The sequence below is a fragment of the Oryctolagus cuniculus genome, chromosome 1 (assembly GCF_051225735.1).
Source record: "Oryctolagus cuniculus isolate XC-2025 breed Fujian yellow rabbit chromosome 1, ASM5122573v1, whole genome shotgun sequence".
Taxonomy (NCBI): Eukaryota; Metazoa; Chordata; class Mammalia; order Lagomorpha; family Leporidae; genus Oryctolagus; species Oryctolagus cuniculus.
In genome coordinates, this window is record NC_142867.1 from 122692859 (window position 1) to 123264134 (window position 571276).

At 42.4% G+C, this 571276-nt stretch overlaps 3 protein-coding genes, 3 long non-coding RNA genes and 1 other non-coding gene across 19 annotated transcripts; 3 read left to right on the top strand and 4 right to left on the bottom strand.

The window, feature by feature from the left end:
* Positions 1-7228: 7228 nt before the first annotated feature.
* Positions 7229-326134, bottom strand: ARHGAP32 (Rho GTPase activating protein 32). Of its 7 annotated transcripts, XM_070048333.2 has the most exons (24): positions 325762-326129; positions 244188-244285; positions 191964-192072; positions 162299-162390; positions 161746-161787; positions 161263-161347; positions 137160-137246; positions 104933-105070; positions 101995-102087; positions 100644-100766; positions 99141-99218; positions 84397-84478; positions 47376-47525; positions 35510-35612; positions 34059-34203; positions 33543-33625; positions 26701-26808; positions 26288-26433; positions 25518-25713; positions 22419-22564; positions 19581-19652; positions 16225-17106; positions 14549-15540; positions 7229-13217 (listed from the first exon to the last, which is right to left on the bottom strand). In XM_070048333.2, exons 3-24 carry the CDS (start codon positions 192066-192068, stop codon positions 10965-10967), a joined length of 6201 nt encoding a protein of 2066 aa, XP_069904434.1. In that variant the 5' UTR covers positions 192069-192072; positions 244188-244285; positions 325762-326129; the 3' UTR covers positions 7229-10964. The 7 variants fall into 7 exon arrangements, with proteins under 7 accessions (XP_069904434.1, XP_069904435.1, XP_089170334.1 ...); XM_070048334.2 differs by lacking the exon at positions 244188-244285 and having other exon boundaries at positions 325762-326134; XM_089314208.1 differs by lacking the exon at positions 161746-161787 and having other exon boundaries at positions 325762-326067.
* A 108373-nt stretch (positions 326135-434507) lies between these two features.
* LOC149128604 (uncharacterized) lies at positions 434508-440060 on the bottom strand. Of its 7 annotated transcripts, none has more exons than XR_016221894.1 (5): positions 439781-440060; positions 435604-435880; positions 435389-435492; positions 434766-434983; positions 434508-434657 (listed from the first exon to the last, which is right to left on the bottom strand). It is a non-coding gene; the product is annotated as an uncharacterized LOC149128604 (long non-coding RNA). The 7 variants fall into 7 exon arrangements; XR_016221901.1 differs by having other exon boundaries at positions 434766-434912; positions 439781-440059; XR_016221900.1 differs by having other exon boundaries at positions 434766-435558; positions 435761-435880.
* Positions 440061-440445: 385 nt separating this feature from the next.
* On the bottom strand, positions 440446-441207 carry LOC149128605 (uncharacterized). The gene is made up of 2 exons (XM_089306349.1): positions 441095-441207; positions 440446-440668 (listed from the first exon to the last, which is right to left on the bottom strand). Exons 1-2 carry the CDS (start codon positions 441205-441207, stop codon positions 440446-440448), a joined length of 336 nt encoding a protein of 111 aa, XP_089162475.1.
* A 675-nt stretch (positions 441208-441882) lies between these two features.
* Positions 441883-446237, top strand: LOC149128606 (uncharacterized). The gene is made up of 2 exons (XR_016221908.1): positions 441883-443364; positions 445642-446237. It is a non-coding gene; the product is annotated as an uncharacterized LOC149128606 (long non-coding RNA).
* A 23594-nt stretch (positions 446238-469831) lies between these two features.
* Positions 469832-469964, top strand: LOC127485208 (small nucleolar RNA SNORA42/SNORA80 family). Its single transcript, XR_007912360.2, has one exon. It is a non-coding gene; the product is annotated as a small nucleolar RNA SNORA42/SNORA80 family (small nucleolar RNA).
* Positions 469965-481052: 11088 nt separating this feature from the next.
* Positions 481053-488065, bottom strand: LOC149128607 (uncharacterized). Its single transcript, XR_016221924.1, has 5 exons — positions 487964-488065; positions 486479-486577; positions 485532-485707; positions 483914-485164; positions 481053-483760 (listed from the first exon to the last, which is right to left on the bottom strand). It is a non-coding gene; the product is annotated as an uncharacterized LOC149128607 (long non-coding RNA).
* Positions 488066-503875: 15810 nt separating this feature from the next.
* LOC103348895 (uncharacterized) lies at positions 503876-566549 on the top strand. The gene is made up of 21 exons (XM_089306363.1): positions 503876-504002; positions 507163-507333; positions 509924-510076; positions 512808-512849; positions 513468-513552; positions 519201-519278; positions 527593-527659; positions 530292-530474; positions 540415-540569; positions 542359-542520; positions 544834-544940; positions 546340-546535; positions 547072-547225; positions 548348-548476; positions 549613-549720; positions 551883-552067; positions 559127-559507; positions 560264-560373; positions 562168-562357; positions 563441-563552; positions 566293-566549. The coding sequence occupies exons 1-21, from the start codon at positions 503923-503925 to the stop codon at positions 566547-566549; spliced, it is 3105 nt and encodes a 1034-aa protein (XP_089162489.1). The 5' UTR covers positions 503876-503922.
* Positions 566550-571276: the final 4727 nt, after the last annotated feature.

The window sequence follows — 571276 nt, forward strand, 5'->3', positions numbered from 1 at the left end:
CACATCACACAGGAACTCAGTCATTTCATTCATAAATTCTCCCGTCTCTCGGTACACAGGCTCTGTATCTTTGCTGAAAAATACTTAAGCCTTCATGTTGCCTTCTCTTTCGAAGTTGCTAAAGGCCTAGAAGAAAAGCATTCCTGGGGCTGTGCTGTGGCATGGCGGGTAAAGCCACCGCCTGCAGTGCTGGCATCCCATATGGGTGCCGGTTCGAGTCCTGGCTGCTCCTCTTCCGATCCAGCTCTCTGCTGTGGCCTGGGAAAGCAGTGGAAGATGGCCCAAGTCCTCGGGTCCCTGTACCTGCATGGAAGACCCCGAAGAAGATCCTGGCTCCTGACTTTGGATTGGTGCAGCTCTGGCTGTTGTGGCCAACTGGGGAGTGAACCAGCAGATGGAAGACCTCTCTGTCTCTCTCTGCCTCTCTGTAACTCTGCCTTTCAAATAAATAAATAAATCCTTTTTTTAAAAAAAGAAAGCATTCCTGTTACATCTTCTCAGTTCCATGCCCTCAGACACTTTGCAAGGTGGATGGAAGTGTGGGAAGAGAAAGTCCCTCCAGAGATTCATAACATCACCCTTCCTCTACTCCAAACAAACCCCTGCCCCTACTGGCCAGACACATCTCAAAGCTGATCCCCCTTCGAAAGATGTCCCAACACATCCCCTCAGCAGTTTAGTCACTTCGGCAGTTGAATTTTAGATCATTTAAGCCTGCTTGTCTTTCCCTCCAGGATCACCAACCAACACCAGCAGTCCACATGTGGCTGTCACATATAAAGCTGAACCAAATGATGGGATAGATTCATCCTCTGTACAGAAGCAAGACAAGCTGTTGGATCCCAGCACCCAGTACAAAGGGTCCCTGAGCACACAGCTCCACTGCATTACCATGCCAATTGGTTTCCTCCACATATAGCCATGCACACGCTATGCTGTAGCACTGTTTAAGGCACTAGGATATAATGGCAAAGACGACAAATCTCTTGTCCTTTTTGATTTCAAATCCTGGAGGAAATATAAATGAAAAATCCATAACGTAAGAAATAGAGTGAGGTAAGGGCTCTGGGAGTGATGAGGTGCTATTTTAGACAGGGTGGTCCTGGGGTGTCATCTCTAAGGGGTGACAGTTGGAACAGACTTGGGGAGGGAGCCACATCTGGAGCCTGAGCATTCCAGGGGCAGGCATGTCGTGCAGTGCAAAGGCAAGGACAGAAGTGAACCTGACAGGTTTACGTGAGAACAGGCAGCCGGTGAGGCCGTGGAGGCCAGGCAGAGGGAGGGTGGTTGGCCCAGACTCTCAGACAGCACTCAGGGAGCGCCCCGCCCCTTTGCAAGCCATCCTCCCTCTCTCCAGGGATAGAGGAAGACGTTCCCTCTCCTTACTCCAAGAAGCTTCTCTAGTTCCCTAATCTTCGATCAGTAACCTGTGGGTGAAGGGCCACCCTCTTGCCACTGCTATGGGGTCCCTAAGAACCCCTCCCTGGGCAACCTGCCAATCTCCTCTGCCCCTCCAGGTGGTCCTGAGCTTATCCACAGGAGGCCATAAGCGTGGCTTTCAGTGGCAGGAAGCTAAAGCACAAAGCTGGTGCTGCTGTGGTCAGTGACTGATGTCGGGGGAGGGTCTGAGTGACAGTGGAGCCTCATAGCGGAGGGCAGTGGCTCTCAGCTCGCCTCCCCTCCCAGCATGGCCCACCACACTGCAGGCATCCTTCCTGGGGTCAGGCAGGGTCTGAGGCTAGGGCTTGCCGAGTTGGGTGCAGCAATGATTTGTCTTTTTCACTTAACCACACCAGCCCCTAGTATGCTCCTCCCTGATGGCAGTAGGGATGCAAGTGGCCCTATGAAACACCCACAGCAGGTTAGGCTTGAACTTCTGGGATTTTGGTGATTACTACAGCATACTCCTAGCCTCTTCTAACCAATGCGGAGGGATTTCACCCCCCTGAACATCAGCAGCGCAGGGTCTCTGTCTTGTGTGCACTGTGTTTGGGGCACCCGAACTCTGGAGACCCACCGTGGGTAGAAACGTGGCAGAGACGCAAACTGCAGGCTCTGGAGTGAGGAGATGGGGCTCGGGTTCCGCTTAACCTCTGCAGTATGGACCCAAGCCCATTACGCAAACCATCTGGGCCTGTTTATTGCAGGTGGCAATAAACATAAGGATTCTACTTCACGTAACTGTTCGGAAGACTAATGAGTTAACAAATGCAAAACACTTAGGATCAATTACCTGCCAACTCATCAAAAAATTATTAAAATCACTTCTCTGGAAAAGTGTTTTGCTTTAAAGACCTTAAGTCTTAAGAAAAAGTCAGGAGAAATGTGTTTAACAGAAAAGGGGCTGGCACTGCGGCACAGTGAGTGAACCTCCCTGCCACTGTGTATTCTGGGAGGCAGCAGGTGATGGCTCACGTTGTTACGTCCCTGCCACCATATGGAAGATGTGGATTGAGTTCCTGGCTCCTGGCTTCCTCCTGGCCCCGTCCCAGCTGTTGTGAATATTTGGGGGAGTGACCAGTGGATAATCTCTTGCTTTCAACTAAAAATACCTAATTCTATAAAAGTTCACGGAAAAAGTTAAAGATAAGCATATTTTCTTACGTAAACCATGTGAACACTGTTTTTCAAAGGTTGCTCCTTAATAAATTCTTTTTTTTTTTTTTTTTTTGGACAGGCAGAGTGGACAGTGAGAGAGAGACAGAGAGAAAGGTCTTCCTTTGCCGTTGGTTCACCCTCCAATGGCCGCCACGGCCGGCGCACCGCGCTGATCCGATGGCAGGAGCCAGGAGCCAGGTGCTTTTCCTGGTCTCCCATGGGGTGCAGGGCCCAAGCACCTGGGCCATCCTCCACTGCACTCCCTGGCCACAGCAGAGGGCTGGCCTGGAAGAGGGGCAACCGGGACAGAATCCGGCGCCCCGACCGGGACTAGAACCCGGTGTGCCGGCGCCGCTAGGCGGAGGATTAGCCTAGTGAGCCGCGGCGCCGGCCTCCTTAATAAATTCTTAATGATACAAGAAAATTGATTCAGCTCTTTTTAAAAATATTTATGTATATATTTGAAAGGCAGAGTGACAGAGAGGGAGATCCACATACATAGAGACAAGAGATCCACCATGCATTGGTTCACTCTCCAAATGGCTCCAACAGCCAAGCTTGGGCCAGGCTGAAGCCAGGAGCCAGGAGCCAGGAGCCAGGAACCCCATCCTGGTCTCACAGTGTGGCAAGGGTCCAAGCACTTGGGCCATCTGTTGTTGCCTTCCCAGGTGCATTAGCTGACAACTCAGGCAGCTGCTTAACCCACTGTGCCACCATACAAGGCCCAATTAAATTCTCAATGATACAGTTATCTAAGAATAATATAATCCTCTTCCATGCATGGCTGCCTGGTCTCATACTATTTCACAGTAAGAAATCGAGGTAACTTTAACTCAGTGCTTGCTCCCCTGCTAAGCCTTTTGGAACAGCCTATTATCTAATTTAGTCCTCACAGCAAGTCCAAGGTACTATTATTACTCCTATTTTAGAGATGGGAAAGCCCTGGCTTAGAATTTTAGAAACCACTATAGAGGGTCCCGGTAGTTCAGTGGGGAGCTTAGAATCAGTTAAGAAGCAGCCAGATTCAACTACCCAACCCTGATGTCTGCTTTTATCAGCGTGTAAGCCTGCCAGGTGCCTGGGCCTAAATCTCAGCTCCACACAACTCTAGCCTCTGGCTGCAGGTCAAGTGCCTCACTTTCATGTGCTTTATTTCAGCTGAAAGCTGATGGGCTACAGGCAACCTATAAGGCAACAGAGACAAAATGCCTTCAACAGCGACTGGCACTACAGTACCACTATAGTAAGCATGTTAGTTACTGTTAGCTGTTGAAAACCTTGCTGTATTGTTTTCCACAAATGATAGAAGTACTTAAAACTAAGAGTCAAAAAAGCTGATTATGTGAAAGTAGTTCTTGTGGGAGTTTTGGTGAGGGTAGCTACATTATGATTCGAAGAGCTGTATCTGTTTTCCATGAATACAGTATTGAAACAATTGGCCAAACAGCAGACACCTACCAGCGACACTTCCTAACCAGCCTAAATGTCACAACCCCTTCACTGTACTATGTAGGCATGTAACGGGAGACAATTCCATACACCGTAATGCTTTCTCTTGACCACCTGTAGAGAATGAATTATTTTCCACATTATTCAGCTCAGTTCTAGTTTTTACATATCATTGTTGTGCATGAAACTAGTTAGTATTTAAACACAAGGAGGTGGGGCAGGCATTTGCTGCCTGGGATGTCTGTGTCCTATATTAGGGGTGCCTTGGTTCCAGTCCCTGCTGCACTGCTGCCTCCAGCTCCTGCTCATGGGTACCCTGGGAGGCAGCAGGTGACGGTTCAAGTGTTTCGGTTCCTGCCACCCACCTGGAACACCTGGATTGATTTCTGGGCTCCTGACCGGCCAGGCCCAGCTCTGGATCTCGCAGTCACTTAGGAAACAGACCAACAGATGGAAGATCTGTGTCCTTTGCCTTTCAGCTGACTTATTTTAAAAGGACAGAGAAATCAAATTTCTGTTCCAGTGTCACCAACATGATGTTAAACCAATGTGCAAATTGGAAAAAAGTGGTAAAGCTAAACAAACTATAGACAGGTTCCCTTTGAGAGAAGGAACTTCAAAACACACTATCAACAGTTTGGCCAGCTACACTCTAATCTCACAACACGGTTGCAAAAATGCAGAATCCTCAGGCCGATCCCAGGCCGACCTGATCAGACTGCCCGGTGGGTGCTCACGCCATCTTGTTTGCCAGCTCTCCAGGTGTTCTATGGATTCTGAGGTCTGAGTACTACTTGCTGAGTTTAAAACATGAACTAGCAGCCAAGAAATCCTAGGATGCTTTTCAAAAAAAAAAAAAAGTTTAAGGCATTAAAAAAAAAAAAACACCAATTGAAAGGTTTTGATGCTTCTACGTGTCTGCATGACATTGTTTCTTTGCTGTGTTAAACATCTTCCATGGGAGATTCCCTGCAGTTATTAACAGGGAAGCACTATTGCGTCTCACCAAGCAGCTTTATCAAATTCAGGGTAAACTTGCTTTCTCACCACCTTATACAGTAACATCTTTCTTAAGTCTAGCTACTCAAGTGCTCAAGATCAAACCTAGATACTCAAGATCACGAAGCCCTGGGTAGTAAGAAATAGATGAGAGGCTGAAGTTGAGGCAAAGTGAGGCTGCTGTTTGTGATGCTGGTGTCCCATTGCAGCGGGCTGGTTTGAATCCTGACTGCTCCACTTCCGATCCAGCTCCCTGCTAATGTGCCTATGAAGGCAGCAGAAGATGGCCTAAGTACTTGAGCCCCTGCCATCCATATGGGAGACCAGGAGGGAGTTCTTGGCTTCTGGCTTCGGCCTGGCCCAGCCCTGGCTGTTGTGGCCATTTGGGGAGTGAACCAGTGGATGGAAGATCTCTTTCACTCTGCCTTTCAAATAACTGAAGGGAGGGAGGGAAAAGAGGACACAAATTCCATACAATCCAGGGTGATCTTTCAGGCCCCAGTTCCAAACTCCTTTTACTCACCATTTTGACAATCTTCTGTCCTTTCCAAGAGTCCCAAAGCGAGGATGAAGAGGAAGGAACATTTACAGGTACTTTGTTACCAGTACCAAGAAGTAACAGCAGAAAGCAAAGGATATAGAAAACTTTTAAAAGGCACAAAAACACAAAGGGCACTGGTGTTGGACTATCTGGCAAGCAAGCACTTTCATCTCCGTGTGTCTGCGGGTAGCACCATTGCGCAGTAATCCATACATATGATGTCTTTCAGTAACCCTGCAGCAGTATGAGTATACCCCGTAAACACTTACATCTCACACTTTTCAGAGGAACACTCTTAACTATGCGGAAAACGTGGCCACCTGCATGTTTTGTTTCTGCTGGCTTCAGGAGCCGATTTTCCTGTAGGGGAGAGCATTACTTTAAAACACGCCTTTCCCTAAAATCTTCAACATTACTAATGTATTTATCAGTGATTCATCAATTATATGTACACCTGTGAAGAGGTACGTGCTGTATTTTCTTCAGTATGAAGGAAACTTGGTGACGAAACAGCTGGCATGGAAAGCAGAGCCCAGGAAATTGAGAGAGAAGACTCAGCAGAGACATGTCTTTCTCCTCATCTGAGCACAGGCACACAGGCACACACTCAGGCCCGGGAGTGTTCACTGAAGCCACTGTTCTGCCTGTGAGTCTGGGGGGTGGTATACAGGCATATGAAAGGTAGCCAGCTCACCAGGGTCACCTGAAACAAGGACACCCTCCCTACTGCTGGCCAAAATGGACAGGCCTCTCCTACATTTAAGTGAAGAATGATCTGCAGTTTCTAACTTGCAGTAGGAAGAGTCAATACTCAACAGTCAAATACTTGGGGTCCCCTCCTGAAGTCCTGATATATGTTGAAACGGAGTTCGACGCGCTACCGTTGCGCAGAGAGGTCGGCCAGATAGATGTTGAAATGGTTGAGAATTCTGCAAAAGGCAGCTGGGCCACTTGCAGCACACGGCTCCACCTACAGCACCTTGTCTTACTGCACGGGGGACTCCCCAGGAGCTCATGGAAAACTGAAATTCAGACACGTTTCCGTGCAAAACCAAACTGAAATCCATGCAGAGTTTTTTAATACCACACATTTTCCATGAACTTTTGGAAGTTTGTCACAAGCCAGCTTACTACAGGTGGTGGCCTCGTTTAGGAGGTGATTCTGTTCTGGTCATTTCATTCTGAGAAGAAAATGGGACATTCAAGATGCTGTGTGAGAATCTTTTTAAAATGTGTTTTTTATTCACAATCCCGTTCTGGAGGATGCTGAGAGGAGAGGCCGATTCGGCTTCCTGGAAACTGCTACCGCGGGAGCCAGGCGGCAGCAGCGCGTATCCCTGAGGACAGCCCTCCGGCTGTAGGTCACCTGCACTTCCCAGTGCAGAGCGAGAGGCCTGTGCAGCCTGAAGGAGGTTAGAGTTGACCTGGGGCACATCTGGCCAGGCAGTGCACTGAGAAAAATAGATAAAAACCAAACCAAACAAAAACACAGGGGGCGGTTCTACCCCTTTCCTCAGATAATATCCCTGTGGGTGTAACAGGCCGTGTCACACACAACCCACTTCTTTTGGTCCAAATTACTCCCCATCTGTTTACTACAGTTCATATTAGGTAAAAAAGGAAACACAATACACACAGAAGTCTGTTTTAACCTGAAATAATTCTGTTGATATTTGAATTGCTTTCAGTGGGACATTTGCTTTAAACCACAAGGTATCTCCAAGTACAAAACCCCTTCTCCCCCACCCCCCAACCAACCAACCAACCAACCAAAACCCAAAACCCACAACTCAGCTTCAAATAAGTTTGGAAGAAATGAGGCTCTAAATATTTACATACAGGGCAAGAAATAAATCACAAAACTATTTACAAAAATACATAAGCTTATATGCATTAACAATTTACACCAGTTCACAAAAAATATTAAAACGTAAAAAAAAAAACCCACTATATAAATTAACGTTAAGAACTCAAAAGTATGACCTAAGACTTCCTAGGATGCTTCTCTCATGCAGGTCATGGTTGAAAAATCAGGTTTTGCTATCTCAGAATCTAAACTGTAAAACAACCATTTTTATTCTTTGAACATTAACAGTACTTATCAGGTAAGGAATAAAGACCCTCTGCGCACACTGACACCGTCTTGCACACGTTACGACACACCATGCCTGACACCTCCGGGACACACAGCACTGAGATTCACATGCCTCTCACCATTTGGAAGTCACCTTCTGACACACCTTCTCTCTCTCAACTGATCTCCCTGCACACTCTGCCCAGGCGAGACTCTGCTAACGTTACCACATGGGTGACGGACAGGGCTGGACAGAAACTGGACTTGGCAGACTCCTGCTTTAACTAAAGGGGCAAATTTCAAGTTTACAATAGATATGTTATTACTGCTTAAAGCATGACAACCCACTGTACCCCTCTCATGTTAAAGGCCCCTCTTTACATAGTTAGCCCTAAAAATGTTCAACCTGACCCTAAATTTTAAAAAATGCTTTGCTAGTATAAGAAACGTGCAGGCCCTACCCTTGGGACCAACCCAGGAACTTTCATGTTTAAAAGGAAAGTGAATATATTAAGAAATAAGGCTCAGATAAAATCTGTTAAGAAGAAAATGGCATCTCTGGGGCTGGTAGGAAAGTTTCCAGCCAGAGCGCCAGGGCCTACATAGTAAATACTTCAAACTACACTAAGGAATCAGACCTGAATCTGAAGACATGGCTCCGAGAACATCGAAAGGATGATGGGTATCATGCATAAGGCAGCTCCAGTCCCTTGATGGCAATGCTCCATGGCAGCACTTGAAGGCAGTAGCATTCACCGGCCCTACCTGTGAAGTCACACCGCAGGGGAACGACGCTGAGGTAAGCGGCTCAGTGATTTGCCATCCGATGTCTACCCCACAGGATCAGACAGGGAAAACGTGGGCAGGGTCTTTTAGACCACCGAATCCAAAGTTAAGGCTCTTGCTACATACACTGTGCGAAACACCTCTAGACTGCATCTAAAGTGTGTGTTTCAACACTTCTGTAATTGGAGTCACCATTCTCGATTCAAAATATTTACCTGATACTTCAAAACCCACAGTACTATTAATAAAGGAGTGTTTCTGAGGAATTAACCTTCACATTTATAAAAGAGACTTTAGCTTCAGGAGTGAACAATGTGTGTGACAACAAACCCACAGATATGAAAGCTGCACTGGCCTTCCTGTGCCACTTCATTTTGGACCCTCAGTTACTACAGCCATGTGCACACCAGCTCCTCTTCCCAACCGCCACTGTTGGTGAGAAGCTGCAGGGCTGGTGTGCTCTCCAAGGGACAGAGTTGCCTACTTGACAAAAAGATGATCATGGTTAAAAGATAAAATTGCTACATAATCACCGAAGAGCCAAGTCCAGTATGTAGCAGTGGACGTGCCCGTGTGCCAAGGGGAACTTTCCTACCAGACCTTCCAACATTCTGACTCTACGCGAGCTGGGCTTCCACCTCCCATGTGAAGGCCTAACCTCCCACAGACCTTGTCCCTTATCACCGTCTCAAGAGTGCTACCATGGTCTTTATTTCAGCCCTCCAATTAACTCTGGGAAACAAAAGAAGACCTTATAGAGTACTTCCAGATACAAATTGTGTTGTTCTTAAAACTTTTTCTTTTACTAAATATAAATTCTTATAATGTAATGACTTTTTCGCAACAATAGCAGCATGATTTTAGCCTCTTAAAAATTTTCTTCCTTTGCCCTAAATAAAAGTTAATTCCAAGTTCTAAAAAGCCAGAGCAGCAACCATCCATTAAATGGAATGAAATCTCCTAGTGTCTTCTATAAAGTGAGTATTTAAAATGTATGAATGTATAAAACTCAAGTATTATTAAGAGTTATGGAATGAAATGATAACCTAACCTTAGATTGTAAATTCAGGACTGCCTTGCTGGTCTAGCCTGGTGTATCTGTGGCAAGGTGGACTCAGGAAACAGAATGGAGTTGAGCTAGAGAGGTGTCCTTTTCTTACTATAATAAGGAATGAAGCTTTCAAAACAGAGTCACATGTCCACGAAGTTATAAAGAGCTGTACCTGAAATGCTGGTGTAATGACAGTTATGTTAAGACTGATCTCAGAAGCCCAGAGGAAGTGAAGTCTATGTACCTGCTCGGGACATAAATGGCAGTTGCCTGGGAAAGCCAACCACTGAAGAGGGGCTGTGTAGAAGTGGTTATTGCGGGAACTAGCAGTTTCCTAACAGACAACACAGCTACATTCCCAGGGATCCTGTATCCTGGCTCAGAAACAAAATTTAACATGTAAATTTACGGCCAAGATAAATAATGCAGGTTTATCCAAACCATGTTGATTTTTTTTAATTAAAGAAAAAAAAAAAACAAGCTGCTAATTTAGGAGAACAAATGGGGTTTGAAATATTTGCATTGAGATTCTCATTTACCAAACATTGTTGAGCATGAAACCCCTGAAGACAGGCAAGGCATTCAAAGCACTGACAACAGCTTTCTGGTGCTAACACAGTGCAATGACAATGCGAGCTTCACTTTCTCCCACCTAAGAAGTTTCCTTAAATTCTAACTTAAACAAACAAACAAACAAAATAACCTTTCTGCAGTGGCACGAGCCTGTTCTTGAACTGTGAGGAACAAGCATGAAAAGAAAGACTGGGAAGAACATACAGTTCAGCCTGAGTCGAACGGTCCCACGTTTTATGATGACTCTTGAGTATGTTTAATTTAAAGATGGCCTTCCTTTTTACCGTAATGCTTCTAATAGTCTGACTGATTGATCTGAAGGACCAAAGAGCTTCCTCCCACTCTCATCTAACACACAAGCCCCTTCTCAGCCAGGGCTAATGAAGGAGAAGAGTGGAGCATCCCACTGGGCAAGCTGTGTAGCTGCAGAAGGGGGAACACAACAGTAAGTGCCCGAGCCCACCAGGAAACAGATGCAAACTGCTCTGGACTTGCTAGCAAAGACTAAGAAGCCAAGAGAGAGTTAGGTTCAAATTCAGCTATAGGCAGCCCTCAGGCTCTTACAAATTAGCCCTATGTGGCAAGTGTGGTCTCTGACAAAGTTTTCACTCAGTTTCCAACACAATGCTTTACAATCATTCAGCTCGCTTTTAAAAGACAAAAATGATACAGTCTATAGATGGAAGAGGTGGTAATGAGGCAGGGAAGTGGGGGGGGGGGAGATGCTGATTTGTTTACTTTTATTATGTTTTTTAAATGTGACCAGGGGGTTGTAGCATTTTTTTTTGTTTTTTGTTTTTTTTTGTTTTGTTTTTTAATCTTTTTGGTTATTGAAAAAAATAGACCAGTCCACTGTCCAGCAGAGACTGCTTCAACTCTATTGCTCCCAGGGCTCATTCTGCGTGGACCTGTGTTTCAGGATGCTGCAAGGCCAGCTCTGTGGGCAGGAAGGCCCCCTGGCCCAAAGCTGTCGCATATGTCCTGCTCTGTGGATGGGGAAAGCCAGGGGGCACGTACGTCCCCAGACCTCCCCCTCCAAAGCCCCCCCTCTGGTGCTGAGGCAGGGAGTGGTAATCCTCCAGGTTGTCATACTGGGACATGACAGTCATATTGCTCTGGCGCTTGCCATGTGTTTGGTATGGGTACAGCACACTGGGGTCCCTCTCCACGTTCTGGGTGTGATGGAGTTTGAGGCTGTGACTCCTCTCGGGTTTAGGAGGTGGGACCGTGGACTGCGTGAAGTGCTCTTCCTCCTTGTAGCAGTCTCTGGGGTGTTTCTCTGAGGCCGGAGGCTGCCTGGCTCGAGGCCGCTCCAGCTCTTTGGGAAGCCTCACCTCCTTGTGGTTCAGTCTCAGAGACTCCGGACCGGGTGGGCCATGTTTCCCTGCAGAGTTATGGTAGCTCCCTGGCTCCGACGTGTCTGGAATTCCTTTGGGCCCGTAATCTAACTGTCCAGCTCCCTGCAGGAAAGGAGCCCCATTTTTCGACTCACATAACTGCCTGTGGCTTGCTTCCTGATGTGCCCTGTGCTCAGGGAGGCTGCAACCCATGTCGTGAAGCTTCCTGCTCCTCAGGCTGCTCTGCTTCTGTGGGAGAGAGGGTTTCTCTCCCTGCGCGCTGCCATAGCCTGCGTGGCTGTGGGTTCTGTCTAACTCTGGCTCTGTGTGCTTCCTGTAGAAGCGGTCATCTCCCTCGGGACTGATGACCTTGGCTGGGCGCCGCCCCTCCTTGCCCTCTGCCACCGAAAGAAGTCCAGTTTTCCCAGGATCTGACTTGCTGCGCAGATGGATGACGTAGATCCCACCCAGGTCATCTTGCACAGCTGGAGTCATGTTATCATACTGCGACATGACAGGCCCTTTCACCTTCTGCCGAGCACGGCTCTCTCTCCGGATGGACTGCATGCGGTACTTTTCCATGTCTTCAAGATCCCAAGAGGCATAGGTGTGCTTTACATCAGCAGCTGGCGGCATGTTGACTACATGATGGTCATTGCTGGAGAAATAGCCGGTCATGTTGGCCCGTGGACGAGGAGGCAACCCAGCATAACCGTACAGGCTCTTCCCTTGCAGCCTAGGATTGTAGAAAGCAAAATCGCGAGTGGGTAGGCGGTGGAGGGGTCTCAGCTGCACTGTGCTGTAGGCATCCACATCACACAGGGCCCCGTCTGGACTGTAGTAGGAGCCAGCAGCAGAACTGGAATAGGGGCTATACCGGTAGTGGACCCGTCCGTTCTCAAAGTAAGGCTGAAGCTGAGTTACGTGATAATCTGAGCGGGCCTGGGAAGACTGGTATGGCTTATACTGGTACAGGGGTCTGGGGCAGTAGGCTGGCTCATCATCTGGGGGAACCTCTGTCCGTGAAATGGGAACAGAGCGAATCATGGAAGATGGGGGTGCGTGGAGAGACTGGACCCTCCGGATGGTAGGGTATGGTGGAATATCTTCAGGGTAACAAGTACTCCTAACAGAAGAGCTCGACACATACTCGACCCGGCTGCATGGCTTGGAGTGGTGTACAGATGCGTTTCTTCCTGGGGCCACATAGGTGTTGTAACGAGGCCCCACAGAGGCTGGTGGCTCTGATCTGGCACCATACACTTGGTGTTGCTCCACTTTATTGTGATGTGGAGGTACACTCTGGGGACGGTACTGGCAGTTTGGAGTCATACTGAAATGCAAACAGTTTTCCGGACCAAAGGGTTCGGTGGTGACATCAGGCCTAGCGAAGGAGGAGGAGTACACTATTTTCTGAGCAGCATGCTTAGGCTGTAGCACAGGAGGTGGCAAAGGCATCCCGTCATCTACAGAGGCCGATGAAGAAGTGACAAAGGAGTGGTAATTTGGACTGCTGGTGGCATCAGCACTGTTGGAGTGCATGACAGCAGCGAGCTTACTCTCTGCCGTCCTGGCAGGGGGTACGGGTGCAGCAAAGCCACAGGAGTGCACGGGGACAGACTCGGCTCGCAGGTGCAGCAGTGGGGCCCTGGCGCTGTCCCGCACTTTCTCAGGCAGGCCTGGCTGGAGAGCAGCGGTAGCCATGGGACACTGGGCAGCAGTACTACCATCACTGACAAAGACAGGTGTAGGCTCATCCAGAGCTCGGGGTTCAGGTGGCCTCTCTGGAGCTGGAACTATACCTTGAACCTAATGAAAGATGACAATATTATGAGTGTTATGCCTCCCATGGAGCCAAATACTACTATATCTGTAACTCACAAGTAGAGGCTATTTTAGCCATTTGGAACTTTTCTCAAGCTACACGGTTGCATTGGACCTGTCCCCACTAGCAGGAAAAGAAGGCCTATACTACCATTTGGCACAAAAGCCATCGCCACTTTTGGAGGACAGTCCAAAGTTTTCTCGTTTATGATAGATTTTAAATGTGACTTAACATTGACTATGACATCATCTTCACTTAAGACAAAAACAGATTTAAAATAGTACTGCTGAACTTAAAAATATTTGTATATACCCAGGCTATTGGCCTAGCTTAGTCTCAATACCAGGAATATCTTGTCAAGAGTTGATTCTGTCAAATGGAGAGATTTCTGAAGTGACTCACAGCAGCACGGTCAGCAGCTTTAAGAGCCCAAATACAGGGAAGAGTGATACAGTGACCCTTCGAAGGAGGCATTCAAGGCAAAGGTTACTATTCCTCCTCCACCTCCTACTCTACCTCATCTACAGACTCCTGGGCCTAGTTTGATCCTCACAGCAATGCTTCAAATCTGCTATTCCTGACAAGTAGCTGCTAAAAGTAGCATCCTTCACTAGGACTAGAAACTAAGTCCTTCCTGTTTAAGGTGACCACCAGGCACCAAGGGCACTTTTTTTAAGAATTAGAAAATGGGGAAGAAACTTCAGCATTCTGCATAACACATTCTCTCATCCAAGACTGCTTGACTGTGGAGCAATCATCTGGTTACTGTTGAGAAAATAACAAAGAATCCCAAGGCACTATCATCTCCAATACTTCCAAAGAAGTCTGCAAGGCAGAGAAACTTAGAAGCATCTTGAGAATTAAGTATCTGCATTGTGCAGATGTGAGTAATTGGCAGACAGTGTTAAATAACTTGCCCAAAGTCACAGTAAGTCAGTGATGGAGCTGGGAAATAAAACAAACAAAACAGCAACAGCAACAAAAACAGGTGCTATCCTGACATCTAGAGCCCTTGGGTCTCCTTTACTCAGGATCTCTCAGTGTCCTGTGAACAGTCTTGATGCTTTAGGAAGGAAAGGAAGCAGGCACAGTTAAGCAAGAGTTCCACCTGGTAACTGCTTCTTTCTCCAAGAGAAAATCAGCAACAAAGTTAAGGCAGATTCCAAGAACACAGGGAAACTATTTCATGGAAACCCGCCAGAGGACTTAAAAGTCAGTGTCGGATCTGACTCAAAGATAACAACGCTCCCTGCTGGAAGATGACATACCTTTGGGAAAAGAGTATTTCATCTCCCTGACTTCCTCCCCTTCTTACCTTGTGAGAGTTACTTAATCCTATACCGGCTGCTGCTTGTACTTGCCCCGCGACAGGTAGCTGCTCTGTTGACCTCTGGGAGGGAGGTGGGGGAAGGGGCCGGTTAGTTCTCTGTGTGCGCTGGAGGGTTGCAGCAGTAAAGCCAGTGGCAGCAAAGCCAGCAGCAGTGGACTGTTCAACCACATCCCAGTTGGCTTCTCTGGGGCTTATTTCAGCTGCTGCTGGAGTGGTTGTCATGTAAGCCACGGGGGCTATGCTGGTATTATCTTCGGGGGTCCTGGAAGGAGGGTAGGTTATGTCCCTAGGCAAATCAGAAGGTGTGGGAGCTTTGTCTGCAGGTTCTAAAGGGTGATGGGTCTTATCCACGCTTGCACCGAGAAAAGGAGGAGGCTGATCCCCGCTGTAGAAACAGGCTGGAGGCTGTTGCTGATCTGCGAAGGAGACAGTCGGCACACTGGTCTTCCCTGACTGTTCTTCAGGGAAACTCGTGTGATCGTCACACCGCTCTGAGTCTGGTACAACCAAAGTGACTCTGGCCTTTTCTGGGGCCCCAGACACATGGGATCGCTGTGGCTGCTCCCCTGCTATGTGTACCTGGTGGAGCTGCTCCCCAGGCTCAGCTGTGCTGGAAGGAGGCTCCTCACCAGCTGCAGACTCCTGGGGAGGCACGTCGCAGTCCCCTGGCACATGGCCCTGCAGCTGGGACTGATCTGCTGATCGATCCGCTTGGAAATAGGCTTTATCTAGAGCAACGCTGGAGTAGGAACTGGGAAAGGCGTCTTCAGCTGCAGCCACTGCAATGTCTCCGTAATTTGTGTAGCCAGTCTGGGAAATCCCGGGTCTCTTCAGTGACTGCGTTGAAGCTTGCTGTGCAGACTCAGCTAATGCTAGCGCCAACATTCGGGCGACATTTTTCGGAGGTGGTGGTGGTGGGATAAGAGAGACTGAACTGACAGGAACGGAATCCTGAGGGGGGTCATGGGTAACTGCTCCTAGTGGGAAATTGGGAAAAAAAATGAGAGTGAAAAGGTAACTTATGTTAGCCTATATGGAAAGCCAAACACTCCCCATTTGATCATTAAAAAACAGATGCCTTCCATATTTCACAATGGCAATCCATGATCTTCCATCCCACATGCAAATGCTGTAGAAAACACATCTGCTTCCGAAGAAAACCTAAAGCAGTGTTTAGAAAGACTGCAATCTCCTCTTGAGTTGCTATAGAGATGGGGGTGGAAAAAAGCAAACCCTCACCTGGCTCAGAGAGGACTGCTTAGAAAACAGGCTTCAAGTGCTTGCAGATTAAGAACAGTTTCTAACATCCGAGGCTGTAGGCTGGCTTGCTAACTTGTAAGGCTACCATAAAGGTATTTTATTACAAGGGAAAATATACTCAAGAGCTATGAATGTGTGCAAAAATCATCCTTGAATTCTGACTGTCCAAAGAGATAAGGGGACTTTTGTGAAGGTCTGAGGCAGGACTACTGTCTCTGTGGGGAGTTTTGTTCCACTGGCTTTTAATGTAGGGCTTTGAGCCATTAGCACCTCCCAGAAAAGCATCCTCTTTGATTACAGACTAGCTGTGGAGCAAATTTCTCCCTTACAAGGCACAGGTGGTACACAGGATCAAAGATCCCTCTTAACTTAAAGAAAGAACGGAGGAAAACAAACGATACCTGTCTGAGTCTGTCCAGCAGCCACAGCCTTGCTCTGACTGCTGGAGACAGACTGCTCCTCCTTCCCTGGCAACTCTATTTCTTCAGCAGCCGCCTGGCCCAGGGGCTGGACGTCAGATTCGCATCCTTCTTGGGCCTCCCTCTCACTTGTTTTCATCTTTACTATCTGGGTGGGGGATCTATTTGTGACATCACTTTCTTCAACACTTCTGTCCCAGGTCGGAGACGATGTGTTCTGAGCTGCAGGATTTGAGACTGCACCAATGACTTCTGACACCAGAGGTGGAAGGGTCACTGCAACTGGCTCAGATATGTTCATAGAAGGTGATTTGCTTAATTTCCTTCCCAGCTTTGGAGAGAAAGCGTAGACAACCTTTTCTGTAAACGAGGATGGCTTGGAGGGCTTCTCTTCAGTTGGGCTCAAGTCCAGAGTAAAGAACGGACTCAGCTTCTCCTGAAGAGGAGAGACAGGTTCAGAGCTTGCAGTGCTTCCGGGCGTCTGAGACTGGCTACCACCTGCTTCTCCATCCTTTTTACTGGCACAGGACTTATCCTTGGAGTATCCTAGTGAATCTAAAAAGGAAATACTGCTCTCCAGACATTCTGATTCAGGCTTGGGAGGACTACACTGGAAGGACATTGGGTCAAAATCCAAGCTGGCTACTCCGATGTCCGGGGGGCTCAAGTCAACATCCTCGGCTGAATGAGGAGACACCAGGGCTGGAATGTGGAGCAGCCCGACCTCCTCCTCCTCACTCTCATTGTCGTGCGGCAGATTGTCATAGGAATTGCAGCGGTTCCCCAGCATCTCTCCGTTAAAAGAGGCAGACAGAGCGTCACTGCTGGATCTGGGTCTTCTGGGTCGGAAGAGCTTGGAGTCACCTGGTGAAAACAGACAACAGCGTCAAAGCACGAACGTCACGGCACACACAATGCCAGGAGACGCCACCTACACAGAACAGCAGTAACTTACTCCATGGGGCAAGAAATGCCACGTATAATTTTCTGCCTAGAAATCGTCTCTCAGTGTGCACAGGTCATTTCAACTTAGAACCACCCAACTCCCAAGCCCAGTGCTAACTAATAAACACATCTGATATAATCAGAGGAAGAATGCAGCATTGTGTGCGCTGGATGAAACAGAGACTCGGAACTCTTAAGACTCTATTACTAGTCCAACACTGACTCTCGGTGTGACTTTGGGCAAGTTTTTCATTTCTTTGTCTAATTTTATTCCCAAACTTACACATGACTTGTGAGGTAGAATTATAACTTGAAGTAGCACTTTAGATATGTAACAGTAAGAAGGTTGTTTTTTTTGGTGGGGAAATGTCTTTATAATATCCACATTTTTCAAAAAAATTCTCTTCTAAGAAAATCTTCACAAACACATAGAATATTTACATGTGTTTTAGGACTCCTTTCAGATATTTAAAAATAATCTCATTTTTCTCTCTAAAAGAACAGGCTTTATGTTCCTCAAGTGTAGAAGAACATATGTGATCCTGATAAAGTACAACTGGTGAAAAGGGAACCTCCATTCCATTAGAAAAATGACAGCTGGCATAATGAACATGTACTGTATCAAGGCAGAAACTAACACAAATACATTCACTAATATACTGAGCATTATAAAACTAATCCCCACCCCAAAATTATTTTCTGCTGAACATTAGCATCTACCCAAACCGCCACACAGATTTTGTAGATTCTGGACTGGAGTTTCACTGAGAATCTTGGAAAACTGGCCAGCAAGATGTAAGCCCCTGAAAGTGATGTGGGAGAACCCCTTGAATCACAAGCAAAGCTGGTAGTCTATGAAGAGCTAGCAGTTAATGCTTTTAAATGAAGACAAGAAATCTGAACAGGATGATGAGAGCCCAGGATACTTCCAAAGAGCATGATTTGAAGATCATGACTTGAGACATCAAAGTATCTATCACCAGTTTTGCAAAAATGACCTGCTTTCTAGTCCCAACGCACAGGCCAAACATCAAGTAAAGGGTGTTCTGTTGCACTTTGCATGTTTTTTTTTTTTTATAAATAAATAACTTATTCCAAATTAACACTGTGAAGTAATTTCTTATTCTACAAATTAATAGAACTGCAGCTATAATCAAACTTATCCTAAACAGAAAATTCAGCATAAAGTTCGTTTTATAATTCTTTTTCAAGTTCTGTTGCAATCAACCCTTTTTCACTATTTACCATGAAATTTGGGTCCCCATATAAATGGATTCAGTTCAAGTTGCCTTCTTCAGGTGGTAATTATCCTCAGAAAAATTAATGACATTTCTGTTTTCAACCTGATCTATGAAATTTAACACCATGTTAAGCCATTTGCATGACAAAATACTGGTCCAAATAACAAAATGGCTTAATGTTGTACTTTTTTTTTTTTTATTTGACAGATAGAGTTAGACAGTGAGAGAGAGAGACAGAGAGAAAGGTCTTCCTTCCATTGGTTCATCCCCCAAATGGCCGCCATGGCCAGAGCTATGCTGATCCGAAGCCAGGAGCCAGGTGCTTCTTCCTGGTCTCCCACCTGGGTGCAGACACACAAGCACTTGGGCCATCCTCCACTGCCTTCCCGGGCCACAGCAGAGAGCTGGACTGGAAGAGGAGCAACCGGAACTAGAACCCGGCGCCCATATGGGATGCCGGCACTGCAGGTGGAGGATTAACCAAGTGAGCCACCGCGGTGGCCCCTAATGTTGTACTTTTTTTTTTTTTTGACAGGCAGAGTGGACAGTGAGAGAGACAGAGAGAAAGGTCTTCCTTTTGCCGTTGGTTCACCCTCCAATGGCCACCACGGCCAGTGCGCTGCGGCCGGCACACAGCGCTGATCCGATGGCAGGAGCCAGGTACTTATCCTGGTCTCCCATGGGGTGCAGGGCCCAAGCACTTGGGCCATCCTCCACTGCACTCCCTGGCCACAGCAGAGAGCTGACCTGGAAGAGGGGCAACTGGGACAGAATCCGGTGCCCCGACCGGGACTAGAACACTGTGTGCCGGCACCGCTTGGTGGAGGATTAGCCTAGTGAGCCGCGGCGCCGGCCAATGTTGTACTTTTAACATGGTGCTCCCGTAGTGAAACGTAAAGAAGAAAAGCGCAATAACACCAATTTTCAATAGGTTATAATAAATATGAATGGTTAACTTAAACATCTCAGCTATTTTTATATAAACTCAACAGCAATTATGCCAGAAGTGAAAACAGTAAGACTACATCCATATTAAAACATCAATAAATTTCAGTCTGAACAATACTAAATTGATATTAAAATATACTCAAATGGCTGTGTTCTTTTATGCAACATAGCACACAATAAAACGATGGATTCCTTCCATCTTACCATCAACTGCATGGAGAGAAGTAAGAGATTCCTCACTTTTAGCTGAACGGAGGGCTCCCTCTGCCCTGCCACCTGAAGAATCAAAACCAGACAGTGTGAAGTTGTGACATCTGTTGCACGTGTAGCAAATAAAGGATCAGCATTTTTCCCTGACTCATGCTGACACTTCCAAGAATTAGTAGCTGTGCCTTTGGTGGTCATATTCAATTTGCTGTTGTACTGTTTTCACTACGGAAAGTTTTTTTAGAGTTTTTATTTAATGAATACAAGTTTCATAGGTACAGCTTTTAGGAATATAGTGGTTCTTCCCCCCATTCCCACACTCCCACCCTTTCTCCCATTCCACCTCCTACTTCCGCTCCCATTCTATTCTTCATTAAGATTCATTTTTAATTGACTTTATATACAGAAGATAAACTCTATACTAAGTAGAGATTTCAACAGCTTACAGCACACAAAGTATAAAGTACAGTTTGAAGAGGACAAGTTTTACCATTAATTCTCATAGTATACCTCATTAAGTACAGAGGTCCAACATGGGGAGTAAATGAACAGTGACTCCTGTTGTTGATTTAACAGCTGCCAAGGCTATGGAAGCCTTTTGAGTCCACAAACTCTGATGGTATTTAGACAGGACCATATGCAAATTTTGGAAAGGATTCTGAACTTGATTCTAAAGGATTATGAACCTGAGCACAGAGATGAACTAAAAGACTTTTCTTTCTTGTTTATTTCCTGAAGACAAATATCATATCTTAAGAAGGCATTGTACTGAATTAGAAAGACCTTAAACTCAATGACTGGTGTTCCTCTTTTGTTACATGTATTTGCAAGGTGGAGTTACAGTGAGAGAGAGGGGAGACTAAGAGAAAGAGATCTTTCATCCACTGGTTTTCTCCTCAAATGGTTGCTGGGCCAGTCTGAAGCCAGGAGCCAGGAGCTTCATCTGGGTCTCCCATGTGGGTGCAGGGGCCCAAAAACTTGGGCCATCTTCCACTGCTTTCCCAGGCCATAGCAGAGAGCAGGATTGAAGTGGAGGAGCCAGGACTTGAACCAGCACCCATATGGGATGCTGGCACAGCAGGCAGCAGCTTTATCCCTACACCATAGTGCCAGGCCCGATCAGTGTCCGTTTAAGAGTAGGTAAGGGGCTGGTGCTGTGGTGTGGCGGGTAAGGCCGCCTCCTGAAGTGCCACTATCCTAGATGGGCATCGGTTCAGGTCCTGGCTGCTCCATTTCCAACCAGCTCTCTGCTGATGGCTTGGGAAAGCAGTAGAAGATGGCCCAAGTCCTTGGGCCCCTGCACCCGTGTGGGAGACCTGGGGGAAGCTCCAGGCTCCTGGCTTTGGAAGAGCCCAGCTCTGGAAACTGGGATCAGGATCCTGGAGTTTAAAAAAGAAAGACCAGCTGAGGACACAGAGACACACAGGAAAAGGCTGCACGGAGGAGGCAGAGTCTGGCGTGATCCTGCCACAAGCCAAGGAATGTCAGGAGCCACTGGGGAGAGGTAAGAAAGGACTCTTCCTGGAGCAGACAGAGAACTGCTGGAAGCCACTCAATTAGTGGTAATTTTCACGACAGCCCTTGGATATTAACGCAGGCACTTTAATTATGTATGCTGAATTTCGTTTGCTAAATGTCTCCATCCTCTCTCATCCTTTGGTGGCCTTTGACACCGCCGACACTTCTGTTAAGACCTTCCTCCCCTGAAGGATTAGTGCAGTCTCTGTCCTTTGTCTACCCTTGTAATCACTTCCTTTCGCTCTCCTCCCAGGACAGCTCTTCTCTTCCAGTTCTTCATACACTGCTTTTCTCCAGAATTCAGCCCCCAATCTACTTCTCTTCTCACTCTCCTCCATCTCAGAAATACCTCTTAGTCCCATGTGATTAGGCCAATCCCTAAAGCCCACGTCAAGGCTATCTTATCTGACCACTATTCCCTCCCCAACAAGAATGGACACTTCCTAATACAAACACCTTATACAAACCTCTATTCCAGTAACTATGTTCAGTACTGAAATCTATTTTCTTACACATAGGGTTACATGCTGAGGGCAAAGGCACCACCTTACTTTGCTTTCTACCTGCAGAGCTTGCTATCCAAGTATCTAGCACAGACTTAGTGAGTGCATGATTACAAGCTGAATGAGTAATGTAGGAAATGAACTGTGATACTTCTAACATTACCTGGAAAGGAAGTATTACTAGCCCTCCTAGATTCAGAAGATGTTACTATCAGTAGAATATGAGTTTTAAACTAATTTTAAAAAAGCTTTATTCAACAATAAAAGATTTATTTTTCCAACAACATACTCTCATTACTGAGTCACCTACTAAAAATAAAGTGTCTTTAGTCATAAGCATTACAAACTCAAAAGGCCTATTTAATCAGTTTGTCATTTTAAAAATCTATGAAAATATATACCGATAAATTTAAATACCAGAGCAGTACTTACTACAAACTATAGACAAGCTATGATACAAAAGTGTTGTGAATTTTTAATCCATATGTAATTTATAGAGCTTCCTTAACAAATTGGTTATTTTTACATATTCACATATGCAGGTACTTCAAAAAGTTCATGGGGAACAATTAAAAGGTAAGCCTACAGTGGTGCAAAAAAAATTGAAATCCATGCCTAGGAGTATAATTTATGTCATCTTTCAAGTTAGGAATAAAGAATTGGTAAAAGAAGACCATCTATGTGGCCATATGATACTGAAGCCTATTACAACAATACTACGTGGCATCCGTGCCTACCGGGGCAGCAGGAGCGGCCCCTTCAGGGCAAAGTGCTCTGTGAGCAGCAGGATGCGGGACAGCTGTGAAGCCCTTACCTTTCAGGGCCATAGCTTTCATCTCTGAAGGCTCGCTCTCATTGCGCTGCAACTTCCGCTTAGAAACGGAAGACGACTTCCCCAGGTTGAAAAAGGAGCGCCAACTGCCAACGGGAGACTTCTTCATCTTGGTTTGAGGCCTCTTTCTGTGAGAGAGAAGACAATTAATCCTCAGCATTCAGAGAGCCAACGATCCATCTCCTGCTCTAGAAAAAGAAAGAGCAAACGATACCAAGAACCAGCCACAGAAACACAGCTGAACAGGGGGCAGACACCCTCCTTCCACACAGCACACTCAGCACAGTGCAGTGAAAGCGTGGAAGACACTGCATGTGCAGACTTTAATGCCAGTAACTGGTCCACAATGCTCATTCTTATACATAACTTCAGATTCAGCCTCCTAATCTGCAAAACAAGTGGGGACAAGAGATATCTGCAGGTAGAAAATATTAAGCCTCCACAAATAAAACAGAGTTGACAATATTTTAGGGGTGAGCAGAGAGAATAAGAGCAGAAAAGAAAAGAATAGCAAGTATCACACACTAATGCCAGACACGGTGCTAACTGCCTTACACATGTAAACCCTTGAATCAGAAAGAACCACATGAGGCAGGTACAATTATCCTCATTTTACAGCTTACTGCTGCAAATACTTTTGTAAAACTTTGTTTTCTACCTTCGTGAAACCAATGGTTAAGAATGTTATACTACTACAGTTTTAATCATCTGTGATTGCTTTCAGATTTACTGTATATGGTCAAATGGTCATTTTTTCCATTCAATTATTGTTTATAGCCATTTTCTATATCCCCACTAAACTAGGTCTTTTGGTTTTTTACTTGTTAAACTTCTTATTTGGTGAAGTATTAAGCCTTTTTACTGTAATGTAAATTTAAAAGATGTTATCTCAAAAACTAAAAAAAAAAGAAAGGGAGAAGGAGGGAGGCTGGAAGGGAGAGAGGCCGAGAATATCATTATGTTCTCAGAATTGTATCTAACAAAGTACACTAAACCTGCCAAAAACTTAAAATCAAAAAATTAATAAAACAGTAAGAAATTGAAATAACTACTCTAACATTATGAACTACTAAATGCCAGGTCTGTTTACATTCCAACACCAACTCTCTTTAACTACTACTTTATGAAGAGAATTGACGGCAGCAAGTGTTTGGCCTGGCTGTTATGACTTCAGTAAGGATATCTACATTACCTGTATCACATACTGGAGTGCCTGGGTTCAAGTCCCAGCTCCACTTCTAATTCTAGCTTCTTACTAGTGTACATCCTGGGAGGCAGCAAGTAACAGCCCAAGTAGTTGGGTCTTCCCCACCCAGATGGGAGATCTGGATTGAGTTCCCAGTTCCCAGCTATGGCCTAGCCTAGGAGCAGCCATTGTGGGCATCTGGGGAGTGAACCAGCACGTGGGAATTCTGTGCATCTCTTTCTGCTTTTTAAAGTAAAGAAATAAAGTTGAAAGAGAGAGAGAGAGAGAGAGAGGTATCTAAGCACAAAATAAAACTTAAAAACAGTCTATGAGTAAATTATGGAGATAAAATATAAAACCAAAATGTGAAGACAAAGCTGGAATGACAAATAAGTAGAAGACTATGCTCCACGTTTTTGCTGTCAGAACATTTTTAGTCATGGGAAGTTGACTGGAAGTTAGAGGAGTATACTAAAATATGCAAAGAAGAAATTCAAAGGTTTTATTAGTATGACCCAGTCCAGGAAAGTAGAATACTTCATTGATTTCTAATAGCCAAGGGAGTAGCAGAGACATCAAACTAATTCTTACATCCGAGTCTTCCCACAATAACCTTGTAAAGAAGACAGAGAAACTATGGTATCATCATTTCTTCAGAGAAATGGAGAATTTCAGAGCCGGAAGGGACACTGAGAGAGTGCCTACCCCTGCAGTGGTTTTCAAAGGTTAGCACACACCAGAATGGCCTGGAGAAGCTGGAGGAAAGACTGACTGGCTGGGCCCCACTCCCAGAGTTTTTGATTCAGTGGGTCTGGGGTAGACGAGGATTTGCCTTCACAGAATCACCAGGTGCTGCTTCTGCTGCTGCTGGGAGTCTTAATGTGGAATCAATGGCCCACGAGTCACTGTCCGTTCATTACCTTCTGAATAATCTGTTCCAATACAACTAATTTCGGAATAAACCTCAAAGCATGTCTCACAGAGAAAAATCAAGCACACATAGTGGAAGTTCTTAATTTTTCCTAGCTATTTTCCCTGTATAATTGACTTTTTTCTTTTCAAAAATCACACAATGTTATAATGCTTTGCTAAAAATCCTAGTGTCACTCCTGAGGAAGGGTTAAGTATTATGTATATTCAAATGAACAGGTTTTCTTGGGAATGGCCCAGAATTTAATATAGTAATACCAGGGGCCGGAGCCATGGTGCAGTAGGTTAATCCTCTGCCTGTGGTGCCAGCATCCCATATGGGCGCTGGTTTGAGTCCCGGCTGCTTCTCTTCCGATCCAGCTCTCTGCTGTGGCCTGGGAAAGCAGTGGAAGATGGCCCAAGTCCTTGGGCCGCTGTATCCACATGGGAGACAGGGAAGAAGCACCCGGCTCCTGGCTTTGGACCAGTGTAGCTCCAGCCTTTGTGGCCATTTGGGGAGTGAACCAACGGACGGAAGACCTTTCTCTCTGTTTTTCCCTCACTGTCTATAACTCTACCTCTGAAATAAATAAATTTAAAAAATTATATAGTAATACCAAAACACAGGAGCTAGCATTATAACATAGTAGAATAAGCCAGTTTGAGTCCTGGATGCTCTACTGCTGGTCCAGTTCCTTGCTGATGTGCCTGGGAAAGTGGTGGATGATGGCCAGAGTGCTTGAACCCCTGTCAACCACCTGGGAGTCCAGAATGGAGTTCCTGCCTGCTGGCCATCTGGGGACTGAACCAGCAGGTAGAAGATCTTTCCTTTTCTCCTCCCTCCTCCCGCTGCCCCTGCTGCTGTCATTCTGCCTTTCAAATAAATAAATAAATCTTTAAAGAAAATACTAATACACAAAATAGGAAAACAAAAATATTACACAGCGAAGAAAACCAGATCTTAAATAGGATTTAATGAAATTTACCTTTCCAGTGGGAACTCAATTATGGTATGAAATTTTCCCTGAAGTGCTGCAGGTCCTTCTCCAACTTCAATGTATTTATTTTCAGTCACAATTGGAGAATTGACCTGAGCTTGTGTCCGCGCCTGGGCTTCCTCCAATGTCAACAGCTTAGTGGACGGGGAGGACACCAGCAGGGACTTGGGCCTTGATAGAGAAGCTTCAAAAGAGAAGGCAAGCGGTGAAGACTCAGCTTTGTGTGAACACCTGTCTTTCTGCCTGTCTCCCCATCCATCTAGCTCTTGGTGTTGTCTCTAATTTTCTTCAAGTTTTTTAAATAGCACAGCTATAATGCTTTATACTGAGTGAGAAATAGAAGGTGACATACCAAGTCGTGTTAACAGTGAGGCATAACCATATATGTAATTTTTAATAATTTAACTATTTCCCATTCTTAAAAATTACCAGGAAAGGATAGCACTCAAATATTTTTAGTTTTGGAAGGAATTTTTCTTCTTCTGCTCCATATTATACTTCTATATACATCAATAATAGGTGACAGGGTGTTTTTTTTAATGTGTCATGAACTTTGCCCACAGTGGGTCTAGTACGTAGTACTTACTATAAACACACAAAATTAACTGTCAAATGTTCATTCTGGAAGACAGATATAAACTGGCTGCCTTCTAACAAAAAAAGTATCTTTTTTAATCAAGTTAAGAAATACCTAGTCTTCCATTCCTAAAAGCTCAGCTCTGTGTCCCCGCCAGTGGACCAAGTCCCTCGGGCCTTACCTGCCCCTTCCTGCATGACTGCACTGATTTTGCCACTGAAGAGCACATCCACGTGATTGAGGATGAACTCAACAACCACAGACTGAATCCTCACTTCCATGAAGGCCGCTGTTCCGCTGAAGCAGGCAGATTCTATCTGCTTCGACCTGGGAGGTAAACAACATTCCCATCAGAGGCCAAGACAGCAGTCTTGAAGAACAGTCTGTCTCCATGATCACATCAAAGCCAGGCCAGAGGAAGAGATCGTACTTTTACAATTCCTTAACTAAACCCCAGTCGCCTATTTTAGGGAGATACCAATAAAAAATATTTGTTCTACTTTTAAAATTTTTCCTTAAGGAATACTGATGAACTAAGACTTTTATTTAATATAATCGGTTTTTCTAAAGGTCATTAAGTCAAATATAAATTACCTTAGCAAGTTTGGAGCCCAAACAATTGCTAGGTTTTTGGCATGCATATTTGTGATGGAGCAGTAGTCAGCCAGAAGAGACAAATGTCTCATCAGGAACTCCAGTGTTCTGGAAGATGAAAGAAACATCATGTAGCAACACAGACCATGAGAGCCCACCTATTTATAAGTTTTCAAGAGCAAAATGAAAAATGAGCCTATTCAAATCCTACTAATTGTTTTTTACGGCCTACTGTGAGATGCGAATCCTCCACAAAAGCTAGTTTTATAACCAAATGATATTTTGAAGTTATACTTTCCTACTTGCAGCAGCAGAATAGGAAAGGATTTGAACAGTTCTTCTATTCAAGAAAACAGTAGTATTTTACAAGCCTAAAAACCTTTAAAATAATATTTGAATTAAAAATACATTTTTGGAATAAAGACCCTACCTGAAATCCTGATACTCTAGTTTATCTTGTCCATTCATTATTTGCTTTATTTAAACAATTCCAAATATATTGAGATTAAGCAACAGAGTATTTTTGAAAAAAGAACATCAGCTTAAATATAAATTAAACCAGATGAAAACCACACACACACACACACACACACACATATTACCTATTAGTAACCTTGTCTCAAAGTGTCCCTACCTAACTATAAAGGAATTAAAATTACTAAAGACAACAAATGAGAAGGAAATAAAAGATTCATGATTTCAAACAGTATTGCAAGTTAAATTATGGTCTCTATATGAGCCACAATGATTCAGATGGGCCCAACAGGAACAGGAGAAGATAACAGTTATACTAGGCTTTTTTTTACAGGGGTCTAATTTAATTCTCACGATAACCTTAGGAAGAACAGAATCACCTCCCTCCTGTAAAGGAGGAAGTAACAGCTTACTGAAGGTCACACAGACGAGTAGTGCCAGTGTTGGGATTCAGATCAACATCAGCATGGCTGCGAAGTCCCTGCCCATTCAAGAGCGACTACTCTGTCTGCCCTACAGTGCTTCTCTGTCCCTCCTGGACACAGTTCAATAAGGAAAGGGAGGCAGAGAGACAAGTGCCATTGACCTGGGACCATGTAGAGGTAGAAAGCTTGAGAAATGTGTTTAGAAAACAACATAAAGGGGCCGGTGCTGTGGCATATCAGGTAAAGCCACTGCCTGCGGCACCGGCATCCCATATGGGCACTGGATCGAGCCCCAGCTGCTCCACTTCCAATCCAGCTCCCTGCTATGGCCTAGGAAAGCATAGGAAAATGGCCAAGTCCTTGGGCCCCTGTGCCCACATGAGAGACCCAGAAGAAGCTCCTGGCTTCAGACTGGCCCAGCTCCAGCTACTGAGGACATTTGGGATGGGAGTGGATGGAAGATCTGTCTCTCCTTCCTATCCCTGCCTCTGTGACTCTGCCTTTCAAATAAGTAACTAAATACTTTTTTTGAAGAAAGGAAAAAAAAAAAACATAAAACTTATTATTGGAGTGACAGATAAAGGAAAAGAGAGATCAAAGGTCTTTAGAAAGGTATTTTGTAGGGAATGCAAATTAGGGGCCAGGCACTGTGGTGCAGCAGGTTAAACTGCTGCTTCTGACCCCTGCATTCCATACCCCAGTGTGCCATTTGGAGTCCCACTGTTGCCATCTGGGCAGTGAACCAGTGGATGGAAGTTCTCTGTCACTCTGCCCTTCAAATAAAAAATTAATAAATCTTAAAAGAAGAAATGCAAATGAAAACAATCAAATATAGCTGTTTCATTCACCCATCTAATTATAAATAATTTTAAAAATGTTTCAAGATTTTATTTATTTATTTAAGAGGCAGAGTTACAGACAGTGGGAGAGAGAGATAGAGAGAAAGGTCTTCTGTCCACTGGTTCACTCGTCAATAGTTGCAACAGCCGGAGCTGCACCGATCTGAAGCCAGGAGCCAGGAGCTTCTTCCGGGTCTCCTATGTGGGTGCAGGGGCCCAAGAGCTTGGGCCATCTTCTACTGCTATCCTAGGCCATAACAGAGAGCTGGATGGGAAGATGAACAGCCGAGACTAGAACCAGCACCCACATGGGATGCTGGCACTGCAGGCAGAGGATTAACCAACCTACTGAGCCACAGCACTGGCCCCTAATTTTTAAATTTTTTAAAGATTTATTTATTCATTTGAAAGGCAGAGTTATAGACAGAGAGGGAGAAACAGAGAGAGAGGTGTTTCATCTGCTGGATTATTCCTCATACGACTACAACAGTCGGGGCTAAGCCAGGCCAAAGCCAGGAGCCAGGAGCTTCATCCAGCTCTCCCACGTGGGTGCAGAGGATCAAGCATTTAGGCCATCCCTCCACTGCCTTCCCAGGTGCATTAGCAGAGACCTGGATTGAACGTGGAGCATCCAGGACTCATATGGGAATATTGGTGCTACAAGTGGTGGCCCCACACACATTGCCACAGTGTTGGCTCCATAAATAAATGTTTAAAAAAAAAAAAAAAAAAAACAGAAGAACTGGAGAAAAATCCATAGGTAGAAACTGACAAAGGGAAGGTGAGGAAATAAAAGGGTTGGTTCAAGAGTTAAAACAATGCCAGAAAGAGAATAAAAGATCGGGATTAAATTGTAATGAGCACCATCAACAAAATAATACAAGAAAATCTCCCAGAGCTGAAAAACTTGAGTGTCCACCTAGAAAAGACCCACGAACTGTCCAAAGCAAAGAATTAAAAATAATCTCTATGTAAGATATGTCAAGGTGAGCACTGACCAAGCAGGTTATGTTCTGAATCTGCAAGCCTCTAGAAAGCACAGAAACAAAAGAAGACAGGTCATCCCAAAAAGTGACACACATTAGGACCAGACTTCGCTGTAGCAGTTTTTGGTAGATGCTTTCAAAATTATGAGGCAAAAAATTACTTATACACTAAATTGATATAGCTAACTTTCAATTACACGCAATAGAATAAGTATTTTCAGGTATCAAGATCTTTAAAAATTTACCTCTTAAAGCTTTTCTCAGGATTTAAACTACAAAAACTGGGAGTAAAAACAAGGAAGGTGACAGGAGACACAGAAAAGAAAGGTTCTGTCTCATGAAGGAGGTGAAGGGAGTGGTCAGCCAAAGGGCAGGGTGGGGCTTGACAGGGTCACTGCAGATCTAGAGAACTTTGAGTCTCACTGACGCAGGGGACAAAAGGTGCTGGAATGATGTTTACCACATGTTCTCCCTGATAGGTGACAACTAACTGAGCACCAAAAAGGAAACCTGTTGAAGTGAAATGAACACTATGAGAAACGGTATCTTGATCAGCCCTCACCCTGACTGTTGATGAACAACTTAGTATGTTATCCCTCTTAGTATTTTTTTTTTGTTTGTTCTACTTAATACTTTTGGTTGAATACTGTAATCAATACACAATTATTCTCAAGTGTTGAAACTTAACTGAAAAGTGATCGCTGTTAAATATAAGAGTGGGAATGAGAGGGAAGAGATGTGTAATTCGGGACATGTTCAAGCTGACTTACCTCAAACGGTAGAGTTAGAAACATACCAGGGGATTCCAATTCAATCCCATCAAGGTGGCATGTACCAATGCCATCTCACTAGTCCAAGTGATCAATTTCTGTTCACAATTGATCATAATGATATGACTAAGAACCAAAGGGATCACATAAACAAGACTAGTGTCTGCAAATACTAGCTGATAGAATAAAAAAGGGAGAGAACGATCTGATAGAATAAAAAAGGGAGAGAACGATCCAACATGGAAAGTGAGATACACAGCAGACCCATAGAATGGCAGATGTCCTAAACAGCACTCTGGCCTCAGAATTAGCCCTTAAGGCATGTGGATCCAGCTGAAAAGCCCATGAGAGTATTTCAGGCATGGAAAGCCAAGACATTCGGGGGGTGGGGGACCTAAATGAAAGATCTCCACGAGTGAGATCCCAGTGGAAAGAACAGGTCATCAAAGAAGGAGGTACCTTTCTCTGAAGGGAGGAGAGAACTTCCACTTTGACCATGGCCTTGTCTAAATATGATCAGAGTCGGTGAACTCAGGGGGCTTCCATAGCCTTGGAAACTCATGACAAGAGCCTAGGGTGATTACTGAGGCCATAAACAAGAGTGTCAATTTGTTAAGTCAACAACAGGAGTCACTGTGCACTTACTCCTCATGTAGGATCTCTGTCCTTAGTGTGCTGTACATTGAGATTTAATGCTATAACTAGTACTCAAACAGTATTTTTCACTTTATGTTTCTGTGTGGGAGCAAACTGTTGAAATCTTTACTTAATGTATGCTAAACTGATCTTCTGTATATAAAGAGAATCGAAAATGAATCTTGATGTGAATGGAACGGGAGAGAGAGTGGGAAGGGGGAGGGTTGCGGGTGGGAGGGACGTTATTGGGGGGAAGCCATTGTAATCCATAAGCTGTACTTGGAAATTTATATTCATTAAATAAAAGTTAAAAAAAAAGGAAGAAGAAAAATAAGAGGTGAAAAGCTGCTTGCCATGGCTGCACACACCGACAGAACGTCAGTAGTTCTGCCAGCGTCTGGTGGGTAAGCTAGCGACGAACAGACACCCAGCAAGCCACAAAGCTCTCCAGCAGACACAACAAGTTGTACCAGAAAGGAAATACAATCCTAGTACATTATTAGCAGGGGCTGTGAATTTAAGCCCAAATGGCGATAACTAGACTAGATAAATAACTAGACTCTGAAGATGATACCGGGGAGAAGAGGCTATCAGAGAGTTAAATCTTGATTTACCATAAAAGGAAAGCAAAAATAGTATAAAAAAGTAAAAACTGAAGAGCTGCAAACATAAACATGCTATTTAAAAACAGGGCATCAACTCCAGAACTAAGAATTGGCAGAGAAGTTGGGTATGAAGAAGTGTGGAGCTTTGCATGCGGCTTGACTTCCAAAACCCTGTACGTTCGTCATATTGCTAGTTTCCTCTCAGTGTGCAGGAAATAGGTATTTATATCATCCTTCATACACAATTTTCAAGTCAAGGGGCCAGCACTATAGCATAGCGGTTAAAGCCACCACCTGCAATGCCAGCAACCCATATGGGTGTTGGTTCGAGTCCCAGCTGCTCTACTTCCGACCCAGCTCCCTGCTAATGGTCTAGGAAAGCAGTGGAGGATGGCCCAAGTATCTGGGCCTGTCACCCATATGGGAGACCTGGCTGAAGCTCCTGGCTCTGGGCTTCAGGCTGGCCCCAGCCCTGACCATTGTAGCCATTTGGGGAGTGAACCAGCAGATGGAAGACCTTTCTCTTTCTTCTCTCTCTCTCTCTCAAATAAATAAATAAACCTTTAAAAAATATTTTTTTCCAAGTCAAGAGGCATTGGCTTAACTTGAATCATCTGTGTTGCTATGCTTTATTTATTTTTTTAAAAGTAAAGGCCAGGCTCACTCACAGATTTTATCACTTAAAAACATCCTAAGAAGGCATTACTTGTATCCTGCTGACAGATAGGAAGACTGATGCGTTGATAAGTCACACAGTTTGTTTGGCAATTCAAACTCAGGTCCATCAATCAAATTTAATGTTCTTTATATTGAACTCAGTTGTTCTGATCAGTTAGTAATCTTGGCCCTTAAAGGTATTGTTCCAATAACTGTCTTTGATCAGATTTGCCTCCTGAGCCTTCCTTTTCAGGCCTAAATATCTCAATTTCTTTGTGTTTACATCACAAAAACTCTTAATTTCCTTTGAGTTTTTCTTTTTCATTCTCTCATGAGTCCTTCGATTACATCACACTCCTCTTAAGACAGGCTCCATTAGTAAGTAGTACAATGTGATTATGCTGTTACCCTCAAACTATCATGCATTTATATCAACAAAGCTGACTGAATAGTATGCTAATTTTTAGTACTGGTTAAAAAATGTTAGTGTTGGCACTGGCATTGTGGTGTAAGGGGTAAAGCCACTGCCTGTGATACTGGTATCCCATATGGGTGCCGGTTCTAGTCCCAGCTGCTCCACTTCCAATCCAGCTCCCTGCTCATGACCTGTGAAAAGCAGCGGAAGATGGTCCAAGATGTGGGAGAATTGCATGAAGCTCCTGGATCCTGGCTTTGCCTGGCTCAGCCCTGGCCATTGCAGCCAACTGGGAAGTGAATCAGCAGTTGGAGGACCTCTCCCACTTTCTCTCCCTCTCTCTCTCTATAACTCTGCCTTTCAATTAAATAAATGAATCTTCTAAAATAATTACTGTTGATTTAGTGCTGAGATTTAAAATATATATAATCAAAGTCATCTTGAAAAACAATACCAAATTACTTTTTATTACCAAAATATTTTGCTAAATTTAGCTTTTTTTGCCAATAACTGAATTTTTAAAATGTATATTTTGCTTCTTTATACTTCAAAGTTTCTACTGTTTTCTTTCTCTCACTAGCAAAATAGCTTCAGTTTTATTCTGGTCTTCTCAGACACAAACAAAAATATTTCTGAGAGTCCAAAGATAAAAATTAAACTGGGTTTTAAAAAGTAAATAAGTAAAAATTTCTGAAAAGTAGTAACAACTATAAAACTAATACAAAATCTAAAATAGAAATTCCAGACTTAGCATTCATTCGTTCCTTTTTTCCTGTATTCAGTCATTTACACAACATTTCCTAAGTACCTACTGGATGCTAAGCACAATGTCAGGCCCTGGAGATACAAAGCAAACAAACAGATATGAATGGACCTATTTATGAATACAACTCATTCCAGAAAAATGGAGCTTTAATGAGTCAGAACCACAAACTCAAAGGAAAAACCACTTTTACATATGAGCTGACTTTGACCTCTAACTTTTTTACCTTTTTACTTTTACCTTTTTACCTCTAACTCCAACACACAGTTTACCTGTAGTGTGGCGGGGGGAGCTGCTGGATGACATCATGAATTTTTATCAGCCTTTCTTCATCTGTTGCTGCAGAAACGGCATCCTGTAACAGTCACAATGCAAGATAAACTAGTAGGTTTTGTGGGTAAAAACAAAAGTTCTTCACTTTCAATTCAGTTTTCACTCAGCTTAACTCTTTACTCTCTGATGATAAATAGCAAGGAAGCACAACACAGGATCAGGGAAATAAATCACCTTTATGTGATGGAAACAACAACATCTTTTCAAATACAGTTTTTTAAAAAGCTTGTAGGTAAGATAAGGGTGATAAGATTAATGGCTCAAAGTCAGAAACTAAAAGGATGACAATGTGAAAACAGCAAAAACTAGTCTAGTTAACCATAATGTTTTTTTTCACGGAGTCATTTTAGTCACAGAACTACTTCTTACATATAACCAAAATAATTTTTACATGTTTTGAACAAAATTGCAGCAAAACTTCACAAAGAACCTGGTTCAGAATGACTTGTACTCACAGAAAATTTCTCATACAGCTGGTAGGTGAGCAGAGGGTTTGGGAGCTCTCGGAAGTACAGCTTGCAGAGAGAGCCCACAGAGTGGATGTCTTGGACATATGGCTCTTTTGTCAGGTCGGGGACATGCTCAGAGTCAAATTCATGACTAACACAGACAGAAGAAGACAAAAATAACATGATTTTTACTGAAAGAAACTAAGTACATGACTTAAAAACAGAAAGTCCCAAAGTGTTCACCTCTACCTCAGTAAGTTGCTGTTTTTTTCCCCAAGTTATTATATTTCATACACATTATATCTGTGCTTTAGCAGTCACTGGATGTTTTTTCATAAGACAGGTATCTTTCTATACAGAAATTAAGGGCATGACTTTAATATTAAATGGAAAATAACTCATAAAACCCATATGAATAAGCAGCTCTTATAACACACTGATTTAAATCAGGATTCCTAATTTCCAATAGTTTGCATATCTAATATTTTGGCAATTCCAGAAACTATGGTTGAGTGGCAACTGGGTCCATATGGATGTATAGAAATTCTACAGACACAAGCTGTATAGCACAGGTATGCTTTACTAAAGCAGGATAAGGAAGTCAGAAGCGATAAGAAGCAATTCCCAGCTAACATCAAATTTTAATAGTACTAGAGTAAAAGGACAGTTGTGCTTGAACTACAAAGGCAGATGAAGTGAAATTCTCTCTCAAGGAGGCTAGTTAATAGTAGCCCACGTGTATGAGAGCCCTTAACCCTCTACACAGATAACTAACATGTGTCTGAACATAAGGCTTCCTGCGTCTGAAACTAGATAGAAACTGTCTTTAGGACAAGAACCAATTTAAGTGTTTCCAAACACGTATTCTTGAGAACAGAGATGAACTCTCAGGTCAATGAAATTATTAAAATTCCTAGAGAATGGCAGTCACCATGCACCATCATGGGAAAAAAAAAGAAAGTATAACAGCGTATTAGGAATGGACTAGAATCCAAGAGGATGACTAAGGAAAGATTTCTATTGCTAGTGGCTCAGAGAAGATCCTGGGGAGGATACAGAATAGGTAGCCATGCACACTTGAGAGACACTGAAGACTTCGAGTTAAAGGAGATTAGAAAAGCTTTGGCTCCTAACAATTTCAATAAAAACTAAAGGAAAATTCATTATAATGTAAATTTCACCTCTCATGGTTGTCATGGGTTCAGATTCAACTTGCTAAAATCTTCATACATCGTGAAAAACAAAAAACAGGTTCTGCAGAGGTTACAGTCTGGTTCTGATACTATAGATGAAGTCATGCCACTTAGAAAAACATGCACAGAGAATAATATGGCTAGTACTTCCTATTTCATCTAAACTATTTTACTGCAAATTATAGTTATCAGAATAAATGACTAAATTCTGAAATAACTTCATTTTAGTAAGTGAAACAGGAATGCAAATGAAAACGTCTGTACCGTAGTCTCTGGATATTGGAGGCAACGCCAGAGAGACGATATATTCCATCCACGATGCCATATCTCTCAATGAATGCTGTGCAGCTTTGAAGAACCTGGGGCACTGGAAGAAGTTTCAAAGACAAATTAAATTGGTAGTGTCTGGTGGAACCAAAGTTACTAAAAAATGGGAATGTCCTAGTTTTGCAAGTTAAAGGCAAAGGGGGGAGGGGAGCAGGTGTTTGGCTTGATGGTTAAGGTGCTGTTTAGGTACCCACATTCCATAGTGGGACCCGGGTTGGACTGTCAGCTCTAGTTCCCAATTCCAGCTTCCTGCTAATGCAGACCCTGGAAGGTAGCAGGTCAGATGGCTCCAGCACCCACATGGGAGACCCAGATTGAGTTCCTGGTTCAGCCTGGCCCATCCCTAACACTGCAGGCATCTGGGGGAATGGACCAGTGGATGAGAGCTGTCTGTCTCTTTCTGTGTCTCTCAAATTAAAAATTTTAAAAAGGTAAAGGGGAGAGGGATTAATTCACTACAAAAATTAGTGAGGGAAGAAATGTGCACTTAGCATAACGGTTGAGACATCTGCCTCCCATATCAGAGTATGAGTTTGACTTCCGGCTCCATCTGAACTCTAGCTTTTGTGGGGAGCAACTCGGACTAGACTGTTACTCGAATTAAGACTTATTCTATGCATCTGCTTTCCCACAATATGGCGCTGAGAAGGGAGTAACAGCTTCTACACAGCTGCCTCCAGTTCAACCAACAAGCTGCAGGACCTGCTCCTGATTGGAGGAGAGCAGCGTACTTGGCGTGTGGGTAGCAGAGTTGGGATTGGTGGAAGAGGACTATAAAGGAGGAGAGAGACAACATGCACCGGGAACATCTATCTGAAGGAACACCTGTGCAGCCCCCGAGAGAGCCGGCCGGCGGTGTGCCGCTCCCCTGCGGAAGTGGGGAAAGTGGCAGGGGGAACCGCCCTTCCACGGAGGTGGAAGGACGGCAGCCAACCAGGGAAGAACCAGCAGCAAACCCGGGGAGGGCCGAGCAGACAAAAGAACAGCGCAGGGTCCTGTGTCGTTCCTCCGCAAAGAGGGGGAGCGACAGCTTTTAGGCAATGCAGACCCTGGGAAGCAGCAGAAGTCTCAAGTAATTGGGTCCCTGACACCCATGTTGAGTTACCAGTTCCTGGTTTTGGTCCTGGGCCAACCCCAGCCACTGCAGGTATTTGGGGAGTGAAAGGGCAGATAAGAGTTCTGTCTCTCTCTTTCTCTCAAATAATTAAATAAAAAGAATTTTTTTCTTTAAATGGGAGAGGTATATTTACTTAAATTCACATTTAAAGACGGCAATTGGTCCCTGAACAATCAAGCCTGGCTCTGCATCCTGACTTTCAGGTGAGAGTTCAGGCATCACTAGGACAGACCTCCAGGATCTTCTGCAATAGACTCACCCAGACCAGGTGACAACAGTAGGCACTAACTGCTTGCTCCCACATCACACCAGATTAAAAACTACACAGCTGGGGCCTGTGCAGTGGCATAGCAGGTAAAGCTGCCACCTGGGGTGCCAGCATCCCGTGTGGGTGCTTTTTTGTGTCCCAGTTGCTCCACTTCTGATCCAGCTCTCTGCTATTGTGCCTGGGGAGGTAGTGGAGGACAGCCCAAATCCTTGTGCCCCTGCACCCATGTGGGAGACCCGGATGAAGCTCCTGGCTCCTGGCTTCGTCCCGGTTCAGCCCTGGCCATCGTGGCCAGTGGGAAGTTAACCAGTAGATGGAAGACCTCTCTTTCTCTCTGTCTTTCCCTCTCTCTCTGTAACTCTGCCTTTCAAGTAAATCTTTAAAAAAATAGTCAGCTGTTCAGCTGAACTTCACAAATAGCAGAGGGATAAAGTTAAATGTTTATCCCCATAACATAACTGCTCATAATGCTGTAATTTTCCCTTCTAAAAAAGTTTCTTTTCTTTTCATATGCCAACTCTAATTTTATTCAGTGAGCTAAACATCAACACCATGCAAAGTTCTAAGTAATTTCAAATACATGGAACCTTTTCATTTCCTGCCCACTTTGCATTAAATTTACTGGGTTCTGACTCAGTATTATCAGCTCCCACGGATACTCCAAGAATAAGCAGAAAGGAAAGAAGTGTAGCCGGTTAGCTTCATGAATACACACAAAGGGACAGATATTCTGGGGTTTACAGCCTACAGCGGAACTTTCATACAAGCATTCAAGAATTTAGAACATCTGAGATTTAAATATTGTTTATGCTGCAGCACGGACTGTTGAGTCCACAAGACTTTAGTAGCTGGTCATATGATAGCTTTAGTTATAAGCCCTGAAAATAAATGTTTGGAAGAACATGATTTGGTTTATAAAGAGGTATTATACTAGAGATGAAACATTCACAGGGACACATGAAAGAAATAAATATTTTAATAAGAATTTTAGATTATGTATTTCACTTACAGTGTACTACTGTAGCATTTTTTATTCTCTAACAGACTTTTCCTTGGTTTTTCTGCCATTGCTCTAAACTTCCTGCAGTCCATCTCTTAAATCAGATCCTGTAACTCACATTTAAAACATAGTCTCCTTATTTTTTATTAAAAAAAAAATCAGAAATTGATAGTATTGAGCACATTGAGCACTTAACTTAATATATGCCAGGTCTGGTGCTTACTTCCAACTGACTTTGTAATTCTCAGAGAAATCCTAAGCAGAATGTACTATCATTAAGCAGTGACAGAAATAAGATTGTAACACAAACAGGCTAAGCACACAGCCAATACTTCTAACTACTCACCAGAACTGCCTGGCATATAAGGCCCTTCACAATTTACCCTGAGTTATTATCATATTTCCATATTTCACAGTTCTAGGCACTGAAGACTCACCTTTTGCCATACAGAACAGTCTTCTATGACTCCCTCACAAAAAGATTTCCTCTCCCCAGACTCTCCATCATCCCCACCCTTTTCACATAGAAAATTCTTGGCTATTGTTAAAAAGGAGCTCAACCACCCTCTTACGGAAGTCTTCACTGCATACCCACACGTGGAAGTAGCTGCAGTACTATGGTTCACAGAACTGCATCATTCTGAATAATCATTGACTTGTTTACATAACCATTACCTCTTCCTTGACTGAGTATTCTAGGGAAAAATCATGCTCTGTTCATCTTTGTATTTTCAAAACTCAGGAGTACTGTCCTGGAACAATGTATAATATTAGTTAAGTGAATACTTTACAGGCGTGCTGAAAGCTTGAAAAAGTTTATATAAAATATCTATTAAGAGCTTGGGTCCTATTTATTATTATTATTATTATTTGAAGAGGAGAGGGAATGAGAGAGTGATTGATTAATTTCCCATTTGTCAATTTGCTCCCCAAACTCACACAAGAGGAGAAGTTGGGCTGGGCCAAAGCCAGGACCTAGGAACTCAATCCAGGTCTTCCATGTGCGTCACAAGGACCCAACTCAATCACCACTTCCTCACAGGGAGCTAGAACTGAAAGTGGAGCAAGGACTTACACCTAGGCACTCATGCTGTGTTCCAAGCAGCACTTATCTGCTACACCAAACACCTTCTCTTGGGCCCTATTTCTGATAGAAGGGCACTTCAAAAGTTCATGGAAGATTCTGATGAAAAAAAAAATTCATACACAGTTTTTCATAGGATCCATTTTCTCATGAACTATTTGAAGTACCTAGTATTGCTCCATCAATGACAAACTCCATGCCTTAGGTTTCTCTTCTATAAACTACAAGTAGAACAATAAAATCTTGGTCTAAGAAAATTTCTGTCATCCACTTCAAAGGAAGCTGATTTAGAGATCACCGGGAAAATAACAATTACTTAAAGAAAAAAGGAAAACAGGACTTTGGTTCTTTTTCTTAAGACATTTTTCATTATGTATGCTTAAAATCAGCATGGTAACACCCAAGTACACAAATGCCTGCCTTCAGAGTCCACAGCTTTATTTTTATACAATCAGACTCTTTATTAAAAAACTCGCATTGGCTGGCACTGCGGCTCACTAGGCTAATCCTCTGCCTGCGGCGCCAGCACCCCGGGTTCTAGTCTCGGTCGGGGCGCCGGATTCTGTCCCAGTTGCTCCTCTTCCAGTCCAGCTCTCTGCTGTGGCCCGGGAGTGCAGTGGAGGATGGCCCAAGTCCTTGGGCCCTGCACCCACATGGGAGACCAGGAGGAAGCACCTGGCTCCTGGCTTCAGATTGGCGTAGGTCCGGTCCGGCCATAGCGGCCACTTGGGGGGTGAACCAACAGAAGGAAGACCTGTCTCTCTGTCTTTCTCTCTCTGTGTCTAACTCTGCCTGTCCAAAAAAAAAAAAAAAAAAAAAAACTCACATAAAAATAAACTGCCATTATACAAAGGTATAGATAAATTTAGCTGGACTCCTAATATTCCTGTTATATAAATTCTTATCTGCTAGAGAAACATCAAAAACACAGAGAATTAGAGGCTTTTCTCTGAAAAAAGACCACACCTCTATAGACATTGAAAACACCTGAATGGTTCCTTTACATTTTATGTTTCCTGAGCAAGAAGACTGAATTCTACAAAACAATCATAGGGAGAGGCTTAATGGATAATATTTTAAGTATTATTTATAATCTTAAGACAAATGAGACATTTAATAAAAATAGGTTGTAAACCTAGAAGAAATGGCTAGATTCCTGGACACATACAACCTACTTAAGTTGAGCCATGAAGACACAGGAAACCTAAACAGACCCACTACCAAGATGGAAACTGAATCAGTAATAAAGATCCTCCCAACAAAGAAAAGCATCTCAAAAGACGCAGAGGATGCATTTGATAAAATACAACAGCCTTCCATGATGAAAAGTCTAAGCAAATTGGGTACAGAAAGCACATTCCTCAACACAGTCAAGGCAATTTGTGACAAACCCACGGCCAGCATCCTATTGAATGGGGCAAAACTGGAAGCATTCCTGTTAAGATCTGGAATCAGACAGGGATGTCCACTCTCACCATTGCTATTCAATATCGTGGAAATTTTAGCCAGATCCATTAGACAAGAAAAAGAAATCGAAAACATTCAAATTGGGAAGGAGAAAGTCAAGCTACCCCTATTTGCAGAGACATGATTCTATATAGAGAGGATCCAACAGAATCCACCAAGAGACTCTTGGAACTCATAGAAGAGTTTGGTAAAGTAGGAGGATATAAAATCAATAGCCTTTGTATACACAGACAATGCTGTGGCTGAAAAAGAACTTCTAAGATTGATTCCATTCATAATAGCTACAAGAAAAAAAGTACTTTGGAATACATTTAACCAGGGATGTCAAAGATCTCTATGATGAGAATTATAAAACATTAAAGAAAGAAATAGAAGAAGATACAAAAAAAAAAAAAAAAAAAAAAGGAAAAATCTTCCATGTCCATGGATTGGGACAACCAAAATCATCAAAATGTCCATTCTTCCAAAAGCAATTTACAGGTTTAATGTGATATTAATGAAAATACCAAAGACATTCTTCTCAGATCTAGAAAAAATGATGTTGAAATTCATAAGGAAACAGGAGACCTCAAATAGCTAAAGGAATCTTATACAACAAAAACAAAGCCGGAGGCATCACAATACCAGGTTTCAAAACATATTACAAGGCAGTTATAATTAAAACAGCTTGGAACTGGTACAAAAACAGATGGACAGATCAATGGAACAGAATAGAAATGCCAGAAATCAATCCAACCATTTACAACCAACTTATATTTGACCAAGGAGATAAAACCAATCCCTGGAGCAAGGACAGTCTGGATTTCCACATGCAGGAGTATATGGAACCCTATTTTTTTTTTTTATTTGACAGGTAGTTATAGAGAGTGAGAGAGAGAGACAGAGAGAAGGGTCTTCCTTCCATTGGTTCGCTCCCCAAATAGCCACTTTGGCTGGCACTGTGCTGATCCGATGGCAGGAGCCAGGTGTTTCTCCTGGTCTCCCACGCGGGTGCAGGGGCCCAAGCACCTGGGCCATTCTCCACTGCCCTCCCAGGCCACAGCAGAGAGCTGGACTGGAAGAGGAGCAACCAGGACTAGAACCTGGCACCCATATGGGATGCTGGCACTGCAGGTGGAGGATTAACCAAGTGAGCCATGGCGCCGGCCCCGACCCCTATCTTACACCTTACACAAAAATCCATTCAAAATGGTTTAAAGACCTAAATCTATGACTTGATACCATCAAATTACTAGAGAACACTGGGGAAACCCTGCAAGACATTGGCATAGGCAAAGAGTTCTTGGAAAAGACCCCAAAGGCACAAGCAATCAAAGCCAAAATCAACAAATAGGATTACATCAAATTGAGAAGCTTCAGTACTGCAAAAGAAACACTCAGGAAAAGTGAAGAGGCAACCTACAGAATGGGAGAAATAATTTGCAAACAATGTAATTGATAAAGGATTAATAACCAGAATATATAAAGAGATGAAGAACGCCACAACAACAAAACAAACAACCTAGTGAAGAAATGGGCAAAGGACTTAAACAGACATTTTTCAAAAGAAGAAATCCAAATGGCCAAAAGACACATGAAAAAAATGCTCAGGATCAATAGCCATCAGGGAAATGCAAATCAAAGCCACAATGAGGTTTCCCCTCACCCCACTTAGAATGGCTCGCATACAGAAATCCACACACAACAAATGCTGGTGAGGATGTGGGGGAAAAGGTATCCTAATGCACTGTTGGTAGAAATGTAAACTGGTAAAACCACTATGGGAATCAGTTTGGAGATATCTCAGAAATCTGAATATAGACCTACTATATGACCCAGCCATCCCACTCCTGGGAATTTACCCAAGGGAAAGAAATCAGAAAATATAATAGTTATCTGCACACCCATGTTTACTGCAGCTCAATTCACAATAGCTAAGACATGAAATTCACCTAAATGCCTGTCAACTGAAGACTGGATAAAGAAATTATGGAATATGTGCTCTATGGAATACTGCACAGCAGAAAAAAATGAAATTAAGGCATTTGCAACACAAAGGAATGAATCTGAAAAACATTATACTTAGTGAAGTAAGTCAGTCCCAAGGGGACAAATACCATATATTCTCCCTGATCTGTGATAACTAATAGAGCACCTAAAATGAAATCTGTAGAAGTGAAATTGACACTAAGAAACAACACTTGAACAGCCCTTGTCTTGACTGTTGAGGAACAGTTTTTTTCCCCCCTTAATAGAGAATGGGACTGGGAATGGGAGAGGGGAGGAGGAGGTGGGGTGGGGGTGTGGGTGGGAAGGCAGGTATGATGGGAAGAATCACTATATTCCCTGTGATATGGCCTTGACTAAACAACTTCAGAGTTGGTGAACTCAAGGGGCTTCATAGCCTAGACAGCTCATGGCAAGAGCCTCGGGTGATTGCTGACGCCATAAATAAGAGTGCAATAGTTAAATCAACAACGGGAGTCAGTGGGCACATGCTCCCCATGTAGGATCTCTGTCCTTAATGTGCATTACTATGAAACTTAAAAACAACACTACTAGTCGAACAATACCCTATACCTTGTGCAGTTGTGTGAGGGCAGCCAGTTGAAATCCTTGCTTAGTACATACTAAGTTGATCTTCTGTATATGAAGGTAATTGAAAATGAAACTCGATGAAGGGCGGGATGGGAGAGGGGAGGGCCGCAGGAGGGAGGGAGGTTGTGGGGGGAAGCCACAACAATACAAAAGTTACACTTTGTAAATTCACATTTATTAAATAATAAAAAGAAAAAAAAAGAATCACTATATTCCACAAGTTTTACTTATAAAATTTTCACTAAATAGAAGGTTTCTTTGGGAAAAAAATTGGTAGCAAAATGAAAGAGAAAGGCAGAAACTTTAATTTTGAAGAAAAGAGAAAAAAAAAAAGCATTGTGTCAGAATATGAAAAGAGTTTCCTTTCGATCTAGTTCCTTATTTCACTAACATGTAGAAAAGTAATGAGAATCCAAAATAGTAAGTCTCGGAAAAAAAATCTGAGTTTAAAAAAAAGGATACCTTCAGGTGGGTACTATGGCACAGTAGGTTAAGTTGCCTCTTATGATGCCCACATTCCATACAGCAGCACCTGATTTGAGTCACAGCTACTCTACCTTCCTAATCCAGCTTCCTGCTACTAGGTTTGGGAAACAGCACATAATGGCCCAAGTGCTTAGGTCCCTGCTACCCATGTGGGAGACCCAAATAGAGTTCCTGGCTTCTGACCCAAGTAGTTGTGGGCATTTGGGGAGTGAAGCAGCTGGTGGAAGGTCACTCTCTGTCACACCACCTTGCAAATAAATAAACCTCTAAATATATGCACAGACACACACATATGTATTAAAATATTTTTAAAAGGCATCTTATTAGCCAACATTCCCCAACCACCTAACTACCCAGGCAAATGCATTGGAAATAATGATTGTCAAAATATAACTGAAATGTTTTCTTCTAAAGATTATATATCATATGATTTTCTTTTATATTCACAGTTTCCAAGTAATATACTTCAAATCCACTTTGGTTTAACATTCTTAGTTTTAAAAATATCATCATATGATAACAGAATAAAAAATAAAAATTTGCATTAAAAGCTGATGATCCTTGGGCCAGCACTGTAGTCCAGTGGGTTAAACCGCTATCTGCCCTGCCAGCATCTCATATGGGCACCTGTTTGAGTTTTGGCTACTCCACTTCCAATGCAGCTCCCCACCAATGAGCCCAGGGAAAGCAGAGAAGGATGACCCAAGTGCTTGGGTCCCTGCCAACCACGCAGGAGATACAGATGAAACTCCTGGCTCCTGGTTTTAGCTTGGCCCAACCCTGGCTGTCATGGCAAATTGGGGAGTCAACCAGAAGATGGAGATCTTTGTCTATTTATTTATTTATTTATTTTGGCAGGCAGAGTGGACAGTGAGAGAGAGAGACAGAGAGAAAGGTCTTCCTTTGCTGTTGGTTCACCCTCCAATGGCCGCCATGGCCGGCGCGCTGTGGCCGGCGCACCGCACTGTGGCCGGCGCACCGCGCTGATCTGAAGCCAGGAGCCAGGTACTTATCCTGGTCTCCCATGGGGTGCAGGGCCCAAGCACTTGGGCCATCCTCCACTGCACTCCCTGGCCACAGCAGAGAGCTGGCCTGGAAGAGGGGCAACCGGGACAGAATCCGGCGCCCCGACCGGGACTAGAACCCGGTGTGCCGGCGCCGCAAGGCGGAGGATTAGCCTAGTGAGCCGTGGTGCCGGCGATTTTGTCTCTTTAACTCTTTCAAATAAATAAATAAATCTTTCAAAAATAATAAAAAAATATTTTTAAAACCCTGATGATCCTTAAGATTAGCATCAAGGCTAAAATAAGTAAGAAGATTATAATTAAGCATGAAAGAATAGATAGCTTGACTTTTCTTGACAGGTTTTGTTTCACTTGTTCTTGTCAATTATTCTTCCACTCACCCATTCACTCATCAATCACATACCTATCAAGTCCTTTCTATTGGGCAGGCATCATGCAAGCATAACAGTGACAGATGAAAAGGCTGAGTTCCATTATAGAGAACTGGCTTCCAGTCTAGGTGTACAGATCTTTCATTAGGGAAGTGTGATTACCTGAAATCAGTGTCAGTGGTTATTTGGGCCTTGTTTCCTTGTGTTGAGCTCTGATCACAAAGTCCATGTACACACATAGGCCTCCTGATGAATGGGCCAAACATCTCAAACTCAGAGGCATGTTCAGGCAACAGAGCTTTGTCTTTTTTATATTACATAGTCAATATAATTTTATCTATTTCTACAAAATTTTCCCCTCTTCTTCTTTAGCAATCTCACTTCAGCTTCTCAAGGAAATCTGATTTTACGTAAGTGCAGCACATAGGGTAACTCTTATAAAAAAGTACCAATACTACAAGAAAATTCTCTCCTATTCAAAGTGATTTTTATCACAATTATGGAAAATGCAAACAGTGTAGCAAAACTGGCTATTTTCATGAGATATTATATATTATCATCTATCATCTGCTATCATTAAAAGGAATGGAAACATACCTGAAATTTCTGCATATAACTAAAACTTAATGAATTGATGTTTGAAAGCTAACTGAGCATTGTAGAACAAAATGGAAAACGGTCACTCACATTAGTGATCACATCTAAGCAAAGTTGAAAAATGGTAAGAGATACAAAAAGAAAAACTAATATAAGAAATGTTAACTCTAAAATTAAGAACGTCTATGTCAGCCATGTTTGTTTATGTACAAAAAAGTACTATGTGGGCACATTTTAAAAGAATTACTTCTACAGATAATTGTGATGTAATCTTTAATGAATGATTAAACACCATGGTTTGCTCATAGCTGAAAACGCTATAAGATTATCTCAAGTGAACCCTGACACTAGGAACCAAAAATAAAAGCATGAAAAGAAAACTGCCTCGTCAGGCTGCTACATGATTTCTTACAACATTCTGCATGAAAGAAATAGGTCAGTGGAGACACTTGCTCCAGCAGGGAGGTGCTCAAGTCTAGAAGTACAACAGGATAATCTCTGTAAAGTTGATTATTCACTATGATTAACAGCATGAGTCACTCAGCAAAGCACTATTCTGATATGTGCTTCCTTCTCAGAAAACTCTAGTAAAAAATCTACTTTACTTAGGGTAAACACAGGATTTTAAACCTTAAACTAAAATAGTAGTTGGGAGCAAGAATGATTATATACATTATATCTACCTACAGAGGTATCTAGATTTTATATAACATATCCACATTAATATATTTTATTAATACATATTTTATCTCTTCACAATTTTGTTACAGTATATATAATTCTTAGTTATGATTATTCTAATATGTTAATTTAAAGTTTAAATGATATATGTTTAATTTTAATTGTTTTAATTTAGATTTTAAAGTGTATTTGTGTGTAAATGACATACACATATGATGCAATTGTAGTTGAATATGCACTATATATACATATAGTCTCAAAACCTTAAAAATAATTCCTCATACCATTACTAAATCAGACTAATAAATCATTTTGATATTAAATTCATTTTTTCTACTTAAATGAATTTTAGTTTAAAGACATAGTTTTGCTCTTCCTGATTGTCTTCATTTGACTATTCAAATGAATATTCTGCATATGTTTATGGTTCAATTTCCATCATGTGCAATAAAACAAAAATTATTTTGATATGCCAACTAGAATATATCTGACCTCAGTCTTCAGAGTTTCTACGACCATGAAATCCTTCTAATTTCAACCATACTGTAATGTCACAAGTATTTTTAGTTTCTGCTTCTTGTAGTCTGTGTACAGCCGTTCTCTGCGGCACAGGCCATCAGCTAGAAGACCTTTATATTCTAAGATTATTTAATTCATTCCTAATATTAATTCAGAATCCCCTAAGTCATCTATTTCTGGTTCTCGCCAACTGTACAGGCAGACGCTTCCTGAATATTCTAGCAGCCCCAAAGGAGAGGACAGAGGAAAGTGCTATTTAACAATATCAAGGAAAACTCCCCTTTCTCTCCCTCCAGTGCACTCACTCCATGCACCTCACTATATTCCTGACTCAGAATTCAAATGATGGAGGAAGGACCATGATGCTACGTATAAAAGTTGGAAGACTGATTTTCGCATTTTATCATGGACGTCTCTGAAGTCCCCTCTCCATCCTCGTTCCACCCAGAGCCCACATGAGCCCTGAGAAGGCACAACCCCTTCCACACCTGCTGCTGCCCAGAGATGAATCAGGCAGCAATGCCTGCCTAACCTGCCCCACGATGGGGCAGACAAAATCAATATGTAGAGCTTGGAAATGGAACCTGTGAGTTTATGAACTTTATTTTTACCTTCAAAACCAGAATTCAGAAGGTGCTCCCCCAGGTCACAGCCAAATACCCTCTCTTTCAAGATTCCCCGTTGCTTCAGCTTCTGTTTTGTTGGACGAGACTTCATGAATGTTCGTAGGAAAGTAATGAGCTTGCCGTGCTTTTTAGACACTAAAAAATAGTAACAAAGAGAAAATATCCTAGTTTTGTGGCAAGAGGTTACATTTACTTGGCATGAAAACAAACAAGCATCATAGAGGCAGACTAGAAAAAAAAATCTATTACACATTCACCTTACAATCTGTAGGAAATTTCCAGCAGAAGTGCAGCTAACGACTGTGTTATAAATAACATTTTTCTACACTTTCTTCTCACCAGTCTATGATTTTACTTGATGGTATTAATAACAAGTTTAAGTGTTGTAACTTCTGTCCCTTAAATTAAGGTCGGTATACCAGCCATCTTCCCAGTGCACAGTAAGGGCTGCTACACAACTCCAAAAGGGACCTGAATCTTACTTTTGCTTTGGAAATCTTCAAAATAAGAAACACTTAAAATGTTGCAAATGGGCTTGCATTTCTAGCCAATTTGTAAGATATTTACCTGATGTTTAGAAATTATCAAAGCATTTGTAACTGGGTGAGTACAGATAAGAAAAGAAAACTCCCTCTTTTCTCATTTTACAAACAGGACAATCCCATGATAACAGAGAACACACTTGTTGACCTATTGGTTATATAAATCTCTCTCTCTCTCTCTCTCTCTCTCTGTCACACACACACACACACACACACACACAGAGGCATCAGGTCTTCTAGTAATGTTCACCTTGCATCTAAATCTACACATACTAAATACATAACCTTAAGTCAGACCAGGACAGAGGATAAGTGGATTAGCACTCCTGGAAACTACTTCCACTGACTGATACATTACAAAGACAATAATGGAAGTACCGAAAACAAACAACTCCCCTCAGAAATGACTTCTGCTGAGAAGTGCAGGTACAGGAAAAATCGTGCAAAAGTCAACACGTGCCTAGTATGAAGAGCTCATGGGTGAGCCGCAGGAAAGGACACAAAGCCATTATGCCTCAGTCCTCCTACAAATGATGACTCGGAGTGCTACTGGGTCCTACTGAGGTTTCTAAGTGAATCTCCATCTTAGACATCCTGAGCTCCCGAGGGGACCTGTGGCCTAGATGTACACTGCAGGCATTGCTCTGGACTGGATCAAACCTTTTCTATCCATTTCTTTTTGTTTTTACTAAAAACACTGCTTGCAGATGTAGCCATCTTTTGTGCAGACTGTAGCACGAGGGTGACAAAGCACTGAGGCATGCTGATGACTGACAGGTTTGCTGGGGCATCTAACTTTCCATGCAAAAACCAGGAAAAATCCCGGGCAAGCCATGACCAAGCAGTCAGCCTAAGCTGCACAGACTAAAATGGAAAAGGCACTCTCTTCAATACTAACTATTTGAAATATTATTAACATCAAAGTTACAAGTGGATTCTATCTCTGATATACTCTGAAGACTAGTAAATTATAACACCTGTTGTATCTGAGATTCCTTGCTGTAAAATTAAATATGTGCTGTTTTATTCGTGAATGAAATACAATTATAGCACATGTGATTAACTTCTGAAGTCCGCTACACACATACTAATGTTGCTATAGCAGAAGTTATAAGTGCTCACTTCGGCAGCACATATACTAAAATTGGACCGATACAGAGAAGTTATGAGCTGGCATGTTTCATTTTCCCCATGTTGCAATCATATTGTGTGTTATGAATCTTTGGTAAAGAGTGGCCACCAGATCATTTCTGTTCATTTTCAAATATTTTTTATATGAACTTTAAAATAATTTTCACTAAGTTCCACACAAAATACAATTAAGTTTGGTTAGCAACAATTTAACCTTACACAGTAATTTGGAATAATTTTAATTTCCACAGTATTCAATATTTCCACCTAGAAACAGGGTATGCCATCGTTCTTCTAAATATTTTCTCTCTCTCATTTACATACTCCACATTTTTCTGGATAGGGACATTGTGGACATTGTGATTTTTGCTGCTTTTCTAGATCGATCACTTTCTTCTAGATCTGCTTTTCTAGATCGATCACTTTCTTCTATTATGGTCTTCTCTGGTAATCACTGGTATGTTAGAAAACAAGTTCTTTAAGGATTGCTCACATGTGGTCACTTATTAAACTACTTATTAAACTCACAATAATTTTAGGATTTTAGTTGATCCTTTGGTAAACGTGGTAATTCAAGTCTTTTTCTGGCAGAAGTAACTCCTGATTGCTGTTCAGATGTTACTAACCAGCTAGAACCTCCGAGACACATGTGAACAGGAGGCATTCACATTTTGTGCTGAATTTGATGAGAACTCCTGCTGAATGATGTATATGAGAAGACATTCTTTTAGTCACATATTTCAAAGAATGTCTCAAAGCGGGAATTGAATCTCAGCTATTTTTCAATCAGAAACAAATATGTAATAGGCACTGTATCTCAGGAGCTGTTCTAAGTCCTGAGACTAAGTGAGAGATGAGAAAGACAAGGCACACGCCACCACAGGGTTTACTGGGAGGAGACAGACAATAGGGATAGGAACACAGTCAGTACTTAGGATACATTTTATATGTGCAAGTGACTGAATGTTTCCACATGGGTAAGATTCATTTCTCACAGCACTGTTTAAGGGTACTAATATTATCCAAATTTTAGATGAAGAAACTGAGGCACAGAAGAGGAAGCTAAAGGGCTCAGGTTTAAAAATCAGGATTCAAATCAGGCCATTTGCTTCAAAGCTCAGACTTCTAGCCAGCAAAAGGTACTGCCTCCACGAAGACAACAGGTAATATCAGACTGTTATTGGGGGCTAAAGGGAAATCAACTGGGGGAAGAAACCACTGCAGACAGGGGCTGACTTCTCTGAAGAAGTCTTAGCTGAGCTGGAAGCCAAGAGACGGTGGTGAGCCAGGGAGACAGTGGCACAGGATGAGGCCGAAGAGCAAGCCAAGGCAGGATTCCAGGCCAAATGGCGTCAGGGTTGATGCTCTAAGAACACGCTGAGTGCCTGAACATTTTCAAACAGTTTCTGTAAAAATAACCCAACATGTGTATCAGAAACCTGAAATTGAAAGCACATCCAGGGGAATTGGCTGAATAAACTGTGAGATATCCCCAGAGAGGATGGCCATCAGTTTTTGCTGTTTCTATCTTTAAGGAGGATCTCTATTCACCAACATGGGGCATCTTCAGGACACAGTAAGTCAAACACACAAGGCAGAGAACAGTGCATTTACCACGTGAAAGCATGAGGAATGCACACGATGCACACACGCACACACACAGAGTATCACACAGAGACTGCTTGCACACAGGAGCTTATTTTTGCAAAAAGAAACACTGGAAGGATAAACCAGAAACTAACAAAAATGGGGCAAGTAAGATGGATTGGGAGAGTGGAGGATGGGGACAGTGAGACTTCCCTGAGCAAAATTTTGCTATATAATTTGGGTTTTGAATCACATTAATGTTCTTTCTGCATGTTCAAAAATAAACATAAAACACTTTGAAAAGCAAATTCTAATACTGAAAATAACCTGAAAACATGCATCCAATAATATACAAAATTCATAACATGGGGCTGGCATTGTGGCCTAGTGAGTTAAGCTGCCATCTGGGATGCCAGTATTCCATACGGGTGCTGGTTTGAGTCCCAGCTCCAGCTTTCCTGATACAGGCTTGGAAAAAGCAGCAGAAGATGGCAAAAGTGCTTGTGCCTCTGCCACCCTCATGGGAGATCCAGATGAAGTTCATGGCTCCTGGCCTTGGCCTGGCCCAGCCCTGGCCATTGCAGCCAACTGGTGAGTGAACCAGCAGAGGGAATATCTCTGTGTATATGTACATACATACATATATAACTCTGTATATATACATAACTTTGACTTTCAAATAAATAAATAAACCTTAAAAATAAGTAATGTCTGCTCATTTAAAAAACTGATAACATGGTCAAGAGACAGAAGATAAATGACTCATTAGTAGTAACTGACCACATGCTGAGTAGGGACATACTCTAAGAACAAAAAGATTGCCAAGTAATATGTAGCTTCATTCACATGTTTCACTTGTGGCAGTATTGGTAGTGTAGTTCTGAAACAATCTGATACACACTGTGGGACAAAACAAATTATCAGAAACCAAGATTTCAAAAAAGACAGAATGATAAAATTAAAGAACTCAAGAAAAGAAATCTGCAGTGTTAACCGTTATTGGAAATGTCGACATGAACACATGAGTAACAAGCACCTACATACTTTCCCTAAGCCCTGACAACTGAAGACACTCAGCTGACAATGGTGCATCAGCAGAAATGGAGGCCTGAGGTCTCAAATCTGGGTTTCTAAATATCATCCCTTAGTAAAATGAACCTGAAACCCTTGAAGAAATGCCTGATTGCAAGTCGACAGCAGGCAAGGCACAAGGTGAGAGCAGGAAACCTTGCTGTGACAGAAAGCAAGGGACCCAGACTGGTGGAGCTGTGCCAAGGGGTCAAGGCCAAGGGACCTCCCTGTTCTCTGCTCTAGGACTATCTGACCATCACAAAGGATGAACAACCATAACTAACTGTAAAACATCCCATAAATAAAAATTCACAAGTCCACAGTAACACTTTCCAAAAGGAAGGAAATAATGATTTTGGGGACAAATGAAACTGGAAGATGTTTAAAACTGCAGCAGCAGTCTGCCAGATTAAACTGGGCTGTTCAACAGGACAAAACAGAACAATTCACTTCTTTCAAATGACTTAGTAAAATCCTACTTGGAATTATAAACTAGAACAAATTATACATGTTAATTAACTGTTCCTGCACAACTCACCGATAACTGCATGGAACCAGATTTGTAACTAGGAACTTCCAATCAAACTCTCACCACCACAAAATCCCCTTTATCAGAAGGCAGTTCTGTGCAACTGCACTCTTGGACACTGGGTAGATCTGTGCCTCCTTCTTGGTTTGGTAAGTTTGGCTCAAGAACAAGGAAATTTGTCTTTCTGTTCCTGTTAGCTAAAGACTTCACGTTCACTTTTCCTAAATAGTGACGCAAGGCCCAATTAAGAGCTGCAATAAAGCTCAAAGCTAAGGCACTGCACAGTGTCCCCAGCAATGCTGTGCTCACTTGGCACTGGAAGGCCCTGGGAACCTGGGCTAAAATGTGTGCAGCTCGGCTTCTGCTCTGTGAGGCCACCTTGCTCCTGTTGGAACTTGACACTTCAAGTTGGAGTGACAGGAAGAATCATCACACAGGCTCTCCTTGCCAGCGTATATCCCAATCTGAGGCCCCGAATCATAGGTATTCATGTTAGTAACTACACATAAACCCTTCAGTGAGTTCTAAGCCTTCAATGGAAGATTAAACCATCTTGTGCAGAATTTGGGTGCTGCTGTTACTCATGCTATAATTGGCATTCTCACACATTACAGTAGAGATAGTTGTGGGGGAATGAGAAGCCCTGACATCTATAACTACATAATCAATTATCTGGCAAGATAGACTCATTTCATTGCACTGGACATTTAAACTAATAAAAATATTCCATTTGATTATACTCAGATCTGAGGATCTAATACTTCCAAATACAAACGTCTCCTTGTACTAATTTTATTCATTTCAAGCTTCCTTCTCATTTCTTAGACACTAAAATGTCCAAAAGGGACTTATTTTGGGGCACAGCACTGTCCCCCACCACTGCCTTCCTGTTCAGTCTTACCACCTGCTATCTGGGGAGGAGCATAAGTGCTGGCCCCTGTCAATCCTATCAGAGACTCCCACTGAGGAAGGGGCAGTCGCGGGCTGGTTTGAGACAGGTCAGTGCGTATAGACCGGCTCTATTGAGGAACATGGGAATGCAGTGGGCAGGTCAGCATCAGGGTTCACCAAATACACTAGAGACGCAAAAATGGTAACAGATAAATGTCCACAGATAAAATACTTCCAAAATAAAACACAAAACAATACTCAGACAAGATGAAATCATACCACTTTATATCCAATTCCCTACTCTAGAGTTAAAATGCAACATGTGCCGCAATGCTGAATTCTTCCACACTAGACATGACAGATTTTATATCTGCAATCTTCTTTTAAACCCGAGACAGACCCTACCAAACCAGTCTTTCTGGTAGTTAATAGCTTTAGCAGTAAGACACACAACTGAGTTATCTCCAAGGCAAATCTTTATGATACCAATAACCAGTAAATAGGGAGATACTAGAAATATGCAGCTCAGTAAGCCACAGTGAACCTTGAAACGTAGGGACAGGCCACTGGAATTGCGCAAGCACGGTATTTCTCAGACAGTCCCAAAGCAGTCTCCTAGTATTTCACCTAAACTAGATTTGTCTAAATTGGTCCTCAGAAATCTCTAAGACCAATTTAAGGCAGGTCTTGACTTGGATTCACCTCTGAGAGCATAAAGGAAGATGGTCTTTGTTTAGATAATGGCCTCAGCATTGTTGACTTGATGATATGCATTGAGTTCTATGATCTATAATAAACTCAGAGCCAAGCAGACAGAATTAGACAGTAGTGGTGGGGCTATATAATACCTGTGGAAATTGCCCTGATTAAACCCAAGGTGTAGTAAAGTATAAAATTAATGTTTCATGTGTCCAGTGGCATTTCCTCACATCTGGTTTACATCATCCTGTCTTTTACTCAGAGGTTTCAGCTCAGATTATCTGGTCATTTTGAAGGAAATACAGGAGAGGAGAAAACACATACAGGCAACTCCTAGGCACACTGACATATAAGGCCAAGAAACACTCGAAAGGTACATAGTTTTCTATTTCCATTCTTTCTAGTTCTGGGAGATTACTTTTGTCAATCTGGTGAGTATAAAATTGTGCTTCTCTATAATATGCATGTCTGTGGTTGCTAATGACAGTAGGTGTTTTTCCATGTTCATTGGTCATTCAGTTTTCCTCTGCTGTGAAATGAAAGGTCCTCTCTTGTGCCGATCTTTCTACCTGTCTTTCTCTTATCCATGTACATGACTTCTTTACATACTCTAGCAATGACTCCTTTGTCAGTTACAATTGTTGCAAAAATCTTCTCTAAGTATGTGGTTTATCTCTTGGAAAAATTTTAAAATATCTTCAGATATATTTTTAGCACTTTACGACATCTTTCCTGATCCCAAGTCATAAACACCCAGCCCTATTTCTTCTAAAACTTCTGCTTTTTCATGTTTTTTAGCTGACTTTGTGCTTTTTGTGTTTTGTGTTTAGGAAGGGACAATTTTATTGCTTTTCCTCTTATGTATAATCTATTATTACATCATCTTTAATTGGAAGTTCTTGCTATATTGATTTATAAGACTGACTCTGTCTTAAGTGAAATGCATATCCAAAGCTTATAGAAAATGCGTATCAATGGGGCAAGGACAAAAGCCTTAGTGTGTGACAGGTCTCCTAGTGAGTTCTCTTGATTCTATCAGTTCTGTCTCTCCATCAAAACTTCCCTTTCTTAACTCCTAGCACTTTATCTGAACATATGAGCCCCTCCACTGATTCTTCAAAACTGCCTTGCATTTTAATTTTTACCTCTGTTATGGTTCGCACTGGATTAGTCTATCCAAAACCCATGCAGATGTTTAAATCCCAGATTCGTATATTAATGACTAATGGATGAAAATGGAGACTTGATCTCACTACAGTAATCATGGCGGTGAGCCGAGCGGAAGGTGTTTAGATCACTGGGAGCCAGCAGAGGAGGGATGAACACATAGGCTAAATGGTTTCCTGTGTGTCCCTCTGTTCCCCGGTTCACCACGTGATCATTTCTCCACACCTACTCTGCCATTGCCAACTTCCACCAGATGCTAGACTAATTAATGGGGCTGCCTGATCTTCAACTGTGAACTCCCAAACTGTGAACTAAATAAATCTTCCTTTTTAAGAAACTGTCATCAGGTATTCTGGTTACAGTAATGAAAATAAGACTAACAATACTATTTCATATAACTTTAGAATGAGCTTGCCAAATTGTGGGCACCTCACTGAAGAGGAAATGGTTATACAGATTATTGTGGAGAATGCATTTGTTTATAATAGTGAGCCTTCTTATCAATGAATATAGTATCTCTCTTTACTTATTTAAGTTTCTTTTATATCTTCCAATAAAATTTTCTAATTTTCTTCCAGAAAGGTCATATAAGTTCTGTGGCTAATTTTAGGAATTTAGTGATTTTGCTGCTAATGTAAATAGTACCTATTTACTATATCCTGCTTTCTTTATCATTTATTATTAGTATTTACAAATAAAATTAGCAACATGGTGAATGAAGCACACACCACTTCCAAGATTACAACCTTGTCTCTGACGCCTCTAGCCGTGTGGCTACAAAGAGCCTAACCTCTGGGCCTTAGCCTTTCCTTATCTATGAAGAAGTCAAAAATAAAACTGCTCCAGGATAGTTGCAAAGATTAAATTAGTTAAAAGTCTACAGCACTGGGGCCGGTGCTGTGGCACAGCAGGTTAACACCCTAGCCTGAAGCGCTGGCATCCCCTATGGGCGCCGGTTCTAGTCCCAGCTGCTCCTCTTCTGATCCAGTTCTATGCTACGGCCTGGGAAAGCAGCAGAAGATGGCCCAAGTCTTTGGGCCCCTGAACCCACGTGGGAGACCCAGAAGAAGCTCCTGGCTCCTGGCTTCGGATAGGTGCAGCTCCGGCCATTGTGGCCAACTGGGGAGTGAACCATCGAATGGAAGACCTCTCTCTCTGCTTCTCTTCTCTCTGTGTATAACTCTCTGACTTTTGAATAAATAAATAAAATCTTTAAAAAAAAAAGAAAAAGAAAAAGTCTACAGCACTGAGTGATGAACAGAAAGCCTCAGTAAATATTCACAGCTATTAATGTATTTTTCATCTTTTACTCTCCAAGTTGGCTGAACTCTGTTATTATTTCTTATAACTTGATCATAGCTTTTTTTCTGGATTTACAGATCTGACATGAATACAGATCTAATTCTCTCCAAACCTTTTTTTTAAAATTACTACTTATTTTCATTTTGTTTGAAAGAGAGAGACCATCAATCTTCTGGATGACTTCCCAAATGCCCACAAGTGCCTCAATGCCTCCAAAAACTGCTTATCTTAGTCTTGACTTTAAATAGATTGTTTCATAGGTTTCACCACTAAGAACATAATTTGATTGGGATTTCTGGGTAGAAGCCTTAAATATAAAGAAATTCCCTATTCCTAACTGCTAAAATATATAAAACGAACAGTGTGCTGGCCTTTATCAAGTGATTTCTCTGCATCTTTTATGAAGATCTTTTGATCTGTCTTGTCTGAGTTTTGAGCTTAGTAAGCTAAATTTTACACACTTTGCATTCTTGTTTTTATATTTATGGGATGAATCCCGCTTCTCCTACTTTCCCTAAATCCTCTTCAAGTAATGAAAATGGGTGCAAGAGACTTGAGAAGGCATATGGCAATTTAAATAACAAAAGCCTTAAGTCACAGTTAAGTTCCCTTCTGAAAATTGCAATAATCTTAAAAGTACTGTAAACATAGTAGAAATGGCCTTCAATACACGAAGAGGAACTCAATAGGGTGCAAGCACAGAAAAAAAAAATTATAGAAAATGGGAAACTGTAATAGGCTGTAGATGCCTTAAAAACTAGCAAAGCAGAATGACAGATTGACAGGGATAGTCTTAAATAAATAACTGAGGTGAATTCTGTCACTTAGTACTTCCAAATTTATTGAAAGAGATGCTGATGTAAAAACCACTTCTGGCGTGCACTGTCATATGAAAGACCTTTGAGTCACTGAGAAATAAAGCTTCTGAACACGTTAAGTGAGCGCTCATGCTGGGGAAAATGTGATGTGATTCTTATTTTATCTATATAGCTTTAAGTACAGCAACTAGTTTAAACTTAACCAATAAAGGTTTTATTTGCAAGTAAATTATCTAGAATAACTCCAAAATCTTTTAAAGAAAAATTTCTAGGTAGTTGAGCAAGATTCTAATATGTGACTCAAATATTGGCTAAATGAAATAATTCCGTTTTTTAGTAACTGAAACAGAACTTCTTGTAACTTTATCTCCTTTATAATATAAAAACACTTTAATGTAAATAAGACTTTTAGGACAAATAATAATATAAAAGAAATTCCTTAAGGCAATAACTAAAAAATAAGGATGAATAATTCTGATGATGTGCTTTTCAGTTTTACAAAAAAAGAAAAACCCTTCCATATCACAGTGAAGTCATTATTGTAAACTGAACTCAGTTTTGATTTACTGAAATAAGGACATGATGAAGAACTTTTGTCACTGGCTTTATTGTTACTTCTGTAAATCCTCTGGTCCATTTTGTGACAGATCTGCCCTCTCTCTGGCTCTACCCATTGACCTGTTCCCATTCCTACAAAGGAAAAAAAAAAGATAAATCCTACACCAGATATCCAACAATAACTGAACAAAAATCTAGACACTATAGTAATATCACAACAGAAATTACAGTACAGCTAACATCTACAGAGTGTTACTATGTGCCAGTGCTTTCCAGACTCCAGCTTTCACATCAGTGCAGACCTTAAGAGGTAGTGGTGAGGACTCAAGTTATCTGGATTCCTGTGTCGGAGATGGGGATCCTTAGATTGTTCTTGCCTCTTGGCTTTGATTTTAGTCCAACCTTGGCTATCCTGAACATCTGAGGAGTAAACTAGAAGGTGGAAGTTGTCTGTCTCTCCCCCACTTTTTTTTTTCCCTGTCTCTCAATTTTTTTTTTAAACTCGCATCTTGGGACAGGGGTTATGTTGCAGTGGGTTAAGCTGCCACTTGGGACGCCCACATCCTATATCGTAGAGCAAGTCCAGGTCCCAGCTACTGTTTTAAATATAAATTCTTTCTAATGTATCCTGGAAGTCAGCAGATATTGGCTCAAGGGCTTGGGCTCCATTCACCTGTGCAGGAGACTTTGATGGAGCTCCAGGCTCCTGGCTTTGGCTAAACAGGCTGTTGGGGACATATGGTGAGTGAGCCAGTAGATAAAAGACCATTCATTCATTCACTCATTCATTCATTCATTCACTCTGTCACTCTGCCTTTGAAGCAGAATAAACAATGAAAACAAAAAATCATCCTGTCTTAAAGTCACACTCTAAATCATTTAAAATCAAATACAAGCACTTCTCTCTGCACACTAAAATCACTGCCTTAAAAGTTTTTCAGAGGAGCTGGCACTGTGGCACAGTGAGTTAAGCCACAGCCTAGAGTGCCAACATTCCATGTGGGCACCTGTTTGAGTCCCAGCTGCTCCACTTCCAATCCAGCCCCCTGCTAATGCACCTGGGAAAGCACTGGAAGATGGCCCATGTCCCTGGGTCCCTGCAGCTATGTGGGAGACCTGAAAGAAACTCTTGGCTCCTGGCATCAGCCTAGCACAGCCCTGGCTGTTGCAGAAATTTGGGAGAGTGAGCCAGCGATGGACAATCTTTCTTCCTGTCTCTCCCTCTCTCTACAACTCTTTCAAGTAAATAAACAAATGTTTTTTTAAAAAAAAGTTTTTCAGAGGAATGAGTATGTTGAGTAAACTCTATCTCCAGTACATTCTATGTAATGATTTAAACATCATTATGGGGATTATTAGAATAATGATACTTTATTTCTCTCCTCTCTTCTGTGTCCAGCTTAAATGATCAAGATAAACTAATAATTATATTTCAATTCCTTCTCTTTAGTGTATTTCTTTTCACAGAAAGCAGAATATATTTGGATACTATAACCTGATTAGAGGTTAATGTGCAAAACATAGTAGGAGCTTATGAAACTATATAACAAAGAAATAAATAATTACAAAACTTCAAAATAACGGAATAGACATATGTCAGGAGAAATGTATCAATTGCAAATAGGAATATGGAAATGCAATGTTCCGCAGCATTAATCATCAGAGAAATATAAATTAAAAGCATACACAATATAACTTTTCCCCAGTTAAGATGGGTATTATCAAAAATACAAAAAACAGTGCTAGCAAGAATTTTGAGATAATGGAACTTAGATGAAATTGGTGTGAAAACAAATTGGTATACTATTGTGAAAAGCAGTAGAGAGGCTCCTTCGATCAAAAATGGAACTGTGTATGAGTGAAATGGTCATCTTTTCATTTGATTATTGTTTATCCCTTATTCACATTCCCACCGAATCAGGCAGGGTCTTTCTACTTTCCACCTAGTTTAACTCTTCATACAGAACAGCAAGCCCTTGACTATAATGTAAATTAAAAATGTTATCTCAAAATCTTAGAAAGAAAAAAGAATCATTACAAAACTGTGTTTATGAACTACATTTAATCTGCTCTCTTTATATTAAAAATAAAAAAAATTAAAATATGTAAAATATTCAATTCTAAGAGGTGAAAATGATAAATTATATTTCCTCTGATATTTCTTCTGTTTATATACGTAATCTCAACTGATCCCTTTATCTTTGTACAGGATCTTTAAAAAAACCATACTGAAATACCAAGGAAGGGATGTATTTTAAATAGATTCATCTTTTCAAATATCCTAATACTTAATCTTTAGCTTGCATTTGAACATCTCAGATGCATTTTTTTCTACTGAATCTGACATCTCCATTTAAATTTTTGAAATACATAGATTATGATAAGTTTCATACAATACATCACTCAGGCCAATGGCACTTCTAAGTCTTAACACTTTTGGAAAAAAATGAGTAAGAATAGTTTGTATGAAAATTTATTCTTTTTTATATAATGAGAACAAATTTCATCTACTTCACATATACAGTTTTAACAGCATAATTATACTTCCCACTCTTCACTCCCTCCCTCATTCTCACCCTTCTTCCTCCTGTTCTTATTTTTTACATTAAGTTTTTTTTAAAGATTTTATTTATTTATTTATTTGAGAAGTACAAACAGAGAGAGTACAGAGAAGTACAGACAGAGAGAGGGAGAGACAAAAAGCAAAGTCTTCCATCTGTTGGTTCACTCCCCAAATGGCCTCAAATGGTACTGTGTGTGTGTGTATATATTTATATATATATATACACTACACACACACACTCCATATACTACACACACACACTCCATAATTTCTTCATCTAGTCATCAGTTCCTGAATATCCAGGTTAATTCCATTTCTTAGCTACTGTGAACTGAGCTGCAATAAACCTGGGGGCACGGACACTCTTTCATATGCCGATTTCATTTCCTTTGGGTAAATCCCCAGGAGTGGAATGGTTGGGTCATATGGTATATCTATTTTCAGATTTCTGAGGAATCGCCTACTGACTTCCATAACAGTTGTACAAGTTTACATTCCCACCAATAGTGTTCTTTACTATATTTGGTAGTACCTTATAATACCTAAATGTATAGCTGGTTTGTGGTAAAATATTACCTAACCACAAAACATTAATAACTGAAGATTTAAAAATATGCACTTGAGCCAATGCCCTAGTATTGAAAGCTTTCATGGTTTTCTAATAATAAGGCAGAACGTCTGATGAAGGCTGTCCAGGCAGTCATGCCCATTATGCAGGAATGTGCTAGTGAGAGAGCTCCGGACCAGGAATGTACAGATGTGGTTTTAGTCCTGATTCTGCCAATAACTAATTATAACATTTTATTTTATTTATCTTTTCTGTGTTTCATGGTCTCTCTTGATCTGTCAGTATTTTTTCAAAATATTTTAAAATAAATTTACATATTTTTTCTAATTTGAAAGGCAGAGAGACAGAGAAAGATATCTCTCCCAATTATTGGTTCATTCCCCAAATGCCTACAATGGCCAGGACTATTAATTGGTTTAGCCCTTAATCAGTTTAGACTTCAATGAAAATTCTAGATTTCAATGAAAACAGCCAAGAAATTGTGAAGTACTCTGAGCAAAGTGTGGAGTGTGAATAGCACAGAAAGTTTATAGTCTATGAAAATTATCTTTTCTTGGGAAGATTTATCAGGAGGAAAAAGCAGACATTTAAAAGTTCCTTGGAGAGTTTTATCCAAAAAAATTCAGGCCTCTGAAATTACCTGGAAAAGGCTACATAAACTTGTCAGGTGCAGGTGTTTGGCCTAGAGTTAAGTCAGCACACCTTCATCCCGCACTGCAGTGCCTGCACTCACTTCCTGGTTCTGGCTCTTGATTGGAGCTTCCTACTAATGCAGACGCTGGGAGGCAGTGGTGGTTGAGTTCCTGGCTCCCAGCTTTGATCTGACCCAGCACCGCTGTTGAGGGTATCAGGAGTAGATCGGCAGATGAGAGACCTCTCTCTCTGCCTCTCAAAAAACTTCTTAAAAAAATTTTTAATAAAACAAGGTTTCAAGAAAAAATATCACTGTTAAAGTGTATTGTTTTATGCACTCATATAGTACATTAGGTTTAGCACTTTTTAAATGAAATTTAATTTAATTTTTTTTTTTTTTGGTTTCACAAACGCTCAGAATAGTTAAAAGGAGTCTTAATATAAGTAACTTATATAACATGCTTATAACTGTTGCCAGGACTTCATGCATAACTGTACTATCTCCAACTGCTGAAGATATTCACAGTTGTTGATCATACCACATGGTATACTGTTGCTTACATTTCTTTATTTGTTTGCATGTCCTTTTTCAACAATACAATACAATGGCCACTTATAGTTTTTATTAGTAAATACCATATACTTTATAAAGATTAATTTTTTATGTGACTTTCAAAAACTGAAGTAGGAGAAAAACAAGGCAAATATTATCTAAGGTCCTCAACTTCTGAAAATTTATATTCTACCAGATTTTGGTGCTCAAAAAGCAAAATCCTCAGTCCCTCCAAGAATCCCTGAGCTTAGCTTCTAATTTTTAAGTCAGAAATACAAGTCATTCAGCCTTAGATTTCATTCCCTCCTCAAGTATAAGTCCAAGATTTTCTTGAGGTAAATTGAATCTTAAATTATAACAGACTATTGAGGTTACTGTGGAACCATAAGGCACAGAATCACTTTTGATCAATGCATCATAAACAATTTTTCAAGTATGAGAAAACAGTTCTCTGCCTGATGCAGGTAACAGCTGCAAGGGGCTGCCACAGAGAAAACGTCTGCGAGCAGCCCAGGAATGAGGCTCTGGAATGTGGACGCCTGTATCAGTTTGATGTCTGAACATTCCAACCTCAAAGGGAGGAAACAGGTATCCAAGAAATGTCATGTATACTCCATGCTAAGTTAAAAATAGCACTGACAGTAATGGCTCTTGATTGAAAAATGGGAAGCTACCAAGTTACATAAGTCAGACAAGCTTCCATTTACTGAAGAGAAAGAAGAGGAATGCAAATGAATGATACTAAGGCTTCTGGAAAACAAATCTATAGTGAATTTTAGAAAAAAAAATACTTTACTGGGAAAAAGAGAAGCAGACAACACGCCACAAACTGCCATTTCAGAATAAGCCAGAGGCTAAATAAAATTCACTTTGGATGATGGAATGCTGAAGTTAAACTGTATCTCGTCTGCAGGGCTGAGAATGAAATCAAAGCTGGACAGTTACAACATGGAAGACAGGAGGCAGACAGTTACAACACCAAACCAGCCTGGCATGTTAGAGAGAGCTTTCCTACTCATAGCTCCCTGGGGAAATGGTCAGAAGGTTAAGGGAGAACTCTGTCATTATCTACCTTACACATTTATGTTTCCAGAAGCTAGAAGGCTCAGATTTAGATTTTTAGATTGATAAAAAAGAGTTTTATCCTTTTGCTGTTAAAAGTAATAATCACTCATTTTTATTTAAAAATTAAATAAAAATTAAATTAAAAATTGTAACAATAAATGCCGTTGGGTTTGTTCTTCATATAGAAAACAGAAACGATGTAAGGTTGTTTTTTTAACTTGGTGACTTTACCACTTTGGTTATTATATAAAAGGCTATGACTAATTTCATTTCTAAAAACAGAACAAAGGGAAGATTTGCATTTTACCAGAAGGAAGTAGGAGGAAACATGAGGTGGATATAAATTCCTGACACTGAAAGTATTTTAACACCAGAACGGGATAGAAGATACAGGTTACAGATTTTTTAACTTGCTAATAAGACTTTTTACACTGATGGGGCTCGTACTGTTCCCACAATGAACCTGACTCCGTTTTCCAGATCTAGTTTAATTTAACGTAGCTCTGCATCCTAACTCCAGGACTGAAGCCATGTTGGGAGGGAGCACTCCACGAGGCTCCTGCTCTCACTCTCACTCCTCCTCCTGTAGTTTTCTTAAAGGTAAACTTAACCCAAGAGAGTTCAGATTTCTGCATTCTGCCAAGTACCAGTCTTACATAAGACTTTTAAAAAAAAAAGACGTGACAGCTTCAAATCAATATCACAGGAGCAACAGGTGCTTTAAAAAAATGGCTAGGAAAAAGAGCCCTGAATTCTGAAATTCCTCCACTTATGGTCGTGAAAACTAAAATAATGATGTCATCCTAGCAACAGTGTAACAAACATGAAAAGAAAATATTCAATTTCTTGACAGGGCTGATTTGTGGTTCACAGAAAATTCTGTTCTCCCTGTTATTTAATGGAAAGTAATTATTACCCAGGTCTAAAGGAAGCAGCATACAAACATGGGATACTTACTACCTCAGGGGCAAAAATCCCTGAGAGGTAATGCAAAATATTTCGTGGATGGAGATGGCCATCCTCACCAATGCCCGTGAGGAGTAAAACACCGTATCTGAAGTAAGAAGAGCAGAAGGGCTGCATTCCTTGTGGTAATCTAGGAAGACACTTTATACAGCTTACCAAATACTTGCAAATAAGTCAGCATTGTCTATTTTGCTGTAATCAGTAATTGAAACATTACTAAACCATCAGTAGAAAGTGTAAACATATGATATACACTGAGTGCTTAAGATGTAAAGAAAGATATGTTCTTTTAACATGAACATTCCTGTTATATTAACCTCAGGTCTATTAAATAGTAAGAAATAAGCTGATGGGAAATAGTACACAAACAGGTATTTCCTGAAACTGCATAGGAAAACACCTATTGTGGTACAATCAACAGAACCCTACTTCAAAAAATGGTCATCTCTCTACAAACATGACAAATATTAATGCTCAATTACACAATTCTAGATAATTAGGTAATTAACCTAAATTTAGCTTAGAGCAACCAACCTAACCCACCCGAATATAATCTAAAAATAGTGTCAGTTGAGACAAATATTTGAACAACTGACTGAGCTCTCCTTACCTCTTGCTGTGGTACAAGTTTTAGGATGAATACTTAAATTATTCCAAATGACTGTATTTAGCAGTAGACTCAACAGCTCTGCCTTCCGCGCAAAAGCGTAAAGAATGAGTCATAATCACGTGGGCTCAGACCTCCTCCAACACAGGGCAACTCCAAGTCAGGTCTCCAAGGCACAGGCAGGGTCGGCTCTGTTCGCAGGGCCCCTTTCCAGCAGCACTTCTTGTGGCCGGGTTCTCTGTTCTTGATGGAACCCAGGGAGCTGGCTGGCTGGTGGGGGAGCTCTGTCTTCAGGAGCTTAATCCTCCTCTGTCAGCAGGGACTGCCTCACAACCCACAGGAACGCCCCAGCCTAACTCACACTTGCAGAACAGGCTTCACCAGAATAGCTCCGCCCACCTGCCTCGCACAGGTGACTGTTTCCTGTGCAGAAAACGCCTGGGTGACATTGATATTTTATTATGTCTTTTATCTTTTAAAAAGTTATGTGCTATTTAGTTGTTTATATCGGCCAAGTGTGTGGGAGACAGTGTATACAATAAAAATGATAGCACACCAGGCCCAGATAAAATAAAAACAGTAATTGATCAAGTAGGAAGTATTGCCAGTGGAAGCCTGAATCGTTTAACAGCATCAGGCTAAGAAAACAAACACTTTTAGTATCTCTGCTGATACTGAGGTGTGATCGCTATTCTACTAACACATTTTTTTAAAAGCACCCATTTACACAGCCTCTGTGAAAAGTTCTGAGAAAGACAATAATCACACACACACACACACGCACACGCACACACACACATATTAGGAAGAAAAAAGGCGATTTCTTCAGCTTTGAAAATCCAAAATTAATCGAATTTCCCCAAGTGTGGCCTCTTCCTCTGCACACTCCTGGTGTTCAGCTAGCTGAGCCTTCCTCGGGCAGCACTAATCTCTTCTGCTCTACCAGAAACATGCATCAGCAAAAGTGAAAATCTGTGGCAACTGCTAGCAAACTAGATTCAAAAACCTCACATCTGTGACTTTTTAAGAACACTCCTATTAGTGATTTGCATAAGTGCAATATGTTGAAGAGACTCAATATTTATACCAAACAACTGAATTGACAGTGTTAATTAGAACTATTTGAAGAAACAAATGAACTGGGAAAGACTGACATACTTTGTTTCAAATGACTTCTTACTGATATTAACATAAATTCCACCTTCATGTATGTTTTAGCTAACAAAAGGACATCAATATTACACTACTTAGTATGTGCCAGACACAATCCCAAGTATTTACAGAATTCTTCACCATAACTCTGTGTAGTTGATTCTATTAGTCATCCCACCTTACAGGTGAGGAAACCAAGGCAGGGAGATTAAGCAAACTGCCAAGGCTGCACAAGTGATCTGCAGAGACAAGATCCTCACTTATCATGCACCAAGCCAGGATCTGCTGCTGCTACTGCTGCTGCTAGCAGAATTTATTCTTTCCTTCCTCTCTGAGCATAGTTCTAAATACAATTGTTGATAATGGTAGGCCACAATTTAAAAGCAAGGAATTAGTATGATTTTATAACATGAAAGACCATGGAGAAGTCCAGTATGTGGCAGGAACAAAACAGGCTAGCTTTTACCAATGGAACAGGTGTTGTTTTTTGAAGTTCTTAAAATTCATTCACAGAAGAGAAAGCAAAGACACTGTTCTTTTCATCAATTTTAAACTAACGTACCCCACCTTCACATCCCCTTCCCTTGGTCAATATTGAAAACAATAAGGGGAATAAAAAGCAGGAAGAAGAGAGGGAGATAGAGCAGGGAGAGAGAGGAGGAGAGAGAACATGAAAAGAAAAAAGTACATACTGTGGAAAAGCCACTCAGGGAATATTTAGTACAATTCATAAGTCCCCCATATTACCTAATATCTAAGAACAGACAAGAATAAAACTACATTTCACAACAGTCTGCCTGAGTGTGGGAGAATTATACAATTAATGACAGTAACTGTCACCTGAAATCCAAAAGGCTGCTCTCTAGGTCATATAAAATGCATGTTAGGAAAACGATTCCATGCAAAACTGGCACATCTGGAGTGAAGTCTGTACTGTATTTAAGTGTATTGTGACAACGTCAACTTCCTCATCTTGATGAGGTATTATATAGTAATGTAAAATGGTACATCTGGGAGAAGTTGAGTGATAAGTACCTAAGAATTCTCTACTATTTTAGCAACTTCTTCTGAAATGAATTATCTCAAAATACAACGTTAATAAAAGTCTGTCAGAAAAGCTTTAGGTGTGTGGTCTAGTGACTGCTTGCGGATAAGCGAGGGCATCTGCATCTCTGCTTGGTAACAAAATGTTCATGGGCTCTCTACTAATGGGACTGGGATGGTGGGCATGGGCAATAAAGAGAACTCACTGGAAAGGCGGCAGCTACATTCTAATCATTCTATCATAAAAATTAGCTGAATGACTCCAACTCTTCACAGTGTGTCTGGAAAAGTTACCAGCTCCATGGCCAAAATACACCCAGAATCTGATCAGATCTGCTTCTCACAGCTGCTATACCAGTCTAAGCCCAAGCATCTCTTGCCTGGCTCATTTTAATGCCTCAGTTTCTCTTTTTCCACTTAGGTCAGCAACCAAGGCAGTCCCTTTAAAATGCAAATTTGATCAAACAACTCTTCTCAAAACCTTCCAGCACCTTCCCAACTCCACATAAACACAAAAAGCCTCACAGAAATACAAAGGCCCCAGAGAGGAGCTGATCTCTCCCCTCTTGACCTCACTGTCACCTTTTCACTCTGTTGGAGCACACTTGTCCACCCTGCTGATCCTTCAACAAGCCGGAAACACATTCAGCTCAGCAGCATCCCACTTGCCGCCCTCTCTCTGGAAAGCTCTTCCCCCAGGTATGTGCATGTCTCCCTCTCTCGTCCTCTAGAGGTCTTTGCTCAAAAATAACTTTCTAATGAGCACTTGCCTGGCCACCCTACCCTCTTCTGAAATTATGACCACACATGCATCACATCCAAGCACGTCCTAGTCTCTGTACCCTTTCTTGGCTGTGCTTTTCTCTATACCACTTATTTATCACACTGTATATTTTACTTCTTTGTTTACCCCTCTCCCTTTCATCACACTTGAATGTAAACACGGAAATGGCAGAATTTCTGTCTACTGTGTTCACTGCTTTAGTGATAGCACTTAGCATGCGGCCTGTCCAAAAAAAAAAAAAAAAAGGCTGGTTAAGGCCTACTTTAAGCATTGGCCAAATGACACAGAGATTAAGGAAACATTTTTGACAACTGCAGGGAAGTTGTTCATTTTTATAATTATCAATCAAGAGCTATTCTGGCTTTGGAAATGCAGGTGGAAATGTAATTAGGACCCGTAGCACTGGGATCACCTGGCAGCTTATCAGAAATGCAGAACTCCAGTCCCTTCCTAGATCTACAGAATCAGGATCTACGCTTAACAACGTCCCCCAGGTGAGCTGGGTGAATGCCTTGAGAGCCTTCACACAGGGCAAGGTAAGTTTTCACAGGCAGAAGAAAAGATTAGAGGCACGGGAAGGAGGCCCAAAGTACGCTGGGAGAAGAGTAAGGAGAAGTGCTACTGAAGCTGAATTACATAAAATGGGAGAAAAGGGTCCAGCGCTGTGGCACAGCAGGGTAAGCCACTGTCTGAAGTGCCAGCATTCCATATGGATGCTGGTTTGAGTCCCAGCTCCTCCACTTCCAATCCAGCTTCCTGCTAATGCGCCTAAGATACCAGTGAAAGATGGCCCAAGTGCTTGGGCCCCTGCATCCACATGGGAGACCTGGAAGAAACTCCTGGCTCCTGGCTTCAGCCTGGCCCAACCCTGGCCAAAACAGTCATTTGGGGAGTAAATCAGTAGATGAAAGAAATCTGTCTCTCCCTCTCTCTCTGTAACTCAAATAAATAAATTAATCTTTAAAAATAAGAAAAAATATGGAGAAAAATAGGTCACCAAGGTAAGTTGGTTCTGATTTTTGTGAAGCACTTTAAATTCTAAAGATTTTATATGTAATTCTGGTACAGGAGGAAATCGTTAACGTTTTCTGAAGACAAGGGTTACATGATAAAAGTTACAAGTTACATTCTAAAATTTGAACCTGTAAATATTAGGATGGGTTAATTCAACAGGCAATAACTGCATACACATCTTATGGAAGAGACAGAGATGAAAGAGACTTATTTGTCACTTGTGAGAAAAGCACAATTCTATGAACAAATGAAATGACTATTACATTAGATCATAAGTAGTAATGGGAAGGCATTAGGGAGGGATGGGTCAGTAAAGCTTTCAAGGAACAAACAGATTATAGTCTGAGTCTTGAAACCGGAGAACACCACCAACTGGCCAAACTGGGGAGACAGGGCATTTCAGGTGGAGGAAGAGCAGGACCAAAGGGAAGGCTGTGAAGCCACGTGGCATGTTCAGAGAGCAGAGAAGTAGATCCCAGCTGAGTACACGGGAAGCAAAGATTAAAACACAAAGGGGGGGGGGGGGTGGCAGCTGAAAAAGTCACAATAAAATAGAGTTTAGAGCCATGAAGTAAATACGTTTTTACATTAAAGAGGCTGGCACTTGGCAATTATGTTCTGATGCCCACGTAACATGTCAGAGTCCCTACTTTGAGCCCCAGCTCCACTCCCATATCCAGCTTCTGGCTAATGTGCATCTTGGGAGGTAGCAGATGATGGCTCAAGTACTTGAATCTGGATTGAGTTCCGGCTCCTGGCTTTGGTCTGGCCCAGATCTGGCTAGTGCAGGCATTTCGGGAGTGAGCCAACAGATGGGAGAGCTCTCTCAATCTCTCTCTCTCTCTCTCTCCCATCCAAATAAAAATAATTAAAAGAGGCATCAGAAAGGATGATGGTTAAAAACAAAACTCACAGCTTTCAGCAATTCAATCCCTGCTCAGTTTAACTCATCTTTTGCCCCCATTTCTGTTCCGTTCATATAAGACTTGTGGAAATTCAAATACATTTTATTGGCTCCTATTATAACAAAGGCACAAGATGTTAAATAAATACTTGTTCTGAGACAGAGAACAACAATGTTTGTCTCTGGTCAATAGTCTAAAGTGGGAAGAATTCTGGGTTTTGACTTAATGAATCACACATGAGTTAATCTAGTCATGTACCCAGGACAGTGCCTATCGCTCCCCCACTCGCGGAGGAACGACACCAGACCCTACGCTGTTCTCTTTCCCCGGCCCTTCCCGAATTTGCTCCCCGCCTCCGCGGAGGAGCGGCACCAGTGAGCTCTCCGACCTACTCTCTCAGGGGGGTGCGACCGCGCATGTTGGCTCTCTCCCCCTTTTAAGGGGTTGGGCCAGGAATCAGCCAATTAACGACACAGCTGTGTAAGATTTGTTTACTCTCTCTCAGCGCCATATGATGGGAGATCAGATGCATAGAGTTAGTCTTAATAGTCTCAGTGGTCTAGTCTAGTCTCGGTAGTCTCAATACTTATTTCGCCATGCTGCGGGAGACAGGCTCTGCTCCCCACAGTGCCCACTGTGCAGTGAGAACCACCAGTTAGTGTTAGCTGTGATTACTGTGCTGTGTCCCGCAGCACCCGATTTCTGCAAGCTCCGTTTGTGAAGCCTCAGGCAAGTCTTTGAAGCCTTCTGAGTTGGGGTAGAGAGAGTGGGAAAGAAGTACTGAGATTAAAGTCCAATTTAAACACAAGTACTCATAACTCTAAAGTGCTTTACAAATACACAGTAGGCTGTTTTCCAACTGTTTTTTGCTGATGCAGACTGAGGAAATAGCTCATTCCTTTGCAATGTATTTGGGGAGAAATTTCCTGCAGCGCTCCAGCATTTTAGGATTTCTTTGATTCTTTTACCAGTGCCTCCTTGGGCACTGATTTTAGTATGTGTTTTTTTTTTTTTTTTTTTAAATAAAGATCCCTTTATTTGAAAGGCAGAATGACAGAAAAAGAGGAAGAGACAGAAAGAAAAGGATCTTCCTTCTGCTGTTTACTTCTGAAACAGCTGCAAGGGTCACACCTAGATCAGATTAAAGCCAGGAGCAAGGAACTACATCTGGGTCTCCCACAGTAGTGGCAGGGACCCAAGAACTTGGACCACCGTCCAGTGCTTTCCTAGTCACATTAGCAGTGAACTAGATCCAAAGTAGAGCAGCTGGGACTTAAACCAACACTCTGACGTGGAATGCAGGCAACGCAAGCACCAGTTTAATCCCCTGCACCACAAATGGGGCCCTCCACACCTGATTTTAAACCAGCCTTCAGCACTCAAGTATCTGTCCAATGGGAATATACTGAATCCAACACTCCCAGTGGGGTAAGAAGCAACCAGGACTTTTTCAGGTGACACGTAAATATGTGGTCACTTCACACTGAAGTGACATGTAAGGAAACGTGGCTACAAGCGAGCAAAGTGCTGAAAAGTGAAAAAAAAAAGAAAAAGAAAACAGAAACAACCCAGGAGCAAGCAAGTGAAAAATAAAGAAAAAAACATTAATTGGGTAAAACTGCAAGCATAACAACAACAACAATAAAAAAGCAAGATACTGGAAAACTGCTTTTCTAAAGAACATTGAAAGGATATTTTTAAATTTTAAAATCAGTTACAAATTCGGGCTGATTAGTTAGCTTATAATTTATTTCTTTAATATAAAGATTTCATCAGCATTATACCTAATTACTAAATCTTCCTCCAAAATTAAATTCCTAGGTAATTTTATGCCTATAAACAATAAAAATCAGCTATCATCAAAAAAAGACCACAAAAATTTATTAAGTAAACTCTATTTATTCAAAGACAGTCATCATCCTCTCTATAGTTAATTTGTTTCAGTGATACACCGGCACACAGATTTTATCAATACATAGTATTTTAACTATCTAAACTAAATAGACCAAGTTCTGACACTCATGAATTTAAGTAAGATGGTAGACAAAAATAAATGTAAGAAAATAATAGCTGACATTCATCAGGTATCCAGCAATCTTAAATGCCTAATGTTCAAAAGAATCTTGCCTCAGTTTTTAATATAAGGAAACTGAAAATCAGAGAAGCCACATGATGTACACACAGACAGTGAAAAAGGCCACCAGGATTAAGATCCCAGGTTGGCTGAGCTGCAACCCTTCAACCAACTACTTTTTGCACAGGCGTGCAAGTTCAACACCTGCATTAGATCTACTGTCATAAAAGTGTCCATTGTACAGGATGGTTGTATTAAGAGAAGGACCCTTAGGGAACACAAAAAACTCAACGACAAACAATCCAACTTACAAATACATAAACAATCTGAATAGATATTTCTCAAAAGACAAACAAATGGCCAATAAGTACATGAAAACACACTCAACATCACTAATTATCAGAAAAACACAATTCAAAACCACAAAGACATGTCATCTCATCCCCAGTCAGAATGGCTAGAAACGAAAAAGACAAAAATTCCCATCACAAAGAAATGATACATGTTTAAGAAAATGGAAAACATTAATAATCTTAACTTGATCATTACACATCGTATATACATAAACAGTTATCACACTGTGCCCTATAAATACATATAATGTCAATTTAAAAAATAAGACTCATAGAAATTACCTACTAGGACAAGGTAGAGTTAAAGGGGGAATACAAACCATTTTTAAAAAATATTGTATAAAGTAATACATGCTCAGTAAAAGATTAAACAATGCAAAAGCAAATAAAAATATGAAATGTCTCTTAATATATAATCCCACTCCAATTTTTAAAGCATATCTACTTCTAGATCCTCGTCTCTGAACTTACAATGGGATCATATTATTCTGTGATTTGCTTTTTCTTTAACAATACATGGGAGACAAACACCCCTTGGTTAGTATAGAGGCCTCTACTTTCTTTTTGATGGTTGCAAAGTATTTTACAGTATGGTAGTATCAAATGTATTTTAAAATCTGATTTCCAACATTTGTGTATTAAAGAGTTACTTTCTCAATGAAGATAAACACATGGGCAACCAGCACATGGAAAGATCCTCAACATGGTTACATTCTGTACAATCGCTACTTATCAACAGTACTCCAGACACCTCTCTTGCTCATCCCAATCATCTACTACTCCCTTCTTTTCTCCAGAGGAGTTGCTGCCCCAACTTCAAACACAACAGAACACTATTGAACTCTAAAGGTTTTGAACTCTTTAAATGTAGGTATCTGGAGTATACAATAGGCTTTTCTCTCAGCATTTATTTTTGAGAGATTTATCCACGTTGTTTCATGTAGATGTTAATTCCTTCATTTTTCATTGTGCAGAGAAATCAACTGAATATATACACATTTATTTATCTATTCCACCATGGATACTGCCTTAATTTTTTTTTCAGTTTTTGAGAACTGCTACTATTAAAGTTGCTCCGAATGTTTCTGTACATTTCTCTTGGTCCATGCACATGAATTTCCATTTATAGCTAGGACTGCAAGGTATGTGTGTGTCAACTTCAGTCTATAATGCTGAACACTGATCATCCCAAACTACACACCCATTAGCAGGGTATGAGAATTCCCATTGATCTCCATCCCTGACAACTTTGTTACTGTTGAATTTTAACCATTCTGGTACAACACAATGGAGAGTCAAAAAGGCTTTGATTTGCATTTATCTAAAGGCATTATTAGCTGAACATCTCATCATGTACTTTTGCATTTGGCTATTTATTGTGAAGTACCTGAGTGTTCATAAACTGTAAAGAAAATATTAGTCCACTCATTCTTTTCTTAATCATCTTTCTTTTCTTAGCATTTCTGTTTTTTCTCTTAGGCTGAGACACAATTATACCTGTTTATGTGGTACAATGTGATGTTTCAATACATGGATACATTGTGTAGTGATCAAATTACAATAATTACCATACTCATCACCTCAAATATTTATAATTTTTATGATTAGAACATTAAAATTCCTTCTAGCTATTTTGAAATACACATTATTGTTATAGTCAACCTACTATCCAACAGAACTCTAGAACTTGCTCCTCTTATCTAATTGGGACACTGTACCCACTGACCAAACTCTCTCCCCCTTCTCCTATCCATGACCCTTCTTGGCCTCTGGTGACTACTATTCTACTCTCAAGTTCAATGAGATCAACTTTTTTAGATTGCACATAAAAGTGAGATCATATAATATCTGTCTTTCTGTGCCTGACTTATCTCACTTAACATGATATTCTCCAGGTTCATCCATACCGTCACAAATGACAGGATTTCATCCTTTATTTACGATTTCCATTATATTTACATACTACATAATCTTTATTGAGTGATCTGCTGAGGGACACTTAGGTTGATTCCTATCTTGGCTACTGTAGATAGTACTACAATAAACATGGGAGTGCTGACGCCTGTTTCACATATTAATCTTATTTCCTTTGAGTATATATACCCAGTACTAGGTTTTCTGGATCACAGAGTAGCTCTATCTTTAATTTTTAAGGGATGTTAAACAAGTTGATGCTAGCTATTTTGGAAACTTTTGGGAAATGCACCTATTTCCTAAAAACAAATTCATAAAACCTAGAAAAACTTTTTTTAACAGTCCCACATATATTTTTTAAATTATTTATTTATTTATTTATTTATTTATATATTTTGCATGTATCTCATAAATACAACATTAGGAACTCTACCCTCCATACCTACCCTCCCACACACTCTCCCAGCCCTCTTCCTCTTCCCTCTCCTGTTCCCCTGTTCCCTGTCCTGTTTTTCTTTTCTTTTCTTTTTTTTCTTTTCTTTTTTTTTGATAGGCAGAGTTAGACAGTGAGAGAGAGAGACAGAGAGAACAGTCTTCCTTCCTTTGGTTCACCCCCCAGATGGCTGCTATGGCCGGTGCACTGCACCAATCCAAACCCAGGAGCCAGGTGCTTCTCCTGGTCTCCCATGGGGTGCAGGGCCCAAGCACTTGGGCCATCCTCCACTGCACTCCCGGGCCACAGCATAGAGCTGGACTGGAAGAGGAGTAACTGGGACAGAATCCGATGCCCCGACCTGGACTAGAACCCCGAGTGCCGGCGCCACAGGTGGAGGATTAGCCTAATGAGCCACAGTGCCAGCCCCTTGTCCTGTTTTTCACTAAGATCTATTTTCATTTAACTTTATATACAGAGGATTAACTCTATTCTAGGTAAACAGTTCAACACTTAGTCTGAAAAAGAAAAAGAAACAAGAAACAACAACAACAACAACAACAAGCTGTTCAACAGTCCAGACAAGGGCTCTTCAAAGTTATTGCATCTTAAAGGTGATTTCGAGCCTTTTTTTTTTTCTTTCTTCCCTTCCCCTTCCCCCTCCCTCTTTTTCATTTTAGAAGCTTAATTATCTTTTAAAAAGAACTCAAGAATGATCTATCTTTTGTGAGCTCTTAGACATAACTGTAACTTACGCGACACAAGAGTATCTTCCACTTAATACACCAAAAGGAAGTGATACTTGAGAACAAGTTTTACTATTAAGTTTTGTGATACAGCTCCTTGGGGACAGAGGTCCTGCATGGGAAGTTAGTGCACAGTGACTCTTGCTGTTTATTTAACAACAGTTCCATATATATTTAAGAAATTAAATATATTCATAAAATCTCCATCAGAGGTAATTGAAGGTCTGAATAGTTTCACTGGTAAATTCCACCCAATATTTACAGAAGAAATAATAGCACAATAATTCATTCTTTTGGAAGACAGAAAAGGAACAAATCTTCTCCAACTCAACAGATTAACATAACTTGATATCAAAGCCTAATGACGTTGGCCAGCGCCACAGCTCACTAGGCTAATCCTCTGCCTGCAGCGCCGGCACCCTGGGTTCTAGTCCCGGTTGGGGCACTGGATTCTGTCCCGGCTGCCCCTCTTCCAGTCCAGCTCTCTGCTGTGGCCCAGGAGTGCAGTGGAGGATGGCCCAAGTGCTTGGGCCCTGCACCCGCAAGGGAGACCAGGAGGAAGCATCTGGCTCCTGGCTTCGGATGTGCACAGTGTGCCGGCTGTAGCAGCCATTTTGGGGGTGAACCAACAGAAGGAAGACCTTTCTCCTTTTTGTCTCCCTCTCTCAATGTCTAACTCTGCCTGTCAAAAACAAAAAACAAAAACAAAAAACACCTAATGACTACAAAAAAAAAATCACTGAATTGTAGTCCTGATTAACAGGTCAAAAAATCCTTAACTAAATACATAGCAAAACAAATTTAAAAAAAGGAAAACTCAAATATGAGTTACTGTATTTGTCTTCTTTCACTTCTGTGTGTCTGTTCCACTGCTGAGATTCATACTTTGTTTATTTTCATGACAGTCATCATCCTCTCCCAACGTAGGACTCATTTACGCACTTCCTGTAGGGCCAGCCTGGTGGTGTGAATTCCTTCAGTTCCCACTCATCATGGAAAGTCTTTGTTTTTCTTTCATTTTTTAAAAAAAGATTTATTTATTTATTTGAAAATCAGAGTTACACAGCGGAGAGGCAGAGAGAGAGAGAGGTCTTCCATCCGTTGGTTCACTCCCCAGATGGCCGCAATGGCCAGAGCTGCACTGATCTGAAGCCAGGAGCCAGGAGCTTCTTCCAGGTCTCCCACGTGGGTGCAGGGGCCCAAGGACTTGGGCCATCGTCTACTGCTTTCCCAGGCTATAGCAGAGAGCTGGATTGGAAGTGGAGCAGCTGGGACTCGAACTGGTGCCCATATGGGATACCAGCGCTTCAGGCCAGGGCATTAACACGCTGTGCCACAGCACTGGCCTCTCCATTTGTGAAGGGCAGTTTCTTTCTTTTTTTGAGTATAATATTCTTGGCTGGCACTTGTTTTTCCTTCAAGACTTAAAGACATTTCATTCCATTCTCTCCTAGCCTGTAAAGTTTAAGCTGAGAATTTGCCATTAATCTAATGAGGACTCCCTTCTATGTGACTCAACACTTTTCTCTTGCTGTTTCTAAAATTCTCCTTTTGTCTTGTATTTTCAAAGTTTAACTTTAAGATGGCTCAGAGAAGGTCTTTTTTGGTCAAGTATGTTATGGATCTTTTAGGTTTCTCAGAACTGGATATCCCTATTCTTTCTCAAGGTTCATAAAGTTTTCACCAATTACTTCACTGAATGGGTTTTCTATGCCCTTCCCTTTCTGCTGTTTTTCCAGGTATATTAGCAGGGAGCTGGACTGCAGTTGGAGCAGCCAGGAACCAGCACCCATATGGGATGCCAGCACTGCAGGTGACAGCTTCAAACATTATGCCACAACACCAGCCCCTGATCTGAGGTTTATGAGCTGCTAAATACCCCAGCCTTTCAGCTGGGATTTTTGTGGAAACTGATAAGTGATTCTCAATTCAAAATTCATATGGAAACACACAGAAAAGAATATACAAGCAATCTTCAAAAACAAATAAGTGGGAAACTTATTATAATATATCTCAGGATTTATACTCAAGGATGGACAAATACATCAATGAAACAGAATAGAGTCCAGAATCAAACCTGTGTATGTGTGGATACTTGATTTATGACAAAGATAGCATTGCAGAGCACTGTCAAAAGGACAGTCATTTCTACAAAGAGTGCCAAGTCATCTTGCTGGATATTTGAATATAAATTCTTTTAAAAAAAATCATTGTTTTTGAATTCTGTCAGCCAATTTGTTGATTTCTACCTGTTTGTGCTGTGTTGCTAGAATTATTATATTTCCTTTAGGGGTGTCGTGTTGCCTTGCTTTTTCAGGTTTCTTGAACCTCTACATTGGTTTTTATCCATCTGGTGGGTGAGTTCCATCTACCCGTTTTTAAGGCAGCATTTTTGTAGCAGAGCACCTTCTGCTTGGTGATGTATCCCAGAGCCCTGACTGGATGTGCTGCACTGCTCTGGTTCCAGGTGGGTGCTTAGATGCAGCATCTGAGCAGCTTCTTCAGCTGTAACCAACGATGGTGGCATCTGTGAGGATCTGTGACTTAGGTGTAGGGTAGTGGGTGGGAAGCAACCCTCTTAGGAGGGAAGGGTTCACTGGCAGCTCTAGATGTGGTACACCCAGCTGTGGGTGTGGGGCACCTATCAGTTTCCACAGGTTCTGTGAGAGCAACACCACTCCTATAGGATCAAGTGAGTGAAGGGCTGTGAGCCCAGTTGCAGAGTGGGGTGTCTACCAGTGTATGAAAACAGCACAGGGACCAGGCCACCACACTGTACTCAGATTAGACAGCGGTCAGTATCTAAGGGCTGCCTGGTTAGTATCACAGGGCCTCAGGGGCTGACCTGCACAGGGAGGTCTGCCCAGCTACCTCCCAGGGCTGAATCAGGTGGGTGGGGCCAAACTTTGGCTTCTCAGGGCCTCACAGAACCAAGCATCTGAGAACAGGCTGCTCAGTTGGCCTCAGCACCAGGTTCTCACACAAGGGATGACTGCTTCCCATTGTCCTTGGTGGGCCAAGCCACTGACAAGGGGTTGCTTGACTGCTTGTTAGGGCCATGGGTGGGCAGGCAAGGCCACTTGGCTGCTTCTCTGGGCAGACCTGCTCAGGCTTATTGAATGCTGATTCCTGGGACTGACAGCATGGCAGTGCGGCCTCCCAGCAGTTTCTAGGACAGCATGAGGGTGGGAGGGGCATGCTGGCAGACTCCTGAAATCAACCATGGGTAATTAGGAGCCACCTGGAATTTCCCTGGACATCAGAGGGAAGCAAAGGCTGCCAGAATGTTTTCCAGCCAAACTAGGCTCAGAGCCTTTGAGGGCCAAAGGATTGTCTAGCCAAAAAATTTTCACGTGTGTGTATCATGAATAGAGACTGCCAGTCTCTTGCTTAACCCTTCCCCAACTGATTTAATTCCCTCTTGGCGTTGGGTTGGTTTTGAGTGATGGAATGATAAATGCTGTGTGTTTATAAGGTTCTTCATAAAGTCATTAGTATCTCCTTGCTCTGCAACATCTGGACCTGCACTCACTTGCTATCTCACTTCCCAGTGGGTGGAATCTTCCTTGGCACTGTGTTGGCCATGGCTCGAGGAGGAGTCGTGGATGCAGTCTATTGGCCACCAGGCTAAGGCAGTTACAGAGGCTCAGTTTGCAGGACAGGGCCCGTGGGGCTCTGCCCAGCAGAGGTTCACCATGGCAGACCTAAGGCTGGACCTGGTGCTGAGGCCAGTTAATAAATTTCCTCTCCTTTCCTCAAGAAGACGGTGTTTCTCCCCACATTGTGCTGCTTAGAGCTGGAGGAGGGCTGACACAGGCAACCCTTTCCTTCATGCCCTCTTCACAGCGTGTAATTACTACACTAAAATCAAGCACTACAGACTCTCGTTCACCTTCCCCAGCTTTCGTAAAGGTAGACTGGCACATGAATAGCTGTGCAAATTGGTGTTTCTGTGGGAAACTGACTAGTGGAGGATCTCACTGAGCTGCCCTTACTGATTCTTTACATCCTTGGGTTATGAGACCTTTGACAGGCAGCTGTTCTACAAATAACTTTTCCACTTTGTGATTAGCCCTTTAATAAAGCTCTTAATTTTAATTGAGCTTAATCATTAAGCTTTTCAGTCATGATTAATGCTTACATCTAACCCAAGGTCACGGAGACATTCTAATGTACTATCTTCTAACAGTTTTATTCCCCTTTCATATACAGATCTGATTCTCCTGGAACAGATTTGTTGTGTATGGGGATAAGGGTCAGTTGTTTTTTTTTTTTAATGTTCAGATGTCCAGTTGACCCAGATCTTTGTTGAAATGACTGTTAATTGTCACTGCCCTGTAATGCCACCTTTGCCAAAAATCGAGTATTACATACACAAAGATTTGTTTCTTGACCCTATTCTGTTCCATTGATCTATTCATCTATCCTTGCACATGCATCTCAATAGCTATTACAGTAAGTTTCTGAGCTTTTTGTTCTTTAAAATTACCTTGCATATTTTTTGTCTGCATTTCCACATAAATTTTAGAATCAGTTATCAGTTTCCACAAAATTCACAACTGAAAGGTTGGGGCATTTGTCAGCAACTCTGCTCCCACTGGCTCTGACCTCTAATTTTCATTCCCCTAGCGGTGTGACCGCTTCTGCTCCATCAGCAGATACCCAATAAAGTGCCACGTGCTGTGTTACCTCCTGAACTCACTTCTTCTGCTTCACCTTAGCTCAGTAACTGTCTACCGCCATTAGCCCTCCAGGGCTTCTCTCTCTCTCTCTCTCTCTCTCTATATATATATATATATATATTTTGTTTTTTTGAATGTATCTGTCCAACTTTTCTAACTGTTCCCAGAGGGATCTTCCCACTTCTCCTTTTCTTCCCCTCACCCCCCTCCTCTCTTTTTCTTTCTTTATGGTGAAAAAGTTAAGTAAGATGGAAAGATGGAGAACTCTAGCATGGATATCATAAAAAAGTAATGTTGAAACTAGCAATGAAAATTATATAAAGAGAGTTGAAGAACTGACTAGATGGCCTAAAAAGAAGAAGGCCCATAGCAGACGGAAGACTCCCTGAACTTGAAGATAGCTCGAAGTGTCTAAACTGAAAAGACAAAGAAAGAATAAAGAGAAATCAAAATGAAAGGTCTTGAGACTGTAACTGATGTATAAAGGATAAGACAGAGAACAGCACAAAAATAAATATTTGAAGATAATAGCTGAGAACACCTTGCATTTGAGCAAGATATCAATTAACTGATAACAAATAAACTCCAAGCATAGTAAATATAAAGGAAACATGTGCTTTCCCTCCTACTTTCCACACCGCTATCTAACAGTCTTCCACCAATCACACCCCGTGGTGAATGAACAAAATGCCCATTTCTTTTTTCGAATTTTTTTGGAATTTATTTTTTAAGAAATACAAATGTCATTAAATACAACATTAGGAATATAGTTATTTTTCCCACCATACCAGTCCTCCCATCCACACTCCTACCTCTCTCCTCCCTCTCCCCTTGCTAGTCCCATTCTCCATTAGGATTCATTTTCAATTAAATTTGTACACAGAAGACCAACTCTATATTAAGTAAATATCTCAACAGTTTTACACACACACATACACACACAACTGTTTGAGAACTAGTTTTACAGTTAACTCTCAATACAACTCATTAAGGACAGAAGTCCTGCATGTGGAGTTAAGTGCACAGTGACTCCTGTTGTTAATTTAATAATTAACACTCTGATGTATGATGTCAGTGACCACCTGAGGCTCTTGACATGAACTGCCTAGGCCATGGAAGCCTTTGGAGTCTGTCAGTATTTGGACAAGGCCAAGTACAAAGTGGAAGTTCTCTCTTCCCTTTAGAGAAAAGCACATCCTTCTTTGATGGCCATTTCTTTCCCCTGGGGTCTCACTCACAGAGATCCTTCATGTCAAACATCTTGTGCCACAGTGTCTTGGCTTTGGGACAAGCTTCCCCTGTCTTCCTCTTCTCTTCTCCAACTCTCATTGTCTTTTCCTTAAGGCTCCATGGATATTTGCTATCTTGGTCAGGACATGGTGACTCACTTATTTTTGTATACACAAATAATTGAACATATTGAGAATATAAAAAACAGTTTCAAAAGAAAAAATTTTCCTATTACCCTTGTTGTATAATGATATAGAGAACTTTAAATTTTGCTTCAAACTATAGCTGCATCTTTTAGATTTGGCATCTAACACTGACAGATGGCAATGTTAAAAATAAATAGAACACTGAAGTTGTTTATACTGTAGGCAAAGACAGTTTTAAAGTGTGAAACAAGTCCAAGTATGACAGAATTCATATCATCCTTTTTAAAATGTATCAAAAATGCACATTTCCCTATTCCAACTCTGTGATGCTACCCATAAATGATAAAATATTAGCTTTTGAAAGTATGCTTGTTTTTTATATGTCATTAGTATCTAAGAATTACTAATGCCACACAGGTCAAGGAATACAAACCTGTTTTCCAGAGTTACCAGTAAGTGATCAAACTTATCACTGAAGGAAGCATCAGTTTTCCATTCAAAACATGAGAAAAATTTGATTGATATAGTTTATTTTAATGCCAATATTAAGCTAATTTTTAAAAACTCAGCTCACAGTACATCTCTGAGTCAAAATTATCAAGGATGTTTTAATGACTAATAAAAGGCAAGTTTCCACAACAGAAGGATGGGTAAAAATAATGCACAAAAAATCACAATACATTTTTAATGCCAAATTTTAGTAACTTCAAAACAGTGACTATAAAAACAACTCAATGATTTCAGTAAAGAAATAAAAAGCCTTTGAAAGAAATCTAATACTCTTTTCATGACAACAGTCAACAAATGACAGAAACAGAAAGGCACTTCCTGAACCTGATAGAGAGCATCTATGAAACCCCCACTGCTAACATCTTAATCATGGTGAGAGACTGCGTGTTTTCCACTAGGTTCAGGAACAAGACAAGGATGCCTGCACTTGAGACTTCCATTCATTAATCTATTAGGTGTTTGCACCTGGGCAAAACTGGGTAAGGAAAAAGAGCAAAAGGTATCAACACAGGAAAGGAAGAATTAAAAGGATCTCTATTTGCAGATGACATGATCTTATATATAGAGAATCCCTAGGAATCCATTAAAATCGACTAGAACTAATAAACAGTTTAGCAGAGTTTCAGGATACAAGATCGATACACAAAAATTGTATTTCTACACTCTTGGAATGAAGAAAATGAAATGAAGAAAATAACATCTATAATAACAACAAAAAACTGATTGCTTAAAGATAAATCTAACAAAATACACACAAAAGTAATACTATGAAAACTATGAAACAAGAAAAGAAAATTAAAGAATATCTAAATAAATGGGAAAAGATCCCATGTTCAAGGATTGGAAAGCTTAATACTGTTGAGATAATGCTTCCCAAATTGAGCTACAGATTCAATATAATCCCTACCAGAACCCCAGCTGACTTTTTTGTAGAAACTGACAAACTGTTTCTAAAATTCCTAAGGAACAATAAAGGACCCACAAAAGCCAAATCAACCATTAAAAAAATTTAAAGTAGGAATAAACACACATCCTAACTACGAAACTTACTACAAAGCAAGAACCGTCAACAAGGGGTAGTACTGGCATAGGACATACAAATCAAAGGAATAGAACTGAGAGTTCAGAAAGAATCTCATGTGTCAAAGGCAAGCCAGGAGGCAGGCACTCTCCCACAAGGGTGGCAGGAGCCCAGTTCCTGAGTCATCACCTCTGCCTCCCAGAGGCTGCCTCGCTGGGAAGCTGGAGCTGGAGCCAGAGCTGGGAACTGAACCCACACATGACGCTGCAGGATGTGGGCATCTTCACTGCAAGGTCCCCCAAAGTCATGCAAACATTTAAAGTCCAAAGTCTTATGTTAATGGTCAGTAGATAACTTATTATGTTAATCGGTAGATTAAAAGTGGAGGCTTGGACCAATCATGGTATCTGGGAGCTGTGCCCTGTGTGAGGTCCTTAGGTCACTGCCCTCAGAAGGGCTGGTTGTAAAAGCTGAGTGTGCTCCCTTCCTCCCGCTCTGCTCCCGGCTCACCATGTGATCAGCCCTCTGCACATGCCCTGCTATTGCCAACCTCAACAACCATTGGACACCAGGCTAACAGGGACTGCTCAATCTGCAACCACATGAACACTAGAATCATAACAATCACTAATGAACATTTACTGAGCAAGGACCTACTAAGACGTTTTTTTGAAAAGTTTACCTAAAGAAGGATAAAACTGCCTGGAAAAACACTGAGAAGCCCAGCTGAAGTGGAACTGCAGAGAACATTGTTTTGAAGTATTTTCTCTACTAAGCAATAAAGTTAGTTTGTCTAAAGTAAACAAATTCCTATGACAACAACTACAGCAATGCTCCCCTAATGGCAATGAAGAAATAAGCTTTAAAAGGGGTTACTACTTTCACCTTTACATAAATGCTATATGCAAAGACTGTTTGATGTGTGCTTTGGGAGTAGATGTAGAAATACACTAAATAATGAAAGAATAAACGTTTTCCTTCATAACTCTTACAAACAACTCCTAAACATAGAAGATACTTTGAAGAAACAGCTCAAATAAATCCTGAGGCCCAGAAAATATTTTTCTTTTATTGGTAGGAGGCAAAGGGCATAAGAAACATAACTAGGAAATGTAAATTTCATTCCTTCCTCTTAATCTTTGCTTTTATTTTATTGTTTAAAAATTTGTATCAGATCAAAAAGTTCCAAAGTAGGTATTCAATGGACTCCTAACCAGATTAACTTACCTCCAATAAGTACAGAAATTCCAATTTTCTTTAGTTTTATCCCCTCTAAACTGCTTTACTTATTTGTAAAACATGCAATACTATGTACTATATGTACGCATGTGAAATGCTGCTTAAGACAGTTTGGATATTCACAGGCACTGATAAAATACATATTCCCTTCATCTATTAATTTCTATTTTATCATACCATCACTATGTTAGTTCTTTAGACCTATTATATTTTTAATCATTTATTCATCAATAAGCTACATTCCTACTTAGTAATTAGGAAAGCAAACAACAAAGCTTATTGTAGAGCACACAGTTTTAAAATTTTTCTAAAACCATAAATGCATGTGAACCCTCATGAAATGAACAACACAGACATAAGAATACATTTTAAAATTAAAATGATATAAAATTAACAATGCTCATTTTATGTCAATAAACGCAAGGAATAATAACAACAAGTTACCTACTTGAAGGGAAATCTTGGAGCAGTTGGTAAAGTAACCACACTAATAAAAAAAGTGTACTCACCTGGTTTTGGCACTGAGTTGGTCACTGACTGGGGAACTTTCTGGTTAATTAACTCAACACAGTGTCCAGGGAAGAGTCCCACCTAAAGAAAAACACAGAGAGAGGATTCTAAACCAGCAGACGAACCAGTATGTGAACACTGCCAGTTCAATTCCAGTAATGTACTCCACAGTCCCTCCCAAATGGTTGTCTTATTCCAAGACTCTAAATAACAGATGATGCCAATTACAAAAACAAGTAATAAAACAATCTGTTGCTATGAGTATATAGAGTCATGCGAGTATTCCGTCCAAATAGCTGTCAGCTTGTTTTAGTTTTAAATTTTCCAAACTTCTTTTAACAGCAGATAAAAGGCTGACTACAATCTATGCAATCAATAGGTAATATTTGTATCGCTTAATAATTCACTTTGCTGAAACCTCCATCAACTGTCACCAATTTACTATATTTATTGTCTTCTTTGCGATTTTTAAAAATATTTATTTATTTATTTGAAGGGCAGAGTTACATTAAGAGGGATAGAGAGAGAGAGAGAGAGGTCTTCCATCTACTGGTTCACTCCCCAAATGGCCATAATGCTCAGAGCTGCGCCGATCCAAAGTCAGTAGCCAGGAGCTTTTTCCGGGTCTCCCATGCAGGTGCAGGGAGCCAAGGACTTGGGCCATCTTCCACTGCTTTGCCAGGCCATTAGCAGGGAGCTGGATTGGAAGTAGAGCAGCTGGGACTCTACTCAGCACCCATATGGGGCGCCACAGGTGGACAGCTTTACCCACTATGCCAGGGCACCCTGCCCCCTTTATGATTTTTTAAAACCTCAACTTGAAATTTTTGTGTGAAATTTTTCTTCCTTCTCTCACAGGTTTCATTAAAAAAATAACGACTAGTATAAATTTCTGAGACAATCCATAATTCAAAATTCTGCTATTCACTGCTGTTAGAGAGCCAGGGAAAGCAAAGGGGAAGAAAACAGCCTGCCTCAGCAGTGGAGAGACTCTGGCGTTGAAGAGAACACCTCACTGACCTTGTGGCAGAACTGTGACAAGTGGTATTTAGAAACACACTGAGCCCAGATCACCGAGAGAGACTATATACGTACACAGAGCGGAAATCATACAGAGATAAACATTCTGGAAACAAAAGTAAAAAGGAAATCTTTACCAATATTTATAGATGTTTCCTGAGATAGGAATATGAATGGGCTGCCACACAGCAGATGTTAGAACTGAAACATGCAAACTCCATCACTCTGTGTAGCCCTGTGCTGACAGACTCCGGGGAAGAGCGGAGCAGTCTTCCAAGAGTATGACTCATCATGAAGTTGGGAGATGTAAAATTTCCATCTGTGTGGAACTGCTTTCATAAACTCATTTGCTGTATTCTTACTTCAAATTCTGGATCAATATGCTATGATAGTTCTTAAAACTATGAAGACATAACCAGTTATTTTGAGCTGAAAAGACATTAACAAATTACCAGCTTGGTTAGAAAGATCTGAATTTGGTATTCTTAAAAGCCAGTATGCATTTTCTTCCAAAATGTGGTTTAAGTATTTGTTTTATGGGTAAAATTCCATAAACAAATTCCACCCACCATCCAATTTCACTAAACAAATGGAAATTCTTCCAAGATTGCTGGAACCAGGTAAAAATCGACTTGAAGAATCCTTCTCATCCTCTCTTACAAAAGTTGGTGGTCACAGAGAGTATGTGGGGCACCAGCTAACATTGCAGCCTCAGGAATAAGGCATTTGAGTTCAATCCTGAGTCTGTCACTCACTAGATCAGGTGTGCAACACACCCTCGGCGTTTCACATTCTTTACCTATATCACACAGCTGCTATGAGAATTACATGGACAGCCTAAGTAAAATGTATACAGTAAGTGCTCATAAAATGTTATGTAGGCCGGCGCCGCGGCTCACTAGGCTAATCCTCCGCCTAGCGGCGCCGGCACACCGGGTTCTAGTCCCGGTCGGGGCGCCAGATTCTGTCCCGGCTGCCCCTCTTCCAGGCCAGCTCTCTGCTGTGGCCAGGGAGTGCAGTGGAGGATGGCCCAGGTGCTTGGGCCCTGCACCCCATGGGAGACCAGGAAAAGCACCTGGCTCCTCGCTCCTGCCATCGGATCAGCACGGTGCACTGGCCGCAGCGCGCCGGCCGCGGCGGCCATTGGAGGGTGAACCAACGGCAAAGGAAGACCTTTCTCTCTGTCTCTCTCTCTCACTGTTCACTCTGCCTGTCAAAAAAATAAATAAATAAAAATAAAAATAAAATGTTATGTAGTATTATCCCAGTATGTTGGCTACCAGAAAACCTAGAGGGCTCTCACCCCTTCATCACATGACATATATTGACACATAACATGTATGACATGTAACACTCAAATCTCTTCCTTCTCAAATATCATTCTTTCCATAAAATAATTCATTTCAATATACAAACATATGCAAATTGTCAGAGGAAAAAATAGGTTCTAAACTTGGCTCACCCATTTACTAGGCTCCGTATCTACAGCAAACTGCTTAATATCTCATCTAATCTCCGTTTCCTAATTTGCAATGTTAGGGGTAACACGACCTATACCACAAGAGTTTACATGAGAGCATTCAGCCTAGATTCTACTCAAATTATCTCTCATCAACTAAAAACTAGTTTTCCACCCCTTCTTTACAAAGAACAAAACCTAATGAGCTTTCAGGGAGCCACACTATATATATATTAGTTACATATTCTCTTAACTTCATCTCAATGCATTAAATTTAGGTATACATGGGAATTGTTGTTGTATAATATGTAGACATCTGTAGTAGGCTCACCTAACACCTAATTCTAATCCTTTCATTGTAACATGCAATATTATTAAATACTAGTCAAACCAAATAGCCAGTTTCCCAGACCCCTTCCCCTCAGGTGAAACCAAGGCAAATATAAACACAGCTCTGCTGCTAGCATTGTGTCTCCCTCTTTCAGCTGCAAGTTCAAGTGCCTTGACTGAATCTGTAGTAGCCATCATTTGATCTTAAATGGAAGGTCAGGAGAGTCTTAAATATTTTTGCCCAGCATCATTAAACTACTAACTCAACACCAACAATCAGGTACCCTTTTTGTTCACTTTCTTGAAGTTAAAAGAATTCTTAACAGTCAAGGGGTCTTTTACTTAAAAGAGTCAGTACAGGGAAAACATTTTGTCTAGAAGTTGGTTAAGCTGTCCACAGTGGAATACCTAGGATTGAGTCCTGGCTCAGCTCCCAATTCCAGCTTCTGGCAAATATACACCCCTATGAGATAACAGATGACAGTTCAAGCAGTTGGATCCCAGCCATGCATGTTGAAGACCTGAATTCAGTTTCTAGCTCCTGGCTTCAACATGGCCTTGCTCTAGTCATTGTGGGCATCGGAGGGGTGAACCAACAGATTGAAGTTATCTATCTATCTGTCTCTCTTCTGTGCCTCTCAAATAAATACATATTAAACCTGTGAAATGTAAACAGACTCTATATTCTTATCAGCAAGTCTGCATCATGAAAAAACCCCCATGTTCTGCTGAAGAATGTAACTGATCCTAAAAATAGTTAAAGAACACTTAAATTTTTCTGATAAATATTCAACCTAGTATTTCACCAGATTAAAACAATTGTAACAAAATGGCAATGGTAAAATTAAGAATTTTGGCAAAATAATCTATTAACTGTGTCACTCTGTTTCATTTTTTTTTTTTCTGCAGCAGTGACAACTGCTAAAACTTTTATGTTATATGGCTTGAAAGGGAGATGGGAACTAAGAACACCACAGGGGTCAAGATGAGATTCAACTCCAGGAAAAATATGGAAGAGCAAGAAGAGACCAGCTTCTAGGACATGGTAGTAGAGAAGTGGGTAGTAAGAATACAGTAATTTAATGAAAAGAACAACGTAGAGAAAAGGCTGGAGCAGGTTAGGATGGGCTTAGTGGAACAGGAGAGGAGCCATGCTTTGGTAGTTTTTCCCTCAAGCCTCTGAGATAAAGCGAGGAGAAGCCAAAAATGCTATGTGCTTGTCCATGTGGAAAAGGCCTTGCTTGAAGTACTCCGCAGTGTTCATGGGATAATTGCTCCCACCATGGCTGGTTTCAAGGTACCAACACTGACACCACTGAACACAGAATTGCAAAAAGATGCTGAGTAGCATTCTGCTAAGAAGTATTTACACCATACAGATACACTACATGGAAAGAACTTCGAGAGCACAGATAATATACAAATGTAGTAAAATAATCACAAGAAAGGTTTATTACCTTTGATTTTAATACAATTCATTTAAGTATAAATTTATATATTTCAATCTTATAATAATGGTTGTGTTTAACACTGTCCTGGAGCAGGCGTTTGGTATAGTGGTGAAAATGCCCCTTGAATATCTGCACCCCAAACCAGAGTGCCCAGGTTCAAGTCCTGCCTGGTTCCACCTCCAATTTCAGCTTCCTGCTAACGAACACAACAGGAGGCAACGGTGATGGCTCAAGTAGTCTGATCTCTACCATCCACTTGGAACACTGGTTCACAGCTCCCAGCTTTGACCTGGCAAAACTCCAGCTCTGGCAAGTTTTGGGAGTGAGCCAGATCTGTCTGTCTCTGTCTATCCCTCTCTATCTGCCTTTCAAATAACTATTTTTTTTTTAATAAAACCCCTGTCTTATGAAATTCACAAGGATTTCACAAGGGGCTCCAGCTCACACTCTTCTCTCTGTTGACACTTGCTTCTGTGCCTATCCACCTTGAGTAGCTCTTGGGAATTGATTTCCCACAGCAAGGCAAGAGCATGGCTCACCCTCTAACCCTAATAGAGTAACAAGTGACTTATAGGGAACAGATTGCAAATCTGTTTCTTCTGAGCTTCTACCCTGAGGATACTCAAAAGAAAAAGAAAATCGAGTTTAGCCTACACAAGGAGTTACTAAAAAATATTCTGGTGCAACTCAGAGGGAACATTAGAGAGGAAACTACTAAGTGTGGAACTTTGGTAACAGCAAGAATGGAATGGAACTACTGGCTAACAATGGGGTCTAATCCCAATTATAGTCTCTGTGTGCCAACCAACCAAATTCTAAAAAGGAATTTCAATAAGTATATGCTTATTAATGACTTTTTCAAACTTCCTATTCTAATACTTTACTTATTTAATTTATAGCTGGTGAAACTTTAGGTAGGTCAGTGTAACAAAACATACTTCTAGGGGCCAGTGCTGTGGCATAGCAGGTAAAGCCACAGCCTTCCATGCTGACATCCCATATGGACACCAGTTCGAGTCCCAGCTGCTCCACTTCTGATCCAGCTCTCTGCTATGGCCTGGGAAAGCAGTAGAAGGCGGCCCAAGTCCTTGGGCCCCTGCACCCACGTAGGAGACCCGTAAGAAGCTCCTGGCTCCTGGCTTCAGATTGGCGCAGCTCCAGCCGTTGCCGCCAACTGGGGAGCGAACCAGCAGATACAAGACCTCTTTCTCTCTGCCTCTCTTTCTCTCTGTGTGTAACTCTGACTTTCAAATAAATAAATATTTTTTTTTAAAAAAATAATTCTATTATACTACTGAAATTAAAATACAGTAGTTAGGGGCCAGCATTATGGTACAGAGGGTTAAGCCGCTGGCTGTGACACCAGCATCCCATATGAAGGCCAGTTCAAGCCCCAGCTTCTCTACTTCTAATCCAGCACCCTGCGAATGCACCTGAGAAAGCAGAGGATAATGGCTTGAGGACTTAGGACCCTGCTAGCAATGTGAAAGACCCATATGGAGTTTCAGCTTCCTGACTTAGGCTTAGCCCAGCCCCAGCCATTGCAGCCATCTGGGGAATCAACCAGCAGATGGAAGACCTCCCTCTCCCTCCCTCTCCTCCTTTCTCTCAAATAAATATATCTTTTTAAAATTCCATATTTAATTGTCATAAAGAAAGGGTATAAGGCTTTAGAATATGAAGAATGATTTCCCTAAATCATTTTGTAAATTATTTCCATGAAACTAAAGTTTAAGCATCACTTGAAAGGACATATCTGCTTTCATAACCTACGAGAAGACAGATAGCAAGTTATCAATTAACATCTGTTTATGAAACTAAAATAACACCAAAAAATGAAGAAAATAAGTTAAGAAAGTTCACGTTTCTGTGATCCAAAGAGAAAAAAACTACAAAATTGTGTTCTGCTCCTGGCTATACCATGTATTTACTGTCTGCAAAGCAGAACAATTTACGTAAATTCCTTCATCTTTATATTTGTATAATTTTTAAAAGATAGTTTAAAACCAGATGATCCACTATCATCTTTTCTACTACAGAAATCCAAGATTCATATAAGTGGACAAGTAGAAGCCACTACTATTCGTAAATCTCTGCTATGGTCTGTTCTTTTCCCAGAGTGCCTAGGTTTCCATCTAAGCTCTGCATTCAACAACAGAATAACAATGAGCTGGTTGTTTAACCCATTAGCCTTAGTTTCCTCATCTGTAAAATGAGATAAAAACCGTATCTTTATAAAGTTGCCTGAATTAAAGGTAAATGCATACCTAAGAACACAAAGGGAGTATCAGCAACTATTATTTGTAGTACCCCATACTCCTTCTTCTCTTGAAATTGTGTAACATTACAAATGAAAATTTACAGTATATTATTTCTCATTGTTTAACTGCAGAGAAAAATTCTGTGGTATGAAAAAGTACAGCTTTGGCTTCCTGGATATTAGATGAAAGTGACAATCTTTATGTAAATGGGCAGGTAAATTGCCTGAAATTGTAAGGGAGAAGGTTTCTAAATATCAGGCCCTTTTTTTTTTTTTTTTTTTTTTTTGACAGACAGAGTTAGACAGTGAGAGAGAGAGACAGAGAAAAAGGTCTTCCTTTTCCATTGGTTCACCTTCCAAGTGGCCGCTATGGCCGGCGTGCCGTGCTGATCCGAAGCTAGGAGCCGGGTGCTTCCTCCTGGTCTCCCATGCGGGTGCAGGGCCAAAGCACTTGGGCCATCCTTCACTGCCTTCCCGGGTCTCAGCAGAGAGCTGGAGTGGAAGAGGAGCAACCGGGACAGAACTGGCGCTCCAACCGGGTCTAGAACCCGGGGTGCTGGCGCCGCAGGTGAGCCTAGTGAGCCTAGTGAGCCGTGGCACAGGCCAATATCAGCCCTTTAAAACAAAGATGACTTTTCTGAAAGTAAGTTACGCGGAACTACATTAAACTCTTGAAATTAGGGAGGTTTTATTGTCTCAAAATCACTTCTCTAATATTTATGCACAAAAAACATTCCCAGTTAACTCTAAAAATAGTGGATCCTGTTGATCATCCTGTGAAGAGTTAAGAGAATAAGAGCTGAATAAAATCCTGTAAATCTCTAAAGGAGATTTTTTTTTCATTTGACAGGTAGGGCTACAGACAGTGAGAGAGAGAGAGAGACAGAGAAAAAGGTCTTCCTTCCATTGGTTCACCCCCCAAATGGCCGCCATGGCCAGTGTGCAGCGCCGAGCCTAAGCCAGGAGTCAGGTGCTTCCTCTAAAGGAGGTGTTATCCATTAGATTAACTATATCCTATGTGTTTTAAGGAGTATTTTCAGGAAGAGGGAGTAGGAACATTTAATAAACTATGTTTAACTGGTCCTTTACCTGTGCATAGTAATCATGAAGAACAGTAAAATGCCAACTCCTGCTCCATCCCCTGAGCTTCTAACTATATCCAGTTTTAACAAGTTTCTCAGGACACCATGTTGTAACAACCCCCAGATGAAACTCTAAGAAACAATGCATTATACAAATAACCCTCAGAGATATTAGCATGTCATATGGTGTTGTACCTTTTACCTTAGGAAAAAGGGCACTAGGAGGCCTCACCCCACATTTCCAAAAACAGTCTACAGACAGGAAGACAAATTTGACAAGTGAGACTGCTTAGTTTCAAAATGAAGACAAAAAGAGTTGTTTTTTTTCATTTGTTTGCTTTTTCTGAGGTCCCCATTATGATGAAATACCTCAGAAAACAAAAGATTCAATGATTCCTTAGGAGACAGACAAAAAATATAGACTTCAGCAGTAGCTAATATAGCTTCACACTTCCTACTCCCAGAAGTTTTAGAAAAGAAAGACCGTCACTGTATAATTTAAACACAGGGGTGAACTGGTTCTGTTCCCATGGCAGCAGTGTGGGCAGGACTAGCACAAAACATTGACTAAAACTTGGCAAAGGCTGGTCATCACCAACAACTAGCTGACTAGTAGAGTTTACCAACAGCACACACACAAAACAACACAGTCAGTTTCACATCTCCCCACACGCACTGAAATGGAACTTGGGAGCTTAAGCCCTAGGACTGATTATTTCTAGCATACTCTATTTTTTTTTGACAGGCAGAGTGGACAGTGAGAGAGAGACAGAGAGAAAGGTCTTCCTTTGCCTTTGGTTCACTCTCCAATGGCCACCGCGGCCGGCGCGCTGCGGCCGGCGCACCGCACTGATCCGATGGCAGGAGCCAGGAGCCAGGTGCTTCTCCTGGTCTCCCATGGGGTGCAGGGCCCAAGGACTTGGGCCATCCTCCACTGCACTCCCGGGCCACAGCAGAGAGCTGGCCTGGAAGAGGGGCAACCAGGACAGAATCCGGCGCCCCAACCAGGACTAGAACCCGGTGTGCCGGCGCCGCTAGGCAGAGGATTAGCCTAGTGAGCCGCGGCGCCGGCCTAGCATACTCTATTGATTATTCTTTATAGACACTAAAATATAAGAATCAATGACAGGGCCAGCGCCGCGGCTCACTAGGCTAATCCTCTGCCTGCGGCGCCGGCACACCGGATTCTAGTCCTGGTTGGGGCGCCGGATTCTGTCCCTGTTGCCCCTCTTCCAGTCCAGCTCTCTGCTGTGGCCCGGGAGTGCAGTGGAGGATGGCCCAAGTGCTTGGGCCCTGCACTCCATAGGAGACCAGGAGAAGCACCTGGCTCCTGGCTTCGGATCAGCTCGATGCGTCGGCCGCAACACGCAGGCCACAGCGGCCATTGGAGGGTGAACCAACGGCAAAGGAAGACCTTTCTCTCTGTCTCTCTCTCTCTCACTGTCCACTCTGCCTGTCCAAAAAAAAAAAAAAAAAAAGAATCAATAACAAAGGGCGGTAGAGAGAATTATTAGTAACAGAAACTGATGGAGGCAGTAGACCCTTCTAAGTGTATTCAGTAAATGCTATTCCTTGGACCAATGTCATTTATACGTTGAGACAAAAATGCAATGCCACTAAAAATCTACTAGACTGGCTAATATTTTAAAAAACTGTCAATTATCAAATGCTGACAAGGAAATGCCATAGCCTCCTGGAAGACAGTTTGATGGTTTTTTTACAAACCAAACATACTCTTGACAGTATGATTCAGGTAGCATGCTCCTTCATATTTACCCAAAGGAGCTGCAAACTCGTGTCCACACGAAAACCTGCATCCGGGCGTTCACAGAGGCTCCACGCGTGAGGCTTTATTCCAGAGGCCAAAAATCATGGAAGCAATCGAGACTTCCTTCAGAAGGTGAATGGACAAATAAACCCTGGTGCGTCCATCCTGAATATCAGATAATGACTTTTTAAAAAAGGAGCTATGGAGCTTTGAGAACACATCACAGAACCTTGAATGTATCTTACTACGTAAAAGAAGCCAATGCGAAAAGCCTACATGCTTTTGATTGCAACTACATGATGTTTTGGAAAAGGCAAAAGTATGGAGACAGTAGTAGGCTAGTGGTTGTCAGGGGCCAGGAGAGGAGAAAATGAATTGGTAAAGCATAGGTGATTTTTTTAGGGTGCTGAAAATTATTTTATTAATATGGGTACTACATGTCATGATGCATTTGACAACACCCACAGAATGCACATCACCAAAAGTAAACCCCAATCTAAATAACAGACTATAGTTAATAACAGTATATCAATACTGATTCATTCATCACAACAAAAAGGCCAAAACCGGTTTCAATGGCCGTGAGGTAGAATTTGCGGCTGTATTTCTGTCTGTGGGATTCGGCCAAGGTGTTCCTCACACTACTCTTCTAGCCACAGTGCTTGCTGTGTGCTCCAGGCAGACTCAGCAAACAGCATTTCTGCAGCCTCTATGACAAAGCAAGATGTCAGGAAGAGGGAAAATTGTCTATGTTTCGCATAGCTGTATGATATGAAACTGTGAACTCTGCTCAACTATTCTTTCCATCTGAAACTGTAGTAAAAACCATGGCTTTTAAAAAATAATAATAAAACAAAGTCACAACACAACATCTGCATGGTACCAGTTCACAGCAACAGAAACAAAGGGTCTCCACGCTGAAGCCTATACCCTGCTGTGTCCTGACAGCTTGCCAAAAGGAGTCAGCAACACACCTGGGACCCTGAGCAAGAAAGAAAACACAGTCCACGTGCATCTCATAAGCATGCCAAGCTGAGCAGGGCTCCTGTGGCGCTGGCTACCACACGCACTCCAGAAAGCTTCCCAGCAGTTCTGGGCACGGGAGGGCTCCACAGACTTTGCTCCCAGCCCAGGCAGCAGCAGCCCGCATCCATGCTGCCCTTCACCCCCTCCTGACAGCGCTCGCCATGAAATCGTCTTGTTCCGCAGGAAGTCGGCTGTCTGGCGCCCCTTCACCGAAGCAAGCCCCAGGTCTCCTCTGTACTGCCAGGGAGGACAGGCTGCCACCTCTGCATTCCTCCTTCGGGGTCTGCTGACAAAGCCCTATCTGTAGAGCCCATGTGTGACTAGACCCAGTCAAGAGGCTGGGGCAAACACTGTTCCAGGACTGGCGAGGCGACCTGGTTCCACTGACAGGAGCACTAACAGGTCATGTGGACAACCTGCTACAGAAGACACCTTGAAGACTTCACTCAAGGTCATCTCCAGGAATCCCTCCAGGCCTCCCCTGGTGTCCTCCTGAGTCCTGAACCTCGCCACTCATGAGATAAACCCAGAGGTCACTGACACCTGCCTGTCTTCTGTGTCCTAAACCAGCGCCCTGTGTTCAGTGTGAGAGAGCGTGCCACCAAAAATGAAACGGGCCCTGGGCTGCCACCTGCAACACCAGCATTCCATCCACCTTCCCCGGCAGACAACCTCTGGTGCTCTTTACAAAGGAACTAGCGTGCAGGAAGAGCAAGCAACAGTGAACTGACAGATGCTTTACTTAAAGCACTTGATTCCTTCTATAAAAAAGTTGTTTTTTTTTTTTTAACAGTGACATTTAAAATTTGTTCCTGATTCTATGGGCACCCTCACATCACTCCTCTTCTCAAAGGCACACTCCCACACCACCCATATAGACACACTGCCTTTCTATGCCCAGACTACTGAAAAATAGCATTCCTGTAGAAATAATTTTTCATTTTCAATTACAAATCAACCTTTAAGTTGAAAAATAAAATTGGGGCCGACACTGTGCCATAGTGGGTAAAGCCACAACCTTCAGTGCCAGCATCCCACATGACTGCCGGTTCAAGACCTGGCTGCTCCACTTCCAATCCAGCTGTCTGCTATGGCCTGGGAAAGCAGTAGAAGATGGCCCAAGTCCTTGGGCCTCTGCACCTGCGTGGGAGATCCAGAGGAAGCTCCTGGCTTTGGATCAGCGCAGCTCCCGTTGTTGCGGCCAGTCAGAGAGTGACCCAGTGGATGGAAGACTTTCTCTCTGCCTCTCCTCCTCTCTCTATGTAACTCTGACTTTCAAATAAATAAATAAATCTTTTAAAAAAAGAAAAAGAAATTTGTTTTTATTTTAAGTAATCTCTTTGGTTAATAATTTTTAACCAGCTTTTAACTTATTAATTTATACAAATTTTTAAAAGTAGTAGTTCGTTTAGGCAATAAATCGGGTGTATAAATAAAGTAGGAATGAAATTAAAATGTTGAAAAGGAATATAGATTATAAGTGGGACATTCTCATTTTAAGAAGAAACTGGAGAGGCTGGCTTAAGATGCTAACATCCTATATTCAAGTGTTGGTTCCAGTCCTGGCTGCTCTACTTTGAATCCAGCCCCCGACTAATGCACCTAGGAAGGCAGCAGAGATCCCCAGGTGTTTGGGCCCCAGCCATCCATGTGAGAGACTGAGCTGGAGTTCCTGACTCATGGCTCCAGCCTGATCCAGACCTGGCTGTTGTGGCCATTTGGGGAGTAAATCAACGGATGAAGATCCTCCTCCGTCTCTGTCACTCTGCCCTTCAATCAATATTTTTTAAATATAGTTCATAGAAAAATGGATTGAGAAGGGAAGGAGAGGGGAAGAGAGGCCAGGAGAGAGGGAAAGAAACTGCAGTCCAAAGAAAGAAACTGACTTATCTAAGGTTATATTTAAGAACGTTAGAAGCAGGGCCAGCGCTGTGGCACAGTGAGTTAAGCTGCCAACTGCAATGCTGTCATCCCATACTGAAGTGTCCACTTGCGTCCTGGCTGCTCCATTTCTGGTCCAGCTTCCACCTAATGCACCTGGGAAAGCAGTGGAAGATGGCCCAAGTGCTGGGCCCCTGCTACTCATGTGGCAGAAGCAGCAGAGCTCCAGTTCCTGGTTTCAGCCAGACCAGCCTCAGCCATTTCAGGCATCTGGGGGAGGGAACCAGCAGATGGATGAGCTCCCTCTCTCCCTCTTCCTATCACTCTGCCTTTCAAATAAGAGATAGAGCATACATATACATATTTATATATACATATACACACACATATATAGATATACACATAAAAGAAAGTTAGAAGCAATTTCAAAAGCAAAACCAAAGCATCGTTCTCATTTTAAAGCCAAATTTAACTTTTGGTCATCTTTGAAACCCTAATGTCTATACCTCATTCCTACTCTGTTTCATATTTAATCAATAACACCTAGAGGCCAGCACTGTGGCACAGTAGATTAATCCTCTGCCTGCAGCACCAGCATCCCATATGGGTGCCATTTCTAGTCCTGGCTGCTCCTCTTCTGATCTAGCTCTCTGCTGATGGCCTGGGAGATCAGAGGAGGATGGCCCAGGTGCTTGGGCCCCTCTGACCCAGAGGAAGCTCCTGGCTCCTGGCTTCGGAGTGGCCCAGTCCCAGCCACTGTGGCTGTGTGGGGATTGGACCAGTAGATGGAGAACCTCTCTCTCTCTGTCTCTCCCTCTCATTGTCTGTAACTTTACCTGTCAAATAAATAAACAAATATTTAAAATAAATACCTACTATTCACAGCAGCTCTGAAATTAGAGGACAAATGAGGTGGAACCCCAACTGTATAAAAAGGGAAGTTGGGGAGTGACATGAATACAAGTTTTCTGGTCTTCATTCCCAGTTAAATTGCTATACATGCTCTTATAATGGAGAAAGTGACACACCAAATTTATAAAGTAAAAAAGTAAAATTATTTAAGTTTAAATGTCAGCATTTACTGAGGAAAAAATATACAGCAGGCCTGGCCTAAGTACTTTACATTTTCATCCTAACAAATTTAATCTTCACAACATTCAAGAAAAAAAACAGTACTGCAATCTCCTTTTTCAAAATCGGAAAACTAAGGCGCAGAGAGTTAACATATAATTTGCCCAAAATAACACGGGGTTAAAGCCCAGGAAACCTGGTATCAGAGCCTACACTATGAACCACCATGGTATACTCTTTCAGATTGTATTATTATTTTTAATAAAGTACATTTCACAAAAAAGCTAATAATTGGTCTTTTTTAAATATGAGGTAGTTTCACAAAATTGGTGGGGAAATGGAATTAAGAGATAATCCATATTTTCCTCGAACTTTTTGAAGTCCCTTCCTCTGTAAAGCTCAAAATATTTATATAATAGTAAACAAATTTCTAACAAGTATAAGCATTTTACTTACAATGCATTTAGAAATTCTTTCATAAAGAAACCACAGAAAAATTTAAGCTCTACACTAAGGCGGCAACTCTAAGGCATTGTCAGAGGCTCCTCCATAGATAGTTCCACAGATGAGAGAAAGTCCACTTACTGCAGGGAAGTCAGGGCTCAGTCAATACAAAAGATGCCACTATTTGGTCTTTTTTGGACACATACGTTAAAAAGACCTGAAACTACTTTAGATTTTGTTGTTGTACAATTAATATACAGTTTACACTAAGCTATAATGCATTTGTTTAGAAAAATATTGACCAACTGCCATAATTCTAGAGAGAAAATATATGTGAACCATAATTTAAAACCAAAATTGAAGCAAGGGAGCAAGCATGTGGTCTAGTGGTCGAGGTGCCTACATCTCACATTGGAGTCCCTGGGTTCAGCTTACAGCTCTAGCTCCTGACTCCAGCTTCCCTCCAATGCACACCCTGGAAGACAGTGGCAGTGGCTCAAGTAATTGGGATCCTGCCACCCCTGTGGGAAACCTGGATTGCATTCCTGGCTTGCCACTTTGGCTGGCACCAGCAGTGGTAGGCATTTGGGGAGTGAGCCAAGAAATGGAAAGTTAATCTTTCTTTTTCCCCCCACCTCACATCAATAAATAAAATTTTAAAAAGCAAAGTAGATTGATAGGTCTGATCATCTAACAATGGCCATCAGGTCTGAGACTGATTTCACATGGTTGACACCATCATGACGACGTGAAGCAGGAGACAACAACTGTAAAAGTAGCAAAAAAGGAATTCCAAGTCTAATGGCATTATTATCTAAATTTCTCTGTCATTACAGATAAAGTTTGCGATGACAACACCCATTGCCAGTACATCTCATAAACAGAAACACTTCTGAAGCATGAAGAAAGCTGCCCTTGGACCTTCCCCACACAGAGGTTTTCATCGCCTACCTGGAATCCGTGCTTGCCTCGCCACCAAGTGCTTAGCACTTTGGGGGGCATGTCAATAACAGAAACGATGTCTCCCACCTGTAGAAACAAAATTTAGTTGAATTTTAAACCCATTTTTGTGTCTAGAACTTAAATCTACAATGTATAAAAGGGTAAACTACTACTTTATGCTCCTTTAATCTCTGAGAAAACATCCATCTTTTAAAAATAACTTATTAATATTACCATTTTGCATCTACAAAAAAATTAGGCAGCACAAAGAGTGGGATCCAAGTAACACATTCTGTGCTGGCGTCAGGAAGCCAGATCTATAGCATAAGATTTTTTAATGCAAGGCAGCATAGCATCATCATTACTTCTGTTAAATACTCTTTTACTGTTGTCATTCCAAGTCATCAGATTCACTTACGATAGTTTGAAATACTCATATGTAGGACCATAACCATTTCTGTTAACACTATATTCAGTGATTGCTCACTATGAGCAAGGCATGGACTAAGCACCTGACATATTATTTAATCATACAGAAAAAAAGGTCCAAGGTGCACTGTTCTTAAGAGTAAAATCTGATGACAACTTGCATTCTTTCAACAGATGGTGCAATATAATTTTTCCATTAAGGAGCGGATGTTCTCAACCATAAAAAACTAGTGAGTTTATATAAACTTGTAAAAAATCATAAATGGTAAACATAACAATATTAGTTTTCATATCTACCATAAAGCAGTTAACCTCTTCAGAGCAATGTTTCTAAAATATCTGTAGGAATCTATGTTCACAACTGAATTTTCAAATCATGAATAAGCATCCTTACAAAGTCATACTTGCTAGGAGCCATGGCATCTTTCAGGACCTACGCTTCCTTCTGTACAGAACCTGGAAGTCTAGTTTTAACACTTCAAATTCTCTCTAGTCAAAATTCATACTGTTCTTTCTTACACTGAGCAACTGTCGGCTTTTGCTCTCTCATTAGCAAATATGTATTTTAGTGAAAGAAAGTTAATTTTCCTTCTTTTGTGTCTGATGGCAAGAAACTGTCATTTCACCTTTTGTCTGCCCTTTAGTTTGATCTTTCAACAACACTAAGAGAAGTATCATTAGTTGCCATTATTTTCTGGTACTAAAAACACGAAGATAAACCTTGCATTCCAGAAGCTCAGCAAGACAAACAGAAGCATAACTAGGACTAAAAGCATTAAGGGATTTGGCAGGGATGAGCCATGAGAACAGTGCAGAATGACACTCAGTCCAGGACGGGAGGGTACATATTGTATGGAGTGAGGGAAGGAAGATCCAGGATGACTTCCTGGAAGAAGCAGGAAACCTTTAAGCTGACAACCATTTAAATGAAAACAGAGGACATTCCAAGCTGAAAGATAAAGGACTATGGAAGAAATTCAGTGTTTTTAATTTTTTCACTACTTATGGAAATGATGGAAACACTTCAAGATGAGGCTGCAAAAGCAGCAGGGGCCAGGTAACAAACAGCACTCTACCACTTACCTCTAAGGTCAGTTCATCGGGAGCCCGAGCAGTGTACCTCTTTATGACGTGAGCAGCACCGACTGCAGGAGTGTTGATGGATGATTCCTCGTGAACTAGAAGGTGATTACCCTTATTATCGATCTGGAACCGAAAAAACGTACTATGACACAGGACATAAAGCCATGCGACTTTCAAATGTTTCACTGCCTAGCCATAAAAGAGAATTCAGTTTAGAAAAAATAATCCAAAGTCTTAAATTTAAAAAAAAAAATCTATTTAATGCCAGTCATTGTGCTGTGCATAATTGATTTAATTCTTATAATTCTAAAAATACTTATCATTATTATTATCAACTAAAGGCAAAGAGGCTAACATTGAAATAAGTTCGGTAACGCATGAGATTACATAATTTTTCCAATATCACAAAGGCAGTGATAGAAAAATCCTTTCAGTGCAAGCTGGCCTAGCTTGTATTTTACATTCCTTCCACTTTCCACTGGGAAGAGAGAGTAACCATAGCTCTACGTAGGCAAATTACGACAAAATACCTAATACAACATCAGCACCATCTATTAAATGGGACCCTTTAAAAGGCTCTGCTTTTAAATACTACTTCAACTGAAACATACACACACACACACACACACACACACAATCACACTTTGTGCTATAGTTTGTTTGAATGTGGTTTACCCCCACCAAACTCATGTGAAGGCTTAATTCTCCAATGCAATGCGGTAGCACTAGGAGGTAAGCGAAGTATCTGGGCATTGGGGATGGAACCCTCAAGAAGGGACTGACGCTTTTCTCATGTGAATGAGCTCTTTCTTGCTCTTCCAGCACTGGATCAGCTGCCTTAGCACTGGCTGTTATAAAGCAAGGCCACCCTTCATGTTCTCCGCCTTCCACACACACCCACTTCCCCATACACTTTCCACCATGAGCTGAAACAGCATAAGGCCCTTGGCAGAAGCTGAAAAGATGCCAATAACATCATCCTGGATTTCTCAGCCTCTAGAACCATTGCCAAAATCAACCTATTATTTTTTTCTTTATAAATGACCTGGCCTCAGGCACTCTATTACAGCAACATAACTTGACACTTTGCAAAAATTAAAAATTCATTAAATATCAAAATGACAGCAATTATTGAGACTCATAAAATATATTAAAATTATTTTGCCAGATTATCAACAGATTTGAGGTAAAAATATTTCATATACCACATATTTATCCTCCCAGAAGGTGAGAAAAAACTGCATTTTCTTTGATTCCTGAAATTCAACAGGTATTACACTTAAGTTAATATTAAATTTGTTAGGTAGACAATCTGAAAACAAGCTTTCATAAAAGATGAATGTGGTGGTACCTCCATCCAGGTGAGAGCAGGCCCACAGTTGATCTTGTTGCCCGCAATAGCTGAAAGGCGTGATAGGTAAGCCATAAGCATCTGAGAGACAGACTAAAGAGAAAGAAAGATTTAGTATAACCCAGAGGAAAAATATGACACTTTCTGGCACAGGAACTCTCTGTTGTAAATTTTTGTTTCCAGATAACAATCTAACACCATTTTTGAAACTTCACTGGCTTGTCACTGAAAACAATGGTATGTACACAGTCATTCTCATGTAGAGCTGAAACATTTAACCCCTTTTCATCAGGGGTCATACTAGTCCATAGCTTCTGTTTTTATTGCTTGACCTATTTTTGTATTGAAAAATCTAAGTAGCAGCTGGTGTTGTGGCACAAGTTAAGCTGCCACCTGCAACACCATGAAGCTCCTGGCTCCTGACTTCAGCCTGGTCTAGTCTCAGCCATTGCAGTACAACCGCCTCTCTCTCTCTCTCTCTCTCTCTCTCTCTCTCTCTCAGTGCAGCTTATCTACATGTGGCTGTTCCACCCAGCTTTCTCCTGCTTCCCTGAAAGCCTTGTCTCTAAGACCTGTCGCATTTTCCATGCATACAGCTGTGGCCGTGGCAGCCATGGTAATACATGACCCTACACCATGATAATAAAGTTGATCAATCCAGGAATGTGATATGATATTAGCTGGACTAGTCCAGGTCAATCCAGAAATTAGGAATTATGATATAAGTCCCAGTGCCACCTGGCTATAAAAATCTGGAACTTAGTAGTAGTAGCCAAAACTCTGGAACTTAGTAGTAGTAGCCATGTTCTTAGACAATCTGAGTGAGAAGAAACAAACAGGCAGAGGAGGGAAACAAATAGACTTGCATGTTTTCTGCAGTACAGAGGAATCTGTATTTTTTAAATCTGCAGAAGTTATTTTTTGTTAATATTTATTTATTTCATTGAAAGCCAGGATTACTGAGAGACAGGGAAAGACAGAAAGAGATCTTTCATCTGCTGGTTCACTCCCCAAATAGTCACTTCAACCAGGCTGAAGCCAGAAGCTTCCTCTGGGTCTCCCACATGGCTGCAAGGCCCAATTAGCTGGGCCATCTTCCACTGCTTTCCCAGGCACATTAGCAGGGAGCTGGATCAGAAGTAGAATAGCGAGATATTGAACCAGTGCCCAAATGGGATGGTGGCCCTGAAGGCGTCAACTTAACCTGCTATGCCACAAAGCAGAGTCCTGAGAAATCTGCTTTGAAGACATCTCCTGAGACCTCCTACAATGTCAGTTATTACATGACAGGTCTTATCTCCACACTACCTACTTAACTGTCTTGGAATTAATTTAGAGTTTAAATGACTTACCCTCAGGACCTGTTCAAGCCTCCACTGTGGCTGAAGTCTCATGTCAATGTAATTTTTACTCTTTTGAGAATATCCATTTTGCTCTATCAACAATATTGGTATTTGTTTCCTCTATGTTGCTATCTTCAAATTTCACTACAATGTTTCTAGGAGTCTCTTCACTCATTATACAGTAGTCCTTAATGGACCACTGAATCAGGAGACATTGCTTTCTTTAGTTCTAGGGAAATTTTTATATTAATTTTCAATTATTCCTTCCATCTACTGCCACCTATAATTTCCATGAGTAGTAACTTCTCTATTTTCCACAATTCCAAACTATTATCTCACAATCATTTCACAGTTTATCCCTTTCAGGGGCTGTATTATTATTTTGTTTGTTTTGTTTTTAAGATATTTATTTGAAAGGCAGAATTAGAGCGAAGTGGGGAGAGACAGGGAGTGAGATCATCCATTCACTAGCTGACTCCCCAAATGGCTGCAAGAGGGCTGGGCCAGCTGAAGACAGGAAACTGGAACTCCATCTGGGTCTCCCATGTGGGTGGAAGGGGCCCAAGCACCACAGCCAACTTCCACTGCTTTCCTAGGCACATTAGCAGGAAGCAGAGACAGAAGCAGAGCAGCCTGATTTGAGCCAGTGCCCATGAGGAATGCTGGCATCACAGACAGTGGCTTAACACACTGTACCACAATGCTGGCCCCAGGGGCTACATTCTTACAAATAACTTGGCTCAGTCTTCCAGGTCACTAACTCCCTCCTCAGCTATGTTCATTTTGTATATAGTGCATCCAGTTATTCAGGTTTACTATTATGAGAATTAATTTGAATAATATTTTCATTTGCAACATCCCTGCTTGATTTTATAAGAATCTACTCCCACCTGGCAGCTGTGATGGCCTCACTTTCCCTGCAGGACATTAACCACATTTCCTCAGGTCTGTTATTTATTCTTCTTAATTTTTTTGTTAGGTTTTTGTCTGTAACATTTCTAGTTTTCCTGACTTCTGCTTTCTCTTGTACGTTCATTTTAGGCTGTTATTTTTCTCTCCTGCATAAATAACATAAAATCTTAACCCATTTACTTTCAAGGATTCCTCACAATTTCTGAATCCCTGATATTTTTCTTACGATAATAAAAATATTTTTTATCTTTTTAAGTTTTTTAAATCTTATGTTATTACTAAAATTTTTGGCATGGCTGGAGGTAGGTGCAAAGACATGTCCTGCCATCATAAATTAATCAAACAGCATTGCTTTAATATGTATTTTCTTGGTCATCAGTGATGTCAACAGATTTTTAATACTTTTGTTTTCATATTTTATATCATCTTCAGAGAATGTCTGCTCAAATATACCATCTGTTCATATATTACAGCATGAGGTTTGTTTCCTTATGTAATTATGTATTAAACCTACTTTACTTCTAAGTATCTTACACAGCATTACTAATTTTACAATTATGGGACAGTTAAGTAATCCCAGAAATCATCTTGAATATTCAATATAAGCTTTTATTTACCATACACACAAAAATTTCTGCTGATTCACATACAGTAATGACTTCTGTAATATAAACAGTGCTTACCTCTGGGCTGTCCTTCAAGGTGTCAGAACGGGGAAGCTCTGAGAGCTGGGAGAATCTTCGGTCATAAATACAAAGATGAAGATGTTTATCAAGTACCCGAAAATCTTCATAACTTCTTTTAACAATCCAACTTTTGCCCTGTGGTTAGGGAAGAAAATACTCCTATAATTCACCTCCATTGGGAAATCCTTATGAATCAGGACTTATTCTATACTGGTATTTTATTCATGGGATCTTACATTTTCTACTGAGAAGTTTCTACTAACTTGACAGTAGATAGTTAAACTCCAAAACACCTTAGTGAGTTATATTGCATTAAAAAATCAATAATAGAAAATAAGATAGAACTCCCATTAATGTTCTTCCCCCTGCTGCTTACAGTGTTAGGATCATAACTGCTAACTGCTAACTGCTAGGTGGTAAGATAGTATATGACCTTAAACCCACAGGAGGAAATATGAAATAATTTTGGGTAGGAGAATATTACCTAAAACTAAAGAAAGATGAAATCAGGTATTAGCATCATTGCTTTTGGTGACCAATACTGGAAATACATTCAAAACCACAAGTACCGAAGATACCCTCTATACGCAACTGATATACATATGTTATTTAGAACCTATTAGCTCTCCCTTCTTCTTAGGCCTTCTTTGCCTCTTTGTCCAATCCCACAAATTCATTTTGAAAACACACACATACACACACACACACTCTGATAGAGCATATTTAGTAAACAATGTCTTCTAAGCTTCTCTTAAGTCTATCACTTCCTTATTCATTCCTATAGCCACACTTCAGTAAGGACCATGGTTACTTCTTATTTGGAACACCAGCTCCTTACTTTTTCCTCTCTCTCCATCCCTAGTCCTGCTCCACTCCAACCCTCAATCAAAGAAGAAAAACAAACAAACAACAACAAAACCCACAAAGTTATCAGATTACACTGCAAAAATTATCCTTCAAAAGCCTCCTGTGGTCAAAAATGATGAACAGATCTCGAGAACATATCCTACAGCTTTGTAATTCAATCTGATTTTATATAGAGGCTTTCAGCTCATAGAAAACTGCAGGGCCTAGGGGAAAAAGTATTCACAGCAATCTCTGAATTGAAGGGTGCATATGACTGGGTATTTTTTCCACCTGCTCCAGCCGGCTGGGCCAGAAATGATACAGGGTATCTCTTCACAGAAGAGGCAACTATTTCTAACCTCTGATGTGTCAAAAATGAACACCATTAACTCATGATTAATCTCACTTTGGAATGTAATTCTTTCTTACCTAGTGGAAAGCCACACCAACTCCCTTTTTCAGAGACTGTGAGAATGAAATAAGAGAACAGATGTGGCACAGCGCTTTAAAGAACAGTGACATGGTCCCTTTTCCAAGAGATGTTAATTCAGTAAGTCTAGATTATGATCCAGTAAATTCTGATGATCATCCGGAATTGAGAATCACTGGTCCACAGAATCAAGTCAAAACTCATATGCTAATCTCATAGCTTTCATCATCTGGGCCCTAAAAATTTCCTGACTTCTCTCCTTATTCCTTCACTCATGCCTTTCCTTCTACTTATGCTGAATTATTTCCATTTGTCCAAAACATGAGCTGTATGATACATTTTTGCCTCCACAATTTTGTTAAGTTGTGTCCCTTCTGCCATAGGTCTTTTCTTTTCCTCTTAGCTCAAGCAAAGTCCTTTGTTTTCTCAGTTGCACTACTCTCTACTCAAAGCTTTCCTGAATGACTACAGGAAATTAAATTGTTATTTGGGGCTGGATATGGATCTATATCTATATCTATATCTATATCTATATCTATATCTATATCTATATCTACATCTACAGCTATGAGTCAAACCAAAAAGCAAACATTACCTCTTATCACATATTTGCAATTTTTTCAATCTTACATACATTTTATTAAGTACATAACACTTCAACTATTAGAAAAGTACAAAAAACAATTTAAAACATACTTAAGTATAGACCAGAGAAATTAAATAGATGTTAATTTTTGTATGTTTTGAAGTTTTGAATTTCTTTTAAAAGAACCAATCGTTGCGGTTATAAAACCTCATTCCCTCTCCTGTTCTTCTTTGAAAAGTAAGAACTGGAGTTGATCATTATAATGCATGAATGCCCATTTTTATACATTTACTTTATATGCATTATCCATAAACAATCTGTATTATTGTTTTAAATTTTCTATAAATTATAAGCTTCCATTTTTGGAAGTTACAATTTTGTAACTTACAGTTTCCACTTCACATCATGTTGGGCTTTATCCATATCCAATGAAATAGCTGAAGTTTTCATCTGACCAAGAAGGCCTTATTGCCATCACCTGTAGTATTTCAAACTTAGCCATTCTATCTTCTGATCTGGGTTTGGCCTATGGTGTTGTCTACACTTGCATTTGAACACCTTTAGGTATAGCACAGCAAGCTCTAATTTGCCAGCCATTAATGTACCCAGACGCTTTCCTTAATTTATATTACTAACTACAGATTCTGAAAATACTTAAATCTCACAATTTCATAAATAAAGAAAAAGTTAAAAGTGTGGCTCTAGAATCAGAATATATCAATTGTGAATTCTGTTTAATAATCAAATCAAATAACTCAATGTAAATTGCTTTCATACAATGCCAGGCAAACAGAAAGAGCTCAATACATGCTTAACACATGCTAGCTATTTCTGTTCTTTAAATAAATTTTACTGTTATTTATTAATTTGTTGTGAAGTGAACCTACCCGAAGTAGTAAACAAAGTTTCCAAACAAATTCCCAGTCTATTTAACAGAGTAAACAACCACGCACCTAAGGCACAACAAATCAAAGACAAAATAACATTCCTATCAACTGCTTTTCAGTGATCAGTGTTTCAACCAGGTAAGGGGTAACATATCTTTGGAGGTTAAGGGTTGCATTCCACAGTGACTACATTATCAGCTTCAGGTTGGGAAAATAAAATCTCGGATTTGATAGTATAATTTTAGAGTAATTCAAATTCCTTGGTGATCTTTTATTTTGGTTTTGTTTTTCATGCTCCTTTTCAAAAGAAATTTAACACTAAGATTTTAAGTAAAAAATAAAAGGCAGAACAACCAATCAGGGTCAACTCTTAAGCAGTCATTCTGAAGTATCAAAGGTAAGGAGAGAGACTTGCCACCCAGACAAGCTCAAATCTCAAAGTCTTTCAGTTCATGACTGAGTGTTATGTTCAAGTTCAATAAAACAGTCCTGCGTTTGCTGCCACCTAGCGCTTTGAAAATACAAACTGGCTCTGCTTTTAACCCTTTTTCAGCTAGTATTCCTCAAAAGCCAGAATGTTCTGACATAATTGGAAATTAATATTTGCTACCTAGAATATTATTATCTTCTTGGCTTATATAATTTTTTTGTCTTTTAAGTTGTTGAGCATTTGGCTCCTGGCTCTGGCATGGTCCACCCTGGCCACTGAAGCCATTTGGGGAGTGAACTAGCAGATTCAGCTAGTATTCCTCAAAAGCCAGAATGTTCTGACATAATTGGAAATTAATATTTGCTACCTAGAATATTATTATCTTCTTGGCTTATATAATTTTTTTTGTCTTTTAAGTTGTTGAGCATTTGGCTCCTGGCTCTGGCATGGTCCACCCTGGCCACTGAAGCCATTTGGGGAGTAAACTAGCAGATGGAAGATCTCTCTCTATCTTATCCTCTCTCTGTGTAACTCTGCCTTTCGAATAAATAAAATCAATCTTCAAAAAAAAAAAAAAAAAAAAAAGAAAGAAAGGAAAGAAATAAGCCAAGCACAGAAAGGCAAATACCATATGCATATGAAATACCCTATGTTCTCACTTACATGTGAAATCTAAAACAATCAACTTCATAGAAGCAGAGAGTAAAACACTAGTAATCGATCAGAGAATGGGAGTGGAAGAAATTAGGAGATGTTTATTGGTCAAAGCACACAAAGTTGTACTTAGGAGAAATGAGTATTTAAGTTGAAAAATAAACTTAGAATGGAGTCCAAAATATTAGTTGGTCTTGCTTGATTGGGACATTCTTCCTATAGGGTATGTATTTATGTATGTATGTATGTACTTGAAACACAAACTGATAGAGAAGGAAAGACAGGGTAGAGATCATTTCCTTCTGCTAGTTCATGCCCCAAATGACCACAAAAGTCAGGGCCTGGCCAGGTCACAGTCAGGAGCCTGGCAGTCCATCCAGGTCTGCCATGTGAGTGACAGGGACCCAAGCACTTGAGCCATCATCCACTGCCTTCCACTGTTAAATATTTTTTTTTTGACAGGCAGAGTGGACAGTGAGAGAGAGAGACAGAGAGAAAGGTCTTCCTTTGCCGTTGGTTCACCCTCCAATGGCCACCATGGCCAGCGCGCTGTGGCCAGCGCACCGCGCTGATCCGAAGCCAGGAGCCAGGTGCTTCTCCTGGTCTCCCATGCAGGTGCAGGGCCCAAGCACTTGGGCCATCCTCCACTGCACTCCCGGGCCACAGCAGAGAGCTGGACTGGCAGAGGGGCAACAGGAACAGAATCCGGCACCCCGACCGGGACTAGAACCCCATGTGCCGGTGCCGCAGGCGGATGATTAGCCTATTGAGCTGCGGTGCTGGCCTCCACTGTTAAATATTAACAGGAAGCTGGATAAGAAGCAGAAGAGCCAGAACTGAAACCCACACTCCAATACAGGATGCAGGCATCTTAAGTGGTGTTTAACCTAGGGCACCAGAACACTTGGCCTTATAGCATTTAAAATACATTTCACGTGTGGGCATTTTGCCTGTGGTTAGGACACCATTTGGGACCACTGCATCTCAGGTCAGAGTGCCTGCATCTGAGTCCCAGATGTAATCTCAATTCCAGCTTCCTGCTAATGCAGAGCCAGGAAGGCAGCAGGTGACGGCTCACGCAGGTGGTTTCCTGCCACCCATGTGGAAGAGCTGGATGGAGTTCACAGCTCACAGCTCTGGCCTGGCTCAGCCTCAGCTATTGCAGGCATTTACAAAACAAACGAGCTGATGGCAGAGCTTCCTCTCTGTCTCTCTCGCTTTTCCTCCCCTCTGCCTCATTCTCAAATAAAATGAAATAAAAATATTTTTAAAGTGGTAGCAAAATATATCTTTCTCTGTTTGTATTTGTTATGCCAGTTCAAATTTAGCTCATTTTGGCTTTCTTTTTCCAAGTAACACATGAAATGAGAAATCTTACAAAAATACATTGTTGATTCAGTTACATTTCAGAAGTGACAGCATTTGTCAGGTTACAAACTAATCAATGGATTTCTGGTTTCTGGTCTGGAAATATGGAATGCAGAAGTCACCAATCCACCATTGTTCAGCAAAGCTGAACAACTGGAAAACTTAAAAACCTATTTAGATAACATCACAGAAATGAGGTCACAGGGCAGACCACAATCCTAAAACTGGAGACAGGCAAGTAAATATACAGAATCACAACTTAACCAGGGAAGAAATCCACAAGTAAAAACGTCTGTGGGAACTAGTGCTGGGGTAGGGAAAGGTAAACTGCAGCTGATAAACTGCTGGAGGCAGAGGGATGCCATATTTGAGAGTAAAAATTAGGGGGGGGGGGCAGCGCCTTGGCTCACTGGTTAATCCTCTACCTGCGGTGCTGGCATCCCATATGGGCACCGATTCTAGTCCCAGTTGCTCCACTTCCAGTTCAGGTCTCTGCTGTGGCCCGGGAGTGCAGTGGAGGATGGCCCAAGTGTTTGGGCCCTGCACCCACATGGGAGACCAGGAGGAAGCTCCTGGCTTCTAGCTTCTGGCTTCGGCTCAGCGCAGCGCCGGCCATAGCGACCATTTGGGGAGTGAACCAACGGAAAGAAGACCTTTCTCTCTGTCTCTCTCACTGTCTATAACTCTACCTGTCAAATAAAAAACAAAATTCCAGGGAGGCCCAGGAACAGGGAAGCAACAGCACACACACACGTACACACACTTGTGAGTTTTACCTCCAGGAGCTCTACAAGGTCCTCACAGTGAATATCAGAGAAATCCACTCATGCTTCCAATAGTGGGAGGAGCAGAGGAAAATTTGAAATACACCGGAACATTATGTTCTCAACAAGGCCTGCCCTCGGGAGGAACTATCTTAAACAGCCTGACCTGAGATTTTCTCAGTCTAAACTACACGGAGAAGGGAATAACCCAACTTCACAGTTCCTTCAGGTCTTCCATAAAGGAGAAAAGAAATACCACACTCTAGCCCAGCCTAGTGACTCTATCCCACCTAGGTGGACTGAGCCGCACTTGGGAAGTTCACAGGCTCACTGTAAGACTGAGACTTAACCAGGGGCTACAGAACACTTCCCCTCCCTCAACACCTTACCACCACATTACTAAAGGCCTGTCATCTAGTACATTATGTTCATCTTTCAGCAAAAATTTACAAGACAGACTGAAAGGCAAAAACACAGTTAGAAAGTCAGATGTTGTAGGAATGCTGGAATTATCAGACCAGGAATTTAAAAGAACTATGATTAATAAGTTAAGGGTTGTAATGGAGAAAGTAGACAGTATGCAAAGAGATGGGTAATGCACCCACAGTACTGGAAATTCTAACAAAGAGAAATGCCAGAAATCAAAAACACTGTAACAGAACTGAGGAATGGCATTGATGGGCTCATGTGTAAACTAAACAGGCTAGGGAAACAATCTCTAAGCTCGGGGATATCTTTCCCAAAATTGAAAAGCAAGGAGAAAAAAGACTGAAAAAAAATCAGAACATCCAGAGGATGTGAAAACTAAAAAAAGATATAACATGTATTCTGGGAACACCAGAAGGACAAAAGGAGAGGAGAAAAACCCGTATGTGAAGCAGTACTGATAATTTCATCCAACTAACTGCAGTCATTTGACCACATTTCCAAGGTCAGCACTGTGGTATAGTGGGCTAAGCCTCCACCTGCAGTGCTGGCACCCCATGTGGGCACCAGTTCGTGTCCCCACTGCTCCTCTTCTGATCTATCTCTCTGCTATGTCCTGGGAAAGCAGTAGAGGATGGCCCAAGTGCTTGGGCCCTGCACCTGCGTGGTTGCCCCAGAAGAAGCTCCTGGCTTCAGATCAGCTCAGCTCTGGCTGTTGCGGCCATTTGGGAAGTGAACCAGAGGATGAAGACCTTTCCCTCTGTCTCTCCCTCTGTTTGTCTGTGACTCTACCTCTCAAATAAATAAATAAATAAAACTTAAAAATTTTAAAGACCACATTTCCTATAAGCTTAGAGAATTAATGTGGTATAGTAGGTTAAGCCACCATTTGTGATACCAGTATTCCCTAGCAGAGTACTGGTTCAAGTACTGGCTGCTCCGCTTTCAACCCAGCTCCTTGCTAATATGCCTATGAGGCAGCAGAAAATGGCCCAAGTGCTTGGGCCTCTGCCACTCACTTGGGAGATCTGGATGGAGTTCTTGGCTCCTAGGTTTGCTCTGGCCCAAATCTGGCTGTTGCAGCCATTTGGGGAGTGAATCAGTAGATGGGAGATCTCTCTTGTTCTTTCTGTCTGTCTCTTTCTCTGTTGCTATGCCTTACAAATAAATAAATATGGGGTCAGCGACTCTGCTATCCCATGTACATAGTGCTGGTCCAAGTCCCAGCTGCCCCGCTTCCAACCCAGCTCCTTGGTAATGGCATGGGAAGCAGTGGAAGATGGCTCAAGTACTTGGGCCCCTGTCATTCAACGTGTGAGACCTGGTTTCAGCCTGGCCCAGCCCCAGCCATTGCGGCCATTTGCGGAGTGAACCAGAGGATGGAAGATCTCTCTCTGTCTCTCCTTCTCTAATACTGTGCCTTTCAAATAAATAAAATAAACCTTCAGAAAAGTATATAAATCTGTTTACATGCCAAAAAATTCAAACCATCATATTCAGATCATAAAAATCCAAAATAAAGGAAAAAAATCTTGAAAAATTGGGGGAAGGGATACTTTATCCATATTAAAAAAAAAAGCAGGCAGTAATTCCAACCAACTTATCCTCAGAAACCATGAAAGTAGAAAGAGAGTGGAACAAAATGTTAAAAGTTTTGAATCAAAAAAAAAATTCAGCCTAGACTTCTATACACTTCAAGATTGAAAGAGAAATAGACTTCTGTCAAACAAATCTAGAAATTTGAGGCCAGTGGACTTTTCCTTCAAGAAATGATAAAGGGGCTGGTGCGGTGGCGCAATGCGTAAAGCTGCTGCCTGCAGTGCTGGCATCCCATATGGCTGCCAGTTTGACCCTGGCTGCTCCACTTGCGATCCAGCTCTCTGTTGTGGCCTGGGAAAGCAGTAGAAGATGGCCCAGGTCCTTGGGCCCCTCCACCCACGTGGAGACCTGGAAGAAGCTCCTGGCTTTTGGCTTTGGGTCGGCGCAGCTCCAGCTGCTGCAGCCATCTGGGGAGGAATCATCGGATGGAAAAACTCTCTCTCTCTCTTCCTCTCCTTCTCTCTCTATGTAACTCAGACTTTCAAATAAATAAATAAATCTTGAAAAAAAAAAAAAGAAATGTTAAAAGAGGAAGGAGAAAATAATACAGCTCAGAAACCCATATCTACATAAAGAAATGAGGGGTATCAGGAAAGTAATAAAAATATAATATTAAAATTTAATTTTTCTTATTCTCAATCAATCTAAGAATAATACTTTAAAATAATAGCAAGGTAATCCATTGTGTGTGTGCACACCCATGTGCATGTGCGCCTTATCTAAACTTTGTGCAAGCAAAATGAGTGGCACCAATAGTACAAGAAATGGGAGAAAAGAATTCAGAATATTTATAATAAGGAATTTGCACAACCTGTGGAGCAGTAGTTATTTCAAAGTGGACCTAGATTATACACTTGTTTAGCTGTAAACGTATATAACTAAGTTGTATGTAAACTGAAGGGAAAGCACTAAAACAAATATATGTAACAGATACACTTTAAAAAGGGAGAGAAAACAGAATCATATAAAATACACAAAAGAAACAGTAGTTCTGAACAGCGTTCAGTAGGGGATGGCATCGTGGTACAGTACATTAAACCACCTCTTGGGATGCCTGGCATCCCATAAGGCACTGCCTATTCAAGACCCAGCAGCTCTGCTTCTGATCCGGCTCCCTATTAATATGCTCGGGAAAGCAGCAGATGACGGCCCAAGTACTTGGCCCCTGACATCTGCCAGGGAGACCTGAATGGAGTTCCAGGCTCCTGGCTTCAGCCTGGCCCAACCCTGGCCATTGTAGCCACTTAGCCATTAGTGAACCAGCAGACGGAAGATGTGTCTCTGTCTCTTCTCTCTTTCACTCTGCCTTTCAAATGAATAAATAAATCTTTAAAATAAAGTATTTACTCCACGTAATAAAAAGGGTAACAATCTGCTTGACTGCAGTAATCATGTCATGATGTACACGTGTATCAAAATATCACATTCTAACCTTACACATACACAATTTTGTTTTGTCAACTTTACCAAAAAAATTAGAAAAAAAAAAAGCACATACAAAGCAGGAAAAAGTATGAGACAAACACAAAGGACAAGGACAACAAGTAGAAAACAGATAGATATGTCAAATATTTATCCAACTATATCAACAATCACTCTAAACAACAAAAAGAAAACAGAAATAGATATGTCAGATATTAGTCCAACTATATCAATAATCACTCTAAACAACAATGGCCTAAAACACCAATTAACATACTGTCTGTTAAAAAAAAGAAACTATATGGCAAATCTAAGAATAAATATAAGACACATCAGGGGCAAGTGTTGAGCCTAGCAATTAAGTTGCCAGCTAAGACACCCTGATGCCTAATTTTTTTTAAAGACTTATTCATTTATTTGAAAATCAGAGTTACAGAGAAACAGCAGGAGGGAGAAACAGAGGGAGAGAAAGAGAAAAAGAGATCTTCCACCTGCTGGGTTCACTCCCCAGATGGCTGCAGGTCAGGAGCTGGATCAGAAGTGGAGCAGCTGGGACAGGAGCCCACATGGAAGGCCGGCATGGCAGGTGGTGGCTTTACCTGAAAGGCCACAATACCACCACCGCCCTACTCTCCATGCTTTATCAGAGTGCTTGAATTCAAGCTCTGGCTCCATTCCTTTTTTCCAGCTTCCTGCTATTGTGAACCCTGGGAGCCAGCAGGTGGTGGCTCATAGAGCCAGGCCCCTGCCACCTACATGGAAGACCTGAATCAAGTGTTTTTTCTGGGTTTGGCCTGGTCCAGTCACTGCCCTTGCAGGCATTTGAGAAGTGAGCTAGCAGACAGGAAATGTTCTTTCTCTCTCTAATGTAACTGGGAAACCAGCGGAGGATGGCCCAAGTGCCTTGGTCCCTGCACTCACATGGAAGACCTGGAGGAAGCTCCTGGCTCCTGGCTTCAGCCTGGCCCAGCCCCAGCTGTTGAGGCCATTTGGGTAGTGAATCAGCAAGTGGAAGAGGTATCTCTCTCTCTTTCTCTCTCTTTCCCTCCCTCTCCCTCTTTCTTTCCCTCCCTCCCTCCCTCCCTCCCTCCCTCTCTCTCTGTAATTCTAACTTATAAATAAATAAATCGTTACCAAATAGTAATCAAAACAAAGCAGGAATAGCTCTATTTCAAAAAGAGCGGATTCCAAAGCAAAGACAACAATAAAGGATAAACAGGGATATTAAAAAATGATAACAGGGTCATTGTTCCTAAAAAGAGTGTGAAAACACTATGAGGCAAAAACTAATAGAATTCCTGGAGAAACAGAACGCACTAGCATAGCTGGATACTTTAACCCTCTGAGAGAAATGGACAGATCCAGCAACTGTAAAATCACTAAGGATACAGTCGATGCAACAACACCATCAAGCAACTGGATATAACTGACACCTGCAGACTATTTAAGTAGCAGCATTACGCATGCTTATCATTCTCACATGGAACACTCTCTAAGACCACATTCAAATATATAAAACACATTGTAGCAGGTTTAAAAGAACAGAAATTATGCAATGTCCACTCTCAGACCACGATGAGTTAAACTAGAAATCAAAACCAAAGACAGCTGTAAGAGAAATCTTGAGATTGCACAGGCCTGAGGACCAGGCCTGGCTGCCATCTTGTGTGCTCTTCCCACAGCAGGTGCATGCTCACCAGTCTCCCAACCCAGACCTGCATAGCAACCCTGAGCCAAGTTCAAGTGCACGAAGTGGATGAAGCCAGTAAAATAACAGCATGTCTTTCTGGAAGTGTGGAACTATGGTAGTTGCCGTCCCAGTCTTCCCGCACCTCTCCCAGTCCTGCATCTGGAATGACCCACCAGGAGGCACAGGCTACACCCTCCCACTTCTCTGCAGTACTGTTAATTTGCCTGCGTGATCACCATGCCTACCACGTTGTCCTCTGACATCTTGAAGTATTCTGCAGTTCCCATTACGTACTTGCCCTCAGTCATGAAGTCTGAGGAGAACAAAGCAAACAAGAGTGTTCCCTGAGTGCATCTTCTTCATTTATCAAGATCCTCTAAACACAAAAATCTTGGCAACCAGGAGAGAGTTTAGAATGCTTCCCGGGGCTGGCGCTGTGGCACAGCGGGTAAAAAGCCCTGGCCTGCAAGCGCCGGCATCCCATATGGGTACCGGTTTTGGTCCCAGCTGCTCCTCTTCCGATCCAGCTCTCTGCTGTGGCCTGGGAAAACAGTAGCAGATGGCCCAAGTTCTTGGGGCCCTGCACCCATGTGGGAGACCCAAAAGAGCCTCCTGACTCCTGGCTTCAGATTGACACGGCTCTGGCCGTTGTGGCCATCTGGGGAGTGAACCAGTGGAAGGAAGACCTCTCTCTCTCCCTCTACTTCTCTCTGTAACTCTGTCTTTCAAATAAATAAAATAAATCTTAAAACAAACAAACAAACCTTTCCCCTGTGATGGAGACCAGCCCAGCCATCCCACTCCTGGGAATTTACCAAAAGGAAATGAAATCAGTATGAGTGATCTGTACCCCCATGCTTATTGCCGCTCAATTCACAAGAGCTAAGATATGGAATCAACCCAGATGTCCATCAACTGAAGACTGGAAAAGAAATTATGGTATATGTATACCATGGAATATTACACAATGGTAAAAACAATAAATGCAATCCTGTCGTTTGCAACAAAATGGAAGCAACTGGAAACCATTATACTTAGTGAAATAAGTGAGTCCCATAAAGACAAATATCATATGTTCTCCCTGGTCTGTGGTATTTAATAGAGTACCTAAAAGATAATCTATGGAAGTGAAATTGACACTTTGAGACGTGATGATTTTGAACAGCAGCCCTTGTCTTGACTGTTGAGCAACAGTTTATATATATATATATACACACACTATATATGTAAGTATATATAAATATATATACACACACTATTTGTTGAGCTCTTTACTTAGTGTAGGTTAATATTATGTGTACCAAGTTAATTGAAAATAATCTTTGTAAAAAAATAAGAATGGGAATAGGAGAGGGAGAAGAAAGAAGGGTGGCAGTGTGGGCAGGAGGAAGTGTAGGGTGGGAAGAATCGCTATGTTCTTAAATTTGTATATATGAAATGCAGGAAGTTTGTATACGTTAAATGAAAGGCTTCTAGGTGAAAAAAAAAATGAATGAAAACTTTGCGGGATGCAGTGTAATCATGCAGTCAGATAAGCCTTATGGATCTGCCCCTAGAAAAGTGCTGGGTTTCCACAGAGAAAGAATATCCTGCCATTGATTTAAAAAAAAAAAAAAAAAAAAAAAAAAAAAAAAAAAAAAAAACCACAACAGTACATAGTTGCTAGTTGCTGCTGCAGTTTTCCTCTCATTACCTACAGGAGCAGGTTTTGACCTGCTTCATAAGCATCATGAGCAAGAATGGAAATCATCTCATTTTAGCTAAAATGAGATCTGCTTGTGTTGATCTCATGTTTGGTAGAAAATTGAGTAATTATGCAGCAGACAAATTAGCACAGTTTCAAGTTATTTTATTCTTTATTTCTAGTTTCAAAAATCACAATGTTTATGAATAAGTGTGTAAAGGTGATGACAACAAGCCAACATATTGATAATGCTGAGCTTTATATGAGCCTGATCATATTGTTCAGGAAGAAAATGAGTTTTTTCAAATGTTTCCATAGAGATATACTTTCTTTTTTTTCTTTAAAGATTTTTTTTTTGAAAGGCAGAGTGGACAGTGAGAGTGAGACAGAGAGAAAGGTCTTGCTTTTGCCATTGGTTCACCCTCTAATGGCCGCCGCGGCCGGCGCACTGCGCTGATCCGATGGCAGGAGCCAGGTACTTATCCTGGTCTCCCATGGGGTGCAGGGCCCAAGGACTTGGGCCATCCTCCACTGCACTCCCTGGCCACAGCAGAGAGCTGGCCTGGAAGAGGGGCAACCGGGACAGAATCCAGAACCCCGACCAGGACTAGAACCCGGTGTGCCGGTGCCGCAAGGCGGAGGATTAGCCTAGTGAGCCGCGGCGCCGGCCTTCCATAGAGATATACTTTCATTCATTTTCTTTTAACTTATGTTGTTCTTACTACTAGCTGTAACCAATTACACAGTCAATAATTCTCATTATAAATAACATTAACTAAATTAATTTGTAACTTTCATCCACATTAAATTACCAAATCTATCTTTAGAAATAAATCACAGGGGCTGGCGTTATGGCATCCTGGGTAAAACCACTGCCAGCAGTGCTGGCACCCCATATGGGTACCAGTTTGAGACCCGGCTGCTTCACTTCCGATCCAGCTCTCTGCTGTGGCCTGGAAGGCAGTGGAGGATGGACCAAGTCCTTGGGCTGCACCTGCATGGGAGAACAAGAGGAGGCTCCTGGCTCCTGGCTTCAGATTGGCGCAGCTCTGGCCATTGTGGCCAACTGGGGAGGGAACCAGCGCATGGAAGACCTCTGTGTGTGTGTGTGTGTGTGTGTGTGTGTATAACTCTGACTTCAAATAAATGAATGAATCTTTAAAGAAGAAAAAGAAGTCACAATTTATTAACCTTAAAAAAAAAAGGAAAAGAAAGAAAGCTGGAAGAATCAGCAGTAAAATCTGACAGTATAAACAGAGATGCCAGTAACTGGTAACATCCAGTTTTGAAAGGCTATAGGGCTGACCTCATGCAAGAAGCCAGGACATAAGTCCTTCTTGGGACTTGCCTGAGAAGATGCAGGAGGCTCTGTTGTTCCATCCATCTCTTGGGTCCTCTGGCCCCTCCTCCATCTACCCTGGGGCTTCCTACTGAGGCTGCTGGGTCTCATCCCTGGACTTATGGACTCTGCCTCTGCAGGTTTAAAGAGTTTGCAGAGTCTCCACAGAAAACTGAATAGGGATAGACAAGCTCTGTGGTTCTTAGAACCTAAAAACTTGGCATTCAGAGCCCTGTGTGTGGCATTCCCTCCCCCTCACATATCCCTGCTGTGAAAAAGCAAGAGCCAACCAACCAGGAACAAGCCACTTCCTTCATTCAAAGATGCATCTCCAAGGAAGAGAAGGACTTTGACTGTTCCTGATATTGAACTACAAAGTTAGCTGCTGATGGGGGGCAGAGGGCTTTTTCCCTTGGGGTCACATCCTCAGTGGACTGAGGCACTATTGAAAACTCCCTTTTCTTTGAGGTAACATGTTTAGTCTTTGGTGAGACAAACTCATCAGGGCTACCTGTGACGTCCCTGTTACACCCAGCTTTCCACAAAGAGGGAGGCACAGAGGCTGTGTTGCCTTGCTGGCTAGTGCACACCCTTTCACGGTGGGGCTTATGCAACTATGAAAAGTGTAGCAGAGGCTACTGACTGCCAGACGCGCTCTTTATTAGGTAGAGGACTTTGCTTTTATTCAGACTTCAATGCTTACAACTTAAATGGACTACATTTTCCAGACCCCTTGGCAGCTAATCAGACCGTATGACTAAGTTATTGCAAGTAGAATGTTTGCAGAAGAGTATAGGACAACTGGAATTCTCTTGTAGGGAAACTAACTCTTCTGGGAAGAGATTTCCTCCTGCCATTGACCTGGAACATGTCCAAGGTGGCTGGCGCTCTCAACAGTTAGCTTGGGCCATGAGGTTACCTTGAGGATGAAAGCTACTGTGCAAGGGTGCTAGAACAGAAAGGTACAAAGAGCCCAGCTCCCTAACCACCACAGAGGGCTAACGTGCTAGCCCTGGACTGCTTGCCTCTACACCGCTTTGAAGGATGAGATAAATAAGTTCCACCACTGGTGTTCCCCATGTTCTGGCACAGGCAACTGAGTGTGATTCTAACAAATATATTGAGAACTCTAAGAATGGCACCGCTTAATTTCCTGACTAGATAGAGGCGTATTCTCTCATTCTCCGGGGATTCAGCAAGCTAAGGTGAACAGCACTAACTTCAGGGCTACCATAATAGGTTTGATCCCCTGATCTGATATTAGCTGTGTGCTACAAACAGTATTTCTGCATCTCTGTAACCATTTAGTTGTCTTCTCTCCTCATCCCCATATTGAGCATTTTATTTTAAGTAATCAGAAGAAACTCTAGGTAAATGCGTATTTGTGCTTATTTCTGCATAAACAACCCTGCTGTCATAATCTCATGAATATACTGGTGGGGTTAAGTTAGATAAAAACACCCATAGTTAAGGCAGTTCAGAGCATTGGACAGAGGGAGGCCATCAATAGAAGAAATAGCAAATGGATTCTCTAGATCAAACTCCCATTAACAACAAGAAAAACTGGGCTTTCTAAGTTCAAACTGAACCACAAGTCTACTAGACCCATGAGGGATGGTACCCAGTTTTCCATGGCATTGTTCCCAAACCCTTGAGCCTGTGCCTAGCATGCTGACCATACAGAGTGTGGGGAGCAAGTCGGACTAGACTAAGTTACTGGAATTAAGACTTATTCTATGCATCTGCTCTCCCACAATATGGCGCTAAGAAGGGAGTAAACAACTTCTACGCAGCTGCCTCTCGCCAACTTGAGTGATGACCTGCAGGAGCTGATCCTGCTCCTGATTGGAGGAGAGCAGCATACTCGGCATGTGGGTAGCAGAGTTGGGATTGGTGGAAGAGGACTATAAAGGAGGAGAGAGACAAGATGCACCAGGAACATCTATCTGAAGGAACACCTGAGCAGCCCCCGAGAGAGCCAGCCGGCGGTGTGCCGCTCCCCAGCGGAAGTGGGGAAAGTGGCGGGGGAACCGCCCTTCCACGGAGGTGGAAGGACGGCAGCCAACCCGGGAAGGACCAGCAGCAAACCCGGGAAGGACCAGCAGCAAACCCGGGAAGGGCCGAGCAGACGAAAGAACAGTGCAGGGTCTAGTGTTGTTCTTCCACGGAAGAGGGGGAGCAACACAGAGAAAGATTTCTATGTGGGGCAGAAGCAGAAAGGCCAAGCTGGCTGGGAATACACAAACACCTCTCAACCTAGGTGCTTTTAAAAGACCCCAAATAGCTGAATTGTGAGAGAAGCTGTCTACATGTGCCTCTGACTGACTTTGACTGACTGCCAAAGCCCATAATGACCCCAATGCTCTGTCCTGACATAAGAAAAACACGTTGGTAAAATTCAACATTGTCAGTCCCTTGGTTGGTTCACAGCTGTGGCCAGGGGAGAGAAGTATGGTAAACTATGTGAAGGGGGAAGTGGACCACTCTGGTTAAAGAAATAATGGCAGGACTTCCACCCTGGCGGTGACCCAGTCTTCAGTAACACAAAGCTGTAGTTTTCAAACTGTCTTACTTTTGGACTCTCCTGGCAAGGCAAAAGACCCTGTCAACCTCCAAAACTATTGCCAAAAAATAGTTAACAATCTTAGAATTGGAAGAGATCAGCTAATTTAATTCAGTCTCTTTCTCAACTTATAAAGTGTTGTGGAGTGGGCAGCCAAGGTCACAGCCAGCTAATGGCAGAAACAGGCCTAGGACTAGGTTCCCAATTCCCAGGTTGTGTTTCACCATGAAACATTAATTTGGCCAAATGACTTCTTTATCAGTTATATTTATTTTACTCAGTTCAGAGGCAGAGAGACAGAGATGGAAGGTTAGAGTTCCTATCCATTGGTTCACTCTCTAAATGACTGCATCAGCTGGGCCCAAAACTGGAAGCCTGGAATATAATCTGGGTTTCCTATATAGGTGAAAGGACCCAACTACTTGAGCCATCACTGCTTTTTCCCCAGTCTAGAATAAAGCTGGAGTCAGGAGCCAGAGTCAGGAGCCAAACCCAGGTACTCCAATATGGGATGTGAGTATCCTATCCACTAGGCTACACACTTGCTCCCTTGGTTATAGTTTAACATGTAATTCAATTATCAACTAACTGAGTACAGTCTCACTTTAAAACCTTCATCTTAATATGATCTGAAATTCAAACTACCTAGAGGACCCTGGAACACCCAAATTTTGAGCCCCAAACAACTTGAACCAAGAAAGAAACCATGAAAATAGCCTACAGAAACTAAAGATATTTGGAAAAGAAGGTCCACATTTTGAAGTAAGTTCAGAAGCTTACTGGTCTGACTGCTAGGAAAAAACCAACTGGGAGCATGACTGTGCACTGATGCCCCATCCATTTCCAGAACTGCTGTGCTTGACATAAAGGGAGTCCCTAAAAGACCAAGGCCTGGAGAGTAAAAACCTACAAGCCGCCAGGCACATGTTTTCCTCATAAGCCACAAGTCTAGATCCATTCTCCATGCACTGACCACCCACAAGGTGCCAGAAGCTTTTCTATATATTTGATTCTTATATTCAAGGATAGGCATCAGAGAAGTGACATATGCAAGGCCACAAAGTTAGGAATGGAGCCAGAATTCACACACAGTCCCTGATCTGACTCTAGGCCTCTTTCCGGACTCTTTTTTTTTTTTTTTTTTTTTTTTTGACAGGCAGAGTGGACAGTGAGAGAGAGAGAGACAGAGAGAAAGGTCTTCCTTTGCCGTTGGTTCACCCTCCAATGGCCGCCGCGGCCCGCGCGCTGCGGCCGATGGCAGGAGCCAGGTGCTTCTCCTGGTCTCCCATGGGGTGCAGGGCCCAAGCACTTGGGCCATCCTCCACTGCACTCCCTGGCCACAGCAGAGAGCTGGCCTGGAAGAGGGGCAACCGGGACAGAATCTGGCGCCCCGACCGGGACTAGAACCCGGTGTGCCGGCGCTGCAAGGCGGAGAATTAGCCTAGTGAGCCGCAGTGCCGGCTAGGCCTCTTTCCAACATGTCAATAAGTCTTTGGGGAAGGAGGCTCAAATAAGGAGTTTTAACTCCCAGGAAATAAAAGGTGGAGGCCAAAGGTGCTGCAATTCCATGTGCCATCTGTCCCTGTGCTGCTCACACCATCTGAGCTTCCCTGGCAGAACCAGTCTTGAGGATTCACTGCAAGGATTCACTTGCAACCGCAGCCAAAGACAATGGCTACAGGAATTTGCATGCATTCCTGCATTTTTATCGTGGCAGAGAAATAAAGCTAACTCCTTTAAGGCATTCATCTGTGTTTCCCTGGTATTTCATTCTGCTACTTTGCCCTGCATCTCCTTCCTGGTGCCTGGTGCACATTATTCTTCCCCTTCACCTCTCATCACCTAGGTGACAGCTAGAGCTGGCAGTAAGCCATGACCAACTGCGTCTTCCTGGGACACTTATTCCCTGCCTTAGGTATTCACGTGCCCATGAGCACATACATGTTGTGGGGTCGCAGGGCCTTGTCCTGACGAAGTCTTTCAGCCTGGTGTTTTTTGCTTTTGAAATGCTTCTGCTCAGCCCCATGGCAGGCCTGAGTGTGAGAGCACACGCTGCAGCTGAGCCAGGTGGGGGCTCCTGTACTGATTTTATAATCTCTAGGTTCCTATTCTCCCCTGGCTGGGACATATGGTTCTCATTTCTAATCTCTGTCACGTGTTTCTCAATGTGAAATCACCTTTGTCTCCTCTTGCCCTGTGACAGTGAAAATCGCACACAATGGCTGTGCTGCAGGGCAGGAGTGAAGGAAGGTAAAGTGCTGCTCCTTTGGGTTAGCGCCAAGCCTCAGCAGGTCCTGGGTTCCATATGGGAAAGGTTTCCTCCTCTCTCCCAGGCAAGGCATTGGGATGAACAGCCAGACAATCTGGGCTTGTTCTTCCATTTAAGTTTCAGTTGGTACCCAGGCCACAACGCAAGACCCTCCCTGACATTTGCCATATTAGTAAACACAGTGTGACTACTTACAAAGCGATGTAATCACATCAAACCAATGGTGACTCCTTTCCAAAACCACTGCAATGGTCTGCACAATGCTATTCACATTGTAGCACAGAACCCTCAGCCACTGGAAACTCCTTTTGTTTAAACTTCCAGAGCTCAAAAAGCAACACCTGAAGGAAACCAATTACATTTGCTATGATAAAAATAATAAATCATATGTATGCATTTCGGCAAAAGACAATACCAAGGCAAATCACTAAATGAATATGAAAATACAACTTTTCCAAGCTTGTGGGATACACAGTGAAAGCAGTGGTTAGAAGGAAATTTATAGTATTAAAAGCTTAAGTTAGAAAAGAAAGATCTGAAATCAGTCAGCTATGTTTTACCTTAGGAAACTAGAATGAGAAGAGGAAATTAATCTAAAGTAATCAGGCACACAATAAAAATGGAGCAGAAATCAATGAACATGAACTTAGGGAATCAATAGAGAAAATTAATAAAACCAAAGTTTATTCTTTGATAAAATTAATAAAATTAATTTCTAGACAAGTTGAGAAAAAGATGAAAGAAATAAAAGAGGAGCATCATGGCAGATAATATGGACAATAAAAGGATACAGAACAACTCTATGCCTACAAATCTGGAAATCCGAAAGAAACAACCTGCCAAAACTCCCCCACTCACCAACCCACACACACAGACAATTTACACAGGTCTTCATCTATTTAAGAAATTAAATTAATAATGAATATCTTTCCTAAAATAAAAAAGCAACAAACCTAGATGGATTCACTGATAAAGTCTACCAAACATTTAAGGAACAAATTATACCAACTCTAAAATCTCTTCCAGAAGACATAAACAGAAGGAATACTTTTCATCTCACCCAATAGCAAAAGTACACAGAAAAATATGGAAGAAAACTAAAAACCAGTGTCTTTCAGAACAGACATTCAAAAATCCTCAACAATATAATTTGAATCCAACAATGTATAAAAACTATTGTACTCCATAATTAGGTGAGGTTTATCTTAGGTATGCAAGGTTGGCTTAACACTCAAAAATCAACTACTGCAGTCCATCACATCAACAGGTTAAAGAAAAGTCACACTATCATATCCATGAAATACAAAACCATTTAACAAAATCCTATACCTATTCAGTAACCTTTACATAAATGGGAATTTCCCTAACTTGAAAAAGAATATCTACAAAAAAACATTTACTTAACCTCATATTTGATGATAAGCTTGTTTTTCCATTGAGATCAGAAATAAGGCCAAGATGTCCCATGTTATAATTGCTTTTTAATACAGTACTGGAATTCCTAGCTAACATTTTCAGAAAAGAAAGTACAGTCATGTGTCATTTATCATGTGGGAATTTTCTGAGAAATGCAGTTAAACAATTTCATTCTTACATGAACAAAATGTACTTATACAAACCTCACAGTATAAGTCAATCATTCAATGTGGCCTCTTGATGCTATCAAGAGTTGTAACACACATGAGATGTATGAGGCTGGTGCCAGTGTAATACGGCACACTGTCCTACAGTAAACTCTTTTTATATATAAGTAGAATACATTCTAAGATACAACACAAAGTATAACATAGTGGCAGGTGTCTAGTGGATAATATGCCCACATCCTACAACTTCCATATCCAGCCTGTGACTCAGCTCCCAGTTAATACCGACCCTAGGAGGCAGCAGTGATGGCTATAGTTCCTTGCCATCCATGTGGGAAACCTGAATTGAGTTTCTGATTCCTTGCTTCTGCCTGGCCCAACCCAGGCTGTTGCAGGCACTTGGGTAACGAACCAGATAGATATTTTTCTCTGTCTATGTTTCTCAAATTTAAGAAATTTCTAAAACTACAACATAATATATAAACCAGTAGTACAGTTGTTTATTATCATTATCAGTAGTATGTACTGTGCATAATTGTATGTGCTATATATTTATATAACAGGCACCACAGTAGGTTTGTTCATATCAGCTTCAACACAAATACATGAGTAATGTGTTGTGCTAAGATGTTATGACAACTATAGTATCAACAGGTGAAAGAAATTTTTCAGCTCCACTATAATCTTATATATGTAATTTATGGAACCACCATCATATACATACTCCACTATTGACTGCAACTTGGTTATGTGGTGTAAAAGGCGTTTAGATTAGAAAGAAATATAACTGTCCTTATTTGCAGATGATAGAAATATCTATGTAAAAAAATTCAAAGGAATTAACCAAAAAACTTCTAAAACTAATTAGCAATTATACCAAAGTTCCAGGATATAAGAATGACATACAAAAGTCACTTTCCTGTATAATAGCAACAAACAAATGGAATTTGAAACTGAAAAATATTGGTATTTGTTCTAGCATACCAAAAATGACATACATCATAAAAAATGTACAAGATCTACATAAGGAAAATTACAAAACTCAGGTGAAAGGTGTCAAAGACCTGAATAAATGGACAGATAGTCCATGTTCATGGATAAGGACACTGTATATATCAGGATATCAGTTTTTCTCAATGATATTTAGATTCAATTAACTCCCAAGGAAAATCTTAACAACTTTTCTGTTATCAAAAAAGTGTTTCTAAAGTTTAAACAGAGAAGTGAAAGATCCAGAATAGCAACACAATATTGAAAGAGAAACCAATTCAAAGAACTGATACCACCCAAATTCAAGACTTAACTATAAAACTATAGTAATCAAGACACCATGGAATTGGCAAAAGAATAGAGAACCATATCAACAGAAGAGAAAAGAGATCCACATAAAGTCAATTAATCTTTGACAAAGAAAAAAATGGCAATACACTGGAGAACAGAGTCTTTAAAATGGTTTGGAACAACTAGAAATCAACTTGCAGAGAACTAAATCTAGACACAGAACTTACATCCTTCACAAAAATTAAATTAGAATGAATCACACCCCTAATACAAAACAAAAACAGCAAAACTCCTAAAAGGTAACAAAGGAGAAAATTTGGGTGACTTTGGTTATGGCAATGATTTTTAAACACAACACGAAATGCACAATTTACTGAATAAGTGACTGATAAGCTGTGCTTCTTTAAAATCTAAAATTTCTGTTCCGTAAATGATAATGTCAAAAAAATGAGAAAATAAGCCATAGATTAGAAGGAAATATTTACAAGATACATCTAATTACAAGTTACCCATAATATACAAAGACCTCTTAAAACTTAATAGCAACAAACAACTCAATTTAAAAATGGGCAGGGGCTGGCACTGTGGTGTAGTGGGTAAAGCCACCGCCTGCAGTGCCAGAATCCCATATGGGCACCAGTTCAAGTCCTGGCTGCTGCACTTCCGATCCAGCTCTCTGCTGCAGCCTGGGAAAGCAGTAGAAGATGGCCCAAGTCCTTGGGTCCCTGCACCCGAGTGGGAGACCCAGAAGAAGCTCCTGGCTTTGGATCAGCACTGCTCCAGCCATTGTGGCCAATTGGGGAGTGAACCAGAAGAAAAAAGACCTCTCTCTCTCTCTCTCTCTCTGCCTCTCCTTCTCTCTCTTACTTTGACTTTCAAATAAATACATAAATCTTTTAAAAAATGGGCAAAATATTTGGATAGACATCTCACTAAAAAAGATATACAGGCCAGAGCCGTTGCTCACTAGGTTAATTCTCCGCCTGTGGCACCGGCATCCCGGGTTCTAGTCCTGGTTGGGGCACGGGATTCTGTCCCGGTTGCTCCTCTTCCAGGCCAGCTCTCTGCTGCGGCCTGGGAAGGCAGTGGAGGATGGCCCAAGTCCTTGGGCCCTGCACTTGCATGGGAGACCAAGAGGAAGCACCTGGCTCCTGGCTTTGGATCAGTGCAACGTGCCAACTGTAGCAGCCATTTGGGGGGTGAACCAACAGAAGGAAGACCTTTCTCTGTCTCTCACTGTCTAACTCTGCCTGTCAAAAAAAAATGATATACAGATGTGAATAAGCATATGAAAATATGCACAACATTTATGTCATTAGAAGGAGAATTACACATTGAAACAACAAACCTGCTGGAATGGCTAACACTAACAATAATAAATGTTGACAAGGCATTTCTGCTGGGAGAAATGCAAAATGGCTCAGTAACTTTGGAAGCCGTGGGGCAGGTTTTTTTTTTTTTTAAAGATATATTTATTTACTTAAAAAGCAATTAGAGAAAGTGAGACAGACAGACACACACACACATGGTGGGAGTGGGGAGAGATCTTCCATTTGCTGGTTCACTCCCCAAATGGTTGGAATGGCTGGGGATGTGGCAGGCCAAAGCAAGAAGCCTGGAGTTCCATGCAGGTCCCCCATGTATGTGGCTGGAGCCCATGCACTTAAGCAGTCTTCTACTGCTTTCCCAGGTGCATTAGCAGGAAACTGAATCAGAAGTGGAACAGCTCGGACTTGAAACTCAAATCAGCACTTATATGGGTTGCTAGCATTGCAGGCCGGAGCTTAACCCACAGTGCCAAAATCCCAGCCGCCAGGTTGACGCTTTCTACAAAACTAAGCATATGCTTAATGCAATCAAGCAAGTGCATTCCTTGATATTTACCAAAATGAACTGAAAATGAAATGAACAAAATCCTACTTACAGAAAAGTTTACAACAGCCTCATTGAAAATTACCAAAAGCTGGAAGTGACCAAGGCGTCCTAGAGCAGGTGAATGGATGAATAAAATGTGATACACCATACCATGGAATATTGATCACTGTAGAAAGAAATGAGCTGCTGCTGCCAGTGTGGTGGTGTAGTGGTTAAAGCCACTTCCTGTGATGACGAGATCCCAAACAGGCACCAGTTTGTATCTCGGCTGCTCCACTTCTGATCCAGCTCCCTGCTAATGGCCAACAGGCTTCAGCATGGCTTAGTGCTGGCCATTGCAGCCACCTGGGGAGTGAACCAGCAGATGGAAGCTCTCTTGTTCTCTATTCCTCTCTGCCTCTCCTCTCCCTCTCTGTCTCTCAAATAAATAAATAAATATATCAGGAAAGGATAAGGAAAAGGAAAGAAAAAACAACAGCTACTGAGGATGAAAAGACATGGAAGAAATTAAATGCATATTACTGAGAAAAAAAAATCTGAAAAGACTACATACTATATGATTCCAATGATGTAACATTCTAGAAAAAGCAAAACCATGAATATATAAAAATGTTAGTGTTCTGGAAGGGGTTAACGGCAGGGTGGGGGATAAAGGCAAAGCACAGAGGATTTTTAAAGCAGTAATACGACTCTGTATATCATCACAACATTGGACATGTCACATTCATTTGTCCAAACTCATGGCATATATAATCCCAAGGGTACATCGTAATGTAAACTATGGACTTCGGGTTATAATGATGAGTTACTGTGGGTTCCACAATTCTACATGTCCTTATAAGTTCCTTTATCATAGGGAGGTTATCTGAAAAAGAATTGATGAACAATTACCTCTTTAAATAAAAGAGTACTAAAAAATTCATGGAAAATAAAATGCTTATTTCTCTGCTACAAGAACTCTTTGAAGTCCTCTCATGTACATGGATTTCAATATTTTTCTGTAACAAAATAAATGTATTGTTTAAGATTTTTATTCATTTGAAAGATGGAGACAGAGAGCTCTCATCGGCTGGTTCACTCTCCAAATGTCTACAAAAGCTGGGGCTAGGCCACGCCAAAGTCAGGAGCTGGGAACTTAGTCCAGGTCTACAACATGGGTGGCAGGAACACAAGCACTTGAGACATCATCTGCTGTCTCCCAGGAAGCACTTTAGCAGAAAGTTGGAATTGGAAACGGATCCGGGACTAAACCTAGGCATCACAGGAGATGTGGGTGTCCCAAGCAGCATGCTACCCAACAGGGCAAACACCTGCCTCGAAACCTACCTTTCTTTTGTTTTCACATTTTTTTAAGATTCATTTTATTTGAAATGCAGAGGGAGAAAGGGGGAGAGAGAGAGAAAGAGAGAGAGAGAGAAAGAGAGAGAGAGAAAAAGCATCCACACACTGGCTCAACTCCCCAAATAGCCACAATGGCCAAGGCTGGGCAAGGCCAAAGCCAAGAGCCAGGAACTTGACCCAGATCTCCCACATGGGTAACAGCGGGCCCAAGTAGTTCAGCCATCTTCCGCTTGCCCAGGGACATTAGAAGGGAGCTGGATCAGAAGTGAAGCTGTGGAGACTCAAACCCAGTGCCCATTTAGGATGCCACTGTCGCAGGCAGTGACTTAACCCACTGTACCACAACACTGGCCCCTAAACTTATCTCTTAATGGCATTTTTTCTATGAACTTTTTGAAGTACACTTATATGTGAACAAAAGAGAACAAAAAAGAGACCTGATTTGAATCTTGGCTTCACCCTTTCTTAAATGCAGAACCTTACACGTTACTCCCAATCTTACACAGCAGCGACAGTGAAAGGGGAATGACAATGCTGCTGATTCACAGAAGCATCCAGAGAGTTAAACCGAACGCTGGCGCTCTGCCTAGATACTCTGTCGGTGCACAGATGCTCCACCAGCATTAGCATTCACCCCCACTCCCATAGCAACCGCATTTTCTAAAGGGACTGAGCAGAGGAGGAGATACTGAACACCATGGAGTGTGTTTCTGGTGGAATTTCAAGCATGGGAACATAAGAGAACAGGAGATGCTTTGAGGCAGGGAAGCATAACCCTGAAACCAACTGTTCTCCCCACCTCCCATAACCTGAATGTGACTTCAGATGACTATAAATATATATACAATTCTTGATCTTTAGAAAAAATAAATGATTAAATGATTCTGTATCAAAAAGTAGTTAACATGACTTCATACTCTCCAACTTCAGTAGGAATCATCAATATCAACTACTCTAGAGCTGACAATGAGATGATAAAATATTAATTGTTTTACTAAGCAATAGTTACACCACAAAACTGTACTTATGGAAGGAAAAGATCAAACAGGATTTTCATTAGGATACATGTTAAAATCAATTCCCATAGCAGTTGGGTTTAAATTAGTCATTTTAAAATTAATACTTAGGAGTGGGCATTCAGCACAGCAGTTAAGATGCTGCTTGCATCACCCAACAACACAGCTCTGGGCTCCTGGGTTTGGCTCAGCTCGTCACTAGCTGTTTTGGGCATTTGAAGGAAGGTACCAGTAGATGGAAGATCTCCTCCTCTCTCTTTTTCTCTCTATCCAACTCCTTTCAAATAAGATGGAAGTTTGAAAAACAATGTTTTTAAAGAGTAGCTGATGCTTACTTATCTGCCAAAGAATAAAGCAACACACAACCTGGTTAAAGGATTCGACGCCCTGGACATTATACTCACAAATGTTTATTCTATGCAGTTGTGCTCCATAATCAATCAGGGTTTATCTAATTTTCTTCACTTTTAGATCATTAAATATTCAGCATCTGGAAACAGTAAAGTTTTCTTTCTATATCTATCATGACATTCCTGAATTTCCTAGGATCTTTGTCAATTTTCAATAATTTTACATTAAGATTTTTGAGAAGTATGTGATTTGCAGAGGAAAAAGCAGTAGGCTGAGGGACTGATCAACTTCAGAAACAAATTGGAGACAGCATTTCTTCATCCACAGAAGCTGATGTTTGATATTTTGTTTGTTTCTTTACTTGGAGAACAGAACAAAAAGATAAGGGAAGGAATATTAGTTAAGATAACATACTCTAAGCACAAATAGTGTGCAAGAAAGAGAACTGAGGGTTCCAACAGGGCGTCACGGATCTATTCTTCAAGGTATCTGAGAGAGTGCTGTTATCCATGGACACTATTCAGCTGAAACACACGAACAAGGCAACATGAAATCTGTATGATTGGCATCTGTTCTCACTGTTTTGAGCCCATGCTATGTCAGCTGTGAAGTATTTCACTACTACTAAGACTACATCTATTACCCTGGGATTGCACTCAGTTGGCCTTGACTATCCTTCCTCAGGGCCTCCAAATTATAAGGTTTAATTTTAATTTTTATTTATTTTCTTTTCATTTGAGAGAGAGAGAAAGAATGAGAATATGAATTTCCTCCATCCACCGGTTCACTTCCCAAATGCACACAACAGCTGGGGTGTGCCAGGCTGGTGTTAGGAACCAGGAACTCAATCCACGTCTCCCATGTGGGTGGCAGAGACCTAAGACCTGCTGCCACTCAGGGTGCACATTAGCAGGAAGCTGGAATCTGAAGCAGAGCTAGGCCTGAAATCCAGGCACTCCTACACGGGATGCAGGCATCCCAAGCAGTATCTTAACTATTACCTCAAATGTTCTCCCTGTAAAGTTCATTTAAATGTATATACGTAGATTAATTTATTAGGTTACATAGATATAGATATAGATATGAATGCTATATAAGGCCCTTGTCCACTGTAATTACACAAATAAACTAGATGGTCAGTTTCAGTGTACTTATATAATTCTTAACACTTGGAATATATGTGCAATTTTAGGGTAGCCAACCAAATCATATTAGAAAATGGTACCATAGTAGGATGGGTTAAACTCCTGGTCCTTTAATTTTATGACATTGGAAAGTTATGTACTATCTTGAGTCTTTGCTTTACTATCTCTAAGATGAAAACAAGGCTACTGGTCTCACAAAGCTGTCGTCGGAATTAAATTACATACTATTTGTCACAATATCTGTGTACCATACATATACATGATCAAGAAACACCTGCCAGATTTGTATCTATTCATGGAACACAATGGTTTACATGTTTGGGTTATCTAAAAAGGAATAAAATATTTAAAAAGCAGGCACAGCCACAATGAAAAGGGTCAAAATAAGACCTGAAGAAATTAGTACCATTTGCCACAAAGGAAAAAGATGATAGCCATTTGCCAGTTCTAAGTTAAGAGAATAAGAGAAGGTTAAAAAGGAAGAACCTAAATTTTTTTATTAAATAAACAACTTCAGGTGCAACCTATTTAAAAAATAGAAATCAGAGCCAGCACCGTAGCTCACTTGGTTAATCCTCTGCCTGCGACACCGCCATCCCACATGGGTGCCAGGTTCTAGTCCTGGTTGCCCCTCTTCCAGTCCAGCTCTCTGCTGGGGCCCGGGAAGGCAGTGGAGTGTGGGGAGCAACTGGGAGCAACCCGGACTAGACTAAGTTACTGGAATTAAGACTTATTCTATGCATCTGCTCTCCCACAATATGGCGCTGAGAAGGGAGAAGCAACTTCTACACAGCTGCCTCCAGTTCAACTAATAAACTGTAGGACCTGCTCCTGATTGGAGGAGAACAGCGTACTCGGCGTGTGGGTAGCAGAGTTGGGATTGGTGGAAGAGGACTATAAAGGAGGAGAGAGACAACATGCACCGGGAACATCTAAGGGGAACATCTGAGGGAACACCTGTGCAGCCCCCGAGAGAGCCGGCCGGCGGTGTGCCGCTCCCCCGCGGAAGTGGGGAATGTGGCAGGGGGAACCGCCCTTCCACGGAGGTGGAAGGGTCGGTAGCCAACCCGGGAAGAACCAGCAGCAAACCCGGGGAGGGCCGAGCAGACGAAAGAACAGCGCAGGGTCCTGTGTCGTTCCTCCACGAAGAGGGGGAGCGACAGTGGAGGATGGCCAAAGTGCTTGGGCCCTGCACCCACATGGGAGACCAGGAGGAAGCACCTGGTTCCTGGCTTCGGACCAGTGTAGCTCCGGCCGTAACAGCCATTTTGGGGGTGAACCAGTGGAAGGAAGACCTTTCTATCTGTCTCTTTCTCTCACTGTCTAACTCTGTCAAATAAAAAGAAAAAGAAAATAAATAAAAATAAATAAAAAACAGAAATCATTGAATAGCTTCTGGAACAGATTACATCAGTGTGAAGTATACAATGATGACCTTATCTGAAGACTAAGCAATTTCTTAAATCTGTTCGAAACTGAAAATTCCAAGGAGATGTAGAAAAAGCTGGGAGCTAGGAAGCTAATGTCCTTAGTAGATCCTGCTACTTAGATTCCATGTAGTTTAGGACAGCCACCTCACTAAGGTGAGCCTCAGTTTCCTCGTTTACATAATTAGAGGGTTTGATTATGAGTCTTAGTTATAAAAATTATTCCAGTTTAATATGACTTCTGGTGACATATGGTTAGCCGTGGGAATCCATCAAACATTACTTACAGTGTAACAGAGAAGAGGTTCAAGGGCATTATTACAATACAGTAAATTACTACTTTGATGTAGTAAGTAGTATGTTGAGTAGTCTGAATTTTTTAATTAGCTTAACAAGATATTTACAAGTAGATAATAACCTATCTAGGTCACTAATACATGAGGTACAAACAAATAACTAACATTCCAATATTGGTATCCAAACACCATGCTTATCTTTTGAAGCTCATTTTGAAAAAAAAGCATAGATACTTTAATATTTTGTTCGCAGGAATAAAAATATTATCATTCTTGGATGCTATACAGAATATAGATTAATTAACGGTTTTTTCCAAGCCAAACTGTATATAGCTTTATCAAGGATTCTTTTCATAAACAATCATGGTATTTCAGATAGGATATGGGCAGACAATCATGACAGTACATAACAACTTTCAACTTTGCTTTTCAGTGGACTACCAGAATCAGAAAACCACCATGAAACCCAATAAAGTCTTCATCTGGTGCTCTGAAAAGGGGAAGTTTAGAGTGAGGGCTGACATTTCGCATTTAGCATGCTGTTTAACAACATTTCACAAGCTGACCCTGGCTTTCACAAATGAAACGAAAATCGCAGAATGATCAATCTGAAGATCCACAATCTAGAAAAAGAACCTTTTTGGAACCACTGCTCTCTTGAAGGACACCCTACCAGTGTTGTCTCTGTGAAGTCTAGACTGCCTGTCTTACTGGTAACAAGTTTTGGGGGTGCAGATCCCAACAGGTCTCTGGGCTTAAGGGAGTTAAGTCTGTGCTGAAGGTAGGCAGGGAGGAGCACGGCAGAACAAGTTAGGTTGTACAGGGATTGGTGAATTCACTCCTGACAACCCAAGCCTGTACTCCAGATAAGTAAGATACACTTGTATTCATTATTAGTAACAGTTGATCAAAAAAAGTTCTTGATAGTACCGCCAAAAATAAACTCACCTAACAGAAGCATTTTTACAAAATATTACATGAAACTTAGTGATTTAAAGCAGCCTGCTTCCTCAAAGAAATTGTGACAGAATAAAACATATAAATAATATGTGTTAAAAGACACGAATGCTATGTGACTTAGGCCATCTTATTTAATACAAGTAAAATTTGATTTCCAATCCCATATACTGACACCTAAAAGTAAAAGCACTTAATCTGGGAACAGTTCCCTCAGCATCAACAAACCTGAAAACTTAAGTAGTTCCTTTATGATATAAGCACTAAAATGTTTAGATTATTTAATTTTAACTTCATGTACATGATTAATATTTTTTGAGACAAATCATGAATGTTGTGAATCTTACTTTCTCTCAAAGAAAACAAAAAAACTTACTTTGTAATTCACTAACAGGAAGAAGGCTCAATGAATGTAAAATAAATAAAGAAGTATACAAAGTGCTTATATGATAGAGGATGTAATACTACAACTGATATATTTAAAAATCTCATTAGGAGCAAGTCATAAAATTACCCTCAAAAAGTTCTAATCAAGAAACAGCAAACTTCAAACACACACATCTTATTGGTTAGAAAATATGAGTGGCATCTGAGGCAGAAAAAACTTAAGTCACTGTTTTTTTAACAGTACATGATCAACTGCTGTTTCATGTTACCTAATGACCAATAAATTATACCTTTCTTTTACTCTTAAAAGAAGTATTTTCACTTAAGGGTGTAAATCAGTAACTGCAAAACCAGTGTTACTAAATTGATCATGTCATCTCTGAGTGCATGTAGAAATGTTAACACGACCAGGAGTAAGATATCCATTAGTATAGTCACTGTTGCTTATTCCTAAGTGCTCAAAGCCTTAGGGAAAATGCAGAGTAGCTGCGATGCTAAACCACACATTCCACCAAGTGTGTACAAACAGATTATGAGGATACTTCAAAAAGTCTGTGGAAAAGGGAATTAAAAGCTATTCGTTCTAGCCCTAACCTAACTGTAGCCCTAACTTAAATTTTTTGAAACTGTAAAATTTTTGAAGTTGTGTATGAGAAGTCTTCATAAAGTTAATGTAAAATGTATATTGTGCAAAAATAGATATAAAATTTTTTATCAAAATACACATCTTTTAATTCCATTTTCACAAACTTTCTGAAATAGCTTATTTCCTTTTAAAATGATACCATTCATTTTCTTAAAAATTTTAAAATTTACTTATTTTTATTTTATTTGAAAGGCAGAGAGACAGAAGGAAAGAAACAGACGGAGAGAGATCTTGCATCTGCTAGTGCTTATCCCAAAAACCTGCAACAGCTAGAGCTGGGCCAGGCTGAAATCAAGAGCCGAAACTCAATCCAGGTTCACTCACATGGTGGCAAGAATCCAGGTACTTGAGTCGACATCTGTAGCCTCTGCGGGTATGTAACCACAGGAAGCTGCATCAGAAGCTGAGTAGTCAGGACTCAAACCAGGCAATGAGATGCAGGTGTCCCAAACAGCAATTTAACTGCTGTTTCAAGTGCACCCCCTTTGTTTGCTTTTTTATTTTTAAGGATTTGTTTATTTGAAAGGTAGAGTGACACAGAAAGAGGGAGAGACTGAAAGAAAGGTATTTTCAATCCACTGGTCATTTCCAAATGGCTTTTACAGCCTACGGTGGTCTAGGCTAAGGCCAGGAGTCATTAGAACTCCATCTGGGTCTCCCATGGGTGGCAGTTACCAAAGTACTAAGGGCATCATGTACTGCCCTCCCGGACGCATTAGCAGGGAGCTGGATAGGAAGCAGAGCAGCTAGGACTCAAACTAGTGCTCCAATATGGCAGGTGGGCATCCCAAGCAGCATCCTAACCTGCTACACCACAATGCCTGCTCAATTTCACATCAATATTATGTAAGTTTCCATGGGTTATAATTCTTTGGCAATTTGAGAAAGATACTGTATAAAGGAAATTAAAAACTCAAAATAACTCTCATTAACTTTATGTGAAATGGAGAACACAAAATTACCTGACAAGCAATCTGCACGAGGTAGACCAGCTCTTTAGATTCACAGCCATTTTTCATTACTTCATTCTGTTCTTCTGAAAGTGAAAGCTGTAATACAGAAGAATGGGAGAGGGAAAGTCATGCTTAATGAACTAGCATTTAAGAATACCTTGTCCCGTACATCAATATAATGTCAGACATGGCCCTGTTACTTATAAATGCGGATAAAATAAAACTCCATTTCTAGGAACCTTTTGGTACACTGCATCTAAAATGGAAAAACTCATAAAAGCAGTGAATAAAGCACATCCATTCTGGTGCAGTCTTCATTTGCTTCTTTAAGTGGTGCACACATGAAAGGAAGGCATTAACCTGGGTACTGAGAGACAGAAAGGCTTAATAACTTCAAAGAACCCAGACTATTTTTTTTTTTTGACAGGCAGAGTGGACTGTGAGAGAGAGAGAGACAGAGAGAAAGGTCTTCCTTTGCTGTTGGTTCACCCTCCAATTGTCGCCACGGCTGGCGCACTGCGGCCAGCACACTGCGCTGATCCGAAGGAAGGAGCCAGGTGCTTCTCCTGGTCTCCCATGGGGTGCAGGGCCCAAGCACTTGGGCCATCCTCCACTGCCTTCCCTGGCCACAGCAGAGAGCTGGCCTGGCAGAGGGGCAACCGGGAAAGAATCCGGCACCCCTACCGGGACTAGAACCCGGTGTTCCGGCGCCGCTAGGTGGAGGATTAGCCTAGTGAGCCGCGGCGGCGGCCCAAGAACCCAGACTATTACAGATTGCAACTGGCAGCCCAGAGAACAGCTGGTGCCTATAGACCTGTTTCATTTCAGACTTAGCATGTGGATCTGCACACTGGATTTTATTTTGTTTTTATTTAAAATAGCAACCAACATGTGCAAGCTAAGTTTCCAAATGAAAAATACTTATTTCTGGCTTCTACTGAAAACTCAGAAAATTAGGATTATTAGGGCCTATAAGACTCTCCAAAAGAGTTTGCCACAGAGCTAGTAGTATTTTTTTGTCGGCATCTAGGCTAAGTGTTAACTGTCATTCATCAGACTTGTGTTGTTATTTTTCTCATACCCCATATGCTTTGATTCATTTATGTAATACATCTGCCCCATCTTTGTGAACTTGCCATTCTGTTCCAAAGTTGGACAACCCTGAGTTAAATGTGTCAGTAAATGGCTATGTAATATCAACCTCCCTACTTACTCTCTTCTCTGAAAATCAAGATGATATAAAGCTATTGAAATTTGTAGGCAATAAATAAGAAGATACGTACCTATGAAATACATGAATCTCTTATCTTTATATTAATTAAGATTAAAAGTAGAAGATATGTAGACAGTTCATGGTAGTCAATAAGTACTTCACAAATGTAGCATATCAATAACAAATATAATAAATACAAAGTTGATGAAGGTATATTCTCTATTTAGGAAAGCAGTGTCTGACACTGAGTATTTAAAAAAAAAAACATATTTTAAGTAGAAGAATTTCCCAAGAAAAAACCATCAGTACACTATCCAAAATATGCCAGATCACCTGCGTATTTTTATTAAAAAAAAATCCAAGAACTAAGGGTAAAAAGAAACAGGAATGAAACAAGTTTCAGAAAGTAACAAGACTTACACCAGGTCTGGTAGAGAAGCAAGAGGATAAAGAACCTACCTTAGACAAATGAGAAAGTAGTCAAACCTGGAGTGACTGCAGGTAGAGTTAAGGACAAACTAAAATTACAGGGAGCACTCTGTAGCAGAATGTGAACGCCCACTCATCCACTGATTCCCACAGGTAATCAAGGGCACACCAAGGCTGGGGCAAAGCAGCCTTGCAAAGCAGAGACACACAAACCTGTGAGTTTGGCAGCCAATCTCTGTCGACACGCAGTGAGGGGCAGTAAAACAGATCACAGAGAAACTGAAGGATGTCCCTCTGAGTACACTCAGCAACAGAGGACGGCACAGCAAAGCTGAGGGAAATCCACTGAGACACCATATGATGTAGCTGCCTTGGTGGTCCAGGGAAGGGCAGAGGAACGGGAGCCCTCCAGAGCCACAGGAAGCTGGGAGAGGAGTGCGCAACCAGGTTGTAAAGAGCGGAAAACGTGCTCCTTCTCAGGGCTGAAGACTGTGGCTCTGGGAGAAAGCACAGAGGCATCTTCAGCTTTCTCTGTGAAAGACACCTCCAGAACCCACCCTCAGGATATTTAAAGGCTGTGAAAAACTCAGTCACATAAGACCTGCCAAAGGTCAGATCCACATCAAATGTAGAGCAATCTGACTTGGTCCCCAAATCTGAAACCCTGGAAGAAGAGATAAGCTCTCTCCTGGAGATAAATATTACTTACTTCCATCTTAGTCTTTTATATAATGTTATTTCACATTAAAAAAAATTACAAAACACACAGAGAAGGAAGATAATGTGACCCCTGGTCACAAGAAGAGACAATAAAATAAAGCAGACACAGAAATGAACCAGATATACAATTAATAAGTAAAAGAGTATAAAACAACGTTGAAAAGTAAAACAATGTAAAAAGACATCTAGAAAGGAGGGATTCTGAAAAGATGGCACAACAGGAAGCTCCAGGCGTCTGTCTCACCACCTAGACAGTCTGATATACTATTTTGGAACTCTGGTACCTACTGAAAACTTGCAACTTTCAAGGAAAGGTTTGGATGGGAAATTGTACTTCATTTTGCCAGTATCGGCTTTAAACACACTGGCAGTTGCTCATCCCTCACTCCCAGTACTGGGACAGGCAGCTGTGTGCATATTCCTGAACAGTGTCTACAGACCTCACAGCAGCCAAGGTGGGCAAAGGGATCCTGACTTCGAATATCGGGGGTCTATGCTGTGATTGCTGATTACCGCTCCTGATCACAGAGGTACAAAGGGGTATGTGGCCATTGTAGTGCAACTTCCAATGCTGTGGCAAGCCCCTTCCCCTCTGACTGAAGTGAATTATGGAAGACGTAAAGGGCCAATGCCTTTTCCCTTCTCCCCATCCTTGTATTTTTCTTTTCCCCTTTTGGGAGACAGACATCAAGGACTAGGGCATTCAACAGCAACTGTGTATATGGGAAAATTAGGAAGTGACTGCATATACATAGGGAAAGGTGCAGGCTCAGAAAAGACCAAGAAGACATTAAGTTTATCCCCAAGGCTCATCCTCAGCGCAGGCCAAAAGAAAAACAAACAAACAACATCCGAAACAAACAGAAACAGGAATAAAAAACCAGCAAGCTCAGAGGAAGAGGGAAAATCTGATTTTCAGAAATTCTACATTATTAGATTCAAATGTGCATTTTTTTTTTTTAAAAAAAGGCATGTAAAGAAACAAGAGTGGTCAATTCATAGGGAAAAAAGAATCAACATATATTGTCCCTGAAAAAGCCTGATGCTTGATCTACTATCAACTGCTGTAAAGAAGTTAAAGAACAAAAGGAAGAAGTATAAAGGGGTAAAAACCTAAAAATAAACCATAAAGAAATCTATAGCCAAAAAGTGTAACAACTAGAGTGGAAAGTTTACTTGAGGGATTTAAAAGAAAGTTTTAGTATACAGAAGAAAAAAAATCAGTGGCCTTGCAGACAGGACAATAGAAATGATGGGGTCTGATGAACAGAAAGAGAAAGGGCTGAAGGAAAGCGAGCAGAGCCTAGCAGAGCACAAGATACCGTCAGGAAGACCAACCAATGTGAGAATGCTAGAAAAATCAGAGAGGTGAACAGTGCAAAGATATGAAAATAAGTATCCCACAAGGGAGACCTGGATCAGGTTCCTGGCTCACAGCTGCAGCCAGGCCTGGTCTCAGCTATTGCAGACTTCTGGGGAGTGACATGAATTCTCTCTGCCTTCTCTCTCTCTCTCTCAAATAAATAAATAAATAAATAAGGGAGGGATGGAGAGAGAGAAGAGGGAAGAAAAAGTGAAGAGATTTTATCTTTTATCAAAAATTTTCCAATAAACAAATTCCCTGAACCTGACAGCTTCACAATGAATCCCCAATGAATTCTAAAAAATACTTAAAGAAATTTTTTCAAACATTTCCAAAGAACTAAAAAAGAGGAAACACTCTTTACTTCAATTTATGACACCAGCATTAACCTGATACTAAAGACAAAGGTACTACTTGAAAACTTCAGACTAATATCCCTTTATGAACAATGATGCAAAAATCCTCAACAAAATACTAGCAAACCAAACTCAGCATCATACTAAAAATCTTACACATGAGAATTATTTCTGGAATGCAAGGATGGTTCAACACACAAAAATCAATCAATATAATACACCACAAAGTTAACAAAATAAAGAAAAAAAACACAAGGTCATTTTATCTGGCATAGGAAAATGATGTGGCTAAATTCAACACCCTTTTATGATAAAATAAAATAATTTGGAAGAGAAGGTAATTTTCTCAACAAAATAAAGTCCACATATGAAACACAACTAAATCATGCTCAATGATGAAAATCTGTTAAATATTTCCTGTAATATCAAATCAAGCCAAGAATGCTGATTTTCATCACCATTCAACACAGTACTAGAATTCTAGTCAGAGCAAGAAAAACAAATAAAAGTGTCCAAATTGAAGCGGAAGAAATACAGTTATCTCTGTTCTCATAGGATATGATCTTATATGGAGAGGACCTTAAAGACTGCGCACAACAAAAAGTAATACATGAACCCAGCAAAGTTAAAGGATACAAAATCAACCATCAAAAATTAGTTGTATTCCTATACATTACAATCCAAACCAAAACCCCATTGATTTTTTTTAACAAAAACAGAATACCCATCCTGAAATTCGTATGAATTCTGAAGAAACCCTAAGTAGCCAAAACAATCTTGAAAAAAGAAAAAAAGAACAAAATTGGAGGAGGCACAGTTACTTCCTGCTTTTAAAACTTATTACTTAGCTGCCGACCACAGCGGCCATTGGAGGGTGAACCAACGGCAAAGGAAGACCTTTCTCTCTGTCTCTCTCTCACTGTCCACTCTGCCTGTCAAAAAATAAAATAAAATAAAAACTTATTACTTAGCTATAATAATCAAAACAGTGAGGTATACACATAAAATAGAGTCTAATGAAAAAGAACAGGGCCCTGAAATAAACTCTCACATTTATGCCCAAAAGATTTTTGCAAGGGTATCAAGACTATTCAACAAGGAAAGGACAGTCTTCAACAAATGACAATAGAAAACTAGATATCCACATGCAGGATACATGTGGATATCTAGTGATTAGGTTAAAAATTATGTTAAAATTTGGTTAAAAAAATAGTAGAACCCTAAACAGTACATACAGAAATTACCTCAAAATAGGTGAAAGACCGGAAGGTGAGAACTAATACTACAAAAATCTTAGAAGAAAACACAGGAAAAAAACATCAACACAGTGGATTTGGCAATAATTTCTTAGGAATGACACAGATGGCACCAGCACTAGCACTGGACTTCACAAAATTTGCATCAACACATACTATCTAGAGAGCAAAAAGACAACCCAAAGAATGAGGGAAATTTGCAAATCATGCATCTGATAAGAGATTAGTACCTAGATATACAGAGAACAAGACCAAAAAGAAAAACAACTCAATTCAGAAAGAGGCAAAGGACTTGAATAGATAGATGTTTACCCAAAGAAGAATATAAATAGCCAATGTGAATTATTAGGAAAATGAAAACCTAAACTACAGTAAGATACCACCTCACACCCATTAGGACAGCTATCACCCAAAATCAGAAAATAAGGGCTATCATAACTGTAATCATAATATGTGAGGGACAATTAACAACAAAAAGAAATGTGTGTGCCTACCCCAGCACCTTGAGAGGTATCTGGTATCTCAGTGGGGATGACTATGCGTTTGATGAATAACTGAATAAACAAACCGTGTCTCACTGGAATATGGTACTCCTTTTCCAAACTGAATTCCTCATCTTTCTTCACATATTCTCTTCTTTCTTGAATTCCCAAACTAAATAAACTACACAGCCTTTCATTGGTTGACCAACCTAATCACTCCAGGTTCCTCTTTTCTTCCCCCAACGAACTTTCTACATTCCCAGACTCAAGATCTACCCTTAACCTTTGAGTCCTTTATCTCTGCTGTTTTTCACACCTGTCCCTTTTCCCCATGTCCTACTGTTGCTTCTCGGACCTGACTGTAGGCCTCCTTGCATTGCATCTGGATGACTGCAGAGCAGATGATGACAAGTCTTCCAACTAGTCTCTCTCTGCCTCCCATTACACACTGATCATGGGATTCTCGTCTCAAAACCTCACAGTCCTTTCCCATTTCCTGCTAAACAGGTACTGAAAAGTCCAAATACCTTAGATGACTGTTGAATCTCTAGGCATTTCCATTCTTCCCCAATTCATTCTCATCCCTTCCAGGTGCTTTTACCTGCATTATTTGCCTTGCCCAAGTGTTCTTCACCTGTATCTCTATATATCCAACTTCTATACAATTTCAAATAAAGATGAGGACTTTTGAATGACACAGGAAATAACTTCTCTTGTTAAAAATTGTTAACATTTATTACATTCTTCTTACCTTACATTTATTGCTATATTGCTTGTTTCTTTGAGGAAAGACTCTACTAACTTCATCAGTGGTGCACTCATAGGTGGCTCTAGCATACAAGGTATTCAATAAAAAGCATCCAGAATAATAAAATTATTATTTGAAAGGCAGAGAAGCAGACAGACACAGTTTGCTCTACCACATGCTGGTCCACTCCCTAAATGCCTATAAGAGCCAGCGGCAGGCCAGACCAAAGCCAAGAGCTGGGACCTCAATCTACGCCTCCCACACTGATGGCCAGGACTCAAATACTTGAGCCATGACCTGCTGTCTCCCAGGGTGTGCATTAGCAGGAAGCCAGAATCAGGAACCACTGCTGGGACTCAAAACCAGGCACTCTGATAAGTAATGCTGCCATCCCAAGCAGCAGCTGAGGTTTGAAAACAAGTCTGAATATTAATGTGTTTGATACAGTACTCCTGACATTAACAGAATATACTGTAAAGACTGAGGTACATTTGCCAATGGAAATTTATAATAACTCAATAATTTATGTAATTTTTACTACCGTCAAAATAACAGTATCTGAATCATTTGTTTATTAGGAATAGTAAGCAGGATTTCCAAATCTCATTATTTCCAAATTCCTTCTAAATCTATCTTTGGAATTATTTTTTCTGTATTCTTTTCACTTTTCCATCACTGTGGAAATTAAGCACATTAGTGTTGTTAGAATCTTTTTTTAAAAAAAAAGATTTATTTATTTATTTGAAAGTCAGAGTTAAACAGAGAGAGAAGGTGAGGCAGAGAGAGAGGTCTTCCATCCGCTGGTTCACTCCCCAGATGACCACAATGGCCGGAGCTGTGCTGATCTGAATCCAGGAGCCAGGAGCTTTTTCCCGGGGCCTCCCATGTGGGGTGCAGGGGCCCAAGGACTTAGCCCATCTTCCACTGCTTTCCCAGACCTTAGCAGAGAGCTGGATCAGAAGTGGAGCAGCCAGTACTTGAACCGGCGCCCATATGGGATGCCGGCATTGCAGGCAGTGCTCTACCCGCTACACCACAGTGCCGGCCCCTGGAATCTTTTAAAAATATAACTCCCTTCAGCAACTTTCAGATGTTCAGAAGAATCCTTTTTGTACATGAAGAATGTAAATCAGTAGCGCATAGCAGGGTAGAAGTTTATCCCTGCCCACACAGGAAGGCATACATCAAAGTCTAATTAACAGATTGCAAACTGGGCACAAAACTTTTATTCATCTTTTATAGTTCTACAGTGATTGCAGTTTCACTGTGTCACAGCTATGGAGTCTGTAAACAAGTTTCTTTTCATCTCAGTAGCTTGTAGATGTGGAAATATGAAAAATCGTTCCCAATAAACAATATAACCTGGTCCACCCACCCTACTTTTACCTCCCACTATTCAACTCAGAGAATAATGCTTTGAAATTACTGAGTTCTGGGTGCTAAGTGGAAGAATAACCCTACAGAGAAGTTGCGTCTTACGGGGTCAATAAATGAAAAGAGTTGTAATTCCAGCACTTAAAGCACAATCAATAACAGACAAAATCATCCTTCAAATTTATTAGGAAAACACACAACAGTTTTTCCTTCCAGAACTGAAATAGAGCACTACTTCCTCAATTGAATACCATAATAAATAACTGATTTGCTCATATTTAAAAATACCAAGCACCCTCAACTCTGTGTAATGCCCACAGTAAGAAGAAAATAAGACACAAAAGTGGAATCACTTCTCTTACCTACTTCTCTCTCACACTTGTTAGGAAACAATGCTTTGTGGATTCTTCCCATTTCTGCATGGTCAGGGCTTTCTGAGCACAGAGCACTGGCATCTGTGTTAAAGGATGACTGAACAGCAGCCCTAAACCCAGATCTTCCAGAGACAGAAAGTTTTATCTCTCTACTCGAGTTGCATGTTTACATTCCAGGGTGTTTCTAAAATAAAGATCTTTTAATTATTTTCCCCAGAGAAGGCTTATTCACATTCCAAAGTTCTCTCTTCCCATCTCAAGAAAGGAGAATGGGCAGAAATGTCAGCTACCCTACTTAAGCTCCAAGTCCCAAAATTGCAGAATTCCTCTTATGATACAAAAGCCCAGGGTAAACACAGGGTGTATCTGGTTACCATAACATCACTCCATCGAGAACCAGGGCCCAAGGAGCCAACACAAGTTATTCTTGAAGTAAATAAAAGGCCTGACCTCTGACCCAGAGACCTTCTATCTTGGTTAGAGTGTGAGTGTGAGTGTGAGAGTGTGTGCCTAATTGTTAGTTTATAAGCAGGGTAACTTCTGGGACCCTTCACAGCCTCGGGCTTAACTTTTTTAGTCAGTTATAGTTACTTGAGAAGCAAGAGACAGGGAGAGATCCCATCTTGCTGGTTCATTCCCTAAATGCCTGCGACCAGCAAGGTTGAAACAGGCGAAAGGCAGGTCTGGGAACTCAATCCCACATGGAAGACAGGGCCCAACTACTTGAGCCATCATCTGTTGTCTTGCAGGGTGCACATTAGGAGGAAACAGAATCCTGAGTAGAGCCAAGATTCAAATCCAGGAATTCCGATACGGGATACTGTCGCTCCCCCTCTTCGTGGAGGAGCAACACAGGACCCTGCGCTGTTCTTTCGTCTGCTCGGCCCTCCCCGGGTTTGCTGCTGGTTCTTCCCGGGTTGGCTACTATCCCTTCCACCTCCGTGGAAGGGCAGTTCCCCCTGGCCGCATTCCCCACTTCCGCAGGGGAGCGGCACACCGCCGGCCGGCTCTACTCGGGGGCTGCACAGGTGTTCCTTCAGCTAGATGTTCCCCATAGATGTTCCCCAGTGCATGCCGTCTCTCTCCTCCTTTATAGTCCTCCTCCGCCAATCCCAACTCGGCTGCCCACACGCCGAGTACGCTGCTCTCCAATCAGGAGCAAGTCCTACAGTTAATTGGTTGAACTGGAGGCAGCTGTGCGGAAGCTATTTACTTCTCTCCCAGCGCCATATTGTGGGAGAGCAGATGCATAGAATAAGTCTTAATTCGAGTAACTTAGTCTAGTCCGGATTGCTCCCCACAGGATACAAGCTTCCCATCAACCCTAAAGCGCTAGGCCAAATGCTCACCCCAACAATACTGCTTCTCGAGCATACTCAGCTGAATTCCTGTAAGTGAGCTGCAAGTGTAACTGTGACTCCACTGGAGATGGATTTTTTCATAATCCAGCTGCCTTCACACACCAAACTCTTCAGCTGCATAATCTCAAATGAGATACAGTTAAATGCCGGTATCTGGATGACCACATCATTGATAACTCACTACCTGAACTATTCATTCCAAATCCTCCCCACAAGTAATAGTGATTTCCTAGGGTAAAAGGAGTATTAGTACACAATGTTCAGAAAATTAGGGCTGAAATTATTGTTTCTTTTGGTTCAAGCAAAACTAAACATTTTGGTCAGCTGTCAATAGTATACTAGGTTGGACTGTTTCAAATGTTTACAGGTATAATAATACGTACTTTTATAAAATAAGATCTTTTTAATTGAAAATATCCACAAGTTAATCTGCAAACTGCAAGCATCTTAAAATGAAGGGAAGTCATTTTCCTTGGTTTATTCATTGTTATTAATGATGCAGTGGCTCACTTGCATAGGAAGTACTCTGGTAATGCACCTCCCTTATCTCAAAATTGCATTACATTCAAGCCATCTGGACAACCACAGCTTTCCACATCTTACAGGTGGTCATTTGATTTCATCTTGAGCTTCCTCACAACTTCTGCCTTTCTCCGAAGGACTTTAACAATTACTGAGCAGGGGCTGGCGTTGTGGTGTTCTGTGTAAAGCTGCTGGTATCCCTACCATAAGGGCACTGGTTCATATCCTGGCTGCTCCACTTCTGATTCAGATCCCCAACAATAGCCTTGGAAAGCAGTGGAATAAGGCCCAAGTGCTTTGGCCCCTACCACCCACGTGGAAGGCTGCAGGGAAGTTCTTGGCTCCTGGCTTCAGCCTGGCCCAGTCCTGGCTGTCGCAGCCATCTGGGGAGTGAACCAATGCTAGAAGATATTTCTCTCTCTCTCTCTCTCTCTCTCGCTCGCTCTGACTTTCACATAAATAAATCTTTAAAAACTTAAAGAATTAAATAAAAATAAAACTTCTTGATCAATCTGGTTTGTTTTTAAATTTTCTCAATTTTCAGTTATCTATAACATAATAAGAATAGATACATTTATATATCTCTTTATACATAAGAAAACTGAGGACCAGGATCATTGGGAATTTATTTAAGATGGCATGAGTTACACGGCAAGATTATGCATCATACTTCAAGTACATTAAAGATATAGGATAATTCAGAACATGGTTTATTCCTTCTTGGTAAAATAAGAGTTCTGTCACTTTATTCTGTTCCAGCATTACAAAAGAACATGTAGAATGGCTTCAGAATCAGACTGCCTTGATTCGAATACAAGCTTCATCACTTAACAGCTATGATCTTAAGTAAGTTTTTAAAATTCTTTTTACCTTAATATACTGATCTGAAACTACTGAGAGGAGTTAACAGGGCAGTGTACAAACATAATTCAGCATAATGCCTGGCTCTTGAAAGCATTCAAGAAATACTGGCCTGTGTATTTTTTTTTTTTTTTTTTTTTGACAGGCAGAGTGGACAGTGAGAGAGAGAGAGACAGAGAAAAAGGTCTTCCTTTGCCGTTGGTTCACCCTCCAATGGCCGCCGCGGCCCGCGCGCTGTGGCCGATTGCAGCGGCCAGGTGCTTCTCCTGGTCTCCCATGGGGTGCAGGGCCCAAGCACTTGGGCCATCCTCCACTGCACTCTCTGGCCACAGCAGAGAGCTGGCCTGGAAGAGGGGCAACTGGGACAGAATCCGGCACCCCGACCGGGACTAGAACCCGGTGTGCTGGCACCGCAAGGCAGAGGATTAGCCTAGTGAGCCACAGCGCCGACCTGGCTTGTGTATTTTTAACTATAATTCTGATTACTTCATTGTAAATGACACTTGGATTTTAAAAATTTTTATATTATTTCTCCTCAATATTTTTAGACTAGGGTCAAACTTCACTTTCTTCCTTCCATATTTCCCAGGGTCAAAGCAAGAATGGGTAATGACAGTCATATCTGCATTTCTGAGCCACCTGCATATAAGTTTTCTACAGAAAATTTAAGACATGGATATTACATTCATCCTTTTCATATGCTTATTTCTGTCTAAATCTGAGCTCTTCCATTCAGGTTAATTTAATGCTTTCTATGGAACTGGGTAAAAAGAAACACATTCATTCAACCAGACAATAAAGTCAATGTAAATCAAACACACCCAATTTGCCATCCTACACACTAGATGGCAGTACAACACAAAGCACAGAAGGAAGGGACCAAGGCTTCAAACTCAAGGAGCACAATCAGTTTTTGTGGGTTTTTTTTTTTTTTTTTTTGCATAGTACAAGGTCTTTTTTTTTTCCTTCTTACAGAAGAATATTTCATGAAATGTGTATAAAACTATGTTTTTGGACAACAGAAATATTACAACATGGAAAAGAAATGCAGTAAGGATAAGTTTACAGAGCTCAAAAATATATGTCTTTAGTTAAAAGAAGCAGCTTCTTAATTATTGATCTCTATTTATCTCTTTTTTTTTCTTTTGAGATTTTAATTCCTGTAAACAAAACACATGCCATTTCTATATCAAAACATTTATACATTGTTTTTCAAAAAGAAACTACACAATTTGGCCAAAATACTATTCAGCAGAAGATATGCAAACATGTATGTACTTACTAAAAATCGATAGCTAAAAGCAAATAAACTATTAACAATATCTACAGCATTTAATTTTTCTAAAGGTAAGAGCCATAAATAGTACAATACTGATATTTAAGAAGGGCACCTAACAGTTGTTAACATGCATGTTCTAGTAAGTATATACATATGTATTATTCTTAACCATTTTCCAGGCAAAAAACAACTAAACTTTCAATTCTAAAAACAACAATAAAAATGTAAAATAGGAAAAAATATGCTTAGGAATCAAGGTATTAAAAATGAGTAAGAAAAAAAGCTTTATCAATAAAACCATAAGTTCTTCACTAAGATCAAAGGTTGTGTGTTTTGTTTTGTTTTGTTTTGTTTTGTTTTGTTTTGTTTTGTTTTTGACAGGCAGGGTGGACAGTGAGAGAGACAGAGAGAAAGGTCTTCCTTTTGTTGGTTCACCCCACAATGGCCGCTGCGCCCTGGCACACTGCGGCCTGCGCAACGCACACTGATCCAAAGCCAGGAGCTAGGGCTCAAGGACTGGGGCCATCCTCCACTGCACTCCCAGGCCACAGCAGAGAGCTAAACTGGAAGAGGAGCAACCAGGACAGACTCCGGAGCCCCGACCAGGACAGACTCCGGAGCCCCGACCAGGACTAGAACCCGGGGTGCTGGCGCCGCAGGCGGAGGATTAGCCTACTGAGCTGTGGCACCGGCCCACTAAGATCAAATTTTAATAATGTCTTATAACCCAGAAATTTGAAAAACTGCAGTAAATGGACAGTTTTCTAAGAGAATATAAGTGATTAAAATGGGCCAAAGGAGACAGAAAGAACTTAATAGCCCAATAATGAAATCCTAAATTGAAACAGTAAAGATTAAGTCCCTAATGGGTAACCCAGCTCAAAAGATTCTGAAAGAAAATATCTACTAAATCTTCAAAGAACAGGTAATTCCCACTTACACAAACTATTTCACAGCATTTAGTTAAAAAAAGAGCAAAGGCCAATGGAAATTCTCCAAACTCAGGCTAGTGGACTGCTATATAGGTCAACATCACTAATTGACATGCTTGCAAAATTATAAAAGTAGAGCGAAGAAAGCAATTTCTTTTTAAGATAATCTAGTAGAATGTATCCCAGGAATGTAAGATATTTCAACAACCTTCCTCTATGACTAGAGAAATTCTTAATACTGATTTTTAAAGATAGCTTATTTGTGCTCTAGGCAAGTGGACGAAAATAAGAATGTGACATGGTACAATCTATCCTGCCCTAAGGTATTATAAGTATTTTTTCACTGGAAGAATTGGAGTGATATATACAGATATACAGGGTTCCAACAGTCCATCTTTAATGAGACCCTCTATTACAAGTGTATTTCCTTTCTTCCTTATCAGAAATGGGATAATTACCTCACTATGTTCCTAAATCTATACATATGAAATACATGAAATTTTTTCAGCTTATAGGAATAAAAAAAAAAAAAAAAACAAGAAACAGGATACTGTCTTTTATGAACTACCTCCTCTAGCTTTTTAATTTTAATTTTTAGCCCCCCTCTGTATCTTTTGTATGTACTGAGGGATCAATTTTTCTTCTTATTATTTGTTTCAATGGAACTTTCTTAGGATTTCTAATTGTCCACCATCTACTCTGAGTCCCAATCCTAATTTAATAATTATATCTCTACCTAGAAGGTTGGTTTTTGCCTCTGGAACACATAGGAAAAATCCTGACCCTAATTTTGGGACCTGAAATCCTTCCCTTTTTTACGCCAGACACTGGCTTTTATTTTTTAAGATAACTTTTGTGCCATTTGGTTGACAAGCAAGGGAGGACTGGGCAGCCCAGAGTCCATCAGGAATATTAACTCCTCCCCTTCAAGGCTTCCTGGTAGGATCTGTTGAAGAGGAACCCTGACCCTGCTGAAGTCCATGAGGTGAATTATCTTCTATTTTTAATGCCAGGCAATTTTTTTAAATGGCCCAGCTTTCCACAGTTAGAACATTCAGCAGCTCTAGGTGTATGTTAGCCAGTTTTAGGAGCTACTCTTTCCCCCTTTATGATCTTTTGGCCCATTTCCCTACAAAGGGACCTTTCTCTTAACCTCCTGTCCATTACTTCTACTGTGGATATCATAATCTTTGCCTTTTGCTTTTGTTTCTCTTCATCTCTCCTTAGAAAAACTTTCTGAGCTTCTTTTCGTAATTCCTCAATTGATCTTTCATTTAAACCATCCAGTTTTGTAATTTCTTAGTGCTATCAGGCCAGCTCTTAGTGACAAAGTTGACTTTTAACAAACCTTGCCCAGCTGACTCGGGGTCAAGCCCAGCATATTTTCTCCCATGATCTCTAAGCCATTCTGAGAAAGCAGAGGGGGTTTCTTCTTTCTGTGTTCGGCTGTTACTGTGGTTGCTGAACTTCAAATGCCTCTGAGACACGTTGTGACGTAGGGGCTGATTTTCTAATTCCCTTGATCACTGATTCCCTAGATCTTGCATTTTTGCTCTGCTATGTGGGGAGTTATTATTCCACTGGGGACCTCTGGGAACTTGTCCTAAGCTGAAGAGACTCACGGTCCAGGGGGATGTTCTCTTTCCCAAATGACCAGAGCTGCCCTCCTGATCATCCCCCATTCCTCTCCTGTGAATAATATATTCATTATGGACATCATTTCCACCCATGCATGTATAGTAGCTGGGACTCAAGAATTAGTTTAATTGATATGCCTGACCAACTGAGTCTTCCAAAAAGTGGCCTCATTTCTTTCTCAAAATTTCTAACTTACGTACTAGGAGCAGTGCTGGGGCCAGCACTGTAGCACAGTGGGTAAAGCCGCTGCCTGCAGTGCCCACATATGGCGCCCATATGGGCGCTGGTTTGGGTCTCAGCTGCTCCACTTATGATCCAGCTCTCTGCTATGTCCTGTGAAAGCAGCAGAAGATGGTCCAAATCCTTAGGCCCCTGCACCAGTGTGGGAGATTCAAAAGAAGCTTCTGGCTTCTGCTTCAGATCAGCCCAGCTCCAGCCAGTGCTGTCAATGGGGGAGTGAACCAGTGGATGGAAGACTTTCTCTCTCTCTCTCTTTCTCTGCATCTCTGTTAACTCTGCCTTTCAAATAAATAAATAAATCTTTAAAAATTTTTAAAAAAAGGAGCAGTGACAAAATCAATTTCTCCCTGCCTCACCGGGACTTCCTAAGTGGGTACATATTAGCTCGCTCACCTTGTCACACCTCAGTTCTCTAAATCAGAGCTCACAATTCATGTACAATATCTTAGCTAGAAAGAACATTAGCTATCACATAGTACTTACTATATCCAGGAACCACACTCCCTCTCAGTGAGAAGATAGGGAAAAAACAAGACCAAGATTAACATATGACTCCCTACCCCATGCAGGGGGTCAAGAGAGCATGGCTCAGTGAGAACTCGCCCACTGTCCACCACACCAGCAACACTTCTTGCATGTCAACACCATGTTACAGCACACTTTACAGCTGAGCTGAGAGTGAATCAGGATGGGCAGACCATTTGTCTAAGAGCACTGCTAGAAAGGTGCCGAAATGAGACTGGAACACATTTGTGCATTCTAAAGCTTATTTTACACCAGAAAAAAACATAGACAGGCTTGACACTCACTGTACGAGAAACAAACTGGGTTAAAACAAAGGAATGACTTAAAAACAGACCACCTTTTTTCAAATTCTGGATCTCCTATTTACTATCCATACAATCCCTGGCAAACCTCTTCATCACTCACAAATCCTACGTCTATCTCTCTAAACTGGCGATTTGAGAACCTAATTCACAGGATCCGTGTAAGGCACCAACCAAGCTTTATTCTTCCGAATACACAGCTCACTTGCCAACTCCCACATGGATCCGGAAATGCTCCCTCCTGTCACCCATTAACTGTGTACATGCAGGTGTACCCACTTCCAGACCACTGACTGTGGTTTGTCTAGGCCTGGCCAGAGCAGTTAAGAAGACAGACAAGCCTCAAAGAATACTGATTTTTTAAAAACAGAAAAATGAACAGCAAAGGATATAACAAAGTTCACAGAATGAGAAATAGAAATGATTTAGAAGTATAAAATAAAGTACAATTTTACTCATAACTAAAGAAACACAAATTACAATAACAAATGATGCCATGCTTCACCTACTGTATAGGTAAAAACATAAGATCATAAGATGTTTCACTGCCACTGCTAAGAATGTGAGAAAAAATACTCATATTTGCTATAAAACAAATAGGCACTTTTTAAAAAAATTAACAAATTCCAACATTTTAAACTGAATATATCCTTTGACCTAGTGAATCACCTTAGAACATTTTATTTAATGAATATAGTCATATCAATAAGCCCAAACTGTCCACCCACAGAACACTGATTAAATCAAATAGTATGTAATTTTTAAAATGAAATACCATGTAGCTATGAAAAACAAAAAGATAATTCCAAATTACTGAATTGACTGATAAATAAGCCCAAGATAATACTTCCAAGTAAAAAATTAAGTTTCAAGGCACTGTATAGTAGAATTCTATTTGCGTTTTTAAAAGATTATGGCTAGCTAGCTAGTTATTGCTAGAATTCTATCTGCGGATACTGGTGTATATTTCACAAATATATAGAAAAGTTATAAACAGTTATATTATCAATATTTAACAGAAAGGACAGAATATGAAGAGATTTTTAACTAGCACTTGTATTTTTTTAAAGATTTATTTATTTATTTGAAAGTTAGTGTTACACAGAGAGAGAAGGAGAGGCAGAAAGAGAAGATGGAGAGAGATGTCTTCCGTCTGCTGGTTTCACACCCTAGATGGCCGCAATGGCCGGAGCTGCACTGATCCAAAGCCAGGAGCCAGGAACTTCTTCCAGGTCTCCCACGTGGGCACAAAGGTCCAAGGACTTGGGCTATCTTCTAATACTTTCCCAGGCTAAAGCAGAGAGCTGGATTGAAAGTGGAGCAGCCGGGACTCGAACTGATACCTATGTGGGATGCCTACATTGTAGGGTGGGACTTTAACCTGCTACACCATAGTGCTGGCCCTAGCATTTGTATTTTTAATTATCTATTCCATTTGATGTTTTATAATAAGCTCTTAATAAAAGGACTATATATTCCTATCTCATAAGAGCAAAATTTAAATGAATAAAAATAAGAAAACAATATTTTTAAAGTCAACTGTATCTCTTCAAATTTAAACTCATTTACCTATTCACCTCATTCATCCATTCATTCAACAAATATTTATTAGGCACCATCTGGAAGCTGGCAGGGGATCAAATTGAGAGGGAGAAGATAAATAATAAAAAAAAACGGACTTGCCAAATGGTGGCAGGTGCTCTGGAGAGGAAACAAGCACAGGAGGACAAGAAGGAATAGTGGTGACTCGGGTCACATTCTTTAGTAGGAAAGGTGTTCTGAGAAGACAACATTGGTGCAAGTGTGCTAAGAGGGGAGGCACCGGGGCGCTGTGGCATAGTAGGCTAACTTACACTTGTGGCGCCAGCATCCCTGCTGATGGCCTGGGATAGCAGTAGAGAATGGCCCGAGTACCTGGGCCCCTGCACCCGCGTGAGAGACCCGGAAGAAGCTCCTGGATCCTGGCTTCGGATCAGCCCAACTCTGGCCACTGCGGCCATCTGGGGAGTGAACCAGCAGACAGAAGACCTTTCTCTCTGTTTCTAGCTCTATCTCTTGAATAAATAAATAAAATTAAAAAGAGGGGAGTCACCAAGGTACATGGACATCCCGGGGGGCTTACAAGTGGAGAGAACAGGAATCACAAGCTCCCTGAGGAGGGAAGATGTGTTGGAGAGGAGGAAATGGGCCGCAGTGACTTTTTTTTTTTTTTTTTTTTTTGGACAGGCAGAGTAGACAGTGAGAGAGAGAGACAGAGAGAAAGGTCTTCCCTTTTGCCATTGGTTCACCCTCCAATGGCCGCCGCAGCCGGCGCGCTGCGGCCAGCACATCCCACTGATCCAAAGGCAGGAGCCAGGTGCTTCTCCTGGTCTCCCATGGGGTGCAGGGCCCAAGCACTTGGGCCATCCTCCACTGCACTCCCTGGCCACAGCAGAGAGTTGGCCTGGAAGAGGGGCAACAGGGACAGAATCCAGCACCCTGACCGGGACTAGAATCCGGTGTGCCAGTACCACAGGTGGAGGATTAGCCTAGTGAGCCGTGGCACCGGCCACAGCAGTGTCTTAAACGCTCTGTCTAAGGGGGAGAAGAGACAAGGTTCACAAAGGAGCTCCCATAAATCCTTGCAGGAAATGCTAAGGAATAAAATAAGAACTAACTGAAGGTTTTGAAAAAGGGGCACAACATGATCTACATCAGCAAAGAATCATTCTTGAGGCCAGTGCTGTGACAGGGAGTTAAGCCACTCCCTGGGTGATGTTGGCATCCCATCTGGGGGCCAGTAACAATCCCAGCTGCTTCGCTTCCTATCCAGCTCCCTGCTAAAGCACCTGGGAAGGCAGAGGAAGATGGCCCAAGTGCTTGGGTCCCTGCCACACAAATGGGAGACCCAGAAGGAGTTTCAGGCTCTTGGCATTGGCTTGGCCCAGCCCTGGCTATTGTGGTCATTTGGGGAGTGAACTAGCAGATGGAAGAAGAAAACTCTGTGTCTCTCCCTCTCCTTCTCTTTCAGTAACTCTGCCTTTCAAATAAATAAAATCTTTAAATGAAAAAAAGTCATTCTTGCTGCTGTTTCAACACTACAAGGCTATTTAGATAATCCTCCCTTGGTGATAACAGTTCAACTTATGGTGATGATAGAGAAACTGGTGTATGAAATCATATTCTAGAAGTATTTTAAGGGCCAAGCCAAGAAATTCACTGATGGACAGAATGTGAGAACTGATAAGGAGAAATCCAGCAGGCCTCCAGTTATCAGCTGGCCCCGGGACAGAGCTGCAGCAACTATTTACAAAATCGGGAGGACAACAGGAAGAGCAGTTTGAGAGGAGACTGTTCTAGGCAAGCTAAGCTGCAGATGCACATTAGGTATCCAAACAAAGATGCAGTCAGCTGCAAAGATAAGGTGGGAATTCATGAAAATGCCCTTTGCACCTTGTATATGGCATTGGTAATACTGACGCAAATTACTTACATCTGAATTGTTTTATAAGCAAATGGTCTTTTATCTAAATAAAACTGATAACTGGAGGGCCAGCACTGTGGCACTGCACTTACAGCTGCCACCTGCAATGCCAGCATGCTGTATGAGTGACAGTTCCTGTCCCCGCTACTCCACTTCCAGATCCAGCTCCCTGCTAGTGGCATGAGAACAACAGCGGCAGATGGCACAAGAGTTTGAGGCCCTGCCATCCATGTGGGAGACATGGATGAAGCTCCTGGCTCCTGGTTTTGGCCTGGCCCAGTCCCAGACGTTGCAGCCATCTTGGGGGATGAACCAGTGGAAACAAGATCTCTCTCTCTCTGTAATTCTGATTTTCCAATAAATAAATAGTTCTTTTTTTAAAAGCAATCATTGGAATTTATAACACACAGAATTAATAATAATTATTCTCATTTTATAAGTAAAACCTCTATGTTTTGGATATGGTTTAAGTGTCTTTCGAAAGGAAGGTTCTTCTGCCAGAAACTTGGCCCCAGAAGTGGTGGAATCATTAAAAGGCGAGGCTTATTGGGAGGTAATAATTAGGTCAACGAGGCACCACCCTTGAGAAGGATTAATGCTGGTTTCACAGAGTGACTTAGTCCTCGAAAGAGCAGGTTGTTCCTAAGTGAGGCCACTCCAACACACTTTGTGCCTTCCACACAAAGCAGGTTCCTTTTCTGCTTCTCTGCCATGCTGCAAAGCAGCCAGGGGAGACCTCACAGGATGCCAACGCCAATGCCATGTTTTTGGCCCTCTAGGACTATGAGCTAAAGAAACCTGAAAGTATGTCATAATAAAAATCAAAAGAGGGGGTGGTGCTGTGGTACAGCAGGCTAAGCTGCCACCTGTGATGCCAGCATCCTATATGGGTACTGGTTAGAGCCCCAGCTGCTCCATATTTGATCCAGCTCCCTGTTAATATGCATAGCAAAGCAACAGAAGATGGCCCAGGTACTTGGGCCCCTATACCCACGTGAGAGACCCAGAAGAAGCTTCTGGCTTCAGCCTGGCCCAGACGGGCCACTGCAGCCATTTGGGGAGTGACCAGCAGATGGAAGAACTCACTATCTCTCCCTCTCTGTCTCTGTTAACTCTATCTTTCAAATAAATAAAATAAGTATTTTTGAAAACATTAAAAGAGTAATCCATAAGCTGTACTTTGGAAATTTATATTCATTAAATAAATGTTAAAAAAAAAACATTAAAAGAAAAAAATAAGAAAGGAAGAGGGGTGGGAACATGGGCAGCACAGAGGACAGGGTGGGAAGTATCACTCTGCCCCCATATCTGTATATATAAAATATATGAAATTTGTTCACTTCGTATAAATTTTTTTAAAAATTTTTAAAGGAACCTCTTTTCTTTATAACATACCCAGTCTCTCAGGTATTTTGATATAGAAACACAAAACAGACTAATACAAAGCCCTAATGCAATGGAGTAAGCCAACTGACAATTCCATGCCTACTAGTATACAATGGAGCTGCCCAGAATGGGACTGATAACCTACGACAGACATATGTTACTCAGTTTTCTTATTTTTGTCCTCAGAACGTGTTTCTACTCTTATATTAAAAATAAGTGATATGGGATTCATTTTCTATAAACATGCTTGGAATCAATGTGCTAGAGTGGGGGCTGGCATTGTGGCACAACGGATTAAGTTGTCACTTGCAATGCCAGTGTCCCTTACATGAGTACCAGTTCATCTTCTGGCTGCCCTGCTCCCAATATGGGTCCCGGCTAATCCACCTGGAAAGCAGCAAAGGCTGGTACAAGTACTTGGGCCCTGTCACCCATGTGGAAGACACAGATGGAGTTCTGGGCTCCTGGATTCAGCCTGGACCAGCCCCAGCCATCTGGAGAGTAAACCACTAGATAGATCGATTAGATATCTCTCACTTTCTCTCTAACACATGCACACACATGTGCTCTGGCTCTGGTTCTACCTTCCAAAAAAAAAAAAAAACTACCATAAACAGGGCTGGCATTTTGGTGCAGCAGGTTAAGCTGCAGCTTACAAAGCCAGCCTCCTATATCAGAGTGCCAGCTCAAGTCCCAGCTATTCTGCTCCAATCCAGCTCCCCGCTGATGTGCTTTGGGAAGGAAGCTAATGATGGTCCAAGTAACTGAGCCCCTGCTACCCATGTGGGAGACCCAAATAGCACTCGATACTTCTGGCTTTGGCCTGGCTCCAGTCCCAGCCATTGTGGCCATTTGGGGAGTGAACCAGTGAATTGAAGATTCTCTAGCTCTCTCTCCATCTCTCTTTGCAACTTTTCAAATAAACAGATAAATCTTTAAAAGTAAATAAATCTTTTTAATGTGCTAGAACTTATTTTATACAAAGCAAGGTAGTGGTAAAGTAACAAGAATCTAATATTAACTGCTTGTAGTAACAAAATGTAGGATTGTTTGGAGGTTTATGTTGTTTTTGGTCTTCTTTAAATGGCAATCAGTCCATAAAAATGTAAAAAGAGAGAACAACCAAGTCAAAAAAAAAAAAAAAAACATAAACATGTAAGTCAAGTAAGGTTGCTATTAGAGTTCCTTTACCATTCAACTTAGTTAACAAAAACTAGAGCTTTTCTCCTGATTGTATATGACGTCGGCTGATCCCAATAGGAAACAGAAGGCAAACAACCTTGGAAGATATAGTAGGTAGGGATCTGTCTCCAAAGACATTACACAGAGGGGCAAGACTGGCTGGAGAATGGATTTCACATGGGAGGTGTGTCAGAGAGCGAGCCTGCGCAGAGGGAAGAGTCTGGAGAGGACACAGGGGAGGTATCTTGGCTGATTTCCTTTGAACTACCTCAGCCCCAATGCTCCAAGAGCCTCGTGGTCAATAACCACAATCACGAAAACTCTCAGTCATTTGCCTCACAAATGAAGGGTCACAAACTGAGTTAATACCACATCTTCTTTTCCTGTTCTGCCTGAATAGCGGAAACATATATATAGGATAAAATTATGAGTGGTGGGGGAAAGACAAAAATGGTACAGCTCTTTAACAGGACGATTACAAGACTGTGCAGTGGTAGGAAACCATCAAACACATTCCTGCCCACCCCCAACAATTAACACAGTCCTCCAATTAACAGGACAGAATCCTAACATTACTTTCATTCAACAAACTCTCAGGAGAGTCAAACCCAGTTGAATAACTATTGTCTGTGCCCTACCCACATCCTCAATGACCCTATAATAAACTCTTTAATGATAAAGTTAAAAACTACAATGTTGTTTAGGACAACCTCATTCACCGCAGAGATAAAGGAAACAAAACCCAACAAGGCTGAGCTACTTGTGCAGGTCACAAGCTGCTTAAAAAACATAAAGGAAATTAGAATCTGTATTTGCTAAGGTGAGTAGTTTCTCTATTCCATTGCATCCCACTTACCAATGAAAGTTTTATTTTTATTTCAAATCAGAAAATTACTGATCTACTATACAATATCAACATTTTAAATACCTCACATGGTTTTAGATCTCTATAGTTCTAATTCTTTTCTTGATGCTCACTAAAACTCCTTTATAATACTTATTGCCTACAAAAGAGCCCATTTTTAAACTTGTAAAGACCAAAAAATAAATTAACTAGAAAATAATTTCATTAAGTTGTAAGTTGTGTAGATTAGATTTATTAAAATGCATTAACAGTCAGAAAATAAAAATATATTCATGAATGTCTTCTTAATCAGTTCTTCCTGACCTAACAAATTCATCACTGTTAATGGGAATCTCAAGGATATGCAGATTAAAGAAACAAAATATCCTTTGTTTGATTTCAGAGTAGTCAAGTATTAAAAACCTCTAATTTCAGATAAATTGTCAGTTTATCTGAAAGAGAAATGTCCTTCATCTTCATAAATCTTACAGATCAAATTCATCTAATTTTATATTAAATAAAATCATAAACAGTAGCATACTGCAGTATCAATCATGTCTTGTAAGTTTTCTTTGGTAGAGAGATTAAAATTAGGGGGACTGGCAAAAGGGAGAGAACCTATCTTTACTGTATGCAGAAATTAAGATATTTTTTCCTCTGTTTAAACCTATTTTAGAAAAACAAATGCATAAAGAATGATTTTTGTTCTCCTAAGAAAAAGAAATTTTTAAATGGTTGTTTCATAATTTTTTTAACATTAAGCTGTCAATGATTTACAGTAACAGCAAAGTATTTACCTCTACGCCAACAAGTTAGATTCTGTAATTATATGTAAATGGAAATGCTAATAACATCAAGACATTTCTGAAAAAAAAAAAAACTCAGGTGAAACCATTTTAATCTGCCAAGTATCAAAATCCAAAATAATTAAGACAAGGTAGATTAGGAAACTTACAAAGCTGCTCCACACACCCTTGGACATATGAATACAATACATGATCCAGGGCACAAAATCGGACAAACGAAGAGGAAGGACTGATTTTTCCTTAATTGATATATGTTAATGTGATGGTTAATTTTATGTATGAATTATGAGATGAATTCATACATGAAAAGTGTTAGTCAACAGAAAAGAATTTTTAAAAATTTCCTCAACCAGTAAGACATCAGTAGAAGAAACTATTGAAAAGTGTCACCTATCAGAGATATATATTGTATACACATATAATTAGTTCAGAGCTTCAGAAATGCCTTGAATATACCTGTATGCTGCCAAACTCAACGTTCTCATAATGGAAATGCGCACATTCAGCCATCCTTGGAAAGTGACCTTTAGTGAAGGGTAACCTGAAATACATCAAAATAAGTAAGAAATAAGATAAAGGAAGTCAAAATTGCCTAGTCTAAAGTGAAAACACAATGAGTGTGAGAGCTCATGCAAGCAAAAATACTTAATAAGCACATGCGCATGAGGCACATATAGCCACACAAACTCTTTCAGAAATACAGAATCAAATAAATGAAATAAATATTCGCATTTAGTGCACACATCAAAAATAAAACATTTTATATATACACATACACATATACATATATATGTATTTATATATATATATATACACTCTTCTAATTATGACAATCCAAGTCAACATCCATAGAAATATGTACTTAAGCAAATTTTAAAGAAACGGATTCTGAACAGCCAGCTTCCAACCAGAAGCAACACAAACAAAACCATATTTTACCTGTGAATGTTGTCATAGCCCATCAGTCCTGGAGCAGTGGACCTGGATGCACAATGAATATCTTTATCCTATCTTCCCTCTACTTACACATGAAGTACAGCTATCTAACATTTTATAAGTGAAAAGACAGTTTTGTGTTCAAAACAGAACAGGATAAGTTCAGATATCTGTCATCTATTTCAGGTTTTTCAAAGGCAAAACTGAAATCAAGCAACCTTTATAAGCAACGGAGTCTATTTTGCTAAATGTGTAAGAGCAGACATTAAAGGTACTAAGAAGAACACACTTGGTTTGTTCCTGTTAAAAAATGTAACCTTTAAGACAGTGACATTCATCATTTTAAGATAAAAAATAAACAGTAATTTCAGACAAGCAAATAATCTGCAGCCCTACTACATTGTTAAGCCACAGTTTCAGGATGTACAGTATAATTTAATGTATGAACAGCAACAGCATATTTAGTAAGGAATTTAAAGAAAAGTTTTAAGAGAACTGAAGAAATGATTTTCCTTTATAGAAATTCATTTAGAACCCACTTCAAAGTAAAACTTACTTTTTCACATGTTTAACCTTCATACTGGCTGTACTGCCACATGTCTTAAGAGTAAGATCTCCAGGAATCTCTGGCACATCTGCTCCTCTTGCCTTTAAAAACAAAAATGAAGACAAAAAAATGTGTGACTATCCCTTTGGTATCAGTATTTCTTAAAAAGCATATTGTAGTTAATTTTCTTGGTTCTTCTGACTTTGTACCAAAAGGAGTACATTTCAATTTACTAAAGTTTTTAAAGTTATTATTTATTGAATTTTAATCATTAACTAGTAAGTAATGTTTTACATTCATCAAATTTAAATATTTAGCTTTATAGCAGAAGAGAAAACTTCCTGTGAAAATAAGAATTATCATGCTCTTGTAATCAAATTTTAAAATCAAATCATGAGTCCCACTGGACACTAAATCTCCTCAGGAGCAGTTAAAATAAAATAACCTTGATTACAAATATTAATAAAAGCTAAAGCAGTAATGTAAACATAATGAGATCATACATGCATTTCTCAGTGTAAAACCTGAAAATGGCAATTAAATATACTTTTTTTTTTTTTGACAGGCAGAGTGGATAGTTAGAGAAAGAGACAGAGAGACAGAGAGAAAGGTCTTCCTTTTGCCGTTGGTTTACCCTCCAATGGCCACCATGGCTGGTGCACTGCGGCCTGTGCACTACGCTGATCCGAAGGCAGGAGCCAGGTGCTTCTGGTCTCCCGTGGGGTGCAGGGCCCAAGCACTTGGGCCATCCTCCACTGCATTCCCGGGCCACAGCAGAGAGCTGGCCTGGAAGAGGGGCAACTGGGACAGAACCCGGTGTGCCAGCACCACAGGTGGAGGATTAGCCTATTGAGCCGCGGCGCCGGCCTAAATATACTTCTAATACTTCTTATTCCTTAGACTGTCATAGTATTCATACAAGTAAATTCCTTTTACTTGGGGATACACTTAGCTGTTTCATTTTTAAAAGTAACTGAAAACTCAAAAATTTCTTAACGGAACAAATGAAATAAAATCAAGTGCAAATATCTGTCTTCAAAAACAAATTTATGATATAACACTTGTATTTGTAAAAGAAAAAATAAAACTGAAATATTATATTCCATGACAACAGCCACATGATTTAACAGGGAAAAATATGAGATGAACACTTAAAATGAAATTTGAGAGGCTAATCATAACCTTCATATGGACTGATTTTGTTTTCTCATTAAAAAAAAAGTCAAGATAATTAGATACATGTTTTCTAAAAAATACCAAGTTTTCAAAGATATGAAGTAGCATGGATGCATAAGAATTAACCCTTGGTATATTATCATAGCTCACTGGACACAATCTTTGCTTGACAAGTTTCTTTTCTTATCAAATTTAACCATTAATTAAGGTTAATATTTCATGATCAATCATTCTTAGATGTCTTTTAACTCCTTTGTAGAGGTCTTTCAAAAAATAACAGTATTTCCTATTTGCTTTAGTAATGCAACAGAACTCATTTCAACTTGCAATTACCACATGGAGTCACTGAAAATTAAATAAATATAAGATTGAATCTTACCTATTTTTCCTCTACCTTAAAACAGAATTATTTCATAATCCTATTATTATTTAACACTCATCATCATTTACCATTGATTTACAATGAACCAAAACAATTTTTAAAAGATTAAAATAAAAGTTTTAAAAGAAAAAAAAATGAAGGAATCACCTAAAAAGAGTGATTGGTAAATTTTTTCTTCAAGGGCCAGCAGTTTCAAACTACTCAAACCTGCTACAGTAGTACAGAAGCATCCACATACAAATGACCAAACATGACCATGTTCCAATATAATTGTATCTGCAAAAACAGGTGGCCAGGAAGTTAAAGGTACCCAACACCTGACCTAAATGTTTGATGCCATAGTGAAATAAACTCTCATCCAACTTAAACATTGTGTTGCCCAATTACTGCACTTTTAAGAAAATATTTAAAAAGCTCAGAGACACCATCTTCAAGGTCTACATTTTTATTTCATTGAAAATACTTGCTAACTCACCAGTTTTCATTTTTTATTCATAACAGAAAAGAGAAGAAAAGCAACAAAGATGGCTTACAAAGATGAGAAACTCGATTGTGTTGAGGAATGTTCCTTATATACTGAATTTGCTTAAATCTTTCATCATAAAAGGATTTTGTATTTTATCAAATGCATTCTCCACACCTATTGAGATAAGCATATGATTTTTGTTCTTCAGTTTGTTAATGTGAGGTATCACATTCATTGATTTGCAAATGTTAAACCATTCTTGCATACCAGAGATAAATTCTACTTGGTCTGGGTGAATGATCTTTCTGATATGTTGTTGGATTGGATTAGTCAGTATTTTGTTGATGATTTTTGTATCTGTGTTCATCAGGGATATTGGTCTGTAGTTGTTCTCTGTTTTATCTTTTTCTGCTCTAGGAATTGAGGTGATGCTGGCTTCATAGAAGGAGTTTGGGAGGATCCCCTCTAATTGTTTTGAATAGCATAACAAGAACTAAAATTAATTCTTCTTTAAACATCTGTTAAAATCTGGCAGGGAAGCCATCTAGTTTAGGCTTTTCTTTGCTGGGAGAGTGTTCATTACTGATTCAATCTCTATCTTGATTATAAGTCTGTTTAGGTTTTCTATGTCTTCATGACTCAATTTTGATAGATTTTGTCCAGGAATCTATCCAATTCTTCTAGATTTTCCAATTTTTTGGCATATAGTTCTTTGTAGCAATTTCTGATGATTCTTTTTATTTTGGTGATATCTGTTGTTATATTTCCATTTTTATCTCAGATTTTATTGATTTGGGTCTTCTTTTTGTTTTTTTTCTTAGTTGGGCCACTGGTGTATCAATTTTGTTTATTTTTTCAAAAAAAAAACGGCTCTTCATTTCACTAATCTTTTGCATTTTTTGTTTAAATTTTGTTTGCTCTCTAATTTTAATTATTTCTTTTCCTCCTACTAATTTTGGGTTTGGTTAGTTTTTTTTTTTTAATTTCTAGGTCCTTGAGACACATTTATAGCTTATTTATTAGGGGCCTTTACAATTTCTTGATGTATGCACCAACTGCCATAAACTTCCCTCTTAACACTGCTTTTGCTGTACCCTGTAAGTTTCAATATGCTGTACTGTCACCTTCATTCATTTCCAGAAATTTTTTTATTTCCCTTTTGATTTCTTCTATGACTCATCATTCATTCAGGAGAATGTTGTTCAGTCTCCATGTGTTTGCATGTGTTCTAGAGATTCTTGAGTTGTTAATTTCGAGCTTCATTCCATTGTGGTCAGAAAAGATGCATGATATCATTTCAGTTTTATTGAATTTGCTGAGACTTGCTTTATGGCCTAGCATATGCTCTATCCTAGAGAAAGTATCATGCACTAATGAAAAGAATGTGTATTCTGAAACTGTGGGATGAAAAGTTTTGTAGATATCCGTTAGGTCCATTTAGCACAGTGTAGATTAGCTCTGTTGTTTCTTTGTTGACTTTCTGTCTAGTTGATCTGTCCTTTGATGAAAGTGTGGTGCTGAAGTCCCCTATTAATATTGTACTGAAATCTATGTCTCCCTTTAGATCCATTAACACCTGTTTTAAATAGCCAGGCATTATGGCTTTGGGTGTACATATATTTATTATAGTCACATCTTCTTGTTGAGTTGATCCCTTAATTATTACCTATTGCCATTCTTTGTCTCTTTTAACAGTTTTTGTGTTAAAGTCTATTTTGTCTAATATTAGTATGGCTACACCTGCTTCTTTTTGCTTTCCAAAAGCATGGAATATCTTTTTCCATCCTTTCACCTTCAGTCTGCGTGTACTTTTGTTGGTGACTTGTGTTTCTTGTATAGGCAGCAAATACATGAGTCTTGTTGTTTAGTCCATTCATCTAGTCTGTATCTTCTAATTGGAGAATTTAGGCCATCTACATTCAAGGTTACTATTGATAAGTAACAACTTGGCCCTGTCATTTCTCTGCAAATATTCCCATTGTTTACTTTGGATTTCCTTCGTACTTTTACTGGGACATTTTCTGCCTTCACATTCTTTCATAATTATGACTATCTTTCTGTGTTTCTGTGTGCAGCACAGCCTTAATCATCTTTTGTAAGACTGGATTAGTGGTAACAAATTCTTTCAATTTCTGTTTGTTATGGAAGGTCTTTATTTCAATTTTATTCACAAACAAGAGATTTTCCTGGTATAGTTTTCTTTTTTCATTTAATACTTGATGGTTTTTTTTAAAGACTTAGACTATGTTTCTCCATTTTTTCCTAGCCTACAGGTTTCCGAGAAGAAGTCAGGGGCCAGCATCGTGGCGCACTAGGTTAATCCTCCACCTGTAGTGCTGGCATCCCATATGATCGCTGGGTTCTAGTCCTGGTTGCTCCTCTTCCATTCCAGCTCTCTGCTGTGGCCTGGGAAGGCAGTGGAGGATGGCCCAAGTGCTTGGGCCCCTGCACTCGCATTGGAGACCAGGAGGAGGCACCTGGCTCCTGGCTTGGAGCGGCATAGTTCCCACAGTTGTGGCCATTTGGGAAGTGAACTAACCAAAGGAAGACCTTTCTCTCTGTCTCTCTCTCTCACTGCCTGTAACTCTTCTGTCAAATAAATAAATAAAAAGATAAGAGGTCAGCTGTGAGTCTAATTGGAAATCTTCTGAAAGTAATCTGGTATTTCTCTTGTACACATTTTAGAATCTTTTATGTTTTACTGCTCCAAGTTTGACTACAATGTGTTGTGGTGATGATCTTTTCTGGTCATGTCTATTAGGACTTCTATGTGCCTCGTATTTGGACATCCCTTTCTCCAAATTAGGGTAGTTTTCTGCAATTATTTCTCTGAATAGGCCTTCTAATACATTCTCTTTTTCTATATCTTCAGAAACTCCTAAGACCTGTATGTTTGACAGTTTTCCAAAAGTCTCCAACACTGTTTTTAAGTTTTCTAATTTCTCCCCTTTTTTTCACCTTTTGGTCTGAGAAATTTCCAAAGATTTGTCTTCTAGTTCGGATATTCTCTCTTCTCCCTCACCAAGTCTATTCTTAAGGCTTTCCATTGTATTTTTTACTTGACATATTAAATTATTCATTTCTAATATTTTAGTTTGATTTCTCTTCAAAATATCAATCTCATGGGAGAATTTTTCTCCCATGTCATGTATGGATTTCTTTAACTTGTGAAATCTGCTTCTCATTTCTTCTGAGTAATCATATGATCAATCTTTCCAGGCATTTCATCAACCTCATCATCTTCACATTCAAATACTGAAGTGTTGATGTGTTCCTTTGTGAGGGTTATGTTGTCTTCCTTATTCTTGTTTCGTGAATTTCTGTGTTTATTTTTAGGCATTTGTGGAAATATTTGTCGGTTTTTTCCTCTGATGGATTTTATCTTTGAAGTATGTCTCTGCGGTTTGGTGGAATCTCTGCTCTTTCCCCATTTATTCACGATATGATCACCATTTAATTATGCTTCTAAAATGGAATTATAATACCGCTGCATAGAAATAGCACTATTCAACAGAAAATTAAACAGACCATAGAAGGCAAGGAAGCACATGTTCATAAAAGCACACACTATTGGCATCTAAAGTCTCCATGTTTCAAAACAACAGTGAAACCTAGTCATGAAGACACCCAAATCTCAGGGTCCCTGAATCCGATTCCAGACTTCAGTTCTTGACTCTAGTTTCCACCAGTGCCGATCCTAGGAGGCAACCGTGATGACTCAAGTAATTCGACTTTTATCACCTTAATGGGAGGCCTGGATTGCATTCCTGGCTCCCAGTTCCAGCTCCAGGCTAATCCCGGCTTTTTTGGGTATTTGAAAGAGTAAATCCATGGCAGAAAGGTTGTTTGTTCTGTATCTCTCTCTGTTTCTCTGTCTCTCTCTTTGTCTCTCTCCTTTCCTTCCAACCTTCCTCCTTCCCTCCCTCTCCAATAAATAAGAAATATTAAGGCTTTTATTTTTATGTTTTATATATCTATCTCTAGTGATAAATAGATATTCTTAAAAGGTAAATCTGTTTCAATTATGTTTGAATTATAAACAATAGACACAAAGGAAGAATTCCAAACACTTTAAGGGAATTAATACAGCAAACAATGACTTTATCTCCTCACTGTCCCCTACATTCACTTTCATATCTTTTGTTCTCACTACGTGATTCAACTAACAATGTGCTCCTTGCCCTTATCTAAGCAGCCCTCATTGTTGGGCAGACCTGGAAGCAGTACAGTGCTCCACTCTAGCTGCCATGCAGACACGTAGTAGCTAGAGTGAAAACCCACTCTTCTGGAATGGGAAACAATGGAGGAGAAACTGTTGTATACAGACTGCAGGGGTCGCTGCGGCTCACTAGGCTAATCCTCCGCTTTGCGGTGCCAGCACACGGGGTTCTAGTCCTGGTCGGGGCGCCGGATTCTGTCCCGGTTGCTCCTCTTCCAGTCCAGCTCTCTGCTGTGGCCAGGGAGTGCAATGGAGGATGGCTGGAGTACTTGGGCCCTGCACACCATGGGAGACCAGGATAAGTATCTGGCTCCTGCTGTCGGATCAGCGCGGTGCGCCGGCCACAGCGCGCCGGCCGCGGAGGCCATTGGAGGGTGAACCAACGGCAATGGAAGACCTTTCTCTCTGTCTCTCTCACTGTCCACTCTGCCTGTCAAAAAAAAAAAAAAAAAAAAAAAAGACTGCAGGGGTAATCCTTGGTATCTTCTCCTCTCTCTTTTCGTTACCTGGATGTGACAACAGCCCCAGTCTGAAAAAACTTTGTGTAGTACCTGCAGCCAAAACACTTAGAAAATTCAATATTTCAAGCCAGAGAAAACAGGAAAACAGCCTTGGAGAACCAGAGTGTGTGTGCAAAATCCTCACCAAGAAAGAGTTGAATAAAAGTACAGAAATCACTGTAAAACTGATTTTTTAAAAACTGAGTGGAAATGTCAGTCTGTACCCAGCCAAGCTGATGCCCAATAAAACAAAGTTAACATCATCCAGATGATTTTTATACGAGTCAGTCTCACAACATAAAGTTCAGAAAATCCATGTCACAACCCAAAATTACTAGCACTACCCAAAATCACTCAAATATGAGCAACTGCCCAAGGCAAAGACAATCAAGAAATGCCAAATCTAAGATGAAAAATGAGGAGTTTCCAAAGAGTTGATGGAAAATGCATACTATGAAAAAAATTATGCAAGGATTTCCAAATTAATGCACCAAAATATATCCATCTTTTAATTCATTTTTCCAATAACTTTTGGAAGTACCTTTGTAGAGGTTGGACAAATCAGACAAAAACCTTAAAACAGATACTGCATTAGATATCAAAACCAATAAAAAAGACTGGAATTCTTTCAGGAAAAATGGGAATTTTTTAGGTCTAAATGAAAAGTTAGAACTAAAAAATATAGTGTCTGAAGTGGCTTGGCTCAATAGCGTAATGGAGAGGAGAGATGGAAGAGTAAGTGACTCTGACAATATACAGAAAGAAATTAACCAATCTAAAAAAACTGAAATATTTAAAAAGGTTGAAAAACCTGAAAAGATCCATAGATATCTATGGGACAATAACAGAAAATGTAACACAACTTTAAATTCCAAAGGTGAGGAAAAAAACACATCAGAATGGGGAGGGGGGTGATTCCTGAAAACTTTACAAATGTGTTCAAGTAAATACAGTTACAGATCAGCAAAATCCAAACAATAAAAAAAAAAAAAGAAAACTACAAACCAAAATACCAGAAATACCTTGAGAGCATTCAGAAGGAGAGATTCACTACACATAAGGGACAGGGCAGCAGGGGTAAGATTTTCAATTATGGATTTCTCAGCAGAAAGCACAGAACCAGAAGACAGTGGGACAACATACATAAAATGATGACAGGAGAAACATTAACCCAGAAAACTTCATCAAATGAAAATATCCTTCAGAAATTAAGTAAAAACAAAGACATGCTCAAATCAAGGAAAATTAAAAAAGAATCTGTCACCAATGGATAGGCTCTAAAAGAAATGCCAAAAGGATCTTTGGTTAAAAGGAAAATGATACTTTAGATGAAGTGAAACGTGTACTTTCTAGTACTTTCTGGTGCCAAGGAATGGTAACAAAAATGGTATTGGATACATATAACAGATTACTAATGTCTTCTTAAGTTCCTTTTATGTGTCACTGAAAGCAGACATTATAACAAAAGGAAGAAGTTAAAGGGACTTTAGATGGGGGTAAGTATAAATTTTTACTTGAAGTGTAAAGTAATCTTGAGTAGAATATGAGAAGCTAGCAATCAAAACCAACAATATAAAAAAAAAGAAAGAAAATAACATGACCAAATGGATAATCTTAGGAATGCAAAGTTGGTTTAATATCTAAAAACAATCAATGTATCTCAGTACACAAATAAAAAATAAGAAAAAAATTATATGGTATTCAATAAGGCAGTAAAAGCAACTGAAAACATTCCAAATCCTATTCATGAAAAAAAAAAATCAACAAATGAACCATTAAAAAATAAAAATAAAAAAATGAACAAAACCCAAAGAGAACATCCTTCATGTGACAAGAAGTATCCAGAAAGAAACTAAAGGTCTTTTCAGCTTGATGAAATATCTATCATATCAACAAATTTGATCAAATCTCTATCATGTCAGCAACAAGACAAAAATACATGAAATTACCAAATCTATTCAACATTATTCTGGAGGGCTTAGGGAGCACAATCAGAAAAGTAAAAGAAACAAAAGACTGCGCACATATAAAATCCAAAATACACCAACTCACAGAATTAATCAAAGAATTCCTCAAAGTATCTATAGCACTAAGATATCTATATGAAAATTTAATTACACTTTACATATTTATATATTAGCAACAAATAAGTAGAAAACAAAATTTTAAAGCAACACCAATTACACTGAAGAAAACATCAATTATTAAGGCTCATATCTAAAGAAAAATCTGAATGTTCTTGCTATGATCTGAATGTTCATGTCCTCCCCAAATTCACATTGAAATCTAAGCCTCAAAGTAATGGTATTCAGAAATGGGACTTGGGGAGTGATTAGATCATGAGTACTCTACCTCCAGGAATGAGATTACTTTTAAGAGAGGCTTGAAGGCAGGCTGTTTGCCTCATCCACTGACTAGGCAACAAAGACAGCACCATCTACGAGAAGCAGGCCCCTCTGCACACTGAATCTGCCAGCACCTTCATCTGGGACATCGCTGACTCCAGAACGACGAGCAGTAAGTTTCAATTGCTTATAAACCACCCAATGTAAGGTATGTTCTTATAGCAAACTGAACAGACTACGACAAAGTTCTGCAGTAAGAATCACAAATGGTGCCAAAAACTTAAAGAAAACCTAAACGCACATAGTATACATAGACCTCATTTGCACACCCTGAAAGATGCCATACTATTAGGATATTAATTCTCTCCCAAAATTATCTACAGGTTTATCTGTGGATACTAGCATGCTAATTCTTAAAGCTTAATGTGGTTTTGCAAAATCTGAGACTATCAAGCCAAGAAGCACAAAGCTGGCAGACTTTCTCTACCAGCTATCAAAATTTATTGTGAAATTATAGTAACTAAGACAACTGCAGTACTGGTCCAAATCTCGAATAATGGACAAATAAAGCACACTTGAGAATTCAGATGGCAGCCAGCCATATAATTATCTGATTTATGACAAAGGCACCACAGCAACCTAAGTTGGGGGAAAAATCATTTAGATAAGTGCATTACTTAATCACATTTCTATAGATAAAAATAATGTGGACCCCAACCTCATATCACACACAAAAATCACTCTTAGACGGTTCAGAGACCCAAACATCAAAAGTAACCGTGTTCTTCTAGAAAATACCTTGATAACATTGGGATGGGCAGAATGTTTTTAAAGGTATACACACACACAGAAGAAATTTAATAAATTAGGTATCACAAAGCTAAGAATTTCTATTTAACAAATGATAGTATTAAGCATATGAAAAAGTAAATCAGAGTCTGGGGGAAAGAAAACTTGAAACCCATAAATCAGATAAAGGACTAATACCCATAATTCGGCCGGCGCCGCAGCTCACTTGGCTAATCTTCCACCTACAGCACCAGCATCCTGAGTTCTAGTCCCGGTTGGGGCGCCGGATTCGGTCCCGGTTGCTCCTCTTCCAGGCCAGCTCTCTGCTGTGGCCTGGGAAGGCAGTGGAGGATGGCCCAAGAGCTTGGGCCCTGCACCCGCATCGGAGACCAGGAGAAGCACCTGGCTCCTGGCTTCAGATTGGCGCAGTGCCAGCAGTGGCAGCCATTTGGGGAGTGAACCAACGGAAGGAAGACCTTTCTCTCTGTCTCTTTCTCTCTCACTAACTCTGCCTGTCAAAAAAAAATTTAATTAATTAAATTTAATTTAAAAAAAGGACTAATACCCATAATTTATAAGGAATTTCTAAAAGTCAACTTTAAAAAAGACAGGCATTGTGATCCAGTGGGTTAAGCTGTCACTTGCAAACCAAGTTCCAGTTCAAGTCCCATCTGCTAGGCTTCCCACACCACTTCCTGTCAATATGCCTGGGAAGGTGGCAGAGGATGACATCCAAAGTCCTTGTGCTCCTAACACCCATGTAGGAGACCAGGACTGAATCCTGGTTCCTGGCGTGGGCCTACTCCAGCCCTGGATGTTGTGGCCATTTGGGGGCTGAATCAGCAGATGAAGACTGTTCTCTCTCTCTCTCTCTACTCCCCACCTCTCTGTTACTCTGCCTTTCAAATAAATCAATAAAAAAAAAAAAAAGACAACCCAACAGAAGAAAAAGGCAAACCTTGTATGAATACATCACAAAAGAGGATTATCAACAGTCAACGAGACTATTAAACAAAAATCATCACTTTAGGATCACAAGTAAAGACCACAGTAAGAATCTATTAGAATCTAGACACAGAGAATATATTGTAGGATTTTGTGCATAGGAACAATGGTTACCTTTGATGGGAAAGACACCGACTAGTAGACACTCAAGAGAAAGTTCTGAATTTCATGAAAATTTCTGTGTTTAACCTTGGTCATCATAACACAGGAAGAAAATATAGGCAAAAAATGCATCAAGTTCTACAATAAAGATCTGTGGCTCCTTTGTATACAAGTTATACCTCAATGAAAAATAAATGAGAAAACTAAATGGAAAAACTACCTAACAGCATGACGTTGTGGGACTGTCCCCTTTGTGGGCTTCCTCCTGGTATCCTCAAATGCAAAAGCCTTTTTTCGTATGTTGACGCTCCTTTCCTGAAGTCTCCCTACCTTATGTTTAACAATAGGTATGATCATATTTTTTAAGTTCTTGCTTTCTTAGAACAGCTACTTAGTACTTAATCACAAAGGTACAAAGAGAACACAAAGTCAAAAATGCAAGTCAAAAGTCAAAAGCGTTAAGCCAGGGCAGGCATTTGGTACAGAAGTTAAGTTGCTGTGTGTGGTTCCTGCCTTCCAATTCAGAGTTCCTGGGTTCAAATCTCATCCTCACTTCTGATTCCGGCTTCCTGCTAATGCACACTCCAGAGGTAACAGATGACAGCTCCAATACTTGTTCTCTGCCTTCCATATGGAGAGCCAGACTGAGTTCTACGTACCTGGCTTCTGTTGAGGGCATTTGGGGAGTGAACCAACAAACAGGACATCTTTCAGTCTCTCTCTCTCTCTCTCAATTCCTTTCAAATAAATTAGGTGGACTTTTTTTTTTTTTTTCAAATGCAAGTCAAGCAACCTGAGCACACTCAAGAGAAGCAAAGGCCTAACTTGTGGAACCAGAGAGACTATGCACAGTAACATCGTTTCCATCAGGACTCTCGGAGTGAGGGTTTCGCTGGCCAGAAGTTCCAGTGCTGGAGTGAATCTCAGTCCCGTACACAGCCTGCTCCAAGCACCCCCGAAAGAGCGTAACCTTGTCAGTGCTTCCTAGCACTAGCTGTTTGTTTGTTTGTTTTTTAACCTAACTCATAAAAATTTTCCCCAGATCCCTGACTAGGGACACAGATTTGAACCATGCCTCCTGTTTCATTTGCTAGTGGCCACACTAAACATAAAGCTTTTCTTTTCCCAAAAAAATGGTGTCACAGATTGGTCTTTGTGTGCATCAGGCAGTGACCTACCTCATTTAGAAATGACAGAGGAAAACTACAGTCCAATCTCATTTGTTAACAGAGACACACAGAAATAGCCTAGAGCCTTTAGCCCAGAGGTTAATATGCCTGGATCCCTCAGGGGAGTTCCTGGGTCTGATTCCCAGCTCTAGCTCCTCACTCCAGCTTCCTGCTAACACAGATGGTGGGAGCCAGCACTGATAGCTCCTGCCACACATAGGGGAGACACACAGCATTCCCAGCTCCTGGCTTCAGCTCCAGCTGTTGTGGGCATTTGGAAAGCAAACCAACAGACTGGAGCACCACTCACTCACACTCTCTCTGTCTCCCTCCCTCCCTCCCTCTCAAATAAAACTTGAAAATGATGTTTTAATACCCTTAATAAAATAACGAAGCAAATCCATTACTGAATTAATAAAAGAAGAATCACAACCAAACTCATTTTGTTCTAAGAATACAGGACAACTTAAAAATCTGAAAAATCTATTATTACTCAATCTTAATGATAATAAAATTGAGGAAAATAAAAAGCTTTCTATAAAAAACTCAGCACTCATTCATGATAAGAACATCTAGCAAGACTTCAGGTTAAGATTGTAGATTAAAGATATATTTATTTTGGCTCTCTTTTAAATCTTACCAAAATAACACTGATTTTCTTCTTCATCATTTTCTTATATTTGGCAACAGTCAAAAATGTCATATGTTTATCATTACTCTCTGCAAGACTATTTCTAGTTATTAAAGGATAGAAATAAGGATGGATACATTATGTTGCATATACACAACAGAACAGACATAGCTATAAAAATTAAGTGGAAGATACCAATCTATACTATGGAGTAGTCTTAGCATATATTAAGTGGGAAAAAATTTGTGTAAGAACGGGATACTCTTTCAAAAAAAAAAAGAGAGGAAATATAAAATTAGATATGCATTTTCTTACACTGAAAAACCAGGAAGATAAATAAAACTAATTTTAATGCTCACTTGTGTATGAAACAAAAAGAGAGGGATGGAGGATACAGTGCTTTGTGTTTAGTAGTTCAGATATTGGGGCCATATAAACATTCCAAGAGTTTTAAAATTAATTTAAATGGAAATGGAAAAAGGACAATCCTTAAAAATAAAAAAAACTAAATAAAATAAATAAACCTAATTTTAAGTTGATGGATTAAACACACAGAGAGAGGAATTACTGCAAATGACGGTAAAGCAAGGCAACAGATTCCTAGTAGGATATATACTACAGATGAAAAGAAGCAAACTATTTCTTGTAATACTGACATTATCATTTTGAAACTGTTAAAGTTGAAGACTAAAACAAACAAGTAATTGTTAATGTCTCCAAAAACTTAGTTTTCAGCACAAGAGATATCAATACAAAAATCAAAGAAATTAAGTAGAAACTCTTATTCATTTCTTCTGCAATTTTCTGAATTGTGTGCTTGCCTATGCGTGCATATACATTTGAATAAGGCAGCTGTAATGACAGAGCAAATGCAGGAGCTATAATGAATCTTGATTATACCAAGTTATAGAGCTGTGTCTTGTGGCATACCAGTGTGTGTGATTTTAAAATGAGAGTTTAATAGTAATACAGTTACATAGATTTGGAGGTGACTAAATGCTGAAGAATGTTAAATAATGTGCCACAGGAAGGACTTTTATTTCTAACTTTCTCAGCACATTTTTTTAAAAGACAAATCTGCCTGTGTGAGAGAACGGCATATCATACTCACAGACAGAAGAAAACTGAAAAGGATGCTATCAATGTAAATGACATATTCAAAGGGAATTTTTAAAGGTCTAACACAGGGGTAAGTGTTGTGCCACAGCAGGTTAAGTGCCACTTGGGACACTCACATCCCATTTCGGAGTGTTCAAGATCCAGTCCCACCCCCACTTCCAATCCAGGTTACTGTGAATGTGCACCCTGGGAAAGGACAGGTAATAAAAGCTTAAGTACTTGGGCCCCTGCTACTCACATGGGAGACCCAGATGGAGTTCCTGCCCCAGCCCTAGCTGTTGTGAGCATTTAGGGAATGAACCAAATGGGTGGATGAATGATTTCTGTCTCTCTGTCTCTGTCTTGGCCTTTCAAATAAGTAAAAATAAATAAAACTTTTTTAAAAGGCTACAAAGATAAATCAAAATGGATGTGAAGCTTACCAAGAATAAAATTTACAGCGCTGAGTTTTTACTGAAAGCTCATTTACATAAGTATAGGTGTGTAGAATTCACTTTGTTTAACAAGAATTCATGGAACAAGATCTAAGGCTTACAGTTTACCACAGCTTAAAGTAATACCAAAGTATAACCTTACTAGGAAAAAGCTAATACAGTTTTTTTAAAAATACAGCATGTATAACAAGGGAGGTATTTGTTTCCCCGTAATCTGAACCAGTAACCACATAGGGAAACTTCATCCGTTTCAGGAAAATATAATTTGATATGGAAAACTTGTAAATCAGAATTTATCCTGTCTGTTTCACTAGTCCCTAACCCAAAAAATATTCCACCAATCATACACCAGTACAGATTTTAAAGACTGTTTCGGATAGCCTATTCTCCTGATCCCACATCCAAATAAAGCACTAACACTGACTAGGTAACCATAAAGTGATTTAACAGTGGTGAAAGACAGCGCTCTAATGTACAACCATAAACAATCCCCCACTCCCCACTCCCCATATGTGACTCTCCTCCAAATACTATAAACACCATCTAGACAGATAACTGTAGAATGCTAATGAATATTACAGGTTTTTAAAAGAAAAGAAAGAGGTGGGGTAATGTTGTTTAATAATGTTTAATTCAGAGCTGAGAGAAATTTCATTCAGCCATTCCACCATAAAGAGAGAAATGCAACCAAGAGCAAAAAGGCAATTTACATAGTATATTAGTGAGAGCATTTGAATTGAATTTTTATGACAAAATCTATAATATCTAACATAGACATTTAAAAAGGGTTAGCGGGAGGGAGAGAAGGAAGGAAGAGAATATCACTATGTTCTTAAAATTATATCTACAAACCACACTGAATCTGTTGAAAATTAATTAAATTAAAAAAAAAATGGCTGGGGCCAGCATTGTGATGCAGTGGGTGAAGTTGCTGCCTGTAACCCTAGCGTCCCATATGTGCACTGGTTTGAGTTCCAATTGCTCCACTTCCAATCCAGCTCCCTGATAAAGTGCCTAGCAGAAGATGGCCAAATGCTTGGGCCCCTGCACCCACGTAGGAAACCTGTTAGAAGTTCCAGCCTCCTGACTTCGGCCTGGCCCAGCCTGGCTGTCTCTCGCTCTCTTTCTGGAAGGCAGCTATGCTCACCACTATACCACCAACGCCTCCTTCTCTCTCTCTCTCTGTAACTCTGTCTTTCAAATAAATAAATCTTTAAAAATTAATAAATTAATAACAATGGAATTCAAAAAAGTGAAAAATTGGGACAATGAAAATGTTTTTCCCATATCAAAATATGAAAGAAATATTTATTTTGTAAGACTAACAAAGGGCCGGCGCTGTGGCTCAACAGGCTGATCCTCCACCTGCAGCACCGGCACACCGGGTTCTAGTCCCGGTTGGGGCACCGGATTCTGTCCCAGTTGTCCCTCTTCCAGGCCAGCTCTCTGCTGTGGCCCTGGAGTGCAGTGGAGGATGGCCCAAGTGCCATCTGTACCCCATGGGAGACCAGGAGAAGCTCCTGGCTCCTGCCTTCAGATCAGCGCAGTGCGCTGGCCGCAGTGGCCATTGGAGGGTGAACCAATGGCAAAGGAAGACCTTTCTCTCTGTCTCTCTCTTTCACTGTCCACTCTTCCTGTCAAAAAACAAAAAAATAAAAAAAAAGACTAACAAAGATACGGCACAAAGGACACTAAATATTACCAATTAAAACACAAATCCAGGGCAAGCTTTTAGTCTGGTGATTAAGACAACTGCATCTAAATCAGACTGCCTGGGTACAACCCTCAGCCCTAGCTCCTGACTCCAGCTTCCTGCTCATGCAGATTCTGTGAGGTAGCAAGTGATGCTCAAATAACTGCATTCCTGCCACACATGTGAGAGACCTGGGTTGCATTCTCAACTCCTGGCTCCAGCCCCAGCCTAGCCCCAACCCAGTCCCAGCACTGCAGGCATTTAGGAAGTGAACCAGTGGATAGGATCTCTCTCTGTCTCTCAAATTAATAAAGAACAATTTTAAAGAAAAAAAATACAAGTTTATAAACCCTTTTGGTAAGTAATTTGGGAATCTCTATACTTTGGGGGTAATTTCCTATAAGATAATTATAAAATGAGAAATCAAAACTTGACATAGAGATATCATCATTATGAAAGACATAAAACAAACTGTGGTATTATGAAATAGGTATTTGGTCTTCGTCCAGTTTCCTGGCATACAATTCCTAAAATCCTTAGAATCTCCAAAGCAATAAATGTGTTCTGTAGGCTGACAGTCCTCAGTAGCTTCAGGATGACGGCTGGTCAACTGAAATATCTGATAGCATTAGAGTACTGGGACTTCCAGCCTCACACACCAACCTCCAGCAAGGGGAGAAAGGCTAAACATTAACTTGATCACCAATGGCTGATGTTTAATCAGTCATGTCTACCTAATGAAGCTTCCATAGAAACTCAAGATGAGTTGGTTCAAGGAGCTTGTAGAGAGCAGAACACATGGGTTTCAAGGAAGAACACATTCACACACTGGGAAGGTAGCACACCCCAACTCCACAGGGACAAAGATCCTACGTGCCAACCCTTCCACACCTTACCCTATGTATCTCCTCATCTCTTGTTGATTTGTATCCCTTACAATAAGTATCAAAACTAAAAATTTACCTGAGCCCAGGGAGTCCTCTAGCAAATTAAGTAAACTTAAGGAGGGGGGTTGTAGTAACCCCAATTAATAGCAAGTGGGTAAGAAACACAGTAAGATAACCTGGGGCCTGTAACTTGCGTGTGAAGTTGGGGAGCGAGGTAGTCATGGAGACTGAGTCCTCACCCTGTGGGATTTGATGCTCTCTACAAGCAGTGTCAGCACAAAGCTGGATTAGAGGACACCCAACTAATGGCCCTGCAGAGCTCACTGCTTGCTTGCAGGTGGGGAAAAATCTGCATCTTTTGAGCTCACAGAAGTGATCCGAGTTGAAGAAATTGGGTTTAATTTCTTTTTTCTACAGAAGCCCCAGCTAATTGAAGAACAGCAATAATATGTCCTTTTATATAGGGTACTAGGTAGTTGTTAAATGTGTTTATTAGCATTTTCATCTAATACTACTAACAACACACTGCATACACTAATTTCCCCCAAGCAATCAGTTTTATGGAATCTTAGATTTAAAATTTGTGAAATATCTGTAATCTCCACCATTTTAAATATATTATGAAGGATAAATAACAGAGAAAACATTTAACAGTGTGCTTGGGGCTGGCGCTGTGGCGAAGCAGGTTAACGCCCTGGCCTGAAGCGCCGGCATCCCACATGGGCACCGGTTCTAGTCCCAGCTGTTCCTCTTCCCATCCAGCTCTCTGCTATGACCTGGGATAGCAGTGGAAGATGGCCCAAGTCCTTGGGCCCCTGCACCCGCATGGGAGACCTGGAAGAAGCTCCTGGCTCATGGCTTCGGATTGGCACAGCTCCAGCCGTTGTGGCCATTTGGGGAGTGAACCAGCAGATGGAAGACCTCTCTCTCTCTCTGCAACTCTGTCTTTCAAATAAATAAAAATAAATCTTAAAAAAAAAAAAAAAAAAAAAAACCTGTGCTAGGCAAAGTTCTAAAAGGCCCCATCCAACCCCATTATCCAATCAGTTTAGGTACTACTGAGGTGACATGATTTTGCAGAAAGAATTAATAGGTCAGTGGATCTTAAAACAAAAATTTTCAGGTTGAGTAAGGCCGGCGCGGGGGGTGGGGGTGGGGGGTGGAGTTCTAATCACATGAGCACTTCAAAAGCAGGATTTTTCTCAGCTGGTAGCAGAATGGAAAGTGAAAGAAGACTGGAATAAAGAGGAGCCGCTGCTGACTTGGAAGACTGGGCCACATGACAAAGAATTCAGGTGGAGTCTGGGAACAGAGAACAGCCCCACTGACAGCCGGGAAGTGAATAGTGACCTCAGACACATGCCACAAGGAACCGCATTCTGCCCGCAGCCTGAATGAGTCAGGGAGCAGATTCTTCCAGAGAACATCCAATGAGAACGCAAAGCAGCCCACACTTGATCTCTGCCTTCAGAGGAGCTGAGCAGAGAGCCCAGTTCTGCCTGCTCTGACTTCTGACCTACATGACTGGGGGATAAAGAATGGGCAATGTTTTCAGCATGGGATGATTTCTTCAGCAGTAACAGGAAATGCATACTAACTGTGGGCTCAGGAATCCCGAGTGCTTTCAGGCTCCTGTACCTGTCAGTAATTTCAGCGCTCTCTCCCAAGACTGTGATGAAGCCTCAGAGGCCTCTTCCTGCTAGCATTTCAGGACTCCACTGGCGTCCCTCTTCTCCCAAACTCCCTGCTAAAGCCTCTCTTCCTGGCAGTAAGGGGCTCACTTGGAGGAAAACTCTGGAAATGCAAACTCTGCAAGTGGAACAGAAAACTGGTGGGAACTACCCTGACCTGACTGAATGTTACCATCTCTTCCATTCTCCGACTTTCCAGCTGGACATCGGAATTCCTCCCCCTCTCCACGGCTGTGTGTTTTTTTCCGACCCCTTCTAAGGTGTCCCGAACTACTTCTAACAGCAGGCTTTCCCAGAGATTTCTTCCTTCTCAGTGACCCCAACTCCTTTACCTGTGACACCTCCCATAACATACAATGGAGAATACTCAGTTTTTCTCTGTACTATGGCATCTTAATGACAAGGTAGAATGCTTATGTTAAATGGACAAGAAGATATAAAATTGTACATTGCTTACAATTATTAAAAAATCATTCCCAGACATGATGGGAAAAGGGGAATTATCAACACAGCAATATTCTTTTAAATTAACAATCTCGAGAAATTTGCCTAAGAAAATAAGTACTTATATTGATATTTATTAAAAACTCTTTATACTGTAAAAAGTCTTAAAAGATAGGCCTGGTGCTGTGGCATAGTGGGTAAGGCACTGCAGTACCAGCCTCCCATATGAAGGCCAGTTCAAGTCCAATTCCGATCCAGCTCTCTGCTATGGCCTGGGAAAGCAGTAGAAGATGGCCCAAGTCCTTGGGCCCCTGCACCAGTGTGGGAGACCCAGAGGAGACTCCTGGCTCCGGATTGGCTCAGCTCCAGCCACTGCAGCCAGTTGGGGAGTGAACCAGAAGATGGAAGACTTTCTCTCTCTCTCTCTCTCTCTCTCTGCCTCTCCTTCTCTCTCTCTGTAACTCTGACCTTAAAATAATAAATAAATCTTAAAAAAAAAAAGTCGTAAAGTAAATATACCAATATAATCTCAACCCCTATAAAAATCAAGACATGGGTTGAGTTTATTTTTTCTTTCTACTTTCCTGCATTTTCTATATAAGCAAGTTTTGTTTTATGAAACACATTCAAAGAGAAATAGGAAGAAGAGAGAAAGAAAAAAGAAAGAAACAAACAACAAAGAGTAAAACAGAAAGAAAGCAAACTAACTGGCTTCTTCCACCTGTGCATATTACTTTACACTGACCATGTGCAAATGCATCACCAACTGTCATAAATAAATGCGACTAGATTAGTGTATGATTCTAATGTGCAATATTGAATATTCATGTTACAGTCAATTTAGGAAACAACAAGAATAAAAACACTGCTATGATGAAATGCACCCATGTTGCAAGAGTAAAAAAGATTTTTTGGTTAATCATGGAGCCAAATTATGCATTATCTGGTGGATGCTAGAATCACTGTAGAGTTGCCTCCCAAAGCAGACAAAAAGAGGAAGGAATATAAGTTTTCCTTCCCTCCTCCCACCTCCAATATCCCACCAGTGCCTCCAATTCACCAAATCTACTGGAATAGTTTGCAGGGATCTGCCTCCTGCAGTAGAGAACAGAGCAGAGGAAGGGTGGGAATTCCCAAGCTCAAATCCACAACATTCATTACTCAACAAGGAAGATATGATTGCATATTTAATACAGTAGAGTTTATATAAGATTCTCTCATACTTTGATAAGGCACAGTAGCCAAATAACATATATGCATATGTGCATATTTTTACATAAACATATATCTGAGATCAACTGAGTAAATGATACCTTAATGCTAAATTTGAATGTCAAGAAAAGTAAGCTATTTATCAAAATGAATAATTAACACTATAGATAATCAAAAGTAGTATCACCAAACAAGATTCACAAAGGACATAAAAACACAGTATGTATTAAGTGCATATTACTACCAAAGTGGTCCAGGAATATTCTTTTCATCAAGGAACAACAACAACAACAAAATAACAATACACAAAGGGGAAAGAAGTCTTAATCAACGTCATCTTTATGTTTGAAGCTAGCAAAAAGATTCTGAAAAATGAAAGGGGAAAATTGTAAGTTTTTTCTTTTTTTTGCCATTTCTCATTTTCTTCAACAGGTTCAAATTCTATTTTTTGTATTGCCTTTGTTATTTGTACTCAGAATTTGAGGGTGGCCACAGGACCTTAAGATTAATGTTATAAGTAATATTTCTTGACAATGATTATGAAAAATAACATTTCTGCTTAAAATACAGATAATGGGAAATATCTGTGGACATAAATAGGGAAAACATTACAGGAGTTGTTTTGTTGCTAGTAGAGCTACAGGCTCACACATGGATCAACTGAATAAATGATACTTTAATACAAAATTTGTACTGTCAAGAATGGCAACTGCCACTTTCAATAACCAACCACAATTGAACCACAGAAAATACATATAATGAAATCTCAGAAATGATATGTTTATAGAAACATTTACATTATAACTGGTCTAAGTATTATCACCTTTCCCACAAAGAAACACGAAACAATGTGAGAAAAAATAAGTATCTCAACACTATAGAAGAAATAAATTCATAAAAATAAATTTTCTAAACAAAATAAATATTTAGTTGAACAACAGTATGTATGTCACAAAGAAATTCAACTGAGTTCTCTCCCAGAATCTTTTTTTTTTTTTTTTGAGAGACAGAGACAGACAGACAGACAGAGGGCACTCTAACTGGCTCACTCCTCAAATGCCAGCAATGACCAGGGCTGTGCCAGGCATAAACCAGGAGATAAGAACTTAATCCTTAATCCAAGTCTTCCACATGGTAGCAGGAACCGAATCACTTGAGCCATCACCTGCTGCCCCCCGGGGTCTTCATTAGCAGGAAGCTGGAATTGGAAGCCAAGTCAGGACTCAAACTGTGGCACTCCAACATGGGATGCAAGTTGTCTCAAGCAGCTTCCTGACCGTAAGCCCAATACCTGCCACTTTTGGGATATTTTCAAAAGAATTTTGATACAAAAAAGAAATCCTTAATGCTAAAAATAGACTACTTAACACTATTCTTCACTGATTCAAAGGGTACTTCATAATTTTATAATTCCCTAGAGATGGCATCACTATAAAGTAATGAGGAAGAAAAATTATTCCATTTTTTATAAACCTGTAATCACAAGTTCAGATGAATCTCCACAAAATACCAACAATCCCTTAAAACACACATGTACTTTCTAAATCAAATCTGTGACTGTTTCCTGGTGTTCCCTCTTAAAATTCTTTTCAGCATTATGTGTACTTCCATCCTACTTGACAAGGTTAGCTATTGTACTAATACATGCTTCACATATGCAAAAACTCAAGACTTCTGAATGCAAAGTAATAGTAAAGGGGATATTTTCATTTCCTAATGTCATAATGCCTGGACACCACAGACTATACACACAGCCATGAACTAAGGCCCAGGAGTAAACAATACAGTTATTCCCATTCAATTTTCTAGTTTAGGAACTCTGAGGGGGATGAAAGAAAAAAAAATCTAAAAATGATCATAAAATTAGTGTTCTGACAGCAAAGGAATTGCCGTAAAGCTCACTTTTACCGAAAATATTTCCCCAGAGAGAATCAATTAACCGCAAGGAAATTTATTCAGAGGCAGTGTTTAAGACAATTTGGGAAGAATTATTAGCAAGCACCATTAGGATAATTAGCACAACCCCTCCACTAGGCAACAGCTGGTTAATCAACCTAAAACGAACACATTTACACATTAAGCAAAACTTTTAAAGGTTCTGAAATTTATATTCTTCTATAATTAAGATTTGTCATTTTCCTCATCTCATCCCATCTGCCCAGATCATTAAAAATAATTCTATTTATTCAGTTTTTTATTTGTTACAGATACAGGGTTCCAATAATGTATAATTTTATATAGAGGTTCCTAGGAAAATCTAATAGTATCCTGTTGCCTTTAAAGATACTTCACTGAGGTAAATTAGTCTTTAGTGCTGCTAGAAAATAATACTCTATTTCTACATTTGAATTTTGTACACATTGTTATCTAGTAATAAGAATTCACATGTTACATATATTATTCAAATATAAATATTAGAATAAAACCGTATGAAGAGAAGGGAAGAAAGAATCACAAATGAGATGCCTGGCAGGCAAGATTTTTATTAAAGGAAGAAACAGTAAGATTTTAAGACTACTCCCACCCTCCAGTTGAGACCCCGAGGAATCATTATTCCTCTGAGTACACATGTTTTGTGTAGTGTTTTCCTTGAATATTTTGTAAACTTACAGGTATTTTGAAAAGCTATACCACAAATTTTATGGGTAAAAGTAACATTCAAATCACCTACAGCTTAAATAGTGTAATATTTGGAATGTGGTTTTCAGTTTAATTATTAACAATGAAATGACAGGCTTAAGCACTATTTCAAGAGTTCAATGCTTTCAGGCTTAACTTCATGAAACTGCAAATTTTCAACCTTTTTTAACCTATAATATTAGCAATTTCATACAATCCAACTCAGTGCATGCTGGAGAAATCCCACAATTCCAGCCAAAACAGCACACCACGGAAGGGGATGAAGCAGAGGAAGGCTTGCAGTTGTTACTGGAGAGCTGTACTGGCAGAAACTCAAAACCTGGACTTTGCATATTAATCGATGGTTGCATTTGTGATTGCTCACAAAGCATCATTACATAAAACATTCAGCTTTTACAGACCATGAGATGATAAACATCATCCTTTTCTCTGATTTAAAATTCATCCATCAATCAAAAATAGAAGTTAAATATCACACAGCAATAACAGAGCTAAGATCTTCATTTAGTGAGTATTTGCAAAGACTTTTTTTTTAATTCAAGCCACAAATGTTTTTACAAGTTGATGGGTAAAAAGAACAAGCGTAAGTACTTAAAGAAAGTGGACAACTATCTCTTCAAGGAGCAATCAGCAAAATGCACACTAACTCTTAAATTATCTCTTGTTCAAGATTATTCAGGAGAAACAATCCAGCTGGGGTATCAACTTCTTTCTCTTTCAACAAGTGGGCAATACAGGGGAAATGGCCCAAGCGCCACTTGTGATAACCAAGAAAACTGTACCAACAGCCTCACTTTTGTTTTAAAATATGGGAGCAGAGAGGGGAGAGAAAAGAGAAAACATATGAGAAGAAACTCATATTAATGAACAAAAAATGAGTTCAAAAGCTAGAAAAACTGAAGGTACTTTCAAGAAAAAAAAACAAGCAGTTAAATGTGCCCCTCCACGTCCCATCCAAAAAAAAAAAAAAAAAAAAAAAAGAGAGAGAGAGAAATAAAAATGGGGCCAGCCAGCATTATAGCATAGTGGGTAAAACCAATGCCTCAAACTCCCGCATCCTGTATGAGCAATGGTTCAAGTCCTAGCTGCTAATCTCCAATCCAGCTCCTGGCTAATGTGACTGGGAAAGTAGGGGAAGGTGGCCCCTACACCCACATGGGAAACCCAAAAGAAGCTCCTGGCACCTGGCTTCCATCCCGCCCAGCCTGGGCCCTTGTGGCCATTTGGGGAGAGAAACAACAGACGGAAGATCTCTCTTTCTCTCTGTTTATCCCTCTCTCAGTAACTCTGCCTTTCATGTGTGAGTCTAATCTCATTTATACCCTTTCATCATTTATTGTACACTTTTTTCAACCTAGCAATGCACTATACCTCTTGTTAAATTCCCGAAAGATTATAGCACCTGTCCTCAGGGTACTTTATATGAAGAAATTAGAGTACAAAATACACACTAAAATGCACAATATAAATAGTATTTTCTGTAAGTACTTAAATATATCAATGTAGATGCCAGAAAATTCAGTTATTTCACATGTATATAACATGACAGAATATAGAGTAAAGGGAGCACCACATACACACAAGTGTCACCTTTCTTTTCACTCAACAAATTAAATGTAGATTAACTGAAGGTTGTAAAAATTGCCATAAAATTGTGAAAGATTCATAAATGGGCAAAACTATTACTACTACCCTTTCATTTTTTAATATTTATTTATTTTTATTTGAAAGACAGAGTCACAGAGAGGCAAAAAGAAAGAGAGAGAGAGAGGTCATCCATCCACTGGTTCACCCCCCAAATGGCTACAACATCCAGAACTGGGCCAATCAGAAGCCAGGAGCCAGGAGCGTCTTCCAGGTCTTCCCATGCAGGTGCAGGGGCCCAAGGACTTGGGTCTTCTTCTACTGCTTTCCCAGGCCATAACCAGAGAGCTGCATCAGAAGTGGAGCAGCCAGGACTCGAACAGGCGCCCGTATAAGATACCAGCACTGCACACAGCAGCCTTACCAGCTATTCCACAGTGCCGGCCCCACTACTATCCTTTTCAATGGAATGCAGGCATCTCCTGAATTACCTGATTCAACAGGAGTATGGGACTTTGCTTTTGACTAGACTATTTTATAATTTTGTAAAGACGCAAGTTAACTTAAAAAAAAACTGATAGTAATATAAATCATTCCACTGAAATAAAAACTGTGTTCAGTGGAGGTGAACAGTATTCCATCCATTTTGTTATATATTTAATCATGGTTTGACGAATATGAAAGGAAGGTATTTTGACCAGTTTTTTTTTTAATACTTATTTATTTATTTATTTGAAAAGCAGAGTGACAGGGAGAAGCAACAGAGATCTTTCATCTACTGGTTCACTCCATAAATAGTAACAACAGCTGGGACTGAGCCAGGCCAAAGCCAGGAACTGAACTCTACCAGATCTGTCATGTGTGTGGCAGGGTCCCAAGTACTTGAGCCACCATCTGCCGCCTTCCCAGGCACATTAGCAGAAGGCCACATCAGCCAGGACCTGAACCTGCACTCCAATATGGGATGCCAGAGTCACAAACTGTGACTTAACCCACTGTTCTACAACATGGACCCCTGAATCAGTTTTAACGTCCAACTAGTGCCTTCATTAAATAATGAGTTAAATCTTTAACATTTGTTCATTCTGTCTTTGCAGGAAATTCATTAGTAGTGCCTCTTTTAAACCTTTAAACCTTATTCTTCAATAAAAACAAACACAAGGTGATTCCTACCCTCTCTCAAAGAACTAAGCAACCTACTAGGGAGGCAGATAAACTCATATGAATTAGATTACAATGAAATAAGTATGATATAGATATGGAAAGCACATAATGAGAATTAAAATAACACCATTTTCTTTCTGGAAAGTTTAGGAAAACTTTACCTCTTAGACTTACATCTTCAGTTACAGTATATATTAAAGTAGGGGTCAAAAAACTGGGACTAATCTAGCCCACCACCGATTATTATATAGCCACCTTTCAAACTGAAAGAAGTTTTTAAATGTTGGCAGCAAAAAAAGTCAAAAGAATTATTCTTGAATGACACAGGAAAATTACATGGAATTCAAATATCAGTGTCCATAAATAAAGTTTTATTGGAAGACAGTCACATTCATTTGTGTAAGAATTTCTTATGACTGCTTTCACACTGCAATGACAGAGCTGAGTAGGTGCAAATAAAGAGCATATGTGACATTGTCATCAGTTCACACTGCTGCTTGGCACAATATAAATTGTAAAATTTAATTATAAATCAACAGCATTTCAATTGCAGCATGTGTTACCAAACTACATTTTAAAAAACTACCAATGCATTTATATCATGTAAAAATAAAAGAGGATATGAATGCACTTAGGATGTCATATTTCTTTATCAATTATTTTTTTCATCAAAATAGATGGCAAAACATTGTTTCTTATACAATGACATTTCTCCTGTGCTCACAGAATTAAATATACATCAACCATACAAATCTATGCAGTCAACATAACATTCTAAATTCAAGGAAATCAACACTAAAAATTTAAAATAGAGTATATCACCATGCAAAATTTCTTCATAAAAATCTTAAAAAAAAAAACAAGATTGCTATCTAAATAAATTTCCAAGTTGCCCATTTTATCCAAGGACAGAAAGTATTTTACTAATGGTGAGTTAATTAAATCATGTTTGAGTGCAACAAGTCAAAGAAGTATGCTTAGAAAAAACAAACTGTTTTAAGTTTATCAGCCTTCTGGGGAGAGCAGTTGCTTGAAGAATTAAGGACCTTTTGAGGAAAATCAACATTTGCTCTGTGGTTTAATGAGTGGCTTTCCTTGACTCGCTAAGTCAGCAAAATGGATGAGTAACCAATATTGCTCAGTTATTGAGAAACCAATGTTGAGTGTGAAGTGGCTGAAGAATTAGGCCGTAGGAACAGTCAACACGGGACAACTAGTGGTGAAAATACTCTCAAATATATTGAGCAAATATTAATTCAGTACAACCTGAAATGTAATATACTAAGAATATTATAACCAATTTTGGTTTAAAAAAATGTGAAAGAAAAAGGATTTGTAGTTGGATACATTATCACTGAACACTAAGTAACTTTGCTAATTAGTTTTCACTGCAGACTTGCTACTTCTTATTGAATGTATTCTAAAATTAAAAGACAAAACATAGCTTATATAAGAAATACAATAAGAAAGTCATTTTGATGACAGCTAATATTCTTAGAGCCGCAAGAAAGTGCTCGCTACTGTACATGTTTCCCAAGACAGCAAACAATAGAACAAGAAGAGAAATTCTAAGGGTATATGTTTTCCATGTTCAAATTAAAGTTACAGCAAACTACAATAAAAATTGCAAAGTAAATTTCCAAACAGCAAACTCCATATAACTATGCGATACAGGAACTTCCACGTTGCCTTAGACTGGAGGTGATAATCTGCAACATCATGGACATTAAAAGCAAATATCAAAAGCAGAACTGTTATGGTTTGAACATCTGAACCTCAAAGTCTTATGTTAAAGTTTATGGATTAATGGTTGATGGAGTATGGGTGGAGGCTTAATCCAATTACAGTCTCACATACACACATACACAAAGGCATCTTTTTTTTTTTTAAAAGATTTTATTTATTTATTTTTTGACAGGTAGAGTTACAGGCAGAGAGACAGAGAGAAAGGTCTTCCTTCTGTTGGTTCACTCCCCAAATGGCCACAACGACCGGAGCTACGCCGATCTGAAGCCAGGAGCTACGTGCCTCCTCCTGGTCTCCCATGCACGTGCAGGGGCCCAAGCACTTGGGCCATCCTCCACCACCTTCCCAGGCCACAGCAGAGAGCTGGACTGGAAGAGGAGTAGCCAGGACCAGAACTTGGTGTCCATATGGGATGCTGGCACCGCAGGCGGAGGATTAACCTAGTGCGCCACGGGTGCCGGCCCCACACAAGGTACCTCTGAAAAGTGACTGGACTTCATCACTTGCTTGGATGGAGTCCCATGATGGAATCACGACGGCATTGTAATGACAGGCCAGAGAGGGTCAAGGAACAGTACGCTGCCTATCTCTCTCTTCTTCCTGTCAATATGTGATCATCCCTAGGCTATCGTCAGCCTCCACAGAGTCCTGACCAATGGGGCTGCTCAGTCTTGGATTGTGAATTGACAAACTGTATGCGAAAAGAAACTTTCTTCCTTCCTAAGTTACTTTCCTCCAGTATTTTAGTTAAAGTGATGAAAAGCTGGCTAACTCAAGACCCTAACAGAATTTTGTATTTCTTGAGTAATGAAGAAGCTGAATTAAAATCATATAGCTATGAGCTGATGTCAGTATTTACAGTAACTGAGTGAAAAGACATTTTTAAAAGTAGTCTTATTACAGATGAACGTCTACACTCAATTTTGACAATAGGGAATACTAATGTTGAGCCATAATTAAATAAAATGTCACACACAGACACAAATTTCATTGTTCTTTTTAACAGACCTAACTACAGAAAGTTGTAATAAACTAAACATGGATCTCAGGACTGATGCTGTGGCACAGCGGGTTAAGCCAATGCCTCCAGCACCAGCATTCCATATGGGTGTCGGTTCAAGTCCCAGCTGTTCCACTTCCTTGATCCAGCTTCCTGCTAACACGCCTGGTAAAGCAGCAGAAGGTGATCCAAGTCCTTGAGCCCCTGCAGCCATGTGGGGGACCCAGATGAAGCTCCTGACTTCTGGCTTTAGCCTGGCACAGCAATTTAGGAAGTGAATCAGCAGATGGAAGACCTCTCTCTCTCTGTCTCTCCTTCTCCCTCTCTGTAATTCTTTTAAATAAATAAATAAAATCTTAAAAAAAAAAAAAAAAACATGGATCTCAAACTTACGTAGAAAACTAAAAGCTGATTTTTCTACCTACCCCTCAACAAAAATGTCTAACATCTCAATAAATGTATGTTCCATTCTTCAGCTTGATCAGGCCAAAAATTTTGAGTTCATCCTTGATATCATTTTATCCTTCTGATCATCAGAAATGGTTGGCTTTTTCTACAAATCTATATCCACAATCTAACCAATTCTCACACATCTCCTACCACCCTTTTTCAAACCACCATCATTGAACACCTTCTAATTGATCTCTTTACTATCTTTTTTGTCTCCCCCTACTTACAGCAGCCTGAAAGTTCCTTTACAATCTAAGCCAGATTATGTCAAAAGTCCTGCAATGGTTTCCCATCTCACTCAGCATTAGAAGTGAAAGCCCTTACTAACGGACTACAAGAACCCAGGAAGCCGCTCTGCAGCCACCCAAACCACTCCTTTGACTTCATCCCCTCTCTTCTTCCCCTGGCTCGTTCAATTTCAGGCACTTTGCCCTATTTGTGTTTCTTCCAACTTGCCTTTTAATTCTATACCATAATATTTAACTTGTTTTTTTCTGTTTCCTAAAATAATCAGTTCCCAGAAAAACATACTGCTTGCTCTTCACATTCTTCTGGTCCCTGCTCCAATCTCACCTTCACACAGAGGCCATCTGTGACCACCCCTGTAATCAGCAACTATACCTACACATAGCGCAATATACTACACTGTGACCCCACAGAATCTATCTAGAACAACATCTGGAACACAGCAATGCTCAATAAAGACTTCTTGAATAAATGAACAATGTAACAAAAAATCCGTATTTCGGTGAGGAATAATTCCTCATCCCTTTCCCTCTGGTAAATACGATAATACACATATGCATGTGCATAAAACTGACATTACCATTGCACTAAGTGTTTCTTCCCAATCAGGCCGCTCTCGGGGATGCACATTCCTGTGCAGTTCTGGAACAAAATCATCCTCTTCAGAATGTACTGAGGACTTCATCTTCCTAGAAACAAAAACATAAGAGATTCTAAATAGAATTTCCATTTCTATGAGAGCTACCAATGATTACAATACAAAGAGCAGAAAAACTGTATGTCAGGTTTGAAGTTTTAGTTAAAAGAACACCCTGGCTTTCAGAGATCTTTTGTGATACACCAAATGCCTGCTTTTATTCAAGGAGATGCAAGTAAGGTGCACACCTGGTTAACTTTATGGTCTATGGTAATTACTATCTCAGGACTGATTTTATCTGTTCAACACAGCATGATACTTCAAAAGATTTGCAGCAGTAACTCTTTGCATCAATACTTATAGATGTATGCTGAGCATTAGTAAAATTCCAGGATAAAGTTAGATACGGCATTTCTGGTTCAAATCTATGCCACAAAGCACATCAAACTAGCACCGGATGAGAACTATGAATACTGGGCAAAAAAGAAAACTATTTGTCTGAAGGTACCAGAAAATGACCAACACTGGCAGAACTTCCAGGGCTACGATCTTTGACACAAGGAATACCCGATTTAATCATTCCTTGTTGTATGTGAGGTTTCTCCAAATCACAATGTTGTAAATCAACTAAGTGAGTCAAGGAGGCAAGGGGAAAGCTGGATTTACCAAAGCAAACGGGGCTTCAGAGAATAAAAGCCTTTCCCAAAGACCAGTAGAGAAACAGCCCAAAAGCATTTACGATACTCTCTTCAAATCATCAACTCATTCTTAAGCTTACAACAAGTAATACAAGATGCCAAGAAAGCCACTGAAAAAGAAAAACTAAAGAGCTGAGTAGACATTTATGCAGCCAACAGTGCTGAGGAGACAGAGGCCAACAAACTCTACAAAGATGCAGGAGCACTGCACAAACTCTGAGCTCTCAACTGACACTGCAGAAAGGCCCTGCCTTGGGAACAGGCCACAGTAGGAGGGGCTTCAGAAAGTTCAGGGCAAGTGTGTATCATGAAAAACTATGCGTGGATTCCAAATTTTCTTCACACCAAAATACATTGATCTTCTAATTCCATTTTCCATAGAATCTGGGAAGCACCCTTACAACAACAGGCTCTAACAAGCCTAAAACCAAGACATGACAAAGTAACATGTACCAAAATAAAAATTAGGTCACTGTAGAGGAGAAAACATTCTCCAAACTCTCTAAGAATTTCTTCCACATTCCCTGGGAGCCAATAAACATTATGAAATTTAATTTTTTAAAGGGAAAAGGGTATTTTACAAAACTAGAAAACAGTCAACATAGAGATTCACATTTCATTTAAATTTTTTTATTTACAATTTTTAAAATTTATGTAAGTTGAACAAATTCCATGTATTTCATATATACAGATTCAGAAGCAGAGTGATACTTCTCACCCTACTCTCCCTTCTACCTCCCTCCTCCTTCCTTTCTTATACTTTCTTTAAATTTTACAATGGCATAATTCAGTTTACTTTATAATCATAAGATTAACCCTCCACTTTGTAAAGAATTCAACAATAGTAAGAAGGAAAAACACTGCTCCTCAACAGTAGAGATACAGCTACAAGCAATCATCAATTCTCAGAATGTCCATTTCCCTCATATACATTATAATTTTTTGTTTTAGAATGAACAGAAAGTAACTTAAAATGGCTAGGATGTCTTTGTGATTTCTACTTATGCTGAATAAAGCTAAATAACATTACTCCAAGACTACAAAAAAAAAAAAAAAGGCAATCTACAAAAATGGAACTTTTCTAGAACACACCAGAAAACTCAAAATCCCTGAGCAACCAACCAGCCTAAACTCTCAGGAAAGACAGGTCTCTTGAGGTAAGATGAATGATAAGAGATTACCTGACAGGGTCAAAGCATCAGGAGAAGGGAAGTAACAAGCTAGCAAAAAAGAATTCAATTAAATAACAACTTGCTAAAAAATTTATAATTATATGTTCAATGAAATTAATGAGAAAATAGATGAAAGATGAATGCATTCAACAAGAACTGAAATCTATATAAAAATCAGTATTCATTCTACATTTAAAAATACAGTCTCCAAAATAAGAATTCACTTGTGAGGCTGGCACTGTGGCGTATCAGGTAAAGCTGCCACCTGCAGTGCTGGCGTCCCATATAGGTGCTGGTTCAAGTCCCAGCTGCTCCACTTCCAATACAGCTCTCAGCTATGGTCTGGGAAAGCAATAGAAGATGACTCAAGTCCTTGGGCCCCTGCACCTATGTGGGTGACCCCAAAGGAAGCAGCAGGTGATGGTTCAAGTACTTAGGTCCCTGTCACTCACATGAGAGACCTGCACTGGGTTCCCAGCTCCTGGGTTTAGCCTGGCTCAGTTCTGGCTGTTGCACACACATATGTAAGAAGTTGGCTAAGATCAAATACACAAGTCAACCAAGGGATGCAAGATTTTTCTTTCTCTCTCAAATAAATTTAAAAAACAAAGAATATACATTCTTTTCAAATACATTTGGAACATTTAGTAGAAGACTAAATGATCAATCATGAAACAAGTCCCAACAAATACAAAGAATTCAAGTTATGAAATACGTGTTTTGTGACCACCACAGAATTACATTAACATTTAACTACTGATAAAATATCTAGAAATTTCACTCAGTATTTGAAATTAAGAAATACTACTATTGGGGGTTGGTGCTGTGGTACAGAGGGTTAAGCTGTTGCCTGCAGTGCCAGCATCCCATATGGGCTCTCGTTCAGCTGCTCAAGTTCTGATCCAGGTCCCTGCCAATGCACCTGAGAAACCAGTGGACGATGGCCTAAGTCCTTGGCCCCTGTTACCCACCTGGGAAACCCTGAAGAACCTACTGGCTCCAGCCTAGGCCAGTCCCAGCCTGGTGGCCATTTGGGGAGGTAATCATTAGATAGCAGATTTCTGTCTTTCTCTCCTCCTCTCTCCATAACTACTCTGTTTTTTAAATAAGTAAATAAATCTCAAAAAATAGGAACATATATCAATGAATTGGCAAAGAAAAATAGTAAAATTATCCAAGGAAAGTATAAAGAAAAAAAGTTTAAATAATAAATTAATAAAATGGAAAGCAGGTATATAATGGAGAAAACTAACAAAGCCAAAACTTGACTACTTATAAGAGTAATAAAATGGACAAGCTCTAGCTAGATCAAATCAATAATACAAAGAATGAAAAGGCAGCCATAACTAGAAAGCCTATAGACATTATGAATAATTTCATTCCAATGTAGTTGAAAATTCAGTTGAAACGAACAAATTTGTTTAAGAATACAATTCACTAAAACCCCCCAAAACAAGAAACAACAAAATCTATATAGTCTGGCCGGCGCCGCGGCTCAGTAGGCTAATCCTCCGCCTTGCAGCGCCGGCACACCGGGTTCTAGTCCTGGTCGGGGTGCTGGATTGTGTCCCGGTTGCCCCTCTTCCAGGCCAGTTCTCTGATGTGGCCAGGAAGTACAGTGGAGGATGGCCCAAGTGCTTGGGCCCTGCACCCCATAGGAGACCAGGATAAGTACCTGGCTCCTGCCATCGGATCAGCGCGGCGCACCGGCCGCAGCGCGCCGGCCGCAGCGGCCATTGGAGGGTGAACCAACGGCAAAGGAAGACCTTTCTCTCTGTCTTTCTCACTGTCCACTCTGCCTGTCAAAAAAAAAAAAAGGTATAAATATTGAAAAGGGAAAAATAAATTCTCATGTGAAGATGACATGGTGTATACCTAGACGATTGATTATACAATTTGAGTAAGATCACTTAGCAAAATCACTGGTTGTATGGTTGATATGCAAAAAAACAAGCATAATTATATATTTCAGTACATATAATTATACATTAAGGCAAAATAAATGTCAAATAATACATAATTTTTTTTCATTTTTCATACAGTAAGACTACTACGCAGAAGTGGCCGGCGCCGCGGCTCACTAGGCTAATCCTCTGCCTGCGGTGCCGGCACACCAGGTTCTAGTCCCGGTCAGGGCACCGGATTCTGTCCTGGTTGCCCCTCTTCCAGGCCAGCTCTCTGCTGTGGCCAGGGAGTGCAGTGGAGGATCAGGATAAGCACCTGGCTCCTGCCTTCGGGTCAGTGCGGTGTGCCGGCCGCAGTGGCCATTGGAGGGTGAACCAACGGCAAAGGAAGACCTTTCTCTCTGTCTCTCTCTCTCACTGTCCACTCTGCCTGTCAAAAAAAAAAAAAAAAAAAAAGACTGCAACACAGAAGTGAAAAAGATTACTGCTGCAAGGAGCAGACCCTTAACCTAGTAATTAAGATGCCCATGTTCCACACTGGAGTACCTGAGTTGGATTACTAGCTGCAGTTTCCCACCAATGCAGCAGACTCTGGGAGGCAGCAGTGCAACTCAAGTAAACATGGGAGGCCTGGATTGAGTTCCCAGCTCCCAGCTTCAGCTTCAGCCTCAGCCCAGCTAAAGGGCATTTGGGATCTCCCTCTTATTCCCTGCTTCTCAAATAAGTAAAAAAAAAAATTTAATGTTTTAAAGAATTATTGCTGTAATCTGCAACATATAGATGAATCTCACAAATGAACAAGACATGCATTAGTATGTCTTGCATTAGTACCTGTCATATGTTTCTACTTATGTGAAGTTCAAGAACAGGCAAAGTTAATCTATGGTGACAAAAAAGAGAGTAACAGATTACCTCTGGGAGAGACTGAGGGGCAAGGGTCTTGTATGCAACAAATACTTTGTATCCTGACTGGGCTGTGATTACTTTAGTGTATAAATAAATGTACATTTTTCAAAGTGTGCACTATGAACTGTGGACTCCCCCCCCCTTTTGGGGGGGGGCAGGCAGAGTTAGTAAGAGAGAGAGAGAGAGAGAGAGAGAGAGAGAGAAAGGTCTTCCTTCCGTTGGTTCCCTCCCCTAATGGCCACCACAGCCGGTGCTGTGCCGATCTGAAGCCAGGAGCCAGGTGCTTCCTCCTGGTCTCCCATGCGGGTGCAGGGCCCAAGCACTTGGGGCATCCTCCACTGCACTCCCGGGCCACAGCAGAGAGCTGGCCTGGAAGAGGAGCAACCAGGACAGAATCTGGCGCCCCAACCAGGAATAGAACCTGGGGTACCAGCGCCGCAGGAGGAGGATTAGCCAAGGGAGCCACGGCGCGGGCATGAACTGTGGACTTTTGTTATATGAATATTGTACCTTAATAAGATTATAAAATAAATTTAATGGTAAAGGTTACACATTAGTTTAATGCACATAAAAATCACGTTTATGTATTTTTCTGCCATGCCACAATGAATCAACTCTATAAAAATTTAATGTCTAGTGGCCTGCGTTGTGGCGCAGTGGGTTAAAGTCCTGGCCTGAAGTGCCAGCATCCTGTATGGGCGCTGGTTCTAGTCCTGGCTGTTCCTCTTCTGATCCAGCTCTCTGCTATGGCCTGGGATAGCTGTAGAAGATGGCCCAAGTTCTTGGGCCCCTGCACCCACGTTGGAGACCCAGAAGAAGCTCCTGGCTCCTGGCTTTGGATCGGCACAGCTCTGGCCGTTGCGACCATTTGGGGAGTGAACCATTGGATGGAAGACCTCTCTCTCTCTCTGCCTCTCCTTCTCTCTCTGTGTAACTCTTTCAAATAAATAAATAAATCTTTAAAAAAATTAATGGCTATTTATTTGATTCTTTTGTTTGATGTCTTTAAAATTATGGGCAACTTTGATCCTTAAAATATTTGACTATAATTTCATAGCTATCAGAAAAGCTGCATTGTTGAGGAGTGCCAGTCAAAACACCTGAAAAAAATCTAATGCTAAATTTTTACAAGAATTTTCTCTTTTTTTCTCCAAAGAAACCTTTTATTAAGGAATACAAATTTCATAATTACAACTTTCAGAATATAGCAATTTTTCCCACCATACCCGCTCTCCCACCCACACTCCCACCCCTCGTCCTGTCCTCCTCTTTCTCCCATTCCCATTCTCCATTATGATTCATTTTCAATTAACTTTACATACAGAAGACCAACTCTATACTAAGTAGATTCCAACAATTTTACAAGAGTTTTCTCCAAAACATTTTCAGACTTCATTGGACATATTCAATCAAGAAAAATGGAGCAAAACACACTCTTTAAATTGAAATATTATGAGAGCCAGCCTCTCTGTCTTACTACTTCCTCCATTAAAAATTATTCGAATCTTTGATTCTCACTCACTTTATCCGTATGAGATTCTTGCTCATAACTTAAGGAAAATCATGTGATATTGAAGCTCCAAAGAAAAGCCCAAGTGGATTCTCTATTTTAAAAACTATCTGTTTATGTGTTTATTTATTTGAAAGGCATAATGGTAGAGAGACAGACAGACAGTGAAATCCTCCAACCACTGGTTTACTGGCCAAATGGCCACCATGGCCAGGGCCGGTCCAGACTGAAGCCAGGAGCCAGACCTCTATCCAGGTCTCCCACACTGAAGTCACCTACGAGAGTAGTTCAAAAAATTCATGGAAAAATGGAATCAAACGTTTATGGCTGTGCAACATTCATGCTTTCACAATACGCCTCTTTCATGCACTTTTTGAAGAGCACACATATACAATATTGTCCAAGAAATGTACCTCAGAGACTGTTCAACCCCAGGCATATCTTTTTCTTGGTCCCTGGAATAAACTCCAAGCAGTCATAGAACAACGCCTTCCTCTTCTGAGTCTGAAACTCACTGTCTTTGTTTATTTCTGGTTCTTCGCCACGTCTGATTTGGGATCTTCAAGAGTTGTGGCCAGTAAGTTATTCCCCACTGGTGGCACCAATGACAGGAAATCTGTTTTATGGTGTGACTATTTGGTGATTTTGGTCAGATAGAAACAAGCATCTATTTTCTGTCAGAGAAAACAGACAATTTGCTTTATTAGTCAAATTTTGTCTGTATAAAAATACATCTCAATTCCACTGGACAGGATAGTTTTCATAACATTCTAAGTGATGAATTTGGTGCTCTCTGTTCATCTTACCATGGCTGAAGCCATAAGTAAACTACAAGGTTGCGGTGCATCTATGTGACTGTAACTGATCAAAGCCATTATCTGTCATTACAGAATATAATTTATTTTCCTACGTTCAAATGATAGTAATTAAGACTGTAAATTTTCCTAAAATATAAGAGCTCTATTCTGCTTAGTTATAAACATTAACAAGTACTGACATCAGTCTAAAATTCCAGAATTTGCAGAAAATAAAGAAACTGAATTTCCAATGCTAATGGGGACATTTGTGTTGGTGATGAAAACTTAGTAGTGGTTCACTGAAACCAGATCGGACTGTGTTGGTCACTTCCAACTTAAAATATCTGGTATGCTATAAATTCTTAAGTACTACAACTCCATCATATAAACATCAAAAAGGAATAAAAAGTATATTATGAAAAAAATCTTCTAATTCCTGTCTCCAATCTCTCCAATCCTCACCACTAAATTTTCCGGCTCTCAAAGTAATCAATTTCCATTATTCCAGACATTTTAATTAATTTATACATATTCATAAGTATAAAGTTACTTATATATATGAGAGGATATATCCACACAACAGTAAGCACTGAACAATACTGCTTCTTAGCATGTTTATACATTGTTGTGTACTTTATTTTTAATACCAGGATACTATAAAAAGTTTGTGGAAAGTGGAGTTAAGATACAAGTTTGTTTTGGTGCAAAAATCTTTGCTTTTTGTGTGTGTATGACATTCATATTGCTTTTTAAAAATTTACTTAGGGGGGCCTGGCGCTGTGGCGCAGCGAGTTAAAGCCCCAGCCTACACCACCACCAACCCCATATGGGTGCCAGTTCAAGTCCAGGCTGCTTCTCTTCTGATAAAGCTCTCTGCTATGGCCTGGGAAAGCAGAAGTCCTTTGGATCCTGCGTCCATGTGGGAGACCTGGAAGAAGCTCCTGGCTCCTGGCTTCAGATCAGCTCAGCTCTGGCTTCTGCGGCCTTTTGGGGAGTGAACCAGCAGAATGGAAAACCTCTCTTTCTCTCTGGCTCTACTTCTCTCTGTAACTCTTCCAAATAAATAGAATAATTTCTTTAAAAAAAATTTACCTAAGAATTTTCATTTTATTGAAAGGCAATGAGATGGAGACAGAGATCTTGCATTCAAAGATATATTCCCTAAATATTCACAAAGGTGTATTCCCTAAATATTCACAATATTCTGCTGCCTCCCAGAGAATGAATTAGCAAGAAGTTAGACAAAAGAAGCTGGAATCAAAAATGGAGCTAGGACTCAAACCCAAATGTTCCAATATGAGATGCACACATACCAAGTGGCATCTTAACTACTGCACCAAAGACCTTGTCCCAGTGCAAAAAGTTTTGAGATCCTCTCATACCTGTATGTCCTGGCAAAATCTCCATAGCAATTTATACAGCCTTGCTGTTTTTACAACTGCATAATATCCACTGTATAGATGTTCCATAATTTATTTAACCAGTCCCCTACTGATAGATACATGATCTCCAATCTCTTGACATTATGGCCAATTGTTGTGGGGAGCAACCCGGGCTAGACTGAGTTACTGGAATTAAGACTTATTCTATGCATCTGCTCTCCCACAATATGGCGCTGGGAGAGAAGAAAACAGCTTCTACACAGGTGCCTCCAGTTCAGCCAATAAACTGTAGGACTTGCTCCTGATTGGAGGAGAGCAGCGTACTCGGCGTGTGGGCAGCCGGGTTGGGATTGGCAGAGGAGGACTATAAAGGAGGAGAGAGACGGCATGCACCGGGAACATCTAAGGGGAACATCTACGGGGAACATCTAAGGGGAACACCTGTGCAGCCCCCGAGAGAGCCGGCCGGCCGGCGGTGTGCCGCTCCCCTGCGGAAGTGGGGAATGTGGCCAGGGGGAACTGCCCTTCCACGGAGGTGGAAGGGACAGTAGCCAACCCGGGAAGAACCAGCAGCAAACCCGGGGAGGGCCGAGCAGACGAAAGAACAGCGCAGGGTCCTGTGTCGTTCCTCCACGAAGACGGGGAGCGACATAATGGTGCCGTGACTCGGATATGAAGCCTAGGCAGGGCTTAGTGTCGTTCCCCCACGAAGACGGGGAGCGACAATTGTACATTTCTACATACATACAAGTATATCTGAAAGATAAATTTTTAACAATGAAAAATTCTTTTCATGCCTATTAGCCTATTTTTCTATTGGACTGCTAAGTTTTATCTACATTTAGTAGTTTTTATATATGGAAAAGATTAATCCATCTGTAATACAATTTTCATGTATTTATAATTTATAAATTATATATATGTGTATTTATGTATTTATAATTTGTTCATTATGTTTCTTATAATGCAGAAGTTTTCTTTTTTATGTAGTCTAATTGCTCAATCCTTTTTTGACATTTTAAATCGTAAGTTCTTGTTCCCCTTAACAAAAAATTTTAATACTCATGTTTTCTGTCAAAATATTTGTGATTTCATTAATCTTCTATCACTTGTAATTTAACCTTGGTATGAGTTAGGATTTCACTGTTCTTTATTTTGCACAGATGAGTATCCAGTTTTCCCACAAACTACATATTGAATAGTGCACACTGCCTCCACTAGTTTTTGAGAAGCTACTTTTACCATATACAAATCATCCTATGGCTATGGGTTATTTCTAGGCTACCACCTCCACTCATTACACAATCTCCCCACCTCCAGCACCATAAGGCTCCAATTACTAAGGCCTCATATTGTATTATCTGGTGCACATGTCCTCTATCCATTACCCATGCTCTTTTTCCCTATCCCTAAAAATTTTCTTGGCTGATTATTTAGCCAAGATCAATTTATTTCAAGATGGGGTTGTCTGGGGGCCAGCACTGTGGTGAAGCAGGTAAAGCCACTGCATGAAGCACCAGCACTCCATATGGGTGCCAGTTCAAGTTCCAGCTGCTCCACTTCCAATGCAGTTCCCTGCTGATTGGCCTGGAAAAGCAGCTTAAGATGTCCCAAGTGCCTGGGCTCCTGCACTCACATGGGAGACTTGGATGAAGTCGCTGGCTCCTGGCTATGGCCTGGCCCAGCCCTGGCAACTGCAGCCATTTTGGGAGTGAACCAGCAGATACAGGACCTGTCTCTCTCTTTTTCTCTGTGCCTCGGCCTTTCCCTCTCTGTAAATCTGACTTTCAAATAAACAAATAAATATTTGTTTAAAAATCAGGTTATCTAATATTTGAAAAAGCATTTTCATCATCACATTAAATTTCCTAAATTAATTTAAAATAAACTGACAACTGTATGGTGTTATATATGTAGGCATGAACATTGTTCCAAATGTCTTTCATGTCCTTCAGTAATGTTTTACATTTTTTCATATAAATCTTTGAGTTCCTTTTAAGTATATATATATAAACTTATATATATATATATATATACACATATATACATATATATATATATATATATATATATATGGTGGAGCTGGGCACTGTAGGCTAAGCCTCCAGTGGCACCAGCATCCCATATGGGTGCCAGTTCATGTCCTGGCTGCTCCTCTTCTAATCCAGCTCTCTGCTTCTGGCCTGGGAAAACAGTGGGAGATAAAGTGCTTGGACCCCAGCACCCATGTGGGAGACCCAAAGAAGCTCCTGGCTCCTGGCTTTGGACTGGCACAACTCTGGCCCTTGCAGCCATTTGGGGAATAAAACCCAGATGAAAGACCTTTCTCTCTGTTTCTCCCTCTTACTGTCTGTAACTATACATCTCAAATAAATAACTAAATCTTTTAAAAAAAAAGTATATGTAAGTTTAATTCTGGTACTTTGCCTTTTAATCACTCTTCAGAATGGCATTTATCTTCTGTTTATTGCTTGACACACTATGGTTACCTGCTTTGCACACAGAGAAACTGAAAAGCGCTCGCACACAGCAGTCCCTCCTCATGTGACAGACCGTTTCTTGGAAGAGCCTACTTTCCAGCCTGGAGAGGACACTGAGGCCGCTGTCACATCCCTAAAGAAACCCACCCTGGGAGACAGACGGGAAGCTGCTGCCCTGCTTCTCTTCAGAATCCATGAAAAACATTCCAACGAAAGACTGTGTATATATGAAGAAACAGATCTCTCCTTCTCCAAAACGTGGTACATATACACAGTGGGATACCGCTCAGCCTCTAAGAAGGATGAAATCTTGTCCTTTACAATAACAATGATGGAACAGGTACTGTGCTAAAGCAAAATATACCACGCACAAAAAGACAAGTACAGCATGATCTCCCTTACATGTGAAATCTGAAAAAGGTCAGAGTAGAATACTCGTGACCAGAGCTGCAGAGAGTGGTGTGGAGGGGGAGATGAAGAAAAGTCCTCTGATGGATACTAGGCTACAGCATGGTAGTATAAGAAGTTCTGGTGTTCTATTACATAGTAGGGTAACCATAAGCAATGACATTATACTGCATATTTTTCTTTTAAAAAATTGAAGAAATAATATTAAATATTTTCATCATACAGAAATGATTAATGTTTGAGGAGATACATATGTTTACTCTGAATATTACACAGTATCTCAAAACATCACATAGTATTCCACAAGTTTATATAATTTTATGTCAGTTAAAATTTTAATTATGTATATAATTACAAACACGCATACACACATAATGTAACTAAGGATAAAAGGAAAGTCTTATAAGCATCCACGTAGAAAGAACAAGTTACCTACATAAGAAAAGAAAAGGCAGATGGACATTTGAGCAAATACAAGAAATCAGAGTATAATACTCATAGAATTTAACCTGAAGAAAATACTCAAGAAAACATCAACCAAATAATTTAGAAAAGTCACATTAAGATGAGAAGTGATATAGAGGAGAGGAAACAACAGTAAGTACTGAATGACATATAATTAAATCTGCGTGGATGACAAAGCATATGACATTATCTCAGAAAAAAAAAAAGGGTTTGGGGTGGGATAGATTGTGGATATATGAAAAGGTCCTAAAAGTCTCATCAAGGGGGATGAGACTGAAATAAAAGTACTCCACACATCTTATGAGAGAGGGAAGTAGAACAGAAAAATCCTGTTGGGGAAAAAAAATAACAATGAGGTAGATGAAACTGATTTCCAAACCTTAACAGAGAAAATACGCATTTGAATATAACAAGATGAAAATGGAAACTAATCATTAATGACAAGTAGAAATATAGCAGAACTTCAGAAATTAAATATCTGAGAATATTCTGATTATAATCTTGCTAAGCCAAGTCACTTGACGTATTTTAATTTTACATACTGGCTACACTACGTTTATAAAGAGACCTTTAAATTTTTCAGGGATTTTAATTTTTTTTTTACATTTTAAAGTGCAAATAACTGTTTGGGGGGTATAGTATTTGAATGACATATAAAGATTAAGGGAAAATGTTTTAAAATTTTAACTCAAAATAAATTAATAACCAATAAGTTTTATACAGCTTTTTATACAGTTTCTATGCTCCTAGGCCCTTCTGAACATCAAAAAACTCATAGAGACATAAGAAAGGCCCAATTTGGACTCTATCCCAAAGGGCTTAATTACAGAAATACCAAGAAAGTCTTGTAGCAGCATGTCTCCTGGTTAAGACAGAATCAGTACACAGATTATAAAGGCAGCCTAATGGCTCCACTCCAGTGCTATACAAAATTCTCTGAGATTACAGATGTTCACATCAGAATCTGTTGATTAGAAATAAATTCATTATTTTTGCAACGTTGGTAAGAATGTGTTGAATGAGTTCTATTTTTAAATGTTGAACGAATATTTAGGGACTAAACTAAACCCAAGATTTCATCTTAAAGGTGAGAGAACAATAATGAAAAAAAATTTTTCTTGGCAAAATATGCATCTTTTCTTCAAAATCAGAATATTATGGGTGTGATACTGGTAAAATCACCAATGTTTAATTGTTAAAACTACTCTATCCATGCAGGCTCAGATTGAGAATCTCTAACTCAAGAATTTCTGCAGAAAATAGAAGAGCAATCAGTTACAAAGGCATGGAATCATCAAATAGCTTTACTGGCTCTCAGGGGTATCAGTCATTAAAGCATCTTAAGATATTTGTGCTAGAAATAGGACACCACAGATACAGTTCTTCACTATCTGCACTGCTGCAGCAACTTCATACTTGTGGCACTGATGCAAATAAGGCAGAAGACAGATGCAACAATCCAGTCAAGCGAATCAAAATACACTTCTATTATACATAGTATATATAACGTAGAACAATTATACTTTTAAAATGTCATAAATCAATAGTGACATTCCCCCCAAAACACTAAAACATGTTTATTTATAGCAAATCATCCAGTCAAATGGAACGGCAGAAGTTTTCTTTTACATTTAATTATTTTACAATATTCACTTATACAAGTGAAGATGTGACTGGGAGATCAAAACATCCATAGGTCCTTATTGTAAAGGTACACAAGTTCTAATACTGTAGTCCAGTTATGTATTTTACATCACTTTCAATGTCAGTTACACCTGGATTAAAATTTTTGCTCCATCATGTACAAAATTTCGCTATATCATGACCATGTGTGCCAAGTAGTTCTCTCAGCCATTGATTCATCATCTAGAAAATGGAAAAAAAATAATACCCACTTTATAGGATTAATATAAAGTAAGCCAATATATAACAAATAACAACTTAGAGCAATTTTTTGTGTGTTGGAATTCAAAAATTTATTTTTCCTTTTCTACCTTATATTTCTCCTTGTTAATCACAAGATTCTGTTAATGATCACTAAGGACCATTCAAAACACTCTGAAGGTCTCTAAATATTGAAGTGTAACAGCAATTTTACCATGGTGATAAGGTAGATAACCACCCAGATTATTACCTTCATACTACAAATGAGAAATCTTCATATGAGAGATTTGTGAGTCAAGGGTGCACAAGTTTGAACTACTTCCCTGAAACAGATTGTGCAACATCCTATAGTGCTAGAATCTAAGAAAGAGTATCCTTTCTACCAACCAAATCCAAAAACGAAGGATACTCCAATTGCTACTAGACAGATACTAGCTCCTATCCGAGAGCACTTCTCCCTAACTCAGGTGCTTGTTGGAACCACCAGAAACTGCATTCTAGATAAAATAGGACCTCACTCAGCCATGGTGCCAAGTGAGACGATGCTATTCTTTTGAGAGTAAACGTAAAATCTAACATAGAAACTATTCAGAGAAAAAGGTCACTGTATAATCTTCTGTCCTCATTTTATTGTCTGTTGTGCACTTGCGGAAACATAACCATAACAACATTTTTGGTTTCATATGTAATAGCATGGATTTTTTAAAAAACTAGATAGGATGAAGATTTATTTGTACATTTTTTAAAAATTATTATTTTCACAAGATCAAGTCTCCTATAACACTGAATCTACTGTTTGGTTCTCCCAAGGTCACAGCCGCAACTCCTCCTATCCAACCCTTCACCTTCCACGCCCACACACACATTTTTTCTGCTAGGCATTTCACAGGAATGAGCCGGGATGTTGTGAAAGCACTCTGCTGCCATGTTTCCTCATGCCGCACTGCTGAATAGGTGAGAAACACTACATGATATTGGCCCTTATCCACATCTCTTTGTTGCATTTGTGAATACTTAAGATCAAATCTCAAAATCTTATTTAGTTTGGGAGGGCCATAGTGATATTCAGATAGGAAATGTAATTGTAAACAGAGAAAGAACAAACGTCCAATAGTCTCATGATCTCCTAAAACAATGTATACACTAAGACAGTTCTCAGAATAAAAACTGCTGTCACATATTCCTCAGAAAAGAACATTTGTTTTTAACTGTCCAAAGAGGGTCCCAGAGACATCTATCACCTAACAAATAGATCTAAGTTTTTTAGATACCAAACCTATTACAACAGCAACAACAAAGTAAATTGTTTCTTCCATGGACAAAAACCCCCAAATAACTTACACAAGTTTAATACCAAAACAAACCAATTCAACACAAACAAAACAAATATTGTATTCCCACTCACTGTTCCTGTGACACTGACCATGCTGAAAACTAAGCGTACATGTAACATTAGCATACCCTGGGAGAAATGAAATTTATTCAAACCAGCAAGGCTAAATAAAAAATGAGAGAACAAGAAAGTTGTGGGGGAAAAAACCAATCATATCCAAATAAAGTATTTCACTTTCATACTTGAACATTAAATTATTCTTTTAAATTTTTAGATATACTTCTCATTTAGTTTAAACCCCAGTTAACAAATTCAGTATAAGTTATCAAGTGTTCCTAATATGGAATCCTTCCTGTCACTGAACCTATAAAAAATGAAAAATAAAATCTATGCATGAAGAATATGTATATATTCTTTTTGAACATTCAGCATGAAGACAATATCTGATAAAAATGGTATGCTCAAGCAGCATACCCAAGCAGTCAAAGGTGAAATTATCAGATGTTTAATTGCACATGTGGGTGGCAATGATAAAATATAATACAAACTTTAAACTTCACAAAGATATTTTTAATGCCTCCGAAAATGTTAAATTGTTAACACTGCATGAAAAAGAAACGTCAAAATAAAGTTTCCTGAAATCCCTAAGAGTACAGCAGACTTAGTACACCACTGATCCTCTCTCCACAAGTTGGGTGAGTTACCGTCCTTCCCCAGTCACTCAGCCACTCGGCAGGTACCCTCTATAAACTTCAGTTATGAAGCTACTGTTACAGATGCAATAACCAAGAGAGATTGGAGGCGGGTGGGGTGAGCTGTTAAAGACACAGACAAGAGTAAAGATCACAAAGTAAAAGCCACAAAATAACCAATTTGTTCTTAATTAAAATTTTTCAAACACCTGCATAAGGCAACCAAAACAGGCAGACAGACAAATACACCACATACCCTAGAACCCATTCCAAGAAAAAGAGGAAGAAAAATCTATTACATCCAAATTCAGATCAAATCTATCAGATAGAAATCAGATACAGGAAGGGTAGCAGTTCATTGTGAGTCGCCACTTGAAATTCCTGAAATGCTACTGCAGAACCTGCCTAACACCTTCTCTTCCTGGTGTTCTAACAAGTCAGTTAAAACATATTTTACAAGCTCAGGGCAAGTTGTGGAATGAAGAGTGCCACATCCAACTCGAAACCTGTCTGCTTCAGCTGAAACCTCCCCACCCCCGACCACCCCCTCAGAAAGACGCAAAGCAAAAGAGTTGGAAACACAGAAGGGGGGGAGGGGGGCAGGGAACATGGAGGGACAAAGGCTGAGATTCGGGGAATCTCAAATTCCATAATTACCTGAAATTCTCTTCCTTTTCTCCCTCCTCACTGTCAGTCACCTGGGTCCTGACTGCTGAATCCAAACAAAATACACTGTCATCCCCCGAAATGCTACTCTCACTTTCAGTGTCCATCTTGTATCTTAAAAAGTGGAATCCTCAAGGCATGGGAGAAACAGCACCAGTGTCCAGGCTGTTCAGCGATGTACGCACACTCAGGTGTGTGGCAGGTACTCTGCTGGCAAGAGATGGTACTGGTTTAATGACAGCTGGGGCACAGACAGGAAACCACAGGCAACACATTCACTGCGTCTGACTGCCCCACCTGTGATACCTTGGGCCCTCCCACTGCCCTAGGCTCCCTGACCTACATAATCAAAAGCAGAGTCCATATGAAGGTGATTTTGCACTAATTACTTCTTTTAAAAATTATTTATTTATTTTGAAAGAATTACAGAGAGGGATAAAGAGAGAGGGAGAGAGAGTCTTCCATCTACTGGTTTGCCTCCCAGATGGCTGCAAAGGCCAGCACTGACCCAGGCCAAAGCCAGATCTCCCACATGGGTGGCAGAGGCCCAACCACTTGAGCCATCTTCCATTGCTTTTCCCAGGCCATTAGCAGGGAGCTGGATTAGAAGTAGAGCAGCTGGGACACGAACCAGTGCCTATCTGGAACGCCAGTGTCTCAGGAGGCAGCTTTACCTACTGTATCACACCACCAGCCCCTAATTACTTTTGGAATACTATCTTTCCTTTTTCAAAATTTCCATTTAAATTCATAATAGGTATTTTCCAAAAAGTAGACTTTTCTCTATTTGTAGCTTTTTGTGATCTCAAACTTGGGAAAAGTAAAGAGAAAACCAGAAACATAACACTACTGATAAAGGTTTCCAGGGCTAAGCACAATGACAGGCATGTTACAGGTAGCGTAAGAGGATCACAATTAACAGAAAAAACAGGAATGGCCTAGGGACTTGCCCAGCTCCATGCCCTGGAATGCTGACACCTTCTCTTCTGCTGTTCAGTACTGCAGCCACGCAGACCTTGGCTCAGGGAGCCGCAGCAAAATGGAAAAGCCAGGCTTGCCTATGACCAGTACTGTGGTGCGGCTGGTTAAGCCACAGCTTGCTGAACTACTCCATTTCAGTCTAATTTCCTGCCAATGTGCCTGCGAAAGCAGTGGAAGATGGCCCCCAGTACTTGGGTCCCTGTCACCCATGTGGAAGACAGGCCGGAGTTCCTGGCTCCTGGCTTCAGCCTGGCCCACACCTGGTTGTTGCAGCCATTTGAGAGATGAACAAATATATATAAGATTTCTCTCTCTTTCTCACTCTCTCAATTTTTATTATTCTGCACTTAAATAATAAATATTTTTAAAAAGAAAAATTAAATTGTCACAAGATGGAAAATGCTGACAGTTACAGAATTCAACTGTATACATCCACGGTGTCAATAAAATATCTTCTGGGAAATGAATGAAAAGTATAGCATCTGGGGCTGGTACTGTGGCATAGCAGGTAAAGCCGCTGCCTGCAGTGCCAGCATCCCATATGGGCACTGGTTTGAGTCCCAGCTGCTCCACTTCTGATACAGCTCTCTGCTATGGCCTGAGAAAGCAATGGAAGATGCCCCAAGTCCTTGGGCCCCTGCACCCCTGTGGGAGACCTGGAGGAAAGCTCCTGGCTCCTGGTTTCAGATCAGGGCAGCTCCGGCCATTGAGGCCATCTGGGGAGTGAACCAGGATATGGAAGACCTCTCTCTCTCTCTCTCTCTCTGTAATTCTGTCTTTCAAATACATAAATAAATCTTTAAAAAAAATTATAGCATCTATGACCCTGTCAACAACATAACTGGTACTTAAAAAATGGCCATGTTGGCAGCTATCAGAGACACATCATTGTGTTCATGTTTACTGGCCCTTTACAGAGCAGTAACAAACTAGTGCTACTAGACTAATACAAAAAAAATTCTTAAAGAAATCTTCTGGTTCACCCTTGAATTTTCACACTTGAAAATAAGGAAAATTAATTTTTAGCTGATTTTGCTTATATAGCATATTTTCCCTTTCCTCTTGTCTTCTTTTGTTTTGTTCTGAGAACGAGAGAAATCCCATGCACCATCTTACTTCCCAAATGCCCAGGGGCCAGGAACTCAGTCCAGATTTCCTGCACCAGCACTTGAGAGGCACCTGTAAGCACCTCAAGCACATCTTAAATGCTACGTCAAATGCCCTCCCCAATACGTTGAAGTTCTAACAGCTAATCTACCTCAAAAATCCCTTACCATCTTCCAAAGATCATGAAGAGAAGTTCCTTCCTCACTATTAAAATACAAGCTCATGCAAGAAAATCCTAAGAGAAAATGAGAAAGTCCTTTTTAAGCGTAATGTAAAAAAAAAAAAAAAGTCCTGCAATCAGAAAAGACTGCTATCTTATTACTTAAAACTTTTTAAATCTTCCATTAACAAAAAAATTAATGAATAAAGTCTAAATACAACCAAATTGAGGAAACACTATTTGGAGCATATCATGAAGGGCTAATTGTTTAACATATAAAGGTTTCCATCAAATCTTCAATACTCAACAACCCAAAAGATAGGCAAAGAGCGTAAAAAGAATAATCAGAAAAATACAAAAGAATTGTAAGACACAGAACGGTACTTAATTTCACCCAAAATAAAAATGTAAAAGAGAGAGATGAATTTAATCTATTAAACAGAAAAAAATTAAGAAGGCTTTAATAAACTGTTTGGAAGAACATATGGGAAAATAAATATTTTATATGTATAAGATGTTATAGTATTGGTGGGAATTTAAACTGGTACAGCCTCACACAGGGCATCTGGCAAAACATACCAGGATCCAAAATGTACACCTTTTTAGCTGAGCAATTTCTTTTCCAGGAAAAATTCTTATTGTCACAGGTAGAAATAAGTAGCAACATTCATTGTTGCTTTAAAATAGAGTAAGATATCACAAACAGCCTAACTTGTTCACTAAGAAAAACTAGATGATGAAGTTATGGGGGGCATCTGTGGAATGGAATGCTATCCAGAAGAGTGAAGGGAGAAAACAAGGCAGACAAGGCAGCCCTATTGGTCACCATATGGTAAAAACCATGGAGCATATGATTAAAGCAAAAAAGGAACAAAGGTGTAGAGCGGCGTATGACTCTAAGTGCTCCAAATTCCTCTTTGAAGAGAGTGCAGCTGTCTATAAAGGAGGAAAGTAGATGGAGAAGAGGAATAAAAAGGAAGATAGTTTCTCACTATATCATTTACAGAAACTCCTTGCCAAACAGTTCATTAATATTTCATGTCCCCCAGTGAATAATCTGATTTGTAAATACTATTTTACAGGAATATAGATCCTCTTCTAAACCATACTAACATTGACCCTATTCATTCTCCTCTCATCACTGATCTGGGCTTTCAGTTACCATCACTGATTTTCTGAACTTCTTCAAACCCTTTCACGGATTAAAAAAAAAAAAAAAAAAAGTGAACCATGCAGTCCTTTCACACAGAACACAGATGAACAGTTTGGCTTATCTAGGACCATTCCGGAACTCGCCCTTTCTGGTCCAGCTCCACTCCAGAGCTTCAACTCCGCAGAAAGGTCTGCCGCATCCTTCATCAGACGCTCCAAAAAGACCTTGTGAGACTTGTTCTCATGGCTTTGCCTCTGATATCTGGCTTTCAAAAAGCATTCTAAACTTCAAAATCAACCTGTGTTTCTGTTTCCTGTTCCCTTCTTCAGCGGCCAATGAAAATGCAGCAGAAACAGAAGGTGATGAATTGGAGAAGGTGGCAGGGAGGGGCGTGGAACAAAGCAGAGCCCCTCCTCAGGGACCAGTATGCTGGTCTGCAGAGGGTCTTGGTATTCCTAAGCTCCAGAGCATGCCACCAACTCCTTTTTCCTGATCAGGCAGGCTTCCCTTCCCAGCCACTTTCTGACAAGTGAACTCTAGCCTTTGAACTCAACCATATGTTTAACTAGCTATTGCTTAGAACTCAATGATTCTTATCGTCTACCATCCAACAAGTTAGGAAGCTGAGGGAAAGGGAAATATCTAATCCCACAGCAGCAAGGGGAAAAACACTCCTAGAAACAGTTGAAGAATTCCATGGTAAGGGCCTGCATCTGGTTAAGCCCCTACCTGCAAGACCAGCATCCCATACGGGCACCTATTTTAAATCCCAGCTGATCCTTCCAACCCAACTCCCTGCTAACGTGCCTGGGAAAGCAGTGGAGAACAGCCAAGTGCGTGGGCCCCTGCACCCACATGAGAGACCCAGATGAAGCTCGTGGCCCAGTCCCAGCTGCTGCAGCCATTTGGGGAGTCAGCCGGCAGATGGCAGATGGAAGATTCTCTCTCTCTGTCTCTCTCCCTTCTCTCTGTAATTCTGCCTTCCAAATAAAATAATGAATCTTTAATAAAAAAAATTCCAAGTTAGAGTACTTTTTTTATTTTTTACCAGAAATCATGTTTAAAAGTAGCCTGTTTTTCTAGGAGTAAAGGTAAAGTAGTAATACTAACAGTAAGTGCATACAGAGAACTTATGCTATGTGCCAAGCACAGTGTTAATGACCTTACACAATCAATTACAAAATTCACAAACCACCTTTTAAGACTCATGTTGATACATTACAGGTTAAAAAAAAAAAACCTAAGGCTCAGCATAATAATTTGGAGCTCATATATCTGCATTAAAATCAGCCCAAGTCCTAACCACCATATAGAATGTCATTTCTGTGGGAAGAATATGTGGTTTTCATGTGCTCCACATTCAGCTCATTAGCCTGACTCTGGTCTCCCAGTTTTGTTTCTGTTTTTGTTTTTGTTTTGGTGGGGAAGAAGCAGTGATACTACTGACTTAGATTCTGCTCCATATCCTGTCCCCACACAAGGCTGAACACTGTATGCATAAATTCAGGTTTACTACCAGAGAGGGACACAGACAGATCACACAGCAAAACAACAGCAGAGCAGGGGTAGAACCAAGGTCTCAACACTCTCATTTTCTCTCATCATAATATTAGAGCAGTCTTATTAAACTGACAAACAGGAACAGGACTTTTTAGCCTAGCAGCTAAGCTGCTCATATGTCACAGGAGAGTGACTGAATTCAACTCCCAGCTCCTGAGTCCAGCTTCCCGCTAATGCAGACACTGGGAGGCAGCAACTGGATTCCTGCCTGTGAGACCTGGATTGGCTCTGGGCACAGCCTAACCCCTCTACGGCCATCATGGGCATGTAGAGAGTGATCCAGGATGGGAACTCTCTCAGTGTCTCTCTCTTTTTGCCTCTCAAATAAATGAAAAAAATTTTAAAAGAACTGTTCAACACAGTGCATAGTTAACAGGACAATAAACATCTCCTCAATTATGTACCAAGATCTGTCTACAGACTACTTCACAAGAAGGGATCTTCAAAAGGCTCATGGAAAAGGTATATTATAAAAAAACTATGCATGAATTTCAAAAATTTTTGCACCAAAATAAACTTATCTTTTAATTTCATTTTCCACTAGCTTTCTGAAATAACCTAGTATGACTCTAAATATAGATATACCAAATCTATTTCTCAGAAAAGTTTGCATTCTGAATATGAATAATATGTGCTCTGTATAACATTCTCATACGTATGGATAAAATAAATGTATTAGAAAGAAGAATTAAGCATGAGTCCTTCTAAAAATTGTTCCAATGATGACAAGGTTTCCCTGAAAATGTACAGAGTATAATATGTAATGTAAATAATTCACCCTTAAAACATTTCTATAATAACTAGGCATTAATTCTAAATTTTAGATTTTATTAATCCATGTTTATATAACAATCACATTGGCAGGGACTTTCTACAAAGAAATAATTAACTTTTCTAAAATATTTATTTATTTATTTGAAAGAGTTACACAGAGAGAAGAGAGAGAGAGAGAGAGAAAGAGAGAAAGAGAGAAAGAGAGAAAGAGAGAGATCTTCCATCCGATGGCTCACTCCCCAATTGGCCACAACAGCCGGGGCTGCGCTGATCCGAAGCCAGGAGCCAAGAGCTTATTCCAGGTCTCCCACATGGGTGCAGGGGCCCAAGGACTTGGGCCATCTTCTCTGCTTTCCCAGGCCATAGCAGAGAGCTGGGTCAGAAGTGGAGCAGCTGGGTCTCGAGCCAGCACCCATATGGGATGCCAGCACTTCAGGCCAGGGCGTTAGCTCGATGCACCACAGCACCAGCCCCAGAAATAATTTGCTTTTAAAGAACAACTATTTCTTTATTATGGAATACTCATGTTTTCTTAATAATTATGCATGGATACTTGCTTATATTTATATTTTAAGGGTAAATTATATTTTTATATTTTTATAATTACATTTATAAATATATAACTATATTTATATTTATATATAATTATTTTTAAATGGTAAATGATTCTTATATATACAATGGCAAATTTATTTCATTAAAACATCAAAAATAGAGTTCAATTCATTTAATATAAACCTCTACCAATCTTTTTAAACAGAAAAGAGTTCTACTTGATTGGCAAATGGAATACTTTACATTAGAGTAGATTTTGCTTCACTAAACACAAAGATTCAAAGAAAGATTTAATTTTGAATTGTTCAAAAAAACTAAATGAAATTTCAAATTTCATTCTCACTGCAAAGATATATGCATATTCAATAAAAACCAAACAATGGCTTTTCATAGAAAATGAAGTATTCTGCAGTCAAACAGACTGCCTCAAAATGCAACTGTGCCATTTACAAAATGTTAGTCTTAGATAAGCAATTTGAATTGTGTCACAGGTTGGTAATCTATACAATAAAAAAATACACATAATGAAACTGCCTTATTGCACAGCATAAAGTCCTCCATGAACAACAGCTATCATCATCATCATCAGCATCATCACCAAAACCATAAAGTGTTTTCATCACTGTGACTACATAAAATCTGTGGACCTTTGGCTCTTTTTCATCTTATCATTCTGTAATTTTTACCATTATTTAAAAGAGAGTAGTGGGGCCAACACAGTGACACAGCAGGTAAAGCCGCCACCTGCAGCACTGACATCCTATATGGGCACTGGTTTGCGTGCTGGCTGCTCCACTTCTGATCCAGCTCTCTGCTATGGCCTGGGAAAGCAGTAGAGGATGGCCCAAGTCCTTGGGCCCCTGCACCTGCATGGGAGACCCAAAAGAAGCTCCTGGCTCCTGGCTTCAGATGGGCGCAGCTCCGGACCTTGCAGCCATCTGGAGAGTGAACCAGGGGATGGAAGACCTCTCTCTCTCTCTGTCTCTGCCTCTTTGTAACTCTGACTTTCAAATCAATAAATAAATCTTTAAAAAAGAGAGAGAGAGAGTAGTAGTAGTAGTAGTAGTAGTAATCTAATAAATAACAGGAAACAAGTCCCAGCTTAGCTAATACACTGTTTTCTAATTATCTGAATTCCTTTACGGAATTGTGAAGGATGGTAAGTCAGCAATTACAACAGGGGAGGGCGTTGTGGCACAGCAGGTTGCCTTACCCTTTGGGACACACCCCAAGTCAAGAGCAGCACTTCCCATCCAGTTCCTCACTAATGTGACTAGGAGGCAGGCAGGGCTGATGGCTCAAGTGCTGGGACCTGTCACCTTGTAGGAGGAGTTCCTGGGCCTTGGCTTCACCCTGGCCTAATCCCAGAAGTTGCTGGCATTTAGCGAGTGAATTAGCAGACAGAAAATCTGTGCCTCTTCCTCTCTGCCTTTCAAACAGAATAAATGAATCTTAAAAAAAATTACAAGAGAAAGCGTATACTCTTCCCTCATTGCATTAATATAAGGGTTACAAAGAACACACAAAATCAGATTATGAAACATGAAATATGACATTTCCAGTCTTCTTAAAGAAGTAAATATGAAATGAAAATTTTGCAACTTTAGGAACAAGCTCCCTCATAATTCAGCTGAAATGATCTACTGTTTTTCAGTCCAATGTCTTTCAGTATAATAAGCAAAGATTAAAAGGGATACTTTCTGAAATATTCAATTTTGAAAAGTGTGTAATATTAATTATAGACATAGAAAACTGATTTCAACAAATACATAATTTCAGGTTACACTTTCACTGGATCACTGACCAACTACCTTCCACCATCACACATTCGAGAATCATCATCTCACATAAACATAAGATAAAAATACTCTTAACAGTCCACCTAACCAGACTCCCTGGACACAGTTTTTCACCACTAATCTCAGTATGCAAAAACACTACAGAGTGTGAGTTTATTATTGTAAAAAAAAATAGAATTCTTAATAAACACATATGTAGAAAAGTTTGAAAAATTAAATAAAATACTCAATACTTTTACTTCCTATTTTATCTATAATATTTTAATTGTTTAACATAAAATGTGTTAGTTGTTTAATTTCAACAGGAGCTAAAAGGTCCACTCCATACTTTCTTCTCTTGAATAGCTGCCACTGAATAATACATATTGACTAAATGACGACAAAAATTCAAGAGAATGGAATATAAATTCAAACACAAAGGCAATGTGAATATAAAGGAGGCAATATTTTGGCCGGCGCCGCGGCTCACTAGGCTAATCCTCCGCCTAGCGGCGCCAGCACACCGGGTTCTAGTCCCGGTCGGGGCGCTGGATTCTGTCCCGGCTGCCCCTCTTCCAGGCCAGCTCTCTGCTGTGGCCAGGGAGTGCAGTGGAGGATGGCCCAGGTGCTTGGGCCCTGCACCCCATGGGAGACCAGGAAAAGCACCTGGCTCCTGGCTCCTGCCATCGGATCAGCGCGGTGCGCCGGCCGCAGCGCGCCGGCCGCAGCGCGCCGGCCGCGGCGGCCATTGGAGGGTGAACCAACGGCAAAGGAAGACCTTTCTCTCTGTCTCTCTCTCTCACTGTCCACTCTGCCTGTCAAAAAATAAAAAAAAATAAAAAAAAATAAAAAAAAGGAGGCAATATTTTATACAGATCAAGGCAAATCACAATAGAGAAGGAGAACACCAAAAAACAGCAAAGTTTACAAACAAGTACCTGGTCTAACTAGCTAAGCAAACGCAGAGATTCTTTCGATGACCGGATCCCAGATTCATGAAACCAATTTATGTATCACGACTTCATAAGAATTCTTATATTTCCTGTCCTAACCTGTAAAGAACCAAAATCAAGGGTGTTTACACAACAATGAATAAATTCAACACCCTTAGGATTACTGGGGTGCACAAATCACAGCTATTTACCAACAAATGTTAAAAGTTCCCACGATCCAATCCAGAAATACTTTGTTCTAGTACTCCAAGTTCAAGGTGCTCTTATGCACAGGGAAACATAGCCTACTAGATGAAATTAATCAGAAGCTACAAGGAACAACTCATACATCCACCAAGTTATGGGCACAGAGAACAACCAAGTTGTATTAACTTTAGAATTCCACTGGCAGATTCAATAAGTAACAAAAACACTTGCTGTATCAGATAACAGCAAAATTTAGAGGTCTCAGGAAATCCTTCTCACTGGCTAAGCAACAATCTCATAAGTCTGACAGACCACTCATTTTTGCCTACAATCTACAGATGGAGTAAGTCAAATGATATAATTAATAAAGTCTGAAACAAGTTATAATTTTTCTAGCAATGGGTTAAATAACACTAAATGTAGCAGCAAAATAAAAACAAAAAATAAAAACACTGATAAAGGTAACAAATAAAACTTAACATAATCATTCATGCCTTTAAATGACCACAGAATAAATAATATTTCTTTGTAAAAGGTACTCTACACAACTAAAGGAAGGAACGGGAGCATAATCAGTGTAAAAATACAGTTTTGAAAGTTAGAGACCAGTGCCAGTGCTGTGGCACAGTAGGTTAATCCTCCACCTGTGGTGCCAGCAACATTCCATATGGGCACCAGTTCTGGTCCAGGCTGCTCCTCTTCCGATCCAGCTCTCTGCTATGGCCTGGGAAAGCAGTGGAAGATGGCCCAAGTGCTTGGGCACCTGCACCCACATGGGAGACCCAGAAGAAGCTCCTGGCTCCTGGCTTCGGATTGGCCCATCTCCGACTGTTGTGGCCATTTGGGGAGTGAACCAGCAGATGGAAGACCTTTCTCTCTGTCTCTCTCTCACACTCTCTGTAACTCTACCTCTTAAATAAACAAATAATCTTAAAAAAAAAAAAAAGAAAATTAGAGGCCAATTTTATCACAACTGAGTTGGTAAATGATCTTGAGAAGACAATGAAAGTTGAATATTCTTTCCTATAATTTTTAATTAAAAGAGATAGTATTTTTGTGAAAATTTTTTTATTAAAGATGCTATAGTCAGTGTTATACAGGGAAGAATACACCATTATTTTCGCAAAGTTAGGGCCCTAGAATTGCCAGTTGTGGTCTTGGAATAAACAGAATTGCAGTCCTCCTAGTTTCCACCTCTTCCTAACGTTAATAAAGTCACACACACACACAAAAAAAACTCTCAGGGGCCAGTGTTGTAGCATGACAGGTAAAGCTGCCACCTGCAATGCCTGCATCCCATTTGGGCTCCAGTTCCTGTCCCAGCTGCTCCAATTCCAATCCAGCTCCCTGCTAATGATTTGGGAAAAGCAGCCAAAAATGACCCAAGGGCTTGGGGCCCTGCTACCCATGTGGGGAGACCAGGGTTTGGCCTGGCCCAGCATGGCCATTGCAACCATCTGGGGAGTGAATCAACGGATGATGGTATATCTCTCTCCTTCTCTGTAACTCTTTCAAATAAATAAAAATAAAATCTTTTAAAAAGAAAAGAAACCCTCAATGTAAATTTAGCGAATAATATCAGGGATGAAAGCAGACTTCACCTGAGTGAAAGGTCAAAGGGAAGGACCAAGATGTAACCACTAGGGGAAAAGATTAGGGCTGTGCCAAATGTACTAATAAACCCATGTGCTTGAAAAGATTAGGGTGCTGCATCAACTTGGGAATTTCTCCCACCAAAGAAGTTGAAGAAATACCAACATATCACATAATTTGAATCTACTATTTTACCTACTGACATTCTTACCTAATTTAGCTTTATAATAAATATTCAGCTTGCTAATGCCTTCCCCTAATTGTTCCTCTGCCATCCCCATGGAGAGCAGAGAGAGGGTGGGGCAAGGGTAAAGGCCTCTGCAGGTGGCAGGTGTCAACAATCACTTTAAATTAAAGTGCTATAGAACATACAGCTACTTTAAAAGTATAATCATTCTATCCACAAGTAACAGAAGCTAAAATTCACACTTCTCAACATTAACTTGAGGCATACTGTTCCAATCTAAAATATGTATATTACCACTCCTGGTATCAGTTAATCTTCAATTTTGCTTTCTTTGAAAAGAGAATTAAGTTCCTATCTGCTCATTTTACTTATATCTTGAAAGAGAACAGCTTTTTTCCTATTATCTTTTGTTATGGGAATTTTTGCTGGGAAGTTTTTATGGATTACAAAAATAATAAAGAAAAATTTTTAAAGAATGAGAAGTAACGAAAAAGAAAAGTTAATACAGACATACCCTTAATAGACTTATATTTAATGATACATAAATGAGGCATTGATTAACTGCCTATTTCTTCTGTTTTTGCTAGAACCAGACCATCAATACTATTATCTGTGGCACTTCCCATCTTACATGTTTCAAAATAAACAATGAATCAAAACTACATTGTCTGGTGTCTCAAACAGTACTTACAAACTAACACGGCTATTTTTAAGCTTTAATTCACGATCTTCAGGTTGCACGACTATTCTCTCTTGGGAAGAGAAGCCTGTTTAGACATGGTAATGATGGGGGGCCGGTGCTATGGCACAGTGGGTTAACGCCCTGGCCTGAAGTACCAGCATCCCATATGGGCGCTGGTTCGAGACCTGACTGCTCCATTTCTGATCCAACTCTCTGCTATGGCCGGGGAAAGCAGTTAGAAGATGGTCCTAGTCCTTGGGCCCCTGCACCCGCATGGGAGACCCAGAAGAAGCTCCTGGCTCCTGGCTTCAGATTGGCGCAGCTCCAGCGGTTGCGGCCATCTGGGAGTGAACCATCAGACAGAAGACCTCTCTCGCTCGTTCTCTGCCTCTAAACTCTCTGTGTAACTCTGACTTTCAAATAAATAAATAAATCTTAAAAAAAAAAAAAAGAGAGAGAGAGAGAGAGAGAAATGGTAATAATGGTGTAGGGGGTAAAGTCACTGCCTGTGACTCCAACATCTCATCTGGGTGCTGGTTTGAGTCCCAGCTATTGCACTTCCAATCCAGCTCTCTGCTGATGGCCTGGGAAAAGCAGTGGAAGACGGCCCAAGTGCTCTGGTCCCTGACACCCACCCCACATGTAGGAGACCCCACTGTCTATGACCGTAAAGAAGACTTTGGGAGTGAACCAACGGATGGAAGATCTCACTCTCTGTCTTTCCTTCTCTCTTTGTATATCCCACCTTTCAAATAAATAAGTCTTAAAACAATATTCACTGCAATTTTGTAGATTCAGAGATTATCAAAGTTAGAAGAATCCTTGAAGACTATTCTGAAGTCAACTAGAAAACCAAAACTCTTAAAATTTGTTTCCTTCTCCTACCTTACGATTGTAAATTTTCAAAGTACTTCATTGTTTAATTCAGATACCCACAAAAACCTTATCATGTGAAAAGGGAAAACACATTGCCCACATAGTACACATAAGCAAACTGAGGCCTGAGTAAGTTCACACGATTTACCTTTTAAGTGACCTATGAAGGGACAGTCAAAATGTCTCCTTCATTGAGAAATTTCCAAATTATTTCCCAATCTAAAGCATTCTCCTTTCTGCTTTCCTGCAGTATTTTCAAAAATACTGCTCTCAATAATTTGAAAAATGCTTTCAAAATATTTTTAAAATCCAAGAAAAACAGGCATTGAGAGACTGAGAATAACTGATTTGCCCAAGAACTTACAAGTAGAGACACTGACCCCAGAAATTACACAGCTAGGCAATTATGCTCACTACCCAAGTATGATCTCTTCTGCTAGAACACCTTTTCTGTGCCCCGAATTACTTCATATGAGGTTGGCAAAAGGAGAGATGATGTCAATATACCTTAAATTATACATAACAATTTTAACTAGGCATGAGTGCTTTCAGCCAAGCATGTCCAGGTTAACACCAAGCTCACTAACGAACTGAATGCAATACGCTGCAGAGGATTGTTAATTTCTACAGGACACTCATTCCTGTCACTTTGCTGCTGCTTCATTTTGGTCACCTACCATGTCTCTGTGGGACTCCTTACATGGGATTTCCTCCTCTTTTCATTCTCTGTCCTCTCTGTAATCCAGAGTCTCAGCCCTTGATTACACTCTTCCACTTAAAGAGAAAATGCTATATTTATAGTAAAATTTATTTATTTTTAGGGTTCTCATATGTCTTTTTAAGATTCATTTATTTACCTGAAAGCCAAATTTATACAGAGAGAGAGGAGACACAGAGAGAGTTCTTCCACCTGCTGGTTCACTCTGGGCCAACCTGAAACCAGGAGCCAGAAACTTCTTCCAGATCTCCTACATAGGTTCAGGGTCCAAGGACTTGGTCCATTCTCAGCTGCTTTCCAGGTGCATTAGCAAGGAGTTGGATTAGAAGTGGAGCAGCTGAGACTTGAAATGGCGCCCATATGAGATGCGGGTGCTGCAGACACTGGCTTAACCTGCTGTGCCACAGTGCCGGCCCCTGGCATGTCTTTTAAACTATCATTTTTATTAGGATTGTTACTGCTTTTACTAGTTCTCAGGATACAATGGAATAAAGATTTTGAGTGATCTGTGCAACTCTATTTTTCCCAGACCTTTTTATAGCCACAAGATTTTTCAAAACCATAAATATCACTTTATAGCAAAAACCACCATCTAAAACATACTGTATGAACATTTGTTCCACATTCCTTTATAGCCAGTTTGATCTTTCAAATCTTTCTACAAAATAAAATTGCTACCTCAAAAATACTGGGCATCTAACACAATAGAACATTCATTCATTCACTTCAGTGCCAAAAGTAAGGAGTTCCAAAGAATGTACATAAGAGAACTGTACAGACATGCCATAACTGGCTCTTAAACTTGACTGGGCATCAGACTCACCTGAGTAGCTTTAAAAAATACAGGTTCCCCCATAGAGACCAACTGGATCTCTAGAGACCAGACTCTAGACCCTGCATTTGAAGAAGCTCCTCAGTTAGTCCAGTTCAATCCCTAAACATTTACTTAAGAAAGAGAAAAGGCCAAAACTTAGGCCCAACAAAGGATATATGTTTACTTTCTGCAATCATTCCTACATGGAGGGTACTAAAATTGTACTTAGACTGTTTTTAAATCGTGTATCTCAGAATTAACCAATTCAAATACAGAAAGGGTGTTCATTAGCCATAAATGACTAGCAAGAGGCTTGAGTAAGTGAAAATAGCTACACCCTCCAATCACCTGACATGCAAATAAGCTTCTCACTGTGGGAAAAGAGAGCAAAAATCTTGTAGTATGTAATATATGCGTACACAGTAAGTTTTGTTTTCTGGCACAATGCTCCAGCAATCTGAAAGAATGAAAGTCATCATTTCCTTTGGTATTTTATTTTATTTTATTTTATTTTGGAATCCTTGGGTCTGTTGGAATAAATTATTCTCATCAAAGCTGTACCAATATCATTTACAGTACTACTAACAGTATAGTTTACTTTACCTAAACATAATCTAGACTCATTATCTCCATTAGTATTTCTCACTTAAACACTTCTATGACTCTACCACAATTGGTAGCACTTTATTGCTACTATGCTTCTAGTGTATGGCATAACACAATTATAACTTTCTAGATGGCAAGTTATGCTCATATAAACAAAATGCTCTAGGCCCCTTAATAGCATCACTTGTGACTCCAACATTTGCGATTGAGAATATTTATAAGAAGACAACAGAACTTTAACTTGGGGTCAAAAATACTGCACAATTTACATATAAAGAAACAAATCTAGGGTGGGCACTGTGACACGGCAGGTTAAGCTGCCACTGAGGATGCAGGTATCCCATACTGGAGCGCCTGGGATCAAGCCCCACCTCTGCTTCTGATCCAGCTTTCTTCCTATGTGCACCATGGGATGCTCTGCTTGTTTGGGGAAAATTTTCTTGAAAAACAGCTATGTCCGTTCATTTACTATTGTTTTTGTCTGCTTTCTTTCTCCAAAGGTAGAGCTGAACAGCTGTGACAGAGATCATATGGTCCATGAGGCTTAAAATATTTATTATCTGATCCTTTACAGAAAACATTTGCTGACCCGAGCTGGTGTTTTCATCATATGAAATCATGGACAAACAAATGCAAAATTCTTCTATGTTTAAATTGTTCCCTAATAATCACATTGAAACAAATTTATATCTTCAAAACAAAAGCTGTAGATGAACCCTAGGACTGTAGTCAACATCTGGAAAGCACAGTGAAGGCAAGACAAGTGGAGTGACACCTGACTGAAGCTGTTTATATCCTCATAATCTCTCTGTACTTGAAGTAAGACCAACTCTTAGGCATGTTCAGTTGAATGAGCCAGGTAATTTATCTAATAGTTAGTTCAGTTTATGTTTTCTATCACATAAAATAGCAATTTATGGGGTTGACACTGTGGCATTGCAGGTAAAACTGCCACTTGCAATGCTGGCATCCCATATGAGTGCCAGTTCATACTCAGCTGCTCCACTTCCCATCCAGCTCCCTGCTAACAGCCTGGGAAAAGCAAGGATGGATGAGCCAAGTGCTTGGGTATCTGCCACGCATGTGGGAGACCTAGATGAGGCTCCTGGCTCTGGCCTGGCTCAGCCCTGGCCTTTGCTGCCACCTGGGAAGTGAGTCAGAGGATGGAGACTTCTCTCTGTCTCTCTCTATATATTACTCTTTCAAATAAATAAATAAACATTTTAAAAATTCATCTCTTACAGAAAAGTTGCATATAGTACAGAGATTTCTCATTTATCTTGAATCCAATTATATCCATTGCATTAACTTCTTTTGTAAGTAGAAAGGATCTTCAAACTTAGAAAAATACATAGCATGAAAGTTTTTCAGTGAAATACACATTACGAAATGTATATTATGAAAAAACTATGCATGGCTTTCAAAAAACTGTTGCACCAAATGAAACTGCTTTTTTTTCCTTTATGAAAGGAGGCAGAGTTACGGGGTTGGGGAGGAGAGAGACATCTTCTACCCACTGGTTAATTCCCCAAAGGGCAGCAACACTTGGGACTGGGTCAGGCCAAAGTCAGGAGCCTGGAAGTACAACCAGTCTCCCGTACAGGTGTGGGGGCCCAAAGATCTGAGCCATCTTCTGCTTTCCCAGGCACATGAGGAGGAAACTGGATTTTAAGTGGAGCACCTGATACTTGAACTGGTGCCCACATGGAATGCCAACAGGTAGAAGCTTAAGCCACTGAGTCACAATGCCGGCCCCACCAAATTAAACATCTTTAAGTTCCATTTTGTCATGACCTTTTGGAAGAACCCTCAGACAGTATATTTGTCAAATCTAATGAACCAGTATTCACATATTACCATTAACTACAGTCTATACTTTATTTGAATTTCTTTAGTTCCTCTCTTATGTTCCTTTTCTGTTTCAAGGTCCCATCCAGGGTATCATTGCTTTTAGTAACATATCACCTTAGGTTCTTCTTGGTTGTGACAGTTTCTCAGACTTTCCTTGAATTCAGTGACCTTGAGTCTCTTTAAAAATGTGTCTCTTTAAAAATGTGACAATGCATACAGTAGATCCAGCATAGTACCTACTACACAGCAAGTGCTTAGTAACTGTTGTTACTTTGCAGATGTTCAGGCAAATTATCAAAATCAACTGTGACATCTGCTTTTAAAATCTTCCAGTGCTTAGGGCCGGCATGGTGGTGTAGAAGGTTAAGCCTCTATCTGCAGTGCTGGCATTCCATTTGAGTGTTGATTCCAATCCAATTCTCTGATAATGTGCCTGGGAAAGCAGTGGATAAGAGCCCAAGTGCTTGGGCCCCTGAACCCACATGGGAGACCTGGAAGAAGCTCCTGGTTCCTGGCATCAGCCTGATCCAGCCCCCAGCCACTGCAGAATGAACCAGTGGATGGTAGATTCTCTCTCTCTCTATCTCTCGTTCTTTCTCAGTATCTCTGCCTTTCAAATAAATAAATAAATCTTTTTTCAGTGCTTTATGTAGATTCAAAATTTGAATGATTCATTACATAACCTTAATTACATTGTGCAGTATTAAGTATGTTACATAACATCTACTTATAAAACTGGTACAAGAACAGAAACTTATGGATAGCACCCCAATGCTGAAGAATGAAGCACAAACTTGTCAGTATGGTGTACATAACTGCACCCTTTACACCTGCCTGGCATTACATCAGCTGTCATTCAGTCAGAGCAACTGTGTGTAGTCCTCCACCTGCATCACGCTGTGTCAGGTTCTTTATGAAAGTGGTTCCCTATACTTTGAATGCACTCCAGTCTCCATCACAACTAACCACCAATACACACATCCTACACAAAACGCTATTAGTCTTGCTAAATTAGCACAAGTGTCATCTGTTTTGAAAAGCCTTATCTCAAGTCTTCAGATAAAACCTATATAAATTTAATGGTAATGTCAGAATTATAAATGGAGATATAAGAGAGGAAAGGAAAAGACAGATTGGGGCAGAAGGGGACTGAGGAAAATATTTTTGAATGCATATAGCTGAAACACAGCAGAATTCTCAACTGTCATTGTGCCAAATTTAAATATATATATATATATATATATATATATATATATATATATATATATTCAGGACTACAATTCCCAGCCAATGAACAATAAGACTTAGGTGGGTGTTTGGCCCAGTGGTGAAGCTACCTGTTGCCATTCCCACACCCCACACTGGAATGCCTAGGTTGAGCCCCAGCTCCAGCTCCTGATTCCAGCTTCCCACTAATTCAGACCCTGAGGGACAGCAGGTGATGGCTCAAGTGGTTGGCTCCCTGCCTCCTACATGGAAGGCTCCCAGCTTCAGTCTGGTCCAGTCCTGACAACTGCAGGCATTTGGGGAGTAGACTAGCAAATGAGAGCTCACTCTCACTCTCTCGCCCTCTCTCCCTCTGTTTCTCTTTCAAATAAATAAACAGATATTTAAGAAAACAAAAGTAAGGCAAGACCCGATAATTACTGCAGGATGGATTCTCTGAGAAGCAGACTCAAGACACATTTGGCACGCAGAATGTTTATTAGGGAGTGCCAATAAGAAGAAAGGAACATCTGTAGGTGTCAGCATTGTGGCAAGCGGGTTATGCCACTGCAAAGTTGGCATCCCACATGTGTGCAGGTTCAAGTCCCTGCTGCTCCACTTCTGATCCAGCATCCTGCTGGTGCATGTGGGAAAAGCAGCAGAGATTTGGGCCCCTGCCCCACACACAGGAGACCCAGATGGAGTTCCTGGCTCCTGGCTTTGGCCTAGCCCACCCCTGGCTGTTGAAGCCCTTTGGGGACAACCTCTTATCTCTTCCTCTCTCTTTCTGTAACTCTGCCTTTCAAAGAAGTAAAATAAATCCTTATTTTTTTAAGATTTATTTTTTTATTTGAAAGGCAGAGAGAGGAGAGACAGAGAGAAGTCTTCCATCTCCTGGTACACTCAGCAAGATTTTTCCATTTTATTTGGATATTATTTCAAATATAAACAGCTTTACTTTGGAAGCTGTCCTTTGTTCCTTCTAGAAATAAATACAAATTTCAATTGTATGAACATAGGGAGAGATGTAAAAAAATTATTTTCTTATACTTTATCTTTTATGTTTAGGTAGTTGTGATTATTAATTATGAAAATAGTTAAGAATTTACAAAGCATATCCTTTTCTTCTGTTCTTATTATTTCATTGAGTTCAGGCTGCAGCATCTTTCCTGCAAACTTCCTAGTATTCCTATCTTTACACATGATGAACAAGAACATGTAAACTGTTCTAGCAGGCTATTTCCAAGATCCGTTTTGCAGTAATTGCTTTTCATGTTTCTTTGTTTCTTACACTTTCCTTTTATCTAGGGAAACAATGACTAAAAACTGAAGCACAAGGAAGGACACCATGAGCAGCCAAATATTCAGATACAAGAAAACAAGAGGCTAGGGGCAGGGTAATGGCGGGAGTGAAAGTGGGGGGAAAAAGCAATCATATTTTTAAGATGCAATCTTGGCACTCTGTAGAAGCAAATATTGGAAAAGATTATTTGTTTACTTTTATAAATACAGACCTTTTGTGAACCTTTCTAAAAATCTAAAGATTTGATTTAAATACTAAACATTCATTTTATAAAATACCAACAAAATAAAAGACATCTGATCCACATAAAAGTAAACTCAACTCTCCTGTCAAAAACAGACAGACAGGTTTCTCTATGCCAGGATTCCTCAAAGAACATTAAGTAATTAAGTTGGATGAGGTCTATCATGCAACCAGAACCAAAGTTTCACGGAAGAAAAGAATCAGTTGGGCATTTGCCCATATACGCCACTTAACCCAAATCATACTTTAGCATTATCTTGAAAAAGTACAGTCATGCAGGGCTACTTTCTGAGAAAAGCATTATTAGGTGAGTTCCTAGTTGGGGAGCTTCACAGTATATATACACACACAAACCTAGATGGAACATACTATGTCCCTAGCTATATGATATTGCCACCGTCATATATATGGTCCATCACTGACCGAACCGTCACTATGTAGCACGTGACCACATCAAGGACTAGTACCAGATAATTCAGCATAGAAATTAAAAGATACCAATTCCAGTCAGTTACAGCCTTTCATTTATTGAGGACTAATAAAGAGCTGATAGGCTCTATGACAACAGTAAAGTAGCAAAATAAAAATAAGAAAACCGGGCCCGACACTATAGCTAGTGAGTAAAGCTGCCACCTGCAGTGCCGGCATCCCATATGGGCGCCAGTTCGAGTCCCAGCTGCTCCATTTCCGATCCAGCTCTCTGCTACAGCCTGGGAAAGTAGTAGAAGGTGGCTCAAGTCTTTGGGCCCCTGCACCCACGTGGGAGACCCGAAGGAAGCTCTTGGTTCCTGGCTTTGGATCAGCACAACTCCAGCTGTTGCAACCATCTGGTGAGTGAACCAGTGGATGCAAGACCTCTCTCTCTCTCTCTGCCACTTCTCTCTCTGTAACTCGGACTTCCAAATAAATAAATAAATCTTAAAAAAAAATAAGAAAACCACTGATTCAATTCAACTGCCATACACTAACTCAGGTTGTACAATCAGACAAAGGTGGTAAAGACAACAGGGATCAGCGCTAATTATACTACAAGAGACACCATCCACACTGTCATTACTGAAGAATTCACAGAATGAGACAAGCAGAAATTTTAGAAGGTTCTAGGCCCCAAATTCATACTGCAAAAATTGCTTAATAGAATAATTATAAATTAAAATCTTAGTGCCTCAAACCAGTAACAGTAAAGGAAAGGGACTCACATTTATTGAGGCTTAACAACCAGGCAAAAGATTTATATTACCAAAAACAATAGAGTAAGGACCTCTGAAATGTCTTAACTTTCTTAAAATTCTGGAAATCAACCAAAAGCTTGCAATAATCCAGAGAATTTTGTTTGCTTTTTTTTTTTTTTTTTTTTAAGAAAACTGACTGAATCACAATGCAAACACTAAGCTCAGTAGTATTTTCACTTGCGCTATTCCCTCTCTCTTCTTTGCAGTCTCACAGTGGCCTTGAAAATGAATGACCCAGGGCCGGCGCTGTGGCATAGTGGGTAAAGCGCTGACTATAGTCCCAGCAATCCATACAGGCGCTGGTTAAAGTCCTGGCTGCTCCACTTCCTATCAAGCTCCCTGCTATGGCCTGGGAAAGCAGTAAAAGATGGCCCAAGCCCTTGGGCCCCTGCACCCATATGGGAGACCCAGAAGAAGCTCCTGGCTCCTGGCTTCGGACAGCCGTCAGACAAAGAATAGATTATACAAAATCATAAAAAGAAAGAACCAAGGAATAAGATGCCTACAGGGGCTTTGAAATTAAAATCTATTATTGGAAATCTAAAAGGCTACTCACATGTACAAGGTTGTGTGCACACTCAGGGCTGTTTGTGCACACAACAAAGTCTATTTGGAAAGACTTGAGAAAACTGACTTGGAGGCTATAAGCAAAAAGGAAGGGAAGGTTACAGAAGAGTTGTCAACTAGATGAGTACTGTAAGGGCATAAGTCACCCAAAGGGCCTCTTGGCACAAACTGGGATACCGATTGGTTTCACGAGTTTAAGGGAATCTGTAGACAATCATTAGCTGACCTCTAAGTTCTTTGAGCAGAGACATCTGTGGGCACACATAAAGAATACAGACTTAGGGGCCAGCACTGTGGCACCGTAGCTTTCTACCACCTGCAAGACTGACATCCCATATCAGAATGCTGGTTCAAGTCTCATTGAGCTTCTTACTAACCGACCCGGTAAGGCTCCAGATGATGGCCCAAGTGCTTGGCCCCCTGCATCAAATGCTGGAGACCCAGATGGAGTTCCTGGCCCCTGGCCTCAGGCTGGCCCTGCCCTGGCTGTCCTAGCCACTTGGAAAGTGAACCAGCAGTTAGAATGTCTGTCTGTCCCTCTCAACAAAGTGTACTTTTGTCACAAGATGAGAAAATCACAAACAAAAGGAGACACCTATCAAAAAAGTCCTAAAATACACAAGGCAAAACTAACAGAATTGAAAGGAAAATTAGTCTAACCAAGTAGTTTAAAACTACTAGGGAGCTGGTGCTGTAGGGCAGCAGGTTACAGCCCTGGCCTGCAGTGCCAGCAACATACACGGGTGCTGGTTTGTGTCCCAGCTGCTCCATTTCCAACCCAGCTCCCTGCTAATGTTCTGGGAAAGTGGCACGGAATGCCTCCAGTCCTTAGGCCTCTGCACCCACATGGCAGACTGAGAAGAAGCTCTTGGCTTGGGATCAGCTCAGCTCTGACCATTGAGCCATTTAGGGAGTGAATCAGCAGATGGAAGACCTCTCTCCCTCATTCTCTCTCTAAGTAACTCTGTCTTTCAAACAAATTAAGTAAATCTTCAGAAAAAAGAGACTTCAATACTATATTTTTAAAAAAAAAAAGATTTATTTATTTATTTGAAAGGCAGTGTTTAAAAGCTGGAGGGAGAAACAGAGAGAAAGGGAAAGATTATCCATCCGCTGGTTCATTCCCCAATGGTCTCAATGTCTAGGGCTAGGCTAGGCCAAAGCCAGAAGCCTGGAACTATAAGCACGTGGCCATCTTTACTGCTTTCCCAGGTGCATTAGGAGGAAGCTGGATCACAAGTGAAGCAGCTGGGACTTGAACTGGCGCTAATATAACATGACTACATAACAGGCAGAGGCTTAACCAGCTGCGCCATGACAATGGCCCCAACTACTACACTTCCAATAACGGATAAACAACTAGAAGATGAACAAGGATCAGAAGACCTGAACAGTATTACAAATCAGCTGGACCTAACAGACTCCATAGGCTACGTTATCCAAGAAAAACATAACACATTCTTCTCAAGTGCACATGCACCACTCTCCATGTTAGACCACATGTTTAGCCATAAAATAAGTCTTAACAAATTTAAAAAGATTGAAATCCCACAAAGTATGTGCTCCACACACAGCAAAATGAAGTTCAAAACTAGGAACACAAGGTGATGTCAGAAAGGCAGAAGTGTGCAAAAATTAGACAGCACACTCCTAAATAAAGATCAAAGAATTATCAAGGGAAATTACAAAGTATTCGACATGAGTAAAACTCAAGCACCAAAATTAATGGGATATAATGAAAACCATGTTTATTAGAAATTTATAGCTATAAACATCTGTAATTTTTTAAAAGATAATGCAGGTTTTCCATGAATGTTTTTCCTAAATGCTTATTTTTCTCACTGAAAAGAAGAGCAACAGAGAGACAAAGAGAAAGATCTTCCATCCACTGGTTCACTCCCCAGATGTGCACAACAGCCAGGGCTAGGATAGACCAAAGCCAAAAGTCCAGACCTCATCTGAGTCTCCCATGTAGGTGGCAGGAAACCAATTCTTGAGGCATCATCCACTGCTCCTCAGGGTACTTAAGTGGAAGCAAAGCAGCCGGAACTCGCACTGACACTCTGATATGGGATGTGGGAAGCCAAAGCAGCAGCTTAACCTGCTGTGCCGTAATGCCCCAATTCAACTCCTGTATTTTTAAAAGCAGAATATCTCAAATCAATAACCTAAGTCTCCACCTTAAAAAATTAGCAAAAAAAAAAAAAAAAAGCCAAAGTGAACCCAAAGCAAGCGAAGACAAATAGTAAATACACCAGTGCAGAAAGAAATTTAATGCACAACAGGGAAAAAAAATCAGAAGAGAAAATCAAGTTATTTCCTTAAAAGGATTTTACAAATTGATAAATCTTTACCTAATACTGGCATAAACTCTGTTAAGCAATACATGTAATTTTATTTAATAGTCACAACAGTGGAGGAAAGTACATTTGACTATGCCTCATTTACACAATGGTGAATGAAGTAAGGTGGTTGTGAGTTATTACATTATTTACACTAGAACCCAAAAATAGAGAAGTCAAAATTTAAGTCCTGTGTTCTTTATATAATGTTGTACTACCTGGACCACTTTTGGGTTTTATGAAAATCTAGGCTTTAAAGTATATTTTAAAGAAAATAATTACATTTGCTTAGCTTACTTTTGTCAAATATGAGTTTTAAATTATACTTTCTTGGCTTAAATTGGGCACTGAAAAACTTTACTTTCCATTAGCCTATTAACTTCCCATACTTAAAAAAAGGATATACTGACAGAAGACCTGAGGGAATCAGCATAAATGAACAGATGCAGATTATTTTTACCAGGCACCAGTCATATGGAAATGAATACTTGAAAAAGTCACAAAGTGTTATTTTTACTTTAAATAATTTTTGTGAAGTCATGTCTATAGTAATTTAATTAGTGAACCTTTAAATAAAACTTTTTCTCTAATTAAACTTTATACTATTGGCTCAATTATCAAACATTCAGGGTGGGCATTTAGCACAGTAGTTAAACAGCCATTCCGGATGCCTGCATCCCATAATGGATTATCTGAGATAGAATCTGGCTCTGTTCCTGATTTCAGCTTCCTCCTACATGTACATCCTGGAAGGTAGTGGGTAATGGCTCAAGTGATTGGGTCATCAATACCCACATGGGAGACCCAGATGGAATTCTCAGCTCCCACCTTCTGCCTCAGCCAGGGGCCACTGGAAACATTTGGGAAATGAACCAGGAAATGGCAGCTCTCACTCCCATATGCACTCTCTCTCTCTTTCTTTCTCTCTCTCTAATAAATAAAATAAACCTTTTACACTATTTTTAAAAACTCTTGGGGGCGGCCACTGTGGTGCAATGGGTTAATGCCCTGGCCTGAAGCGCTGGCATCCCATATGGGTGCCGGTTCGAGTCCCAGGTGCTCTACTTCTGATCCAGCCCTCTGCTATGGCCTGGGAAAGCAGTGGAGGATGGCCCAAGTCCTTGGTCCCCTGTGCCCATGTGGGAGACCCAAAAGAAGCTTCTGGCTCCCGGCTCCTGGCTTCCGATCAATGCAGCTCTGGCCGTTGCGGCCAACTAGGGAGTGAACCAGTGGATGGAAGACCTCTCTCTCTGCCTCTCCTCTCTCTGCGTAACTCTGACTTTCAAATAAATAAATAAATCTTTAAAAGAAAAAAAGTTCTTATCAAAAACCCAATTAATATTGTTTTAAAATAAAATCTACACCACTACCACCTTTATAAAGCAAACACAATGCTGCATTAACTGAAAATTTAGCATCAGCAGTCGATAGACGTAAGAACACAAAAAGTGTAATGGACAGGCTGTTAGCAAGACAGGGGTCCCAGGAAAACCATAACACCTGAATCCCTTAAAATGACTCAATTTCTTAACATACTTGGTTACTGAAGATTCGAATTATCACCTTTGCTAGAACAGTCTGAATATTAGGAAATACATATATGTAAAACTGTGGCCATACACCAAACAACAAAAATATTCCTAAGTTGCTACATAAAATATCCAATTAGCTGCTACTAAAGAATTAAAAAATCAGGTGTCACTCTGGCAAAGGAAATAATTACTGTAACACAGATGAGAAAATGAATCTAAAATTCATTTAATCTAAAACCTCTTAATACTCCTCAACCTATAATGAGGTTATACCCTAGTAAACCCATCGTAAGTCAAAACTGCATTTGATATACCTAACCTACCCAACATCATAGCTTAACCCAGCTCACCTTAAACATGCTCAGAACACTTACATAATGCCTACATAATTATCTAACACAAAGCCTATTTTATAATAAAATGAATAGCTCATATATACACATAATATGGATATTTTGTAGACATGATGGAACACAAAATACGATACCCCAAAGCTGCTGGCAATACAGTATAATGTAGCTAGGATCCCATGATTATTTGCAAGTTGTGGCTCTATCAACCATGGAAAAAATATATAAAATAACTACATGCAGAGACTGGTGGGTATTAAAGAAACAGACCATCTAAGGGACATAATATCTGGCCCTGTCACACCAACTAAAGACAACTTTAAAGGACCATCCTATTTCAGAATTCTGAAAGCTCAGAGTCAGCTAAGGCCTTTCTTAAAACTACATCATACCCAACTTCTCCCTCTACCCATTTATTCCTTCCCTTTTTTCCGTGCCATTCCCCAAGATATTGACACCAATATTATCTTAATAAACTTCATTGACATTATTCTCCAAACCTCAGAACCCAATATGCAAGAGCAACCAAAAGCCACCACAACTAGCAAGGGGGCCAGTGTTGTGGCACAGCAACTAAAGCCATCACCTACGACACCAGCATCCCATGTGGGCTCCACGTAGGGTCCTGGCTGCTCCACTTCTGATCCAGTTCCCTTTAAAAGTGCCTGGGAAATCAACGGAAGATGGACCAAGTGCTTGGGACCCTGTACCCACATGGGAGACCTGAGGAGCTTGTGGCTCCTGGCTTCAGCCTGGTCCAGCTCTGGCTGTTGCAGCCTTTTGGGAAGTTACCAGTTGATGGAAGATACCTCTCTCTTTGTCTCTCCCTCTCTGGTGGTAACTCTTTCAAATAATAATAATAATAATAATAATAATAATAAAAAGAACCAAACTTATGGGTGAGATCCATTTAGTTCTTTTACCTAGAACACACTCTAGTTCTCATGTTCTCAGTGGCTGGAACTGAAAGGCGGTTTTATTCATTGAGGGTGTCAAATGTCAGAGTTCAGGATCACTGAAGGGATGGAAATTAAGAATGAAAATCCCAGAAAGGAGGGGGCTACAAAACAGACCTATCATCTGCAAATAAGCTCACCCCATAAAGCCCAGGAGAAAGCAGGAAGGCTCAAAGAGGCTGAGCAGGTATCTCAGCTGCTGCCCATCACAGAGGAAAAAGACTTTTTATAAGGCAATCAAAGTTAAATTGCTGGTCAAAAACCTAAATTACCTGACACACTTTAGGAGTGAAGACCATGTTCCAGGAATAACGGAGTCAGTCCCCTTAGACTAAGTGCAAAACCCTGGCCTAGTAGAAAATCAACACTCCGTATATTTCAACTATTCACTAGAATACTCAGAAGGATAATAAAAGATAGAGTCTCTATAAGGCATAATCCACAATGATTAGTATACAAAAGGAAAAAAAAAAAGTAGGCCACAGTAAAGAGGAAAAAAACTATCCACAGAAACCATGCAAAGCCCTAAATTAGCAAACAGTTTAACTATTAATAGACCAAACACTCTAATGAAAATACAGGGACTGTCAGACCATATTAGAAAACCAAGACCAACTACATGTTGTTGACAAGCAATACATCTTAAAAAAAAAAAAAAAAAGATTTTATTTATTTGAAAGACAGAGTCACAGGGAGAAGTAGAGACAGAAAGAGGCCTTCCATCCACTGGTTCACTCCCCAAATGGCTGCAATGGCCAGAACTGAGCCAATCCGAAGCCAGGAGCCAGGAGCTTCTTCAGGGTCTCCCATATGGGTGTAAGGGCCCAAGGACTTGGGCCATCCTCCACTGCTCTCCCAGGCACAATAGCAGAGCTAGATTGGAGCCAGGACTCGAACCCGGGCTCGCTATGCCATAGTGCCAGCCCCAACAAATCATCTTAACAATAAGGGCATAGTTAGATTGAGGGGAAAAATATGAATAATATAACTAATCATAGAAAAGCTGTTTGACTATACTAATAAAGACAGCTTAAAACAAAGTAGATAAGATTTCAAAAAAAAAAGATTTCAAGAAATATAGTATTAACAGAAAGGGGCCATTTAGAAATAAGAAGTCAATTCATCAAGAAAACAGAACAAAATGAGGCCGGCACTGTGGTACAGTGGGTTAACGCCCTGCCCTAAAGCGCCAGCATCCCATATGGGCACCAGTTTGAGACCCAGCTGCTCCGCTTCCAATCCAGTTCTCTGCTATGGCCTGGGAAAGCAGTAGAAAAGATGGTCCAAGTCCTTAGGCCCCTGTACCCACGTAGGAGACCCAGAAGAAACACCTGGCTCCTGGCTTCAAATCGGTGTAGCTCAGGCCATTGAAGCCATCTGGGGAGTGAACCAGCAGATGGAAGACCTCTGCCTCTCCTCTCTCTGTGTAGCTCTGACTTTCAAATAAATAAATCAATCTTTATAAAAAAAAAAAAAAAAAAACTTAGTAAGATCCCAATTTACTGAGAAACTTAAAAAAAATAGAATAATCATAAAACTGTATGCTCTAGAAAGTTTAACTTCAAAATACGCTAAGAAAATACTGAAGGAAAGGAAAATGGAAACAACCATCATACTAGAGTTAGAAAATTTAATTAGGGTCCGGCGCCGTGGCTCATTTGGTTAATCCTCTGCCTCTGGCGCCGCCATCCCATATGGGCGCCAGGTTCTAGTCCCAGTTGCTCCTCTTCCAGGCCAGCTCTCTGCTGTGGCCCAGGAAGGCAGTGGAGGATGGCCCAGGTGCTTGGGTGCCTGCACCCGCGTTCGAGAGCAGGAAGAAGCACCTGGCTCCTGGCTTCGGATAGGCATAGCTCTGGCCTTTTCGGCCATTTGGGGAGTGAACCAATGGAAGGAAAACCTTTCTCTCTGTCTCTCTCTCTCTCTCTCTCTCTCACTATCTATATCTCTACCTGTCAAAAAAGAAAGAAGAAGAAGAAAGAAAATTTTATTATTTTATTTCCTCTAGAAAATTCTGGACAGAAAAATATTAAAAATAAATAAGAGCTGAGCCAGTGCCGTGGCTCACTTGGCTAATCCTCCACCTTCGGCACCGGAATCCCATATGGGCGCCAGATTCTAGTCCCAGTTGCTCCTCTTCCAGGCCAGCTCTCTGCTGTGGCCCAGGAAGGCAGTGGAGGATGGCCCAGGTGCTTGGGTGCCTGCACCCGCGTTCGAGAGCAGGAAGAAGCACCTGGCTCCTGGCTTCGGATAGGCATAGCTCCGGCCGTAGCAGCCATTTGGGGGGTAAGCCAACGGAAGGAAGACCTTTCTCTCTGTCTCTCCCTCTCATTGTCTGTAACTCTACCTTTCAAATAAATAAATAAATAATCTTTTCAAAAAAATAAAGAAAAGCTGAATAATATTAAGTCAACTAACTACAATAAGCAATAAAACTCATCTAACTATAGAACATACATTCTTTTCAATGTATATGGAACGTATGTGGAAAGTTCACCATAAAGAGCAGGCATTGTTCTGTAAACAAAATTTCAAATTCCTAAAAAAGTAAAATAACTGATAACATAATTAAACTAGAAATTAAAATATCTAGGGGAGAGCTAAATAGCTTGGAATTAAACAACATATTATTATTATTATTATTTTTGACAGGTAGAGTTAGACAGTGAGAGAGAGAGACAGGAGAAAGGTCTTCCTTCTGTTGGTTCACTCCCCAAATGGCCGCTAAGGCCGGCGCACTACACCGATCCAAAGCCAGGAGCCAGGTGCTTCTCCTGGTCTCCCATGGGGTGTAGGGCCCAAGGACTTGGGCCATCCTCCACTGCACTCCCGGGCCACAGCAGAGAGCTGGACTGGAAGAGGAGCAACCGGGACAGAGTCCGGCACCCCAACCCGGACTAGAACCTGGGGTGCTGGCACCACAGGTGGAGGATTAGCCTAGTGAGCCGCAGCGCTGGCAACATATTATATTTTAAAAGGGTGAAAGAAGAAATCAGAAAATACTTTATAATAAGCAATAATGAAAACATGCTACACCAAAGTTTGTAGAACACAGTTAAAGTAATACTTGGATAGAAATTTATAGCTTTAAATTCTTAGAGAATTTTTTGCCCATACTTTTTACCCATACTTTAGGAGAAAAGAGAAAATTAAATTCATAATAAGTGGAAAAATAGAAATAATGAAATAGAAAGTAGGAAACCAATTAATTAAAGATCAAATGACTAATAAAGTGAAAAGCAAAATACATGTGAAAAACACCTGAATGGAATGGCATTATACTTCAATCAAGATTTTTAAAAACATAATTACAAGCTAACAGACACAGAAAATCACAATTTTTTCTTTATTTACTCAGAGATACCCACAAAATCTTTAGCTTACTTACTACATCTCTTCAACAGAGATGGGGGACATCCAGACTATGGGCTGCATAAGGCCCATGAAATCATTTGGTCTAGACGTGCCAAGGGAATCGAAGGCTGAACTTGAAATCCAGTCATCTATGCAGGATAACTTCTAAGTTAATAACTTTGTATGGCTCACAAATGATGTTATAAATCTACAAAGGGTCCTTGAAAGAAAAAGGTTCCCCACCTCTGGGCCACAAGAAGGCCTTCTAAGGCTGCTGTCTCCTGTCACAGGGTCCAGAAGAAGCACTTAAAAAACAGGCCCTTTGGTGGGCACATCCCATATCAGAGTACCTCTGGCTCCTGACGCCAGCTTCCGATTGCAGACCTTGGGAGGCAGCAACTACATCTCGAGTTAAGTGGATTCCTACGACCTGCACTGAGTTCTCAGCTCCCAGCTTTGGCCAGACTGAGTCCCAGCTGTTGTGGGCATCAGTGGAGCGAACCAGCGGATAAGAGCACATGTCCTCTCTCTTAACCACATACCCACCCCCGCAGTTGATCAGTCCCTCTAACTCTCAAATAAAGAAAACATTTAAAAAAAAAATAAAAAAAGCCCTTACAAAGAGGAGATCCAAATGGTCAAGATAAATGCCATAAAAAGATACTCAATCCTCATTAATCATTAAGAAAATAAAAATTAAAATCTCAATGAAGGGTGATCATTTGGCACAGCAGTTAAAATGCTTTGGGGGACACTGGCATTCCATATCAGAGTGCCGGGATTCGATCCAGCTTTCTGCTAACATACACACTTTGAGAGGTGGCAGCAGATGATGGCTCAAATACTTGGCTTCCTGCCCCCATGTAGGAGACCAAGATGGAGCTCCTGGCTCCTGGCTGCAGCCCGGCCCAGCCCTAGCTGCTGCAGGTGATTGAGAAGTGAACCAACAATGGAAGGTATCTCTGTCTTTGTCTCTGTCTTCTCTATCTCATTCACTCCACCTCCCAAATAACTAAAAATACATAAATTAGATGAATTATTTAAAGTAAATCACAATGAGATACAGCTCTACACCTGATAGAAAGGTTAAACTAAAGAACTGATATCAACATTGGAAAAGGAGCCGGTGTCGTGGTGCTGCAGGTAAAGTTGACATCTGCAGTGCTGGCATCCCATATGAGCGCTGTTTCATGTCCTGGCTGCTCCACTTCAATCCAGCTCCCTAATGATGGCCTGGGAAAAGCAGAGAGGATGGCCCAAGTATTTGCAGTCCTGTTACCCATGTGTGGATGAAGTTCTTGGCTCCTGGCTTCAGCCTGGCTCAACCCTGGCTGTTGCAGCCATCTGAGGGGTGAACCAACAGATGGAAGATCTCTCTCTCCATAATTCTGACTTTCAAATAAAAATAAATCTTTAATAAATAAATGTTGGTAAAGACAGAAGGCAGCAGTTCTTAAAATATGGTTGAGGATCCCTGAGGCCCTTTCCGAGGTCTGCCAAGGTTTGGAATAACTTACTACCTTTTTCATCGTGCTGCTATTTGTATTGATGGGGCGAAGGCAAAAGGATAAAAAATGCTGGTGCAAACATGAATACAAAAAGTGTACTCAGGCCAGCATTGTGGCATAGTGGATTAAGCCACTGCCTACAAGCCGGCATCCCACATGGGCTCCAGTTCAAGTCCCAGATGGGCCACTTCCAATCCAGCTCCCTGCTAATATGCCTGGGAAAGTAGCAGAGGATGGCCCAGGTGCTCATGAACCTGTATCCATGTGGAAGACCCGGATAAAGCTCCTGGCCCTGGTTTCGGCCTGGCCCAGCCCTGATCATTGTGGCCATTTGGGAACTCAACCTGTGGATTAGAGATCTGTCTTTCTTTATCTCTCCCTCTCTCTGCATTTGTAACTCTACATTACAAACAAAATAAAATGCATTTTTTTTAAAAAAGGTGTATTTAACTATACCAGAAAGTCACTGTATTCTTTGACATGCACTTATATTTTCAATAAACAAAATGTTTTATCTACTATCCTTAAGAAAGCAGTAACAATTATTAGTTTTATACCCCTGGTGACCCCTGAATACCACGGATGTTTTGATACCCTATGTGACTACATGGGATGTACACATAAAGCACTTCACACTTCAGCATCCAATGAAGGGCTACCTCAGAGAAAAGGAACTCAATGACTCAGGTACAAGAGGAGCCAGCTCCATTTTTATTCAAAGGAATGGCAGGCAAATTCAAATGCTGATATTTGGCAGATATTTTCTCGAAAATGAACAAAGCAAGCTGTCACTTCAAGGAAAACAATTGTCAGCATTTGTTACAAATGATAAAATTTGAACTTCTGAATAAAAGTTGTATTTTTAGCAAATATGTATCTGACAACATAAGCTTGACAGCTTGATGATTTCAGTAATGACGTATGTGAATGATCTCAGAAGGCCAAAAGCAAGGTGTTTGCCAGCCTTGGCTCTCATCTGAAGGCTCTGAGGCAAGCTCTGCTTCCAAGGTCACTCAAGCTACTAGCCAAATTCAGCCTTTGCAGTTGTGGGACACAGTTCCTTTACCGGCTGTCAGCCAGGTACCACTCCCAGCTGTCAAAAGACACTGGCATTCCTTATCACATGCCCCTTTCCCATCCTAGAGCCAGCAATGCATGTCTAATCCTTCTCACGTTTCCAAACTCTGACTCCCCTTCTGCAACCAGCCTGAGAAAGTTCCTTTGCTTTTTTGTTTTGTTTTGAAAGGTAGAGTTAGAGTTAGAGAGAGAGAGAGACAGAGGTCTCTCTGGTTCACTCCCTCCAAATGGCCACAGCAGCACAGGCTGGACCAGGCTGAAGCCAGGAACCAAGAGCTTCATCCGGGTCTCCCATGTGGGTGCGGGGCCCAGGTCCTTGGGACTTCTTCCGCTGCTTTTCCCATTAGCAGGGAGTTGTATCGGAAAGGGAGCAGCAGGGACTCAAAGCAGCTCCCATATGGGATAACCCATAACCCACTGTACCACTTTCCGAGAGTTTCCTCACTCAACCTTCTTCTCTTGTCTACATGACCAGATCTCCTTAGATCGCCTGAAATCTCTTCCAGCAGAAGGTAGAATTGTTCTGTATCTTGCCTGAGCTATGGATTATCTAACACACAATATCTGTCAAAACTTGTCAAACTGTACACCTAAGACATGTATTCTAAGTAAATTATACTCCAATAAAAATAAATAGCTATGCTAAGTAAATATCAATGTATCTTTTAAAAAAAAGAACCCTTGTCTTTTACAGATATGAACTGAAAAAGTTACAAGTGAAATGATGTCAGAGATTTGCTTCAAAATAACACTTGGTGATGAGAATGGTTTTAGATAAAGCAAAATTGGTCCCATATTTAAAGACAGTTGAGGAGGTGGGTGTGAGGAAACAGTGGGTCAAGCCAACACTTGAAACACCATCATCCCATATTAGAGCACTTGATTCAAGTCTCAGCTCTTCTGCTTCTAATCTGTAGCTTCCTGCTAATGCACGTAACAGGCAGCAGATGGAGGCTCAAGTACTTGGGCCCCTGCCATCCACAAGAAGACCCAGATGGAGTTCCGGGCTCCTGGCTTTGGCCTGACCCAACCTCAGCCATTGAGGGCATTTGGGGAGTGAACCAGCAGATGGAAGATCAAGGTCTTGATCTCAGCCCTCAGCCCCACCCCACAGCCTGCTCTGGTTCCCTATCCTCTTTTTTTCTGTCACTCTTTCAAATAAAATACAAAAACTTTTTAAAATCTTATGATTATAAAATAAACAAAAGTATGTCATCATAAAAATAAATAGTGATGATATACTTTCCATTATAATTTATAAAAAAAGAAAGACGTATATTAAAAAGAAAGGAAAAAAAAGACTGTTGAAACTAGATGAGAAGTACATGGAATTCATTATATATCGTACATATTTTTTTAAATTTCCAGAATAAAAAGATGCCTGGCATCACCAACTCGTGGCACTGAATATATTATGACAAGAATTCTAATATACACAACTAGTTGGTTTGAGTACAAAATGGTACAACCACTTTAGAGATGACTTTGCCTAATTACTAAGACTGAAACAGCACATGCCCTTCAACTTGACAACTCATTTTTTGAATGCCCTAGAGAAATCGTACACATGAATACAAGGAAACACACACAAGACAATTCAATGAAACACTGTAACTTCAAAATGTTTCTAACAATCTAAATGTCTTTGTGATAATGTATAAAATAACTGTGAAATAGTCATATAATTAAATATTTGCAATAGTTAAAATAAAATATACCTTCATGTATTAACATGAAATAACAAAAGATGAGAAAACCAGTTGCAGAGTGATAAATATGATACAAAATTCTAAAAGTACAATATATAGTTTCAAGACTACACAAAAATTATTATAGCCTAATCCTATATAATATAAAGTTTTAATATACATTGTATTAAGCCATGTGTTATTTATGGATAGACCTATGTACTGAATACAGTACTATAAGTGAGTATGATACTGTGCCAAATTCTGAGTAATGGCTATTTATAGAAAAGAAGAAAAGAAAATTATATCAGGAATTCAACTCCATATGTAATTTTTTAAATAAAAATATCTAAAGTACTGTGGCAAAATATAAGGAATCAATGGAACTAGTATACTGGTTTATGTTCCCTTCTGTAGCTTCCTGTTTATTTTAAATACTTCAACAATGTTTAAGAACAAAAAAAAGGCTATTGCAATAGTTTCAGAAAAGTTCCTGACAATTTATTCTTTTTAAAATAAATTCCAAACAGTACCTCATTGATTCATCCTACATCAGAACCATAAACTATCCCATTTCAGTTAAAATACTGATTTGAAAAATCCACAAACACCAATAATATATACTATAAAAATATGAATGACTGGGGCCAGTGTTGCAGCACACCAGGTTAAACCATACCTGCAACACCAGCACCCTAGATGAGTTATGGCTCTTCTGCCTCTGATCCAGCTCCCTCATAATGCACCTGGGAAGGCAAGAGAAGACCGCCCAAGTACACGGGCTCCTGCCACCCACATGGGAGACCAAGATGGAGTTTCTGGTTCCAGGGTTCAACCTGGTCCAGACCTGGCTGTAGCAGCCATTTAGAGTGTGAAGCAGCAGATGGAAGATCTCGCGCTTTCTCTTTTTCTCTCCACAGTTCTGCTTTCAAATAATAAATAAATCTTGTTTAAAAATGAATGACTAAACCCAAATATGGCCTAAGCATTGTGCCAAATAATTTTTAGATTATATAAAATATGTAAAATGAATAGCACACACTATCTGTTATTTTCTTTAAAATATTTTTCCTAAGTAAACATGAGACTACTTCAAAATTTTTCTAGAAAAATGGAATTAAAAGATAAGCCTAAGTCAAAAAACTATGAGTAATTTTTTCATAACACATTTTTCACGAGCATTTTGAAGACCCTCACATATACAGATTTCAGCAATGTTTGCACCAAAATAAACTCTTTTGAATTCCACTTTCTGAAGGACTCTCATATGACAAAATGTGCATTTTACTATTTGGGTGATAAAATGCACATATGAATGCTATAATCCTCTTCTCTGTACTTTTTCTGTATATTCTGAAACTTTTTATAAAGTTTTTTAAAAATAAACATAATGTAAATACCTACAGAAAGGAAGGAAGGGAGGGAGAGAGAGAGGGAGGCCGGAAGGGCAAGCTGCTTTCTAGGAAATTTTTCCAGAAGATATCCTCTTTAGTTATTCAAAAACTAAAAGTGCTACTGCTACTTGAATGAGTGTGGAAACCATCACACTTAGGTGAGGTAGGAAGAACTGCTCAGTGTATGAGCTACTGACTTAAAGGGAAGTCTGCCAGATAACTGGTTTCTAGGAACAACAATAAACACAGGTATCCTATCACTGAATCCTCACTTCATCATTCCCCTAGTTTTCCACGGTTTTAAGAAGGACTTTACAGACTGATCACTATAATGGGTTGAACAATGACCCCCAAAAAGCCATGTCCACATCCTAATATCCAGACACTGTGAATGATACATTATTTGGAAAAAGGATTCTTACAAGTGTAAATTGAGGATCTTCAAAGAAAATCATCAATCAGGTGGGCTCTAAATCTAATACAAGTGTCTTTAAAGAGACAGAGAGAAGACATGGACACAAATGAGAAGGCCACATAGAGACAGAAAACATCAATAAGAGTTAATGCAGCCACAAACCAAAGAATACCTGGAGCCACCAGGAGCTGGAAGAAGCAAAGACCCTTGAGCCTTCAGAGGGGGTGTGGCCCTGCTGACATCTTGATTTCAGACTTCTGCCCTCCAGAACTGTAAGAGAATACACTTCTGTAGTTTTAAGCCACCAAGCTTGTGGTCATTTGTTATCTTACCTTCCCAAACACTCCCCTACTAATTCAACTGGCCACAGACTTACCTGCTCTGGAATTTCATCCAACATTCACTGTGCCCCCACACACTCTCACCTGAGCCTCTGCCCTTAGATGCTGTATGTGCAAATATTTACATCTGAACTATTCTAAAACTATCATCAGTCACAGCAAAAGTGAGATTTTATCATTTTTGCTGTTATCTGCTAGCATTCAGGGACTGGTAAAATGACAGGGCACCAGTGCCAGCATAAAAGGTGTAACAAATAAAGCCAACAATGGCACTGAAGTTCAAGTCCTGGCTGCTCCACTTCCAATCTAGCTCCCTGCTAATGTGCCTGAGAAAGCAGTGGAAATGTTTAGGCCCCTGCGCCAGGTGGGAGACCTGGAAGAAGCTCCTGACTCCTGGCTTTAGCCTGGCCTGGCCCTGACCATTGCAGCCATTTGCAGAGTGAACCAGCAGATGGAAGACCGATCTCTCTTTCCCTTTTTCTCTGTACCTCTGCCTCTCATATAATTAGAATAAATGTTTAAAAGTAAAAAATGACAGGGAACCAAGGACACAACTACAGTGTGTTCTAAGCTTGGTTTTCAAATAAAAGAAAATTAAATTCTGTCACTGGGCAGTGATAATACTGAAAAAAATATATAAAAACAGAAATAAGTGATACAATTGGAGTACAGAGTCTTTGGTTAAAGGGAAATTATATAGACTTTTGAGCCTAAGTACAACACAATCTAATTTATTAACAACTAACCTGGTTCAAATGTGACGGTTCCATTAAAAGATGTTTTTATATCTAACCAATTAACAAAGCAGTCTATCTTGCCTAATTTCATAGCAACAGAAGTAACTAGATTACCCAGAAATTCTCACAGGTATGCCTCAACTGTTTTCCTCAGCCCAAATCTCCAAGGCCTCATGCACTTCTGAGCCAAGCTGCCCTCCAGGATTTGGGTTGGACAGCACAGTCTCCTGTCACTGATGCAGCACTATCACACGTCCCCCTGCAAAGGGAAGTGCAACAGCAAGAATGCAGAACCAGGAATGAGAAACGGCTGGCAGAAGGAGGACAGATGCCCCACTCCCCACCCCCTTGCAGACCAGGAAAGGGAGTGCAAAATCAAAGACAACAGGAGAACTATGGCTTCTGGAACAATAAAGGAGCAGCTATACAAAGTGCACAGGAAAGGACTGGAGACCCAGGAACCAGCTTCCACCTTCACTGCAACAAGCCAGAAAACAGATGCAATGGACGAATGGATGAGTAACAATCAGTAAACACTACTAAAATCACTGAGCGAATTATCTAAACCACAAAGCATCTAAATTAATAGTATTCTACTTTCTAACATTACAAAGTATACTTTAAACATTAAAGTTCATCTCGCTGTCAAAATTCAAAACTAATTTACCAGCAAATCGTGTCACTGAACCTACAAAACAAATTCTCAATGTATTTCTCTATTCTCCACTACCAACACAGTTCAACTCATCATCATCTTTCACATGGAGTAGCAGCAGCTTCTATTTGATCTCCTTATTTCTATTAACTTTAAGTAAAATCATATCACTCTCCCATTTAAATTTCTCCATGGTATCTCCATGCTGTGGCCCCTGCCTACCTCTCTCACTTCCCTCCTGGCACACAGCATTGGAATCCCAAAGCTCTCTTGTCCCTGCAACAACAAACTCGGTTCATTCCTTCCCCAGGCCTAATGAACTCCCTGTTCCCTCAAGTTAGGGCCCAGATGTTGACCCAGGTGGGTTTTCATCAAGGTCAGCTCACATATTTCTCTCTAGCTAAGGCCTTGCAGGACCACAATAACCAAAACCCAACCAACCTCCCTGCATAGTCTTTACCTCTAACAGAAACAATGTTTTATGCAGTCAAGACTATAATGCAAAAGCTTGAAGGTCTAACAGTAAGCACAAGTTTAAAAAAACAGAATACTAGATGGTCCTGGAAAAAATAAGTATTGAAGGAAGCACTTTCCATACTGATAAGGTATTATATATAATTAAAAATTTTCCCAAGGTACAGAACAAAAATTAGAACTTGAAAGCTTGAGGCTGGCGCTGTGGTGTAGCAGGTAAAGCCACTGCCTACAATGCTAGCATCCCATATGGATGCCAGTTCGAGACCTGGCTGCTCCACTTCTTGATATAGCTCTTTGCTATGGCCTGAAAAAGCAATGGAAGATGACCCAAGTCCTTGGGCCCCTGCACCTACGTGGGAGACCTGGAAGAAGCTCCTGGCTCCTGGCATTGCAGCTTTTTGGGGAGTGAATCAGTGGGAGGAAGACCTTTCTCTCTCTCTCTCTCTCTCTCTCTCTCTCTCTCTCTCTCTCACTCTTTCTCTCTCTCTCAGTAGCTCTGCCTTAAGTAAATCTTCAGACAAAAGAAAGAAAGAAAATGTGAATCTCATCTCTTCCTCAAACTCTATTTAACATGCTACCATTTCTGTTGAAAGGAGGGAAAAGAAAAAACACTCACACATATATGCATAATTTTGTATATATACACATGTGTATACAAATAGTAACTGCATATACATACTTGAAAAGCCCTAAAATATCTCTTGATACACAGGCAGTGAATACTTTAAACTCTTCCATTTCTTATGCATTTAAAACCATCTGAATGTATTAACTATTCAAATATAACTTGAAATTTTAAGAGACTATAATTTAGAAATATTCTTAAGAGCACTGATGATTTTAATGGGTTCTTTTTTCAAACAGACACTATTAAAAGTTGGCTATTCTTACCATCTCAATTCTGCACACTCACAACCCAGATGACAAAAATACTGTCAGCAGAAAAAGAATGCATTGTTCAACTGGTCTTATTTTAAACTTTCAAAAATGTTAAATTAGGTTTCACCAAGTGAGATCTATTTTCACATTTGGGACACTACATTTCTTATCTGTGTGTAAATATGAGTTATTCCAGCTTGGAAAACATACACTGTTAGCAAAACCATACAATTATCCAGCATCATCTCATGCCCACCTTTTGAATCACTAGTATTTGTGTGTGTGTGTGGTTTCTTAAATTTTACTTAATTTTATTTGAGAGGCAGAAACAGAAAGAAAGTGAGCACCAATCCACTGGTACACTCCCTAAAACGTCCCTTAAGGCCAGTGCTGGACCAGGCTGAAGCTAGGAGCAGAAGACATAATCTAGGTCTCTGTCTCCCATGCTGGTGGCAGCAACACAATCACTTGAGTCTTCACCACTGTATCCCAGAGTCTACATTAGCAGGAGGCTGCAGTCGGGAGCCTGGGCCTGGAATTGAACCCAGGTATGCTAATGTGGAACACGAGCATCTTAACTGATAGGCTAAACCCACACCAACAGTTTCTATTTTTAAATGGAAAAACATTGGCCTTACTTGCTTTTTTATAACAATTTGGGGGTTTGGTGGCCAGCATCATTGCATAGCAAGCTGAGTCGTTGCCTATGATTACCAGCATCCCATCTGAGTGCCATTTCACATCCCAGCTACACTACTTCCAATCCACATTCCTGCTAATGAGCCTGGGAAAGCAGTGGAAGATGAACCAAGTGCTTTGGCCTCTGCCACTCAGGTGGGAGACCTGGATGGAATTCTGGCTTCAGACTAGCTCAGTCCTGACAATTATGGCCACTTGGGGAGTGAGCCAGCACACAGAACAGCAGATAGAAGATCTCTCTCTCTCTCTCTCTCTCCCTTTCAAATAAATACAAATAAATAAATCTTTTTTTAAAAAAATAGTAGGATGGTTTTATTTCTTAGTGCCAGGTAACTTAGTACTTATCTGTGAAATTACCTGTAGTTTCCTTTGTATACCCAACTACATACTATAAAAAGGTATGTGTTCTAAAATGAAATGGTGAGGGTTGGAGTCTGGCACTGTGGTTAATTTTCTGCCTGGCACACCTGCATCCCATATCACCATATCAGAGCGCCTGGATCCACAGGCTCAGTTCCCTTTTTTACTCCAGCATTCTGCTAATGTGTACCCTGGAAGGCAGCAGGTGATGGCTCAAGTAATTAGGTCCCTAACACCCACTTGGGAGAATTGGATTGCTTCTGGCTACTGGCTTCCACCTGGCCCAGTCTCAGGAATTTGGGGAATGAATCAGCAGATGGAAGATCTGAATCTCTTCATCTTTCAAATAAATAAAAACAAATAGTCTTAAAAGTAAATTGCTGGCCATGGTTCTGGATATAGGGCATTTCAAGCTACTGAATTTCAAACTGAATAGTTAAATAAAAAGCTAGCCATCTTCATGCTACTTCTCAATATGGAAGTCCTTGGCAGGTGTGCCAAAAAAATACAAAATTTAAAATGAAACATCTTCCTGGTGGATCAATATCAAATGTTGCTATATTTACACAAAATTCACTATGTTACACTATACATACTGCAAACATTATGTGGATTTTTTTTTTTAAAGATTTATTTGAGAGGTAGAGTTACAGAGGGTGAGAGGGAGAGACAGAGAGAAAGGTCTTCCTTCTGTTGGTTCACTCCCCAAATGGCCACAATGACCGGAGCTGAGCCAATCCAAAGCCAGGAGCCAGGTGCTTCTTCCTGGTCTCCGATGCAGGTGCAGGGGCCCAAGCACTTGGGCCATCTTCTACTACTTTCCCAAGCCACCACAGAGAGCTAAATTGGAAGAGGAGCAGGCGGGACTAGAACCGGCACCCATATGGGATGCCGGCGCCACAGGCGGAGGATTAACCTATTGCACCATGGCGCCAGCCTCCATTACGTAGATTTTTAAAAAATATGAAGGGGCCATCACTGCAGCGTAGTAGGTTAAGCCTCTGCCTGCAGCACCAGCATTCCATATGGGCACCAGTTCCAAGTCCCAGCTACTCCACTTACAATCCAGCTCTCTGCTAATGTGCCGGGGAAAGCAGCGGAAGATGGCCCACACGCTTGGGCCTCTGCACCCACATGGGAGACCCAGAAGAAACTGCAGGCTTCGGATCAGCCCAGCTCCGACCACTGCAACCATCTGGAGAGTGAGCCAGTAAACAGAACACCTCTCTGTCTCTCTCTTTGTCTGTAATTCTGCCTCTCAAATAAATAAATCTTTTAAAAAACTGAAATATCTGGGTGCAAACTGATGAAATCTTTACTTAATATATACTAAATCGATCTTCTGTATATAAAGATAATTGAAAATGAATCTTGATGTGAATGGAATGGGAGAGAGAGCAGGAGATGGGAGGGTTGCAGGTGGGAGGGAAATTATGGGGGGGGGGGGCATTGTAATCCATAAACTGTACTTTGGAAATTTATATTTACTAAATAAAAGTTAAAAAATAAAATGAAAAAAAAAAACTATGAAATATCAATAAAAGCATACGTACTTATTTCACACATCTGACATTATGTGTAGCCACACAGAAAATTTGTAACTTTTACATCTATTTTGGCAAATATATATACAAGTAAAAAATGGGATTCTTGGCCAGTGCTGTGGCACAGTGGGTTAAAGCCCTAGCCTTAAGTGCCAGCATCCCATATGGGTGCTGGTTCGAGTCCTGGCTGCTCCTCTTCTGATCCAGCTCTCTGCTATGGCCTGGGAAAGCAGTAGAAGATGGCCCAAGTCCTTGGGCCCCTGCACCCACATGGAAGATCAGGAAGAAGCTCCCAGCTCATGGCTTTGGATAAGCACAGCTTCAGCTGTTGCGACCATTTGGGGAGTGAACTGCGGATGGAAGACCTCTCTCTCTCTCTCTGTAACTCTGTCTTTCAAATAAATAAAATAAATCTTTTTTTTAAAAAAAAAGAAAAAAAGAAAGAAAATGGGATTCTGCTTACAAGGTCTCTGTTCTCAGTGCCTTAAAAACAACACTGGTGGCCAGCGCCGCGGCTCACTAGGCTAATCCTCTGCCTTGTGGCGCCGGCACACCGGGTTCTAGTCCCAGTCGGGGTGCTGGATTCTGTCCCAGTTGCCCCTCTTCCAGGCCAGCTCTCTGCTGTGGCCAGGGAAGGCAGTGGAGGATGGCCCAAGTGCTTGGGCCCTGCACCCCATGGGAGACCAGGAGAAGTACCTGGCTCCTGCCATTGGATCAGCGCTGTGTGCCGGCCGCAGTGTGCCGGCCGCAGAGGCCATTGGAGGGTGAACCAACGGCAAAGGAAGACCTTTCTCTCTGTCTCTCTCTCTTACTGTCCACTCTGCCTGTCAAAAAAAAAAAAAAATTGGTGATCATCCAATTTCATAATTATACCTCTATATTTATACCTGCAATAAAACAATGATAACTTCACACAAATAATACACACACATAAAACCTACATCCTGCAAAAAGCCTGCATTGCCACTTTTATTTCTTTCAATTTTTATCAAATGCCTTTTTCTAAGAAAACACTGGTTTCTACTTGCTAGACTGCTTTCCTTGCTACCATTTTCTAGGACTCTGTCATTTTCCACCATACAGAAACCCAAATGTACTTCAGGACCAATGGCTTCTGTTAGAATATTCCTGTGTGCAGTACTTGAAAGGGCAAAAGATTAGAAGGATCAAGCACAAGAGGACTTAAAAAAATTTGTGGAATTCAGAATTAAAAAGTAAGTTTATTTTGTTGTAAATAATTTTTAAATCCATGCATAATTTTTTTCAAAATGCACATTTTCCAAAAGAACACTTCTCATGTATGGGGTTCAAAATTTTTTGCCCCAAATATACTTGTCTTTGTTCAATTTTTATTAATGTTCATTTTATTTGAATGACAAAGATACTGAGAAAGATCTTCCACTCAATGATTCACTTCCCAATGTCCACAAGAGCCAGATCTTGGCCAGGCCAAACCCAGAAGCCAAAAACTCAATCAGGATCTCCCACCCGAGTGGCAGGAACCTAAGCACTTGAGCCATCATGCTGCCTCCCAGGATATGACTTAGCGGGAAGAAGAGCTGCATGGACTTGAACCAGACACTCCAATACGGGGTGTAGGTGCCCCAAGCAGCAACTTAACCTCAGTGCCAAATGCCTGTCCCTATTTTTATTTAATCTCATTTGCCACCAACTTTTTGAAATACCCTATACTTACATTTAAATTTTCACAAAACTGTAATGGCAATTTGCAAAGTTCTAAAAAGGACATTTCTGTTTATTATAAAGACTTTCAGATTAGCTACCCCATCAGGTATTTTCTAAATGTCCATTCTGTTTCTTTACCTACCAACTCTCAGTACCCACATCTCTTTTCCTTTCTCTTCACAGCTAGAGTGGAGAGGTGTGTACCTCAAGAAAGAGCCAAAGGAAATTTCTGAGGAAGGGCGTTTGTCCTAGCAGTTAAGATATCTGCATCCCAGATGGGAATACCTGGGTTTGAGTTCTGGCTGTAGCAAGATTAAGTTTCCGGGCTCCCAGCTTTAGTTATGTCCAGTCCAGCAGCTGCAGGCATTTAGAAAGTGAACTAGCAAATGGAATATCTCAATCTTTCTCTGTCTCTGTATCTCTCTACTTACCAAGTAATAATCTTTTTTAAAAGTTTGAGTGTTTTCTGTAGGTAATGACAATAATACTGCTAATTTCTATATCAAATAAGTTGTAAACAACTGTATTTTTAAATTTATCATTATTGCAGCATGGTTTTTATTAGGCCACTATGTACATCTTATTGCACTCTTAATTCATATTCAGAGCAACTGGGAGAAATAATCTTTCTCTTATTGTTGCTTCTTGGTTCATTAAAATCTGTATTTCATAGCATTTACCTCAGTTGAGAAATGTAAAATGATAAAGGCATCTGAGGAGTAAAACTACACCATAAAATGTTAACAATAAATGGCTTCAAGATCGCCTAATAAAGCTAATATTTGCAACTCAAAAGAAGCGATTTGATTCTACTGAATCTCACAGTGCACATGGCTCACACTAATTTCAATGAAATGACCAATCACAAACCACAGTGTAATTTTAAAAAGCAGTTATAGGGCTGGCATTCTGGTGCAGCAGGTCAAAGCCCTGGCCTGAGGCGCTGGCATCCCATATGGGCGCTGGTTTGAGACCCTGCTGCTCCACTTCCAATCCAGCTCTCTGCTGTGGCCTGGGAAAGCAGCAGAAGATGGCCCAAGTCCTTGGGCCCCTGCACCCGCGTAGGAAACCTAGAAGAAGCTCCTGGCTCCTGGCTTCAGAATGGCACAGTTCCGTCCATTGCAGCCAATTGGGTACTGAATCATTGGATGGAAGACCTCTCTCTCTCTCTCTCTCTCTCTGCATCTCCTCTCTGTGTAACTCTGACTTTCAAATAAATAAATAAATCTTTAAAAAAAAAAAAAAAAAAGCTTGGTGTTGCACAGAGGGTTAAAGCCCTGGACTGAAGCGCCGACATCCTATAAGGGCACCGGTTCTAGTCCCAGCTGCTCCTCTTCTGATCCAGCTCTCTGCTATGGTCTGGGAAAGCAGTAGAAGATGGCTCAAGTCCTTGGGCCCCTGCACCCATGTGGGAAACTCGGAAGACGCTCCTGGCTCCTGGCTTCGGACTGGCACAGCTCCGGCCGTTGCGGCCAACTGGGGAGTGAACCAGAGGATGGAAGACCTCTCTGTCTCTACCTCTCTCTGCAACTCTGTCTTTCAAATAAATAAAATAAATCTTTAAGGAAAAAAAAAAGCAGTTGTAGAATTTCAAAAGTAACAAAACAAAATTTTTATAACCTTTAAAAGCATTAACTGTTAGCTATTCTAAACCCAATATAAATAATGTCATTTTTTCATATTAGTAAGTTCTAACCATTTTAAATAATTTATTAATTGAAAATGTATGTTTTAAAATAAAATTATAAAAATATGCATTTTGTATGGTTCCATTTCCATAATAAAACTAGAAGATCACTGAATTCCTATTCTTCAGGAATTATTTATTAAGAAATAACCTAATCTCATGACAACTGTATGGGTTTATATTTGTAATCTAATATTCTAAATCCCTTTAAAAAGTTGGAAATAAAACTATCAAAATACAAAAACACATGCAATTAGCAGTCCATAAAGTATACAATATATAAATGTATGATAAAATTTATAGTTACATAGAATGTAAATATAATATAGATGTTTATATAAAATAGGGATAAAAATAAGATACAACATAATAAAATAGGCAATATAAAATACATATTATCGACCATTTATTATATGCCAACTTTATGATACATTTTCATATTTAACTAATATACCAACTCTGTATCATAAATAGATAATACTATTCTCATTTTACTCACTAGAAAAACACAATCAAGAAAGGTTAAGAAGGAGCCAGAATTCAAACATAAGGATGACCAAATCCAAGACCTCTGTTTAATTCAGAAAGTCATACTAAGTTTCCAAATGACCTCAAATACCATCCTGCTGCCCATGTTTGGTTTTTTACTTAGTTTTTAAGTTTAATATACTTCTCTGATATTTAGGGTTTTTTTTTAGTTATTTTTATTAGTTTTAGTTTTTTTTATTATTTAGTTTAGTTTTTTTATTTAGTTATTTTTTTTACTGGGAAAGCAGAGAGAGAACTTCCATCTGTTGGCTCACACCCCAGTTGCCTGCCAATAGCTAGGGCCAGACCAAGTAGAAGCAAATAGCCAAGAACTCAATCCAGGGGCCTGCGCTATGGCATAGCAGTTAAGTCTGATAGAGACTCCAGGGGCTTCACTTCCGATCCAGCTCTCTGCTGCAGCCTAACAAAGCAGTGGAGGATGGCCCAAGTCCTTGTGCCCCTGCACCTGTGAAGGAGACCCAGATGAAGCTCCTAGTTCCTGATTTCGGACTGGCCCAGCTCCAGCAAATGTGGCCATCTGAGGAGTGAACCAGCAGATGGAAGACCTCTCTCTCTCTGATACTGCCTCTGCCTCTCTGAAACTCTACCTTTCAAATAAATGAATAAATCTTTAAGAAAAATTCTTTAAACCAATCCAAGTCTCCCACATGAGTGTCAAGGACCTAAATACTTCGGTCATCATCTGCTACCTCCCAGGCCCCATATTAGCAAGAAGCTAGAATTGGAGGCTGGTGTTGTGATCTAGCGGGTAAAGCTGTCCCCTGCAATGCGAGAATCCCATATGGGTGCAAGTGTTTGAGCCCCTGGCACACATGCAGGAAACCAGTGGAAGCTCCTGGCTTCAGTGTGGTCCAGTGTTGGCCACTGAGGCCATCTGGGAAGTGAACCAGCAGATGGAAGATCTCTCTCTCTGTCTTCTCTGTGCACGCTCGCTCACTCGCTCGCTCTCCCTCTCTAACTCTGTCTTCCAAATAAGTAATTAAAAAAAAAAAGGATTCAAAACTTCAACATAAATACTATAAAGCCTACAAACTGTAATTTTAAAAATAAACATACAAAATTAAGACCACACTATTGAGGCTGGTGTTGCGGCACAGCAGTTAAGCCACCACCTTCAATGCCGGCATCACATATGAACATCACTTCCAGACCAGGCTGCTCAACTTGTAATCCAGCTCCCTGGGACTACAGCCTATGATACACCTGGGAAAGTAGCCTAGGATGGCCCAAGTACTTGAGCCCTGCCATCCATCCATGTGGGAGGCCCACATGGAATTCTGGGTCCTTGAGCTCAACCTAGACCAGTCCCAGCCACTGCAAACATCTGAGGAGTAAACAAGAGGATGGAAGAGCTGTCTCTGTGTGTCTCTCTCTCTGTCTCTCTCAGTGTCTGTCTCTCTTATAATTATGCCTTGCAAATAAGTAAATAAATCTTTTTTTTTTTTTTTTAGAAAAAGAGCTAAAGGCTGGGGGTGTGCAGGGAAGTGGGAGGGATGGACCATACTATTAACCAAAGGACCACAAAATCAGTCAACTGATTAATAAATAAATTCACCAGAATCAACTTTTGCCAACCCTAAAGTTTATTATAATGTCATAAGCAAGAATATACAGCAAAAATTAAAGTTCTGAAGAGTATATTTTCTGTAACACAAAATACTAACTTATGATTGAAATCAAACTACAATCCTGTAGTTCCCTAGTTCTTCCTTTTTTTAAAGATTTTATGAGGCCAGCGCCGCGACTCACTTGGCTAATCCTCCGCCTGCAGCACAGGCACCCTGGGTTCTAGTCCCAGTCAGGGCGCCGGATTCTGTCCCGGTTGTTCCTCTTCCAGTCCAGCTCCCTGCTGTGGCCCAGGAAGGCAGTGGAGGATGGCCCACGTGCTTGGGCCCTGCACCCACATGGGAGACCAGGAGGAGGCACCTGGCTCCTGGGTTTAGATTGGCACAGCGCACCGGCCGTGGTGGCCATTTGGGGGGTGAACCAACGGAAGGAAGACCTTTCTCTCTGTTTCTCTGTCTAGCTCTGCCTGTCAAAAAAAAAAAAAAAAAAAAAAAAAAAAAAAAAAAAAGATTTTATGAGGCACTGACATTATGGCGTAGCAGCTAAAGCTGCCACCAACGATGCTGACATCCCATATGGGCACCGGTTCGAGTCCCAGTTGCTCTACTTCCAATCTAGCTCCCTACTAATGACCCAGGAACAGCACTGGAAGATGGCCTAAGTCCTTGAGCCCCTGCTCCCATGTGGGAGACCGGAAGAAGCCCCTGGCTCCTCCCTGGCCATTGTGATCATCTGGGGAGCAAACCAGCAGATCGAAGATCTCTCTCTGTCTCTGTCACTCTCTATAACTCTGCTATCTTAAGAGCTTACATTGTTGGCCAGCACTGTGGCATAGTAGGCTGGCCCTCCGCTTTTAGCGCCAGTATCCCATAAGGGCACTAGTTTATGTCCTGGCTGATCCTCTTCTGATTTGCCTCTCTGCTTATGGCCTGGGAAAGCAGTGAAGGATGGCCCAAGCGCTTGGGCCCCTGAATCCGCATGAGAGACCCAGAAGAAGCTCCTGGAGCCTGGTTTTGGATCGGCCCAGTTCTGGCCATTGCAGCTATTTGGGGAGCAAACCAGCAGATGGAAGACCTTTCTCTCTCTCTCTCTCTCTCTCTCTCTCTCTCTGTCTCTTCCCCTCAAATAAATAAATCAAATCTTAATTTTTTAAAAAAGAGCTTACACTGTAGAGAGAAAGACAACTGTTTTTATAGAATTACTTATTGGGGACTGTTAAGGGCTTTAAACATGTCAGAGAGTGGAGAATGCCCAGGTCTACTGCTCTAGACAGGACCATCAGAGAAAGCCTCTCTGATGACATGACTTGCAAACAGAAGTCTGAAAAAACTGCTGAGTAGCATATATCTAGGCATATGGACACACATGTGCAAATGCTGTGATGCAGGAGCACTCTTCTGGCCATGTGATGCAACAGAGCAGTGAGGATGAGTGGAGCAGTAGGTCAAAGGATTCCAAAAATAGGGCGGAATCATGTAGGTCTTTCCAATCAGTGCTGAAAAATCCCTGAAATGGGGAGCTACTGAGAGGTTTTTAGAAAAGAACGTGACCTCATTTATACATATTAGGAAGGATTAATCTGGCTGTTGTGAGACCAGGGCAAAAATCAAACAAGGAGACCAGTTGAGAGCTGTTGCATTAGTCAACAGATAATGGTAATTAACAACGGGATGGTAGCAATGGAGGTAGTAAGAAGTAGTCAACTTCTTAGACAATGGAGTTGGACAATTCAGTGGATGCAGGACAGAGGGGGAAAGAAAATAAAATCAATGTAGACCCCAGGGGTTTTGATAACCCAAGGTAATTTTCAATCTTCTCAACAACAGCTCTGAGTAACCCTGACTTCTCCTCTAGCTTGAATAAAATTAACTCACCCAAAAGCTCCCATTGTAGAGGCCAAAACATCAAAGGTTTATTTGCAGTTCCTGAAAACTTTGAGGACATAAAGCATGCCTTTGTTAAAGGATTCTTCCAATTTCTATATGCCCTCTCAGGAAAAATTCCCAACAACTAATCCAAGGAAAGGGGTACTTTTCACCTTTCTTGCCCATCCTCTTAGTTCTCATAATCCAGTAAGAAAAGAAAGTTGCACAATAAGAACACACTGAGTGAAAATCCACTGATAGTCATTTCTCCAATCAGTGACTTCAGAGGCAGTTGTAATCCAGAATGTAGGATCTAGGCAAAAGTGGGGGCCACAAGAGCAGACCAGGAACAATCGACTGTCTTGAGTCTGTAATCCCAAGGATGTTCCAGGACAGATTATCCCCCAACATTTACTCAGAGGGGGCCACATCACCACTGAGAAGGAAAGCCCAAGAGAAGAGCGAGCAGAGTTCTGAACATTCAGTGTGGGACCATGTGTTCTGCTTAGGCAGGAAGGGCCCTCCTGCTCCCCCTTTCTATATCCAGGCACTCACCTACTCCTGGCAAAGCACTTTGTGGGAAGCAGTTTCTTTAAGGAGCTACAGCTTCCTTTTGCCTCCTTCACTTGTCACAAGAAAGCTCTCCTTTGAGCATCTCCCATGGGTTAACAGTTTACTGGTCACTGTGCTCCACCACTACCACCACCACCTAGTTATAAGTATCAATAACAAGTGCCCTCATAGAAAAAAGGTTGATGCACAGACCGATGAGATTTAAAGTAAACAACTGCACTTGTAAGAATGTACTTTAGATGCATAAACATGTCCTTAATCAAAATTTAGATTCTTTTGAGAATCTAAAAAATGTTATCTTTACAGTAATGTTTTAAAATTTTATCTGAGAGGTACAGAAAGTTCCCATCCCTGTTTACTCCCCAAAGTACCACAATAGCTGCATCTAGAAGCCAGCAGATGGGAACACCACTCAGATCTCCCATGTGAATGCAGGAACCCAATACATAGGGCACCACCTGCTGCCTTCCAGAGTTTGCCTTAGTAGGAAGCTGGAGTTGGGAACTGATGCTCAGTAGCAAGCCCAGGTACACTGTGAGACATAAGCTAAACACCAGATCTATATTACACCGTTTACATAACGATACAAAATTATTCTGTGACCTTTTTACCTCTAGCCTATGCCCCATTCCAGATAATGAACACATTTCTGTGAGTACACACTCAATGTTAAGGCACATGCTAAGTAGTCTACTGCATAATCTCATTTACTCCCCACAGAAACTCTGGAAGGCAGATACTACGTTACCCCCATTTTGCAGATGACTCATTTCAGGATCGGTCAGATCACTCATATTACCTGAATGACAGAGCTAGGAGAGATTCCAAGACTAAACACAACTCATTCTCCTAACTACAATTACACTAACCACCTCTTAGTCCACCTAGAACAATCTTCCTAACATACAAATTGGATGATGTCAGTTCTGTCTAAAAAATAATACGTTAAAGTGCTTTCAACCGCAAACAAAATAAAGTCCAAACTCCATAGCACCTTAGGTTTTAGCATCATCTCCAATTAACCTCCTACTCCTACATTATTGACAACACAAACTGATAGAGACTCCAGGGACCCCTGGAATGGAAAGGAAGAAACATATGACATAATCCTCCAGGACCCCTGGGTAAGGAGAGGAGAGAAACATATAAAATATAACCTGTAGATGTTGCTGCATCCACACAACATCCTGCCCACCAAGCTTTTTGAGCATGCTCCTAATGTCTAACCATGTTAGGCCACTATTGATTGGCTCCTGGTCAAACCAATCACATTTAGGCTCTGCTAAGTCCCTAAATGATTCATGGCTCAATAGCATATACCTCAACCAATCAGGTTACCTTCCTCTTTTAGAAATGCCCAAAAAAACCCACAACAACAACAACAAAAATCAGAGCCAGTCTTTGGAAGCACCTGGGGGCAAGCAGGCCTCCAGGACAGGCAGCCTCCGGTAGGGCAGACCCTCCCCGCTGCCAGAGAGCTCCCTTCTGCTTCTTTCAATTAAAGTCCTTCCCTTTGCTCACTCCTTCCCTGTCTATGTGCCTCATTCTTCATGTTTAGGAGACAAAGGCAAGTAGAGAAGGAACATTGTTAACAAAGAAGACTGCAACACTCCTCCAAGAATCCAGCAAAGACAGACTATGACCCAACAGGGGAGAAGGCTGTAACACAGGAGAGTTGTAACACACATAGCTGCAACACACACAGCTGAAACACACACAGCTGTAGCACAAAGAGCTATCACAAGGGAGCTGGGTTGTTTCTAAAGAATCTGATGAAACAAAAAACTCTCCCACATTTCTTGGGGACAAGACACAGACATGAGCATCTGAAGCCACAGACTCCTCCTCCACTACTGCTGCAACACTGACACCAGAATTCCTGCGACAAAACTACTGGGCATTTTCCAAATGTGTTCTACACTATGCCACACCTGTCTACTCTCACATTAATCAAATCAAAACTGTTTATCCTGTGATAACAGAATCATCTTTCTAAAATCAAAATCAAAATTCTACTCTTCATCACAAGACTTTTTGTCAAAGCTTATAACACATACACAATTTTTTTTAAAAATATGCTCTTCCAGGGCAGGCATTTAGCATAGCAGTTAAGATGCCGCTTGGGACACAAGAATCCTGTTATCAGAGTGCCTGGACTTGAGTCACAGCTCCGCTTCCAAATCCAGTTTCCTTGTTATTGTGCATCCCACAATAGCAGTTGATGGTTCAAGTATTTGGGTCCATGCCACTCACGTGGGAGACATGAATTGATTTCCAGGCACCTGGCTTTAGCCAGGCCCATTCCCAATTGTTGTGGGCATTTGGGGAATGAACTAGTGGACAGGAGATCTCTGTCTGTCTCTGTCTCACAAATATATAAAATATTTTAAATGTTTAAAAATAAAATTAAAAGTTTTTTCTCACTTTGGAGAGCCTTTAACACTTTCTAACTTCTCAATTATCATTCTATCTTCTTTGTACAAACTTCTTCTCTCAACTCCAGACTACAAATTCCAAGGCCAGGACCACAGTTTGTAATCTTCACTTCCTACATATTAACTCCACATCAAATACCTGCAGCATTAAATTTGAGTAACACTGTAAGTTTAAAGATTGGATCCCACCTTCTCAATTATATCAAGTAATGGTTTTTATCTTAAAATTTGACTTTCAAGTAACCAAAACCTATCAAATAATTTAAACCAACATTTCTATACTGCAAGTGCCTTTCCCCATTTACAGTTGGTAACAGAAAGTCTTCATAATCAAACTCTCCCTTACTCAGAAAGGCACAAACACCAGCACTATATAAGTGCAAAAAAACAGACACAATTAAGTTCATGAAATATTTCTTCATAGATCTTTATTTTCTATGTGACCAAGAGTGTAGAATTTAGGGGCCAGCATGTGGTGCAGCATGGTAAGCAGCAACTTATGAAGCCGGCATCCTATATGGGAGTGCAGGTTCAAGTCCAGGCTGCTCTGCTACCAATTCAGTTCCCTACGAACGCACCTGGGAAATCAACAGAAGATCCAAGTACTTGGGTCCCTGTCACCCACATGGAATACCTTGATGTAGTTCCAGTCTCTTGGCTTCACCCTTTACCAGGCCCAGCCACTGTGGCCATTTGAGAAGTGAACCAGTGGACATAAGATCTTTCTCAGTCTCTCTCCCTCTCTTACTCTGTCACTCTGCCTGTAAAATATATAAATTTTTTTTCCAAAAATGTAGAATTTAGACAAAAGGAAGCCACTGGACTGGGACAGAGAAAATCAAGCAGTTCACTCTGGAGAGCTTATTGTTCAGTGAATGGTCTAGGAAAGTTTATTATCTTGTATTTAGCGGGAGCCAGACCACCACAGACTAGGAAGGCTACAAGAAACCAGTCTGAGTCAGAGTCTATTTTTCAGAGAATTTTCTAGGAAACCTTATCATCTTGCAACATTGTGTGCACACAGGGCCAGACCACCAGAGACAAGAAAAGCTGCCAAATTTCAAGTCTTAGATTTTTGAACACACCATAGTATGAAGATGTATACTGCAAACAGGAGGGACCTTCCGCTTCTCCTCTTTTCTTTATCCTGGACACTCCCCTAAACCCTGCTATAAAAGCCCTAGCAAATGGCTTTTTCAAAGAGGTAGTTTTTTTCTGGAAATGATACCTTCCCATTATCTCTTTTAACACAAGTCAAGAAAGCCTTTCTGAAGCAATTCCCATTTAAGGCTGATTATGTGGCAACACCCCAAGCAAAAGAACTCCTTGTGTCCACCAACTTAGCTCTCTTCACATGAGTAATACATTCTTGAAAACGCAGCTATATTAAAGAGTTAAAATAACAGCAACCCAGCTTTTCATAATAGTAAATAATTTTTTATCATATTAAAAACACAAAACTAAACTTGAAGCCACTAGGATTCATTAAGTACTATCAGAACTAACATCTTGAAATAGTACGACAGGGGCTGGCATTGTGGCGTAGTGGGTTATACCACTGCCTATGACACCAGCATCCCAAATGGGTGCCGGTTCAAGCCCAGGCTGCTCCACTTCCCATCCAGCTCCCTGCTAGTATGCCCGGGAAAGCAGCAGAGGACAGCCCAAGTGCTTAGGCCCCGGCAATGTGGGAGACCCACACTAGCCTCAGTGGTGATTACACAAATGTCTTGGTAAGGACGCAGCAGTCTACCATGATAAAGACTTTGGAGTCTGACTGCCTGAGATTCCAATTCCAATTCTAACCCATTTACTACCTATGTGAATATGAGGGGAAATTTCTGTGAAACTAAACTTCTTGGTATTCCACAAATGCAGCCCCATAATTTGCTGTCTCTGTAAATTCCTACTGATAATACCCTTCCATAACAGCAGGAACATCTCCAATCATTTCCTTTTCAATAGTTTTGCTCATGTATTCAATAAATTCCCATTCTACCTAATTTACCCTTCTCAAAGGACATTTATATTGCCTTATGGTAAAGCTATTTATGTTTGAATTATTCTTGAGGGCAAGGCTATCTTACTTATCTCTAAGACACACAACACAGGACCTAAGCAAGCATAAAATATTTTTAAATCAAGTAAGATGTAAGTAAGCTGATTATTTAATTCCTCCTCTTCCTTCTCCCAAGCTCCAAATGTTTGAGTGGGAAATTTATGCTTTCTTTTACATCTTTATGACTATACTCATTATATCATAAGAAATCACCGCATAAATCTTTTCTATCTTGTAATATGAACTGAAAAGGTTTGAGTCTGCAGAAGTCAATTTTGTATAAATTTTAAAGACATTTAAAAACAACATTTCAACAACAGAAGTACAAAGGGAAGGTCTTGGAGAAATCTCAGGAGCCAAGAGAGGACCATGTGCAGCTTAATTTAGCAGATAAAAAAATGGATAGAGGAGTGAGACATTCCTGAGTTTGAATTCTTTTTCTACTATTTACCAGCATTGCAGTTTGGGGCAAGTTATATAACTTCTTTCTTTATTTCCTCTCCATAAAATGGAAATCCTGGTACCTAAGAGTTGTAAGAAATAAATGAGATCATGTAAACAAAAAGCATGTATCAAATCTTGATACATATCTTACGTTCAACAAATGAACTTTAGGGGTATATCTGAATGTTGTGGCACAGAGGGTTAAGCCATTGCTTGGGATGCCCACACCCCATATTCGAGTGCTACTTTAAGTACCAGCTACTCCACTTCTGATACAGCTCCATATTAATGCACCTGGGAAAATCAGCAAAGATGACCCCAGTGCATGGGTTCCTGCCACGCACTAAACCCAAGGTACTGCCTCTCTAGAAAAGATAAAACAAAACAGTATTCAACAATGTCCAAATGAATTTAAATAATGTCAAGGGGCCGGCACTGTGATGCAGAGGGTTAGCCTCCTGGCCTGAAATGCCGGCATCCCATATGGGCGCTGGTTCCAGTCCCGGCTGCTCCTCTTCTGATCCAGCTCTCTGCTATGGCCTGGGAAAGCGTTAGAAGATGGCCCAAGTGCTTGGGCCCCTGCACCCGCGTGGGAGACCCAGAAAAGGCTTCCAGCTTCAGCCTGGCCCAGCCCCAGCTGTTGCATTCACTTAGGGAGTGAACCAGTAAACTGAGACCTCTCTGTCTCTCAGCTTTTCAAATAAATAAAATAAATCTTTTAAAAAAATAAATAATGTTCACAACTCACACCCAGTAACAGCACACACACACACACACACACACACTCACAGTCTTCCACTCACAACTTCATTCATTTCAATGACTTCATCTATACCTCCACATGCAAGACTTACAAATAAATTCTATAGCAACCTAATTCCTCAACTTCCAACTCCACAATGTCAACTGTGCCCTATATGGACCAGTTGGATGTTACACTGCCAATTCAAACAAGTCGAATATAAAGCATCATTTGCCATATACACTAACTCATCTTCTTTATTTCCCGAATGCACATTAAGAACAGAAAGCATATTATATCCCCAAGTCACTCAGGTTCAAAACCCAAAAGTTGGGACTGGCATTGTGGCATACTGGGTAAAGCTACCACATGCAACTCTAGCACCCCATATGGGAGCCAGTTCAAGACCCATCAGCTCCATTTCCAATCCAGCTCCTTGCTAATGTGCCTGGGAAAGCAGCAGAAGATGGCCCAAGTACTTGGGCCCCTGCACCCACATGGGAGACCCAGAAGATGATCCTGACTCCTGTCTTCAGCCTGGCCAAGCCCTAGCCATTGCAGGATATGGGGAGTGAACCATCGGATAGAAGATTTCTCTCTGTCTGTCTCTTCCTCTCTCTGTGTAACTCTTTCAAATAAATAAATAAATAAATATTCAAAAAAAAGATGCAAAAGTTATCTTTAACCTCTCTCTCCCTTACTCCATATATAAAGCTAACAAGTCTTTATCCCATCTGTGTAATGCATCTCAAAATCTACTCTACCTTCCTGTCCCACAAATACCACAATCCTTTCAGTCTTCATTATATATGTCCTGAAATACCACTAGTGATCATACATCAAGTGAATGTGAGTATGACACAGTGCTGTCCTAAGTACAAAGCATAAAACATGTAAAGGAAGGGGTCAACAAACGTTTCTAAATGGACAGGGGGAAAGAACATCTCATCTCTCCCACCTCCAACAAATCATTTTGCAGAGTTCCCCAATCTTCCTAACACACAGTTCTTTTCTATCACAAGAGCCTTCTCTAGCCTGGCATCCAAATCATTCAAATGCGAGGACACTACGCTCAGCCTTCTCTCTCTCAATTCTACTCAATTAGATCTACCCTTCATTTTCCCACTGCTGTCTGTCTCAGGTGCCCATGAAAAGCTATCCTCCATAGTTCTATCTCTCAGAATTCAATTTATCCTTCCAAGTTCAACAAACACATCAACTTCTCAACCCCATCCACCTCTGCTGTCCTGAGGCGGGGTTCTCCCAGCTCTTTGTAACTTCCTGTGTCACCACTTTGTTATCATGTTTCACAATATATTGTTTTTATCACCAAATGAATTTTGAGTTATTTAAAAAATTATTTATTGGCCAGTGCCACAGCTCACTTGGCTAATCCTCCGCCTGCGGCGCCGGGGAGCCGGATTCTGTCCCAGTTGCTTCTCTTCCAGGCCAGCTCTCTGCTGTGGCCCGGGAAGGCAGTGGAGGATGGCCCAAGTGCTTGGGCCCTGCACCCGCATGGGAGACCAGGAAGAAGCACCTGGCTCCTGGCTTTGGATCGGTGCAGCGCGCCGGCCATAGCAGCCATTTGGGGGGTGAACCAACAGAAAGGGAAGACCTTTCTCGCTGTCTCTCTCTCACTGTCTAACTCTGGCTGTCAAAAAAATTATTTATTTATTTGAAAGGCAGAATTAAAGAGAAAGGGAGAAACAGAGAGAAACCTTCCATATGCTGGATCACTCCCCAAATGGCCAAAATAGCCAGAGCTAAGCAGGCCCAAAGGCAGGAGCCAGGAGCTTCTTCCAAGTCTGCCAAATGGATAGCATTTACCCAGGGACTTGGGCCATTTTCTACTGCTCTCCCAGGCACATTAGCAGAGAGCTGGATCAGAAGCAGAGCAGCAGGGACTCAAATCGGTGCCCATATAATGGGATCCTGGCATCCCAGGCGGCAGCTTTACCTGCCACGCCACAATGGCAGCCCCAAGTTTAAAGTTCTTTATGAACAAGAACAACAATTTTTTTATCTCCCATTGCCCCTAATTATAACATCTCACATAATAACAAGGAATTTCCTTGTAGCGCCTCACATTTCCTCAGGAAATAAGACCTTAGCATCAATAATTTTAAAAAAAATGAACAGCAGTAGCCTCCAATTTGAGTGTTTTATAGATGACAGACACTATTCTAAGAATTAGACACAGTCAATTTTATTTATTCTTCACAGCAACTCTTTGGCAAAAGTAATGCAGGGGGCATATCCCTAATCAGTCAGGGGTAAGGAACCTCTTCTCTGTCAAGAGCCATTTGAGGGCCATACAAAACTATGAACTTAAAAATTAAACTGCTATAAATTTATTGAATTTCAAGTCCTGGCTGCAGATGCCTTGGCAGGGCCAGACCAAATGATTTTGCAGGCCTTATTAAGCCCATGGGTGTGGAGTTCCCCACTCGTGCTTTATCTGAAATGTTTGGGACCAGAAGTCTTTCAGATTGTTCATGTTCTGGGATATTTGCATATACTTAATGATATATCTTAGGATGGAACCCAATCTAACTATGAAATTTATTTGTCTCATATTACACAAAGACTGAAGATAATTTCAGACAGTATTTTTAGTGCATCTGTGTTTTGACTGAAACCCACCAGTTCAGGTCAGGTGTGGAATTTTCCACTTGTGGCATCATGCTATCATTCAAAAAGTTTCAGATTTTGGAGCATTGGATTTCAGATTTTTAGATTAGGTAAAGTCAACCTATATTATCATCTACATTTTACAGATAAGAAAGTGGAGGCAAGGATAATTACTTTACTGGAGGTTTAACACTATTTTTCAATTGTATAAATAATTCTGCAATTGGCATCTTTGTATACAAAGTTAGGTTAGTCCCTTAGTTCATTGGATTAGTTCATTAGACAAAAATTATAACATTGTATAGATGGTTATTCATATCTAATTTTTAAATGTTTTCTAAAGGGTCCAGCGCTATGGTACAGCAGGTTAAAGCCCTGGTCTGCAGTGCCAGCATCCCATACGGGCACCAGTTCAAGTTCCGGCTGCTCCACTTCCGATTCAGCTCTCTGCTATGGCCTGGGAAAGCACTAGAAGTTGGTCCAAGTGCTTGGGCCCCTGCACCCACTTGGGATACCCAGAAGAAGCTTCAGGATTCTGGCTTAGGATCCTGGCTTCTCTTTTTTTTTTTTTTTTAAACAGGCAGAGTGGACAGTGAGAGCGAGACACAGAGAGAAAAGTCTTCCTTTACCATTGGTTCACCCTTCACTGGCCGCTGCGGCCGGTGCGCTGATCTGAAGCCAGGAGCCAGGTGCTTCTCCTGGTCTCCCATGGGGTGCAGAGCCCAAGCACTTGGGCCATCCTCCACTGCCTTCCCGGGACACAGCAGGGAGCTGGACTGGAAGAGGAGCAACCGGGACAGAATCTGGCAACCCGACCGGGACTAGAACCTGGGGTCCGGCGCCACAGGCAGAGGATTAGCTTAGTGAGCTGCGGCACTGGCCAGGATCCTGGCTTCTGATCAGCCCAGCTCCAGCTGTTGTGGCCATTTGGAGAATGAGCAGATGGAAGACCTTCTCTCTCTCTCTGTTTCTCTCTGTCTCTGTCTCTCTCTCTGCCTCTTTGTAACTCTGCCTTTCAAATAAGTAAATCTTAAAAAAAAAAAGTTTCCTAAAAAGATTAACTATTTGATAAAGCCACCAACATGAGGTTGACAATTTTTACTGCCTTCTCATTAGCTATATGCATCACCATTATTTTCTCATTCCAGTACAAGTAGACAAAAGATGAAATGCAAAGTTTCTAGATCTTAAGTAACTGTGTTCTACTGGTAAGGCTTATTGCCAGTGTTTTGGGTAATCACTGCCTTTGTTATAAACAATGTTTTAAGAAATATCATGCAAATAATAATTTATTAGAAATTATTTCATTATATTTAGACAGTTCATGGGAAATTAAGTACTTAATCTATTCAGATATTCATGAACCTCTGACAATATTCCAGTCTTCTTACAATACACCAGGATTATGTGTGCTTCTAGTCCTTGGGTAAAAATCAGTAAATACAATTCCTGCCTTCAAGTGGATCATGTTTTTAGAACATCAGCATCATCTTGAGCCCTGAAAAGCTGATTAATGGATCAGAAACCAATTAAAGAGGGAGTCCTTTCCAAGTTCACTGTAACACTGATTCTTACCAAAACTGTTCCAACTTTCATACAAAGAAAAAACCCACTTGTAACAGAACTAATGAGGGGTCAAAAAAGTTCAACAAAGCATTATCAAATAAGAGACTCCAAAAATAAACATCTGCAACTAGAAAAGACAACAGGAGCTGGTGCTGTGACATTCAGGGTAAAAGCCGCTGCCTGCGATGCTGGCATCCCATACGTGCACCAGTTCAAGCCCTGGCTGTCCCACTTCCAATCTAGCCCTCTGCTAAATGCTTGGGGAAAGTAGCATAAGATGACTCAAGTGTTTGGGCCCCTTTACCCACATGAAAGATCTAGATAAAGCCCCTGGCTCTGGGCTTTGGCCTGGCCCAGCCCTGTTCATTGTAGCCATTTGGGTAGTGAACCAGTAGGTGGAAGACCTTTCTCTCTGTCTCTCCCTCTTTCTCTCTGTAACTCTGCCTTTCAAATAAATAAATCAATCTTTAAGAAAGGGAGAGAAACAAAAGGCTACAGCTGGAGCAAAACAATCTATAAAAAAGTCTGTGTGCCATGTGCACACAGACTTAGACCATTAAAGCTGAAGCCATTAAAATAACAGGATCCATCAATGATGTACAAAGTAAGGAAGAAAGAGGGGGCAGACACTGAGGTACATGGGTTAGGCTGCTGCTTGCAACATTTACATCCCTATCAGAGTGCCAGTTCCACTGCTGCCTACTCTGCTTTCATTCCAGCTTCCTGCTAATGCAGCCAGGGAGGCAGCAGATGATGACCCAAGTGCTTAGGCCAGATATCAACCTCTCCTCCTCTCCCTCTGTCTCTCTCTGTGGCCCTGCCTTTCAAGTACATGAAAAATAAACATTTAACAAAAAAGAAGATACAATTTTAAGATTTATTTTTTTATTTGAAAGGCACAGCCATGGAGAGGGAGAGACAGAGACAGAGAGAGATATTGCAAACACTGATTCACTCCCTAAATGGCCACAATGGTCAGGGCTGGCCAGGCCAAAGCCAGAAGCCAGAAACTCTATCCAGGTCTTCCACACAAGCGGCAGGGGCCCAAGAACTTGGGTTATCTTCTGCTGCTTTCTCTAACGCATCAGTAAGCAGCTGAATCAGAAATGGAGCAACTGAACCTTGAACCACGGGAAGCTTATCCCGTTGTGCCACAACACTGGACCCAAAATTATTTTTAAAGAAAGAACAGCAACATTATATTTCCCACAGGATGAATCACTGCCTCAAAATACAACAGATATAAAAAAATGAACCATGGGCCGGCGCTGCAGCTCAATAGGCTAATTCTCCACCTACTGGCGCCGGCACACCGGGTTCTAGTCCTGGTCGGGGCGCCGGATTCTGTCCCGGTTGCCCCTCTTCCAAGCCAGCTCTCTGCTGTGGCCAGGGAGTGCAGTGGAGGATGGCCCAAGTCCTTGGGCCCTGCACCCCATGGGACACCAGGAGAAGCACCTGGCTCCTGTCTTCGAATCAGCACGGTGTGCCAGCCGCAGTGCGCCAGCCGTGGCGGCCATTGGAGGGTGAACCAACGGCAAAAGGAAGACCTTTCTCTCTGTCTCTCTCTCTCTCTCACTGTCCACTCTGCCTGTTTAAAAAAAAAAAAATGAACCAAAAAGATTCTTGAAAAAATGAGACAAAGATAATTCACTCCTCAAAGCAACAAGGCAGTACTTAAACTTTAAGAAACAGAGATGAAAACCATCCTCTCTCAATACAGTGAGACTATATTATACTATAGATCACTAGTGGCAATTGAGTACTGAGATTAAACCTCTGGTCCAATTCATTTTAGGAATTTCTAATTCAACTCTCTAGCTTTGTAGGCATTTCAAACCAGTTTTCCAGGGTGCTCAGTCATAGCACTGGCATAAGATTTTAAAGGGATCTGTCCTTTCTCCTCCTCTCAAACTCATCTCTACCATGAATCACGCTATTTTCACTTAAGTCTTTAAAGTGATAATGAACACCATAACATCAGCTTTTGATGGTCATGGACTTCACATCCAACTCAAATGCAGCATTACCCACACTGGAACCCTTTTTTACCTCACCTAAGAGACCCATCCACACTACTGTAAATGCACCAAACTGCTAGGGTTGACTCTTAGTCATTAGCCCCCATAGGTTCAGCTTTCATCTAACAAATGGTTACTCAAAATTACATTCAATGATTTAAAACAGCAATAAAACGCTTATTCCATAATTCTCACAATTGAGTAGAAAATTAACATGCTCCCAGGTAAACAATTCTTGGTTAAAGACCAAAGATATCTGTACATTAAAACATAATGCTATGTAGATTCACTTCTATTCATCACTCAAGGCAAGCTGCCAGTAGTCATAAGATTTTCAACTGATTAAGGTCATTCATAGGTTTATCTTCTCATGTATTCACACATCCTGTTTCATAAGTTCAAAGTAAACTATGATACTTTTTATTAAAAGATTTTAAAAAGACCTCACAAACAGTGTACATCAAAGGAGAAGAAATCACAATACTTCCTCCAGATAAAAATATACCAAATTTTACCAATCTGCCTTCAAAGAAACTTTATTTCATCCCCTACATTAAAGGAAAAAAAAAAACTTTCTTTTGCAATACAAAAAGGGTATAAAGGGGACTGCACTGTGGTGTAGTAGGCTAAGCCTCCTTCTGAGGCACCAGCATCCCAGGGCGCCAGATCATGTCCCAGCTGCTCCTCTCCAGATCCAGCTCTCTGCTATGGCCTGGGAAAGCAATGGAAGACAGTCTAAGTTCTTTGGCCCCTGCACCCATGTGGGAGACCCAGAAGAAGCTCCTGAATCCTGGCTTTGGATCAGTCCAGCTCCGGCCATTGAGGCCATTTGGGGAGTGAAACCAGCGGATGGAAGATCTTTCTCTACATCTCTCCCTCACTCTGTGACTGTGCCTCGCAAATAAATAAATAAAATCTTTCAAAAAAAAAAAAAAAGGAGTATTACAGGGGCCAGCACTGTGGTGTAGCAGGTAAAGCCACTGCCTGCAGTGCCAACATTCTGTATGGGCGCTGGTTCACATCCCAGCTGCTCCATTTCTAATCCAGCTGTCTGCTAATGCACCTGGGAAAGCAGTAGAATATGGACCAAGTGCTTGGGCCCCTGCGCCCACATGGGAGACCCAGAAGAAGCTCTTGGCTCCTGGCTTTGGACGGACCCAGCTCCAGCCATTGCGGCCATTTAAGAAGTGAATCAGCGGATGGAAGACCTCTCTCTCTCTCTCTCTCTCTCTCTCCCTGCCGCTCTATAACTCTGCCATTCAAATAAATAAATAAATCTTTTAAAAAGAAAAGGGCATTAAAGAGCAATTCACTCATCTTCTGAAGGCCATTTTTAACACATAAAAACACTATGAAGTTTATAAGCACAATCTTTAAGTTCCAGTGAAAAATGACTTCCAAAAGAAAAACTCTTGTCACAAAGTATTAACTACAAATAGAATATTAAGTATTGGAGGAAGAGGTAGATTCTAAATTGAAACTGAGTCAGTGGGAATTTTCCTTTTATTCCTAAATTTATTTAATAAAAGGGAAATGGGCAAATGCGTTTGGCCCAGTAGTTAATGCCGCTGGTTGGAAAACACACATCTCATAGGCAAGAGCCTCGCTCCAGTCCTGGCTCCACTCCAGATTACAACTTCCTGCTAATGAGCACCTGGAAGACAGCTTGGGTCCTTGCCTACCTTATGAGGAACCTGGACTGAGTTCCTGGCTCCTAACTTTGGCCCAGCCACAGCTGTTTTGGCATTTAGAGAGTGAACCAGGAAATGGGAGATTCTCTCTGTCTCTCTCGCTCTCTCTCTCTTTCTCTCTTCTTGCCCTCTTCTCTTTTTCTACTTCTCAAATAAAATTATTTAAAAAGTCAAATTGAAAAAGAAATCAACATCCAAACATCTGCCCCCAAAATTATTTACATGCAATCTGACTGAAAAGAAACTGGGGCCGGCACTGTGGCGTAGCGGGTGAGGCTGCTGCCTGTAGTGCCGGCTTCCTATATGGACACCGGTTTGAGGCCCGGCTGCTCTACTTCTGGTCCAGCTCTCTGCTGTGGCCTCGGAAAGCAGTGGAGGATGGCCCGGGTCCTTGGGCCCCTACACTCAAGTGGGAGACCCACAAAAGCTACTGGCTCCTGGCTTTGGATCAGCACAGCTCCAGCTGTTGCAGCCATGTGGCGAGTGAACCAGAGGATGGAAGACCTCTCTCTCTCTCTCTCTCTCTCTCTCTCTGCCTCTCTCTCTCTCTGCCTCTCTAACTCTGCCTTCAAATAAATAAATAAATCTTTAAAAATAAATATATAAATAAGATAAAGAAAATTTATCTGTTCAAGCCTATTTAGCCTTCTACATCTTTTCTCCTAGAGTCTGAGTAAACTTAACATCCCATAATATCCACCCCCACAGAATTTTACAAGAATCACTTCTCAATGATGAGATCTAAGGAAATTTTTCTATTTATGTCTTGGCTCTCATATTTTTGATACTATTATTTGAATTTTTAAAGATTACTTCTAATTAAAGTTTAAGTGAAAAATCATTCTTTTTTCCAATACCTCAACAACTCTTATACAAAACAACTTTTAAGTAGCTTTCTACAACTAAATCACCACAGCCTCCCCTTACCTAGAGTAACTAGAACACTCTCCTGACATGTTGTGTTGCTTGTATTCTCTACAGATTAAACTATATATATACTTATATATATGTATATATATATGAAGCTTAGAATATAGGTTCTCAAAAATATTGTTATCATTAGTATTGGTTTCTTACATACTTTAAAATACTTAGCTGAATCTTCTATCTCTTCCTTCCAGGTCCCCAGCGCTCACCAATACTGCTGATGACTCAGGCTATAGCTGACTATGACCCCGTGGCTTGAATCTGCTTTATCTGTGCCATATAAACCCTTACATAATGAACTTGGTGCCTATTGCGTACCTGGTACTGTCTGTGCAAGACACAGTACAAAGTAAATAAAGCAGATTTTTTATCTCATGGAGCTTAGAGTCTACTTCTTTCCTGGCAAACCAAGAGAAAGCACAACACAATGCCAAACAGATTAACTTTTAAAATAAATGATGTGGTGGAAGAATGACGATAATACACTGATTTAGGTAAGAAGAGTAATAGGTTTCTATAAGAAATACGTGCAAAAGAGAATGATTCCAGAATTGGTTAAAAAGAGCACAAAATTTCCCAGAAAAATCTATCACGTGTCAAGCATCTATAAATACTCCTAAATTTATGATTAGGTTATGTCCAATAGAAAAGTGTTGAAAATGTCGAAAAGCTGAAACACATTTAATACACCTAGCCCACCAAACACCAGACACAACACAGCATTAGCAGCACACTGCACAGTCTGAGTTGTTTCACCTCATGATTGACTAGGAGCTGTGGCTGCCACCAAACAACATCACAACAGTATTTTTCCACCTATTGCTAGCCTGGGAAAAGATCCAAATTCAAAATTCCAAGTAGTTTCTACTGACTATGTATTACAGACAGTTGTATACCGAACCAAGGTCAGCCAGGGGCTGTCTGCATCTGGCCAGTTAAATATAACAGCAATATGCAGACAGAATTTAGTCCACTGACCATCAGTCTACAAAGTGAAAAGTATTTGATTTCATTGATAGGACAGTATATTCATGGGAGATTTTTTACTTTGTAGGAAAACAATCATACAAAACACACACACACCCACACACAAACACACACACACACCAGAAATAAACTCAGAGGGATGGATTCCAAGGAATTTCATATACTAGGATGCTTCAAAGAATTCATGGAAAATGGAATTAAAAGACAAGCTCATGCCAACCAAGCAAGAATACTATACTCAACAAAGCCATCCTTCAAAAATGAAAGAAAAGTAAAGATTTTTCATAACAAGCAAAAACAAGGAATCTGGGGGTCAGCATGTGGCACAGTGAGGTTAAACCACAGACGCAATGCCAGAATCCCATATGGGCAGTGGTTCAGGCCCCAGCTGCTCACTTCTGACCTAGCTCCCTGGTGGAGCACCTGGGAAAGCAGTAGAAGACGCCCCAAGTACTTGGGCTCCTGCCACCCATTTGGGAGACCGAGATGAAACTCCTGGCTCCTGGCTCCTGGCTTCTGGCTTTGGCCCAGCCCCAGCTGTTACAGGCATTCAGGGAGTGAAGTAGCAGATGGAACATCTCTATGTATATGTCTCCCTCTTCTCTGTAATTCTTTCTCCATAAATAAATAAATCTTTTTTTTAAAAAAAAAAAAAGGCTTTAAATAAAAAGGCCATTTCTACAAGAAATGCTTAAGGGAAAGCAAATAAACAAATCTGTAATGATAGTAGTACTGAGTTTTCCTGGTGCTGATGCCAGGGCACACCTGTAGACCCTAAGCTGAGACAGCGCTGCTGACACATGTAAGAAAAGTGGTTTCCCAGTGCAGTGCCATTTCCAGCGCATGAAAATCCATCCCAAACACTGCCTTTCCACATGTGGACTTCCTGAAGAGCTGCAGGAGAGAAACACTCAGGTAAGAAAGACAGCCGTAAGCAAGATCAACTTTACTCATCTGAGAAACACGACTAAAGAAGGAAGCAAACAGAATGATAGGCACTTTCTATCCACCAAAGCTCTGAGCCCTTTCAACTACATCTTTGTGAAAACAGCTAGAGGCAGCAGTACCAGAGACATACTTGCTGGTGCTCTGATTCCAAGATATCCAGGATTAGATCCTTACTTTGCCACATAACTGACTGCTTAATATCAACTAATGTTCCTCCATAAGCCTATGCAAAACAGGGGGAAAACACGTTTCTGTATTTTCTACTTTACTTCTAATAAACATATGCAAAAATTAAATCACTGCAAGGAGAATTTTATGTTGGTGCCTATTTTCCCTAATTATCTTATGCCACTGAAATATAACCTCTGAAATCAATGAAGATACCTCATTTTACATATCAAATTACTACTATCTACATATCAAATTACTACTACCATTACTTACTATCCTGGAACCCTGAATGTTTTTATTTCTTAATATAGATACCCATAATAAATAATGATAGTAATTTATTTACAACATAGCTTTTAAAAAAGTAATTATATGGAACCTGTGGGGAATTTTTTTTTAAACTCTATTTAGAAAATCACACTATTGCTGACTGTTTCCTTCACCTCTGCCTCCTCTCACCATCAGAAGTTAAATCCATGGTGGGTATTTAGCACAGCAGTTAAGATCTCATTTGAGGGGTCAGCACTGTGGCACAGGGAGTTAGAGGCCTGGCCTGAGTTGCTGACATCCCATTTGGGTGCCGGTTTGGGTCCCAGCTGCTCCACTTCTGGTCCAGCTTTCTGTTATGGCCTGGGAGGCCATTGGAGGATGGCCCGAGTCCTTGGGCCCCTGCATCCGTGTGGGAGACCAGGAGGAAGCTCCTAGCTCCTGGCTTTGGATCAGCTCAACTCTGGCCGTTGTGGCCATTTGGGGAGTAAAATAGTGGATGGAGGAACTCACTCTCTCTCTCTCTATCTCTCTCTCTCTCTCTCTGGCTCTACATGTCTCTGTAACTCTGTCTCTCAAATGAATAAAGTAAATCTTTAAAAAAAAAAAAAAAAAGAAGATATCACTTGGGACATCCACCACCCATAATGGAGTGCTGAATTCTAGTCCCAACTCCTCCACTTTCAATCCAGCTTCCACTAATGCCTACCCTGGGAGGCAGCAGAAGGCCGAGTGCTTGGATCCCTGCCACCCATGTGGGAGATCCAGATGGACTTCTAGGCTCCTGGCTTCAGCCTGAACCACTCCCAGCTCTTGTGGGCACTTGGGGAATGAACCAGAAGATAGAAGATGCTTTCTGTGTCTGGAGCTCTCTCTTGTTCTATCTCTCCACCTTTCAAATACAATGGAAATAATTTTTTTATTCAAAAAGAAAGCCCATATTGCTTTTGTTTGCTCCAATGAAAATTCTCATTTTCCATTCAGTAGAAGAATTATTTCTGAAGCTGTTATATCATAAGCTTTTCTACTATCTACTTTTAGTACATTTGTGTTTTCAATAGTTTCATACTTTTCATCCATTTTGATGAGCTTTAACCACTGTGGCATTAAAAAGTAAGAAAGAAGGAAATTAACTACCTCATATGTTGTATCTCATTTAATCTTTCAAAAACTCTTATGAGAGAGGTAACACAACCTCCCCAGTCACAAGGCTACTTAATGTAGAACCAGAGACCTGAATTAAGGTGATCTTGACTCCAAACTATGCTATTATCTGTGATTTTGGCTTTTAAAAAATCTTACTGCCTTTTCTATACAAAAATGTCTTTTTGTTGTCAAAAGTCTGAAAAATACAAAAAAAGCAAAATTTTAAAAAAGTAAAACTATTTAACTTCTACCCTCTAGAGATAACCCCTGCTTACAGTTCAGTGAATTTTTTTCTTCACAGAATGGCATCCTAAGTTTCACAAAGGCTGTTATTCTTTACTTTCAATTACAAGTAATATACATATTCTCACTGTGCAAAGTTCAAAAACTCCAATTCCCTCTCTAATTCCACACATTGCTATTTATAGTTTCACTAAACAGATTTTTTTTCTGTGCACAAATATACCCATATATAAATACAGATACAGTTCATTGAACGTTTTTATAAATACCTTACTTTTGTTTCTATGTATGTAAGTGTGTGCATGTGTACATAGTCATGTATTATTAATGATGGGGACATTCAGAGAAATGTGTCATCAGGTGACTTTGTCACTGTGCAGCATCATGGAGTATACTTACACCAGCCTGCATGCTAAAGACTACTGCAACCCAAGATGCAGGTATACTCGCTACTGTTGACCAGGTCTAGCATTTAGAGAAACATTGTTATGCAGCACATGACTGTACATGCATGCTTATGTGTGGTGTGTGTGAATGTGTGCGTAATTTATGACAATCAAATATATATATATATATATTATCCCACACTTCAGATTTCTTTTTGCATTTAATATCTCTTGATGATGTCTCCAAGCCTATAAATACATGTTTTATTCTTTAATTTTTTAAGTTTTTCTTGTAATTTTTATGTATTTAAAAGACAGAGAAAAATCTCCCAGTTGCTGGTTTACTCCCCAAATATTCACACTATCCAAGGCTGGGCCAGGTCAAAGCTGAGAGTCAGGACACAATTTAGATTTCCTACATGGATGACTCAAGTACTAGAGCCATCTCCTGATGTGCACACTAACAGGATTCTAACCCAGGCACTCCAATTTGGGATGCAGGTACCCCAAGCAGCATCTGAACCACTATGCCAAATGCCTACTCACACTTGTGTTTTTAACAGCTACTGATTTTTCAATAGGGCTCATGGCTTATAGAATTCTTCATATTTATTTTACTTTGAAATAAGCTTTATAATGGCTATGTAACATTCTTCTATTTGGATATACCATAATTAATTATTTTTATGGAAGATTTTGACACCAAAGTTTCATAAATAAACTATACTAAGTATATTTCATTAAATATTCTTATACATTTTATATTACTTTTTTTTTTTTTTTGACAGGCAGAGTGGACAGTGAGAGAGAGAGAAAGGTCTTCCTTTGCCGTTGGTTCACCCTCCAATGGCCGCCGCGGCCGGCGTGCTGCGGCCGGCGCACCATGCTGATCCGAAGGCAGGAGCCAGGTGCTTTTCCTGGTCTCCCATGGGGTGCAGGGCCCAAGCACCTGGGCCATCCTCCACTGCACTCCCTGACCACAGCAGAGAGCCGGCCTGGAAGAGGAGCAACTGGGACAGAATCCGGCGCCCCAACCGGGACTAGAACCTGGTGTGCCAGTGCCACTAGGCGGAGGATTAGCCTGTTGAGCCGCGGCGCCAGCCACATTTTATATTACTTTTTAAAGACAAGTTCTTAAAAGTAGAATTACTATGTCAAAGCAACATTCCAAGAGTCTTTTTTTTTAAAGGAAGATTTTTTTTTCAGAGATTTATTTATTTATTTGAAAGTCAGAGTTACACAGAGAAAGAAGGAGGCAGAGAGAGAGAGAGAGAGGTCTTCCATCCACTGGTTCACTCTCCAACTGACTGCAATAGTTGGAGCTGCACTGATCCGAAGCCAGGAACCAGGAGCTTTCTCCAGGTCTCCCACATGAGTGCAGGGGCCCAAGGTCTTCGACCATCTTCCACTGGTTTCCCAGGCCATAGCAGAGAGCTAGATCAGAAGCAGAGCAGACGGGACTCTAACCAACACCCATATGGGACACTGGCACTGCACGTGGTGGCTTTACCCGCTACGCCACAGCCCCGACCCCAAAGAGTCTTGATATATAGTCCTTCGCTGCCCTTCAGGGAAAAAATCAGGCTGGTGTTGTGGCTCAGGGGGATAAGCTGCCACATCCAGTATCAAAGAGCTAGTTCAAGTCCTGGTTGCTCTGCTTCTGATCTAGCTTCCCTCTAAATGCATCCTGGGAGGCAGCAGATGCTAATAGGAAAGAAAGAAAAAATACCATAGCAGATGTGGCCTCCCAAGATGGTTCAAGTGTGGGCATTTGCTGCCCATGTGGGAGACCAGGATGGAGTTCCACATTCCTGGCTTCTGCCAGGCCCAGCCCTGGCTGTTATGGGAATTTGGAGAGTGAACCAGCAGATAAAAGACCTGTTTCTCTCTCTATTTCTCTCTCTCTTTCTCCCTCCCTCTGCCTTTCAAATAGAAGAAAACAAATTTTTAAGTATTTAAATAAAAAAGAAAACACAAGGGTTGGCATTGTGGCACAGTGGATTAAGCTGTGGCTTGCAACCAACATCCCATAGAGCACCAGTTTGGTTCATGTCCCAGCTGCTCCACTTCTGATCCAGCTCCCTGCCACTGTGCCAGGGAAGACAAGAGAAGATGGCCCAAGTGCTTGGGTGCCTGTCACCCATGTGGATGACGCGCAAGAAGCTCTTAGTTCAGCATGGCTTAGTCCCGGCTATTCGGGACACTTGGAGAATGAACCAGAGAATTTAGTCTCTCTCTCTCTCTCTCTCTCTCTCTTTCTCTCTGTGTGTGTGGGTGTGTGGGTGTGTCTCCCTCTCTCTAACTCTGCCTTTCAAATAAATCAGTCTTTCAAAAAAATGAAAGAAAGAAAGAAAAAAATTTTACATTACTTAACAGATTCCGGAGCAGTGTACAAATTTCACTTCACTATTTTTACTTTTAAAAGACTTACTTATCCACCAAGTAACAGATGCTAAAAAGTTACAATAAATGCTAAAACTCAACTTCAAATTTGGCTCAGACACATAAAATATCAAATAATTTAAAATTAGCAAGTTCTGACTTCTTAATATAATAATTAAGAGAATTTCAAAACAGCAGACAAAAAAGTAAACAGATCCTATCAATCAACTATATTTTAAAATGAAATCTAATTATCATAAATATTATCAAAGAAATACAGCAGAGAGACCAAGATGGCAGAATACGGAAGGAGCTATACTACTCTAGTCCAGGGGAAGATGGCGAAAAAACATGGGGAGGGTGGACTCTCAGGGAAACGTTAAGGAGAAAACGGCAGAGGAAACTCCACGCAAATTAGAGGGACACTGTGGATCTACGTGGAGGGTGTGGACATGCACAACTCGGGACCTCAGCAGTCCAGAGCCTCAGCACAAGCTTTGGAAAGTGAGATGAGACCAGACTGCAAAAGCCCAAGCCACTGGCAATAAGGCTGCAGGAAGAGCCTGGTGTGGGTCTGGCTTGGAGCTCTGTGGGGAATGGTATACCTGCCAACCTAGAGGGAAAAAAAATGGGGCAGCATGTTTCTCTCTCCCAGACCACAGGGCACCAGCGTCCTATAACCAACCAAGAGGGGACAGGTGCCATTTTGGACATATGTAACAACTGCACCAACTCATGTCTGTGCACCCAGAAACCAGCTAAGAGGAGATGCCTGAGTCTGGCTGGGAGAGCTGACAGGGGCTAGATGCTCGTGACGGGGGGAGCCTTGAGTGCTAGGACTGTGGAGACACTGTGGCTGCGTGTGAGGATGCAGGGTGAAGCTGGATCTTTGGGCAGTCACTGTGAGTGGCTCCACATGCTCAGGGCTCCCTGACTCCCTGGTGAGAGTCACTGCTGTGGGATCCATGCTTACACAGAGGGTTGCATGGATTCTTCATGTGGTTCTTATGGCAGCCCCACTAGGGCTAACGACTAGGCATTGGTCTCCTTGGCAGAGAGGAGATATGGAACTATACCAACAGAGCAGATTAAACCTCCCCTCTGATAAAAAAAAAAAATAAAAAGGAAATTAACAGGCCCAATGTAGGTGTCACCTTGCTCACTCCCCTTACCCTGGAGCACTGAACAAAGTCATAGTCCGAAGATAAAAGCCATCACAGGGAAAATTAAAACACACACACACACACCACACACAAGTATCTCCACAAATGCTTAAAAATAAACACAGCAATTCAAGAAACAAGAATAAGAAAGACAACATGATATCTCCAAAGGAACACAACACCACCTCAATACTAGAATGTGAAAATGAAGAGACTGAAGAAATGCCAGGAACAGAATTCAAAAAATTGATCATAGGATTACTTAGAAGTAATAGAAGCAAATCCAATAATTAAAGAAATCCATATATGACATAAATGAAGATTTTTTTCCCCATGAAATTGATATTTTAAAGAGAAATCAAAATGAAATACTGGAAATGAAGAATTCAACATCAAAATAAAATGTGGTGGAAAGCCTTAATAACAGATTCAGTGAGGCAGAACAAAGAATATCTGAGTTAGAAGACAAATCTATGGAAATTTTAAAGTTAAACCAAAAAAAAAAAAAAAGAAGAAGAAGAAGAAATCTGAAAACTCAAAAACAGTGTTGGAGATTTATGGGATACTATCAACCAACCCAACATAGGGGTCATAGGAATGCCTGAACGTGTGGAAAGAGAGGATGGATTACAAGGCCTTTTTAGTGAAATAATTACAGAACACTTCGCTAATGTGGAGAAAGAAAGGGACATCCAAGTACAGGAATCACACAGAACTCCTAAAAGACATGACCAGAAAAGATCCTCACCACAACACACTGTGGTCAAACTCTCCACAGTAAAACATAAAGAAAAGATTCTAAAACATGCACAAGAGAAATGCCAGATTACTTTCAGAGAATCTCCAATTAGACTCACAGCTGACTTCTCATCAGAAACCCTAAGGGCCAGGAAAGAATGGCAAGATATACTCCAAGTCTTAAGAGAAAAAAATGTCAACCCAGAATACTGCACCACGCAAAGCTCTCATTTATGAACGAACGTGAAATAAAGACCTTCCATAACAAACAGAAATTGAAAGAATTTGTCAACACTCGTCAAGCCTTACAAAAGATGCTTAAGGATGTGCTACACAGAGAAACATGGTCAGCATATGAAATAAAGTGAAGGCAGAAAATCTCCAGATAAAAGTGCAAAGGAAATCCAAAGTAAACAATAGGAATAATCATGGGAAAATGGCAGGGCAAAGTTGTTACTTATCAATAGTCACCTTGAATGTAAATGGCCTCAACTCTCCAGTTCAAAGATACAGACTGGATAAATTGATAAAAAAAAAAAATCCATCTATTTGCTGCCTACAAGAAACACATCTCACCAACAAACATACACGCAGACTGAAATGAAAGGATGGAAAAAGATATTCCATGCTAACAGAAACCAAAACAGGGCTGATATAGCCATTCTACTACCAGAAAAATATAGACTTTAACATAAAAACTGTTAAAACAGATAAAGAAGGGCACTTTAAGAGATCAATTCAACAGGAAGATGTGACTACAAGAAATGTACATGCACCTAATTACAGGGTACCCAGTTATTTAAAAGAAATGTTAATGGATCTAAAGAGAGACATAGACTCCAATACAATAATAATGGGAGACTTCAATACCCCACGTTCAGCAATGGACAGATCAACCAGACAGAAAATCAGCAAGGAAACAGCAGTTAATTGACACTATAGACCAAATGGACCTAACACATATCTACAGAACTTTTCACCCTGCAGTTGCAGAATACACATTCTTCTTACCAATGCATGGAAGTTTCTCTAGGATAGACCACAGGCTAGGCCATAAAGTAAGTCTCAGCAAATTCAAAAAAACTGAAATCCTATCATGCATTTTCTCTGACCACAATGGAATGAAGCTGGAATTCAACAACTCAAGAATCTCTAGAACATATGCAAACACATGAGGACTGAACAACATGCTCCTGGATGAACAGTGGGTCACAGAAGAAATCAAAAGAGAAATCAAAAAACTGTTGAGGATTTTTTTTTCATACTATTCGTTGAACTCTTTGCTTAGTATAGAGTTAATCTGCTGTGTGTAAAGTTAACTGAAAATAGAGTTTAGAAAAAAAATAAAAATGGGAATAGGAGAGGCAGGAAGACAAGAGTGGGAATGCAGGTAGGAGGGTGGGTACAGTGGGAAGAATCACTATGTTCCTAAAGTTGTGTTTATGAAATGCATGAAGTTTGTATTCCTTAAGTAAAAGGTTTCAGGGGAACGGGGGAACCATACCAGAAAAAAAAAAGAAAGCAGAAAATATTGAAGGTTAATAATTATGTGCCTCAACCTTGCATTGTCATCACCAGAGAAAAAACAAACAACCTATAGCTTAGAATCAATTCCAAACTAATTTTAACTTTATATCTACAGCATTCTTGAATCATCTTTAACACCTGCACCATCACTAACTGGTCTACTTCCAGTTTAACAGCTTTGCACTCTGCTAGTCATGTCTAATTTGTGATTAGCAATGGAAGAACACAACAAACTCCACTAGGATCCTCTCTCAAAAAGTTGGGTAAGATGCAATGACTGCCAGCTAATTAGCTGCCTCTTAACTAAATAAGGTGGTGCCTACAGAAACAGGCACACAGCTTAGAGGTCAAGACTCCTGGATCCCATCTCACAGTGCCTGGGGTTCAATAGCCAGTTCTACCCCTACTAATGCAGACCTTGAAAGGTAGCAATGATGGTTCAAGAAATTTAAGTCCCAGTGATCCATGTGGGAGACACATATTGAGTACCCAGTTCCTGGCTTTGGCCTCGTCCAGCTCTCTGTTGTAGGTATTTGGAGATGGAACAAGAATATGAGAGCTTTTTACATTATACAAATCATTAAAATCATTTACAAATCATTTAAATTACTGTTACCAGGGGACTGGCATGGAGGCATAGCAGACAAAGCCATCGCCTGCAACACTGACCACATTCCATATAGGTGACAGTTTGTGTCCAAGCTGCTTCGCTTCCAATTCAGCTCCCTGTTAATGGTCTGGGGAAACAGCACAAGATGGCACAAGTATTTAGGCCCCTGCCACTCATGTGGGAGATCCAGATAAAACTCTTGGCTTCGGCCTGGCCCAGTGTTGGCTCTTGTGTCCATCTGGGAAGTGAACCAGCAAATGGAAGGTGTCTGTCTGTCTGTCTGTCTCTCTCTCTCTCTCTCCCCTCTCTCTCTTTCTTTATTCCTTCCCTACTCCCTCCCTCCTTCTTCCAACAACTTTGACTTTCAAAGTAAATAAATAACTCTTTAAAAAAACAAAATGGCTGAATAGGGGGAAAAAACATGCTGATTTTGACCAGGAGGAAACAGCAGAAGCAAAGGAAGTATATTCCCAGGGGACAGCTGGAGAGAAATTTGCAGTGGAAATTCTACAGAAAGAAGAGGGACACCACAGAGCAGCATGGGACAGTGGATGCATAACAGCAAGCACGGACACTACACTCAGCTGCAGCCAGGGCTAGAGTAGACGTCAGCTTCTGAGAGGGAAGTGAGAGCAGACTGCAGCAGCCCGTGCCACTGGTGATACTGCATGAGAGAGCACCTTGCTGACAACACTGTCTTTGAGTCCAGCCTGAACCCCTACCAAAGGGCAGGGTAACCGAATCCAGCCACGGGAAAACACGTTTCTTTCTCCCCATCCTCCCGCAAGGGCTCCCGGCAACCAGCAGGGTGAAGGCGCAATTTTGACACCAGTAGAGGCTGTGGCAGACCTTGCACATACAACCAGGGAATTTTACCAGAGGAAAAATCCTATTCCCCACTGACTTTGAATGTGGCTGGGAGGACTGACTGGGGGCTGGGCACCCACTTGAGATTGTGAGCTGCTCTCATCCTCTCAACCCATCACCGATTCCAGGGCTCAAACTGCTAAGGCGGAGCACACACACAGGAAGGAACACCTGGGAATATCTCTGGTCTCTCAGAGAATAGGGTAAGCTCACAGGGATGAAGAGTGGATCTTTGCACCCCGCGACTGTGGGAGCCTTGCACGCTGTGACTGTGGGAATTCTGTGACTACACGATAGAGCATGAGGTGTAGCTGGGCTACTGGGCAATCACTGTGTCTGGTGTCAACTTCCATGTTACTCTGGGATCTCCCCTGACCCTTGAGCAGTGACCCCACCCAGCACACACCTCTAGGAAGTCACTGAAAAAGCAGATACTCCACTAAGCCACAGAGGAATAGTTCAATGATAGAAAGACATCAGGGGAGAAAACCAAAAAGTGTTTTCATGAGTGCCTAAAAATAAATGCAGAAATTCAAGAAGCAAGAACAAGGAAGACAGCATGGCTCCCCCAAAGGAATACAACACTTCAGTATTAGAATGTGAAGATGAAGAGATTGAGGAAAAGCCTGAAAAGGAATTCAAAAGGCTAATCACAGGATTATTCAGAAGCAATGAGAAGCAAATTCACAAGTTAAAAAAATTCATACATGACATGGAAGAAAAATTCTCCCATGACATTGAGATTTTAATAGAAATCAAATTAAAATGTTAGAAATGAAGAACTCATTTTATCAAATTAAGAAAAACAAACAAACAAACATTGGAAAGCCTTAACAACAGACTTGGTGAGGCAGAAGAAAGAATGTCTGAGCTAGAAGACAAATCTATGGAAATATCTCAGGTCAGATGAAAAAAGGAAGAAAAAATTGTTGGAGATTTATGGGATACTATCAAATAAACCAGTATATAGGTCTTAGGAGTTTCTGAAGGTGTGGAAAGACAGATGGACTAGAAGGCCTATACAGTGAAATAAGAGCAGAAAACTTCCCTAATTTGGAGAAAGAAAGGCACATCCAGGCACAGGAAGCACACAAAACTCCTAATATACATGAAAAGATCTTCACCATGACATACTACAGTCAAACTTTCAACATTAAAACGTAAAGAAAAGATTCCAGAAGGTGCACAAGAGAAACACCAGATTACTTTCAAAGGATATCCAAATAGACTCACAGCTGATTTCACATCAGAAACCCTACAGGCTAGGAGAGAATGGAGAGACATAATCCAAGTCTTGGGGTGCCGGATTCTGTCCCGGTTGCCCCTCTTCCAGGCCAGCTCTCTGCTGTGGCCAGGGAAGGCAGTGGAGGATGGCCCAAGTGCTTGGTCCCTGCACCCCATAGGAGACCAGGAGAAGCACCTGGCTCCTGCCTTCAGATCAGCGCAGTGTGCCGGCTGCAGCACGCCAGCCGTGGCGGCCATTGGAGGGTGAACCAAAGGCAAAGGAAGACCTTTCTCTCTGTCTCTCTCTCTCACTATCCAATCCGCATGTCAAAATAATAATAATAATAATAATCCAATTCTTAAAAGACATCAACCCAGAATATTGTACCCTGCAAAGCTCTCATTTATGAATGAATGTGAAATAAAGACCTTCCATAACAAACAGTAATTGAAAGAATTTGTCACCACTAGCCCAGCCTTACAAATGATGTTTAACGGTGTGCTACACACAGAAACACAGAAACATGGTCATCACTATGAAAGAATGTGAAGGCAGAAAATCTCCTAGTAGAAGTACAAAGGAAATCCAAAACAAACAACACAAATTTTTACAGAAAAATGGCAGGGCCAAGTCATTACTAATCAATAGTAACCTTGAATTATAAATGGCCTAAATTCTCCAATTAAAAGATACAGACTGGATGAATGGAATAAATAGCAAGACCCACGTAATTTAAAAGTGACTACAAGAATATACAGAGATACATGCAGACTGAAAGTGAAAGGATGGAAAAAGATATTCCATGGTAGCAGAAAGCAAAAATGACAGGAAGCCATTGTAATATCAGACAAAATAGACTTTAACACAAAAACTGTTAAGACAAAGAGCGGCACTCCGTAATGATTAAGGGATCAATTCAACAGGAAGATGTCACTATAACAAAAGTAATATTCAACCAATACCAGGGTGCCTGGCTATGTAAAACAAATGTTAATGGATCTAAAGGAAGACATAGCCTCCAATACAACAGTAATAGAGGACTTCAACACCCCCACTTTCATCAATGGATAGATCAACAGACAGAAAATCAACAAACAACAGAGCTAATCTACACTATGGACCAAACTAACTGATATCTACAGGACACAGTTAATTTTTAACTGTTCAAGTCTGAGTCCATTAAAGTTATATTATAAATAAAACGATGCATTTTTTACTTGCAGTTAAGATTAAGTAAATATGGTGAGAATTTCATATCCTAAATTACATTCAGTTCCGATTTTTAATCAAACAGGAACCCTACCCTCTTAACACACCATTTATTAATTGAAAATGGGGTGGTGGTAAACAGTGATATAGTCCATATACACACAGATCTCTGATCATTTGGTTGTCTATTTTAAAAAGCAGAAAAAGGTTCCCTCGGACCCAGCATTGTGGCATAACAAGCAAAGCTGCTGCCTGAAATGCCAGCATCCCATATGGGTGCTGCTTCCAGTCCCAGCTGTTCCACTTCCCATCCAACTCCCTGCTAATGGCCTGGGAAGGCAGCAGAAGATGGCTGAAGTACTTGGGCCAAATAGAAGACTCTGAAGAAGTCCTGGCTCTTGGCTTGGGATTGGCCCAGCCCTGGACATTGCAGCCATCTAGGGAGTGAACCAGTGGATGGAAGCTCACTCGCTCGCTCTCTTCCCTCTCTCTCTCTCCCCATTTCTCTCTCTCTTTAAAGTAAATCAATAAATCTATGGAGGGGGGGAGGAGCAGTGCTATGGCATAGTTGGTAAAGCTGCTACCTGCAGTGCTGCCATCTCATATAGTAGCTGGTTTGAATTTTGGCTGCTCCACTTCCAATCTAGCCCCTGTTAAGTGCTTGGGAAAGCAGTAATAGATGGCTCAAGTGCTTAGGCCCCTAAAACCATGAGGGAGACATGGAAGAAGCTCCTAGCTCCTGGCTTCAGATTTGCCCAGCTCCAGCCATTGCAGCCATTGGGGAAGTGAACCAGCAGATGGAAGATCTATCTCTACTCTCTCTCTCTCTGTCTCTCTCTCTCTCTGTTTGCCTCTTCCTCTGCCTCTCCATAATTCTGCCTTTTAAATAAATAAATGAATCTTAGGGGAAAAAAATGGTTCCCTAAAGTTATCATCCCGACCACGTTTTCTAAGATGTTCTCACTTTGAAACAATATATTGGGGCCAGCACTATGGCACAGCAGGTAAAGCTGCCACCTGCAGCAACAGCATCCCTTATGGACACCAGTTAGAGTCCTGGCTGCTCCACTTCCGATCCAGCTCTTTGCTATGGCCTTGGAAAGCAGCAGAAGATGCCCTAACTCCTTAGGCCCCTGCACCCACATGGGAGACCCAGGAGAGGCTCCAGGCTCCAGGCTCTTGGCTTCAATCAGCCCACCTCTGGCCATTGCAGCCATATGGGAAGTGAACCAGCAGATGGAAGACCCACCTTACTCTCTCTCTCTCTCTCTCTCTCTCCCCCCCCACCCAACCCCCCGCCTCTGCCTCTGCCTCTTCTTCTGCCTCCCTGTAACTCTGCCTTTCAAGTAAACAAATAAATTTTTTTAAACATTTATCAGGTATGAAGAAATATGTCCTATGGAAATTCAGAACACACAGTCTACTGCACCCAGAAAGCTCATCATTTCCCTTCCTCATTCCTGTTCTTCACTTCTCAAAGAAAATGGGTTAAGAATGGTCAATTTTGAAGATAAATAATTAACTATTTTACTTTAACACTTCATGATTTCTCCCAATTAAATCAATGTGAAATAGAAGGGGAAAAGAGGTCAGACACAGAAGAGAAACTTCTTCAGACCGACAATATCAGGTTGTTACCAACAAAGATCACTGCTTTAAATGTCATACACAGATGATTCATTCTTCCAGATGGACTCAGTCACTATTCATGTTTCATCTTTTTGAAGCAAACTAATTTCCAAACACAGCTTCTACAGAAATGGTCATAATGGTAAACAAAACAGCTGATTACTTACAAATGAGAAAATTAACTATCAGTGCAATTAAACACATACATTTAAACTAAATATTTGATTACTGCACATTGCAATGATTTATGCTATGAGAGCACTAATTTTAAATGTGATGTACTGTGTGTGCACCAAGAAATCATTTTCTGTTTACTCAAAAAATCTGAAAAACCATTAAGAGGTTAGAGTTCCTAACTGCATTCTCTTAATGGATAAGCAGAGTAATGCCAATATTTCAGTCAGCTAGTTAAAGGAAGCATATGATAGAAGTTAGAAGGCATGCAAAATATGCAAAATGAATATTAATTCCACCTAACCAGTTGACAATCCCCAAGGTTAGCGAAGGCCATCTTAAAGAACATAACTGGAGAAATTAACACTAGCATTTACAAAAACCTGTTATAAAGCTGTAATAATTAGAACAGTATAGTATTTATAAATAGGTAGAAAAGCTGACTTATAGAATAAAACAGAGTCCACAAACAACCCATATATATTTGGTTACCTGATTTATGACAAAACTTTCTCTGCAGTGCAGAGAAAAGGGAAAAGGATAATCTTACTAAATGGTGCTGACTCAATGAAATAATCACATGGAAAAATGCATTGTGCCCCTCACATCCTACACAAAAAGCAATTCCAAAAGAGATGCAGATCCAAATATAAAAGGTAAAATCTTTTAAAGAAGAAAATATGGATTATCTTTGTGACATTACGCTAGACAAAGATACATATTTTAAACAATGTCCAAAAAGAATTGACCATAGAAGAAAACAAGTAGGACTATAATAAGAGCTATTCCTCAAAAGACCCTTGAAATAGTGAAGAGAAGGGTAGGTGTTTGGTCTAGCAATTAAAGACACCCATATCATCTATCAGAGTACCTGGGTTTTATACCTGGGTTCTAGCTCCTGTGTCTAGCTCCTTCTAACAAAGACTCTGAGAGGCAGTAGTGATAGCTCAAGTAATTGCGTCTCTGCCCAGACTTGCAAAGAGTTCCCAACTTCCAGTTTCAGCCTCAGCCCAGCCCCAGCCTCTGTGGGCATTTCAGGAGTGAACCAGGAAATGAGAGTTCGATCAAGTTCATGTTCACGTTCCCTTTCTCTCTTTTCCTCTCTCCCTTTCTCCCCCTCTCTCTCCCTCTTTTTCTCTCCTTCCCCCCCCCCATCACTTTCTTCCTCCTGACAGCTCTCAAATAAGTAAATAAAATTTTAATCTCCCCCAAAAAGAGTAAAATAACCCAGGGAGAAATAAAAGATATTCACAATACAATATTTCACAAAAAAGTACCTAGCATATAAAAAAGACTCCCACAAACAATAAAGCAAATACCCAATAGAAATATGGGCAAAAGACATGAACAGGCATTTCATAAAACAAACACCCACCAGAATGACTAGATTAAAAAGTGACAGCATCAAATGCTAGTGAAAATGCAGAACGCTATAATGATAATCCACATGGGACACAGTAGAGCTTTATTTCTTGGTCAGATGTTATTTACACAAACGGGCTCAGTTTGTGAAAACTTCAAAGAGCTGCACAATTCATCTACATACTTTCACTATATGTATATTATACATGATCAAGTTTTTTATAAAAGGGAAAATATCTCCACAACTAACCTTGGTATGGAGATCAGCTCAAAAAGTCAAATTTCTGTCCTTAACCAAAGCAGATGACCATATAGTGCTCTGACTAGCTGGAAGTTCTCTCCATTCAGAAGGAATTCTCTAGTTTCAATATAGATCATGTAGCTAAATGAAGCTAAGGACTTAATATGAGAGAAAATGAAATGACGGTAGGAAATGCTACAGACTATTTTTTATACTACTTTGCATTTCTCAACCTTCCAGCAGTAACCAATATCCATCCAGCTGGATACCCAGCTGGTCCAATCATGTCTAAAAGACAGAAATAATCAGAAAAATCCCAGAGTCTTCCAGGTTTGAAGTCAGATAAAATCCCTTGTTAAATTATAATCAATCTCTGAGAGTTTATAATGTACACGTTCAGATTCATGAAAAAAACAAAGTCCAAAGGACAGTGACTTAAAAGAAATTAGGGAGGAGACAGTCAGGCACACGTGCTTCTAACCAAATGTAAATTCTATCAGAAAGTAGAAGGAGGAGGGGCTGGCACTGTGGCACAGCAGGTTCAGCTGTGGCCTGCAATGCCAGCATCTCACACAAGTACCGGTTGCTTTACTTCAAATCCAGCTCCCTGCTGATGCTCCTAGAAAGGTAGTGGAAGATGGCCCAAGTGCCTGGGCCCTGCCTACCACATGGGAGACATGGATGGAGTTCCTGGCTCCTAACTTTGGCCAGGCCCAGCCCCACCATTGCAGCCATCTGGGGAATGAACCAGCAGATGGAAGATCTTGACCCACCTCTGTAACTCTGCCTTTCAAATAAATAAATCTTTTTTTAAAAAATAGTGCCCTCCTCTTTTCTGACACATCATCTCATGTAAATTAAAAAAGAGTACCTGATATGTTTAGTAATACTGAATACATATTTTTTAAACTAGCAATTTACAAGTATTTAACTCCTGATATAGAAGTGATTTTCTGTAGTACAACTCTCACGATTTTTTATTATTAGTATGAATGTATTTGAAAGGCAGAGATAGGAGTCGGCGCCACAGCTCACTAGGCTAATCCTCCGCCTTGCAGCGCCAGCACACCAGGTTCTAGTCCCGGTCGGGGTGCCGGATTCTGTCCTGGTTGCCTCTTCCAGGCCAGCTCTCTGCTGTGGCCAGGGAGTGCAGTGGAGGATGGCCCAAGTGCTTGGGCCCTGCACCCCATAGGAGACCAGGAGAAGTACCTGGCTCCTGCCATTGGATCAGCGCGGTGCGCCGGCCATAGCACGCCGGCCGCAGCGGCCATTGGAGGGTGAACCAACAGCAAAGGAAGACCTTTCTCTCTGTCTCTCTCTCTCACTGTCCACTCTGCCTGTCAAAATAAAAAAATAAAAATAAAAAAAAATGGACTTTAAAAAAAAAAAAGAAGAAAGGCAGAGATAGATAGACAATGGCTGAGGCTGTACCAGAGCCAAAGCTCAGAGCTGGAAATGCAACCCAGCTTTCCCATGTGGGTGACAAAAACGCAATTCTATGAGTCCTCATCACTGCATCCCTGGAGTCAGATACCAAACCCACGTACCCTGATGCATCCAGAGGGCATCTAAATCACCAGCTCAGATGTCCACTGCCCTGGAAACTTTTTTTTCAAAGTATTTTCCACACTACTGAATATAGGAGGAAACTGAAAAATTTAAGCACCATAGCGTTTAAAGGCCAGGAACAGCCACCATTTCTTCAGTTAGCAGGTACGGATCACTGCCCAGGTTATTTTTCTTTCAGATTTGAATTTTATCCTTTTAAAAGAAAATTATTAAAAAAAAGTTGAATGTTTTTTAAATACTCAGTTCTCAGATACAGTAAGTTAATAACAAATCAAAAACTAACAGAACTTATTTATTTATAAAGACATTATTTGTTTCCTGACAATTTTTTTTAAGAACAGTAAATTTTCAGTCTGCCTTTTTATGACCCAAAACATTATTTGCCATTCATCCAAAGAACTTACACTGGTCATTTTATAAAATCAAGTATAGTCATCCCTCAGTATCAGTGACAGACTGGTTCCAAGGCCTCTGGGCAGATTCCAAAATCCATGGATACTCAAGTTTCTTAGATAAAATTACACAATATTTGCATATTAACCTATACACATCCTCCCCTTTATGTTTTTTAAACTTTGAGAGGCAGAAAGGCAGAGAGAGAGAGAGCGAGAGCAAGCGAGCTCCGGTCGGCAGATTCATTCCCCAAATGCCCACAAGAGCCAGGACCAAAGTCAGAAATGCAATCCAGGCCCCCCAAGTAGAGGGCAGGAATTTGAGCCATCACCACTGCCTCCAAGGGTATGCATTAGCAGGAAGCTGGGGTTAGGAGTCAATAGCCAAGAATCAAACCTAGGTACTCCACTACAAACACAGGCATCTTAGCCACTAGGCTAAACACTCACTCTCTTTCCCTATAATTACAATTACTTACATTGCCCATTCTCTTGTTCCATTCAAATTAGGGGCTGAAAACTGCTCTTCTGCAGCAATATGTACTATGTCCCTCTTTCAATACACTTCCGGCTCCCAGCCTTTCAACCATCTTCCCTGACAGCCAAACTTATTTTCACAGAGACAGTCCCCTCCTACCACACAGCTCTGTCTCCTCTGAGAAACAGATCTCTCAGATAATTAACTCCTGAGGGCCTGCTTGGTCCAAAGACATTTAAAACAGAGGCATAAAAAGAGTTTAAAAATCCTCTGCTAGTAAGTCATTATGTTTCATAAGAGTAGCTGATAAATCAAGACTCAAGGATGGGGTGTAAGCATCTTGGTGAAGCAGTTAAAGATGCTGATTAAGGTGCCTATTTACCACGTAGGGTGTGCCTTGGTTCAAGTCCCAGCTCCACTCTTCAATTCCAGCTTTCCACCAATGCATACCCCGGGAGAGAATCATGATAGCTCCAGCGCTTGGGTCCCTACCAACCATATAGGAAACTCAGATTGAGTTTCTCAAATAAATAAATAAAATGAAAAAAAAAAAAAAAGACTCAAGGCTAAAGCTCCCAAATAATTTTTCATATGAACAAAAGTCTTCAAGAATCAATGAATTAAGATCTACATTAAGGGGCTGGCACTGTGGTATAGCGGATAAAGCCGCCACCTGCAATGCCAGCATCCCATATGGACACCTGTTCAAGTCCCAGCTCTCCACTTCCTATCCAGCTCTCTGCTATGGCCTGGGAAAGCAGTAGAAGATGGCCCAAGTCCTTGGGCCCCTGCACCCGTGTGGGAGACCCGGAAGAAGCTCCCAGCTCCTGCCTTCAGATCAGTGCATCTCTGGCCACTGGGGAGTGAACCAGAAGATGGAAGACCTCTCTCTCTCTCTATCTCTCTCTCTGCTTCTCTGTAACTCTGTCTTTCAAATACATAAATAAATAAATCTTTTTAAAAAATTCTACGTTAGGGCCGGCGCCGTGGCTCACTAGGCTAATCCTCCGCCTTGCGGCGCCGGCACACCGGGTTCTAGTCCCGGTCGGGGCACTGGATTCTGTCCCGGTTGCCCCTCTTCCAGGCCAGCTCTCTGCTGTGGCCAGGGAGTGCAGTGGAGGATGGCCCAAGTGCTTGGGCCCTGCACCCCATGGGAGACCAGGATAAGTACCTGGCTCCTGCCATCGGATCAGTGAGGTGCGCCGGCCGCAGCATGCTGGCCGCGGCGGCCATTGGAGAGTGAAGCAACGGCAAAGGAAGACCTTTCTCTCTGTCTCTCTCTCTCTCACTGTCCACTCTGCCTGTCAAAAAAAAAAAAAATTCTACGTTAAGCTTTGGGGCCAGTGTTGTGGCACAGAAGGTTAAGCTGCCACTTGCAATGCCTGTATCCCATATGGGCGCTGGTTCAAGTCCTGGTTGCCCAACTTCCCATCCAGCTCCCTGCTAATGCACCTGGGAGAGGAGTGGAAGATGGCCCAAGTGTTTGGGCCCCTGCACCCACATGGCAGACCCAGAAGCAGATCCTGGCTCCTGGCTTTGGCCTGGCCCAGACCTGGCTGTTGCAGACATTTGAGGAGTGAACCAGCAGATGGAAGATTCACCTCTCTCTCTCTCCCCCTAACTCTGCATTACAAATAAATAAATCTGTAAAAAAAAAAAAAACTATGTTAAGCTTTTTAAAAATATATTTATTTATTTATTTATTTGAGAGGTAGAATTACAGACATAGAGGAGACAGAGAGAAGTCTTCATTTGCTGGTTCACTCCCCAAATGGCCACAACAGCTAGAAGCCAGGAGCCAAGAGTTTCTTCCAGGTCTCCCACGTGGGTGCAGGGGCCCAAGCACTTGGATCATCTCCCACTGCCTTTCCAGGCCATAAGCAGAGAACTGGATAGGAAGAGGAGCAACTGGGACATGAACTGCTGCCCATATAGAATGCCGGCACCGCAGGTGGAAGCTTAACCTCATGTGCCACAGCACTGGCCACTCTGTTAAGCTTTTCATAAATTAGTTTTTAATATATGTTTACTAAAAATCCAGACACCTTTCTTCATAAACACCATAGTAATTTTCAACCCTAACCCTTATAATTCACCAAGACAATGTTGCTAATGAAGTCAAACATTCAACTCCTATGGCTCCAGTTAAGTAACACAAACACAGATTTCTGCAATAATTCATAACCAGATCCAAATTACAAAACTTACCACTGATCATAAAAAGTACTACCAAAAATATATGAAAAATATGTTAAAATGTTTATAGATGGGAAGGAGGAACTACTTCAAAGCACTACCTAATGGTGAATTGATGACTTAATTTCAAATATAAACATTGTGCTTCATTAATCACGGCTAAGAGATACGTAACAACCTGAACCACAGCCAGTTTTTCTCCACAATGGCAAGAGTGATATTGATTCCTTGGCCATTTACAAGGACAACAGATTTGAAATAAAGCCATGAACTCTAGGCCCAGTTTGATACTGACTAGTGCAAGAGTATACTCAAAGGTTAAGTACGCTATCAAACATTGAACTTATGGGACCCCCATATTGAGCGATGTCACTAGATTTTTATTAACCACTGTGGGAAAGACAGGAGAAAAAGAGTACTACAAATGTCATTATTCCTACTTTCTCACACACACAAAAACAGTTTTCTGTAGATTTATTACTTTACTCATTCATTTGACAAATATTTATGGGTTTTGCTCTGCAAATAATGCCCAAGATTTGAATAATGTAAAAGACAGAGAAGAAATGAGTGTGACCCAGATATAGGACAGCTTTTAGTAGGACTATAACAAGAACTGCAAAGGAAGGAACCACAAGTGTCTACCAGCCTTGTCAATGCATAAAACGGCAGTAATTAATGTGGCCATTTTTCTGAGACAATATTTTTAATGACTATCATTTTGGAATATGAATATCTAATTAGGTTTTGCTGTGCAGACATGAGATTCTTCTAAAACCAGTTAGGAATTTCTTCCAATTAAGTTTTGGAATGTTTTGTTTTTTTTTGTTTTTCTGGAGTACAGACATTCAACAACTCTGCAGAAAACACAGAGAAAGCATATCCCAAGTCTACTGGCAGCTTTTCCCATTTTCAAACAATCCCTCCTTCAGAGGCATAGCTACAGGGGTTCGAAGGTCACTGGCGTCTTTGTACTCAGTTCCATGGCACTTACAAACAAACTGTTGTCCCCATTCCTTCAATGAAATGGGTCGCAACAACTGCACTGACTGAACTTTATATCTGAGGCCTGTGTGAGCATTACTCAACTGAGGGCCGTAGTATTTCATTTACACTGCAGCAAAAAAGTATTAAATCTCTTGTGAAATACACTAATTCATTTACTGAATGATAACGGTAGTCAAACACAAACAACAATACAGGTAGACACTGTCTTGGAATTTCTTATCATAATCATCACACTTCTTATCTCATTGCTTCAAAAGTACTTGTTGACTTTGTTTTCAAGGATTTTTCCTCATCCTGTTCTTTCATTTTGAAATCACACATGATAAAAAGTGAATAAACTTATTGTAGGTTTTTATTTAGAGTTACAAATATAAAAGTTATTTAAAATATGGCAATGAATATGCCAACATAAGAAAATTTAAGTCATGAAATTTACTTTTTTAAAGGGCCTAAAATATCCGTATCAGCTCCTCATTCATAACTGATAGCTAATTGTGCTAATTTAGAATACACAAAAGTTGAACATTTAACTGTTTCAGCTGCCCACTTAAACCAACCACTTTAAAAAATAAATTCCTAATTTCATATTATAATAGCAATCTCCAAAATCTGTTCTAGCACAACTAAAATATTCTTATTGCTAAATAATCTAAAACTTACTCCCATTTAACAATCAACTAATAATTAATCCTAAAAAAGGGTTACAATCACATCTTTAAAATAAACTTTCTAGCAACAAAGCTGCAAACTTCATGAACACAAATCAACTAAATCATGATGCTCAAAGAATTAAAAAAAAAAAAAAACTTTGACAATACAAAGAAACCATGTACTCCACACAGAAAACTTTCCATAATTATTTCTAAGTAAAGCAAATACTTCTAAAAGGCTGAAAATCTAGTGTACTAAGCCACCAACAGTGTGTTGAACACCACACTCCTCAGGAACAGCAGGTCTAATCTCTTTTTTTTTTTTTTAATTTTAATGAGCTTAGAATGGAGAGAGAGAAGCTAGAAGCAAAAAGGAAAACAAAGATCACATAGCATAGATCACAGGATTTACAGACACACTGTCAAAATAGAGAATAAGGTGACTGTATATGGGTCAAATAAAATAAAAAGTGCTGAAAGCAGAAAAAGAAAAGTTACTCTAGATTTTACTGCATAACATTCCGTAACTTAGAAATATTTCCAGACCACTGGTGCCTTATTAGAGTCATTTAGCCAAGCATTTGTTTTTCTGCTTCTGCTAAGTCTATAATACTGAAATGCTAAGAGTATCATAATACTTTTCATATTCTTATCTAGCTAAGACTAATCTGCAGAATTTTCTAAAACTTTTGTCCTATTTCAGATTTCACCCCCAACCTTTCAAGAGGTCAGCCTCTAACACAACAGTTCCAGTTCCAGGAACTCAGTTCTCTACAAGGAGAAAACTGGCCTCCATTTTGATTAGACAGAAATGTTCAAAGAAATAAATCCAGTAAAAAAAAAAAAAAAGGAATTTTTTTCTGTTTCCAACTCCCTTAAACCTAGGCAACTGTGTACTGTTCAGGAAATATTCCTCAGCAAATAAATATATGAAAACTGCTTCTTGTTAATCAAAATAATTTTGATTTTAAACATTTCACTAAATGGTCACCAGGATATTAATGGTAAATTTTTAAGCAATCTTAAATATATCAGACATTATTCAGCAGGAAATTAACATACCACTAGGATACAGACATTCCTTTTTTTCTGGCTACAAGGGGAAATCCTCAAATTCTGACAATTTTTAAAACTAAACGGGGGGCCAGTGCTGTGGCATAACAGGTAAAGCACCCGCATGCAGTGCCGGCATCCCATATGGGTGCCGGTTCCAGTCCCAGCTGCTCTACTTCTGATCCAACTCTCTGCTATGGCCTCGGAAAGCAGTAGAAGATGGCCCAAGTCCTTGGGCCCCTGCACCCATATGGGAGACCTGGAAGAAGCTCCTGGCTCCTGGCTTAAGATCAGCACAGTTCCAGCCTTTGTGGCCAACTGGGGAGTGAACCAGCAGATGGAAGATCTCTCTTTCTGCCTCTCCTTCTCTCTGTGTAACTCTTTCAAGTAAATAAAAAAAAAAAAAAAAAAAAAAAAAAAAAAAAAAAAACACTAAACAGAGATGTTTATATTTAGCCACTACCCTACCATAATATGATTAATTAAGACAGAGTTTTATATGTACATGGAAACAATACCTGCTCTTCACATACAAATTAAGATAAAAATACAGAAACCTGACAAAACGGTCCTAACTCTTTTATTAAAAAAAATAACTGATCAAGCCAGTTTAAAACAGAACTAAAATAGGAGCTGGCGTTGTGGCACAGTGGATTAAGCTGCCACCTACAATGCCAGCACCCCATATGGGCTCCAGTTCCTGTGCCGGCTACTCCACTTCCAATCCAGCTCCCTGCTAACAGCCTGGGAAAAAAAGCAGCAGAAGATAGCGCCAGTGTTTGGGCCCCTGCCACCCACATGGGAGACCCAAAAGAAGATCCTGGCTTTGGCCTTGCCCAGCCTAGCCATTGTGGTCATTTGGTGAGTGAACCAACAGGTGCAAGATTTCTTGATCCATCTCTCTCTCTCTCTCCCTCCCTCTCTCCCTCTCCTTCTAACTCTGACTTTCAAAATAAATAAATCTTTATAAAATAATAAAAATAGAACTATAATAGACTAAGCTTTGAATTTTTCCTCAATTTTTTAAAAGGTTATACTATATTATCTTTGAATCACTGTTTTCAGGGCTGGCATTGTGTGTGCCATAGTGGGTAGAACTGCCGCCAGCATTGCCGACATCCCATATAGGCGCTGGTTTGAGTCTCGGCTGCTCCACTTCTGATCCAGCTCTCTTCTATGGCTGGGGAAGGCAGCAGAAGATGGTCCAAGTGCTTGGGCCCCTGCACCCACATGGGATACCTGGAAGAAGCTCCAGGCTCCTGGCTTCAGATCAGCCCAGCTCCAGCAGTTACGGCCATTTGAGGAGTGAACCAGCAGATTGAAGATCTCTCTCCCTGCCTCTGCCTCTCTGTAACTCTGCCATTCAAATAAATAAGTAAATCTTTTTTTTTAAAGTCACTGTTGTTCTTATAGTTCTTTTTTATTTATTTTCATTTTTGTTTGAAAGGCAGGCAGAGAGACAGACAGATTTTCCATCTGCTGGTTCACTACTTCCCAAATGCCCACAACAGCCAGCCCTAGGCCAGGACAAAACCAGGAACCCAGAACTCAAACAGGGTCTCCCACGTGGTGGCAAGAACCCAAGTACTGCAGCCACACTCCCAGCATTAAAAGTAGCAGGAAAGCAGATTGGAAATGGGGTAACTGGAACTAGAACCAGGCACTCCAACATAGGATACACCTGCCCCAAGTGTCTACTTAACCACTACACCAAATGCCTGCCCCAGGATTTTTTTTTTTAAGAGGCAGAAAGACAAAGACGCCGACAGGGATAGACAGCTCTCACTTGCTTGCTCACACCCCAAATGCAGGCAAGGTGGCATGTGGGGGAAGTCAGGAGCCACAGCTGCCTTCCAGGGTATGCCTGAACAGGAAACTAGAGTCGGGAGCTGGAGTCTGGGATTGAGCCCAGATACTTCTAACGTGGAATATGTGTGTCCTAACCAGAAGGCTGAACACTCAAGCCACCTCTATTTTTATTATGTTTTTATTTCTTTAACTTTTATTTGAAGATAAGATTTATTTTATTTACTTGAAAGAGTGACAGAAAGAGAGAGACAGAGAAAGAAAGGATCTACCAGAGTCAGCATTGTGGCTTAGCGCGTAAGGCCATGACCTGTGATGCCAGATCCTACATGGGGCTAGCTGATGTCACAGCGCTCCACTTCTGATCCAATTCCCCGCTAATGGCCTCAGAAGACCAGCAAAAGATGGTCCAAGTGTTTGGTCCCCTGCCAACCATGTGGGAGACTTGGATAAAGCTCCTGGCTCTTGGCTTTGACCTGGCTCAGCCCTGGCTGTTGCAGCCATCTGGGGAGTGAAACAGAGGGTGTAAGATAATGCTTTCTCCCTCTCTCTCTTTCTCTCTCTCTCACTCTGACTCTCAAATAAATAAATAAATCTTTAAAAACAGAAAGATCTTCCATCCACGAGTTCACTCCTGAAATTATCACCACGGCCAGGACTGGACCATGACAAAGCCGGGAGCCTGGAATTCCATCTGGGTCTCCTATGGGGTGGAAGGGGTCCAAGTACTTGGGCCATCATTTGCTGCTTTCCCAGGCACATTAGCAAAGAGCTTGATTGGAAGTGAATAAGTCAGAAATGCAACTAGTACTCTGATATGAGATGCTGGTGTCGCAGGTGGCAGCTTAACCCACTGCCCCATGATGCCACTATACCAGTCCATGTTCCACCTCTTATGACCTTTTTTTTTTTTAAAAAAGATTTTATTTATGTACTTAAAAGGCAGAGTCACAGAGAGACAGAGGCAGAGAGAGAAACAGAGAGAGAGAGAGAGAGAGAGGTCTTCCATCTGCTGGTTCACTCCCCAGATGGCTGCAATGGCTGCAGCTGGGCCAATCTGAAGCCAGGAGCCAGGAGCTTCTTGCAAGTCCCCCACTGGAGTGCAGAGGCCCAAGAACTTGGGCCATCTTCCACTGCTTTCCCGGGCAATAGCAGAGAGCTGGATCGGAAGTGGAGCAGCTGGGACTCGAACCAGTGCCCATAAGGGATGCCGGCACTGCAGGCAACAGCTTTACCCACTATGCCACAGCTCCAACCCCTTCTCTTACGACTTTTTAATTCCTAACAATATAAATGGCAGAAAGAAAGCTCCTAGATTTTAGCAATCCTACAAAATCACTTCCAATAGGTAGACAAATACATACTAAATTAATGTTCACATATTGGTTTAACCCAACCTTCAAAAAAAGGGCAGAGTTAGAGAGACTAAAGCTATTTTAAAACATCAAGGCTGGCGCCGCGGCTCACTAGGCTAATCCTCCGCCTTGCGGCGCCAGCACACCAGGTTCTAGTTCCATTTGGGGCGCCAGATTCTGTCCCGGTTGTTCCTCTTCTAGGCCAGCTCTCTGCTGTGGCCAGGGAAGGCAGTGGAGGATGGCCCAAGTGCTTGGGCCCTGCACCCACATGGGAGACCAGGAGAAGCACCTGACTCCTGGCTTAGGATCAGCACGGTGCGCCGGCCACAGTGTGCCAGCTGCAGAGGCCATTGGGGGGTGAACCAACAGAAAAAAAATAAGGAAGGCCTTTCTCTCTGTCTCTCTCTCTCTCTCACTGTCCACACTCTGCCTGTCAAAAAAAAAAAAAAAAAAAAAAAAAAACACATCAAGGGGGGGCCGGCGCCGTGGCTCACTTGGCTAATCCTCCACTAGGGGAGCCGGCATCCCATATGGGCGCTGGGTTCTAGTCCCGGTTGCTCCTCTACCACACCAGCTCTCTGTGGCCCGGGAAGGCAGTGGAGGATGCCCAAGTGCTTGGGTCCCTGCACCCACATCGGAGACCAGAAAGAAGTACCTGGCTCCTGGCTTTGGATCAGCATAGCTCCGGCCGTAACGGCCATTTTGGGGGGTGAACCAACGGAAGGAAGACCTTTCTGTCTGTCTCTCTCTCTGTCTAACTCTGCCTGTCAAATAAAACACACACACACACACACACACACACACATCAAGGGCCAGTGCTGTGGCATAGCTGGCAAAGCCTCCAATGCCAGCATCCAATATAGATGCTGATTTGTGTCTCAGCTGTTCCACTTTCAATCCAGCTCCCCAATAATGGCCTGGGAAAAGCAGCAACAGGTGGCTCAAGTACTTGCACCCACATGGGAGACCCAGAAGAAGCTCCTGGCTTTGGCCTGGCTCAGCCTTGGATGTCATGGACATCTGGGGAGTAAACCAGTGGATGGAAGATCTCTTTTTTTCTGTCTTTTCCTTTCTCTCTCTCTCTCTCTCTCTCTCTCTCTCTCTGTAGTTCTTTTCTTTTTTATTTTATTTTATTTGAAAAACAGAGTTACAGAGAAAGGTAGAGACGGAGAGAGAGGTCTTCCATCTGCTGGTTCACTCCACAGATGGCAACAGTGGCTGGAGCTGCGCCATCAGAAGCCAGGAGCCAGGAGCTTCTTCCGGGTCTCCCACTCAGGTGCAGGGGCCCAAGGACTTGGGCCATCTTCTATTGCTATCCCAGGCCATAGCAGAGAACTGGATGGGAAGAGGAGCAGCCGGGACTAGAACCAGCGCCCATATGGGATGTCAGCACTTCAGGCCAGGGCTTTAACACTCTGCGCCACAGTGTCAGCCCCCTCTCTGTAGTTCTGACATTCAAATAAATATTTTTTAAATGTTTTATACATTTTAAGAAGTTTTTAGAAAATTATGTCAGAATGTATCTCCAAAAAGAGAATAATAGTATAATACACAATATACTGAAATCTGTTTTCCAAAGTTGGTCAACAAGTCAATTACCATACACAACTTTTATAATATAACCAGAGAAAAAACAACAAAATTAAAAATAAAGTCTTTTCCAATAGTTTATGAATTTGAACTATCACCTTGATATACCAATCTTTAAATATCCTGGACTCAAAAAAATTACTTAGTTCTACTGCACAGCAATTAGATAATGGCTACAGCTTTTAAAAACAGCATCTTTTGTTATAAATACAATAAGCTCATCAAAGATCTTCTATTAAAGAAGTGATTTTTAAAAGGTAACTTTTTAAAGATTTGTTTATTTTAAAGGCAGAGCAACAGAGAGGAGAAGAGAGAGAGAGAGATCTTCTATCAGCTGGTTCACTCCCCAAACGTCCCCGACAGCCAGAGATGGGCCAGGCTGAGGTCAGGAGCCTGCAACTCCATCCAAGTCCTCCTACCTGGGTACCAGGGACCCAAGTAGTTGAGCCATCACGTGCTGCCTTTCCAGGTCCATCAGTAGGAAGCTGGATCAGGTACAAAGGAGCCTATGTTAAACCAGCACTCTGATATGCAATGCAGGCATTCCAAGTGGGTATTTAACAGTCTGTGTCACAATATCCACCCAAGTAATTTATTTCTTAGAACCTGTACTTTATTTAAGAATGCTGAATCTCAAAATTATTATCTTCCTTCAGAAAGTAAACATATGCTAATGACATACTTAAGATCAAATCTCAAAGAACAAAATTATTACTCTAACTACAAAAATTCTGCTATCTTTATCTAATTATTTTTATTTTTATAAGCCATAAACTGACCTTCTCATTTAGGACACACAAAAAGATGAAATGTCTTTGGATGAATTTCCATAGATCCTTAGTAGAGAGGGAGAAAACATCCAATCAAGCTGGCTGTTGGTCTGTTCAATTAGCCCAATTTTGGCACTAACGAAGTCAAGACCTTTTTATTTGTGATTCTCTGGTTATCTCTGAATAGAGAAAAACAGATCTCTATAGGGCAAGTTGAACCTCAAATATACCTAAAGAAATCCATGGTTTTTCCCTGACTTCCATGGTAGTTTCAAGTGAACAGCATACATTTCAGTTTAAAAAATGTTGTTACACTAATAATTTTCAAATTAGAAGAAGCACAAATCCTAACACCATAACATGCACATGTTTTCAATACACTAGAAACCACAAACGCATGAACCTGTGTTAGCATCAATTAGCGAAACTACATAAAAACTGTTATGTTGATTTTTTGAGATGAATATAAACTAACAAAATAATAACTATAAATACAAACACTGAAGGCCCATCAAAGACTTTGAAAAAAAAAAAAACAGCTGGAGAGATTTTGTTGTTAGGAGAGTTTGAAAAATCACTGACTCAGTGTGTAACACTAACAACCTATTAGGGGGCCGGCGCTGTGGCATAGCAGGTAAAGTCGCCGCCTGCAGTGCTGGCATCCCATATGGACGCTGGTTCGAGTCCCGGCTGCTCCACTTCCGATCCAGCTCTCTGCTAAGGCCTGGGAAAACAGTGGAAGACACCCCAAGTCCTTGGGCCCCTGCACCCACATGGCAGACCCGGAAAAAGCTCCTGGTTCCTAGCTTCAGATCAGCACAGCTCCAGCCATTGTGGCCATCTCAGGAGTGAACTATCGGATGGAAGACCGATTCTCTTTCTCTCTCTCTCTCTCTGCTTTTCCTTCTCTCTCTGTGTAACTCTGCCTTTCAAATAAATAAATAAATCTTAAAAAAAAATCTCTTAGAACTGCGATATGGCTACATTATTGATACTCTTCTGGAAAAAGACTACAATACAAGCCAGCACCGCGGCTCACTAGGCTAATCCTCCGCCTTGCAGCGCCGGAACACCAGGTTCTAGTCCCGGTCGGGGCACCGGATTCTGTCCCAGTTGCCCCTCTTCCAGGCCAGCTCTCTGCTGTGGCCAGGGAGTGCAGTGGAGGATGGCCCAAGTGCTTGGGCCCTGCACCCCATGGAGACCAGGAGAAGCACCTGGCTCCTGCCTTCGGATCAGCGCAGTGCGCCAGCCGCAGCGCACCGGCCGTGGCGGCCATTGGAGGGTGAACCAATGGCAAAGGAAGACCTTTCTCTCTGTCTCTCTCTCTCTCTCACTGTCCACTCTTGCCTGTCAAAAAAAAAAAAAAAAAAAAAAAAAGACTACAATACAAAAACAGACCTTACAGCTTGAAACACTGACTTCATTTTATGTCACAAAATTAAAATTACTTCTAGGTTACTCTCAAAACTAGTATGAGTACTTGAACTCACACAGTCAAATGACTTGACAGGAGTGCCACAACCACTCACTTGGGAGAGAACATTCTTAAATGGTACAAACTGGATACCCCCATGCAAAAAAAATGTGGGGGCAGGAGGAACTGGACCCTCATACCATATACAAAAACTAACTCAAAAATGAATCAAAGATCTCAACACAAGATAGCTAAAACTATAAAACTATAAGAAGAAAACGTAAAAGAAAACCTTCGTAACATGAGTTTGGTAATGATTGGCTATGACAGCAAAATAAACAAATTAATTAATAAAAATTTAGATAAACTGGACAACATTAAAATTAAGAATTTCCAGGGTCAGTACTATGACATAGCAGGTAAGGCCACCACCTGTGAAGCTAGCACCTCATACACGTGTCAGTTCGTGTCCTGGCTGCTCCACTTTTGATCCAGCTTCCTGCTAATGGGCCTGAGAAAGCAGCTGAAGATAGCCCAAATATTTGGGAGGCCTGGATGATGCCCCTGAATCCTGGCTTCTGCCAGGCCCAGCCCTGACCGTTGCAGCCACGTAGAGGGTGAACCAGGCAATGGAAGACCTATGATTCTCCTTCTCTCTCTCTGTAACTCTGAACTGCAAATAAATAAACCCTTAAAAATATTAAGAACTTCTATAAATCAAGGGATACTACTAAGAGAGGGGGAAAAGCAACCCACAAAATGTTTCAATACTTGAAATAATATTCATGTATCTGATAAAGGACTGACAGCAGGAACACAAAGAACTCCCAATAACTCAGCAACAAAAATATTTAAGTATGAGCAAAAATGAACAGACATTTCTCAAAAGATGACTTACAAATAACACACATATTTTAAAAATGTTCATCACTATCATTAAAGAAATGCAAACCAAAACCCGAACAAGAGGCTGGACATTGTGGCACAACTGCCATGCAAGGCAGGCATCCCATATCAGAGTCCCAGCTGCTCTACTTCCAATCCAGATCCTTGTTAATGTGCTTGGGCCCCTGACACCCACGTGAGAGACCTGGATGGAGTTTCTGACTACTGGCTTCAGTCCTGACTATTGCAGCCACTTGGGAAGTGAATCAGCAAATGGAAGATCTCTCTCTCTCTCACTCCCTTTCAAATAAATCCTTAAAAGAAAATCATAATGAGATATCACCTCTCTCCTATTAGGATAGCCACTAGCAAAAACATCAAAAGTCACTCTTAAGTAGTTGGCAAGGGTGTGGAGAAACTAGAACTTTTGAACACTCTTCGTGGTTATATAAAATGGTGCAACTGGGGCTGGCACTGTGGCACAGTAGGTTAATCCTCCGCCTGCAGCACCAGCATCTCATATGGGTGCTGGTTCTAGTCCCGGCTGCTCCTCGTCAGATCCAGCTCTCTGCTACGGCCTGGGAAAGTGGTGGAAGACGGCCCCAAGTCCTTGGGCCCCTGCACCCATGTGGGAGACCTGGAAGAAGCTCCAGGTTCCTGGCTTCAGATCAGTGCAGCTCCGGCCATTGAGGCCATCTGGGGAGTGAACCAGCGGATGGAAGACCTCTCTATCTGGCTCTCCCTCTGTCTGAAACTCTGTCTCTCCCTTTCACGGTCTGTAACTCTACCTCTCAAATAAATAAATAAATCTTTTAAAAAATAAATAAATAAAATGGGGCAACTGATAACAGAAAACAGTATGGCTGTTTCTCAAGCTAAAATAGAATTACCGTATGATCCAGCAATTCTACTTCTGGGTGTATACCCAAAAGAATTGAATGCAGATCTTGAAGAGGTATTTGCACACTCTGTTTATGGCAGCACAATTCAAAACAGCCAACTCAAATGTACACTGATAATGAATGGATTAGACAAAATGCGGTATGTATGAGAAGTCTTTAAAAAGTTCATGAAAATGCATATAATAAAAAATATAAATGTATTTCAAAGTTTTTTGCACCAAAAAAACTTATCTTTTAATTTCAGTTTTCCACATGAAGTTCTCTCATACATACAATGGAATATTAACCTTAAAAAAGGAAGGAAATCCTGTCACATGCTACAACATGGATCTGCCTTAAGGACAATATATTAAATGAAACAGGCCAGTCACAGAAAGACAAAGACTGTACTATTCCACTTGTTTGTGGCACCTAGAATAGTCAAAGTCATAAAAACAAAAAACTGAATGGCAGTTACCAAGGACTAGGAAGAGGAGAAACTGGAAAGCTGTCTTATGGTCACAAGTTTTAGTTTTGCAAGATGAAAATGTTCTAGAGATCTGTTACACAGCAATGTGAATATACTTAACACTACTGAATTGCACATCTGAAAATGCTCAAGACAGTAAACTTTATGTTATAATTTACAACTTTAAAACATTGTAAGTGGCCAGTGCCATGGCCACTAGGCTAATCCTCCGTCTGTGGCACCGGCACCCCAGGTTCTAGTCCCAGCTGGGGCGCCGGGTACTAGTCCCGGTTGCTCCTCTTCCACTCCAGCTCTCTGCTGGGGCCCGGAAAGGCAGTGGAGGATGGCCCAAGTGCTTGGGTCCCCGCACCCACATGGGAGACCTGGAGGAAGCACCTGGCTCCTGGCTTCAGATCGGCGCAGCACCAGCCGTGGCAGCCATTAGGGGAGTAAACCAACGGAAGGAAGACCTTTCTCTCCATCTCTCACTGTCTATAACTCTCTCTGTCTCTCTCTCTCACTGTCTAACTCTGCCTGTCAAAAAATAAAAATAAAAAAAAACAACGTAAGTAATTACTCCAAGGGTCTTTTACAATGATTAAACAGATTATAGGACTTAGAACAGTTCCTAGCATATCAGTAATAATTAAAGTCAGCAGTCACAACAGTTATTGGTAAAATCAGTAAGACAGGTATTTATCACTGAGTCCTGAATTAATAATTCAAAAACAGGAAGACAATGAACTTGTACTTAGACTGCCAAGCAAGCACTCCTTCAATTCCATGCTTTAACCACAGAACGTCTCTGAGAATAATGCTGGATATCAGTTCAATACACAAAACGCTGTAAATCATACATATATACATACATGCATGTTTCGCAATCGCTTTTTCCCTATTAAAAATATAGTAAGGGGCCGGCTCTGCGGCACAGTGGGTAAAGCCACCTCCTGCAGTGCCAGAATCCCATATGAGCACTGGTTCAAAGCCCGGCTGTTTCACTTCCGATCCAGCTCTCTGCTGTGACCTGGGAAAGCAGTAGAGGATGGCCAAGTCCTTAGGCCCCTGCACCCACATGGGAAGACCCGGAAAAAGCTCCCAGCTCCTGGCTTCAGATCAGCACAGCTCTGGCCATTGCAGCCAATTGGGGAGTGAAACAGCAGATGGAAGACCTCTCTCTCTGCCTCTCCTCCTCTCTCTCTGTAGCTCTGACTTTCAAATAAATAAATAAACCTTTTAAAAATTATAGTAAAAATAAGCATTAACACGTTTTTTGAAAGCCTAACTAACCTTTTGCCACTCACAAAACCTTAGCATTAAATCCCTGATTCTTGGGGCATATGGCATAGCAGTTAGCATGCCCACTTCCCATATTGGAGTTCTGGCTCCTCTCCCAATTCTGGCTTCCTGCTAATGCAGATGAAGACTCAAGTAGTTGAGTTCTAGTCACCCACGTTGAAGACCGAGACAGAAGAGTTCACAACTCCCCTGCAGGCACGGGGTAGTGAAACAGCTGTTAGAAGCTTTTTCTTTTTTTTTTTTAATATTTATGTTATTTATTTGAAAGACAGAGTTACAGAAAGAGGTTGAAACACACACACACACACAGAGAGAGAGAGAGAGAGAGAGAGAGAGAGGTCTTCCATCTGCTGGTTCATTCCCAAATGGCTGCAATGGCAGGAGCTGGGCCGATCTGAGGCCAGGAGCCAGGAGCTTTTTCCGGGTCTCCCACATGGGTTCAGGGGCCCAGGCACTTGGAACATTCTCCACTGCTTTCTCAGGCACATTAGTAGGGAGCTGGGTCGGAAGTGGAGCAGCTGGGACTCAGACCAATGCCCATATGGGATGCCAGTGCTGCAGGCCAGAGCTTTAACCCGTTGCACCATCACATGGGCCCCTATTTTTCTCTTTCTCTCATTGCTTCTCAAATTACAAAAATAAATTAATTAATCCTTGATTCTCTGAAAGCAACACACAACTGAAACACATAAATGTCACTCTCTTCTCTTATTAACAACCTGTTCCTCAATAGGGATGAAGGAGAGACCAATTGCGAATATAAACTATGGTGGCCCAGCAGTGTGCCGCAGGGGGTAAAGCTGTCACCTGAGTTACAGCATTCCACATGGGCACTAGTTCATGTCCCACATGCTCTACTTCTGATTCAGCTCCTTGCTAATGACCTGGAAAAGCAGTAGAAGATGGCCCAAGTGGTTAGGCCCCTGCACTCACGTAGTAGGACTGATGAAGCTCCTGGTTCCTGGCTTCTGGCTTCAGCCTGGCCCAGCCCTGGCCGTTGTGAGCAATGAACCAGAGGATGAAAGATCCCTGTCTCTTCTTCTCTGGCTCTCTGTCTCTCTCTTTCAAATAAGTAAATAAATGTTTAAAAAGAAGACTATAAGCTATGGAGGCACAAGGAATTTGGCATCTCTCATGCATTCTAATACCAAAAACCATGATGAAGAGCTCAGATTGCTCTTTTCACTAGCTCTTTCCAAGTAAAACCATGACTACTCAAAACTCTCAGAGCAAGATTTCTCAACCTTGGTAGACATTATTGACATTTTTTGACCAGATAATAATTCTTAGTTTTCCTCAAGTAATATTAGAGAATATTATTCTAAATCTAAGAATATGAATCTTTGCCAGCCCATGTTAAGTGCTTAGGAATACCCTCACATTATTTATTAAGTAACACTCAGGAAAACACAGGCACTTTAAGATCAAACAGACTTGAATCTGAATTCTCAATCAATCTACCACCAAGCCTTGTAAACCTGGGCAAGTAAACACACCTTTCTGAGGCCCACTTTTCTTCAACACTGATAATACTGCCAAGGGTCATGTGAGATTTAAATAAAGTAACATCTGTGGCCAGCGCCGCGGCTCACTAGGCTAATCCTCCACCTGCGACGCCAGCACACCGGGGTCTAGTCCCGGTTAACGTGCCAGATTCTGTCCCGGTTGCTCCTCTTCCAATCCAGCTCTCTGTTGTGGCCCAGGAAGGCAGTGGAGGATGGCCCAAGTGCTTGGGTCCCTGCACCCACATGGGAGACCAGGAGGAAGCACCTGGCTGCTGGCTTCAGATCAGCGCAGCACGCCGGCCGTAGCAGCCATTTGGGGGTGAACCAGCAGAAAAAGGAAGACCTTTCTCTCGGTCTCTCTCTCTCTCACTGTCTATCTCTGCCTGTCAAAAATAAATAAATAATAAAGTAACATCTGTAAAGATTAGTATAAAGTGGACACTAAGAAAAGGAAATGAATTTACATTTAAGTGTCAAAATTTTATCATAACTTTCATGAAAGAAGTATTTCTAACATGTATTGCATATTTTCCTGCCTTAATATAGTCTATCCTTATATAAATGATTGGAAGAGTGAGCATTTCAGAAAAACATTACTGTAATAACTAAACATAACACTACTGTAGAGAAGAGAGCTATCAAAATGGGGAACACAGAAAAATCAAGCTTTAAGATGACAGAGCAACTGATTAAATCTCATAAAAACTGTAACATTTAATAGGGACTAAGTACAACAGTAAATATTTAGGCTAAAAAACAAAATAAAGGGAGACTGTGTAACAGAAGTTGGGATAGAAAAGATAAACAAGGTAATTGTTTGCAAGCACCCAGCACCATAGAAGTCAAACTGTCAACAACAACAACCTAGTACAGTGGTCCTCTGTACCTCTAGATTCTGCCTCCATAAGTTCCACAATGCTCCGATTGAAAAAACTTAAAAAAAAAAAAAGTGTCTCCACTGAAAGTGTACAGACTTTCTTTTCCTGTCATTATTCCCCAAACAAAAATACAATATAACAATTATTTACATAGCGACTACAATGTACCATGTAGTGGAAGTAATCTAAAGACGATTTAGACTATACTGGAGAATGTACACAGGTTATACCCTACTACTACATCATTTCAGGTAAGGGACTTAAGCATCTGCAGATTTTGTTATCTGCCAGAGGTCCTGGAACCAATCCTCCATGAATACTGAGGGACAACTGTACAAGGAACACTATTTGGGTTAGCAGAGAGAATACACTGAATAAGCCTAAGAAAAATGGAGTTCTAGTTTCAACCGGCCTACTTGAATGAGAGTATGTTGCTAGGTAAGCCATTTAACCTGGATCTCTTTCCTCATTAATAAGAAGGGCACAAAACCTACTTTGACACCTCCAATGTTGTCAGGTAGACTAAATGATATGTTCATTTGCAAATGCTCTTAAAGCTACGTGTAGAACGCTGAGTCTTGTATAGTCACCACGCATCAGTATAGAGCAGGACTTCCCAATGTATTTCACCTTATGGCACATACGGAAAATGACAGTACTGGTACAGACACCCTAGGGTAAATAGGCCACGCTGCTGAAACCCAAAACTAATCAACCTAGAAGTTCTTGACTCTGTCCCTAACAATCCTCTCTAGGGACCAAGAGAATCATTATTTCTGGCCCATCTGTAACACTTTCAGAGCGCTGCCTAGCACACCATTTAGAAAGCTCAAACTAAAATACCATGTCTAATTTGGGGCACTATGAAAGAAGTTAACATTTTCCAAAATCACCCACTCTGGCAAACAGGATCAAATCCAGAGTTTGGCCAGGACAGAAAATACTGCCTTGAATTAAGCCATAGAGACCTATCCTGGTGTCAAGCTTTAGAGGGTCAGGTACTAGCTTTCCTCTGGTCACATCCATGGCCAGGGGACCAGTTTGCACAGGGCCTAAAGAACAGCCCATCTGTAGCCTACATACGCCAGCCTTCATTCTGACCAGGACCTGAGGAATTCTTGCCTGCATCCAGGGTTTGCACAGGTCTCTTGAGTTGGTTCTCACAAGGACAGACGACTCTACCACCAGTATTTACACCCATAGGTCAAGCAATGGTTAAAGAGGAGCTTTCTTAAAGATGTGTAGAGATAAACAGGGTGGAATATCCACATTTGTGCACATGCAAAGTTCCTTAAACAAGGAGCCTAGAAAACAGAGGAGGGTCTCAAGTCAGAGGTGAGCTATCTGTACGTTATCATGTCCTGCGGCTGAAACAAGAGGGCTCTGAATTCTCCAGTTCCCTCTAGGTCATTATGAACATTTATTTGTAAGGGTAGGCAATGGAACATCCTTTATTTATGGTAGCCTGATTTATAATCTGCGAATTTTTAGGCACATGGCACATGAACCTTCATTTGTATTCAAATAAAAATTCCAGAGAAGAGCCTGGAAAAGGATTTAAAAATCTTGTCTTATAAAGACTAGTTGAAAAAAATTAGTACATTTAGTCTGGAAAGAGAAAAGACTGATGAGAAAGTAAAAGAACCAGCCAGATCTCAAGACAGCTAAGGAACCATCACATGAAAAATAAAACAGATCTGTGTGGTGCTGAAAATGCAGGAGGTAAATTCCAATTCAACAGAATGAGGAATTCTTCTAACAATTAAGAACTGTCAAAAGAGTTGATCTGTAATGGGAATAATTGAATTTCTGGACACAGAAAATACAGAAGCAGAGAGTGGGTGATCACCTCCTCAAGGAAAGTGCAGGAAGAATTCTGCTATTGGAGCAAGTAAACCACCTACTCCCAAGAGGCCTATACTGCAGCACTCAACAATCTGATGACAATACATGCAGAGACCAGGGAACTGAGGCATCAGGCAAAAGGAAATTCACTTACTAAAGTAATCAATCCCGTCAGCTTACGCTGGTGTCTTTTGTCTCCTCACAAAAATAAAGATGAATTCCTCCACTCTAAAAAATTAATTATTGAATCAAAGGCTGAAGCAGCCTTGCCTCAAAGGGTTTTTTGGGGTTTTTGTTGTTGTTGTTTTGCCCCCTACCCTCCAGCAAATTGTAACTTTCCCTATGTCTCCCAGTTAGAACCTCCGACTTGTCATTTTCAGGACAAACCTTGTTCCATTCCCACAACAGATCTCTCTGTCATCAACAAATATTTATTAGTAGAGTGCTAGGGATACAGCCGTGCCTAGACACAGAGCCCTTATGAGTAATTCATGAAAAGGGGGAATATAAACTAAACACACAGGCAAAGAAAATAATAAACTAATACAAAGAAGAGAATGGGTGTCGTAGAAGAGAGAGATGGAAGCTGCATGCATGTGGATAATCATAAAGGCCTCTTAGTACAGGAGGAAGGCAGCTGTGCGAGATCCGAGAGAAGGCTCTTCTAAGCAGAAGTGCCAGCGAGAGCGGATCACTGAGAAAACAGGAGGCTTCCTGTTCACAGAGGAAAGGAAGAACATCACCTACTACTCAACCATCAGAATGGGCAAAACCTAACACACTGACAACACGAGATGCTAACAAGCATGTGGAGCAACAGGAACTCCCGTTCGTGGCTGGTGGGAATGCAACATGGCACAGGCACTTGGGAAGGCAGTCTGGCAGTTTCTTACAAAACTACACTACTCTCACCATTTGATCCTGCAATCCTAACCCTCAGTATCTACCCAAAAAGAGTTGAAAAATCATATTCACATAAAAAACCCACACAGACACTGATAGCAGCTTTCTTCCTAATTTCCAAAACGTGGAAGTAACCATGATGTCCTTCAGCAGGTACAATATATGCAGAAAATGGGATATCTTTAGCTCTAGTAAGAAATAAGCTATCAAGCCAGGAAAAAACACACACACACACACACACACAGAGAGAAAAACTCAAATGCAAAGTCCTAAGTAAAAGAAGTTAGTCTGAAATGTTTGAGGTGACAGAGATCTAAATACCTTGATTTTATCATTACAAAACATACACAGGTACTGAAACACTGTACACACACGTGAACAACTATGTGTCAATTATAAATTTAAAAAAACTTTAAAGATGTTAACCTGAAAAGGCTACATTACTGTAAGATTCCAACTATATAACATCTGCAAAGACAAAAGTATGGAGACAATAACAAGATCAGTGGTTGCCACATACCAGGGAGAGGAAAAGAAATGTGAATCATAGAAAATCTGTACAGCACTGAAACAACCTGTGTGTTACAGGTTGAGAACACTTAATCCAAAATTCTAAAATCTGAAATGGCCCTAAATATGAAATATTTCAAGCCCCGACATAATGCCTTCAAGTAAATAATTCCATCCTTGACCTCATGTGATAGGTCACAGTCAAACCATAGGCCTAAAACATATATATATACAGGAAACATAAATGAATTTTGTGTTTAGCCTTGGATCGCAACCCCGAGATACCTCATTATTTTTATGTAAATATTCCAAAATTAAAAAAAAAAAAAACACAAGTCTCAAAACACTCTGATCCCAAGTATTCCAGATAAGGATATTCAACCTACACTACAAATGGTAAGTAGATACACATCATTATAAATTTATCCAGATTCACAGACTGTCTATCACAGGACACATCCTAATATAATCAATGAGCTTTAAGTGGCAATAAGTGCTAACACAGGTTCAACACTGCACTCTGGAAAAGGTCATTCATAATGGGAAAGCTGCGTATGCACAGGGACAGAAGTGTATGGGAAATCTCTGCACCTTCCACTCAGTTTTGCTTAGAACCTAAAAATGAAGTCTAATATAATTAAAAACAACACCACCACAACCAAGGAATGTGATTGTGACTGAAGCCTAGTGAACAAAGGAGAAGCTAGGGAAAATGAGGTCGGAGAAGAAGCCAGGAGCCAGACATGTATGACAGACATTTTGAACCACATGACTTTTTATTGCTGGGGCTATCCTGGCTACTATAGGATGATTAGCAGGGTCCCTGGCCTACATACACCAGATGCCTCACCTCCCAATTTCTGAAAAACCAAAAATGTCTGCAGATACTCCCAAACCTCCCCTAAGGACAAATTCTCCCCTTGTTGATAAGCACTGATACAAGACCTCACAGGTGACCCAGATGAAGGTCTTGTTTCCAAAACAAAATGTCAGGTTTTAGTTTTAGCAGTACATGTATCAGAAACCCAGGAAGCAGCAGTGATACAATCCGATTAACATCTAACATTATTTTGGCTCCCGAATGTGGGAAGGTGGGGGGAAGGACAGAGACTAGAGGCAAGGATGTCTCTGAATGAGGATGGAATGTCTGCTGGCAGTTTTCCAGAAAACAAAGGCAACAATCTCAGCCTAGGTTTTTAAAGGGGGAGAAGAAAAAAAAAAAAAAAAACAGACAGGACAGTGAGGTTCAATTTACATTCTGAAGGTAGATTTAACATTAAAAAAAAAAAAATCATGGATGACTCCAGGGGTTTGGGCCTGCCCAAGTGGTGGACAAGGGTGCCACTTACTGATGAGACAGCGAAGACTTGGGAAAGCCGGAAGAAGTTGTCAGAGGCAAGAATAAGTCCAGTCCTGCTTTGTTCATGCCACCTTAAAGCTGTCTATTAGACATCCAAGTGGAAGTATGGAGTCAGGTGAGTCTAGCGTTCAAAGGAAAAGAATCAATACTAGAGATAGGAGTTGGAGCTTCATCGGCATATAAATGATACGTGAACTGATGAAATGGTTGAAATCACCTGAGAACCCAGAGACCTTACAATTTTTCAAAATGGGCAGCGAGGAAGAAACTGGCATTAAGAAAACAGAAAATGAGAATCAGTGACTAAGAGGTCAGAGGAAGTAGTCAGCTGATATGAAACAGTGGTGAAAGGTAAGATGGACGTTGAACTGACCACTAGCTAGCTAAAGGTCACTGTAGCCCTGACTAAAAGCAACTTCAGTGGAGTCATGGAACAGGAGTCAAACGGGCCAGGCTAAAGAGAGAATCGGGGGGCCGGCGCTGTGGCTCACTTCGTTAATCCTCCGCCTGCAGCGCCGCCATCCCATATGGGCACCAGGTTCTAGTCCCAGTTGCCCCTCTTCCACTCCAGCCCGGGAAGGCAGTGGAGGATGGCCCAAGTGCTTGGGCCCTGCACCCGCATGGGAGACCAGGAGGAAGCACCTGGCTCCTGGCTTCGGATTGCCACAGTGCCGGCCGTAGCCGCCATTTGGGGAGTGAACCAACGGAAGGAAGACCTTTCTCTCTCTCTCTGTCTATAATTCTACCTGTCAAATAAAAAAAAGAGAGAGAGAGAATCGGGAGGAAGAATACAGAATATAAACTCTTGAAAATTTCTACTGCAAAAGTCAACAAAGCAACTGGGAGTAGCTGAATGGGATCTTAAGGCAGAGGAGCAGACAGTTTAAGAAGAGACTTGCTTAAGGTACTACCTGCTCGAAAGACAAAATTCCATTCCTCTCTCAATCACCGAGAGATAAATGAACAATCCAAGGCCAGTACGTAACACTGCTCCACAAGATCATACAGGGATCCATTCACCTCTCCCTTAAGGTATCGCTCTCACCTGCAAAGTTGAATCATATACCCCGGCACTGTGTTAACAGCCTACATTCTGTAGGCAAAAAAAGAAAATAGAAAGTAGCTTCTGTTGGCTGGCGCCATGGCTCACTAGGCTAATCCTCTGCCTGCGGCACCGACACCCCAGGTTCTAGTCCCGGTCGGGGCACCAGATTCTGTCCTTGTTGCCCCTCTTCCAGTCCAGCTCTCTGCTGTGGCCCGGGAGTGCAGTGGAGGATGGCCCAAGTGCTTGGGCCCTGCACCCGCATGGGAAACCAGGAGGAAGCACCTGGCTCCTGGCTTCGGATTGGCGCAGCGCGCCACCCACAATGCACCAGCCATAGCGGCCACTTGGGGGGTGAACCAACAGAAAAAGGAAGACATTTCTCTCTGTCTCTCTCTCTCTCACTGTCTAACTCTGCCTGTCCAAAAAAAAAAAAAAAAAAGATGGAAATGATAATCTCCTTGATATGGTTATAATACGTGTGTGTGTGTGTGTGTGTGTGTACAAAATTTTCACAATATGCCACCCATAAATATGTACAATTATGTGTCAATTTTTAAAAAAATAAAAAGAACGGACTGGCATTAGGCATAACAGTTAAGATGCCACTTGAGAGGTCACATCCCATGTAGGAGTACCTGGATTCCATACACAGCTATACTTCAAATTCCAGCTTCCTGTTAATGTTTTGTTTTTGTTTTTGTTTTTTGTTTTTTGTTTTTTGTTTTTTTTGACAGGCAGAGTGGACAGTGAGAGAGAGAGAGAGAGAGAGAAAGGTCTTCCTTTTGCCGTTGGTTCACACTCCAATGGCTGCCGCAGCCGGCGCACTGCGGCCGGCACACCGCGCTGACCCGATGGCAGGAGCCAGGTGCTTCTCCTGGTCTCCCATGAGGTGCAGGGCCCAAGTACTTGGGCCATCCTCCACTGCACTCCCTGGCCACAGCAGAGGGCTGGCCTGGAAGAGGGGCAACTGGGACAGAATCCGGCGCCCCGACCGGGACTAGAACCCGGTGTGCTGGCGCCACAAGGTGGAGGATTAGCCTAGTGAGCCGCGGCGTCGGCCCCTGTTAATGTTAACATACACTCTAGGAGATACCAGGTGATCGCTCAAGTACTTGGGTCCTTGGAGTCGGCACTGTGACACAGCAGGCTATGCTGCCATCTACAACACCAGCATCCCGTGTGGGCACCAGCTCAAGTCCCAACTGCTCCACTTCCAATCCAACTCCCAGCTAATGTGCCTGGGAAAGCAGTGGAAGTTGTCCCAATTGCTTGGGCCATGGTACCCACATGGGAGACCCAGGTAGAGTTCTAGGCTCCTGGCTCCTGACTTCAGCCTGGCCCAGCCTTGGCTACTGCAGCCATCTGGGGAGTGAACCAGTAGATGGTTTGTCTCTGCCTCTCCCTCTTTCAATGTAACTATTTCAATTAAATTACATAAATCTTTAAAAAAAGAAAAAAAAAAAAAGTACTTCCGTTGCTGCTACCCATGAGGAAGACATGGATTGATTTCCTGGTGCTGGTTTCAGCCCAGCCCTGGCTAACGCAAGCTCTGGTTAATGATTCACCTGGGGAGTGAATCAGTGAGTAGGAGATCTCTCTATCTGTGAGAGAGAGAAAAAGAGCGAGAGAGAGAGAGAGAGTCTGCCTTTCAAACAAAATAAATTTGTTCAATAAAGCTGCTGTCTTGAGGCAGAAGTTCTCAAAAAAAAAAAAAAAAAGCCATCACAGAGAACAGAATTTGGTGGGCAATTAGTTATTACTGCTATAAGTAATATAAAGCATGTGTGTGTCTACTGAAAGAGATGATTCCGTGAAGAGATTAACAATTTATTTTTTAAAATACTTATTTATTTAAAATCAGAGTTGCACAAAGAGAGAAGAGAGAGAGACAGAGATCTTCCATCTGCCGGTTCACTCCCCAAATGGCCACAATGGGTGGGGCTGGGCCAGGCTGAAGCCAGGAGCCAGGAGCTTCTTCAGGATCTCCCACAGGAGTGCAGGGACCCAAGCACTTGGGCCATCTTCCACTGCTTTCCCAGACACATTAGCAGGACACTGCATCGGAAGTGGAGCAGCCAGGTCTCGAACCAGCACTCCTGTGGGATGCCAGCGTCGCAGGCAGCAGCTTTACCCACTACAAAACAACACCAGTCCCTGCATTAATAATTTAAGAAAATAATAGCAGAAATAAAGCCTTTAGAAGGCAAGAAAGACTGAGGTACAGGGCACCAATTTATCGCCTCCAGGTACGGGGTCACTTCAGTCTCTGGTCACTTTTTACATATTTACTTTCCAGAAGAGAAGCTGATCCCTCTGAATGCATTTCTAGTAAATTCAAGTAACCCTTTCCTTCCAGCTAGTAAGTCAAGCAATTTACATGGAACCCGCGTAAAAATCTGGCCTTGGTCCGGCGCCGCAGCTCAATAGGGTAATCCTCCGCCTTGCGGTGCCGGCACACCAGGTTCTAGTCCCGGTCGGGACGCCGGATTCTGTCCTGGTTGCCCCTCTTCCAGGCCAGCTCTCTGCTGTGGCCAGGGAGTGCAGTGGAGGATGGCCCAAGTCCTTGGACCCTGCACCCCATGGGAGACCAGGAGAAGCAACTGGCTCCTGCCTTTGGATCAGCGCGGTGCGCTGGCCGCGGCAGCCATTGGAGGGTAAACCAACAGCAAAGGAAGACCTTTCTCTCTGTCTCTCTCTCTCTCACTGTCCACTCTGCCTGTCAAAAAAAAAAAAAAAAATCTGGCCTTGACTGAGTTCTCATCTGCTGCTGTCTACTGACAGGTTTGATTAAAAGTTGCTGCTTTTCTGTAAAAAAGAAAAAAAAAAAAAGAGAGAGAGCGCTTCAGATCTAGAGAAGCTCATTTTACACGTGTTCAGTGTTCAAGGTCACAGCACCATCCATTACCTTTCCAACAGTACATCCCAGTTCCTCAAACTGCCAGTTCATCCCACTATCTCCTTGCCTACCAGTATATATATTCTCATAATACAGCTTATCTTCCCAATCAAATGAATACCTTCTAAGGGCAGAGAGTCAATGACACCTTCCTTCATACTTTCCACTACATGTAGCTCCATGGAAAAACATGCATGGATGTACTCAAAGGATACTTTTTCACTAATATAATAAATGTGGGGCCAGTACTGTGGTCAATGGACAGAAGATCTCTCTCTCTGTTTCTCCCTCTCACTGTCTGTAACTCTACCTGTCAAATAAATAAATAAAATCTTTAAAAAAAAAAGTCTGTGACTCCAGGTTCAAAACTCCTCTTCCTGTTACTCCACTTCTTGATCAACATACTGTGTAATTACTGAACTTCACATATGTTCTTCAAAACTACTAAAAACGTTACTCATCTTAGGGGCCAGCACTGTGGCATAGAGGGTAAAGCCTCTGCCTATAGTGCCGGCATCCCATATGGGTGCCGGTTCAAGTCCTGGCTGCTCCACTTCCGATCCAGCTCTCTGCTGCGGCCTGGGAAAGCAGTAGAAGATGGCCCAAGTTCCTGGGCCCCTGCCCCTGAGTGGGAGACCCGGAAGAAGCTCCTGGCTCCCAGCTTTGGATCCACGCAGCTCCAGCCATTGTGGCCAACTGGAGAGTGAACCATCGGAAGGAAGACCCCCCCCCCCGCCCCGCCTCTCTTTTTCTCTCTGTGTAACTCTTTCAAATAAGTAAATAAATCTTAAAAAAAAAAAAAAAGAATCCTTTGACCACCTATGTCTCCAATAAAAGATCAGCAATTCCTGTTCCCATCCTTCACGCAAGGAAATGATAACAGTACAAACAGCCTACTCAAGATCACAAGGCTGAACTCCAGATAACAAAGATTTTACTACGTTAGGGGAAGTGGAGGGAATATCTAACTACTTTGGAATTATCTTGCAGAGCACAGTGCCTACCTTTGCGAACACATCATAACATTCCCATAATGGACGGGTCAGATACATGTTCCCTCCCACTACTTTCCATCTCCATAACCGCCAGCATTAACATATTTTGCAATACTTGTTATAAAACAAGCCAGTAAACATACAGATTTTCTCTGAAAACCAGAATTTTAGTTCCACTATTGAATATTCTAGTTCATGTTCTTCTCTTGAGAAATTAAATCAGATACCCTACTTCTTATTTCCTTTTAGTTGTCTTAAAACAATCTCCTTTAACCACCAGGGAAGGCCCCCTTGTCCAGCCACACTGAGGTCAGTGTGTATGTTATCAAATCCTTACATTTTACTTCTTTTGGGAATATTCCTGTTCAACCGTAATCTCTCCAGATAGGAAATCCCTGGTTTTGTTTTTTCAACGTGGAAAGACAACAGTTTGACAGCATTTCTTTAGGCCTCCAGGTCTTCAGGGGTGCTACAGCTGGAAGCGGCAGTTTTCCAGGGCCCTCCGCCCCCACCTCTCTGTTCCACAAGCACACTGTGGGAACTCAGTGTCCAGCCCTATCTCCCTGGGACCATCCTCCCACAGTCACGCATCATCCAAGGCCATGAAACTGAACAATTTGTAGGACTCCAAGAGCCACAATGACCCAATTCTGTTTTGTTTAACTCAGTCAGAACAATGGCCTTTTTTGTTTGCCCACTCTTCATTCAGAATTATCATTAAATAAACCAGCATTGGAAGCTGAGAAGCACATCAGACTTCTCAATTGTCAGATAATTTATACACAATGATTGAAAAAATGGTCTTAAAATTGAAGTCTCTAGATAATAAACTAGGTCTATCTTCAGGGAAAAAGTAACTTAATATTGTTTTAAGTCTGGAGAGGATGTTACAGAGATAATAATGCAAATCACAAGAAAGACTTGGACTATAATATACACATAGGGGAAGTTATCCAATCCTGACCTAAATACAACGGGTTTTTCTCACAAAACAAGAAACAAACAAAAAAACAGAAACAGAATTTAAAACCAACTTGCAAACATAAAAGCATTACCAGGAAATGCATCAAGAACCAGGAACTGTGAAAACTAGAGCAGAAGTATCTTTCCACCCGTTCTTAATTATCAGAAATAAAGAGGTGTTTCATAAAAATGCAGCGTAACAGATTAGAAATTTCTCCAGTTATTCCGACTGTCAGCTGATAACTAATGGCTTCAGTAAAGGAGAAAATTCCGTGACAAGTAGCAATCACTCAGGAGAATAAGTATAGTCTGGGACTCAGGCTCACAGACATGTCGCTTTGACCTATATTGGAATGCCTGGGTTCAACTCCCAGCTCCATTCGCAGCTCTAGCTTCCTGCTAATACAGCCCTTGAGAAGTGGTGGTGATGGCTCAAGGAACTGGGTTACCCGCCACCCACGTGGAAGCCCTGGTGTGAGTTCCAGCTTTCAGCCTTAGCCCTCAGTCCAGAGTTGCAAACATTCAGGGAGTAAACCAGTGCATGGGGGGAAGCACACTCATTCACTCACTGGCTCACTCGCGTTCTCACTCGCTCATGCTCTCTCTCTACCTCTCAAATAAATAAATAAATGAATACGGCATATTTTTAAGACTAAAATTGATCATCATTATCCGTCATTTACTGAATGCTAATGATATGCCAGATATTAGGCTAAGCCTGGGCATTCATCATTTCATTTAATTCTCATTCCAACTCTCTAAGGTAGACGCTACTCTCATTCCCTGGTGACAAAGCACCGAGCATCAAGATGTTAAGTTTATCCAGAATCAAAGTTTGTAAACACCATGGCTGACATCTGAATCTAAATGTATCTGGTTCCAAAGTATTTTCATATTTTTCCAAAGGTCTTAACCTTATAATGCTATGGAAGAAAATAAAATTTTTGCTAATTAAAGCAAAAAATGTCAAATTCTAAATCAGAGGTTGGCAAGCCTTCTTTATAAATGGTCAGATAATAAATATGTTATACTTTGCAGCCATAATGACTCGCTCAGAAAGCATTCAACTCCGCTACTGTACCATTGTCAAAGCAGCCCTCAACAACAAAAAACTGACTGTGTTCCAATTAAACTTTAAGGACACAAACATCTGAATCTCACATACTTTGTACCAAGCCCAAAATATTGTTCTTTTTTTTTTTCAATCATTTAAAATTTTGGATGAAGTAGGGAATATCACTATGTTCTTAGAATTCTATCAGAGCCAGTGCTGTGGCATAGTAGGCTAGGCCTCCACTTGAGGCACCGGCATCCCATGTGGGCGCCAGTTTGTGTCCCAGATACTCCTCTTCCAATTGGCTCTCTGCTATGGCCAGGGAAAGCAGTGGAGGATGGCCCAGGTGCTTGGACCCCTAACCCCGTATGGGAGATCCAGAAGAAGCTCCTGGCTCCTGGCTTCAGATCAGCTCAGCTCCAGTTGTTGTGGCCATTTGGGGAGTGAACCAGCAAGGCGAATCAGCAGATGGAATACCTTTCTCTCTGTCTCTCCCTCTCTCTCTCTCTCTAGCTCTACTTCTCAAATTATAAATAAATAAATCTTTAAAAAAATTGTATCTACAAATCACATTGAATTTGTTAAAATTAATTAAAAATTAAAATATAAAAATTCAAAAATTATTATTGGCTCCTGAGCCATTCACAAACAGGCTACAGATCGGATATGGCCAACAGGCTGTATTTAGCCAACTTCTATCCTAAATCATACACACAAATATCAAATATCTTTGGTTAAAAAAATTCTCACAATCCTACCATCCATTTATTTTTTTTAAGGATTTATTTTATTTATCTGAAAGAGTTACAGAGAAAGGTAGAAACAGAGAGAAAGGTCTTCCATCCGCTGGTTCACTCTCCAGATGGCCACAATGGCCGGAACTGTGCCGATCTGAAGCCAGAAAGTAGGAGCTTCTTCCGGGTCTCCCATATGGGTGCAGGGGCCCAAGGACTTGGGCCATTTTCTACTGCTATCTCAGGCCATAGCAGAGAGCTGGATGGGAAGAGGAGCAGCTGGGACTAGAACCACCGCCCATATGGGATGCCGGCACTTCAGGCCAGGGCTTTAACCCACTGCACCACAGCGCCGGCCTCACAATCCTATCATTTAACCACCTCTAGTATTTTAAACTGATACTTTAAAGAAGCTCCAATTGTTAATAAACTTCATCTGTCCCAGAATAATTGAAAATTCCAACTATTGTAGAACTGTAGATACTACTGTGGATTTCCTAAAGAATGAGATGGAAGGGGCCGGCACTGTGGCACAGAGAATTGAAGCCCTGGCCTGCAATCCTGGCATCACAAATGAGCACTGGTTCAAATCCCAGCTGCTCCACTTCTGATCCAGCTCCCTGCTTATGTGCTTGGGAAAGCAGCAAAAGATGGCCCAAATCCTTGGGCCCCTGCACCCACCTGGGAGACCTGGAAGAAGCTCCTGGCTTTGGATTGGCTCAGCTCTGGCCACCGCAGCCACTGTAGCCACTGAGGCTATTTGGGTAGTGAACCAGTGGATGGAAGACCTCTCTCTTTTAACTCTGTCTTTCAAATAAATAAAATAAATGTATAAAAAAAAGGAAAAATGAGATGGAATCACAAAATCTTGGAACCAGTAAAAAAAACATTTTTAAATACCACCTACATGTGCCCGGTCAATCTGCCAAGTGAAATAGGTTTGTAATTAATACTAAGTTTATATGTAACAACAGTAATACCACATGTATATAAAAACATTATACAACGCATTTTCACAGATTTTCCTCCATCTGATCCTTCGAAATGACTGTAGGAAAGACTACACAATCTTCTCAGCCTTATTTTGTAAATACGAAAAACCAAGCTCAGCACAAAAATAACCTGCCCAGGGAAGGTACAACACCACACGGCTGTTAAATAGAACTGCAGGCCGGCGCCATGGCTCAGTAGGCTAATCCTCCGCCTTGTGGCACCGGCACACCGGGTTCTAGTCCCGGTCGGGGCACCGGATTCTGTCCCGGTTGCCCCTCTTCCAGGCCAGCTCTCTGCTGTGGCCAGGGAATGCAGTGGAGGATGGCCCAAGTGCTTGGGCCCTGCACCCCATCGGAGACCAGGAGGAGCACCTGGCTCCTGCCTTCGGATAGGCGCGGTGCACCGGCCACAGCGCTCCACGGCGGCCATTGGAGGGTGAACCAATGGCAAAAGGAAGACCTTTCTCTCTGTCTCTCTCTCTCACTGTCAAAAAAAAAGAAAGAAAGAAAAAAGAAAAGAAAAAAGAAATAGAACTGCAATGGTGACCCAACTCCGAGTCCTTGCTGTCTCTTGACTGCTTCCTTGGACATCAGATTTCACATTCATAGATTAAACCCTAAAGAGTCTCAAGGATACTAGTCTTAGCCTTTAAAAATACAGCTGTGTTTAGCTCATCTTTCTTTTGCTACCATCATCCAACAAAGAAAACATTTGCCAGTCCTTGACATTTATTATATGCATCTACCATCAACAGTGATTCTATATATGCTATGCTGATAATACACCCAGGGCAGCTTGGGAAGGGAAATCACTGTTGAAAAAAAATCATCTTAAGACTGAGAACAAGCAATAATAATAAAAACATGCTTTATACAGCACCAAAGAGAGATGGAAGGAGAGAGAGAAACACAGGAGAGAAGGAGTGAAGATGAATGTACTGCCATTGAAGTTGCAGCTCAAATGCAGAAAAGGATCTGGTGGCTGGAAAATGATAGGGGGCTGGGAAAAGGAAATAAAGCGAACATAACTACTGGAATTCAAATCAACATCAAAGGCTCTAATAACAGTTGAGCCTGCCTTGCTGGTTCTTAGCCTCTCCCTAGAAAACAAAACAGTTATATAACCAAAGGAGCTTCTGCCAGCTAACGTTTCCTCTCTGTCCCACTTACGTCTCTTCTCCCCCACTACAGCACAGGACACCTGTCCCCCTTCATCCCACCCCACCCCACCCCACCCTGCAATGTGCACGATCCTACAGCAAACTGGGCTTCCACCCTAGCTGTGCCTGGACAAGTCTCTGTCCAAAGTGCTGCTTTACTTCATGGTCTGCTGTAAGGACCACAGTACAAAGATAACTAACTTAAGCAACCTCACACCATTTACCAACCTCACACCACTATAGATGCTCTACTAAGCATCTCCACATACCCAATTTTAGGTATGAATCAGACCGCAGACATTCCTGAAGATGGAAATGACACATCCTAATACCTCATTCTCACAAATAACCCTATTAAAAAGAATACACAGTAATAAACACTTGGAAAACTTTGAGGATGTGTCCTAGAAGCAATTACACCCTCTATTTCTTTCGCACTCAAGTCCAAGGGACAAATGTCAATCCAGAGTTAAGCGAATTTCCCCAACATGGACAAATATATTAATGAATCACATCGTCACTACCCAAAAATACTGCAACAAGAAATCCAATTACTGAAATCAAACTAGTCCATTTTGTGGACTCTAAGAGCCACTGTACCCCAGTACCATTTGCTTTTTCTTCCTCCACCAGAAATACAAACACAGGCAATGTTTACAAAAGCAAGCAATGTATCAGAAAAGTGATTCCCATTCAGACTAACTTAAAAGGTCTAAACCTGTGCCAAATAAAACTCTGAAAGAATGGAAAATAAAAAGAGATGCTGACAACAATGCCATGGCCCAGCTGCCAGCTATCCATGTAGCATCATGCAGTGCCCGGAGCATTTTAAACGCCTGTTGTAATTCTGCATACGGATCAAAAATCATAATTATCCAAATTCTGTTTCCTAAAGGCTAACTACTAAACTCCAACCCAAGCATCCTGCCCTAGGTCTCCTGTTCGCCTCTACCTTCTTTGGCCTCTAACAGCAAAAGGTGAACTTATAAAGGGTCCCGCAGTCTAAACATTAAGAAATCAGGTACGACTTTCCCTACTGTTTCTTGTCTGCTCTGCACCAAAATTCTTAACATCAATATTTACTCAAGTCAACTACATGAAAGGGACAGGACGTGGAGGTGGTAAGGACAGTTGAGGGGAAAACGGCACTAAGTCGCCGCTATCGTCCAACTTCGTCCCATTACAGAGATGCGAGGCAAACTCCACGGGAGTCCCGGGCAGCAGAGGCATCGGGCTCGGCTGCCCTTACCGCACCGGGGGGCGGGCCCGCGCGGCTGCCGCGGACACCCAGGGAAACGCTCGCCGGGCTCCCGGGGGAGCGCCGGGTCCCCGGAGGCCCCCGCGGGGCCATTCCCGGGGAGTCGCAGCTGCGGCCTGACTTGGAGCGCTGCAGCAGGCCAGGAATCCGTCCCGACGCCTGGATCGCCGAGGCCGTGGGGAACGCGGGATACGGCGGGCCCGCAGCACCGGCCGCCCCGGGGAGGCCGGCGACCCGAGTCCGGAGGGAGGGAAGTACGGGGGAAACCCGAGAGGGTCCCCCCGGGAACGTTCGGCCCGGAACCTTCACTTCACCAAGAATTTCTTCAAAAAAAAAAAAAAAAAAAAAGAGCGAGGCCCCCACAGCCTTCCCCGCGGCGCCTGCCCACGTCACCGGCGCCCCTGGCCCTCCCGCGCGCCCGCCTTACCGAGCCCCGCGGCCCCGCCGCGCCGCCGCGGCGTCGCTGCGCCCCGATCGCCGCTCCGTGTCTGCCCTCCGCGGGCCGGGCCCGCCGCCGCCGCCGCCGCCGCCGCCGCCGAGCCTAGCGCCTGGCCGCCGAGGGCCGCCGCGGGGGCTCGGCCGGGCGCCCCCCACGCCAGCGCCTCATCCCGCCTCGCCGCCCCGTCAGGACCGGGGGCGGGGGCGCCGGGGCCCGGGCCGCGGCCTCAAGTCGCCACCTCCTGCACGCAGCGCGCCTGCCCTCCCGCGGCAGAGTCGGCCCCCCGGGGCAGCCGATCTTCGGGCTCCGGAGCCCCCTCACCCCCGACGCCTTCGGGCCGCCCCCGCAGCGCCCCCGCCCCGCTGGCCGGCGCGCGCGCCCGCCGGAGCCCGCCGCCCGCCCTGCCTCCGCCTCCTCAGCTCCGCCTCCTCCTGCACCCGCGACGCCCGCAGCGGGGAGAAGAGGCGCGCGGCCGCGGCCGCGGGCGCGAGCACGCGCCGAGGGGGGCGGGGGGCGGAGCGGGCGGGGGCGCGCGGAGGCCTCGCCTGCTGTTGTCCCGGGAGCGCACGTGCGCGGCGGTGGGGGCCGGCCTGGGGCTCGCGGCGGGCTCTCCGGGGGGCACGGGGCGCTCCGGAGCGAGAGAAGGGCAGAGATGCACCGGAGGGCTTCGAACGAAGTCTGCTGCTTCGGCCTCCGCGCTGTGCAGTGGTGCAAAAATAAAAAAATCTGGCGCCGCCGCAGCAGCAGCAGGAACACCAGGAAGAGGCATCCTCCGAGACTCCGCAAGAGCCCCTGTCAGCTCCCAGCTGACCCCAGAACACTGTCCCCGCGCGAGGGGTACTAGGGTACTGCTGCACATCAGGAGGATGCTCGCCTCTCCGTGCTCTGCGCACTGGGGTCGAGAACCAACTCGCGCCGGTTGTTTGCGTGGGGGGCCCCGAAAGTTCCTCCGGTTGTCGTCTTCAGAGTTATGGACCAGAAAATGGAAACTGGTGTGGCGGGGGAGAGGAAGGCCAGGCAGAGTGAAGGGGTCGCTCACCTGAGGGCAGCCAGGCTTGGAAGAGGGTTTTGGAGACGGGAAGGCGCTCCCGGGGAACTCCCTGCCTTGGATGACACTGGCCATGGTTCTTCCATTAATCCTTTTGTTCAGCCTCCAAAGACTGCAGCCAGCGGCCATCTATCTGTGTGGCAGAATACAGGCGAGCTGGCTAAACATCCTGCCGTGTTCTATTTTCTTTTTTTATGTGCCTGTCGCTCCTGTTTCTGTAGCTAAATGTTGGGGGGAAGGAGGTTAACCTACATAATTCACTCTTGTTCTCAAGCCTACGGGTGCCAAATACTGCATCGTCTAATGTCAGTACAGTGATTTGAGTCCACTCAGCATTTAGTCATTTCAGTGGGAGTCATTGAATGTAAAACGTGGCCTTGACCACAATTCACAAAATTTCAAGGGCGCATGGAAATACCCTGGAGAGGGATTAGGAAGTGAATACATACAATAGTCCTCCTCTCCTTCCTGCGTCAGGACAACCAAAGTTTCTTTGGAAACCAAGATTCTAGATTCTAGCACAGATCCCCGAAGGAATGAGAAGATCCGCAGAGGTACAACTTGTGAAGATCCTACAACTTGTGAAGATCCGCAGAGGTACAACTTGTGACGGGGGGATCTAAAGTGAACTCGCACTAAATGGCACCTGGGATCCATCAGGGTCTTCATGGATACTTCCTGAGTGCTGGAGAAACAAAAGCAAATGATGAAAACTAGAGACCTTGGACCTCAACGGAAGACCACAGTTTAAAAATTCTTCTCTTACCAAACTGTGGCAGTTCCGTGGGGATCCCAGAGCCATTCCTGCCAAGGAGGGCTAGGTGTGGATGCAGGTACAGCGTTGGGTGAGCCTTAAAGCAAACATGCTGCACCACCAGGAGGAAGTCAATGTGGGATAGAAAACCAAGTCCCTATGGGAAGCAGGTTGTAGCCAAGGTCTCAGTGTCTTGGCCGCAGTCAGCTAAGATAACGACATCTACATTCTTTTGGAAAGCCTTCACATCCCAAAATGTTGCTGTCAGTGCTGAATTCCAGGGTAGTCAATGCTGATGTTTGGTGGTGGTATAGGTAGGTAACAGAAGCCAAGAGCCATCCTTTTTTACATTTTACTTTAGTGTCTCAAAACATTTTGGCTACTACCTCCCTGTTGGTATTACATCTGGTTCAGAGAAAGAACAAATGAATTGCTTACCTGTTTTCGAAATGTCAGAGATGTCTGAGCAAGTTCAAGGGTGTTGATGCCACTTGATCTGTTCTGATCTAGTACTCCCTATCCTTGGATAGAACCATCCAGATGTCCTGTGATTAAGTAGATGTTATTGCTAAACCTGCATATAAACTGGAGGTGGCCACTCTGGTGTTTCAGATCTTTGTAATCGATTACCTCTGTCCTAGCAACACCCTTAGCAATTAAATCCATAAACCACAAAAATTGCAACATTGCCTAAAAAGGAAAAGTCTGTCCAACTGTTAAAAAAAAAAAGGCTAAATAAATAACTATATTTGTTATTTATTATTTGAGTCGGTATTCACAAGGGGAGGGGCAGGAGGTGGGGGAGCCATCCCCCCCCCCCCCACCGCGAAGCTGTTGGAAGCCGTGGCCTGTCCTCCTTTCTCAGCCTTGGCACCGTCGTCTTCCAGGAGGCGGCATCTGGGCTTGCTCCCCGAGGGTGGCTCAAATCAGTTGCACTGCAGTCCCCTCCAGGCACTGAAGCAACGTCATGGTGCAGACAAGTAGCGCCAGTGAGGACAGCCTCGCAGAGAGACTGCAACACTTACCTAACCTTGAGTTTTTGACAGAGAGCCTGGGAGTTGAGCAAAGGAGACAGAAGCTGATTTGCATCCCAAAATTGAAAGCTCAACAGCTGGCTTGAGACAAGTGAGTTGCTGAAAGTGGGCCAGGTTTATTAGAGAATTTTCCCCAAGTGATAATTGACATTGCTTTGCTTATTTTTTTTTTTCCTGGCTAACGGGCCAACTCATATTGTGTCCCCATAAAGCAGGACAACAAAAGAAAGTATTGCAAAAAGTGTACTGTCTGTAGCATTCTCCTACCTAGTATTGATGCCCATGGAACAGTCTCTGGAAACAGTGAACACTGACAACCGAACGCTACTGGGCAATATATTAAGGAACATCGGTCATCCTGTCCCCTCGAATTAGACAAATCCCTGGTGCATTCAGTGAAATGATAAAATGTCCATCACATCTTGGTTCACTAGCCTCTATAACAATAGTTTAGAACTTTTCGTTATTCTCCAACTCAGATTTGTTTCAGTCTTGAAGCTTAGCACCAGCTGTACTCCACTGTGTGTCTGCCTTTGAATCATGCAGCCGGGGGAGGCCTTCTCCTCTTGCAGAATTCTAAATGTGTGCTGCCTTAGGGCTCTGAGTCTGGGCCCCTCCTAGTCTCTTTACTCCCGCCCTGGCAGCCTGCTGCTTGCGACACTGGCACCTCGTGTCAGCATGCTGGTTCGAGTCCTGGCTGCTCCCCTTCCAATCCAGTTTCCTGATGATGCACCTGGCAAAGCAGCGGCAGGTGGCCATAGTATTTGGGCCCTTGATACCCATGTGGTTGACCCAGATGGATTTCCAGGCTCCTGCTTCTGTCTGGCGCAGCCCTGGCTTGCTGCAGCCATTTCAGGGAGTAAACCAGCAGATGGAAGATCTCCCCGCCCCCCTCCTCTTTCTTTTCATTCTGCCTTTCAAATAAATAAATATTGTTTAAAGATTACTATCTACCATAGCTTTAAAAAAAGGCAAAACTAAATATTGCTTCCTCCATCTCTCCCTCTATCTCAAAACAAAAACATCTCTCAACGTGGTGACGTTCGTTTCAGCAGCAGATCCTTTTAATTCTACCTTCAAAATATATACAGAATCCAATCTGTCTCTCAACTACCAACACCCACATCTGCACCCCCATCTCTCTCCTAGGTGACCCCAACAGTCTCCTCTGAGCCTGATTGCCTCCACTCTCCCTCCTGCCCCAGCCCCTTGGCCTATTCTCAACACAGCCAGCAGAGAATATATTGCAAAACATGAGTATGATCATGTCAATCTCCTTGCTCCAAACCCTCCAGGGATCTATGCTTCTGTTCCTGCTGCAATAAAATATAAAGTCCCTTCCCCCACCTTGTAAGGTCCCACAGTCTCTCCCCAACCTCTCCAGTCTCAACTCTGTTCCAGTTGCATTAGCCTCCCGCTGTCCCCCACACCTGCCTTCTTCCTTTTCAAATTGACTCTCTAAAATGGTTCTGTCCACTGTTCTCTTGACCTGCTTTATCCTTCTTCACCCTGTGATTATGCTATGTCATTGATATTTATTACTCATCCGATGACAAACTGTAAGCCTCATGAGGGCAGGGCCCGTGTCTATTGACTGTTCCTTCAACACACTACACAAATGGCACTGCCAGGTACAATGCCTTGCCTGCTGCTGCTTGGTGCTGTGGACCTAGCTTTATACTTACTGCACGTGGGTGCCATTGCAAAGGATAAGATTATGTAATTTGTAATTCACAAACTATCCTGGGAATCTAAGAAAATGTCAAGATTCAACAAAGAAAGAATACATATTAAATGAGTAAGTTAATGCCTGTGGGACAAAAGCAGGGTCTTACCTAGCAATTAGGTTTTGATATGTAGAAGTTAAAGGCACAGAAAAATGAAAGTCAAGTTATACGAATGTAAAAAGTGCCTTTTCATTCCTAACAAAAATAGCCACCATGTTGAAAAGGCACATTTTGGGGAATGCATGTTCTCCTTTCATTTTTTTTCAAGACGTTTTGTTTATTTGAAACTCAGATTTACAGAGAGAGAGAAGGTAAGACAGAGAGAAAGGTCATCCACCTGCTGGTTCACTCCCCAGATGGCCACAACAGCTGGCTGTGCCAGACCAAAGCCAGGAGCCAGGAACTCCCTCTGGGTCTCCCATGTGGGTTCAGGGGCACAAATACTTGATCCTCTGCTGCTTCCCCTGGTGATTAGCAAGGAGCTGGACTGGAAGTGGAATAGCTGGGACCCAAACTGGCACATGGAATGCCTATGTTGCAGGTGGCAGCCCTACCCGCCACACTACAACATGGGCCTGTTTTGTTCCTCTATGTAACCTTGTACAAATCAATTAACTTCTCCATGTTCCCATCTATAAAATGAGTCTGCTCACTTTCTGAAGTTGGATAGCATAACAGCATGATTTAGGGGACAGCACTGTGGCACAGAGGGTTCAGCCTTAAATGCCGGTATCCATAGGAGCACCAATTTGAGTCCTGGATGCTCCACTTTTTTTTTCTTTAAAGATTTATTTATTTACTTGAAAGGCAGAGTTACAGAGAGGCAGAGGCAGAGAGAGAAAGAGAAGGAGAGAGAGAGGTCTTCCATCTGCTGGTTCACTCCCCAAATGGCCACAATGGCTGGAGTTTTACCAACCCAAAGCCAGGAGCCTGGTGCTTCCTCTTGGTCTCCCATGAGGGTGCAGGGGCCCAGGCACTTGGACCATCTTCTACTGCTTTCGCAGGCCATAGCAGAGAGCTGGATTGCAAGTGGAGCAGCTAGGACTTGAACTGTCGCCCAGAAGGAATGCCAGCACTGCAGGCCGCAGCAGTTTTACCTGCTACGCCACAACGCTGACCCCTGCTCCACTTCTGATCCAGGTCCTTGATAATGCACCTGGGAAGCCAGCAGCAAATGGCCCAAATACTTGCCACCGGCGTAGGAGACCCAGATGGAGTTCTAAGTCCTGGCTTTAGCCTGGCCCAGTGCTGGCTGTTACAGTCAGTCAGGGAGGATTTGGGGAGTGAACCAGTGGTTGGAAGATCCTTTTTCTCTCCCTCCCCTTTCTGTCTCTCCCTTTCTCTGTCTGCCTTCAAATAAACAAATAAATATTTTCAATAAATAAATAAATAAAATTTAGAAAGAATGATTTAATTATTCGGCAAACACTTTGGAATAAAAGAAAGTGAGAAATCAACAGTGATTATTGTGCTTTCCGAACTTCTTTGTCTACTCTTTCTAAAAAGAGGAAGAAATGCATATATTTTTAAGATACATCCAAGAACTGATGAAAATCAACAGCTCCTTGGGGGCTGGCACTATGGCATAGTGGGTAAAGCTGCCTCCTGTAGCACCGGCATCCCTCATGGGCACTGGTTCAAGTCCCAGCTGCTCCACTTGCAATCCAGCTCTCTGCTATGGCCTGGGAAAGCAGTAGAAGGTGGCCCAAGTGCTTGGGCCCCTGCACCCACGCGGGAGACCTGGAAGAAGTTTCTGGCTCCTGGCTTCAGATCAGCACAGGTCCAGGTGGTTCCTGACTTTGGATCAGCACAGCTCCAGCCATTGCGGCCATTTGGGAAGCCAACAAGCAGATGAAAGACCTCTCTCTCTCTCTTTACTCTCTCTCTCTGCCTCTACCTTTCTGTAACTCTGCCTTTCGAATAAATAAATAAATCTTTTAAAAAAAGTGTTAAAAAAAAAGAAAATCATCAGCTCCAAATCACTCAGCATTTCTAAAATCATCAGGAAAAAAAATTTCTGAGCTAACAAAGCAACTTGCAGTCAGCCAAGTCTGTGAGCTACTATTTGAGACTCAGGTCTCATGACAACAACACGTAATCCTTATTATAGGCAGAAGTGAACTTGGACCAGGAAATGAAAAGAATAGCATTGAAGTGTAAGTATTTGTATAAAGTATTAAGTTCACTTTTTATCAAGCAAAATTATGTAGAGGTTCATGAAAGAATGGACAAAGAAGCAACTATATTATATTTAATATAGTTTAAATATTTAACTATTAAATATTATATTTAATATAGTTGAAATATTTTTAAGATTTATTTATTTATTTGAAAGTCAAAGTTACACAGAAAGAAAGGAGAGGGAGAGAGAGAGAGGGAGAGAGAGACAAAGGGACAGAGAGAGAGAGGTCTTCCATCCTCTGGTTCACTCCCCAGTTGGCCGCAATGGCCGGAGCTGAGCCAATCCGAAGCCAGGAGTTTCTTCCATGTCCCATGTGGGTGCAGGGGCCCAAGGACTTGGGCCATCCTCTACTGCTTTTCCAGGCCATTAATAGAGAGCTGGATTGGAAGTGGAGCAGCTGGGACTCGAACTGGTGCCCATATGGGATGCTGGCACTGCAGGAGGCGGCTTTACCTGCTATGCCACAGCGCTGGCCCCTATAATATTTCTATACATGAGATCCTTGGCGAGTGTAAGATGTGTAGAAGAAGAATGGTGTGCAGGAGACTTTTTGAAGTGTGTGTCTCTTCGGAGTGCATGGTTGACTGAGGTGACTTGGAGGAAGCTTCTTCTCCCATTGATGGTTGTGATGGTGGGCACGCACACGCTTCACTGTGAACACATTGTGTGCTTGCCCACTCCTCCCTGCTCCCTGAGTCCTCTGACTCAGCTCTCCTCAGATGCTGGGGGATGCTTCCCATCCCAAAGCCCTTTTTTAAAGCACTGAGCCAGCCTTGAGGAAACGCATGGGAAAGTGACTTGGGAAAGCAAGAGATCAAAGAGAGGTCATTCAGCTCCGGGGCTGCTGCTTTCCCAGGGTGCTGCCTGCAACTCCCCTCCCACGACTTTGGCTTTTATGGCTTCCAGTTTCCAGCACTTAATGCATCTCAGAAGGTCTCAAACATCTGTGTTTTCCTGCTATCTTCAAGATACGTGCTGGCTCAGAATTTCCCTATGCCTCAAAAGCCGGATGCAGTAGCTGCAAGGTTTCCCGGGCAACTTGGGAAGGATGTGGCAGAGAACATGGCATGTTGTTGTTTGCAAAAATTACTTGTGCTTGGCTTGGGAAGTACTCTCATAATTTAACTTTAAGCATGGGCGATCCCTGGATATCCTGGGGGCTAAGGGTCACAATATATCCCACAAAACAATCAAACACCCCATCAAAATAAGATTCCCCTGTTCCCCCACTCAGTTTTTTCTCCTACATGCTTCATGCTAAAAACAAACAGCATTACTCCTCAGAGTGATATAAAAGACCAGCCTCAAGCAGAGCTAATAACAGACTCAAACTTACCAGTTCACACCTTCTTTCCTGGGTCACAGTCTAATTTTAAAAGTATTTCTCAGTAGTTTTTTTTTTTTTTAAGTATTTTTATTTATTTATTTATTTGACAGGTAGAGTTACAGACAGAGGGAGAGACAGAGAGAAAAGTCTTCCTTCCGTTGGTTCACTCCCCAAATGGCCGCCACAGCCGGCACTGTGCCAGTCCGAAGCCAGGAGCCAGGCGCTTCCTCCTGGTCTCCCATGGGGTGCAGATGCCCAAGCACTTGGGTCATCCTCCACTGCACTCCCGGGCCACAGCAGAGAGCTGGACTGGAAGAGGAGCAATCGGGATTAGAACCTGGCGCCCGCCCATATGGGATTCCGGCGACGCAGGTGGAGGATTAACCAAGTGAGTCATGGCGCCGGCCCCTCTCAGTAGTTTTTGATGGATTTGGGCAGGGGGGTGGATGGCGGGAGACAACAACCACCCCTTACTCAAGGCAACACCAAAATTTCTTGAATTGTACTATAGTAGTAGCTGCTTAGAAAATTAGAACTCAGGTAGTTCAGCGTTTCCTGTGCACCTTTCCACAGAAAACCTAGGCTTTGCCTATTTTGAGGTATTGTCTACATTGAGAAAATCTGACAAAATTAAGACTACACTGCATGATAAAGCAGACTATGTCTTGTTGTAAAGATATGTCTGTACTTTGGAAATTTATATTCATTAAATAACAGTTAAAAAAAAAAGATATGTCGATATCTGGGTCACACTAACCAGACAAGGATGTTATTTAAGAATGTTGTTAACCACGCACTGCTATATATCACAGCAGAGTGCTCAGCTCTCTTTCTACTCTCTTGCCTCCTCTCAACTACTGGAGGTGAGACAATAAGGGGGCCTTGCATTTGCATTCCCACCACTGCCTCCAGTTACCGTACCTCATACAGGTGGCCATGACACTTCCCATGCCCACAAGAAGAAGGCATCAAAAACAGATCCTCAGAGTGGGTGTGTAGCCTAGTGGTTAGGACACCTGTGTCCCACATCAGAGTGCCTAGGGTTCAGTTCCAAGCTCCAGTTCATAAATCTGGCTTCCTGAACATGCAGAAGCCGGGAGTCAGCAGCTGATGGCTCAAGTGATTGGATTCCTGCCACCCATGTGGGAGACCCAGGTTGAGTTCCCAGCCCCAGCTTCAGCCTGGGCCAGACCTTTAGGTAGTGGAGCAGATAATGGGAGCCTTCTCTGTCTGTCTGTCTCTCAAATAAAACGATGCACTTAATTTTTATTTATATTAATTTTATTTGAAACACAGAGACAGACCAATGGACAGATACAGGAAATGATTGTCCATGTGCTGATTTACCCTCAAATTCCTGCAACAGCCAGGGATGGGCCCAGTTGAAGCCAGGGATCTGGAACAAAACCCCCGTCTCCCACCTGGGTAGCAGAGACCAGGTACTTGAGCTACCATCCGCTGCCTTCCAGGGTGAACATTAGCAGGAAGCTGAAATCAGGATGTGGAGTTGGGACTCAAACCCAGGCACTCCAGTACAGGACGTGGGCATCCAAAGCAGCATCTTAACCCCAGCTTACTACCTGTCCCCCTCTATAAATAAGTGCATTTTAAAACAAAACAAGTCACCATTGAAATACAGTGACTCCAGTTAACCTCTGGTACATGGAGAAGCTGAACCACTGGCATCTCAAGTGCCTAGTTCTTACTGATTTTTTATGGGCAAATAAGTCTAAGAAAGCAATTTTTCTGTTCTAATCCATTCCATGATTACTACCCCCACTCCTGGGCGGGCTCTAACATCCTCCATCTTCCAGTCATCTGTTTCAGTCTCCTGAGAGAGACAAAGGCTCCTCAAGGTCACCTTGATACCATAGTGGTATCCTCTGACAGTAAAACAAAGTCCTCCATCATGTTTTCCCTGAGCAGGTCGGGAAGTTCTGGCTGCTGTTTTCACCAAGGGAGTCTTTCTAGCTTCAAGGAGGTGATGAAGTTTCACTGAGAAGCATCCTCCTCAATGAAGTTCTCCTCTGAATGTACCCACCATGCAGGCTGGGCAAAGGAAAGCCATAGGGGAGCCCCTCTCTTCTCAATGCTTCTGGTTTAAGATAGATCAAATCAGTTAAGGCTAATCTATGGGTATACAGACATCAAACAGCTGTGCAAACATTGGACAGATGCATAAATTAACCACGAAAGTAAATAAAGTATTTACATTATGTAAAAGTCATGCAGCTGCTGTTGTTATGCGCCACGAAGGCTCAGGAGGGAAGGAGGAACATTAGGCTGAACAGATTGTATTTTTCTGTTGGGATGGTGTCAGCAGGAGGGAGCAGAAAGGTCACACATGGCCTGAGGAACAAAGACAAACTGTTACATAAAGTCTTGTCTGCTGGTACACAACCTGGAAGCCTGGTCTTCAGAAAGAGCTGGTTCTATTTCTCAGAAATAACTTCTCTGTGTCACCCAGTGCCTACAGGATCTGTGTCAGTTACTCGTGTGAAAGGGTCAGAAATGACCTCAGTGGTCACTCACAGCAACAGCCCAATTTGGTGACCCGAGAGATGCTGCAAGAGCTCTCCTGCCTCAATAAATAGCTTGACACTCTACATGGGTGCAGAGTGCAACAAGAGGACCCGCAGCAGCCCCCTGCTCTAGGAGAACGCTGCCCGCCTGGCACTGTGGAAATTTCCTCCTCTTCTGCGGGGAGGGCCTTGGGAAGCAGCACAGCTTTATTTAGCCTGGATTCCTACACTCGACACCTGGAACGTAGGACACATGAATGATTGATGAATTACTAAGCTGCTCATGAATCTCTCCTTACTAAGGCAGGGAAAAGCAATGTAGATTTTTGTGTTCGTTTTAAATAAAAACATTGTATTTAATTCAGACACATTATATGTAGTAGTCTGTATTTGATAACAAGTCAAGATAAAAAAAAAGGGATAAAATAATACGAGCTCCTTGTTAAAAAAATTAGAAATCGAAAATTTCACAAGCACAATTCAGAGACAATCACTATTAATATTCTGGGACGTTTCTTTTGCATGTGTTTTTTTAAATATTTATTTATTTAGTTGAAAGGCAGAGTTACAGAGAAAGAGGGAGATATATATAGAGAGAGATCTTCTCTCCACTAATTCACTCCCCAAATGGTTGCAATGGTTGGGACTGAGCCAAACAAAACCTGGAGCCAGGAACTCCATCCAGACCTCCCACGTGTACGGCAGAGGCTCAAGCACGTGGACCATCATAGGCTGTTTTCCCAGGTGCATTAGCAGGGAACTGGATTGGAAGTGGAGCAGCCAGGACTCAAACTGGTGCTCATATGTGATGCCAACCTTGTAAACTGTGGCTCAACCAGGTGTGCCACAATGCCAGCTCATGCATGTGTTTGTATACATGGATGTCTATGCAAATTTTAACAGAAACTGGATCATACTGAGATTAATGTGCACAATCTGCTCCCCTCCCCCCCCTTTTTTTTTTTGCTTTTCATGGTGATAAATACTTACCTGCATCATTTTTATGTAATCACACTTCCTTTAATAGTCCCATACTGATGGACATTTCTGACATAATTTTTTTTTCTTTGCTTTAATTAACAATGGCTGCTGGGTCATCCTTGTTGCTAGAGGTGTGTGCACATCTCTGACCTCCAGAGGCAGGAATCTTCCCTCACTTACTGGCTGGTACCAAGAACTCCATGCTGAATGCCTCAGCCCTTTGTCTTAAGGATTTTGCTCAGTTAAAACAGGAGAAACCCCAGATCATTGTTTCTTAAAACACCCCCAACACTAATTTCCCATTTCATCCTGGGAAGTCCCAAGGAATGTCTCAGAGGCTGGTTCTATGTTCAGAATTTGGGCTTTGGCCAATCAAACCAGAAAAGTTCCAAAGTTCATGCATGTTCTGGTAGAACTGTTAGACTTCTATAACTGATGAAAATCCTTAGCAGTTGCAAACACAGCTAATGCTGTGTTGTACTAATTTTTGCCTAAATTCAGTTTATGATAGGAGGCAGGTTCAGTTCTTAGCATATTCTCCTAGGATCTGGTCCAAATATTCATTAATGTTATTCCTTAGTTTCACATTCTTCACATTTGTCTGGTTTTCTGTAAATTCAAGTCTATTCACCTTAGAGTCTACCTTCCTTACTATGTAGTCATTGAATTAATGTAATTGAGACCTTAATTGTTTATTTCACCTTCAAGCAATATAACTGTGGGCGGTTGTCCTAGAATTCTCTCATGCAAATGGACCGAGAGTTCTTTTTATCTACAAATCCAGAATTTTCTTCAACCCCACAAATGTATCTCTGAGGTGTATTACTATGCTGTACTGGTTACCCTCTGGAATATAATGTAAGAGAAGTGGAGTTTCCTGTTTTATGCAACTGTGTGTGTGAGAGAGCGAGAGAGAGAGCGAGAGAGAGAGAGAGAGAGAGAGCGATAGAGCAAGCGAGCAGGCTGGGGGTGGGGGGAAAAAGAGAGAATGAATCTCCCAAGAACTGTTGTACATCTCCAGGGACTGAGGGTTGGCAATGTCAAGGACTATCAAGTACTAAGTAGCCCTAATTGCGCTGTGACTAAAGGACAGTTTCCACCGAGAGCCGCAGAGCAACCACAGGGAAATGATTGGATGCTTCCATTCTTCTAGTCTCACACCTGATAATATTTTTCAACACAGACATAAGAATACATTCGCTTACAGTTGGAGTTTCAGGATTCCACAGGAATAGCATTACTTTGTGTCATCTTTGAGGCTCCTGTGTGTGTGTGTGTGCGTGTGTGTGTGTGTGTGTATGTTCATCCAACCATTAAGGAGGGACAACTGCTCTAGGAACAGTTCTTCTCTCTCCGACTCTCTTGGGGAGAGTATCCAACTGAAACTTAATGAGTATGAAGAGAGCCGGAGAGGAGTGATCATAACCACCCACTCACACATATTTGGCACTTCAAGCTTGGAGCAATTAATAACCAACTCCTCGAGTTGGAAGCTGTCGTGCTCACAATGCTGTTTTAATTGTTCTCACTCACACACCCCACTCAGCACACCTTCCTTCCAAAAAAAGCTCAAACAAACCCACTTTTCAGTCTTGAAAAGCAAAAGAGGGGAATTGAGCTTAAAAGCAAACATAAAATGGACTGAGGACCAAAGACTCCATGTGCAGGAAGCAGTCTTGTTACCCCAGTGCCGCAGTTGTTGGCTGTTCCTCTGTATGTGTCTGCTCTCAGGGATCTGGGGCTTCTCGTGTGGTTTGTCTGGATCCCTTTCCTCTGACAAGGACTGGAGCACCTCATAGGTCCCACCACTGGGAGTTCCACAGGAAAGAGAAGGAACGAGGGAGAGTCTTTTATGGAGAAAGGGGAGTGATGCCAAAATAAAGATAGCACACAAATAGAAGAGAGGCAGAGACCATGAGCCAGAGATGGGGGCCTGGAAAGGCCACCGCGTTGAGCAAAGCAGGGGTTTTGGAAGCCAGAGAACAGAACCAGGGGCTGAGACATAGGAAGACCGCGGCAGAGAACCACGGTGTCAAGAACAACAGGGAAATGTCCTATGCTTGGGACGAGAGCTCTCGCTGCCTGCCTCTTCTTTCCTTACAGGGCAGGATGTGTGGGAGTGCTGGCTATGGAAAGGCTAGAGACAGCCCTGAAATGCACAGATCACCAACTTGCGGGCACTCGGGGGTCTGACCCTAGGTACCGACTATAGCACCGTGTTCATGGTAACAGCGAGGCATGGAACGAGTAAGTGTTCAATGTACTGTAGCAAATATAATCATTACCATTGAGGGTAATTCAAAAAGTTCATGGAAAGTGGAATAAAAAGTTTATTTGGGTGCCAAAAATTTGTGAAATCTATGCTTAGAGGGAGCTTCAAAAAGTTCATAAAAATGCATCTTATAAAAAGCTATGCATAGATTTCATAACTTTTTGCACCCAAATAAAATATTTATTTATTTTTAAAGAAACTTATATTTTAAAGATTTTATTTATTTATTTATTTATTTATTTGAAAGGGTTAACAGAGACAGATCTTTTATCCACTGGTTCATTCCTCAGATCAGATGGCTGCAATTGCCAGGGCTGAGACAGGCCGAAGCAAGGAGCCAGGAGCTTCATCTAGGTCTCCCAGATAGGTGGCAGGGGCCCAAACACTTGGACCATCCTCCATTGCTTTCCCAGGTATATTAGCATGAGCTGGATCAACACTGGTGCAGCTGGGACATGACCCAGCACCTATATGGGATGCTGGTGTCACAGGAAGTGGCCTCCTGTGCTACACAACACCAACCCCAAGAAACTTTTTCTAAATTCTGTTTTCCATGAACTTTTAGAACTCTCCTCCAATATGGAACATTTACTCTGTTCACATTAATTATAAATAAGTGTCTTTATATTTGCAACAATAGTTCTAAGTAAGCATACTTATCCCTGCTTTGCAGCTCAGAGAACTGAGACAAACATTTAAAAGTTTGCCTAACATCAGATAGAAACCACCAGCACCAGGGTTTGAACTTAGATCTTTGTCCCTTCAGAGCCCCAGTTCTTCTCAAACTTGAGAGAACGAGGTGTATACATTCCTCCTCCATCCCAGATATCCCAATTCTGGAGTTCCAGGAGTGGGAGTGTGGAGTGCTGTATTTAAAATATATATTTATGGCCGACGCCGTGGCTCACTAGGCTAATCCTCCGCCTTGCGGCACCGGCACACCAGGTTCTACTCCTGGTCGGGGCACCGGATTCTGTCCCGGTTACCCCTCTTCCAGGCCAGCTCTCTGCTGTGGCCAGGGAGTGCAGTGGAGGATGGCCCAAGTGCTTGGGCCCTGCACCCCATGGGAGACCAGGAAAAGCACCTGGCTCCTGCCTTTGGATCAGCGTGGTGCGCTGGCCGCAGTGCGCTGGCCATTGGAGGGTGAACCAACAGCAAAGGTAGACCTTTCTCTCTGTCTCTCTCTCTCACTGTCCACTCTGCCTGTCAAAAAATAAAAAATAAATAAATAAATAAAATATATTTATGTATTTACTTCCGTCTACTTGGGAGGCAGAGGGAGACGGTTTTCTGTTCACTGCTTTACTCCCCAGATGCCCACAATGGCCAGAGCTAGACCAGGCTGAAACTAGGAGCCTGGAAGGCCATACAGTCCTCCCAGATGGGTGGCAGGAACCCAATTACTGGGCCATCATCTGCCGCCTCCCAGGATGCATTTACGGGAAGCTGGGTGGCAAGCAGTCGCAGGGGCTCACCTGTGCTCAGTTATGGGATCCGGGTATCCCAAGTGGTGGCTTAGCCTGCTGAACCATGGCGCCTGCCCCAGGGGCCTGCATCCCTGGGGGTGCTGATGTAGGCACTTGGGCCTCCCTGCCAAACCTGCCAAAACACTGTCCTCCACTGCAACAAAGGCAAAAACAGATAGCAAACAAGTGTAAAAATAAAACTAGAAGAAGTTTCACCATTAAAATTATCAACCTGGTACTGTATGATGGTCCTGGTAGTCTGCTGATTTTTCTCCCAAAGCCTGTGTTTCCTGTGGTTTGGAAGCAGCCCAAAGCTAACCCACTGGTATCTGGAAGGATCAAGCTTCCTCACCAGATGTGGTCCAATCCTGCCTCCGGGCCCCAGACCCATCTCTTCTTAAGCATCCATGGGACTGTATTCTACAGGGCTCTCAAGGCAGGAACATTAGGAGCCCATTTCATTGGCTCTAATCAGGTAGAAAGTAAGGGCTTGCCTTTTGAGCTACTCCCAAAGACAACTTCAAAACAAAGGGATCAGTTCTCACAATTACGCACCAAACAAAGCACGCTGATAAACATCACTGCTGGGTTTCCCAGCATCCTTCTCGGGCAGGACCTGGCATTTCTCTTGCTTTGGTTAAACCCTTGAATTCCTGGACCAGAAATGCCTCTCACTTGTTCACCTGTGGGTTTTCTCATTTCCCAGGGTCCCCCCCTTTAGGGCTGAGTCTTTTTACCTCGATTTCCTTACAGACATTGGGAGTTGGGATTCCAGAGAAACCTCAAGAGACTGTAACGGGTTTCTTTGCAGTTTCCAATTCTCCAAATGAGAACAAACAGATCATTTGAATAACTCATAATCTACATCAGCTGGCGAAGTCTGTGTTCATTTCCTCTGAAACTGCCTAAGTCTTCCCTTCCCTTTCTGTCTGCCTGCCACTCCAGTCTGTCTAAGTGCCTTTGTGGCCTCCACTGCAGGCCTCGGGCCAAGGCAAAAAAAAAAAAAAAAAACCAGATTCTTTTCATCTATTCAAGTGCGATCTGGGGCAGACAAGCCTGCTCCACAGGCAGGAGGCACTGAGAAGTCTTCTGTATTCAGCTTTCAGCTCCACAGAGCCCATGGTGGGGGCCTTGTCCTTGGCAAGGCCAAAGCAGTCGCCAGGGCCATGGGCAGAAGCAGGAATGCTGTTTGCCTGGCCTCTCTCTTCATCTGCACAAGACAGCCCACTAGCAGGAGTTACAGGCATGGTGCATCAGGTAGACAGGCAGAGTGGACAGTGAGAGAGAGTGAGAAAGGTCTTCCTTTACTGTTGGTTCACCCACACCAAGTGGCCGCTACGGCCAGCGCCCTGAGCTGATCCAAAGCCAGGAGCCAGGTGCTTCTTCTGGTCTCCCATGGGGTGCAGGGCCCAAGCACTTGGGCCATCCTCCACTGCACTCCCTGGCCACAGCAGAGAGCTGGCCTGGAAGAGGGGCAACCGGGACAGAATCCGGTGCCCCGACCGGGACTAGAACCCGGTGTTCCGGCGCTGCAAGGTGGAGGATTAGCCTAGTGAGCCGCGACACCGGCTTGCTTCCAACTTTAAAAAGCACTTTCTTTACCTCTCAAAATGGCAAATGCTTTGTTTGTTTTCTTGAGACGCCAGATAAATTCAGAGAACATTACCACTGCTGCACAGGGAGATGATTAATACCATCATAACTAAATGGCATGAGCTATATAACTGTAGTTAGTATCTGGCTCCCTTCTGGTCTTGGATATCACAGGACCCAAGACTTGAAGTAAGTTGGTAGGAGAAGGGAACTGGGTGAAAAAAATGAGATTGGTTTATCAAAACATACCTGGCCTTGTGTCTAATTCACTAAAATTATGCTTTTTTTCCTGGTGTCTTTTGAAAATTTCACTTCATGTTATTATGATGCAATTATGCAAAACATGGCACACACCATTCAGAATGTACTTGTAAGAATAAAACAGGAATTATAAATATTAGTAAAGGGGCAGCACAATAATCAAGTATTGATTATAATACAAATATTTTATCATAATCAAATATCAATAATAATAAAATAATTGAAAAAAAAACTAGAAAAAACTATCAGAAAGAATATGAAAACTCACTAAAATGTAAGTTATAGGATAAGTATATAAGCATGCAACCAGAAAGTAACAATGGGAATAATTTCTATGTAAAGTAGAAAAATGTTAAACTACCCAAGAGTAAACTGAATAAAAAGTGTGTAGTAGCAAAATGAAAGAAATTATAAGATTCCAGGGGCCAGCACTGTGGCTTAGCAGGTAAAGACACCACCTGCAGTGCCAGCATCCCATATGGGAACCTGTTCAAGACCCAGCTGCTCCACTTCCGATCCAGGTCTCTGCTATGGCCTGGGAAAACAGTAGAAGATTGCCCAAGTCCTTGAGCCCCTGCACCTGCGTTTGAGACCAGGAAGAAGCTCATGGCTCCTGGCTTCGGATTGGTGTAGCCCTGGGCGTTGGCGGCCAATTGGGGAGTGAAACAGTGGATGGAAGACCTTTCTCTCTCTCTCTCTGCCTCTCTTCTCTCTCTGTAACTCTGCCTTTCAAATAAATAAATAAATCTTAAAAAAAAAAAAAAGAATCCAAGGAAAGGGAAAAAAGACTAGTTTTGGTCTAGTAGATCTCAGTATTGTAAAGATGTCAGTTTTCCACAAAATAATCCATCAATAGAATGAATGCCAACCAAAATCCCAATAAGATGTATTTAGGGTAGTACTAGCCAAGAAAATGGTCTGTTAAAGGATAATTTTCAAAATCCAGAAAATACTCCATGTGCACATGCCAAAGATTTTATTTAACTTAATGAATAAGCCAGTAAATGTTATGACTGATTCAGAGAGCATCTGAAAAATTTGGTATATATAAGCAGTCTAACAAAGCGATGTTAGGATAAGATTGCCAAGTTTGATTAGGAAAAACAAAAAAAAAAAGTTAATGCCCATCAGACCATAAGTCTTTCAGATGATCTATTGCACACCACAGAAATTAAATGCATCTCTACCAGACAAAAATCTACAATTTACCAAACAATATCACTGAGTCTGGACTATTTAACCAATAGTAAACAACAAACTAAGTACATTTCTCTACAATTCTCAAGTAGCCTTTATCTGCATATATCATTAAAAGGATGCATTGCCCACCTTGCCTTATTTCCAAGATTTAGATAATTTTTCTACAAATTCCAAAGTTCATTAAAAAAATAAACATGAGAGTAACTAGGCAATTGAGAAAAGAAATGAAAACAAAACAAAAACAAGGGGAGAGGAATTTGCCTTACCTCTTAGAACAGAGCCTGTGCTCAAGAGGAGGACGAGAGCCTTCCCTGTGTGGAGAGATGAGTGAGAATCTGACATCCATCTTCACCAACTGTCCCTGCCTTGATTACAGGAGCAGTGCGTGCTTGCCCAGGCATAGCTGGCATTTCCAATCTAGCTCAAATCATGCTTATGCTTTCACTCCCACTTAGTCCGATGCTTTGTCTTGGTATGCTCTCGGCCAGCACCCTGCAGGCAGGGAGGCGTGAATGGCATTTCTTACAGTGATCCTGATGTTTGCAGTGGTCCTTTCCATCCAAGTGAGACTGTTATTTTGGGGAATGCTTTGGTATTTTTGAAGTCTTTTCTTAGATTTAGAGACCTGAAGCAAATTCCTTGTTATTTTCCTTTGCTCCTAGAAGCAATTTCATCTGTGTCATTGACACACAAAGCTGCAGCATCCCCTCTTTCCTTTCTTGGTAGCCCTTTGGTCAAAGGGTGCACTGAATAGCACAGAGCCAGAAGTACGAGGAGACCTGGGCTTTCTTCCAGACTCTGTCAATAATGAACAACCCTTGGGTGTGTTTTGTCATTTGTGAGTTCAGATCCTTCAGCTCCTTGGGCTCTTGTGTTGAGAGTCTGTGACCATCATTGTTCAGGTATGTGTTCACCTGTGCTCTGGGTACTGCTAAGATGCACATGGCGTTCTCAGAAGTCCTTCTTTGTCCCATACCTCCTGAACTGTGTAATAATGGCAATGTCATTGTTGGGGGCTGGGGCCCGGGTTGAACAGGAGTGCTCACCCCTCTCCCTGGGGTTCTTGCTAATAGAATAAAAATCAAAGGGTAGCCTGAATAGGGATACTGATGCCTAGTAGTAACCACACAAAGAATTTATCTAATTCTTTAGACCACAGTTGGTTTCCTACTGACTTAGAATCCCAGCCTAACCCACTCTTTCTCCACCAAACCGAGTAATCTCCTCTAAAAGAGAATTCTCCAATCTCTCTTTAGCAGTCTTGGGATATTTTTGGAATACCATTTCATCACCCAGGAAGCTTAACATCCTTGGTAGCAAAGATTGGTTATAATATTAAAAATACCAGGGCTGGCGCTGTGGCATAGCAGACAAAGCCACTGCCTGCAGTGCTGGCATTCCATATGGTCGACAGTTCAAGACTTGGCAGCTCCACTTCCAATCCAGCTCTCTGCTGATGACCTGAAAGAGCAGTGGAAGATGGCCCAAGGACTTGGGCCCCTGCGCCCACATGGGAAACCCAAAAGAAGCTCCTGGCTCCTGGCTTTAGATCAGTCTAGCTCCAACTGTTGCAGCCATTTGGGGAGTGAACCAGTGGATGGAAGACCTTTCCATCTCTCTCACTCTCTCTGTCTGTAACTCTATCTCTCAAATAAATAAATAAATCTTTAAAAAATACCTAGGTTTGTTTTCCCTAATTAGAACAGAGATTACCCCTTGGACAGTCAATATCCTTTTCAGAAAAATAAGTAAGTGATACTGTATCTTTGTCTCTGTTCAGTCATCCCCATACTTTCCTATGGTTGCAACATTCAGTGTTTGACATTAGCACTTTTCACGAAAATATTTTGTGTGAACCAGCGAGAGCTGGAGTCATTCATTTTAGAATTGACCACCTAAGCAGCATTCGGGGCTAAGGAACTGAGGATCTTGACTGAGAGAGGGAGAACTAGACATGGTGGCCAGCTCTATTTCATCATCCCTCTGTCAGTTAGAATTCTTTCACGTGTCAGTAATAGAACATCCTCAAAAGAGGTGTAAACAGTAGGCAGATGTTCAAGGGCAGTCCAGAGTCCCGTGTCCAGGGTCGGTGATGTGACTCCGAGATGTGTCAAGGGCCCAGATGCTTTCCCAGGTTGCTCTGCCAAACATGACTCAGCATTTCCAGGCAGTATTTCCAGTGAAGAAGAAAGGGCATTTGTGTTCCTGTGTCCTTGCGTCCCTTTTTATTGGGTCCCTCCCAGTCGCCTTTCCCTTCAGGTATCTCAGGTAGGATTAGATCACGTGTTCACACCACACCACACAGGAAACTAAGAAAGTGAGTGTGTGGCATTTTCCATCTGTATCGTGGAGGAAGTCTGTACCAGTGTGGAAGAACGAGTGTTCCACAGACCTCTAAACATTGGGTGATATCTTGCCACCCGCAGAAAGTCTGTTTTACGGAAGCAAGGCAGAGTGCCTGTGTTTTCCAAGGGTGCACTTGAGGTCTGGCCTGGAGAACTGCCGGGCTTTCCTTAGGGACAGTCAGATGGCTTTCCTATCCAGCTGCTTTGAACCAGTGCAAGACTCTTAGGGAGAGGAGGTTTGTCAAAAGCAAACAGTCAGCATTTGAGTTTGACTGCATGTAACAGACAACGTGCAAAAAGCGTGGTAGAATCACTTAGAAGTTTTATTTATTTATTTATTTTTGACATTAGAAAGCACTCAGGAAAAGATAAGCCAAATTGCTTGCATGATGCTGTCAGGGACCCAAACACTAAATACCTTTCCATTTAGCCATTCTAAGAGAATGTTGTCTTCAACCTCATGATTCCAAAATGGCACCTGTTCTACCCCTAGTCCCATGTATCATGGCAACATTTTAGGCAAGAAGAAAGGATGATGGCAAAGGGACTGACAACTGGGTTATTTCCCTTTAAAGAACATTCTTGAGAGTCATACAAAGTAACCTTGGCTTTCGTGTTTTTAAATGTTTTTAAAAATTTATTTATTTATTTGAAAGTCAGAGTTACAAATACAGAGAGAGAGCATGAGATCTTCCACCTGCTGGTTTACTCTGCAAATGGCTGCAATGGCCAGAGCTGGGTTGATTTGAAGCCAGGAGCCAGGAGCTTCCTCCAGGTCTCCAATGTGGGTGTAGGGGCCCAAGGACTTGGGACATTCTCTGTTGTTTTTCCAGGCACTTTAGCAGGGAGCTGGATCAGAAGTGGAGCAGCCGGGACCCAAACCAGCTCCCATAGGAGATGCTGGCACTGCAAAAGGTGTCTTTACCTGCTGTGCCACAGCACCGGCCCCTCTGCTTTCATTTTTATGGCAATTGTCATGTGAACCTCCTGCTGTCAAACAGATTGGGAAATGTAGTTTTGTAGCTACATCCATGCAATCCTGAATAATGTCAAAGTTCTGGTTGTAAGAAAGTAGGCAAAAGTGGATTTTGGTTAAGCACTATTAATTTCTGTTACAAGGTTGGGTTTTTATGTGAAAACAAGGAGTGGAAATAGTATCGTGTAACAGTGGTGGAGATTTCTCCCATTCATAGCATTTTGGTGTATGGATTATAGGAAGGAGATGAGGGAAGATCATTTTCTGCTAGTTTTCCTGGTTGTTCAGGGGAGAGGAGGTGCTTGCTGAAGGATCAGTGATGACAGCCCCTGCTGGGAACAGGCTGAAGAGCGACAGAGTTCCTCCACAGACTCTGAGTCAGTAGGAACGTATAAACAGTGAGAAGGGGATTTTGCAAGCCTGCCTGGATATGCACTTTGCAAATGTCATTCTTGTTACGTGTTGCTAACATTTGTGACCTCTTTCTGAAATCATAGGGAAGATGGACTTGAAGTAGGAGGTAAGACTGCCTTGTCTGTACATCTGATTTTCCCACAGGTGCTGGGAGAGTGTGAGTCTAATGAAGGCTGTGTGTGGTCTGATACTAGTGACCTTGGGGAAGAATGAGGCTGACCCAACATGGTGTATTTCATTGGCCTGATCTACTCCGTTGGAAACAATATAGAACATAATAGAGAGTTCAATGGAATATAAGCAAATCCCTAAAATGTGAGAAATAGAGTCAAAATGAGAAGCAACAAGCATAAGCTAGAGCCGTTAGAGAGGTATTCTTGGAAGAACTAGGTCTATAAACAGGACTCACAGAAGAGAAAAGTTAGAATAGAGACAGGGAGAACACTCAGTTAAGATGTGGTAAAACCTCCAATGAGAAGGAAGGAGGCACTTCCGGGAGGCGAAATTCCCTCCAGCAGATTCTGAAATAATCTGAAGGGAATAAGGAATGTAGGATAGGAGAGAATGAAAGAAGTGAATTATTGAGGACCAAGAGAGTTACAACTCACTTAACACCTCCCTTCTTTTGTTAATATTTCTGATCAATTACCCAGCCACACAAAGGCTTGAGAATATCAGAAGATCAAATTAAATAGAACTTTGATGAACAATAGCAAGAATGTGGTGTGCAGGGCTGATGTTATGGTGTAGTGGGTTAAGCCACCGCCTACAATACTATGTTGTATTGGGCCATTGAATCGGGATGTCGGTTCAAGTCCTGGCTGCTCCAATTCTGATTTAGCTCCCTGCTAATACAGCTGGGAAAGCAAGTGCTTAGACCCCTGTACCCACGTGGGAGACCCAGAAGAAGCTCCTGGATCCTGGGGAGTGAACCAGTGGCTGGAAGATCTTTCTGTGTCTCTCTCCCTCTCTCTGTGTAACTCTGCCTTTCAAATAAATAAAATCAATCTTAAAAAAAAAGAAGAAGAAGAATGTGGTGTGCATTACAACCATCTGGAAAGCCATCTGGCAGGGCTTAGTCCCACATACATTGACAGGATATATACAATATATGTACACATAATAATCGTGTATGATTAGCATACTGGTGGCCATAACTATGGAATAAGCTGCTATAATTCAAACCAATGAATAGAATGTACATGAGTACTTCAGAAAGTTCATGAAAAATGGAATTAAAATATAGTGGTTGTTGGGGGCTGGCGCTGTGGCACAGTAGGTTAATCCTCCGCCTGCTGTGCTGGTATGCCATATGGGTGCTGGTTCTAGTCCTGGCTGCTCATCTTCTGATCCAGCTCTCTGCTATGGCCCGAGAAAGCAGTAGAAGATGGCCCAATTGCCTGTGCCCCTGCACCTGCATGGGAGACCTAGAGGAAGGTCCAGCTCCTGGCTTTGGATTGACCTAGCTCTGGCTTTTGCAGCCATTTGGGGAATGAACCAGCTTGGAAGATCTTTCTCTCTGTCTCTCCCTCTCACTGTCTGTAACTCTACTTCTCAAATAAATAAATAAAATCTTAAACAAAAACAAAAAAAAAGATAGGGGTTGTCTTGATGCAAAAAAGAATCTTGAAATTCATGTGTATTTTTTTTTCCTAACATGCATTTTCATGAACTTTGTGAAGACCCCTCTATGCATGGATTTCAGTGTTTTTGCATCAAAGTAACCTTATTTTTTAATTCCATTTTCCATGACCATTTTGAAGTACCCAGAAACCTGGAAGGACAGTCAAGGCATAGTTTTGAGTTTAAGAAGTAAGTGGAGTGGGCATGTAGCCTTGTAGTTAACATGCATGTTTCCCATATCAGAGTACCTGGGTTCAATACCTGGCTCTGGATCCTGGTTCCAACTTCTTGCTAATACAAACCCTGGGAGGCAGCAGCAGTGCCTCAAGTAATTGCGCTCCTGCCACCCCTGTGAGAGTCCTGGATTCCATTCTGGCCCCTGGCTTTAGTCTGCCCTCATCCAAGCCATTGTGAGCATTAAGGGAAGTGAATCAATGGATGGGAGCTGTCTCTCTTGCTCTCTCTCTTTCTCTGTCTCTCGGATTAAAAAAAATTAAAAAGAATGCAAATGAAATGCAAGCATGATGTCATTTATGTAAGTTAAAAACACATACACACAGAATACTACATTTCCAAGAATCATTTCCAAGAATTCATGGAGGAAGGGAATGAAAATGGAGATTGGGAATGAAGGAAGAACTTCAACCGTCAATTTATAGGAGAGTCTTTACAAACTCATGATGATGGGCATACTGCAAACTCACCTCTCTATGCCCTGAAGTTTGTCCTCTACTCTCCTCCCCAGAAAATAAACTGTTGAAGGGAAAGCACGTAGGCCTTAGTAGCTTTCCAAGTATTTTTGTGTGTGAATATCACTAAAACATACAATTCTGCAGTGTGAAAATGGTGATAACAGTAAGAGTCACACCAGGCTACTGAGAAAATTAAATAAGATAGTATGTTAGATACCCAAATGGAGCCATGTCCAGGTGCTGAGTATTTGGCTGGGCTCATTGGCTGACCAGGTGACCTACTGTGAACTTGATATCACTCTCACAGAATTTACACTCACTTCCTACCTCAGCACAATGATAACTCTTTCCATCACAGACTTTCAGTTCAAGCAAATATTCACAACCATATACAGTACACTAAACACAAGGGTATGCAGTCCTGCTTCCTGTTGACCTCAGCCCTACAGAGAAAATAATACCTCTGTTCATCTCAGCTTGGGGAAACTCATTTCCACCAATGTTCTCCCCACCATCAGTGTTAGCCCAATTCAACATTCCTTTATGACCATTACTCACCCGAGAAAGCAGCCCTGCCAACTCCGTGATTACCAGGCAGCATGAGCTGGCGGTGAAGCTAACGTGGCCAACTGACACCGCAGGGAGGAGAAGACTGGCCAAAGTGTAATGACCTAAACTGGCACTTGGTCAGTTCATGGGGATTCTGCTGGCCTATAGTCAAAGGTCTGGTGCTCTGCACTTGGGTCTTTGGGAAATAGCATCACGCCACACTAGAGTCTGCAAAAGTAACTTAGAGACACCTACTGGGGGTAATGTACTGCTTGTCACCAAACTGACAAAAAATAGAGGTCTGAGAAGCATTCTGGTGGCCTCTCTGTTACAAGTACCCAAGCTAGAACACAATCTGAGTGTCTTAAAATCAAGCTGAAATACAGTCAGAATGTTCTTCGCTACAAAAACCCTGTCCCTGCAGGGGGAAAGCATGTCACCTTTCTATCTTACAAAGGACTTTCTGGAACATGCTATCTCTCCTGCTACAGTACATCATCCATAAGCTCCACATCATCTACTCCTTAGCCTCAAAAAGTGGGACATCCCAAAGGACCTGATAACCTAAAAGAATTCTCGTGGACCTACTGTAGGTGAAAGACTGGTTAAATTCCAAGATTCCATCACACAGATCTAAGCTAAAGCTTATTTAGTATATGGGCTGGGACAAAATATATTTTCTATAGTTCAGAGTTTTAAAGTCTCTTAGAGGTCTGCTAGTTCATCTTCTTTTGATCTTTGAAGAAATATGACTCAGAATAACTCGCCCAGTGTTGAGCACCTAGCTCATTTCCACTCAACATGCATTTATTGAATACCTGCTACACTCTAGGCATTGTATTAAACACTGGCAATATAGGATAGAGTGAATAGTAATAAAATATGGCACATTGGTAAGCATGCACACTAAAGTCAGTCTCCTTGGATTCCGTTTCAACTTCACTGCTTTGGAGCTGGGTCACCTTGGGCAAGCTGCCTAACCTCTCCAGGCTGCAATGTTTCTGAAAGGATGCAATGAAAAAAATAAGGTTCTTTTGCTGCAGTATATTTGAAATCCACACATAGGTTTTTCATATACATTTTTCATTAACTTTATCAGAGACATGCATAGATTAAAAAAATTTTATGGCCGGCACCGTGGTTCAATAGGCTATTCCTCCGCCTGCAGTGCCGGTACACCAGGTTCTAGTCCCAGTCAGGGCGTCGGATTCTGTCCCGGTTGCCCCTCTTCCAGGCCAGCTCTCTGCTGTGGCCAGGGAGTGCAGTGGAGGATGACCCAAGTGCTTGGGCCCTGCACCCCATGGGAGACCAGGAGAAGTACCTGGCTCCTGCCATCGGATCAGCGTGGTGCGCCGGCCGCAGCGCGCCAGCCGCAGTGGCCATTGGAGGGTGAACCAACGGCAAAGGAAGACCTTTCTCTCTGTCTCTCTCTCTCACTGTCCACTCTGCCTGTCAAAAAAAAAATAAAAATAAAAAAATAAAAAAAAACAGTAACTTTTTCCTCTTCCCTTTATAATCGCTCTTCTGGGTGGAATATGAATGTGATGCTAGAGCTACACCAGTCATCTCAGACCTTATGATGTGACCTTGGGAATGGAAAAAATGCCCAAGGGGGCCTGAGTCCCTGATACTCTATGGAGTACGTATGGGAGCACCTACCTCCATACTTTTCTTAAGATTTTTTTTTAAAGATGAATAATAGAGAGGAATGGGGCAGACAGAGAGAAAGAGAATCTTCACTCTGCTGGTCCAAGTCTCCCCTGCCAAAAACCCACAATAGCTGGGGCTGGGTCAGGCAAAAACCCGGAGCCAGGGACTCCATCCAGATCTCCCACATGGGTGGCAGAGACCCAGGCCATGATCTGCCATCTTCAAAGCGCACCAGGAAGAAGCTGGGTCAGAAGTGCAAAGTAGCCAGGGCTCAGACCAGGCGCTCCAACATAGGATGTGGGTGTCCCAATCTGTAGCCTCGCCTGCTGCACCACAACACCGGTCCTAGCTGCAGACTTTACAGGGAAACCAATTTCTGTCTTATTTACTATGAGCCTGCTGCTGCTGTTTGCTTCTTGCAGCCGTGTCTCACCCTCACTGCCACCTACCCTGCTGTCTCTTTTGCCTCCTCCACATCAGTTATCACAACTCAGAGAAAGAACTAAAATTTAGCAAGCAAATAAGAATAACAATAATTATAATGATGACTACATGGTAAACACTTTGCTTCTTTCTTCCCCATCCAAAAATATCACATTGTGAATTTCGTGACCATATTTATTATTTTGGGATTATCTCATTTACATTCTATGAATGTAGATGATTAAGAGTCGGTCTGAGTGGAAGAGGAAGTAAGTGGTAAAATATGGAAAAAAGGAGGAAAGATGTTATTGAAGCACTTTAGGTGGAAGAAGATAGTAGATGTTCAACAGTAAGTGAATTATAGTACATTCAGAATGCAATTTTTTGAAAGATTTATTTGAAAGAGTTACAGAGAGAGGCAGAGACAGAGAATGAGACAAGTCTTCCATCCACTGGTTCACTCCCCAAATGGCCGCAACAGTCAGAGCTGAGCCGATCTGAGCCAGGAGCTAGGAGTTTCTTCCAGGTCTCCTGTGTGGGTGCAGGGGCCCAAGGACTCAGACCATCTGCTGCTGTTTTCCCAGCCACATTAGCAGGGAGCTGGATCGGAAGTGGAGCAGCTGGGACTTGAACCTGAGCCCATATAGGATGCTGGTGCTACAGGCTGGGGCTTTAACCCGCTGTGTCACAGTGATAACCCCCTTAATGCAATGTTATGAAATAATTAAAGATTGTGTTCTGGAATATTTACTTCTTTGAGAAATGAGCAAGAAAGTTTGACAAATAAAAAAGTAGATTCCCAAATAACATGAAATATAGATATACATACATGTATTTCTGCATACAGAGACAAAACTTGGAATACAAACACCAAGATGCTAATAGTAGTTATTTCTGTCTAAAAGAATTATAGATACTTTACTTTCCTCTGTTTATTAATTCAACATTATAATTTTGCATAATAATCAAATATGGTTTATATATAATTTTAAGTTATTGAAAGAGCAATTATTTTTATTTATTTAAGAGGGAGCAAGACAGACTCAGAACTCTCATCCACTGGTTCCACTCTCCAAATTCCCAGCATCTAGGGATCAAACCAGATCTGGGACCCAAGTACTTGAGCCACCACCTGCTGCCTCCTAGACTGTGCAATAGCAGGAATTGGGAATTGGGAATAGATCCAAGACTCGAACACCTGCACTCTTGATATGGGATGCAGGCATCCCAAGTCTGTCTTTACCACCAACCGCCTGCCCTGGAAAAGCAGTTCCTGAGTAGTAGCAGAAGCAGGATTCATTCCCACATGTGGCTAAGGTTTCTATATTGCATTTTTTTCAGAGAAAAATGTTGTTATGCAGTGATAAACAAGCTAAAAACTCAGTGACTTACAGCCAAGGTGTATTTCTTTTTTGTTTTTAAAAGACATTTATTTATTTGGAAGGCAGAATTACAGAGATAGGAGGAGAGAGAGATAGAGAGAGAGAGAGAGAGAATCTTCCGTCCACTGGTTCACTCCCCAAATGACCACAATGGCCAAGGCTGAGCCAGGCCGAAGCCAGGAACCAGGAGCTTCATCCAAATCTCCCATGTTGGTGCAGGGGCCCAAGTACTTGGCCCATCCCCTGCTGCCTTCCCAGGCATATTAGCAGAGAGGTGGATCAGAAGTAGAGCAACCAGGATTTGAATTGGCACCCACATGGGTTGCTCATGTTGTGGGCAGTGGCTTAACCCACTGTGCTACAATCACGGCCCCCAAGGTATCTTTCTTCATGTAAAATCCTCCCATAAAATCCACCTGATGGCTCAGGGGTCCATTTTGATATTGAGCTGTAAAGGCCACTGTAAACAAGAGAGGGATGGAGAAGACACCTCCATTGGTGGATTATTGGTGAGAACTGGTGCAGGATCCTTACCTGATAGCAAGGGAGGATGCTGGGAAATGCGAGAGGAGGAGGATATGGGATATTTGGTGAGTAGTGTCACATATACTGGGGGAGATCATGTTCTTTCAAACCAACATCAAAATTCATAGTAAGGAAGTAACCAATTGAATTTAGGACTGATTTTTAAAAACATATATACAATGGAATATACAGTTGTATGTTTGCTACAGTTTTAAAACTAATCAACACTGGCCATGGTGGTGAGGAAGGACAAACAAATGGGCAAAGATGAAGCCAAAATGAGTGGTTTCTGGCCCTCCCTCCTGGCTCTTTCAGTTAGGGCACCTACCCATGTATCACACTCCTGTTAATGCCTAAAGGCAAGTTTCAAACCATCATTGCAGAGAGGACATGGGAGACTGAGGACTGAGACACGACAAGGAGAGAGAACGAGTGTTTCTGAAGGTCTTGGAAGTGCAACATGACCTCTTCCCTGAGACCATGGGAACAGCAGGCCAAAGGGTGGGCTGGTCCGAAAGCAGAAACAAAAGCCAGGGTCCAAACAGGATGGAAGAAAGCTAGGAAAACTGCAAGATTTGGGCAGTGCCAACTGCAGAATAACTAGCCAGGAAGGGAGGTGGGAATGGGAGTGGGATTTGAGCGATTTGTGTCAAATGTGAGCCATTGTTTAAATCTTGCTCTTAAGATACAGTGGGGGGGCCGGTGCCGCAGCTCACTAGGCTAATCCTCCACCTAGCGGCGCCGGCACACCGGGTTCTAGTCCCGGTCGGGGTGTCAGATTCTGTCCTGGTTGCCCCTCTTCCAGGCCAGCTCTCTGCTATGGGCTGGGAAAGCCATAGAAAAGGGCCCAAGTCCTTGGGCCCCTGCACCTGTGTGGGAGACCCAGAAGAAGCTCCTGGTTCCTGGCTTTGGATCAGTGCAGCTCCAGCCATTGCGGCCACTGGGGAGTGAACCAGCAGATGGAAGACCTCTCTCTCTGTCTCTACCTTTCTTTGTAACTCTGTCTTTCAAATAAATAAAATAAATCTTTAAAAAAAAGATACAGCAGGTTGTGAACTGTAGTACATTTGATTTAAGTGGTCGTGGGTAAAACAGACAACAGAAATTGACCCAGAAAGTACCATGGCTCACAGAAAGAGCTCCCAGTCCATGAGGAACCAGGACTACATGGAAAACCCCAGACTGAACAGGCATCAGTCCAGACTGGGTACAAGCTACGGATCCATGGTGGGGCTGATTGACCTCAGGAAGGCACAACTATTCCAGGATCCTGATCCAAACAACTGAGTCAGGATCCCAGCAAGCAAGAGTAGAATTCAGCTCCGAGAGAGAAGAATCCAGCAAAAGATACTGAGATTGGGACCCTACCCAGAGATGGGGCTTCAGATCAGGTGCCACCCAAGGACTGGAATACAAATGAGGAACCCAAGGAAAATACTAGGTCATTTTAGGCAAGAACAAAGGCGGAAGAGAGATTGCAGCTTTGGTGGGGGTGGATGGATGCCTGAAAGCTTGCCTTCCAAAAGCTGCTGAGAAGTGAGGTGGTTGGAGGGCTGTGTGTAGCTCCATGGATGGAGTTCCTGTGGTTTGGCCTCCTGGCAGCAAACTAAAGGGTGCCAGTGAGGAGCAGGGGCAGGAGGTGACTCTTGCTGACTATTCTTGCCCGAGAAACCCATCTGCAGCCAGAGCTGCCCCTGCATCCCAGGCAGTAGGGTGAGCAGCCCCTCCTGCCTGATCTCAAGGCAGATGCTTCCTGGGGGCCTGCAGACCGCTTCCATCTCTTGGCTGCCACTTTGCAGGTGCAACAGAAGGCCTAGCAAGACAGGGCGGGCTGGACCCGTGCACCCTTGTCAGCTGATGCTTATCAGCCTTCTCCATGAACACTGCGTGGGATATCAGCTGAAAGGAAGAAGGGGTGGAAGAGGAGAGGAAACAGGAAGCCCAACAGGTAGGAACATCACGAGGTGCCTGTGGCAGTTTTGCTTGTGTTGGCCCTGGACGTGCTTGGATGAGAGTAGCGCTCACACCCCATAACCTCTGCAGCCGGAGGAGGCCAGGGCTGTCATCAAATGCCGTTAGCGTGTTGTCGTTGTCATGGGTTGGTGCCCCCAGATTGCACATTTGCTAAGGATTCCTGATTCAAAAGGGCTTGCTAACAATTAAAGGGTTTCAGTTGGTGTTAATGCACGTCCATATCCTCAGAGGGACTAAGCACTGGGGAGAATAAAAAAATAACTGCTCCTACATAAGGAAAGCAGAACACTTAAACGGTTCACATTCTACAATTTAGAGCCAACTCATCCTTACCAAGCTCCCATGTGCCAAGTATACCAGGGGACTTCCAAAGGTCATGGAAAATTGAATTAAAAGGTTTTTTTTTGGGGGGGGGGGTGCAGAAAGTTTCTGCAATCCATGCATAGATTGTTTTATAAGATAATATTTCCATGAACTTTTTGAAGACCTGGTATGCATTATTTCATTTCATCTTACAAAAATCCCACCCATATATATTTTATCATAATTTTGATTTTGATTTCCAGCGCATTATACTGGACCACACATAGTGGCATGTCTGCTGTCCCCAGGGCTCTGGGGCTGGGGATGCCACGCGTCAACTTGATGTGAGTCACTGACACAGTTGGAAACAGCCATAGTCACGTGCCACATATTTGGGAAAAGGGTGGCAAAAGTAAAAGGTGGGAGGAGAGAACTGACCAGAGGAATGGGAAGATTTGAGGCCAGGTGGAGCACTCTGAGGTTTCCTGGATTTGGTGAGGGTGGGGCGGATTATCTAGTGGGGAGGGCCGTAGTGTTGTGGAGAGGTGGTGGGGGCAGGAACAGCTTGCTGTCTGAAATAACAGAGTGAGTGAGTGAGTCAGTCGATGATATCGTTTTAATTCATGGGTAAGGGCGGAGCACCCTGCCTCCTGGTACAGGTAACCAAAGGCCACGACTGCGGGGAGAGTTGAACTTACCAGCGTCAGCCTCCCCCCTGGCAGGGATGCTGGGCTGCTCGCACACGGTGTGCTAATTCCAGCCCAGACTGGCAGACAGCAGGGGCTCTGTCTGGGGGCGGAAAGGCACCAGAGCTGGGGAGGACACGTTGGAAAGGAGGGAAATAAGCTCTGAGCTATTTTTAGTGCAGCATCTCTGTGCCTAGTGGCCTCACGGCCTGCGCGTGCCTGGGAATTCATCAGATGGAAACACGGGCATGCGCAGCCAGCGCTCCAACTTCCTTTCCATCCAAGGTTGCTTTTGACAGCCTCACCAGTGCTGGCCTGGCTTCCTACTCACGGTCCTGTCCTGAGGCACTGGCGGTCAGCTTCCCAAGGCCTCTGTCCAGGACACCTCCAGCGGTGAGGTGATGGCACCAGGAAAAAGCACACATCGAGGAACCAGTAGCTTTGGACATCAGAGCGGGGAAAAAAGTTTCCCGATTCCGCAGTCTTTAACCAGTGCCAAATACAAGCTCAGCTTGGTTGGAAATATAAGCAGAATGGAATTCAGTAGAAACTTAAGTGAAGCCACAGACAATTTTCCCTGAGCTACAGTGGAAACTCGACACCCTCACAACACCTAAGAACTTTCCCACCAATAAAGCATGTTTGCAAAAAGCATTACATCATCAGAAGAAACGCTGATTGGCTGAGTCTGTCTTCAAGGAGAGATTCATCTCTGACAGCAAAAACTTTTCCAGGAGCCTCTTTGGGGCATCAGACCTCATATTTACTTTTTCTTCCATTAGTGCAATTACTTGAAAACAGCAGGGGACTGCAAGGTCGGTAGGAGTTGCTTGGGCCAGAACTTGAGTTCCAAACTGAGTTTGCTTGGCCCTAAGCATCGTAGTGCTGTCAGCCCTTGCTTGGCTAGATGGGGAGACACAGAAAGGTTTCATGGGGAAACACGCTGCTGCCTCTGTGCTGGCTCCCAGCTTAGACAGAGCCGTGGTGGTTTTGCGCAGCTGCCAAGGAATGTCCTCACTGAGACCACGGAGAAGCCCGAGCAAAGTGACCTGAGCAGCAAGGCAAAGCCTTCGAGGGAGACCTGCTTGTTAATTGCTGGCCTGCAATGTGGGAGGTCAGACAGGTGGGCCTTTGCCTTCTGGGAAATCCCGAACTCTCATTCCGGTTGCTTGCCTATGTTTTAGTGACATGAGATGAAGAAACAGAAAGACCTGAACCCCTAGGACAGCAGAGCAGACGGTACACTTTTCCTACCACATGAACAAAAGAGTTTTACCCACTGGTGTTTGCCTGGGAAGTAAGGAAAGAGAAAGGATGAGGGGACATCAAAGATGTGGGAAAAATGGAATCAAAAGACAGGCTTATTTGGGTGCAATGCATTCTTGAAATCAGAGCAGATTTCGTAATACACCTTTTCCATAAATGTTTTGAAGACCCCTTGTGTGTTGGGGCCGGTGCTCTGGCTCAGCGGGTGAACGCCCTGGCCTGAAGCATCGGCATCCCATATGGGCGCCAGTTTGAGACCCGGCTGCTCCACTTCTGATCCAGCTCTCTGATGTGGCCTGGGAAAGCAGAGAAGATGGCCCAAGTCCTTGGGCCCCTGCACCCATGTGGGAGACCCCGGAAGAAGCTCCTGGCTCCTGGCTTCGGATCGGCACAGCTCCAGCGGTTGCAGCCAATTGGAGAGTGAACCAGAGGATGGAAGACCTCCTCTCTCTCTCTCTCTCTCTCTCTGCCTCTCCTCTCTCTGTGTAACTCTGACTTTCAAATAAATAAATACATTTAAAAAAAAAAAAAGACCCCTTGTGTGCATGTGTACACAAGGCTTCAAACTGATTTTTGCAGCCAAATGAACTCAGCTTTTGATTTCCATGAACTTTTGAAGTGCCCTCTTCTAACCTCATCATCTCAGCCACAGTTCTCCACCCTCCCCCCTTTCCCCACCCTATTTAGTTCCTACGTCTGCTTGAATGGGCGAAAGCCCCAGCTTGAGGAAAGGTAGGCGCTGCCACTCCCACTGCCTTATCACTCTTTATGCTTCCCCACTTCCTCCTTTCTTTCTGCAAGAAATTACAATAGATCGACGTGGTTGTCCCTTAGAGATCATGAGAGCAGGAGATGGAGCCACAGTGCCAGTCTGGTGCCAGCCAGAGACTCTGGGAGCACCCCTCTCCCTTCTTCTGGCTGGATTCTCACCTGACTACAGCTTTGGTCAAGACAGGCATTTTCTAGAACAGATCTGTGCCTATTATCCCCAAATGAAAGTCCCTCCCGGAGGTCCCAGGGCAGGAAGAGGGTGGGGCAGCTTCCCAGGAGGCCAATCTGTCTGTTCACTTCTGAACGGCATGGTTCCTCCAGGCTGTTCCCAGGTTGACTCGGTACCCTCTGCAGTGAGTCTCTGAACCAGGAAATGGTTTCCAAACACCCAGTGTCCAAAGTGAGAGGAGGGAAGGAGCTCATAAATCTTACTCCAGGAAGTAGGAGGTGATTACCGCCCTATGGACAAAGTGAGGGTAAAGTGTGGCCTTTAATGTGGTTAAATCTTTCTGTCGTCACAGTTTGGGTTTCAGAGCAATGAAAACAAGAAGGGGCCGGTGCTATGGTATAGCAGGTTAAGCCTCTACCTGCAGCACCGGCATCCCATGTGGGTGCTGGTTCCAGTCCCGGCTGCTCCACTTCCCATCCAGCTCTCTGCTGTGGCCTGGGAAGGCAGTGGGTGTGGCTCAAGTGCTTGTTCTCCTGCACCCACATGGGAGACCATGTGCTTCTGACTCTTGGCTTCAGATTGGTCCAGCTCCAGCTGCTATGGCCGTTTGGGGAGTGAACCAGCAGATGGAAAATCTTTCTCTTTGGGTCTCCCTCTCTCTGTAACTCTACCTCTCAAATAAAATAAATAAATTTCTGTCATAGGGAAGAATCGCTCTTGGGGGTGGGCAAAAATGAGAGGGGTCTCAGAGATAAACCGAGAGCATGGCTGCAGGCGCCCCATGCCTTCCTGGCGCTGAGGGTGAGGGAGCAGAAGGTTTACTTGGTGCCAGCCCCAGATACCCAGAGAGAGAGGCTGCCAGGGCCTGTGGTCAGGTCTTGCTTCTTCTTTCAAACAGAATCATCAGAGGCCACTGCAGGCAGTTAGCCTTTGTTAAGAAGGGACCATCACCCACAGTGCTCCAACCTGCACCCCGCATTATTCCTCTATCTGCCCTAGCCCCTTGCCTGTTCCAGGTCCCACCAGCTCCTGCCCTCTGTTTTGGGATGAAACTCAGGTTCATTGCCACGGTCTGTTCCTTGTAGGACTAAGCCTAGCTTGCCTTTGTGAGCCCATAACTGGCCCTTTAAACGTGGTCAGCTCAGCAGGCCCAGGCTGGCACAGAAATCCGCGGCAGACAATAGCGTTTATTCCAGGCAATTGTCTCAGCCTGGTCACTGCTTGCTTCCTCCCCACCTGCTGCTGTGGCCTATCTTTTGCTCCTGGAATCTGAATTCATCCTTATAAACACTGGCTAAGAGGCAATCCCTGGATCCCCTGCCCTCTTTGGGAGGGGTCACTGACTGGGTCACACCCAGCCCCTTTGGGAGAGAGAACATGAACAGCAGGGCAGGGGTGATTGGCAGTTGTTTGCTCAGCTCATTCTTTGCTGCTGGTCCTTCCAGGTCAGGGCAGTTCTCCGGGCTCCGCCCAGCACTAACCTGCTCGGCCAGGTTCACCTCAGCCCGCTCAGAAAGGATAGCCACGTCCTGCCCCTGCAAGGTGATCTGTTCAGGAAGCACAGGACAAAAGGGCAGGACTTCAAAGCAGCCTGGGCTAAACGCGGGGCTCCTGGTTTACGGCCCACAGGGGTGGAGAGTCAGGAGAGGCAGCCAGCTCAGAGGCTCTTCCGGACTGTGATCCTTTCAGCCCCACACTGCAGTGTCCTGGCCCCGGGGAAGGCACCTGTCAGAGTGAGTTCCCAGCACCAGCTCTGGAAGCCACGCTGCTGTTTGCTCCTCCCAGTCTCCTGAAAGGGCCCCGCCCAGTGCTCCTGCTGTAGGTACTAAACACTAGCAGGCTCTGGTCTGGCAGTCTCTCAGTCTCTCCCTTAGCTTAAAGGGTCTTTGTAAACGAACCTCTCCCTAAAATTAACTCAGGAAACCAAGGGAACACTGTGTTAGGTGCAACAGGCCCCCAGGGTCCCAGATGGTAAGACTGAGGTCATTATCTCCTCTAGAGATAACATCTTGGTGTTAGATCCTGCCTTGAGGGTTGTTTTTGTTTGGTACTGTTGTTGTTGTTGTTTAGGAATCTCAAGACCTCAGCAAAAAGTAATCCCCACCTGCACACAGCCCTTAGACTGACTACAACCCACTTTGCTTTCTTCAAAATTCCCAAAAGAACACCATGGCCATCCTAGTTCTGACCAGTCGAAAGGGGGGCCATAGGCATTGTGGACCAACGGGAGACTCGCACGGGCACCTCTCAACCCCGACTTCAATCAGTAAGATGTCTTACTCTCAGCCTCAAGGAGTCGGAAATTAAGCCGTCGGGACTTGTACACCTTGCTCTGTGTTTTGGGAATAAACTCCTACTTTCTTCCACCACCCCAGTGTCAGTGATTAGCTTCCTGTGCTTTGGGTGAGCAGACCCAGGTTTGGGGTTCTACAACAAGAGCCTGAGTCGTGGGGGCCGGAGCTGTGTGGCAGCATAAGCCACCACTCGTGATGCCAGCATCCCATATCAGAATGCCAATTCAAGTCCCAGCTGTGGTGCCTCTGATTCAGTTTCCTGATAACCCACCTGAGAAGGTAGCAGATGATGGCTCAAGTGCTTGGGCCCCTGCAGTCCATGTGGGAGACCAGGCTCCCAACTTCACCCTGGCCCAGACCCTGCTGTTGTATCTATTTGGAGAGTGAAGCAACAGTTGAAGGATCTCTCTCTCTCTCTCTCTCTCTCTCAACTTATTGTGATGCCTTCGTGGGCACTGCCTTGAGGCCTAGTGGGTAAAACTGCTGCATGTGATGCCTGCATTGCATAAAGGCCGGTTCAAGTCTCAGTTGTTCCACTTCTGATCCAGAGCCCTGCTAATGGCCTGGGAAAAGCAGCAGAAGATGGCCCAAGTGCTTGGGTCTCTGCCATCTAAGTGGGAGACCTGGATGAAGCATCCAGCTCCTGGCTTTGGCCTGGCCCAATGTTGGCCATTGCGGCCATCTGGGGAGTGAACCAGTGGATGGAAGATCTCTCTCTTTATCTCTGACTCTGATTTTCAAAGTAAATAAATAAATAAATAAAAAAGAGGGAGAGAGAGAGATTCCTCCCTCCCCTTCCCTTCTCAACAACATAGAGAGATAAAAGTAGTACTAGTCGGGGCAGAGGAAGGCTGAGGCACGGGGCACTGGGAGGTAAATGGAGGGGTGAAAACAGCAACAGCAAAGAAATGGAACACCTGAGTCTGTTTGAATTGCCAGGCAGCAAATGGGGAGCTTTGAAGCTATGCAGCGATGGTGATGGTAGAGGAAGGAAAGTTAGGGCACAGGAGCTTCTTGCTATGTCTCTATGACACGTACAGCTGTCTTTATAGCATGGTTAGCGTATGTCGATAGAATGCGTGTCTTGGGGCTCCAGGAAGTGGTGTGGGCTGGTAGAACTTGACCACCTCGTGCTTACGCAGCTGCAAGACGTCGCTCATGCTCCATGAAGCTCAGCTTCTTCCTTTGAAAAGCACGCTTACTAATAACCCTATTTTATAGGGGTCTGCGGACTGCACTGGAGAAACATCAAATCCCTGCCAACATCATACACAATAAAAAGTTGCCATTAAGTTCATGCTTCAGTCTCCTCATCTGTAAAATAGGGATAATAAAATACTCATAGCACTGACTTGTTTTGAAGATTAACCAAGTTTATAGTTACAAGGTTCTTAGAAAGGTGTCTCGCACACAGCAAACTTCGTGCGAGTGTTATTAAATAAAATTAATCATTCCGCTATTTTTCACAGTACCTCGACGCTGCCTGGCCCTGGTAGGTGCTTTGTCAGGATTGCTGAAATTAGTCTAAAGTGTGCAGTAGGGCTAGGAAGAGTTGAGGGCAGACACTCACATGAGGACGGTGTTGGTTAGGCTCGGTAGCATGCTTCTGCTCTTTCCTTCTCCAGGTTAGTGTCCTGTGGCTGAGTTCCCAGTTTGGAGTCTGCTCTGGTTTGAATTTTTGTGTCCCCTCCAAAATCCATGCTGAAGTTAATTCCCAGTGCGACAGGAGGTAATTAGGCCACTTTGTAGGTTGGATTGGTGTCTTACAAGAGTGGAGGGAACAAGTTACCCTTTTTGCCTTTCGGCCTTTCACCATGGGAGGACACAGTAGTCCTTCTTTCTGGAGGACATCGTTTCAGAAGCAAAGACCAAGGCCTCAGCAGACACGAACCTGAGGGCACCTTGATCTTGGACGTCAGCCTTCAGAACCACAAGAAATAAATTGCCCAGTGTCAGGTATTTTATTGTACAGCCTGAACAGACTCAGGCACACCCATGTCCATGGACCCTCTCCCTACTCTCTCTGCTCAGTGCTTCTTTCAGAAACTGCTGTGGGGATCCAGCGCTCCGGCTGGGCTCAGGCAGACTGCCTGCTTCACTCAGCCCAAGTTCTGGTCTTCCGGCGTGTAAGAATACAACTAGAGGGCACAGATGGAGGTGAGCAGAAGAGCAGGAATTATTGAAAGGCATAGGGAGGGGTCGGTGCTGTGGCACAGTAGGTACAGCTGCCGCCTGCAGTGCCAGCATCACCTATGGGCACTGGTTCGAGACCCGGCTGCTCCACTTCCCATCCAGCTCTCTGCTATGGCCTGGGAAAGCAGTAGAAGATGGCTCTGGTCCTTGGGCCCCTGCATGCATGTGGAAGACCTGGAGGAAGCTCCTGGCTCCTGGCATTGGATCGGTGCAACTCCGGCTGTTGCAGCCATTTGGGGAGTTAACCAGTGGATGGAAGACCTCTCTGCCTCTGCCTCTCTGTAACTCTGCCTTTTAAATAAATGAATAAAGATTTTTTTAAAAAAAGGCAGAAGGATAATACACACTCAGACATGAGAGCAGGCAACTTCTTGAGGCAGGGTTTGGGGCTGGGGTGCAGTGCCTGTGGTCATCTCCAGGAAAGTGTCATGGAGTCTGGTGTCTGAAGGAAAGTGAGGCTTTTTTTTTTTTTTAATTTATTCTAAAGGCAGAGTTACAGAGAGAGAGGGAGAGACAGAGAGATGTGATCAATCTTCCTTCTGCTGGTTTACTCCCCAGATGGCTACAACAGCCAGGGATGGGCCAGACTGCAGCCAGGAGCCAGGAGCTGTTTCCGGGTCCCCCATGAAGGTGCAGGGGCCCAAACACTTGGGTCATCTTCAGCTGCTTTCCCAAGTGCATTAGCAGGGAGCTGGATTGCAAGTGGAGCAGCCAAGTCTCAAACCTGCGCCCACTTGGGTTGCTGGCGCCATAGCTTTACCTGCTATGTCACAGCGCCAGCCCTGGAAAGCAAGGCTTAACTGTCACTAGTGGGTGTGCAAGTCTTTGGCAATGCACAAGACGTCTTCTCTGCTCCTCGCTGGTTCCCTGTCAGGACCACATCAGAAGGAACAGAGCTGATTCCCGGACCCCAAGCCCCCCGGTTTGCTGGGGAAGCTTGTGAGCAGACACCACAGCTCTGCCTGCACCTTTTGTCTCTCCCCTTGTGTGTAGCTTCCATTTGAATTTCCCTTTGTGATCTCTCACTACAAGATCCAGAGGTTCCACTGGACGCAGGGTCTAATCCCAATTCAGAACATATTTATTACATTTGTGTAAGGAATTTGCATGTTTATTCCAGGATGGGGAGCCTGGCAGGGAAGTGAATCCATGAGAAACAGTGTTAGAACTGTCGGTCACTCTGCTGCCTTTCTTCTCAGTAATTCAGGGCATATTCATTTCTGGCACAACGTGTCCTGTGTACTTACTGTGCCCTCTATCCTGGCTAAGCTCTTACTTCTACCCCTGTTGCATCCTCAAATCACCTTTATGTCTGTTTGACAGAACACACTGAAGGTCAAGTTAGTTAAAAAACTCGTCCTTGATTGCACAGGTAGTAAGTGGCAGAGCCAGTCCTTATACCTGACTCCAAATCTCATGCCCCATATGCTGTGCTCAGTGGCCCCAGCAGGTGCCCTCAATATCAGATTTGACTGTTCTCTCTTTAATACATAAGGTGTCTTTTCTGACATTTTTGGCTGGCACAGCCAAAAAGTGTGCATAACTTTCTTCCAAACAAAGAGTCTTTTGCATCACTTTTTTTTTTTTTTTTTACATCTAAAAGCATCTTTGCTGCTGTACCTTCTCAACAATACCAGCTCCTTCCTACTGAGAGCCGCAGCCTGTCGCTGTCTCTAAGAGGGTTCTTAACAAAAGAACTGGAACAGGAAGTGTTTTTAAACAGGCTGTCCCTTTCTTTGAATAATTAAAGAAGATGCTATCAGGGAGATCAGGTTTTCATGAGCTCTTCTCAAGTTCACTGTCACTTGCTGTCATCTAAGCAGGATTGAAGGGTGGACAGTGGACACAGGAAAGTGCTCCAGTTTGAAGGGTGGGTTGGGAACACGTTGCAGAGCCGGGCCATTCACTTCCCATCTGCACTCTCTGCCGGCAGAATAGAGCGTGAGCTTGAATGGCAGGTTACGGTTCTTTGGGAACAAATTTAGAGGAAATGAATGAACGAAGTAATGAATGAAATCATTGTTGAACCCTAATAATAGAGGGTGTCTCGTGGGCAGCGAGGCTTTGAGAACACTAGCTCCAGGCCCTTGCGGGGAGCAGAGCAACCAGACCAGTGGAAAACAAGCATCAGGGGGGAACACATGGCTACAGGGGGGACTTGGAACACGACTCCCATTCAAACGTGTCTGGTCTCAGCAGCAAGTTCTTGCCAATTCACTCTCTGGGCAGAATACGCAGGCCGGGAGCCCACCCCGCACAGCAGGGAGTGTTGAAGCAGCCTCTAGGACAATAAGGAGGAAATTGGTTTTCCGGGAAGCGATTTCTCTATCAGCAGAGTGGTTCTGCATTTGCACAGAGGAGGGGATAGGCTGACAGCTGGAAGGAGTCCATCTGCTATTTGGAGTGTTGATCTGGATGGCTGTAGTGTTGAAAGGACTCGAGGAACTGCACTTCTAATACAGGCAGGAGCGTTGATCTACAGACCCGGGGGGCCTGCAGGCCAAAGGCACTGTGTGCAAGTGGACCTGCCCTGAACCCTTGAGCGGATTCTTGAGAAAATCTGTCTTTTCTCTTACTAAATATAAAATGAGGTCAAACAGGGCATGGAGTAGGGGTTAGGGGCAAACTGATGACTTAATAATAAAAATTTATGGTGCCCAGCTCATTACAGGGTTTATATGGATCGGTATTACATGTCTGTCAGTCTGACTTGTTGCCTTGATTCGCACTGGAACTTAGAATGCCAGAGGGGCTAGTAGCTTATCTCTTGTCATTCTAGCGTCCTGTTTCTTGGTGGGGGAGAGGAAAGCTTTGCAAAATAGCATCTACTTTGCACAGAATGCTATGCTCTGGAATAAAAAGTGCTCCGAGTTCACCAAATTCCATTTATTTATTTTTTACAGCTCTGCTCAGGTCTGCAAGAACCTAAGACCCTGAGCTGTTGCTGGTTTCAAAGGATTTCTCCGGTGCTGGGGGACAGCCGCACCCCTTCTGGCTGAGCTCAGTTACAGCAGGCTCTGTGGGTTCAGGCCAGTCCCTTTGAGGGAAAGCGGCTGAACAATGGCCCCTTCTTGTCCTCCCCTACCCACGCCCTGTTGACTCAACCTTCTGAGTTGAGAAAACAGAAAACATTTCTGCCTACGACCTCCAGCGAGTCAGTTCGCCTCTCTTTGGACTTCAGTTGCCTCTACTGTGAAACGAGGGGGGTGGGGACGGGATGATCTCACAGCCAGAGCTACAAAATCCCCTTTTCTGGGGCAGCACCAGTTCAAATAATCTCTTCGCTGTCCCTGTAAATGCACTTGGGGTTGTCAGGCTAAATGTCCTAGTTTTGGATTCTGAAAATATGGTCACTGTATTTATAAGATCAGTTTCCACACTGACATTCTATGCCACTAGGATTCTAAGTAGGTAATAGCCTTAAGTACTGTTCTAATTATCTTGCTGTATGACCTTGGGCAAGTTGGTTAACCTTGCTGAGAATCAGGCCCTTATCTGGAATAGTAGAGATAATAAAATCTTATCTCAAGGCAGGGAGCTAGACTAGAAAGAGGTCTCTCTGGCAAGAGATTTATGCTTCTGTGACTTGGGGCGCATCTGTTGATGGGCGGAGGCAGTAGCTGGACTCCTGGAAGTCTAAAGGAGGCCTGCAGCCTGTTCCCCAGATGATGCACAGAGACCTGGATGGTGTCCCTTTACGACCCTGAGAAAGACCAGGAAGCACTCTCCTAGCTGCCTGCTGTGCATCGGGGAAGGCTGGCTCAGAAATGTCAGTGGCCTCTTAAGGAGAGCTTCCGGCCCAATCCTTCTCTGGGGAACAGAAGCAAGCCTCAGGAATTCCCCCCAGGGTCTTAGGAATGCCACAGTATGGCCTTTCCTTGCCTCCAGTATTGCACTATCAAGGGAGATTCTCAAAAGCTGAACTTAAGAACTTGCCTCCTAGGTCCAGTAATAAGCTGTGTGATGCGGGACAAATCACTTAAGCTCTCTGGGCACCAAATAGTCCCTGACTCATGATGGCTAGACTTAAGATTTTTCAACTTCATGATGGGTGTCAAAGTGAGACATGTTTGGTTTAAATGCTACTTGGAATATTGCAGGCTGGTGCCAGGTAGTCCAATCATCTCTCCAATGCTGGGCAGCGGCAGCCGCCACGACCATCAGTCATCCCCGCCAACAGGAGGGGAAACAACCAATACTCTATGGTGCACCATGCTGTGAGCTCTGAGGATCCATAGGCTGGGGGTATTAAATGCATTTGCAACTTGGGATATTTTCAACTTACCAGGGGGTAGATCAGGGCAAGCCTAATGGAGAAATATGTGTGACTACAGGAACTACAGGATCACCTCTCTGGGGTTTTAAGGAATCTCCTATGGTGGATTTCAGGTTCCAATAGAGGGCTATTTGGGTAGGAGTGGGAGAGCTCCTTTTCCTCTCCAGTCATAAGTAGGCAACCATGTCTCCCACTGCCCTTGCAAGTTATCAGTGATGTGGATGAGTTTTGATCTGCTTTTATCCTTATCTCCATCCCTTGTGTCTCTTTCCTAGCTCTGAGCCAGGCACATGACAGAATGCCTGCTGGTAATTTGGGTGTCCCTTAGAAGACATGTTGTGAGTATTTCTAGTTGACCTTTCATTTGCCTTAAGCAAGTAATTTCTCCTTAATCAGCACCCCCCTGTCAGTTTTCTCCCTTTAGGTGAAGACAAAGCTATCAGTAGTGGGCACACATGAATGTCGATTAAAGAACTGGGAGTCAGGCAGCCTGGCCTAATCCACACAAGGCGATGGAACCTGGGAATCTCACTGAGTTTTCTAAACTGAACACTGGGATTATTTTTTATCTTCTTTTCTGGAACCTGGGAATCTCACTGAGTTTTCTAAACTGAACACTGGGATTATTTTTTATCTTCTTTTCTGCCGTATTCCTCATAGTTCATTCAGTCCTGTGGGCTCTCTCCCATGGATCACTCTCACACAGTCCGTTTTTTTACATCTTCCCTGTTTCGGCCTAGACTGAAGATACAGTGAGGGTTCACCTAGATGGCACACCTGCAGCAGTTTCCTTTGAGGCCTCGTGGTATGCATTCTGTCTCCCTCCCAGTTCACCTTAAAACAATTGTGAAGGGGCAACTATTCTGGTGTTGTGTGTTAAGCCACCGACTATAAAACCGGCATCCTACAAGGGCACTGGATCAAGAAAGACCCAGATGCTCCTTTTCCAATCCAGCTCCCTGCTAATGGCCTGGGAAAGCAGTGGAAGATGTTCCAAGCGCTTGGGCCCCTGCCATCCACATGGGTGACCCAGATGAAACTTCTTGCTCCTGGCTCAGCCCGGCCCAGCACAGGTCATTGTGGCTCCATCTGGGGAGTGAACCAGTTGGATGGAGGATCTCTCTCTTTCTCTGTCTCTGAAACTTCGCCTTTCAAATAAATAAATACATCTTCAAAAAATGTAAAACAATTGTGGAATATTTTAAGAACAGGGAAAAGTCAAGAGAATTGCATAAAAACACTCAGGAGATGCAGAAATCCCCACTTTTTGGAACTATTAAGAGAGCGTCTTTTGGACCAGCACTGTGGTGTAGTAGGCTAAACTTCTACCCATGGCACCAGCATTCTATATGGGCACTGGTTCTAGTCCCGGCTGCTCCTCTTCCCATCCAGCTCTCTGCTATGGCCTGGGAAAGCAGTAGAAGATGAACTCATTGCTTGGACCCCTGCACCCATGTGGGAGATCTGGAAGAAAGCTCCTGGCTCCTGGTTTCAGATGGGCCCAGCTCTGTCTGCTGCAGCCGTTTGGGAAGTGAAGAAGTGGATGGAAGACCTCTCTTTCCGTCTCTCCCTCTCTCTGTAACTCTACCTCTTAAATATATATATATATATATATATATATATATATTTTGAGAAAGCATCTTTTTAAAGATAATCAGTTTCAGGGCAAATCCTGGTTCAGTCACTTTTTAGCAAGTGGCTTTGGGCAACTTCCCTACCCTCTCTGTTCTTTATTTCCTCATTGGTAAAATGGGAGTGATGAGAGCAGAGCATGGACTTCATAGGGTCTTTGTCAGAATTGAATGAACCTGTTCATTTAAGGGCTGTATGTGTTGTCTTTCTTTTAAAATTAATTAATTAATTTATTTGAAAGGCAGAATTACAGAGACAGAGGCAGAGAGAGGTCTTCCATCCGCTGGTTCAATCCCCAGATGGCTGTAACGGCCAGAGCTGTGCTGATCTGAAGTCAGGAACTGGGAGCTTCTTCTAGGTCCCCCATGCGGGTGAAGGGGCCCAAGGCCTTGGGCCATCTTCCACTGCTTTCCCAGGCCATAGCAGAGAGCTGGATCAGAAGTGGAGCAGCCAGGCCTCGAACCGGCACCTATATGGGATGCTGGTGCCCATATGGGATGCTGGCACCACAGGTAGCGGCTTTACCTGCTATGCCACAATGCCGCCCTCTATATAAAGTCTTCATTATCATTCTTCTCTAATCTTTGTCAAACTTAGATCAATCTACTCTGCAGTCTTTCTAAGAGAGTTTTCAACAACACAAATCTAATCCTGTCACACACCTTCATAAATCTGCTAATGGCTCCCTGTTGACCTCAAGACAGAGTTCAGACTCCTTCACAGGCCTTCCAGAACCTTCCAGAACCTTCACGTCTGGCCCAGTCTAACCCCCGACTTGCAGTGTAATGAGGCACCAGGAGGAGGACAGTCCCGGCTGAGGAAATGTCAAGGGCTGGACAATAGGACTGAGGGAGGTGGGCCCCAGGCCAACGTGCAGAGGCGTGAAAGGGCGTGGCTGGGGCTTAGTGGGTATGGGCCACGGCCTGCAATGTCTGCATCCCATATGAGTGCTGGTGCGAGCCCCGGCTGCTTCACTTCTGAATGAGCTATCAAAGCGGGCCCTCCTTACCTGTGGGTTCCAGCTCCATTTCAACTATGGAACATTTTTGAAAAAGAAGATTATGCTTGTACTGCACACATGCAGAAGTTTTCCTTGTCATTAGTCCCTACACAGCCAAGTACAGCAACTACTTAACATAGCATTTATACTGTAGCAGGTGTCATCCAAAGAGGACTCAAAGGATGCAGAAGTGGGAAAGCACTTGGCCCAGCAACTGTGACTCAGGTTAAGGTGCCCTTATCCCCTGTCACAGTGCCTGGGTTCAATTCCTGGCTCTGGCTCCTGACTCCAGCTTCCTGCCCATGCAGACTTTGGGAGGCGCAAGTGTTCGGCTTCCTGCCACCCACATGAGAGACATGGCCTGGTTCATGGCTTCTGCCCTGGTCTAGCCAAAGCTGTTGCAGGCATCTGGGGGAGTGAACCAGCGAATGGGATTGCTCTCTTACCTCTCACAAATTTTGAAGTATGTAAGAGGATGTACATAAATTATATGAAAATACAATGTTATTTCATATAAGGCATTTGAGCATTTGCAGATTTGAGTATGTGCAAGGGGTTCTGGAACCAATCTTCTGTGAATACCAAGGGACAATTGTGTAAGTTAAGGGCTTAGAACAGTTCCATGGTCATTCCTGGGACTCCAGAAATGGTCATTTTTGTTTGGGGGACGAGTAGAGGTCTCCTGGTGCAGATTCTGTGACATCCCAGAGGTAGCAGAGGAGACAGACTGGGTCAAGGTGATTGGCAGTTGGCGCTGTGGCATGATGGGTAAAGCCACTGCCTGCAGTGCCGGCATCCCATATGGGCATCGGTTCGAGTCCCAGCTGCTCCATTTTTGATCCAGCTCTCTGCTATGGCCTTGGGAAGCAGTAGAAGATGGCCCAAGTCCTTAGGCCCCTGTACCTGCTTGGGAGATCTGGAAGAAGCTCCTGGCTCCTGGCTTCTGATTGGCATAGCTCTGGCCATTGCAGCCATCTGGGGAGTGAACCAGTGGATGGAAGACCTCTCTCTCTCTGCCTCTCCTTCTCTCTCTAACCCTAACTTTCAAGTAAATAAATAAATAAATCTTAAAAAAAGAAAGATGATTGGCAGTACCCAGAAGAGAATTCAGGGTGGGGTCCCAAGCCGCACAGCCCAGCCACAAGGCCGCTGATGGGACCAGGGTAGTGGGGATGGCAGCAGAAGAAGACACTGGAGAAAGATCTCAGACTGAATGACAGATTAGATACAGGGGTCAGCGACAGCTCCAAGGCAGCATTACTGAAACATTAGCTCCAGAAAGCGCTCTGTGAGAAGTATGCATTCATCTACATTTGGAAAATGATACATTTTCCTCATTTTAAAAAGTGTCATTGGGTTTTTTAAAAAGATTTATTTATTTTTTATTTGAAAGGGAGAGTGAGAGAAAGAGAGGAGAGAAGGAGTGGGGGAGAGAGACAGAGAGATGTCTTTGATCTACTGGTTCACTGCCCCTAATGGCTGTAACAGCCGGGGCTGGTCCAGACAGAAGTCAGGAGCCTGGAGTTCCATCCAGGTCTCCCACATGGGCAGCAGGGTCCCCTGTATTTGAGCCATCCTCTGCTACTTTCCCAGGCACATTAGCAGAGAACTAGATTGGAAGCAGAGCAGTCAGGACCCAAACTGTTGCTCATATGAGCTGTCAGCATTGTACCTGGCTGTTTAGCCCACTGTGCCACAGTGCCAGCCCCAAATTTCCCTTTATAAACTTTTAAAAAAGTGTTATTAATTTAGTTGAGAGGCAGAGAGATTAGAGATACAGACGGGAGCTTCTATTCACCGGCTTGCTCCTTTAACGCCCCGCAGCAGTCCCTGGCTGGGGCCAAGGCACCAGGACTGAGAACTCAACCAGATGAGCCACCGTTACTGCCTCCCAGGGTCTGCATCAGCTAGAACCAGGAGCCAGAGGCAGGCATTGACCATAGGTTCTCCCATATGGGGTGTGGGCGTCTTTGCCTTCAGGCCAAATGCTGTCTGCAGATGTCGCCTTTTTGTATAGTCATAATTGCACACTAGACGGTTAAAGGAACCTAGAACTCCTGTAGCAAAGAAACAGCGAACATTCTGATAAATCCAGTCATTCCAAAACAGTTTAGCCACAGGGACACCCCTGCCTCCCTCCCCCAACAATAGCACAGATAGAAATCTCCCAGAACCAGTGCTCAGTAGGACCCCCTCTGGAACTCACAGCCCCGAGCGAACATGTGCAAGTCATCGACAGAGCACGGGGCAGACAAGGACACACACAGAGCGCACCGCGTTACGCTTTTCCTCCCTCCCTTCTCTGGCGGGGCTCTGGCGGTGGGGAGCCCAGGAGGACAGTTGAAAATTAAATGCACATTTCCCGTCCTTGCCTGGTGTGAACGAACGCCGTCCCTCTCACCCGGCCTCCCATCCACTTCCCTCTCCCGCGGCGTTCGCCTGCCCTAGAGAGCGAGCCATCTGGAGGAGAGTAACTAACGCTGCAACTTCGGCTCTCTCAAGGGAACGCCTTTTAGTCCAGAGTGTTTTACTTCTGCCTCTGTTATAAAAGGCTAAGCGGCTTCTTTGGGAGTGGTATCATTGTGACAGTCTTTCCTTTTCTCTGGGCTCAAGGCTGTCTCTCCCTCGAGGACTCCTTGGCATTTCCGTGAGGTTTAGTATTCTGCTGTGCTGCAAGCATGTGGCATCCTGTTTGTGCTGCGAGCAGTAAAATCAAATCCCCCTCAGGATCCCTCGCGGAGCCCCAGGGTCCCCTCGACTGGAGGACTCCCATCTGTCCTAGATCAGCATCCTGGCCCGGACACAGGACTGAGACTGGAAGGGAAATCCACCAGCAGAGGCCGTGCCAACCTTGCGGGCTTGTGTGTGAGTTGTGAACGTGAACAAACGCCAGTGACAGCAATGCGCAGAGGGCCAGAGACAGTGACACTGTTAACCATCGAGTGTCAGGAACGTGGAATGGACAGCTCAGGTGGCCCCACCTGCGAGTTGTATCCAGTCACTTCTCTCTCTCTCTCTCTCTCCTTCTCTCTTTCTCTTTCTTTCCTTCTTTCTTTCCTTCCTTCCTTCCTTCCTTCCTTCTTGCTTTCTTGCTTTCTTGCTTTCTCGCTTTCTCTCTCCTTCTCTTTCCTCTCTCTCTCTTCCCCCTCCCTCCCTCCCTCCCTCCCTCCCTCCTTCCCTTCTTTCCTTCCTTTCTTCCTCCCTCTCTTTCTCTCTTTCAGATTTATTTATTAATTTGAGAGGCAGAGTTATATATATAGAGAGAGAGACAGAGAGGTCTTCTATCTGCTGATTCACTCCCCAAATGGCCACAATAGCTAGATCTGGGATGATCCGAAGCCAGGAGCCAGGAGCTTCTTCCAGGTCTCCCTTGAGAGTGCAGGGGCCCAAGCACTTGAGTCATCTTCCACTTCTTTCCCAGGCCATTAGCAGAGAGCTGCATTGGAAGAAGAGCAGCCAGGACTTGAACCGGTGCCCATATGGGATGCTGGCGCCACAGACAGAGGCTTAGCCTACTACACCACAGTGCCGGCCCCACATTAAGTCACTTTCATCCATCAAGGACAGTCCCTAGGAGTGGGCATTTGGCTTAGTAGTTAAGATGCTACTAATCAGAGGGCCCGGGTTTGATACCAGTTTCTTGCTCCTGATTGTAGCTTTCTGCCAGTGCACAGACACTGGGAGGCAGCAAGTAAAGCCTCAGGTAACTGGATTCTTGCCACCCATGTAGGAGGCTTCGATTGGAATCCCTGTTCCCAGCTTCAGCCCCAGCCAGGGGTTAGCGCAGGCATTTGGTGAGTGAACTAGCAGATGGGAATCCTCTGTTTCTCTCCCTCTCTCACTGCCACTCAGATAAACAAAGATTTTAAAGGATCTTTTTGTTTATTGTAAAGGCAGAGCTGGTTTACTTCTCAAATGGCTGCAAAAGCCAGGCCTGGGCCAGACTGAAGCCAAGAGCCAGGAACTCCATCCCGGTCTCCCACAGGGGTGCCAGGTACCCGTGGACTTGGGTCCTCATCTGCTGCCTTCTCAGGCGCGTTAGCAGGAAGCTGGATCCCAAGTCCGGGGACTCAGACCGGCACTCTGATATGAGATGCTAATGTTTAAGCAGTGCTGTGCCGCAATACCAGCCTCATCCAATCAATATATATTATTTTAAATTTAAGAGAAGCCCCAGAGAATTCCTCTGAACATTCAAGCTATCTCAAATGGCAGCAGGCTGGCTTCCTCCTGTGGTCTCCGGCCAATTTTGCTGCCGTTGGAGTTGGGGCCTCATTAGTCTCGGACCTTCAAACACGCCTATTCTCTTCATCCCCTCCCATATCCTTTCCTAGCAGAATGGGGTCATCAGTGCATTTCTGCTCAGTCAACTGTTAACACATGCATAAAAAAGAGAGGCATCTGGCATTGACATAGCTTAACACATGCAGGTGCCGTCCCCCTCCCAGCAATGCCAACGTTTCTCTCTTGCTCACTCCCAGCCTGCCAGTGTTCTCAGCCCAGTTTTCCAGGGCAAACCAGGTCCTTTAGGGTTGGAATTCAGATAGCATACCCAGTTCCAGGTCAAAATGATCTTCCAGCCACTACATTCCAAATCTGTTTTTCTACCTGCAGTCTCTGGATTGGCCTCACCCAGTATAGTCGCTTCCAACCCTGCACCAAGTTCTACAAGGCTCCGCTCCAGTTGTGCCTGTAACCGTGTGGCTTGCTCTGCAAGGACTGCCATAGTTTCCTGCCCTTAATCCTGTCCTTTCCCTTGTTGGTCGGGTAAGAAGATTTCACCCCAGGAGGCTGAAAAACAACAGCAAGGCTCTGAAAGAAGAGTGACTTCTGGAATTTAGATGGGTGGAAGTTAGTGTTGACAGCTTTTCTTTTTCTAAAGATTTATTTATTTGAAAGGCAGAATTGGGGCCGGCCTTGTGGTGTAGCAGGTTAAACCTCCCCTTGTGATACCAGCATCCCATATGCACACCCATTTGAGACCCAGATGCTCCACTTCAGTTCCAGCTCCCTGCTAATGTGCCTGAGAAAGCGGTGGAACATGGCCCAAGTGCTTGGGCCCCTGCACCAATGTAGAGTGGAAGACCTGGAAGAAACTCCGAGCTCCTAGCTTCAGCCTGGCCTAGCCCTGGCCAGTGCAATCATTTGAGGATGGAACCAGTGGGTGGAAGAGTGCTCTCTCTCTCTCTCTGTAACTCTGCCTTTCAAATAAATAGATAAATAAAAACTTAAAACAAAAGGCAGAGTTATAGAAGGAGGGGAGAGAGAGAGAGAAAGAGAGAGAGAGAGAGATCTTCCATCCATTGGTTCATTCCCCAAATGGCCAAAATGACTTGGGTTTCCCAGGTGGATGGCAGGGTCCCAAAGCACTTGGGCCATCTCTGCTACTTTCTCAGGTGTATTAGCAAGGAGCTGGATAGGAAGGGGAGCAGGTGGTATTCCATACGGAATACCAGCAACACAGGCAGTAGTTTAAACCCCTGTGCAACAACACTTGCCCCTGAAAACTTTTTAATATATAAAAAGAAAGTTGAGGGGCTGGCACTGTGGTATAGAATATTAAGCCACCACCTGCAGCACTGGCATCCCCTGTGGGTGCTGGTTTGAATCCCAGTTGCTCCACTTTGGATCTTGCTCCCTGCTAATATGCCTGGGAAAGCAGCAGAAGATGGCCCAAATCCTTGGGCCTCTGCACCCACATGGGAGACCTGGATGAAGCTCCTGGCTCCTGGCTTTGATCTAGCCCAGCCTTGGCCATGGTGGCCATTTGGGGAGTGAACCACGGATGAAAGATTCTCTCTTTCTCTATACCTCTGCCTCTCCTTTTCTGTAACTCTGACTTTCAAATAAATAAATAAACCTTAAAAAAAAGTACCTCCACCTGTGGTGCTGGCATCCTAGGTTGTAGTCTCGGTCCGGGCGCTGGATTCTGTCCCGGTTGCCCCTCTTCTAGGCCGGCTCTCTGCTGTGGCCCGGGAGTGCAGTGTAGGATGGCCCAAGTGCTTGGGCCCTGCATCCATGGGAGACCAGGATAAGCACCTGGCTCCTGCCTTCGGTTCAGTGCAGTGCGCCGGCCACAGCATGCTGGCCACGGCGGCCATTGGGGGGTGAACCAACGGCAAAGGAAGACCTTTCTCTTTGTCTCTCTCTCTCTCACTGTCCACTCTGCCTGTCAAAAAAAAAAAAAAAAAAGTAATCTTCTTTTATTGTCTTAAGCTTGTGAGACCAAAGGCATATGAGTCACTTGTATTGTTGCTACTGGTTGATAGCTTTTTCCTGTCTAATTAAGACCACAATATATTCAGCTTTATGTCCCCAGAACCCAGTCCAGCATTTAAATATAGAGTGTGTTCAGTGAATTGTCATTGGACAAATTTCTCTTTTCAAAAATAATTCCTCCAGGTGACTGGTTAGCCTCTGCTTGATCCTTCTCAGCAAAGAGCGGCTGTTGAACCATAGACCAGCCCAAATTCATCAACCTACACACTTGGGGCAGGTGTTGTGGCACAGTGGGCTGAACTGCCACGTAGCATGCCTGCATCCCATCTTGGAGACCTGGTTCAAGTCCTGGCTACTCCATGCTTCCAAGCCAGCTTCTTGTTACTGCACCTGGGAGGCAGGAATGAAGGCCTCAGTTCTTGCATTCCTGCCACCCACTTAGAGACCTGGCCTTGGTGTGGCCCAGCCCTGGCTGTTGCAGGCATTCGGAGCGTAAATTAGCAGATGGAAGATTTCCTCTCTGTCTCTGTTTCTCTCTGTCACTTTGCCTTTCAAATAAATAAATAAACACGTTTTTTAATAGACACTTAGATTTTAGGAGATGTTTCTTACATGAAGTTGAAATTTTCCTTTTACAAATTTAAAATATTTTTCCTATTTCACCCTCAAGGGTTAGGACAACAAATCGCCTGTGTCTTCCTATGTGACATTTGGGCTTTTTTCTTTTTTATTTGAAAGGCAAAGAGACCGGGAGGGGAGAGAGAGAGAGAAAGACAGCAAGAGAGATAGAGACAGAGATCTCTTAGACGCTGCTTCACTCCCCAAATGCCTGCAACAGTCATGGGTAGGCCAGGCCAAAGCCAGCAGCCCAGAATTCAATCCAGGTCTCCCATGTGGGTGTCAGGGACCCAGATACTTGAGCCATCACCTGGTGCCTCCCATGGCACATATTAGCAGGAATCTGAAACTAGTAGGGGAGCTGGACTCACACTGGGCACTGCAACATGGGATGAAGGCGTTGCAAGCGGCATCTTAGCCACTCTTCGGAACACCCATCCCTTAGTATTGGTTTTCTTAAGTATCTTCTTTTCCATGTCAAACATTTCTAATTCATTGAATTTTCCCTTAAATGACATTTTCCCTTTTTAATGTAAATTTTTATTAAAAAACTATTTTTTTAATTTGAGAAAGAGAGAGAGAGAGATCTCTGCCATCTGTTGGTTCACTCCTCAAATGCCCATGATGGTCAGGGTTAGGCCAAACTGGGAGCTGGCAGATCTTGAAAACCTGTTCCTACTATTTACCTAGAGATTTTGATCCTCTGGCCAGCTTTTCCTCATTCACGACACCTCCCTCCACCCTCTAGATTTCCTTAATGGCCTGATGACTCTGAAAACCTCTGCTCAGCTGAATAAGCATGTGTCAGAAGACTCTCCCCTGAAACCCACGCCAGTTGATCACCACTCCTGGCAAGGAGCGCTCCAGGGTGGCCCTCTAAGCTTCAGGGCAGGCCGCCCAGGCCGGCCGTCTCTCCTCCTCTGCACTGCGCCTTCGGCTTCTCTGGGTCTCCATGAAGAGCGCTTAGACTTTCAGGAGGCCAACACAAGAGGGCTGCAAATGGGGGCCAGGGCAGCCTGTTTTTGACAGAAGTAGGTTGAATAAAGGGCCGGGGAATTGGATATTTTGAGGAAAGCAACATTGAGTTGAGAATTGTAACAGGTGGAGAAATGGAAGAAGGCAACCAGATGAGGGCACGGGTGTTTGGAGGGGTGAATAGATGAAGCTGCGGAAGAGGAGGCTGGGGTGTGGCAGGAAAGGGGTAGAGCTCACATTTTTCCTCCATTGTCCATGGTCCAATGCTTAAAATTCCTTGAAATGGCAGCTTCTGAACTAAATCTAAGACTCAAGTTACTGAATTTAGCTGTCAAAGAAAAATATTCCTTTCAAATTTCATTTTAATATGCTTCTATTCTGAATTTTTCATCAAAATGTTTTATATTTTCACTTATACAAAATGTATGATTAAATTCAGAATAAAATGTTATACGATAGAGGTATCAGTTATATCTTTTTTTTAAAGGTTCATTTTATTTATTTGAAAGACGGAGTTACAGAGAGAGGTAGAGAGAGAGAGGTCTTCCATCCACTGGTTCACTCCCCAGATGGCTGCAACAGCCAGAGATGTGCCGATCTGAAGTCAGGAGCCAGGAGCTTCTTTCAGTCTCCCACGCAGGTGCAGGGGCCCAAGGACTTGGGCCATCCCCCACTGCTTTCTCAGGCCACAGCAGAGAACTGGTTCAGAAGAGGAGCAGCCAGGAATATGGCACCCATATGGATGGCCGGCGCTTCAGGCCAGGGGGTTAACCCGCTGAGCCACAGTGCCGGCCCCCAGTTATATCTTTTAATCTCATGTTAGCCTATTAACAAAATTCAGTAGCTGAGCAAATTCAGTCTTCTATGTATTTAATAGAAATGAGAATTTTCACTAGCAAAAAGCTGAAATACAAATATTTTCTCATCTATAGCTCTTTCCCAAATGACTTGGTAGGGTAATCTATGAATCTGGTTGTTTTTGTCAAGTGAAAGCAGTCAAACTTTAATTCTTTTTTTAAAAAACATTTATTTATTTATTTAAGAGACAGAACTACAGACAGAGAGCAGGAGAGAGAGGTTTTTCATCCACTGGTTCACTCCCCAAATGGTTGCAGTGGCCAGAGCTGAGCAGATCTGAAGCCAGGAGCCGGGAGCTTCTTCCGGCTCTCCCACGCAAGTGCAGTGGCCCAAGCACTTGGGTCACCTTCCACTGCTTTCCCAAGCCATTAGCAGGGAGCTGAATTGGAAGTGGAGCAGCTGGGATGTGAACCAGCATCCATGTGGGATGCTGGCACCACAGCCAGAGGCTTAGCCTACTATGCCACCGTGCTGGCCCTGAAACTAGAATTCTCTACCTACAGTTTCTTTTTTTTTTTCTTTCTTTTTTATTTATTTGAAAGGTAGAGTTACATAGAGAGGAGGAGACACAGAGAGAGGGAGAGACAGAGAGAGGTCTTCCATCTGCTGGTTCGCTTTCCAAGTGGCTGCAATGGCTGGAGCTGGGTCAGTCTGAAGCCAGGAGCCAGGAGCTTCTTCCAGATCTGCCACGTGAGCACAGGGACCCAAGCATTCAGACCATTTTCTGCTGCTTTCCCAGGCACATTAGCAGGGAATTGGATCGGAAGTGGGGCAGCTGGTGCCCATATGGGATGCTGGTGCTGCAGATGGTGGCTTAACCTGCTGTGCCACAGCGTGGGCCCCCCGCCTACAGTTCTTTTCCTTTCCCTTTTCTTTCTTTGAAGGTTTTCTTCATAAAAATGTTCCTGTGATGGATTAGCAGAATCCGGCTGCAGAGCTCAAGCGAATATTCTGGAGCCCTGATTTCACTGCAGAGGAGAGAGCCTGTGACTTGCTTGCAGTCACAGAGCTGCTGGCCAACTGTTAGTCCCGTAGAGAACGTGCTACTGCCAGTTCTCGGACGTCTGGCGTTTAAATTTGGATGTTTCGTCTTCTGGATCAGAACACGGTCCCCCATTTCTCCTCTGGAGCTTGGGGTTGCCCTTCCCAATGGTCACAACCATACACACCCTGAACAAACCGCAGCTCTGCCTCCTCCCTGAGAGCTGTGAAGACCACACAGCCCAGACACAAGACCCGCTTCTTGGGGCCGGCGCGGTGGCGTAGCGGGCAAAGCTGACGCCCACAACTCCGGCATCCCATATGGGTGCCAGTTCAATTCTTGGCTGCTTCACTTTTGATCCAGCGCCCTGCTGATATCCCTGGGAAAGTGATGGAAGGGGGAAGGGGAAAGGGGAATGGGGGGGGGGGAGGGGGAGGGGAAATCTATCTCTGACTGGGTCCAAAGCTGGGAGCAAGGAATGTAAACAGTCAAGGTCTCCCACTTGGGTGGCAGGAACCCAATCACTTGAGCCATCACCAGCTGCCTCCCAGAATTAATTAGCAGGAAGCTGGAGTAAGGAACGGAGCTAGATCTTGAACCTGGGTGTTGCAATATGGGATGTGGGCATCCCAAAGGGCATTTACCTACAAGGTCAAAGGTGTCCTTGGCTTATTCCAAAATAAAGCAAGACTAGCCTCTGGGATGGAACTGAAGCATACAGCCCTGAGTGATAACTGATAGATGTTGGTTAGTGAGGCCGGGCCAGGATTGGATACTTGCTGGCCTAAACATTGAGGGCTACCACAGTAGCTAAAGAGTCCTGTTAGGTGAACAAATATAGGAAATTTATGAAAAACAACTGCCTAGGCCCATCCATTCAGCACTGCTGATGGCTACTACAAGTTGAGCATCCCTAGTTCACACACTCAAAATCTTAAATGCTCCAAAATCTGCAATTTTTCAGCACTGATATGATGCCACAAGTGGAAAATCCTACAACTGACCTCCCATAAGAGGTGGCAGTCAAAATGCAGAAACACTGAAAATACTGTGTAAAATTACTTTCAGGTTATATGTATAAGCTGTATATAAAACATAACTGGATTTTGTGTCTAGACATAGGATCCAGCCTTAAGATAGCTCATTATTTATATGAAAACGTTTTTAAAAAATCTGCAATCTAAAACATGTCTGGTCCCAAGTCTTTCAGGTAGAAAATACTTTATCCATCTTAGTTATTACAGAAACATACACCATGTGCTATATTGGAGAGTAAGGAGCAGACAGCTCTTTTGGGGAGATCAGGGTTTTATGGAGAAGGTGATGGATGAGTTGAGCTTTCATATAGTTTTTCATCCTGCAGAGACAGGAGAGAGCAGGTGCAGGAGTGGGTAGTTCATGAAAAGAGAACATTACACCCATAGGTAAGGATTCAAGAGGAAGAACAAGTAGACTGATAACTTGTGGGGACCTTAAGTATTTTTTTTTCCTTCAAAGATTGAATAGAGGTAAATTTACCAACTTCCTTGGAGAAAAGACATTTTATTGTGTTTTTTTTTTTCTGATATTTTCCTTAAAGCACCAAGGCATGTGTGTGTATGCATCAGATTGCCTCCTTAAGTTGATGGAAGTTGTTTTTATGGATACAAGAGTGCATAGAAACATGTTCTGTGAATATACATGCAGATTCCACACACACAGACAAATGTCCTTTGTGGCAAGTTTGGAAATCATCCAGCTCCTGGTCTTGCAAAATTCAGACTCGTATTGATGGTAGCCATAATGGACAGAGAGATGATGTAATGCAACAGCCTCATTTTTATAGCCAGTAAGCCCGAGGCTCAGGGAGTGAGCTGTTTAGCATTAGTACATCATCCACTTAGTCAGTGGGAGAACCAGGACAAGAATTTGGGTGTTGCTATGCACTGAGATGTATCCCTTCAAAATGCATACACTGAAGACCCAAGCCCCAGCACCTCAGAATATCACTACATTTGGAGTAGAATCTTTAAAGAATTATTAAGTAAAAGTAAGGCCATCACGGTGGGCCCTGGTGTAATCTGACTGATGTCCTTATAAAAAGGGCTGAGCGGGAGCAGGCCTTTGGTCCTGGTTAAGATGCCTGTGTCTCGTATCTGGATTCAACCCGATTGTGCTCTGATGGCAGCTTAGTGCCAATGCAGACCCTGGGAGATAGCAGTGATGGCTGACGTCATTGGGTTCCTGCCACCATGTGGGAGACCTGGATTGAGTTCTCAACGCCTGGCTTTGACCCCAGCCATTGGCCATTGCATGCATTTGCAGGGAACTAGTGGATAGGAGCACTGTCTCTCTCTCAAAAAAAAAAAAAAAAAAATCCCCCAAAAGGAAACAAAACAGAAAAGAAAAAAAAAAAGCAGTGAGTGACACAAGGCACTAAAGAGGAGCAGATGAAGACACAGGAAGCAGACAGTTCTCTGGATGCCAGGGGAAAGGTCTTAGAAGTGACCTGTCTCACCAGCATCTTCATCTTGGACTTGCAGCCTCCGGAATTGTGAGAAAATGAATCTCCGTTGCTTCAGTCTGCGTAGGCTGTTATGGCAGTCTGGGCAAATGGAGACAGGCATGCTGAGGACCAGGCCCTGCTCTTGTTACTACCTGGCAACCCCCACGGTGAGTAGGAGGAGGCTGTGAGGCCTGTGGTTGGCCACAAGGCCTGGCCTCCGACCCTGAGGCATGGCTCCTGCCCTCTTGGGGAATATTCTTGGAAGACTAGCCCAGGCTGTGCTTCTAAGTTACAACCTCACTCGGTCAATTTATTTCCACCTCTGAGACTCGGAAGAAATTCACCAAGGTCAACTCAACATCCATGGCCTTTTGCAAGTGATACTAGTGATAGTGTAACGATGATGAGGATGTGATTGTGCCTGGTGACCCCCCAAAAACTGTGACTGGTTTATTTGCATGCCTTAACTCCCTGTCTTGATTGCAGTAGTCTCACTTTGAGCAAGGACTATAACAGCATACGCATTTTTGCATTCTTTGCTGTTAATTAAAAAACTCCCATTAGATAATGAGGAGAAAAATGATCAGCATTAACACAAACAAACAGTTCCCTGCGCTGGCACCAGCACAAGGTCATTAGATGGGGGCTCTCGGAGAGGCTCAGTGGGACTCCCCATTGACATACCGCCATCTGGTGGAGCCGCGCCCATGGCCTGGCTTTCACAGTCTGGTGTTGCCTGTGTTTTGACATATGTTTGTTCCAGTTTCCTGCTGATTTTCCTGTCAGCTGTCCAAACCCAGGGGCGGGAATCACGCAGGCCCAGGCCTCAGCAAAATATTGAAGGAGGCAACATTTTATCTGCTTTTCTCTGGTTTCCCTTGCCAGTGATACCCACAGCCTGGTGTTCTCATCCAGATGAAATCTCAAGTTCCTTTCCCCAAATGAACAGCGCTCCCTTCCCCAAGTCCTTTAATCTGCATAAAGCTCACAGTGTATAAGTTGCGTCTGAAACTCCTCTCCTATTTGATTCTCAAGCAACTTTTTGGAGCAGGTTGGTCTAGAATATTACTGGCATTCAAGAAGAATTCATTGAATAAAAATCGTGCTCCGCCTGCGAAGGGACAACTTAATCCACTGGCTCAGTTCCTGGAGCCCACATATTTTTAGAGCCCATATATTTTAGGGTCTATAAAATGTTTTTTTTAAGAGTTTTATTTATTTATTTGACAGGTAGAGTTACAGACAGTGAGAGAGAGACAGAGAGAAAGGTCTTCCTTCCATTGGTTCGCTCCCCAAATGGCCGCCACGGCTGGAGCTACACCGATCTGAAGCCAGGAGCCAGGAGCTTCTCCTGGTCTCCCATGGGGTGCAGGGCCCAAGCACTTGGGCAATCCTCCACTGCCCTCCCAGGCCACAGCAGAGAGCTGGACTGGAAGAGGAGCAACCGGGACTAGAACCCGGCACCCATATGAGATGCCAGCACTGAAGGCGGAGGATTAACCTTGTGTGCCACTGCGCTGGCCCCTATAAAATGTCTTAATTAAAATTTGTTTTTTGAAATTTATTTTCATTTTACTTGAAAGGCAGAGAGACAAATGTGTCATCTCCTGGTTCACTCCCCAAATGCCAGCAGCAGCACGGCTGGGCCAGGTCAAAGTCACGAGCCTGGAGTTCAAGCTGGGTCTCCCACATGGGTGGCAGGGACCCAAGCACTTGAGCCATCATCTGCTGCCTCCCGAGTGCACATTAGCAAGAAGCTGGAATTGAAAGCAGAGCTGGGACTCGAACTCAGACACTCCAGTATGGGATGTGCATATGTCCTGAATAGCGTTTTAACTGCTGCACCCCTGACATTACTTGTAAAACTAGAAGAGGGCTGGGCTGGTGTGATGGCATGGTGGGCTTAGTCATCTTCTGCGATGCTGGCATCCCATGTCAGAGCGCTGGTTTGAGTCCTGGCTGCTCTGCTTCCAGCCCAGCTCCTTGCTAGTGTGCCTAGGAAAGCAGTGGAAGATAACCCCTATGACTGCTCACATAGGAGACCCAGATGGAGTTCAGGCTGCTGGCTTCAGCGTGGCCCAGCCCCAGCTGTTGTGGCCACTTGGGGAGTGAATTATGGATGGAAGATCTCCCTCTGTCTCTCTCTCTGTGTAAGCTTGCCTTTCAAATAAGTAAATAAATCTTTAAAATTTAGAAGAGGGGATGGGTGTTATGGTGAAGTGGGTTAGGCCACCACTTGGGATGCCCACACCTGATATTGGAGTGCCTGGGACCAAGTTTCCCAACCACTTTCCTTCTAGCTTCCTGCCTTGGCACACCCTGTGAGGCAGGATTTGAGGCAGATAAGGGCTCAAATACTTGGGTTCCTCCCAACTACGTGGGAGATCCAGATGGAGTTCTTGGCTCCTGGCTTTGGCCTGAAAGAATTCTGGCAATGGTGAGCATTTGGGCGGTGAACCAGTGGATGGAAGATTCTCTCTCTCTCTGTGTCACTCTACCTTTGAAATACATAAATTTAAAATCAGATGAGAAATGGCTGGCACTGTGGTGTAGCAGGTAAAGCCACCAGCATCCCATATGGGCACTGGTTCAAGTCTAAGGTGTTCCACTTCTGATCCAGCTTTCTGCAATGGTCTGGGAAAGCAATAGGAGATGGCCCAAGTCTTTGGGTCCCTGCACCCACATGGGAGACCTGGAAGAATCTCCTGGCTCCTGGCTTTGGATCAGTGCAGCTCTGGCTGTTGCAGCCATCTGGGAAGTGAACCAGTGGAGAGCTGACACACCTCCCCCCCACCCCGCCACTCCACCTCTGTGTAACTCTGCCTTTAAAATAAATCAATACATCATTTAAAAAAAATCAAATGAGAAGAAAAAAATGAACTTTTAGGCAGAACAAACTGAATAGCTTTGTGCCAATGGAAATATTTAGTATACTTTTAATACCATTAAAATATAATTTTCAATATTTTTATGGAGGAAGAAGTCTATACAGGCAAAATTGCCCAGGACTCACAAAAATGATAGTGGAGCCCCAGAAAAAGGAGAATGAAATTAGTCACTCATGCATATAAAAGTAGCATGGGACCATGGAGTGGGGGAGTTTTAGTTTGTCTCTAAATGGGATTGAAACATGTTTGATTGAACACACCAGGAAAACCAGAAAGTCACTGTATGGGGTGTAGGAAGCTCCCGGGAAAGTAGGGGAGCTATGGCTGCTCTTAGAATTCACAGGTGCTGGGAGCCTTGGTGAGCTGGTGGCAAGATCTAACAGAAATTTATTTATCTAGGGCAAGTGTGCAGGGCGCTTACTTATAAGGGGTTTCCTAGTGGAGAGGTAATCCTAAGAAAGAGGTAAACAGTCTCAATGTACTTGACCCTATGGGAAAACCCCATAGACTGTGAACAGAGAATTCTGTCTGGATGCAAAATGTGGTCAATGCCATGAAAACTGCCCTGCTTCCTTTCTGGATGTAGGACTCATTCCCTCAACTGCCGGAAGATTGCCCTCCCCTGTCAGCTCTCTTCAGGGGCTGAAGAAATTTCTTTTCCCACCCAAGAGCAAGCCTCCTTCAGCGGGCAGCCTGCCTCCACCGGCTGCTGATAGTGGAAGAGTGTGAAAGTCTGGTCCCTTCCCCCAACTCAAGACGGCTTTGAAGCACTGTCCCAGCTCCAGAGCCCTCCATGGACTCGGTTGAGACTTCCACTGGTAGACACTGCAGCTCTGCTTCTCTTTCATACACACCTGCTTCTTCCCCTCCACGCCACAGGTGCTGACCCCAGATGTATTCCCTCAAAAAATTCCTGCACCCCAATCTCCATCTAAAGTCTGACTCCTGGGAGAGCCAGCTGGCAGCCATAATCTTTAAACATGTTGAGGGTAGCTTTATTTTCTACATGTATTTTGTAAGTGCTCCATGCATACTTGAAAAGAACTGTGTTGTCCTTGGAGTGAGAGTCTTTAGCCTAGTGGTTAAGATGCCAGAGTCCCAGGTCAGAGTACCTATGTTTGTTACCTGGCTTGAGCTCCTGACTCCACTTTCCTGATAATGCAGAGCGGGAGGCAGTGGTGACTGCTCAGTTGGGTTCTTGCCAGACACATGGGAGACCTGGATTGTATTTCCAGCTCCTGGCTTTGTTCTTGGCCCAGTTTTGGCTATTCTGGGCATTTAGGGAGTGAAACAGTAGATGGGAGTTCTGTGTTTCTCTCTCTCTCTCTCTTTTTTTAAAAGATTTATTTACTTATTTGAAAGTCAGAGTTACACAGAGAGAGGAGAGAGAGAGAGGTCTTCCATCCACTGGTTCACTCCCCAGATGGCTGCAATGGCTAGAGCTGGGCCAATCCGAAGCCAGGAGCCAGGAGCTTCTTCCAGGTCTCCCACGTGGGTGCAGGCTATCCCAGGCCATAGCAGAGAGCTGGATGGGAAGAGGAGCAGCCAGGACTAGAACCGCCACCCATATGGGATGCCAGCACAGCAGGAGGCGGCTTCATCCATTACACCACATTGCCGGCCCCTGAGTGTCTTTATGGTGCTCTCAAAGGACCATACAATGATTATCTCTTAGCACATTAAACATGTGCTCTGGCTTCCACTGATTACAGTGAAAAGCCAGCTTGTAAATCTGATTAATGGTTGTTTGGAGATCATATTTTTTCTCTGGTGCTGTCAAATCTTTGCTCTCCCTCTTTTTGATATTTCACAATTTACTCTGATGTCTCTGGATGTGAATTTCTTTTTATGTAACATATATGGGATTCACTGGGCTTCTTGGATCTGAGGTTTGGTAAAAAGTCCATAGAATTATTGGCCATTGTATCTTCATGTATTTCCTGTAAACTCATTGTATTATCTCTCTTTAGAACTCTGAATAAATGTACATTAAGGCCTCTCACTATTCTTCTAGATAGTCCTTTAACTCTACCTACCAATTTACTGATCCTATCTTTGGCTGTGTCTACTTCATTAGTCAATCTGTCCACTGAGTTTCAAATCTCAAATATTACTTTTTTTAATATAGCTTTTATTTTTTTAATTTATTTTTAAGGCAAGTACAACTGTAGGAATATAGTTATTCTTCCCACCATACCCGCCTTCCCACCCTCACTCCTACCCTCTTCCTCCTCCCTCTCCCCTTGCCTGTTTCATTCTCCATTAAGATTCATTTTTCAATTAGCTTTGAACACAGAAGACCAACTCCATACTAAGTAAAGATTTCAACAATTTGTGCACATACACATACACACAAACTGTTTGAGAACTGGTTTTACAGTTAACTCTCAATACAGTTAAATCTCAATACAGGTCTTGCATGGGGAGTTAGTGCACAGTGACTCCTGTTGTTAATAATTAACACTCTTATGTATGACGTTAGTGACCACCCAAGGCTCTTGAAATGAGCTGCCTTGGCTATGGAAGCCTTTTGAGTCCACAAACTGTCAGTATCAAATATTACATTTTCAACTCTCTTAAGTTTTGTTCTCTTCGAATCTTGCTGTTCCTTACAGGCTGTTATTGCCTGCTCATATTTTCAAACTTTAATTTGTTTAAAAACAGAAAAATTGTTATTATAAATTATTTTGGCATCTGCATGTTATTTTCAAATCCAAAGGGTTTAAGGATCTATTTCTATTGTCTCTTATTTCTGCTGGTTCTATTTCTTTCTTGTAGAGTTTACTACTTGGTTCGTGATAAGCTGTTCATTTCCTCCGGAGCTTGATTTCTGTAAGGCTGACATTGTACTTTAGCTCCTCACAGCAGGGTTAGAGTTCCTTTCCACGTGCTGGCTTGGGGCACTATCAAGCAGGGACCCCTTTAAGTTAAGGTCTCAGCTTTAGTTCTTATGAACTATACAAGGAGCATGAATTCGAACTGAAAACCATGCGGAGGTCAGCGTGTGATTGCACATTCTCAGGGAGACGTTTTTTCTTTACATTCAAAGTCTAGGTTAGGGCAGGCAGATTTCCTTTCTGTTTGCTCCTGCAAGGTGAGAGTTACTTTATTATTCCCAGCCCTCTGGACATAGACATTTTGGGTTATCCTTTTAAGGAGTCTCCTATGACTCCCTCCACTTTAACTCCTATTCCTTGCTTCTTATGTACCATTAGGAAAACAATGCCAGAGTCTCCAAAGACTTTTACCGTGGCTTCTCTATGGAGAGTGATCATTTTCTGCACTTAATGAAATTCTGCAATGCATCAAAAAATGTGATGGTGGGGGGAGGGTGCTGTGGTGCAATGAGTTAAACCATCACTTGGGATGCCCACATCCCATATTGGAGTGCCTGGGATACAGTCCTGTCTCTGCTTCTAACCCAGCTTCCTGCTAATGTAGCTGGGAGGTGTCAGATGATGGCCCAAGTACTTGGGCTCCTGCCACTCATGTGGGAGGCCTGCACGGAATTCCTGGTTCCTAGTTTTGGCTTGGCTCAGTGCTGGTTGTTGCAGGCCTTTGGGGAGTGATCCTGCAGATGGATGTTCTCTCCTTCTACCTTCTCTTCCTCCCCATCATGCTGTTTTTCAAATAAATAAATAAATTCATGATTTTAAAAGTGAAGGGGGTTAAAATATTTTATAAAACATTTTATTTATAATCAAGGGAATTATTAAAGGTATCAAATCTGGCAGAATGCTAAAGAAAGAAATTCTTTTTTTTAAAGATTTATTTATTTATTTGAAGGATGAGTTACAGAGAGGCAGAGATGGGGGGAGGGGGAGAGAGAGAGAGAGAGAGAGAGAGAGAATCTTCCATCTGCTGGTTCACTCCCCAAATGGCTACAACAACCAGGGTTGGGCTAGGCTGCACCAAGCACTTGGGACATCTTCTGCTGCTTTCCCAGGTGATTAGCAGGGAGTTGGTTAGGAAGCAGAGAAGCCGGGACTTGAACTGGCACTATACGGGGTGCTGGCATCACAGGCTGCGGCTTTAACCCATTACACCACAGCGCTGGCTCCCAAGAGAGAAATTCTGAGAAGTTTCCAGAACTTACTTTTTGGGTTTCCCATTCTTCCCCTTTAACACACACTTTTAACACGCTGTGTCATTGTGGGTTGCTGTGACCGTCCCTGCACAGCCTTCTCAAGGGTCAGGAGGAAGTGGAAGCTCCACGTTCCCAGCCCTGATGAGGCCATGAAATAAAGCAGGCGCTTGAGAGATGAGTGGAGGTAGCTGAGTATCTGAAAGAACGAACATGACCTCTAACCCCCTTCACCCGCACCACCTACGAACTTCCAGCAAACCAGTGCCCCAAGCCTGTCTGTGGTCTCTCGCATGTCGGGGAAAAAGGATGGCCTTTGTGCAGGGTCTTTTCGCACCATCCGCTGCTATCACAGTTTCCCTTCTGCACTGAGAACCACAAACATCTGTGATAGGGTCACAGAAAGCATCAAATCCGACCTGTAAAAAAATTAGTTTTAATGCCACAAAATCAAAACTCTTCTTGCCAGTCGGATCTCGCCCACAAGTGTGACGCCTGTGGATCTCAGCAGCCCTGAACAGAAGGCTCAGATGACGTGCATCGAGGGCCTGGCACACAATACGCTGGGCAGGTTGATGGGGCGCAGGCGCCTCGACCCTCCTCTTTCTCCAAACGAGCACAACACTGGTCCCAGAGCCTTGCTCATTGTCCCCTCCCTTCACACTTCTGACTTAAGGGGGAACAAATAACTCTCCAGCAATTCCTCATCTTCAGGTGTTGCCAGCAAGCTTATAACATTTTTTTTTTCACAGCTGAATTATTTCTGCTCTTAGTACTGGAATAAAGAATGTAGAGTAGTAGCGGCTGGGAGACATCAGGAAGCTGTGCCAAGACCAACAGTGTCTAAACGTCTGCGTGTGAGTCACCAACCTTGAGGAAGTGTGTTTTCTCTTTACAAAACACCTTCAAATACTCACACTGTAAAACAAGTTCAAATTGAAGGTCAGGGGTCAGTGTTGTGGCTGTGATGCCAGCATCCCATATGTGCGCCAGTTCAAGTCCCAGCAGTTCCACCTCTGATCCCATTCCCTGCTAATGTGACTGGGAAAGCAGCAGAAGATGGTCCAAGTGTTTGTATCCCTGCACCCGCATGGGAGATCTGGAAGAAGCTCATGGCTTCTGATCAGCCCAGCTCTGGCCATTTTGGCCATTTGGGGAGTGAGCCAGTGGATAGAAGATCTCTCTCTCTCTCTGTCTCTCTCTGTGTGTATCTCTGCCTTTTTTTTTCTTTTTTCAGGTTTTTTATTTATTTATTTGAGAGGCAGAGTTACAGACAGAGAGAGGGAGAGACAGAGAGAAGTCTTCCATCCACTGGTTCACTTCTCAAATGGCCACAGTGGCCAGGGTTGGGCTGATCAATGACAGGAGTTAGGGGCTTCTTCTGGGTCTCCCATATGGGTTCAGGGGCCCAAGCACTTGGGCCATTCTCCGCTGCTTTCCCAGGCCACAGGCCACAGCAGAGAGTTGGATCAGAAGAGGAACAGCCAGTATATGAACTGGTGCCCATATGTGATGCTGGTGCAGCAGGTGGAGGCTAAGCCTACTACGCCACAGCGCCAACCCAGTGACACGGCCTTGCAAATAAATAAATAAATATTTAAAAAATAAAAAAAAGAAGGCCAGGAAAGAAACTCACAGTGTGAGGCAGCCTCTCCACTCCTGGATGAATGATCTCCTCCACCTGTTCTGAGGGCACCGAAAGCTTCTGAGATGGACAAAACTCACTTTCAGGCCTTTCCCGCCTCTTCCCAACTGAGTCATTTGATTGGCGCCTCCATCCTCTGAACTGTAAGACAAGGATGATACTAGTAAGCCTGCCCCATAGAACTACCGATGTAATACATAATCCCCGCGCTTAGCAGGTCTCTCATGCTCGCGATGACAAATGCCATTTGGCAGAGTGGACAGTGAGAGAGACAGAGAGAGAGACAGAGCAAAAGGTCTTCCTTTTTGCCGTTGGTTTACCCTCCAATGGCCACCGCGGTGGGCGCGCTGCAGCCAGCGCACCACGCTGATCCGAAGCCAGGAGCCAGGTACTTCTCCTGGTCTCCCATGCGGGTGCAGGGCCCAAGCACTTGGGCCATCCTCCACTGCACTCCCGGGCCATAGCAGAGAGCTGGCCTGGAAGAGGGGCATCTGGGACAGAATCAGGCACCCCGACCGGGACTAGAACCCGGTGTGCCGGCGCCTCAAGGAGGAAGATTAGCCTATTGAGCCATGGCGCCGGCCAACAAATGCCGTATTTTTATTGTGCGTTTCCACTTACGATGGCAGAGGACCTAGAAGAAACTGAACCTGAGAGGGAAAGGGATATGATTAAAGGACCAGTGAGTGCTCAAAGCAGGATAACAGCCTCACTTTCTGACTTCAAGTCCTGTAGTCTTTCTCCCTTGCCTGTTCCTAACACTGAAGTCACACTTTCACTGTTAACTGCTAACATCTCTACAGCGGTTTAATGCTTGCTCAGTGCTCCCTAACACATATTGCTTCTGTTTTCTATCACCTTTGTGAGGTAATTTGGATAAAATGATTTTTTTAAAGATTTATTTATTTATTTTTTGTTCAAAAGGCAGAGTTAGAGAGAGAGAGAGTTCCATCTTTCATCAGTGGGTTCACTTCCATAGGGCTGCAATGGCTGGGACTAGGTCAGGCAGAAGTCAGGAGCCAGGGTGGTGGCTGGCTTCCATATGGATGGCAGGAACCCAAGTACTTGGGCCATCTTCCATTGCTTTTCCAGAGAGCTGGGCTAGAAGTGGAGTAGTGAGGACTTGAACCGTGTCATAAGGGATGATGGTGTTGGCGGGCAGTGGCTTAACTCACTGCACTAAATGCCGGCCCCCGCCCCTGCCCCACCCCACCCCCTCCCGCCGATTTAAACACATTTTGCAGATGAAAGAGCTGAAATGCAGAAAAAGAAAATGACTTGTCCAATTTCAGCAAGTCAGTAGCAGCCTGGGCTCTGTGCTCGGGCCTCCTGGCTTAAGACCTGCCTCCTTTGAGGAGAGGTCAACCCTGACTTTATCTTCTAAAATACCAAGCTGTTATTCACTGAGGCCAGACCCCTCTGCTTGCTCAGAAATGTATTCAACCTGTTCTTTGTCCTGATGATGATCTCAGGCTATTGGGTCCGACAGATACTGAAAAATATATAGAAGCTTCCAATACAGCTGGCAGATTCAACATCTGCATCTTTTCTCCCTCCGAGCCCTATTAAAAGAGTAGCAAAGGGATTTCTTTGGAAGTCAGAAATGCAGAAGAATGCAGAGGTTGGGAGTGGAGACAGTAGCAACCAAATCTTAGAGGTTCAAGAGCAGAGGCACTGATTTTGCAGGTGTGGAAGTTGATCCAAGGCCGGTGACATGGAAAGTTAAGACCCAGCTGGGGGCCGGTGCAGTGGTGTAGTGGGTTAAGCAGGAATCCCACATGGGCTCCTTTCAAGTCCCGGATGCTTCACTTCTGATCTAGCTCCTTGCTAGTGAGATTGGGAAGGTGGTAGAGGATGGCCCAATGCCAAGGCCCAAGCTTCTGGCTTCAGCCTGGCATAGCCCCTGCCATTGTGGCCATTTGGGGAGTGAACCAGTGGAGAGAAGACCTCTCTCTGTCTCTGCCTCTCTCTCTCTAACTCTGTCTTTCAAAATAAATAAAAACAAACCTTTAAGAAACCAACTAGATTTGGAGGCGGCGCTGTGGTGTAGCAGGTAAAGCCGCTGCCTGCAGTGCTGGCATCCCATATGGGTGCCGGTTCGAGTCCCGGCTGCTCTACTTCCAATCCAGCTCTCTGCTGTGGCCTGGGAAGGCAGTAGAAGATGGCCCAAGTGCTTGGGCCCTTGGGAGAAGCTCCTGCCTTCGGATTGGCGCAGCTCTGGCTGTTGCGGCCATCTGGGGGAATGAACTAATGGATGGAAGACCTCTCTCTCTGTCTCTCCCTTTCTCTCTCTTACTCTGCCTTTCAAAATAATAAAATAAACTTTTAAAAAACCAACTGGATTTATATCATAAATCCCCCAAAAAGTTGAGGAGATGCACTATCCCAGGAAGTGAATGGAGCTGGGCCGACTGGTCATCTCAGGAACAGTTAGGACTTGAGCAATCAAATGATATGCCCCACAATCGCTTTCTGGAGAAAGCCTGGATGGAGGGTTATGCCCTGCAGAGAGTGAGACAGAGGCCCTCTGGATAGGTGCACATGGAATGCTAATAATCCTAGAATTTCTCTTCTACCCATGTCCTAGAACACTAATAGTCAGGCAAGGCATTGGAAGAGCTTTTTCCAGGAATCTCACCAACCCAAGGGAAAAAAAAATCTTTGGATACAGACATTACATTTCCCAAATCAATCTTCCTATCCAAACCCCATCACCACCAACCCCCATCACCCACCCCACAGGAAGACCAATTAGCTCTTAATTCCTGTTAACAGATAACTAGGCATTGTCAGCTGTGAGAGGAGAGCGACACCCACGAAGCCTTCAGAGAAAAGCAACTTGGAGGAAATAGAGACTATTTGGATAGAGAAAACTTTAAAAAGTCTGTCATTGACATTATTAAAGAAGAGAAAATATTGTACCTATGGGAAAAAAGGACACTACAAAAATTGAACATTATGGAATTTTAAGAACAGCCCTTAGAAATTAAAAAGTGCAATACTCAGTAGATGGACTGGAATATAAATTTGAGGAAATACAGTAGGAAGTAGAGCAAAAGGACACAGAGAAAAATTGGTGTAATGATTAATTGCATGCATCAACTTGACTGGATCATAGAGTGCCCAGATATGTGGCTAATCATGATTTCAGAGTGTGTATGTGAGAGTGTTTCCCGACGACATAAGTATCTGAGTTGGTAGACTGAGTAAATGAGAGTGCCCTCCCCAATGGGAGTGGGTTCCATTCAATCCCTGAGAGCCTGACTAGAACAAAAAGATGGAGGAAAGAGAAATTTTCTCTCTGCGTGACTGCTTGAGCTGGCACACTGTCTTTCTCCTGGCCTTAGACTAGGACTTACACTATCAGCCCTTGGGTTCTCAGAACTACATTACCAGCTTTTCCTGGGTCTCCAACTTGTACAGAGAACGTGGAATTCTCATCCTTCATAATCTTATAAGTCAAGTCAAGCCCTGCCAAACTAGGACTCCATCCATATGACCTTTGCTGGGTTTCTCACAGTTTCTGGAATATACTTCATAATTACAATTATATTTAGTTATATTTGGTGTATGTGCAATGTATTTATTCTCCTGTTGGTTCTGTTCCTTTGGAGAATTTCTGACACCAGGAAGAAAACAACAGAGCAGTCCAAGAGGTCTGACATCCAGTTAATAAAAGTTCCAGAAAGATACACCAAAGGAAGTAGACAAAAGAGGTTCATTAACAAGTGGAGGAATTTTTCAAAACGAAAGGTCTTAAATGTATAGATTTCAAGGATCCACCAAGTATTCCTCTGGGGAAACGCATATACTGAGATCTATGCTAGAACACATCTTTATGCAACTTGGGTCTTTGGAACAAAGAGACGTTTCTGTGAGCTTCCAGGAGAGGAGTCCCACACAATGATCAGGAATAGCTCTGCACTTCCTGACAACACTGGTAGCTGGCAGGCATGTGCACAATACCTGCAGAATACTGAGGAAAAGCGTTTCCAATCCAGATTTCTTTTCCCAGCCAAGCTGTCAATCAAATGTGAGGACAGAATGAAGATATTTTTAGACGTGGAGGGTCTGAAACACTTAACTCAGAGCTCATTATTTTCAGAGTACACATTTGCCAGTTTATCTACTTGCTAAAAACTGTGGCCTCAAAGCCAACACGCACATGACGCTTTTGCCATCATTCAGATATACGCAGGGAGCAAAAACGTGGAGTCGCTGGATGTGTGTGGTTCCAGCCGAGGTTCAACAATGAGACCATCTGCCTTCCTGTTTCAGCTCATCCTGTAAACAGTGTGGCCTGTTTAGTGGCACATTTCCTCACTTTTCTGCTTTTTTTGCTCGTTTTGCTGTTTCAAATGACCTCCATACACAGTGCTGAAGGGCTTTTTTGGGTTCCCAAGTGAAAGAAGGCTGGGGTTTGCCTTCGGGAGACAATCTGTGGGCTAGAGAAACTCTATTCAGGCATGACCATGAATTCAGTATTAATGCGTCAATAGCATCTATTAAATGTCTTCAAACAAAAACACACACAAAGCAAGGTTTTGTCATCCTCAGAAGTGCTGTGACTGCAGGTGCATAGAAACCGGCCCCCATATTTCACCTCTGAGCAAAGGCTCAGTATTGACTAGTGCAGTGGCTTTGGTCACTTATAGAACACAATGCTTGTGGACAATGAGAACAGATTCTATGGCCCTGAAGTCCTTTGTTGGGAAATTTCTATTTTTATTAAAAGATTTATTTGGAAGTCATGAGAGAGAGAGAGAGAGAGAGAGAGAGAGAGAGAGAGAGGGAGGGAGCGCGTGCGCGTCTATCTGCTGGTTTACACCCCAGATGGCCCCAATGGCCAGGGCTGGGCCAGGCCAAAGTCAGGAGCCTCATTAGGTTTCTCTCTCTCTCTCTCTCTCTCTCTCTCTCAAGATTTATTTACTTATTTGAAAGGCAGAATTACAGAGGCAGAGGCAGAGGCAGAGGGGAGAGGGGGAGAGAGAGAGATCGTCCATTCCTGGTTCACTCCCCAAATGGCCAAAATGGCCAGGGGTTGGCCAAGCTGAAGCCAGAAGCCAGGAGCCTCTTCTGGGTCTCCCATATGGCTGGTGGGGTGCAAACACTTGGGCCATCTTTTGCTATTTTTCCAGGCCATTTGTAGGGAACTGGATTGGAAGTGGAGCAGCTGGGACACGAACCTGTGCCCATATGGGATGCTAGCATTATAGGTGGTGGCTCTGCCACCATGCTGGGCCCTGTGTCTCTTTCTTCAGCAGATTTCTAAAGATTTGTTACTTAAAACAAGGTTGGGGCTGTTCACCACTCAAAAGCCAATACTCGAGAGACCCAAGTAGATGCAAGGAAACCAGGTTTATTCAAGAGGCTGGTATCGCAAATTCTCAAGTTATCAGGAAGGCTTTTGAAGGGAGTGGCAGGGGGAGATGAAAGAGAAGGGAGGACTCAGGAGGGACAGGACAGGGCCAGCTGCATTGTGGCCCGGTGAGGTGATAACGGGCTGGTCAGAGTGACAGTGATTATTTTCAGCTTGCAGCCATAAATCCAGTCCTCTGGTCACACTGACTGAAGCCGGATCACTCTGCAACTTCAGGCGGCTTTGTCAAGGCCAGTTTTTTTGGAATTCACAAGCAAGAATTATTTATCTGTGAAGTTACATGTGAGTCTGGTTTGTTGCAAAGCCAGCAGCTGAAGCAATTGTTTGTACAATGGGAGAATGAAAGAAAGGACCCATTCTGATTACTGTTGGAGAATGGGGGAGTACATAGAGGAGAATACAGGAAATAGGAGGAGAGCCAGGGGAGTTCCCAGGCTGCTGGGGAGGGAGATGGCAGGATGGCAGCTGGGTCAAGGGCACGGGCTCCCAAAGCCTCATGAGAGTGGAGATGAGCTGGTGCTTCTGGAAGTCCTGCCAAGGAAGATTTGGGGCTGAATGAATGACAGCCGTGTAGAAAATGAAGCAAAGGGCCGGCGCCGCGGTTCACTAGGCTAATCCTCCGCCTAGCGGCGCCGGCACACCGGGTTCTAGTCCCGGTTGGGGCGCCGGATTCTGTCCCGGTTGCCCCTCTTCCAGGCCAGCTCTCTGCTGTGGCCCACGAGTGCAGTGGAGGATGGCCCAAGTGCTTGGGCCCTGCACCCCATGGGAGACCAGGAGAAGCACCTGGCTCCTGCTTTCGGATCAGTGCGGTGCGCCGGCCGTGGCGGCCATTGGAGGGTGAACCAGCGGCAAAGGAAGACCTTTCTCTCTGTCTCTCTCTCACTGTCCACTCTACCTGTCAAAAAAAAGAAAAAAAGAAAATGAAGCAAAGAAATAACCAAGCGTTAGCCGGGGCAACGGTACCACTGTTCCCAGGGTTTTACATGAATTGACTCATGTTTGGCCGGGTGGGCGGCAGAGGGAGCACTGGGACCTGGACAGGGGCTCTGACTCCAGGCCGGCAGTCACTGAAAATGGAGGTCGCCACGCTTCCATGGAGGAGTCCGAGGGTGTGGGAAGGTGTAGCCAGCAACAGGCTCACCTTCCAGGATGAGGGGTTGGCCCACGGGCTGGCAGCTGAAGGAAATCAAGATGTAGTCTCAGGGGCACATTAAGGGCACAGAGGGAAAAATAAAATAATTACTTAGAGGAGGCGAACAATAACAAAATAACTTAAAAAGGGAGAGATAGGTACAGGGAATTGCTGATTTTCTTTTTTTTAAATTTCTTTCCTTCTTTCCTTCCTCTCCTCCTTCCTTCCTCTTCCCCAGAATTTATTTATTTATTTGAAAGGCAGAGTTACAGAGAGAGAGAAGGAGAGACAGCCAGAGATCTTCTATCTGCTGGTTCACTCCCCAAATAGTCACAATAGGGAGGGCTGGGCCAGGCTGAAGTCAGGAGCCAGGAGCTTCTTCCAGGTCTCCCATGTGGGTTAAGGGGCCCAAGCACTTGGGCTGTCCTCTGCTGCTTTCCCAGGCACATTATCAGGGAGCTGGGTCAGAAGTGGAGCATCCAGGACTCAAAAGGTACCCATATGGGATGCTGGAGTCACAGGAGGTGGTTTTCCCCTGCTATGCCACAATGCCAGCCCCAGGTCACTGCCTCCTTGAGTGATGGGTGCTACCTTGGCTCTGTGATCTCAGGTACTCAGGGTGTGTCTCGAGAGACTGCTGTGTCAGTCTGTGTCCTCACTGTGTGCAGTGACAGCCCTTGGCAGCCCCAGCTTCTCTTGTGGAGCATGGGTTTGGGAAGAGGGGCCGGTTCGACAGCCCTGGGAGGGTCCCTCATTTGTAGTTGGCATCAACAGATCAATACCAGCAGCTGCAGAAAGAGTAGGGAGGTTGAGTCTGGGGCCTTAACTCGGCCAGAGGTGAATACCCGCTTCCCCACCTGCATGTTGCTGGAGGGGCCCACAGGCTGTCTACCAGGCCAAATACAGTCAGGAGGGGACACAGGAAAGCTGAGGACTCCCCCACCCCTTCCCTGGCTTGCAGGCTCTATCTAGAATCGGGAAACATTATTTCTGTTGTTTATTTTTAGCTTTATCAAAGTACACAGGCAAAGAGTTCTACAAAGTTTAAGAAAATGAGCCATCCAGGCGGAGCTGTGGCTCAGTGGGTTAAAGCCCTGGCCTGGCTCCTGGCTGTTGTGGCCATCTGGGGAGTGAGCCAGCAGATGGAAGATCTCTCTCCTGCATGCTCTTTGTAATGCTTTCAAAATAAATCGTAAGGAAAAAAAGAAAAAAGGATGTGGTGACCTCAGGGATGTGGAAGACCCTTATCCTCCAATTCCACACTATTGCCCTCACCCCCGAGCAGATGGGACAGCCTGTCTCCTCTCTCTGATTTCCCTCCCGCTGGCTCTCAGGGCACAGCTTCTGATACTGAGTAGGGGATACTTCTGCATACGCACACCCCTCCTTCTCTGCTTCATGACGAACACAAAAACCAAAGTTGTTGCTGAACCTGCTGGGAACTGAGACCCTAAAATGCACACCTTTCCCACTGCATCTGTGTGTGTGTGTGTCCCTTACTCATTCTTTTTTAAGATTTATTTATTTATTTGAAAGTCAGAGTTATACACAGAGAGGAGAGGCAGAGAGAGAAAGAGAGAGAGAGAGAGAGAGAGAGAGAGAGAGAGGTCTTTTGTCCACTGGTTCACTCCCCAATTGGCTGCAACGGCTGGAGCCGCACTGATCCAAAGCCAGGAGGCAGGAGTTTCTTCCAGGTCTCCCACGCTGGTGCAGGGGCCCAAGGACTTGCGTCATCTTCTACTGTTTTCCCAGGCCATAGCAGAGAGCTGGATCGCAAGTGGAGCAGTTGGGTCTCGAACTGGTGCCCATATGGGATGCTGGCACCGCAGGTGGTGGCTTTACCGGCTAAGCCACAGCGCTGCCCCCCACCCCCCTTACTCATTCTTCAGCACCTGCTGACCCTCAGCTAATGGAACAGCCAGTTCTCACCTACTGCACAGGGTTCCTGGGTGAGGGCTCCATGAATCATGCAGCTGGGGCATTGTGTGTGTGTGTGTGTGTGTGTGTGTGTGTAGGGAAAGGTGAGAAATCCGAAGAATATTTTGAGAAACACCAGCAATCAGCCTTCTGGCATGTTGAAGCAGATGACTAAGCCCCTGACTAAGCCGCAGAACGGGCATGAATGGAACGGAAAGGGGAGCAGAGAACTGCTCTCACGGAAGAGGGCAAAGTTGTCTTTGGTGGATGAGGAACAATGGCGGGCGTCGGCACGCATTCTTCTCCGCTTTCACAGAGGCTGGAAAACGCACATTCACAGAGCCAAGGAAATCTGACAAGATGGGACAGAGCTGTAACTGCTTCTGACGGAAAGGGAAGAGTCCAAGCTTCAGGATCGCCCAGGAGAGTTTTTCAAGAGGCAAGCAGGGGGCGGGCAGGCCAGCGCTTGGCACCTTAAAGCTGCTGCCTGGAACGCCCACGTCCACTATCAGAGTGATTGGTTCAATCCACTTCTGATTGAGCTTCCTGCTAACGGGGTTCTGGGATGCGACAGGTGATTGTTCAAGTAACCGGGTCTCTGCCACCCACGTGGGAGGTCCGGATGGAGTTCTGGGCTCCTGACATCAGCCTGGTACAGCTCTGACTGCTGCAGGCATATAGGGAGTGAGCCAGTAGATGGAGGATCTCACTCTCTGTCTCTTTGCCCTTCAAATAAAATGGAGAGAGAGAGAGAGAGAGAGAGAGAGAGAGAGAGAAACTGATTTGACTATATAAAAATAAACTTCCTGTTATCATAGAAAAAATTGGAAACTAAACTGACCACCATGTGAAAGGCAATAATCTGTGAGATCTCCATATTTACTGTTAAGAAATGTCTTAAACCAATGGCTTCTTAAATTTTAATTTTATATTTTGGGACTCAACAAAATGATACAAATTTCACCTGCAAAAGTAAAAATAGAAGACAAGTCAGGGAAATTTGAGGAAAAACAAAAGTCAGGAAGGAGGGTTGGCTTTACCAGATGTTAAATCACATCATGACGGTGCAACAATTATAAGAAGAAGAATCACTATGTTCCTAAAGTTGTACTTATGAAATGTACAAAGTTTGTATTCCTTAAATAAAAGGTTTCTGGGAAAAAACTAGTAGTAAAATGTGGCGTTCTAGACTAGGGGCTTTTCAAGCTGTCATTTACAATGCATAGTCACAGTTTCAGCTTAGTGGATTGACACGTTTTATTTTAATGAATTAGAATAAAAAATACCAGCATGTCACATGTGGTTAAAAAAAAAAGTTTAGTACTAGAAAAGAAATAGCTTAATCCAGAGAAGAGCCCAGAAATGCGTGGACACGTGGAAACTCAGCATCAAACAAAAGCAGGTGTTTCCTGTCAGAGAATAGGGATGCGGTGTTCCAAGCTTGGCACTGAGATAAGTGGGTACTCAGCCACCTGGGAAAAATAGCACCCAGTCCCCGCCTCACCCCTCAGACCCAAATACATTCTAGATAAATCTGAGAACTAAACAACAAAATAAATTTAACTTATAGCAGAAAAGATATTTTGTAATCTTGGGAAGGAAAGATCCTTCCAAGCAGAACACGGAACCCAGAAGTCATCATAAAATTTATTTGGGAAAATAAGTGGGTGACAAACCCAAGGAAGAGTGTGAAGAAGATGAGAAATAAGTCTTTTCTGGTGTTAAAACGCATGGTTAATGAGGGCAGAGAAGCAGGCTTTCTTTCCTACGCAAAATAACTGAGAACACATAATGGTGCCTCTCCCAGGCAATGAACAATGGGAAGAATGTTAAACCAGTAGAACTGGGATGCCAGGTTAAGAGAAATGTATTTTCACAGAGACTGAAATATAAATTAGATAGCAAGAAAAAAAAAAAGGGATAATAGAATGAAAGCAAGTCAAATCCCAGAAACCCTGGTCGAATTATAAGGGAATACGGACCAGATTTCTGGAGGAATGAGACTCTTCTGAGGAAGCCCAGAGGATGTAGGGACACTGATCCAGGTGTTTAAAACCTACCTTCTGGGGCTGGCGCTGTGACGGAGCGGCTAAGGCCTCTGCCTGCAGTGCCAGCATACCATATATGGGTGCCAGTTTGGGACCCAGCTGTTCCACTTCCGATCCAGCTCTCTGCTATGGCCTGGGAAAGCAGTAGAAGATGGCCCAAGTCCTTGGGCCCCTGCACCCATGTGGGAGACCCAGAAGAAGCTCCTGGCTCCTGGCTGCGGATCAGCACAGCTCTGGCCACTCCTGCCATTTGAGGAGTGAACCAGCGGATGGAAGATCTCTCTGCCTCTCGGTAACTCTGCCTTTCAAATAAATATTTAAAAAAGATCACCCATAGTGCATGGGCTGCAGGCCCACAATTCCTAACTGACCTCTACTTTTTACTGTGTTTTTAAGTGAGCTGACCAAACTTTAATTTTCCCCTTCTCTCTCCCAAGTTCCCTAAATTGGCTCACGCTTCGATTAGGTGGGACTACGGCCTTTAAATAACACGTGTCATTGATAACTTAAAAACCTTTGGAGGAGTTGGAGGTGGGAGAGTGGAGAGGTGGGTTCTGCCTGAAAGACAGCGTGGGAGGAGGGGGCTGTGGGAGGAAAGGGGCCTGAATGATGTCTACTTTGGTCCTACCATCTGCTTGGTTTGTGAACCTGCAACTTTTTTTTTTTTTAATTTACTTATGTATTTGAAAGCCAGAGCAACACACACACACACACAGAGAGAGAGAGAGAGAGCATGAATCTTCCATTTATTGTATCAAATGACTGTAACAGTCAGGGTTGGGCCAGGCTGAAGCCAGGAACCTCAGCCAGGTCTCCCACACAGGTGTTAGGGGCCCAAGCATTTCAGTCAATTTTGCTGCCTTCCCAGGTGCAGTAGGAGGAAGCTGGATCAGAAGCAGGGTAGCCATGGCCCAAACTGGCACTCTGATATGGGCTGCTGGCTCTCAAGTCGCAGCTTAACCCCCTGTGCCACAACTCCAGGTCCGTTATGGGCCAGCCCCTCAGCCAGAATTCTTGAAACCTCACCACTCACCCATAGCACACGAGAAAGAGTGCCAGATTGCTCTAAATTTTGTATTTTCTTTCTTTTTTTTAAAAAAAGATTTATTTATTTCTTTGAAAGTCAGAATTACAGAGAGAGGAGAGAGGAGAGCAGAGAGAGAGAGAGAGAAAGAAAGAGAGAAAAGAGAAACTTCCATCCTATTGGTTCACTTCTCCACATGGCCACAACAGCTGGGCCTGAGCAAGGCCAAAGCCAGGAGCCAGGAGCTTCTTCTGGGTCTCCATGTGGGTGCAGGGGCCCAAGGACTTGGGCCATCTTCTGCTGCTCTCCCAGGTCCATTATCAGGGAGGAGCAGGATCGGAAGTGGAGCAGCCGGGACTCATAGGGGCACCTGTATTATGGGATGCCAGCACTACAGACAGCGGCTTAATCCTCTTTGCCACAGTGCTGGACTTTCTTTCTTTCTTTCTTTTTTTTAAATCGTCCCACAAATAAAAACTTATGCCAGCCTTAAAAATTACAGCAAGCTTCCATGATGTCTATTCCAGCAACACCCCAAATGGCACAATCTGAGGGGGAAGGCACTGCTGTGTAAAGACAGTGCAATCTGCCTGTAAGAAATCATTTGGTGAGTACTAACTGTGGATTCATTTTATCATTATGACTTTCAAAAATTTTTCATTAAGGTTATTCAAAAATTTTTTTTAATTGCAGAAGCAGTGAATGTTGATTGCAAAACAATTCCATGACACAATTATGTGTTCAATAAAAAGTAAAGTCCCCAGTAGGGAGCTCTAACCCCACTCCTGGAAGGAAGCCACTGTTCACATTTGGAAGTCACTCTTCGGGATTTTCTTTATACAAACACAGAGACACAGATGCACTCTCACGGAGCAGGAGCGGAGAGGGTTTTCTTGTCAAATTATAAAGCTAGTTTTGCTGCACAGATTGTCATTTTTAAAAAATGGCTAAGAGGGATTAGACCGCTGGAGAAGCACAGGCTCAGCAGTTCCCACACTGGGTCCCTAGAGCACAGCTAGGCCGTGAGACATTAGCTTTATCTAAATTAAAGTAGGTGTTGGAGTTCTTTTTGTCATCTAAAGTTCATTTTGGAAATATTTTTACTCACCAAGAATTCTCTTGACAGAGTTCCTATTTCTTCAGGAAATGATCTTGATAAATATTTGAAGTAGAAAGGGAGATCTGCAGGGCGAGACAAGGTGGAGGTTTGTTTCTCTGGAGGGAAAGGCTGGAAGGAATAGCCACTCTAGGCCGCACAGTGGCAATGGGACCATTCCCAAAACCCCCAAGGCTTCTTTGTAGACATCATGGGGCACAGGAAGTGGCTGTCTGCAGGGCAGTTAACTTGGGAGAAAGGGACCTTTTGTCTATGGGAATCCTCCAAGACATGGAGCAGGGGGTTCACGACAACTCAGTGTAGATACTGGATGATACCTACTTTCCATTTAGAAGGAAAACACTTAACACGTTTATTACGCTGATTTATATATTTTCAAAAAATATTTATTTATTTTTGAAAGAGAGAGAGAAAAAGAGAGAGAGAGAAAGAGAGAGAGAGAGAATCTTCTATCCACGGGTTTACTCCCCAGATGGCTACATTGGCCAGGGCTGGGCTGGGCCAGGCCAAAGCCAGGAGCCAGAAGTTTCATCCAGGTTTTCCACACGGGTGACAGGGGCCCACACACTTGGGCCATCATCCGCTGCTTTCCCAGGCCATTAGCAGGGAGCTGGATTGGAAGCTCAAGCCAGAACTTGAACTGGTGCCCACGTGGGATTCTAGCATTGCGGTGGCACCTTTACTTGCTATGCCACACAGCAGCCCCTGTATCTTGTTATTAAGAATTTAGTATCTTCTTATGGGTTAATATCTTTTCTTTTGATTAATCAATGTGTTACTATCTTCTTATTGCTATGTTCTGTAGCACATTCAAAGAAGCTGTATGAGTGACTGATACAGGAGATGAAATGTTCTGAGAATCACTGATCTAAATTGTAGACTTCGTTGTATACTCTAAACACAGAAATACGTAATTGTGTCGGTAATAACATAACTGCATTTTAAAATTTTATATTATCTTTTGTTACAAGGTTTTAAAAAGTGAATCAGGGGGCCGGTGCTGTGGTGTAGCAGGTAAAGCTGCCGCCTCCAGTGCTGGCATCCCATATGGCTGCCGGTTTGAGTCTTGCCTACTCCACTTAGAATCCAGCTCTCTCCTATGGCCTGGGAAAGCAGTAGAAGATGGCCCAAGTCCCTGGGCCTCTGCCCTCTTGTGAGAGACCTGGCGGAAGCTCCTGGCTCCTGGCTCTGGATCGGTGCAGCTGTGGCCATCACGTTCAGTTGGGAAGTGAACAAGCAGATGGAGGACCTCTCTCTCTCACTCTCTCTCTCTGCCTCTCCTTCTCTCTGTGTGTGGCTCTGACTTTCAAATAAATAAATAAATAAATATTTTAACAAGGTAGATCAAATATTAATAATTTATTATAATGAATTTATCTGGAGAATTAAAAAAAATTCTTAGCTTCAAAGTATTGTATTCCAGGGCCACTAGAATTTGGAATTCTTGGTTTTCTGCTGCTACATTACAATTTTCAAAGTGTTTTTGTGCTCCGGGTTGGGCATTTGGCATGAGTTAAGTTGCTATTTGGGATGCCTGCATCCCAAATCAGAGTCTTTGTGTTTAAGTCTTGGCTCTCACTTCTACTCCAGCTTTCTGCTAATGCAGGCCATGGGGAGCAGTAGGTGACAGCGAGTTTTGGGTCCTTGCCACCCATGTGGGAGATCTGGACTGAATTCTGGGCTCTTGACTTTGGCCTGGCCCAGCCCTAGCTGTTGCAAGCATTTGGGAGAGTGAATCAGCCAATGGGAGACCTCTTTCTGTCTCTCTCTGCTTCTGTTCTTGTCAAATAAATAAATAAATAAATAAAAATTTCAGAAGTATTCTATGGTCAAATAGCTTAAGAGATACTGTTTTAGAGTGTTGCTATTACAGACACATATTTGAAAAGACAGAATTTGGACCTGGCATTGTGGCACAGCGGGTTAAGCTGCCATGTGGGACATTGACATCCCATATCAGAGTGATGGTTCAAGTCCTCATTACTGTGTTTCTAATCATTGCTGATATGCCTGGGAAAGCAGTAAATGATGGCTTTCTTCATCATTGTCCCTTTGAAATAAAGAAGTAGCTTCTTAAAAAAAAAAGAGGTAGGACGCCGAAAACATTAGGATGTATTTTCATATTCTGGCTACTTTCAGAAAAGGCTAAGAAACAGTAATTTGCTTATTCAAATTATAGGGGAAGCTGAGCGATAAATTACCCATTAGCCAATGAACATTGACGCGTAATACCTATATAAGTTAGATCACAGATCGTCCCCTCCTGCAACTTCTAATGAAATCCTTGGGACATGAGTAACTCCTGTAAAGTCACCATGAATATAAATCAAGTGTAGCCAGGGTGAAGTGGCAACACGAGGAATCCACAGGCTAAGGGGCCTTCTCCTACGAATGGTGCAAATCAAGGATACTGGCTGCTGGATACAGTGGTACAAGAATTAAACCATTATTAACACAGAAATCAAGAAGAGTATAGTCAAATGCACTTAAATAGGGTAAGCAAATTAAACACAATTCAGCTAAGTGAAGAATTCTCAGGGCTGGAGACACTAAGGACCATGGGAACAGATGAAGGCTTTCTCAGCAAAGCTGGAGATTATTTGTGGTTCCACTGTACTTGCGACTGAAGTGCCACTGAAAAGTGGGGTCTCAGCTGTCAGCTGAGACAAGAAGCGAGCTCTGCAAATGTGGCAGCAGTCTTTCAGATGTGTCCCTAATACCCCGTCAGAGTCTGCTGCAGTGTGAAATCACTTCAGAGCTCCCAGGGCTTGTGGGGATGGCTCCATGGAGACCAGAGAATCAGGACCGAATAAACACTCACATAGAATGGATTCTGAAAAAAATCTCAGGAGTTAACCAACTTACTTCAAATATCACACCCCAAATCCTTGCCCCAAATATTTCCCCACCGCTTCTATAGTTCATTCACACACCTCAAAATCTTGGCATCTCAACTCCTGTTTTTACATAATCATTTCCATATGTTAATAGTGACCAAGCTCATGGGATTCTACTTCTTCACCTGAAATCCATTCCTTCCTTCTGATCTTAAAGGCCAGTATGGGGGAAGGAGAGAGAGAGAGAGAGAGAGAGAGAGAGAGAGATCTTCCATCTGCTGGTTCACTCCCCAAATGGCCACAACAGCTCAGCCTGGGTCATACCAAAGCCAAGGGCCTGCAGCTTCTTCCAGGCCTTCCACATGAGTGCAGGGGCCCAACCACTTGGGCCATCTTACACTGCTTTCCCGGGTGCATTAGCAGGGAGCTGGATGGGAAGTGGAGCAGCCTGGACACAAACCGGTGCCCATATGGGATCCTGGTGCTTGCAGGCAGGGACTTTACCTGCTATGCCACAGCACTGGCCCCAAACTCAGATAATTATACAAATCTTCTACTATCGCAGCTTCTAGTACTTCCCCCGCTATGATTCATTTTATGATTACTGTAAAATTTGTCTTTCTAAAGCACAGTATCAATCACACTGGTTTTCCTTTCAAAAAGATCAATTACTGCTCGCTGTGGTTTGGATGTGGCATGGGGGTCTTGCTTTGGAGGCTTGGTCCCCGGGGTGGCAGTGGAGGATGGTGTGGAATCTTTAAGAGCTGTGGTCTGTTGGGAGGTCCCTGAGTCACTGTCTTCAGAAGAGAATACTGGTCTCCTGGAGTTCTCCAGACAGCAAGCTGTTAAAAAAGGCAGCCCGAGTGTCTGACACATTGTCCTCTGGTTTGCTGGGCACAGATGCTTGCTGTTCCTTCCACATGTGCTCTCACCACCATGCTTCACCGCCATGATGGGATGCAGCCATGGGCCCTCACTAGAGCTTAGTGGCTGCAGGAAGCGTGCTTAGATTAGTCAGCTCCTGATACAGCAATTAGAAGCTCAATAATATACTCTTCATGGATCTGAATCAAAAAATATACTTCTCAGCCTGGTATTCAAGACCTCCACCACTTCCCGGCTTTGCTCCCAGGAGTTCCTCAATGTCTGTGCTGACTGTTACCCATGCATGTCCATGTCCCAATTCCATTTCTCCTTCAAACTTCTTTGTACACCTGGATCTCATTATGCACATATCTCAATTTACTGAGTATCATATTTTCCAGGGTTCATATCCAACATCCCTTTAAAGAAAACCATCTTTGCTTTACCAGCTACATGTCCTAGCCTGCTTTTTAGGACCCAACCACATTGTCCTTAACCTCTGTTATGATGTGCTTTCTATTTATCTGTCGTACTATTATTTCAGGCACTGTATTAGGCAGCAGTAACACGGGGTTAATAAAACAGCTGTGAGCCTTCAAATCACAGAGTCAGAATTACTTCTGAATCTTTATGGCATACCACATAGTTAGTGGGCAGCTAGCACAAATAAATTCCTTATAAATAACATAATATATACATACAATGAATTCCTTATAAACATGCAGTGTCATTCCATTAAGATGTACATTTCAAAACCATAATTCTATTATAAAAAGGATAATTTTAAACAGAAAATTAGGAAAATCTTACAGTGTTATTCAGCCCATAATTAAAGAACAGTACATAGTTGTAGGAAAGTGGAAGGGATATAGAATCTTTTCAAGAAACCAGTTTAGAATAAAATTTCCATTTCTTAAAGACACTTGTAAGTTTATGTGTTTTAAAAAATAAATGGGAAGATAAAAGTAAAAAAAAATCAGAGATTGGTATCCATGGGACCTTGAAAGAATATAATTAACTGGATGAATTAATGAATAAAAAATGTGCGTTGGTTTATTTGGAGCTAGCCTTTTAGAATCTCAGTTAAATCCTTGGAAGTTCATGTGGAGATAGCATAGATATGGGTATGAACAGTAATCAGATAAAAAGATGAAAGACATAATGGTGAGATGGCTTATCTTAGATTATCATTAATGAGAAAAACAAGATTTCTCTCAGGCCCATATCTTTGACTGAACCATCAGTGAAGAAATTCTGGCATTTAAAAGATGGGAAAGTTTTTAGTATACATTCTAGCTTTAAATTAGTAGTCAAATTATTACACCTTACCACTCACAATTGTCCAATGCCCCCAGCCACATTCCTGCCCGCTGTGGCCTCTGCTCTGTGGTCTCCCAGTTATCGCACAGGCATCTTTGATGTTCAAGGGCACACCAAATGCTGTCACACGGCCTGCGATGCCTTTGTTCTATGGTCAGTGGATACAGACACTTGAAGGTTTTGCCAGTTTTGAAACTTTAGCACCATCAGAGAGGCGGCTGCTAGGAAACTTGGCCTTGGAGCCGTCCTCACAGTCAAGGAACAGGGAATAGCAATGAGCAGAGATGAGTCCATTGATATGCAAGAAAGTTTGGTGACATAGGCAGTGACAATCAGATGATGAGAAATGACTTTCTTTAATGCCAAGAGTCTTGAGCACTGGTGCTCTTCAGCACGACCAAGCCTTGGCGAGTGGACCAGCAGAGGCATCTGCTCCTTTTTTTGAGTCAGAGAGGAAGCTCACGCTTGTCTTGGAATCCTTGACATCAGTGGGGCTAAGGGGGCAGTCAAATTCAGAGGCAGGGCCGGTGTGCCAGCGGCACTGTCATCAGCACAAGGACTTTGCTGCTATGCTAACAGTAAGATTTGCTGTGGCCTCTGGTGCCTTCCTTGTGGATGAGGATGGTGTGAACTCTCAGCAAACCCTGCACTGATCATTTCTCTATGGAGCAGAACATGCAGATGCGAGACATTTGAGGAGGACTCCTTCTGAAAGCTGTTACAAATCCTCTCACAGGAAACCGACCAGATAGTGCTTTGATTCATCACAGAAAACAAAAAACAAGATGGGTGATTCAAGACAGAAAATTTTATTTTGAAAACTGCAGAGAACAACTGCTTCAGTGAATCTCTAAATAAAGTTTAACTCCTACACACATAATTTTAGACATACGATTTGCAACTTATTGAGCATCAAGGCTGCTTCTCTCAAAATTAGTTTATTTTGAAGTAAAGGACGCTCAATTTGACATTAGTCTTAGGAAAGCATAAATAAAGTTCATTTAAATATTTAACATACACAACTTGTCCTTAAGTTAAATATTTGAAAATTATAACCAAATAGTTCTCTAAATTTAATAGTTAATAGTTAATTTAATAGTTAATATGCATAATTTTATATAGCTGTACCTATATGGCAAAAATAGATAAGATTTAGGAGACATGGAAAATATAAATAATTTGATCAGATTATAGAATGATTATAAAATTCTTTAAATATTCTTCCTATAATATTTATTCATTAATGGTAAAAATGATTTCTTCTTCTGGTCTTTGGAGATGAGTATGTGTAAGAAAATGTTTGGTGGTCCATTTTCAACACAGAATGTAAATTACTGTTAACTAACCTGCAGATGTAGCAAAATTCACTAGGCAAAAAGAACATTATGGAGTAGCCAACTCATAAGAGAAAATTAAAGTACAGAGAAGGAAGTAGGAAGGTAACTTTGTAACTTAGGCCACACCTGGGAAGATTGTACAGCCCACAGTACTCAGCCAATGAGGAGCTGGGGGGAGGGGCCTGCATGCTAGGATCTACATTGCTTGCTCTATTTGCTCCAGGTGTACCTGCTCATCAGACACCAAATCTTGCAAGACTGATAATAAAGTCTCACTTTGACTGCACTTCCTGAGTCTGAATCCATCTCGAGTTGACAGGTGAGGATATTTCCCACATTACTGGGGGCTCGTCTGGCACGTGCCCCACCCAATTTTGGGTGGCTTGTTCCATTTGAGTGCCCAGTATCCGGGCAGAAGCTGTAGAAAAGATTGAGAGTTGTTTGGAAGACAACAGATGCCACACAGAAAAGAAAAAGCAGGCACCGCAGCAACCAGGCAGCCTCATGCATGAGCCAAGGTAGGAAAAGTTGGACTGTAAGTACTGCCTTGCTGGTGAGGTATTTTTGGAGTTTGAGTGTGTGTAACTGAGATGTATCCTAGTTTGAAGTGAGTGCGGAGTCCTTGCCATGGTTTTGTTCTCACCCAAGGGAAATGGCTGAAGATGAAGCTGGTCCCTGGGCATGCAAAAATCCACCACCACAGGTGGGGAGGGGTGGCTGAGCTTACAGATAAAGTTGGGGTGGTATGCAAGACATCTCTGTTATGGAAGATTGCGCACACAAGGAAACTCAGGCACAGAGACTGGTCAAAAATGGGCAATCAGAATTCTAGGCCTAGGGAAGGGGAGCCCAAAGAGGTTCCCTCGAACATTTCCCCCAGATAGTCCACTGGGGAGACTGTTGGGGCCTTGGGGGACACCCGTCATATCAGGAACAAAAAAAAAATGACTACGTATTGCTGTTTTTTCCATTTGGCCTAAAGACCCAATTTGTGAACCTTCAGTCTTTTGGCCCAAGTGTGGCGCAGATAAGACTGGATGTGCCAGGCCTACTTTTCTAAGAAAAAGATTATGCTCTCTGCTGGATGAAGGAGTTGACCCCTGAAAAGGAAGGAGGGGGGTCTCAATGTAAACTTTGGGACCTCTTATGTTTGCCCCCTCCCCATGTCCCTCTGGGTAGAGGACAATCAAATCAAGGGGTGACAGTAAGAATGAGGTAGGACCCAGGGATCATGAGAAATTTTAACCAACAGCCCCCTCACATCCTTGTCCTAATTTAAAAAAGGAATTCGAACAATGTAGAAAGCACCTAAAAAACTTCCCTCTCTACTCAGCCCCTCAAACAACAAACATCTAGTATGTTCCCCCTTCGGGAAGTTCCTCTAGGACAAGGGGAAATAGGGCTTGTGACTCAGTGCTTACTGGCACTGAGGTCAGAAATTTCACTCCTACAGGATCCTCTGGGACTAACAAATCAACTAGACCAATTCTTAGGATCCATTCAGTACTTGCACTGACATGACATCTATAAAGTAGATCCTGTTGACAGGGGAGGAGAGGGAAATGATTAGTAGGGATGCCTCGGCTATTTGGAAAAAAACATCCCCTCGGGCAAGGGGTCTTATGGGCTGAACAAAAATTTCTGAATGTTGATCATTAATGGAATAATAATGACCCCAGGGATGCAGTGGAAATCAGGATTTCAGAGAGCTAATAATGAGAGGAATCAAAGAGTCTACTCCCAGGTCACAAAATGTCTCTAAACATTTGAAATTCTTCTGCTTTTCTACAGACCCCTAGAGAGCAAATGAGGAAATACTCTGGATTGGATCCAGAGGACCCAGTGGGAGAAGGATTTTTCAAATTTTGTAATTAAGAGCTGGCCTGATATCACAACGAAATTACCAAAAGATTGATGGGTGGAGTGAGAACTCAAATGAGCAACTATTAAGGGAAGCACAGAAAGTTTTCCTAAGAAGAGAAAAAACAAAAGTCATGGTTTCCACATGAAGAGGCCATTAAAAAGAGATGGTATCAGAATCCCCCTTGCAGAAGATGGGGAAATCCCAAATTTCAGCAAACAGCTAGGAGAGAAGTACAGAGGGGAGCTCCTAAACGGTGAAATGGACAGTTCAAGAGAGAAAGCTCAGAATGAAAGAGAGAAGAAAAGGCAATTGCTCTCATGACCTTCGACGAAGATCAGGGGGTCAGGGGTTGCTTATGGGTGGGTCCCACCAGGAACTCTTGGTGAACTTGAAGGTGGGACTTGAAGCGGAAGATATACTTCTGGTTGACACGAGCTACAGGTTCTTCCCTGATGGTGGCAATTAAAGGAAAACCTCATGGTATTGAGGGTAAAGGGGGAGCAATACCAGGTTACAGATTTATTTACTTATTTGAAAGAGTTACAGACACACACACACACACACACACACACACAGAGATAGAGAGAAGAGAGACAGAGACAGAGTGTGAGATCTTCATTCCCCAAAATGGCTGCAACAGCCAGAGCTGGGCTGATCCAAAGCTAGGAGCCAGGAACTTCCTCCAGGTCTCCCACATGAGTATAGGGGCTAAGCACTCTGCTGTTCTCCCAGGTACAACAGCAGGGAGCTGGATCTGAATCAGAGCAGCCAGGACACGAACTGGTGCCCATCTGGGATGCTGGCTCTGCAGGCTGGTGCTTTTAACCCACTAAGCCACAGCGCTGGCCCAAAATGTAACTGTTTTAACATTTTATAATTGCATTCTGTGGATAGGGACAATATTCCCAGTGAGGACAACATACACTGATTAAAAAATATTGCTGGATGTCATAAAACCTGGGTAGAAATGAGGGTGATATAGTCTACAAAGTGTTTACATGAACTGGAAGTTATGCCCAGGACACTGATGTCAACAATGCATGTGAAAGGGAAAGGAAGATTTTTCCATAGAACTATTCAGTGAAATGTCAGACACAAAAAAAGCAAGATGTCTAAATTAACACATCTGATGTGATTTTAAATATGTACTTCCAACCAAATTGCTAAATCAATATAAAAATAGGCATCAGAAATCTCTCAGCTACAAACCTAAAACTTAGCCCTCACTTCTTATCTTCTCAATGAAAATGGGTGTCTCCTTTTCAATTAATTAAAAAAAAATGTATAGGGGGGGTGGGTGTTTGGCACAGTGGGTTCTTGGGAAATCTACATCCCACTGTGCAGTGCCTGATGAGTAGCAGTTCCATTTTTTATTCCAGTTTCCTACCAATGCATACTGGGAAGCAGCAGGTGTTAGCTGACAACTGAGTAGTTGGGTCCCTGATACCATTTTGGGAGACCCAGACCGAATTCTGGGCTGCCGGCTTAAGCTCACTTTTTTTAAGAGTTATTATGGCTGGCATTGTGGCATAGTGGGTAAATCATGGATGGAAGATCTGTCTTTCCTCCTCTTTCTCTGTGTAACTTTGCCTTTCAAATAAATAAATCATTTTTTTTTTTTTAAAAGTTAGGGTCTGGTGCTGTGGTGTAGCGAGTAAAGCTGCTGCCTGCAGTGCTGGCATATCATACTGACCAGTTCAAGTCCCGGCTGCTTCTCTTCCGTTCCAGCTCTCTGCTATGGCCTGAGAAAGCAGTAGATTACGGCCCAAATGCTTGGGTCCCAGCACCCACATGAGAGACCTGCAGGAATCTCCTGGCTCCTGACTTCGGATCTTCTCAGCTCTGGCTGTTGCGGCCATTTGGGGCATGAACCAGCAGATGGATGGAAGACCTCTCTCTCTCTCTCTCTCTCTCTCTCTCTGTGCCTCTCTGTCTGTAACTCTGCCTTTCAAATAAATAAATAAATCTTTTTTTTTTTAAAGTTATCTAGTTATTTTGAAAGTCAGAGTTATGGAGAGAGAGGGTGAGACAGACAGATCTTCCATCCACTCCTTCAGTTCCCAGATGGATGCAATGGCCAGAGTTGGGTCAGGCTGGAGCCAAGAGTCAGGAGCTTCATTTAGGGCTCCCACGTGGGTGGCAGGGGCCCAAATACTTGGGCCATCTTCTGCTGCTTTTCTCAGGCCATTAGCCCGGAGTTCATACATAAAAACACATAGAAGTGATACTAGAGAAAGACGCCTTCTAATACTATACAAACGCTTTGACAGTTAAGGTTTATGCCCCTACTGTGAAATTATGAAGCTGAATCAAAGAGCGGAACCAAACCATTCATGTATGTGGTGGCAAAACCAAGAACCAAGCCGAGGTCTCCTGTTCCAGGTACCTAAGTGAATACTAAAGTTCCCAGAGCATCAGTGGTTACCATGAAGAAGGCAAATGTTAAATGCAGCTGAATTTGAAAGTCAAAGTGAAATTCAAGCAAAGAAGGCACAAAGAAAATGAGCCCACTTAGATTCACACATGCTGTAAATTTTCTTTATATCAGATCAGGAAAGTATGGCCCACGGCAACACTGGGGTAAAAATACTCTTAAAAGATTCACAGGACAAAAATTCTTGAGGATTGTATCCAGAAAGAGAAGTTGGCTTCACAACTCTGAAGCCTTATAGTCCAGCAACTTATCATCACATACGGAAGGCAATACAGCTTACTTCCAAACCCTACGGATGGACTCAAACTTAGAAATATATCCTAGTTATGAAATCCCAAAAATGTAAGATTAATTTTAAATGTTGTACGTTTAAAGTATAATCTAAAATATATAAACAAATTAACTTCTGTAACATATTTCCATATTATTTCCAAATGCGCAGTACTGAAAGTCAAAATGATCATCAAGATATAACATAGCTTTACACCCTGTGACATGCAAGATATATAATAAAACAACAGATATATTATGTAGCCGTGGTTATCTAGTTTGGAAAACACTTGGTTTTCTTTAGCACTTGGTATTTTGTTGAGAAAAAAATCCAAATCTTAAAATAACATAAGTTATCATTTAGCATTTTAAATAATATTCAGACATGCTAGATTGTTCAGCATCATTCTCCACCATCCATTCTTCGGCCCATCGAAGCTAGGGAGCATGCAATGAGTGGACAGTGTCCAACGAGAGGTCAATCAGAGCCATTACCACAAAGAAGCAGCTCTATCGTTCACAAGAAGGTACTATATCATAAACAGCAGCTTCCACTTCTGGGAGAAATACAGGCACTCACTGCTTCAAAAACTACCTGCTTTCTTTCCCTTCTTCAAAAGATATTTAACAACTCTTCAAGACACGTGTTTGGCACAGCAGTTAAGATGCTGCTTGGGACGTCTGTATCCCTTATTGGAGGGCACAGGTATGAGTCCTGACTCCACTTCCAAGTCCAGCTTTCTGCTAATATGCACCCTAGAAGGCAGCAGGTGATAGCTCAAATACTTGGGTCTCTGTCACCCATGTGGGAGACCCAGACTGGGTTCCAGTGTCCTGGCTTCTGCCTGCTCAGCTCCAGCTGGTGTGGGCTGATGGGAAGCAAACTTAGCATGGGAGATCTGTTTTCAAGTAAATAACAATCTGCAAAATTTCTAGTAAAGAAATATGCATTGATAATTGAAGGTGGTGGTGGTGGTGGTGGTGGTGGTTGTGGTGGTGTGTGTGTGTGTGTGGCGGGTCATGAAGCCTTTCTGAATGTCTGAGATGTCTCTGGCTGGTTTCTCATTTTTTTTTTCTTTTTTCTTTTTTTTTGTAAAGATTCTAGTTAGTACAAATTCTGAGTTGTACATGATTCTTTTTTTTTTTTTTTAATTTGACAGGTAGAGTTATAGACAGTGAGAGAGAGAGAGAGACAGAGAAAAAGGTCCTCCCTCCGCTGGTTCACTCCCCAAATGGCCACTAAGGCCAGTGCTGTGCCAATCCGAAGCCAGGAGCCAGGAGCTTCCTCCCAGTCTCCCACGTGGGTGCAGCGGCCCAAGCACCCAAGCCATCCTTCACTGCCCTCCCAGGTCACAGCACAGAGCTGGACTGGAAGAGGAGCAACCGGGACTAGAACCTGGTGCCCATATGGGATGCCGGCACTGCAGGCGGAGGATTAACCAAGTGAGCCACGCGCCGGCCCCTGGTTTCTCATTGTTGAAAGCTATAGGTCTTCTCCTAAGAAAAGGACAAATAAGTACAGAATTCATAAATCTTGGGGAATAATTTGTAGGATGCCCACAGATTGCAGGCTGAGAATTAGAAATATCGAGTACAAAATTTCCCATGGTCCTTCCAACTCTCTTTTATAATTCTACCTGAATCACAAGAATCAACCCAATCATTTAAAACCAAACTATATACTCTTATATTGCCAACATTTACAAAAAAAGTTGACAGTATTTACACGAATAGTATTCACCAGAAAAATAATTATATCGGTCACATTTTAAAATATATCATGTGACAAGTGATATTAACATATATTATAAAATTCTTCACAAAAAGAACAAATTAATCCTCACATTCTGGGAAAATAGAAACATCTATTGGTTTTATTTCCCATTCACAGCTAAGGAAACAGAAGTTCAGAAAACTATTGGCTGGGGGCCAGCACTATGGCTTAGCAGGTAAAGCCACCGCCTACAGTGCCGGCATCCCACATGGGTGCCAGTTCAAGACCCGGCTGCTTCACTTCTGATCCAGCTTTCTTTTTTTTTTTTAATTTTTTTAATTTTAATTTTTTATTTTTTTTGACAGAGTGAACAATGAGAGAGAGAGACAGAGAGAATGGTCTTCCTTTACCGTTGGTTCACCCTCCAATGGCTGCCGCAGTGGCGCACTGCGGCCGGCGCACCGCGCTGATCCGAAGGCAGGAGCCAGGTGCTTCTCCTGGTCTCCCATGGGGTGCAGGGCCCAAGAACTTGGGCCATCCACCACTGCACTCCCTGGCCACAGCAGAGAGCTGTCCTGGAAGAGGGGCAACTGGGACAGAATCCGGCACCCCGACAGGGACTAGAACCCGGTGTGCCGGCGCCACAAGGTGGAAGATTAGCCTATTGAGCTGCGGCGCCGGCCTCCAGCTTTCTTTTATGGCCTGGGAAAGCAGTAGAAGTTGGCCCAAATCTTTGGGCCCTTGCACCCATGTGGGGGACCTAGGAGAAACTGCTGGCTCCTGGCTTTGGATCAGCTCGGCTCCGGCTACTGCAGCCATTTGGGGAGTGAACCAACAGATGGAAGACATTTCTCTCTGTGTTTCTCCCTCTCTGTCTGTTACTCTGCCTCTCAAATATAATAAATAAACCTTTAAAAAGAAAAAGAAAACAATTGGCCATGGTCACATAGTCAATGAGTGTGGAGGTGGGAATCTAATCCAGGACTGTGTAGTTCTAGAACTGAGCTCAATGCATTCTCAATACATTATTATATCCTGATACTGCCCAACACCCTTTGAGCACAGACAAAATAATTCTTTTAAAAAGGTCTAATGGGTAATATTTTATTGTAGACATGTTTTCATAACAGTAACATATTTAAATGTTCATTTTCCTCTTGCATTTTTTTTTTATCTTTTATTTAATGAATATAAATTTCCAAAGTACGTCTCATGGGTTACAATGGCTTCCCCCCCCCATACCGTCCCTCCCACCCACCACCCTCCCCTTTCCCACTCCCTCTCCCCTTCCATTCACATCAAGATTCATTTTCGATTATCTTAGTATACAGAAGATCAGCTTATTATACCTTAAGTAAGGATTTCAACAGTTTGTTCCCACACAGAAACATAAAGTGAAAAATAATAGATGATTTTCCTCTTGCATTATTAACATAAAACTTTTTTTCAAAAGATAAGACAAAGGCCGGCACCTCGGCTCACTAGGCTAATCCTCCGCCTGTGGCGCCGGCACACCGGGTTCTAGTCCTGGTCAGGGCGCCAGACTCTGTCCCGGTTGCCCCTCTTCCAGGCCAGCTCTCTGCTGTGGCCTGGGAAGGCAGTGGAGGATGGCCCAAGTGCTTGGGCCCTGCACCCGCATGGGAGACCAGGAGAAGTACCTGGCTCCTGGCTTTGGATAAGTGCGGTGCGCCGGCTGCAGCGGCCATTAGAGGGTGAACCAATGGTAAAGGAAGACCTTTCTCTCTGTCTCTGTCTCTCTCTCTCTCTCACTGTTCACTCTGCCTATCAAAAAAATTTTTTTTTTTAATTTAAAAAAAGAAAATAAAAGACAAGACATGGTGAAGCTAATGATTTTTTTAAAGGGTTTTCTTTTTAAAAAATTTTCGTTTTATTTAAAAGGCACAAAGTCAGACAGTGAGCTTCTATCTGCTGGTTCATTCCCCAGGTGCCCTCAGCAGCCTGGGATGGGCCAGGTTGAAGCCAGGAGCATGAACTCTAATGCAGTCTCTGTGTGGGTGGCAGAGACCCAAGTTCTTGAGCAATCAGCCACTATCTCCCAGAGGCTGCATCAGCAGAAAGCTGAATTGGAAAAGGAGGAGCTGGGACTCAAATCAGGCCCTCTGATATGGGATGCAGGCGTCCTAAGCAACTTAACACTGTACCAAATGTGCTCAGCTGAGTTTAACTCAAAAATGACATTTTGTTTTTGTATAAAATGTTTATTCTCTCTCACCAATTCTTGTTTTTCCCAAAGAAACCTTTTATTTAATGAGTACATATTTCATAAGTACAACTTTAGGAATATAGTGATTCTTCCCACCATACCCATCTTTCCAACCCTTACTCCCACTGCACCTCTTCCTCCCTCTCCCAGTCCCATTTTCCATTAAGGTTCATTTTAAATTAACTTTATACACAGAAGACCAACTCTATACTAAGTAAAGATTTCAACAATTTGCACACAAACGCACACACAAAAAAACCTGAGAAAAGGTTTTACAGCTAATTCTCATAATACAACTCATTGAGGACAGAGGTCCTGCATGGCAAGTTAGTACACAGTGACTCTTGTTGTTAATTTAACAATTAACACTCTTACGTATGACATCAGTGATCACCTGAGGCTCTTGAAATGAGCTGCCAAGGCTATGGAAGCCTTTTGAATCCACAGTCTCCATTAGTATTTAGACAAAGCCACAAGCAAAGTGGAAGTTCTCTCTTCCCTTCAGAGAAGAGTACATCCTTTCTTTGATGACCACTTCTTTCCACTGGGGTCTCTCTCACAGAGATCCTTCATGCAGGATTTTTTTTTTCCACAGTGTCTTGGCTTTCCATGCCTGAAAAACTCTCATTGGCTTTTTGGGCAGACCAGAATGACCAAGAAGCCTTAACAGCTGATTCTGAGGTCAGAGTGCTATTTAAAGCAATTGTCATTCTATGAGTCTGCTGTGTGGACTGCTTCCCATGTTGGAAATTATCCTCTTTTAATTCTATATATTATTATTACCAGATACTTGATCCTATTTACATGATCACTTTAACACTTAATCCTAACTATATGTTCACTCTACCACTTAAGATGGCATTTTTTACCACCCAGTTTAATGGGATTTGGGGTCCCATGACAAGTTTTAAAACTGTACCCTTAGAAGAAGGTCTTTGGTATCTTGATTGGTATTGCATTGAATCTATCAGTTGATCTCTTTATACATTCTGGTTATTAATCCTTTATCAGTTGCAAAATTTGTATAGTCGCATAGTTTGAATGATATTTCTGATGTGTTGTTGCATTCGACTGGCTAGAATTTTGTTGAGGATTTTTATGTCAATGTTCATCAGGGAAATTTGTCTGTAGTTCTCTTTCACTGTTGCATCTTTTTGGGTTTAGGAATTAAGGTGAGGTTGGCTTCATAGAAAGAATTTGGGAGGATTCCCTCCCTTTCAATTGTTTTGAATAACTTGAGAAGAATTGGAGTTAATTCTTTTTTAAATGTCTGGTAGAATTCAGCAGTGAAGCCATCTGGTCCTGGGCTTTTCTTTTTTGGGAGGGTCTTTATTACTGATTCAATTTCTGTCTTGCTTATGGGTCTGTTTAGGTTTTCTATGTCTTCATGGCTCAATTTACATGAGTTGTACGTGTCTAGGAATCTATTTCTTTCAGGTTTCCTGGTTTGTTGGCTTACAGCTCTTTGCAGTAATTTTTGATGATTCTTTTTATGTCTGTGGTGTCTGTTGTTACATTTCCTTTTTTAAAAAAATTTTTAAAGATTGATTTATTTATTTGAAAGTCAGAGTTACACAGAGAGAGGAGAGGCAGAGAGAGAGAGAGAGAGAGGTAGAGAGGTAGAGAGATAGAGAGAGAGAGAGAGAGAGGGAGGTTGGTCTTTCATCCACTGGTTCACTCTCCAATTGGCCACAATGGCTGGAGCTATGCTGATCCAAAGCCAGGAGCCAGGAGGTTCTTCTGTGTCTCCAACGAGGATGCAGGGGCACAAGGACTTGTGCCATCTTCTGCTTTTCCCAGGCCATCACAGAGAGCTGGATTGGAAGTGGAGCAGCTGAGACTTGAACCGATGCCAATATAGGATGCTGGCACTGCAGGCGGCAGCTTTACCTGCTAGGCACAGCTCTGGCCCCCTACATTTCCTTTTTTATTTCTAATTTATTAATCTGGGTCTTCTCTCTCTCTCTCTCTCTCTCTCTTTTGGTTAGTTGTCCAGTGGTGTGTCAATTTTGCTCATTTTTTCATAAAACTAGCACTTCATTTTGCTGATCTTCTTTTAAATTCCATTTTGTTGATTTCTTCTCTAATTTTAGTTATTTGTTTTCTACTAGTAGTTTTGGGCTTGGTTTGCTGTTGTTTTTCTATATCCTTGAGATGCATTGATAGCTGCTTATATGGTACTTTCCAATTTCTTGATGTAGGCATGAATTGCTATAAATTCCCTCTTAAAATTGCTTTTCATGTATCCCATAAGTTTTGATATTTTTTATTGTCATCTTCATTTGTTTCCAGACATTTTTTGATTTCTTCTATGACCCAGTGTTCATTCTGGAGCATGTTTTTCAGTCTCCATGTGTTTGCACAAGTTATAGAGATTCCTGAGTTGTTGATTACTAACTTCATTCCATTGTGGTCTGAGAAGATGCATGGTATGATTTCAATATTTTTTGAATTTGCTGAGACTTGATTTATGGCCTAGGATGTTGTCAATCATAGAGAACATTCCAAGTACTGGTGAGAATAAGTGTATTCTGTGGCTGTAGGGTGGAAAGCTCTGTGGATATCTGCTTGGTCCATTTGGTCTGTAGTGTCGATTAACTCTGTTGTTTCTTTGCTGATTTTCTGTCTGGTTGATCTGCCCATTGCTGAAAGTGGGGTATTGAAGTCCCCCATTACTATTGTATTGGAGTCTATGTCTCCCTTTATATCCCTTAACATTTCTTTTAAATAGCCAGGTGCCCAGTAATTAGGTGCATATCCACTTATAATGGCTACATCTTCCTCTAGTTTGGCAGGTACATCATCTACCACAGGGCTCCAAGCCGGATTGCCTCCAGGGTTTTCCTGCACCTTTAACATCAGTGGCTTGGCCTGCTGCAGTCTGGTCTCTCCCCTCTTCAAAGTTGGTGTGAGGCCTCGGCTGCTGGGGTCCTGGGTTGTGCATGCCCACACCCTCCACATAGGTCCACTGTGTCCCTCTAATTTGTATGGAGTTTCCTCTGCCATTTTCTCCCTAACTCTCTTCTCTGAGACTGCACTCTCTCCACTTTTTAAAAAATATCTTCTCCTAGACTATAGAGTGTTAAATTCCCTCCCTACTCTGCCATCTTTTTTAATTTTTAAAATTTATTTATTTATTTGAAAGAGTTACACAGAGAGAGAAGGAGAGGCAAAGAGAGAACGAGCGAGGTGCGAGGTCTTCCATCTGCTGGTTCACTCCCCAGTTGGCTGCAATAGCTGGAGCTGTGTTGATCCAAAGCCAGGAGCTAAGAGCTTCTTCTGGTCTCCCACATGGGTGCAGGGGCCCAAGCACTTGGACCATCTTCTACTGCTTTCCCAGGCTATAGCAGAGAGCTGGATTGGAAGAGGAGCAGCCGGGACTTGAACCAGTGCCCATATAGGATGCCAGCACTGCAAGCAGCAGCTTTACCCATTACGCCACAGAGGCGGTCCCTGCCATCTTAATCTTCCCCCCTTCTCTCACCTATTACTTTTCTCAAAAGAACAGAACTTCTAAAAACATAATATTTATTTTAAAGTCGCCACAAGTGGTATATTTATTCCTCAATTTAAGATTTTTATAGGTGTCCTATATATAGGACTATGAGACATATGGGTAAATATGCAAAAACCACTGATTCTATGTTGAGAATTCAAAGAAATCAAAAGTGGGGCTGGTGTTTTGCCTAGTGGTTAAGATACAAGTTAAGATGCCTGTGTCCCACATTGGAGTAGCCGGGTTGGATACCAGACTCTAACTTCCTACAAATGGGTACCCCAGGGGGCAGTGGTGACAGCTCAAGTGGTTGGGTCCCTAGCACCACATGGGATATGAGATTTCATTCCTGGGTCTGGCTTTGGCCTTGCACTTCTCGTGTTCATTTAGGGAGTGAGCCAGTGGATGGTGTGGGGAGCAATCCGGACTAGACTGTTACTCGAATTAGGACTTATTCTATGCATCTGCTCTCCCACAATATGGCGCTGGGAGAGAAGTAAACAGCTTCCGCACAGCTGCCTCCAGTTCAACCAATTAACTGTAGGACTTGCTCCTGATTGGAGGAGAGCAGCGTACTCGGCGTGTGGGCAGCCGAGTTAGGATTGGCGGAGGAGGACTATAAAGGAGGAGAGAGACGGCATGCACCAGGAACATCTAAGGGGAACATCTAGCTGAAGGAACACCTGTGCAGCCCCCGAGACGAGCCGGCCGGCGGTGTGCCGCTCCCCTGCGGAAGTGGGGAATGCGGCCAGGGGGAACTGCCCTTCCACGGAGGTGGAAGGGATAGTAGCCAACCCGGGAAGAACCAGCAGCAAACCCGGGGAGGGCCGAGCAGACGAAAGAACAGCGCAGGGTTCAGTGTCGTTCCCCCATGAAGACGGGGAGCGACATAATGGTGCCGTGACTCGGATAGGAAACCTAGGACGGATAGGAAACCTAGGACGGATAGGAAACTTAGGAGGGAAGAAACGGGAAGAAGCAGGAAAATACCGGAGAGAGAGACTAGCAAACAGCCTAGGGAAAAGCCGGACGAAAAAGGTGCCGGAAGAAGCTATTGAAAGCCTAGGCATAGACTCGGATACGGACTACGGGGGGAAGCTGGGAGAAATCTCTAAGGTCGAAAGCGAAAGTGAAAGCTAGAACAAACAGACTTGGATGCGGACTGTGGGGAGAGGCCAGGAGAAATGAGGGAGGAGTATTGTTGGAAGAAAACTTAAGGAAACATACCGGGTAGAGAAAAGTGTTAGGGAAATTGAAGCCGCGGGGGGCAGGCCGAGGCGGACACGAAAGCCACTTTGGGGTTCTCAAGTTAGCCCGGGAATAGGGGGCGAAAAGTTGAAACCAGAAGCTGAGACGCAAGCCAGGTTGGGATCCGTCTGATTAGCCCGGGGAGCAAAGGACGGGAAGCCAAACCGTGGGGCGGAGACGTACGCTGGGTTGAATTCGCCAGGCTAGCCCGGGGAACTTGGATTGAATGCTAGTGGTGGAGACGCAAGCTACGCTGTGTTACTCGCGGAAGCCGCCGCGTGCAGAGAGAGCACGGGGCGTGAATAGATAGGGAACGCTGGCGTAGGCCGTGGTTCAGACGCGAAAGGGTTAAGCGTGGAGACCGCGGAGCGCGCGAAGCCGAGCCGCGCAAAGCCGGGAAGCTGCGCAGATGAAAGAGGCGCGGGCTGAAGCGGCTCAGCTGGGAAGCCGCCGAGAAGTAGCCTCGGGGCGGAGCTGCCGGCAGGGCGAGGCACCGGGAAGCTGCAGGGATAAGAGAAATAGAAGTTTAGAAGCAAAGTGAGAGAAATAGGAATGCTGGAAGATAGAAGTAAAATGGGAGAAATAGGAATGCCCGGAGATAGAGAAATAGAGAAATAAAAAGGCCTCCCCTCAACATGCCAATGTGAGAGCTTGGATTCGGTCTGCCTGATTGAGGCGATGAGCACCTGGGCGGCTAGCAGCTTATGCGCCGCAGGTCACCGAAGACAGGCACGAATTAACATCAGTAAGGCTTCCCCACAATACAACCATTAGGAGGCTTGGATTCGGTCTGCCTGATTTAAGGCGGTAAACGCCAGCAAGCAGCTCGACCAGAGTATGAGCTGCAGGTCACCGAAGATAGGCACAAACCAACACTAATAAGTCTCCCCCACAAAAAGGCAATGAGAAGGCTTGGATTCGGTTTGCCTGATAGGTTTTGTAAACACCTGCAGGCAGTTCTAGCAGAGCAAAGCATGCGCTGCAGGGCACCGAACACAGGCATGCATCAGCGCCTAAAAACCTCCTCACAACATGGCGAAGAGAGGACCCGGATTCGGTTTGCCTGATTGATAGGACTAGTAAGAGCCTGTGGCAACTCTAGCAAGTAGAGCAGAGTGTGTGCCACGGGACACCGAAGACAGGCGCGTATCAACGCTAAAAAATAAAAAGAAAGGGGGATCTGTGGGGAGCAATCCGGACTAGACTGTTACTCGAATTAGGACTTATTCTATGCATCTGCTCTCCCACAATATGGCGCTGGGAGAGAAGTAAACAGCTTCTGCACAGCTGCCTCCAGTTCAACCAATTAACTGTAGGACTTGCTCCTGATTGGAGGAGAGCAGCGTACTCGGCGTGTGGGCAGCCGAGTTAGGATTGGCGGAGGAGGACCATAAAGGAGGAGAGAGACGGCATGCACCGGGAACATCTAAGGGGAACATCTAGCTGAAGGAACACCTGTGCAGCCCCCGAGACGAGCCGGCCGGCGGTGTGCCACTCCCCTGCGGAAGTGGGGAATGCGGCCAGGGGGAACTGCCCTTCCACGGAGGTGGAAGGGATAGTAGCCAACCCGGGAAGAACCAGCAGCAAACCCGGGGAGGGCCGAGCAGACGAAAGAACAGCGCAGGGTTCAGTGTCGTTCCCCCATGAAGACGGGGAGCGACAGATGGGAGCTTGCTCGCTGATAAATATTACATAAAAATAAATTATCTCAGCTCCTGTCTAATGTCTCACATTTGACGTCACAGTAGAGTATTCATCTAAGAGAAAAAAGGAATCAAAAGCTTAAATGCCCAATTTAAAGCATATGATGATTCTTTGAAATCAATCTCTTAAGAAGATCAAAATATTTCTTTTAATTTTTTACATGACAATGTCCATTTCAGTCCTCTACAACTCTCAAAAGTTCTTGATAAATAAAAGGGTCAAAATTCACAGCATGTCCAACACTAGCGGGAACCCTGATATGCCCTCTGGACTTTGGGTGATAATGATTTGTCACTAGAGGTTCATCAGTTCCAACAAATGTACTGGTGAGGGATTTTAATAAAGGTTGTGCTTCTGTGGGAGTAAGGAGTACATGGGAGATCTCTATACCTTCTGCTCAATTTTGCTGTGAACCTAAAACTCCTATAAAATGAAATACATTTTTTAAAAAAGAGGGATGTGTCAAAATTCATCCTGTTTTCTTCTTAATAAGAAAATACTGTTTTTTTTTAAAGTATTCTGCATTGAATTTCTTGTCAGGATACAGAACTTGATATTATTATAGAACACTGCAACTTACAAAAGAGTAAGATTATAATTATCAGGGGGCCTGTGCTATGGCATAGTGGGCTAAGCCTCTGCTCGTGGTGCAGGTATCCTATATGGATACTGGTTCATGTCCTGGCTGCTCCTCTTCTGATCCAGCTCTCTGTTTTTGGTCTGAGAAAGCAGTGGAAGATAGGCCAAGTGCTTAGGTCCCTGTAACCCATGTGGGAGACTTAGAAGAAGCTCCTGGTTCCTAGCTTCGGATCAGCCCAGCTCTGCTGTTGTGGCCATTTGGGGAGTGAACCAGAGGATGTAAGACTTTTTTCTCTGTCTGTACCTCTCTCTGTCTGTACCTCTGCTTATCAAATAAATAAATAAAATCTTTAAAAAATTATAATCATGAAATACCAAAAAAATTAGCAGACTTAAATGTCAAAATGATGAAGCTAAGGGCAATATATTATCCTGAGATGTTTAGTCTGAGCTTCTGTTTATGCTATTGGGAATTGTTAAGGCAACATATAAAGGGTCCAAAAGTCTGACAGGGCTGTACTCTGTATTGCAGAGTGCCTTGGTTTGATTACTGTTCGGTGTCTGACTTGGGTTTCCTGTTAATGCACACCCCGGGAAGCAGCTAGGTGATAGGTCAAGTACTCGGGTCACTGGCGGTCACAGGGGATACCCAGATGGAGTTCTGGGTTCCCTGCTTCAGCCTGGTTCAGCCTCAGCTGTTGGAAGCATTTGGGAAGTGAACCAACAAATGGAAGGTAACTCTGTGTCTCTGTCTTTCAAATTAAAAAAAAAAAAAAAAAAAAAAAAAAAGAGGACCAGCACCACGGCTTACTAGGCTAGTCCTCCGCTTTGCGGCGCCAGTACACGGGGTTCTAGTCCCGGTTGGGGCGCCGGATTCTGTCCCGGTTGTCCCTCTTCCAGGCCAGCTCTCTGCTGTGGCCAGGGAGTGCAGTGGAGGATGGCCCAAGTGCTTGGGCCCTGCACCCATGGGAGACCAGGAGAAGTACCTGACTCCTGCTATCGGATCAGCGCGGTGCGCCGGCCGCGGCGGCCATTGGAGGGTGAACCAACGTCAAGAGGAAGACCTTTCTCTCTGTCTCTCTCTCTCACTGTCCACTCTGACTGTCAAAATAAATAAATAAATAAATAAATAAAATAAAATAAAAAGAGAGAGAGACATAGAATTACCTTTACAAAAAAAAAAAAAAGTGTGAAGTGGGTTAGTTTGAATGATTAACTAAAAAGAAAGGAGGAAAAGCAGAAGTCAACAGCAAGACCACCTCCAGGGAGCTTTCCTGGAGCCCGCAGGTAGCATTAGCAGGGGTCCAGTGCTTACTCAGCTGTACCCTCCGGCAGGGCCAGGACGCCAGGGAGATGGTCCTATGGAGAGAGAAAAACGATGCAATGGAAAACAAAACAAACACAAAGCAAACCTATGCAACCAGCAGAGAAAATACAGGTCCTGAGAACCTTTTCCCGGAAGAAGTAACGTGAGCTTCAGGTAAAGAGCCAGAAGCAAAGCTAAGTAATTAAAACGCAAAGTTACGAAAGCTTTTCAAATTCCAGCTCCCCAAAACTGGGATTAAGCCGTCGTCCAGTCCATCCCAATGGGCAGGGAAACGTCTCCGTGGAGCGGCTGCTGGTGTTGGAAGGGGTCGCAGTTTCCGGTGTCATACCTGGATGACAGATGGCCTGCACCACAGAGCCAGGGCAGGCGCCCCGGCGTGCCCACCAAGTCCCTCAGACAGGGCAGTCCCAGCCGAAAGCCAAGTCCCTGACTGGCGGCGCCTCCCTCTCCCGCTGCCCCTCTCTGGAACCCAAAGCCAGCCGCCCTGGGCGCACGCTCGCCGGGAACCCCTCCAAGCACCTGCCTGCCCTGCTGCGGCAGGGGCGAGCCTAGGAGCCGCCGGGGAGCCTGAAGTGGGACCCCGCAGGGTAACAGGAGCGCGCGCCCCTCTAAGCGGGTGACAGGAACCGTGGAAAGGAGTAACGGGCCCCCAAACCCCGTTTCCGTGCACCGAGCGCGCGCCGGGTGCGTTCCGACTCGCGGCTGGGGTCTGGGAGGGCTCGGGGGAGCGACGGCCCCGTACGAAGGAAGCGGGCACTGGGGGAGACGAGTGTGGGCCACCTGCCTCCACGCTCCTCTGCGGGGCTCCTCGCGGTGTGCGGGCCGCTGCACCGGCTCCCGCGCGCAGGGGGCTCCGGGCAGCACTCCGGGAAGTGTGGTTTTGCGGGTTCTCGGCCCAGTGGCTCCCTCGGGCGAGCAGGGGCACACGTGTAGGGGAGGTTAGACCCAGACGTCCTCTCAACACGTGTATAGCCAGGAGTCCGCGTCATCAGCGCCCCAGGAGGGGTCCGCTGCTACACTCCCGAGGCAGTACAGAAATTTAGTCTCTTTAAACAATCTCCCCAGTCCCCTAAGAACTGCCTGAGTTCTTAGGGACTCTGTTTAGAAAACAAAGAGGGGCGGGGAAGGGCCTCACCGCATCTCCCCCACTCCCACTTTCACCCGGAACAGACAAAACAGCTCTTGTGTTTGCGAATTCCGCAGTGTAGAAACCTCAGGGAGCAGTTGATTGACTTAAGTGCATACTGTGAACAGCCAGTGCCAGTACAAGCGATGCTGAAATCAGCCAAGGTTTTCAGTAACACCTGCCAAGTGGAATGTGAGAGATGGGAGTTCAAGGGAGGGCAAAGAAAAAACTACTTTCGAGAACGCTATTATCCTAAAAGTGTCTTTTGCCGCAGCAACCTCAACCTTGAACAGTCTTACAAATCTATTTCAGAATAAAGTTAATCCTAGTGTGACAGGTGACTCAAAAGTTTAAATTGTCTACAAGGCACAGCACGCCTGAATGGTTATAGACTATAGGTTATTTTGCTTGGTTGTTTTAACACAGGACCTGTTCTTAAAAAAAAAATGTTGGTTTCTAACTGGCCTATTTCTAGCTTCTGTACCACTGCTTGCTTGATAATGGCCAAGGCCACCAGACTCTGGTTTTTCCTGTCTTCTCCGGGCTGCAGCCACAGGATAACACAGGTGGCGCCAAGGTCGGTGACTCCATGCCTGACCCTGACCCGGAGCAACTGAATAATTGAATCCTTACATTTTTCAATACGGTTAAAAAGAAACTGGCTGATTGGCTAACGTCTTCTCGCTTCTGTATGCCTGCTTTCTGCTTGCACAAGCCCACACATGTAATTAAATGACTGATAAAATGTAGGTTTTGCCTTTAAACCCCCTCTCCCCCAAACCACTGCAACTCGGGACTGTCTTCTCCGGACTTGGTCTGTGAGAAGGCACTCACCAGCTGGCTAATAAAGACCTAATTTGACCTCAAAAGTCTCTCTGTGTTTTTAATCTGTGCGCCCCACAACACTAGAACATATCGGAATCTCAGTACATAGGTTTGTATGGATTTTGTTTAGAAATGTGCAGGTATATGTACGATATTTAACAACTTGAAAATGACTATTTGAAATTTCATTTCTAGAAAAAGATCAATTTTTCTTTGTTACATAGAAATAGAAATAATTCTTAACATTTCAAAATATTGCTAACTAAAGGATTAATATTTCACAAATTTAATGCTGAAAAAGTAGAGCAGGACCAATTTTAAATAAATGTGCACGGGGGACCGGTGCTGCGGTGCAGCGGGTTAAAGCCCCAGCCTGCAATGCCAGCATCACATATGGGCGCTGGTTTGATTCCTGGCTGTTCCACATCCGATCCAGCTCTCTGCTGTGGCCTGGGAATGCAGCGGAGGATGGCCCAACTCCTTGGGCCCCTGTACCCGCATGGGAGACCCGGAGGAGGCTTCTGGCTCCAGGCTTCAGATCAGCTCAGCTCTGGCCATTTCGGTCATTTGGAGAGTGAACTAGTGGAATAGAAGACCTCTCCCTCTGGTTCTTCTTATCTCTGTAACTCTTTCAAATGAATAAAATAATTTTAAAAAACGTGCACTGAATAAAAGTAAAGTTTGGAACAAGATGAAGTACCGTACTTGTATGTATGGAGATACTTCAAAATGTTTGTGGAAATTTGGAATTAAAAGATAAGTTTATTTTAGTGCAGAAAACCTTTGAAATACATTTTTTTTCATAATAAACACTTCTATGAACTTTTTGAAATCCCCCATATTTACAAGCATATTCTAATATAAATTTTTCTTTTTATAGTCTGAACTTTTTATTTGTTTAAAGATTCATTTATTTGAAAGTGTAACAGAGAAAGAGAGGAGAGAAAGAGAGAGAGAGAGAGAGAAAAAATAATCCATCTGCTGCTTCATTCCCTGAATGTCCCCAACAGCCAGGAGTGGGCCAGGAAAGCAAACATCCAGGAGTCAGGAACTGCATGTGGATTTTCCTTTGAAATTTACTGATGTTAGCCGGTTTTGAAAATTTGCCTTAACTCATTGGTTTTCCCATTTAGCATTTCACTATTGCTACACCATTCTGCCCAAGTCAGATCGCTTTCCACTTCCCATGGACCTGCCTGGACTGAGCGCTCAGGCTGCTCCTTTGGGGGAACTGTGAAATTCTCTGCAGAACAATATATGCAATGACGGGAAGAGTGCAAGTTGCCTTCAGCCCTACCACACGCGGGAAGAATTGTGACTTTCCTTGCCACAAAAACACTTGGAAAAACTTTATTTTTCAATAATTATTTCTGAAAGCTGTACAATCTACTTCTGAGCAAAAGTGTGTCCATTTGGATGGTGGGAACTGACACAGAAAAACAAAAGTCACTGCTTTTCAGTTCTATCATGTCCCAGTACCAAATGCACGACCTCTGTGTGAAAGACCCTTTCATTAGAATACAGCGTGTTAGTAGCTCACATTCTCATAATGAAATTTGTCCTGGAGAAGTTCACTGTTTGAAGTATTTTTAGAAATTAAAAGGAGTGCAACATGGCAGACACTGCTAACTGCTCAAATCTGCTTGTCTTCTTCCTCAGGAAGAGAACACCAGTATTTTGGGAGAGTAAGCATGTGCCCAGCCAGAAGATTATTTTTCAGCCTCTCTTACAGTTAGCCCAGCGTCTAGCCATGAGAGGGAAGGACGTGTTGCATGAGACATCAGAAGACGGCTGCTTACAGAGACTTGATCCAATTGTTGGTACCTCTTTTATCCTTCTTCCTTCCTGAGAGTGATGGCTGGGGTTTAGCAGCTGTCTTGGACTACAGAGCTGTTTGTGGGTGGGAGTCATGTAGACTGGTAGGAGAATGACACCGGAAGCCCGAGTCCTTGATGACCATTGAATCATCATTTCAGCCCTGGATTGCCTACTTACCTTGTTTAAGCCATTGTGTTTTGGGCTGTTTGTTTTATACAGCCAGACCTGACCCTGATATAAGGATATAAAGAGGGGGGGCAGCTTTGTGGTGCCGTGAGCTGAGCTGCCTCCTACAATGCTGGAATCCCATATTGGACAGCCAGCTTGAGTCCCGGCTACACGGCTTCTGATCCAGCTCTCTGAGAACGTGCCTGGGAAGGCAGCAGAGCACAGGCCAAGTACTTGGGTTCCTGCCATGCATGTAAGAGACCCTGATGGAGTGCTGGGCTCCTGGTTTTGGCATGGACCAGCCATTGCAGTCACCTGAGAAATGAACCAGTGGGTGGAAGATATCTACCACTCTGCCTTTCAAATAAATAAAGTCAATCTTTAAAAATGAGCATATGGAGATATATGTGCATAACATGCAATGGAGAAATAGTGGATATTTAAATTATGGTCAGTTACGCAACGCTCTACTTTCTCTGCCACAAGAAATCAGCCTGACCTACTGGCCTTTGAGGAGGGGAGGGAGTTGGAGCTGGAGTTCAGTCACATGGCCAGTGATTCAATCATGCCTACAAAACAAAACCCCAATAAAACCTCTGGACACCAAAGTTCAGTGCAGCTTCCTTGTTGGTGATGTGCCAGGAGGGTGATACATCCTGACTCCATGAGAACAGGGTGTTTGACTCTCTCCCAGACTTCACCTAAGTTGTGTCTCTTTATTTGGCTGGTCTTGATTTATGTCCTTTCTAATAAGCCTGCAATCACACACCCAGTGCTTTCCCGAGCTCTAGGAGTCATTCTGATGAATTAGTAATGTTAAAGGGGACAGCTTGCTGCCAGCGGGTCAGAAGTACGGTTGATCTGGGGAATTCCAAACTTGCTGTTGGCATCCAAAGGGAAGGCAATTTTCTGGGGCCATGGTGCCGTGACGCCGCGGGGCTGGTACTAACTGGGGTAGTCATTACCTGATTGTATTGCAATACTGTACTTGAGTGGTGGCTTCCACCAAAACAGAATTACCTTTAGGCCTTGAGGTGTTGGAGGTTCCAGTTGGAAAAACAATAATGTTTGCCTCTGATAAACAAAATGTGGCTGCTTCTAAAATGCCTAGGCTTTCAGGCTTTGTTTCCTATTTAGTTAGCAACTTAGAAGTGCTCTTTTACTGGGCCAGTGGAGAAAAAAATCTAACAGTCATGAGAAGATCAGCTGATGAAAACCACTGATTCAGAGAGAAACAGGGTTGAGAAATTGGGCAGGGCGCGTGAATTTAGTTCACTGTGCCTTGGCCATTTTGCATAGAAAGTTCTGGATAATACTTTGGGATGATCATGTTGCAGCGCTCTGCAGATGATGTCATTCCCCCCCTTAAATGGTTGCTGGTGGTCATGAAGCCACAGTCTAGAAGTCATGCACTCATAATCCTTGCACAGATGCTACAGAGAGCAGCTCAGAAAATTCTTTGATCCGGTCTCTATGTGATTCCTTCTGGGAGTGCGTAAGCTGATTTGATAAAGGAAAACTGTTATAATTGCATTCATTTTTTAAGGATGAGAACCAGAGAAAAACTTTCAGCCTGTATCCTCAGAGGCACAAGTGATTATGAGAATAAAACCACCTGCTGTCCCACCTATTTGGAGGGTTTCAGTTGTTCTTTGTATCATCAGCTGAGACTCAAATTACAGAAGCCCAGAGGGTAGCTGGATACACACCTACCTGGTAGCGGTACCACATAAAAGACTTTTCCTTTATGGCCACAGCTGTTAAATGGAAAACAGCTGAGGTCAAGGGGAGCTCAGGACAAGCAGATTTACACATCAGTCAGGACTCTTACAACTTCACTCACAGGTGACTCCATGGTTAAGTTACCATATCCCACTTCAGAGTGCCTGGGTTTGGTATCTGACTGCACCCTCTGGCTCCATGGTTAAGTTACCATATCCCACTTCAGAGTGCCTGGGTTTGATATCTGACTGCACCCCCTGACTCCAGCTTCCTGCTAATACAGACCCAATTTTCGGAGGCAGCAGTGACAGCTTAAGTATCTGGGTTCCTGCCACCCCACCCACTTTGGAAACCTGAGTTGAGTTTCTGAGTTCTGGCTTTGGCCTTGGCCCAGCCTGGGCCATTGTGGGCATTTGGGGAATGAACTAGTGTCGCTCCCCCTCTTCACGGAGAAACGACACTAGACCCTGTGCTGTTCTTTTGTCTGCTCGGCCCTTCCCGGGTTTGCTGCTGGTTCTTCCCGGGTTGGCTGCCGATCCCTCCACCTCCGTGGAGGGGCGGGCCCCCCTGCCACTTTCCCCACTTCCATGGGGGAGCGGCACACCGCCGGCCAGCTCTCTCGAGGGCTGCTCAGATGTTATCCGGATGTTCCTGGTGCATGTTGTCTCTCTCCTCCTTTATAGTCCTCTTCCACCAATCCCAACTCTGCTACCCACACGCTGAGCACGCTGCTCTCCTCCAATCAGGAGCAGCTCCTGCAGTTTATTGGTTGAACTGGAGGCAGCTGTGTAGAAGCTGTTTCCTCCTCTCCCAGCGCCATATTGTGGGAGAGCAGATGCATAGAATAAGTCTTAATTCCAGTAACTTAGTCTAGTCCGAGTTGCTCCCCACAAACTAGTGGATGGGAACACATTCTCTCTGTCTTAAAGAAAGAATTTTTAAAAAAGAACTTCATTCAGAATATTGTCTCAAATCTGGAATGCCATTTGTATTAGTCCATGCTGTGTTACAATAATGAAATAGCTGAGGTGGGGTTTGGCCCATGGGTCTGGAGGTCAAAGGTTAAAGGGCTGCAGCTAGTGGTGCTCCTGCTGGCAGAATCCCAAGGTGGTGCAGCACATCACACTGTGACAGAACAGAGGATTTTGAGATATTCAAACAGGCACCAGAAGCTGGGTGGAGGACCAGCAGAAGCAGTTTATTAACATCGATGGCTCCAGTGAAATCACCTACCAAGACTGGGAGGCCAATCCAGGTTCCTTATAACATTTACAGGTTCATCAGCATCTTGCATTAACAGTTACAGTATTGGTGGGCTTAGTTGCAGCCTGAGTGATGCAGGACCACCAATGAGGAACTTGAGACCACGCTTCTGGGGAACTTGAGCAGGGTAGGGGTGGGGCGAGTTGTAGAGAACTGAGATTAGGACACCTGCCCAGAAATGTCTACACCTATGGGGAACAGAGATTATGATGACTGCCCAGACATGCCAAACCTATGAGGAACTGGAATGGGGGTTACAGCAAATAGAGGTTAGGACATCTGTCCCTCTCTTTTCTCTGGTCACAGCCTAACTTTCTCTTCCACACAGCAAGTGAGAGTGTGTGCATACCACATGCATGTTTTGTGGTCTCTCTCTCTCTTCTTAAAAAGCCACCAGGATTCAACCATGGGAGCCTCACCCTTAAGACTTGATCTAATCCACATCCCCTCCTACAGGCCCCACCTCTGAGCACCTTAGAGTAAATTTCCAGGCTCTTAATATCGCCACACTGGAACCCTTGGGGAATTCATTCAAACCATGTTGAAACCACGATACCATTTCTCTTAGGATAAAATGCAAAGGAAATGCCTACTTTACTGCTCTCCTCAAGCTGAGTTGCCTTGAGTTCTGTCAATCATTTTCCTTTTCTCCTCTCTCAGCAGTTCCATTCACACCTCTTAGGCTGCTGCAAAAAGCCTGAGGAACATTCAAGTGACTTGGGGATGACAGGTCAGTAAAGGTGTGGGCAGGTTCTAGGGAAACCTACAAGGACAAGAGCAGCCCCAGAATTAGGAAGAGAGCAGTTACCCGAAGCTGGGGAGGAGTAAGCTGTGCGGCGCCGGCATCTCCACGAATGCCTTGAGAAAGCAAGACAGCTAACCCTGCAGCCTTGGAAGAAGGCAGCTGGGCTACAAATACTCCATCTCCCTCTAGTCCTTCCCTTTGACCTTCCTAAGTGACACACCCACTCAGCTAGTGGAAGCCAGAGGACACAGGTAGCTGGATCCAGAGGAAAGTTGTAAGTTTTATCCACAAAAGTCTGCTCTTCCGGCAGGAAGCCAGGTGGAGAAGGGAGAAGAGAGATCTGGAAAAACAAGTAGCACACCTGCTGTTACATTTTCGCTCATGCTGGGCTTATCATCTAGATAACTGCCATACGATCCTCTGGCCTGGTCTAGGATTCAGCTTATGACCAATGTTTAAACACAGAAATGCAGCTGTCACTGCGGCTCACTAGGCTAATCCTCCGCCTGAGGCACTGGCACCCCGTGTTCTAGCCCCGGTCGGGGCACCAGATTCTGTCCCGGTTGCTCCTCTTCCAGTCTAGCTCTCTGCTGGGGCCCGGGAGTGCAGTGGAGGATGGCCCAAGTGCTTGTGCCCTGCACCCCGTGGGAGACCAGGAGGAAGCACCTGGCTCCTGGCTTTGGATCGGTGCAGTGCACCAGCCATAGGGGCCATTTGGAGGGTGAACCAACGGAAAAGGAAGACCTTTCTCTCTGTCTCTCTCACTAACTCTGCCTGTCTAAATAAATAAAAATAAACAGAGAAATGCCTCTCTCTCAGTTGTATTTTGATCTGTATCACCCACACAGATGCTTATACCTCCTTTATTGCCAATTCATGTTTCACGTGCACATAAGGATCCTACTACACACAAAAGGGCCTCTGAAATTTCATAGGGAAATTTTCCATGATTTAGTTCCATTGTCCATGAACGTTTTGAAGCCCCCTTGTATTATAAGCCCTGAGGACCACAAGAATATGTCCTTTCTCTTCCCCTGCACTGACCACAGTGTTAATGACTGTGAAGTTTCTTCACAGTATCACAAATTTTCTCCTAAGGATTTGTATCAGTAACCACAACTCCACTTCAAACTATCACATTCTATCTGAACAACTTCTCCCTAATCCAAACTAATAGTTTTTTTTTTTTTTTTGACAGGCAGAGTGGACAGTGAGAGAGAGACAGAGAGAAAGGTCTTCCTTTGCCGTTGGTTCACCCTCCAATAGCTGCTGCGGCCGGCATGCTGCATCCAATATGAGCACTGGTTGGAGTCCTAGCTGCTCCACTTTGGATCCGGCTCCCTGCTGATGCACCTGAGAAAGCAGTAGAAGGTGGCCTCCAAGCTTAGGCCTCTGCCACCCACTTGGGGACCTGGATGGAGTTCCAGGCCTGGCTTCAGCTTGGTCTAGTCCCGGCTATTGTACCCACTTGGGGAGTAAACCACTTGATGGAAGATCTCTCTCTCTCTCTCTCCCCCTATCTCTGTGTAACTCTTTATATTTATTTATTTTTATTTTTATTTATTTATTTGAAAGGCTGAGTTATACAGAGAGAGGAGAGGCAGAGAGAGAAAGAGAGGTCTTCCATCTGATAGTTTACTCCCCAATTGGCCGCAACGGCCGGAACTGCACCAATCCGAAGCCAGGAGCCAGGAGCTTCTTTTGGGTCTTCCACACAGGTGCAGGGGCTCAAGGACTTGGGCCATCTTCTACTGCTTTCCCAGGCCACAACAGAGAGCTGGATTGAAAGAGGATCAGCCGGGTCTCGAACCGGTACCCATATGGGATGCCAGTGCTTCACGCCAGGGCGTTAACCCGCTAAGCCACAGCGCTGGCCCCAAATAAATAAATATTTTTTAAAAATTACATGTATAGGCTGTAGTGGTGTAGGTTAAGCCTATGATGTGGTGCCAGTATCCTATATGAGTGCCAGTTCGTGTCCCACCTGCTCCTCTTCAGAACCCACTCTCTGCTTATGGCCTAGGAAAGCAGTGGAAGATGGCAAAAGTGCTTGGGCCCCTGCACCTGTATGGGGGACCAGGAAGAACCTCTTGGCTCCTGGCTTCAGATGGGCCCATCTCCGTCCCCTGTGGCCATTTGGGGAGTGAAAGAAGACCTTTCTCTCTGTCTTGCCCTCCCTCTGTCTGTAACTCTACCTCTCAAATAAATAAACAAATCTTTAAAAAAATTATATGTATTCTGACTTACTGAGATCTGTGTATATGTAAGGCACACTGTCGTTGATAGACACATACATATATAAAACTGTATCCTTATCTCTGTGTGCTCCTCTCCAAACATACCGCTCTGTGTCTCCCACTGAGACTAACACTATCCTGAATGAAATGTTTACCACTCTCATGTATTTATTTGTAGTTTTAGCCTACTTGTATTCAGTTTGCATTTTTTTAGGATTTTATTTATTTGAAAGTCATAGTTATATCTATCTATCTATCTATCTATCTATCTATCTATCTATCTATCTATATATAGAGAGAGAGAGAGAGAAAGATTTTCCATCTACTGGTCCACTCCCCAAATGGCTGCTTTGGCCTGACCCAGCCCTGCCCCAGCTGCTGTGGAGCCAGGAGCTTCTTCCAGGTCTCCCACGTGGGTGCAGGGGCCCAGAGACAGGCCATCCTCCATTGCTTTCCCAGGCACGTTAGCAGGGAGCTGGACTGAAAGTGGAGCAGCCGGGACTTGAACCTGCGCCCATATGGGCACAGCCTATGGGTTAGTAGCCTAACCCACTGTGCCACTGCACCAGCCTGAGTTTGCCTGTTTTTGAAGTTTAAATAAATGATAATATACCACCTGTACTTTTCTGCCACTTTTTTCTTCTTTGTATTTGAGTTTTTTTCCTGGTGATACACATGACTGTGGTTTATGCATTTTTAAACTGCTGCGTAGCATTGCAGTCTATAAATATACTGTACATTGACTCATCTATCCTGTTGATGGATATTTGGGTTTTTCCAGTTTTTTACTGTTACAGACAAGGCTGCTATAACATTTGTGCCAATGCAGAAGATTACATAGCCAACGTAAGGATTTTCTGGAAGTAGAATTTCTGGTTTTCTAGTGTGCATGAGTTTCACTGAATTTCAAATTGTCTTCTACATGACCATGTGAATATACACTTTTTAGGAAAAGTTTCTGAGAACTACACTTGTCCTACATTCTGGCCAGCCTTTTGTTTTGCCAGAATTCTTAATTTATATCAGTCTGGCAAATAATGTTATCTTCTGGTTTTAATTTGTACTTATCTAGTTATGAACGAGGTCTTATTATTTTAATACATTTATTACCAATTCAGATTTCCTTTTCTGAGAAATCCCTGTTCAATTTTTTTGTGTCCATTTTTCCACTAGCATTTTACTCTTTTTCTAATTAGTCTTTTAGGAAATTTAAAATATTCTGAATAGCATTCCTCTGCTCATTATGTGAGTATTAAATATCTTCTTCCAGTTGGTGGCTTATCTTGCCTTTTTTTTTTTTTTTTTTTTGACAGGCAGAGTAGACAGTGAGAGAGAGAGACAGAGAGAAAGGTCTTCCTTCCGTTGGTTCACCCCCCAAATGGCCGTTACGACTGGAGCTATGCTGATCCAAAGCCAGGAGCCAGGTATTTCTTCCTGGTCTCCGATGTGGGTGCAGGGACCCAAGCACTTGGGCATCCTCCACTGCACTCCCTGGCCACAGCAGAGAGCTGGCCTGGAAGAGGGGCAACCGGGACAGAATCCAGCGCCCCGACCGGGACTAGAACCCGGTGTGCCGGCGCCACAAGGTGGAGGATTACCCTAGTGAGCCACGGCACCGGCTTTTTAATTACATCTCTTGATACTCTTATTTCTTTATAGTTTTAACAACAAGCTTACAGGAACAGCTCAGAAGACAGGCAAAATTAAAAACATATACTTGCCTGTAGGACAACTCAGAAAAGTATAGAGAATGAATGGAATCTACTGTATGATAAAAATGCTACAAACACCAGTTAGTTTCTATCAATAAGAAATTTGCTTCTTGTAAAAAAATACAAGTGCTGGCATTGTCTAGAAAAATTTAACAGGTTTATTTATAATTGTTTTAAAGTGGAACTGCTGAGACTTGTTCAATGAAATATTTAAACTTGCATTAATACTATATGTCTTGGCATTTATATTAAAAATCCACACATAAATGAAAATGGAAAAACTGCCAGTACCTGATTGTCGCTCCCCCTCTTCGTGGAGGAACGACACAGGACCCTGCGTTGTTCTTTTGTCTGCTCGGCCCTTCCCGGGTTTGCTGCTGGTTCTTCCCGGGTTGGCTACCGTCCTTCCACCTCCGTGGAAGGGCGGTTCCCCCTGCCACTTTCCCCACTTCCGCGGGGGAGCGGCACACCGCCGGCCGGCTCTCTCGGGGGCTGCACAGGTGTTCCTTCAGATAGATGTTCCTGGTACATGTTGTCTCTCTCCTCCTTTATAGTCCTCTTCCACCAATCCCAACTCTGCTACCCACACGCTGAGCATGCTACTCTCCTCCAATCAGGAGCAGGTCCTACAGTTTATTGGTTGAACTGGAGGCAGCTGTGTAGAAGCTGTTTCCTCCTCTCCCAGCGCCATATTGTGGGAGAGCAGATGCATAGAATAAGTCTTAATTCCAGTAACTTAGTCTAGTCCGAGTTGCTCCCAGTTGCTCCCCACACCTGATTTCTGTCTCCTGTCTTTCCACTTGCAATAATTTAATTAGGTATCTTTTGACCTCATGGAAAAAATTATCTAATAATCAGAACTACTGATAACAGGAAGAAGAGAAACAATTTTTTTGAGAATGAAATGTTTTCCAGCATAATGGATTCTTAAGCACATTCTCCACATATGCGGTGTGCTAGCTGGATGTTTTTGACATAATTGTTACATGTTTGGCATGGGTAGCACCCAGGTTGGTGTCTTCAAAAAGGCCAATCAGATAGGCCTCACTTGCCTCCTGCAAAGCACCAGTGGCTGTGCTTTGGAAGCGCAGATCTGTTTTGAAGTCCCGAGCAATTTCTCGGAGCAGACGCTGGAGAGGTAGTTTTTGAATCAGAAGTTCGGTGGACTTCAGGCAACATCTAATTTCACAGAGTGCCACAGTACCACACCTGCAATAACGAGCTTTCTTACCCCTCCAGTAGAGGGCGCACTCTTGCCAGTGGCTTCTGTAGCAGCTGCTTCCTGGGTGCTACACCATCGCTGATGTGCAGGCAGTGTGCTGTGTACCAGCCATGGTATGAAGACCTCCCTACTTAGCCTGCCTTATGCTAAAGCCAGGCATGAGGCACTCACTTTTTAGTGGTACCCTTTAGTTGGACTATAGTCACACTGATCAATACTTAGCCATGGGTGGACTTTAAAATAAAAACTTACCAATGTTTTTGAGAGGCAGAGAGGAAAACAAATCAGGGATGGGGCGGGGGAAGAAACCCTCCCCTCCTGGACCTGGCCTCATCCTCCCCTTTCTCCTCCCACTTCTCTGACTTCTCCAATTTTCTTTGTACCCCTCCTTGGGATGCAGGGTTCCCTGGGGGCTCTGCCCTGGGTCCCCTTCTCTTTTGGACATTTTCCCAATGCTCTTGAGACTCGCTTGGCCTCCGGGGTCACCTATGTCCATGGGAACTACACACTAGTCCCTGCAGCAGCTCAGGCCGGTCTGTTGTGTGGACACTGCCTTCTGGCTCTTTGTCCACATGAGTACCCCACAGACCCGCAGGCCGGGGATGTTTCACACTGAAATTTTCATCTTTCCTCAGTAGGCTTCGCTCACTCAATTCCCCATCTCCTCTGAGTGCCACTACGAGTCCCAGAGCCCTGGCGAGCAGCCCCCTGTCTGCCTCACTGCCCTGCCCAGTTGTTGACCTTTACGCCTGTCTGCCATCCACTCCCTCTTTCCTCCTCGCTTCTCATTTCCAATATCTTTGCTCCCAGAGGGAACCTTGGCACCCCTGTCCTACCCCATGCTCTGAGGTCCACGTGCCTTTTCTTGGCATAGCCTCTATTGGGGCCATATCCCCCCTCTCCTCCCTGCTCTTCACCAGGACACACCTGGACCCCTCTCTGGGTTGGTCCAAGAGCACTGGGACCCACTAACGAGGAACTTTTGTTCCATGCTTGTCAATCTCCCGCCTGTCACTGACTACTCCCCACTTCTCCCTTCTCTGGGACTGGCCAGACTCAGTTTGTGCTATTGGCCCCACCCCTACTGGTCCTGGCTAGACACCTGACCATAGCACCACCCAATGGGATTCTCTCCCTCAGTTCTGACCACAAAGAGGGAGAGCTCTGGGAGGCCTGGAGTCAGAGGCCCTGAGAGCCGTGTGGATCTCTTTTCTGCGGGCTTCTGTCTCTGCCTTTCCTTCCATTCGCTGCCCTCCCGAGGGGCACCTTTCCCCTTGAGCTCCTCGGGGTGGCTCCTGTGGCAGCTGAAAGAGGTCTCAGGTGGTGGCTCAACCCACACAGCCCCTCCAGCTGGAGCTACTGGGGTCCCATCATCACCCCGCAAAGGGGCAGGTGCAGAGGGGCGTGGCCAAGCCCTGAGCCTCCCTGGGCTCGGTGTTCCCGAGGCGCAGCGGGAGGAGGGCCTGGCGTGTCCGTGTCCGGGCTGGGCAGGAGGAATCCGCCTCAGCACCTCAGAGGAGGATGTGGAAACTGACCCTGGAGGGGCCGACAGGGGTGGCCTTGGAGCCAGGGCCGGGCTCAGGCGCCGCCCTCCTCACCTCACTGCCGAGACAGCTTCCTCAGGCCCTGGAGTCTGCGTGCGGCCCGGCCCGCGGTGGCGTCCGGACTGAGTCAGCTGGACCCAGACACCGCCTCCAGGGGCCACACACAGCGGGCGTGAAGGCTGCCCGTGCTCAGGGAAGGAGGGTGGGCCGATGGGCCGCAGTGGAGCCCCGGGAGCCCCATTTCTCACCCCTAAGCTCTTTTGTTTTTTGAAGATTTATTGTTTCTTTGAAAGTCAGAGTTTGAGAGAGACAGATCTTCCATCTGCTGCCTCATTCCCCAAATGGCCACCAATGGCCAGAGCTGGGTGGGTCTGAAGCTAGGAGCCGGGAGCTTCTTTCGGGTCTCCCACACAGGTGCAGGGGCCCACGCACTTGGGCCATTTTCCACTGCCTTCCCAGGCACAGCAGGGAGCCGGATCCGAAGTGGAGAAGCCAGGACTTGAACAGGCACCGATATGGGATGCTGACACTGCAGGTGGTGACTTTACCCATTATACCACACCGCTGACCCCACCCCTAAGCTCTGTAGTGCCTGGCTGCCGTGACTGTGGCTGGGCACCATGAGCACCTGTTGGGGAGCTGTGACCCGAAGAGAATTCTCTCCTTCCACCGGCCTCTGGGCATCACCTGACGCTCATTCGAGGAAGGTAGCCAGTCTCACAGGCCAACCAGCTGAGCCTCGGTTTCCTGATGGGTAACGGGAAGGGCCGCCTTCCCCAGGGCCGGCCGTTCCACGCCACACTTCCCACCCCCGGCCTGGAGTAGACGTCTTTGCGTGTAACCCGAAGAATCCGCGTGTATGATGTAGGTGAAACACTGTTAGAGACACCCTGCCATGTTCTCCATTGTAAACCCCTGCGCACAGGTGCAGTCACTCACAGGAGCAGCGTGGAGGGGCGGGGCTTCCCGCAGGGGCCGCTTAAGGAGGAGCTTGTGCCGGCTGCTTCTGCTCCGGCTTCCGGGGCCTGCACACCGCCGGGTCCCCGCGCCTTGGCTGCTGTCTGGGCTCTGACTCCGGCTTTGGCTCGTGCTCACCCTGGGAGCAGCAGGTAAGGCCCGAGGGAGGCGGTGAGAAAGGCCAGGCAGGAAGTCCCCAGCCCTTCCGTTAGGCTCCCCACAGCATCTTGTGAGCCGGAGCGTAAGAGGTTTCTTGCGTTTCTCAGCAGTCCGTAATCCGTGCGAAGTCTGGAGTTTAAAGCAGCCCTCTGGTGTTCCTTGACTGGCGTGTGTCAGGTTTTAGCAACAGACTTAAATCCCTTTAATGTACTGAGAATTCATAGAAGTTACTGTACTTTTTTTTAAACTAAGATTTATGTTATTTGAGAGAGAATTTTCATCTGCTGTTTCACTCCCCAAATGGCCACAATGACCAGGGCTGCGCTAGGCCAAAGCCAGAAGCCAGGAACTCCATGTGGGTATCTGGGGAGTGAGGCAGGGACCACCGGGGCGGTTTTCCGTTGCATTACCAGGCACTCTAGCAGGGAGCTGGCTCCCAGGCCTTGAACCAGTGCTTCTCTATGGGATGCCAGCATCCCAACGCCGGCCCCATACTTGACTCCTTCTTGTAACACTTGTGTGCTGACATTCAGCCCCGGGATGCTTGGTCTGTTGCTGCTTTCATCATACACATAGTCTTCAAATACACCGCGCATTTTCTTATCTCTCTGCCTTTCTGGAGGATGTCTGTTACTTACAATTCTGTCTCCACCTCTCCCACTAAAGTACTTTTCAAGGAAAGCTGATATTCATCCTACAGAGCCCTCAGGTAGCCCCACCTGTGGGAGATGTTCTGCGCTTCTGCACTTCACCTTCTCTTCTCACTGCTTTGAGAACTCATTTTTACTTGCAATTTGGTTTTCATCATACTCCTTAGTAAATACCTCTTGTACTTCCATCATCTTCACTAGGAGTAGGTGCAGGTCGGTCACCTGAGATTATCCATGAATCTTTTCGTGGTAAAGACTCCTTTCATCATGGGTCTCTAGCTCATTGGACGCTTCCTGATTGGTAACTGGTGTTCAGAAAATGTTTGATTGTAAAGAAATTTCAGGTCAGGAAATTGAGAAGGGGTTGAGGTGTTCTTAGAGTAGTAATTTTGGGACTTGCTAGAACATTTGTAAATGCACTATTGCAGCCTTCTCAAGTGATATATATATATATATATATATATTTTGAGTTAGGACGTCACTGAAATTTACTGATACATTTTCACAGTGGTTTTCCTAATTTTTACTCCTAGTTGTAGTGTACAGGAGTTCCAGTTCCATAATCCCACTAACAGTATCTTAACACTTTAAAATGTCTATGAGTTTTGCTTGCTTTGACATTGGATTTGATATTTGGATTATGTTTAAGTATAATGGATTATATAAATTTCTGTTAATTTGATCATTCCTTTCATTTTACTTTCTTTGTATACATTATGTTGCTTTTATATTGTATACCACTGTCAACATTTCATTGTTTTATTTTTTCAAATATTATTTTAAATTGATTTTAAAGATATAGTAAGGGGGGGGGAGGGAGAGAGAGTGAAGAAGAGAAGAGGAAGCTCTTCCACCCACTAGTTTACTCCCCGGATTCCAAAAGTCAGAAGTGTAGTAGCCTGGATTCCACCTGGCAGTGCAATATGGGACGTGGGTCACCTAAGCAGCAGCTTAACCTGTGCCACAACCGGTGCCCCTTCCCTTCTAGTATCATATATGCATAGGAGTGTTATAAATCTCTAGTTCTGTTTTAGCAGCATGGCACACGTGTTGAAATGTGGAGTATTTCTTATTGGCTATTTGTATTCTTTTATGTATTCTTTAATTTGGGAATGATTTCAAAGTGTGGTTTTTAAATTCCAGTGGATATGCTTTGAGGGGATGATTTTCATCACCTTTTGATTGTGGAGATCTGTTTTATGCAGATACAGGTTCCTCTGAAGGGAATGTGCTCCGTCTTTGGTAGTGTATATAAGTACCCATTAGAACAGGCTCACTCAGGTTTGGTGGCTTGGTCTAACCCTACAAATGTCTTTGTCTGTTTAGCCTAAAAATATCCAAGAAATTTTCATTAAGATTCTCCTCTATAATTGAGAATGAATTAGTTATTCTTGTTTTTTTGTACACTTCACAGCTATGTTTTAGGTTTCTACAGGTTCAGTATTGTGTATACGTACATGAATGTCTACATGTATAGTCTCATTAGCTATTCATATTTATTTTTAATTGATATACCACTTTTCAGCTTATACAGGTTCTGTACTTAAATATGTACATAAATGTGGATATACATAGTATCACTAGATATTAAGCTTCATATTTCTTTTTTTTTTTTGACAGGCAGAGTGGACAGTGAGAGAGACAGAGAAAGGTCTTCCTTTTGCCGTTGGTTCACCCTCCAATGGCTGCTGCGGCCGGCGCACCGCGCTGATCTGATGGCAGGAGCCAGGTGCTTCTCCTGGTCTCCCATGCGGGTGCAGGGCCCAAGGACTTGGGCCATTGTGGGGAGCAACTGAGACTAGACTAAATTACTGGAACTAAGAGTAATTCTATGCATCTGATCTCCCACAATATGGTGCTGGGGAGGAGTAAACAACTTCCATGCAGCTGCCTCGCAAGTTTGACTGAAACTGCAGGAGCTGATCCTACTCCTGATGGGAGGAGAGCAGCGTACTCGGCGTGTGGGTAGCAGAGTTGGGATTGGTGGAAGAGGACTACAAAGGAGGAGAGAGACAACATGCACCAGGAACATCTGAGGGAACATCTGAGGAACCATCTGAGGAACCCCTGAGAGCCGGCCGGCGGTGTGCCGCTCCTCCGCGAAAGCGGGGAAAGCGGCAGGGGGTGCCGCCCCTCCGCGGAGGCAGGGGCCCGGCAGCTAACCCAGGACGGCATCGTTCCTCCGCGAATGAGGGAACGGCAGCTAACCCAGGGAGGGCTGGGCAAAAAAGAACAGCGCAGGGTCCAGTGTTGTTCCTCTGCGAATGGGGGAGCGACAGGCCATCCTCCACTGCACTCCCTGGCCACAGCAGAGAGCTGGCCTGGAAGAGGGGCAACTGGGACAGAATCCGGCGCCCCGACCGGGACTAGAACCTGGTGTGCCGGCGCCGCTAGGTAGAGGATTAGCCTAATGAGCTGCGGTGCCGGCCTCATATTTATTTTCAATTGATAGAAAAATTTTACATATTTATGGTACAACATTATCTTTTGATATGTGTGTATATTGTGAAATGACTAGATCAAGCTGTTTCATATGTATAATCTCACGTGTGGGTAAAGCACTCAGTCTGCTCTCAACAATATTGATGTATACAATATGTAATAAACTGTCTTCCTCTCACCTCCCCCTCCTCTCTCCCACCTCCCCCTCCTCTCTCCCACCTCCCCCTCCTCTCTCCCACCTCCCCCTCCTCTCTCCCACCTCCCCCTCCTCTCTCCCACCTCCCCCTCCTCTCTCCCACCTCCCCCTCCTCTCTCCCACCTCCCCCTCCTCTCTCCCACCTCCCCCTCCTTTCCCCAATCTCCTTCCCTCCCTCTCCCCCTTCCCCTTCATCTCCCCTCATTTTCCTTCAAATCAAGTGAAAATAAATCATAAAAATTCAAAGACAATTGCCATTGTAACAGGTGTGAGGTGATTCTCATTGTGGCTTTATTAGGAATTTCCCTGGGGATTAATGATGTGGCAGATCCTGTCATATATATTTGAAGTCCATTTGTATGTCTCCTTTTGAGTAATGTCTGTTCAGGTTTTTGCTCATTTTAAAACTGGTTTTTCTTAGTTATTTGATATTTTGGTGTGTTTGGATATTAGTCCCTTATTACATGGTTTGCACACATTTTCTCCATTTCAAAGCTCTTCCATTTGATGTAGTCCCAGCTCTCAATTTTTGCTTATGTTTTTGAGGGCATATCAAAGAAATCCCTGCCTGCAACAGTGTCATGAAGCTTTTGCTCTGTGTCCTTTTGGTTCTTCAAGAGTTTCAGTTACTGTGTTTCAATTGATAAGTCATTTGGGGTTGATTTTTGTTTGTGTTCTAGATGAGCTCTAATTCACTCTTCGGCTTGTGGATATCCAGTTTACCCAATACCATTTACTGAAGAAACTCCCTTCCTCGTTGGGTCCTCTTGGAATCATTTTCAAAAATCCTCTTGCCCTAAATGTGAGATGCTGAACCTCTTGGTTCATAAAAATTCTGATATTAATATATCCACCTACATTCTCATGTCATTGGGAATATCCTGATACTATGTTTTCCACTTATCCTTTTCTCTGTCCTGGTATTTTAGTTAACTTGTATACAAATGAAATATAGGTAGAGTCTTAACATTGAATTGGAATGACTATTATTATTTGTAAAGTCAACAACAGGAGTCACTGTGCACTTACTCCTCATGTAGGATCTCTGTCCTTAGCGTGCTGTACATTGAGACTTAATGCTATAACGAGTATTCAAACAGAGTATTCACTCTGTGTTTCTATGGGGGTGCAAACTGTTGAAAGCTTTACTTAATGTATGCTAAACTGATCTTCTGTAAAAAAAAAAAAAATTATCAATTCCCAACTTGACTCTCACTGGGATTAAACATGACAATAGGTCTGATCTGATTTCATCATCATTTAAAAAATCATCTATTTTTCACTTTGTTTCTGTGTGGGAGCAAACTGTTGAAATCTTTACTTAATGTATGCTAAACTGATCTTCTGTATATAAAGAGAATCGAAAATGAATCTTGATGTGAATGGAAGGGGAGAGGGAATGGGAAAGGGGAGGGTTGCGGGTGGGAGGGACGTTATGGGGGGGAAGCCATTGTAATCCATAAGCTGTACTTTGGAAATTTATATTCATTAAATAAAAGTTAAAAAAAATTGGAATGACTATTTACGTTTTCACATAAGGTTTTAAACTTATTAAAAACACATATTGGAATTTCTACAGATCATATGTTGATTATATATGTTTGATAGCTTTTGGTCAGTTCTTGATAGCCCACTATTATATTGTTAGACTGGGCAAGTTTTATTTATTCCCCTTTTCCTCTTTACTGCTTTAAAGTTTGTACATTTTCTTTTTCTCCATAACTGGGTTGTCAGAGGGATGGTCATGAATACAAACTATTATATCCAAAGTATATAAATGAGTTGGGGCTGCATCCCCAGAGGCCACCGTTTTCTGGGAGCCCTTTCTAGGAGGCATGATGTGCCCACAGAAGTCTGAGCAGTGGTGAAGTCAAGCATAGAGTGGCAGGTGGTCTTGGCTTCAATATTCTACTTCTGTTACTCTTTTTGACAAAAGTTCCTGCTGATCTGATTGTGTGTAACAGTAAGTTACTCATCATGGATTTTAACAGTGATTGAAAATTGATGTAATGCCTGAATTTGACAAGGTCTGCCTTTGCATGAGTTCAGAGTTGTATTATTCATCTATTTTTGTGGATTTGTTTTCATAGTGATATGTCTCATTTTTATTGTAAAGAACAGATCTTTGATATGTTAACTGCCATGATTGTGTTTCTCTGTACACCATTGGCCTTTTACTAAAGGTGCACAATGATGGTTTTTATAGTTTTTCAGTTCACTGTGTATCATGTTCTCCTAACTCCATTGGCTTTTTTTTTTTTAACTTTTATTTGGCAAATATAAATTTCCAAAGTACAGCTTATGGATTACAATGGCTTTTCCCCCCCATAACTTCCCTCCCACCCACAACCCTCCCATCTCCCGCTCCCTCTCCCATTCCATTCACATCAAGATTCATTTTCAACTATCTTTATATACAGAAGATCGATGTAGTATATTAACTAAAGATTTCATCACTTTGCACCCACACAGAACATAAAGTGTAAAATGCTGATTGAGCACTAGTTATAGCATTAATTCACATCGGACACACATTAAGGACAGAGATCCCACATGAGGAGTAAGTACAGTGACTCCTGTTGTTGACTTAACAATTTGACACTCTTGTTTATGGCATCAGAAATCTCTCCCTAGGCTCTAGTCATGAGTTTCCAAGGCTATGGAAGCCTCTTGAGTTCGCTGAATTTGATCTTATTTAGACAAGGTCATAGTCAAAGTGGAAGTTCTCTCCTCCATTCAGAGAAAGGTACCTCCTCCTTTGATGGCCTGTTTTTTCTACTGGGATCTCACTCGCAGAGACCTTTCATTTAGTTATTGTTGTTGTTGTTGGTGTGTGTGTGTGTGTGTGTGTGTGTGTGTGTGTGTTTGCCAGAGTGTCTTGGCTTTCCATGCCTGAAATACTCTCATGGGCTTTTCGGCCAGATCAGAATGCCTTAAGGGCTGATTCTGAGGTCAGAGTGCTGTTTAGGACATCTGTCATTCTATGAGTCTGCTGTGTACCCCACTTCCCATGTTGGATCATTCTCTCCCTTTTTTATTCTATCAGTATTAGCAGACACTAGTCTTGTTTGTGTGATCCCTTTGACTCTTAGACCTATCATTATGATCAATTGTGAACAGAAATTCATCACTGGGAGTAGTGAGATGGCATTGGTACATGCAATCTTGAAGGGATTGTATTGGAATCCCCTGGCACATTTCTAACTCCACCATTTGAGGCAAGTCTGATTGAGCATGTCCCAAATTGTACATCTCCTCCCTCTCTTATTCCCACTCCAATATTTAACAGGGATCACTATTCAGTCAAACTTAAACACCTAAGAATAATTGTGTTAATTACAGAGTTCAACCAATAATATTAAGTAGAACAAAAAAAATACTAAAAGGGATAAAGTATTAAGTTGTACCTCAACAGTCAGGACAAGGGCCGATCAAGTCACTTTTTCTCATGGTGTCCATTTCATTTCAACAGGTTTCCTTTTTGGTTCTCGTTTAGTTGTCACCAATCAGGGAGAACATGATATTTGTCCCTCTGGGACTGGCTTATTTCACTCAGCATGATGTTTTCTGATTCCTCCATTTTGTTGCAAATGACCGGATTTCATGGTTTTTGACTGCTGTATAGTATTCGATACAGTACATGTCCCATAATTTCTTTATCCAGTCTACTGTTGATGGGCATTTGGGTTGAGCTGCAATAAACATTAATGTGCAAACAGCTTTTTTGTTTGCCAATTTAATTTCCTTTGGGTAAATTCCAAGGAGTGGGATGGCTGGGTCGAACGGTAGGGTTATCTGTAGGTTTCTGAGGAATCTCCAGACTGATTTCCATAGTGGCTTAACCAATTTGCATTCCCACCAACAGTGGGTTAGTGTCCCTTTTTCCCCACATCCTCGCCAGAATCTGTTGTTGGTAGATTTCTGAATGTGAGCCATTCTAACTGGGGTGAGGTGAAACCTCATTGTGGTTTTGATTTGCATTTCCCTGATTGCTAGTGATCCTGAACATTTTTTTCATGTGCCTGTTGGCCATTTGGATTTCCTCTTTTGAAAAATTTCTATTGAGGTCCTTGGCCCATCTCTTAAGTGGGTTGGTTGTTTTGATGTTGTGGAGTTTCTTGATCTCTTTGTAGATTCTGGTTATTAACCCTTTATCTGTTGCATAGTTTGCAAATATTTTTTCGCATTCTGTTGGTTGCCTCTTCACTTTCCTGTTTCTTTTGCAGTACAGAAACTTCTCAATTTGATGCAATCCCAAATGTTAATTTTGGCTTTGACTGCCTATGCCTCCAGGGTCTTTTCCAAGAAGTCTTTGCTGGTACCTATATCTTGCAGGGTTTCTCCAATGTTCTCTAATAATTTGAGGGTGTTAGGTCATAGATTTTAGGTCTTTAATCCATGTTGAGTGGATTTTTGTGTAAGGTGTAAGGTAGGGGTCTTGCTTCATGATTCTGCACGTGGAAATCCAATTTTCCCAGCTCTGTTTATTGAATAGACTGCCCTTGCTCCAGGAATTGATTTTAGATCCTTGATCATATATAAGTTGGCTGTAGATGTTGGGTTGATTTCTGGTGTTTCAATTCTGTTCTATTGGCCTATCCATCTGTTTCTGTACCAGTACCATGCTGTTTTGATAACAACTGCCCTGTAGTATGTCCTGAAATCTGGTATTGTGATGCCTCTGGCTTTGTTTTTGTTGTACAAGATTGCTTTAGCCATTCGAGGTCTCCTGTGTCTCCATATGAATTTCAGCATCATTTTATTCTAGATCTGAGAAGAATGTCTTTGGTATTTTGATTGGTATGGCATTGAATCTATAAGTTGCTTTTGGGAGAATGGACATTTTGATGATGTAGATTCTTCCAATCCATGAGCATGGAAGATTTTTTCCATTTTTTGGTATCCTCTTCTATTTCTTTCTTAAGGTTTTGTAATTTTCATCGTAGAGATCTTTAACGTCCTTGGTTGAGTTTATTCCAAGGTATTTGATTGTTTTTGTGGCTATTGTGAATGGGATTGATCTTAGCAGTTCTTTCTCAGCTGTGGCATTGTCTGTGTATACAAAGGCTGTTGATTTTTGTGCATTGATTTTGTATCCTGCTACTTTGCCAAACTCTTCTATGATTTCCAGTAGTCTCTTAGTAGAGTTCTTTGGAGCCCCTAAATAAAGAATCATATCTTCAGAGAAGGATAGTTTGAGTTCTTCCTTCCCAATTTGTATTCCTTTAATTTCTTTTTCTTGCCTGATGGCTCTGGCTAAAACTTCCAGAACTATGTTGAATAGCAGTGGTGAGAGTGGGCATTCTTGTTTGGTATCAATTTCAGTGGAAATGCTTCCAACTTTTCCCCATTCAATAGGATGCTGGCCATGGGTTTTTCATAAATTGCTTTGCTTGTATTGAGGAATGTTCCTTCTATACCCAATTTGCTTCAAGTTTGCATCATGAAAGGGTGTTGAATTTTATCGAATGCTTTCTCTGCATCTATTGATATAATCATGATTTTTCTTCTGCAGTCTGTTAATGTGGTGTATCACATTGTTTGTTTTGTGAACATTGAACCATCCCTGCATACCAGGGATAAATCCCACTTGGTCTTGGTGAATGATTTTTCTGATGTGTTGTTGTATTCTATTAGCCAGAATTTTATTGAGGATTTTTGCATCTATGTTCATCAGGGATATTGGTCTGTAATTTTCTTTCAATGCTGCATCTTTCTCTGGCTTAGGGATTAAGATGTTGCTGGCTTCATAGAAAGAATTTGGGAGGATTCCCTCTTCTTCGATTGTTCTGAATAGTTTGAGAAGAATTGGAGTTAGTTCTTCTTTAAATGTCTGGTAGAATTCAGCAGTGAATCCGTCTGGTCCTGGGCTTTTCTTTGTTGGGAGGGCCTTTATTACTGTTTCAATTTCTGTCTCAGTTTAGGTTTTCGATGTCTTCCTGGTTCAATTTAGGTAGATTGCATGTGTCCAGGAATCTATCCATTTCTGATAGGTTTCCCTGTTTGCTGGCATACATCTCTTTGTAGTAATTTCTGATGATTCTTTTTATTTTTGTGGTGTCTGTTACATTTCCTTTTTTCATCTCTGACTTTATTGATTTGAGGCTTTTCTCTTCTTTTTTTAGTTAGTTGGGCCGATGGGGTGTCAATTTTGTTTATTTTTTCAAAAAACCAGCTCTTCATTTGGCTGATTTTTTGTAATTTTTTTTGATTCAATCCTGTTGATTTCTTCTCTGATTTTAATTATTTCTCCCTCTAGATTTGGGTCTGGTTTGCTGCAGTTTTTCTAGATCCTTGAGATGCGCTGAAAGCTCATCTGTTTGGTGCCTTTCCAATTTCTTGATGTAGGCACCTATTGCTATAAACTTTCCTCTTAACACCACTTTTGCTGTATCCCCTAAGTGTTGATATGTTGTGTTATCCTCATTTACTTCCAGAAAGTTTTTGATTTCTCTTTTGATTTCTTCTATGACCCAGTGTTCATTCAGGAGCATGTTGTTCGGTCTCCATGTGTTTGCATACTCTCTAGGGATTCCTGAGTTGCTAATTTCCAACTTCATTCCTCTATGGTCTGAGAAGTTGCATGATATGATTCTAATTCTTTTGAATTTGCTGAGATTTGCTTTATGGCCTAGTATGTGGTCGATGCTAGAGAAGGTTCCATGCACTGCTGAGAAGAATGTAAATTATTTAAATGTAGGATTGAAAGTTCTGTAGATATCTGTTAGATCCATTTGGGCAATAGTGTCGATTAAATCTGCTGTATCCTTGTTGGTCTTCTGTCCTGTTGATATGTCTATTTCTGAGAGTGGAGTATTGAAGCCCCCAGTACTATTGTATTGGGATCTAAGTCTCCCTTTAAGTTCCTTAATATATCTTTTAAATAAACTGGTGCCCTGTAATTAGACGCATATACATTTATAATAGTTACATCTTCCTGTTGGATTGATCCCTTAATCATTATATAGTGCCCCTCTTTGTCGTCTTAACAGTTTTTGTGTTAAAGTTTATTTTGTCTGATATTAATATGGCTACACCTGCTTTTTTTTGGTTTTTGTTGGCATGGAATATCTTTTTCCAACCTTTTGCTTTCAGTCTGCATGCATCTTTGTTGGAAAGATGTGTTTCTTGTAGGCAGAAAATAGATGGGTTTTGTTCCTTAATCTGTGTCTTTTACCTGGAGAGTTGAGGCCATTAACGTTCAGTGTGACTATTGATAAGTAGTAACTCTGCCCTGCCATTTTCCCAAAGATATTTTCTAATATATGCTTTGAGCGTCCTGTGACCTTTTACTGGGAGGTTTTCTTCCTTTACCTTCTTTCATATTGATTGACATGTTTCTGTATTTCTGTGTTTAGCACATCTTTAAGCGTTTTTTGCAGGACTGGATGAGTGGCGACAAATTCTTTCAATTTCTGTTTGCTATGAAAGGTCTTTATTTCACCTTCATTTGCAAATGAGAGCTTTGCAGGATATAATATTCTGGGCTGGCAGTTTTTCTCTCTTAGCACCTGGGCTATGTCTCTCCATTCCCTCCTAGCCTGTAGGGTTTCTGATGAGAAGTCAGCTATGAGTCTGATTGGAGATCCTCTGAGAGTAATCTGACATTTCTCTCTTGCACATTTAGCATCTTTTCTTTATGTTTCACTGTGGTGAGTTTAATTACAATGTGTCATGGTGAGGATCTCTTTTGGTCATGTTAATTAGGGGTTCTATGAGCTTCCCATACTGGGATGTCTCTGTCCTTCTGCAAACCCGGGAAGTTCTCTGCTAATATCTCACTAAAAAGGCCTTCTAATCCTTTCTCTCACTGCCTTCAGGAACTTCTAGAACCTGAATGTTGGGTTTTTTAATAGTATCCTGTAGATTCCCGACAATATTTTTTAGGTTTCTAATTTCCTCTTTTCTTTGGTTTGACTGTGTACTTTCCTGTGCTCTAAGTCCGATATTCTCTTTTGCTTCACTCATTCTGTTTTTAAGGCTCTCTAATGTGTTTGTCATTTGATCTGTTGAATTCTTCATTTCATTTTGATTTATCTTCACTATCACAGTTTCATGTTCTAGTTGCTTCATTTCATTTTGATTCCTCCTTAATATTTCATTTTCACGAGAGAGATTTTCTATCCTGTCCAGTAAGGATTTCTGTAGTTCAAGAATTTGTTTTTGAGAACTTCTTAATGTTCTTATCAATTTTTTGATCTGTTTCTTCCATTTCTTCTATCTCATCATCTTCATAATCTTGAATTGGGTTGTCTTGTTCATTTGGGAACGTCATTGTGTCTTCCTTGTTTCCTCGGTTTCTGCATTTGTTGCTTGGCATTGTGGAGATATTCTTTGGTTTCTTCTTCCCTCACTGTGGTGTTTTTTCTCGTTATACTATGACTCTAGATTAAGTGGACTGTCTGCTTTTGATGGATCCTTAGAGGCATGTGATGGATGTAGCCAGAGAGCTCTGTTTGGTTTTCAGGGTTAAGGGTGTGCCAAAGGTGACTCATCCCGGTTGTTCGTTTGTTCTCTCTCTCTCTCTCAGAAAGGAGGTAATTCCGCACAGCTGAGTGGAATTGAGGGTAGTCAGTGTATGAAATCTGGCCCCTGTGGGTATAATATTTGTCTGCTGTGCCCCAAGGACCACACAAAGGGTCTATGCAGTCCTCTGTGTGATTTCAAATTTCCCTTCAGTCTCCCACTGGGTTGCCAAGATTACCGAGTTTGTATACTCCATGAATTCTCTCCCACACTCTCAGATTTTCACAGTCTGAGTTCATTAGCTCCACACCTTCAGTAGGTCCTAACCTCCTGTTACTTCTCCCCACCAGAGCCAGGTTTCTCTGCTTGGTTGATGCAAGTATGTCCAAAGTGGTGCCTGCTCTTTGTCTTGCTTGCTTTTGTAAGCTGAGTGGAGAGAGGCTCATGTCCGTGCCGGTACCTTTTATTTATTTTTTTCTCTCCTCTAGTTAGCCTGGTGAACTTTCCCCAGTGGGGCTTCAAGCCTTGTTCCCCCTAGGCTCTTTCTGCCATTTCCCTGCCAATGCCTCAGGCTTACTGACCTCACCACCTCTTCCAGCGCTGGTGTGTAGATTCCGCGGCTGGGCTGCTGAGAGCTGTGGGTGTCCTTGCTCTCCCTGTGGGTCCTCCGTGTCACATCCACCAAATCTGGAAGAGTTTCCTCTGCAATTTTTTTCCTGAGCCTTTCCCCGAAACTACAGTAACTCCATTTTTATTAAACTATCTTTTCCTGGACTATCAGTGTGTGCCCTCACTATTCTACCATCTTGGCTCTGCCAACTCAAAGTTACAGGTATGAGCTTTGATAAATTAATTTTTATAAGCTAATAAATGTGTAGCATTTTAAAATAGAGATGAGTTGTGGTTAGTTAATAGAGAATTAGAAGTGATTTCATGAATATGACAACCCAGGAATTCCCACAAATAAAAGATCTGACTCATTACTTTAGATGTGGTAGCTTGTTAAAATAAAATTGTTGCTCGCACATTTTTTTCTGTTAAAATATTCCTTTATTCCCTTAAGTAAGGAGAATAAAACTTTTGTAATCTTGGTTAAAGAACACCTATCATGGATTTTCCCAGATATTGTGAATGGAGTATAATACAAACACATGATTTATAAGTAACATTTAGGTTTCTTGTGATCAGTTAATCTGAACTTTCTAAACTTTTCATTCCACTTTTCTTGATCAGGTAGGCTAACAGTACAAGAAAATAATGATAAGGCTTAAGAAAATCAAGTGTACTAAACTAAGTTGAAATACAATTTTGAAAAACTATATTAACAGTAATTATGTTCATGAGTATGTCTGTAAAACCATAGTTTGCATTTTTTTTAATTTAGGAGTCCAGACTAGTAGTAAATTGATAAATGGATAGTTTATAAGTGCTTGAATAATCTCTCTGCAAGAGAAAATATTGAAATATTGGTGAGGAGTTCTTGCTAATGGTTTTCATATTATGAGATTTTATTCCTTTGGACTATTTTGCTGGACATATTCTTTTTGACACTTTAAGAAGGTGTAAAAATGGTACACATAGCTGTAAGTGGTTGTTTTATGTACCCAGTTGCTTATCTCTGAGTTTCCTTTGTTAAAGAGAAGTGAGACATTTTGGGTAGAGATGGATGTTAAGGCTATTCTGAGCATTAATATCAGAATAAGACTAAAAGTGAATGCAAAGTATTGGGATGTATTTTCATTTTTCATTGGAAAAACAAAATGATTTGGGGCCAGAATTGTGGTGTGGCAGGTTAAACCTGTTTGGGATCAAATATGGGTGCCCATCTTTGGAGGTTTCATGTTATCTTCCTTATTATTTCTTGAGTTTCTTGAGTATTTTGGGGGCATTTTTGGAGATACTTTTTTCCCCTCTGATGACTTTTTATCTTTGAGCTAAGCTTCTGTGGCTTAGTGGAGTGTCTTCTCTTTCAGAGAATACCCAGAGATGTTTGCCAGTGTGGCCAGAGAGCTCTGGTCAGTGCTCCAGGGTGGGGCAAGTATCAACACCCAAGTTGAGCTGGTTTATCCCTTTTTAACAGAAGGAGTGGTATGGTCACCTCTTTCGGTTTGACCATACCCTCACCTCCTCTCTTCCATGGTAATTAGTGCACAGGTGTTATCCCTCTATTGGTGTAATACTCACCTGTACTTCCACATGGACTGCATCAAGGATCTGTGCAGTCCTCAGTGTGAGTCCAGATCCCCTTGCAGTGATCCACCCAGGTGATCAGGGAGCTCTGAGCATGTGGAGACACTCACAATGGTTTCCCGGAGACCCAGCTACACCCTGCACTCTCTCATGCAGTCAGTGTTTTCACAGTCTCAGCATCCAGGGATCCAGTCCATCCCATTAGCCTGTCCTGTCCACGGACTGAGGGGTTCTCAGACCTGCTATCTGTGTATGTTCCACCCAGGTGGATTGAGCCTGGCAGCCCCAGAGCTTGCAACTCGGTGAGAGGTTGGGGGAACCCCACAGTTGTATGTGGGTGCCCGACCTCCTGCCAGCCCCCCAAACCGGACTCAAAGTTAGTGGGGAATGCCGATATTTCTCTCTGGTAAAATAGCTGGATCACACGAGTGCACAATTCTTGCCAGCTGCAGCCGTACACGTTTCACAGTTATGCTGGGCATGTACAGGAGTCCTTACAGGTGGCACTTCCGTCAGAATGGCTCCCTCTCCCCACCTGTTGCTGGGTGGGTGTGGCGGAGCTGCTGCTGTCACCCCACTGACAAGGTGGTGACTGTCCCCACCAATTAACCCAAACTGCTGTGGTCACCCCTACTGACACGATGGAGACTGTCACCGCTAGTTGCTGGGTGTGCACACAGTTGCTACCTGTTCAAAATGGTGTCAGCCCTCCCACAGCGGGCTGCAGGAGGCTGTTGTGGAGGGGGGAGCTGGAGACAAAGAGATGTGCCACTTTTTTTCCTTCCTCTGGGTGCATAGTTGTCCTGTTCCCCTCAGGGTTCTGTGCTAGACTCAAAGATGGTGTAGTGCACCATGCCCTCCCTCCAGCTGTGTCAACAGTGCCGTGGGCCTGTGCAGTTTCCCCACGTTGCTTGCAGAGCTGGTGCTTTCTCCGGACCGGGGCTGCTGGGGTCTTTTGCTGTGTCTGTGCCTGTTGTGTGTCTGTACCTTTTACACAGATCCACAGTGTCTCCACTCCTTCCTTGGAGTCTCCACTGAAGTTTCCCCTGCAGCTTTCCCCTGAGAGTGCACTTTCTCTACTTTTTTTCTACTATTTTTGCCTAACCTAGAGCAGACCACCCTGTCACCATTCTGCCAACTTGGAAAGCCTGTTATTGGTATTTTGATAGAGATTGCATTGAATCTGTAGATAGCTTTAGGTGGTATAGACTTTTTAATGATATTGATTCTTCCAATTCCAGGGCAAAGAATATCTTTCCATTTTTTGTGTGTTCTTGGTTTCTTTAATCAAAGTTCGATAATTTTTATTAGACTTTTCACTTATTCGGTTAAATATATTACTATTTGTGTGTGTGTGTGTGTGTGTGTGTGGCTATTATGAATGAGATTTCTTTCTTGATTTCTCAAATGAATTCATCACTATCATGTAAAAAGCCGTGGCTTTTTGTATGTTTATTTTGTAACCTGCAAGTTTACTAAATTGGTTTATCAATTTTAACCATTCTTTGGAGTATTTGTTTTTCCATGTGCAACATCATGTCATCTGCAACATGGATAATTTGACTTCCTCTTTTCCAGTTTTATGCCTTTATTTCTTTCTCCTCCTTAAATGCTCTTGGTAAAACTCTCAGTACTACATTGAATAAGTAATGAAAGTGTCTTATTCCAGATCTGAAGGGAAAGCTTTCCCTTCAGTATGATATTGGCTGCTGGTTTGTGGTATATGACCTTTATAATTTTGAGGTATGTTCCTCCTATACCTAATTCGTGGAGGTTTTTTTTTTTTAATCCTCAAGGGGTGTTGAATCTTTTCAGATGCCTTCTCTGCATCTATTGATGACTATATGGCCTTTGTTCATTCTGTTGATGTGATTTCAGACACTTATTTATTTGCAAATGTTGACCCACCCTTGCATTTCTGGGATAAATTCCATTTGATCATGGTGTATGATCATTTTTATGTGGTTTTAGATTCAATTTGTTAGTGTTTGGTTGAATATTTAAATCTCTGTTTAAGGATTTGTTAGTAGTTTTTTTTTATTAATGTGATGATGGCTTCATAAAAAGTTTAGCAAAGTTTCATCCTGTTCAATATTTTGGAATAGTTTGAAAAGTGTTGCAGTATGTTCCTCTTTGAATGTTTTGTAGAATTCAGAGGTAAAGCCATCAGGTCCTAGACTTTTGCCTTAATGGAAGACTTCTGATTACTGCTTCAATTTCTTTGCTTGTTATGGGTCTGTTTAGATTTTCGCTATATTCTTGATTTGATCTTTGTAGGTTGTACATATCCAGAAACTTAGCCATTTCTTTGAGATTTTCCCGTTTATTAGCACATAGTTCTTTTTTTTTTTTTTTAAAGATTTATTTTATTTGAAAGTCAGAGTTACACACAGAGGACAGGCAGAGAGAGAAGTCTTCCATCGCTGGTTCACTCCCCAGATGGCCACAACAGCCAAAGCTGCGCAGATCTGAAGTCAGGAGCCAAGAGCCAGGAACTTGTTCTGGGTGTCCCACATGGGTGCAGGGGCCCAAGCACTTGGGCCATCTTCTACTGCGTTCCCAGGCCATAGCAGAGAGCTGGATAGGAAGTAGAGCAGCTGGGACTAGAACCAGCGCCTATAATGGATGCTGGAGCTTCAGGCCAGGGTGTTAACACACTGCTGAGCCACAGCACCAGCCCCAGCACATTGTTCTTAATACTGTTTTCTTATTATCCTTTGTATTTTGATAGTGTCGGTTGTAGTATTTCCTTTTTTCATCTCTAATTTTGAGTATTTTCTCTTTTTTTCTTTGTTATTCTGGCTTGAGGTTTAGCTATTTTTTTCTCAACAAACCAATTTTTTTTTTTTTTAGTTTCAATTTCATTTCACTTATAGCTACTCTGATCCTTATTTCTTGCTTCCTGCTGATTTTTTCCTTATTTTTCTAAGCCTTTTAGATGCATCATTAGATATTTAATTTGAGGTATATCTTTTTTAATGTAAGCATTTAATGCTATAAACTTCCCTCTTAATACTGCTTTTGCTGTATCCCACAGGTTTTGATATGTTCTGCTTTCATTTTCATTTATTTCAAGAAATTTTTTGATTTCATTTTTTATTTCTTCAATCCATTGATCATTCAGTAGCATGTTTAATTTCCAAGTATTTGAGTGTTCTGTTTTTCTTGTTGATTTCTAGTTTTATTCCTTTATGGTCTGAGAAGACACACGATATGATTTCAGAATTTTAAAATTTGCTGAGACTTGTTTTGTAGCCTAATATGTGGTGTATCCTAGAAAAAGTCCCATGTGCTGATGAGAAGAATTTGTTTTCTGTAGCTCTTGTGTGAAATGGCCTATAAATGTCTGTTGGTCCATTTGCTCTGTAGTATGTTCCAACTCTAATATACGTTTATTGAATTTCTGTCTAGATGATCTATCCATTGATGAGAGTGGGGTGTTGAAGTCATCCACTATTATTGTATTAGTCTATCTCTCCCTTAGGTATAATAGTGTTTGCTGTATATATCTGGGTGGTCATGTGTTGGGTTCATATGTATTTATGATTGTTACATGTTCTTACTGAATTGAAATTTTTATCAAAATATATCCTTTTGTATTTATTTTTACAACATTTGACTTAAAGTCTGTTTTATCTGATATCAGGATAATTATGCATTCTCACTTTTGGTTTCCATTTGCTTGATATATCTTTTTCCATTCCTTCAATTTCAGTCTGTGTGTATTTTTGTGAAGTGAGTTTCTTGCAGGCAGCATATAATGAGGTCATGGTTTTTTATCCAGTCAGCTAAACTAAGTCTTTCATTGGAAAATTTAGTCCATTTACAGTCAAGGTTAGTATTGAAAGATAAGAAATAAAACCTGTCACTTTGTTTTTGGATAATGATTCTACCTGCTGTGTTACTGAATTTGGTGGTGTCCTATCTTTTCATGATGTTTACTTCTAATGCAGGACGCCCTTCAGCATTTTTGTAAGGCTGGTCTGGTGGTGGTAAATTTTTTTTTTTTTTTTTTGCTTAATTGCAAAATACTTTATTTTTATTTCACTTTTAAAGGATAGCTTTGCTGGATAGAATATTCTTGGTCAGAAGATTTTTTCATCCCACTCTGTTCTGGCCTGAAGGTTTTCTGCTGAGAATAATGTAATTGGGTTTCCTTTATATGTAACAATGCTTTTCTCTTACTGTCTTTGGGATTTTCTCCTACTCTTTAACTTTTGACAGTCTGACTACAGTATACCTTGGAGAAGATCTTTTTGGTTGAGTTTGCTTGAAGTTCTTTGAGCTTCTTGTATCTAGATGTCCATGTGTTTTTCAAGACCTGAGTTTTCAACTCTTATTTCATTTAGCAGGTTTTCAACACCTTTTTCCTTTTCAGCTCCTTTAGGAATACCTAAAATATGAATATTTGGTCATGTAATGATATCTCATATTTTGCTTAGAACTTTTCATTCTTTTGATTTGCATATGTTTCATAAGTACAACTTTAGGAACATAGTAATTCTTCCTACTATACCTATCCTCCCACCCTTCTTCCTCCTCCCTCTCCTATTCCCAGTCTTATTTTTACTAAGATCTATTTTCAATTAACTTTATACACAGAAGATTAAGTCTTCTCTAGGTTCTCATGGACTTTCAGCCTTTCCAGAATGTCTTAAATGCTGATTCTGAGGTCAGTATGCTACTTAAGGCTGTTGTCATTCTATGATTCTGCTGTATGGACTGCTTCCCATGCTGGAGTGTTCACTACTTTTTAAATCTATTATTATTACCAAACACTTAGTCCTATTTGTATGATCATTTTGACACTTAATCCTATCCATAAGATCACTGTAACACTTAAAATGCTCTTTTTACCACACAGTTTAAGGGTATTTAGGGCCCCATGGCAAGTTTGTTTTTAAATTTATTTTATTTATTTGAAAGAGTTATAGAGAGAGGTACAGACAGAGGTCTTCCATCCACTGGTTCAGTCCCCAGATGGCTGCAACGGCCAGAGTTGCACCTATCTGAATTCAGGAGCCAGGAGCTTCTTCTAGGTGTCCCACGTGGGTGCAGGGGCCCAAGGACTTGGGCCATCTTCTGCTATCCCAAGCCATAGAAGAGAGCTGGATCAGAAGAGGAGTAGCCAGGACTAGAACCAGCACCCATATGGGATGCCAGCGCTTCAGGCCAGGGCTTTAACCCGCTGTGCCACAGTGCTGGTCCCCCTCCATGGCAAGTTTTTGAACTGTACCCTTAGAAATAAGTCCATAGGAATTTATACAGAACTATACTGCTTTACAGTTACAAACTTCACAATTAGCACTTTAGAAACATGTTGATTCTTCCCACCGTGCCTGCCTCCCACTCCCACTCCCACCCTTTTCCTCCTCCCTCTCTTATTTTATTCTCTAATTTTTTTTTACTAAGACCTATTTTAAATTTTATACAAATATGATTAACACTATGTTAAGTAAAGAGTTCAACAATTAGTATAAAAACCTTTTTCTCAACGGTTAAAACAAGGGCTGTTCAAAGTCATTGCTTCTTAAAGTGTCAATTTTACTTCTGCAGGTTGATTTTAGGTGCTCTATTAGTTATCACAGCTCAAGAAGAACATATAGTATTTGTCCCTTTTAGACTGACTTATTTCACTAAATATGATGTTTTCCAGCTCCTTCCATTTTGTTGCAAATGACTGGTGCATGTTTTCTTTTTTTTTTAACTGCTGTGTAGTAGTCCATGGTATACATATCCCATAATTTCTTTATCTAGTCTTCAGGTGATGGGCATTTGGGTCAATTCAATGTCTTTGCTATTGTGAATTGAGCTGAGATAAATATGGGGGTACAGATAGCTCTTAAATATGCTGATTTCATTTTCCTTGTTTAGATTCCTAAGGGTGGGATGCCTGGGTCATATGGTAGGTCTATATTCAGATTTCTGAGGTATTGTCATATTGTCTTCCATAGTGGCTTTACCAGTTTGCATTCCTACCAACAGTGCATTATGGTACCTTTTCCCTACATGCTCACCAACATTTGTTGTTAGATGATTACTATATATAAGCCATTTTCCAGTGTGGTTGAGGTGAAGCCTCATTGTGGTTTTGATTTGCATTTCCCTTATGGCTAGTGATCCTGAGCATTTTTTCATTTGTCACCATTTGGATTTTCTCTTTTGAAAAATGTTTAAGTCCTTTGCCCATCTCTTAGCTGGGTTATTTTGTTTTGTTTTGTTGTTGTGGAGTTTCTTGATCTCTTTATATAGTCTGGTGGTTAATCCTTTATCAGTTATATAGCTTGCAAATAATTTCTCCCATTCTGTTGGTTGCCTCTTCCCTTTCTTGAGTGTTTGTTTTGCATGAAAGAACCTTCTCAGCTTGATGTATCCCATTTTTCAATTATGGCTTTCATTGCCTGTGCCTCTCGGGTCTTTTTCAAGAACTCATTGCCAAAAAAAAAAAAAAAAACCAAAACAAACAAACAAAAAACAAACAAACATTGCCTATTCAAATGCTTTATAGGGTTTCTTTTTTTTTTTTTCTTTCTTTTTTTTTTTTTTAACAGGCAGAGTTAGACAGTGAGAGAGACAGAGAGAAAGGTTTTCCTTCCATTGGTTCATCCCCCAAATGGCTGCTATGGCCGGTGTGCTACACCAATCTGAAGCCAGGAGCCAGGTGCTTCCTCCTGGTCTCCCATGCAGGTGCAGGGCCCAAGGACTTGGGCCATCCTCCACTGCACTCCCTGGCCACAGCAGAGAGTTGGACTGAAAGAGGAGCAACCGGGACAGAATCTGGCACCCCAAACGGGACTAGAACCCGGGGTGCCAGCGCCGCAGGTAGAGGATTAGCCTAGTGAGCCACGGCACTGGCCTATAGGGTTTCTCTAGTAATTTGATGGTGTTGGGTTTTGAATTTAGGTCTTTAGTCCATTTTGAGTGGATTTTAGTGAAAGGTGTAAGGTCGGGGTCTTCTTGCTTCTGTATGGGGAAATCCAATTTTCCCAGCACCATTTGTCAAGGAGACCGTCTTTGCTCCAGGGATTGATTTTAGCTCATTTGTCAAAGATAAGTTGGTTGTAGATGCTTGGATTTATTTCTGGTGTTTCTACTCTGTTCCATTAGTGTATCCATCTGTTTTGTACTAGTACCAGGCTGTTTTGATTATAGTTACCTAGTAGTATGTCTTGAAAGCTGGTATTGTGATGCCTCTGGCTCTGTTTTTGTTGTATAAGATTGCTTCAGATATTTGGGATCTCCTCTGCTTCTATATGAATTTCAGCATCCTTTTCTATATCTGGAAGCATGTCCTTGGCTTTTTTAGGGTCCTGAGCTTTTTTGTTGTTGGGAGGTTATTTGTTACTGATACAATTTCTGTCTTCGTTATTGGTCTGTTTAGGTTTTCTATGTCTTCATGGCTCATTTTCAGTAGGCTACATGTATCCAGTAATCTATCCATTTCTTCTAAGCTTTCCGATTTGTTGGCCTACAGCTCTTTGTGGTAATTTCTTATGATTCTTTTTATTTTTGTGGTACCTGTTATGAAATTTCCTTTTTCATCTGATTTTATTAATTTAGGTCTTCTCTCCTTTTTTTGGTTAGTTGGGCCAATGGTATGTCAATTTTGTTTATTTTTTCAAAAAACCAGGTGTTCGTTGTGCTGATCTTTTATATTTGTTTTGTTTTTGCTTTTGTTGATTTCTTTAATTTTAATTCTTTTCTCTTACTGGTTTTAGGTTTGGTTTCCTATTTTTCTAGATCCTTGAGCTGCATTGATAGCTCATATTTTTGGTGCCTTTCCAATTTCTTGATGTAGGCACCAATTGTTATGAACTTTCCTCTTTACACTGCTTTTGCTGTATCCATAAGTTTTGATGTGTTGTATTGCCATCTTCATTCATTTCCAGAAATTTTTTAACTTACATTTTGATTTCTTCTGTGATCCACTGTTCATTCAGGAGCATGTTGTTTAGTCTCTATGTGTTTGCATATGATACAGAGATTTCTGAGTTACTGATTTACAGCTTTATTCCTTTGTGTTCAGAGAAGATGCATGGTATGATTTTGACTTTTTTTGGATTTGCTGAGACTTGGTTTATGGCCTGTCATGTGGTCAATCCTAGAGTAAGTTTCATGCACTGGTGAGAGGAATGTGTATTCTGTGGCTGTGGGATGAAAAGTTCTGTAGATATCCATTAGATCCATTTGGTCTATAGTGTCAGTTAACTCTGTTTCCTTGCTGATTTTCTGTCTGGTTGATCTTTCCATTGCTGAAATTGGCATTTCAAAGTCTCCCATTACTATTGTATTTGTGTCTATGTCTCTCTTTAGATCCCTTGACATTTCTTTTACATAGACAGCTGCCCTGTAATTAGGTGCATCTACATTTACTTATAGTCACATCTTCCTGTATCTTTCTCTGTTTCCATGTCCTCAGGGTTTCCTAAGACCTGTATGTTGGGCCACTTGATAGTGACTTGTAGATCTCCAACAATGCTTTTTGGTTTTCTAATTTCTTGTTCTTTTTGATCTTACTGTAAAATTTCCAGAGATTTGTCTTCTAACTCAGATATTCTTTCTTCTGCCTCACCAACTCTGTTGTTAATACTTTCCACTGCATTTTTATTTGATCTATTGCATTCTTCATTTCTAGTATTTCATTTTGATATCTCTTTAAGATTTCAATTTTGTGGGAAAATTTTTCATTTATATCATATACTTTAGTTTGTTTACTTCTGATTACTTCTGAGTAATCTGATTAGTTTTTTTAAATTATGTTTCTGGCATTTCCTCAGTCTCTTCGTCTTCACTACCCAATATTGAAATGTTATAGTGGTCCTTTGGGTGGCTCAGAGTGTCTTCCTTATTTTTATTTCTTGAATTTTTACCTTTATTTTTTGGCATTTTTTTGTCGGATGGCTTTTATCTTTGGTGTGTGTCTCTGTGGATTAGTGGGACATCTACACTCTCAGTGAATATCAAGAGGTGTGTTCTGGGTGTGGCCAGGATGCTGTTCAGTATTCCAGGGTAAGACCCCAGTGGGGCATGGCAGCTCTCCTCTGATTAACTGGATGGAGAGGAATGGTCTAACTGGATGGAGAGGAATGGTCACCTCTGTTGGTGCAACCAGCCCTTCTCACAGCTGAGGGACACCCTGGTGTTAGTCCCAGTGTGCTCAGCCCTCATCTGCTGTGCTTAATGAACTGCACATTTGATCTGTGGAGTCTTTCCTGTGAGCACGGTCCCCTCTATAGTAGCTATGAGTTACTATAGGAACCGAGGACCTTGGAGAATGCAGAGAAGCACTTTGTGTTTGCCCAGGACCTGGCCACACCGTCTCCTCCTATGTGATCACTGTTTTCTCAGACTCGGCTCCCAGGGCTCTCCAGGTGGTGGATTTTCAGCGGGGCTCCTCCTTTCTGCTATCCAGTCCTGTCTATAGGAAACGAAGTTGTTCAGAAAGCTGCTGTCTGTGTGCTGTCCTCCTGTCAGGTTAGGTGCAAATGGGAAGGTGGGTTTTTCTCTCTGGGAAGGTCTGTGGTTCACACTATGCAAAGTACCCGCCTGCTGCAGCCCCATTCACTTCTCGATAGCACTGGGCAGGTAGGAGAGTCCCACAAACTGTGCTTCCCCTCTCCTCCCGTTGATGGGTATCTGACACAATGCAGCTGGCGTGGAGGAGGAAAGAAGTCTTCTGAATTGTTGTGGCTCTTGCTTACCGGAAGGGCAACCCCTGTTACTGCTGGGTGTGCACAAGGGAGGTGGGGCAGTGGCTAGTGGCTACCTGCCTGTGTCCGAAATGGAAGCCCTCCCCTCCACTGGCTGCAGGTCTGTGCTGTAACAGGGAGAAAGATACACTGCTTTTTTTCTGCCTTTGTGTGCTTGGTTGCCTGCTGTGTTGGGTGGCCCATGTGGATCTCTAGAAGCAGTTCATCAACCTCTCCCTCCTGCTGTATCAGCGGCACCATGTGGGTTCCCCACTCACCTGGTTTCCTGTGGTGGGCATCATTTCCCTGGATCCAAGCTTTTGTTGTTTTTTGTGTATTTGCTCTTTCAGCACAGGTCTGGACCATTCCTACTGCTTTCTCAGGGTCTCTTGCTGTGGTTCCCCCACAGCTTTATCCTCAGGGTATACATTCTCCCCTTTTTAAAATATTAATTTCACGCTGGGAAAATCAGACTTTCCTGTCTCTCAGAATGTCCTGTCTCTCTTCCATCTTGAAACTTCATTTTTTAAAATTCTTTTCTATTTTTGTCTGAGTTATTTCAAAATTCTTGTTCTCAAGGTCAGAAAGTCTTTTCTCCACTTGGTCTATTCTGCTGTTAAAGCTCTCAATTGTATTTTTTATTTCAGTGATTGCGGATTTCATCTCTCAAATTTCTATTTGGTTCTTCTTAATTCTATTACCTTAGTAGTATTTCCATTCATGTCACTCTGATTTCCTTATTTCTTTAGTCTATCTATGTGTATTCTTTTTCATCTCATTGAGTTTCCTTACAAGCAATATTCTGAGTTCTAAATATGTCATTTCATAGATTTGCTCCAGTTCAGCATCTAATTCTGGAGGATTATTATGTTCTTTTGGAGGCATCATGCTACCCTGCTTCTTCACGTCTCCTGTGTCCCTGTTGACGTCTGTACATCTGGTGTAGTTGTCCCTTCTTTATGGAGTACATTTATTGGAAAAGAGTTTATAGTTTATTTGGAATGCAGGTTATCACTTGGCTTACTGCTTTGTTTTTGGTTCTCGGTGAGCCCAGGAGTGTAGTCTTTGAGTGGATTATTCTGTCGTAATCAATGTTAGTTGTGTCTATAAGTGACAAAGGTATAGTTTGCTGCCGTTCATAGGGATAGAAATGTGGCTTTGAGATGAGTATGGGTTTGCTAGGGTTTGTATCCTTGGTCAACAGAGACTTTGGTGTCAGTCTCCTCAGTGATTGTGATAACCAGGACTTTTTCTTGGTATTGTGGGAGACAAGGGTGGCTGCCCCCTTGTCCTACTGGCAATCCTGAGGCTGCTGGGGCTTGTGGAACCAATTGCTATGGTTCTAGGACTATGTGATGTGGATGGACTAGGGATATGAACTGAACCCTGCTCCAGTCCTACAGTGTCGCTCCCCCTCTTCGCGGAGGAACGACACAGGACCCTGCGCTGTTCTTTTGTCTGCTCGGCCCTTCCCCGGTTTGCTGCTGGTCCTTCCCGGGTTGGCTGCCGATCCTTCCACCTCCGTGGAAGGGCGGTTCCCCCTGCCACTTTCCCCACTTCCGTGGGGGAGAGGCACACCGCCGGCTGGCTCTCTCGGGGGCGGGCTGCTCAGATGTTATTCGGATGTTCCCTTTAGATGTTCCTGGTGCATGTTGTCTCTCTCCTCCTTTATAGTCTTCTTCCACCAATCCCAACTCTGCTACCCACACGCCGAGTACGCTGCTCTCCTCCAATCAGGAGCAGCTCCTGCAGGTTACTGGTCGAACTGGAGGCAGCTGTGTAGAAGTTGTTTACTCCTCTCCCAGCACCATATTGTGGGAGAGCAGATGCATAGAATAAGTCTTAATTCCAGTAACTTAGTCTAGTCAGAGTTGCTCCCCACACTACAGGGTGAGATTTTTCTCTAGAGGATATGAATCCCAAGAGGTAGAATGCATATAGGTTCTTACCTAGGTCTACAAGGTAGATTCCAGTGGCACTGAGGAATTTAGAATTAATTGTTACAGTTCTGGTATTGCAGGTTATAGTGGGGTCATTACCCAGGTCTCCCAGTGTAGAATGGGGTTTTTTATGGACTGATTCTGGTTTAAGCCCCCAGAAGCTAAGGTGAATCCCCCTGGCTCACGTAGAGTACATAGGCATTAGCCCCAGAGCTAAGCTTAAGAATTCCCACAGTTTCAGGATGCAGGGACTCTTTCCTTTGCCCCACATGTCACCTTGACTCTGTGGTGTTAGTGGGAGCAGCACAGAGAGCCTCTTTGTGACTTTTCACTACTGAGTACGGTGCTCTGCGGGAGTGGGGCGGAGGGGAGGAAAGCAGTGTGGCTTTCCTGCTCCAACCCCAGCTGTTGCTCAGACCCCAGTCAACCCCACCCTGGCTGAAGTGAAAGTCAGTGGGTGAGTGAAATTTCCTTTCAGCTAAAACTGTGAGCATGGGCACCTGGCAGTTTCTTTCGACCTTGACCTGGTAAGATGGTGGTTCACACCCAGTAGATGGGTGCATGATGTGACTGGCTGCAGAAGTATCTTTGTCTTCTACTTTTTTCTCCTCTTGTCCCACAGTCTTTGTTTTTTTATTTCTTTGCTGAAAATTTCCATGAGTCACACCCCCGGAAACATGTCCTTGTCCTTTATGTGTCCCAGAGTAGCTAAAGTTAATGTGGTTATATATTCAGCCTTTTTGGGTCCTCCTCTGAGGAGACTTCTGCTTAAGATTTTTTCATCGTTCCAATTTTTAGAACCATGTTGATGTACCACATACTGAAATAATTACCTCATTTATAAAAATTAACATCGATAAGCAGAAGTGCAAAATGGACAACAAAATGCATGAGTTTGGATTTATGGCAAACCTGTTCCCTTGGGTCTCTTATAGTATCTCATGCCAGAGCCAACGTAGCCCCACACCATTGCCTGGCCACTGTCCATAGGTTGTTGGCACTGGAATGTGTTCCACAGTAGAAAAAAAAACAGGAAAAAATGGACTACAAACAAATCACTGTTTTATTACAAATGAATTAGACAACCTGCTGGAGCAGATGAGGAACAGAATAATTTACCTGTAACTTAGGAAAATGGCATTTGTTTCTACACACTCTAAATCAAGACCACCCCCTGTATAATTATTGTATTCTAGGTAGTAAATGCGTTTTTCATAGAGTTATGGGTTGGAAATTCTGAAATTGCTTTACCATAATGTTAGGATTAAGCAAAAAAGTAAATACATGGTGGGTAATGATAGATTTCTTACTTTTAGAGAAATTATAAGTGTAGGCTAGAATAAACCCCATGTAGTGGTTGAAATTGGAAATACAAACTCATGGTTTTTAGAATTTTTTAAAAAGTGGCCCTTTTGTACATGTATGTATATATGTTAATTGCAAGCCTGGAGACGTGTGCTTGTGTATATGGTAGATACAGAAAAGGACATAGATGCACACATGTTTGCGTTCCTCTGCATGTGTTTCCTAGCTGGGGCCACCACAGAGCTTGAAAGCATCCCTATCTTGGTGACTGTAATCCAAATACCACCCTGTTCTTGGATTCCTAACATCATTCTGCAGAAAAAGGAGGCAGGGCTCCTAGAGAAATACCAGATTCTGTATCTGGGGCCAGGAAAGTGCAAAGTGAAGCGGGGACATCTCCTTGTACCACAAGGTCACAAAGAGCTGAAGAAAGAATTGAAGATATCAAAGAGCACAGTAGCCACCCCGAAGGGGTTCCCAGTGGCCAAATCTGGGGCAATGTGAACCAAAACACATGATGATAATGAATATGATTTCAGAGAATAAAACAAATATCCACAAGTCCACATTGGTGTAAATAAATAAGTAGTGCAGGAGGGAATGTGTTCCTGATAGTAACATTCCAACTCAGTAAGTGTATCTCATGGGTGGAAAGGGAAAGTCGCCTTCTGACGAATGCCACAGTGATTGTTTCAGGCTAATTTATAGTTGCATCTAAAATGATGCAACAGGTGGCTTGTTTTTGTACTGTCCACGTGATGAGAATTTTTAATTTTAAAAGAATTGTTTCGAAAAGAATATGCAGTAGGGACCCTGGTGCCTCAGACACTGACCAAATATTCCTATTTTTTTTGTCATTGCTTACAAAAGACGTTGCAGAACATGCTATTTTAATTTTCAAGAATAACTCAGAATTCTGAGTCCCTGTTTCTATCTTATTGCCATTTTGTGTGGAGCTTTACTGACAACCTGTGTGGTGGAGTCGCAACTTGCATCTAAACCTTTGTCCAGAACTGCACGTCCAGTGGCCATGTCTTTATATGCCTGTTGCAGAGGTCCTTCATCCTGACAACTCAATTTAGGGTCATCTCCAGAATTGAGAACTCCCTATAGCTCTCTTTCCTCTGAGTGGCTCAACTGTCCAACCAGAAATATATCAGAAACTTGTGGACTGTCCTTGAATGTCTTCACCCTTGTTCCCATGACTCATCCAGGAACCTTCAGTTTTAACTGTGAAGCCTCTTGTCTGTCTTTCCCTAGCAGTCTATCCTATTAGGTGCTTTCAGCACTTCTTGTCTAAATTACTCACTAAGTGGTGTTCTGAGTTCACCCTTTACCCCTCCATCCACTTTCTGTGTCACAGCTGGAGTGATTGCGTTAAACTGTGTGTCAGATTACATCATCACCTTCAAATGCAGTACTGGCTTCCCTGGTTCCTGAGATGTCTCTCTCCGTCTCTTTTTCTTTCTCTCTTTTTTCTTTCTCTCTTTTTTTCTTTCTCTCTTTTTCTTTCTCTCTTTCTTTCTCTCTCTTTCTTTCTCTTTCTTTCTCTCTCTTTCTTTCTCTCTCTTTCTTTCTCTCTTTTTCTTTCCCTCTCTTTCTTTCCCTCTCTTTCTTTCCCTCTCCCTCTTTTTCTTTCTCTCCTTCTCCTTCTCTCCTTCCTTCCAAGATTTTATTTATTTATTTGAGAGATAGAGTTATAGACAGGGAGAGACAGAGAAAGGTATTCCATCTGCTGGTTCACTCTCCAAATTGTTGCAATGGCCAGAGCTTAGCTGATTCAAAGTCAGGAGGTTCCTCCGGGTCTTCCACGCCAGTGCAGGGGCCCAAGCACTTGGGCCATCTTCCTCTGCTTTCCCAAGCCATAAAAAGAGAGCTGTATTGCAAGAGGATCAGCCAGGACACAAACCAGCACCCATATGGGATGCTGGAAACATAGTCAAGGGCTTAGCCTACTATGCCACAGCACTGGCCTTGAAGTATCATCTCTTTTTTTTTTATTTTTTATTTTTTTTGACAGGCAGAGTGGACAGTGAGAGAGACAGAGAAATGTCTTCCTTTGCCGTTGGTTCACCCTCCAATGGCCGCCACGGCCGGCGCGCTGCGGCCGGCGCACCGCGCTGATCCAATGGCAGGAGCCAGGAGCCAGGTGCTTTTCCTGGTCTCCCATGGGGTGCAGGGCCCAAGCACCTGGGCCATCCTCCACTGCACTCCCTGGCCACAGCAGAGAGCTGGCCTGGAAGAGGGGCAACCAGGACAGAATCCGGTGCCCCAACCGGGACTAGAACCCGGTGTGCCGGCGCCGCTAGGCGGAGGATTAGCCTAGTGAGCCGCGGTGCCGGCCTATCATCTCTTTTTTAAAATGCCTTCCACACGGGTTTGCATGGTCTTGCACCATTTTTGTCAGAATTACCCTGTTCATGATCCCTTTCTTTGCAGTTGTACTGGCTACTTTCAGTCCTCTGGTAACATGTTCCTCCATTGAGTATTTAAAGCCTGTATCTTCTTCCCCCTCCTTTTTCATATCTAATGCTTAGACCTAAAGGGAAACTTTCCCTGGTCTCCCTGGTGGTGCCAGATTTTCCTATTGCCATTGCACCATGGGTCTCCCTTTCAGGGCAGCATTACAATATACTTTCACGTTTATTAGGGGGTCATTCTATGAATGACCAGCTCGTGCTCTTCTCTTGAGTTAGGACTTTCACTGTTCTCATCATGCAGGATTTTTTGTGGTATAAATTGTGAAATTTGAAAATGGAGCTTGACTACTGATAGGGCGAACTTTCTTTGTTGAGAGGAAATACAAATTAACCGTGATAGGAATTCACAGGGGGTAGAAATGGGACCTGAGATGTGAGTTGCTTGGCAATGCAGTGGACCACAGCAGATGCCTTTTCAGGTGTGCTGATTGGTCATCAAGTGTTCGGCTCGGAAACTGAAAGGCATCATTTCAGACACTGAAAGTGGTGAGAGCCCCTGAAAGATGGAAGTTTGATCTGAGTGTGACCAAACTTTAGAGGATGTCAGGAAAATAGGAGTTAAAGTATTCCCACTTTGGTCAAGTTTTTCTAAGCTTGACTTGATTACTACATGGGTTCTAATCATGTGGAATTAGACCCATATGAAGTTTATTTCTAAGGAACATTGTCGCTCCCCCTCTTCATGGAGGAACGACACAGGACCCTGTGTTGTTCTTTTGTCTGCTCGGCCCTTCCCGGGTTTGCTGCTGGTTCTTCCCGGGTTGGCTGCCGACCCTTCCACCTCCGTGGAAGGGTGGTTCCCCCTGCCACATTCCCCACTTCCGCGGGGGAGCGGCACACCACCGGCCGGCTCTCTCGGGGGCTGCACAGGTGTTCCCCTTAGATGTTCCTCTTAGATGTTCCTGGTGCATGTTGTCTCTCTCCTCCTTTATAGTCCTCTTCCACCAATCCCAACTCTGCTACCCACACGCCGAGTACGCTGCTCTCCTCCAATCAGGAGCAGGTCCCACAGTTTATTGGTTGAACTGGAGGCAGCTGTGTAGAAGCTGTTTCCCTTCTCAGCGCCATATTATAGGAAAGCAGATGCATAGAATAAGTCTTAATTCCAGTAACTTAGTCTAGTCCGAGTTGCTCCCAGTTGCTCCCCACAGATCCCCCTTTCTTTTTATTTTTGGCATTGATACGCGCCTGTCTTCGGTGCCCCGCGGCACACACTCTGCTCTGCTTGCTAGAGTTGCCCACAGGTTCTTACAAGTCCTATCAATCAGGCAAACCGAATCCGGGTCCTCTCTTCGCCATGTTGTGAGGAGGTTTTTAGGCGCTGATGCGTGCCTGTGTTCGGTGCCCTGCAGCACATGCTCTGCTCTGCCTGCAGGTGCTTACAAGCCCTAGCAATCAGGCAAACCGAATCCAAGCCTTCTCATTGCCGTATTGTGGGGAGACTTATTGGTGTTGATAATGTGCCTGTCTTCGGTGACCTGCGGCGCATAAGCTGCTAGCCGCCCGTAGGTGCTCATCGCCTCACTAATCAGGCAGACCGAATCCAAGCTCTCTCATTGCCATGTTGTGGGGAGGCCTTTCTCTATTTCTCTATCTCCGGGCATTCCTATTTCTCCTATTTTACTTCTATCTACCAGCATTCCTATTTCTCTCATTTTACTTCTAAACTTCTGTTTCTCTTATCCCTGCGGCTTCCCGGCGCCCGCCCCGAGGCTGCTTCTCGGCACCTCGCCCCGCGGCAGCTTCACGGCTCTGCGCGGCTTCCCGGCACCTCACCCCGCCGGTGGGTTCCCGGCTCTGCGCGCACGCTCCGCGGTCTCCATGCACTTCGCGCCCGCACCACAGCCTCGCGCCAGCCCCGCGTTCCCTATCTATTCACGCCCCGTGCTCTCTCTGCACGCGGCGGCTTCCGCGAGTCACACAGCGTAGCTTACGTCTCCGCCACTAGCATTCAATCCAAGTTCCCCGGACTAACCTGGCGAATTCCAACCTGGCGGCCCACGTCTCTGCCTCTGGTTCCAGATCTTCGCCTCTTGCTCCCCGGGGTGACTTGAAGAATTCCAAGATGGCTTCCGTTTCCGCCTCGGCCTGCACTCGCGGCTTCATCCTCCCTAACATTTTTCTCTACCCAGTATATTTCCCTAAATTTTCTTCCAACAATATTCCTCCCTCATTTCTCCTGGCCTCTCCCCACAGTCCGTATCCAAGTCTAAGTTTCTTAGAGGTTTCACTTTCACTTTCAACCTGCAGTCCATATCTGAGTCTAAGTTTCTTCTTGCTTTCACTTTAAATCCTAACTTCTTTCCCACAGTCCGTATCCGAGTCTATGCCTAGGCTTTCAATAGCTTCTTCCGGCACCTTTTCCGTCCGGCTTTCCCCTAGGCTCTTCTAGTCTCTCTCTCCGGTATTTTCCACTTCTTCCCTCCTAGGTTTCCTATCCGAGTCACGGCACCATTATGTCGCTCCCCGTCTTCGTGGAGGAACGACACAGGACCCTGTGTTGTTCTTTTGTCTGCTCGGCCCTCCCCGGGTTTGCTGCTGGTTCTTCCCGGGTTGGCTGCCGACCCTTCCACCTCCGTGGAAGGGTGGTTCCCCCTGCCACATTCCCCACTTCTGCGGGGGAGCGGCACACCACCGGCCGGCTCTCTCGGGGGCTGCACAGGTGTTCCCCTTAGATGTTCCTCTTAGATGTTCCTGGTGCATGCCGTCTCTCTCCTCCTTTATAGTCCTCTTCCACCAATCCCAACTCTGCTACCCACATGCCGAGTATGCTGCTCTCCTCCAATCAGGAGCAGGTCCCACAGTTTATTGGTTGAACTGGAGGCAGCTGAGTAGAAGCTGTTTCCCTTCTCAGCGCCATATTGTGGGAAAGCAGATGCATAGAATAAGTCTTAATTCCAGTAACTTAGTCTAGTCTGAGTTGCTCCCAGTTGCTCCCCACAGAACATTACCTGGGATATCTTCAGTCTCCCATGGAAAAGAATTTCTCTTCCTTCAGCCTATCGTTGATTTGCATGTATCAGATGTTTTTAATGCAATTGCCTCTCATTTAAGTCACTGACTTTTGAACGTAAGTGTTTATGGTGGTATGAGCAAAAGTACAGATGGTCTAGGTGGGCTGTTTACCCCATTGCTCAAAGGTGCTGTTCAGTGTAAGGAATGATCCTGGACCCCCTCCCAGGCAGCTCTACAGTGCTTGTCCTTCATCTACCGGCATGAACTTCCTGACACTTTGTAGATTGCTGAAGGTTCCAGGCTCCCTGGCTGGTAAGTACCCATGATCCTGTGAGTGTTGTGATCCTCAACACTGTCTGAATGTGCTTCTCTCTACACTCAGAACCACTTCCGTAAGAGGAGCTTACGTCTGAAGCCTGCAGCCCATTTTAGAATTGTTCAGCTTATACAAGTAATGTGAGATACAGTATAATGTTCTGTATGAAGCAATGGGGAATTAGACATATAAGCTTTACTAAGATGTCAAAATAACTATGTCAATTACACATTTAAGGTAATTGCTTATAATTTTGATTTTAAAATTGCTGAAGTTTTCCATACTTGCGGTGCTTGGCAAATTTTCTACTTATCTCATGGTAAAATGCCTGCTATTAAGACAAGCTGTAGAGGATAATTGGAAGAATAATTAAAATAAGAATATACATTTTGCCTACTGTGTTGTATGGATCCTAGGGATATTTTTATTCAGTTTTTTATAAGTATCCATTTGAAAACATTTGTTTCCATTTATTTGAAAAGCAGAGTCACACACACAACACAAACACAAATGTGCACACACACACAGAGATCTTTTATCTTCTGGTTCACTCCTCAAATGCTCACAAGAGCTAGGACTACTAGGCCAGCCCAGACCCAGGAGTCAGGCACTTCATTCAGGTCTTTCATATTGGTGGAAGTATCCCAAATACTTGAACCATCATCTGCTGCTTCCCAGGGTATGCATTAGCAGGGCTGGGTCAGAAGCTGAGGTGGGATTTGATGATCCCAAGCAGTATGATATAGGATGTGAGTGTTCCAAGTGGTGTTTCAATCTGTGCCACAATGCATGCCCCACAAATACCTCCTTTTTGAATGCATTCACTGTTTGATTTGGTCACCAATTACTCGGATAAATAAACATACTCACTAATATTCTTTATGGTGTTTTTGCAGCACAATGGGGTGACTGACTATGGCTCAAATGATATATAATAGTCTGTATAAAAACAACAGAAGAGAGAAGCTGGTAGAACCCAAAAACATAGAAAAGATGAAGTGTAAAGAATGGCTGATATTTATGGTAAATTTAAGCAATGTATATATGTGTTTTCTTAATATTTATGTATTTATTTGAAAGAGTTACACAGAGAAGGAGAGGCAGAGGGAGAAGGAGAGGTCTTCCATCTGCTGGTTCCCTCTCTGATAGGCTGCAATGGTCGGAGCTATGCTAATCTGAAGCCAGGAGCTGCTTCTGGGTGTCCCACGCAGGTGCAGAGGTCCAAGGACTTGGACCAACTTCCACTGCTTTCCCAGGCCATAGCAGCGAGCTTGGAAGTGGACCAGCTGGGGCATGACCAGTTCCCATATGGGATGCCAGCACTGCAGGCGGGGGCTTTACCAGCTATGCCACAGTGCCATTGAAAGTTCCATCATACTCCTTTCTTTTTTTTCTTTGACAGGCAGAGTGGACAGTGGGAGAGACAGAGAGAAAGGTCTTCCTTTGCTGTTGGTTCACCCTCCAATGTTCGCTGCGGCCGGCGCACCGTGCTGATCCAATGGCAGGAGCCAGGTACTTATCCTGGTCTCCCATGGGGTGCAGGGCCCAAGCACTTGGGCCATCCTCCACTGCACTCCCTGGCCACAGCAGAGAGCTGGCCTGGAAGAGGGGCAACCGGGACAGAATCCTGCGCCCCGACCGGGACTAGAACCCGGTGTGCCTGCGCCGCAGGCGGAGGATTAGCCTAGTGAGCCGCGGTGCCGGACCATCATACTCCTTTTAATGTGCAAACATTATGGTGATCCAAAATTTAAAAACATTTTTTTGAAAAAAAAGGCTAACATGAATCATTTGGGTGTCTTGTGCTCACAGAGAAGTGTCCTAGAAAGCTATCCGGGATTGAATCGAGTGATCAGACTGGTCACAGCTATACTGGTCTTTTTGTAACTAATGATAGTTTTTTCTAAGTGTTATGCAATATCCCATTGATGTAAATTTATTAGTGAGAAGAGTAAGCTACTGCTTTACAAATCATATCTGCATTCAAGATTTTTCTTAATTATCATTGCCATGCAGTATAAATGGGAGGAAAACATAGTAATGGGGCTGGCTATGTGGCTCAGTGGGTTAAGCTGCCACCTGTACCATTGGCATCCCAAATAGGCGCCAGTTCAAGTCCTGATATGCCACTTCCAAACCAGCTCCCTGCCAATTCACCTGGGAAAGTAGGCAGCAGAAGATTAGCCCACATTCTTGAGCCCCTGCACCCACATCGGAGACCCAGAGGAAGCTCCAGGCTCCTGGCTTCAGCATGGTTCAGCCTTGGCTGTTGTGGTCATTTGGGGAGTAAACCAGTGGATGGAAGACCTCTCTCTGCCTCTCCCTCTCTCTGTAACTCTGTCTTTCAAATAAATAAACTTTTTAAAAAAGGAAAACATTATAATGTAAAATATATATATTCCAGAAAATTTGGAAATACTATCAAGGAAAGACAGATTTCCCAAACCTACTCCTAAATATTGGATGTAATAATTCCTTTCTCTATTTTCATTTTCTACACATTTTATATAATATAGTGCTGCATTAATTAAATATTTACAAATTCTTAGTATATGCCAGACTGTGTTCTGGACATTGGAATACAGCAATGACAGAACTGAGATGTTAACTGTTTTGTGGCTTGAATTAAAATTTTCTCATATGCTCACTGCAAATATTTTTAATGATTTTCTTCTTAAAGAAAAACTTGAATTTTCTTGTAAGATTGAAGGGAAGAGCACAGTAATTTCGTGACTAACATAAATTTCCTTTGAGAAAATAAATGGGTGACTATAGACAAGGGCAAATAATCTTTTTAACAATGATTGTTTCAAAATTCATTGTGGTTGGCGCCACGGCTCACTAGGCTAATCCTCCGCCTTGTGGCGCTGGCACACCGGGTTCTAGTCCCGGTCAGGGCGCCGGATTCTGTCCCAGTTGCCCCTCTTCCAGGCCAGCTCTCTGCTGTGGCCAGGGAGTGCAGTGGAGGATGGCCCAAGTGCTTGGGCTCTGCACCCCATGGGAGACCAGGAGAAGCACCTGGCTCCTGCCATCGGATCAGCGCGGTGCACCGGCCGCGGCGGCCTTTGGAGCGTGAACCAACGGCAAAGGAAGACCTTTTTCTGTCTCTCTCTCATTGCCCACTCTGCCTGTCCAAAAAAAAAAAAAATTATTGTGAAAGAGACAGTGAGGGTGTTTTAACTTTGAGAAAGTAATGCACTTTAATGATCTTGTCCCCAGTGTAGGTCCATTGGATCTGTTGATTTCTTCAGAAAGATTTGGTTGTAAACTGAATCATGGGAGGAGGTGACTGCCACCAATCATTGCCGATTATGGGGAAATCCATCTGTGTTCATTGACCACTACCATCGTTAAAGTAAGTGACATCATGGCCTTCAAAATTCTTGTTGGTGACTGATGATGAAATGGGGAAAATGTCATTGTCATTCTCAGATGTGATTTTCCTGAAACCAAACCAACCATATTTGATATTCTTTCACTGCTTAATTTTCAGGTGGGGAAAACCAACTTTATACTGTAGTGATCTGTGCATACTTGTCCCATTTGGGTGATGCTTGTGTGACTTACCACAGTGTTGACATCATGAATTCTTGCCACATTATTAAAGAACAAGCAGATTTTATTTTCAGCATTGTGATGTTAGTTCCTACTTAGGTGGTAATTGTAGATGGAAAATCTTTTGCTACAAAGCTAAATACTTTCCTAAATAAGACATTTAGGAAAAGTAGCTTGACTAAAATATATAGATAGTGAGATTATGTATAAATGTACAACAAAAGAAGGCTGAATGTTCAGACTCTCTATTTAGAGCCTGTAAGCAACTATTAAGCCAATGCTATCTTGGATTCCTTTGTCATTTATTTCATTGTATTGGAAATTTTCTAATTATTAGATTTTAATTTATATAAGTTGAGTCTGCAAAGCAATAGGTATTTCTACTGTTTTCTTTCCTGTGATATAAAACTTTTTTTTTTTTTTTTGGACAGGCAGAGTGGACAGTGAGAGAGAGAGACAGAAAAGTCTTCCACTTGCCGTTGGTTCACTCCCCAATGGCCGCTACAGCCAGCGCACCGTGCTGATCCAAAGCCAGGAGCCAGGTGCTTCTCCTGGTCTCCCATGGGGTGCAGAGCCCAAGCACTTGGGCCATCCTCCACTGCACTCCCTGGCCACAGCAGAGAGCTGGCCTGGAAGAGGGGCAACCGGGACAGAATCCAGCGCCCCAACTGGGACTAGAACCCGGTGTGCCGGTGCCGCAAGGCAGAGGATTAGCCTAGTGAGCCGCGGCGCCGGCTACAAAACTCTTAAAAATGATTTATGTTTTATAAAACCAAGCCTTAAAATGATTAGATAAATTTGTAAACATTAGTTGGAATGGATTCATTACTTGTATAATAAACGATTTCTTTTGCCTACTAGGTCATAGGGCCTGAGGATACAAAGCTGAGTAAGGCCTTTTAAAAATATATATTTGAACCGGCGCCGCGGCTCACTAGGCTAATCCTCCGCCTAGCGGCGCCGGCACACCGGGTTCTAGTCCCGGTTGGGGCGCCGGATTCTGTCCCGGTTGCCCCTCTTCCAGGCCAGCTCTCTGCTGTGGCCAGGGAGTGCAGTGGAGGATGGCCCAGGTGCTTGGGCCCTGCACCCCATGGGAGACCAGGATAAGTACCTGGCTCCTGCCATCGGATCAGTGCGGTGCGCTGGCCGCAGCGCGCCGGCCGTGGCGGCCATTGGAGGGTGAACCAACGGCAAAAGGAAGACCTTTCTCTCTGTCTCTCTCTCTCACTGTCCACTCTGCCTGTAAAAAAAAAAAAATATATATATATATATATATATGTATATATATATTTGAAAGACAGTTATAGAGACAGGGAGAGATGGAGAGAGAGATCTTCTATCCACTGGTTCACCTCCCAGATGGCTGCAATTGTCAGGGCTAGGCCAGACCAGAGCAGGAGCTTCATCTGGGTGTCTCACATGGTTGCAAGGGCCCAGGTACTTGGGCTATCATCAGCTGCTTTCCCAGGTGCATTGGCAAGGAGCTGGATTGGAAGTGGAGCGACTGGGACTCGGAATGGCACCCATATGGGATGCTGATGCTACAGGCAGCGGCTTAACCCACTGCACCATAACACCAGCCCCAGCTGTGTAAGTCTTGAATTACTTTCATTTTAATAGAAAATTTGGGATTATATCCCTTTTCTTTCCTAACAATAGACTTTAAGCATCATTTGAAAAACACAAGTGTTTGGACTTAGTTCATTTTGCAAATATTGTACTGTGGTACAAGTCTCATGACCAAGCCTAACCTCTGTGGACCAGGGAGAACAGTTGTCCCTCCTGTCATCAGGGGATTGATTCCAAGACCCTCATTGATACCAAATTCTGCAGATGCTCATATCCCTCGTATAAGACAGTACTGTGTTTGCCTTTGATCTACTCACATCCTCCATATACTTATTTTACTTTTTATTATTTTGAGATAGCATTTTTAATTTATGTTGCAGCCAAAGGGTTAATGCTTCACTAAGTAGAGTTCAACAAATAAAAAGTAAAAAGACTAAATTAAGCAGGAGTATATAGGCAAGGGCTATAAACAATAACCAAATGAACAAATGTCTGTTTCACCCATGTACAGTAAATTTTAAGATAGTCACAGCTCATCAAGATATCATTTTTTAATTTTTTTATTTTTTGACAGGCAGAGTGGACAGTGAGAGAGAGAGACAGAGAGAAAGGTCTTCCTTTGCCGTTGGTTCACCCTCCAATGGCCGCCACGGCCGGCGCGCTGCGGCCGGCGCACCGCACTGATCCGCTGGCAGGAGCCAGGTACTTATCCTGGTCTCCCATGGGGTGCAGGGCCCAAGTACTTGGGCCATCCTCCACTGCACTCCCTGGCCACAGCAGAGAGCTGGCCTGGAAGAGGGGCAACCGGGACAGAATCCGGCGCCCTGACCGGCACTAGAACCCGGTGTGCTGGCGCTGCAAGGCGGAGGATTAGTCTAGTGAGCCACGGCGCCGGCCGATATATCATTCTTAATTTTTAAAAGTATTTTTATTTATTTGAAAGGCAGAGGGAGAGAGAAAAGGCAGAGGGAGAGAAATCTTCCATCTGCTCATTTGCTCCCCAAATGGCTGCAATGGCCAGGGCTGGGCCAGACCGAAGCAAGGAGGCAGGAACTTCATCCAGTCTCCCACGTAGGTGCTAGGGCTCAAGTACTTAGGTCATCTTCTGCTGTTTTACAAGGTGCATAAGCAGGGAGCTGGGTTGGAAGTGGAGCAGTGGGCACTTGAACCGGTGCCTGTATGGAGGCTGGCATTTTGGGCAGTGGCTTTACCCGTTATGCCACAGTACTGGCACTACATATCATTAACAATTTCACAAATAATTTAAACAAGTTACATAGAACACTATATTTTAAGGAAAACTGATAGATACAGGCATTTCTTTGTTTTTTAGTTTTTGTTATATATTATTTTAAACAAAAAACATTTGGCTTAGATTTGTCCAGAGAGTTATAGTAGCTAACCCTGTAATATATCACAATTTGCTCTTGGTCACAAATGTTCAAACCACTCCTAGCTCAGGGCATATGATTTTGTGATCGCTTGAGCTCCCTTGAAAAACATCATGGTTTGTTTCCATATCATCTCAAATTGGATGTTTATCTCAATTTTATGCCAATTTATTATTCACTGAAATATAACTTTTGAGGTACTTTCTAGAATTTTTATCTTAAAACTTGGGAAGTTTGGCTTCTGATACATGAGAGTCTCGGAAGAGCATAACAGATCAACAACTCTGTTTTAAATAATTTCTTCAGTATATAGCAATGTATGCTGAACAAATGTTTTTATTAGTAGAATGCATCAAAGTTCATTAACCTCATATATTTACAACTATGTTAAATCATCAGTAGCAAAGAATGTATATCTTCATGAGCTTTTTTTCATTTTGTGTTTTTGTTTGATTATTCAATATGTAATTTTTTCCTTAAATTTACTGCACATGAAAAGATCAGACTAATGCTCCCTTGTAACTCCTACCTTTGCCACTAGATGTCACTAGTGCTCAAATTAAGATGAGTTCCAGATTAAGCATATAATTCTCAGCTTCTTTCTCTTCCTTTCTTTGAAGGTAGTAAGCATGCCAGCCATGTTTAATGAAGAGAATACACCTGACATACCAGGTGGGCATCTCAGGAAGGAACTGAGAGCCCAGTCTGTTTCTCCTCTGCTCTCCCTCTCTGGGATATGGTTAGGTGGAGGGCTCACTGGTGTGGAATTTCCTTAAATTCCTCCCAGAACTTCATAACAGACTGAATAGGCCCTGGTGTATGGTGAAGAAGGCTCTTCTAAGCTGCCCCAGTGAGACAGTTGGGACTCAAGATTATCAAACAAGGACAAGACTTGATGGTCTGCGTCCAAGCTTGTTTCTACATTTCTTCTCTCACTCCACCACCCATTTTCCTTAAATTCTGATTTTCTCCAATGCACCTTACACACACAGGCTAATGTCTACCTAGCTACCTTAGCATTACCCTCTCAAGAGAAGTAATCCCTAAACTTATGGAGGTAACATGGGTGAAGGGCGGTCTTCCAGTGGGCATAGAGCTGGTTATGGGTATTCTTGCTTTCTGTGTCGGTGTTTGAGAGTGACCTTGGAAGATGGTCCTGCATGATCCGGAAGGCTGGTCACATCATCTGATAGGATAAGCTGGAAGTCCTGCCTCACAGCTGTCTGGAGCTGGACGGCTTTTATTCTGTTAGAAACAAAATGACAGAATACATTAAAAATACATGGCATAGAGACCAGCAGTAATATTATGGGAACTCTGGGAGTCACATTCTGGTTCTCTATTTTTTAAAGACAGTTACACAGAGAGAGGAGAGGCAGAGAGAGAGAGAGATCTTACATCTGCTGGTTCACTCCACAGATGGCCACAATGGCTGGAGCTGCATTAATAGGAAGACAGAAGCCAGGAGCTTCTTCTGGGTCTCTCACGTGCGTGCAGGGGCCCAAGGACTTGGGCCATCTTCTACTGCTTTCCCAGGCCATAGCAGAGAGCTGGATCAGAAGTGGAACAGCTGGGTCTTGAATCAGCACCCATATGGGATGCCGGAACTTCGGGCCAGGGCTGTAATCTGCTGCGCCACAGTGCCGGCCCCAGGGTTCTGTGTTTTGTGGACTCTGGCCACCATGCACCTGGCACTGGCAGTTGCAGATGTTTCTATGGAGCCCCAGAGGTTGGGGAGAGCACAGTCTGATGTCTGCCAAGTGGCCAGAAGGTGACTCGACCGCCCAACCACGGCCCCCCGCGTTCTCTCCACTTCCCACAGGCTGCGGTCCAGAGACTCAGGCACAGGCAGTGGTACTGGTCGCAGAGGGGAGGACAGTTGCTGGAGTGAGTTTTGTGGGTTCTTTTCCTCAGCATAGTATAGAAATAAACAGCCAGGAAACAATTTGCAGAGAGGCAGAGCTTCTTTTTGATTGGCAAATTAGAGAATAAACCTCGGGTCTGAGAGGAGACCAGGTAGAGTGCCCGAGCGGAACATTAGCTTTGAAGAAGTGTCCTAGGTTTTTAAGGCATTCTGTCTGTTCACTGGGTCATCCCATCGGGAGTGCCTATTGGATGGGGAGGAGTATTTCATGTATGTATGTTGACTGACTTGAGGTTCATAGATATAGCAGGAGTCTCCTGGAGATGGTCTGCTCCCACTTAGGGGTTCAGCCCCCTCCTCTGCCAGCTCTGGGTGAAAGGTTGCAACCATTCTGAAGATATGATTTGAAGCTGCAAAGTCGCACATGTAGCACAAGAAGCTATTAGTTGGGGAGGTGCTGGACTGTCTGGAGACAAGTTTCCAGCCACAGCTGGCAGCCTGCTTGTGAAGGGCATCCTGCCTATGTCTGAGGGGCCCACAGACCCCAGCCCCGCTGGATGGCCTCAAACACCACCTTCTTTTAACCTACACCCTACTACTGTAGGGACTTGGGGGTATTGATGTGATTCCTGCTACTTCCTATTGGCAGGGAGTCACTGTCCTAGGGTCCCTGAAGGGTGTGGAAGGTTGAGGGTTGTGGTGGTGGCCACCCAGGTTGCTTAGCAGAATGAAGTCTCCATACAGGGTTCCATCTGAAAGACATCTGCATCTTGATGGATTCTAACCTTTGAGAGACAAAGATGACAAGGCAGTTAAAGATGCATGGACCAAACATTTGAGTAAGAAGGAGCATATGGAACAGGCCCAGCAGAGAAAGTACCCCTGCCGTGGATGGCAACCAGGATTTTAGTTGTTCCCAAACCTGATCTGTCAGGTGGGTTTAACTGACAGGCTTTGTAACCACGCTGCCTTTTGTAGGATAGGATGTGATCTGTTCGTGTGTCTACAGCTCCTGAAGTGTTGATACAGAAGCAACAAGAGGTGTTTGCTACCACGCATCCTCCTCCCTGTTGAGCTAGCATGTAGTCCAAAGCAAGTCTGGGTGTTCTCTAAGAAGAAACAGCGGGACATACGGAATTTCTCCCCACTTGCCTTTGCGCCTACAGAAGAGATCTAGTTGGAGTATGGTGTTATGGTTGAGACTTCCTGTGGAGGTCAGGTCTCTCTGTTGTTAAGGGGGTATTTGGGCAAGGTCTTGATGCAGACAAGTCAGGACATTCTTCCTGAGGATCTGGGGGTCAAAGTGGTCCCAGTCCTTGAGGATGCATCTGTTAGGTGAAATAAAAGAGAGAGAGTGGGTTGTCTAGAGAGGTCTCCTCCTCTTCCCTATACAACCCTAACATGAAGACTGAGCCTGGCAGGCACTGGGAGGTGAACCCAGTCTGGTTCCTGGGGTGCAACCCTTGTGAGTGGTCATTAGAGGGATGGCCTTGCTGTCCACCGAGATGGGCCTTACAAATGTGAGGTTTTCGCTCCTACCCTTGTCTTGGTTTATCCCACCCCTAGTCTCCACTCCTTTGCCTCCCATGGTGAGGGCCTTGATAAAACGGCCTATCTCCCCAGTAATGCTGCTACCTCCAACTCTCAAAGCAGCCTTTCATACCAAACTATCGGAAGGTCGAGCCAGTCCTGACCAGTGACATCTCAAAGACCTTTAAAATCTATGCCTCCTATGGACTCCCTGTTCTTTCAGGGCTTAGGCAAGTTAAGAAAAGCTACTGTGTCCTAAAAACAGCCTCATGTTTTTCTCCCAGGCTCCTTACAAGCTTCTGTCTCAAGACCTCTTGTGGGGAAACAGGGAGTAGGCACAGTGACCTGATAGGGGTAAAAATCATTGGGGAATTATCTGAGCACTTTACACACAGAGTCCTTTTACTGTTACAGAAACCTGGTCGAGTGGAACTTTGTTCTGACAGGCACTAGAAACTAGAGGATCAGGAGCAGTTTATTAACCCCAGCAGGCTCAATAGGAAACATTTCCTGACAACTGAACCCTGAGCCTAGGTTTCACAATATTTATAGGTTCATCGGCATCATACCTTAATCATTACAGCATTGATGGGTTTAAATGCAGCCTGTGTGACGTGGGACCACACCTCCAAAGGTCAGTGGGTTTGGCATGTTTGCAAAGGAGATACCTGGGGTAGATTTATAGGGCAGATTTATGACTAGAGTTACAGAGAACAGAGCATCTCCCCTCTCTAGACAAGGTAACTGCATACAACTGCTTTACCAGATAATTGGGATTAGCTGCTTTTTCAGTGTCAAGTATTGACTTTCCTTCCTTTATCTCTTACTTACTATTGCAAAACCCCCATTACTTTCACAGCAGATTAGATTCTAATTCTGTGTGTCGCTCCCCGTCTTCGTGGAGGAACGACACAGGACCCTGCGTTGTTCTTTCGTCTGCTCGGCCCTCCCGGGTTTGCTGCTGGTCCTTCCCGGGTTGGCTGCTGGTCCTTCCCGGGTTGGCTGCTGGTCCTTCCCGGGTTGGCTATTGACCCTTCCACCTCCGTGGAAGGGCGGTTCCCCCTGGCCACATTCCCCACTTCCGCAGGGGAGCGGCACACCGCCGGCCAGCTCTCTCGGGGGCTGCACAGGTGTTCCTCTTAGATGTTCCCCTTAGATGTTCCTGGTGCATGCCGTCTCTCTCCTCCTTTATAGTCCTCTTCCACCAATCCCAACTCGGCTGCCCACACGCCGAGTACGCTGCTCTCCTCCAATCAGGAGCAGGTCCTGCTGTTTATTGGCTGAACTGGAGGCAGCTGGGTAGAAGCTGTTTTCTCCTCTCCCAGCGCCTTATTGTGGGAGAGCAGATGCATAGAATAAGTCTTAATTCCAGTAACTCAGTCCAGTCTGAGCTGCTCCCCACACTGTGTCAAAGAAAAATAGACTAATAACTTTTGTATCCAAAAATTTCTTTCTTTCATAACCTTCTGTGATTTCCTCATACCATCTGCAACTTACTTAAATCTTTCTACCTTTTTTCTTTCTTCTCTACTCTAGTCTAGAGTAAACTAGCCATTAGGATAAAGTAATTCTTATAAACCATGTCTTTATTTACAAATCTCTTTCACTTTAAACCTCTCTTACCAAGAACACATTTTATACTTGTGACCTTTTACCATCTACTGATTTCCTTGATTTACATTTCAGCCTTTGTTACATTCAAGCAGTTTTGAATTAGTTTTCATATGGATGACTTATGAAAATACACATTAGCAACCCAAATAGTCTCCCTTATAGGATTTAAGATACTAAGACTGTACATGTCCATATTTTTATTTACCTTTAGCCAAGTTTTATTTAGCAGCTATGCCTAAATGACTTAAACCACTTTACACTCAGTTCTCCAGTCAAGGCTCAATAATGGAAACAGAAAAACTCAAAACCTTAAAGACATGTGAAAACTCTTATATACCTGCATTAATTATAATAGCACAGAAAAAACTTTATCAGCATATTAGCCCCTTGCTTAGAACAATGACATACATCATGAAACAAAGAGGCAGAGAATCACTTACTCCTGTAGTCAAGAGCTGAAGGAAGAAGTTACCGTGAACTGCAGAGAAGGGAGAAAGCATAAAGGGAAGAGTGGACACACCTCAGACTCCGTGAAATATTCCTAACAGGACTGGCCGTGGGATTGGACAGGTGTGTTGTTCTGCCAGGTGCTCAATCTCCCATCGCTCATGATTGCCCACTATCTAGTTGTCCGAGTTTACCTGGAGGGCCAGTGTTTGTGTAGGTCAAGGCTAAGCTCTGCTTACATAGCAGTAGGCAGCGTGACCAGGCGTCCCTCCAAGAGAGAGGCAAGGTCCTCTAGTCACAGACTAGCCACCAGGAAGCCAGAGCGAGCCTGGGGGGCCTCCAGGCTCTCAGCCAACTGTCCTCCCTAGTTGCCTTCCCCTCTTTACAATCCCTCTGGAGTCTTGGCCATAGCTAAGCTGTGGCTGGGGGAGCTCCCTGTTCTTGGAGAGCTGTGGGGTGACAGATGATCAACACTCTCACAGATCTGGTTCCACTTGAGGGAAGGAATACAGACCTTAGTGAAATGTCCTATCGAGTCCCATGTTGGCACCAATGATGCAACCAGTTGCAGAGGGGAGGTTGGTTGCTGGAGTGAGTTTTGTGGGTTCTTTTCCTCAGCTCAGTATAGAAAGAAAAAGCTGGGAAACAACTTGCAAAGAGGTATAAAATTTTATTTGACAGAAAAAAAAAACTTTGATTGGCAAGCAACAGAATAAATGTCTAGTCTGAGAGGAGACAGAGTTTTTAAAGCATTGCTATCTGTTCATTGGGTCATCCTATTGGACATGCCTATTTGGACGGGAGGAGGTGGTTTCACGTACGTATGTTGATTGGCTTGGGCTCATGGAGACAGCAGGGGTCTCCTGGAGATGGCCTGTCTTCCACTTAGGGGCTCAGCCCTGTCCTCTGCTGGCTCTGAGTGAGATTGCAACCACTCTGAAGGTGTGATTTAAAGCCACAAGGTCACACATGCAGCACAAGAAGCTATTAGTGGGGGAGGTGCTGGACTGTCTGGAGACAAGTTTCCAGCCACAGCTGGCAGCCTGCGTGTGAAGGGCATTCTGCCTATGTCTGAGGGGCCCACAGACCCCAGCCCCACTGGATGGCCTCAGACTCACCTTTAGTGCTCAGCACCGGCCTGAATAGTGGAGTCGCTGTGTAAATGGGTTCCTGAATAGAAATGGGAAATTCTCTATGGACTTTTGGTTCATGGGGAGTTTTGGGTGTGCTTTTTACTTTTACTTCCGCCAAACAAGTCTGGTTTTGTTTCTTTTTAAAGGATAAGTGATCTGTGTATACGTTCACTTTTTAAATATAAATATTTAAAAGCAGGCATTTATGTGTTTCCAGAATTGACTTCCGATGCAAACTTCATTCTCTCCCCCTCTTCCACTCTCTTTTCATACTCTTGTAATGGTTCTAATAAATGGTTGCTTAAAAAAAAAAAAAAAGAGTATGGGAGTAATAGGTCCAAGGAGAGACAATACCCAGGATTTCCATGACCCAATACTGGGCCAGAAATTCTAACCCTGTTGGGCCTGGCCCTGGAGTTGTCTGGCCTCATCCAAGAAATGATGAATATGGTTTTGTACCTGGCCAGTTAGACCACCAAACAACAATCTTCATGAAGCCCATCACAGGTGTCCCCTTGAGCGGCAGGTGTCTAAGGCCTGTTTGTGCTGAAGGACTGGATTTGGCAACTTAGCGAGGGGGCCCTAGTCATGGCAGCCTTTCCTTGGGTGAAGGCTATGCATTTTTTTAAACTTATTTATTTGAGAGGTAGAGATATAGACAGAGAGGAAAGACAGAGAAAGGTCTTCCATCCTCTGGTTCACTCCCCAAATGGATGCAGTGGCCAGAGCCAGGCCAATCTGAAGCCAGAAGCCTTCTCTGGATCTCCCAAGCAGGTACAGGGGCCCAAGCATGTTCCATCTTCTACTGTTTTCCCAGGCCATAGGCAGATATGGATCATAAGGAAAACAGCCAGGACATGAACAGGCACCTGTATGGGATGCCAACAGCCAAGCATAGGCTAAGCCTACTACACCCACAGCACTGGCCCATATTTGCTTTCTTTTCTTTCCTAAAGGAATAAGGCCCTTTTCTGCCTTGCTCTTGAGGGCCTGATACAGGGAATTTGTTATATCTATATACCCAGGGGTCCATAGCCTGTTTGAGAAATGCCAGAGCTATTTTAAGATTGGAGTAGGAATTTGCTGCATGGACTGTATCCTCTCTGAGGCCAGTCTCTGTTCCCAAAGATGAGGATGAGCCTTAAACAGCTTAGCTCCTGACAGCTAAACCTGATAGAACAGTTGTGCTTTTTCTTTGGAAACCTGGTAGCCACATTCTGTTAAGAAGTTAAGGGTGCTAATCAAATGACTAAACTGGAGTCTCAGGCAGGGGAACAGACTAACAAGTCATCTACATTTTGTATCATCTCTCTACTCCGCCCAAGAGATTAGTCCCCTAGGTCCTTTGCAAAAGCCTATCCAAATAGGTAGGGGCTGTCTAAATCCTTGTAGCAACACTGTCCAGGTTAACTGTTCCTTTATGCCCTGTTATTTAATCCATTTAAGGGTAAATACAAATGGACATGAGAGGTTTTTAGACTTAACGATCTGGTGTACTTTGAGACCAGTTAAGATATATGTGAGACTCAGACCTATGGGTTAACTTAGGTATCTATCTATCTACATGGGTATTGGAAGAGACATTACTAGGGAAGTATGAACCTCCTTAGAGAAGGGGCTCCATTGACTCTCATTACCTGGCTGGACTGGGAGGAGTACTCACCTGAATACAAGGTTACCAGAGTAGGCAGCTACTGTATCTAAAAGAAAATTGATGTCCCACCTGCTATGTCAACAGTGACTGCAGGCCCTGTCCCCTCAATAGCTGTGGTAGCTTGGCAGCCAGGCAGAACCAAGGGCTTTTTCAGCATAGGGCTACCAGGGTCTGTGGTTATGACTCGGACATCTTTCAACCCTTAGGGTTTCCAGTGACCCAGTTTTTGGTAAAGTTGACAGGACTCTTTCAGAGGCCAGCTTTTGTCATGACAGCTGGTTGCCTAATGCCTTGGATTTCCATGTCAATAAGATTGTTCCTTCTGTCTAGCTTGATCTTTCTCCTGGTCTTTGTAAAATAGGCAATAGAGGCATCCTTTAGAATGTCAAAGGAGTTCTTGGTCCCATTCCTTATTTTTAAAACGGTAGAGAACCAAGATGGCTGAATAGGGAAAAATGCCTACTGATTCTGACCACAGGAAGATAACAAGAAAAGGAGAGGAAGTGCATTCCCAGAAAACAGTTGGAGTAGAAATTCTACAAAAAGTAGAGAGATGCTGTGGAACAGTAGGGGCATTAGAATCATACAGTACCGAGCAGGAAACCACTGGAGCCTCCCACAGCCAGTGGCTAGAAGGGATGCCATCTTGGAGCAAGGCACCTGGCAACTAGCAAGGAGAAAAAGCCATCTTAATCAGGCAAATAGAGGCTGCCATGGCCTGCGTGCAATGGGGGCATTCTATCAGAGGGATAAACCCGTGGTTCTCACTGATTTTGAGTCTAGCCTGGAGAGTTGGATGGGGTAAGGGCACCCACTTAGGCCAGTGAAGCTCTCTCCTCCGCCGCACTCTATAACGGCAACCAGTCTTGACTTGCCAAGGTGGAGCATTGACCAACCCCTGTTGTTAGGCAGCTGGCTCTGGGAATGCCATGGGCTCTCTCGGTAGATGGTGAGGCTTTTAGGGCTAAGCGTAGATCCCCTGTTCCCTGTGACTTTGGGATATCTGCACCTTGTGACTGTGGAAATCCTGTCACTGTGTGACAGGATGTATAATAGGGTGTGGCTAGTTCTTTAGGCAGTTGTTTAAGTAAATGCGTTTTTTTATTTTTATTTATTTTTACTATATTTTTATTGGCACATAATAATTGTACATATTTATGGGGTACAATGTAATATTTCAATACATGCATGCATTTTAATGATTAAATTAGGATAATTAGCATCCATCGCTTTATATATTCAAGATTTCTTTGTAGTGTGAACACTCAAAATTCTTTCTTCTAGCTATTTAGAAATATACAATATGTTACAATATTATATACAATAGAAATATACAATATTAGAAATATACAGTGTTGTTACTCTACTGTACAATAGAACACCAGAAGCATTATTTTTATAAGGAAAAATACTTTTAATTCAATAAAAGTAAACTTTCTGACTTAATTTATATATATTATTTTAAATCATTCTTTTTCAGAAACAATCAACTGAAGAACTCAAATGATACATCTTTTGCAAGCAGTTAGATATAACTATAGCTTATGAGACATAAAACTATCCTCCACTTAATACACTAAAACTAAATAAATTTTTGAGACGAAGTTTTACTATTAGCTCTCATAATCTACTTTTTGAGGACAGAGGTCCTGCATGGGAAGTTAGTGAAGAGTGACTCCTGTTAATTTAACAATTAACAATCTCATATGACGACAGTGATCACCCAAGGCTCACTCTTGGCATGAGCTGCCTAGGCTATGGAAGTCTTTTGTATCCACAAACTCCATAAGTATTTAGACAAGGCCATAAGAAAAATGAAAGTTCTCTCCTCACTTCAGAGAAACGTACATCCTTCTTTGACTATTTCTTTACACTGGGGTCTCACCCACCAAGGTCCTTCATGTAGGATAATTTTTGCCACAGTGTCTTGGCTTTCCATGCCTTAAATTCTCTCATGGGCTTTTCAGCCAGACCAGAATGCCTTAAGTGCTGATTCTGAGGTCAGAGTGCTACTTAAATCGATTGTCATTCTGTGAGTCTGCTGTATGGGCTGCTTCCCATGTTGGAACATTCTCTCCTTTTTAATTCTGTTATTACTACCAAACACTTAATCCTCTTTATATGATAAATTTAACACTTAATCCTATCCATATGATTATTTTAACACTTAATCCTATCAATATGCTCACTTTAACTCTTGGAATGCTCTTTTTACCACCCTACTTAAGAGGATTTGGGGTCCTATGGCAAGTTTTAAACTCTACACCTAGAAGCCATGTCTAATACACCCTTTAGATAAAAGTACATCCTTCTTTGATGGCCTCTATTTCTACTAGGATCTCACTCACAGATCCTTCATGCAGAGCATTTTTTGCCACTATATCTTGGCTTTCCATGTCTGAAATGCTCTTATGGCTTCTCAGCCAGATCTGAATGCCTTAGGGGCTGATTCTGAGGTAAGAGTGCTGTTTAGGGCATTTGTCACTTGTCATTTACACTGGAGTCTCACCCACCAAGGTCCTTAATGTAGGATAATTTTTGCCACACAATTTTTGCTGTATGGACTGCTTTCCATGTTGGGACTTTCTCTCCTTTTTAATTCTATTGTTATTGCCAGCCATTTGGTCGTATTTATGTGAACCCTTTGACACTTAATCCTATCTATATGGTCAATTCCACACTTAATATGATCACTTTATCACATAAGATGGGATTATTACCACGCATCTTAATGGGATTTGCAGTCCCATGGCAAGTTTTTAGCTTCATCCTTAGGGGTAAGTCCATGGGAATGTGTGCTGAACTGTACAGCTCCTCTTTCTCTCATTCCCACTCTCATTTTTCACTAGGATCTAGTTTCAATTGACTTAGTACACCTATGGTTAATTCTATGTTAAGTAAAGAGTTCAACCAATAGCATTAAGTAGAAAAAAAGAATAAAAAATGAAATAATAAACTGTTCCTCGATTAGTCAAGAAAGGGCTGTTCAAGTAGTTGCTTCTTGTAGGGTCAGTTTCACTTCTACAGGTTCTCTTTTAGGTGCTCTGTTATCACAGATCAGGAAGAACAGATGGCATTTGTCCCTTTGGGACTGGCTTATTTCAATAAGTGTAATGTTTTCCAGATTTATCCATTTTATTGCAAATGACCAGATTTTTTTTTGATTTTTTTTACTTTTATTTAATGAATATGAATTTCCAAAGTACGACTTATGGATTACAACGGCTTCCCCCCCATACCGTCCCTCCCACCCACAACCCTCCCACCTCCCACTCCCTCTCCCCTTCCATTCACATCAAGATCCATTTTCAATTATCTTAACATACAGAAGATCAGCCTAGCACACATTAAGTAAGGATTTCAACAGTTTGCTCCCACACAGAAACATAAAGTGAAAAATAATAGATGATTTTTTAAAATGATGATGAAATCCGATCAGACCTATTGTCATGTTTAATCCCAGTGAGAGTCAAGTTGGGAATTGATAATTTTTTTTTTTACAGAAGATCAGTTTAGTATGCATTAAGTAAAGATTTCAACAGTCTGCACCCCCATAGAAACACAAGGTGAAATATATTGTTTGAGTACTCGTTATAGCATTAAATCCCAATGTACAGCACATTAATAAGGACAGAGATCCTACATGAGGAGTAAGTGCACAGTGACTCCTGTTGTTGACTTTACCAATTGACACTCCTGTCTATGTCATCAGTAATCTCCCTATGCTCCAGTCATGAGTTTCCAAGGCTATGGAAGCCCTCTGAGTTCTCCGATTCTTATCTTGTTTAGACAAGGTCATAGTCAAAGTGGAGGTTCTCTCCTCCCTTCAGAGAAAGGTACCTCCTTCTTTGAAGACCTGTTCTTTCCACTGAGATCTCACTTGCAGAGATCTTTTGCCAGAGTGTCTTGGCTTTCCATGCCTGAAATACTCTCATGGGCTTTTCAGCCAGATCCGAGTGCCTTTAGGGCTGATTCTGAGGCCAGAGTGCTATTTAGGACATCTGCCATTCTATGAGTCTGCTGAGTATCTCACTTCCCATGTTGGATCACTCTCCCCTTTATTTATTCTATCGGTTAGCGTTAGCAGATACTAGACTTGTCTATGTGCTCCCTTTGACTCTTAGTCCTTTCATTATGATCAATTGTGAACTGAAATTGATCATTTGGAATAGTGAGATGGCATTGGTACATGCCACCTTGATGGGATTGAATTGGAATCCCCTGGTATGTTTCTAACTCTACCATTTGGGGCAAGTCAGCTTGAGCATGTCCCAAATTATACCTCTCTTCCCTCTCTTATTCCCACTCTTATGTTTAACAGGGATCACATTTCAGTTAATTTTCAACACTTAAGAATAACTGTGTGATAATTACAGAATGAAACCAGTCATATTAAGTAGAACAGACAAAAAAAATACTAAGAGGGATAATGTATTAAGTTGTTCATTAACAGTCAGGGCTATGCTGATCAAGTCACCGTTTCTCATAGTGTCCATTTCACTTCAACAGGTTTCCTTTTTGGTGTTCAGTCAGTTGTCACCGATCAGGGAGAACATATGGTATTTGTCCCTTTGGGACTGGCTTACTTCACTCAGCATGATGTGTTCCAGATTCCTCCATTTTGTTGCAAATGACTGGATTTCGTTGTTTCTTACTGCGGTATAGTATTCTAAAGAATACATATCCCATAATTTCTTTATCCAGTCTACCGTTGATGGGCATTTTAGGTTGGTTCCAGGTCTTGGCTATTGTGAATTGTGCTGCGATAAACATTAGGGTGCAGACCGCTTTTTTGTTTGCCAATTTAATTTCCTTTGGGTAAATTCCAAGGAGTGGGATGGCTGGGTCGAATGGTAGGGTTATATTCAGGTTTCTGAGGAATCTCCAGACTGACTTCCATAATGGCTTGACCAGTTTGCATTCCCACCAACAGTGGGTTAGTGTCCCTTTTTCCCCACATCCTCGCCAGCATCTGTTGTTGGTAGATTTCTGTATGTGAGCCATTCTAACCGGGGTGAGGTGAAACCTCATTGTGGTTTTGATTTGCATTTCCCTGATTGCTAGCGACCTTGAGCATTTTTTCATGTGCTTGTTGGCCATTTGGATTTCCTCTTTTGAAAAATGTCTATTGAGGTCCTTGGCCCATCTCTTAAGTGGGTTGTTGGTTTTGTTTTTGTGGAGTTTCTTGATCTCTTTGTAGATTCTGGTTATTAACCCTTTATCTGTTGCATAGTTTGCAAATATTTTTTCCCATTCTGTCGGTTGTCTCTTCACTCTCCTGTTTCTTTTGCAGTACAGAAACTTCTCAATTTGATGCAATCCCAATAGTTGATTTTGGCTTTGACTGCCTGTGCCTCCCGGGTCTTTCCCAGAAATTCTTTGCCTGTGCCAATATCTTGAAGGGTTTCTCCAATGTTCTCTAATAACTTAATGGTGTCAGGACGTAGATTTAGGTCTTTAATCCACGTTGAGTGGATTTTTGTGTAAGGTGTAAGGTAGGGGTCTTGTTTCATGCTTCTGCACGTGGAAATCCAGTTTTCCCAGCACCATTTATTGAATAGACCGTCCTTGCTCCAGGAATTGGTTTTAGATCCTTGATCAAATATAAGTTGGCTGTAGATGTTTGGACCAGATTTTTTTTTAACCACTGTGTAGTATTCTATAGAGTATATATCCCATAGTTTCTTTATCTAGTCTTCCATTGACGGGCATTTAGGTTGATTCCATGTCTTAGCTATTGTGAATTGAGCTGCAATAAACATGGTGGTGTGGATGACTCTTTTATTTGCTGATTTCATTTCCTTTGGGTAAATTCTGAGGAGTGGCATGGCTGGATCATATGGTAGGACTATTTTCAGATTTCTGAGATATCTCCAAACTGTCTTCCATAGTGGTTTTACCAGTTTGCATTCCCATCAACAGTAGATTAGGGTACCTTCTCCCCTACATCCTCACCAGCATTTGTTGTTTGCTGATTTCTATATGAAAGCCATTCTAACTGGGGTGAGGTTTTAATATGCATCTCCCTGATGGCTAGTGATCCTGAACATTTTTTCATATGTCTGTTGGCCGTTTGGGTTTCTTCTTTTGAGAAACTTCTGGTTAAGTCCTTTGCCCACTTCTTGACTATGTTGTTTGCTTTGCTGTTGATTTTTTTTTTTTTTTGGATCACTTTATATAGTCTTGTTATTAATCCTTTATCAGTTGCATGGTTTACAAATAATTTCTCCCATTCTATTGGTTGCCTCTTTACTTTCTGAGTGTTTCTTTTGCTGTACAGAAGTTTCTCAATTTGATATAATCCCACTTGTTAATCTTGGTTTTTATTGCCTGTGCCTCTGGGGTCTTTCCAGGCACTCTTTCCTATGCTGATGTCTTACAGGGTTTCCCCAGTTCTCTTTAGTAATTTGATGGTATTGTGTCATAGCTATAGGTCTTCAATCCATTTTGAATGGATTTTTGGGTAAGTTGTAAGGTAGGGGTTCTGTTTCATACTTCTGCAGTTGGAAATATTTTTCCCTACACCATTTGTTGAAGAGATTTTCCTTGTTCCACGGAATGGTTTTAGCTCTTTGGTTGAATATAAGTTGGTTGTAGATGGTTGGATTGATTTCTGGTGTTTTTATTCTCTTCCATTGGTATATCCATCTGTTTTTGTACCAGTACCAAGCTGTTTTGATTATAACTGCCTTGTAGTATGTCTTGAAATCTGGTATTGTGCTGCCTCCAGCTTTGTTTTTGTTGTATAAGGTTGCTTTAGTTATCTGATGTCTCTTGTGTTTTCTTTTTATTTTTCAAGATTTATCTATTTACTTGAAAGTTACACAGAGAAAGGAGGAGAGGCTGGGAGGGGGGTGCCTTCATCTGCTGGTTTACTGCCCAATTGGCTGCAACGGTTGGAGCTGCAATGATTGGAAGCCAGGAGACAGGAGCCAGGAGCTTCTTCCAGGTCTCCCATGTGGGTGCAAAGACTTGGGCCATCCTCCACTGCTTTCCCAGGCCATAGCAGAGAGCTGGATCAGAAGTGGAGCAACTGGGATTGGAACAAACGCTCATGTGGAATGCTGGCACTGCAGGTAGGGGCTTGCCCCTCTACGCCACAGTGCCGGCCCCCTCTTGTGTTTTCAAATGAATTTCTTTTTTTTTATTTATTTTTTATTTTTTGACAGGCAGAGTGGACAGAGAGAGAGAGACAGAGAGAAAGGTCTTCCTTTGCCGTTGGTTCACCCTCCAATGGCCGGCGCGCTGTGGCCGGTGCACGGCGCTGATCCGATGGCAGGAGCCGGGTACTTATCCTGGTCTCCCATGGGGTACAGGGCCCAAGGACTTGGGCCATCCTCAACTGCACTCCCTGGCCACAGCAGAGAGCTGGCCTGGAAGAGGGGCAACCGGGACAGAATCCGGCGCCCCAACCGGGACTAGAACCCGGTGTGCCGGCGCCGCAAGGCGGAGGATTAGCCTAGTGAGCCGCGGTGCCGGCCTCAAATGAATTTCAGCATCATTTTTTTTTATAGATCTGAGATCTTTGGTATTTTGATTGCTATTGCATTGAATCTCTAAATTATTTTTGGAAGAATGGACATTTTGATATTGTTTCTTTCGATCCATGAACAAGGAAGTTTTTTCCATTTTTCTGCCTTCTATTTCTTTAAAGTTTTGTAATTCTCATCTTTGACATCCTTGGTTAAATATATTCCAAGGTATTTTATTTTCTTTGTAGCTATTATGAATGGGATTGGTCTTAGAGTTCTTTCTCAGCTGTGGCATTGTCTGTGTATACCAAGGCTGTTGTATTTTGTGTGTTGATTTTATATCCTATTTTACCAAACTCTTCTATCAGTTCCAGTAGTCTCCTAGTGGAGTCTTTTGTATCCCCTATTTATGTAATCATATAATCTGCAAATAAGAATAGTTTGACTTCATCCTTACCAATTTGAACCCCTTTGATTTCTTTTTCTTGCCTGATGGCTCTGGCTAAAACTTCCAGGAGTATATTGAATAGCATTGGTGAGAGTGGGCATCTTTGTCTGGTTCCAGATCTCAGTCGGAATGCTTCCAACTTTTCCCCATTCAATAGGACACTAGCTGTGGATTTTCTTAAATTGCCTTGACTATGTTGAGGAATGTTCCTTCTAGACCCAATTTGCTTAGAGTTTTCATCATGAAAGGATGATGTATTTTATCAAATGCTTCCTCTGCATCTTTTGAGATGATATGGTTTTTGTTCAGCAGTTTTTTAATGTGATGTATCACATTGATATGTGAATGTTGAACCATCGGTGCATACTAGGATAAATCCCACCTGGTCCAGGTAAATGATCTTTCTGATGTGTTGTTGGATTTGATTGGCGAGAATTTTGTTGAGGATTTTTGAGTCTATGTTCATCAGGTGAATTGGTCTTTAGTTCTCTTTCTCTGTTGCATCTTTTTCTGATTTAGAGATTAAGGTGATGCTAGTTTCATAGAAGGAATTTGGGAAGAATCTTTTGAATAGCTTGAGAAGAATTGGAGGCTGAAGGCCATTTGAGTGGCTGACCAGAGCTAGTGGGGATATAAATCAGTAATGGATGTGGCTGTGGGCAGTTCCTCAGGGCAGGATGATAGGGCAGCAGTTTGGCAATCAGTAGCAGGTACGTCCGCTAACAAGGCGGGCTCTCGGTCTTGTTCAGCTGGTTCTGGTTGACTGTCAGTTGCAGGCTTGATGTTGCTGGCTGGTACCCAAATGGGCTGTCCTGCTTTCTCTGGAAAGACACAAGCATATCTTCAGCCCTTGGTAAGCAGAAGCCTTTTTATGGGCACTGGAATCCAGGGCCTGAATTCTGTGTCCACTCCGAGATTAACGGCAAACATGCAGGTGAGAGGGGGACTAGCGGCTGCCCTGAGAGCCTGGGGTGCCTGGGGACTGATACAAACATGGGGACCCTCAAGAGGGGGATGGGATGACCTCACAAGGGTTATTGCCTCGAGGTCGTCTAAGTTCATCCCACAGATATTTGGGGAGTGGCTGACTAGGCATTGCTGCGTTTTCTGCTGTCATGTCATGTTCACTGTCGGAGATCTCTCTGCCCAAGTCATCAACTGTTGCCTGTGAGGCAGCGGCCTGGAGTGACAGGCTCTTATCACCCACAGATTCATTATGTTTGGTAACCTGTGTGGGCTTCTGAGAGGTGGGTATCTCCTCTTTGCTCCCTTAGCCTGGACCTACCCAGTCTCTGGTGGACTCCTGGTCTTCTCTGTGGAACTTCTCAGGACTCCGTCGCCAGATTGTATCCCCTTTGCTTATTAACTCGCCTTCTCCTTTTCTAAGCCCTGCATCTCTGCTGTAAGTCCCTCTGAAACTGCTAGTGGGTGTTTTGCTTTTAGCCCACAGAGGACTCCATGCAGGAATCTGTGCCACAATATCAGCCCCATCGTGTTTTTTTAAAATTGTTTTAATTTTTCAAATGCTACCTCAAAATAATACTTATTTTATTAGTTTTATGGCGTCTCCTTAAATTTAGTGCTCCAGGTTTCACTCATCCCAGTCAACTCCTTGCCTTGAGCCAAGGTCAAGTGGTTAAATCTGATTTCCAGTTATGGTCAGCAAAGGGTGGTGGAGCAAGGGCTTGCTGTCAGGGTCTGAGGATCCTCCATTTAGTGGAGTCAGAAATGAGGGAGTCCAGACTACAGGCATGAGTAGGGAAAATTATTCACAGTGACAATGACCCAGGATGGAGATCAGGCTGGGAAGGGAGGAAATGGCTTTCTTGTTATTGTTGTTTATTTCTAAGGATTTATTTATTTAAAAGGCAAAGTGATAGAGCAAGGGAGAGACAAAGACAGAACGAGAGAGTGAGAGAGAAAGAGATCTCCCACTTACTGTTTTACTACTTAGATGGTTGCAATGGCCAGTGCTGGGCCAGGATGGAGCCAGGAATTTTATCCAGGTCTTCCACATGGGTGGCAGGATCCAAAGTACTTGGGCCATTACCTGCTGCTTTCTCAGGCACATTATCAGAGAGCTGATTTAGAAGCAAAGTGGCCAAGACAAACTGATGTTCCCATCACCACAAACGGTGGCTTAATCCACTGTGCCACAATGCCAGTCCCAGAAAAGGTTGTTAGAAAGGGTTGCAGTTGAGAGCCTGGCCTTTGTCATGAAGGTGGGCACAAGTAGACACCAGTAAGTGAATCATCCGAGCCCTTCTCTCAGTCCTGACTGCTCCTCTCAGCCTGTCTGAAGCACCAGATCTGGCTCCTTAAAGGAACAGAGGTCTACTGCCAGCCCTGGTGGCCGATGCAGACTTGCTGCCTGAGAGCCGGCACCAAGCTGCCCACAGAGCCTAAGGGGTCCAGAACCAGCCTTGTCAGGGAGCAGAGTGAGTGGGTTTGAATGAGCACCACGTCCAGACAGACAGTGATGAAGCCTCAGATATATGCCAGGCACAGGACTCTGCAGCCTGCCTGGGCAGGATGTGAATTCACACAGGCGAGCCTGTCTTCCCTCCTCTGTGGGGGAGAGCAGTGCCGAGCTGTGGAAACGCTGTGTGACCTGGGAGTTCCAGGATCCTGACCACAAACTGTTATGCACGCAGCTCCCAGTGAACTCCACGGAGCCCCAGGTTCTCTGTCTGCAGAAGGAAACAGCGATTCTTCCCTCCCAAGTGATGTTGAGGAAATGAGATGCTGTCCCTGCACTACCTGCCCAGGAGCTTTGACCTTGTCTTTGCTCAATGGATTTGATTCTGCCATCTGCTCCCTCTCCCTTCTCTTTGGGAGTGGAAGAACCTCCGTGATACCATCTGTGAATTTGCAAAGAGAAGTCTTCCTGTCTCAGGACATACCCGATGTTCATGGGATGGCTGTGTTAAGTAGGATCCTCAGTTCTCTATAGTCTTAACCTCATGCAATCATCCTGATACCCTCTGAGGAGCTCTGACCATCATCTCTGGGTGCAGACACAGACACTGAGACTTTAATGGAATAACTGATTTGCCCGTATCCCATAGGCAGTGAGTAATGAAGGCAGATTCAAAACCACATGGTTTGATCCCAAAGCTCCCGCCCTTGCTGACACAACCTTCTTTTCTATGTTGACATTTCAGCCCCCATTTCTAACTGTAAGGGAAAAATAGGGTGAAGAAAATAGTTTTGTGTTTTTTTGTGCTTAAATATTGTTATTGGCATAGTATCACATTGATAAACTGCTTTCTATTTGGCATTTAGAGTGGAAGAGTGGGTGTTCTGTGCAGTAAATGAAAATAAACCTCTATGGACTGAGTTGTCCCTTTTGAGTTCCCTTGTTGAAGCGTTCACCTCTTTCCCTTTCCTGGCCTCATAAAGACACAGCAAGATGTCTCTAGGTCAGGTTGAATCAGAGGAGCACCGTACCTGATCCTGGACTTTGAGCCTCCTAAACTGTAAGACAAAATTGTTTTGCTTACACATTTCCCTGCCTCAGGAGCCTTGCTACAGGAATAGATGGATCAAAACACGTACCTGTGGGCCCAGCCTTGTAGCACAGCAGGTTAAGTTGCTGCTTGTGGTGCCAGCATCCCATATGAGTAGTGATTCGAGTCCCCGCTGCTGTCCTTCCAATTCAGCTCCCTGCTAATTGCTTGGAAATGCAGTGAATGGTGACCCAAGTGTTTGGGCCCCTGCCACTCTTGCAGGAGACTAGAATGGAGCTCCTGGCTCCTGGCTCCGTTCTGGTCCAGTCCTGGCTTCTGTAGCCCTTGGCAGAAAGAATCAGGGAATGGAAGATCTCTCTCAATGTTTCTCCTTCACTCTCTGTCATAGCCTTTCAAGTAAATAAATAAACAATTCTTTAAAGAAAAAAAGACACTTATTTGTTATGATGTTACTACAAGCTCTTGTCCCTGTCCTCAGTGCCCAATCAAAGCAACTGGCACAAGGTTTGAGGGAAAGGAGAGAGAAATCTGTCAGCAGATGAGGACAACAGCAGATAATCTCAAGAACTACTGTCCACCTTAGGATGGTCCAGGCTTTTTAAAGAGATCATAAAGGAAGTTGTATTGCTGAGTCAGGTGCTGGTTGCAGGTCAGTTAACGGGGGTTCCTTGGGTGTTAGCGCAGTTTCCTGGAAACTTGCTTGATGATTTTATCATGAGGAGGGAATCGCAGGTTTTACCCAGCTACACAATGGTACTTGGTTGGGATCTGAAAGAGTCAAAATGTTGTGTCTCAACAGATTCCCAGTGTTTCATTCATCAGGATGAAACCCACTTAGCCTGGAGCCCGCACCTACTGTGCTCTTGTTCATTTGTTTCCCTTTCTACAGTAAATTCAGATTTCTAATCACGCTGGCTTGGGAGGGTCAGATGACGTTACTACTTCAACTGGTTTTCTCAAGGCCAGTTTCTGGAATTCACAAGCAAGCATTATTTTTAAGAGATTTATTTGTGTATTTGAAAGGCAGAGTTATAGGGAGAGAGGAGAGACAGAGATCTTCCCTCCACTGGTTCACTCCTGAAATAGTCACAACAACTGGGGCTGAGCCAGGCGGAAACCAGGAGCCAGGAGCTTCTTGCAGGTTTCCCATGTGGGTGCAGGGGCCCAAGGACTTGGGCCATCTTCTATTGCTTTCCCAGGCCATGGCAGAGAGCTGGATCGGAAGTGGAGCAGCCAGGACATGAATTGGTGCCCATATGGGGTGCTGGTGCTCAGGCCGTGGTTTAACCCACTACACCACAGCACCAGCCCCAAGCAAGCATTATTTATGTTTGGACACTCTAATTAGTCACAGACTCAGTAGTCATCAGAATATGAAAAAGATATTTTTGGTCAAGTTACAATACTTATGGTATATAATCTTAACAATATACATGATTATATAGTTGTACTATAATGTGGCACAGTTATATTGTACTATAGTTTTGGGAGATACTGCCATTTGGAAAACTAAAGGATGGATTGAATCTATATTATTTCATATAACTACATATGGACCAACAGTTACCTCAGATCAATTCTGAAGAACAGAAAGGTGGGGGCCAAAGTCAGGGAAGCCAGTATGTCAGTTTGGGTTTGTCAGTTATGGCATGAGCCTTGGAATCTTGACGTCATAAAGGTGAGTGGTCCCCCGAGTGTGTAATTTTTGGTCCTCGTGGATTAGTCCACAGCACTCTGGCACCTGCTGCAGACAGGACAGCTTTTCTGCACCAAGAATGGAAGAGGAAGGGATGTTTTCATCAGCCGAAGAGAGCTCCCAGCCTAGTGGAGGCCACCCGGAGGTTCATGGTACCAGGTAGTCCTTTCTTGTGCCCAGCAGACTGAGTACCAGGGGTATCCTGTCCTCTTCCCCCTAAATATAGAGACTAACTGATAACTTGAGCACTGGTTCCGGGAAGAGCTGCTCGCGTTCCCCAGGTTTACTGTTGCGGAGCTCAGACGAGGCCCTTGCACCCTCAGTGGGGACACTTGCTCAGCTGCGTGGGAAGCAGTTTTCTGTAGGTCTCTGAAAAGGGCTGCCCTACTTAGGAAATAGTTTCCATTTCTTTCATTCTAATTTGATTTACCACTTCCTTTTTTTCTTTTTAAAGATTTATTTATTTGAAAGGCAGAGCTACAGAGAGGTAGAAGGAGAGAGAGAGAGAGAGAGAGGGAGGGAGGGAGAGGTTTTCCACCCACTGGTTCACTCTCCAGGTGGCTACAACAGTCAATCTGGAGCCAGGAGATTCTGGGTCTCCCACGCAGGTGCAGGGATCCAAGGACTTGGGCCATCTTCTACTGCTTTCTCAGGCCATAGCAGAGAGCTGATCAGAAGTGGAGTAGCCAGGACTTGAACTGATGCCTATACGGGATGCTGGCACTGCATAAAGTGGTGACTTTACCTGCTACGCCACAGTGCCAGCCCCAATTCTTTTTTTAAAAAAGATTAATTTATTTGAAAGGCAGAGTTACAGAGAGGTGAAGAGGGAGTGAGGGAAGGGGGAGAAGCAGAGGGAGAAGGGGAAAGAGGGAGGGGAGAGAGGGATGGAGGGAGAGCGAGGGAATTAAGTAGAGGGAGAGAATTAGGGTGAGAGGGGGAGGGAGAGAGAGGGAGAGGGAAGAAGGGAGGGAGATATCTTCCTTCTTCTGATTCACTCCCTGAATATCCCTAATAGCTGGAGCTGGGCTGATCAGGAGCCAGGAGCTTCTTTTGGGTCTTCCACATGGATGTTGGGGCCTAAGCACTTGGGCCATCTTTCACTTCTTTCCCAAGCCATAGCAGACAGTGGGATTGGAAGTGGAACAGCCAGGACTCAAACTGGGACACTGGTGCCATAGGCAGAGGCTTAACCCACTACACCACAGTGCTGGCCCCTCATTTTAGCACTTATGACCACAGAGTCCTGTTGGAACATGGTCAGAACTCTTCCAACTGATATCTAGGCATGGTCTGGTGTTTAGCAACTTTCGGGTGTTTCCAGTATCATTTCAGTGTGCTTTAGATTTTCCCCCCAAATGTGAATATTGATTTAGGTAAGATGAGATTCAATTTGCCAGACCCCTGCTTACAGACGTTATCATGTTAACACGAGACCAAGTTGTAATTATTTCTTTCCACATGTCCATGTCATTTTGTTTTACATATGGGGGCCACAAATTGCCTGTGTTTCCCTTTTTAAAATCATATTTTAGGCTGGCGCTGTGGTTCAATAGGCTAATCCTCCGCCTTGCGGCGCCAGCACACCGGGTTCTAGTCCCAGTCGGGGCGCCGGATTCTTTCCCCGGTTGCCCCTCTTCCAGGCCAGCTCTCTGCTGTGGCCCGGGAAGGCAGTGGAGGATGGCCCAAGTGCTTGGGCCCTGCACCCCATCGGAGACCAGGAGAAGCACCTGGCTCCTGCCATCAGATCAGCTCGGTGTGCCGGCCGCAGCGTGCCATCCGTGGCGGCCATTGGAGGGTGAACCAACGGCAAAAGGAAGACCTTTCTCTCTGTCTCTCTCTCTCACTATCCACTCTGCCTGTCAAAAAAAAAAAAAAACCTAAAATCATAATTTAAGTGTTTGGGGAGTTAAAAAACTCTCACATCCATCTAAACATTCCTTACAGACTGCAGCGTGGTGGCTGAAGTGGGATAAACGTTAGGTAATTGAGTGGAAATGCACTTCAGGAGGTAAATCACTGTAGCTTAGAGGATGAAGGTTGCACAGAGTTCGTGTACAGGCCTGTGGGTGAGAGGATTATTTGCTGTTCTCTGGGTCCTCTGCTTAGGGTCTGCTAGGCCTGGCCATGGTGATGGCAGGCTCTTTCCTTCTGGAGACCCTAGGGCAGGATACATTCCTGAGTTCATCCAGATCTGTGCTGAATTCAGTTCCTTGAGAGTACAGTACTGAAGATTCCCTTTCCCCACTGGCTGCCACCCCTGGGTTGATGTTGGCTCTGGGAGCTGGCTGTGTCCTGTCTCACGTTCACATGTGGCTCCTACCCAAATGAGAGGTTTAGTCTCTCTTACCCTTCAGCTCTCTTTGGTCCCCATTTTGTGCCATCTCCCTGACTCAATCCATGTGACATTTCTCCAATTTGGGGCTCCTGTGAGTAGCTTCAGCTCACAAGGTTAATCTCCCTGTAATATTGCTCACATTCTTACACCTGAACACCCTCTTTTGCCAAGTAGCACATTTATAGGTTCATTCCAAGTATTAGAGTATGAGGATCTTTGGGGTGGCCACCCTGCCTAGCACGGCCTCCTAACAACCCTCCTCCCTTCAATTCTCCAAACTCGCGTGTTCAGGGTTGCCCGTGACCTCCATGTTACACTAAGTCCAGTGGTCAGTCCTCAGAAAGTACCCAGCATTAGACGTGGTGGGTTGCTCCCTTTTTGTTACACTCTAGGCCTAGGGCCCTTCTTCCCCCTTCCCCATGGCCTCTGATCTGAGCTGCCTTGCTTCCCCCACCTCTAAGGGCCTGCCCTAGGGCACTGCCCTTGATTGTGGTCTCCATCCAGCTCCCTAAGTGCCCTCCTCTATAACCCCACTTGCATTGTAATTGTAGAGACCTGGTTGCGGAGTTGAGACTATGAATTTTTAAAAATTTTTGTTTGTTTATTTGAAAGAGAAGGAGAGACAGATCTTCCAACTACTGGTTCTCTCCTCAGTTGGCTACCATGGCTGAGCCTGGGCCAGGCTGGAGCTAGGAGCCTCTTCCAAGTCTCCTACACAGGCAGCAGGGGCTCAGTCACTTGGACCATGTTCTACTGCTTTTCTCACGTCAGTAGCATGGAGCTGCATTGGAAGTGGAGCAGCCTGGATACGAACCAGTGCTCACATAGGGTGCTGGCAGTGCAGGATGTGGATTTACTCCCCACACCACAAAACGTGCCCTGAGGCTCCAGTGTTAGCGTAGTGTCACCTCTGCAATTTGGCACAGAATTCTATCCTGTGTTTGGCCATTGACTGTCTGCTCTGGGTTGTTTGATATGCAGCGTGGACATCTGTTCTCCTGTGCCGGAGACTCAAGATGAGAAAGCCGTGTCACCCGCGGGTGCCGAGGATACCGTGCTGATACGTGGGCCCGTGACGCTCAAAAGAGGGTGGAGGAGGAAGAAGCACCAAGTCTTCTTGTACAGTAATATGTTGCTTGTATCTAATTCCAAGTATGTATACATGCTATGCTCTCCCGATTATCATAAAGTGTATGTTATCAGTGACAAACTGTGCTTTCACGAACTCTTTCTATACGCACGAAGGCTGTTTTTACTTTTGTTTTTGCAAATGTTTTTGATTCTTGACTTATTCAAGAGTTATCGTGGAAGTCCTCTCGTGCACTATGCTCCAGTACAGAGGCAGGCAGTAACGGGATAGGCAAGGTCACCTTTGCTTGGGGCTCATAGATGATAAAAATGAGACAAATGCAGAATGATATTTGTGCTTCTGAGAAGACAATAGCTAGGGGGCCGTGCAGAGAAGAATAAGGCACAGCGTCAGAGAGGAATCGTCCCGGCCAGCGTCCCTGAGATGACATTTTAAACTCCAGCCATGAGATGAGCAGCAGCCCCACTTCTAGACGCGGTGCCCCAGGCTTCCTGGCTGAGGGGACAGCAGGCCTGTGGTGGATGCAGCTGGCTTCTTGGCAGGAGGCTGATGCTACTGGAGCCCAGTGCAGTCCAGGTTGGTGTCACGTATGAGACTGACAGGTGCTCAGGGGTCTGGTCACACAGGGCCTCACTCAGCCCTAGAAAGGAATATTGTTCTGAAAGGCTTTTTACCAGGGAAAGGGCCAAACCAGGGAAATAATCTTAGTGTATTGCTCTGGCTGGTGGGAGCCAGTGGGTTGGAGGGCAGATAACACTGAAGAAGGGAGACTTGGTAGGTGAGGTGATAGCCCCCTCACTAGCACCAAGGGCTCCCCCTTGAAAGTGGCGGTGAAAATGACAGGTGCAGCAGGCAGATTTGGGATGTACTTGTTGAGAGGAGGTGCTAGGTGCTCTTTCTCTCAGCTCTGAACAGCAGTGCAACCAGTACCCAGGGTGGAAAATGCTGACAGCCTAATACATGTCTGCAGGCAATGAGTAGGAAGGCCGGGACTGGTCTGACTGCTGCTTATCTGTTCCACCCGTGTTTTATGATTTATGTTATGAAAGACAACATTTCAATAAACAAAATCTCACCATACAGGTGAGATCTCACCAAAATCTCTCCAATAAAGGTGCTACTACCTCTGTATGTCCTGTCTGTCCTTTGGGGTGTTCTAGTAGATTCCATGCCCATCTAGGTCGGTGTCACCACTGAGCTCACCCTCTCCTTTGGGTAAACAAGACTCTGGTCATGCACTGAGTATCTGATTAAAGGACAGAACATTCAGTGAACTCTGAGTGAATGACAAGTCCAGGAGTCAAAACCCATCAGAGACACAGATGAAGAGAATTCCATACGTGTTGGACAAGAGCAGGTGTGCAGGGAGGGAGCTGCAGATGTGAACTGTCTAGGCCTAACGGGTGTTGTGGCCCCACGATATTCTGCTTACAACAGTTCCTATGAAGGCAGTGCTCCATTTCTGCTAGAAATTTGCATCTCTTCAAGAACTGATTTTTTTTTAAATATTTATTTTAAATGCAGAGTTAGAGGGAGGGAGGGAGGAAGGGAGGGAGAGAGAGAGATTGAGTCCCATCCTCTGATTCACTCTCCAAGTAGCTGCAATGGCTGGAAGCCAGGAACCGGGAGCTTTATCTAGATCTCCAACATGGGTGGCCTGAGCCCAAGTAGTTGGGCCATCTTCCATGGAGTTCCCAGGCACATCAGCAGGGATCTGGATTGGAAGTGGAGCAGCACAGACTCGAATAGGTGCTCATCTTGGCTGCCAACATCAGTTATCACAGGTGGCACCTTACTCAGATGCACTACAGTGCCAACCCCAAGAACTGAATTTTTATTTTTATGGGACCATTATCACAAAAGCTGTGCAACGTTTGTTATCATGTACATACTTTTGAGACATGCACTCAGGACTGACAGACATCTTTATCGATGCATCTAACAATGTCCTTGCTTAAGGGACTCAGTTCTTAAGCTTTTATTTACCTGAAAAGTGTAGTTATAAAGTGAGCAAAGGAGAGAGAGTGATGGATCCTCCACCTGCTGGTTCATTCCCCAGATGGAGCATTTTTTAAGTTGGGTACAGTCTGTAGGCTCCAGTATTTCAATATTAGCCAGAATATGGAAAAATGATCTGCACCAAATCTTAAGGAGAAAAGTTGAAATAATCTTGGATTTAGAGGGTATAAAGTCTTATAAACACCAAGATTCCTATCCCTCTAATCCAACTTATATAAATAAGTTCCATCTGTTTTTCTTAAGAAAATTTTATAAATTATGTTATTTAAAATATTTGTTCATCCTCTCAAACCCTTTTTGAAGTAAATAAGATGTGGATAATACATGAGTGAGTGATTCTCTCAGAAAGTAGCCTCATTAAAATATAAAGTACAGTCCATGCCCCATAGTCAGCATTCAGAAAGAGAACAAACAGTCCTGTGTGTTCCAGGCCTCCCTGGGCCACCCTATGCTGAGCACACACTTTGTAAATACCCACCTGACCCTTCCCCTTGCTGTGCATTGAGGGGAATGGACATGAATGAGGGATGCTTGGCCCTGGAATAGGGAGAACTTGGGTCTTCTGAGAAGCTCAGTTGCTCCCATCGCATTTCAGATATAAGCTAATTGATCTTGCTTGATTCTCCTTCCTAGGTATAAGAAAACCATTGATGTTAAATATGAAATACCACTGAGCTCCCTGTGGATGGCTGACTGTGGAACGGAAACACAGGGGGCAGGTGATACCTGTGCCAAGAGATCCTTTCTCCTAGGCTGGCCCATGGTGAATTTTGTGGCCACTTTTGAGTAAGTACCACAACTCAGTTTCACATTTTACTTTGACGTGGAAGGACACAGTCAACTTTGTCTTGTCCAGGATAGATACAAAAAGGAAAGCATGTTAATCCGATCATGTAATAGTTTTGACCTCTGGTCATGACACTTGGTATGCCTTGAACTTTCCCCTGAGAAGCTTTTATGTGCAAATATATGAAGCAGTAGTCAAACCGTGGGAACTAGTGGAATGGCTTCATTTGTTCTCGACAGTGGCTTTTCAAAGGAGTTCTAGGAACCATCTGGAGAGTAGGTGTTCTGGGACCATGGAAGGAGGATTGAAGGGAGCAAGGCTCCAAAGCCCCTCTCCTGTGTCCTCCCTTTCAAAGTCCTGGTATTATCTATATTTTTCAACCACTACAAGTGGTCTTTCTTCATCAGATACAATTAAATTTGAAAAAACACTTTGCCCACTCCCAAATTAATTCCCTAAATAGTGTTTAATTATGAAAATAAATGCCAGTCATCAAATCCTGGGGTGCCTGGAATGCTGTGCAGCGGACTACTGCATCCTGTGTCTACAGAGAGGCCCCATCCAAAGAAAGTACTGATGCAGGGAGTGTGGGTTAGTTTTCTAACAGCCATTTCAGGGCTGGCATGAGGAAGCGGCAAGGCGCTGCATGTCCTGGACAACCTGAGCCAGCACTGTTGGGTTCACAGGGATCACACAACTCGCACCTCCTGCTCTGATCAGGTACACACCCAGTCTCAAAGAGAGTTCATCACAGGCACTCGACACTCTTTCCTCTCCTCCTCACCCCACTCCACCAAAGACTCATGAATCATCCAAAAGTTGAGGCCATGAAAATATTTCCAAGTTGTTGACTTACTCAATTCTGTGATACAGCTGTTGACTCAAGGAAAATATTTCCAGAGGTTACTGGGAGGAAACACGTGCTTGTAGTATCTCTGCATAATACACTTTTAAATTTTTCTAAAGGCTCTCAAGTGCTATTGCTGAATGTGTGCTCCACATTATAGGTGAAAAGAAAAGCTGACTTTGGGAAAATATGGACTTTTTGATTAAAATGTTCACCAGGCACTTTCTTTATAATGAGGGGGTTGTCGATACCATGTTTACACATGTTCTATTGATTATGAAGCTGTGTGAACATAGATAAGGTGTTTATAACCAGGCCTGGCACTTAGTGTATTTGCTTATAACTCTTGTGCAAGTTGGCGTGAGTAATTAGAAGTGGTGTCCATGTACATACGCACATTGAAGGTTACAGGAAGGTGCTCTCGCCTGATGAAACAGGACCCAAGAAGGTACAGAAGTAGAGTGGAGGAGCTGTGGCTGATAGAAACAGAAACTGTGGCAGCCCCTATAGAAAAACTTGTTGCTTACATGAATTAAAGATAAGATGACCATATGATTCAGCAGTCTCACTCCTGTGAATAGGCCCAAGAAAAGTAAATACAAATTACCCAGAACTTTGTGCATGAATGTTCCTTGAAACACTGTCCTTAATAGCCTGAAATGAGCTTCAACTCACATGTTCAACTAATGAACGGATATTCCTCATGTAGTGTGGAATCTGGGATAGTGGGAATGGGTTGGGCTTTAATGAATACAGAATTTACTTTGGGGATAATGAAAATAATCTGGAATAAGATAGTGCCGGTAGTTACCCAATGTTGTGCATGTGCTAAGCACACAAAAGGTCAATTTTATATTAAAAGCAGTTTACCATCGCTTTTTGAAAATAAAGATTTATATATGTATTTGAAAATCGGAGTTACAGAAACAGAGGGAGAGACAGAGATATTTTCTATCCACTGGTTCACTCCCAAGATGGCTACAGTAGCCAGGGCTGGGCCAGGCTGAAGCCAGGAGCAGGTGCTTCTTCCGGGTCTCCCATGTGGGTGATAGGCCCAGACACTTGGACCACCTTCCACTGCTTTTCCCAGGCCATTAGCAAGGAGCTGGAAGTGGGACAGCCAAGACACAAACTCTTGCCCATATGAGATACTGGCATTGCAGGCGATGGCTTTACCAGCTATGTCACAGTGCCTGCCTCACCACTTGTTTTGAATGCTAATACACGATAAGTTTATGTATTCCTGAGCCTTAAAACCTTTTCAGTTTAGATAATAAGTGCTTCAGTGATATAACGGAATATTAATCATTAGTAAGTATGATTTTCATCAGATGATCATAGTGCAAAAAATGTCTTCTAGGATCTCACTTAACACATTAGAGCTCTGCAATCTCTGAACAAATACACTAGTATGGATTGTTTCCCTCTAAAATGATATTCTTATTTCTGGGCCGAGAGCATTACATCCAAATTCCACATTTCTTCAGTATGATTTAATTGGAATAATATGCTTTTTACACTTGAACGGCACTTCAGGCTTCAGGAACTTTGAGGTTGAATTAACCCCTTTTCCAGTTTGGAGGCTGAGACTTACCCCAGACTGATGATTTTCCCGTGATCTCAGAGCTTGCATCACCTAGTCACAATCCAGTGTTCACATTCGAAATCAGCATCTCTCTCCGTGTGACCTGCTCCCTGTTACTGGGATGATGCGGTACAAGAGCAGAGTCCATCGAGAGCCCAGCTATGACGAGGGCACTAGCTACACCTGCGTCCCCATCAGCCCAACTGCCCGCTGGCGTGTTAATCTGCAATGACTGTTAACATGGCAGAATCAGTGTTCATGTCATTAAATTTTTTTCCCTCTATTTCTCTAATTGCAGCTCGTCAGTGATGAAAGAAAGATGGTACTCTTTCCTTCAAAGGTATCTGGCCAGTATACTTGCTTTAAATCTTTAGTTTGTGATGGAAAGATGCAAATATCTGCAAGCAGAGTCTTCAAGTTATTCTCCCTTGAGAAATCCATTGGTAGACCATCCTCAGATAATTTCTGGTTTGGATTTCCTTTGCACATGCTGTCAATAATGCTCCCTCACTTATGTGCATGTTTTGTTTATTGTTGAAGTTCTGGAGGACCCTGTCATCTTTTTCTTCTCTCCAACCAGTGGATTGGAGCTAATATATTCTCAAAATGCATTAAATTTCCATAAGTGCATGTTGTTCTACAGAGTGAGTCTCAAAGGAACTGCTCCCTCCTACCACTCAGTCCAAGATGGTGCGTGGGCTCCAAGCCAGACAGCAATACTTTGAGGAGTGGTTCTGCTGCCCAAAGCACACATTACAGCATTGCCTGTTATTCTCTGGGCTCTGCCCTCTTTTCTGGACTTATTTTTGTATGTATTTTTTATTCATAGTTTGATATTGAGTTATCCTTTAACTATATATTTAAAATATCAAGTATATAGAAAAGTTTTGCAACATGATTAATTGAAAATGAGCTAACAGTTAATTCATCTGTTTGGGGTTATTACTGAATTGAATAGGTACATCAATCTAGCCAAGGAGGAGGACCACACACAAAGCATCCTCATCCAAGTCTTCACTGAGGATATCAAGAACTGTGCCTGTGTAAGTGTGTTTTAGCAGTCAAATTAAACTTCAGGTTCCTGACTTAGGAGTAGGAGAGGCAGAGAGAGATGTAGGGATAGATTTAAAGATAGAGTGAGTCATAGAAGAGGGGAGGATGAACAAAGGAAGGGAGGAGAAAAAGAAGAGAGGCCAAATTTCAAAAGACGTTATGGTAAAAACATGTTTGCATATATAGTTTTTTTAAAAAAAGATTTATTTATTTGAAAGGCAGAGTTACAGAGAGACAGAGATAGAGACAGAATGAGAGAGAGAGGTCTTCCATCCGCTGGTTCACTCCCCTAATGGCTGTGATGGCTAGAACTATGCCATTCTGAAGCCAGGAGCCAGGAACTTCTTGCAGGTCTCCTACATGGGTACAGGGGCCCTAGGACTTGGGCCATATTCTACTGCTTTCCCAGGCCACAGCAGAGAGCTGGATCAAAAATGGAGCAGCTGGGACTTGAATCAGCACCCATGTGGGATGCCTGCAGACTGGGGCTTTAACCTGCTGCACCACAGTGCCTGCCCCTGCACATATAGTTTTATGCCTTTGTATATATAGAAAGTAGTTATAAGGCAATATGAAACAGTAGAGATCCATGGTATTTCAATGGGTATGCTTAGATGTATTCATTTTACTAAATATACATAAACTTTAGTGTTTTACTTTAATAATTTACACAAGCTGATATTTCTTTTTGCTTTAAAATATTCCCCTCAATTGTCACTACTTTCAAACAGTGGCTTTGCTTATTTCTAGTTTTCAGATGATATTTTTTTATTTACTGAAGATTTATTTATTTATTTGAAAGTCAGAGTTACACAGAGGAACAGAGAGAAATGGTCTTCTGTCCACTGGTTCACTCCCAAATGGTTGCAATGGCCCAGGGTTGGGCCAGGCCAAAGCCAGGAGCCAGCAGCTTCTTCTGGGTCTCCCCTGTGGGTGCAGGGGCCCAAGGACTTGGGTCATCCTTTGCTGGTTTCCCAGGCACATACGTTAGCAGGGAGCTGGATTGGAAGTGGAGCAGCTGGGACTTGAACTGGTGTCCAAATGTGATGCCAGCATTGCAGGTGGTGGATTTAGCTGCTATGTTGCAATGCTGGCCCTGGATGGTATTTTTTGTATTTTAAAAGATTTTTATTTATTTGGAAGGAATGTCAACATACAGAATAGTACAAAAGCATGCTAGGAATATCACTTAGCATACACGTTTTACCCAGATAGGTCTACTTGGTACTGTTTTGCCCTACTTGCCCTGTCATTTATTTTCTCTGCTTCTTTGTTATGTGAATGTGTCTACCTATTTTTGAACGCCAGTTATATATACTATGGCCCTTTATTTTTCAAGACCTATGTGTTTCTTAGGAGTCAAGATATACTCTTACATAATCATCTTATCTGTAAATTGAACTTTGATATAATGCAATAATCTATTACTCATTTCCAGGATGCACTCTAGGGTCAGTTATTTCATTGAGCTGTTATATCAAATATAATGGATTTTGGAAAAGATTTCCATTCTATAAAACATCAGGACTGAATTGAGCTGGGAGGGCTGACCCTTTAACAGGATGGCATGTGTCTACCTCTTTTTCCCTGCTGTGGGGAAAAATAGCTTCAATTGAGTAAAATTTAATTTCCGAACATAGTGTTACAAACAATGTTCACAGTGATGACCAAAATATCCCAGATATTGTGTTACTGTATTCTTTACACCTGTTCTACATCACACAAAATAGTATTTTACATGGAAATAAGAGCAGTGCAAAGAAATGATTCCCTGGTAAATATCCAAAGCCAGGAAATGTTAAGATCTGTTTCTAATTAACAGAAGGAGATGAGAATGTAATTTCCCCCCTAACATTCTTTTATTTCATCTTACAGAAATGTAACTTAAAATTTTGTGTACTAAAGGTCTGGTGCCAACAAAGTTTCTCATTTCATTTTATTTGAAAATGTTGATATGTATTTTTAAAGATTTTTTTGAGAGGTAGAGCTACAAAGAGAGGGAGAGATAGAGAAGTCTTCCATACCCTAGTTCACTTTCCAAATAGCCACAACGCTGGAGCTGCACTGATCCGAAGCCAGGAGCCAGGAGCTCCTTCCAGGTCTCCCACCCAGATGCAGGGGCCCAAGCACCAGGCTCATCTTTTACTGCTTTCCCGGTCTGTGTCAGAGAGTTGGGTCAGAAGAGGAGCAGCTGGGAAATGAACTGGTGCCCACATGGGATGCTGGTGCAGCAGGTGGCAGTTTAACCTGCTACGCCACAGCTCCATTCCAAAATGTCTGTATTTCAGGTTCACTCTTGAAATGTATTTTTGTTAAACAGAAAAAAAAGTTAATATTTTTTCAGCATCTTGAAAACATTTCATTGTCTTTTGATTTCCATGTTTTCTAATGAATAGTGTGTGATCATTATACTTTGATCATTTGCTTGTAATATTTCTTTCACTGTTTTTAAAGATTTTGATTAGATTTCAGAAGATTGACTATATGTCAAAGCCTGATTTTTTTTTTTATATTTTCTGAACTTCCTGAATTTAATTTTTGTCCTCACTGTGTTTGGAAAATTTCCACCATTGTTATTTCAAGGTGTTTTTTTTACTTTCCTATTTTCTGTTATCTTTCATTCTGTGTCGCTCCCCCTCTTCGTGGAGGAACGACACAGGACCCTGCACTGTTCTTTTGTCTGCTCGGCCCTCCCCGGGTTTGCTGCTGGTTCTTCCCGGGTTGGCTACCGACCCTTCCACCTCTGTGGAAGGGCGGTTCCCCCGCCACTTTCCCCACTTCCGCAGGGGAGCGGCACACCGCCGGCCGGCTCTCTCGGGGGCTGCACAGGTGTTCCTTCAGATAGATGTTCCTGGTGCATGTTGTCTCTCTCCTCCTTTATAGTCCTCTTCCACCAATCCCAACTCTGCTACCCACACGCCGAGTACGCTGCTCTCCTCCAATCAGGAGCAGGTCCTGCTGTTTATTGGTTGAACTGGAGGCAGCTGTGTAGAAGCTGTTTCCTCCTCTCCCAGCGCCATATTGTGGGAGAGCAGATGCATAGAATAAGTCTTAATTCCAGTAACAGTCTAGTCCGAGTTGCTCCCCACAATTCTGGAATTCCTGTTACATGGATATTAAACCTTTTGAGGTTGTCTGTAGGTGTCTTGAACTCTAACTCCTTCCACTCGTTTTCCTCTTTCTTCTTCAGACTGGACACCTCTGTGGCTCCATTGTCAAATTCATCGACTCCAATTTGCTGTCTCACTTATTTTTTCAGCCCATCCACTAAATTTTCTCCTTCGGATATTTTTTCATGTCTAAGATTTCTATTTAAAATGTTTTCTATTGCTGTTTTGACACTGACTATACTTGTTTTTAATTATTGGCATATCTTTTATATCGTGGAGCATAATAATCATAGCTACAATTGTCCCATAGTTTTTGAACATCTAGATTCACTTGCGGTTGTCTTTTAACTCTTGAGAACTGCTCACATTTTCCTGGGTCTTCATATATCAAGTAAGAGCATCTCCTTAGAAAATGAAATGTCTCATTTCCATTTTTCCTAAGTACTGTATAGTTTATTTAAGTAAATAAGTAATATGCTTAACATTAATTTTTTTTATTTTTTATCTACAAGGAGAACAAAGTCAGGACAAAGTGCACATCTTTTAATGATTATTTTTATTTTTAAAGATTTATTTATTTATTCAAAAGATAGAGGCAGAGAGAGTGAGGTCTTTCATCTGCTTGTTCACTCCTCAGATGGCCACAATGGATGGAGCTGTGATAATCTGAAGCTAGGAGCTTCATCTGGGTCTCCTACGTTGGTGCAAGGGCCCAAGGACTTGGGCCATCTTCTGCTTTCCCAGGCCACCATAGAAAGCTGAATCAGAAGTGGAGCAGCCGGGACTCGAACCAGCGTCCATATGGGATGCCACCACTACAGGTGGCTGCTTTACCTGCTAAGCCACAGCCCTAGCACCCTCCCCCAATTATTTTGAATTTAAAAGATTCCATATGTAATGAGAAGTTATTATCTTACAAACCACATAAATTTGAAAGATTATTAGCATTTCAAAACAGCTTTTTGTGATGGTAAAGTTTTTAATTCTATGGAAGAGCTGTTGCACATTTCCAAAAATAGCAGCTCTTTTACTTTCAATTAAATCCAAAACAAGTTCAGTGTTAGTAACTTCCAAGATATATTAGCACGGGATTCCTGACAAATTCTCAGGGCTATGAGTAGTATAATGAGAAAACAATGAATTTAAAATATCCTTGTTTAGAAAAATCCTGTTACCAGCTTTCAGGACCATCTGTCTTGTCAAGCATTTAATTTGCAATAACAAAAGATACAGTGGAAAGGAAAATAATGAATTATAAAAGGATTTCCTTCACGTTTGCTCTGATGTCATACTTATGGCTTGTGGGAATCCCGTTTTGCCATTTATTTGGTTCCTTTAAGCATTATTTATCAGAGGATGACCTAGATCTGACTGTGGAGTTGCCTGGTGTTCTTGATCTAAATGCACAGTACAATTCTTGGTTCCGTATTATCTTCTTTAAAAACAGTGTCATTCATAATTGGGATAGTTCGATACTGTCTCACAGGTGATTTTCTGCAAATTGGCCTCCGGTCTTTAGGGAGGAGGCTGTCAGTGTGAGGGGCAATGGAGAGCTATTTTAGATCCCTTCTTGATTGGCACAGGTGGGAATGAACTTAAGTTGCTGTAATATTCAGCCTTAAATTGAGATTCATTGTCTAAGAAATTTCCACAATAAGACAAGTGTGGTGCCTCACTCAGAGAAGATGCTCTCTACACACTGTGATTATGCTTACCAGTGATTGTAGAGTGATTATGATAACCAGTTCTTCTTATTAGACTAGAAATGGATGTACGATATGTGAGAAAGAAAGCCATACTGCTAAAGGTCAGCAAGAGAGAAAGGGTCCAGCTCCTCTTTTGAAAACTATGCCTTCTGTGATGGAAGTAGTCTCATGGTGCCAGGGACCGGTCTATGTCCACTTGGTATTTGTGATATTTCTCTTCCTCACCTAAGCTGTTATATTTTGAGTGCAACCCCTTGATTTTAAAAGAAATATATACTGAAGCCAGCACTGTGGCGTAATGGGTAAAGCTACCAACTTCAGTGCTGGCATCCCATATGGGTGCCGGTTTGAGTCGCGGCTGCTCTACTTCTGATCCAGCTCTCTGCTGTGGCCTGGGACAGCATTAGACAAGACTTTGAGCCCCTGCACCCACGTGGGAGACCCGGAAGAAGCTCCTGGCTCCTGGCTTCAGACTGGCACAGCTCCACCCTGTTGCGGTCAATTGGAGAGTGAATCAGCAGATGGAAGACCTCTCTCACTCTCTCTCTCTCTCTATACCTCTCCTTTTCTCTCTGTGTAACTCTGACTTTCAAGTAAATAAATCTTTCTAAAATAAAAGAAATATATGCTTTATTGAAATTCTTTCTCTTGGCTTCATGTCACAGAAAGAAAAAATAACTCATATTAAGGATTGCTGTTCCACTTTGTACTTTGTCATCCTCAGAAACAAACTTTGTGTCTAAAATATGGATACTTTATGATAATTTTGAAATCATGCTTTAAAATTCTTCAATTTCAGTAAATTTTTTTCCTTTTTTACAGTCTATAATTATAACAGTGACCAATTTGGACACAGTGAATGATGTTGTCAATGTATCACTACCAATGCTGGGGTTAACTGTAAGTAACAGGAAAGCTACTTTTGGCTAAAAAACAACCTTGAGTTTTAAAAAAAAAATTTAAATTTTTTATTTTCTCCCAGAAACCTTTATGTAAGGTATACAAATTTCATGCATTTCATAAACACAAATTTAGGAACACAGTGATTCTTCCCACCCTACTCTCTCCCACCCACACTGCCATCCTTCTTCCTCTTCCCTCTCCTATTCCTATACTTAGTTTTTATTAAGGTATATTTTAATTAACTTTATATACATAAGATTTACCCTGCACTAAGTATAGAGTTCAATAAACATTATGGAAAAGAAACCTGTTCCTCAACAATTGAGACAAAGGCAATTCTGTAATTGCACCTCAAAGTGTCAATTTCACTTCTACAAATTATCTTTTAGGGACTCTGTTAGTTGCCAGAGATCAAGGAGAACATATAGTATTTGTGTTTTTTTGGGTCTGGCTTATTTCACCAAGTGCAGTATTTTCCAGTTGCAGCCATTTTGTTGTAAACAACAGGATTTCATTTTTAACTGCTGTATAGTATTCCATAGTGTACATTTCCTATAATTTCTTTTTTTAAAAGATTATTTATTTGAGAGGTAGAGTTACAGACAGTGAGAGGGAGAGAGAGAGAGAAAGGTCTTCTGTCTGTTGGTTCATTCCCCAAATGGCTGCAATGGCCGGAGCTGTGTTGATCCAAACAGGAGCCGGGAGCTTCTTCCAGTCTCCCACATGGGTGCAGAGGCCCAAGCACTTGGCCCATCTTCTACTGCTTTCCCAGTCCATAGCAGAGAGCTGGACTGGAAGAGGAGCAGCTGGGACTAGGACCGGCGCCCATATTGGATGCCAGCGCTGCAGGCGGAGGATTAATCTACTGCACCACCATGCTGGCCCCAACATTTCCTGTAATTTCTTTATCCAGTCTTCAGTTGACAGGCATCTGGGTTGATTCATATCATAGCTATTGTGAACTGAGCTGCAATAAACGTGGTGGTGCAGATAATACTTTCATATACTGATTTTATTTCCTTTGGGTATATTCCCAGGAGTGGGAGGGTAGGTATATTTAGCTTTCTGAGCTATCTCCATACTGTCTTTCCACAGTGGCTGCACCAGTTTACACTGGATTAGGGTACCATTTTTCCTACATCCTCCCCAGGATTTGCTGTTTGTTGATTTCTGTATGAAAGCCATTCTAACTGGGGCGAGGTAAAATCCCACTGTGATTTTTGAATTGCACTTCCCTGAGCATTTTTTCATGTGCCTGTTGGCCATTTGAATTTCCTCTTTTGAAAAATGCCTGTTCCAGTCCTTTTCCCATTTCTTGACTGGATTGTCTGTTTCTTTTTTATTGCTGAGTTTCTTGAGCTCTTTATAGATTCTGGATATTAATCCTTTATCAGTTGCATAGTTTACAAATAATTTCTCCCATTCTGTTGGTTTCCTCTACACTTTGCTGGGTGTTTTTTTTTTTAAAGTTTAGAAGCTTCTCAGTTTGATATAATCCCATTTGTCAATTATGGCTTTGGCTGCCTGTGCTTCTAGGGACCGTTCCAAGGGCTTTTTGTCTGTGCCAGTGTGTTGTAGGGTTTTCCAAAAGTCCTCTAATAATTTGTTGATATTGGCTCATAGATTTAGGTATTTGATCCATTTTGAGTGGATTTTTGTGTGAGGTGTAAGGTAGGGGTCTTGATTCATACTTCTACATGTGGAGATCCAGTTTTCCCAGCACCATTTGTTGAAGAGACTGTCCTGGTTTCAGAGGTTGATTTTAGCTTCTTTGTCAAAGGTAATTTGGTAAGTTTATTGTAGATGCTTGGATTGATTTCTGAGTTTCCACACTGTTCCATTGGTCTGTCTATCTGTTTTTGGCCAGTACCAGGCTGTTTTGATTATAACTGCCATGTAGTATGTCTTTTTTTTTTTTTTTTTTTGACAGGCAGAGTTAGAGACAGAGAGACAGAGACAGAGAGAAAGGTCTTCCTTCCGTTGGTTCACCTCTCAAATAGCCACCAATCTGAAGCCAGGAGCCAGGTGCTTCCTCTGGGTCTCCCATGTGGGTGCAGGGCCCAAGCACTTGGGCCATCCTCCACTGCCTTCCCGGGCCACAGCAGAGAGCTGGACTGGAAGAGGAGCAGCCAGGACAGAATTGGCACCCCAACTGGGACTAGAACCCGGGGTGCTGGCGCCACAGGTGGAGGATTAGCCAAGTGAGCTGCAGTGCTGGCCCCATGTAGTATGTCTTGAAATCTGGTATTATGATGCCTCCAGCTTTGTTTGTGTTCTATAGATTGCTTTAGCTATCCGGGGTCTCCTGTGTTTCCATATGAATTTCAGCATTTTTTTCTGTATCTGAGAAGGATTTCATGGGCTTTTTGTTTGGTGTTTCATTGAATCTGTAAATTTCTTTCAATAGCGTGGCCTTGTCAATGATATTGGTTCTTCAAATTCATGAACATGGAAGATTTTTCCATTTCTTATATCCTCTATTTCTTTAGTAAAAAGGTTTGCAATTTTCATCGTATAGCTCTTTGATGACCTTGGTAAAATTAATTCCAAGCTATTTAATGTTTTTGTAGCTATAGTGAATGGGATTGATCTTAGAAGCTCTTTCGTAGCCAAGGCATGCTCTCTGTATACAAAAGCTATTGATTTTTGTGTGTGTGTTTTATATCCTGACACTTTACAGAATTGGCTTATGAATTCCAGTAGTCTCTTAGTGGAGTTTTTTGGATCTCCTATTTGTCGAATCACATCATCTGGAAAAAAGGATAGTTTGACGACTTCTGTCCAAATTTCTATCCCTTTGATTTCTTCTTCTTGACTGATGGTTCTGGCTAAAACTTCTAGGACTATATTGAATAGCAATGTTGAGAGATTTTTGGTTCTGGATCTTGGGGTGAGTGATTCCAACTTTTCCCCATTCAATAGAATGCTGGCCGTGGGTTTGTCATGAAATGCTTTGTGTTGAGGAACGTTGCTTCTATACACAGTTGTTTAAGGTTTTCGTCATGAAAGGATGTTGTATTTTATCAAATGCTTTTCTGCATCTATTGAGATAACTATATGGTTTTTGATCTTCAGTTTGTTAATGTGAGGTATCACAGTGATTGATTTGCAAATGTCGAACAATCCCTGCTTATCAGGGATAAATCCCCCTTGGTCCAACTGAATGATATTTCTGAAGTATATCATCAGGGAAATTGGTCTCTAGTTCTCTTTCTCTGTTGTGTCTTTTTTTGGTTTAGGAATTAATGTGATTCTGGCTTCATGAAAGGAGTTTGGGAGGGTGTTCCCTTCCTTTCAGTTGTTTTGACTATCTTGAAAAGAATTGGAGTAAGCAGTGAATCTGTCCAGTCCTGGGATTTTATTTGTTTGGAGGGTCTTTATTACTGATTCAATTTCTGTCATAGTTATTGGTCTGTTTAGGTCTTCCATGTCTTCCTGGATCAATTTTGGTAGGTTGAAGGTGTCCAGTTATCCATGACTTATAGGTTTCCCAATTTGTTGGCATACAACTCTTTGCAGTAATTCCTGATAATTGTTTTCATTTATGTGGCATCCATTGTTATATTACTTTTTTCATCTCTAATTTTATTGATTTAGGTCTTCTACCCCTTTTTTGGTTAGTTGGGACAATTGTGCATCAATTTTGTTAATTTTTTTAAACCAACTCTTCATGCCAATTGTTAAACCAACAAGAGGAGTCACTGTGCACTTGCTCCCCATGTAGGACCTCTGTCCTTAGTGTGTTGTACTATGAGAATTAATGGTAAAACTAGTCTTCAAACAGTACTTTATACTTTGTCTGTGTGGGTCCAAACTGTTAAAATCTTTACTTAGTATAGAGTTGATCTGTATATTAAGATAATTAAAAATGAATCTCAGTGAAGAATGTGATGAGAGGGAGTAGGAGGTGGATGGTTTGTGGGTGGGAGAGTGGGTATTAGGGGAAGAACAGCTATAATCCAAAAGTTGTACTTGCAAAATTTATATTTATTAAATAAACACTTTCTATAAAAAAGAAATATACTTTATATGGCAGATATTTTGCCCTTTACTTTGAATAAAGAATGTCTTTTATAAATTAAAAAATCTAGCTCTTCATTTTGCTGATTTTTTATGTTTTTTGTTTAAATTTTATTTCTTTAATTTTAATTAGTACTTTTTTCCTACTAATTTGGGGTTTGGCTAGCTGTTGTCTTTTTAGGTCCTAGAGATGTATTGATAGCTCATTTATTTGGTACATTTTCAATTTCTTGATGTAGGTACCATTTGCTATAATCTTTCCCTTAATATTGCGTTTGCTGTATCCCAAAAGTTTTGATATGTTACATTGTCACCTTCAGTCAATACCAGATGTTTTTGTCTCTCTTTTGATTTCTCCTATGCATCATTTTCATTCAGGCACATGTTGTTCAGTCTCCAAGTGTTAACGTATGTTCTAGAAATTCTTGACTTGTTGATTTCCAGGTTCGTTCCATTGTGGTCTGAAAAGCTGCATGGTATGATTTTGATTCTTTTGAATTTGTTGAGACTTGCTTTATAGCCTAGTGTCTGGTCTATCCTAGAGAAAGTTACATGCACTGGTGAGATGAATGTATATTCTGCAACTGTAGGATGAAAAGTTGCTAAGATATCCATTAGGTCCATTTGGTCTAGAGTGTTGATTAACTGTTTCATTAATGATGATCTGTTCATTGTTGAAAGTGGGGTATTGAAGTCTCGCATTACTGTTTTCTGTGTCTCCCTTTAGATTCCTTAGTGTTTATTGTAAATTTCAGGTGCCCTCTGATTTGTGCATATACATTTGTACTAGTCACATCTTCCTGTTGAACTGATCTATTAATCATTACATTGTGCCTTTCTTTGTCTCTTGTAACAGTTTTTTTTTTTAGTCTATTTTGTCTGATATTAGGATAGGTACACCAGCTCTTTTTTAGTTTCTCTTAGCATGGGATGTTTTTTCCATCCTTTCTCTTTAAGACTGTATGTATCTTTGCTGGTGAGATATGTTTCTTCTAGGCAAAAAATAGATGGGACTTGTTTTTAATCCATTCTGCCAGTCTGTGTCTTTTAACTGGAGAATTGAGGGCATTTACATTCAAGATTACTATTGATAAGTCACGACTTTACCCTGCCATTTTTCCATAAATAACCCTATTGTTTACTTTGAATTTCTTTTATACTTTTACTGGCAGATTTTCTGCCTTCATATTCTTTCATAGTGTTGGCCACTTTTCTGTATTTCTGTGTGTTCCACATCCTTAAACATCTTTTTTAAGGCTGAATGAGTGGTGTCACGTTCTTTGAATTTCTGCTTGTTATGGAAAGTCTTTATTTCACCTTCATTCATAAATTAATGCTCAGCAGGATACAGTATTCTGGTTTGACAGTTTTTTTCTCTTAAGTTTTGGAATATATCTTGCCATTCTGTTCTGGCCTATAGGGTTTCAGATGAGAAGTCAACTGTGAGTCTTATTGGAGATACTCTGATTGTAATCTGGCATTTCTCTCTTGAACAATTGAGAATCTTTATGTTTTACTGTGAAGAGCTTGACTACAATGTGTCATGGTAAATATTATTTCTGGTCATGTTTATTGGGAGTTCTATGTACTTCCTGAATTTGTATGTCCCATTGTTTCTCCAAATTGGGGAAGTTTTCTATAATTATTTTGCTAAAAAGGACTTCTTCTTCTTCTTTCTTTTTTTTTTTTTGACAGGCAGAGTGGACAGAGAGAGAGAGAGAGAAAGGTCTTCCTTTACTGTTGGTTCACCCTCTAGTGGCTGCTGTGGCTGGCGCATCACGCTGATCCAAAGCCAGGAGCCAGGTGCTTCTCCTGGTCTCCCATGTGGGTGCAGGGCCCAAGGGCTTGAGCCATCCTCCACTGCACTCCCGGGCCACAGCAGAGAGCTGGACTGGAAAAGGAGCAACCAGGACAGAATCCAGTGCCCTGACCGGGACTAGATCCTGGAGTGCCGGCACCGCAGGCGGAGGATTAGCCTATTGAGCCACTGTGCTGGCTGCTAAAAAGGACTTCTAATCCATTTTCTCTTTCTATGCCTTCAGGTATTCCTAAGTCCCACATGTTGGGTTATTTGATAGTATCCCATAAATCTCCAACATCTTTTTTTTGGTCCAACTGTAAAATTTCCAGAGATTTATCTTCTAACTTAGATATTCTTTCTTCTGCCTCACTGAGTCTCTTGTTATGGCTGTCCACTGAATTTTTATTTAATCTGTTGAATTCTCCATATCTAAATTTGTTTTTGACTTCTTTTTAAAATCAATTTCATGGGAAAAATTTTTATGTCATGTATGTATTTCTTCAATTCTTGGATTTGCGTCTGATTACTTGTAATTAATCCCATGATCAATTTTTTGAATTCCATTTCTGGCATTTCTTCAATCTCTTCATCTTCACATTCTATTGAAGTGCTGTTGTGTTACTTTGGAGCATCATATTTTTTCCTTATTCTTGTTTCTTGAATTTCTTTATTTTTAGGCATTTGTGGAAATATTTATTGGTGTGTTTTTTCCCTGTGATGGCTTTTATCTTTGGACAATGTCTCTTTGGCTTAGTGTAGTGTCTGCTCTTTGAGTGAATACCCAGAGGTGTGTGCTGTTTGTGGCCAGGGACCTTTGCTCTAGGTTGAGGGGAGTGTCCAGGTGATACTCAAGTTGGGCGTGGCAAGTCTCTCTCTCTTTTTTATTTTTATCAGAGGGGTGGTTTGTTCAGCTCTGTTGGCATAGTCTCACACTCACCTCCTCTCCTCACAGGTGACCAAAGCCCAGGTGCTAGCCCCAGTGGGTGCAGTATTCATCCAGAACCACACAATGGATCCATGCAGTCCTCAGTGTGAGCACAGATCCTGCAGCAATGACCCTCACAGTCAGTCATCCCTGTGTGTGTGGAGCTGCCCTCAGCAACCGCCCAGAGACTAGCCACACCCTCTGATGTCCCACGCAGCCAGTGTTTTCACAGTTCCAGCACACATAGTTAGTCATGAGCACTCCTCCTGTCAGTTCTCCCAGCCAGACTCTGGCATCTCTTCTCGGCTGGTTGCTGGGCGCAAGGAAAGAAGCTGTGCAGTTGTTAGGCATATCCAAAATGGTTCCTGCCCTCTCTCAGCTAGTTATAGGACACCGTTGTCAGGTGGCTGGAGGAGAGAAACATGTCCCCCCTTTACTTCTAGGTTGGCAGGTCTACTGTCCACCACAGGGCTCTAAGCCAGACTCATGCCCAACACTCTCTGCAGGTTTGTTGCCAATGGGTTGGGCTGATGCTCTCTCACTCTCACTCTCTCACTCTCACTCTCACTCACTCTCACTCTCTCACTCTCACTCTCTCACTCACTCTCTCACTCTCTCACTCTCTCACTCTCACCTCACTCTTCAAAGCTTGTGCTGAGTCTCTCGGCTGTTGGGGTCCTTTTTTGTGTCTGTGTTCATGCTGCACATCCACACCCTCCACATGGAACCACAGCATCCCTCTAACGTGGGTGGCATTTCCACTGCAGTTTTCTCCCTGTTCCCTGAGATTACACTCTCTCCACTTTTTAAAAAAACTATCTTCCCCTAGACTAGAGCAGTAAGCTTCCTCCCTGCTCTGCCATATTGGAATCTCTCCAACCTTGAGTTTTGAGACTAATATACTTTAACATGCACATGCGCGCATGTGCACACACACACACACACACACACACTCAACGTTCATGCCTGGGGCATTCCATAATGTCAGGTCTTGTGTTTTCTTCAAGAAGCATTTGACAATAACTCCATTTGAATCATGGTTTTCTTTACTCCATGTTGGAAGACACTACAATAATTTAACAGGTGTACAACGTAGGTGTGTTTGTTTCAACTGGCATTTCTAGAGTTGCTGGGGTAATTACTTTTGGTCCCTAGTGTATTCTATGGGTTGGAATCCTTGTCTTTTTTGTCTCATACTGAGGCTTGTAGGAATGCAAGCCAGTGGGCTGACGTCATTCAGCTTTCTTGGGTATTTGCTATTGTTCTGGTTTGCCTAGCTTATGATATCTTCTAAATATTATTCTGATTAAGCATAGTCATGATTGGTATACAACTTCCTGGGCAAAAGATTTATATGGACAAGGACTCATGAGGGCAAAGTACAATATACTCTAAAGCAACTGAAAATGCCAGAAGGTAGAATTCTCACGATTAGATTTTCTTAGTGAAAAAGCATAAATGTGATTTCTTATTTGGAAATGTGAAATGTAGAAATGCTAAGGAAATACGTCTTTCATGTATGTATAATGGAGATTTGTTGTGATGTCTTTTTTTTTGTCTCCAAGGGCTCTGAGAAAGATTACCAGCTATGGGTCAGTTCTGGAAAGAAGGAGGTCCCACAACCACTCATTGGTAAGTGTGAAGCAAAATCTAAAATGAGATTGATTGGGCTCAAAATGGTAACTGTCAAGTCACTAAGTATTGGTTGCTTGGTCTTCAGCTTAAACACCCTTACATACATTTAGGGAGTTACCATGCACTTACTGTATCCCAGGTGCCTGATAGCATCTTTGTATTCAGAAGCTTATGGTCTAGTGGGAGAAAATAATAGAAAGTTTTCCCCTCTGCTTTCTTATGTGGCTAACAGAGCTTTCTTGGAATAATTCTTTTTTCTTGTCCTGAAATGAAAATGGATTCATACTTTATTTTCTTTGAACATTTGTTTGATACATATATTCATGTGTTGAAGTTCTCCGTTCCATTTCCTAACTAATAGCTAGCAGTTTTTTGGTAAGGAGCTCCTAAAATCCAGTCATGTCTCTGAATTCAAGTACAAGTATTTGGTTAATGCCAAATTTATGCCCAGAACATATGTCAGCCTAAAAAGAGAATCAAGATAATCCCATTCAAACTCCTAAGTGCTTTTCTGATTGACAAACCTGTACTGTTTAACCATTTCTCTCTCCCTCTCTCTCTCTCCCTCTCTCTCTCTCTCTCACACACACACACACACACACACACTCTTTAGTCTTCAGCTTATTGATAAAAACATTGTGGCTCTCCTAAAATAGTTTTGGAGCAATTTAGCTAAAGAAGATACAATTCACAGATCAGAAAATTTGTTCATGCTCTTAGTAGGAACAGAGTGATTAAAAGGAGAGGAGGGTGGGTATGGTGAGAAGAATCACTACATTCCTAAAGTTGTACTTATGAAATTTGTATTCATGAAATAAAAGGTTTTTTTGGGAAAACAAGGATACCAGGGGCAGCATTTGCCACAGACCTTGCAGTAGAATGATCGTGATGGCTCCCCTAAGATCAGAGCATTTCCTCGTCTGCCTTATCTTCTTTCTGTCCTTTCAACAGTCTTGTAAGGACGTTACTGTGAAATTTAGGATGTTTTCAAGTAATCTGCAAAATTTAAAATATGCAATTTATCTTTTTGAAATATATATTGCCAATCTCAGAATACAGGCATCATTAAGTACATCTGAGGGGAAAAAATCCACCTGCCCATTGCATATTATTTGGTGTTTTGTTGTTGTTCGTTTTGGCTTAATGTTGTAAAAGTCAGCAATAAAACAAGTGTAAAAAAGTAATGAAATATATTTTAACAAAAGTTATTAGTTTATGTAACACATGGTCCGGGGGTAACTTAGATATAGAACAGCTTTTTACATCACAACAGGTTTCAAGGACTTTAAGAGCATAGCATTCATGGTGACCTCTTGGCATCCACACTGAATGCGTATTTAACAGGCTGTCAGCTCTCAAATGTAGATTAACTCTTGCATATTTTGTTGTATACATCACATAAACTTCTTTTCCTGCAAGACAGAAATTACTATAATTCCTGTTTTGAGCACAATGCCTGTGCCTGATATAAAGGTAAATTCAGTGATAAATTTAGGATGAAAAAAAGGGAATATTTACTCTGTTGTTAAATAAAATTTACCTTAAGGTTAAGGATGTTTAAATTTTTTAAAATTTATTTTCTGAGAGGCAGGTTGGGAGGCGGTGCTGGGGAGGGAGGGAGAGAGACAGACAGACAAAGTGCTGAACTGCCAGTTCTCTCCCCAGGGGCCAAATCCAGGAACTTGGTCCAGGGCTCCTACATAAGTGGCATGAACCCAGTTACTCAAGACATCACCCCTGCCTCCTAGGACCTGCATTAGCACAAAGCTGGAGTTGGGAACTGTGGACAGGGATCAAATCCAGGTAGTCCAATATGCGGCACAGGTGTTGCAACCAGCATCCTAACTGTGTGCTAAACAGCCACCCCTGTTACAAGATCTTTGGGAATTTCTTGGATCATCAGGAATTTAAATAATGTAAGAGCAAATCAAATGACTTTGCATGTGCTCTGGAAACAGTGTTTTGCACAATGCTTCTGGGTTTCCAACAGCCTGCAGCCTTCCCTCTGGTTAGCTGAGAGAGCCCCTGAGAAGGAGGCAGTGAGTGAAACCTGGCCCCACTGCTCTTGAGCAGCCCTATCCTTAGAGCTGACAAAGGGAAATGAAGTCTCTCTTGATAGAGAGATTAATGATCATAGCAATTCATGATATGTTTAATTATTCACAGAATGTTAACCACTGATGTTTCTTCACATATTTCCACTTAGACGTCTGTGTGATAAGGGAGGGTAAGGATTGAAAATGATGAAGGGAATCACAGTGGGGTCAAGTGACTTGCAGGAGTTACACTTGGTTGGTGTCACGGCAGAAACCAGGAGGCCTTACATATTTTCTGATGGAAACAGCAGACGTCATCAACACGGAATGCAGAGAGGGATGTATGCATTCCAAGTTAGGCAGCAGGTTTCCACCTTTGTTCTCTTTGCTTTTGCAAAGTTCCTTGCTGGGGCACCTGCTTTATGCGGTGTCTCCTCAGACAGTTTGCATGATGCTCACTCACAAGACAGCCCTCTTCCTTCTGGAAGCTCCAGGAGAACTTCAGCAGGCCCCAGTGTGGTACCCATGCTGATGACAAGGGATCACCCCCATCCCCATCAGCCTGATCCCCACTGAGGTTTTTCTCTGCACAGGGCATGAAAATCCCTATGCAATCCAAACAAGCTACCTTCGAGCTGTGCACCTGCTGCCTGAACCCGGGAAGTCTACCTTTCCTTCTGGCCTCCAGGAGTCTGTGTTGGAAGAGTTGCAATCAGAAGTACATGGGTGCTTCATTCTGAAGCCCAGGCTCCAGGCCAGAGCCCAGCGCAGGACTGGTGAGTCATTTTCTTTCCACTAACTGCCTGCTCTTAGCTTACATCTTCATTCCCGAGAACAAACTCATGACACAGAGCTCTTCTCCGTGCAGAAGAAGGGGTAGAGTAGAGGCAGGAGCCTAATACCCATGCAGAACCAGGCTTAGAGAAACCATTTAAAGATCACAGTCCAAACCCAGCTCAGGTCTAGGAAGTTTGTGTTCATTCCTGTATGTTAGATCTTGAGTCTTCTCTGTACATAATTGGGCACATACCCACCTGTGTCACATTAGAGCAAAGCTTCTGAAGGTCTGGGAAGGCATGACTTCCCCACCACTGGGCTTCACCCTGAATCCAGGGTGAGGGCGGCAGGTGACTGATTTACTGCATGACTTAGACACACCTGAAATGGAAACTCCAGGAGGTTAAGGAGTTGTAGAATTGAACTGTACTGGGATTGGGTTGTACTGTGCCTTGGGCAGAAGTGGCTGAGGGGTTTTAGCCTGCACTGAATCTCAGTGACCCCACAGCATGCTGACTTTCCACGTGTGCTTCAGACAGACACAGATCTAGACTAGAGCTGGACTGAATATTGTCAGAGATTTTGAGCTCCTCAATTACAGTTTTCTTGCTACCATCCCAGTGATCTTTTGATAGGTGTTCTTTTGCAGAACACTTGTTAGTAAGAGGAGAAATATTGTGGCAACAATAAGATTTCTTTTTTTTAAAACAGTTTATTTATTTGAATGACAGAAGTAGAGAGACAGAGACATCTTTTTTTCTGTTTTTTTTTTTAATTTTATTTTCATGTGCTTTTTTAAAGTTTTATTTAAGGTATACAAATTTCATGTATTTCATATATACAGAGTTAGGCACATAGTGATACTTCTCACCCTACCCTCCCTCCTACACTATTCCCACTCTTAATTTTTACAAGTGTCTATTTTCAGATTACTTTATGCTCATAAGGTTAACCACACACTAACTAAAGAGTTCAACAAATAGTATATGAAGACTGGTTAAAGAAATTATGGTATACTTACACTATGGAGTTCTACTCAGTGGGGAAAAAAAATGAAACCCTGTATTTTGCAACAAAATGGATGAAACTGGAAACCACTATACTTAGTGAAATAAGCTAGTCCCAAAAAGACAGATCATGTTTTCCCAGATCGGGATAACTAATGGAGTACCTGTAATGTAGATTTGAGATTCAATGATTATTTACAGCCCTTGTCTCTTCTGTTGAACAGCAGGTTTTTAAATACTATTCATTGAACTCTTTTATGTAGTATATGATTAATGTTACTATCATTAAGTAAACTGAAATTAGATCTCTGTAAAAAATTAAGAGTGGGGATTTGGGAGGGAGGGGGAAGAAGGGTTGGAGTGTCGGTGGGAGAGAGGGTAGAGTGGGAAGTAGCACCATGTTCCTAAATGTGTACATATGAAATACATGAAACCTGTATAACTTACATTTTTAAAAATGTCAAAAAAGACCCAAATAATATGAAGAAAAAAATCAGTGTTTATCAGCAGTAGAAACAAGGGCTGTAAACAATCATCAAATTTCAAAATGTCAGTTTCACTCCTATACATTTTAGGTCTTCTGTTAGTTACCACAGAGCAAGGAGAACATATGGCATTTGTCATTTGGCATTGGCTTATTTCACTAAGTATAATTTCCAGTTGTATCCGTTTTATCGCAAAAAGGGTTTCATTTTTTCACACTTTCCACAGTGTGTGTGTGTGTATGTGTGTGTGTGTGTGTATGTATCTCAAGCTCATAATTTCTTTATCCAGTCATCAGTTGATGGACATCTGGGTTGATTCCATACTTAGCTATCATGAATTGAGCTTTTGGTTCACTCCACAAATGGCCATAATTGACAGAGCTGGTCTGTGCTAAAGTCAGGATCCTCGAACTCCATCCAGGTCTTCCACATGGCAGGGGCCCAAGCACTTGGACCATACTCCACAGACATATTAGCAGGGAGATGGATTGTAAGTGGACCAGCTAGGACTTGAATGGACACTCTGTTATGGGATCCCAGTGTTGCAGGCCGCAGCTTAGGTCACTGTATCACACACTGTTCCCAAGAATTTAATTTCTACCCAAATCATTCTTATTATAATTTTATTCTATAGGTACAACATCCCCAGTGTTAATTATTTTAACGCTGGTACCCTTATTTGAGCAAGGGAAAATCAGCACCCCTAATAGTGCCAGGACTGTAAGAAAGGCTCAAGTTCTTTTAAGTAAGCTTACTGAATTACCTAGTATGTTTCATGGAAATAGGTGTGGATTCCCATGGGATCATAGAAGTAACCTGAACTCACAAACTAAATAACATACTTTAAGAATGGTCCAGCTAGCCGGCGCCGCAGCTCACTAGGCTAATCCTCTGCCTTGCGGCGCCGGCACACCGGCTTCTAGTCCCGGTCGAGGCGCCGGATTCTGTCCCGGTTGCTCCTCTTCCAGGCCAGCTCTCTGCTGTGGCCAGGGAGTGCAGTGGAGGATGGCTCAGGTGCTTGGGCCCTGCACCCCATGGGAGACCAGGAAAAGCACCTGGCTCCTGGCTCCTGCCATCGGATCAGCGCGGTGCGCCGGCCGCAGCGCGCCGGCCGCGGCGGCCATTGGAGGGTGAACCAACGGCAAAGGAAGACCTTTCTCTCTGTCTCTCTCTCTCACTGTCCACTCTGCCTGTCAAAAAAAAAAAAAAAAAAAAAGAATGGTCCAGCTAAGCACTGTATTTGTTTCTCCATATTCTGATTATAAAGCTACATATCAAAGCATAGATGATGATTCTTAAAAGCAGCCCCTTATTACAGTTAAGTAATGCATTATGTTCTAATAATTCTGGAAATAATAAAATCAGGTGAGGCATAGTGGCAACAGCTTATATACAACAGTTTAAGCTGTATCTCCATTTATATTTGAACAGCCAGTTGAATAGGGTGGCGTATAGTCACAGACTGCTAGATTTGAGAATGCATTTGCTTTCTTCTCTCCTTTTCAAATAGTGGAGGGATGAATACTGGGTAGTTGTACAGTGACTGCACATGGCCTCTGGAGACTGCTAAATCAGATGGAAAATGGGGTGCAGTCTTCTTCAGGGGGAGGAGACAAAGTCTAGGTTCCCTGAGGTCACCTGACTGAGCACTGACATGATTTTCATCAGGGCTGTGCAGAGCCAAGTCTTGTGCTGAACACTACATTATATTCCTCAGTGAAATGAGGTACAGGCGGCATCATTCGTGTAGAAGTTGACTGAACTGAGGGTCCAAAGTTTTGAGTAACTGGAGTGGGAGAACCAGGGGCCCATCCTGGCCTCTAGGAGCCAGCTCCAGGATCATTTCCCTCATGTGTTTGTATGACAGTGGTGTGGTCTATGGCCCAGAAATGCCACGTGGATGGGCACTGTAGGATACGTGGTGAAGTGTTATCCATCTGATACCAGGTCAACACCTTTGCTGCTCTATGGCCTTCATTCCCAGTGTTTGGAATCTCAGGTTATTTAAGAAAGTACTAAGACACCTTATTAAGGAAACAGGCAGGTTTTCCTTGCTGATTCCCATTTCTATGGAAAACTCCTCTTCACCATTCATTTATCAGAGCCTGTTGGGTAACTAAAAACTATTCCTGTATAGCTTGGCAGGGTGTCACAAAGAACTAGGTCATGTGGGTTTTAAAAAAAAATTGTGTCAATTTATTTTTTTAAGATTGATTTATTATAGTTCTGGAAGTTTCAGCCAGAGCTATTAGGCAAGAAAAAGAAATTAAAAGGATACAAATTGGGAAGGAAGAAGTCAAACTATCCCTCTTTGCAGAGGATATGATTCTTTATTTAGGGGATCCAAAGAACTCTACTAAGAGACTATTGGAACTCATAGAGTTGGGCAAAATTGCAGGATATAAAATCAATGCACAAAAATCAACAGCCTTTGATTACACAGGCAATGCCATGGCTGAGGAAGAACTTCTAAGATCAATCCCATTCACAATAGCTACAAAAACAATCAAATACCTTGGAATAAACTCAACCAAGGACATTAAAGATCTCTACGATGAAAATTACAAAACCTTAAAGAAATAGAAGAGGATACCAAAAAATGGAAAAGTCTTCCATGCTCATGGATTGGAAGAATCAATATCAAAGTGCCCATTCTCCCAAAAGCAATTGATATTCAATGCAATACCAATCAAAATACCAAAGACAGTCTTCTCAGATCTGGAAAATATCATGCTGAAATTTATATGGAGACACAGGAGACCTCGAATAGCTAAAGCAATCTTGTACAACAAAAACAAAGCCGGAGGCATCACAATACCAGATTTCAGGACAGACTACAGGGCAGTATCAAAACAGCATGGTACTGGTACAGAAACAATGGATAGACCAATGGAACAGAATAGAAACACCAGAAATCAATCCAAACATCTACAGCCAACTTATGTTTGATCACAGATCCAAAACCAATTCCTGGAGCAAGGACAGTCTATTCAATAAATGGTGCTGGGAAAACTGGATTTCCACGTGCAGAAGCATGAAGCAAGACCCCTACCTTACACCTTACACAAAAATCCACTCAACGTGGATTAAAGACCTAAATCTACGACCTGACATCATCAAATTATTAGAGAACATTGGAGAAACCCTGCAAGATATAGGTACCAGCAAAGACTTCTTGGAAAAGACCTCAGAAGCACAGGCAGTCAAAGCCAAAATTAACATTTGGGTTTGCATCAAATTGAGAAGTTTCTGTACTGCAAAAGAAACAGGAGAGTGAAGAGACAACCGACAGAATGGGAAAAAAAATATTTGCAAACTATGCAACAGATAGAGTTAATAACCAGAATCCACAAAGAGATCAAGAAACTCCACAACAACAAAACAAACAAACCACTTAAGAGATGGGCCAAGGACCTCAATAGACATTTTTCAAAAGAGGAAATCCAAATGGCCAACAAGCACATGAAAAATGTTCAAGATCACTAGCAATCAGGGAAATGCAAATCAAAACCACAATGAGGTTTCACCTCACCCCGGTTAGAATGGTTTACATACAGAAATCTACCAACAACAGATGCTGGCAAGGATGTGGGGGAAAAGGGACACTAACCCACTGTTGGTGGGAATGCAAACTGGTCAAGCCACTATGGAAGTCAGTCTAGAGATTCCTCAGAAACCTGAATATAACATAACCCTACCATACAACCCAGCCATCCCACTCCTTGGAATTTACCCAAAGCAAATGAAATTGGCAAACAAAAAAGCTGTCTGCACCTTAATGTTTATTTCAGCTCAATTCACAATAGCTAAGACCTGGAACCAACCCAAATGCCCATCAACAGTAGACTGGATAAAGAAATTATGGGACATGTACTCTATAGAATACTATACAGCAGTAAAAAACCAATGAAACCCTTTCATTTGCAACAAGATGGAGGAATCTGGAAAACATCATGCTGAGTGAATTAAGCCAGTCCCAAAGGGACAAATATCATATGTTCTCCCTGATCAGTGACAACTAATCAAGCACCAAAAGGAAACTTGTTGAAGTGAAATGGACACTATGAGAAACAGTGACTTGATCAGCCCTTTTCCTGTCTGTTGATGTACAATGTAATACTTTATCCCTTGTAATATTTTTTTTGTTCTACTTAATATTATTGGTTGAACTCTGCAATTAACACACAATTATTCTTAGGTGAAAAGTGATCCCTGTTAAATATAAGAGTGTAATAAGAGAGGGAGGAGATGTACAATTTGGGACATGCTCAAGCTGACTTGCCCCAAATGGTAGAGTTAGAAGCATGCCAGGGATTCCAATACAATCCCATCAAGGTGGCATGTACCAATGCCATCTCACTAGTCCAAGTGATCAATTTCAGTTCACAGTTGATCACACTGATAGGTCTAAGAGTCAAAGGGATCACACAAACAAGACTAGTGTCTGCTAATACTAACTGATAGAATCAAAAAGGGAGAGAACAATCCAACATGGGAAGCGGGATACATAGCAGACTCATAGAATGACAGATGTCCTAAACAGCACTCTGGCCTCAGAATCAGCCCTTAAGGCATTCGGATCTGGCTGAAGAGCCCATGAGAGTATTTTAGGCATGGAAAGCCAAGACACTCTGGAAAAAAAGAAGACCTAAATGAAAGGTCTCTGTGAGTGAGATCCCAGTGGAAAGAATGGGGCCATCAAAGAAGGAGGTACCTTTCTCTGAAGGGAGGAGAGAACTTCCACTTTGACTATGGCCTTGTCTAAATAAGATCAGAGTTGGTGAACTCAAGAGGCTTCCAATAGCCTTGACAGCTCATGACAAGAGCCTCGGGTGATTACTGATGCCATAAACAAGAGTGTCAAATTGTTAAGTCAACAACAGGAGTCACTGTGTACTTACTTCTCATGTGGGATCTGTCCTTAATGTGTTGTCCAATGTGAAGTACTGCTATAACTAGTACTGAAACAGTATTTTACACTTAGTGTTTCTGTGTGGTGCAAACTGATGAAATCTTTACTTAATATATACTAATTCGATCTTCTGTATATAAAGATAATTGAAATGAATCTTGGCCGGCTCAATAGGCTAATCCTCCGCCTTGCAGCACCGGCACACCAGGTTCTAGTCCCGGTTGGGGCACTGGATTCTGTCCCAGTTGCCCCTCTTCCATGCCAGCTCTCTGCTGTGGCCCGGGAGTGCAGTGGAGGATGGCCCACGTGCTTGGGCCTTGCACCCCATGGGAGACCAGGAGAAGCACCTGGCTCCTGTTTTTTTTTTTTTTTTTTTTTTTTTTGAGTTTAAATAGTATATATATATTTTTTTATTTTTATTTTTTTTTATCTTTTATTTAATGAATATAAATTTCCAAAGTACGTCTCATGGGTTACAATGGCTTTCCCCCCCATACCGTCCCTCCCACCCACCACCCTCCCCTTTCCCACTCCCTCTCCCCTTCCATTCACATCAAGATTCATTTTCGATTATCTTAGTATACAGAAGATCAGCTTAGTATACCTTAAGTAAGGATTTCAACAGTTTGTTCCCACACAGAAACATAAAGTGAAAAATAATAGATGATTTTTTTTTAAATGATGATGAAATCAGATCAGACCTATTGTCATGTTTAATCCCAGTGAGAGTCAAGTTGGGAATTGATAGTTTCTTTTCTTTTTTTTTTTTTTTTAACAGAAGATCAGTTTAGTGTACATTAAGTAAAGATTTCAACAGTTTGCACCCCCATAGAAACACAAAGTGAAATATACTGTTTGAGTACTCGTTATAACATTAAGCCTCAGTGTACAGCACATTAAGGACAGAGATCCTACATGGGGAGTAAGTGCACAGTGACTCCTGTTGTTGACTTTACCAATTGACACTCCTGTTTATGGCATCAGTAATCTCCCTATGCACCAGTCATGAGTTTCCAAGGCTATGGAAGCCCCTTGAGTTCTCCGACTCTTATCTTGTTTAGACAAGGTCATAGTCAAAGTGGAGGTTCTCTCCTCCCTTCAGAGAAAGGCACCTCCCTCTTTGAAGACCTGTTCTTTCCACTGGGATCTCACTCACAGAGATCTTTTTGCCAGAGTGTCTTGGCTTTCCATGCCTGAAATACTCTCATGGGCTTTTCAGCCAGATCCGAGTGCCTTTAGGGCTGATTCTGAGGCCAGAGTGCTATTTAGGACATCTGCCATTCTATGAGTCTGCTGAGTATCTCACTTCCCATGTTGGATCACTCTCCCCTTTATTTATTCTATCGGTTAGTGTTAGCAGATACTAGACTTGTTTATGTGCTCCCTTTGACTCTTAGTCCTTTCATTATGATCAATTGTGAACTGAAATTGATCACTTGGAATAGTGAGATGGCATTGGCACATGCCACCTTGATGGGATTGAATTGGAATCCCCTAGTATGTTTCCAACTCTACCAATTGGGGCAAGTCAGCCCGAGCATGCCCCAAATTATACATCTCTTCCCTCTCTTATTCCCACTTTTATGTTTAACAGGGATCACATTTCAGTTAATTTTCAACACTTAAGAATAACTGTGTGATAATTACAGAATTAAAACCTGGCTCCTGTTTGGATCAGCACGGTGCACTGGCCGCAGCGCGCCGGCCGCGGCGGCCATTGGAGGGTGAACCAACAGCAAAGGAAGACCTTTCTCTCTGTCTCTCTCTCTCCCTGTCCACTCTGCCTGTAAAAAAAAAAAAAATAGAAAATTGAATCTTGATGTGAATGGAATGGGACAGGGAGCAGGAGATGGGAGTGGTGCGAGTGGGAGGGATATTATGGGGGGAAAGCAATTGTAATCCATAAACTGTACTTTGGAAATTTGTATTTACTAAATAAAAATTTTAAAAATTATAATGATAAAAAAATTTATTTATTTGAAAGGCAATGTTACAGAGAGGCAGAGGCAGAAACAGAGATCTTCCATCTGCTGGTTCAATCCCCAAATAGCCCTAATGGCCAGAGCCAGGCTGATCCAGAACCAGGAGCTTCCTGTGGGTCTTCCACATGGGTGCAGGGGACCAAGGACTTGGGCATTTTCTACTGCTTTACCAGGCCACAGCAGAGAGCTGGATCTGAAGCAGAGCAGCTGGGTCTTGAACTGGAGCCTATATGGGATGCCAGTACTGCAGGCATCCTGCAGGAGCCAGGCTTTATTCGCTATGCCACTGCGCCAGCCCCAGCCCCATGGGTTCTTACCACTCAAATAAGGACCCAGGTGAAGAAAGTGGTTATCCATAAAAGTGCCCAAGGGTTGCAGCCCTCCAAAGTGAAGGGGTCAGATGCTGGCTCAGGAGTAGGTCAAGAAGCTTCTGCCATGATCTCTTTGATGCTAGAGAATTGATGGTAATTGGGCATTTAGAACAAGAAACAGGAAATCTCAGAATGGGAGGGAGACTTAGCATGAAAGTAGATGATCAGAGACAGGTGCTGTGGCGTAGTAGGTTAAGCCTCTGCCTGCAGTGCTGGCAGCCTATATGGGCTACTCCTCTTCCAATCCAGTTTCCTGCTAATGGCCTGAGAAAGCAGCAGAAGATGGCTAAAATGCTTGCACCCCTGCACCCACGTGGAAGACCCAAAAGAAGCTCCTGACTCCTGGCTTTGGATCAGCATATTTGGTGAGTGAACCAGCTGGTGGAAGACTTCTCTGTCTTCCCCTCTCTCTGTAACTCTGCCTTTCAAATAAATAAATACATCATTTAAAAAAGAAAGTGGATGATCAAACTCCACTTGTTTTCAATATAAAATATTTTGTAGCTTTTAAAATGAGATCTGACACCTGAATCCCCTGATCGAACTTAACATCAAGTACTTGCAGAGCTACATGTTAAGGACCTCACAATGCAATGGAAGGAGCTCTAGATTACGCTGCCTAGAAAGTATTGTTGCTGAAAGAATTGAACCCAAGTCTGTTGGCCTCTGTTTCACTGCCAGTTGATTTGAGAGGTCATGAGGCTGAGAGAGATCCAAGGAGGGAGAGAGACAGAAAGTTCTCTTTTCCTGATTAACCCCCCAAATAGCCAGCGAGGACCCTGGCTGGGACAGGGCTAGGAATCTGGGAACTTAATCCAGGTCTCCCTTGTGAGAGGCAGGAACTCAACTTCTTGAGCCATCAGTGCTGTCTCCCTCCCAGGGGCCACATTTGCAAGAAGCTGGGAGGCAGAGGTAGAAATCAAACCCAGCTACTTAGGTGTGGGACATGGACATCTTAGCCACTAGTCTACAAACCTCTCTAACAACCAGTTTACAGGGAATGAGGAAGACGAGCACAGTAACCCCACGTGGATGCCTTAGCCACTTTCAGATTGCAGGAGTTTGTACACAAGCAATGTCTCCATTTCTCTATGGCAACATGCATATGTCAGACAGAAAAGATGGAAGCAAATATGTGTAATTTATACTCTTCTACATCTAATAACCTCTCTTCTTCCCCAGATTGGCTCAGAAACTTGCTGTTTAGGTGGGGCATCATACGAAGCCAGGATGACCCGCCCCCCGAGCCTGCTGCAGCAGCTCCTTTGTCAGGACCGGCCTGTGCAGCCTCACTCATGGCTCTGTCTGAGGATGATAACCTGGCCAGCCCACTTTCAGTAGGTCTCATATTGTTGTTCTGCACCCTCCTGAGGACAAGAAGGCTGAGGGTTAGCTGTCCTCCTCCTATTCTGTTTCCAAGTGGGGAAACCGTTTGTCAGCCCCTGCCTTTGGCTCAGATGCTTTGTTACTATTACTTCCAGGAAGAACAATCACATTTAGATCTCGCTCAGATGCTTTGTTACTATTACTTACAGGAAGAACAATCACATTTAGATCTCGCAGAGTCTTACGTCAAACACAACAGCAGAAAATATGCTCCCATCTGTTCCACTGGTTTCAGCAAAGTTCCACATACACCTGCTCAGAGACCAGAGAGGGCTGTGTGTGTCTGAATTGCTGTGAGGCCACCTCACCCTCCCATTGTCCTTTCAGCCTCCTCCTTGAACTCTGCGCCAGTTTCAAGTGTCCACTCATTATCTCTTCATCCAGATGACCCAGTCTCAGAACTCAGAATATTTCAGTTATTTAATTTGTATTCAAATGCTTACATGCGTCCTCTGGCATATATTTATTTTTCTATCATAAAAGAATGTGGTGAATGAAACCCACAGAACTTGGCCCATGCTGTTTCAACTTGGTATATTTCTAGTTAGTTGTCACATTTGTTATGGTCCAGTATCTCTCCGTGAAATCTGGGTGCAGGCATTAGTATGCTATGGTGGAAGTGCATTCACGTTAGTTACATGTGATACATTGCTCCAGACCTTGCAACATTCATAGGAGGTTTAACTAGTTGATAGGATCATTATCGTAATCCAGACACCAGTAGGGGATAAAAGGAAAGCACCAGTAGGGTTACGTACAATGAGCATGGTCAGGAAAGAAGAGCCTCAAATACCAAAAAAAAAAAAAAAAAAAAAAAAAAAAAAAAAAAAAATCCCTGCAATATCTGATTCCAACAGTCCTTTACTTTTTTTTTTTTTTTTTTTTTTTTTGACAGGCAGAGAGAGGCAGAGAGAAAGGTCTTCCTTTTTCTGTTGGTTCACCCCCCAAATGGCCACTATGGCCAGTGTGCCGCAGCTGGTGCACCGCACTGATCCAAAGCCAGGAGCCAGGTGTTTCTCCTGGTCTCCCATGCGGGTGCAGGGTCCAAGCACTTGGGCCATCCTCCACTGCACTCCCGGGCCACAGCAGAGAGCTGGACTGGAAGAGCAACTGGGACAGAATCCGGCGCCCCGACCGGGACTAGAACCTGGTGTTCCGGCGCTGCAAGGTGGAGGATTAGCCTAGTGAGCCGTGGCGCTGGCCCAATCCTTTATTTTCTCCCCTGGGAATGAAGGTGGAGACATTGAAAATGAAAGGCTGGCGAGAAGGGAATGTGATCAGAAAAGGCATCAGGGGAGAGATGGGCTTTCAGCCTGGTTTTCAATGAGCATGGGGACCCACGGGAAGTAGGAATGCATGGCAGTCATTAAAGTGGAGTAAACCAATGGGAAGTGACAACGAGATCTCTACTTGGGAGAGATATTTGGAAATAATGAGTAAAGCCTGCTAAAGTAGGAGAGGGATGGTCACTAGAAATTTGAAGCAGAGAAGTTTGAAAAATTGAGTCCATCAAAAAAGAAAATATGATTAAGCAAGTTGAAAATCCTTAGTGAATGGACACAGGAAGATAGAAGGGGAAAAATATATTCAGAGACTTCAAACCAAATTCCTTCATTCCTGTTAGCTCCCTCAGCACCTCCTCACATGTTCTGGATCTCTGTCTAGATGGGACCAAGGTCATGTTCTGGGCTGGTGGGTCTGAAATGCCCTGACGTTTGCTTTCCTTTTTCCTCCCCATAGGATATGCTTTCCTTTATCCATGAAAGAGGGCCACAGACAGAGGGAATCTTCAGGAAACCAGGCAGTGTAACATCCTATAGAGCACTAAAAGAAAAAATAAATGCTGGAGACACAGTGGATTGGGACAGTGAATCTGCTCTTGTGGCAGCCACTGTCTTACAGGTAGGGAGAGTTCTGGCATCATCTATGCACAATATGGAAGTTACGGGTATGGTTTCATTCATTGTGACTGCTCAGGGGCTTAACACCCCTAATATATAAAGCATCTGAGAAGTGGAAAAGCACATCCCAAGCCCAAGTTGCAGGCAGCTACTCCATTGTGAAAAAACCCTAGATGTTAGATAAGTTTTCCTTTGCCTTCAAACTTAACACTCTGTCCTCCCCTGAACATTCTATGCATAGACATTTTCCACTGTCAGCCAACGTTTCCCTTACAACGAAGTCAACAAATGCACATGGACATAAAGAAAACTTTGTTCATTTTAATTTTCTTCCCTTGTCTCTTATGCCTTTGCTTTAAAAGTGGTATAGGAAGGTCTCCACCACTGAACTTGCCTTTACTTTTGCCACATTTGGAACACTTTGTTGATCCGAATTATGCTTAACCCAGTACTCTCAGTAATCAGCATGCAACGTAAGCCTCATCTCAGAAATCTGACTCTGAAAGTGGGTGCAGAACTAAAGTTAGAATTCTGAAAATTGAATCAATGTAAAGTATAGATATGTTTCAAAAGATGCAGCAAATCACACGTATCGAGGTACATTTCTGCAAGGGGAAATAAGAGAAGGAATTGAGCCAATCCATGTTGGTATTTGTTAAAAGTTATCAAAAAATGTGGTAATGTGGAAATGACCAAATCGATCCTCAAAACTGTTAGACACCCTGTCACACTTGGTCTTTCCTTATCCCCCATTAATGTTTGGCCATATGAGAGGCAGCACTAAGTCAGTGATGGCTTATAGGTGACCAGTACTATAATACCATAACAGCATATGAGTAGATAGGTTGCCCTCTTAAGGAACATACATGAAATTGATGTCATTTTCCAGCAAGATAGAGTTACCCCTTTAAAAGTTATGTAGTCTAGTTCTTGGTAAATTGCATGTAAAATACCTGGAGGGTTGGTACAGACTGGACATAAAACTATGATCAGGACCAAATGGAATTTTTCACTGAGCTCCCTATAAGCAGAGGTCCAAGAACAAAGCCCTTTCACAGTAAGTCCCACAAATTGACTGCAGCACAGGGAAACCTGAGAGAAGACACTCATCCAAGTACGTGGCAGCCCAGGACACAAGAGACAGAGGTACTCTTGGATCTTCCCAGACTCCCGCGTCCATCCACAGCTGGAGGCTTGCTTTCTTGCACAGATTGGAGTTGTTATTCGGGGAATGGCTCTGCAAAGTCAGGTTAGAAGACGACTGGGATTTTGTCCATTTTCTTCATTGCTCTATTCCCAGTAGTCCAAACTGTACATGGCACAAACAGCTCAATAAATTTTAGACTGAACAATTGCTGTATTATCGTAATAGTTGCTGAGATGCATTTCCTATACTTCTTGCTGTTAAGTCACGGGCCCTGTAATGGGAGCAGTGGAAAGAGCTAGCAAGGTGAAGTGACACATTACCCTCAGTGTCCAAAGAATGTCAGTATCATCAATTTAATGGTAAGAGTTGTTCATCAGCCACTTAATGTGATGGCTATTCTGGGGGTACCAGTTAAGAAGGATGCCTTTGCATGCCTCTAGCCCAATACTTAAAGGCCTAAATTGGTAACTTATCTAAGTTTTCATTAAGATTCCCTTGTGTAGAAGGCATAAATATTGCAACCTAAGGGATCCTAAAGGGGAATGTTAATTACCCATTGGGAATTTGGAAATACATACTCCACTATCTTCTGATTACATGTTGAAAGAGTTGAGTATACACAGATGAAGTGAAGAATGAGATTATTGGGGCGGATTCCCCTGAGGAACACACTTGGCACTAGTCAGAAGGTCCAGTTCTCACTTTGTATGGTATAGGAGCACATGTGTTTGTATATTTAGTTCATTTGTTTCAGAAGCTTTGTTACTAAGATTTAACAGCAATTGGCCAGAAGATAAACATGCAGAGTAGTTTCTGTATTTTCAGGGAAATGATATGATTGAGGGTGATGCATACCCAGGCTCCAGTATATCAGAGTTTGCCAAAATGCACACACTGAGGACGATTCGGACAGTAATAATTTTGCTTCATGCCCAGAACTGCTGAGACTCTATTTTTATGCTTCCAGCTTTAGTCATGAGAAATTCATGCACCCATATCTGCATGTGTGCTTCAGTGGAGAATTGGAGGCCAGGCTCTGTGGAGGTCAGAGTTTATCTAGGAAGAAAGTTGGGATTAAACTGAATATTTCAATGAAACATTTTGTGATTCTTCACATATATGCTTGCCATCAAATTAATGTGATCAATTTTTTAAAATCCCTATAAGGACTTCCTGCGAACTATCCCAGGAACTGTATTTTCAGCCAACCTGTACGATCAGTGGCTTGATGTTCTTGAGGAAGAGAATGAGGAAAAAGTACCTGCTATTCAGAGGTAGTAATGTAATAATTCCTCCAGCTGTGTTTCAAATATACAACTGACAGTCTACAAAAAATACTAGTTTCTGTTTTATTTTTAAAAAGATTTACTTATTTTATTTGAAGAGCAGAGTTATAGATAGCTAGAGGCAGATCTTCCATTTGGTGGTTTACTCCCCAAATGGCTGCAATGGCTAGGACTGGGATAGGCTGAAGTGGGGAGCCTGGAGCTCCATCTGAGTCTTCCACGTGGGTGACAGGGGCCCCAGGACTTGGGCCATCCTCTGCTGCTTTCTCAGGCTCGTTAGCAGGGACCTGGATTGGAAGTTGAGCAGCCGGTGATGGGATGCCAGCATCACAGTCAGTGGCTTAGCCTGCCTTACCACAATGGTGGCCCCCTGTCTTCTGTTTTAGAGTTTTATTCACTAAAAGAAGGAAAAATATGAAAGTTTCATTGGTCACAGACATGAAAGCCAGGCTAAAATGATGTAAGCTTTACCACTGTCATTTAGGTGTGTGTGTGTGTGTTTTTTTTTTTTTTTTTTTTACGATTTATTTATTTGAAAGAGTTACACACAGAGAGAGAGGGCGAGTGAGAGCGCGCACTTCCATCTGCTGGTTCACTCCCCAATCAGTTGCAATGGCCAGAACTGTGCTGATCTGAAGCCAGGAGCTTCATCTGGGTCTCCCACATGGGTGCAGGGGTGCAAGCACTTGGGCCATCTTCTACTGCTTTCCCAGGCCATAGCAGAGAGCTGGATTGGAAGTGAAGCAGCTGGGACTCGAACCAGCATCCATACGGCATGCCGGCGTTTCATACCAAAGCGATAACTGGCCCCTGTCATTTAGTTCTTATTTGTCTCCCAATATTATGAATATGGAGTCCTTGACCATTGTACACATTCTGAATATATAGACCTCAATATGGGAGGAAGCCCATTGGTCCAATTGATCAGTGGTCTGACCTTTATTGTCAAAGAGTTAACTAAGCTGAGAATTCTATGTGTGGTGAAGAAACTGAATTTGGTGAAACATCTTTCTGTGTGTTTGTACCCAGAATGAGTCTGTTAGATCATAGCTTTGGGCTCTTGTCACGAGACAGCATTTCTGTGCTCCTACCTTTAAAAGAAGGGCACTTCTTTCTGTTTGCTTGCTGTTTAAATTTCATCAGTAAGCTTTAATTGGAGCACACTCTGGAATGCAATAACTGTTTTTGGTGTTTAATTATGCATAAAGTTTTTCCAAGTTAAAACACACAGCTGTGGTTTTAGCAAAAATCTCTGCAGGCAATAGTTTTTAGAAATCTTGTTTATTTTGCTGTGTTTTCATTGGGTTGTATTAATGCCATTCAACGTGCTCTGTTTCCTTTGTATAAACAACTTCCAGAGGAAAATGACTGCATTGTCTGTATTTAGGCTCTTGAATCAGCTGCCCAAAGCCAATTTTATTCTCCTGAGAGGCCTGTTTGCGTCCTTAGATAAGATTGCCCAGCATTCCTCATTCAGTCCAATGGCAGCATCAGACTTGTCACTGTGTATCGCCCCAAGAATTCTTTCCCTCTGGCGATCAACTTCCAGAAGCTCCGAACTGGAAGAGGAATTAAGGAAAAAGGTAACGAGATGCCTCACTTTTATGCCCTGTGGAGCAGGGTCCTCTTTGGAACCTGAAATTCAGGATATGAGTTTTGTTGGACCATTTTTAAAAATGAGCATTTTAATGACACTATTCTGGAGTGTCCAGGACATTTTCCCTATCTTGGGAGTTATGGAAGGGTGGTGTGTTAAGCAGGAAATGGATAGTAGGATAGCACCCATCCAGGAGAGAGAACAGTGAAATGACTAAACCGTGGAGACAGCAGGAACTCATGATCGAAAGGAACCTGAGCTTTGTAGTTGGACAAACCAAGGGGCAACCCTGGCTCTCACCATTGAGGTGAGACACTTGAGCCGGGTGTCTACACCAGCTTTGTCACAGATTGCATTTGCCTTTTTATGATAAGTGTTTTCAGATCAGTTACCCAATATGCTTGAACGTGTAACTGTTGTTTCTGAGAGAAAGCTGGCTAATTCTGAATTTTCATGTTTTTGCGATGTTAAAGTTCACATCTGATTTATGACTATACCCCCTTTCACCCTTTTGTGTCACAGATTTCACTTACACACTTTCTGATCCAAAACTACCTTGAGATATTTGAGGATGAGACTACTTCCATCTGGAGAGTGAGCTCCCTGAGTTCTCACAACAGCTTTGGAGAGAGCGCTCTGAGTGTCAGCAACCTCGGGGAGAGTAAGGACAGCTTGGGTGAGAGCCCTCTGACTTACACTCACCCTGAGGACGGGGCAGTTCTGTGTGCAAGTTCTCTGGCCTTGCTGAGAAACAAAGCCATCGGGTATCCGAGAGGATGCTTAGGCGGTGTCCGTCCTGGAGTTCAGGGCCAGTCCCAAGGATAATGTTGCACTGCTCATGACTCCACTTTCTCTGCCTTCCCAAGGCTGAAAATCCAGGAGGAGCTTCACAATGTACTGAGACCAAAATAAAGATAAGATTGTGCACTTCATAAAACTGTATCGGAGACACCATGTTCTTGTTGAGCGTGTCACCCATTTTCTAACTTAAGTAGAGCCTTTTCACTTGAGTACCTCATAGACTTTGTGGAAACAAGGAATTAAAGTATCACTCTTTCTGGTGCTAAGTATTTTTAAATCAGTGTATCATTTTTTTCCTAATAATGTGGAATTTTGCATTGGCATAAAGTCATACTTTAAAATTCATTCTTCCATATATTTCTTGAAGTACTCTCATACATAACATAAATGTGTCCTGGTTCAAACTCATTTGAGAGTCTCACAACACTGCCTGTTTTATTTCCCTCCCCTTTCACATTGTAGTACTTGTGGCATCGCAGGTTTTTCAGTATTTCTCCAGTGTGAAAAGAAGCAGCATCATTGAGGACAAAAGCACTTGATTTGATGCCATCCAGTCATTCCAGAGGACATAAACCCTGTGCAATCATTGACCAGTTGTCTGATCTTTGCCAATTACTGTCAGTCTCAGGTTCCATACCTATAAAATAAGGGTAAAAGAATATCTGGATTCTAGGACTGTGTTAAGGGTTAAGGAAGATTATATGTATGAATTAATTTTTTTTAAAAAGCATGAATGTGATTAGTCAATTTCCCTGAACATAGAAACTTGTACCATTTTCAAACCTAGGTAACTGTAGGTAAGAGCCAGCCATATTCAGACCTTGGGGGCATGCATCACAGGGAGTTCCCTCCTATTTTCCATTAAGTGGTTTTATCACAATCATCTTATAGCTTGGGGAAAATCTTTTGGAAAACCCATTCATCAGGAATTGACTTGATTCCCCATATGTGAGAATATTGATAACCAAGACAACCTTGTTTTTTTTTATTTCAACAGAAACAACGGAGCATTCTCTTGAATGCCAGCCTGTAGACATGACAACGTTTAAAACAAAGGAAGGACTGATGGGTGACTCCAAGTCCATGCTTGGTATGGGCCTGCCCAGCTCCATCTTCTGTTTTCTGAGTTGCTGAAGATTAGAATCTCCATTATTATAGGGCTTTGATTTTCCTAATCTCCTTTTAACATTACACTAAGGTTTGCTTTTTCAAAAATATTTGAAAGATATTTCTCACTTTGTATGAAATCTTAAGTTTCTGTCCAAAAAGAATGAATTTCATGGTAAAGAACTGGGCATGAGGCACCTTAAAGTAAGACAACTTTTTTGTTTCCTGGTTTTTGATCACTGGTTTTCAGCAGAACACAGAATGAGCGATTTCCTAGTTACCAGCTCATCCCATTGAATCTCTCCTTTCATTCTCCTTTATCTAGGGAACTTCAGTTTGTGCAAAAGTGTTATTCAAATATTAAAAAAAAATACAACTAAAAATGGAATTTAAAATAGGAATTTATTTTGGTAAGAAAATTTAAATCCATTCATAGTACATACATTGTTTTCTCATACTATGTATTTTAATAAACTTTTCCCCATTGGCTGGCGCCACGGCTCAATAGGCTAATCCTCCGCCTTGTAGCACTGGCACACCGGGTTCTAGTCCAGGTCAGGATGCCGGATTCTGTCCTGGTTGCCCCTCTTGCAGGCCAGCTCTCTGCTGTGGCCAGGGAGTGCAGTGGAGGATGGCCCAAGTACTTGGGCCCTGCACCCCATGGGAGACCAGGATAAGTACCAGGCTCCTGCCATCGGATCAGCGTGGTGTGCCAGCTGCAGCGCGGCGGACATTGGAGGGTGAACCAACGGAAAAGGAAGAGCTTTCTCTCTCTCTCTTTCTCTCACTGTCCACTCTGCCTGTCAAAAAAAAAGAAAACTTTTCCCCACAAAGTCTGAAAAAAATCCATGAACTATATATATGAGGAACAGATTTCAAGCTTTTTTGTGGCAATATCAGAAGTAGAAATGAATCTCAGAATATTTATATTAAGACAACATTCAGATCTCCCTTCAACAGATAAAATGGAACAACCACTGTAGTTGCATCCAGTGCCAAGCTTAGTGGCTCATCACAAGGCCAGTGTGGGGGATGGCATCAAACTCACAATTGGAATGGTCCCACCCAGATTTCTGTTCAGAATCTGCATAATTATGATTTATGTTATTATTCCACTTCCTTTAACAATACACTAAGAACTTCTTTTTCATAAAGGTTGCAAGATTGTTCTCAGTTTGGATGAAATCTGCAATTTCTGTCCAGAAGGAACTGAATTTCTTGGTAGAGAATTGGACACAAGGTTCTATAAATTAAGACAACGTTGTAAGCTTCATGATCTCCAATGATTGCTTCCCAGTTGAACACCGAGTGCTTTCCAAGTTTCCAGCTGATTCCATTCATCTTACTTTTTCCTTCCATTTATCAAAAGGGGCTTCAAATATTTCATGCAATGATGGTATAAAGTTAACAATAAAATTGTAAATATGGAGTTAAAAATATCAATTTTGGTCAAAAATTTTTAAATTCAAGTTTAGTTATTATATATAGTTTGATAATATTTTCCCATGAAGTTTGAAAAAAAATTACAAAGATACGTGTTATGAAGAAACAATGCATGGATTTAATTTTTTGTACCAACATCAGAAGTTGAACTGAGTCTGGAACCTGAGAATATACTAAGACAACTTCTTGTTTTTCTTTTGCTAGAGAAAATGTAGCAACCTCTGGGGTCCCACCCAGTGCCAGGCACAGTGACTGATGAGAAGGCACAAGTCAGGGAAGATGGCCACACGTGCTATGGGCCCGCCCTGCTGTCTTCTATTTTCTAATTTCCATAAATTTGCATCTCCATCCCACTTTGGATTTCCTTTTCCTTCGCTTCCTTTATCAGTATGCTGAAGACTGTTTTCTCATAATGTCTGCAGGCTTTCTCTGAGTTTGAATTATGTCTTCACATTCCATCCAGTAACAACCGAATTTCTGACAAAGGGATGATCATGGGACTCATTCCACTGAGATAAACCACTTTTGATCATGATTTCAGGTCATTGGTCTTCAGTTCATCACTAACTTTTCAGGCATGATTGTGAAAGTGGAACCTTCTGAGAAGTCAGTGGTGGTTTCTAAAGTTTCTGCTGTCGCTAGTCCGTTCTCTTCCACTAGGGCATGAGCCACAATATACCATCCACAGATTGTATATTGTTGCAGCCTTCATCATCAACATCATGCTGTCACTTCTCAAAAGGAGTTGTCAGTTCACCAGCTTTCACACATGCTTCAACATAAACTGGATGTTAGTGCTTCAATATTAGCCAGATAAAGATATCTTATACTTCCAAGTGTTTCAAACTATCCTGTTGAGACAAATTATAATACATTAGTTTAAGTTTATTATGGTGCAACACAGCTTACAAAAATATAATTCATCTAAAAATATGCCTACATTTTAAAATGTTTTCATGAAACTAAAGTTGTTTGAGTTACATTTCCACTAACTTTTGGAACTTCCTTAGACATATCTGAGAAAACTTGTCCACAAAATACCTATTTGATCTTACCTTTCTGTTTATACCATAACATATTTTTTGTTATATTTGTCTATCAGGGTAAATCTTAGCTCCTTGGTTGACTTCTACAGTATTTTATATAAGAGAATGATTTGAGAAAATGTTAAGATACCTTATTGAGAAGGCCTGCATAGCTGAGTGGTAGTTACTTTGAAACCAGCTGCTTATTGCTGATCACCTTTACTTGGAAAACAACTCTTGATCAGAATTCATCTGGCAGGTGTTGCTGAGCAGTTAGAAATCATTTTGGTCCACTTGGTTGGATGTCAGATGGCCATAGAGGATCATTCCACACAACCAAGGAGACCAACTGGAGAAGTGGAATCAGGTCATCCATCAAAGTGCCTGAAGTTGCCAACCCCCCAGAGTGAGGGCCCAAAGTATGGCTCTGAGTTGGGCTCAGGCAGCTTGTATGGGGTTGGGCAAATTTCTGTGAGGGAGACAACTGGCTGTGGTTGGACATTCCCATTGCCAAACAGGAAATCTCAGTATGGGAGGAATCTGACTATGGAAGGAGATGATCAACTTCCAATTGATTGGCATACCAACTTTAGCCTTTCCAACATTGAACATGCTGTTCCTGTTAATCAGGAAACTTGTACCTCTACAAGTTTAAAACCTCATGACACAATGCAACACGATGTAGCTAGCCCTATATCTAGTGAGTATTCCCACTGAGGAATTTTACATGATATATTCAACCTAGATTTTACTACCGGTTTCTAGGAGATGAGGAAGCACAGAACCCATTCACACCACAAGGGGGCCATGAGCCAATTTCAGAATGTAGACATTTCTATACAATGAATGATATAGTTTCTTTCTAGCCTCTTCAACACACATGTTATAACCTGAAAATTTTGAAAATGAACATCTGTGAATTCAACTCTATGTGTAATCATTACACTTCTTCCTCAGATCCTCACGTGAAGCCAACTCAAAGAGGGCATTCTCGTAGAAAGTGGCTGTTTTGGCAGGGCCATTACAGAAGATTGGACAACCTGACCCAAGAGCCTGCCCAGCCCACACCCCAACCAGTTCAGCTCTTCGGATCTCTCATTCAAGATGTTTGTGAGAATGACAACCTGCCAAAACCTCTTGTGGTAGGTCTCATTTTACTTTTGTTTTAAAAAAGATTTTATTTTAAAGGCAGAATTAGAGAGAGAGAGAGAGAGAGAGAGAGATGTTCCATCTGCTGGTTCACTCCCCCAAACAACTGCAGTGGCTGGGGCTGAGCCAGGCCAAATCCAGCATCCAGGAGCTTCTTTCAGGTCCCTCACATGGGTGGATCGTTCTCTCCCTTTTTTATTCTATCAGTATTAGCAGACACTAGTCTTGCTTATGTGATCCCTTTGACTCTTAGACCTATCATTATGATAAACTGTGAAAAGAAACTGATTACTTGGACTAGTGAGATGGCATTGGTACATGCCTCCTTGATGGGATTGAATTGGAATCCCTGGCACGTTTCTAACTCTACCATTTGGGGCAAGTCCGACTGAGCATGTCCCAAATTGTACATCTCTTCCCTCTCTTATTCCCACTCTTATATTTAACAGGGATCACTTTTCAGTTAAATTTAAACACCTAAGAATAATTGTGTATTAATTACAGAGTTCAACCAATAGTATTAAGTAGAAAAAAAATACTAAAAGGGATAAAGTATTAAGTTGTTCATCAACAGTCAGGGCTATGCTGATCAAGTCACTGTTTCTTATAGCGTCCATTTCACTTCAACAGGTTTCCTTTTAGGTGCTTGGTTAGTTGTCACCGATCAGGGAGAACATATGATATTTGTCCCTTTGGGACTGGCTTATTTCACTCAGCATGATGTGTTCCAGATTACTCCATTTTGTCGCAAATGACCGGATTTCATTGTTTTTGACTGCTGTATAGTATTCTATAGAGTACATGTCCCATAATTTCTTTATCCAGTCTACTGTTGATGGGCATTTGGGTTGAGCTGCAATAAACATTAATGTGCAGACAGCTTGTTTGTTTGCCAATTTAATTTGCTTTGGGTAAATTCCAAGGAGTGGGATGGCTGGGTTGTATGGTAGAGTTATATTCAGGTTTCTGAGGGATCTCCAGACTGACTTCCATAGTGGCTTAACCAGTTTGCATTCCCACCAACAGTGGGTTAGTGTCCCTTTTCCCCCACATCCTTGCCAGCATCTGTTGTTGGTAGATTTCTGTATGTGAGCCATTCTAACCCGGGTGAGGTGAAACCTCATTGTGGTTTTGATTTGCATTTCCCTGATTGCTAGTGATCTTGAACATTTTTTCATGTGCCTGTTGGCCATTTGGATTTCCTCTTTTGAAAAATGTCTATTAAGGTCCTTGGCCTATCTCTTAAGTGGGTTGTATGTTTTGTTGTTGTGGAGTTTCTTGATCTTTTGTAGATTTCTGGTTATCAACCCTTTATCTGTTACATAGTTTGCAAATATCTTTTCCCATTCTGTTGGTTGCCTCTTCACTTTCCTGACTGTTTCTTTTGCAGTACAGAAACTTCTCAATTTGATGCAATCCCAAATGTTAATTTTGTCTTTGACTGCCTGTGCTTCTGAGGTCTTTTCCAAGAAGTCTTTGCCGGTGCCAATATCTTGCAGGGTTTCTCCAATGTTCTCTAATACTTTGAGGGTGACAGGTCGTAGATTTAGGTCTTTAATCCATGTTGAGTGGATTTTTGTGTAAGGTGTAAGGTAGGGGTCTTGCTTCATGCTTCTGCACATGGAAATCCAATTTTCCCAGCTCCGTTTACTGAATAGACTGTCCTTGTTCCAGGAATTGGTTGAGGATTTTTGTGTCTATTTTCTTCAGGTATATTGGTCTGTAATTTTCTTACAATGCTGGATCTTTCTCCAGCTTAGGGATTAAGGTGATGCTGGCTTCATAGAAAGAATTTGGGAGGATTCACTCTTTTTTGATTGTTCTGAATAGTTAGAGAAGAATTGGAGTTAGTGCTTCTTTAAATGTCTGGTAGTATTCAGCAGTGAATCCATCTGATCCTGGGCTTTTCTTTGTTGGGAGGGCCTTTATTACTGTTTCAATTTCTGTCTCAGTTATGGGTCTGTTTAGGTTTTCTATGTGTTCCTGGTTCAATTTAGGTAGATTGCGTGTGTCCAGGAATCTATCCATTTCTGATAGATTTCCCTGTTTGCTGGCATACAACACTTTGTAGTAATTTCTGATGATTCTTTTTATTTCTGTGGTGTCTGTTGTTACATTTTATTTTTCATATCTGATTTTATTGATTTGGGTCTCTTCTTTTTTTAGTTAATTGGGTCAACTGTGTGTCAATTTTATTCTTTTTTTTTTTTCTAAAAAACCAGCCTCTTGTTTGGCTGATTTTTTGAAATTTTTTTATTCAATCCTGTTGATTTCTTCTCCGATTTTAATTATTTCTCTTCTCGCTGGCACTGTGGTTATATAGGCTAATCCTCCGCCTTGCAGCACTGGCACCCCAGGTTCTAGTCCCGGTTGGGGTGCCAGATTCTGTCCCGGTTGCCCCTCTTCCAGGCAAGCTCTCTGCTGTGGCCATGGAGTGCAGTGGAGGATGGCCCAAGTTCTTGGGCCCTGAACCCCATGGGAGACCAGGAGAAGCACCTGGCTCCTGCCTTTGGATCAGTGCAGTGTGCTAGCCGCGGTGGCCATTGGAGGGTGAACCAACGGCAAAGGAAGACCTTTCTCTCTGTCTCTCTCACTATCCATTCTGCCTGTCAAAAAAAATTATTTCTCTTCTCCTACTAGATTTGGGTCTGGTTTGCTTCAGTCTTTCTATATCCTTTAATGCATTGAAAGCTCCTTTATTTAGTGCCTTTCCAATTTCTTGATGTAGGCACCTATTGCTATAAACTTTCCTCTCAACACTGCTTTTATGATATGTTGTGTTGTTATCCTCATTTACTTCAAGATTGTTTTTGATTTTTCCTGTGACACAGTGTTCATTCAGGAGCATGTTGTTCAGTCTCCATGTGTTTGCATACTCCCTAGAGATTCCTGAGTTGCTAATTTCCAACTTCATTCTGCTGTGGTCTGAGAAGCTGCATGATATGATTCTAATTCTTTTGAATTTGCTGAGACTTGCTTTATGGCCTAGTATGTGGTCGATCCTAGAGAAGGTTCCATGTACTGCTGAGAAGAATGTAAATTCTTTAACTGTAGGATGAAAAGTTCTGTAGATATCTGTTAGATCCATTTGGGCAATAGTGTCGATTAACTCTGCTGTTCCCTTGTTGATATTCTGTCCAATTGATATGTCTATTTCTGAGAGTGGAGTATTGAAATCCCCCAGTACTATTGTATTGGGATCTAAGTCTCCCTTTAAGTCCCTTAACATATCTTTTAAATAAACCGGTGCCCTGTAATTAGGTGCATATACATTTATAATAGTTACATATTCCTGTTGAATTGAACCCTTAATCATTATATAGTGTCCCTCTTTGTCTCTCTTAACAGATTTTGTGTTAAAGTTTAATTGTCTGATATTAAGATGGGTACACCTTGGCCATGGAATATCTTTCCAACCTTTCACTTTCAGTCTGCATGCATCTTTTTAGAATGATGTGTTTCTTGTAGGCAGCAAATAGATGGGTTTTGTTCCTTAATCCATTCAGCCAGTCTGTGTCTTTTAACTGGAGAGTTGAGGCCATTAACGTTCAGTGTGACTTTTGATAAGTAGTAACTTTGCCCTGCGATTTTCCCAAAGATATTTTCTAGTATATGCTTTGAGCTTCCTGTGACCTTTTACTGGGAGGTTTTCTTCCTTTACCTTCTTTCATATCGATGGCTGTGTTTCTATGTTTCTGTGTGTAGCACATCTTTAAGCATCTTTTGCAGGGCTGGATGAGTGGTGGCAAATTCTTTCAATTTCTGTTTGCTATGAAAGGTCTTTATTTCACCTTCATTCACAAATGAGAGCTTTGCAGGTTATAATATTCTGGGCTGGCAGTTTTTCTCTCTCAGTGCCTGGGCTATGTCTTGCCATTCCCTCCTAGCCTGTAGGGTTTCTGATGAGAAGTCTGCTGTGAGTCTAATTGGAGATCCTCTGAGAGTAATCTGACGTTTCTCTCTTGCACATTTTAGGATCTTTTATGTTTCACTGTGGTGAGTTTAATTACAATGTGTCATGGTGAGGATCTCTTTTGGTCATGTTAATTAGGGGTTCTATGAGCTTCCTGTACTAGGATTTCTCTGTCCTCCAAACCAGGGAAGATCTCTGCTAGTATCTCACTTAAAGGCCTTCTAATCCTTTCTCTCTCTCCATACCTTCAGAAACTCCTAGAACCCGAATGTTGGGTTTTTTAATAGTATCCTGTATATTCCCGATAATATTTTTTAGATTTCTAATTTCCTCTTCTTTTCTTTGGTTTGACTGTATACTTTCCTGTGCTCTGTCTTCTAAGTCCAATATTCACTCATTCTGTTTTTAAGGCTCTCTAATGTGTTTGTCATTTGATCTATTGAATTCTTCATTTCATTGATTTCTCTTCACTATCACAGTTTCATGTTCCACTAGTTCCTTCATTTCATTTTGATTCCTCCGTAGGATTTCATTTTCAGGAGAGAGGTTTTCTATCCTGTCCAGTAAGGATTTCTGTAATTCAAGTATTTGTTTTTGTGAACTTCTTGATGTTCTTATCAATTTTTTGAGATCCGTTTCTTGCATTTCTTCTATCTCATTATCTTCATAATCTTGAATTGTGGTGTCTTTTTCATTTGGGGATGTCATAGTGTCTTCCTTGCTCTTGTTTCCTTCGTTTCTGTGATTTTTGCTTGGCATTGTGGAGATATTCTTTGGTTTCTTCGCTGTAGTGGTTTTTCTTATTGTAGTATGACTCTAGATTAAGTGGACTGTCTGCTTTTGATGGATCCTTAGAGTCATGTTATGGGTGTGGCCAGAGAGCTCTGTTTGGTTCTTCAGGGTTAAGGGTGTGCCAAAAGTGACTCACCAGGTTTTTCTCTCTCATGCATGTGCTCTGATTTGCTCTTTTTTTTTTTTTAACTCAGAAGGGAAGTAATTCTGCACAGCTGAGTGGAATTGTGGGTAGTCAATGTATGAAATCTGGCCCCTGTGGGTATAATATTTGTCTTCTCTGCCCCAAGAACCACACAAAGGGTCTATGCAGTCCTCTGTGAGATCTCAAATTTCCCTGCAGTCTCCCACCGGGTTGCCAAGGTTACTGAGTTTGTGTACTCCATGAGTTCTCTCGCCCACCCTCAGATTTTCACAGTCTGAGTTCCTTAGCTCCACACCTTCACTAGGTCCTAACCTCCTGTTATTTCTCCCCACCAGAGCCAGGTTTTTCTGCTTGGTTAATGGCGGGCACCACTTTATGTATGTCCAAAATGGCGCCTGCTCTTTGTCTTGCCTGCCTTTGTAAGGTGAGTGGAGAGAGAGGCTCATGTCCATGCTGGTCCCTTTTATTTATTTTTTTCTCTCCTCTAGTTAGCCTGGTGAACTTTCCCCAGTGGGGCTTCAAGACTCCCTCTAGGCTCTTTCTGCCATTTCCCCACCAATGTCTCGGGCTACAAAGGTTTCACCTCACCTACCCTTCCAGTGCTGGTGCGTAGACTCCATGGCTGGGCTCCCGAGCTGTGGATGTCCTTGCTCTCCTTGTAGGTCCTCCATGTCACATCCACTAGATCTAGAAGTGTTTCCTCTTTAATTTTTTTCCCGAGCCTTTCCCCAAAACTACAGTAACTCCACTTTTATTAAACTATCTTTTCCTGGACTATCAGTGCGCGCCCTCACTCTTCTACCATTTTGGCTCTCCACAGGCCATTTTGTTTTCCTAGAGCCCAACTTTGTGACTGAACTTCTAGGGGTCAAATCTCCTCATCCAGAACTGTTCCAAGTTGAGAAATCTTTAGATAGCCATCAGCTTTGGCCGAGAAACTTTGTTCACATCGCTGCAATGACCAAAGTCCCGTTTAGGTACTGTAGTGTGATAAAGCAAACACAACAGGAAGCACATACTGTCATCTTTGGTTTCAGCAAAGATTCCCATACATCTTTAGGGAGAAATTGTTATGGGCTCTGTTTGTCTGAATCTCTGTGAGTCTGCTTCCCCCTTTATCATCTTCAGAACTTGACCCTCCACTAATTTCAAGACTCCGTTTCCTCTTCATCTAGCCTTCTCAGTGTTACCATTAAACATATCACAAGTATTTCACTTGTCTCTCCAGGACTTCAACATAAAATTTATCCTCTTGATTGTTATCCTTTACATCCTAACAGAACTTGTTAATGAAAGCTACAGATTGAGCCTTTATCACTGAACACTGGTGTAATGTATATTCAGTGGTACTTTTATTGAGAGTCTAGAATGCCATCAAGCTCACTTCTTGATATAGGGAGCTTTAAGCTAGAGGTGAAGAAATTCATCATGTTAGGTACGTGGTAGATATTGCACTGGAACTTAGATCATTCACAGTGTATGTACAAGGAGTCTGTGAGTATCCTCACCCACTCCTCACCACATTAAAAAAGGAGACTTAGTAATGCTTTTCATTGTGGCTGAGACCACTGAGGAATGAAGTGGCCTACTTGATTGAAATGCCTTCGGGTACCCGACTCTTACCTATTCTCCTTTTGCACTGGAAGTGTAAATAGCACAGTGGGAAATGAAAAACCTGTGAGAATAGAACAATCGGACAAGATTTCAGAGAGGAGACAGGTTAGGTTCCAATCTGGTTTTAAAAGGAAATTGTGATATTGTGATTCTAACAGAAAGAAATGGGATATGTCGTCACTCACTAAAGGGGAATAAACAAATGGAATATAGGTCTAGCAATCAGATGTCCACACGTGGGGATAATCATTGATATTTTGTGAGAATGAGTACAGAATGGTCACTCATAAGAGGGTGATTTCATAGAGGCCTTGAAACAGAGAAATTGTATTTAAAAGTGTAGATTCACTGGTAAGGATGATACTGTTAAACTGAGTACTTAAGATGTTTCATTGAATGGATATGGAGTGACTGATTGGTACCAAATGCATTCAGAGACACCCAAATGAAATCTTCATAGTTGGTTTCATTCCATTTCCTCTAGATCTGTAACCTTGCATGCTCTAGCTGCATTTTGTAATGGGGGCATACTTGTGCTCTGTTCTTATGAAATGTTGTGTAATTTTATGTACTTTATTTTACCCACAGGATATGCTTTTTTTAATTGATCAGAAAGGTCCACGCACAGAGGGCATATTCAGGAAACGTGGCAATTGGAAATCATGTGTAGCCCTAAAGGAGAAACTGAATTCTGGGCACCAGGTGGACTGGAAGAGACAATCTGCTTTTGTTGTTGCAACTACCTTAATGGTAGGAAAAATTTTAGCATCATCTGTGCACCATGTTGATGCCATGTTGATTTCCTTCATGATAATTGCTCAAGAATTGCTTCTCGGCCTTCTTGCTAAGATCAAGTGTGATAATTGCCCAAGAACAATAATTGGCCTAAGGCATTACAATTCTGAAAAACTAATCACAAAGTACACACTGAAGACAGCTATTGCCTTGGTTGTTCAAACCCTATTGGTTGCATATATGTTCCTTCATCATCACAGATGATTCTCTCCTTCAGCCTCAAAGTGGAGCAGCCAGAACTCGAACTGGTGCCTGTATGGGATGCTGACACTGCAGGCAGAGGCTTACCCTGCTACTCCACACCACTGGCCCCTAAATGGACCAGTTTTCAGCTTATCCATAGACATGATGTTAAGTATTTGATAACATATGCAAGAACCTTCTTAGAGCTGAGACCGTGATCAGAATTTTCTCCCAGGAAGCACAGTCAACACAGCTCAAGTCAGAAGTCCACATTTTCATATTCCCTGTGTACGTGTGTGTGTGCAGAAGTGTGGCTACTTCTGTCATTTGAGAGCAAACATTTCTGCTGAAAATTAAAAGCAATAGTCCTTAAATAAACAGGGATATTTCTTATATATGCTTATTTCCTGTCAAGAAAATAGGGGGTAAGGATGATTCCTCAGCAGATCCAGTGTTTGTAAAATGTACGCAGGAGAGGAAGTACCAGGTGATGGGAGGAGACTTTGTTCCCACCACTACTTAGACCCTGCATTCCTCTTCTCATTTTGCTTAGAGAAAATCCCAGCATGTGCTTCTCCTTGATCAAGTCAGTTAAGAGTTGTAGGTAAGCTCTGTGTACTCAGTTTTGGTGGCTGTGAAGAAATTGGGGACTAAGCTCAACGCTTCAATTAAAAGTTCTTTTTTTGTAGGTCATTAAATGAATGTTCTCCATGAGAATAATGTGTTTTTTTTTTCTATCTATATAAGGATTTTCTTCAAAACATCCCTGCAAGCCTGTTTACTGGTTCCCTCTATGATAACTGGCTTCATGTTCTGGATGAAGGAGATGAGGAGGCTAAAATAGCAGCGATTCGGAGGTGCTGATGCCATGATCACTCTGGGCGGGTCTAAAAATAAAAATAACAACATTCTCTTAAAGATCAGCTTCTATTTTACCGTTTTATCTCCTAATATCATGATCTATTTCAAAATATTTCTTTTGGTCACACAGATGGAGGCCAGCTTAGAAGGAGATGCCAGTCTTGCCCTTTCATTGAGTTCTTGTTTTTATCCTAACATTACTACAGAGTCCTTGAAACTTTTTAAATGTTTTAAAAATTTTTAATTCATTAACAGATTCAATGTGATTCACACATATAATTCTAAGAACTTGACATTCGCTTCCTTTCTCCCTCTCTCCCTTTCTCCCTTCCACTCTTCTTCCTTCTCCTTTCATTTTTTTAGTTTCTGAGATAACATTTTAAATTTACATTACAATAAAATGCTTAATACTTCACCAAATAAGAATATTAAGAAGTAAAAAGCAAAAAAAAAAAAACACAGTTTGGTGGAATATAGACAATGGCTATAAACAATAATTGAATGGAAATTGACCATTTTACTCATGTACAGTAAATTTTAAAGTAATCACAGATCATTAAACTATGGTAGTATAACATTCTTAACGTTGATCTGACAAAGGTATGAAAGTTTTTTGTAAATATTTGCAGCAATACTGATACATCTCTTTACTTTTTCTTTTTTTCTTTTTTTCATTTGTTTTAAAAATCTTAGCTTCCACATATAAGGGAGAACGTGTGGTATTTGTCTTTCTATGTCTGGTTTATGTCTCCTAACATGTCCTCCAGTTGTGTCTGTTTTGCTGCAAATGGTAGAAATTTCATTCATTCTTTTTTTATAGCTAAATAATATTCCATTATGTATATATGCCACATTTTCTTTATTCATCTGATGATGGACACTTTGGTTGATTCCAAATTTTGGCTATTGTTGACACTTTTAAAAAAAATTTACTTATGTATTTTTAAAATTAGAGTTAGAGAGGGAGAGAAAGAGAAATCTTCCATGAACTGGTTTGCTTCCCAGATGGCTGCAATAGCAAGCATTGGGCCAGGCTGAAGCCAGGTGCCAGGAGCTTTATCTGGGTCTCCCATGTGGGTGCAGGGACCCAAACACTTGGGCCATCTTTTGCTGTTTTTCCCAGGGCATTAGCAGGGAGCTGGATCAGAAATGTAGCAGCTGGGACACGAGCCAGCACTGTTGTTAGATGCTGGTGTCACAGGCAGCATCTTTACCCACTATGCCACAACACCAGCCCCAAGTCTGTGACACTTGTATATACAACCTGAATATATGACATTGATATAAGAGGAAATCTATTGGTTCAAGACGGGTGCTAGAGGAACAACTGAATAGGCACCTTTGTGTAACATTTAGCCAGAGAATTCTGTAGGTGGTTCAGGAATTGAATTCAATGACACACCTTTGCATGCATTCAGACCTAAAAGAAATATATTAGATAATTGATAATCTTTGCCAAAGGCAGTATCTTGTGTTACTATTATAAATAAGCAAAGGAATCCTTTCTATTTAATTTCTGTTTATAGTCATCAAGAGGCTTTCAGGGGCAATTGTGGAATATAACCAATGTTTTCCAAGTTGCTTCTATAAAATTAGATGTTAATAATATTTGCCCAATTTAAAACATGATGTTGTAGGTTTACTGGAATATTGCAGCAAATGTTTTGAAGACATACTGCCGCATATTCCAGCATTGTGATGTTGTGTCAATGGCACGCAAAGCATTCTGCTCCTTTTCTCTGTAAATGGAGTTGAATTTTTGCTTCAAGAGTGCACTTTTCTGTGTTTAGACTTTTAAACCTGCTGCCAAAACCCAACGTTAATCTCCTACGATCCCTGTTTGGATCCTTATTCAAGATTGCGCAACATTCATCATCCTTTCAGAAGACAAGTTTTGACCTGTCGTTGTGTATAGCAGCAAGCCTTCTTTGGCCACCTATTCCCAATAGTGCAGAACGAAACACAGAATGGCAGAGAAAGGTAATTACATAGCTTGTTTTTATGTATCCGAAGTTCAGTATATTAATTAAGATGGGTCATTTTGAAGTGCACACTGTAGACACTCCTCTGCAGGGACAGTAATTCCTCCTTCTAGAATTAGTGGGAGGGTGGGGTATTAAGCACACCTTGAGAGCACTGACTCACTCTCCCTGTCCAAGAGTCCAAACACCAGATTAAAGATATGACACAGAAAGAAAAAAGTCATGTGGTGTAATAGAAACAAACCTGGGCTTTGGTGTTAGACAAAACAAGGTTCAACTCTGGGTGTTACCACTGGGGGCTGTGTGACCCTGAGCACTGTTTCCTGGCCAAGTTTCCTCATCTATGTAATGGCAGTAATTACAGTGATAGAAGAACTGGATGACTTTGCCTGAGTGGCCTGCTGTAGTATGGGTGCACCCATTACTTTGCTCTGGTAATTTTTGGTCCAGTTTCCTCTGCTGGCAGAACATAAAAATGAGTCAAAGATTCCAGAAGATCCCAGTGGAGTGACAACATGACAAACTGGACCTCTGTTCTTTGCCAGGCTTATCCAGAAAGTAAGGTAGAAGGCTGAGGTGAGGTGGGGCAGTGCACAAGGAGGGACTGCACTTGAACAAGCGGACGTTTTCTCCCCCAGCTGCCTGCTTTCTTACCCATAGAAAAGACTGAGAATCTCTGCTTTTGGATTCTTGCCCGACAAGCTGAATTTCCCAAGCATGTGTCTTTTGGTTGCTTTACAGATTTTATAATGCCACTGCCATTTTCCATCCCAAACCTTGTAATTGAAAATGTCATATCTGTAAATATGTCTTCATTGATTAAAAATGCCCACAATAAGAAAATTGCAAACTGAAAATGTTAGTCCATGGATTAGAAGAATTTAAAGATCTATGCCCCCAAACTCTCACAACAGGCATCATTTCACAGAGAAAATGGGTTCATATATCTTTCATGTGAATACTGAATTTTCCTGAAATTCTGAATTCCACATTTTGTTAGGTCAACAACGCATATATGAAGTGTGGTTTCTAACGGTGCCAAGTATAAAAGGTACATTCTATATTGACCCTTGTGTTACAGGTTGGTCTTGTGCAATTTTTGATTGAACATTGCTTCAGGATTTTTGGAAAAGATGTTACCTCCCCCATAAGAGAAAATGCAGCGCATCAGGACAACTGCCAAGGAGCTTCAGGTACCCTGAAACATTTAACTTCCTTTGATAAGAAAGTGACAGAAACAGTGCCAGGTTCATGAGCAAAACTGAGGGTCTGCTTTGGAGTCAAGTGTATGTCCCAAGGGCCCAGGGACCCAGCTGCTCCTTCTTCAAAGGCTAGCCCATGGATCTCAGAGGTTTAATACTGGTGTGAGACAAAGGAAAAGATGAGCCAAAGTCCCTGATTTTGTGGCCACGTTGAGAGACGTCATGCTCTAAAACACAGGGCTGGAAACTAAGCAACAAACAGTGAAGTGAAGCAGTCACTTCCATATGCATGTACTTCACAAAGTGCATGGATGAATGGAATTTTAAACGGGTTTATTTTCTGCATCTGTATTTAGAGGCAGAGGGGCAGATAGAGAGCCCTACACAGAGATCCCATGTGCTGATTTGCTCTGCAAATGACCGTAGCATATGAAGCCAGCCTGCACCAACATTAGAAGCAAGGAAATTTGTTAAAAATATTTATTTAAAAGGCAGAGTGACCTTGAGAGAGGGAGAGACACAGAGATACCTTCTATTATCTGGTTCTCTCCCCAAATGGCTACAATGCTCAGATTTGGCCCAGGCTGATGCCAGGAACCACGGACTCCATGCTAGTTTTCCACATGGGTGCAGGACCCAAGAATTGAGCAAACTTTTGCCTCCTCAGACACATTAGCTGGGAGTCGGATCAGAAGTGGATTATCTGGGTTTTGAACTGATACTGTAGTGTTAAATGCAAGTATCATAAGCAGTGAACTGGCTCCAGGGGAAAAAAAAAAAAAACATTAATCCAGTTCTCCCACATGTGTGGTAGGAATCCAGGTACTGGAGACATCACTACTATTTCAGTTTGTTTTGGTGGATAAAAATTTTTGAAATTCATGCATAGGTTTTCATAATATATTCTTTCCAAGTATAGTGAAAAAATGTGAAAAAACACTTGGCACCAAAACATAATAATTATAGTTTGTTCCATTTTTCCTAAATGGTTTGAAGTTTTCTTATACGTATAGATAATTGCTCCAGCTTGAACTCAAGTGAGGGATTAAAAACAATGCCATTTTTATTTCTCTCACACACACATACACACACATATATAGAGGCAATTTCACAGTGTATATACTTCTTTTGGATGCAATAACATTGATTCCAAATTGTATATCACTTATATAACTATTATCTCCTATTAATACTTCAGGGGAGGCTTAGCTGGACACTCTCTGGTCACATTTAGATTATTTATGGGCCTGCAACCAACTAGCAGCTTGATTAATTAAGTATCCCTAAGAGTAGGGAAACTAGGTTGCATAAAACTGATCAAACTGTATGCTAATATGTATTTCAAATAAACATTTGCACATGTTGACGTATAGGAATAGGATCTAGAACGATGCCCTTGAAGTGCCCAGTGGATGTGTATTTAAATCTCATTTTGTAAACATGGTCATCTGTCAGGCTACACCTTCACTCTTTCACAGTATTTGCTATAACAGGGTAGTTTGAGAAAATGTGAAGATACTTCGAGAAGTCATGCATAACTGAGCAGTAGGAACTTTGACCTCAGCAGCGTTTTCTTTGAGAAGCAGCGTTCCTTTAGCTGGGGCTGTTGAGCAGTTAGAAATTATTTGGTTCACTTAACTGGATGTCACAAGGAAAAAGACCATAGAGGATCATTCTACACAATGAAGGACAGCAATTGGACAGATGGAATAATGTCATCTAAGGAGTTTCCTGAAGTTACCAGCCGTCAAGAGTGAGGAAGCCAGAGTATGGCTGTGAATTGGGCTCAGGCATCATGGTGTGAGGACGGGCAGATTGCTGTGATGGGAGATCGTTGGCAGTGCTTGGACATTCCAAATGCCAGACAGAAACTCTCAGCATAGGAGGAGACAATGAAAGGAAATGATCATTGCTGGTGCTGTGGCTCACTTGGCTAATCCTCTGCCTGTGGCACTGGCACCTGGGGTTCTAGTCCCAGTTGGGGCACAGGGTACTAGTTCCAGTTGCTCCTCTTCCAGTCCAGCTTTCTGCTGTGGCTCAGGAGGGCAGCGGAGGATGGCCCAGGTGCTTGAGCCCCTGTACCCGCATGGGAGACCAGGAGGAAGCAACCGGCTCTTGGCTTTGGATCGGCGCAGTGCCAGCTGTAGCGGCCATTAGGGGAGTGAACCAATGGAAAGGAAGACCTTTCTGTCTCTTTCTCACTGCCTATAACTCTGTCCTCTTCTCTTATTTCTCTCTCTCTCTCTCTATCTTTTCTCTCTTTTCTCTCTTACTCACTCACTCACTGTCTAACTCTGCCTGGCAAAAAAATAAAAAAAAATTAAAAAAAGAAAGGAAATGATTATCAACTTCCAGTCAATTGGAATACTAAATGGTTTTTAGCTTTTCTGACCTTGAACACACTGTTTAATCAGGAAAGTTGCACCCCTACAGGCGAAAAACCTCATGATACAATGCAACAAGCAGTAGCTAGCACTATCTGGGATGTAGTCTCACTGTAGAAGGAGAAGCTCAAACTTTAGATTTTACTACCAGTTTCTAGGAGATGAAGAAGCAGAAACCATTCACACGCATGGATGCCGTGAGCCAGATTCAGAATGTAGACATTTCTACACAATGAATGATGCGGTTTCTCTCTAGCCACTTCAGCACAAATATTGTAATCTGGAAATGTTGTAAATGCAGTCCTGTGAATTCTTCTCTGCGCCTAAACCTCTCACTTCCTCCTCAGATCCTCATGTGCAGCCAGCTCAAAGAAGGCGTCCTCTTAGAAAGTGGCTGTTTCAGCGAGGCCCTTCCAGGACCTGGGAAGATCCTCCTCAGGAACCTGCTCTGCCTGTCACACAGCCAGTGCAGCTCTTTGGATCTCTCATTCAAGATGTCTGTGAGAATGACAACCTGCCCAAACCTCTTGTAGTAGGTCTCATTTTGGTTTTCTATCGCCCACTTTTGGTGACAGAACTTATGGGGTCAAGTCTCCTCATCTAAATCTGTCCCCAAGTGGAGAAGTCCATAGATGATCCCTAGCTTTGGCAGAGAAACTTTGTTCATGCTATAGCAATGAATGCAAGCCTCATTTAGGTATATTAGATTGCTAAGACAAACACAGGAGGATAAAAGACACTCTCGTCTATGTCACTGCTTTAAGCAAAGACACCCACGCATCTGCCCAGAGAAATCTGAATGGGCTTTGTGTGTCTGAATCTCTGTGATTCCACCTCCTGCTCACGTTTTCCTTGTGGCTCCTTCAGAACCTGAATCATCCACTCACCTCAAGTCTCTTAGCATTTCATCTTCATCTAGACTTCTCAGTGATACCACTCAACATATCTCACCTGTATTTTATTTGTCTCTCAGGACTTCAACATAAAAATTCATTCTCACATATTACTCCTTACATTCTTTTTTTTTTTTTTTTTGACAGGCAGAGTGGACAGAGAGAGAGAGAGAAAGGTCTTCCTTTTGCCGTTGGTTCACCCTCCAATGGCCGTCGCACCGCGCTGATCCGATGGCAGGAGCCAGGTACTTCTCGTCTCCCATGGGGTGCAGGGCCCAAGCACTTGGGCCATCCTCCACTGCACTCCCTGGCCACAGCAGAGAGCTGGCCTGGAAGAGGGGCAACCGGGACAGAATCCAGCACCCTGACCGGGACTAGAACCTGGTGTGCCGGCGCTGCAAGGCGGAGGATTAGCCTATTGAGCCGCGGCGCCGGCCACTCCTTACATTCTAACAGAACTCGTGAAATGAAAGCTATAGATTGGGGGGCCAGCATTGTGGCGTAGCGGGTAAAGCCGCCACCTGCCGTGCTGGCATCTCATATGGGTGCTGGTTCAAGTGCTGGCTGCTCCAGTTCTGTCTGGTTCCTGCTAATGTGCCTGGAAAAGCAGCAAGCTTGGGCTCCTGCACCCATGTGGGAGACCTGGAGGAAGCTCCTGGATCCTGATCAGCCCAGCCCCAGCAGTTGCAGCCATTTGGGGTGTAAACCAATGGATGGAAGTCCTCCTTTCCCGCTCTCTGTAACTTTGACTCTCAAAGTTTTTTTTTTTTTTTTTTTAAAGAAGCTACAGATTGGGCCTTTATCACTGAAAATTGATGTGTTATATATTCAGGGGTATATTTATTAAGGGTTCAGTATGTCACCAAGCTAATTTCTTGATGTATTGAGTTTGAAGCTAGATGTGAACAAATTCATATTATTCAAATTCATAGATACTGCATCTTTCACAGTGAATGTAGGTGGAGTCTGTGAGTATCCTCATCCACCCCTCACTAAAGTAATAAAGAGAAACCTTACTACTTTATTCTGACTAAGGTCACTGAGGAGACAAGTGGCATACTTTATGGAAAATGTCCTAGGAACCTAACTCTCACACTTACTCTCTTTCTGGACTTGATATGGAGATAGAGCAGCAGGGAATGAAAGATTCTTGAGAATGGAATGCAATCGGGAGGTTTCAGAGAAAGGTTTCAGCTTCATTTTAAAAAGCTTTTATTAACATGAGGGCAGCAGATTTCATAGGTGCAATTCTTGGAAGATCACCATACTTTCCTCCTTTCCTCTATCCCTCCATTCCCCTTCTACCCTTTTATGTTTTTCCTTTAATTTTTGCTAAAACATAACTTCAGTCCACTGTGTAATACAGGCTTAATGCACCACTAACCATAATATTCAGCAAGTAAAAAGTAAAAAGAACAGTATTCCATAGAAGTATAAACAGGGCTATAAATCAGAATCAAATCCCAAGATGTCTATTTCATTCCTAAACATTTTTGGAATTCTTTATTAACTATTACATATTAGAGAAACATAGGATATTTGTCTGAGACTGGCTTATTTAACTAAGCATGATGATCAAGTTATATCCACTGTGTTGCAAAAGACAAGAGTTCATTCTTTTTACAGCTGAGTAGTGTTCCATAGTGTATACTACCGCATTTCCCTTACCGAGTGATCAGTTGATGGACATCTGTGTTGATTCCCTATCTTAGCTATTGTGAATTGAGCTGCAGTATACATGGGGGTTCAAATAACCCTTTCATATGCTAATTTCATTTCATTTGGGTAAATTCCCAGGAGTGGGATGGCTGGATCATATGATAGATCCATTTTAATATTTATCAGGAATTCCTATACTGTCTTTGAGAATGGCTATAGTAGTTTGCATTCCCACCAACAAGGGATTCCAACAATGGATTAGGGTACCTTTTCTCCCACATCCTTGCCAACATTTATCATTTGTTCATTGTTGTATGATAGCCATTCTAACTGGGGTGAGATGAAACCTAATGTGCTTTCTATGCACTTCCCTGATGGCTAGTGAACCTGAAAATTTTTTCATGTGTCTGCTGGTCATTTAATTTTCATCTTTTGACAAGTGACTATTGAAGTCCTTTGCTCATGTCTTAACTGGTTCTTTATTTTGTTGTTTTTGAGTTTTTAAGCTCTTTATAGATCGTGGAAATTAATCTTTATCAGTTGAATAGTTTATAAATATTTTTCTCCCATTCTGTCAGTTGCTTCTTTCCTTTGTGTTTGCTTTGCAGTGCTGAATCTTCTTGGGCTGATATAATCCCATTTGACTATTTTTGTCTTTATTGCCTGTGCTTCTGGGGTCTTTTCCAAGAAGTCTTTGCCTGCACCACTATCTTGGAGGGTTTCTTTGATGTTTTCCTCTGGTAATTTGATTGTATCAAATTCTTTAGATTTAGATCCTTGACCTCCCTGCAATTGATTTTTGTAAAAGGTGTGAAGTAGGGATCTTTCATACTTCTGCATGTGTAGATCTAATTTTCCCAGCACCATTTGTTGAAGAGACTGTTTTTTCCAAGGATCAATTTTAGCTTGTTTTTCAAAGATTTGTTGGTTTTAGGTGCATGGACTAATTTATGAGGTTTCTGTTGTTTCATTGGTCCATGTGTCTGTTTTTGTGCCAGTACCAGGCTGTTTTGATGATAACTCCCCTGTAGTATGTCTTGAAATCTGGTACTGTGATCCCTCTGGCTTTGTTTTTGCTGTTTAAGATTGCTTTAGCTATTTGGTGTCTTTTGTATTTCTGTATGAATTATTTTTCTAGATCTGAGAAGAATGTCCTTGGTATTTTGACAGGGATCACATTGAACCTGTAAGTTGTTCTGTGAAGTATGGACAGTTTGATATTTTTTCAGTCCACAAACATGGAAGATTTTTCCATTTTTTTCTTCTATTTCTCAATTCTCATTGTTGAGACTTTTCATATCCTTGGTTAAATTTATTGCAAGGTATTTAATTTTTTGTAGCTACTATCAATGGTAGGGATCTTACAAAGTATTTCTCAGCCATTTTTAGAATGTAGAAATAGTGTATGTAGTGACTGGGAGAATAAACAAATGAGACATATGTCTAGCAGTAAGATGTCCTTACTTGATGACAATCATTGGTATTTGTTGACTATGAGGACAGAATGAGCACTTATAAGAGTATAATTTCATAGAGGCCTTGAAGTAGAGAAATGGGATTTAAGGTATAAATTCTAGGGGCAGTATTGTTATGCAACAGATAAAGTTTCTGCCAGTGATGCCAGCATTCTATACAGGTGCCGGTTTGTGTCTTGGTTGCTCCACTCCTGATCCAGCTCCCTGCTAACATTCCTGGGATAAACAACAGAGGATGGCCCAAGTGTTTGTGCTCCTGCAACCCAGGTGGAAGACCTGGATGAAACAACTGGCTCAGCCCTGGCTGTTGTGGCCATCTGGAGAGTGAACCAGTGGATGGAAGATCTCCCCTGAACTCTAACTCTAAGAGTATACAAATTATCTTTTTAAAAAGGGAAAAGACATGCAGAATCACTGGAAATGAAGATATAGTTAAATCAAGCACTTAGGATGATTCATTGTATGAACGTGGAATGACTGATGTGTACAAAATGCATTCAAAAACACCAAAATGATATCTCCAACACGGATTTCCTTCCTTTCTCCCGACACCTGTAACCTTGCATACTATAGGTTTCTGTCACAACGGGGGCATGCCTGTGTTTGGGGATTGTGGATGTGAAATGTCATGTAATTTTATGGCCTTTATTTTACCCATAGGATATGCTTCTTTGTATTGAGCAGAAAGGTCTGCACACAGAGGGTATCTTTAAAAAGTGTGGCAATGGAAAATCATGTAGAGCCCTAAAGGATAAATTAAATTCTGGACACCAGGTAGACTGGGAGAATGAATCTGCTGTTGTTGTTGCAACTACTTTAAAGGTAGGAAAAGTTCTGTCATCATCTGTATACAATATAGATGTCATGTGGTAGGTTTCTTTCATCATGATTGTCCAGTAATAGGTGTAAAACACTAAGATTATTTAAATCATGTCAGAAAGTACACTTTGCAGGCAGCTACTCCCTTGGTTATTCAAAAACCCATGGGTGGAATATGCTTCCCTTTATCATCACTGATAACCCTCTCCTGCCTCAGCCTCCCATACAAAAAAAAATAATTAATACTACTCACAAAACAATGTCAAAACCTACCCTTCTACATACAGAATCCTGACTCAAAAGCATCCTGCATTGGTTAACTTTCACAATGTCTTTAGTTATTTTTAAAAGATTTATTTTTTGGAAAAAAAGAGTTACAGGGAGAGAGAGAGAGAGAGAGAGAAACAGGTCTTGCATCTGCTGGTTCACTCTGCAGATGGCCGCAATGGCCAGAGTTGCACCGATCCAAAGCCAGGAGCCTGGAG

What these genes read in the sequence shown, in the direction of transcription:
- LOC149128605 (XM_089306349.1), bottom strand. Translation starts at nt 441,207, where the DNA reads ATGGACATAGGTGACCCCGGAGGCCAAGCGAGTCTCAAGAGCATTGGG. An exon ending in ACCCTGCATCCCAAGGAGGG is followed by an intron (nt 440,669 to 441,094) that starts GTACAAAGAAAA and finishes CTGTGAAATTAG; the next exon opens with ATGTTGCCTGAAGTCCACCG.
- ARHGAP32 (XM_070048330.2), bottom strand. Translation starts at nt 198,649, where the DNA reads ATGCCTGGGGTTGAACAGTCTCTGAG. An exon ending in AAGGTTAAACATGTGAAAAA is followed by an intron (nt 161,788 to 162,298) that starts GTAAGTTTTACT and finishes TTGTGCATCCAG; the next exon opens with GTCCACTGCTCCAGGACTGA. An exon ending in TCGTGCAGATTGCTTGTCAG is followed by an intron (nt 105,071 to 137,159) that starts GTAATTTTGTGT and finishes CCCTAACCACAG; the next exon opens with GGCAAAAGTTGGATTGTTAA.
- LOC103348895 (XM_089306363.1), top strand. Translation starts at nt 503,923, where the DNA reads ATGGAAGAGGAAGGGATGTTTTCATCAGCCGAAGAGAGCTCCCAGCCT. An exon ending in GGTCCCACAACCACTCATTG is followed by an intron (nt 527,660 to 530,291) that starts GTAAGTGTGAAG and finishes TTCTCTGCACAG; the next exon opens with GGCATGAAAATCCCTATGCA. An exon ending in AAGAGGAATTAAGGAAAAAG is followed by an intron (nt 546,536 to 547,071) that starts GTAACGAGATGC and finishes TTTGTGTCACAG; the next exon opens with ATTTCACTTACACACTTTCT.